The sequence below is a fragment of the Blennius ocellaris genome (assembly GCF_963422515.1).
Source record: "Blennius ocellaris genome assembly, chromosome: 13".
Classification (NCBI taxonomy): domain Eukaryota; kingdom Metazoa; phylum Chordata; class Actinopteri; order Blenniiformes; family Blenniidae; genus Blennius; species Blennius ocellaris.
In genome coordinates, this window is record NC_137662.1 from 16,064,147 (window position 1) to 16,640,862 (window position 576,716).

Here is a 576,716-nt window from a genome sequence, read left to right on the forward strand (position 1 = left end):
TGTAGAAATAAATGAGAAAATAAACCAAACAAATGATCCAGCCCACATGTATCTAAATCAAACTGTGTGATATTCTGTTTGAACTTGGTGTCAAGTCAGAAAAGATAAAGGGAGAATTACAAAAGCCAGAAAGTCAAGACTAAAACAGGCAAAGGCTTGCGATACAAAATAGATGCGAGCATTTGTAAAAACAGGATTGAGCTGAATCATTACGAAATGGCTGTCTCGCTGAGATCTCTTGATCTGATAGCATTCAAGACAGATGACCAAAGTCTGACCAACACTTTCATTCAGTACACATAAAATGTCAAGGGGACCGAAATACAAAGAAACAGACTGCTGCTGTACTTCAGTTTCAATCTGTGCTGCTGCTCCTCCTTGCCTTCTGATCCGCTGCTTCTTTATGTACAAAGCAATGAGCTCACTGAGATGAATCACAAAAAAAACATTTGACAAAAAATTTTATTTTGTATAACTCATATGAAGAAACTGCTACTTATTCTTTCTCCCTCCAGATCTAACTGTGGGAACCACACAGCACTGTTGATGTAATTACAATGAATATGCATTTTCCTTCTGAAGCCATGTGTGTTTATTTTGCATATAATGAGAAAGGGCAGCAGCATGGCCCGGTACAAGGACAAACTAAATGCGAGCAAAATTAGGAAAGACATAGAGGAGAAACCTTTCACTTTCACTTGAATTCACTGCGACAGTCACCAAAAGCTCTGACACTGTGCACACAGAACCGCACAGAAGACCAGTACTACAAGAATAGCTCTCCCCAAAATAAAATGCATCTGTCGACGATTCACTGTGCCAGTGTTGAACCGAAAGTCAATAGAGGTTTATTCAAAAAGTGCTTAACACAGTACTATTCAAACACAGCTTTCTAGAATATAATACATTATCCTTTATTTGTCCCATAATGGAGAACTGTGCATTGTTGTAGAAGCAATATAAGAGAGTAGCCAAAGAATACAAACAATAATAAATATTAAAAACAATAACAGTAGCAATAAGATAATAACTGTGACAATATTTTACGACAATGTTGGTCGTGATTGGATTGATTATATGGCACAAAATAAATAAATACATAATGTATATTGCACACAGAGAGCAGTGATGGGCTTTAAATTCTAAACTGATGGCGCAACAAAAACTTAAAGGATTAAAACAAAGTTTTCTTAGGTGACAAATTAAAATTAGAGCTGCACGATCTTAGGTGAACACTTACTGTATGTAGATGATGTGAACGTCTTTGTGGTTTCAGATTTCTTTTTTTTTTTGTTCCTTCTTTGGACCCTAATTTAGAAGTTTAACAGTTTTGTAACGTTTAAGTAATTTCTCTTTCATTAGTGTGCTTTTATGTATCTGATTTCTGTGGCCACCTGATCAGGTGCTTATTACCCATTAAAGGTAATAAAGTAACATTGACACGACCTCTGAAGATTTGGACATTCACCTGGAGTTCTGTTTAAGAATTATAGGTGCCAGAAAAGAACTCATTTAACCTCAGTTTGGCACGTTTGATAACTCCTGACATTGAAAACATGACTTGGCATGAAAACCGACCTGAATTGACAGGAAACATTGTTTCAGCATTTTCATTTAAGAAAAGCTCCACGGTCAAACTGCAATGTTGACAACAATCACAGTACTGCACATTTTACAAAAGTTGTGTTGCCTCTGTTTAGAGTTAGACAATGTTCCATTTTGATAACTTTGAAAACTCTCTCTCTTCCTCGCTCTTCCTCTCTCTCTCCCCCACTGGCTTTCTTCTCTCAGTAAAAATAAAATCACTGCTGTGTATTCCCTGGATCATCAAAGAATTATCAGAATAAAACAGAATAGATGATCAGATCAGATCAATTGCCACAAGCGCAAGTTTTGGGATCAGTGTTAAAACTGCTTTAGAAGCCAGTGTTGGTTTTCAAAATAGGAACCTATATATTATCACTTGGAAGCAGCGGTGTGGCATGGATTATTGTGCAAATTTCTAATGGTGGCTCGGATCTATAGCACATAACAGCAGTCACAGACTGATTGTGTTGTTTTTTTATTGTTTGAATTGTCTTGTTGTGGATTTGTAGTTGTTGCAGTTTTCTCTGCCAACTGCAAGACGATTGCCCTGAAAGCAAAATAAAGGTATTTTTATGGTTGTTTTTTTAATATATACATTTCAGGATTGATCATCTGTCACAAAACGGGTCCTGAAAGATGCATTCGCCACTTCCCACGCAAACATTGTGATTTTTAAAAATAAACTTTGCGGGACAATGTGGACTGTGATCTATATGGGAAAAGTGCGAGCAGGTTAGGCGCACATACACTTTTTAATATGGATCCCACACAATGTTTTAGAAATGAGACCCCTGATGTGCAAATGTTAGTATTTCAATGATTAAATATTTACCAAGTTCACAGGAAAGTTGGGAACAGGTTAGAAATTGCGTAAGACACTTTGTGGCTGGACAGTGGACAAAATAACACAAAACTAACAAGAAGTAATTCACAACCAGTGGAAGAATTAATGAGATGAAAACGGATGATTTAACAGGTGATCAAGAGCTTTGGTAAAGTAAAATTAAATCTCGTGGCTATACCGAGGATATAACGTCTAAAACGTTTGTGGGTATGCAGGTGCTTCGCGAAGAGACATAGTGATAGAGGGCGGAGTGAAATTAACTCAGTTAATTAACATTCAATGCAAAGCAGAGCCAAGCACCACAGATGCATCTTTGCAAGTTTCAGCCTGACACTTTCTTTTCCCTCCATCCCACACTGCTTAATTTGCAAATGTTCTAGCACATTGGTTGCACATTGCTCTCATGAGGCAAAGGAAAATAAGTGCCGTGTTGACCACCTCCAACCAACTACCTCAATAAATTGCACAATATTTTCTTGTTATTCAGTGATTTGATAGCCAACTGTTCTGTGAGTCACAGGTTGCACATTCTCTACTTGTTACACATCATGGTTTTTGCCAAATGTGTGTAGGGGGACTCGATTTGTTATCCTCAGCTGATTGTTGGAGAACTTCCTCACACGCAAAAATAATTGAATCAAAATCCATCCAAATACCCGGAAATGAATCTCGACATCCCCCGTCAAAACCTCACGGTGTGCACTCAGGTGTGGGGCTAAATTAGACAAGTTTTAAATCAGTCACACATATTGATTTTATTACACAGTGGATGACATGAGCTCTGGCTGTTTCTTTTTCACTAATGCTTGACAGATCCATCTTCCTTAAAATAATGCAACAACTAATATATACACCTGTTCTGAATAAAGTAGTTGCAATGTAGTTGGCACATTCAAGAAAACCACATTTTGCCATACTTTTCACCGCTGATAATATATAAAGGGCAAACCACCACTTGGCCACACACAAACAATCTTGCATCCAAGCTTGTGTATTTTACTTCTCCAGGGTGGACCTATTGTGTGCTCTTTTTCTTAATAAGATAAATTATAAAGGTGGTTCCTCCATCAAGCTCCTGCTGCAGATTTGTCAGAAGCACGTTCCTAATGTAAAAAATATTAGTCTTTCGATCAGGTGATTGCGGAGGATGTGTGTGTCTGGTGGACTCACTGAAACCAGGTGGAGACGATCCTGACTTTGGGACTTGCTGTGGTGTCCTTGTGGAGGTAGCCATGAGAGGGAAGGTACTCTGTGGGCAGAAAGGATCAAACATAGTAAACCACAATAGTCAAGCTTGACTGTGGCAATAACAACATTGTTTTTAAAACGCCAGACATGTGTCAGGAAAATATGGCGCATGAGAAGTACACATTGCTAAGAGGCATAAAACCGAGAGATGTTTTTCAGTTCGACAGGTTGTGACTCCAGAACTGGTTTTTGGAAAACTTTGATTGCAACAAGCAATTATTTGAGCTGGTCTTGCTGTGTCTCAATCACTCCAAACAGAAAAGTAGGTCATTCATAATCAGCCACAACATGTTGACACATTTGGTCTCTGAGATTAGTCCGAGCTCAAGGATTTTGTGTTTCAGTGTCAATTTTAGTATAAGTCTAAAGTATAGATAGAAAATATGAAAATAGGATGAGAATTTATATTTCATGTTAATTTTCTTCAGCGTCTTAACCAATGGCTCTGTATATTATCCACAGGTACCTGGATTAAGTTTGGCCTCAAAGCGGTGAATACAGCAGTAGGAATCCACTGCTGTGTGTTTGGCTAATCACACTAATGCCGTTCGGCTGCAGAGACTCAGATTTAAGGAGAGAAAGTTCCATGGGAATTAAGAACACAGCTGTATATCATGCCACCTTATATGAGAGCAGAGTTCCAGCAGGAGGGGAGCAGTGGAATGAGGAAGTGACTGAGGACAACGTTGTCATGAAAGGAAGTCCTCATTTCAGTCATGTTACACAAACACCTAATGATTGTGTAGACAAATGTGAGGCTGCAGGCACAGATGGCAGCTCTAATTTGTAAAGTGTAACTGGAAGCGGTGCGATTGTAAAGCTATGAAATATTACTGCTGAGGCAGTATATCTACAGCAACTCGTGAGAAGAAATTGAAGCATTGCACACTTAGAAACTAACGGTTTCTTTAGTGTATTTGTAGAGCTGAAGTAGTGATATTGTTTTGTTGTGCATCCATTCTGCACATAGTTTCTAAGCTCTCACTTTCTTTTTGTGTCACACAAATGCTTTCATTCCACATTCTCTTACTTCCGCAGAGTCACATTTCTTTATGTGTATGTTCCTGCAGGCAAAGGCATTAACTATAACCTCCTGACAGCCTAATCATGCATTCAGAAATGTGACACACTGAAATTAGGGGGACAAGTCAGGAACACTGACTTCATGGGACCTTTCAACTTGTCAGTTCCTTATGCTTCATTAACAGGGGCACTTCCGCACACACATTATGCAGACACTTTCAGCCCTCATGCATTATGTGTCTTGTCATTTCATGGATGTTTAATTGCAGTGCTTCCCTCAGTGGTTTGTGGCTTAAAATGTATAGTAACAGGTTAACAGCTGAAGTCGGTTAACATGTCTCAGCTATGTGAGAGTGCAGTGACAGTCTAAAGCCTCGGGAAAGTAAAAATGCATGTGCAAAATAGAGACATTTCAGTTTTTAATTGGAAAAAATGTCCCTAGATAATGACTCATTGTGAATGTTATTTCTAACCCAACAGTGCACACCATCACTTTCTCCTTTAACTTGATGCACGAAGGAGCATACATCATTTAACAACTTCTTTTGCAAAGTCATCATTTCAAGTGCTCAGTCAGCTCATTGTGCAAAAATCTAATTTAGAGACATAAACTTGGTACATTGTGCCTGCGTGGCAAATAGTATCGAACAACTGCATTTGGTGGCAGCCCTACTTCTCTTTTTAATTGAGTGTGCTTCCCTTTCCAGAACCAGTATTCACACTGAGACCAATTTTACTGTAATTCTGTTGTCCCATATTTGAGTATATTTTGAATTTTCACAGTTGGAACAGATACTTGATCAACATGCAACACAGGATTCATTAATGTTTTAACTATAGCCTTAATTGTTCATTAAACCATCAAAAGGTTGTGAGAAAAGCAAGTGCACAAGGACAACTCGGTGTATGTAATTCAAACTAGTTTAATTAATGTCAGAAAGGTGCATAACTGAACAATGGTAACTAAAGTGGCGCCTCACATCTTACGTATTACTGTGCTAGACTTAATCGTAACACACATTACTTGCACCAAATTAGGACACTGTTCCAGATGACTAATCAAACACAATACATATTTAAATAGCTGACATTACAATATGGAAACTCAAAATAATGAAGGCACATATAGGACAATCTGTAGACATGGTGTTTGGTCTAACATTCACTTACATGGGGAAAGTCTGCATCTGCAGACTCTGATAAAGTTTGCTCATTTGTGCAGCAAATGTTTCAGACAAGACAGGCAAGTGTTTTCCACAGCCCTTAATGTTGATACACACAAAGCAAAGGGAAGAGGTAATGCATGTGTGTTATCTTGTTTCTGTGCACAATTTAGTATTATATGAGGACCGTGATCATACTGGCTGTGAGACATAAGTGGCCACTACCTCTACCACTACTTTCCAGCTAAAAATAAAGGGAGGCTGTATTTCAAAGGACTGCGCCCACCCTGGACACCATCTGTTCACACCACTGTCCTCTGGAAAGAGATGAAGACTCAATTAAACATTCCTGTATAAAATACTGAAGATTCATGATGGCATCAGCCCCTGATCCCATAGTTTTGATTGGCACATCATCCTTATCCCTTACTGTCTGCTAGAGCTTCTAAACATTTTGAAGTTTTTATTTAAAGTTCAGCAATTTATTCAACAAGATTAATTCGGACTCAGATTTACTGGTCAGCAGGGTAGTTCTGCTTCATCTGTCGACTGCTCGCTTCAGGGGTCCCCACAAGGATCACTTTCCTCTATCTCACCTTTGCACATACATAAACCATCTCAATGTCCCTACATCTATGAATCCACATGGTTATTTGTTTGGGTGACAGATGCACAAACATACTATCTTAATAATGAATTATTCTTTGCTTTTTCTTCAAAGCTGAAATACACTTGGTCTACTAAAACTGACTTTTCACCGAATACATCCAGGCTTTAAAGTGATTATTTTACACAGGTTTTTTTGAGTACTGGACCAATCCCAACATGCTGCAGGGTGCGACAGACACCACAATGAACTGCTCACGATGTGCGCCACAGACTTTGCCTAATTTGCATGACATGGGGCGATGTTGTCACATTTACATAGAAAGCCTCCAGCGAAAGTGCAGATTTGAAACTAGAACCTCATCTGTGTCAAGCTACAGGGTTGTCCCAAATGTCACCATGGTACCAGTTCTATTTGTTCAAGCTTAAAGTTTCACAGTGACTGTCTTGAGGAAATGTTCTGATTGGTAATAAAGATTGTAAAAATTCTCATAGCATGACTCAGAAATGTGAATAAGCATCCTAATAAGTCCAGTAGTTTTTTTCAGAAATTAGTTTTACTTTTATGAAAAATATAAATGAATGACTTGAGAATAATGTTGCACACTTTATACAGTTTGCTATGAAGTGCGTGAAGTTAGGTTTTGAGAAAAAAGAGCAGCTGGCTGAGCTTCAAAACAAAATTACAAATGACAAAAAAATGTAAGACATCTGGCCAGACAATAACGCAGTTCAATACAGACAGGATCATTGAGAAGAAAGCAATAACCAGAATCGTCTAAGCATGACCAAAGTGTAGTGCATAGTGCTTAAGACTCTCTTCACTGTGAGAATATCCCAATCTGGTTCTTGTCTTGAGTTTACCTTTAATCCTCACGCGCTGTGTAGAAGGAATGACTATAAATTGCAAGTATTGCAGCTGCGATCTGCTTCAGCCCGCAGCAACTCAGTTGGGTGAAGTGTTGTGGAAAATATATGAATAGGGTCTCTAAACCGTATGCTGATTTGAATGAGTGTGTGTGTATCCAGTCTTTTGTCTATTGTCAGTTTAAATTGGCCTGTAGCTGATAGGCAAAGGTTGATTGAATGGAAAATGCATGTTAAGGTTCTGGCAGGTCTGATGATGAGAAACAGGGTAGAAAGAAAATATCACCGTACTCTGGTGATGGAGCCGAGTGGGAGATGGCTGATGGGAAGATTGACCACACTGAAGGATGTGTTTGTGCAGATGAGAAGGAAACCAAAAGCAGAACAATAGTTTTTACTATTGCATTTTAGGCAGGAAGTGAATCAGCTCTCAAAAATCAATGACAGAAAGACAACTGACTAAAAAGCAGTGACATTAAACATCCTGTCATTTTATCAGTGAAGTACTTTGAAAGTGACGATGAGAATATAGCTTGCCTTTAGATTCCGGTGGACAGGATGAGACGAACAGATTTTTTCTGCTCCTAATTAGTGCGACCATTTTTACTCCTTCCATTTTGGAATATGAGAATATGGAATATTTGGAATATTTAATGACAGTGATGTAGTGCAGATCATTTGGTTCACCAAAGATATTCATGCAACTGCCATCATGAGGCAGACTTCGGAAACCGCATGGCTGTTCTCTAACGCAGCATTGTGTCATCTGCCGGCTCTGCAGGCTCTGCAGGCACCCTCTCCTGCTCTTGCTGTGTCGTGTCCTTCCATGTGTGTGCAAAGACGTGTGTGCTACAGCTGCATCCAGCTAATGAGACATCTGACCTTGATCATAAGTGCTGCCAGTGATCAAAAAGAATAATCAAAAGATTGTCTTAAATTGAAAGTGACTGTGTGAGCTTGATGAGTGTCAGGGAAATGAATGAGGTTGTTACTGCGCTCCACAGAAATAGAAAAAAAACAACATTTCTTCTTCTTCTTCTTCAGCTGAGACCACAGGACAGTTCTGAATCCTGACAGTGGTTGACTGTGATGTCAAAGACTCAGCAGCCTCCTCATGATAGGAGACGAGCAGCACTTGTGCCCTGCACAGGAAAGATGGGGGGTAAATGTTGTGGGCGGGAGCCAATTCCTGATGCTTTGAGTCAAAGTCCAAAACACAGATTGGCTAAGCAAAGTCAAAGAGAGACTGTGAGTACTGGGGGCTGCAAAAGAGTTCATGGGGATGAGAAGGAGAGGAAGGGAAGGAAAAGGAGAAAAAAAAGACAGTTCGATGGAAAAACATTCAGGCAATGAGGGTGGAAGAGATGGGGATTCTTCAAGAGAGGACATAATGGAAGCAAGGCATCAGTCTGATGTAAAGGAGGAGAAAGAGATGAACAGGAAGGACCAGCATGTCGCTACACATGCTGGTCCATGTGAATTGTGTGTGTCTCTGCTCACTTGCCTGCTTCAGTGTGTGTGAGACTGTGTGCACCAGGCTGAGTAAGCCTCCCTTTATTTGCTGTAAGGATTAAGGGGACAGCTCCGACACATGCACATTCGCCAGCTTAACGCGGTGCCACACTCTAAAGGCATACTCACACACACACAAAAAAAAAGACCATGAACATAAAGCACATGGATGCAAAAGTGATGAGCACATTCAAGCACTCTGGGTGAAGGCTCCACCGCAGGATTGGACATGGGACAATGACAGAGCTTTATACTGTTTTGGATATTTTAAAGGCCAAGTCGTGCTGGTGACATTTCGAGGAGGCCATTTTGTTGTCCTGCAGAAATTCTCCGTACTGTAGAGTTTCTGCCGCCGTCTGTGGTTGCTTCTGTGTTTCCCTCAGGCAAAGATGAGCACTGCTGCTGCGTGAGGAGCTTAACCCAGTGTGGTTGCACAGGTCAAACACTATCATACCAATTCCCTGGGTTTGAGTAGCTGCTAATCTCAGCTGGCTCGGGACTGGATTATCCAATTAAAAAATTCAGACCCCTGAAAGGACCCACTCAGCACAAAGCACACAGGTGCAGATGACCACTGTCGCCACAGATAAAAGCACCCGGATCAGCTTTTTTGGGTAACAGATAGATGACAGGAATATGTCCAGTAATTGCTTCCTGCAGCATGTTGGAGATAAAGTGGGTGAAATTGTACCTTAATTTGTTTTAAAGTAAGGATTAATATAGGTTAATCTTGGGTCTTAAAAGCCATAAAATGGTTGGATTGTGGAGCCGACACTTCTTCCTCCTATTTTTGACAGCCTAATGCACAATTAAGCAAAAACTAAGTCGGCTGATGGAACATTAATCTGGAAGGCTGATCAGACACACACAATTAACTTAAAATTTCCCAGTTTTCTCAGTATTTCAGGGTGAGCATTTGCACTAATAACCTGTTGGTTTATACAGTTAAGGTGAATATCACAAAGCATTCTGCTGTGTGTATCAGTCAAACAAGAATGGATTCAAGACAGTTAATCAGAATGATCGGTGATAACAATCAAACTGTCATCTTACTAAAAAGTTAAAACCCAAATAGCCTGACAATATTACTGGCCGAAGTTGCTGAAAAATGAATTGTTATCATATTTTTAGATGATTGCAAATTGGATGAAATCTCAGGTAAAATTCTAATTTTAACTTACTGTAATTCGTTTCAGTTATAACGACAAACAAAACTTGCAAATTCAAAAGCCTCCTTTGTAAATGAGTTTAGAGATTTATGAAAGCTGGTCAGAGTGTCTTTCCTAAAACTTCAATCAAAACCAAATGTGAGTTCAAATAAAATCCATTTAAATGTAATTTAATGAATATGTAAAGTGTTCTGGTCTCTGAGACTTTCAAAAACTTGTGTCATTTACAAAGGTTTGCTCAACCAACTTATTTGTGTGCGCCACATTTAAGGTCCCTCTGTTCTTGGTCAGGATTTTCTTCTGCATAAGACGACATCGTCAGTTATCGGTGGAGCTTGCCGATTTGATCAGAAGAAATTGTTTTCATTTTAATAATCAAAAACCAATTTCAGTGGCTTCAAAAAGACTCCCAGCCAGGCTGCTGCACGCCTTTACTGTGCACTGATGTTTGTTTACTGTCTCCACCACAGAGCGCAAAAGATTCACCCTACAAAACTCTATATCTCACCCCCCCGACACACACACACACACACACACGCACACACACCCCTGACCTATTTATGAGGAATTTTGCAGCGCTGAAACTCTCTCACTCAAGAATCCACACAGACTGAGACTTTCTTGTGTCTGTTGAAGCAACAATGCTGCAGTTTGTAAAATAATTTCGGATTTCGACTGAAACACTCATTCAGAAATAAATAGGAGGAAAGCAGAGTTGCAGTTCTTTCCTTCAGTGTCATCTATATAGATTGCTTTTATTTTTTTTTCTAAACAGTACTAAGGATCCTGGCATAAACAGTTAGAAAAAAGTTTCCTCGAGAGGCCGCAATTATTACTCCACAAAAGTCAAATTACATTTATTTCTGCTGAATTTTAATATGAGAATTACTGTCAATCATATGTTTCTAAAGAGTCAAATTTGAGCCTTGACTGGGACTCTTTTTCTGCTATTTTCTGCACCAACATGTGGAGAACTGGCACCTCAAAGAGTTGATTTAAAGGCGGCTGCTTTTTATTATTTGTGTGATCAAAGTTTGATAGCATTTGGTACAAGCGATTTAGTTACATCAGCAAACAGCTCAGCTGTTATCACAAACTGGCTTTGGATCCAAAAGAAATCTCAGAGAGACTTGTTATAATTTGGAACCAAAGAATAATAATGGATGAAATTAATATCTTCTTGCGACTTCATCCTTTCAATCACAAGCTAAGGAGAAAAATATGGGTTTGAGGGGTGAGGGGCAGCATACCGCCATGCATGCAACTCTGAATTAGAGTAAATTTGAAGTCCTACCACTGTAACAACACTGGGACGGACAATATGAATTTATGTTTCTGTGTATTTTTTGCTCCATCACTACTCTTGAATAAGATTTCTCCACATGTCTCACACCACAGCCTAAAAACATGCATTTGAATTTTTTTTGGTGACTGTAAATTGGGTGTGATGAAAATATTGATGGATGTGAAATTGTGGTTCAGCATTTGCTCTGTGATTGGCTGGAGACCTGTATATAATGTAAGATACATAAAATGTTGTGAAAGACGTGTGACTGAAAAAAGCATAGGGCAGCGATGTTGATTCTTGGTCCTTCAGAACACCTGAACGCATTATCACGACGCTCTGCACAAAGCCTGATAACATAATATTCATTGTAACTAGTGTGTTGGATCAGGGGAACATCTAAAACATGCAGGACCAGGATTTGACACCACTGACAAAGGGCATATATCACTAACCTCTAAAAATTAAATGCATCTTTTCTTCAAAATGTGAATGCATCATGATAATAATGATTCGGAAAATTCTTGAAAAGAGATTGCCTTTGCAAACGGATCAGCTGCTGCTGTGTGTGTATATATAAGAAACTCAGCGAAGTAAAAAGTAGTCACAGACTGTGCCTGTTCACTGAACGACACGGAAGAAGTTAAACTTGTACATAAGATGTGCATGTGATGCAAGAAAGACGCAACCATAGCTGAGAAGTTCGATTCAAGTGGAAAAAGTATTTTGTTGGCTTTTTGTATCATACCTTCTTTCATCAAAGATGTGCCAAGGAGAACAGACACAAAAGCAGAAAGGGACCAGAGTCAAGCTTTGAAAAAAAAGGAAATAGAAAAGAAAAAGTGGATAGCTAAACCTGCTTTTGTCACTTCTGCCAAAACTGAACTATAGTTTCACTTTGCTCAAGGTTGACGCATCCATAGCATGCTAACACATTTCATCGTACAGATTTTTCTTGCACCACTTTGGAAGGAAAATCTCATTCAATATAAAAGGTGAGGGAACCTTTCTGTACAGCAAACAAACAGAATCTTTGATTGGAGCAGAGAGCAAATCCATAAACTTTATTTCTCACGGCAGTTCTCTGGCTTTGATTTCCCTCTCTATAAAGAGAGTTCATTGTCGTGAAACAAAACGCACCAATTGCTTTCAACCTCTGGCCATGAGTGGAAGTTTCCTTTCAGCAAATCTTCTGCCATTACTCGGACATTCATTGAAGGTCAGAGTAGGTTTCAGTCCACAAAGAAAGCATCCCAAATGCAGACACAAGTTATGGTTCCTCTATTTATAGGGTCAGTGCTTCTATGAGCACAGGTTTTTGGCCCAGAGAGGAGGAGAGGCAGACAAAAGACCAGGAGAACAAATGAATAGAGGAGCTGAATAATTTAATTTGGAGAACAGAAATGTCATCTCAATTAGACCGTGAGACAAACTCAACACCTCACATGCACAGACGGGCATGCAGTACGTTGTAGGAAAGGAGAGTGTCTTGAGTCAGAGAAAAAGATGAAAACACACACACACACACACACACACACACACACACTCCTCTAAAATGAGCCTTCTGTCCAAATCAACAAAGACAAATGCAGACACAAATGTGCGCACACACACACACACACACACACACACACACACACTCTCTCAAAGACCTATGAAAACGTCTCCCACCTTCTCGTAATAAGCATCTATTTGACAGCTCAGAAACCACATTTGCACCATCTCAGTCTCCCTCCACAGCATGCACAGCTCACCGCAGTATATTTAGTCAGAGGGATGAGAAAAGCAGCAGAGGATGAATCTTCTGATTAATGCAACTTCCATCCGTTCTCTAATCCCCGATTCAAGCACCTGTCAAAACAGGAGCTTTCACATGCACTTGTGAAAACTCGACTTAAATCACACGCTGGAGGTCCATGGAGGCCACGCCATGCTCACTCAACCAATATACAGGTTTGCACAGAAGAGACATGGACCGAAGATTAAAGGCTTTGTAGCGGAGAGCAGGAGATAACGTAGATTCACATCTTAAGTCTCCGGAGTTCAACAAAGGTGTCCAATCAAGTTTATTCCTTTATAGTCTATCTTTACTCTATAAACTCAAATCGACACCTTTTATTTCCAGGAGGCTGCGTCTCTTCCACTGACCCTCGGGGGTTGTGGCGAATCCAGTGTAAGCATGGGGCAAATCCCAGGCTGTGGGGCAGATTAGAGGCAGGTTACATTGGCACCTCGGCGGAAAGACACCCTCAGCCCAGCTGGCACATGTCTGTGCGTTCTATCAGCCCCGGCCTAGCACAAGATTTAGTCTGTCAGCTACAAATGAATCATAGCCTGGCACTGCAACAAGCAGCTGTGACTGGGAGGACCATGCAAAGCTGCTGCTCTCGCCCATTAAAACTTGCATGCAGCAAAGCTGCAGGCATGAGAGCTCAAAGAAAGGCAAACAAAACCAAAAAAAGTAAAGGAGACATATATTCCAACAACTTGGTTATTATGACAGATTGAAACTCCTGTTTCCCTTGATCATTTCCTCACAGCATTCTGACAGACAGCGAGGTGCTATAGAGCTCCAGTGCAGCCGCCTTTCAGAAACCAAGTAGAGTTTTCAGTCACGTGACTGGGAGAAAAGTGATCAAGTGGTAACGTTTGGAACCAAAGCCCCAATGTGCCACTAAATCAGAACAACAGCCGCTGAAAACCAGAAAAGCAGTAATGATTTCACAGTGGCTTTTTACAGAAAGCTTGTTGTTGTAGTTGGCAGAAGACCCATCACTCTAATGACCAAGAGGATGAAGGAGACGCTTGTTCTGGCCATGTTTGTCTGTCCACAGCTTTGAACAGATTACAATAACATTTAGCGAGAATCAGATATTTGTTACAAGACATATGAACACATATTAGCTGTGTGGACAACTCCAAGTCAAAAGAGTACGCTATAGTTGTGTTGTCACAGTAAACAAGTCAGTGATCTCTCCCATCCATCTTGCTTTTGGCCACGTCAGGGTGGAGGGGTACTGGAGCCAATCCCAACAGGACACATTCTGACCAGGTCACCAGTTTATCACAACACAAACAAAAATTATCTGAAAACCACCAACATACAGTCATACTGGCAATTTGGAGTCACAAATTAAGTTAGAATAAACTGGAGCCCCGCGGAGAAACATGATGCACATATAGGCAGAACGTAAATATACCCCCCCCCCCACTAAAGCCCTGAAATAAATCTGGCATAATCTGACATGATCCGATGTTAAAACACTAATTTCAGGGTGTTATAGTTACTTCGTGATAGAACATGAGTACCATCTTCAGGCAAAATTTCAAGCCAAGACTGTTTTCTGTCATTGAGTTTGACATATTTACAAGAATAAAGCGCCATCGCTGAGACTCGAACACCACAATTGCAGGAGCCTTGAATATTATGTTCAACTTGTGAGCACTTGTGAGTCAATTTTAAAGTACCAGTTGAAGGAGGTGAAAGCCATGACAGATGATACTTATGCCCTTTATCGATGCTATGTAGTTGAGAAATTGCTACAATATAATTTGTGATAAAAAGGCTTTGGCCCTGTTTTTGTGCTTTGACATTTTATTCATCCAAATAGCAGTAATCATTCTTTTGCACATAATTTACACGAGCTGTGATTGGACTGTATTTTTGTTTCCATTATTTTTTATTCATGGCTTTTTCCCCTTCTGTAGCTCAGCATTTTTTTTTATGTTTTCTTTGGTCATTTTTCCTTGACAATTGTGCTACTAATGGTCTAATAATATGTCATTTTGAATTTCCAGAGAATGTGTATATAAATGCATGTGAAGATAATTTACAGCACTTCCGTCTATTGTGCGAGATTATATATAGAGTCCATTGCGCATTTTGATATTGAGACAGCCATACATTTCCTATATATTGTGCTGTCCAGTTTGAAGCCATCCTATATGTGGATGGTAGGATTAAGGAGTGTGGTTAACATCATGGGGCTAAATGAAACACAAACCTAAAAAGTAAAGCAATTCAAACAATCTAAATACCCTAAAATTGAAATAAACACAAGATGAATTCAAAACAAACGCAACTTTCAACTAGAGCTAAAATAAATCTTTTACATGTTTTTCTACTATATATTTACCCGAACTTCATGTTCACTCCGTCTCTGTCCTCTTTGTTATGTCTGCATCATTTCAAGTTATCACCATTGTTTTGTTGGAGTTTTGCTTTTGCACGATGTGGCAGGATGATTCAACGTCTCTACATTATTAAATAAATCCAAAAACAAAGACTGAACCAAATGTCAACATTGTCTCCAGGCCCCCTAACCCCCCCGTCATCTCTTTCTTAAAGGGGAGATTTTTCACTTTGAACCCACATGCTCGAGAGAAAGACCAACTGCGATCCATCTCCAAAGAGCCATCCCGCCAACCTGGTCAACAAACAGGAAGATTTCTTATTTTCTACTTTATAAGCTTGCAGCGAGAAACAACAAGCCAACACACAATAGTAAATAGTTTTGGAGGTCTTGTTAGTCTGCTCAGCAGAGATTTCGGAAGAAACCTCATTTATTATTTGTGGGAACCCAGAAGTGATATTCATTTTGCATGCAGTGATGAACAGAATAAGCTCATTACACAAAATGGCTCAAATCAAGGCTTTGAGTTTGTTAAACTAGGGTATTAAATCAACTCTAAATAATTAAATAAAATTATCAACCAAGGTAGAATGAATGCCTTCTTTTGTTGTTTTTTTTCCTTTTTTTGTGTGCCTCTGTTGTGCCATGTTGTGAGGTATTTCTCAGGGAGGGGGATGCAGAGTCAAAAGTGGGGGTTGATTTCATGACTAAAAACAAGCCCCGGGGCTTCTCCAGATGCTTCTGAATAAATGAGTCTTTTTAATCAATAAGTCATCAACCCTCTGTGAAGACAACAGAGGAAGCATACTCATCCAAGATAAATATGCACACATCCACACACACATCGTACGATTGCTTATAAATACACCCATACTACTGGGAGACAAAGAAATACAGAATCACTTATTAAGTTAGAGAGAAAAAACTGTTAAAATCATTCAAAGAAATAAGCTACCACACAATGTTAGAACTGAGACATTTATTTTTCTAATCTAATCTAACTTAATCCAACTAAACTGAGAAATATATTTCTTTTATTACTTCAAATTAAAATTCTCCTGACACACAGCGAACAAAGATGTTTGCCAGCACAGTTATCCTTATATCAGCGATAAAAATCTACATTCTGATTTAAGTAGGCAAATGAGACATAATATATTATAAGGATAAACTGGATTTTCTCCTTTAAATCTTGAACATGTGGTATTTTTTAATTATCATTTTGAATTATTACAGGAGTTTTTAAAATGAGGTCAATATACTTCAAAAAGATAAACCAGACAACAGGAAAGCAAACGTTAAAAAAACGAGGGGACATAGAGATCTCAAGCAGCAGGAAGAATATCTGTATTGAATTATGAATGACATTAGCACGTCTGTCCCTAATCGTTAAGCATAGTCTTATACTTTAACGATTAAACGGTTGCAGCTTAGTTACATCTCGGTGCAGGAAATAAACGCAGTTCAAAAATGACTCACTAAAGGCCACCTCCACCCTGCACACCACCTGTTCAGTCTGAAAAGCAGAAGCAACAGGCTGAAGAACATCTTCTTTCTTCATAAGTCTGTGAAAACTCTCAGGGTTAGAGTATAACTGCAGAAACTGTAAAATCACCCACAACACACCCGCCTCCTCAACTTATTTATCACTTTGTGATTTTTCTACCTTTGTTATTTAACTTATTTTTGACTACTTTTCACACCTAATTTTCTTGATCTTGCAGGCGTTTTCGTACCATTTACTGCAGATGGACCCTCAGATGTCGTAGAAGAAATAGTATTGTAAAGATGCACTAAAGATTACTTTGTCTTAACTTCTGATATGAAAATGTTTTGGGTACTTGTAGTAACTATAGCAAAAAAAATAAATGTTTTCCGACATCATAGCACACTAAAACTCTTTCTTGCACCCTTCATTGCATTCACTTTACACGGTGGACGTGTGCAGAATCAAGATGTGTCCTAAATATGGGTCTTCATCTCAGGGTCAATTTGCATCGACTCTCCTGACCTTCTGTTTTGTTACCTGTTAGTATTCATTGTAGTAGCGCGCAGTGAAATAGAAGCGTGTCATCGTTTCTATGGCAAACAAGACAAAGTGATTTGTTCAGCCAATCTGCAATAAGGAAGGATATTGGTTTGTGGGTTGCTGGGGGGGGGGGGGGGGGGGGGGGGGTTTGTTTGTTTTTTATTGCCTTTAATGTGATTTTTCCCAGCTGAGATTTTGATTTGTCATAACAATGCGAGCAAAGGTGTTACTAATAATGTCGGCAAAGGCGAGGGATCTATCCAGGAGTCCTGCTATGGCATGACAGTGTGACAACATGAGCCGTAACTAAAGCAGCAAAGTGGAAGTCAGCGATCATTTATTATTTATGCATGCTCTTTTCCTTCGGTAAGGTGTCAAAATATTTTCTCTGAAAATGGTTGGTTTGAGTGACATTCGCCACAGGCACACAACCATGTTTACATGTCAGGAGATACGCAGAACACCACAGAGCCATTAGCCCATTCAGATTACAGTTTATAAATGGCATTAATGCAATGAGTGATGTGTTTAAAAAAAAAAAAAAAAATCATGTCCATACACTGATTAAATCTTTTGCATGGTGACTAATGTGTTTTACCAGTAATAAATGAACCATTATTGATGCTTCCACCTCATTAAAACATACCGTCCTCCTGTGGTTAATTAATCGGCCCGCATGTGAAATCTCCTATAGCGGTTATCCGTCTCTGAAACTGCACACGCCGCTTAGGAAGTACTTATATTCCTCCATGCAGCATCCGTGACTTCAAAGTTGTTTTGCATTTCACCTTCACTTTGCCAGCTGGGACGGCGCCAAGTCTTTGTTACCCGCTGCCATGGAGATATTGCCAACAGTGCCGAGGCAACAGCCGCTGGAGGAACAATCGGAAGAGGAGGAGATGGAATGGCAAAGAAAGACGGAGGGAAAAGATGAGCTATTTTTCACTGTCTGTTCTTCAGGTTCAAAGAGCCAAGAGGTTCAGGAAAAGTGCAGCTGTCCTGGAAGAGGGCGGACATGCCTCGGAAATTGGGACGACGGCTCGTGTCAAACCTCTCCCCTCTCCCGTCTCCCTCTCGTGAAAGATGGGACCTGTTTGTTCACTTCCCTGCATACTAACACTTTCATGATCCCATGAGGTCAATAGATGTGATGAGAAATGAAGATGAGAGATGAAATCAGAGCGACAATGTGTGTGGGGGGCTAATCAGCAAAATCTAATTCGAGCACCGTACCACCGATTGTGTGCAGTATTCATCTCACTTAATAGTAAAGGTAGCGAAGGTTTTCACCGCTCAGAGAAGTTTTAGAGGAAAACTCCCATCTGATAAATCTCCCAGGCTGTGAACAGTCGATTGAGGTCTTGCCCCGTCTGTGCTGTGTACAAGGACACTTCACTATCTGTTTTTAGTTGCCTTTTCCTCCCAACTATGTTTCACTTCATTTCTCAGAGAGTTTTGACTTTGGAAAGTAAGAACTTTTTTTTTTTTTTTATAAACCTCAAACTTTGGCAGAATGTGCATTGACTAAATGTCAAAATGATTAGTTTTAATATACTGTAGATCCCACAACCTAAAAAAGGCTTTAATAAAAAAAGGTCAAAGCATCACAAGCGTTACATTTAGAACTGAAAACCTTGAGCGGACTACCTCTCTAGGTCAGAGTCATTCTTTTACAACCGTTTTTTTTCCCTACATGTTAAGATACACAATGAGGGAAAAGGTCAAAGGTTTGATTAAAGATTTTAATTGTTAATGTTGCACATTTATCTCTTTGACTCAGTCAAACGTTGATATTTTCACTTGAGCTGCCACGACACTGTCTTTGATTTCCCAGAAGTCCTTGCGCACAGTTTTCAAAAGATGACATCAGTTCGCAAAACATAAACAGTTTGATGGCTACAAATACCAGTTTGTTTGTAAACATAGCGACTTTGGTGTGAACGATTTGGGGAACTGTGGGTTGGAAATTCGCGGTAGTGGTCTTGTTTTGGCATATTGGTTTATTCTCCATGCAGAAGTGAGACATTTTTTGGCAAATACATTTTAAAATGTAGGTTTTTTTCTGGTCAAGTAAATTTAAGAATTATTAGGTTCATATGAACATAGAAACTGAAACTTTTTTTTCATATTTCATCTGAAGGTCAGCTGTTCGGTCAACTGACTATTAGAATTTGCTCAATAAAAATTAAATAAAACTCGGCTGCCAAAAACAATCATTCTAATTATTGATCAACATGACATTTGTGGTTGCAGGAATTTAAAAAAAACACCATCTATTGATTGAAGAACAATTTTGACAAAAGATCACACAATTCTGAATCGGAGGGCAACGACATCATTAATGTGATCATTTAAACATTTACTAATCTGATTGGTTCACCCAAATCTCATTCCAGCAGTTTGATTTTTGTTTGCCAATTTTTTTTTTAAAAGATGTTTAGATTGATATTTGAGTAGACGGCAGGAAAGTTAACGATGGGTGTCATCCCAACGGCCACAAATACGTGAAGATTTGTTTTTTGATCCAGAATGATTTGTTTCCAATCTGAAGTGTTCAACAACACATAGCTCAGAGAATGCATGCGTGTTTGTATCGATCTATACCATGAATCAAGTAGAATAGTAAAAAGCACACAAAAACAGACTCAAAAGCAATGTTTTATTTCTTTTTCGTTGCATAATTCCATTATAAAAATGAACCCCTGAAGTGTGCTGATCTGTTGAAATCCAACCGCACGAGAGAATAAAGGGTTTGAAATTCTGGTGTTAAAGGAGCAGCCTTAATTTGCTTTCATCCTTCACTCGTTACTCCGGCAACGTGCTTTGGCTTTGATGTATTCTTTTCCCCCCCTTATATTTATCACTTGTGCAAGCAGGACAAAACTAAAAATACATCCAAGAGCTGTGAGTGGGGTATTATCCATAGGCAGAACAAAAGTTTCACTTTTCTAAATTTTAAAAAGTATTCTTGTTGCAGCCTGTGTGTGACGGGGTTGTTTTCCTCTCACCTCAATGTTTTCATCAACACACACTGATCTCTGAATCTGAACTGCTGATGTGATTTCTTCAACCTCACTAATTCATCCTCAAATCAGTTCGTGTTCACTATTGTTCTTCACCTTAAGCTTTGTTTCTCTTTTTACCCTCCTCTGTATTTTCTTATCTCTCGGATCTCCTCCTCTCTGTACACCTCACTTGCAAATCACCTATCTTATGTCAGAGGTATGAGTGAGATTCATAAAACATCCAAGGGCATCCAGTGTGTGCGTGCGGCTGCGTGTGTGTGTGTGTCCGTCCAAGGAGAGGACCAGAGTGGTACTGCTGAGGCCTAAATCTGTCTCCAACTCTTAATTAAACCATGGACTCCAGTGGCCCTAACTTATTAAAGACCCAGAGGATGTAACACAACCACACACGGACACAGACACACACATCTGTATGCTTGCCTTAAAGCCCCCCAACATCCCACCTATAAGCTACCAATGATTTAATGCATCTCAATATTTCACCTTCTGCAGCTGCTTACTGACCCACTTGCAGAGAAAATTAATTATTTCCTGGACTCTTTTAGCAGTTTCTCAAAAGTACTGAAGGAGATTGGTCAGGAAAGCTACTCAGAGATTAATGCTTTTAAAAATAGTTTTAATGGACTTTATTCCGGTGCTATGTGCATTGCCGTATACAAAGAGAGAAGCAGCAGAGTTCGGAGGAACAGAATAAATATGTGGTGCATTCAACAGTATTAACTGAAAGGAGAAAAAAAATACTAATGCAATTAAAGAGGAAATAGATTACATCTGAGTGTGTTTTTCTTCCAATATATAACCAACCTTACATTTCCTGCCAATAACAAAGCCATCTGGTCCAGCATAAGGGAGAGCTAAAAAAATTTTAAAAGTCGACAACAGCTTCTCGTTTCATTCTGTCAAACGGAGTAATCCAAGCGAACACGACATCCACAACGATGATGCTTATAAATCATGCAGAATATCTGTTTACAATCAATGCCCATAGGAGACAGATTAATAATATGTAAGTTAAGCGCACTGTCATATCCTTGCATGCCATCCGATCATTTTCTCGCTGAGTGGAACAGAGTCCCAACACGTCAGATCTCAGAGTCACAGTACGCCAACATTAGAGCGGTTTTCATTTATGATGATCAACAGTGACTCTCATATTTAATTAGTTTGAAAGGGGCTGATTGCAACCAGCTCTGCTGCAATGATTGTAACAAAAACTAAAATGTTGGAACGCAGGCGGCACAGTGGTGAAGGGATGAGCTCTCTGAAAGCGCCCTGGTCTCAAAGACAGAAACTGCAAACAGGGAGTTTGCTTAATCACCATGTGCCTGTATAGACGTATTTTTTGGCGAGTATTGTAAATTTGCTGTAAAAAGTGTGTGTGTGTGTGTGTGTGTGTGTGAGAAAGTGTGTGTCAACAACCAACAAGGTAATGATGGTCAATGAAGCAATATGCAATATTATGCAGTGTTGCACAGTAGAGTTCATAATTTACAGGAGCAAAGAAAGCAAGCTGACGTGATTCATTAAGATTTTGGCCAAAAGATAAACATCATGTATCCCTGACTCACAAATGTCACTTATTCAGACTTTAACAGTTGGTTTAATCTCCACCAATGTCATAACATTTATCCACAAAATGTATTCTAAGGTGAAAAGTTGCAGTTTAATCAAACATCATTTAATGTTTGAGGCATTTCAAATGCGCGTACATTAAATATTTTCTACAGTGTAAACTATTTCAGAGTGTGTCAAGGAACTCATGCATTTTCATGTTTTGGCATTATTTATCATAAATATAGGAATTGACGTAGCCGTCATTGTGATAATCCATCTCGACTCATCAGCGAATGAGTCACTGTTCATCTGGCTGTAATCTTCATTACAAAATAGTTTAATTCAATTCTAAGTGCATCTGCCTTATATTTCTGCCTCGCCTCGAGCACACTTGACACATGCGATCTATATTCAGGATAATAATGTTTTTACAACACAAACTTTATGAGACAAACATATTTTGTCAATGCTAAAAAACACACACACACACACACACACACACACACACACACACACAAATACAGTAATACACCCAAACAGAAACAGAATCTTGTCTCAATCAAATCATTAGCTCTGTTTCTGCATCTTTACTTGCAGCTACCACTATCAGAGTTTTGCATTATTCAGCTCCACAGGTTGGTTGTATTAATATCTCATCTCAACCCTTCTTCAAAGTATATGCTGTCACTCTCATTTTGCTTCCTATTTGTCACGTCATTTTCAACTATAACTATTTTGTCTTTATTGGTGCACTGCTGTTGGTTGACAGTCTGGGTGATGTTGATGCTATTGAGGGTCATTGCTAAGTAAGAAGGCTTCAAAAAGGGCCATTTAAAAAAGGAAATACCATGGCTAAGTATTTTTCTCCCCCAAAATAACTATACCAGTATGAAATGACTCAATATATACAGTCAGATTTCATTTCATTCATTCAATTGTCGTTAGTTCTTCGAATTAAGCAAATAATAAGGATACGTATATGATAACATCTACTTGGTGTTTAATAAACAAACACACATATACTTTATGCTGTGCATCAATAGAACTGTCAGTCAACATAAATATTGTGCTCTTAACAAGCTCTACACCTTATATCAATATATGGAATATAAACTAATACACCACATGGAGAAAGTGGTGGGATTTGACCTTGTTTTGAGTCTGGGTTATTTATTATCATCAAGTTTTTAATATTGTAAATGCAAGACCATCTATTCTGATTTGCCCTATTTAATTTTTTTAAATCATGATAACTCCAGAGCAGACAACTTGACCTATACAGCGTGTACAGTACAGTACAGTGTTTGGCTTTCATGGAAAGTGCAGGTCTAATCAGTGACAAATATATTGTGGTTGCATTCTGTTTACCTCTGTGTGGATCAACATAGGTTCACAGGCTGAACCTCTTGGGCTCCAAATACATTCAGATCTTTGCTGTTTCTCATATGAAACACTGAAAATGTCTTCTGTGAAAAGAGAATTCTAAAGAGGAGAAAAACAAATTAAATTCATCATCACACAATTTCAACAGTGAATAAGCTCATTATCATCTGCTGTACACAGCTGGAGATTTATGAGTTAATAAAACTATGAGGCATGAACTGCCCCTCCATCGGGTGCCCTTTCATTTAGAATGAATGAGGGGTACCAGAGGTGAATGAAACAGGAGCAAACCAATTACCGCCAACACGCTTTAAATATATTACGGGTTGAATATGGTGATTCGCTGACAACTTTCTCCAAATGCAATTTCAAGGAGTTTTCCAGAGCAACCTCACAAAGCGTCAGTCCAAACACGTTATAAAAATTAAAATGAAACAAAAATAGTGTCAGTATGTGACTTATATTCACAGTGAGAACCAACCAACTTCAAATCTGCTGCACACTTGGACACAGACGGAGAATCTGAGGTGTGCAAAAGTTTTAGAAAAACAGCTCATTTTTGTTCTTCCCGTTTTTCAGTCACAGAAACACAACATTTTCATTTATTGGACACTTTTGAATGGCCTCTGACTTCCAGAAGAATTTTGGATTTAAAAATGTGTTTGGGATTCCAAAGCAATCAAAAAGTCCTCCATCCATCCATCTCATTTGTTGAGGAAAATATAAATCACACAATAGCATGCACACCCAACAACCCTTCCTGATCAGTCCATCTTAAATTACATAGGCCCTTTCAGAAAATAAAATGCAACTCAAGAGTGCATGTGTGTATACACACAAAACACACACGCATACTAATATCACAACCTTTTCCAACCTTTACGAACCTGCAGTGATCTCTCCATCAGTCATCCCCACATGGCACAAACATTTTGATCTGAAGGAGGAAGTGTGCTCCAAGGACCCCAAAAGTCCCTCACTTGTGCCTTAGTTGCCCAGAGAGTGCCTGGGTATAATTATTTCTTGTGACTGTCACTGATGTGAGGTGTTAGTGTCAACAAGTACAATATGTTATGAGTATGACTTGGCAGTTACTTCATCTTGACAGTCTACTAATTACTGTGGGTTGTAAAGAAAACTTAACTGAAAGGTGAAACATAATTACGATTTGTCCCAATAAAACATACATTGAAGTATAATCAAGAATACATCAAGAAACACCAAAGTAAAAAGTACACTGTGAAAACGATATTGAAAAATAAAACAAAGAGTAGAGAACATGGCTATCACAGAGGGACAGAGGAGAGTTTGAGGTGGTTCAGGACGACATATAAGAGATGAGTCCGCAGGGAAATCTGACTGACACTCAGAGATGAATCATACTTGCACTGCAAACGAATGGGCCATTTAGCATTTGGTGTGTGTTGAGTGGGGATGTTGTTTGTGTGTTTGTGTGTCACGCCGCTGCTGGAGGAGACAGCAGCATTTGCCCTGTGACGAGGCCGTGCAGATTGGTGTGAAGTGAGAAGCCAGTTCAGATCTGGCGTAGCAACGCTGTGCATGTCATATTTGATCTGATGGCATTGAGTTAAAGGGAAAACAGCGGCCGTCACATTTACCACGGCCCTCTGTTCTGCTGATGACGACGGGGAGGACGAGTCCAGCTGCACGACACAAGGACAAGCCAGCGGTAACGGCCACAAGGAGCTGCAGGCCTAAAAGTCACCTCCACAGCAGGAACAGGGATAATCTCAGAACCGCATAAAACATCCAGTAGCACTTTTACTCAAAAAGCCTTTTTTTGAAGGCCTTTGTTTGACTTGAGGTTTGTTTTTTACTCTACTTAATATAACAAGCCTCTAAGAGATGATTGGTTTGGTCTGGTTACATCCTGAGTATATTACACCAATTTGTAAAATACTTTTCTGTTTATGATTTCAATAAACAAACAACGAAAATCAAAAAAACACTGAAACATTATATCTCCATTCAACCATCATATTATTTGGTGTGTTTTAAGTCAAGAAGTCACATTTGTTCGTTTGTATTAATTAAAATGTCTAGCATATGCAAGTACATGTATTGAAAATAATGAACTGCTGAGCAAAAATCTGTGAAAAACATGTAGTATCGCATTTTGTATATTTTTTCATCCTGAAAAGGTCAAAAACCAATTTAACTACCAAAATTATATAAAAAGAAGTCAAGCATGGCTGTTTTAATTTAGTGTTGAAATTTGTTTAAAAGAAAATTGAGACGTTAATACAAATCTTTTCCCTGGATGAAGACATGACTAAACAAAACATTTTTTTTGTAATCAGTGTGACTGATACAAATATTTGGGTGAAAATTAAACCAGAACATTTTCCCAGTCTGGATGTTTTCTTTGAAATCTAAAAGCTCTTTTTCCTTACTAAAAAGAGACTAAAATAGTTACCATATTCTTGGACGATAATGACTGAAATGATGTAATAAAACCAAAAAGGCTTATCTTAAAAAGGACTTATTCTGAGACTAATAAAAAAAAAAAAAAAACAGGTGACGGTCTCAACACTGCTTTAAATGACGGCATAGGAGTAAAACAAGCTGGCAGATGGACAAACGCCCACCTCCAACATTTATTACAAGCTTCGCAGTCAAACGTGTGAGTGTGGTAAATTATGACGCAATTACGTGAAAGTTGAAAACTGCCAATCATCCATCTGACAGAGAGACACGGAGATGCAGTCAGAAGGACGGAGAGATGGATGAAAGCGTGAGCCAGGATGAGGACGGAGGAAGTAAATAAGAGAGCACGAGTGGTTGTGCTGACTTTTCACATACAGCATGTTCAGGAAAAAGTAATAAGGGTATGAGGCAACTGTAATGCAATGGGTGGTGGTGGAAACCACCACCTCAGCTCTGCCAAGGTTTGAGACTTCAGGAACCTGATTATTCAAACTATTTGGAAAAGAAATACTGAATATCAGTATAATGAGCTCTAAATGCTTGTTTTCTTTGAATAAGCACTTTTTTTTTTGCTGCACACCTACTTTTTCTCCTCAACAAGCTGTAGCTAACTTTTTTTAATTGCAAATCTTCGTTTTTTTTCCTGTGAAATAAACCACATGCAGATTAGTGCCACCAAAGATGAAATAGTTGTGGTAGTACTGCTAACATATATATACATTTCTCCACAACAGTCTTTTACTCATTCAAGCAGAGCTCCACTAGCTTATGAGCATTAAACTTACATAATAGCTGCATGATTATAATTAGAGAACACTTATCAACATACAAACTAATATAAGTGTTTTAATAATTTCATTATGTGAAGGAGCATCTATCCTACCAGAGTTTGTTTGGAAACTGGAGTAGTCATGAAGAAGAAGGGCCATGGTGACAGAGTCGTTGCTGATGACCTTGGTTAAAGTGATTGCCTTTCTGCATAGAGTTCACATTTTCTCCAAATGCATTCTTTTCCCATCTGATTTCTTTTCTTCTCAATTATATATATGCGAGGAGTGTCTGACTGTGTGAGTGAGACTGGTGTTGCGATGGACTGGCTTGTCCAGCTGGGATCATCTCAGGCCCCCTGCAACCTGAAGCTGCATAGAAATAGTCGAGACTATGCATGAGACAGTAGAAGAATTACATCTTCTAACAATACAGCCAGAATCTTACAATGTTTTCAACCGTGTAAGAGGTTTATATTGTAGGATATACACAGTATGCAAGTGTATTTTTTTTTTTTAAGAAATCATCATACAATGCATTGTTCTCTAACAAACCAAGAACAGATATAATTATAATACATTTCTATGAATAATAGGGCATTTTGTGCACAGTTATAATAACAAAGACTTGTTTAGATTCCGAAGGTCACAGCAGTATAAATCATTCTTATTCTTCTTTTCAGTCTCTGTTGATGTGTTCCCACTCACCAACTGATGGGTATTTCGTCACATAAATGTACCTTCTCCTCATTGTGTTGATAATGGCATAATCAATAATGGGCTTTTTTTGGTGAGTGTTGTGAGTTTGAGTTCAACTACGGCTGAATAAAGCGCTCCTGCAAGAGAGCGAACAAGCAAAATATGTAAGTGTTGATGTTTGTTTGAAGACTTGTGGAGACGCTTTCCTGTCGTCCATCACACAGTGACATTAGAGCAACGACCCAGACAGGGGTACATTGAGATTTCTGGCTAAACTTCCCGAAACCCCAGAGATTTAATTCATCTTCAATGTCCTCCTGCTGGTTTGTGCAACATCCTCATCTCTCGCTTCGGCATCACCGCTCTCCTACCTGAAATTAAACCTCATGGTTAAATAAAACTTCCCGCTGGGTTGGGGGGGGGGGGGGGGGGGTGACACAATGTGCGACTTTGTGAGAAAAGGGGTGTGCATTTGGGAAAATGGGAGGAATCGTATCGCTGGTGTTGTCCACATGAGCCATGATTGTGAAAGATCCATTTAAAGCTAATTTTCTGGCATAATTAGAATCCTGGAAGTCAATTTAATACCTGTGTTTTGGCTTTGTCCCAAAATACAGCATTACTTGGAGGGGACTTGTGAAGCACTTTCTTGTGTACTTGGTGTAAATATAACATTGATTGCCCTTTTGCTGCTTTTCGGGGTCACCGGTGAGGACTCCCTGTCGGGGTTGGAAGATCATTACTTTTTCAACTCTGTTGATATGCCACAACTGTTTCACATTGGGTGTAAGATGTATTATACCATCTTAAACTGGAGAAAATTTGATTTTAAACATCCATTGACAAAAGTACAAGAGTGAATCTTTACCCAAGGTAAACTAAACTGGAGGAAGTTATTAGTCTCCGCTAACATAAATAGCACAAGTCATCAAAGTGCCATATTTAGTCACAGCATTATTATTCATTTAGCTCTCAGGTGCACCGAGCTTCTCACTGCATTGCCATTGAGAATGAGCACAGAGCGAGAGAATCAGAAGTCGGAGAGGAAAAAGAAAAAAAGTTTTTCTTCTGAAGCCAACCGACACCCCAATTACTGTCACGCTTCCTCGACCTTTCACCCGCACTTTTCTCATCAGCACCTGAAGGACTAAAATAGCCAAAACATGCACCCTGCCTCCTGGTTTCCATCCTCTCGGCCTGTTGTTGCCATCTCCAGCGTGAAGCCAGACTGAATAATTGAAGAGTGAACAGAAGACGCATGAAAAGAGTAGCTGCCAGAGCGCTTCGGGGGCCCAACGCTCAACCCAAACCTCCAGAAACTGTTGAGGGGAAGCAACAAACTCATCCATATTCACTGTCTCATCACATCAGTGTAGGCTGGAGGAGGAGGAGGAGAAGGAAGAGGAGGAGAGAGGCTGCACACTTGGTTTCCTGGATGAAATTCTGTGCAGGTGATTTCCAATTGAGAAAAAAAGAAGAAAAATAAAGCTTTGGCTGCTTTGTTGAAGAATCGCTTCTACTTCCAGCCTCCTTCAGCAAAAAATATCTCTTCTCAAACATGTTTTCGAAAAGCATATTTTATGTTCGGAATGACTACTAAATGCTGAAAGTTACAATACTTACTCCCTAAAGCACCAGAAGGCTTTCATCATGGCCTTGATTCATTCAAGTAGAATTGAGAGAAATTCAAATCATAAGATAAGGCTTAATGGAAAACCAGAAGAGTAACAGTTATAGACTATATGTAAACACTCAGATATTTAAAAGTAAAACCATCTAACTAACCATTTAAGAACTGCACACTTTGAATCACACTGCTTTCGTGTGTGTTGCCTGGGACTTCTTGCGTTTGGTGCACTTGAAACAGTTTTTAATGCTTGCTTTGGTAAAATGACCCTATTTCTGTCTGTATTTTTGTGCAGTTTTTCTCACCAGAGCAACGCACATTTTATCAATTTGTTAGGTGTCAAAAAGGAAATACATGAAGGGATGTATTGATGGACAGCGTACCTTATATTTGCATATTACTCACTGAAATCAAATTCCTATTTTGGGGCCACATGATGGTGTAATGATGAGCTCTATTGGCTCACAGTGAGGATTTGTGCTCGTGACCTCTCAGATCAGCCGCAGCCTCACGTGACCATAAGTTTAATGAAGTGATATAGAAGATGGATGGGAATGAAGTTATTAAAAGATGAATTCATTAACAGATTTTTCAGACAATAATTATGAGCCAGCAAGATCAGCTCGTGCTGATCAGTCAACTGAAATACATGGGGGTATCACCATGTCTCCATTTGCCATCAAAATCATTAAAAGCATTTTTTTGTGTTTTCTCAGAAGGTTTTTTTTTGTTTGTTTTTTACGAACAACTGCAGACGAGGGCAAATATCAATATTGCTGAAATTCCTTATAGTCAGCAGGATTGCTGTGCTTGATTTATTATTTATTAAAGTTTAAAAAGCACAGCACACTGTATTAATAAAGTCATAAAACACATCAGGGGCTACACAAAACAAGTCAATAATATACTGTACGTTAAAAGCAAAGAACATAAAGTCAGCATGAGGAATTCAGACAGAACACAAGATATACAAACAATTTTGTAAAGCTACATTTTGAGAGGAATAAATCTTTTTTAAATCTTATTTAAAAAGCAATTTCTCAATCAGGAGCCATTGTGAGTTTTCTGTGTAAACATTACACTCCTAAAAGATAAACTCATTAAATGAGGATTAATGAAAGGACACCCTGCCGTTCACAGTGGCTGCTCCTCCATCGTCCCTGTGGGACTCCACCTGGTCAATAAGCACCTGAGGAGCCTAATGATGTAGCCATTTGTAAACTAGTTTACAAAGTTTAAATGGAATTTAATGAGTTTCCTCTCCCAACATTTCAGTTACTCGCTTATGGTGAATTTTTGTGTTTGGCAGAAGATTATTGAATGCATAAACCTGATCGCAGTTGGGCTGGAAGCAGATGGCCCACTGAGCAGCAGCAGGAGGAGAGGGGGGGAGAGAAGTAAACAAACTTGCTTTGTACTTTACACTAATGATCAGGGCAGACAGTGTGTCACCAGCAGGATGCTAAAGAAGAGTATAGACCACACCATCTTAATCGTGACATTTGAAGAAAAACTAACGTTTTATTTAATATGTTGCAGCTGAACAGCAAGTCAACATTCTTTCTCGCCTTGTTCACTCTCCTCACTGTCTGTTTAAAAAGATAGAATGCAAAAAAAAATCAAAGGGACAGTGTCAGGCCCAGAAATTAGGTTTGTTGAGATAAATGCATTTTTAACTTTTTAAAAAAAGTGTTTAAAGTGCATGTATAGAATTCATGGAAAATACTGTGATCACATTTATTGCTCAATTATGAACTAAAGACAATGACATCTCATGCTTTAATTAAGCTGACAGTAAACCTACAAACAGATTAAAAAAAAAGAGACAGTAGTTTATGGAAGAATGTTGGAAATGTGCAGTTTCTACCACATTTCTAAATATTTTAAGTACAGAGGTAATCATCCACCATTTCAATCACTTCCACTTTCTCAAAACAATGACATTCTATGTATTCGTGTACAGGTCATATAATGTCTGTGTGAATAGGAAAACGTGTGAATGATCCAGCACATACCCTACCTTCACCCAGAGTTAGAGGCAATGCAAATGTGAAGCACCAACATGAAGTGGATAAAATGGTATTGAAGATGGATGGAAGGAAGTAAAACTTCCAGATAATCTGCAAAAGAAATAAAGCTGAAACACAAATCAAACAAAATGGACAATTAATTTCATGCACATATCATTTTGATCAAATATGGATTAAGAAAAAGAAACAATCCTTTATGACAAAGCACAGATAAAAACTCTACAGTCAATGTTATAAATATTCTTATAAGTACTTTGGCTCGTCTATTCAGATGTGGGGAAGCCCCACACTGAGTTAAAGAGTTCAGCATCAGTATTTATTCACACAGCACAGCAGTGCTGACAGAAACTTCCTCCAACATGAAGAGCGACTGTTTGTGGGTGAGCATGCCGAGCGGCTCTCCTTCCCACAGACATTTTTTTTCTTCTCTGGGATGGCGAAACTCCCTGCAGACTGCCATTGGACTTGAATTATGCAAGTCCTTGTGAACACAAAGGCAGCGACTCAATCAGCCATTGTGCTTTCGGTTTATAATTATGTGCTACAATTGTTTAGTCTGTTTAAGACCACAAAGACTTCATTCACTTGAATTGAGGTTCTTTTCTTGTTTGAGATGTTAGTTGTGAAAATCAGCAAGTCCAAAGTAAACTCGCCATAAGCTCACCACCACAACACGCTGTTTCAGTAATTGTGTTCCCGCTCATCAGCCGCCGACTCATTCTTCTGTGAAAGAGGCCATCAGTCGCACACTATTGTGTTTTCACGGAGCAATTCAAAAACATTCAATAGCCATCATAAAGGTTATCTTTGGAGAGTTGACAGACTAAATGAAATGTGGCTGCATTTCCAAAATTGGAAATTCTTATTACTTTTCAGAAGCAAAATGAAATTCTGTCCCTGTTTGGGATGGGGGTGGTGGTGGGGGTTGGGGGGTTGGGGGTGGAGCAGGGGTGGTTAGTTCATGCTTGAGTTGCTCTGAACAAAATATAGAGACTTTTTCACTTTTTCCACAGTAAACTCTAATAAATGCTGAAAACCTCTTCAGGGCTAAAGTGAACAGAGATGAGAGGATCTGATGGTGAAAATCCGCCAACCTTAAAAGCACTGTAAGCTGACAACACCCCCCCCCCCCCCCCCCCCCACACACACACACACACACACACACACACACACACACACACACTGAACAAATCCTCCTGCACAAGGTCTGAAATGTGATGCAGCTGACTGAGCGCTACAGAACGGTACTGTAAAGTAATCACCTTGATTAATGCACAAACCCATTAGGACCATCTCAAAGTACCACAACAGATGGAAACACAGCAGAGATCTGTCACATTAAACAGATCTCATCAAAGGTGAGACGGGATGAATCAAGATATGGCCGCATTTCATTCCCCTTGATTTTCTAAACCTTTCAACCTGATAGCTTTAAAACAGCGGCCAACAGCAGGCTGTGCACTTCAGTTAAAGCTCTCACCTGTCAGACACTTCGTATTCTGGCCATATTATACTGTGTGAACGTCAATCCTTTTCTGTTGTTTTAAGCCCTTACTTTACAATGGGTATCCACTTGTCTTCTACACTGAACCTCAATGAAGTTCTCTTTTCAGAAGTGACGGTGCCTGCGGGGAACCATGTTCAGACTTATTTGCGTTCCTGAGCGTTTGAATTAGCCCCTTTTGAAGAGAGTAATCTGAATGCAAAGCGATGAGGTAGGAAACGTCTGAGAAGGTGTGCAGGGTTTTTATCTGCCACACACACTCTTTGTGTCCTCACATCAAATCGACGAGGTTTAGTTGGCTGCAGGGGTCTTTTTCCATTAGAGGTCTCATTCGTTTTAGCCCTCTGTCGCGTCCTCCCTGGGAGCTACAGTCCAACTTCAAAGGTGTTGGTGGAAGCCTTGTAACAGCGGTCTATTCTTTTCATCCATACCTTCAAGTGCAAGCTGAGCACATTATGTAAAACCCACACGGAAAGCTTTAGCTCTCCTCATAATTTGTGAAATTAGTGGAAGGTTTGTCACACATTTCATGAATATGTAGCCACAAACTGTACAAGTGTGGAATTTAATTCGGGGACTCATATACCGGTACCTCAACTTTGCCAGGAGCTCTTTAAGAGGTAAACTTACACAGGGGTCATATTAAGCTCAGTGCTACTATGTTCCCTATATGCTCTTATTAATTGAATTCTATATTGTTTAGGAGGATAATCTGCAGTATTCTCAGGGATGGATCACAGTCTGCTTAGATGCTACACATTGAAACCAACATGGTCATATTTACAGGGTTTTTTTTAATGCAGGAGTCAAATTTACAATCAACAAAGCAAAACCTGGATGGATGTTAGAATGTATCGAATTTATGAGTGCTTTTTATCACTTTCATTATAGTTGTGCTTGTTCATTGACTTTAAATACATTCTGTTCTTTAATTATTTAGTTTTTCTCAGATTATTGTTTGAAAAAAGCATTTTGCAATTTTAGCCCAATGATTCGGTTTCTATGCTAACAGTACTTCACATTTGACATTAAGGTATGATTACAATGGGAATTGCTGCCATCTGCAGCTGTGTCTATGTCGTTTTATGTCTGATACTTGGGGGGAAAAAAACAACAACAGAAAACTATATCTTGTGATTTATCTTTTTTTGTACATTACAAACTAAACCAGCTGCCAGACTGATCTTCGCCCGCGGCCTGCATGTTTTACACCCCAGGGTTATTTACTGATGTTAAGCAGATTTGCAAAGTCTATGTTTTTTGTGGATCAACTTTACACTTAAGTTATTTTATTGTTTAATTAAACACGAATCTCAAAGAGCAGCTGAATCGGAAGCATGTAAAGCAAATAAAACAGTCACCGGTATCATATATTACCAATACTTTGTACAAAAGCATAATGTGTAATGGTAATCCTGTGCTTATGTGTAAAAGTAAACAGCAAATGTTTTATTAAGACAAACAGCATTCTCTGTTATTCTTTTTCTATGGTGGCAAATCCCTGACAAAACAAGTGAGGGGAAATGAGATCCACGCCCACAAATACAGGGGAGCGACGAGTGCAACTTCAGGGCAGCTGTGAATATACTATTATTCCTACTTTTCTGCAAAGTTCATACATTATTTAATGGCAATCCCAAAATGAGTTTTCTCCCAAGTAAATAACATGAAAATGTTTCCACAGCTATTGTTGGGAAAACATCAGGATAGGTATAAAAGTTTCACTAGCTAAAGAGAAGTCCTGTGTTCAGAGCTGCTTGCCTCCTTGCGAGACAAAATATCGAGAGTGCTGCAAAAACAAAAAATGTACACCAAGCTGATTAAGTTGCACTTGGCTCCCTTATATATCATGCATGGATATTATTTGAGCTTGCACAGTTTAGCAAGGATTTGTCGCCATATTTATCTCAGCATTTATATCAATTAGCCATTTCTGTCATTTCTGCAGCACCGTATACAGGTGATCCAACTGTTGTAGGCAAGTCAAAAATGTTAGACACCGCATGTACCGTTTGGCATTCATTTATTGACTACTGTGTACCAACCCAATTACTCCAGCTTTCAACGAGCACCACGCAGGCTCAACGGTGGAGAAAGTATAAACAACCTGCAGGGGATCTGCAGATCAGAGCCTACAGGTGGATGCTGGAGATGGAGGATGAGCTTATAAAATGTTTTCACGGCGGCAGCAGTAGTGCTCAGCTGAATTTGCAAATAAGCAGTGTATCAGCACCAACACAGCAGAGAATGGAGAAAGACCATAATAAATTCCCTGAAACCGCACTCAGGGCCCTGATATAAGCTCCTCCTGGTTCACCTGCCTTCTTGCATTTTCAGTTTTATATTTATATGCTTGCCCTCATATCACTCGCTCTTTGTCCCTGTCCTTAAGCGTCTTTCAGCGGCACATCTATGTGGCTATAGCTTAGGGGGTAATCTTTATAGGGATTATAGGATGACAGTAATGCCAACTGATCTTTGTTCTTTGTTCTTTTTCCCTTTTCTATATATATAACTTTAATGTTTGTCCTTGTATACGCATTACTTTGATGTGCCAACCAGGATGGGAATGTTTGAAGTGTGACCTACACAGATGTACCTGCTTTGCTGTGCCATGGGCTATCAAATGGTGCATTTGCCAGGAATGAGAATGCTTCAAAGGCCAAAATGGGTTCAATCAAAAAAAAATAATAATAATGTCTCAAGATTTTGTATACCTGGGAATTGTGGTGAAGAAGGAGCTGTGCTGTGAAGTCTGTTTACCAGCAAGTCCACATCCCCTCCTCACCAATGGTCAGGAACTTTGAGTCATGGCCGAAACAATGAGATTGTGGATGAACTCAGTTGAAAATAGTTCTCTCTGCAGGTGCTGGGCCTCGCTCATCATGACAGAGTCAGGAACTCACTAGTCCAGCACGCTGAGTGGACACAGCTCTATTGGTTTGGGAAGATGTTTTAGTTGGCGGGCACATCCCACGGGGAGGGGAACCTGAGGTCAGCCGTGGCCCTGCTGGACAAACCATGTTTCTCTCTACTTATTAGAAAGAAAGTGGGATTTCCTCCTGAAGAGCCCGAAGAAGTCACATGCTTCTTTGTACTGCTGTTTGGATGGATGGATGGATGGATGGATGGATGGATGGATGGATGGGTGGATGGATGGAACATAGGGGATTGTTGAGAATGATTATTTTTCATGCTTTGCTGATGAAATGTACACATTTTATGTCTCTGTAAGAAACTTATTTCAAACTGATGTTATTAGGTGAAAGGTATAAGTTTTATTCATTATCACCGTCACAATAAAAATCACTTTGGCACTCTGTGTACTAGCAGCATTAGACTACAGATTATATAAAGCAATCTTGAAAATATATATGACCAAAATAAACAACCATAGATATTACAATTAAGCATAAAATGTACACTTGACCACAAATGTTGCACTTGTATGTATGTGGCATTATTAATCAGGGTGGAGGAAGAAGAGATTTGACAACTTGGGGATAAAAGCTGTTTTTGAGTCTGGTGAGTTCCCTTGGCTTTCCTCTGAAGTCCGTGAGTGTAAATGTCTCTGAGGGGAGGTAGTGTGGGCCCAATCACCCGCTCTGCTGCTCTCAGCATCCATTGCAGGTCCTTCCTGTCCTCTGGAGTACAGTAGCTGAACCAGACTGTACAGCAGCAGTTTGGTAGCCTCTCAATGGTGGAGTGGTAAAGGTTGACAGTGGCTGGTAGTCCGTGTGGTGTGTCTGTGCTGACATGGGCTCGACTAAAAATAAGCTCTTGATCTAATAAGAGTGGAAGAAAGATAAAACTCGAGGTCTTCAATAGATTAAAGATGTGGGTTCTCTCGTTGCACCCTCGTATTAGAACCTGGCAAACGTCCTGATTATCTGAACCTGAAGTGTCTCTGAAAACAAGATGTTACATGAAGAAAAGAGGCGCACAGACTAGATCACTTGCATCTGCTTGTAAACATTTTCAATTTCTATTCAGCAGCACTTCTCGCTCTGATAAAACCTTGAGCTTGACACCGACAATATCACTGCAGAGCTGTTCTGCTTTAACTCGTGGGTACATTTAGTGGATTTGTGTGATTGAATTTTTTAAAAGTCTGCAATGAAGCTGATTTATTCGTATATACCCAGTCACGGAGGCTGTGTTGAAGCATGACAAACTCAGTAAAATTCCTTCAGGTCGCTGAACAAACTCCTCTCCTGTCCATTGCTGTTTTGTGTTTAACATATATCACCCTCCAGGACCGGCAAAAGCAGAAGCTTGAACAAAAGCTTGAGGAGGACCGAATTCTCTTGCATGGTATAGGGGCATTAGCCGCATGATTTTAAGACTGCGCACTCATGCATGTCGCTTCATGCGTGCAAGCAAAAGCAGAGTGTGCATACGTGGATGTGCGATATATGAGCGGGCCTGCATGCCACTTTCTTCATTAACTCAAGGTTATTCTGCAAATACTGTCAATGGCTCTGAGCATCTGTTTTGAACTGAATTATTCAGATGTGCTTTCCCTCTTACTTCCAACCCAGTGGTACATGTTAATATGAAATTAGTCCCACTTTACCCGGCTGATCCTTTTGTGCTCACACTGCTATTATACATCACAATAAAGTAGACCTTGAAACCATATATCTGAATAGGCTGATGCCAACGCGTGCCACACCAGTGGGACATAAGAGCTTTCTCCTGTTGTCCTCCCATGTTGCTTCACGCAGTTTGCACTGAATTTGCAAAGCTGCACTGATAATATTGCCGTTGTCGGTTTACTTTTTTAATGGCTCAAAATTGTCACAAAAACAAACAGACATTAAGAATCGCAGTATGCAAAGAGCTAAAATAACTCAGGGGACGTCTGCCACATGTCTTCCACATGCTCACTAAAAACTGAAGCTAAAAATGTTTGAATATTATCTAGTATAGAATAGAATAGAATAGAATAGAATAGAATAGAATAGAATAGAATAGAATAGAATAGAATAGAAATACTTTATTACTCCCAGAGAGAATTTCTTGAAACCGTGAAAGGCGCTCTATCCATCCACTAGGACCAGTTTGGGGTTCGCTGACTTGCTCAAGGACACTTCAGCATGTGGACAGAGGGATATGGAAAATCAAACCTGCAATTTTCCCAGTGAAAGATGACCGCTCTACTAACTGAGCCACAGTCACTGCTACAAGAAGGTGATAGGGCTCAAGCAATAAGTGAAAGAAGGTCCGTCTTCAATTTACAGACTTATAGGCTCAATACAATTATAAATTACACATATGAACACCACTCTATAAGTATTTACATCTGTTTCAACCCGTGACAATTGTCTGAAAGTTTGTGATTCGTATTAAGTATACCCTAATATATTTACTCACTATGGTTTCTAAAGATAGCACTTTTGAAAGATAATCCATGATAAGCATGAAAAACCTTTCCAATCTTTCTAGCAAGTCCTTCAGTGGATTTATTCATTGCTGTGCATATGTTGGGAATGTGACAGTGACGTGTATGAGATGCTTTGGGCATGGATGTAAGAGAGATGATTGTTATGTGCAGAAAAGGATCTTGGGGATGATGTTGCTGCCAGGCAGGAGGGGAAGAGGAAGGCCAATAAGGAGGTTTATAAAGACAGAGAGAGAGAGGGCGTGGAGACCACTGATGTGTGGAAGCAGAGAGAGGGTATTGGAAGGATATGATCCACTGTGGCAACCCCTAATGGGGAAATGCCCAGAGACAAAAAAGATTGTATATTATGGTTGAGTGTGAGAAAAATCAGCAGGCAATTGCATAAGTTATGGTAACATATTTGGGCCACACAATGCTCCAGTGGTTGGTACTGTAGACCTCAAAAATGCCCTGTATGTGCAGAGGTGTCTGCAGAAGACAGAGTGGAGAGTGATGAATACATATCACCATATGCAACCCTTCATTGTCCATATTTGTAAGTTAATATCATCTTTAGTTTCTCAGTAGTGAAGACATAATCTGCCAAATGAGTACAGGTTAAAATGTACTTAAATCAAAAGTCATTGGCTTCTAAAATAGCCAGCACCCCATTAAAAACTTGCTGGGTTTTGTATTAACATTATAATTGCAAGAAAAGACAATATTCCATCTTCATATCTGCACACACAGCCAGATTGAAACTTTGTACATTTTCACACACTTATCACACTCAAAATGAACTAATCAGGATTTACGGTCGGTTGGTTTTGGAAGTTGTTCAACATACAAATTGCTGTGGTCTGAAAATAACGCTGCAGCCCTGTAACCAAAAGAACAATAGTGTCTCTGAGGTGGGTTCAGTGAAAAGGCAAAGAATAAAGGAGCGACACAATCGTGTGCCATGTGAACCCACCTATTATATTGAGATGAAGCAGTGAGGCTGAATCATGGAGAATCATGTCGACACCTCCTGATCTAAATAGATCTTGAATTCAGGCTACTGGAGGGGATGATGTGGATTTGGGGTGAATTTTGGTTGTACATATTTCTTCCATCAAAGAATGACTCCAGATAAACCAACCTTCAATGTAAAAAAAAAAAAAAAAAAAAAGGCACTTTGACCTTCACCAACAAATTAAAGACAATAGGCAGGTGCAACTAAGTTTCCTTTGCTTGGTTTGATGAGAAGGATCTTTCTTCCACTTCCGTCAACCAGTTTTCCTTTCAAGAGTTGCTGAGGTCCTCTAGGTTGAGTAAACTGAAAAGGTGCCAGTCTTTCACTCAGCAGGAAACTGTTATTGAATCATTTTTAAGGCAGAAAGAGAGCAGGAAAGCAATGCCTTGTTCACATTTAGATACAATTGAGAGTGTGAGTTTTACAGTACTGGGAATAAGAGCAAAGGCACCCAGTGACTCAAAGGAAGGAATAAGAATGAGTGCAGTGCCGCAGTGTTGTGTGATTCTTCCATGAACAAAGACACTGCATGTGGCAAAGCCGCTATACATACAATATATGTGTGTGCATGTGTGTGATTTTGGGTGTATTATAAGAGCACAAGGAGCATGTATTGTATTTCATTTTACGAATTGCTATTCTGTCGTCTGATTGCAGTGCAGCAGGATACAGATTCCACTCTGATCCACTCTGAGCAAAGTGTGTATGTACAATTTCTTTTAACAATCACACACACACACACACACACACACACACACACACACACACACACACACACACACACACACACACACACACGCACACACACACGTGGAAAAAGTTTATTTTCATTCCCTTTGAAAATCAGACGGGCTCCCTATCCTCCTCAAAAAGCTGTCGCTCTTCTATTCTTCATCTTCAGCGGGCTACGTCTTGACTCATCAACACAAACATTTCTAGAATAAAAAACTACACAAGCATGTGTGAAATTTGTGCTGAATGAGCATGTAAAGGATTGTTGTCCATCACAATGACATCCATATGACTGGTTTAGAGGACGGGCAGCAGGATGAGCCCAGTTTATGAGTACTACAAAGGAGAAACCACACAGTTCAGAGCACCATCTATGTTTCTAAGCAGTTAAATAATAAATACCTCTGTAAACAAACACTAGTCCATTATTTCTGCCAACTGTGGTTCAAACTGGGCTGCAGGACGTGTGCCAGAAATACACATAATATACGAACGGCCTCAGAACATTACACTTTATTCTGTCATTTTTCATTAACTACTAAATTGGATTCAGAATTTTGGAAGCATGAAGATATTAATTTACATGCACATAACTCAGAAAAGTGCTAAGATATACTAAGATATGCGTGCTGCCTAAAAGGCAACAATGCACCACAAAGAAATTGAGTTTACCATTCAATGCAATTGTGTGTTCAGAATTATGATAATTAGCAAAGAAGTACCAAGGCCAGCATGATTAATGGTTTTCTCCTACTCTGGTAGAGTTTTCAATATTTAAATGCCAGCATATACCAAATGCAAATGTTTCTGCGCATTATAATAATAATAATAATAATAATAATAATAATAATAATAATAATAATAATAATAATAATAATAATAATAATAATACATTTTATCTGACAGCACCTTCCAGGGCATCCAAGGTCACTGTACAGAAACAAAATAATTCAAAACTGATAAATAAGGAAGATGAGGGACAATGTGAAGCAGTTACAGAGAGCATAGGCGAGTCAGTTTATTATGATTTATCTGTACAGCTGACCAATGAAGAAACTATAAATAAACAGTAGCATGCCTAAACATGCTGAATTTCCAAAGCAATGGTTCACTACTTTAAGTAAGTTCGTTATGAACTGTGGATTTTACCAATTCTGGCCCATAGAGATTGTTCATGCCAGATACAGAATACTACAATTATGTACAAAACATACTAAACAAGAGAGATATTTCAAAGTATTGCACAAGGACCAAGATACATTTCCAAGTCACTACTTCTCTTTTGTTGAAGTAATTCAACTACTTTTTAAAGTAAAATTTGGAAAAGTTGTTCACTCTGCTGAAAATACACTACATATGGTCATTTCAATGCAGCTGAAGCGTATACCCCTGAATGATTGAATCTGACAGCAGATCTTCACCTGCTCTATCGTCATTCTTACCCTGGTTTTAGTCACAATGTTTACCATGATTATAAAGAGCTCAGACCATCTATCACTACATAAAAAAATGTCCTGTGCAAGGTGAAGAGTTCATCAAACTGGGGATTACCCCCGAATCAGTTCACAGCTTTTTATGTAATTAAGGGAGTCTGTTAAAGTTTCACCATCTAATCTCTGTAATCATTTTTTTGTTGTTGCACCAGTTATTTTAGGTTTTTCTGCAAGAAATATGTCAGACGAGTGAGCGGCATGACTTATTCCCTGGCTCACAATGTTTCTTCCTCAAAACGGAACCTTTTGTGCCATCTAGTGACTGCGAGTCGACCAGCAGGGGAGATAGTCCGGTAGCCACTGGAGGGCAGTGCTGCAAAACTATACAAACTACAAAACACAGACTGCCATGCACCTTCAGTTTCAAATTCTGCTCTGGAAGTGACTTCAGGTTTTATTTTTGTCTAATCGCTTTTGTTAATTTAAATTTTGATTTTATAATTTTTTACCTATCATGTGTTGATACCTATATCTATCTATTTGTATATCTATCTATACAGTAACATATTTGTTTAGAATCCCAAGAAACATTGCTTACTTCGACTAATACGTGTTCTAAGGACAATTACAAAGCAAAGGCGCAAGAATCAAGTGTTTAGGCGGGAATACGTTGATGAATTGATGGATTGCAAAGTGAAAATGAAGCTCCTCTGTTTTACTGTAAAGGAAACGTTTATGTAATATGTATGTGAAGTCATCCATGTAGTCTGGCTCTCACTTATTGTGATCTTTTATGGGCTCACACTATCTCAGTCCATTTTGAAATTTGTTGTATATGAAATTATGTAATGCTGCATACAAATAAGTGGTGAAATTAGAATAAGTTATTCAGTACCGTTTTCATCAATTTCATTCATTTTAGGTCACTTTCATCACTGATATGGCCACACGTCAGTGCATTCTTGTCTCACAATGAGACTATATCCAATTTGGTCTTGGGGCCTTTCGGTGAGGAGTTTGAATACTCTCCCTATACATGCATGAGTCTTGTCTGGGCCCTCTGGTTCCCTCCAAGAGTCGTTTGAGTTTGATTTGAAACTCTGAAATTGCCCATACACATAAATTAAATTGTATGCGAGGCTTGCTTCTTTGTGTTTTCCCTGAAACAGCCTGACAAGCTGTGCAGGACACTGACTGATCACCCTCCGTCACCCCGTGACCCTGACATGGATGAAGTGAGATTGATAGATGATCGCCAGCTGTGATGTTAAGACAAAGACAAGAAACAAAACCAAAATAAAATACATTTTCCTTTATTCTAAAATGTACACTTTTAAACAGTCAAAACATTTGATCCAGTTTTTTGAGGAATGTAACATTTGTCTTTCAGAGAAGCAGTGGGCAGTTTATTGTCAACAGGCACAGTGAGGCCCTGAACTCACTTTGGTTTACAATGTGACTCACTTCCAATAAAAGAAGCTTTACAGACAATCCATTAAAGGCCTTTTCTCTCTGCACTTTTCGTTCCAATAGGAATCCGTACCATTGTCTCCTTTCACATTTTTAGATCTGCTCCGCCATGCCCTCTTTCGCTCTCTGTGGAAATTCCTTTTCTTTATTCTTGATGGTCAAGCATTGAGCTAATCAGTCTGCTGAGGCTTGCTTTTAAATACCACTGTGCTTCTGGCATTTAACTATTATGGCCTACAATTATATAAACCATCAGGTCCCCATCATCACTCTGTCCTGCAGGATGATGGAATACAAAATTCAACCTGGTTTCACTTCACAATCCAACCACTGTCACAGTCGTCCCATCTTCACTTGTCTCTGCTTATTGACTGGACATCACATTAATAATGCCTCTTCTCTAAAGTCATAACTTTTCATCCTTGGGAAATGTCTTATATTCTCACGATTGGTTGATAAGAGTCCTGATTCAACTACTGTATTGCAGCACACTTTGAAATGGCAGTGACACGTATGCTTTATACTCAAATATATACATTTAAACCAACTAAAATAATTTTCAAAAACCAGTTGTGCATCTTTTGAGCTTCTGTGGTCATTTCATTCACTTTGACTTCCTTAAACTGACATTAACAACTACCTCGAACTATATTGATGAATAAGTACTTCTCAAAAGTACATGCATGAAAACAATTCGTTTGAGGCAATCTGCTTTGTTGGTTTCAGTTTGTTTGACCAAAATGTCACACTTGTGACTTACATTAGTCACTCCCCTACCAGTTATAATATTGTGTAACAGCACAAACACAGCAGGGACAAGGTGGGTAAAGATCAAAATATCTCAATGTGACACTTTGAACCAGTGAGTGTAAATACAAAAGTAAGAAAAATATCTTAAGATTGATACACATCACATTTATCATCCAACACCACATACAGTACATGGGTTTTAGTTGTGCAAAATATCTATAGAAATGTTGATAAATTCAGTGTGCAGTCATACATGAGACGGCATGTTCAGGTCAGTGCGTAACTATTGATCTTTTCACTCAAAACATGCGACTGTGCTCCATACAGTGTTCGTCATTCACTCCCACTAAAATCCTACTGAAGCGTTACATTTTCAGACTGTGAGCTTAAATCTATGTGGAATCATTTTGTTGTTTTTCTCTAACTTAAATCCCTTACTTTGTGGCACAGACATGCAAAATATCATGAAAACCATCTCCAGTTTTACATATTAATTACTTGAACAGGGACAGCTAATTTTGACAACCTTCTGAGAAGTATCCAAACAATTGATTTTATTCAAATCACATTGTTTGTGCCTGAATGTTACTTGAAGGAATATGTCCTCAAAACCAAAGTACACATGTTGTGTTCACTGAGCATTTTGCCACTGATTATTGTGCATCTATTTTTTTCTACTATAGTATTGCCTTTCCCAGTACATGTACTGTACAACTCCTGTTAACATCTGTGTGTAAAATGTGCTCAGTACAATACACAAAATTCACATTATTAAAACAAATACAAGAACAAAACAAATGTTTCTATGGAAGAAACATTGCAGAGTTTGGTAATATTGGCAAATTTGCTGGTGGTATTATGACAAGAATAATGCTATTCGACTGAAGAAAATATATCCAGACCTCATGTTCTGGAGAAATGTCACAGTTGTGATACTTCATAAAACAGTTTCAGAAAAGTTAAGATCAATGCAAAAAAAATAAAAATACCAACATGACTGACAAAGACTAACACACATCCAGACGTTTTATGATGTGTGTTTAATGTTGTCAGTGTGTTGAGGAAAATACATAAGGCAATTTGTAAGAGGTAATAATCTTCATGAGAGACGTTGAACTTGTCGCTGCTTCATGCTGGAAGCAACAAACCTCAGTGCAGCATCCCTGTAGTGTATTTGCGAGTGCAGACATGTCAGTGTGAGAGAGAAAAGATGATTTTTTTTGGGGGGGGGGGGGGGGTGACAGCAACAGTTTTACTTCAAACTGCAGAAGCTGAGATCCAGCTTATCTGAGCCCACAACATCTCACACCGAGTTCTGACTGTGCAGTCAGTGGAGTATTCGGTGGAGGTATCTCTCTGGATTGCTTTCTCTTCGCCTCCTCAGTCCTAAGCTGCTTCTGACTGTTCGCTCAGAGGTCTCCGCAGGACCCGGGCTCTCGTTTAGTGCTGAAGTTGCTCTTCCCGTTGTCCCTACTGAGGTGTGTCTGTGAGGCTCTGGACTGCTCTGTGCTCCTGCATCAGAATCACTCTCCTCCCTGAGATCGGGCCCCTGGCTGCTCACCGAGCCCTCCCCGATCCTGAAAGACAAAGATTCAAAGATTATAAAGTCCTCGTGCTTAATTTTGTCAATTGATGTTAGTAACTTTTTTTCCCCCCCATTTATTTTACCTGAGGTGATTGAAGGCTCGCAGCCAATGTGAACCAAGTGCATCTTTTCCATTGGCCCTCAGCCCTCTCCGGTGACTCCGGGCCCGCAGACCGATTAAAGCCTGAGCCAGTTCTGCCTCGTCTCTGTGGCCCCAAACCAGCTGGGCCCTCTGCTCAGCATCCTCGTCCCCCGCTGCCTTGAACAGTCGCTGGAGCTGCCACAGATTCACGTTGCTAAAAATGTTTCCCGAGCCGGCCTTCCTACTCCTCCTGTCGGCCAGCCGCCACAGTGAGGGCGGGCCCGCCATCACGGAGGAGGAAGGGGAAGCAGGACTGTTATCCATCCAGGGAAACACGGGAAAAGGTGGCATACACCCTCTTTAATCTGTTGAGAATTAAAAAAAAAAAATTGTAATTAAGAGTATAAGCCAACAGCCGCTTCAGATTTGTCTTTTATATTTGACATAAACAACACAGCATGGAAACAGAAAGTTTAACACTGAGGTCAGGTGTGAGACGTCTGCTTTGGTTCTGTAATCCTACTTCACCAAGCGAGTGATGACGAACTTTGCTTTAAAGCCTATTAAACTGCAGATGGCATCTTTATCTTGCTTTACGCACATATGTTTTTCACTAAGACCTAAGCGGCACTAGAAGTGACCAAGGTCATGACTGCATATCAGTCAGTGGTTCATAAAATATCCTCAAACAAAAGAGAACTATTTGCCATTAGAATGATCTTCGACGACAGGCTGAACAGGTTTTAGCTGCAAAGGTGGAAATAATGAATTACAAACATTATTGTAAGTAAATACCAGTTTGGGTACATTTTCCATGTGTGCAATATAGTCATACCAAAGTACAATTTACTCCATGTAATTCATTGTTTAACAATTTTAAGGCTGCAAATGAGTAGACCCAGAATTTACACAATATTCAAACATTTGATCAGCTTTTTTGTATCCAAAAGTTTGATTGTTTGACAAAGAACCCTTCTGCTTTATATACACAATAGCTATAGTGTGATTTTTTTTTTAAATACTGTATTGTTTATCTAAGAAATCTGCTTTGAAAATACATTATTTTACACAAATAAATTCAGTAAAATGTTTGTAATAACTAATACTTAGTTTTAAGGAATGATACAGTCCATCCATCTTTTATAATTCAGGGTTATGGGGGGGCTGGACCGATCCCAGAGGGCAGGTTACATTCTTATCCTCGATCCGTAACAGGACAAACACAAAGAGATAATCACACACACATTCAAACTTTGGGGACATTTTCAGAGTCACTGATTAACCTCAACTGTATGGTTTTGAACTGTAGAAAGAAACCAGAGAATCTGTGGAGAACCACTCACACTCTGGGAGAAAATTCTAATTCGACACTGAAAGGCTCCCAAGCACAGACAATTTGGGATATTCTCTTGGTGAGGAGAGTGTTATTTATTGCACCACCGTGGGGCAACCAACAGTACTTCCATTTGAAATGAATACAATTTACAGCTCCAGTGCTTTGTTTCATATGTTGTTTACTACCACATTTGCTTGTGTTTCTACTTCAGGAAAGCTTCATTCCACTGGGTTTCCTTGCCCCTGTATCAGTTGACAAATAGCCTGCTCTGGTCTGCACTTTTAATATCCTTTGTTTTGCCATTTCCTGCAGGATGTGTGTATCATGTCAATGATTCCCTAGAAATGAATTCCCAAATAACCCAGACAGCTGCAGCTCATCCTGACCAACACCAAAAGAAAGTCAAGCACATTACACAAGCACTCAAAGCTGGGCTTTAAAGTTCTGTTACTTGTTTATTAAGCAATAAATGGTCTCAACCAAGGCCTTCATTTTACTCATGAAGCATCCAAATCCCACAGCCCATCTCGACCAAGTTTACACTGAGTTTCATGGAAATAAACAAGCTGAATCAGACTTCAGTTTTCAGCCTCGGATCAGTGGAAACTTCCATTGTAGCTGATATTTAATCCAAGACTTCCACTACAGTTTAGCATTGTTTTCACTTTCTATATGCAATTATTTCTGTTTGTGTTACTTTTACCTCTTGCTATTAATATTTGCTTTTTAAGTGACTTTTGCCACGGTTGTACCAAATGTCCTGCTTTTACCTTTGTTTTCAACGTCCTGGAAATGAAATGTTTCATTGTAATGTAAAATGCTTTGTGCACTTTATAAATGAATAAACGTGCTTTGCCTCGCTCCTGTGCATAGCTCTAACAATAAAGGGTAATTTGAGGACATCCTTTACGCTCATTTGTGTATGTTATTCCAAAACAGGAAAAAATATTTACGCATTTGCAGACCGCTTCTCATTTGTTTTAGAAGTAGGTTAACCAAACGTCACCTACTTCTCAATTTTTCCACCGTGTACCGGGTTTCCTGACGGTGTTGAGGTTGAACAACAATCGCTTGCAGTTGACTAGTGAATGTACCGTGAGTTTCTGAGAATGCATCTTCAGAACACTGGTAGTTGAACCGACCAGGGCAATACAATGACGCATTGTTGCACTGTGCCGTGCTGTTGTCAGTATGTGCTGAAGGCAGTAAACATAAATCGCATGATAGTCATGTGCAAATATAAAACTGGAAATAAGCTTACCAGCAGATCCCTGGTCCGTTCACTTCACTCTGCGCCGTGCGTAACGCTCTTGTTTCTCGCAGAAAGCTGCAGCTGTACAACGAGAGAGTGCGTCCAGCCTCATTTGCGAATAATTTGTGTCCTTGAGCTGTCTGTCAATCACTAAAGGTTGGCATCAAAGCGGCAAATAGGAGCCGTGCGGTTTGTTCCTGTGGCTCAGCGGCTTTGTTTCGTCCAATGACCGGACTGGAAGGGGAGGGAACTAGGTCTGGTCCGGCCTCCTGGCCACGTATAGGGCGTAGAGCAACGAGCAAATCCATTGACGTCAATGAGCCTGGCTGGCAAGGGAGGCATCTGTCAATTATGTGAGAAAGAAGTAACGTGTGAGAGTCTTGCGCAGAGACACGCAAACACCGTGACGCATGGACTTATCGTATAAACACAGCGCGCATTGATAATTTCTCAAAACATGAGGAAAATACCACGGTAAAGTAAAGAAAATACTTGTTCATTCAATTAGTCATATGTCTGCGTGACTAAAAGACAAGCGGGAAAATGTGATAACGCTTAAAATTAAACAACAAAACAGAGAAATTGGTAACCGGATGAGTGGACATGGATGAGTCCGTCAGTCCAGCAGAGGTGGAGAATGGGTTTGAATTACAGGCCACCCCCCAAACGCATCACCCAGCCCCCCTAAACAGACGCTACATTCAACAGAGGAAACGGAAAAGACGAAACATACAAGAAGGTTTGTCATTTCAAAACCCCGGGGCTGTGGAAAGAACAGAGAGTTCCCTTTTTATTCCCCAAAACTTGCCCACATTTGGCGGATTTATCGGAGCGCAAAACCCGGGCTTTCCAGAACTCTTTATTTCCACTTTTTGTCCATCTTTTCCACCAGCTGTTTGCAGCTGGCAAAAACGCACCCGCCCTGTTCGGGGGAAAAAGGGACCGATCGTGATCGGAGGAGGAGAGAGAGATAGCGAGAGATGCCACCCCAACCTCCGCAGCCGCAGGTGAGGAAGAACATCCTGAAGTTCCTGAAGAGTTTTTTGGGGGTCGTCCGGATACTGCAGATCGTCTTCGGAGCCGGCCTGTGGGTCACGATCGCCGCCAACAAATACGAAGGGTCAATCCACTTCGTGCTGTTCGTCGCCGTCCTCTTCTGGCTCCTCACCCTCGCCCTGTTCTTCCTCACCCTGCTGGAGAAGCAGGACCTGGTGCCGCTGCTCGGAGGGGACCGCTGGTTGGCCACCAACCTGGCGCACGACGTGGCCGCTGCTGCGCTCTACCTGCCGGCGATAGGAGTCATGATCTACAAGACGGACCGCAACTCGTACTGCAACCTGGACCTGTACAAGCACCTCTGCCTGTACAAGGTCTACCTGACGGCCACCGTGTTCTCCTGTCTGTGCTGCCTGGCCTATCTGCTCTCGCTTATTTATGGGGCCTGCAGAAAGTGTCGGGGGGAGCAGACGGTCATCTGATGGGGTAGCAACCGGGTGTGGTGATGACAATGGGGGCCAAAAGGGAGGAGGAAGAGGGTTTGGATCCATCCACAGCAAGATGAGGAATAGTTAACTTCACTGTAATTTTATTCAAAGTTACTCTATATGCAAAATTTACTCTACTGTCTCCCTCCTTCCAGCTGTCCACCTGGGTGTTGATTTAAAACCAGAGCAGCTCCTGCAAAATCGCAAACGGGAGTTATATTAATAAGGTACCACAGTGACATGTCTCCGAACTGAATTTATTGTTGATGTTAGGTTGTCTCATGATAATGCAGTTCATGCAGTTTGTACACGTAAGGGTCAAACCTCCTTCATTTAATCTTGTTCGTGAAATAATATTATTTTCTTTACAGTCACAGTGAAAACACCAACACAAACATACTTGGTTTTAGCAAAAAATATGTGCAGGGGTCATTATAGATGATAATGGCATGTATGTAAACAAAACATTGAAAATCTCTTATTTTGTTCTGAATGTGACTTTTTTTAAATCCAGAAGTAGATTAAGTATTGATATTGAGAACTTTCACACTCATCATTTATATTTAAAAGCTGACTTTCTTGCCAAAAGCCCCAAAAGGCACTTTTAGAGCTTCCAGCAACTCAGGTCACTACTGATACCTGTCTGCTGGTATTAAACGGGTTAACATCATTTTGTAGATGTTATGTTGGAAACTGTCCATCTCAGACCTCTCATAGCTCACAGTTGTCATCACAGGAGATTTTTTTCATTGCCTTTTTAAAGTTTATATTTTTTATGTGTTTATAGGTTTTTGTATGACAGCAAGCTATACTGAACAAACATGATGGATGCAAGTACTTGTTGATGTCGTTTTTTAAATACCAGCTCTGTTTTGGTTTTTTCAAGCTCAACCATTGCATTCAGTTATTTTATTTTTTATTTTTTTTAATCAGTGCCTTCTGTCAGAATGCTGTTCACTCAAAAACAGCAGTCAGACAAGATGGATGTGATTGGTGCTACCACGTGTATGCTGAATTTAAAAAGAAAATAGCTTATGTGTAATACAAAGAGCAAAAACACCAATAATAAAGATGAGAACGTGAACTATAGAGATGTTTCTTGTCATTATGTCTTCAGTGCATAATTCTTCAGATGAGCTGCATGAGGGTAATGTTTCAAAAATGTTGTGTCAATGTGGTTTTAGTAAAGCTTGGAGAAGGAACTGTGGGTCTGATACACAGACTGTGTTTCTGGTCCCTTTTCCTAAATGAAACACAGACATGGAGACGCGGAAGCCCTCGGGTACTTCCTGTTGGGAGATAAAAGCCTCGGCCAATCAGAGGGGATCATTTATAAGCTGTGCCACTTAACCACATGAAAGGCAAACTGTTGATCCTTAGACCTGTCTGAGCCTCCAGCAGACAGTGAGGGAGTCACCAACTCATGCATGCACATACACTATGTAACTAACAGAGCGTGTGTGTGCAAACTGAATCTTACTAACTCATTTTTTGAAACAGCGTGCATGAGGTTTGTGTTGTGTGAACAATAATCTGGGAAAAGGCTTGTTCTTACCGGAAAAGTCTGCTGGGGGGGGGGGGGGGGGGGGGTCTGGAGGTGGGCTTATACTCAGCCAATGAAAACAAAGCCAAACTGTGGAAGATGAGTCAATGTCTTGCTTATTCCAGTCAGCAAGCAGTTCCCAAAAACTTGTAGCAGCTTTAACAGCACCCAAAGCTGCAATGTTTAAAAAATATAACTTTAGATTTGATATCTTTATAAGATAAAACTTAATACTGCAAATGTGAAATGTTGTGCAATCACTGAAAGGGTTATTGAACTTAAACTTTTTTTTTTCCTTTCTGTGCTTTACTAAAGATTTTAGCTTTCTACTTAAAAACAAATCTAGTTTGCAGCCTATACCAATGAACACCTGTGAATAAAGATTATCCCTTCGTGCACCCATCAATGCAAATTATGCTCGACAGTTGTAAACTGCTGAAAATGATGTGAAGACATGTATAGAAGAAAAGGGAGACATAAAAATGGAAAAGGGGCACTTTTTGAATGGGACATCTTTAACAGAGAAAACAAGTGGCCATATGCCTGAGAGATCAGAAGATTTAATGCAGCAACACATTCCCTATTCAAACCTTTAAAAAATTGTTTAGATGATCAGTTACAAGGACACAAACACACGCCCACTGGATCTGTTGTGTGTTTACTTTTTACTTTGAGAAACGCTGTTTTTCCCCTCATTTGAGTAAATAAGTTCAATCATTGTTTGTTTTTTACTTAGTCAACATATGCACTTCTAATCAACTGAATTGAAAGCTACATTATTCTTGAATTAGAGATTACATATATGTTTGTTTCTGGCTTGAGACTGCACACAGTGAAAAAAAAAAAAGATTCACAAAGAAGATTTTCCTTTTATGGTGCGAGGCTTGTGCATGCTTGGCACTAAACTGACAAGTTCTGGGAAGGCGCATTAGATAAAAATGTAATTACCTAAGGTCCGGGGAGAATAAAGGTGAAACAAATGTAAATTCATCTGATAAACTGGGTGCATTCAGGATGACATCTATGGCCAGAGTTGCGGGAGTGGAAGAGTTAATGTTAACCAGATGCAGTAGCAGGATATAAATCTTGTACTTCCAAAGAAAGAAAGAAGTCCCCCACCACCACCTCACACTCAACTTCTCCCCCTCTGTGTTGTCCTGTCCACGTGTCAGCCCCAATGGAAACACATTGTTGTTTACACCCAAGGCAGTACACAGCAGCACTGTGTGTGATCATAAACAAAGTGTCACGTCCACATCCAGGCTTTAGTTTGATACTGAGCGAGAACCATAGTGAATCTTTTAAGTTCTGGCTGACTCACAGCTGTAGCGTATGCTGTCAATTAGGCCAGAAATGGATTCTGCACATCTACTTCAAAGACTTTATGAATTTGTTTCATTTACAGACTCCTTATTATATCACGATGACCACAATTCGATTTTGTGGAAACAACTCATTTGACATTATTTCTGAAACATCACATCCAGCATATACAGTGACGTCAATTAATCACAGGTATTGAGACTGGAATACTCTGTCTCAGGGTGTGGACAGCAAATGAGTGAGACATTGAAGAAAACCCAGACGACTTGTTATAAGGACATATTGGGCCAGGCCCTACTCTGCAGTGCCAACTGTGTGATATTTATACTGGCCAGTCACCCAAAAAGACATTTCCTGTATGTGCCCTCCCACCCGTCTGCAAGAGACCAGCATCCACAAGTGGTCATAACCCCTTTTGATTTTCTTTACCTCTCAGGAGGCACAGCATCTGTGGTTGTGGACTCATATTAATCAAATGAAAAACTCCTACAGAGTTCTGCCATCAGACATTTACAAATGATGTTCACAAAAAAAGGAAAAGACAGTAAATCCTTCAGTGTTGTGAGTGTGAAATGTTTTTTTTGGTTTTTTTTTAACTTCATGACTTCCGCTACTTGTGGCGAAGCACAGATATTAAGTCAACTTCCTGACTAAAGTCATTTTAACCAATAGCCTTAAACATTTCTCCTAAATAAGGGCTTGGAGAGGGAAGTGTTTTTGCATTGGAGAAGCAAGAACATCCATTTAGAAGAAACAAGGCCATGAATGGTGTTGTTTCTTGTAAATAACACCATAGATGGAGAGCATGTTAGTATTCTGGATGTAGTCCCTCTTTATCTGATTCTTATTTTCAATAAATGTCTCATTGCTTCATGGATACCCAAAGGGACCCTTGTTTGTATATGCTTGGCTTGTTGTAATGAGTTTTTACTATTTTACATTTTTATCCATTTTAAATCTACACAAGATGGCCCTCAGTGAATGTGCTTCAGAGACTTCCACTTGAAGTGCTGAAGCATCTTCTGAACTTCAGTAGTCTCTTAAGAGTGAGCAAAAGACCCTTCTAAAATAAGGTAATGTCAGTATTATTTTAAGGCAGACTTGGAAAAAATATGCACGATCAGCATTGTCAAGAGGGAAATTTCTACACCCAAAACACACATACGTTACAAATCTGTAACCCAGTCTTTTCACTGTGGCCTGTCGTGACTTTCATCACAGCAGCTTTGTTTATGTTAGACTTTCTTACAAACGAGAGTGTGGTATTACAGTTTACTGACCCAGGTGTGTCTGCTTGAATGGTACAAATCCACTCAGCAGCTGCCCCTGTGGCTGGAAGAGAAGTCATCTATCCACACACACCCAAAAGTCTGGGTGGGTAATTCCCAATGAAATTGCTTCAGCCTATCAGTGTGTGTGCTTCACCTCTCGCCCTCTGCAGTCAGACCTCATGTCCCATCTCGCTCGAGCAGCCGCATGTACTCACATGAAACATGAAAAGACACACACACACACACACGCACGCACGCACGCACGCACGCACACACACACACACACACACACACACACACACACACACACACACACACACACACACACACACACACACACACACACACACACACACACACACACACACACACACACACACACGCACGCAGCAGTGCCCTGTTATCCACATTTTCATCGGCTACTGCTGAGATGCACATTCCAGGGCAGCAGAGGAGAGGGGAAGAAGGGAAGAGGGGAAGAGGGGAAGAGGGACTGGGAGACCAGATGGAGGCCAAATGAACAAGTGAATGAGCAGGGGGGGGGGGGAAGCAAAGAGAGAGAGATGTACTGAATGTCTTTAAAGTTTGAGCAGGATTCTGAGACTGACATTTCCTGTCTGAGGGAGGCATGAATTGACACAGTGTTCCAGGCTGGGAGGCCTTATTTGCCTCTGATACCATTCGGGTTACTGTTTCCCAACATAGTGACTGAGAGATTACTGACTCTACATTTGTTACAGCAGCTTATGCCCAGATGGTACTCGTGAATGGACTCAGTGTTTGTGTGTTGAGCGAGGGCAATGGCAGCCAGTGGTGGGAAAAGATGATTCCTATTTATAGGGCATTGAAACTACCACAGCTTCTTCCACTCAGCCAAGACTTTGAGAGTGTCTTGCAGAGGGAACAAGTCTTGAGGGAAAGTTTTTCATCACTGGGTGGGTGAATTCTCTAATTTCCTGTTTGACATTTAATAAGTCATTGCTAGTAGTTTGCATTTGCAACTCTGCTTTCATTCATCACCTCTAGGTTTTGATTTGTAAGATACCTGTATATGGAAGTTCTCATGACTTGAATGTTTTTCAGACAAACATGTTTCGCAAAGTGTAGACAGGCATGTGCAGGAAAGTTCAACAGGCATTCCTTCCAAGTGGGGATCATGGAGATTCTGATAATAGGTCCCACAGCTCTGAAGTATTTCCCAGAAATTTGCTTTTTCACAGTTTTTGAACGCAACAGTCCAATTCCTCTTTGTCACATTAAATGGATGTTATTAGGGGAGAAAAAAAAAGGCAAATTTAAAAGCATAAAATCGACCAATGTAATCATTTGAGTTGGAGGGCTTGTTGGAAGGAAAAGAACATAATGCACAAATATTTATGTAGTGGCAATACCAGGAAAATTAGGTTAAAATACACTGCCTAAAAAGGAATGGTAAAAGAGACGGAAAAAGTGGTCAAAGTTAGTTTGAGTTGTTCATGTTTGATGAGACCTATCTGTATAATTATTGAGCAAATATGACTAATTATTCTATACCACACAATCATCCAGAGAAAATTATAGTTCTTGTAATCAAATAAACACTATTCATCACTTCGTAATGTGATAATTAGACTAGAGTGTTTGAAGAAAAGTCTTTAAAAAAGTTGTTCTTTTAAACTGTGGAAAAGTGGCAAGAGACTTTCCCACACGGGGGCGCACTCGGGTCGCACAGAATTTAAAAATAATTTTATCTCAAAATTTCGATTTAGTTGCACATTAAATCAGTCCTATGGTTATTTTGACTTTTAAAGAGAGTCCCTAGTTAGTCATAGTTTCATCAGGGGACACATGCTGAATACATACAAGGACTGTTTCTGATATTTAAATATGATGACATTTTACGGTATTTATTTATTTTATTAGTGAATGCAGTTGTTGGCTTCAAACATACTTGTAATGACATGGCACATGCAAATTAAAAAACAGTTACTATTAAATAATATGCAATGTTAGTCATCTCACGCTAAGATATATTCTCACATAAAATGATTTTATTTTAATTGCTGTATTGTACAATTTTGACATAAACATAGCAGCCACAGAGTGTAAAAGTTACCTTTTAAGAATAACAAACACTTTCCTCATCAGTTAAGTTCAGAGAATGTCAAGAGGTGACAGTCTCACTCCAGTATTTAGTTTGCTGTTCTCTGCATATCAGAATGGAAATAGTATTTTACACCTTTTCTGGGGCACAAAAAGTGCTACTTCAGTGACTCAGCTGTCATATGCACATTACAACAACTGTACACTTGTGCACAGTTGTAGTAATGTGCACTAACCCTAACCCCAACCCTAAATATATTCTGCAAATGTGCTATTGACTTTCAAAAACAATTCTTTTCTTCACCCTATTCCTTTCATACCTCACGAGAGATAAACAACTGTTGCACAGGCACCACAGCTATCATTGGATACATAGAGGTTCTTGGAGATTAGCGTAATCATCAGGATACAGTGAGAGTTACAGTGATTGTGCAACTGTTGACATATTAAACATAAGTAAAGTCACAGATAAAGACACAAAAAGTGCAAAATCTTGGTTTCAACAATACTTTATTCATAGATATATTTCATTATGTAGATAGATAGATAGATAGATAGATAGATAGATAGATAGATAGATAGATAGATAGATAGATAGATAGATAGATAGATAGATAGATAGATAGATAGATAGATTAACTCAATGTTCCACATGAAGGTCAGGAGTCCCTCTCCCCTCACGCCCACCTCTTCTATTGGTTGAAAACAAACGTACGTCATCGAGAGAAATCTCATTGGCTGTGGAAATCCGGAAGTAGTAGCGGGTAACCAATCCATAGAATAAAAGGGTCTGACGGCTCTGAGCGGACCTTCTGCCTCCACCGAGTTCGCAGTCCACCTTTCAACAACCCTCAGCACCCGTTAAAAAGAAAATATTACATCCTTAGTTGAGTCTTCTACTTTCGACACAATGGCTGCTTATAAGCTGGTGCTGATCCGCCATGGAGAGAGCAACTGGAACCAGGAAAACAGGTTCTGCGGCTGGTTCGACGCCGATCTGAGTGTAACCGGGGAGAAGGAGGCCAGGAGAGGCGGACAGGCCCTGAAAGGTGAGGAGAAAGTCATGCATTTCCACACCATTTCACTGTGATGTCTCTGACTTCCCGTCGGCTGCAGTCAATTGCATAACGTCTGGCCTGTACGTGCATCAGGTCGCGCAGAGAACCGCCCCCCTGAGTCAGTGCACAGTGTGCGGACGTGCAGGAGAGCTGTCTGCAGCGGGGCCGCACAGCAATGCGCAATAATGTGTCTGCTCGGGGCTAATTTAAATGCATATGTAATGCAAACATAAAGCAGAGAAGAAACACAATGTAAAAACTTTGTAGTTCCCTTACAGATTGTCATTTCACCGATATGGCATATCACAGATTGTCATCACGTTCAAATAGGCTTCTCAGAGGTTACTCAGCATGTTCTGTTAAGTGTCAAATAATCCTTAGTCCAAAAATAATGGCATGTAACATATAATGGTCTGAAAAACTCAGCTTTAACAAAATATCTGAGTGATTTTTTCCCCGATATAATATTAAACATGAAAAAACAGCCTCACAAAGTCACTACTTTACACATTTTGTAGGCAGATGAGAAGTCATGCTACTCCAGTTTCTGCTTCCTCTGTCAAGTAGTGTCAGTCTGTCCAATTAAATATAGCCCACAGCATGCTTAATAGTCCCGTGAAACAAATTAAATTCAAAGATGTTCATGAATTTCTATAATCCTCCTGGGCACCCCTGATAGAACGTGAAAAGGAGACATGTCTGGGGAAAAATAGGATGCTTTGTCAACCTACTATACTTGTCATTTGAGAATGATTTAAGACTTTGTAGTTAATGTGAAGTTGAAAACTTAATTTTGTTCTGAGGGGAAATGCCAGTTTTAAAGTTAGAGCTTTTAGAGCTTCCATGGAACACTTCAGATATCAGTATTCTTTGAACACAGCTTTTTCTCTTTTCTGTGTAGTATTGTGTTCATTACGTCATTGTATTTGTTGTGTATTATATTTATTTTTGTAGAAGCACTGGGGATGTACTGACGAAATGATGCAAGCAAAAACTGCAGTAAAAACAAAATGTGTGTCTCGCCTTCTATTAAACTCACAGATGCTGGCTTCGAGTTTGACATTTGCTACACCTCAGTGCTTAAGCGGGCCATCAGGACACTGTGGCTGGTCTTGGACGGCATTGACCAAATGTGGGTACCGGTGCATCGGACCTGGCGGCTCAACGAACGCCACTATGGTGGCTTGACTGGGCTAAACAAGGCCGAGACAGCTGCCAAGCATGGAGAGGCCCAGGTGAAGATCTGGAGGCGCTCCTTTGATATCCCTCCTCCTCCCATGGGCCCAGAGCATGACTACTACACTATCATCAGCAAGGTGAGATTTGTTATCTGCAGTGTATAGATGCACAGCCAAAGAGCTTTGTTGGCCTCTGAGACAAGAGATTGGTTATGTACATATTGGCCAACCTGATCAGCTGCCTCAATGCAGCTTTAACAAAGAAGAAGCATGACGGCAAATATAACCAGCAGAATAGGCAGAAACCACAAGACTGTTTGAGGAATAAATGGTGAATTCAAGGTCAATTGTTTGTCTTTGAGTGTACAGGACAAATAATCAGCAAGATATTTCACTCTCTTACACAATGTGAGTGAAACTTTACAGCTTAAGCAATGTGATGTTTTTACTATTTGAGACCAGAGGCCTTCATGCCATTACCTAATAGCATGTCCAAAGTTAGTTAATATATGACTGACGAGATGAGCTCCTCTGCAATGTGTCAAAGTTCAAAGTGGAGACAAACTGTTCTTCTCCACACCGTGGCAAGCCAAAGTTAAGATGTACTGTGTCTGTAGTCCCCAATGACAATGGAATTACAATAGAAATAAATAATTGTTTGTTTCTCAATTGTACAGCATACATGGGAGCTAGGAATTATTAGGATTTATATGTACTGTATATAGACAAAAATGTCAGGAAAGCAACATAAAAATCCACCAAAACATCAACAAACCACCAAACAAACACACAGTAAACTTTTCAAATCTTTTCAATTCACGGTCCGTATAAAGCCCTTTTGAACAAGCAGTTAGCCGGAACACTAAAATGATGGTGTAAAACTTGGAACAAGACTCTTGAAATGTGCATATTTAATGTTCTTTTTACTGAGAACCTATAGTTGTTTTCGCCCCCAAAAAAACAAAACAGCTCTGAAATCTCACATGCTACAGTTATTCTCTGCAGGCTGATGTGGGTAAAAGCCTATCACTTCTCAGGTTTGAGATTACTGCAGTCCTCTTCCAGCAAGAATCCCTTCATGCTTGCTGCTCTTTCTCACACCGGCTTTAGATAGAGAGAGGGAGAAATACAACTCCAAGAGGCCAAGCATTGCTTTATGGTTTCTACTGTCTTTGGTAAATGTATCTCTAACATGGCTCTATTTGCAGGATCGCCGCTATGGAGACCTCACGGAGGACCAGCTGCCTTCTTGTGAGAGCCTGAAGGACACCATCGCGAGAGCGCTGCCCTTCTGGAATGAGGAAATTGCTCCTCAGATCAAACAGGGAAAGAGGGTCCTCATCGCTGCCCATGGAAACAGTCTGAGGGGGATTGTCAAGCACTTGGAGGGTGGGTGGTGAATATTAACTAGTCATATGTACGCAACTTCTTCACTGTGTAAACACATTTGTTATGGTCTAAACTGTTTATGGTAGCTCCCCGTTATAGTGGTTATCACTCTGTCCTCAGAGCAGGAATGAGCAAGACTTGGGGTCCTTTCTTCGTAGGGATACCAACAACGATTGTTATTGAACTCGATAATGCAACAAGTTCATATTAGTTTGACAAAACTGTACTATTTTCTGTTTAGTTTTACTTTGCAGTAGAATATTAAGTATGTTACATCTTCAAACTTGTCTCAATGTTTTGTTTGTGTGTGCGTACACCCACAGGGATGTCAGATGAAGCCATCATGGAGCTGAACCTGCCCACAGGAATCCCCATCCTTTATGAACTCGACAAGAACTTGAAGCCCGTGAAGCCCATGCAGTTCCTGGGAGACGAGGAGACTGTACGCAAAGCCATGGAAGCTGTAGCTGCTCAGGGAAAGGCCAAGAAGTAAAGCAACAGAGAGGCCCTCTCTGTGTATCATGGTACAGGTCATCCAGACAAGCTGGTCTCCAATTAGTGTTTTTCCTGAATTCTAATTTATTTTGGGTTGCAACGATGAAAGTACAGAAAAGTGTCATCAAAGGCAACTTCAGAGCAGTAGGACGTGAACAACTGGGGTTTGTGTGAGTGATGGCGGCTAAAGCTCTCAAGAGATTGTAAATAAATGTTACTCCAATGATACAATAATATCAAAATGTCTGCTCTCTGCCAATATAACAAACACTGCCTCAAAAGGGATTGTCGTCATCATGTAATTACTTATAATGTCTGTAATTAGTGAGTCGTGACACTGAAAAGCTGAGAGTGTTTTGCTCAAAGCCGAGTGATTAACTGTGAGAGCAAACAAATACTTGTTGAAAGACTCAAACGTGTAGTGAGGCATATGAAACAGAGGAGGCTCTCAGGTGCTGGTGCTAACTCTACATTGTGTGTGTGTATATGAGTGTTTGCTTCTCAAATGCACAGGCAGTTGTAAAAAATCCACCCAGGGGCAGCGTTCACTTTCTTGGATGACTAATCAGAGGTTTAACTTAATTTTTTTTTAGTATGGATACTGTTGAGCTGAATAAAACAACATATAGTGGTTTATTTGAAGTGTACATGCAGTAGTTTGCTCCTGGACTGTCTAAGCAACGAAAAACCTTCAAGAATTAACCATGGCTCATATACATGTTGATCATATTATCTACAATTGTTGGGTCTTATTAACCCCAATTACTGATGGTGCAGATATAGAATAGGAATACTTCAGATGTCAGTTTGATTTCAGGCCTCTTGGCCTCCAACGGGAAATAGGAAGGAAATGTAAATTCAGAAAATTCCATCACACTCCCTTCTTCAGATTCAGTATGAAATGTTTGCTTACTTTCTTATGTATTCAACTAAAGTGATGACATTTTACAATCTCTTGAGAACAATATGGGACCATTAAGACAGATTGACTTTTATTCCTGCTGTACTTGTCTCTAAATGTGTCTTTGCATGTTGTTATGTCTGACGATCTTTTTTCTTTACTCAGTCTACATGATTGATTCAGTGTTCACTTTATGGTCCACCGAGTTTCAAATTATCACTGTTAAACAACATTGACAGTACAACTAAAAATCCTGAGTTTGGCTATCTGCAGTGCTGGACCATCTTTGGCTTGCTGTTTTCTCTTTGTGTCATATATATTTATGTGCCTCATGCGCCTAATCTTGCAGTGAACGCCTCCTGCTGGACTTACAGCCTAAAAAAGCAGCTTCAGTGTTGTTTAACTGCAAAATAATTTGCAAATGGATCATTCCTGTTGTGTCTTAAAGTATTGACAATGTTACCAAATGTAATTCCCTTTGTGTTGGGTAATTATGCCCTAAAATCTCAGCTCTAATAAAAGTTCCAATGTGGGCATATCTACTTAGTGTGTGTGTGTGTGTATGTATTTATTTATTTTTTTTCATCTAGGAAAAGGTTTTAATTCCAGAATTTTTTTTATTGGAGTTACATGTCATTAACCTTTGCTGGTAATCAAATAGTAAATTCCACGTAAGCGTATTTACTGGCAGGATTTCTAACCGATTCATAAAGCTATTTTTAGTTAGAATATCAATATAGATAAATGTGACTTTACTGGAATATTTGCATCAATAAAATAAAACCACTAACGAATAAAGGTAGTCAAGACCAAGGGTTATGATGAAGAAAATATTTATATGGACCATGGTTACAACATAAGTATAAGAAACAAAAATATGAACTTTAGAATTGTGACTTCATCCTCTAATTGATTCTCCAATTTATTTTTCCTTTGAGACTGAAATGTAAGCAATAGCTTTTTTTTGGGGGGGGGGGGTACTTGTCATCTGCAATTGAAAGCATACTTGGATAAAAACCTATATTTACATCTGCAATTGTTTACCATTCTGTACATTTTAAGTAAAGCAAGGCAAATCTATTAATAAATCACTGTTCAGACAAGGCAATTCACAATGCTTTCACAGAGAAATAAAGAAAACACAATTAAACAAAGTATTTACTGGCAGCATACATTTGGAGTATACAGTAAAAACCTTAAGATAAAAGTAATAAAATAAGAAATATGTTGTATAAAGAAAAGCCTGAGCAAATATCGTTTTAAGGTATTATTTAAAAGAAATGAGTGTGTCAGTAGACCTCAGATGCTCAGGAAGTCTGTTCCACAGGTGAAGAACGCAGGAACTAAAAGCTGTTTTAACTTGTTTCTTCTGACTCTGGTAACACTTGGTAAACTTCTTCTTTGGGGTCCTCATAGGTCTGGGTCAGTCTGAGATGCATTTAGACCTATTCAAAACTTTATAGACAAGAAAGGGAATTTTGAAATCGATCATTTGAAACGCAGGATGCCAATGCATGGATAGATGCACAGGTGCAATGTGCTTTTAGATTCTTTCATGTAAAAAATTGAATGCAGATATTTTATACAGGGAAGCTGAATTAAATGTTTCTGACATTGTACTGGGACTTGAGTGCTTCATGACAACAACACTTTTCTTGTCACTGGGTGCTAATAAAACGGTGTGACAGAAGTTGCACTTGGGTACAACGTTCACTCCTCTTTGAACCTGTGAAGTGAACGAGGGAACTGCATCTCCCATGATGCATTGCCAAAACGCGTCTGCCCAAGCAAGTACCGGCGGGAGCAAATGTGACAGATGAGCTCGATTTTAGCGTTGGAACTCTGCAACGAGGCACTGCTATCGCTATATGTAGCCGAAGACAAGCTCCACAACCCGCAAAATGAGGAGAGCAACAGAAAATTACACAAACGCTCGGTAAGATTGCTCGAGCGAGTTTGTTTTGAAGCCCATTGTTATGTTGCACGCTAGTTAGCCAGCTAGCTCGCTAAACACTTCCGGGAACGACTACTTTTGACAACGTTCACGGGCTGCAAGAGTGCAGTAGTGACATTCTTACAGCACTTATCTCAGGCCGGGATAGGGTTAAGGTTAAGGTTAACCCTAACCCTTTATTTTCATCAACATTCATGTCGTGTATGTATGTTTCATCGTCTGCACACAAATCTCTCTGTGGGTGAAACTGAAAGTGGTTGCTTGAAAATACGAAAGTCCCATGATTTGACGACATCTCTCGAGGGACACAATATAAGCCTGTCTAAATGTGTATCCATCCCACTCAAAGTACTAGTTTTTGTCTCACCTTTAGAGTAAGTTCCCTTCACATCATGCTGTCAAAGTATGGGTAACATGTCGTTGAATTCCCTCTCTATCAAAAGTTACAGGTGAATGCAAATATCAGGTTGCCAGAATGAATGAAGAACATTACACTTATAACGCAAATAACCATAATCTTATACCAATAATTCTGCTCCGAAATGCGAGAATGGAGTGGTTTTGTTCAAGACGCCTAAGTAATGTCTGGCTATCCGTGTCTTATAGATATCTGTGTTAACATTGCCGACACGGTATGATGGAGTCAAGACCACAGCTAACTCAAGAAAATCCTTCATATAATAATTTCAGACATTGACTGGTGGGATGTTTTTTCTGGTTGGCAACAAGATTTGTTCCCAAATTGATCACACGCATAAAGCCCAGCCTATTGTCATCATGGGTTTGGCCAAAACCCACAACAATCGATAAAGCGAAAGTGACTTTAACAACAATTTGTTGATCCCCTCCATATTATGGTGTCATTGGTAATCTGTGTAGGAGCAGAACGTTCTTCACAGGTGTCTACTTTGTTTTGAGCAGTTGGTGGACAGCTCTTGCTCGGGTTGTCGTCTATGTTACAGCGGTGTCCTTAAATGTGCCACCAAGGTGATAAAATCACCTTATTTGTGTCAAAATGTGACACTTTCTCTCTGTTTTCTAACAGAAAACTTGCAGAATACAACAAGAATACAATCTCCAAGAAGAATAAAGGTGAGCACAAGTGATGGCTAAGGATTGGTTTCTTGGGTGATGACATTTTATCAATCCTTTCATAACATGAACATACTTTTTTTTCTCTGTGTTTCAGTGAAGGACCTTGCAGGTCAGCAGTGCTCGCTATATTTCACATCTTTCCACCAGGAGACTCCAATGAAGCCCTCCCAGGTCTCCAACTGGCTTTCTCCTCCAATGTCCAGAAAAATATTACCACATTCCGGACCTGAGCTATGCTGCAAAGAAAGACCAGGTGCACAGCGGCACCCAACTCATTCTTCGGGGCCAGTTACATCGAAAGGATGTATTCCAAGCAGCCCTACTGGTTCCTCTGTAAATAGACCTCATTTGAAGCCCAAGGACAGACTGAGTTCTCCAAAACACTCTGTGAAACCCCCAGGGCTTACTTCAAGTGGACCAAATCATATTTTGAACTCATCAAATAATCCCTGTGCAATGTCAAGGGACAGAGCGGGACCATTGCAAACAGTACCGGGGGTTGTTCCAGTCAGTCCAATACATGGTGACGGTGCTTCCATGCCACAACCCTCACTTTCACATATACTCCTCCCCAATTCTCCTCAGTTTGTGAGGAAATCAAAGAATGACTCGCAGTCCTTTCACGTCAGTGGAGACCAGGTTCCCGAATCTAGAGCTACTTTGTCCAACTCCGGAACCAAGAAAGAATCATCACAAGGACAAGACTCCGATAAGGTAGTTTGCTCTTCTTTTCAAGATGGATGAAGGCTTTGATGCTGTTCAGATGTCACAACGGATTGTCTTCAGCAGTTCAGCATGGCTAAATGCTGCTTATCAGTGGGGCTCCAACAAAGGTCTCTTTTTTTTGTCAAGGTCATCGACTGTTTAAACAATTTATCGGATAGTGGGCGGTGGTGACCTGGAGGCTGGAGAAGTGGACTCGAGATAGGAAGTTCACAGGTTTAAATCCCACAGCAGACAAGTCAAATATATTAATAAACTATTGTCAGTTTAATTAATTTATTATGTACCACAAATTAAAAAATGGTTTTTAAACAGATATTAGCTGGTAAATTTCGCATTATATAATTCTGATGGATTGCTCAAGTGATTAAAAAAAAGTACTCTTTGATGTAATAATAATTTTAAGTATTGATACAAATGAGGGTTTCTTAAATACCATGATTGTCTTGAATTTTATTTCATTGCCTGGAGGTATACAAAGGAGCCTGGGTAATGTCCACGGTTTGGATAGTCTTTATTATTACCGAGAATGACAAATGTGAGGCGGACTGTAAACAAGGTTCTGCCAAAATATCAAGAGTAGTGGCGAAACATGGTTTGTACAACACCAGCAACCTGATTGCCAGTGAGATCTGGACCAATGTCGCTCACAAGTCTCACTGCTCAGCACGTAACTCCCGAGCCATGCTCCGTGCTGAAGTTTCAGGGCTCACACACTCGCAATGCTACATGCTAAACATAAAGTATGGACTGATGGCGAAATTAGGCTTTATGGCATTTTATAAGTATTCAGTATCGGCAAGTAGCTTAAGGTTATCACTGGTCTTTGGAAGAAGTGGTATTGGCACTCTTTTAAATATAACCTCTTATTGACAATGTGATTACCAATATCGTATCATAATCAAGTTGTTTTACATATTCAGTCCACTAGGTGGCGGAAGTTTTTTTTTTTTTTTTTTTTAATGAGCGTTAAAGGAAGTCGGGTCCTCAGTTGCCGTGAAACGAGTAAAACAGTAACCCCCCAATCTGACGGTTGCAGGTAAGTCACGGGAAGGAGGATGGCGCTAGCCTAGCGAGCGTGTAGTTTTATCAGGTTTTGCGCTCTGTTTGCTTATTCTGCAGAGACATTTCAGTTTTACTGTGGACATTATTGTTTGTATTGTTCCGTTTGTTGACGCAAAGCCAAAAGCATTTTACGTGACAACAGCGTTCACGTGCGGTTTGGCGAAAGCGTTACTAACGCGCTCGAACCATCCTGCTAACACATTAGGAAATAATTATAATAATAATAATGATTAAAAAAAACAGGTCGGATAGCAGTAGGTACAGTGAAATTAATAAGAACCAGTTTTAATTTGTGTTAATGGGACGTCAAACTGTCCATGTTTTGACTTCTACTCACCCAGTTCCAATTCAAACATGGCAGTAATCTATTCATCACTTAAATACGTTGTATTATTATTTTTTTGTATTTATTTATTCAGCAGAAACTCAGAACATGCTGCTGTGGTGTCCTCCCAAAAACAAGGGGCTTAACTTTATCTTTAAACTGAAAGCTCAAAATCCTCACAACTCGAAAATTCCCGAGGAAAGTTAGCAACCTCAGAGCAACCTATTCTCGAATGTTCCGCACCTTTTGATGGGCTTTTTGTGCCCATGCTCCCAACGGTGCGGGACGAGTTACTGCAGAAAAATAATAGTAAAGTCAAAGGACTGCCTAGGATAGTAATCTTTGCGAATTGGCACTCTGCTGGCAATAAATGCAATATTGTTGCAGAGGCCAGCTGTCTGGTTCATGCTCACAAGTGTTTGGCAGGTTTATACTTTTTGTGCGGTGTGGTGTGATTTGCTTATCTGGTACACATTTGCAGGGGGGGAAAGAGATAATGTTGCTCTAGTTTGTTTCATTTCCTGACTTGCTATGGACCAAGAAGTTTAAAAAAAAGCATTGTGGACATCTTTTGTTGTATATATTCTGCAACATGACATTAAACAGCAATGCTAAGTGGCGGTCTACGTGCAATACACTGATTTTCAGATAGCTGTTATGGTATTGTTATTATTATTTAAGTTTAGAAACTTGCCAACAGCTTGCAAATTGTGGAAAGACCTTAAAATAGCTGGATGAATTTCACATGATTTACAATCTGCTGAAAGGACAAATGGAGTCAATCTGCTTCTAGTGCAGCGCACCCAAATTCAGACATAATTTATACTGTTCTACTTACAGTTGTACAAGTTTTGTTTTACTCTGGTAAAATCTGACAAGCATTAACACATGCTTAGAAAGGTCAAAAAGCATTTACTGTATTTTGCAAAGTTAATCATGTTCAGTATTTTCCTCACATGAACTAATGCAGGAGTAACTTTTTTTTTCTTTTGTAGTGCCAACAATGTGAATGCAAAACTTCAAGCCAAAGTATGATTACAGGTATTGTTCAAGTCCATTCTGTATCTACTCGACTTATTCTCATTGCTCTGTTATATAGAGGTTTTATTGCATAACATGTTTGATTTAGTCTTTTTATCATTCCTATAATTTATGTCTTTTTCATAACTGGAAAAAAATGTACAGTCTGAGAAGGTAACAATGTTCAGTTTTAAACTGAAATAATTGTAATTTTATCTTACTGATTGTAATCTATTCACAGTATGTGGTATATATGTCAAATCCAAGCACACTCCAGACCTGCATCTATACACTTGTGTTGCAAACAGCAAAAGTAGGCAGAAGAAACTATGTCATCCGTGCCTTTTTCTGTCTTCAGATGTAGAATGTGATGATTCATCCAACAAGAACTGCTTGGACTCTGCGACCTGTCAAGAGAACGGCAAGAGACTGCATCTTCAAAGTCCAAATTCTGGAGAAACACAAACTGCTGAGGACCCACAACTGAATTCACTCGACCTTCACTCGTCATGTCTGGAACAGGCCGTCAAAGCCAGAGATAGTCCTCTACAGTCCAAAGCATGTGAACAGTCAACATGCTCAGATTCATCATTGACAACCAAACGCAGGCAGTCACATGACATGTCATCGCAGAAACATCACACACACATGCCTCCGGTGATGGATGCAAAACAGTCCTTATTAGATGCCACTCAAACAGGCACACTGACATCTTCACTTCCAAAATCAGGTGAAGACGGTGTGAAAAAGAGAAATTGGCTACACAACAAAACGGATCAATCTCACTCTTCAGTATTCCCTCAGCTTCCTCGGAAAGACAATAGTTGCTTCACTGACAACCACCACTCGGGTCAGACTGCAAATACTACCTCGGCTTTAGCAGTTAATCCTCTAAACAGAAGTAACCAAACTGTGGAGAGAATGAAACCAAACGGCAAACATCCAAAGCCAACCTCAAAACTAACTTCAGTGTCTTCGAATGGGCCTACGGTAGAGAAGTCTAAAGCTCCACGTGCACGTAGAAGTATAGTAATACCTGACAACACAGATCAGCTGTTCACCCCTGATCCCCTCACTTATGTCGGCGGCTTTTCGCAAAAGACGTCAAAGTCCAAGATTGAAGAAGTGCCACATAAAACGCCCACCTCAGAGAAAGATGGTTCATCTCGCGCTCCACCCAGCTCCGGTGCCCCTGCTACTGGATCTTCATGTCCCAAAACACAAAATCCTGCGCCAGCCGCAGTGTCTTTGCACATCTCCCCACCGTGTCCAACTTCAAAGCGACGAAGACTTGATAGCATTTCACCTACTTCCACAAAACCCGAATGCCACCTTGTTACTCCCTCAGATGTGGAGCTTAAAAGATTGAGTGTTCAAGTTGAAAAAGTTATATTGCCCCTCTCCAGCAGTGCATGCTCGCACATATCATTGGCCACGGCCGCTTCGAAAGGAACTGTTGCGTCGAGTTCTCAGCATCGTCAACTGGAAAGGCAGACAAGTGAAAGGAGCAGAGTGCCTTTGAGTGAAGAGGACCCCGCAGCCATGGACCTGGACTTGGACTTGAGCTTGGCTCTGGACTTTGACGTGGCGGAGAGCTGTCACAGCAGTGACGACGAGCAACTGATTTCCTTGCAGGAAGTAATTGAGCGTGCTACCAAGCCTCCCGATACACCAGAAAAGGGAGCCTTTTCAGAGCCTAGTACACCTGGAACTCACAGCTTACAAACAAAAAATGTAAGTTTCTCACCACTTACAAGTATATTACAATCAGAGTGATTTATAATTCTTAAACTCAACTGCATCCTGTCATTTTCTACAGAAGCCGTTGCCATCCAACACAAAATCAGGCATCTACAAGAACAATCTAGATGACATGTTAATGGAAATTAACACCAATAAGAGGTACATCGATTATAAAATGTCGCATAACATTTTGTTTTTGCTACACTCTCCACACAAAGCAGAGGCCACATTCTCTTTGCTCTTCTGCCTCAGGGCTAAAGAGATTGAAATGGAACATCTAACGGCTTGTAAGTCAGACCTGTTGACGATCGCTGAATATGAGGATGCAGCGAAGAACCATGTGGAGTGCATCTCCACTGAAGAGCAGTAAGGCTCACACAGGCATGTCGATGCAAGTCGTCATTGTAATATAGTTTTTAATTAAGTGTGTTGTACTTTTTTTTTTTTTAACCGATTGTTTTGTAGAGAATTTCTGCAGCGCTACTCGCTGATGTCCAACGCAATCAAGGAAATGCCCCCAGGAGAAGTGGTGTTCAACATGGAGAAGGTTGGCCAGATCTTTGACCAGAACACGCTGCAGCTTCGGCATGGCACGGTCAATCCAGAGGGGACAGCGCAGAAAACAATGCTTTGGTGAGCTGCTTTTCTCTGGACACACATGAGTCAGATAGACTTGCTATTCCACATGAGGGAACAAAGACGATGGTGAACCGAGGAAAAAATACAGTTGGTAATAGAAAGAGAGCACAGATCAACAACCAAATAAGTCCTCTTCAAAGGGCAAACGATTATAATAACTGCTAGTAGAATGCAACTGTACATCATCACATGCAATGTTGAGTTTCAGGTTTGTTGCATATCAAACACTTGTCTGGCGGCATTTCTTGGGTCAATCATGTGCCAACGCTGCATCAAACGCAACATAAATGAATGGATCGTCAGACATGACCTTCACACTCGCTGGAAGATTAAAGCGTTCCTTGGTTTGCTCTAGACTTCCTTGAGCGTTCTCTTCTGCACTCCAAATTTCTTAAGTTGCTTGAATGCAATCGGTCAGTTTTTATTTATAAAACGGAGTCTCACTCGTTACCCATATTGAAAGGAACCCATACCCCCATACAAACCCTGAGACACACTCAAAAGATCAAGTGGCTGCGCACAGATACACCGGGTGAGGAAACGCTGTCGATAGGACCGGCTACATCAGGAGCCATCACAGGTTTTAGGTGTCCTTGCACGACAAACTGGCTCCCATTTGCAACAATGCAATATTTGTACACTTTATTATTTTGTATTTATTTTAACTAAGAGGTCTATTTGTTGGTCTGGGAGGGTTGCTTATGAGACTCATGTTACAAGGTCTTTGATTGTTTCTGAGGGAAGAAAAGAAAGAAAAATGTTGACTGCGTGTCAATTGCGCTGCGCTGTATATTTTGGACTGGATTTAATAAAGTATGTTATTAAAATTTTTTAATGTACACACCTTATGAATGAATTCATCTTTATTTGAATATATGAACAGAAAAAAATAATATTTAAATGAATAAAACAAAAGAAGCGACACAATCCATTCAATCTACATTTGAATGAATGAAAAGCAATCGGAAGAAGTAAAGCACTTTTTTACTCTGACCCCTCAAACACTCTTGTATCCCTGTCAACAACTCAATGACAAAAGTTCCTTCAAATTTAATTCAACACCAATAGAAGCTTACAATAAACTATGGTACATTTTGATGCAATATTCTCTACTGAAGTAGCAAACCGTGACAAATAAAAGAAAATAAATGAAGTGAAGAATAACTTGCGTTCCTTCAGGTTTCAGCAGATCCCGTTTTCAGCCGTACCACAAACTCACTCGAGCTTTCTTCATTCACACCCCTGAATATTGATTTGTCATCAGTGTGTTGTTGGATCCTTTGGCTTTTTGCAGCGTGGGATGTATCCAGCGCTGCTGCCCCAGTTGGCCTGAGCAAACCTTCATACAGTTCTGTCTCTCTCCCCTTGTACTTCCTTGCGGTCCATCAGGTCCAGCCCTGCCCACCTGAGGTTGCATGTGGCCATCGAATTGTTCCAGAATGCATATGACTCTCACTCCCCTTGTCCACCTCTGGTGACTCGTTTCCTGTTCAAGGTAGGCGCCGCACGCAACCAGCACGCCGCTGGTTTGTTTCCGCGACGTTTTGTTGCCAACGATCACAAGTTTGACCCTGATGATGTGATTATCTTTCCAGATGATGTCCATCCATAGTGAGAGATTGGTGTCTGACGGTATGCTTCAGGCACTGTTTGACATCGCTTACACCGCTGCTGATGAAAGAGGTCAGCCTTGTTTGAGTTTTTCTTCTTTCCAACTTGAGATTTTTCATTGGTTTTATTGATCAATGCAAACATGTCGCGAGTATTTCTTTCTGTGTGTCGACTTCCCCAGTGAATAACGGTAGTCACCGATTCAGAGTGTGGGTGCCCAGTTTAGCTGATGTGACGCTCATTCTGCTCAACATGGGAGCGGCTTTTGTTGCCCTCTACCCTTCTGAGAATCTGCAGCCTTTGTTTACCGAAAGAGACCTGCTGTGAGTAGCATTGCTTCGCAGATCACTCGTTTCATTCGGTTGCATTTGATTCCAAGAAGTGAGGAGTTGAACCTCTGCTTGCAGGGAGGACGTCTATGTCAACAGAGAGAGCGCGTTCAGCAGGGAACAGAATGGTTTCGCTGAACACAACTACAACAATGTGTTAAAGGTAAAACACAGCAGGAAACCCCGAATTATTGTCCGAGCAGAACGTCAACATTACAATTCATCGTTTTGCTTGCTTGCAGTATTTGTCTTTCAGCTTGGGCTTGTGCCCTCGCGCGTACAGCGATGGCGAGTTGCTGTTGCTGCTGACCGTGGTGAGCCGGATCAGCCTGGACCCGTTCATCCTCCTGTCCAGTCTCAGTCTTTGCTCTGTTCACCGTCGAATTGTCAAAAACTTCATGGACTGGGACACGATGGTGAGTACATTAATAGTGTCTCAACATGTTGTCTTTATCTTTTTATTCATTCAAACAAGCTGCTGTATAACTATTTTTTCTTCTCTTGTGAATTCATCTAACGAGTTAATTACTTCTTTGCCCCCCCCCCCCCCCAATATTTGTAGCTGCCCAATATCTGTACAGCCCTCACTGATTTGACAGATGATCATCACAACATGTGCCATCTTGTTTGCCTTCTGCCCAGCAGCAAACGTGGAAGGTGAGTTGTCATGTTTTTTATGTTTGTCTCCTTGTCTAGGTTAGTTACAATTTTAACCTTTTAAGACTTTTTTTCTCTCTCTCTCTCTCTCTCTCTCTCTCTCTCTCTCTCTCTCTCTCTCTCTCTCTCTCCAAAAGGCAACTGCGTCAACATTTAAGCCTGTGTATGATCTCTAAGTTAATCGAAGGAAACTGCAGGTACAGACCGACACAAAGCAACTTTCAGGTAATCCCTTCATTGCAACAAGTACTCAGATTACGTTTGAGCCCAACTCTACAAGTATTGTCATTATATTTACAGTCGTGTTGATATTGATAACGCAATGAATCCTCCCATGTCATTTGTGTGGTGATTAGCTCTCCCAGCTGAGGCCATACCTTCTCCACATGCAGCCCTCCTCCCTTCTCCGAAACATGAACTCAGGCGGTGGACACAGAAATGAAGAGAACACTCTAGACCAACAAGTGAGTGTGGGATTGATTTGAAGTTTGAAAAGGTTCCACTGTAAAATCAATTTGACAGTTTTCTTTTCTTTTCTTTTTTGTCATGTAAAAGGTTGATGAAGTGGATTAAACCGCTTTACACCATTTCTCTTGTTTCAGGCATACTACCTGTGCTACAGTCTTCTTACATTAGTAAATGAAGCGTCAAATTTGCAGTTCTTCACAACTCAACAGAAGGTATTGTGGGACCAGAATTGATTTCTGGGATTTTGAATTGTTAGGCTGATGATATCATCGATGCTTTAGTCCCAATGAATGACCCATTATTTGTTTCTGAATATCAGGAGCAACTCTTGTGTTTATCATCGGAACTGGAGCTGCACGTCAAGTGTGACATCAGAGAGAGTGAAAAATGTCTTTACCGGAGCAAAGTGAGTACGAGTTCAGTGTTCAATGCAAGGAAAAAAACACTATATGTGATGTACGGAATCATTGTAAACATGCAGCTTTGCAAGGCTCCTGAGCTTGAAGAATTTTTTACTTTTTCAAGGAATCCAACTAAGAATGAGTGAATACATTGATTAAGCAAAGGGACACAGACCAGTAATGAAAATCCACACGTTTATGTCAGTTCAGACGAACCTGATCAGGATTCATGGATATGACTGTGATGTTGACAAATCTGCGTAGCTTTGAAAAGATCAGAATAATTATCCTATTAATCTATCAAAAGGACTAGCCGGGCCACTTTTAAAATTGTCAGTGGCAAAATTTACCATAATGGTAGAATTGTGTTTCTATATTGATATGATTTCTATATTTTCTTAAATAAATAGATGTCATAGGCATTGCGTTGCCAGCTGTGGTTAATATTAAGTACCTGTAACAAGACAAGCGCAACAGACAAATCGACATGAATGCACGTTTAACTTTGCAACATTGCTGAACTGCATTCCTGGTTACATCCAAAGATTAATCCTCATACACATCCTGACTCGCTGCTTTAGTTCCAGGTGTCGTTGCCACCATGCTCCAAATATAAGGCGTCTTCACGTTTAAAGTTCAATTTCCAGGGAAACAAAACCTGCCGTATCGTCATACCAACAGGGTGTTTTGACTTGGTTCTACCGAGTCTGTTTTACATGTATGTTTAATCATTGTCAATCATTTGAGGGATTTGAACTCACTTTAAATAATATATCAGCTTCCAGTAATCAACATTGACTGCTTTCGTCCTCATCCTCATCCTCATCTTCCACTTCAGGTGAAAGATCTTGTGGCCAGAATCTACACTAAGTGGCAGATCCTCCTTCAAAGGACCAGGCCTCTCCATGTACAGCAGTCACACACAAACACTATTCAAATACCTCTTATCCACTCTGCTTTTTCTTTCACTCTTAATTGCTGTTTATTTTTAATGCTCTTCCTTTAGAATAAGCTGTACGATTACTGGCAGCCTGTGGATACTTTGACAAACCGCCAAGAAGAGCAAGAAGATGAGGAGATTACTGTAATGGAAGTCGACGAGGCCAGTCTGACTGAAGAGACCGCCGAGGAGATGGAAAAGGAAACAATGGAGCCAGAAGAAGACATGAAAGCTGGTGAAGACCTTGTTGGAATGGAGGAAAATCCTACAACAAGGGAAAGGAGCAAAACGGAAGAAGCAACCAAATCAGAGTCTGACAACTTGAAGCAAGCAGCCCCTCACACGGAGAATCCAACGCACAGCACGTCTCAACCCGTGGAGGTGCAACGAGAAGCTGATCGTGTTTGCATGAAGGATGGCTGATCCGTGAATAAATAAATAAATGGCTGGAGAAAAGATCCTAGCTGGAAGAAGCAAGTCATTTAGTTTCAGAGATTTCAGAGTGGATTTATTTACTGTAATATCCAATGTTTAATTGTTAAGTGAAGCTTTGCACTATTTGAATGTTCAATCTGAAACCTCTGTGTTTTATTGCTTGTTGTGTATTTATGTGTGAAATTATTTGAAAAGAATCTTGAAGCCTCGTTTTCTTTTTGTCAATATTGCACATTGATCTAGACGGGCTGTCATTACGTTTAAATCTTGTCCTTTTTTACATTATTTGTTCAAATATGGTTTCACATGCATCTTTTTCACCTAATTTCTTTGGGTGGACTATTTGTTTTAAAATATAATCTTTAAGAAGTATGACACTGCTTCTGGTAAACAACTGTTGGTTTTCTTATCAGAGAAAATGTGTTAATTATAACAGTGACTTCATATTAGTTGTCTCTGTAATGTCTGATGGGAAGCTAATATAACATACACCATAGTTATAAGTTTCTTTTTACATTAGTACATTGTTATGCTTTTGTAAATTTTATAAAGGTGTCAACATTTAAAGATGCATATTCACTTATTGAATTATTATAAGCTGCTGCACTGTAAATTTGTCTAGTTTCTTATCAAAGATTTGATTTTTTTTTTTTACGGAATAAAAATATTTTGCTATCACAGTCTTCACTACACAAAATGAATGTTATTTGCAAATTCAGAAATAATTTAATGATTTTATAAACCATATGTAAGTGCCATTTCAGATTTTGTTGTTTCACATTGTTTTCACCATTCAAAAACTGCATTATTACATTAACTCTTTTTATATTCAAACCACACAATGAAGTAGTTTGATGTGTTGATAGTCAATCTAAAAGAAGAAGCGCTAGCCCAACCCATCATTGTGTGTATGGCTTTGTGCCATCAGCACATGACTCCACTGATACCTATGAAGACAATCTTTTTTTTTTTTTACCTGACAGATTGCAATGCAACATGGGTTCCAAGATAGAAAGTGCTCAAAATGTGAATCTTATCTCGGACTCAACTAGGTTATTTAAAAGGTAGCACAGGGGCTTTGTATGAGTTTGTCAAATGTATATTTACATAGAAAAAGTAAAAGTAATAGTGTGATATATTTCATATCCGGTATCTTTTAGGAGTTCAGGTTTAGTTTGAAAGGTTCAGGTCATATATTGGGTGTACGAGGGAGTCTTTTTCTAGGTATGTGCGTTTTGATGAGTTTAACTCTGGTCTAAGTAAATATTGGTTCCATTTCTCTTTTCTTGGCGAGGTGATGTTAAAGGGTTAAAACATTGGCGAGAATAAAACCAACCTCAAATCAAGTCAAATTAAAATAGTTTATAATACGTTTTATTTTTTTTAAATTTTTTTTGCTTTCTTCTTGTACCGTCGTGTCCACTTTAGGGACATTAGGGTAAACCTCGGGAGCGCAGTTTGATCAGACGACTGATCCAGGATCAGTTACTGTGCTTCAATCTTTGGTTGGTCTCTTCCACTCCGCCCCACTTTCACCGGGTTGCTAGGCAACGGTAGTCAGGTGACTGTCTGCAGACAGAACATGGCTGACCTGTCAGAAGACCAATGAGGGAAAGGCCAATTTTTGCATAATCGATCTTAATTTTTTGGTCTTTTTTGACAACAGTCGACCGTCGCGGACAGCATTTGACCCGTTTTTTTCGAGGTAAGGCGAGGAGTGTTAGTTTGGGGCGAGATAAATCTCCCCGTGTCGCCTGACACTGCTGTAGCTGCCCGTTGTTGTTGGCTAAGCTAAGTTCAGCTAGCCGTTAGCCAAACAGTCTCCTCTTTCTCAGTGAAACTCGTTCTCGACGCAGGAAACAACGTTTTGTAAACTTTATGCGGATACAGCATATTTCCTTCCGCAAATTTTGCTGCGTGGTTGTTGTTGCATAAGTCACTTAACGTGGTTGTCTTGCAAGTGTACCAGCAAAACTACACAAGTTGAGTTGAAGCTACAAGTTCAGAAGAGGTTTGATTTGTGACGTTTCACTTCCTATTGGTCAGTATCTACACATAAACAGGAGCAAAACGCTTTGGATTTCCTTCTTTTATTAGGTTGTGGTATGTCTGATCTTAGTTGTTTTGATTTTCGTATTGATCTGTAATTGTTTACATCAGAATGAGCCTCGATATACATTGCCATGTACATGACAGGACTATATTACCCATCCTTTAGTACACCTTGTGCTCTCTGTTTTTAAGTTGTTTTTTTGCCGTGGAGGCTTTTAGACCTTTGGTCATGTGTTTGTTATTACTTCCTGTGTGTGAAGCTGTGTAACAGTATTGGCCTGACCCCATTTTATGTTTTCTCTCTTCTACATGGAATATAAATGGCAAAATGGAAACACTAAAATCAGCAAATTATATATTTATGGATTTCTCAGATGATGTAAAAGGATTGTGATATTTTATCTTCAAATTGTATTATTGTCACCTGGTTAACAGCCAACAAGACCACTTTTCAGAGCAACGTTTTCAAATCTTTTAATGTGAATCTGTTGATAAACATCCAAGTGGATGTTCTGTTCTTCTGACTTATTATCTCATGATCCCAAAGTGTCAGTTCTACCAAACATAATGATTGTACATTAAACTCGGTTGCGAGTTTTAAAGAGATCAGACCACTCATCACTTCATCAGATTGGGGGAAAACAAATATCTGCAGTTGTCCAGCCATCAAAACATCTTCTGTACTGCTTCATCCAACTCGCAGTTGTAGGGTGGAACTGATTGCAGCCGTTTAGAATAGCAGACACGTTGACAACCAGAAAGACAAACAGAGTTATTGTTCAGTGGTAATGTTGCACGATAACAATGATTTTGTTTATATATAAACAAAGCTTGTAATGCATATTTATTTTCATTTCCATGAGTAGAAGTAGTATTCTGGTAACTTGTGCTTCTTCTTTGTTTCTGTTTGTCTTATCGTCTATTTGATGTAGATGTACAATGACAATTACTAATTTATTACATACTATTCTTGAACTTTTCTTTCCTTCTCTCCACCTTTCAAATTGGTTGTCACCTCTAGAATATCAGTATAGAAACTGACTTTGTACATGATTTCAAGTATTTTATATCGCATGCTAAACGGGTCTGTTTTACTCAGAAGCGGAGACTGTGTACTATGATCCAAGCGATGATGATGAAGTTTATTTGTTTATCACTTATCGAAACCAGATTCACAAAGTGCTCTACCATAAACGTATACAACACAACTACTATGAAAGTAGATTGATTACAAACTAAAATAAACAGGAAATGTGACTTTTTGTAGGTGTCCAGATAAAAGATAACCTACAGACAATTCAGAGTAACCAGTTAGTCTCAAATGCTAGTTTTTTTTTATTGTGGAAAGAAACCAAAGTACCCAAAGAAAATCATATTTTCCTTTATTGTCTATCTTTAGTTTAATTATTATTAATTTTGGCATCTGCCAGATATCCCTGAATCTTCATATTTGAATGACATCTCTGTTTATGTTTCCATCTTTCAGGTGGTTTGAATAAACGTTGCAGTTTATGACAACAGACGGAGAATCATTTGCTTTTTGGTTTAAATTCAACCGGCACTTAGAAGCATCTATTAAATATTTAATTCCACTAATAATCTCTTTGCAGATGAGTGGGGTGCCGGCGGGATTGGCAAATGGCCCAAGCAGAAGCGACCACTTTGAGAGCGATGCTCAGGTTTGGGAGAGGCCTTGGACTCTTGAAGAGATGCGGCAGAGCAGCGCCAACTGGTCGCTGGCAGCTGACTCGGGGGTACGTGCAAAATCTTCATCCCCAGATCTGAAATACGAATTGACCGTCATTTTTCGAAGTTTCAAAGGAAAGCAGTTAGAAATCAACGGGTGGTCAGATTGTGAGATAGCCTGCTTTCGGGTGATGACATTTCAGCTGATTCTGTCCTCACTTTTGTCCCTCAGCTCTTCCTCTTCCTCCAAGACTTCTCCCAGAGAATGCTGTCAAAGACGCATGACATCGAAAAGCAGCTGGACAGTCTCATCCGGGACACCAAGGCCACAGATAGCTGCTTGCACTCGGTCTTTAATGACTTCCTGATGCTCTCCAATACTCAGTTTATAGAAAATGTAACGTATAATCATTCAAACATTTTCATGCAGTTTACTTTTAATAGGTGTACAAAATGAATTGCCCTACTGGTTTATGCGCCATGAAAACCACAAGTGTTTTGAAAAGCTTTGTCGCTCTCTCTCTCTTTTTTTTCTTTTCACTTTGTGTGCTTTTGTAGAGAGTGTACGATGAAGAAATAGAAGAGACTATTCCCAAAGCCGATGCCTTAGAAAAGCAACCTGAGCAGGTGTGTTACCACAAAGAAACTTTAGTCTTAGGCGTATACCTGAATAGTATGTTAAGAATTGCCTTTGTTTTTGTTTTTTCCTGAAGGAGAAGACTCGAGAGCAGAAAGAAGCAGAGTTGATCCCCAAGATGCAGGAAGCTGTGAATTTTGGTCTGAAAGTGCTGGAATCCGCTTTTGAGCATCTGGACATCAAAGCAGGAAATTCTGACTCAGAGGACGAGGAGGTGACAGACAGAGTGGAGTCTATACTGGAGCCTAAGGTTTGCTTTTTTTCCCTTCTCCTTCTTCTTTTCATTGTTCAAAGCAGTAGAGTGGATTACGACAGATTCTGCATGTGGTGGAAGAATGTCACATTTGTGTAATCTGTCATGTTTTATTGTGTCCTCAATGGCTAGGATCTTTATGTGGACAGACCACTGCCTTACCTGATTGGTTCCCAGGCCTTCATGGAACAAGACGATGTTGGGCTGGGTGATCTATCAAGTGATGGTAATATAGCATCGATTTTTCAGATGCAGTATATTGCCCATCAACATTCACACAATTGATTGATTATTTCTCACGTTTCAAGTGTATTCTTTTTCTTCCCTCCAGAAATGTCAGTTGACAGCGACAGAGACAGTGTTATCGACAGTGAAGACGGCAAAGAAGCAGTCGTACGAACATTTTTCTTAAACTTTCACATAATTTGGGGTTAAATTGAAAACCTGCTGATTGTAATTATTTGTGTGTGCGTGTGCGTGTGTGTGTGTGTGTATATATATATATTATTATTATTTATTTATTTTACAGCAATCAGATGACGACTTCATTCAAGATGAGGATGATGAGTCGATCAATATAAAAAAGGTAACAATACACCTTTTAACCTTGCATTTCTATTAATAGATAAGTTAAAATCTTACATGATTTAAAAATGTTCCCTCTGTGCTCTCCTAGAAATCCTCCATGATGAGTTATGACGATGATGAAGAGGAAGAAGATGAGGATTCTGACATATTTGGAGAATCGGACAAGGACGACGACGACGATGACACAAAAGTAAGGCAGTGTGCATAATGATTCAATGAATTATCTGAGAAGTATAACAGTTTATGTTTGAGCTGAATATATGCGATTGCGATCGAAGACATTGAATTTTTTCGACTCCACGTTACAAAACCTCTAATGAATGTGCACATTTCTCTCATTCAGAACACAGGTCCTTCATCCTTTGCAGATGAGCTTGCTGCCCGGATCAAAGGGGAACCAGGAAACAAACCCGAGGGAGATCGTGCTTGTAAGTCCCCGTCGTCGCAAATCAGCCATGAGAGTTTCTCATATTATCGCACTTTGAATTTGCATTCCTCTCACTCATCATGTTTCATTTTAATATCAGTAAATTCATCCAAGTTTAAGTTTTGGATTAACGTTGAAAGCATGAGCTCCATCACTGCATGTGCATGTTCATGGAGCTTTTCTTTCCACCCTGTCATATCTCGAAAGCATTGACATCTAAGAAGAAGAACAAAGGCAGAAAAGAGCCAAAATCTTCAAAACCGGCGGGTAAGACACTCATAGCCATCGACGTATTTCAGCCTTTGTGTTGTGTTTTACACAAGTTATTTCCACGTTTTCTTCAAATGGAAAGCTAATTGCCGTTAATGTGCTTTGTAACTGCAGCTGACGAGGACAGTGACGACATGTTCAAACCACCAAAAATGGATGACGATGACTTCTCCCCATTTGGTGGCAAGAGTGGCCTCTTCAGTGGAGGAAGAGGTCTGTTTGACGACGATGAGGAGGTGAATTATTTTTATTGCTTCTTCAGATTCATCATATATTAATGTCTACCGGACAGAAACTTATTTGTTCTGTATGACACTGTGCCATTAAGGGGGATCTTTTCTCTGAGGCGCCAAAGCCGCCTCCTTTTGAAGAGAAAAAAGCAGGGAGTGAGAGCATGATAAGCACAGCACAAACTACAGGTAAGATAACGGCCTGATATCAATATGATATATACGGGCCTTTGAAAAAATTGCTTTAGTAGATTTTTTGTTTATACCTTTTCTTTTCTGTTCAAGAAGCCAGCAAACCTGGAAAGAAGATTCCAGCTGGTGCTGTGTCAATATTCCCAGGTAGTTACAGTTGCTATCTGACGGCTGATGTCGAGCTCCCGCCTACTTCATCAGCCTCAAACAAACTAAGTCTTGTTCTGCCAACAGATAACAACCTGTTCAGTTCGGGGAATAAATCTGACCCGGAGGAGAGCAAAGAGAATGGGATTCCACCTCCGAGGACAAACACCATCTCTAAGCAGGTTGGAGGTGGTGGGCTGTTTGATGATGAAGAGGAGGAAGATGACTTCTTTGGCAGTAAAAGCTTGAAAAAGTCTGATTCGGGTAAGTGTGTGAAAACACACAACTTGGCGTTACAGTCCAACAGTTGAAGCCGGGGTTTGAGGCCTTCCTTAAACTTCTCTGTGGGGACTTTCTTTTCTTACTTTCAGCTGGACAGGAGAAGCCCAAACCCAAGAAGGCTATTGACCTTTTTGACGAGGAGGAGGAAGAGGATGAGGATGGTGACATATTCAGTAACAAGTCCAGTTTATCTGCAACAAGTCAGAGCAAGACAGAGGCAGTAGGAGCACAAGTTAAAGCTCCCGAGAAAAAGGTACACAGACACTTTATTATATATTAGTATGAATGTTGTTTTTGTACGTTGACAAGTGTGTTTGCTTCTTCTCTGATGTTGACAATTGATTATTTCCAGATGCCAGCAGGGGCTGTGTCTCTGTTTGGCCCAGGGACTAAAAATTTGCTCAGCGAGGCCCTGAAAAAACGTCAACCATCTACCAGTGAAGAATCGGAGAAATCTGAAGAGGTCTGAACAGACTTTTTCTCTTTTGTTGTAACAAATATTATCCTGATAAAATGGAGTTGTTGTGAATGTGGTGTCACAACAACTTGGTTCCAACAAGAGATCTAACATCTATTGAAGCTGCTCTTTACATATGTTGACAAAGCTCAGGCCTTTCTCCTTGTTTAAAGCTTGGACCCTCTTCTTTAAGATGAAAAGTTTGACTTTAGATTGCTATTCTCTATTTCGCCTCTGTCCCATTGTGAATTACAGAATGGTCCACCTCCAGATGTTGGGCAAGCTGCTGTCAAGACGCACATACCTGAGACCAAAGGGCTCTTTTCTGATGATGAAGACACACAGGTAACGTTTTCCAAACATAAAACGGTACAAAAGCCGTAACAGGAATCAAATAGTTTCAGTTCACAATATACGCATTTGGCATCCATAGGTATTTCCAACAATCCCGAAGAGCCAGTCTAAGCCCGAACCTACAATCCAGAAAAAAAACAGCAAAGACACTCTCTCTTTGTTTGACGATGAGGAAGAAGAGGTAGGAATGAATTTCACATTACAGATAAGAATTACATTTAGATTTATTTTTTTTTTGGTCTTTGAGTGCCTCACTCTAATCTAGTTGCTTCCTTGCAGGATCTGTTTGCATCAGCAGCGAAATCTAAACCAAAACCCAATCAAACTAAAGCCTCCACACCACAACCCAGCAAGACTGTGTCCCTCTTCAGCGATGATGAGGTATTAAATCAAGGAGAAATGTTGTATGCTCTTGTCTCTTTGATGGTTTCTGTCATCCATGTGTAGTCCAATACATATGTTTTTTCTGATGACAGGACCAATGGCTAGGTTCTAAAACTAGTGAAACAAAGTCGGAGAAGAAGATTGGAGGGATGAAAGCCAGCGTCAGTGCTCCATCCAACCTCCCCGGCACCAAAACGGCTCAGGGGAGTAGCCTTTTTGACAATGACGGGGATGACGACCTGTTTGCTCCAACAAAAGAGTCAAGGTATGCCTTGCATTTCAGTATAATCCCTACATGATAATGCAAAACTTAATCTATAATAAAACCGCTTTGTTCCTGACAAAATATTCCCTTGAACAGTACACTTTCTGTATAACTATAACATTTTCTGCTTCTTAAATAGTCAGAAGAAGCCTCAGAGGGTTGCTCTCTTGTTCGAAGATGAGGACAATGGTGATAAAGGATCCCTCTTTGGCACTAAACCGGCTGTTAGCCCACACACTGGAGCGCCGGCTCAAGTGGGTGCACAATTGCGTTTTCATTACACATGGAAAATTATCTTCTTTTGAACATTCTACGATTGGTATTTCATCTTTGATTCATGCCAAGATTAAATAGCTTTCATATCTGTTTGCATTCAGACACCTGATGTGACTACGAAGTCAAATTCGCTGCCTCAGAAGTGTGACGAAATGACAGCGTCTGAGACGACACCAAGAGACAAGTCATCTGGGCAGGAGAAACCTGCATCGAATCCCCCCGAAATGTTCCCAAAGTCCCAACCACCGGAGAGCAGTGAGAGTAAAAAGAAGCCTGCTGGAGCGGTCAGTCTCTTTGGAGGCATTAATGTTCTTGCCAGCAAACAGACAAAGAGCCCATTGGGTGAAGTAGACCAAGATGACATTTTCAGCTCCAAGGTCAGCCCGCCATCAATCGTGGAAGAGAAGAAGGAAGAGAAGGCGAAAACTAATGCTGTTAGCTTGTTTGATGATGAGGAGGAAGACGAGTCTGACTGGAATGAGCCAATATTCACACCCAGTAAACCCACAGTGAGAAAGACACAAAAGGTTTGTGTGCCCGGTTTAACACGGGCCTGAAGAGTTTCTTTCTGCATAGTCTCGTTTCTTCTACAAGAGTTTTATCACCACATGTCTTTCTGTATTGTTTGAAGGTCATAGAGGAGCAGGCAAAGAGCACTGGTGTGTTCCAGGATGAAGAGCTGTTGTTCAGTCAGACGCAGCAGAAGGACAATGACCCAGATGTCGACCTCTTTGCCAGCTCAGGGAAACCGGCAGTCAGTATCTCACACGTTCTTAGTATTTAATATGCTTGTCTGCAAGTACATTGTCGAAAACACTTACCTATTGAGCCTATGTTTACCTGTGTTTCATGGGAAATTGACAAAACATGTCTGTCTTCTCCTCTGAGAGCTCCAAGCTCAGCACAGCAAAGCCAGCAGCACAAAGTTTGTTTGCGGACGAGGATGAGGATGACCTCTTCAGCTCGCTAAAGCCAAAACCACCTCCTCCGGTACAAATGCAAAACTGTTTTTCGTGGCTATCTTGGAACGCTGGCTTATTACATGAGATGGAACCATCAGCTACTTAAAGAATCTTCAACACTGACTCTGTTTTCATTTTCATTACCAGGAAATCCCCGAAAAACCCAATAAACTGAGTGAAAAAGCCCCATTAGCAAGTCCTGAACCTTCATCAGAAAGTCAGGTAAGTCCACTGTGTCTATACCATATGGTCTACTGTATGGCAAAAAACACATGTACTTTTGGGTATCTTTTTTTTTTTTTTATGTTTTTTTTTTAGAACAGACGGATTGTTTTGCTTTGTTACATTTCTGATCTTACTGTAATCTGACCACACAGAAGCCTGCAGCAAGCCCTGTAAAACCTAAAGATTCCTCATCAAGGATTGGGAAACTCAAAGTAATATATTTTTTAATCAAATCAAATGTCTTCATCCTTGACATTTCACTCTGATTCCTTCTATAGAGGAACTATTCTATTCTCACTTACATATTTTCTCTTTTAACACTTCTTTTTCCTGGGCTTTTTCATGTTCCAACTTCCAATCTTGTCTCTGATCAAGTGACATGGCTGTTAAAATGAATATTCTTTATTTTTATTCTCAGAATTTCTTGTCATTTCCAAAGCTGTTTCTCACCCATTTTAGTCTTGCTCCATTTCCATTCAAAGTCCTGGCTTCTCATTTTGTCTTTATCTGCTTCTTTGGAAGATTTATAAATTGGGTCGTCTGATGAAATCGTTTTAGCGCTCAAGTTTAATGTATCTTTTCATGGAAATACCTTCAATCTTATGATTATTTGTGTTTTTCTGCATTTAGGCTAGTTTAATGATCAACCCCGCTGCGTTGCTGCCTGGTGCTGCTCCCAGCAGCATGCCAGGGTCCAGTGGAATGGGCCCCAGTTCTTCGTCAGGAGTGTCCAGCTCCAGCCTGAGCCCCAGCCCTTTGACAAGCCCTGCAGGGCCACCGACAGACAACGAGGGAGGAGTGAGCTTTGACATTCCTATCCAGGCCTCAACCCTGCAGAGTGCAAACAAGGTGAGCTGCAGTATGGCACTCGCATTCTCTCATTGTTGGAATTTTTGATGTGACATTGTTCTGAATCTTGTGTCGTATAGAGTCGTGCCAAAGGCGCTGTACAGCGTAGACCCCAGTCCAGAGCAGCGAGACAGCAGGCAGCTCACAGATCTCTGCAGGACAAAGAGGAAACAGGAGGTGGCGAAGTTTCTGGGCCAAAATCGGGTCTGTCTGGATTAGTGGTACCTCCTCCAGACAAATCCACCCTGGCAGAAGTCAGTCCAACATTACCGGACAAGGTTGCATCTCCAGTCGTTCCTGCCTCCACCACATCTCAGCCTTCACCCTCCCAAATTGTCACCAGACCTTCAGAACTCACTCTGCCAGTATCAAAAAATGCCATAACGAAAGACTCTGCTAAAAATGGCAAGGATACCAAGGGAGCGCAGTCTTCTGATGAGGATGATCTTTTTGGCTCCGACGGTCTGTTTGGTGCAACTACCGTCACTCACTCAGCTTCCACCAGACCAACTAACAAGACAACAAATCATCAGGCCAGCAGTGGGGTGGGATTGAAGATAGACAAGGACAGAAGCACACTGACATCCATTTTTGATGACAACACTGATGATCTCTTTAAGAAGGTCAAGCCAAGGTCAACCACTAAAAAGGCTAAGGCCTCTGCCTTTTTGGAAGAAGACGACGATGATGAAGACTTATTTGGCCTGAGCAACAGTTCCACTCCCACACCTACAAGTGGTAAAGAAATCAAAAGCAGCAGTAGTTCGTCAAAGCAGGATATCTTTCAGGTACGTTCATTTAGTTTTACAGTGTTCTTTCCATTGGTCATCCATTGCTTTTAATTAATTTTCCTATTTTGATCTTTTATCGCCTCTCTATGTTTTCAGGATGAAGTAACCACTGTGCCTAAAGTTCACAAGAAGCACAAAGAAAATACCCTCGATGCCAGCTTGTTTGATGATAACATAGACATTTTTGCTGACCTGACAGACACTTTAAAATCAAAACAGAAGCCCAAGACAAAGGGAGAGACCAAGTCGATATTTGATGATGATATGGGTAAGCAAGCCTACAATCTTGAATTTATTCTGTGCTCTAAAACCTATTCAACTAAATATTTTCTGTGCGTCTTTGTTTTTTTTTGTTTTTTTAAGATGACATCTTCTCACCAAGCACAGTAAAACCAGTGGCGAAGGTTTCCCATAAATCAAAGAAAACAGCACCGGCCCAGGAGAACACCACAGCATCAGAGTCAAGCAGCATATTTGACGATCCTCTCAATGCTCTGGGTGGGAACTGAACTGTTGTAGCAGGATTTGTGAAAACATTTTTGTCATTTGGATCACTCAAAGATATCGGATACACTGTTGATAGAGTATTTATTCAGATAAATTCCTATAAATACTGTGGCTTATTTTTGGCAGAGACAGACACAAATGAAAAAATATTCCAGTCATCATCCAACAGCATTTTCAAAATCATTCTGGCGTCATATTATGTCCGCTTAGTCCTCATTGTATATGATAGCACTTTATAAGCATATGGTATGCTTTCCCTCAAAGCTGCAGAAATTAAACAGATTTTTTTTTGTTATTTTTCTTTTTGTATCTTTTGGCTTTGCCATGTGAGATTCCATGCCTTTGGTTTTGTGCCATATCATATTCAAGAGAAATCATTGTGTTTACTTATAGTCTTACTCATTTTGACATTGTTTTTATTAAGAAATTCATCCATTTCTTAACTTTGGCTGTGATAAAGAAGAAATTTCATTTTTAATAACTAAAAAGAAACATATTTTATCCTATGTGAAATGTGTGTGCTTATTTTTAATAGATTTAATATTTCTTGTCCGTTGAGACTCTAAACATTTATATTAATCAGCATCCTGTATGAGTAAGACATCCATACAAACACAATTAATTATTGTTGTCATTAACACAGTTTATAAAAAAAACTTTTTACTTGTATGTCACTTTTATTAAAGCAGGAGTATCAGGAATGAAGCTCTTCATTCAAATTTTAAAACTGAAATAATCCTACGAGATGAATCCACATAGGGAAATTATTTTTTCCACATTTACCCATCTGAGTTCTAGGATGCGGTGGGCAGCCACGTTAGGGTGCACCGGGGAGCTGATGAGGGCTCAAGGGTGACCTGGCAGGGATTCATCCACTGTGGGATTGGGATCTTTCAATCCCAAATCCTCCTCTCCAGCCTAACAGCCACCACTTCTACTAAATGAACTAACTACATTGTGTAAATACAGATATACATATTTTCCAAAGGAGTTCATTGTACACATCTGATGCTTTTTGTCTAATATATTGGATGGATGATTAAGTTGGCATCTGTATAACATTTTGTGATATCATTAATTAAATTACATTAATTTGTTAAGCATTTCAAAAGCCAATTCGTCATTCAAAAGATGTATAAGCCTGTGATGATTTTACAGACACAGAAGTGTCATACAGTAACGAGGATAATTACGGGAGAAAAGCTTTGCTGATCAGATAAATTAGTATTAATTTATTTATTAACTGGTGGGCGGAAGTGACGCACTTTTCAATTGAACGGAAAACCCGCCCAGATCGGCCTTCCGCGGTTGGCTCCTTCGTCTGTCAATCACCTGAAGTCCTAAAGGTGTTGTTCAGCTGTCGCGGGCAGGTACGGTGATGTCGCCCACCGGGCCACCGCGGCGACCCACCACCGTCGGCAGTGTGTGCTCTGTATAGTGTTTGCGGTTGAACGGGATGCCGCGGAGATTTGAAACATCGACTGCTGCACTGTTCGGACCGAGCCGGAGCCTGTGGATGTAGCCTAGCAACCTGCTAGCAGCCACGGAGAAAGGTAGCCATTGTTTGAGTTGTTGGCTAACATAGCAACGAAAAGCTAACGCTCGCCGCGGCGGCTATGCGAACTATTGTGTCGTGGCCAGATATACTGGTAAACGGTCTTCGACAGTAAATATATAAAGGACAACTACAACTTAGAGCTGCAACAGTAATTGTGAGTTGTAAAAAATGTCTGTTTGACCTTTCTCCGCTAACGTTAGCCACTGAACCGAACTCCATTCATCTCTGCTGTCAGGCTGCAGGCTAACCTTGGTCATATTAACATACCTGGCTGTGCTGTGGCTCCTACTGTGATGGGTCAGTCTTGTATCATGTTGAAATATCTATAGGAAATATCCAGATACAGACGTCTGTAAATGTACAGACGTCTGTTCGTGGAACGGCCTGATGTGGCAGCCTTTAAACGTCTGAATGTGTGAACTCCAGGCCCTGTTTAATAACACCACAGAGTCGATCTTCACCACAAGTTGGTTTCATATTTGTTAGTGGGCTTTGCTAACTATCTAAATTCCTGTCATCCCTGTTAAATTTGTCATTAACGATAAAGGTCAAACTTAACATGGAAATTAAATTTAGATTAGCCTTGTGTTAAACCTATGGAGAAATGCATCGTCAAAGAAAACTCAAACATATGGTATGTATGTTGTTGTTTCTGCTGTAATACGATGCAATTGTGGCCACATTTTAATAAAGTCGTAAAGACAATAACGAAGCATAATAGAAATTCAGTGTAATGGACAACAGAGAATCATTCAATTTAACAAAAAAAAATCTCAAAGAAATAGGGTCACAAAATGTCGAAAAGCCACACGTTGACAATAAACACAGGATTGAGAAATTAACTAGTTAAAGGACAGAATCACATTTTAACAGCACGACGGTAGATTTACAGCAGTGAACCAAATAAAGCATTGACCGTGCAGATGTTATGGTTTAGATCAGGGCTCATTCAACTTTTTCAAACTTCTTCAAACCTGATGAAAATATCATGTTGGGTGTGCTTTCAGACTTCACACAAGGTCTCTGCAGGTCACCGAGTATCTGTGGGCACCACACTGCCTTCCCCTAGTTCAGATTCACTACCTATTTTCTACCTTTAGTGCAGGTCACACTTTTTTGGGGGGGTGGAGGCGGGTGCCACAAGAGATGATCTATCAGAGTCTATGGTCAGCCAAAGGACACCTCATACTACTGATGGGCTTATGTAACACACCTGATCTTGAATTTTGGCCAGGGCCTTTATTGCTGCACTGAATGTTTTATGAGACGGTAGCATGCTATTAACAGAACAAATGAGACACTCTCTTTTGAAAATAGTTATTTTGTTTTGTTTCTAATTGAATGTCCTGTCGGTTGTCTGTAATGAACAGTTTGACTTCATGTTCCTCAATGTCAGAAACATCTGTTTGATGATATAAAAAGTGGAGTTTGTACACCACTATAGGTATCAATCAAAATTATAAGCAAACCTTTTATGCTGTGATTGTAACGTGTTGTATTTTGACTTTTTCGTTTCCACAGCTGTGGTTATCCTACAGGATGTGTGCCTGCCGTGAGGCTAGTGAGCTGTCCCTCTCTCCCTCACTTTGGTCCACTCCTCCAATTTCACCATCTTCCTGAAGTCTCTCTATCCCAACACTCAAAGATGACCGACCGGAAGGAGCCGCCCTTCTTCAATGACGACAGCGTGGGAGCTTTTCAGTACAAGCTCCCTTTCTATGACACTATGGAGCTCTTCATCGAGACCTTGACTGGGACCTGTTTCGAGCTGCGTGTGTTGCCTTTTGAGGCGGTCATTTCAGTCAAAGCAAAAATCCAGAGGCTGGAAGGTAAAAAGTCCACTAATCTAAGTGTGCATGTTTAAAATGTATGAGGTGATGGTGAAAGTAAAACCTGCTGCATTGGTGCTTACATGTGTTCTATTTCTCTCTGAATTTAACTGAATATACCATTCAGAGTGGTGAGTTTAGTACTTGGCGGTTTCTAACTACCATGTGTGTCATTTACAATGGATTCTATTCTCTTGTTGATTGTGGTGTTGTCTTTCCTTTGACCTGGTCAGGGTAACTGAGTCACTTTAGAACATTCAGTCTGTCGTCACACTTGTTATTTGGCTCTTCTAGTCTGTACAAAAGCAGAAATGGACTAAAAGCTCATGTTAAGTCTTAAAGCATCAGAACGAAAGATGCTCTTTTTATTTGAGCTTTGAAAACTTTACTAAAAGGACTACATGAGTAATAATTATAGTGAAATCCGTTGGCTTTTAATTGGTGTAAAGGAGTAAAAACTGGTACTAGTTATGTTGAACATACAAGTGAAGATCTTCATTGTAAAATATAGAATGTCTGATTCATGGTATAAGCTTGAGATGCTTTGAAAATGTATCAATTTGTTTGTCACATATGTTACCGAGTCATTGCATTATTTGTTCTATTGGTTTGTACATAATTTAAATGCTAACAAATATGCTTGCTGAATCACAACTGCAAATCGTTTCATGCAAGATGTGTAGCTGAATGTTTTACTTTACGTTTAAAAGGCTCAAAGGTCAGACAGCTTCTCTGAATTTCGAAAAAGAGGAAAAAACACACACACACACACGCATACATCTCAGTCACAGCTGTTTTTAGCTTCTTCTTTACCCAACCTTTGTGTTTGTGACCGAGCATACTATTCTACAATAAGAGGAGCGCTGCTCGCTCACTGACACTGGCTCACCTCCAGCACAGAGTCGACAAATTGACTTTTGTGGGCACTGTGAACTTCATGACTGCACATACACTCCTCTTCGTTCCAAGCAGTCGCTCTGGAGAGCCTTGTATTCATTTAGCCGTCACTCTCCTATGGGAGTCTTTGGTATTCTTTGTAAGAAAATTGGATGAAATGTATCCAACCAATCCCAGGTTTTGTTTTTGAGCTGTCGACTTCATTGTGTTGCACGGTTCTGCTTGGTGTAATTTGGATTTCTCTTTTTCAGTACTTGCATAGTTCTGCCTTAAGGGGGCAGACATTAATCATCTTGGGGAGTGGTATAGGTGGCACTTGAGTTCCACTGTCTTGTATCTGAACATTGTCTGTAAAAACTGGAACAGATACTTGTCAACTCTGTTTGTTAAGGTATCCCAGTTGCCCAGCAGCACCTCATCTGGAACAATGTGGAGCTGGATGATGAGCATTGTCTACATGACTATGGGTAAATCTCTTCCTCCCAGCCTTTTAGTGTTTCAGATCACTGCCAGGGAGGTAAAATCACACAGACAGCTGAGCTTGTCAAAGCTGTGTTTGAAAACACACGGTGGTACAAGAATTACTTGCAAGCGCACATTGAAACACCCCCCCTGCTGTGGCGGAGCCTCGGCAAGACATTTGGCTCAACGTGCTTCAGATGAGGCGGAGAAGTAGAGCAGGGTGAGACGAGTGACATACTGGTCATATTTAAAGAGCGTGCCCTTCCAATCCTGTCAGTTTATGAGATGCAGAACTCACCCGCCAATGCTCTGCTGGCTGCAGATGGCGATATTGTTATGAATGCTTGTCACTTAATTTTCCACTCAAATGGCCCGTGGTGAGATGTCGCTCGGCTCTCCAATCACACGGCAGCATGCTATTTGTTTATTTATTTATTTTAAGTTTCAGAAACAGAGGGAGCAAAGTAGGCAATGAAACATCTGCTCATAGGCAACAAATGTTCCAATGATATTCCCAGTTCTGTACTTGTCATTACCTGGGAATCATCGTGTCCCTTGAAGTGCCGTTTTCTTTCGATCAGAGCCACAGTCTCAGATGAGCAAAGTTTTACTCTAAATGGAAATGGGTTATTTCCTTCTCTTGTATCTATGTGCTTGTTCTCAATCACTGTTTATTTCAGACATCCTTCTCAAGTGACTAGTGTTTGGTTTGTCTTGCAGCATTGCAGAAGGCTGCACTTTGAAACTGGTCTTGGCTATGAGGGGAGGCCCAATCAACACCAGGAGAGGTAAAAACAAACAAGCTTGTTGTCCTGACTTTATTTCTTTGAAATCCTTTTTCGAGTCTCTTTTACAAAGCCCCCTTTATTCTCTTGATCAGTAACAATGGAGGAGCCAATCAAAGACGTTACCGAGCTGATGGAGGGTACCAAGGAGGAGAGCTGGGAGAAAAGCCCAACTAACAAGCAGGTCACATTTGTGGTGTATCGTGAGGGCGAGCAGCTGAATTTCTTCCGGGTGGTGGACCGGTGTGACGGTACCCTGACACCTCTGTCTGAATCTCTGAGGTTGGAACACGATTGTTCTGTAATGTGTGTTGTTTACAATTCAGTTATCATATAATCTGTCCATATCTGATAATAATAGGATGTTTGTGTCCTTAAAGACGGTGTGGAGTTGACTGATGTTTGTTTTAGAATATTTGAAGGCTTTAAGCAGCTGAGGTCATGTTCATTGTGGTTATGCATGTAGAAGTGAGCACACCCACCACCAAGGGAACAGAACTGTTGCTTTGTTGTCAGAATACCGTTAGATCACCAATAGAAAATATCTTTCTCATGTTTTCCAGTGGTGGCTCCATCTACAATGTGTATGCAGATGAGGAGGATCGCGAGAGCTCTGTAGCCGCACAGCAGAGCCTGGAGAATGCCATCACCATGAACAAAATGAAACTGCTCAAAGCAAAGATGGAGGACATGAACCTCAATAAGAAAGTAAATAAAAAAACCTCTCACACAAACCCGCTAAAGTTAGATCCCTCTGTCTGAATGCAAACATGAGTTAGAAAAGGCCTTTCATTCTGGTGGTATATTTAACTCGTTACAATGTTTTCTTTTAGATTGGCCACAATATTTATTTACTCCAAACCATGTGAACAATGTAGATCTAATACACATTCTTGGCTTAAACTCTAAAAAAATATCTTCCTAATGAAAACGGTTTATTAGGAACAGGCTTGAATAGAGGACAGCCGAGCTCAGTCCAGAGACTGCGAGATGGAATTATTTACTCATACAAATCCAATCTACTCAGACTTATTTGTGCAAAGCCTTTCTTTTCCCAGACAGAAGCTTTAAAGCTCAGAGTTTATCAAGTGTAATATTTAAACTTCCTAAAATCTTGTGGCATAATGCAGACACACTAATAGGAATATTCTTGTCAGAGATTGGACTTTATTACATTTGACTACTAATTCCATACAATCAAATGTCATCATAAGAAAACTACTATGGTTTCAAAGTTGCACTGGATATGATGACTTTGACTTTTGACTCTCTCTGACCCCTAGAAGTCGGCAAAGTTAAAACCACGGGCACCAGTCGGCCCGCATCCCAGCGGAGGCTCCCACGCACCTTCAAGCACAAGACACCATCATCGCCTATTTCGCTCGCTGTCACAGTTGAACCAGCCACGGCATTCGAACGCCCCACTACCTCCTATTGTCGACCACGATTCAGTAGACCCCTCTGCTGCTGCGGCCTCTGCCCACCTGTCCATCCATCGACGGCCTCCTCCCTCTTTTCCTTCACCCTCTTGTTTTATGCTTCAGGAGGAGGAGCCGTGGGAGCCGTGCCCAACTTTTGCAAAAATCCGCCCTCCTCCCAAAGTTTCCCGGTTGGAAATCGGCAGCACCAGGTTGATGAGGGATTGTGTGTATCCGCAGTTGCCTCCGCTGTGTACAAGAGGGGCCCCTGAAGCCACCTTTGACCCAGTCGATCCCAACGGAGAGGCACGAGGCCTGGCTTTGTTAGAGGAGTCTGTTGGTTTGGTGGGATCAACACCGGCGCCGTTTGGGGAACTGTCGGACCCTCTGGTTCTGGATGTTTCCACCCAGCCAGAGGAAGGACGCCAACCCCTCGACATCGGTGCTCAGCACCAGCTACCCCACTCACCTTCTCCACTCAGTCCCTGGACACTCGGAGCAAGTGATACTCTCACCAGCAGAGCCGATGGACCACAGCTCGGCACATCATTCCATATCGGCCCTCCCTCACCGTTACCAGCAGCCTCATCATCAACCAGACTGATGCCGCAGCCTTTTGACTCCACACTGTCCTTTTTACAGCCTAGTTTTCAAGCACAAAGCTCTGTGAAGCCAGACAACGCGTCGCCCCATCGCCCTGCCGCCTTGTCCACTCACTCGCCTCGTCTCCGATGCGTCAAAGTCGAGTCGCCTGGCAAACGGGCAGAGCTCATTTCAAAGAGAGAAGCAAGAGGCATCACCACGATCGCGAACCACGCCTGTAAGGAGCCACTGGGGTGTCTGAACAACTCTGAGCTCTTGGCTTCTTTCTCCACAAGGACTCCAGACAGCAGCAGGGATCATCTGGAAGAGAGTCTGGGGGTTGCATTGCCTCCTGCCACTGGCTCAGGCCAGAGCAGCTTCGGCTCCCGGCTGCCGTGTATCCCCTCCAACAGGGTCCTTCAGGATGAACTCATTAGACAAATGTCGCCGTTGCACCGAGCAGCTGCCTCCTACATGGTAAGAGTGTCTGTGTCATCAGTGTCGGTTTTAGCTGCTAGTTGGTGGGGTTATTTTACATTCAGGATGTGTAGTCTTTCGTCTCTCTTAAAAAAAAAAAAAAGTGTGAGACATAATTTACATCTTTACGTTTTCCTTTCAATTAAAGCTGAGAAAAGGTGATAGCTTGATGATTGGAATTTTTAACTAACACTTTTCACTTTAGATTTCACAATATATGGCTCATTACCAGGGAATATAGAGTAAATGATTCTCATCTATGTAGACTAGAACCTTAGACTTTGTATTTATTTTCTTTAACTAATTCATGATATTGTCATTTCCTCAGACCACCAATACTCTTGCATCAGTGGGCGGAGTCCTTTCTCCATTTGGAACAACGGGTGAGGGAGACGCACAGACACCTTCATGTATGCATTGCACATACAGATGTTGTTGAATTTTGGTGGTTTGGAAAAACACATTGAACTTTGCATGGCATCTTCTCAGCTGCTGTCGACACAAGTGCTTCGCTAATGAGTCCGAACAAAGCTGGTCTTTCAAAGTGCAGCCTCATGCAGAGAGGATGTTATTTTGCACGAGTGCAACAATAAAGCACCACAAGGGTGTTAATTATTCATCATTCCTGCATCGGCGTAATAAACATACGGCAAAGCATACACACTGATTGATACTGGCTGAAAACATGTTTGGTTTGTTCGTACAGAGAATAGATCAGTTCACCAAGTAGAGAATCGGTTCTCTCAATTTCTAAGATCGCTGGACATTGCATCAGTTTCTGATTCCTTTGTGCAGGCTGGTGATTTAATGGAGGCAAAGTCCTCTGGCGCACCTGGTATTCAAACCAGTTATTCATTCATCAGGTTCACTAATATATGCCGACTGTGGTAGTCATACCTGAATGAATTATTTAGAAGAAAGAAATGTCCCCAAACTCATTTTCTAGATTAAATCCATGACGTCTGTTTATGAAAGACTGAGACGTCTAACATTTTTCCTTTTTTAAAAGATTCAGACTTTATTTAGTGCTCAGCAATAATTGCGCCACATGCTCTTTTGGGATCACCCACATCAGTTTGACTCATTTGTCTGTGCGGGTACCTTGGGATTCTTGAAAAAGAGGCTATGTATTTTCAGTCTTTTCGAGTTTGTCCTCTTGGGGCGTCACTCCAAGTGTCAAATTCACCGTTTTGTTTTGCATACGTTGTCGAGGTGAAAAGTGCTTCATTCCTCCACATTGAGACTGTGTGCACAGTGAACTGTGTTTTTGCCTCAAAATGACTCATTTGCGCTTTTCTCAATGTGATATATTCCACCTCAACATATCGAAGGTCAAGGATTCCTAATCATGAAACACGGTTTGAAACTTGTGCCTCATTTTTAGAGATATCGTTGAAAAAGTTCCAATATCAATCCATTGCAATACACGTGTTCCTCAAATCCAATAGTTATTCAGTACAAAGTATCAAGAAATGTATTAAATGTGAATGATTTGACCACTGATGTAAAGTAATGTATCAAGGTGGTGGTTCTGATCAAATAACTAGTAAAACCTCAATGAGCAGCAGGTACTTCACCCTTCACGGTCGTCTTGGTTAAAACAATGAAATGTCCTCCCCTGTCACCGATGACTGAACAGCAACAAAAATGCCTCGGCACGGACGATGACAACAAGCTGGGAAGCCTCAATTCCCCTAATTCTAGTGTTATCGTGCTCCACAGAAAATGTTTGCAGATTAAATGACTCCTGGAGGATAAGCAAGACAGCACAAATGTTTGATCACAGCAAAGGCTTTAATTGAAAAAGGTGAAAAGAAGCGTGGCGCTATAATGAACCTGCTGCATATCTGTATGGGGGCAGACGTACAGTACTGCCCGTAGAAGGTGCAGAAAAGATCAGAATACATCCGAACACCAGCATGCTGCGCCTTCATCACACAGCAAGGTGTCGGGTTTATCTCCGATTCTGTTCTCACAGCTTTCCGAGGGAACAGAGTCCTGAGTTCCCACATTCAGGATTATCACCAATGCACACCTGCAAAAAGTTTCCTCAATTTGTAAATGGTGTGTTTTTTTTCTCCTGCAATAGTCATGATGTGGGGATGTTTTGCAGAATTAATTTATCACGTCAATGGTACACCCAAGTGTCAGCAAGCATGAGATTCTCTTTAGATCAACATTTATTCAAACAAAACTCAAGATTGTTTTTCAGAAATCAAAGAAATGATTTGATCAACACAAAGAATGAACAGGGAGCAATGAGGGAGCCTGCTGCAGCAGCGTCTCATACCAACATCCCCACAGTGCAAACATTGATGCTGGAGAATACTTTACTTTCCCCTGATGTGAAGAGTTGGCATCAGAAGAAGGTCATATTCTCGAGGGTCTGAGGGACGAAGCCTCTGCAGACTCCAACAGAAAGCCACAGTAAATCTGGTCCAGGACATTGTGGCAACAACTGACTTCACTGCAAAGGAGGAATCGAAAGCAAAGCAATCTAGCTGCTTTGCTTTTATTTGTTTTGGAGGTGGTACCCTTATTTTATAGTGCAACCCGTCTTTAGTGTGTTGAAAGATTTCAACAAACATTCCCACAAAAAAACACGGAAAGCAATTCAAAAGCGTGACTGATGTAGAGCAGGAACAGTCGATTGTAGTATTCAGCAGAACTTCATTTACAGCCCTCCTTGGTAATGTTTGACATGGCCGCCTCAGCATAATCAATTTCTCACCTTTGCAGCAGTCTCATGTTATGTGGAGCAGCTCTCTGATCTCAACAGCGTGTGAGCTTTGTCTTTGACCTTCCTGACGTCTGATCAACAAACCTGCATGTGACTCGACACGTAATGTTATCAGTGTCAGGCGACTTTAGGCTGAAGGAAATGTGATATGAAGGTGATTTGCTTTCGCTCGGTAAAGTTTCAACAAAATAGTCCAAACAAAAAGGGATGGAGACAAAGCTTTCAGAAAAATGTTTATATGCGCCACTCAAGATTGTGATGTCACGATGTTTGTTTTTTTTTTCTCTTTTGGAGATGTGAAAGCTGCAATTTTCATCTTCTGTCACTGTGGTTCAGTCGGAAACTCGATGTCTAAAAGCACTCACTCAAAAAGAAGACTCTTTTCCTCCTTTTCTAGCTCCGGTGTTGATATAACCTTTCAGAGCTTCTTGATTACTCTGACGAATCTGACTTGAGCAAATGTGAATTCTGAGAAATGTTAAACAAGTGCAAATAGCTCTCAGAAAGTAGGAGAAAGTCCCACATGCTCTTGATTCATCAGTTGCTTTTTTTTTTTTTTAACACAAGTTTTGCCTAAACTTCTACGTTGTTTAAAAAAAAAAAAAAGAAAGTAATCTGGCAATTACCTCAGGATTCGCGTTTGCTTTGCTTTTAGGCACTCCAATGTACCACTTGCCTCCAGTCAAGGCCCCCACCGGCACCAAGAAGAAGAGCTCCAAGCACTGCTTCCTCTGTGGCAAGAAGACCGGGCTGGCCAGCAGCTACGAGTGCAGGTAGGAGAGCCGCCAGTGTTTCCCACCTGCAGCTCATTCCCTCGACGCCTCACACCAAATCAAATCTCTCACGGGGGGGGTTTCTCCCCCCCCCCCCCCCCCCCCCCATCATTTTGTCCTCCTGCCATATCTCCAAAGAAAATGCACCACTGCTTGTTCTGCCACAAGTTATTAGCTTTATCAAAGTTTTTCCTCCACCAGCGACATCGGTATGGATCATTTCCGCCTCTCCGGCTTTGTACCGCGCGCACAAACAGCCTGACGCAACAGTGTGTAACTCTAATCTCTCTACATCCACCACTTGAAGCGTCCCCAGCTCCCCGCTGCGTTCAAAGGCTCGCCAGTTTAGTCTGCTTGTGAACCTTTTTTTTTTTTTTTTTTTGATTGAACAATAAGTGTCATTCAGTCAGAATAACAAAGAAATCTGACTGGAGCCATTGTCAGTCACGATGAGAATGAAATGATTAAAGCACAATAAAGACATGTTTAATTCGTCCGTGATGGAAAATTGTAATGGAGCTGTGACGCGGCACTCGGCTGGTGACGGAAACGGTTTTTCTTTGCCGCGGTTCAAAAGTAACCATCGGCGTGTTTGAACCTCTCAGGTGCGGCCACAACTTCTGCGCCACCCACCGCTACGCCGAGACGCACGACTGCACGTACGACTACAAGAGCACCGGGCGGCGGTTCCTGCAGGAGACGAACCCTCTCATCAGCGCTCCCAAACTGCCCAAGATATAAACCCCGATCACCGTCTCTGCAACGTGATGGAAACCAGCGGCGGAGGCTTTTAGGTTTTAGTAGATATGAAACACCACTTTGTGCTCTTTTTTTTTTTTTTATTAGCCAAGTTCACTTGATGTTAAGGTGACACTCTGTAAAGCCAGGTGTGGACTGAAGTGGTACAAACTAATTCTCTCCTCTTGACAATGTGAAAATATTTATCCTTTTTAATCTGTTACCTTTTCTTTTCCGTTGCCTAAAATCTAAACACACACACACAAAAAAAGTCCTCTGCATGTATATAGGTAGGTTTTGCTAAATATATCAGCTGTACGTTAAGACATGCGTTTCAGTCTTGATGGCCTTTATTTTATTTTTTTTTCTTTCTTTCTTCCTCCATTTTAAGTTGACAAGTCTTTGACAGATGCACTTTAGAATGATCATATTTATACGTCTTTGTCGTGGGCGATACGCTGCATTCATTTCTGTGTTCGTCTCAATAAGTGTTCATGTTATTCCGATTATTTTTTTTTTATACTGTGCACATTAAAGCATTTTTCTTACATAGGCACATACGTACGAACATCACTAATGAAATCTTTCTTAAGAGAACACTACACCCATGTATTGATGAAATATTTATTAATGAATACTTATTTAAGTTTAACGGTTGGTTTTTGAGATAGCAAGTATGCAATGTGTGTAGGTGTGAATGTCAGTATGTAACGTCTGTATGCCTATTGAGTAAATTGTATTAGGAAAGTTGGGGTGGGGGATTATGGTATTTATGTGTCTACTGTGAGGTGGTTGCCATAAAAAAAAAAAATCTTTTGTAAATCTTTTTTTATTGCTGAGTTGTTGCAAAAACTTTAAATGCTGTTGAAGTATCTACAGGGGTTTGATCTAATAAAGTTTCTTTCCATACTTATTGTACGTTGTCAGCGAGTGTGTGTGTGTGTGTCTAAAATTACATCGCAGACTGATTGTTCATGTTAAAGGAAATCCTGATTCCACCCACTTAGAGAAGCTCTTTCAATAATTTCTTGTAATTTCCTTGCTATGTCCTCGAGTCCAGACGTTTCCGTTTCTCATTATGTGATCATTGAATGTTTGACCTTTCCTGCTACGCCCCTGAATGCTTCTCGACAAATCGCCGTGAAGTAGATGGGGAAATGGGTTTTCACTCATTCCTGTCGCATTAAATACAGATTTTCTCCCTCGGCTGATTTCAAAGCAACGGAAATGTTTTTTTCTTGGACCTGTTGACCTCATCAGAGCTTCAACTTTCCTCATTCCAGCCATAGTTAGAAGAAAATATAACCAAGGACGGCTCCGACTGTAGCTGTATATCCACTCTCTGTCACCGTCTCAGAAAATCAGATCTAATGGAGCTGCTCACTGCTAATTTCTGTTAATCAGGAGGCTGTGCTCCAACATGTTAACAGCTTCTGATTAAGAAAAATATCTCTTCACTAACACACCAGGGACGCTGTGAAATGGTAATTTGTCCCGGGAGTGTGTGTGTGTGTGTGTTTGTGTATGTGAGTCCATGTAAATCCTGAGTGGGCTGTACGGAGGTGTGGTGATTACTGCTCTGGAATCTTTGCAAAAACGCTCCAGTCTGTGTGTGTGTCCTGTGATGGACCGACGACCTGTCCAGTGTCTGTTCTCACTTCAAAGTACTATCAAAGAAGGAGAATAGTTATTACAGTAAATGTATGAATAGACAAAGAAACATTATGAACACTTGAGTGCTTTCTATTAATGGAGCCAGGAGTTATCCTGAGGAGCCTCTCGACGCTCCAGTTTGTTTATATGCATGCATGCAAATTAATCCTGGAAAGTCGAGTGTAGATAATATTTTAATCGGACAGTACGAGAGCACTCTGTGTCGTCAAAAATGTGTTTCCCCGTCTTCAGTGTGGAAATATTCCACGGAAAACTTTGGCCGCAGCCTTTTATTCACTTTCCTTTCACAGTGGAAGCCGTTCCCGTGCAGCACGGAAGGCCTGACCTGAGTCACGTCTCAGTGTTTTTATCCTCACTTTCCTCCTTCATGTTGTCTGCCTTTGATCCAGTATAATTGGGCCGTGCAGCCTGAACTGCCAAAACACTGCTCAGCAGATAAATGCACCTCTACATGAGGAGGATTGAGTTGATAACATTTTCTGCTGAATTTTGGAGGAAAATAAAAATACATGCTGTTTTTTTTCTTCTCTCTCTCTTTTTTTTTTATTTCAAAAGCTATCACTGCAGCGGCGCCAACCAACACTTTACCAAAAGCAGTGGACGGACATATGGAAATATACTGATTGGAAAACTTTTAATCAGGTCATTTTGATAGTTGTGAGGCGTGTAAAAATGTCATCCTCGCTGCCAGAGGGGCGAATAATAACTGATCACATCTATCACAAGGATTTATGAGATGTATGGCAGCCAACATAATGAAGGACTAGTTCAGTTTCTTTGAAATGAACATAACATTAATGCATTGAAAATGTAATGCAATACTTTGGAGCAGTTTTAATTGGCCAACATTACCTGCAATTACCTCGTCTCCCACTGACTGGATGTTTGACAGGAACCGGTCTAAATGTTCAACCTTAGAAAATGAAGCTTACAGACCTGAACCTTTTAATACACTATGAACAAAGGCTGCGATACAAAGCAGGATGGTGATTTGGAAAAACAAGGGTATTTATAAATCATCTTAGCTCATGCTGCATCAGGTTTGATCCTTGTTTTTGCCTTGTGAGTCTCATGAAAGTGCAATGCAAAGTCAAAGCTGTGGGTTTTCAACAGTGTGCTCCTTTTTATTCCCTTCACCGGCGGTGTCTTTTGAGAAAAGTGCTGGTTTTGTGCGAGTTTTACATTTGCTTTTCTTCAGCTGCTGCTGTGCAGTGTATCACACCAGCGCACCAGCCAAATATCTATTTTCTACTTTCTGTTTCAGGATTGCTCGACAGTCTTTTGCAACTCAGCCAAGTTTGGCAAGTTTATATTTTGCACACACAGAAGAACAATGACTGTCTTTTTTTTTTTTTTAACCCCGTATGGGACCGAGTGGTCACATGCCTGGATGTGGTGTGGAGGGGGGGGGGGGGGGGGGGGGGGTAATTTACATTATTTGTCATATGATATTTCTAAACATTGGTCATAGAGTTCCCAAAACATTCACTTCCAGCCTCATAGCAAGCTGGCAGACTGTCAGTCAGCAGGTTGGACCAAAACTCAAAGGGTGTTTGAAATGCCTGATGCCACACCTCACTCCCGACACGAACTCACAATGTCTGCAGGCGTTTCAATGCCATATTTACCACGTAAAAGCAAAAAGCAGATTAATATAAAGTCCATTTATAGACAGTGTGTGTGTGTGTGTGTGTGTGTGTGTGTGTGTGTGTGTGTGTGTGTGTGTGTGTGTGTGTGTGTGTGTGTGTGTGTGTGTGTGTGTGTGTGTGTGTCTGGGTGTGAACGTGCGTCAGAAAGTCTCAGTTCACAGTGCGAAGGGGGTTTTGCCTATACTTCTCTATTTCAACACATGGATTTGAAGGTTGTATCATTTATTTCACACTAATATGTGTTCAATCCTGGTAAACACGACACAATTGTATAATAAAACAGTCAAACGGAAGAAATTTAAAACTATAAATTAGCTTGAGTTGACCAGTTGAAACCAACCAAGAGAATGACAACAGATAAAAGGCAATTCATAGTTTTACTTATTTCATGCATCCATCTTCTGTACTGTTTCCTTCAATTCAGGGTTTCAGGGGCCTGGAGCCAGTCCCAGACTGTGTGCTCTGGATGAAGGCACAGTTCAGCCTGGACATGCTGCCAGTCCTTCACAGAGAGTCACAGTTTCACAGTTTCCACAGTCAGATTCAGTTTCGTGTCACCAGACCACTTCAAACGCATATTTATGAACTGTTGCTGTCAATTGGAGTGCTGAAAAACCGTCACATGCAATGGGAGAACATGCAAACTGCACTGAAAAAGCCCCTCAGCTTGAACCGGGGATCTTCTAGCTGTGGTGCAAAAGCCCTCATCACTTCATGACCTCTGCTTCTGCTAATGTCTACTCAGCCCATTATGACTCTTTCTCAGAAAACCGTTTATTCCAACCGTGAATGAAATAAATGTCTCAGAAAATGTGACTCATATGCACACAGGGTGATCGAGTACAACAAGTTTGACAGGTTTTCAAGGAGCACTGGAACCATGTACAACACGAACATGCTCACGACTTAAAAGCATATTGGCTGTTTTTTGTTTTTTTGATAAGTCATCGCATATGTTGCAGTTTCAGTTCCACCTCCTGACAGTCCACTGACCCACTGGGAGGAACCCATCTCACTCTTCTCAGCATCAATTTCAGCTTCTCCTTTTTTATGAAGACGCTCTCTCTCTGACTCTACAGTCAAGTTTAAGCACACACTCCCACTTTTGTGAAATAAATTGTATGCTTGTTGACCTGATTGGTAGGTCAGCCATGTAAGGATCCCCACCCCAGTTAAAAGAAAGAAAAGAAAATCATTGTGTTTTAAATGTGGGGTGAAAGAAGGCTGTTTAAGAACCAGCTGTGCTTCGCTCTCCTGCCACTGTGCACATTCATCACAAAGGCCACGTCCTAATCCCTCCAAGACATGCAGCAAGACAGCCTGTATCTCTCAGGCGCAGAGACACATGCATGACAATTTGGCAGACTCACTTCTGAGGTGCCCACTCCGTCCAGACACAGCACAGAGGCGCCGTTGTCCCACCCCAAGGACGTGGCGGCGGTCTGCGCATTAGTAATAAGCCCAAACACAATGACAGGTTTCACAGAGATAGAGCCGAGGCACTGAGTCAACAGAGGATACATTCCCTTTTTTTAACAAGTGACGCTCTCCCAACATACTGCCCCGAGAGCGAGGGGCGCTTCTGGTGTGGAATTACAAAACATGTTGGGATTTACTTGAGTCACACTGCAGGCCGTTTGCAGTCTGAAATGATGATTACTGTACCACACTATATTAAAACTGTGCAATAACTGGGAGTTTTTTTCTTGGGTTTTTTTATTATTATTTTTCTTTTTTACAAATGTGGTTTTCGTGCAGGCAAATTACAGATCCCTACAATCTAAATAAAACATTAAGCTTTGATGAGACCATTTGAGCAAATTGATCAATCAAAATAGCAGTTTGTTGCTCAGCATGTTACTTTCACACCATACAACAGCTGATTTAAGTTTAGGCTGTGTGGTGGAAGATGGTAAAGTAGGGGGCATGCATGCTAGTCAGAGATAACACTGTTCATATGCGAGCACATCTACCATTCTGTCTTGAAACCCAAGAGCAAAAAAGAAAGGAGAAAAAAAAGACAATTCATGGTTATGTGATGGCTTATTTCCTGGACAGGACAATCCTGGAGCCTCCATTTGTTGCCAGGCAACTGCTCTAAGTCACTCATCCATACAACCCATATAAAATGTGTAACTGTCAATTTTACATTTCCATTTTCCATTTATAAAGTCAACAAAGATGATATCCATCTACCCTCAATACAATGTTGGGTCGCAGGGGCCAATCCCAGCGCACTCTGAGCAAAGGCAGTGGAATTGTGGATTTCTAAGCTCCACTTTGGCCTCATGTCAATAATTAAAGGGGAAATGAAGCTTGCAGTCTCACGAAAGCACTTTGATTTCTGGTCAGTCTGCTTTTTGAAGAAGCAACTGGTTCTGATGTGTTTGATGGAACACTTAATACCACTAAGTACTAAGCAAGAGCCAATTGCTTAAACTCTGAGAGGAAGACTGAGGGCAGACTGAACAGTGATTCGCAGCTCCCACATGCACAAGAGTAGCATTTTATTTTTAAGCCCCGCTCCTTGAATGCTGGAAGTGGGAAAAGTTTCACTGCGGCAAACTGGGAGGTTTGGACGAGCTCCCAGAAACAGGCCTGACGTCCCACAACATGGCGCAGGTTTTAGTGAAAACATTTCTATGCCCCCCCCCCCCTTCCCTCCCTCCTCCCCTCCCCCCAACCACCACCACCTCAATTGGTTATCATAGGACCTTGTTTTTCTCTTTTCTGTTCCGACATGAGCAATAAAGCAGAACTGCTGGAGGTGGTGACTTTGCTTATCTGTAATACTTTTGTGATTGCTGTAAACTGGGAAACTGGAACTTGCCAAATGGTAAGTGTTAGCTGGCTGATGAGTTAGTTCTCTATATCTCATTTGAATGAAACATATTGAGATGACTATTTTGTATTTGGAACTACATCCATAGAACAATACTGTTAGTGTGATATTGGCAATATGTATATACTATAAAAATTTTGGTAATTTGACACCGGCCTCTTGTTGGCTCCTACTGTATCAGGATAAGGAAGCATTTTTCAAACAAACCAGGCATTTGCAGTCATCCGAAGGTCAACACAATGTGTTCTTTCTTATAATTCCCCCCTCCAGCAACTTTTAAAACAAACAGCAACAATGTGATTGAAAGAGTAAACATTTCTCCTTGAAATCCTCATGTTGTTTTCAAGAGGCTTGTGGCTTAGAGCTGAAGACTGTGGATAGAAAGTTGGATTTCTTGGTTATGAGAAACACTTTCACATCACAGTTGAAGGCACACCTATAAAACATTGATTATTGCAGCATTAAATATTGCGTCCATCTGGACCAACATCAGCAGTATCACACTGATACAGACCAAATCCACAGCCGGCAGTGTCACCACCCCCTCCCTCATCTCCTTGATCTCCATCTCCTCATCAGCCCACAGACCCCGGTGCGCTCGCGTGCGCCGCCTGTCCTTTAAATTTATTATTTTCCTGGCGTTTTTTTTTTTTTTTTTCCCCTTCTCCAACTCCATCTTAACGCGGAAGTCGGTGACGCACCACTACACTCAGCTGCTCAGCTGGGGGCGATAAAATAAACAAAACGCGAGGTTTCGGTGCAGAGGACAGTTGGTGAGTGTCCGTGTTTTTTCTTCTTCTTTCTTTTCTCCCGTTGTGTGTATGTGGGTGTGTGTGTGTGTGCGCGCGCGCGTGTGTGTGTGCGTGTGGCATGAGGGAATTAGAGCAGCGTTTGGTCCGGCCGGCGCGTCTTTGTGTGCGTCCACACTGAAGCTCCTGTGTCCGCTGAGCCTCCGGAGGCGGTGAGGACTGAGGGCTGAGGAGGGGGTCGCTCGTCTCTGGACTATGCTGGGATGTGACACTATGAGGATTTGCTTTAAGAAAAAAAATAAATATCGTAATAGTCCCATACAATCGGCTCCCGGAGACGGTGACTCTACTCTGTTGTAATTAAGGTATGGACATTCCGTTTCGTACGCGCAAGTGCGCTCTGCAGCAAAAAAGCAGCCACGCGCTTGTCTGCTCTGCACAGGTGCCTTAATTAATTAATTAATTTATTTATTCTGAGTTAAATACATTTGTTTGTTGGGTTTTCGTCCTGTGGGCGAGGAGGCGACTGTGTGTGTGTTGTTGTTGACCGTGCAAAGCCTTTGTTAGTTTCCCGGAGCGCAGCCTTCGTGACGCGCCGCCACTTTGCGGCGGAATGGGACACCACACCGTGAACACATCATTTGTAGCAAGGAGACAAGATTAAGCATTACACGGGCGAATATTCCGGGATGTCCTGCCATGCCATGTTATTAATACATGCAGGGATCACAATGACACTAGGCTGAGTTCACTTGATCAATGGTGTTAGATGTGCATGTTGCGCTCCATATGTGTGCAGCCTGTGTTCCTCTCCAAGCCTTTTTTTTTTTTTTTTAATCTTTATATTTACAATGGCGATACATATACATAAGGAGGCGCACTTCGGGTGTTGCCCTATTATAAACCATAGAGGTCTTAACCGATTGATGCTTGTATTCTGGCATCAGTTTCTGTCACACATTTCCACAAACTGTAGCTTCAGATCTGCTCATTTGCCTAAAATAATCAAGTCAGCTGTTACATTATCTCTCTCTGCTTGTTGGCTGCAGTGATCAGAGCTCTCCTTCATCATCACTCCCCTCATGCTGCGTGTCTATTCTGCTTTTCAGTCCACCACTTGTGCTCCACAGTTGCAGTTTGTTTTAAGGCTTTCTAAAAGATGCAACGCCACACTCCAGTACACTTTCAAGCTTGCTGCTCCCACTTCCTCTCTGCGGCTGCCTGCTGTGGAATCCGCCTTGTCGCTGGGAGGGCAAATCCCTTATTCTTCATCAGTCGGTGGTAACAACTCAAAGCTCCATGTCAAAGATGTCTTCTTACAATGCCATCTGTATGATGATGGGGTGTTCACTGTAGCGTTCTGCCATTGTTGGAGAGGAAAGAAGAACCGTGTGTGTGTGTGTGTGTGTGTGTGTGTGTGTGTGTGTGTGTGTGTGTGTGTGTGTGTGTGTGTGTGTGTGTGTGTGTGTGTGTGTGTGTGTGTGTGTGTGTGTGTGTGTGTGTGTGTGTGTGTGTGTGTGTGTGTGTGTGTGTTATATCACTTGAGCCCTGAGTTATGTCTTCACCAGTGTTGTGAAATACTGAGGGCTTCTCTCTATAAGAGGGCTCATTGTCACGCTGGTATCTGGAGTGTGCATGCATAAACATGCCAACAACAACAAATTGCTTATTTTGCGTGCCGTCCTGCCTCTTCACGTGGGATTACTACAATATAGATCGGCGTCTGTTCCAAACGAGCGCAGTTCAAGTTTCCAGCACGACTGTGTGTTTGAACTGCGGTGATGGACGGCTGTGGCCGTTTTTGTAGGCAAGCAAGCAAGAGCTTTGATCTTGGTTTTATAAATGAGCTGATAAAATCCAAGTCTCGTCCACCAAAAGGTAATTGGGAGGGCTTTTAATCTCCAAAAAAATGCAACTCTGGTGTTTTATTCATGAGGAGCTTTTAAGTACTCAAAAGTTCAGTTAATTTGTTATTAGTCAAATCACAGCGGTGGTATCGATGGTGAAGGGTACTGTTTTGTTTGTAGTCCATTTTGGCTGAAAACCACATAAAGTGACTATTACAGTAGTATTGCTCACAGCTCAGCCTACTGTTTGTCAATTTGCTTGACATTGAATTTGTTCACTTGCACAGGTATATTTTCACACTTCCTCATAATGACATAAAGACTTCAGGTCCGGTCCTCCTTCGTGAGCGGCCGATTGTTTGCTGTCTGACAATGAGGGATCTTGCTGGTATCAACAAGCGTGGTGCTGCTATAAGAAATCTCATCTCTCCTATAGCCGGAGCCGCCCCGGCTGTCAGCTCGACTCTCAAATCGGTGGTTGTTCTGACAGACTGCACGCAGAAATGAAAACTAAAGCCATAGTTTGGATTTCAAAAAAGAGGAAGAGGCTGATTTGAGGCTTCGTCTGCTGAACTGTTAAAACTGTGCGGAGCCTGCAGCCTTAATGGACTTGCCATTGTGTGCTCCTGCAAATTAACTTGTACGTTCTGTCTTTTAGAGTTGGGCTCTGAGTAAAGTAATTGTAGGGTGGATAAAATGCAATCAAAGGTATCTGAAGGCTCTGATAGGAGCGTTCTGCCAATTAACCACCGCCATTGTTTGACACAATTCGCTGTGATGCGAAACGTGCCTTCCACAGTACTTTACAACTTGGAACCGAGGACTCGGTTGACAGCCGCTATTCTGTTGTTCTATAGGGGCTTCAATCAAATTACTGTTAACAGCAGGCGAAAAACAGTTTGACTGGGGGAAGGGCTTCAGAACAATGTTTTTCAGCCTGCTTCGTGTCGTACGGCTCACATCTTTGTTTGAGCAGCACAGCAGCTGATCAACACACACAGAGCCTGTTTCAAAGTCAGGTGGCTGAACAATCCACATTTTTACTTTTACTTTTGTTGACTCATTTTCAAGATGCAGCAGTTGACGTGTTCTTGTTTAAGATAGAATTGTAGCTTATATTGATGTTTCAGCAATCGGTTAATTATTTTCTGGTCAAGGCGAACAGGTGATGTTCAGGGTGGGCAAGGCCCACTAAAGTAATATTTGACTTTCTCTTGGAGTTAGTCGGTGTCTTTAGTGGGGTTCCTCGAATCTGCCCTGCTGTCCTTTCCACTTGTTGCAGGTCCGTGAGGTTGTTTCAGCTTCCTCAGCGAGTTCATTCCCACGCAGGGCCTTCTTCGCCCGGAGCAAGACGCTTGTAGTCCATCTGATGTTGGTTGGAAAGTTTAAGCTCCCCTGAGAAGTCAGCGAATTAAATATCATCAATTTCTTAGTTTGTAAAATCTTGAATATCATTAAATTGTATGGAAAATTCCCAAATCTACTTTTCTCTAAAGCGACAAACATACTGCTGGATAAAACAAGTATAGGATTAGTGACACGTTTTGAAGGTGTAGCTGAAGTTATCCAAACCATTTCCGTGTTTTACCAGTGGAACTTTGTCGTCGTTTCCTCATTGCAGCATGAACACCTGTTTACACTTACTGAGTTCTGCTTTCTTATCCTGACACCTCTCAGTGGTAATGCAGACTCTAGCCAATCAACAGCATTTTTCCGTTTTTTTGGGCCCTGCTATATTTAAATATCTATTTTTGCTCAAAGTCCTGCTTCAAAATGGCACTCACTGACTCGTGCTGCATTTTTGTGTTCACTGTGTGCCTCCATCTCTTCATTGCTTATCGAGTATGCGTTCCCTGTCCTTTCACTAAATGCATGTGTATTGTCCAAAATGTAGATTTTTATTTCCCTGGACTTCCAGTGGTTGTTAAAAAGTTGTGATGGCATCAGTGATTGCATCCCTTTCCAAGACTTCTGCATTAGCAGATTTTACTTTTCCTAATTGATCTGAGGCTGAACTAATTAAGGCTTTTTTTAAACAGTATTAGCAACATATGGCAGCTGCAATCATAACTCAAGGTTTCCAGGGACATGTAGACTTTGTGCAGCTGCAGCACACAGCTTCTGTTATCTGATCGCAGACTATAATTGTAGGAATATGTCCCCTGCTAGTATTGTCGTATCAGCGTCTGGCTGAGCTGTAATGTAATAACATAATAAAGGTATCATACTGCTTTGCTCTCTGCCGTGCACTAAGCCACTCATCCAGGCCTGCCCCGTTCCAGTTTCTCCCGTGGCCGCTCCTGTGGTGGAGTACTGCTCTATAACCTAATGACTTCCTCCTATGGATGATGTCATCCTCCTCTGTGGATTGAACCTCACAGGCATTAAGCTAATGGTGGTATTTGAAGATGTAAGAAATGCAATAAAAGGTCAGTGTTTCTGCTGGGTTTTTTTTAGGTGTTAAGTAGATGTCCTCACTCAGACTTACAGAATTTGTGTGCGCAGTTGTACGTGTGTGCTTGCTTCACCAGTGTGATGAAACTATAATGTGCGGGGGGGGGGGGGCTCGACAGCTGCTATACATCAACCCAGTAAAAGTGCTGGCTCAGCTGAACGTTCCGGGGGATGGCACTGCCGCAGGTTGCTGGATGTAGTTGATGATGTCATTAGGGCTTATATTTTCTCCCAAGGTCTGCTGATGGAAAGGAGCCAAAAAAAAAAAGAGCACCCGGGGGGGGGGGGGGGCTGTGGGGTTAGGTAGACACAATGGTGTCATGATGGTCAGACGCAACACATATTGGTGCAAATGCAGCCCTGGAGGGTCGTCACGCAAACCGACAACTCGGTCGGGATACTGCAGAACTTTGTGACTACGCGTTGACTTAAATCACGTGTCCAGCAGCAGGGAAACATAAAAAAACATGCAGAATATTTCCGAGAACCACGGATGGAGTTGCTGTCCACATTGAATGAATGAATATAAAATTTATTTAAAAGGGACAATGTACAGTTAAAACATAAATGTTGCCATTTGATGCACTATACCAGATTGTAGCTTTAAGCTAATTTGCATCTGTAGTCCCTTGGCAGGTCACAAAAATACAACACAGTAACAAGACAGATTAAACAATATACAGGGATAAAACACCACAACAACGTGGCTACACACGTCTGCGTGCAACTCCCCCCACCTCCCTCATCCCACCCACGCCCACACCCACACACACAAAAAGAAGTCTACGGACCAAATTAGTGGTTGCAGAGCTGAGCAGCTTTTAACAGATTTTTGAGGTTGGATTTGAAGACTCTGAGAGAGCTACTGCCCCTTACGGCGTCAGGTAAGGTATTCCACTGGTTTGTGGCTCTTACAGAAAAAGCAGATTGCCCCGCTACAGTGCGGCGAAATGGTATGGTACAATCTCGTATGGAGGATATTCTAGTGGATCTGATGGAATTTGACGAGCGAGCGTGGATAAAAACACATAATGGCTGTGGGGCCAAACCATTTAAAATTTTATAGACCATACACAAATTGGTGACTAACCTAAAATTCTCAAAGCTCAATAACTCATGTTACATTTACGTGGACTCTGCAGAATATTGAACCTGAATACTGAATGCATAACCTAAGCTGAATGACCCTCATTCAGTTTAAATACGGGGGGGGGGGGGGTTTAGTACATTAAGTCATTCCATTAGCTTGATTTTTGATCTTTTTGAGCAAATAATGCTTCTGTGATTTTAAAAAAAGAAAGACGAAGCCATAATTAAAATGTGAATACTATCAATTTGATGAGTTCACCCTAGGCCTTGGCCGAATTGGCTGGTCTTCAGAAATGCACCCAACAGAGGCAAAATAAATGCAAAATGTCTACAGAACAACTTCAATTTCATGCTTCTTTGAGGGAGATTACAATGTTACCCCTAGGTCAACATTCATGCGCAGGGCTGTCCGCTGTCTGATTTAGCTAATAGTTAAATGCAGCTGATACATCAGTGTGGATGGTGCCAGGAAAACACCCAATTATCTGAGCTACTCATCCGTATCAGAAAAACCTCCCACCTGTATTCTGCTGCTCTGCTCTCTCTTCAACTAATAGGTGGGAATAACACATTTATCTCCTCAGGCTTCCAAGAGTCAGCAGGCCCAGGTCGTCTTTCTCTTCTCCAACTTCCTTTGACGTTTTTGATTTGTTGTCTATCAGATTGTCTGTAATCTGTTGCATTGCAGAAACATGAAATCAGGTTTCAAAAACTGAGCTTAATACATTTTACGTAAGCATTTTGCAATAAAGACCAGGAAACTCTATAAGATATCCCACTCACCGCTGTGGTATTCCACAGCAGGCAACAATGCATGTAAATAAAGAATTGGAAGACTCCTCTTTATAAATGACTTTCATTAGATCAGGCAGGTGCAAAAAGTTCTAGAACCTGAGAACAGATGGTAACACCAAATATTTGAGTCATGATTCTTTCGCGTTTATTCACATTTGTAAGTATGTGTACATTCGTAAGTATGATGCATCTACATATTTAGATTATTTATAATGGTTATCTAAGTGCACCGGAGTATGCATTGGATGAGTGGTCTGTCCAAGGTTTAGCATCAGATCATGACATAAAGGATAGGTTGACAAGACAAAGGCAATTCATTAGAGCGATGACTATATTAGGCACAAACCTTTTCCTCAAAACACGGGGAAAAAAGGTGGTGTTGTGAAGAAAAACAAACTGCAAGGTTTCAACAAGCAACGCTTAATTTAAATTGCTATCTAAGCCAAAGAAGGAGAACAAAGAACAGGGGGGCAAATGTGAAGCTACTCTTCATTAACAGGATACAATTGTGCAAAAGGGGATGTCTGCTCACCTCTATGGCTGAAAACCTAAAATCTAGTGGCTACTTTTTTATAATTGTTTACAAAAAAAAAATATAATTATAAATTCACACACTGGTCATTGACCTCTGAACTGAAAACACAAGTGTTTCGCTACAAAACAAAACAAAGTGTTTATAAATGAGACACAAATCCCAATTTGCAGCTGTTGATACAAAGAAACACCAAAAAAGGAGCTCTTCATTTGACAGAGGACACCCTCTCTAAGCTTTTGACATCTTGTGTTTCTTTTGGGACTTCCAGTCTCAGGCTATTGGCTGGTTTGCCTCAGGCCAATAAGTACTGCTGCCACCTAACTTGTTTATAAGTGAACACAAAGATGTTAAATGAGGGAGTTCTTACTCTCCCAGTCTAAATCTAACACGCAGCAGATGCAATTACTGCCCCAGCTGTGACACTGATCTTCTCTTTAATGCTAATAATTTAGTGATTCGCTTTAGAGTTTTAGCAGGTCACACCATCATCAAACTGCATTTCATGCTTTTTGGTTTGTTTTTGTTTTTACAGATATAAACTATCAAACTATTCAATCTGCTCTTCGGTGCGAGTGAGTCTCTTGGACGAGTAAAATCACATTAGATGTGTCAGATGGTTTGTTTGCTACAGTTGCAAAAGCCAATAAAGATGAAAAGAAAAGCAGCAAATACTCCAAATAACCTGTGTAATAGTGGTACTTGACTTTTATTCCATCTGTTTAGTTGATTTATTCCTGCATTTACTGTAATTGACACCAAACATTTTATAATGAAACTAAAGCTATTCTCAAAGTGTGATAATATTTAGTAGCAACCCTTATGAAAAACAAAATATGCTGACCAGTGAAACTTGTTTATTCGTTAAAAACCTTTCATCTATATTTATAATGCATACTTTTTAAACTCTGTATCTTTGTACACTCTCATCAAGTGTGGTTGTGGGTATAGTACACCAAGACTATTATTATTGTATTACTCACTCACTTTCACATCTGCGTCCCATGACATCTGATAATGTTCATGTAGCATTTGGAAGCCTCGTGACTGTGGTGAAGCATAGCAATAAATGTATAGTTTTGGTTTTCGTTATATTAGGAAATAATTTTAAGACTGTGTGAATGCAAAGCTTATCCAAACTCGGCTGAGTGTTTAGTTTTTAGACGAACTGAAAACTTTATCTCATAATCATCATTTTGTAGGTATTCAGACTTCTGAAAGGCAGTTAGCTGCTTCAGCTGTGTTGCAGGCATACATTTTTTTTTTCTTGTATTGATATCTTCTTGTTCCAGATGTTTCTCTACACCATCACGCGGGCTCGGTATCAGCCTTCTGGAGACGCCTACAGACTGTCACATTTATTACATGTTACACTTTGTGACATGGCCTTCTCAAACGTGGGTACAACATTCGTGTGGCCTGTGCAATGTCCACCTCCACTGAATCGCTGACGGCCACAGCAACAGTATGCAAGAATTGCAACATCATCTGCGGCTGGTGTAATCTGAGAGAAATAAGTTCATCCAACCAAAGCTCAAGCTTTTGGTCAGGTGGCATTTATGTACATAGAAACATCTTGGTATAGAACACGGTCCACTGATTTATAATAGAATCTAAATACTTTTTTAATCTTAGGGGGAAATTCTTGAACCTTCGATCAATGGAATTGATTTATTTTCTTTGATAGTTGTATTTCATGTTTTATCAAGTATATGTAGGTGCTTGAAACTACCAGAAAATGTATCTTAGGCTCAGAGGATTTATTTACAATGTGCATCTGCAACCCCTTCCCACTGTATGACATAAGACCACAGTTGTTAAACCATGAAAAGTGAAACATGTAGCCGCCTTGAAACAGTCCAGTGAGGCCTTTTTCAGATAGAAATGTGACATATCTGACATACATATAGCCAGGGTCGTACATTTGTAAAATGCAGAGGTCCCCTAGGTCTCACTTTATACTAATTTCACCTGTCGAACACAATGAAGCTTCAGCTTCTTTTTAAAGACCAAACTGCTGCTCATCTATCGTCATATGTAGTGAATTATTCATGTTTTTCTCAAGATACAATATCAGCTGTGTGTGTGTGTTGATTAGGTAAAATATTGATTTGCTCTTTATTTCTTTATTTAAGGTACTCTCTGCTTTAGTTGACTTTAAATAAATGGACTGCTTTTATTTTGGGAGTTTGCAAAATTGCTTCAACGGTAAAAGTAAACGAGTGAATGTAGAGCAAGCCCACACTCGACAATGAAAATTAGTATTTGCACAAAGCAAGTATTCAGAACTGAGGACCCCCCCCCCCCCCCCCCCCAAAGGTACAGTAATGTACTTGGTTTTTCAGAGAAGGTTAGACATTTTAGTTTAATTGTATACTCTTCAACTGCATGGAAATTACTGGTTGAGTTGGAGTAAAAAAAACAAAAACAACAAATTACAGTGCACAGTTAAACTGTTTATCTGTGACCTTTTTCTGCTGACATTAAGCATGAGCTACACAACCCATCTGCATCGCATAAAATGTCTGTATCTGCTTCTGTTGTGGTTTTGTGGAGGAAAAAGTGTAATTGGGCCGAGCAGCAGCAGTCACTGTGGGAACGCAAACAAAGAGCATAGTCTAGGCATCATTGTGTACGAAATTGTGGGTGTAATGTAATCTCCGGGAACAGCCATGCAACTTTTTTAGATGTAGTTTTTCCTTTTGGAACGCTATCAATCTTGCTCTTCACGTGTAATTACCTCAGCTGTTTGTAAACAGCAGAGAGAGAAAAACCAACCTCAAATTCCCAACAGCAGAACGAGACCCAGCCGTCATTTCATTATGAATACCAAACAAGTTTTTATTACTAATGACTTCTCTGCTGTTTGCCGCTGCCACCGGTGTTTGCATCGCCACAGGAGGTTTTGCTGCTTGTAGTTTTTACTAAAGTGTATTCAAGACTTAAATCTCATCACAATGCATCCATGTGCGAGACGTTCTCCATTTACGGCTGCAAAGTAATTCCAGCCTGAATCTCTGCTCTGCTTAAAAAACACCCTGCATTTCTTTGATGTTAGTAATCCAACCCTGAGCCTTTTGCAGTTATTAATATTGCCTTAAATAATTAATTTGCCATGCTATTGCTCATTTAAATTGACTTTGTAGGCATTGTGCAATGCAGTCGGCTTAAATTAGTTTTTGAGAAAGAGTGGAGAATATTAAACCAGCTGATTGAACGCAACAGTCTGTATGTGTGAAACTACTGTGACCTCATGGACAGCTGTGGCAACACTCAGCCTGCAGCCATTGCATTAATGATGGCCAGCGCCGAACAGCTGCTTTTCTTTCCTTGGCAATTTTCAGCATTGTGTTCCTTCAACAGAGGGATTGAGATCCTCCTCCGTCAGGTCAAGACTGTGAAACTATGTGACTGTTTTAGTAGTTACTAACTTCAAAACTACCAGAGGGTTGTTTGACTGACAGCTGAGTTTGTGGCATCTCGGTTCCAGGAGAGAGAGAATTTCAGTCTTGTCAGGATGTGCACGCTCGAGGTCGGATTCATGGAGTCAGGTATTTCGGATGATGTTTTTTTTTTTGTTTTTTTTGCAGGTCAGGGTGAGGTGGAGAATGCTTCTCCTTTGTTTCAAACCAACCTGACACCTCTTATCTGCGGTCTTACCTTGGGTATTACTATGTGCGGAACAAAAGAGGCGACGTCTGAAACGCTAAGGCAGTGGTCACAGTTGGACGGTTCGGCTCAATTAAAATGGACTCTGGTCCAGTTGCTCTGCTAGTGCAGTTAATTTGTGAAAGTGTGAACATGGCCACAACCGTGAACCCTGCCGTGCATCGAACAAGTGGACTGTGACACCTTGAGGAGCTGCTTCCACACTAGTTCTGACATAGTTTTATTGGGGTACATCATATGAATGTAAAACACTTAAATCAAAGAGACAGCCATCAGAACGGTCATCTCATTTCAGAAGATGTTTTTTTTTTTTGTCTGTGAAGTTGAGTTTGTGCCATTTTAACTATTTCTATACATTTTATTTAGCAGCCAGACGTCCCTTACATTAAAACTTACCACTGCTGTAATCCATGTGCATTTGTTACAGCATTGTTGTGTAAGTTATGAGTGATAGTATAAGTTCAGTAAAGGTGGCGGATTTTGCTGTGGGCGAGGTGGGCAGTTGCCCAGGGCGCAAACTCAACAGGGGCGCACCGGCTCAGATACGGTCTTGTGACTCCACTCCCTATCTGAACAGACAGCTGTCAACTCCTGCACTTAAAACCAGACCAACATCGTGCCTCGGACACAAACTTTCAATATTGTTACTGAAACAATTCAGAGAAATGTATTTCTGAAAACAAATAAGCTTGGGGTTGCCCAGGGCAGAAAACCAGCCAAGTCCTGTCCATGATTTCTTCTGTCTCTGTTCATGGTCAGCTAGGATCTGAGTTGGATGAGTGGATGAGCAACATCATATACATCACCAGCGTCTGTTTACAGTTTTGCCCCATAAATGCAAAGCAAAGTGGATTAAAATGTTTGTTTTTTTCCTGCTTAGCACTGGCTCAAGTGAGTTCACAGAAGGAAGAATTAAAAGTACTGTTCTCTCGTGATGTTAGGTCATGGTTCCCTGATTTGTACCAAACGTGAAAGTTCCTACTTCACCTAGTTCACTCTGTAACTAGGCTTCTGAAACATGCTGTCAGAACATGTGCTATGTATCTTTTACAATGCTATGTGCCGAGCTAAATGCCAGACGTATTCACCAACAGCTTGGAAAATGTGAAGGTGTGTTAGTGAAGGTGACAACTTTGGGTAGCAGATATGGTCAATGCAAGTTTGTGTCCTGTGTTTGGCCTGTTGATAGTTCTTTGGTCTGTGTTACATTAATTACTTCAACCAGCACAAACTACACAACAGTGTATTGAAGACCTGGGATCATGGTGAACTTAATATGGTGCTCACCAAATTATAGATTGCAGAGCTTGGACCACCAAAGCCCAGCAATCGTAATCAGATTTGTCTTCACAGGATATATTGTATTTTTCACAAATCATGTCCCACAGATTGAGATGAGTCCACACATCATATTTTGAACAATCCCCCATGGCTGTTTCAAAATACTGTAGGCATGATTTTTGCTTTAATTGAATGGAAAATACAAAGGGACAGGAAGTGCTTTAGGGATATTTGTTTACAAAGAGCCTCTGCCAGAATTGCAGCAACATTTCTTTTGCATGGTAAGCTTTAAAATCCCAAGGCCGTGAGGATGCAGTGAAGCTACTTTGTAACAGGAGTAATCCTCAAACCACCACACATGAGTGACAAAGAGCAGTAGCCCTAATATAAAGACTGGAGATGATTGCCCTCTCCCAGCCACAATGTTATGTTTTCATAATTAAGACTCAGTGCTTGCAGTGGTGTGTTATAATGCAGAGTGTATTTGGTGGTTAACTGCTGTAAAACTGGCTACTGGTGGCCAGTTCTCCGACTGTCCGCCACGCTGCCATGCAGTCATTTAGCTGCTTTTTGCTGTTGCTGGCCTCCGAGTCCCCCACCAGACAGACCAGCAGCCTCTCAAGCTGTCTCCCAGTGTGTAGTTTCCTGAGTCCACATGCTCATTACACACAGATACACACACACACACACACACTACACCTCTGCTGTGTTCATGGAGCACTGTGGTGGGGCCATTGCTGCCTGCTGCTACACAACTCCTCCACACAGAGCTGGGTTACTCTGCACGGTAGAGGCAACACAAACACTCGCCGGGACGGAGCGGCCTGTATATGGAGAAGCACACTGCTACCAGGAACAGCCGTCACAGGGCCGCGTTTACTGGCAATGTCAGGGACAATGATCAGGAACAGAATGCATTCAATTTTGTTGGTGGTGTGCTAGTTTTTCATTTCCTTTTTTTTCTCAAGCTGAAGTGGCCTTCTTTCCCTGTAGGTCGCTTTCAGACTGCAAAGAAAAAAAAGCTGTGGATACACCAGCAGCTGTTGTTTCCTGGAGAAACGCAGCCTGCATCCTGTTTGCCACAGCTGGACAGATGCTGTTCATGTCCAATTTAGTCATATTGATTACAGGGAAACATGAATTCCTCATGACTCTTGAGCTGAGATGGAACATTTTTCAAAAAGAAGCTTCCTTGTATGATGGATGCCGTAAAAAGTAAATAATTTCCTTTTGCATTTCATTAGAGGGAAATATGGAAAGCCATTTCTGGTACAGTCCAAATGAAATGAGTGGCTTGATCTCAGAAAATGTCCACCTGTATTAGCAGTCGCCTACCGTTTTACAAAGTGAATCCTATGATTAGTCTTCTAATAACTTCCTGGGTGAAGCTGCAATGTTCAAGTGTTAACATTATTCCATAATGTGAAATTGTGACTGTGCTAAAATCACAGGTCGCTACAAGTACATGTCATAATAAAGCCTTTATTCAATACATGCACTTAAGCCAGCTGCATAGTTTTATGCTTAAATGTCCTGAACTGATGTTGTGAGCGCTGCATTTATGGGATCAGGTGCAATGAGGCTGTGTTTACAGTGCAGCCTTGTAGATAAATAACAGTGTGACTCCCTCTTGTCTAAGAGAGCAACATCTCACTTTGTCTTCAAATGTGCAGCGATGAGAGGAGGATGTGGGGTGTGATGTGCTGCAGATACATTTGGTATGAAGCAGATCTTTAGCCGGTATTGATGGGATCATTATAGTGGTAACAAGAATATCCCTGGTTCTGTGTTGGGATCGGCTGCAGCCCTGAATTGTATAAAGCAGTATATGAGATGAATGGAGGGATGTTTGCTCCTTGTCTATGCAAGGACTCTTAAAAGAAAGATAAACATACATGCTTACACTGTGAAGCACTTTATACTCAAGGCTGCAATGAAAAGCTCTCCCCAGAATCCATCTTCACCTGTTCATACACATGCTGTGTGCATTTGTGAAAGCAGGTTTCTCAGGTTTTGGTTTTCTTGTAAGAGACTCCAGTGCACATGCTCAATCTATTGTTTTGATGTTGGAAGTGACTGTTATTTCAACATGTGCTGACAAAAAGTGAAACTGAAAGTCAATATTCAAATCTGCCTGCACACACTAAAGATAGAAGCTCTGGCTTCCTCTATTCTGCTTCTTCATTTACCGTTACTGTGAGATTTCAAGAGCTCTCTGCATCTTGTAAAGTATATCTATAACGTGAGTGACTCTTCTGTCTTACAGTTTCATTTCCTGTCTGATTTTTCTGGATTTCTGACGTGCCTGCACTTTTATGTAAGCCTCTTTTTCCCCCTTTCCAGATATTTAATTCTGCTTTTCTAGCAGAATCAGTGCCCGTCCAGCTCGTACTGTATCCACTCTGTTTACTCTTTCTCTTATCCTGTCATCACACACAAAGTCTTGAAGAACATCTTGTCAAAGCTCTTATCAAGGCTTCTGTGAGTCAGTCATGCGTTGATATTTTCCCCTTCAGTTTTTATTTATTTATTTATTTTTAGTTTGATTAAATGCTGTTTATTTGCAGCTCCTGTGGTTGAATTATGCCCTTAATTCTGTGGAGTTTACTGTCAGAAACATGTTTAAATATAAGATGTATCTACAATTGAGGTGCGGCATCTCATGCATTCATTTGAAATAGAAAACCTTATAGATTATAATTAACCAAAACTGGCATCACTCTATTGAGTGGAAGAAATGGTGAAAACACTGCAATTCAGAGGGCAAGCCTAATGTTCTCAACAATACATATTAACCAAAATTTCAGCTTGGAAGGCCTTAGAGGAATTAACATCAATTACTCGCAGGCTAAAGCTGATAATCTGCTGTTGGCACAAGTTTCCCTGAGCTGGAAATCCACAAGCTTCATTTTCACAAAATGCCAGGCGTTTTACCTGAATGCTCTTTGCATAGCTCAATCTTAATGAAAAGAGTAAAGAGACAGAGTTAAAGATCATTTTGTACTTGAGGACATCTGCCAACTTCCAACCAAGTTAGAAATGCAGTCATTAGCACTCGTTGTCACTCTGCATTTTCTTTTTGTCTTGTGATAAAAGGTTTTTTCCCCGGCATTGTAAAATGCTTCCTCTAAACGGAATATATTATGATTGTTGTCACCAGTCAGTATTTCAGTGAGGTGTTTGTGTTAGTCGGGAATAAATTCTCCCTGTCAACAACTCTATAGCTCATTAGCACGTTTCGGTTCCTTCTTTTTGTAAAACCTGCGTGAAGATGAAAAGTAAAGATTCAAGTATATTTGGGGAAATCTTTATAAGGTTTCTTGAGCTGGATAAAGAGGAGGAAGTCTCTGCAAATTATTCCTGTAAACAAGAGTGACTCATCGGAAAGTCCTGAAAATGCCTAGGGAAAATGATCCCTCATTAGGTGTGAATTCTTAGAATTCTGTGTTTCCAGGATTATATGAAGCCCTGAAAGATTTAAAATGTGCTTTAAAAAAGTTACACCAAAAGATGCATCATTTTAATTTGTGGGTTTGTTTACTCGGCATGTTCCCAGAAAGGTTTTTTTCTTTTCTTTTTTCACAAACTTTATGGGTGAACGCTTTCTTAATAATTTAAACGTGTAAATGATGATCTCGTTTGGGCTGCAAACGGTAGTGTGATGGTGAGCACTGTCACTTTCACAATGAGAAGATCAAGATTTGATTTGACAGTTTGAACATTGTTTCACTGTAATATGGTCCCAAACCTAAAGTGATTTTAATTTGAATGTCCATGTTGGGACAGGTGTCAAATTTCTGCTCTGAAGGAAATATGTGACACAATAATTCATGTATTGCACAAAACATTTCATTGACACAAACGTCCTGTACAAAGGAGGCCACTGCTTCACAAATGACACAAAAAACCACACTCTTCTTTTTTTTTATGTTCTTTTCCCCTTTAAAATATGTAATAGTTTTGTCTGCACCGATTACACCACAGTTTCAAAATCTATACACATGTGTTGATGTCTACATTGACATCATTGAACACAGCGTTTTGGGGACAGGAAGAGAGAGAGAATGAACGGATTCCTTGAAAGAATTGTTTGAATTAAATATTTAGTTCAACTTTGAATGACCCACTTCGGTGTATCCAGAGCAGAGTTAATGTGTCTGGTCTTGCACTTGAAATGAAACATAAACTGTAAGATAAGGAATCCTCCATCCTTTGTTTTGCACTCTCAGATTTGCTGAGAAGAAAGTTTCAAGGACTGCCTTTAACGTGGACACAAAGGACGCAGTTTGTCTATTCCTGCTCTGGTCCTTCACACCTTCTCGGAAGAGTGCAGTAAAATAATAGTGATACCAAATAATTTAGTTAGCTGCAGCTCCTGTGGTTTTTCAGTCAAGATTGTTCATCTTGCACGTCTGTTCAGAGTTTACATTTGCCCAACTACGCAATGAACGTCATCCAGAGTGGGGCTTTTTGGCATTTAATGAAATGTTACAGCTAATAAGCATTATAGATGCTGTGAACCTAAGTAATATATATGCTTTTGATTAATCCAGCTTATAGAGCAAATAGTTGTGGAGACCTGGGAGCTGGAGAAGAAGCCACAGTGATATTCACACTATACCAGTACTGATAAATGATGTAGCTGCATTTGAAATAACAATGATCCTGAAAAATTCTGATAATTTATTCCCAGGACGTTATGAAAAATTGTTTAAGGTAATCACCAGTTGTCGATCCCAATGCCACACGTCACTTTGTATTTGTGCAAATTTATGAAATTATAACATCTAATTTTCAGTGAAGATATGAGAGTTAAATTGTCAGATTTGTTTAAGAGTTTATCTAAAACTGCAGTGCCGGATTTGATGTATTTGATGCATTTTGTGTGGGTGTGTGTGTGTGTGTGTGAGTGTGAGTGTGAACGGTAGGAGGCTTTATCCAAAGAGTCCATTAGAATTTACTGATGCTCTTTTAATCTATGTGTCGACTGGTGAGTGTCTGATTTCTGGCGCAGCATTAAGTCCAGTCACTGCTGCCAACACTGTTATAGCATCTGCACCATGATGAAATTAATGCCTGCCTTCTCTCGACTGACTCCTATTTTTCTGCAGAGGCATCAGTCCAACATTAAGCCAAATTTGTAGCATTTCTTTCCACCCCCCCCTTTTTTTTGTAAAGTCGCTCGTCTCATAAAGGGATTCGGGGACAAAGTGACGCATCCCCGGAGGGAACAGCAATCAAAGCAAAAAATTACATTTTCATGCGTTGTTCTGTACTTGCCAAGTGAACGCTGAATACATCTGTGCCACTAAAAATCCTGAGAACTGTCTTAATTAGGAACACCACACATTTGCCTGCATTACTGCTGTGGCCACTATACTGTCCCATCAGTGCTTCATCTTCCTCACACGGTGTTAAAATCGTGTTGCGTTATGATGTACTATCCACATAAAATCGCACTTTAAAATGCAGAACAAATTCTTCCATTTCTAACAGAGCTGTGAAATTCATGAATTCAACTTGCTTGAAATCAAGAATACAGTAGTTTTCTCTGATTGGTGCTGTAGCCCTATTGTTAGCCGCCGTTCCTCTGGGAGGGCACCTCTTTAAATCTAAACTATAGGCTGTACTACAGTGGTGTTGAGATTGATTGATACACAGCTGAGGTTTTCTGCCTGGTTGCGCATCAGAACGGGAGGACGGGCTCTCGGCCATATCTCAGGTCTGATCTGACAGCAGGGACACAGAAGGGCCTCTTGGCAAACTGAATAACAGCAGAGCTCAGCTGAGCAGAACGCAGAGGAGACAGGCCTGTGATTTACCTGGCACGGAAGCACGGAGGGGAAGAGCTGCAGGGGAAGGGGGCAATTGTCTTTCTTTACAATAAATTGACTTAATATGAGATAATATTTGGATGACCTCGTCTCTCAGTATGGATCTCCCTCGGTTAGGAGCGGCCTCTGGCAGGTGAGCGGTCATCAAGAAATGGGCGGTGAGATGGGCCTTGAAACCACTTTTAGAATAGTTTTTTTCTTGCTTCTTCAGTGTCCAGGAAAGAGAGATGGCTGCTCTTAACAGCTCGCAGGTTGTCTTTTGCTTGCAAGGTTGTGGCTTTGATCCCCCATCTTGTCCCGTCCATATGTTGAAGTGCCCTTGAGTGAGACATCGAACCCCAGATTGTTACAAATGGAGGTCAACCACCTTGCATGGTGAAGTGTGTGTGAATGTGATTGGGCGTGTGAAGCCCTTAGGTCAATATATGGTACGTCATATAATTTATATAATATGATTGTTTCACAATTGCAAAAAGTGTGTATCAAATATATATTAAGCATTTGTAGCATGCAAAACTGGTTAACAAACGATCAAATTGTCCTTGAGCTATAAAAAAACTGGGAAAGACTTGACATTTCAAATTCAAGAAAAAAGTCAGACTCATTAGTTGGTAGTTAATTAAGCTTTTTAATGTCTTACTGCTGCTCGGTTACCATTCTTTTTTTTGTGTTCTATTTTTGCACATGTTTCATTGCATGTTGTCAATCAATTGTTTACTGTGATTATTACAAGGGAAAGCCTTTCTCTTCTTCAAACCTTCTAATGCAGTTTTTGTTTTTCCCTGACTGGACATTGATAGCATTATTGCCACTTATCTATATCATTATCTTTTAATGAGAAAACTACTTTAGTAAATCACTAGTTACAAGGTGGACACAAAGTTCAAACTTACAAAAATAATTTATAAACAGCAGGTGTCTGCTGAAAACCACACTTGAGTTTTACTTCAGCAGTCTTATAACCAGCCAGTCTGTGCATCCATTTATCCTGAGCTATCGTCCCCTTAACAGCTTCATGTGACCCCTGGAGCTGCTGCCATGGCAACAGGTCAGCTTTAAATTGGAGCCACAGGAGGCCTGAGATTGGTTGGAGTGCTGCTGGATTTGTAGCATTTAATATTGTTGCGGTGAACTCTTTGACTGGCAGACGGCCTGGAGGAGACACACACACACACACACACACACACACACACACACACACACACACACACACACACACACACACACACACACACACACACACACACACACACACACACACACGCTGGGAATGGCCTTGCTACACATTCAAAGGAACCTTCTGATAGCTTGATTGACAGAATGGGTTTAGCTTTATTAATCCTAATAATATTCATGTTGGCGCACTGGACTGGACTGGATGTTGCTAGATACTGTATGTGTGGCCAGTGTCGTCCTGTCCGATTCATTTCGTCTCCCATTAGTACTTGCTCTCTGACCAGCAAAGACCTTAGGCTTGAAACACAATCCTAATTAGGAGTGGAGTTTGGGGAGGGAGGTTTACTGCAGTTGTTGCTCTTTGTATGTATAGTAATGAGCTCATTGGTGCAGCAGCAGTCTGTGTTGTGGCCGCGGCTACGGATTATTTGTTCTTGGTTTTTTGGTCCATTGGAAACATTTAAGTGAATTGCGCCTTTGCACATGTAACGTCTTCTATTTTCTAATTTCGGCTCAGGAAATGACACAAAATGATTTGTAGTTGATGCAGATATTTGCAACTGAAATCCAGCAGGAGCTTTAATGATATTTCCATGTGATGACTCCCTCGGGCTGTAACTTTGCTGCTGACCTACACTCATTTACTTTATGTCATTATTCCTGCACACACACACGCACACATCTACACACGATCTGACTCCAAGTGCTCTCGGCTCATCAGCGTGACCTGTGTTCTTCAGCTATAGTTCGTTGACTCACAGCATGGCTGTATAATGGCTGATAATAAACATATGAAATTACCAAAAGAGCTTAAATGACTGAACTATTCATGCGTATAAGGCATATTATCCACTTGATTTAAGAGATAATAAAGACTGATTGTTTTCAATTGGAGGAAGGAAGGACTGTGTGCGGAGAGTACGAGAGCTCATTCAGCCTCTAAATGAATAAAAACAGGCCATTCTAGATTTTCATTGATGATTTCCATTGTACAAATGGGAAGCGCTTCAAGCCGACGCACTACAATCGAAAAATAGACTTTTAGATGTGAAGTGGAGCTTCAAGTTTGGGTTAAGGATCAATTGAAAGAGGTGAGTCATCCATGCTGCAGCGTCTGAAACGCTCCACCATGACGACCTCCACATATGGTAAAGGGCATGCCGCCTCCTGCAAGAGCTCGGCAAATTGTGCACTGAATCGTCAAATATAAATGCTTTTTGTTCCCTCTGGGAGGCTGCACTGTGTACTTTGTTTTTATGTTTCACAGCACAGAAACAATTTTGTGGTGTGTGATTCAGCAGCTCAAAACTAAAAAATTTTGTCTCGAAAGCACTTGTTTTCACAGTTTCAATTTTTCCACATTGTGGTATTGAATTGACCTCGTTTCTGCATAACTTTAATTCAATGACCTTCTTCCATCAGGCTGTGTAATGAAACAGGAAAAACCTTGGTTTTCTTCAGCATGTATTGTGATGATGATGCTACAGACGGACAAATTGCTTCTTTTGCTAAAAAATCCTCCAATGTTTCATTGCAAATTTTGCCATTAAGGCACAAATATAACATCATAAAATGCAAATGTGCCTGCGCTAAATGTTTGTATGCCAGTATTAACAAACAGTGGGGCACTATGTTTGTGTTGATTTGTAATGAAATTTAGTTTTGCCTCTGCCACATTTGGTCACTTGTCATACCTGCATGGAGCTTTGTTATTCCCCAATGCCTCCGTTTTTATTTGGTATTGAAATTGATAATTTCCGCAATGTATCAGTATTAGACTGATATATTAATTATAACCTCTCTTTATTATTTCATGTTTTCACCTGAGTTTGCCTTTATAGATGTATAAACAGGCTAATGAAAGTTCAACAATTAAAAGTGGCCAGTAACATATCAAATAGAAATTTGCTCTAACAATACCTCATTTTGACCGTCACCATTCGATATTGTACAATATAGAATGAAATACATCCACAAGAATTGTGGTTGAATCTTCATGTTCATATGGTCAGAATATCATCTGATTGTCATCAATCCCATAATGCTTTGCACAGCAATCTTGGCTATCTATAGCATCTGCACATGATCCCAGATCCTCCCGAAGCCAGAATTGAAGATGGATTTGTTAGCTTGCTCAGTCTTATTGTCTTTCTTGCCCTTTTTCTTTCCAAATCAAACCAACATTGTCCTTGTTCAATGTCTGATCAGGAAGAAACCAGCACAACGTGATGTTTTGCATGATGTGGGAATGTTTTCTCTTTCATTGTCCAGCTCTGATTTCTCAAAATGCAGTGCAGTGACAAATGGACATACAGTCTATTGGCATGAAGCTAAAACTGCCAGCTGTTGCACAATAAGCTGATATAACCACTGGTGGTGCATGCGTGGGCTGATATGAGCGTAATCACCCCTCCATCTTAATGAATACTTCTCAGAGATAGTCTGGTACAGCGATGAGCTGAAGTGACAGCTCTGGCTGTGCTGGCCGGCTTCACAATCTGTGAACCTGCGTTGGATTCTGATTCCCAACAACACACCTGCAACACCAGCCAACCCAAACTCGACACCGGCTATGGTCTCCGATCACTGCCATTGTACGCCCCAGTTTGTCTGCTTACTTTATGGTTTCTTATTATCCTAATGCTGTGGAGGTTACGGGGTTGTGCTTGGCAGACATCCTGTGCACACACACACACACACATACACACACACAGAGCTAAAGCTTCGTAGTGCGAAGGCGCTAAAGCTTAATTGCTGTCAGTGGCAATACAGATGGCTGCATTAAGTGAAGTTAAAGTGACCCCATTTGTAGAACCTCTTGTGTAACTCTCCAGGACGGCGTCGTACTGCTGTTGCAACTGCAGCTGCTTCACGTCTCTGTCTGTCTGAATCTGTCAAAGACTGACGGGGAATCACAATCACACCTCTCACGCTCTCTGCTGTGAAACACACTGCTCTGAATCCAGGTTTCTGCACACCTCTGTGACTGTGTATTACACATGGCAGGGATAACCTCTCTGTTGTGGAAAATCACAGGATTCAACCTTTTTGAGTCTCCAGAGAGATTAAAGTTTTTGTACTGTAGAGGGGAAGGCCTGAGGTAGAAAAGCGCAAAATCCTGTAAAATTTACAAAGACCTTTGAATTTTCTTAGAGATGTTCCTGGTGACTAATTCTCTGTCAATTCAACACAAAATTGAATAAAGACTGTTTAAAAAGAAAAGAAATGCTCTGAAAACAGTCCAAAGTTTTCACAATTTAAAATGCTGTTGAAGCACATCACACTGTTTTTCATCCTGTCACATAGTCTTTATTTGACACATTCCATTAACTTCCTGTAGCCCTCACTTTCAACAATGTTGAGTGGCAGCATATTGATTTTGATGACAAGATGTGTTGTTTCGGAATGGATGAGAGTTCAGCAGTGTCTTCTACATTAATAAAACATGTAGAAACTAATATTTAGTGCTGAGTGACTTAACAAGGGGGCAGATGTTTATTTGTCTTGCCATAGCCGCAAGACAAATAAGCAACATGCATCCCTTGTGAACATACTTTTTGACATCTTGATTTCAGTTTGCACTTTATTATTCTTGGCTTCAACCTCAAAATGAGAAATGAAAAGTACAATGTTGTGTTTCCCTCTGTGGTTGACATCATGATGCAAATTAAGGAAAAAATATTTTATATGGATTAAAATAGACTAAATAAACATACATTTTTTGGCTGTGTCATAATGATCCATAAATGAAAAAAGTTGTGTAAGATATGCAGTAGCTTCAGCAGGCTTAACTTACTTGCCATTTTTCATTTGAAAACTATGTAACTAACAATTTTTTTAAGGGATCTGTTGTCTGAATGTTGACTGAATGTTGACTGTAGGCATCACAATTAAAAAATGCATCACATGAAACTATCAAAAAGTGAGGTTTACTACTCCCCTATCAGTGTGCATGTATGTATGTGTGTATATATCTATTTTATTTTTTTTATTTTTTTATTTTTTACAGATTGAAAAAGGCCGGGAAATTACTTTTTTTAGACCCATTTTGTGCTGCAAAATAGCAAAGCTTGACTTTGAGAAAGTCAATATGACTTCCTGAAAGTCATGTGTGAAATTATAACGTAGTTATTGGTTCCCTGTGGTCTTCCCTCGCCTTTTAAAGCATTGCGTAATTCAAATGGATGCACTGTGGAGATTTGACGAGCCAAAAATGTGTGTGTTGCCTGAGGGCACCATCGTACCACAGAGGGTTAGAATATGGATACCATTACAAATTACTGACAACATTTTCACATCCAAGAAGAGATCTTACAGTTTGGTCAACACACAAGCTTTCAGTATTTTTCTTCGCTTGTCTCGACAGAGGTTGATGAGCTGCTCTCTGAAATTGAATTTAATCGATTTGATGTCTGAACTGAAAAAGTGTGAAGCATCAGAAAGAGTCAATCTGGTGATGAGCAGACCAAATGAAAAAATACACTTCAGTATTGGACACACAGCTGTACCACTTCACGACTGTCACTTGCTTCTTAATCTTTTATTTTTTTTTTTAAGCTGAATTTCAGCTGTATGTCAATAACATCTTATGTGGTTTGTGTCCCCTGCAGGGTGGTGCAGGGCGAGGTGTTGCGGTTAGGACCATCATGCCCTTTGCTCTGGCAGCGGGACAGGAAGTTTTTGTCTGAGTGCCCCCGGTCGGCTCTGCTGGGATGAACATGCCACTGCACCAAATCTCTGTCATCCCCCGCGATGTCACCTCATCACGGGTGTCAGGCAGTGGGAAGGCCAAGGACAAGGACAAGGACAAGGACAAACAGGTAGGTGAAGAGTTAACGGATGAATTGGGTCACGCGGCGAAGGAATATAGAGTGGATTCATTCTTCAGTTTTCATTCTGCAGATGTGTCCCACAGAGATGCTTCAGATCCTTGTTTCAGACAGTCATTTTGCAGATTCAATATTACACATATGGCATATTTGTGACCCAGCATTTTCAGAGGTGATCCACACGTCGCTGTGAGTCGGAGGCCGTTTTATCAGCTGAGAGACGTTCTTTCAGCAGATAGCCAAATGTGACAGATGTGTATGTTAATTTGACTGAACCGTTTTTGGAAGCGCCAATCTTGTCCTCAAGGAGTAAATGAAGTCGTCACATGCTGTCCAATACCTTGTACCAAGCTGTGATGCCTTTGTCACCATGACAACATGAATCCTTTCAGGAAATGAACTATTATGTCTCTGCATCAATAACATACATTCATTCATCTGTAAATCATCAAGAAATTCTTCCCAGACAGGTTCTTAATTTATCAAAACAAACATTTTTATTCATATCTAAGTACTAATATAAGAAATATAAGACATACTCTCCTCTGTTTACTATGGCAAACAAGTCTCAGTTTCATGTTGAGACTCATTCATACAATGACAAGATAAAACTGCCACAGTATGCTATAACACATCGTTCCCATCTGTCACCCGTAAATAAATATAAAAAATAACTATAACAAAATGTTTTTAAATTGTTATCTAATGAGAAGAGTTTTCATTGAATCTATTAGACATGGGATAATTTGTACATTTATAAGAAGTAAGCATACTTATTTTTCCATTTGTGTTTGATGGCAATTTGACCAAAATAATAAATTGAATTTCTTGTATCTTAAAAATAACTCTATATAGAGTAGATAAATCTCACTTTCTGTGAAAAGATCTGTGAACATTTGAACATTTCTTCTTTTTTACATTAATATACTTATTATTTCTGGGGCAGAATATAATTGCTTAGTTGCAAGAAAGTAGACAGGATCTGACTTAGTGCATCAAGCACTGGGTTTAGGCTTAAAATGGGTATATATGTGTAGTAGTTTGGTGTTCATATCATAATATATGGTGTCAAAGAGAGAAGTATGAAGCAGGAGCTTTTAACTTTTAATGCAAGGTATGCCTATTTTTGTCCTGCATCATTTTAATTATTAACTTATCTTTAGATTTAAGGTTATAGGAAGAAATGGCTGAAATTTCCAAATACAGCCAGTTGCCTAATAAATAGTTGAAGAAAAGCGCTTCGTTAAATAGACTGAAAAGCTGAAAATCCATTGAATGGAAATGTCAATGAAACATAGACGCAACAAACATGTTATTAATTTTAAATGACAAAATGCTGGGTTGACTTCTGAGGAGCAGAAAATGAAGAATGTTGTCCCTGGTGTCCTGCCAGGGAACAATCAAAAGTTAATTTTTCATTGCCAGAGGTGCCAATCCCAGCGCAACAACATAAATTCTTCATTTGCAACCTTTTTTTTTTTCCTTGAAAACAAATTATTTCTGCGCTGCCTGTGGCTTGAGTTGAAGTTGTTCATCTAACGAGCTCAGTTCAAGTCCAAGCAGCTCTTTCATTTTTGCCCTGAACCACCTCTGGGCGATCTGGTTTTGCTGTTTCATGTTGGCACCGCACACAAAGTCCTTGGTGACTCGATTGACAAAATCAACCAGAACAACCAATACCTGTTGTTCTAATCTTTGGTGATTTCATTACTAATTCATTCCAGTCGATATAGTTAGTATTCAGAAAATATAGTCAAATAAAAAGCTTAACTCTCATGCTAATCCCACCACTGCTTATACAGAAGATGATTATTACCACGTCTGAAAACTCAACGTTATTGATCTTAATATTGAGGTATCATATTGAAGGTCAAGTTTTTAAATTTTTTTATTATAAACATATACTGCTGTCATCATGTATGATTTATCAGCAACTAATAGAAAATAACCCCATTGTATCGTAGCTCACTTCCACCTCTCGTGCACCTTGGGAATTCCTCTGTTCCTCTTTTCTTTCGCCATGCTCCAACGCCATCAGACACTGCAGTGGAGTGCTCTCAGAGTGCAGGGAGCTGTTTTTGAGCACGGGAACAAAGCGAGGTGCTAAGACAATATGTGCACGACCCGCTCTCTCACCTTGCCCTTCTCGGATCACAATAGAGGCTCACTGAGTGCAGCAACACAGGTGTTCTTAAGAGGCTTCTTCATGCTGCGTATGGCAACACGTTTCACATGGTTTTGCAGGAAAAGTGATACAAAATGTAAACTTGCACTGTGTATTTTTACTGGTGTGCACTCATGCGAGTGACCGCTCATTTGCTTTCCCCATCTGTTTTTTTTTTTTTTTTTTTTTTACGAGGAAGTTAAAAATGCTTTATCATTGCATGCACGTGAAAGCATATTGAAATTAATTGAAAAAAGAAAAATCAAAACAGCAAGAAAGGTCAAGGTTTTTATCAACATGAGTTATTTCCCATTAATGTGGCTTGTTTGGAACAAAAGATCGTTGTTTAATTGCCCCTGACAAGAAGCAATTAGGCCAAAAAGTTGCATTGTAGTGCTTTTTATTTGTGTCCACACTGCAGTCCAGAAACCAAAAGGTTTGAACACACTGCATGATGAAGCATTTGACTGAAGTTAACACAGGGCTAGATTTTCCTCTGCAGCACACACAAATATGTGCTTTGTGTTTGTGGTTCGTATAGAGAACTTTGGTCTGAGTCACGTTCATACTTGAGTTAAACCAATTTGTAAGGAGGTGGAATCCTGGAGAAGTAACTTTGAATCCACTTTTTTGGGACATACCAGATTCAAGCCAGGTTTACATGTACCCGGGTATTTAAAAAACAATGACATTTCTCTGCGTGTGGGCCTGGAATTTACACATAAATGCTGCTACGAATCACCACAAACGAGGATTCTGGAGAGCTGGAAAAACTCTGTCTCCAGTTGCATCTAAAGGGGGGTCGGCGGGGGTTGACATCACAGTTCGTGACGTGGTGTTTTTTTCCAGGATTCTGATTGGCTGTCACAGCTTCATGCTTCTCGTTACACTGCCCCCTACAGGTTTGGCATGCTCATAGTAGCTCTAATCCAGGTGTATATGTGGGTCAGTGTTAATTAAGATTTCTTTTTGTAAACGTAGAGGGGGAAATGTACATTTTTGTGAAACCCCAGCCATGTAAACGTGGCCTCAGAGGGCATTTCTCAATAGTCCAAAGGGACCAAGTGAATTAGTGAACCTGGGCCGCCTGTGACCATGTCGCCAGTTCACTGTTTTCTTTCTTTTGTCCACTTTGGAGAGATACTGACCACTACAGCTAAGAAGAGCAGCAGTCTTGGAGACACTCATCGAGAAGTCATCCAGTCATCATTTTTAATCCTTGTTGGGATTCTGCAATGCCAAGTGTGAACTGCAGCTGTTGGAACATCAAGTTTGATCTTGATTCCCTGCGGTTTTCCTAGAAAAGTGGAGTTCTACAGGAGTCTTTTGAACGGTTTCAATTCCATCTGGGCTAAAAGTAAACGCCGACATAAACTGTCTCTATCGACCGTTTTGCTAAATTTGTTAGAGATTTTTATCTCCTGATCAACTTGGCTCACCTGTTTATTCTTCCACACAGGGCATCGTGTTTACATGAGGTTGTAGCTACATTCTGATCATTTCAAATTATTCATGTAAACACTGCTTTGGAGAAGTACAGAAACACCTTCTTGTGATACCTGATAAATGATGTGCACACTCTGCCAAAGGAGAGTTGTTTTGTGCAAAATTTTAATTATGCATAATGCCGCTATGGCCATGATAATGTTGGGGAAAAAACCCCCCAAGGATTCTCCTTTGAGTTTACGGAGCTTTTGCACCTTCTCCACACTGCACCGTTAACAGGATTACGGGTTTTATACTCTTGAGAGCAGTTGTAGAAAGGTTACCTCAATCTGTTGACAAATAAAAGTGAAACTCTAAGCTCTGTGATGTCTGTGGGGCATTTGGTCTCCTCGCCGCCATGTTTGCCAACAGTGAAAAGGTCCAACCCTGCGTCTCTGCTCAGCATCATCCTCTCCTTCCGTCTGTCTCCTGCTGGCTGAGCCTCCTTTTTTCCCCTCTCGGGAATAAGTGGATAAACAGCAGCAATTCTCATCCTCCGTCAGTCGATCCATCGGCAGAGTGGAGAAAAGGGATGACGAGGGTAGAAAAAGAAGAGCACAAAAAAAAAAAAGGCGAGTGCTTACTTTGAATGCTGATCAGCTTGAGGTTGTTGAAGGTGTGTGTGTGTGCAAGTGTGCATGTGTGCATGCAGTTTAGTCACAGAGCGCAGGCCCATCTGGCCCTCTTAGACAACACCACTGGTCTTTTACTGCCTCGAGGAAAAAAAGCAGAATTTTCTGCTGTTTAGAATTCAGAGTTTGTCAGCTGCTTCTTTAGAGGGCAACACATCTTTAACTGTTGCTGGACCCTGTTTGGCCTCGCTGCTCCAGCTCCACTCAAGTTCATTTGTCATCTTAGAAATCCTCTTTGGGTTCGTGCTCGTGGGCACTTTGTGCACCGTGGTCCTTCACTTGAGCGCTCGTGTTTGGGTAGATATATTAAGGTTTGAAAATATTTTGAAAAGAGCATCAATTGACTCCTGAGTTGTTGTTGTTTTTTTTTTTACATATATCTTGTGGAGGAAATGAAAACTCCCTTGACAGTTCTTAGCCTTTGTAAATAATGCGGTCAGATTTATTTGTGTCTGCAGGTTTTGATAAGGCGTGCAGGGAATGGATTATGCATGAATTGACAATAAAGTGAGCTCCTGCTCTTGTTGGCAGGTATGGGAGGAAAAAACCCCCCAAAAAACAACAGATTGACTTTGAGATTTATGAGAGCTGCGTGAAATGTTTTCAGAGTTGTCGGTGTGTGCTGATTGTCAAATCTCTGTAGCTCCGTCTACGACGCCACTTGCTGGCTTATCTACTGTAAATATAGTCATTTACATAGCAGGTAATCACGTCCGCAGAGCCGAGGAACTCGGTTGCAGCTTTCATTTTCACAGCAACACATCGATTCACACAAACATACAAGACCTCACTAACACTGCTGCTCATATTTAGCATAGACTGCGGCTGTGCCAACGCTGAACAACTGACACTCAATACCTGCGCCTATTGAAGCTGCATTTATTTTTCATGAAAGCAGAGTCATGAAAGCAGAGTCCTGCAGTCTTTGTCCTTCAATAAGTGTGTGTCGGAGTCAAGGACAGCGAAGACTTTTTCTCCTCTGATGTTTGGTCGTTTGATAATCGCAGCGACCACAGAGCTCCTGGGCACCGACCGAGCGCTGCAACGCTTTTGTAGAGCGTGAGATCAAACACTGGCCGGCGCAGTGAAATTTTTTTTTTAACACAGCCCCCAGGCCAGACAGGGACTATTTAATGCGTCTGTCTTTGCTGACTTAATGAACCACTTCGATTATGGTGACATAACTTGTTTTTGCTCCTCCAGCTGGATACTGTATGTCCTCCGTGTTTGTAGGAGTGTTGCTCAGAGACAGAAAGCAGAAAGCGTTGCTTTATTTATGAACATTGTCCCAAACAAAGATTCTTCAATGAAAAACTACAAATGTGGGCGAAAAGTATCTTGAAATATGTTGCTCACCCCTGAGGCGGAAGTGCATTTCCCAAACATTTGGTTGATCAAACTGTCGGCATCATGCCCTTCCAGATTGCTCTGCCCACAGTCGGCTTGGAAATGGAAATCCCATGATAATAACTGTCCTGAGAGCCTTGGGGTGGAGGAAACGAGGGATAACATACTGAATTATAAGGGAAAAAGGAGTGTCTACTTGTGTGACTGGTGTGAATCAGCTGCATCTTTTCGTAAGAGGATTCAGTCTATCAATTATGCACAAGTTAACGCTACTGTTAAAAACATGTACTTTCTGTTAATAACTATGACGAAGTGATCTCTCTCTCTCTAGACGGTACAATGGTGTATAAATTGGCTCCTTTTGACGCAGTGTATGACTACACTACACTCATGTTGACCGAGGTTATATATATTCAGGTTACATAAATGCAGGCACTTATGTGGACAATTTCCCTCCTATTTTTCTCTTTTGTCTCGTACCTACACACATAAATGCATACATATATGACGCACACACAGCGTTGTGCTCGCTCCAGTGTGGATGTTCTGAGGCCAAAACAGGTGCTCAGCCTGTATGTGAAGCAGAATCTGCAGAGAGGAGATAACACGTAGGCTTAATGCGGTTCTCTGTATTGTGGCAGCACTTTTCATAAAGGTTTGAATGTTATGTGTCAGCAAACTACCCTACTTTGCATAGAACAGAAAATGATTTAATGAAATGTAGGAACAGTGCACACATCCTGCCTTAAGCTTTGATTATTAAAAATAGAGACTGAGAAAAGTTATGGCAGTAGTACTTTAGTTCATCGTTACATTGGAAATTAGTAGTTAATTGAACTTCATTTATCGGAATGCTTTGTCAGCAAACAATTTACTGATAATAACATTGTTAGTTGTTAGAAATGCTGTTTGATTTAGCCATAACCCATAATAATAACAATCTTGCAATACTTGCAATCAAAGCTCCCTATTGAATATTAAGGGAAGCATCAGATAAGATGTCATAAAATTTTTGGTTAATTAGAGTTGTCTGTTCGTTCTACTGAATATGTTAATGAAAAAGAAAGTTTATACTTTTTGTTAATTCATTTAAAGATGCCATAATAGTTAAATTATAAATGCACAATGTGTGGGATTATTCATTTGGAAAAAAGAAAATCTCCGGACAGTCAACTGAATTTGAGGACATTTATATCATGGCAGCATGCATTGTTAATCATATTCACGAGTTGGGCTGGAGAAACCCATTTTAACATTATCAAGCTAACAATTAGCCCCAGTCTTGCAATGCCAGCTTATACCACAAGATGGTGTAGTGAGCCACTATAGATATGCCCAAATTGTGAGCAGACTGGACGAACCCCAGCCACTACAACGAGGTGATGACAGATAGGTGAACAAGGGTGGTGCAAATAATGATTTGTAAAAATAACGGTAACAAAACCAAAAAAAAGTTGTTGGATACATTTTTCATCTAATATGCTGGTTATTATCAAGTTAACTTCTGCTCTTTGTGTGCTTGTTTTATGTGCTGGTTCCTAAATGGGTGCTACTGTTTTAAATGGTCAGATTCAATAATCCAAAAGTTGCCAAATATGATTAAATGAGCTTACTTCAAGACCGACTTGCAGATTTTCCTACCCTATATCTACTTCTCTGTGAAGCTGCTGGAGGTTTTTTTTTTTCCTTCCCTTGCCTCGTTTCTCGCCCCCTTGCTTTCCTTCATTCTGCCTCGCTCTCTCCCATAGGAGGATGTGCTCTGGACGCAGGTACACACATGAACGTGCCAGCAGCTGGTGTTGTTAGTTGGTCCGTCTGTGCAGAACTCTCGCGAGTCTCCCAGAGGCCCTGGCTGTGCTGGAGCCACTTGAGGATGGAGTGCTAAAAAACATAATTAAATGTGGAAGAGCTGACATGACAGGCGGGCCTTTGAGGGCCTTGTGCGAGGAAGGACTTTACCTCACCTTGTTCAAGATTTCATTTCATTAGCCCCAGTGATTACTCTATCGGTTATTTTACTCCGTTCTAGTAGTGCGGACAATTTGCTCTCTGTTAAGTTTTATATATGTGATTACTGGTGACCCGTAGCTGCAGAAAATAGACTTCGAGGCACGGGCGGGGAATAATTATAGTCCCCTTAGCTACTCTTTGTGCTCATACTTGTGTCATAATGTTGTCTACTGGTGCACAGTGGAAATAGTTTACTTTGTCCCCAGAGTGAGGAACTTCTCAGTGAGACTTTCAGCTTCAGTGTCAGAGGAGAGGCTTTCAGGAGAAAGAGACGCATTCGAGAAAGACTTTATTTTCTAATTATCCCCTGCCACGTTGCCTTCCGCCACCTCCATTCGCCTACATGCACATACATCCAGTACAAACACTGTATAAACTGTCAGAGCTCAAAATTAACACTTCACTGTGAAGAAAAATAAGACTCAGCAAGTAAATATGCCTATATGTTAAGCTGCTTTCAGATGTACTGTTTGGGAAAGCACACATTCAAAAGATAATCTTATGATTTACATATTATGTGGGCGGTTGCATAACTTAATCCGACAAATGCATACAGCCATTAACCTACTAACCCACAGAAATTTGTTCAGCCCATCAAACACAGCAGGAACAGTGCAAAGCTCAAAAAAAGCCCTCAGGTGTGAATTAGCTATTTCACCAAAATGATATGAAGGGAGCCAATTTAATTTCTGCACAGTTACCAGGGTGCAATCCTCAGATTGTGGATAAAGCAGTGAGTCTGCTTGTAGTGCGAAGTCACGGGTGAAGAACCAGCAGGTAACCACGGAGCATGACGCGTGAATAAAAATGCAAATAAAGTCAAGTCCAGGCGGAGGAAGACATGAAGTCGCCACACGAAACCTCCAAACTGCCGTTCCTGCTCCTCTCGCCTCCGTTTCTGCCCCATTTGGAACATTCTGTAGCGCCTCTGTTCACTGGAAGGTGTCTCTGCGGGATGTCTGAGGACGCCATTTAATTGCCTGTGACATGCTGACTCGACTCTTGTGAGTCGCTTGGCCCCAAACGGTGAGCCAGATCAACGAGCAAAGATTTCTCCTCTCTCGCTCTCTCTCTCTCTCTCTCCCAAACTCATCTTCTTTTTGGAGACGTTTTCCCCGCCGTTGCTCTCGGCAGACTCTGATACAAAATGATGTGCGCCGTGTAACCCCATGTGCATGACAAAAGTCTGACAGGACTCACAGCTCCGTCACTCTTGTGGTGACCAGCACACGCACACAATGAGTCTCTTGTGTATGAAGTGGAAGATGTAGTGGGCTGTCAGACGCTCATTTGTCCCAGTAAGATATGATAATGAGGTTCCCAGTTGTTGGACATTTGGAGAGATACTTTTTTTTTTTTCACAGGCAACAAACAGACTCTTTGGCTGCATTTCTGTTGTGGCCGATTCCTGACTCACTTCAATGTCTGGATCAGTCTTCAAGTTCTCTCTTCCTTTCCGCGTACTCCATCATCCTCTCGTGGCGTTATCTGGGGGAAGATTAGTGCCGCTAATCTCTGCCTATAGACTCAGTGCTGTGACCACGCTGTGAACTCCTTCTTGTTGCTGTCTTTCTGATGAAGCATATGCCCGGCAGCTGCAAACGTGGCTACAATTCCCCACTTGTGTGAAAAACATGCCAACCGTTCACACTTCTGAATAATATAACATTATAATATTAATGATTGGAGCGACACTAATGCTGCTGGCAACCTGTGCCTTGTGCCTCTTTGATTGAAAATGGTCTTTTAATTCTAAGTTTTACTAAACCTTTTGGGCCTTTGATTATTATGGTCTATACAGTGACTGTGTTTGTTTGTTTTCTGTTGTTGGGAATTGTTTTTTTTTTTTTCTTTCAGGCCTTGTTTGCCTGTTCAGTGTTATGACTTCATCGTTGTCTGCTTGTTGTTAGGTGGCAGTAAGTTTACGGACTGGCAATTATACAGCTTTAATGTAATAAAGACCGATACTGTTTTGTCTGTGTTAATTCAACATTTTCCTTGACTTAAGATGCAGTAGGTAAAGTGCAAGTGTTACTACTTGTGTTTTAGATGACAGAATTTTGACGTTTTGTTTTTTTTTAGTTAGTACTATTCAGGACTTCCATCCTTTGTTATATACCATGTTATTTGACTTGATATAGGATAGAATTACAGAGCTGGTTCCTTGGTTATCTTCAGTATTCACACCTACAGATGGACACTAACGTCAATAGAATTATATAAAGACCGTTTATTTTTGATAACTTGTTTTTTAACTATTAATACAAAGAAGACGGTGTGTTCTTAAAGCATTACGTTTCAAAGCTTACGAAAGAACATATTTATTTGCAGTTCCTCCACTTTTAGTTGTATTTTTCTTAAGAAACCATGTGTAGAATGTGTTGTTGGAGTGAATATGCACCATTGACGGTGTTATCTGGTTGTGCAGCCTAGAAGTAGTTAAGACACTTTTGAACAGACAAGATTTGATTATAGTGAAGAGACTCCTACATTCTGGTGTTATTATCCCTTCAGTTTTCATTTGAGTTAGTTTTATATAAATAAGTAGCACTCTCAATTCAAAGTGTAAAAGAAAAAAAAAACTAAGTCACACTTTACTATATCCACATGCACAGACCGACACAATTCCTAACTTTACCCAAACCTAATTTTAGGTAAGTTACAAGGGAAAAATACAGTATAAAATATTAAATCAAATCAAAAGAGGCTGATCTGGCGCGAAACCACAAAAGAGACCATTCAGGTTGAAATCTGTCTTGATGTTGAGAATAAAAATGGTTGGATAGTCAGAATGTCAGGTCAAAGCTTGCATGACGTGGTTGATGATGGATATTTAACGCTCATTTATTACCAAGATGAATTGAGCTTATTTGCTTCAACTGGCTCAGTCTTGTGGTATCGGTTTTTGGTGCCATTTCCCTGAAGAGAGCAGAGATACGTCGTTATTATTAATTAGTAACAAAAACCTTTTAAAATGGAACTCGAGTATTAAACTTGGGTTTCGTACATTAATCTTTAGTGGTAAAACTACTGTGTCTGAGGACTTCTCTCAAGATGGAACAAAACCAGACCAATTTACTGAGGCTGTTTATCCTGTAGACCAAAGAATGGAGACTATAAGTGGCACCTCCAGAGTCACTCTGAGAGACTGGAATAAGACCTGATCTGGATACAGAAGAAATCAGCTGAACTGTAGTTAACCCAGAATGATTCCAGTTCTTGTCTTAAGCTACCACATTGCTGCATGACTCTGAGACTGCCACGCCGGCATCACAGAGGTTCATGTTTTCAAAAGCTGCAGTGCAGATGAAATGTCTGATCTGCTTGAAAATGGAAAAGAAAGCACTCGAGACATCACTTGTAATATTTGCTCGGCCCTAAATACTGGTTATGAAAATAACACAAGTGGTTATGGGGCTGCTTTTGCCACAGTGTTAATGAGCTGCTTTAAGTGCCTTTTCATAATTGGCGGAAAGAAGCAAAGAATGCATCTAGTTTTTATGGACCAATGAGGCAAATCACAGATGTTTTGTTTTTCCTACCTGGCATAGCTAACAAACAGTTCAGCGACCAATAAAGATGTCTGCCACGTCCTGCTCTTTGCGTTTGTGGTTTTATATTGGTGATATTACGCAGTTTCAGAAAATAAAAAGATCAAAGCACTAAAAGCGCTTCAGTCAATTTTCCAAGCAAGAACTTCAATAAAGCTGAATTGCTTCTCTCCCTTTTAAGTGTGCACAGTGCCGCAGCCTGCGATGTCGGATATTCTACAGAATAACCAACATGCAATCGCCAGATTGTAGCAACAGATCAGGGACATTTGTCGCTGTTATTGCCTGTGTGTACTTTGCATGTAAAGCATACATAATTCAAAAAAGTTAATCAATTATGAAAAATGTCTCTTCCTTTCAAGTGATCATCCTCGGGGATAATTGCTGCCCACATGCGCAGCGTTGATCTTCATCTGTTGACGATGAAATTGTATAACCCTGTGAGAGTGCTTACGCAACATTGTCATCACGGATCTTCTAAGGAGCCAAATCAGCTTCAGAAATGCATCTGTCATTCACATTATGAGCAGATCACTAGAACTCCATCAGCTTTCTGTGTGATGCCTCACATTATGATTTGTTGCTACTCGATGGGCGGATTTGATCCTGCTATACAAAAATATAAAACTGACAATCGGCGAATATTTTCTACAAGGAGACAAGACTGTTTGGGAATTGTAAAAAGCTCAAAGCATAGAAAAGACATTTTGAAATGTTGAAGTCCATCATCAGCATTCATGAATACACAAAGTGTGGTTGTTTAAGTAGACAGTGCCTGCATGCCAGACAAAACGGTCTTCATGTAAATTAGGTTTAGCTTAAAACAAATGTTCCCCTTCGCCTGTGAAGAGGACACTCCGTTTTCCCGCTGCCATGCCCCACTAGACAAGTTGACAACGGCAGTATCTCGATAAAGATAATGGGCAGCGAGAGACACAAGGACATGTAACACGGGTCATCAGTTACTTTTGAACCCGTGAAATTGTGTGCACAGTGCTCATCTTCTCCCTGCTTAGCCCTGTGGATGCCGCAGCTGCATGAATACAACAGCTCCGGGTCTTCTGATGAGGCACTGCGGAGTGCAGAGGACTGCGGCCCGGCATTGACATTCACCTCCACCGACCAGGAGGAGGAATGAGGCACGGGGAGAGTGTGCGCGGAGAAGAGGAGTCAGGTGGGAGAATAAAGAGATAAGGTGGAAAGAGAGCACAATTAGAGTATGCTGTTAATGGCGTGAGGGAGAACCTGTGTGAATGAAAGAAGGAGAGCCTGTTGTTGCCGTAGAAACAGAGCAGAGACTGAGTGCTGTTGGCAAGACTGAGGCGGCAGAGACGGACTGTGGAGAAATAGTTTGCCGTTCATCATAGACGTGCCTCGGCTCTGCTTCTGTCAGAGCTGTCAGAAGCTCTGTGTGCCAGCAGGGCTGTGGTTTCCCACTTCGCTCCTTCAATGAGTATTCAGGTAGTGGGTCCTCGGAGACACGATGCAATCCACCCTCCAAACCAATGCTACATATTGCACATCTCTTTCACACACACGTACAGAAAAACAGAAAAACTACGTATATCTGAAGAAAATGGCCTCTCTGAAATTCCTGGTGAAGCTTGTAAGAGCAGGAGCTGTGGATACTTGCTGTCAGTCCATTGTCGTTTTGATGGATGTGTTTATTTGAACTCACGGCTCTCTCTGAGCAGGCCTCAGGAGGCTGGTGGCTGCTCAAATATCTTTCCCCCTCAGGTCACGCTGCCAGGGGTGACGGCAGTCAGGTCGGGCCTTGCGAGTGCTCGTATGCACGGACAAACTTTCCGTTGCCCTCCTCGTCCAATGTTTCTCAGTCCCGTGGCCTCCCTTGGGCTTGGTAATATATTATGCGGCTGCTATATAAGAAACATGAAAATCTCAGGCTACAGAGACAAGACAAACACGAGGCAGAGAAGAGAGAGTTTGTCATCACGATGGAAACCATCTCCCAAAGACTCTGCACTGCTGTGTGCTGGTCCAGAGGCCGGGCCAGAGCAGTGCTGTTTATAGTTACAACACTTCTCATCAGATGATGTTTTGATTTTACAGAGGTGCCATAGTGCAACTGTGACAGTAACCAGAAGTGAACCAACCTATAAAGGAAATTAAATTTTAGACATTGGTGCCGTGTCACTGTTTTATTACTTGAGAAACGAATGAAACAGCTTGCACTTCTCAAATTGGCCGAAATGAAGAAATAAGTGATTTTCCTCTCAGCTGTACAAATGGTTCAAAAATCGAGTTTACTTACAATTAGCCACTCGTTTCAATTTACGGTCAAGTGTGAATCATCACTCAGCACAGCGAGGTCATATTCAATAGGTAAATACAAACGTATGATTTCTTCTCTCAACAGTGAAGTGAGTAAATTAAGAGAACATCTATGTCACGAATAGGCAGCTTGCATTATTGTAGGGACTCCAAAATAATCAAACTGGCTTCCAGAGGCCTAAGTTGTGCCTGACCACATGCACTACAGCAATATGCAGAAATCATCGCTATTAGACATATGAAAAATATATTTTTTTAATTGAATATTGTACATGGATTATATCATATTCAAATGTGGTCAAAATGACTTTCCTTCTCTTGGAACATTTGAAAGCAATAATGTGTTTATTTTGCTAAATTTGCCTGCATGCTGATAAAATAATGGGGATTGGAACCACTCGTCACACGGCCTAAAAGCACATGCTTGTTCCAAGAGAAGAAGACTGGTTTGGTTCTATTGTTTACTTCATTTATTTGTTTTCGATTTTTGTTTTGGACTAAAATAGTTTACCCAAGCTCACAGTTTGCTGTGCAGTTCTGTCCAGGACCTCGGGTACTGTTTTGTTGGAGTAGCAGCAGATCTTTTAAACACAGGATGTTTGTGTATGCAGGCCACGCATCTTTTGCACATGCATGATAAAACAAAGCCTCTCACATGGTTGACAGCTGATACTGCTAAACTATAATGGACTAACATGTGATTACACCGGACCAGGCCAAGGCAATTGCGTCTCCAAAGCCTGTGGAAGAGCATCTCCGACATTGCTCCTATTGATGTTTTAAAGTACCGTTGTCTTGGAGCTGATCTCCTTGGCAGCAGTTTTTCATCTCTGAGCAACCATCTGGAAGCTTTAACACAGAAAATAGAGCCGTTTGCATGCAGGAGGAGAAAGCAAAAGATCTTGTTTCCATTAAAACGTTATCACTGCTCTTTACCTAGGGACATTTGATATCCTACTTAGCAGCTGATTGATGTCGCTTCTCCCTGCAGTGTCCCCTAAATCCTAAATAGAATTCTTCATCTTTGAATCTTTGTCCACAACAAACATGTTTGTCTAAGAGAAATGAGAATGTTATCGCCACATATGAATTTGGTTTAAAATGGTAACAAAGTGGTTTTCTCGGCTTGGTACAGAGTCGTCAAGTAAAAGGCATCGCTCTGAAAATCATTGCTGTACTTGCACCTTTAACACTGTTGGCACATTGCTGAGATTAAGGCGCAAACAGCTCACAAGCGTCTGAACTTTCCGGAAAGTTTTTTGAAGTTTTTGTGAGGCTGCCATGTGATGAAGGAAGGAAAGATGGGAGCAGTAAACATGAGGTCTCATTTAAAAGCCAAAAGATGTCATCAGGAAAGTATCACCATCTGCTTCCTTTCCGAGAGCTGATTTCAGTCTCATTTTGTGTGGAGAGACGCTGCTCTTTTACCGAATATATTTGCTTAAAGCGGAGCGCACACAGACGGAGACCTGACCAGACAAATATTGACAGGGCTGAGCGCGGCTGCAGCAGTGATTGGAAGGAGGCTGGAGTAAATGGAGTGTTGGTTGAAAATGTTGATGAAACGTCAAAAGAGACAATGTAGAGGAAGATGGGGAATTACAAAATGTGTTTCAGATGGCAGCAGTGGGAGATGGAAATGTGGTGGGGGTGGGGGGGAGCGGGTGGTGGTGGAGGATGGAGGATGGAGTGTATGCTGGCTGGGAGCGATGGGATTCTGCTGTCATGCTTATCACTTCAGAAATGTCTGCTCCTCTGCACACCTTCCTCCATCTTTCTGGCTGTCTCTCTGCTTCTCACCCCAGGTGAAGTGGATCATTTGGGCCTAATATAAACGCTTTGATTTGCTGTGAAGTTTTCTTTCACCAAGAAACCTCTGTCCCGGGGAGCTCTCTCATTCAGTGCCGCATTTAAGCCTCAACTCTGCTTTTCTGGGCTTATTGTGAGCCACAGTAGTCGTGGAGTACAACAATTTCATGAGTGTGTCAATGATGCTTTAACATTTGGGGCGGGGCGGATGGGGTTCCAGGGGGAGAGAAGGTAATCAAATTGATGCCATGTGAAGACAGGATTGCGCTTTAAAATATGACTCTGCTTTGTTTAACGCCGTGATGGGCTTTTCATCAATTTTATTATCGCTGCAGTATTTCATAGTTCCGACAGCATGCTAATCACGAGCCTGTCATGCTACGTCGAGCAATCCTGAGGGATACTTTGGGATCGTCACAGATGTGGGACCAAAATGGCAGGGAAACATGTTGATGAGCACAGGGCAGGTTCAAACAGGAAACAAGCACTTCTGTTACACGTTAGTAGAAAACCACCAACGTTGTGCCAAACAAAGGCTCTACTTTATTGCACTCTGTTATGTCACTTATGCGGTCAGTTTCAACTGATTCCAAAGAGTTATTTTACTCCCAAAAGGAGTAAAATTAAGTAAAAGGCCCAAAATGTTTACTTGATTGGTTGATGATTATCCATCTCTCCATCCATCTTCTATAAATATATGTTAAGACTGTACAAGTAACATATTGTAGTGAAATTGTATGACTTGGACTTGATATATATATAGTTGGAGTCCCATAATTAAACCAAAAATGAGAATAATTACTAGCTTTATGAAGTAAAATATAACAATTCTTCAGTATTGAACTGTGTGTTATGGTAATAATGTAGTTATTTATAATCATTGTAATATCAAAGAAATTCAATTCTAAAGACCTTACTGTTTTTCCTCTTTAGCCAGGACTAATTATACTGGCTAAGAAAAAAAAAAGTGCATATTGCCAGCTAGTTATAAAACAAGTGTAAAACTGGTTAGACCCAAGTCCTTCAAGTCAAGGAGAGTTCGTGACGTTTTGATGTTGGGTTGAGAAAACGTGCTTGACCAAGTCAGCAGGGGGCAGTAGAGGAGACTCTGTAGCTGAGCTCAGAGGAGTGCTTTGTCCCTTCTGGGCCTGCAGAACCTGTCAAATCAGAATAAAAATCTCACCTTTTGCATCAACCTTCCTTCTAATTATGAGTAAAAGTTTGACTGTATTGCAGTGTGATGGACTGCTGATGTCTCAAACCTCCAGTCATGAGAGATTAAATCTTAAATGTGTCTGTGTTCCTATCTCACTCTGACTTCTAATCCGAACAGTTTTTTTTAATCACAAGCAAATGCAGCAGTCAAATCCCAAATATTTTAGCTCCTTGCTTTCACCTTCAGCTGCTTTTTGGGTTTGAGTATTTTCATGCACCTTCCAGCAGATTGCAGGCACGAGGCCAGAAGACGAACAGCCTTTTAATGCAAATGACTGCTGCTGCTCTGGACCATATTTATCTGGAAACCCAATGGGACTGGACTTCAAAGTGGTGATTGGAGAAGGTGGGTGGAGGACAGATTCATTGCTCCATTCTTCATCCATCACCGGAGCACCGAGGTTGGAGAGGAAGAGGTTGTGTAAGTCCAAGGTGAATTGCCTCAGGTCGCTGTAGTGGGGAGGGGCTGAATACACACACTAGTTTACTGAACATCAAAGCACGCTGTGCTCCAAACAAGCAGAGTTGGAAAGAAATGAAGCTGTCTGAGGATTTTGTTTAATGTCGTCTTTTGTTCGTTGGCAAAGTGACTCCCCTCTGAAGATGATGTCCTCTTAATGTTGGACTTTGAAGAATTATTTATGCTTTGGCTAACAAGATCAGAGCTCGGAGCAGCACAATTGTGTGCCTTTTAATGTCAAAACCCCATTGTTACCTATTGTCTTGAAACACCATCTATATTTAAATGTATCTTAAGTCGCCTGAACTTTTTCTTTTTTTTTTAGCCTTTTATTTTTACTGATATGCTTCTAATTTTCCAAACTGTTTTGCAAGATGTTCATCTTTTTTTTTTTTTTTAATTAGTTGCAACTTGCAAAATATAGTTTTGTCAACCTTGTGACAACTTTTTGAAGATGCTGCGTGTGTGCGTGCGTGTGTGCGTGCGTGTATCACAACCACGGGTGCAAACAGGCATTTAAAGCTTAGAAGTTGGACAAGCAGCTTTGTAGCCCCGTGTGTGTTTGAATGCCAGGAGCCCCCTGCTGAGGACAGGGAATCAGCACACAATCCTAAAATCCTGATTAGGTACTGGAAGGCATGCAGGACATGGAAAATCACAGCTTTTACTGAAGAGGAAATTGTTTTTTTTTCTTTATTTCTTTTTTTTTTTTGAGCGTGCATTTATTTAAAATATTTGCATCGGTGTATTTGCAATGCAGACTTCTCCACCTGTTGGGGTCAGTAATGGGGCGCCATCTGTTTAACAGCAGGAGATGACTGATGATGTCAGGGCTGTTGGATGGAGTGCGGTGGGCAACAAGGAGAGTGTTGCATTAGTGGTTTTAACAGGCTGAGGTCATTCCTGCAGCAAGAATGGAAAAAGTTGAGCAGATGATAAATTTAATGATGGAGCGCTTCACAGTGTCTTTGAGAAATCCTCCTTACTCCTCACCTGCAAAGGCAGAGCTGACCTTCATAAATCTTTTCAAGCCACCGTCTTATTTGAGAAGGAGACGATAGCATACTTGATTCTTCATCAGGCTACTATCTTTATAGGAGAAGGTGTGAAAGCTAAACTTGGTCTGCCTACTGATTATATTTCAAAGGATGGATATAGCTACGGTAATAACCTCTCCGGTGTGATTCAGAAGAATCCGTCCAACACTGAGCAGTGGTGGTCGTTTTGTTTTAACTCGGGGAGTATCTGAGCTGGCGTTTCAGCCTTTCTTTTTTATTTCTTTTTTTTTCTTTGCTCATCTGACCTTCGATCACACTAATTGTCTAATGCCGGAGACATCGGGTCAGCTGGGTTGGGAGTTAAAAAGTGCGATGAGCTCTGCCACCGTGGCTCCGTGCCGCTGTCTGCATCTCAATAGCTGTTTGACGACTCGCTTCATCATGCACACACACACATGCATACCGTGGAGGCTTAATGAACTGAGGAAGGTTTTCATCATACTTCCCAGCACTGTGCCGCAACTCGAATAGCATTTAGGATTCATTGATCCACTCCTGCTGAAGGTGTTGATCCACATCTGCTGTTGTCCTACGCTCCTTACAGACCATGAATGAGCCGCTGAAAAACGTATCTCATTCCGGAGGTTATCACTCGCCTCGGGTGCTGAGGTGGATACAGATAAACGTGTTGCTTCAGTCTGCAAAGCAAAGACTGCCGGTGCTTTTTTCACAACCTGATAAACAGAGATGCTGGCAGACTTTTAAATGAGAACTATGTGGCTGCGGGCTAACACAGACCTTCAATGTGACATATAGAGGCAGGAAAAAAACAAAGTTATTGGAATTGTCAGCATTTTTTTTTTATAAAGTTTTTGTTTTGAAATGGGACCAGATCTTAAGTTCATTTTAAGAGACAGAACTCGTTGAGAAATCCTACAACGTAAACTTGATTGATTTGCAACATCCTGCATTTTGCCCCGTGTGAAATGGACTATTACAAGAAACCATCCAGCCAAGAGAATTTCTAAAGGCACAAGAACTGAAGAAATCATTCTAGCTCGCTGCATAAATATTTCCTTTATTCTGCTGGATATCTCTTCTCATTCTCTTCTTGCTTTATGAACAACAAAGAAACAAAACTTCTTGTCTGAAGTTTGTCAAAGAGCATATTAATCTCATGCAACACTGCAGGAAAATATGTTATTTGAATTAATAGACAAATCAAATATTTACTACTATATGTGCATGGTCAAAACCATATATATGAAACTAAGTATGATTATTCTCTCCTGCATGGTATTGACCATTCTGCATGATCAACTTAAAATAAAGTACATGACGGAGTGGTCATAGTTACAAACTTTCTGTCACTTTTGCAGTATAATACCAGGATGGTTGTCCAGCTCCTTAGTAGCAGCTGGATGATGTAATCACAATGACAGTGATGATCAAAGTAAATCCAGTGCCAAACGACTTCAGACAATAATGAAAATCGATCCCTTGGAGTGGCTCTGTCGGCACCTGGCTTTAAACTGGCAGAGATGTGGGAAGAAGAAAACACTCACTCAAAACTAGATTGAACCCGAGACACGAAGCTTGGGTTTTTTTTTTTTTTTTTCCTAACTACACCACATCTGTGCTTTCACCTGCACTATCATTTCAAGGAGGAGGATGGAGTTATCGGCTTGATAAAAACACCTCGCCTCCCCTTTTCGAGTATGTCATTGCACATTGCAGTATATCGCAATGACATTCACCCCCATTCTACTTTTAGAGACATCCATCCATCCATCCATCCATTCCTCTGTCTTCAACACCACTTCATCCAACACAGGTGTGTGTGTGTGTGTGCGTGATGGTGGTGGGGTTTGGCGGCAATCGTATTGTGATTGGAGAGCGTCAAGGTGCCCAGAGAACACACACTCGCGCTCATAGAGACCCTCCCCTAAAATGTTTTTTTTTTTTTTAAATTGGCACTTATTGGATATAAATTGTTAACATGTGTTTTCAGATGGTTCATATTACATTTAAGAATATTGTCATTTCTGTGTACTTAATAAATACTGCACAGCTCAGCCTAATACAATATCTGCTGATTGTCCTGCGGCGGCTGTGCTGACAACACGCTGTCCCTGTTTATCACCACATTCCTGCTTGGTACAGAACATGTTTGCAGCTGTCTGATGGTCTCCAGCCAGGATAATACCAGGAGACTGTGAAGAGACTCTGCATCGTGACTGACGTGTGCAGATCGCACTTTCAGAGAAGAACACCGTGTTCATAATTTCCTCTTAGGGAACAGATTGGTCGAGAAATCAAAAGTGTGACGTATATGTAGTGGCTCACTTGTTTAAGGCTGAGTAAGTAGAGGATTATGTGGCGCGGTTGAAATTTCAAGCATGTTGTTTACAGCTCCGTGCTTCTATTGTGTAAATTGTGTAAATTATGTGAGCTCGACGAACAGATAGGAAGTGAATTCTTCTTTGTGTACTTTATGTTTAAATGTGAAGCTTCAGGTAAAACGTTTGTATGAACAGACAAGTCCAAAGAGTAACTGACAGGGATGGCTAATAAACATCAAAACGCTTGTGAATGATTGTTACATTAACAACTGTCTGCTTGCTGTGAATCCCTTGTTTTATTTCCAGGATACTGGCCTTTTTTTTTTCTTTTCTTTTTTATTGGAATACTTTTTTTCACATTTAAGCAAGGTTCAATCAGGCCTTGACCTCATGTTCTGTCTTTCTTTTTTTTTTTTTAACCTCATGTGCTTCCACATAAGTAATAACATTCATTATATTACAAACATTGAATCAATTTTGGTTAAAGAAAACCTTTAAAATCGTATACGTAACACTATAGCAGTGAATTATGCATAAATAGATACAAACCTATATGGCATATGTTCATGTTTTTAATGTTATGGTTAGTAAGTTTAGTGAATTGATTTAAATATGCTAATTGAGCAATTTCATTATATCGAAGACAATCGAGCACCAAATTGTCAGTGTGTGTTGTGAAGCACAGTCTTAGCATGAAATCAAATGAAGCTGTGAAAACATGCAGATTTACATATTAGTAGAAGTTCATTTTAGTTCATGTTTCTCTCATGAGTCTGTTTAAAAAGGATTTACTGAAGTGAAGACTTTTGGTTTTTACTACAATCCCGTGAATTGAGCATAAAATAGAATATATCCCTTTAAATCCCCATTTGCTCACCATTAAAAGTTCTTAGTTAAGTTAAGCTTAGCTTAATTTTTAATTGCAGATTGTATTATTCCGTATGTTTATCTGAGGTTTAAACTGGACCATATTGTGATTGAATGAATTGAGTAGTTAAATATTTTTCTTGTTTTGTGGCTTGTCATTATGGGGTGATGGTGGGATCTGAAACCAGACAAGAAACGCTCAATATCAACCCGTCCATCTCATATGATATATTCAATTCACTAATTATTCAACTTGCATGTTATGACTTGATGTACCAAAAAAAAGAACTCCATTATTTTTCTGTTTAAAACCAAGAACCTCTTTGATATTATATAGATATATTAACGACATCCTTTACATCTGTGCAACATTTGACTTTTTCCACATTTAGCACCTTTGATCATGCCCAGTCGTTTTCTGGATGTAAATAAGAGAATCACATTGCACATTTGCAATTTGGTAACAATTCCCTTGTGTGCAATCATCAGTAAGTGATGCCTCTTTCGCGATTATTTACATGTGTCACCTGCTAAGCAGTGCTTGTTTTGTGTAGTTACTGGTGCATGTGACACACGCGGCTGTCCTGTGTGGCCTTGCAGCTCGGATGGAAATAGCCTGTAAAAGTGTGGCTTCCAGAAACGGGTCACTTTAAAGTTTGTGTCCCTCTCGGCCTGACCGTCCTGCTGCCAGTCACGTGCGTGTACAGCAGAAGCCCCTTTTAGCAAATCTCCATCAGCTTTTACGGGTCGTGATAGATGTGCTCTGTTGGGTGTGAGGATTTAGAAGATGTGGAGATAGAAAGCAGGGGGACAGTGGGGTGTGGGGGGGCGGGAAGCTGCAAATCAATAAAGCTGCTACAGTCAGCCACTTGTTATTTTGGGATGGTGAATTGATGGCTTTGTGCTGTGCCTATGTTGCCGCAGTGACGGCACATTTAATGTCTGTGCATGTGTATTTTTGGTCTGGAGATAATTTTCCGTCAATACACAAGGCTTCAAAACAATTCCCTGCCGTATCACACAGAGATCCGTGAATGAAAAGCTCCACATCAAAGTGGGCCATATGGTTAAAACGGATAAGAAGCAAAGAATCTCTTACAATTATACTTCATTTTACAGAGAATTAAAAAGGTTTAAAAAGAAAACTTGAAAACTTCATTTCCCTCGTTCCCCTTGTCTCCTCCTCTTAATTGTAGGTAGATTTGATTGATGCGGCGGCCATACAAGCTGTAGTGTTGTACTTCTCTGTATGCGTGACTGTATTTGAATATGAACTGAAAAGGCTATTACAGCTCAATTTCACGCCCAGTGGGATATCTGACATGTTTCTCCCTCTGTAGAAATCGGACTGTCAAGAGCTCTTTCCATTTTCCATCTCTCTCTCTCTGTCCCTTCAAATTTTGCCTTAAATTTTTTGTCTTTGCACTTCTCTCCAACTTTCACAATTTCATCTCCTCCTTGACTCTCTGACCTTGTACGGCCATGCTTCATCAGCTTACACTTCCAACAGCTCTGACCAGGCAAGTTGAACAATTTTTTTTAATTTTAAATTTGACATTGCATAATTAGATAAAACTTTGTAGGAACCTGCTTTTGTCATTTAGCATATATATGCAAAAGGAGTGAGACAGATCACCTGTGCAAATGTGATTTCATTCATTGATGATGCTTTTGGAGTTTTGATAATGTGAAGGAGTTCTCAGTCTTTACAAACTTCCTTCTTCTCATATTTGGCATTTGGCATCTCACCTTGAGTTATTAATCTGCTCTTCTTTCTCCTGTTTTCTTTCCTTTATGGTCGATGACTCAATCCTTCAGTGGGTTTCATTTGTCACAGCATTTTCATTTTTAGGAACTGTGCCACTGAGTGGATTTAGGAGCTAGTTGTACAAACCATCCACACTCTACAACTCTCTTGTTGCTTGCTGTTGCCTCATTATTTACCCTCACGACTGTCGGCATCCAATTTCACAGAGTTCGTTCTACAAACCAAAAACTGCGAGGCGATTATGCTGCTTCTTGTTTTGCTTATTATGAGTTTTTATTCATCATTAACATACACACAGGTATTATGTGTATGCACAAATATCAGAACTGTTTCAGGGGAGTATTTCACTTTGCGTACAAAAAAAATCCAAAGTGGATGTGTCAAGATTTAATAAACTGGATTTTGGCCATTGATGAGAAGAAAACTCATATGATCTGACATTTTATACATGGTTTGTCTGTGTTTCCCCACTCAGTGTTTCACTCAGTGATGTTGCTATCATAACAGGTTCGTTGGCACCGATATGAGCTAATGACTAACATGCGAGCGACACTAACTCGAGTCCGCAAAGAAATGTGGCATTGGCGAAAGCCTGTGCTCTACCGAGTGCACTTTCTAGTCTTGCAATGAGAACAAGCTCTAACCTTTGCACAACTATGTGTTCCCATTTCAAGAATGTTCCATCTTAATTCATGGACATTAATTTCAGCTTTTTATACTGCCATAAGGTTTTAATATGTATTTAAACTTAATACTGTGCACAGGTTGTTTTTTTTATACTCATCATAGTTTTAGTGTACTTTTGTAACGACACTAAAATGCACACCACATAAAGCATCACTGTTGTGTAGTAGTGATAATAAATAAGTAAAGTTCTAGTTCTAAAAAAGTATCTGTTCCAAGCAAGGTTGATAAATCAGCCGCAGCGGCCATTGTCGTTTACTGTTTAAGATTTCGGTGTCCAAAGTCCATGAGCCAGATCAGCTGCTGTTAAACTGTATTTAGACTCCAAAGCTGTTTTTAAATCAGTGTTACTCAATAAAGGTGAAGGCAGCTCATTATTCAGTTGTAAGGACTCGATCCATTCTCAATGTGTTGGTAAAGAACAAAAAACAAAAAGCAGAATTTGTTGGAAAATACTTTTCCTTTACCGCGACATTGGTAGAACTTAAACCAACCCATACATGCATACAGAGAACTTCCCACACACAGATTAATTCACAATTTGTACGAAAAACAAACCAATACAGGGCATTTTACCCAGGAACACATGTGAAAATTGACAAAATCACTCATAAGCATGTAAATATTACAAAAAGTGTGGCTTGGTAGCATGTTTCAAAACCATGTGACCAAAAACAAAATATAAAATTGTCTTTGGGTGACAATAAACAATCTATTGACAAAACCTCCTCATTAGGATGCTGAGCTTGAAGAAAATTCAAGTATGAATCCAAATGTGCTCTTTTTAGCAATGTTTTTCTACCAATATTGACCTCTCCGGAGAGTAAGAGAAGTCCAGACTGTGAAATTAAGTACAAGAAATGGTATACACATCATGAATTAATGAGTGTTTGTGCTCAGTAACACTGCTTCAAATGCTCTGAGCCTTCCTGGATCACTGTCGTGCTGAGCACTCTGTATAGGGAGACACGCCCGGGGATGTTTACATGCTTGCATTCCATCCATACACTGCTTTCTCCTATCCTTCCTGTTTGCTTCTTGCTCTTAATTGGTTTATGTTTTAAATCATGGCTGTACCAAAGTGCCTAATCGGTGTGTATATTTGTGAGCTTCGGCCTGTATCAGCCCATAGGAGTTCTGCATGTTTGAGTAACTGTGCTGTGCTGTAGCATTGTCCTTGAATACAACTATGAGGTAGAGATGCACAGATCCATGTTTTTTCACTTCCAATCCGATCCCAATTTAGATATCTGCCAATACCAATACTATTCCTATACAGAGGTGTTTGCTTTATTATTATTATTATTATTATCCCGAAATAAATAAAAGGCAATTTGAGGTTGGTATAAAGTCAAAAAAGGAAACAGCACAAACCTGCACCCTTTGGACAATGGGGGGGTCTGTGTGACGTCATCATCTCATAATAAACGTGTTATATCTTTAAAACCAGATAATCACTTTAATAGTCCCTGATGAAATTCTTTAAAAATGCAGCACAAACAGCAGTGTTTCCAGAACTAACGCAGCACAAACGAATGGGACTGTTTTCAGAGTTTAGCGTGGAGTAGGACACAGCTTTATGGAGGTGTGAATCACCTGCTACAGCATGGAGGAGCTGCTCTTCATTGTTTCGATGCCGAGGTCAGTGCCATTCTCCTCAGTGAGCTGGCATTTTAAAACGGTGACGTCTGGTGGCAGAGTGGCCGCCTCGCTCTACAACAGCTTTGCAAAAATTGTTGTTGTGTCGCTTTCTGGTGTTTTGAGTGTAAAATACGTCCTAACAGTGGCATGTTTTCATGAAAAGTTGGATAGCTCAATGCTGCTACGCTAGCCTGCTCGCTGGCTGCAAACTGTGGAATGGAATTCCTGACTCATGACTCCGCATCTCATTGAGATCCATTCCACAGTTTGTAACCGCAGAGCAGCCGGCAGGGAAACACTGGAGTCATTTCAGCAACAATAAAGCACAGACATGGCTTCATGGATCAGAAATCTCCACAGGTTTGGAAATTTCCGATCCGTGAATTACATTTGTATTGGAGCCCAATACCAATACTGGAACGTATTATAAATAACCCCCTGCCACGTCTTGCTCCACCTTGTGTCCCTTGCTTCTTGCTGGGGATTGGTGGAGGCTGCAGTAAGGGCCTCTCTTATTGGTGGACAATGATGTGGGTTTAACAGGTTTTGTTGCGGTTAAGTTTGCCTCAAAATAAAAAGAGGTGGAGAGGAGGGAGCATGTGCGTTTGGGCATAAATGTGCGTTGTAGTGCGGGACGGGCTTACGAAGGGTCAGAGGGGAGGTGCTGTGAGGTTAAGCTCAGTGTGCAGAGCAAAGGGAGTCTATTTAAAGGACACCGCCTCCCTCCACTGAATGATTCAACAACAGTGTTGCCCCTCCCCCACCTCTCTCATCCAGATCAGCTGGAGGAAGTGGAAGCTCGGCCAATGGGATTACAGTAGCGGATTGCCTCAGTGTGTATGTGTGTGTGTTTTGCAGCTGAGAGGGAGACAAGCCCGGACAAGCAGCATCCTCTTCTTCTGTGTTTGGATGTCTGTCTGCGTGTGCAGGGAATATGTAGGGCAGCCACTTGTCCTCCCTCCCTCTGCCGTCTCTCTCCCCATCTTCTCCTCTGTCTGTCTTTGTCTCTGAGCTCTGCTGCCGTAGCTGCAGTCGCCACAGCGACGGCTGACATTGTTGCCACGGCTCCACTTCCGTATTTGCGGAGGATTTCATCTCTTTCTCTCTCTCTCTCTCTCTCGCTCTCTCTCGCTCTCTTTCTCCCGCTCGCTCGCTCTCTCTCTCTCCCCCTCTTCCTCTCTCTCTCTTGTCGGCATCTCCTTCCGCCTTGACTAACCTCAAGGATTTATCGAGGGGGCATGTAACCTCCCTGAGCAGCCATTGTCTGCGTGTGTGATTGTATGTGTGTGGAGATGTGTGTGTGAGACAAGAGAGGTGAGGTGCCTTGAGGATCCAGACATGAATTCCTGTTGGAAGATGAAGATCCAGGTACAGATTCTTCTTCTCCATGATGCTGTGGATGTCTCTCTCTCTGGGTGTCGTATTTTGTGGATGTTGCTGCAGTCGATGCTGTCATTGTTTTGATTAGATTTTTTTATTATTATTATTATTTCTGCAGCTTCCCCTCAGCAATATGTAGCTAAGAAAACGCATTTCATGTCATATCTGCATCCATGCAGTGGTCGATGATATTTCTGGCATGTGTTGGAGAGAAAACGATGATGACAAAAGAGAATCAAGGGCTCATTGTAGTTTCTTTTCAGTGGTTGTTATTGTGAGGCCTTCTGTCTCTGCATTTCTGCTGCAGTAGCTCAGAGATGAGAGAATTACCAGGAATGTGTGGTTTTATCTCTTTATGTCTGCATATGACAGAAAGGAGTCGATAAATTGAGAGCGAAATGAGCTGTGTGTGTGTCTGTGTGTAAAATCTGTCAACCAGAAGCAGCAACGTTGGGGTTATTGGGCTGTGGATGCATTACAACATATTGTGTCTGTCTTTTGTGTCTGTTAGCAAATGCATTCAGCTCCACTCTCCTTCTGGGACTCTGTCTCTCTGCGTTTAGTTTCACATTGGCTGCATGTGTCGGGGTGTGCAGGCGCGTGTGTGTTTGTGCAATTTAGAAGAGCATCTGCCACCTCTTCAGTGTGAAAGGTTGACCCACTTTCTCCTGTGTCACTGCCCCTTTGTTCAGCATGAGTGGGGGTGCCCGGAAATACTGTATATCACTTCCTATTGTTTGTTTATCTGCCAGATATGCCAGTTGATGCCAGATTGTCAAAGTACATGATGCTGTAAAACCTTCATATCTAGCCTGATTCAATACACATGAACTCGTGCAACCCTCTGCTTTGCCATGGAGTGTTTATCTGTTTAGTCTGTGCTCTGAAAATTAATGGTACTTCTTGTATGAAACCAATTCAAAAGGGGGAAAAAAAACATCCTGAAGTGACCGTTTGCTATTATATATTCACAGAAGCTCTAGACAAAACACACAAGGCATCAGTTGCAGAGCAGTCCGATATATAAATATATATTTTCCCTCTCAGTCCACAGCTTAGCATATCACATCATCGTCTGATGCACCAAATCATGGAGCTTTGTGTCAAATCTGCAGCTGGGGGAGGGTGGGGGTTGGATTAGTGCAGTCACATGTCGTGGCTGAGCTTAAAAACCTGTTCTGCAGGAGAGATGGAGGGACAAGTCAAGAAAGAGATGAGGCCAGACAGGAGTTATAAGCCAGGCAGTGGGCATTTAGCACACATTAGTGTGGTTTTCCTGCACCGCTGTGACCATTTCACTTAGTAGCTGGGTGTTTTGCAACATGCCCACATTACATTTTCTTTAGTTTCTGCTTCTTGTTTCTCTCTGGAATATTTTTAAAAACCATATGTGTGATTTTAAACATTTAGATTATGTGAAAATTGAGCAAGCTTAAAAACAAAAGAAGCTATTCAGATGTTCCTATGTTTAAAAAAAAAAAAAAAAAAAAGTGTGTTCATACCCAGCAGACAATACTTTCCTGTGCTGCTCACTGTAATGAAGCTGCTCAGTGTTGGACGCCTGTGCACAAAGTCACCAGTCGAGTTTGCAAACTTTATGCCGCCATTTATTGAATACGTGTTTTATACCAGTTGTTTAATGTGCACCTCAATCTTTTTCCTGTGAAATATTTGATCTCATGTTGACACTAATGTGGCTAGTGTCCTCATGTGTGCCACTGAACTAATTATATGCAGCTTAACTTTTCAAACATGTCTTTTTCTCTTCTTTTTTTTTTAAAATCATTTATGTCACATGAAAGAGCACAACCCTGACACGTGTAGCTGTTGAAGAAATGTGGATTTCCTGCAATATGTCCCATCTTTGTAGCCGTTTCTTTCATTTTAATTCACCACCTGCCCTTTCAATCTGTCATATTTTGTAGCCTTCATCTGACATCCCCAAGAGATGACTTTTGATACTCGCAGCTTATTGAACTCCGGATCTATAGTTTTGCCATATGTTTGTGCTAGCATAGGTCACTTATTGTGGTCACTGTCTCTTCTCTTCCATATGGAAATCAAATTGTAATTATGCTTGAGATGAAAGAAGATGAGATGAAGAAAAAGGTGGAGGTGGAGGAAGAGGAGGAGGGGTTGTGGTGGTGGTTGTGAGGAAACCACAGGCTCCCGTCCTGCTGATGGGAGCAGACAGACGTGCTCAGTTGCACACACACACACACACACACACACACACACACACACACACACACACACACACACACACGACAAGAGCAGTTGGTCTGTGCACAAACCGAGTCTGGGGGTGTTTCCTGCCGTCTCACTTTACTGCAGTTTGATGCGGTTTTACAATATGATCCCCACACAAATACTCACAGATGCTGCACGCTCACATTTTGCTTACTTTAATGTCGAAATGAGGAACAGAAGCCTTTAAATAATAAAGTAGACACCTTATGCCAATGTTTAATTGCTTAGTTCTTTTTTATACGTCTCTCTAATATGCATGACCCGTCTGCTTTTCGCCGCCAGATGCACGTATCGTAGGTTTGTTTAGTTGTCTGTGGTCAGGCGAGCTCTCAAGTAATTGTTGTAGCTGCACATAGTTGAGATTTCTCATCGTCCTCTGCTCTCCTGCCCAGCTGCCCACTCAGTCGCCCTGCATTACCTCCTCAAGTGGCCTCTGGACACTGACAGTGAGAGGAAACCACTTAAAGACCAACTTCCTCTCTTGATGCCAGTCTTTGTTGTGGACCTTTGATATTATATTGCGATCATGTGTGAGTGTGACCCCAGGACAAAAGAGGAAATTACAAATGCAATGTTTACACAGCTTTTCTGCATCTCGTATATCTGTCTGTGTGCATGTTTTTGCATGCCAGCTGTAAGTTCCAGCCACCAGGGTATTTATAAGTTCCTTCCCCTGCATTTCTTACTCTTGATTTATGTGATTTCGCGAGGGTGGCGTCAGCAGTTGGAATTTCAGTTATCTATGTCGGCTAGTCGGTAATCTTGTGTCAGCTTGCCTGCAGTACATTTTAAAGTTGGGTGGTCTAAATTTTAGATTTGCATTTCGTCAAAAGATGAGCCCCCAAAAGATAGACAGTATGCTTATACACATATCAGGTGATTCAGTTTTCTTCCTTTAACCAAAAGTTAAAAGATTTTGTTCAGATTAAGGCTCTTTATCTTAAAAGTGAAGAATATTTTCTTTTTGTTGGTTTTTGTTTCAGTAGATTTCCCTTTATTTACTATATTAATCACAAGACTCGAATGAAACTGTTCTGTCGAACCAGATGCACATACCCATGTACAGAGGAAAAACTGTGTACACACTTGTGGTGCTCTGACATTAAACCACATAAAATGCCGCCAGATGTGAGAAAGTAAAATTTGCCATGCAATATAGAGCAGTTTCACGCTTAATGGAAGCTGAGATGATGATCAACTGTATATCTGCATCAGATTTGTTTTTCTGGAATTTGCACAAAGTGGTCAAAGTTCATTGATTGCCAGCAAACGACCTCTAATGTATACCTTTTTATGGTGATAATGAACATCAAGCATTAGATATTCTGCTGTGCACTAAACATAAAATGTATTTCATTGTATGAAATTTTCACCGCTTTTGAATGATTAGTGTGTTCAATGTGAGTGTAGTCTGGGTCTGCTGGATCACACCTTTGAATCCACATGGAAAAGCCAGTAACATATTCTGTTTGAGTTGTGCGGATTTAGCCTGCACATGGGACTTATACGTTTTATTATGTAGATTTAATTTTTATAAACCATTTCAAATCCAGCCTTATTCAATCTATTCATTTCATATTTAGATTTTATGATTCGTCCTTGCTGCAATTTGTAACCCTGTCCATGTACATTTTATTAAAACTCCTTTATACACCCAGCCTCTGTCTTGTGAGCCTCCATAAACCGAAAAGACAATTTTTAATTATTAGACCCTTGAGATAAAATTTTTCAAGGATTCATTACATGGTTGGTTTGCCAGACTGATTTGATTGTAAATTATCCGCGCTGCTTTTGGTCAGATTGTGACACTAGATTTCTAAATGTTGCCAATAATATTTTATGTTCTGCTGATTTTGAAAGTTTAACATTCAACAATGTGTGCGGGGAGAATGTAAGAGACTTTGAAATCCCAGTGGTTGTTAAACCTCTCAGAGAGGGAGCTGTAGGTAAGCTGCAATCAGCTGGCATTGAACTGTACTTGGTAGGAATACCGAAAGGTCCTACGTGCTGTAGGATTCGCGATGCTGGTTGAGTTTGTTTCAACACAACTTAATTGTTAGAGAAGGTGTAAACAAGTTGTCTATAGGATATAAAGCGACATTATGAATGGAAGCAAAGACATTCAAACTGATTTTAAAATTAACATAATACCCAGAATTGGATAGAAATAGGCATTTTCACTTTCCACCCCCCCAATCTTTTATACTTCTCTCGGTCTGAGAGCTTTTTCACAAACCGAAGCTGAAAGACCGGTTGTTCATGCAACAGTAGTGATTAAGAAATTATCCAGCTACTGCAGAATGGAAGAGTTCAGCGGCTTACAGAGGTCACTTAGAGATGTAATGAATTTATAGAGGAACAACAAGGGAGGAAGCAAGAGATGTCGGACTCAAACACATCTCATTAATTTCACTGATTTAATCCTTTCGACAGTCACCTCATTACTACCGACCGTCTTGTAGCTATCATTCATTTTATCTTTTCCTTTTCTTAGTTTGCCTCGTCTCTCGTCCCTTCCTGCTCGCCCGCCCACCTCTCATTGGGATGTCAGCGGTTTGTAGCAGGAGCTGATGATATGATGTACTTTGGCCCTTTTTCTGCTGAGGAGCTGCCACAGTACAATTTAGTGTTGGATCATTTATTGTTTGAAATCTCTAAAGTGGTTTTAGCTTCACGTTGTGACATTTAAATCTTTTTTTGATATTCAATTTTATTGGACTGCAGTCTGGATGTGTGGCTGAAAGTTTTTCAATTTAATATATGAAGAAATTTTGTCTTCAGCTGAATTTTTTGCCTTTTTTCTTATTATTGTCTTCTTGACCTCCTGCAGCAAGATGTCGTACTCCAAAAAGCTTTGTTCTCTGGTGTTGGGTGGTTCTATTAACCGGTAGAAACAGGTCATTTGTTACTACAGTTGACACTGGGGTGGCAGTCTGTGATTGTCTCTGAGGGAGAGAGGAAGCTGAAAGAGTTATTTGGGTCGCTGCAGCAACTTTAAAATGGTTGGTGCTTTTTCTTTTCCAAGGCTAAAACATTTTGAGTATCTGTGATGCATTTATATGAGAGGAGACTGCTCCAGGCAGCAGAAGTGTTGGTTTTTGAGCTCCAGCTGCTGGAAATGATGAGATCTTGCAGTTGATTTGTTGTTTTGTTTTTTTTATTCCCCTACTAATGGAGCCAAATAAAGTACTGAAGTTGGTGAACTTACAGTAACTAAGGAGCCGTAATGATGCTTATCCACTGGGGGGAAAACAAAGTATAGTGCTGTTATTTCTTTGAGTGCCACAATTACTGTCAGACTCTTGACTGAAAACAGATTCAACAAGTCCATGCTTGTCTTGTGTGACAGACTGGAATACACTGTTGGAATGAGACGTGGAAAAGAAATAGAAACGAGACAAATTGGAATTTGCATGTGTTGGTTGTTTAGCAAATGTCTCAATATGTAGAAGACGTAAACGGCCGCAAACTTGACGAGGAACCTTCGCTTGTAAACCCGAGTGGTCCGCGTTAAATTCGCCTCACGTCTCTTTGGAGTCGGACTGTTGTGCAGATTGTGTTTCAGTAGCTGGAGAGTTGTAGACGGCGACTCTGTTAACCTCACACAAGATGTCTGCTCTCTTGGCATTATGCTGCTATTAAATGATACTGGAACCGCAGGGAGGCATCAGCCCACAGGATTTACTTCTTAAAAATCCATCTATCCGTTCAGTTAGGGTCACAGAGAGCGGGACCTGGCCCCCGCCTGTAGAGAGAGGGGGGCTTTCAGTCTGGAGCTGTTACTACTCCGTCACAGGTTGTCGAACGTGTCAATTGTGAATTCAATAACATAGTTTCTGATTTGGCTGGTCTCTCAAGACTGTAAGTTTTTTTTTAAACTTCACCGTTTCCCAAATGATATACATCGTTTCTCTGTTTTCTATAATTCATGAAGCTCTGCAGTCATTGCGTGGTGCTCGACGCATAGTAAAAGCATCACTTTGAAGTTGTGCACTCGTTTGAGTTTCAAATATGATTTAAGTAAGTTGTGTGTCCACAAAAGGATTGGTTCGGATAATCGTAGAAAAACTAATTCTGCACATTTATGGTATAATTCATGTAGGTAGCAGCCAAGTACAATAGAACAGAAAATACCATACCATGGTAACACAGATGTTAATCAAATATTAAGTAGTATTATTATAAGTAGAAAAAGATAAATATGAAATAAGAAAATATTAGTATGTACAAGGCTTAACAGTGAATAAATACAATATAATGTATCTAGAAGTTTGATAGTAAAAAAAAAACACTATAAGGAAGAGTTGTAAAATCTGATGGCCTCGAGAAGGAAGGACCTGTGGTGCTCTGTGGTACTTTGGTAGAATAAAATCTATTGTGATCTCTTCACCCGTCAACATTGTCTGTTGGTGAGCTATAGTTAGATAATGTGTTTTACAACATGAAAGACAACAGGTAAACCATGTCCTTTGTCTCTTTTTGTTCAAAACATGAGGACAAAAATCTGCATATTGTACCATTAAAGAAACCAACACGTTTTTAATTTATCTTCACTGTCCAATTGAAAATGTTCATCAGCAGACGGAAAAATCTATTTATCAAATATTTCACGTTGAATGCAGTGGAACTTCTATGGTGTATAGAAACTTTTTCATTTCAGGGTTAAATCCACAAAGGGTTTTTTTTTCTTTCTTTCTTTCTTTCTTTCTTTCTTGAGATTCGTGCTGAAAAGCGAGCTGAACCTTTGTCCCTGTGGGCACAGAACAGAGCCCTCAAAAAACGCAGCCATCCCTCTGAATGTGGCCTCCTCTCCTCTGTTGTACTCTTTTAAGCTTCTTTCTTTTTTCTTTTTTTTTTTTTTTACAAGCTCAAGTCTTCAGAGTCCAGTCTGAAAGTTGTGTTATCAAAGACTGGAGCTGCTAACAGATCCACAGAGGAGGCCGGGGGAAGACGGACACAGCAGACTGTGAAACCTGAGCCCTTCTTTATCAGAATTATGCATGAGCCCAGAGAGTAAGGCGCTTTAAAGTCTACAGTCGCGGTGGCAGTGAAGGTGACTCCCAGACGCTGTAGCTATTGTAGGTAGCTCAGTTGTGGAGTGACGGCGTCAAAGGGAAATTGGGCTTGAGAGAGAGGACAAATGGAGACATATTTCCCTTGTCATTTTTCATCATCTGTGTTCACTTTCTCTGCTCTAATCACTTCTATCTGTAAAAGCCACGAGTTCATTTGTGGCCGTGTTATTTGCAGAAACTCAGTCTGGGCATATCAGCTTGTTACCTCATTTCTGGACCAAGACGGAAGGATTAAGGGCAAGGATCATCAATTTGTTCTTTTTTTTAAAAACATTTTTACTTTTTCCTACATCTTTTGTCCTCAGCTGTCATCTCAACAAAAAAAAAATTTTTTTATGCTCTTCACTATCTGACAACTCATTTGCTGAACAAATTTCATCCACTGGGCTTTTTTAAAAAACCACTTTGTGATATTGTATTGAATGAATTAATGACTTATGGTCCACTTTTGTCCCCAACCACAAGTGAATTCCTTTGTGACCACCTACCTCAGGCTTTTTTATAGACACTAAAATACAATGTTGTATTATGAAGGTCCATCCATTTGTTTTCTGTTTCTCATTAACATCTTCTTATGCTTTTAACATGTTGCTTGAGATTTTCACCATATTAAACGGAGGTTGATTTTGAAGATTGTGTGCATGAACTGTGGCCATTCGCTGGCTTGGAATGCACTTTGTTAGAGTATTCTTAACTCCAAACACTCTAAGGTGACTTTGAGATGCTGCCACTTTAAAAACATTTTCAAGAATCGGCGGCAGGCCTTGCACTTGTACCGTCATCTGTTATCAGGGAACGAATGGGCCGAGATAGACGTTGGTGGTTGGATGTGTCAGACTGAAGCTGTGATATATGCTTGTACACCCGATCTGACCCCGTTTTGCTCGTTCTTACAGTTTTGTACTTGGATTTATCATCTGTCAGCCAGCGTCGTGTGTTTTACAGGAGGAAGTCCGATTGAAACACAAGATTATTAGTGGGTAAAGATTGGAGACAATCTCCATGAGTTTGTAATCAACGTGACAGAAAGATGTTTGGAGACCTTTGTCCTGGTTCAGCGCTTTGCTTCATGAGGCGTTGAAATATCTTGTGCTTGTTTATAGAGCACAGTACACCAGCACTTTCTTCGCAGGGCAACCAAAGAAACGGAATCTGAAATGTAATCTTGGTTAGAAAGAGGTGTTGGTGTATGTATGCATGTAGTGACTGTGTGTGCGTCAAGCGTTAAGTGAAATGGGAACCAAGCAGTGATGGAGATAAAAAGGAAGTGGAGAGTGAGCACAGAGCCTTACTATATGCTGGAGCCATTTATCACCATGGAAACTAGTCACAGCTCACACACACGTGAAGCACTCGAGTAACTGTGGTCGGTCGTATGTTTCACAGTCTTGTGCGTGTTTAGACTCCTGATTTAGTTTTTTTGTCACTTCTTTAACAAAGTGAAGGAACGTCTCAAAGTTTGCAGAACTACTTCCTGTCAGTGCATTTGTCCGCAAAGGACACGTTGACTGAAATTGTCTGTCACCTGCTGAACTTTTCAACCAAAAAATTGGAATGCTGTCTATCATTTTGACAGGTTAGATTGCTGGGGGCAGGAATATTAGTGCAGTGGTGATTATATCTAGAAACCTTCAGATTGAAAAACACTGTTGCAACTCAAAACAAAAATGCGAACGTTGGAATGTGAAGCCCAGACCATCCTTCTGTTTTCTACATCGCTTTGTAAAACTCAGGGTTGTGGGGTGCCAGAGTTGATTATGAGTGAAGGCAGAGTACAGCCTGCATAGCTCACAGACACAGGACAAGCGGAGACGCAGACAGCCACACACACACTCCCATTCATTTTGAAAATTACACCACTGCACAGCTTCAAATGTGCACAAACCTGCACAGCTTAAATTACTTGTCACCTGTTGAAGTTTTACTACAGACCATATTATTTTACCTCATTTTATGTTGTATTTTGTTAGTTTTTCACTATAACTTGAAACTTTTCTCACTGTAGCTTCATTAAAGTATATTTAGTATGAGAATGCTTCATTTCATATTATGATAATATATCACTACATCAAAATATACATTTTTGTGAAGGTATTTGCCATGGCAGCATTGTGCTTCTCTAAATTGTCTTACCATTTGACAACAAAAAGGAACAAAAGAAATAACAGGTCATTCTGACAGAATTTTTACCTCTATGTCTGTCAAAATGACTAATCTTTCTATTCACATATTTTCTCTATTTTGTCCTAAATTCAGTTTTAGAATAAGCAGTTAATACTGGCACTGCAGAAAACGTAACACTGAAGCTCTTAGTTTAACCCTTGTGATTTTATATTGCGTCAATGGATACAGAATGCTGATATACTTACATAACAAAATGTTGGTTTCTCTGTTGGATTTTTTTTCCTTTAATCTGAGAACAGCATCAGACCAAACTGAAGTTTATTCCTTTACTACGGCACAAACTTCTTCAAACCTAATGACATCCCCATCCTGCACACTTCAACTTTGTTTGATGCTGATTGCAATGTATTAGTGTTCTCACAGATTCAGCTACAATGCTACTTTACCTTCTAGCTCAACATTAGCCTATTTATATTGTCACATTAGATTTATAATCACACTTCAACATTCTCTTTCTTGAGAAAATTTGAAACCATTAATTCAATTTAAGATACTCAAAAGAAGCAACATTCGCTTTAAAATAATGAAAAACTTGTTCTGCTTTTGGAAATGTTGTCTGTCTGAGTAAGTCAGACATAAAGGAATAATATTGAAGAACGGTACAAGAGCTATAGTCTGGATATTTCTGAATCTCTGGATGAATGTGTGGTCTGGAGAGCGCAGAGAGAAATGCAGCCGAATACTAACAATTTCCACCCCTCAATAGTTTATTCAGAGCCTCCTTTATAATCTATTAATAAAGTTGAAAAACTCTCTCTTGAAGACTGGAGCTCTCTCTGCAAGGATCCCAGTGTGTGTCCAAGGCGTTCACACCCTGTCAATCCTGGTGTGAACCCAGCATCGTGTAACTATGATTTATTACTCATTAGAGAACTATGCAGAGCTTTAATGCCAACAGTGAATTTGTCACCAACATCCCAGTGGCGGTTTTTTACTTGATTTTTGTTTTCTTCTGAGTCAAGGACATGGAGCGGGAAAAGAGGATCATTACAGCCTCAAAACAAGACTTGACTGCACTGAGCGCTGGAAGCATAGGCCTGCTTTTACTCCCTCAGTAATGATACAAATATTGTGACACCAATATGATTTGGAGTTTGGACAGATGTGTTATGCAACCAGTGTGTCCTCCTTTAGTTTTCTGCCAGAGGATTGGATGCACCAAGTTAAGATGGCAAATGGCTCCGACTCACCAAGCCCTTGAGCTGCTGAGAAATGTAGCTTTCCTGTCCTCATTACACTGAAAGGACTCGATTTAGCCTCGTTTAATCCTCCTTTATTCATATTTCCTCAGTCTTACTACCACGTTTACCACTGATGTACACAGCTACTGCTAAGACTATGCCGCACTTGTATCGCTCACCTTTCAAACCACCCGACTAAGTTATCTTAGTAGCTCTGATAGGAAAGTTTGCAGAAATGAGACAATTTGTGAACAGTTTTATGGATTCTTGTATATAATTATCACCCGGTACAGGGTTAATTATATCCTCTATGATGATGCTGTGACCTCAGAAAAAGTTGATTTTTGAAAGTGATCATCAGTCAGAAAATCAGGATGTTGAGGTTGTGGTGATTCAAAGAAATTTCTTACATTGTTTTCTTTGTTCTTAGAATTTTTACAGCATTAAAGGCATCAGTATGACTGACTGGAAGTTGTTGAACTTGCAACACTATTTGAAATGTCTTCACACTGCAGCTCTAATTCCACTATGAAAATATACTAACAACACTAACAAGACCGAAGACTTGAAATGTTTCCCCATATTTCTTTCCGCCACTTTCATCCCATCTTCCTGGTCAGTGATAAATAGACATCAATTTGAGCACTACGCTATTCAATAAAAACAAATTTTTAAAAATGTCAGTCAGATGTCACTTAATGCTTTAAAGTAATGAACTAAAACTCAGATGTTTTCTACCATTCATGTAATTTACTCACTGCATTTTTGGAGCTTCAATAAAAATTACTTTTTTTTTTACTTTACCTCTGGTAAACTCTTTTTTTTTTTTTTTTTTTACTCTGTAATTTTTCTTCCCCTCGCATATTCAGACGTTTTGAGACCACATCAATAATAAAAAAATGTCTGAGAGATCTTGGAGAGAGTTGAACCTGGCATATGAAATTTTTGGGCAATCTCTGAATGTTTCCACTCACGGCAGCAATGTTTCTCATCTTTTACAGAATGAAAAGCCTCTGGGTCACTCCGCAAGCAGGTCCAGCAACATATCAAAGGTGAGCAAAACACATACAAAGTTTGTCAAAAAAGATGTGAATAAATGACAGGCCGTCAGGCTTTCTGACAGAGGGAAAGGATACAAGCATTAAGACAAGAGGGGCTGCCTCAAGGTGAGCTCTGGGAAAAGACAGAGATTGACAGAAGTACGAGACGAGCAGTGGAGTGAGAGCAGCTGATGGATCATCTGCCGCCTCCTCACGCATCATCCCAATGAGCGCTGCCTCCCTGTTCAGCCTGTCTTTCTTTATTTTCCCCCCTGTCCTTTCTCCTCCATCACTGCTACAGGAAAAGCTACAGAGCCTATTGAATGTGGCTCTACTGTTTCAATCCACGTCCTCCTGAGCTTCTTAGAGGATAAACCCTTTACTTGTGCTAATAGATGTCAGAGTCATTTTGTCACTGTGGGACGGATCCAGTGATGCTGTTTGATCCATCGGACAGTTGCTCTTTAAACGTGAGCGAGACTGGAGGTATTTGCAGCCAAGTGGCGGCTATATACCGATCCTATCAGAGAAACTGTGGAGGCTTGATATGAAAACTCTGAAAGACCGCGTGTCAGCTCAGAACTGATGGGAGTTGACAAATACTGGCTGCTTTCCACTGACTGACTCATGCTGGTGGTTCAACATGTTGGTCTTATTGTGTTTGTCGTTAATTTATTGAAATTAATTCACAAATTTGGACTGTTCCAATTTGTGTACACATAACAAATGTTTTAATACATTGGTTCTTGTCTTCTCTCTCCAAATAGCTTCATGAAATAAAAGCGTTATTAAGTTATTTTACCTATCATAACCATTTTTTTCTTTTAAAGGGTTTAATATCTTTGTATGTACAGATATCTATAGATTGATGCACTGTTTATGTATTTCTGCAACTCAGTGCTTTTTATTGGTCTGAAACAATTGCATGATGTCAAACATAAATTTTGCATCAGGGGAGCATACGTTCCTATCAAATCATGAAGCAGTATTCACATGACTTCTTTAAGGGACATAGACTTAAGCAATTTTTTTTTTTTAAAGTGCCAATATTTCAACATTTCTTTTCGGATTTTGCAACACATTTTTCTGACCTGAACCTGTTTAAACGATCACAGACTTCAGTCTTCTAACCCCAGGAGAACAATGCACCTGAAACAAACTATGATTCATCATCTGAACATCACAAGAGGGTTTTTTCTGACTGAGACCATCCACATCTTTTTTTCTCAAGTTGAATAATTATTCCACTTCCACAATCTTGACAAACTGTACTAATGCCAATGCAGAGATTAACATTCTTTTTCCTGATTCTGCACAATTACAGCAGTGAATTGATTCATGATTTTAAAGTTCATAAAACCCAAACCTGAGATCATGAAATTTAAATTGTCATCAAACAACCTCTGATCAGAAGGACTTGTTTTTGCTTTGTGGAAAAGCTGCTTGTTTTTGGAGTGCGACAAGAAGATTGATGCACTGAATGTCTCTCAAAAGTGGAGTTGCAACCATCTGTCAATGTTACTTCACGATCCTTAAAAATACACCTGCATGCACCATTTTGTCGCCATTTCTGTTGTCAAGTAAAGCTCCTTGTTTAATGGACCAACAGTGTTTTGTGCTGCGTCGGTGGAACGAGTGATGTCGGTCTGAAGACTTCTCTCGCTTTCTCTTTCACTCAGTTGCACTTTATTTCTCCATACAAAAAACAAGATGCAAAAACTGGTTAAAGTAAAGATACTGTTTCATCAGTAGGAATATAACCTTCAAAATAAAAAAATGTTCTTGTTTTTTGAGCCAACAATTTCAAATATTTTTCTTTTTAAACAAGGTCACAGATGAGGAATGTGGTGCTGCTGTGAATCTGCTTTGTCATGATTCTTATCTGGCTCCATTTCAGCCAAGTTGCTCCTCGTTCTTCCTGTCACACACAAACTATTTAATGTTTACCTCGGCTCCATGGTCATGTGTCCTCTCTTGCCTTTCTCGAGTTACATGTGACTACTTTGCACTGTTGTGTATTTAGGGATTGTCTTGTCTTTGTTATATTGTCCCATATAGTTTGTATGAATAAAAAAAACAATCCAATTTCATAATCCACACAAACTGAAGTAATGATGTATTGAGATATAAGCAGCTAAAACTACCAATTCATATGTTTATATATAGAAACGTTTGCAGTAAACGGGACAACACATATTTAGACAATGACACCATTTTCACGTATTTTCTCTCTGTACAAATTGAACAAAGCCTTTACGTAGAGACATTCAAGTTTAATTTAAAGGTATTTTTTTCAAGTCAGATAAATGGTGTAGAACTAAAACACATTTTGAGATTCACTCATCACAATTAACTGTTTTTAACAAAAATAATTGGACGATTGGCTGCCAAGTTGTTCCATGGTCAAGTGTGGGTTATTTAATTTCTAATGATAATTTGATCAACAAGGATGATTAAATAAAAAAAAAAAAAAAGGTCTGGAATTCAAAGATTTGTCAAGTGTGTGTTTATGAGGTCAGCTCTCAATATGAAGTCCAATAAGCTGTCACTATCAATAAATCCTTCACAGCCGCAAATGTCAAGGCAAAGGGGTATGTGGCGGTGGGTCAGAGGCTTTGCGCTGCACATTTAACTGGTGCAGTGGAACCTCAATCATGGGTTTCTTCTTCCCGGCCTCATGTGGCTGAAGTGTGTGAGTTACTGGACGGCATTGACACTATTGACTAGCCTGCCCATTTCCCAGACATGAATCCAATTGAACCCCCGCCCATCCCACCCCACCCCACCCCCCACGAGACCCTTCGTCGTCTCCTCAGTAGCATGCCCAGGCGTTACAGGGAATGCATTCAGTCACATGGAGGCCAAGCTAGGGAGGGACTGTAGTTTATCCAGTTACCTTTGGTCTCTTAACTGTGTAGAGCAGTGATCTCAAACTTCGGTCCTCGAGGGCCGCAGCCCTGCATGTTTTCCACGTCTCCCTCCCCTGAATGTCCTGATGGTTTCATCACCACATTCAGCACAAAGCCAGATGACGAGCTGCTCATTGCAACCAGCTGTGTGGAAGCAGGGAGACATGCAAATCGTGCAGGGCTGCGGCCCTCGAGGACCGGAGTTGGAGACCCCTGATATAGAGGGTACGTTCAAGATTTTCTATAATGATCACATTGCAGTTCTGATGTGATTACTGTCCCATTATAGCACATGTTGATTGTTCCTTTTCAAATCTGCTGTGGAGTGTAAATATGTGCACATTTACCTAAACTCTCCCCTGAAGTTCACTTAGTTGACGAACCTCCATTAAAAAGGTCATGTGGAAGTCAAGTTGTGGATTTCATTGGTTAGCAGACGCGCTGTACCGTCATTGAATGTCCCACCTTTCCTGCCATTTGTCTGACCGTGTGTGACAGACACAAAGTGAAAAGAAAGTTCTCAGGTTTGACAGCTTTAATTAATAACCAGCAGTCCCTCTGCCAGCTGGTGAGTCCCACTCCTTTCTAAAGAGAGATACGACTGACTGGCAGGTTTTAAATTGGTATTAATTGTTCTCTGGATGGACAGGTCTGCTGAGAGTGTGAGTGAGAGCCTCCTTGTGAGTCTGGGAGTGCTGGTTTGAATTAGTAGTCCTGAACAAAGAAATGGCACAATAAACTTTTGACAGATGCAGTGAAGGAGTCGAACTGAAAGCTGAAAATTGAACCGTGGATTAATCTACGTGTGTAACATATTTTAAGTCACACACCATCTTCTTGCTACTGCTTACCCTGGAAGCTTGAATACAAATATGATCTGCAAGACTACAGAAGATTATTTTATGTATGTATGCGTTACATTTACAAGTCTGCACTCTCACTGCGGTAAAGATGAGATGAAAGATCTTCACATTTCCAGCCGTGAATCAAATTCTCTTGCTTGCTGAAAGAATACCAAATGTAGGTCAAGTTAATTTATGTTGCAAACCTGGATCGGGGTAAAATGCACCAGTGATGAGGCGTTCACATTATTTTCACATGCTTTGCGAGAGGAACGGATGAGAGTTTTCGTGGAAGTTTGACGGCTGCTCAATTGTCTTCGTTCACTTTGACCCGAGCTGCAGCCAGACTCGATAGGAGGACGAGTCACAAACACTGGATTGCATCTCGCGGCACAGACTCGAGCCGAATCGGATCAAAAATGGATGTGCTCCCATCCAATTGTTGACCTATTTAAGATGTGTCTCTGTATAAATAACCACAGCCTGAGAGGAATATTTCGTAACATCTCTAGCTTGGCATGACGGTACAGTTTGGCTCATAGTTTGGCGGTGCAAAACAAGAGCAGAAGCTTTGAGAGAGTGTTTCAAAGCCTCTGCTCTTGTTTTACACCGCTACTTTTTTTTGGGGTGTAAACCGTCAACAAACTGCTGGAATTGTCTTGAAGGGTGTTTGAGGGTGACATCTAATTTCCTGGCTTTTGGCTGCTTATGAGACTCCCTGGAATACCTGTCACAAGACTCGCATAGCAGTCGCAAAGCAAATTCTTAAGATTTTATATATATATATATATATATATATATATATAATGTTTCCAAAAAGTGATATTGCTTCGATCATTGTTTGCTACTGAAGCGGATTTAGATAAATGCACACTTAGAAACCTAAAGCTACTCATTATCTCCAATCTGTTTCATACGGGTTCCCTCACTGGAGCATGGATTCAATAAGTGCCTTTTTTTTTTTTTTTTTATCAAGTTCTTTGGGAAGAAATTGCTTTGGGAAACATGTGGCCATTGAGAGCAAATAATAAAAAAAAATTCTGTGTTGAAAATGTATAAGGGCAGTCCTGAAAGCTTTATCAGAGCTCAGTGTGGGCCGAGGATTGCCCGCTGATTTGGCGTGAGTTGATTTTCCACTCGGTGAGGTCAGGAGGCTTAGCTGTAGCCGTTTCTCCCTTTAGCACCGTGCCAGGGAGCTGTGCAATGCCTCCTACACAGTTTGGGAAGGAATTAAAGTATTACCGTCCCCACAAAGACACAAAACAGTGAGTCTCCCCTCAGTGAGCTGCTGCCAGTCGTCAGCCAAACATCTGGTGGTGGTCTAAAATTCAAGCTGCTGCAGTTTTGTCGCGTTTCAGGCTCCGTCGCTGCAGTACATGTCCCAGTTTGCCCTCCAAATGTACGCAGGACAGGGTCTGCTGGCCACGAGCAAGACCACTGCTGCTAAAGCCGGGCGCATAGCCAAGCCAATATTTTTGAAGAAAATGAAATCAATTGTTCTTGGAGCAACTCAACCTTTGTTGTGTTTGTCTATCTGGCCCAGTTGTCTGTTTTTTTTATAGATTTAGCTGAACCACATGTTGTAAAAAGTAAAAAAAAAAAAAGCAATGCTGGAAAATACCTCGATGATTGCAAAAGAAATGAGGCAAACTTTATCTCTGAAGCAGCCTGTTGACATTTTTAATCGCAGCTCCAAAAGTTAATCACGTAGTTTTACTGTTACAAAATTGTATTACAAATTGTTCTTTGTCTTGATTGAACTGTTGATCCCCCCCCCCCCCCCAAATCAGATAAACCCAGTGCAGCTTCTCAGACAACATAATGATAGTAACTTCAGCCAGATTGTTTTATGATTTGAGCAATGAAATTGTCACATTGGACGTAACTGGGAAATTTAAAACCAGCACAACAATCTGATCTCGACGTCATTCAGTGTTCATATAAACAGGAGATCTGATTCCTCAAGTGGGGTAAATCACTTTTAAAAATAGGTTTCCATGTAAATTCATTATTAAGAATAATTATTAAAATGCAAGTCATCTTTACAGATTCTTTCAAATACATTTACAGGTTAAAGGTCACATTTCGAGATGAATGTGGGATATTTAGAGTGCTGCAAGACCAAATAAAATATTATGAATGTTCAGATTTGAATATCTTAAAAAAAAAAAAAAGTAATTATTCTTTACCCCAATGACAATGTTAATCCTCGCCATACTTGGTAAACATTCAATTGAAAATGTTTTTAAATGCTCTAAAAATGTTTATGTATCCTGAAAAGTTGCAACCATTAGAATAGCTATCAATAGCATTGCTATCATGCAAACATGTTCTTCCACCCATGCATAATATCTAAATTTCATGAGAAACTGCTTTTTTGTTCATTATTTTCTTTGATAAGATGTGTGGCTATATTTTAGAAGCAGTCTCTTTTATACCGTCCAGTTGTCGTACAGGAAGGCAGATTTAGTTGCATTAAAATGACTGAGGTCTTTAATCTGCCTCCTTTAAAGAGCGGTGTAGCCACATTGAAACCTGTCCAACAGTTGAAGCAACTGCACTGATTGCCAGTTTGTAGAAGCTCGCATGAGGTCCTATTGAAGCAGATGGATAGGCATGATTTTAGATCGTCTCAAGTGCCAGAAAAATGATTGCCCAATCAAATCACTCAGCTTTTTTGTGCCTTCCTGCTGCCAACTCACCCTGATTAAAGCTTTAATGTGCACGTAGTTTTTCAATTAAAAAAAAATGTATTTTTCTATGACTTCTGCTCCACTGAGGAGTTTTTATGAATTAACACCTTGAAGACAGTGGATTTCATGCTTGGAAGCAGTGGAAGAGATTAAGTCTGTGATTGAATTTTGGAGTGATTTAGTGATTTGCTGCTGCTTAATATGTCAGTGATGTTACACTGTACCAGTATGCAATTATTGTAACTACCCTGTCCTCCTGAACTATTTACATGCCTCATTTCCCATTTGACCTCAAGAGAATTAGTTCTAAAATCTTCAAGTACTGGCAGCATGAACTATGCGTACCTCCTTTAGTCATATAACTACGATGGACACAAACTAATCGGGCTTTTCATTATGACCACTGATGGGTGAAGTGATAAATATGATCTCATAGTGGGTGGGATACATGAGGCATCAAATGAAGACCGTCTCTTCAAAACTGCTGTCAGAATCAGGAAAAATGGGCAAGCATAAGGATTTGATTGAGTTTTATAAGCACACCTTGCAATTTCCCAAACTGAAAGCATCTGCTGCTAACATCTTGTTGGCAGATGCCATTGGTTCTTTACATCGTCAAGTGGGCATTGTCTTGAAAACCAAATGGGCCATACACAGTAAGGCATCATATTGTTGTGGCAGGTCTAGTGTCTGTTTTGTCTGATCTCATGAGGCAGTCGGGTGGAAAAACTAAACAAAATGAATCGCAATATTAACTGCATTTGCATTCGAACAGTAAAAGAGTGCGCTGCATAAAAATCGAATTTATCTTATATTTGTAAGGGGCTCCTTGAGAAAGCATCTCGGCAGTGATATTAATTTACTTTGTGATTATCTTGTGCCGGGGTTATTATCAGATACGTCTGTGGCTTGATATATAGCATACAGACCTCAGAGTGGTATCGACCCTCTCATCGAACCCTCCACAAGATTGATATTAAACCTTTTTTTTTTTTTTTTTTAAATGTCAAGTCATTTCTGAAAAGTTAATTCATGACCTTGAAAACAGCCTTACAACTTAACTGTTCTAACTCGAGGCCGACCGGCAGACGTAGACCTTGAATTTGTCAAAGCTCAGGCTGGAGGCCAGATTGGGATCTGAAAGCAGTGTTGACAAGTAAACTTTAACACCTGCACATTGATTTGTTCGGTTTCTATTGCGGAGGGCTCACTCTTTCTGCTGCACTGCTTCTCTGTTGGTATCTTGTCAACATATGGTCAACTCGCATTGTACGTATGACTTGCAGGGAGCGTCTCAATGAGAGCCAGTGATTCATTGCTCCTGTTGGACTTTAAAGGTTACTCCTTGAAAGGCTCCAATGGCTGGAAAACGAGAGCTATAGTCCTCCCCAGGTAGTAGGCTGTAAATCGTAAGCTGGGGGCCAAGGCAGCAGCAGATGTGAGAAATTAAGTGTTTGAGGGAAAAACAGAAGGTATTCCAAGTATTAAAAAAAAAGGGGATAAATTATGCAGGGTTGAAGTGTGTGTGAGTGTAAAGAGGAGTGGGAGCGCTCAAGGAGAGAGGTTAAATAAGTAGTTATTACAATGAAATGGGAGATTGTTTCAGCACACACAATAAACAGGTGTTCATTAGAGGGGCTGTGATGTTGTGTTGGATTATATCTAATTAGCACATCAGAGGATGCTGAAGAACCACAACAAAACGGATAAATTCAAGTGTGAATATGTTTTCTTTTTCACGATTTAGCCTTAAAAATGAAGTGTGGAGAGCGTCAGAGCTGCCCGAGTACGTATTTCACCAGCTGTGGGAGTTTTATTAAATAAGTGTCTTTGTTACCCGTTAAACGCGGTCACTCATCGACTCATCAAAGGTCCTCATCGCAAAGCGGGGCTGCTCCGAGGGCGAGAGCAGATGTTTAATACAAGTCTGAAGAGTCATACATGCTGTTAGCAGGAAGTTAATCATTACTGTCCCGTCTGTGTTATCTCTGCCTTGTTATCTGCAGAGCTGGGGCTGGTTATCTGTTGTCCAGCTTGCATGAGATGACAACGTGAATGATTAACAGCACCAAGATGAAAAATAACAAATAATTACTGCCAAGTGCCGCCACAGTCAACATTGGGATTTCAATTGTGTGACGTTTTAGTGCCACATGAGTTCTCGCTGTGCAGATAAATGTGATGCGGCATGCTAAATAATGCCGCTTTTCTTTCCTTTGTTTTGGTCTTTTCTCAAAGCTGTCTCTTTATTTCACATTTATAGTGCAGACTCCGGCAGGACCCCCCCCCAAAAAAAAAAGTCAGCCTTGAATGTGAGAGCTCCTAAAATAAGACAAGCAAAATTAAATAATAAACAGAGAGGTAATAAAAGATTTAATAAAACTAAAACCTTGTATGAACTGTTAAGCAAGAACGAAACAAAAAAAAAAGGAGATCGTGTCTGTGTGTTTGCATACAAGTGGAGCTGGGATGTTCTTGTACAGACAGACGGACTGAATCTGAAGGGCAAAGCTGGACATTGAATTTTTTATTGATCAGGCCATGAGCTTTAAATTTCCCCTTAGTTAGAAATCAAATCAATAGGTAATTAGTGTCTAGATGAAAATAGTACCCGTCCACCCCACAATTCCCCCCACCGCCCGCCTATTGTCGGAATGTTTAGTCACCAAAACACTATCTGATCTGATCCTATTCCTTATTTTCACATTATTTGGCTGTCACTTTGCAAAAACCTGAGAATGGAGTGTTGAAGGAGCAATTTTGTCTTTAGGAATTCTTTTTTGTCACTTTATTGATTTTCAGTTTGAAGACAAAGTTTGATTTAAACTTGAAGCTTGAGTGAAAAATTGACAGAGGTGACAACAAACCAATGTGGAGTCCTCACACTAATGCTCGTAGCTGAATTTCAATAATACTATTATTTATAATGCGTAAAAAAAAAAAAAAATCTGCCAATTCAACACTTGGTTTGTATCCTATTTCCTTTGTTTTGGGTTACAATGCATTTCCTGTCCAACTTGAAGTAACGCTGCACTGAAGCTCACAGGAAGCCTCACCATGCACTCCCTCTTAGTTCAAACACACTCGCTCACCCACATTCACCCCGAGGGGCAATTTTACAGTAAAAAATTTACCTGAAACGTATGTTTTCACAAAGTGGGAAAAATGTCAGTACACAGAAATAAACGTAAAAGCTTTATACAGACAAACCCTTTAACCAGGACATGATCTTTTGGGTTACTGTCATTAAACCTTATACTAGAAGGGTGCGATTTGTAGGTGGGACATGGAGATTTAGCTTCCCTTCTGGTTTTCATACCTCCCTTCGGATGCACCTTTTATTTTTACGACAACTTTGCAAGTTATGTGCAGTTTGGATACATGCCCATTTAATAAGACTAGCAACAAAACATTGGATTTGCTTCAGCACTAGTGTTTCACTGCTGTTTGTCCTAGATTGATTCATTAAAAAAAGGGGATCAACTATGTTATTCATCACTTTTAAACTTTTTGATATGACTTGGCAGGAATGTTTCTCAAAACCCTGTCTCCGAGACTTTACTGCCAGAAAGCAGAGGGACAGATCTCTGCCTCCATTATTCCTGCACTATGATCGTAACACAGTTTCACACTGATATTGAATAACTCTCACATAGTGAAGCTTGTGGTCTTGTAAAAAGGGGCAGAAGCATCCAGTCACTGCATTTTTTTATTTATTTTTTTATTTTTTTTATTTTACAACCTTGAAATTAAAATAAATCCATGCATCCTTGACATAAGATGGCAGAACATTGTTGTTACTAATGTACTTCTTCTGTGTTGCCTCCAATGTTATTAGTATGGTAAATATGCTCTTAAAATAATACCTGAGGACTACTATATGAGGTTTTCTTGCTGAATTTGGTTCAATTTCTGGACTTGTTGTCTTAGTTATTTTCTTCTTGTTCTGCTAAATGTCCAGATTCCCAATCCCCCCCCCCCCCCCAAAAAAAATTGAAAACTTTTGTTTCTTGCCTTGTCATAGAGAGCAGACACTTTTGTAACAGATGCTACTGTTGTGTAGAATAAATATTAGTGAAAGCTACAATGATACCACTGATGGTATTTTTATGATGGCAGCCTCGTTCCTGCAGGTGCATCTGCTTAAAGATTCTCAGTGGAGGCTGAACAAGTCTCTGCAGTTTTGTGTCCTCCAGCTGCATCTTTCTCTGCGCCTCATTCTTCATAACTCTGCTTCTGTCTCATCTTCTCCTCTTGCGGCGGCCGCCTGGTGTTTCTCTTGTGCTGCGACGCACCCAAGGCAGATTTTGCCAGGCACAACTTTAATCGGATAGATTAAGGGCCAGTATTGTGCTTTTCCCTTTTTATCACCCTGTACTTTGAGTATGCAATGTGCTTTTCACTCTTTCTGGGAAGATAAGCTTCAGACAACCTGTCACTTCTTCTTGCACGGGGCTTTTGCAGCATTATAGGAAATAGGATTTTGGCTCAAGAGAGTATTTGTTTTGCCATAGGGTTTTCTCTCTTATAGTTTATGGATTGTACTCACTGTGATAAACTTATTTTTCTGTTTGTGTGTTTTGCTCCTCAGGCAGGGAGCCCAACCTCCGTCAATGCTCCTTGCAGTTTCTCCAGGACGTCAGTGTCCCCCTCCAGCCAGGATATATGCAGGTACGGAGTACTTCAGTCTCAGTGCAAGCCAGCAAATGTCTTTTTTTTTCCCACAGTGATATGAACTCCCAAAGAAAATGAATTTAATATATTTATCAGCCTGTTGTGGGTGTAGTAACTTATCAATGGGTTCTGTTTGTTTAGCCTTGAGCAGAACAGTGAGAGTCGGTCTAGTTGTGTGTAGACTGCTGTGAAAAGGGAATTTATATTAATACAATTCATCCTGTGCTTGGTATTGTGATGCAGAGGCAAACCTCCCCAAACAGTTTATCTCCTTTTTATCAAATTACTTTATTTTCAACTGCATGATGGCTTTTCCATTTCTCTCTCTTGTCTTTTTCCACGCCATATCCCGCTGTGCTTAACCGCTGTTGTCGTTCACCTGCTCCTTTTCCATACATGCACACACACAAACAATCTCACAACAGCAGTCAGGATTGGGACACTCAGAAGCAGACCGCAGTGGTTCTGTTGAATTCAAATGGCAAAACCTGTCAAAGTTCAGGAGGTTTCTCGGTGACCACCCTCTGTGTCGATGCCCTGCCGGCTGGCAAACATGGCAAACCACGAGACTGGCTCGCTCTGCTCCGCTCATCCTCCGTCAACATCCGGCCCACCAGCTCGCTCAGGTTTTCTATGTCTCTGAATGACGTAGGCCAGCGTGTGGACAGTCTGTGCCGCGGCCTGCACTTTATAGATCGCACATGCTCCGAGGGCGAGCTGGAGCTGAAGTCCGAGTCCGCTCAGCCTCACTGCCCAGATCGCAGGGCGCACACACTCAATGGAAAGCTGGGCGTACCCCCCCCACACCAGAGCACAAATTGGGCCCTCCCAGCCTGCACGCACCCTCACCTCGTCCCCTCCTTGACCAAAAACCACATGCAGGTTCCCGCTGATAATTTCGCATCTGACTCCACTATTGTCACCCCCCCTCCTCCTCCGTCCAGCACCTTCCTCCACCCTCACTACTCCCCGAACTCCAACTTCCTGCGTCTCCTCCTTCCCTTCTCTCGATCCTCAACATCGGCCAGTCTGCAGTGCTCTGAGCTGGGCAGCTATGCTTCACACCTCCACATTACCAAGTCCTCTAGTGGCCTGCTGGAAGGCAGCGAGTCAGGGTTTCCCGCTGAGGATCTGCTGGGAGATGACGACGTGTTTGAGGATGATCGATCCATTCCAGCTCTAAAGGCAGCGGGCCAGCTGGAAAAGCCCCAAGAAACATGCACCGCAGCAGGGTCAGGAGCTAGTCTGGCACCGCTGTGCTATATGGATGAGGACAGCGACTTGGACTGCTGTCCGTCGCCTTTTTCAGAGAAAACTGGGCCTCTGTCACCTTTTTCGCTATCAGGTGACTGCTGCAGGTGGGTGACTGTCTGGATGCTGTAATCCACACCCACCCTTCCTTGTTGGTAAAGCAAAGACCATCCTTGTGCTGTGGCAGTGAATCCCAGAGCCTCGTGGAGTAGTGGAGTGCCTCTCGTCTTGTAGTCCCACAGATAGCCATACTTGTCCTCTAAACTCCCTCAGCTGTTGATCAGAAGACGTTCACACATAGATGCTTTAGTATACACTCACGAACTCTCACACACACACACACTCACGAACTCTCACACACACACACACTCACGAACTCACACACACACACACACACACACACACACACACACACACACACACACACACACACACACACACACACACACACACACACACACACACACACACACACACACACACACACACACCAGCTCCTCTTCTTCCTCTTCCTCATCAGTGGTCCCGTTTCAACCTTTCATGTGCGTCGAGAACAAAAATCTGTTTTAATATTATTCCATACATCTCATTTCACCTACAACATGTGAATGCTCTCCCATGTTTTTCATTGCGCTGTCAAGTTATGTTTTTTAAACATTTTTTCATAGTTACAAGATCGACGAGGCAGTAAAGTGTCTTGCATAGAGTGCACAAAAGTGTGATTGATTTTGCTCATAAGCCTAAAGCTTTTGCAGAAGGGATAGGGGGCAATGGTGCTATTGAGGAATAAATACAGGGCCAGAGGTGATGGTAGAAAATGTAATAGTCCGAAGAAGTGGTGTGTGCGTGCGTGTGTGTGTGGTGGCACAGCAGCAGAAAGTGAGCCCTAAATGGTGCTGAACCAGTGTGTCTGATTAGGTCAACGTGGCCCCCATCAATCTCTATTACATGACAAACCGTGCGTATTCCTATTGGCAGAGTCGGTGCATGTTACACAGGGCAGGTCGAGAGTAATATTTGATTAAAGACCTGGTCACAGCCACATGGCACCAACAGATGAGGCCTGCTGGCAGCTGATCTCACAAGGTCACCAGGAAGGGAAATTCTGAGCTTCACATCGAGCCCTTCTGGGTTACAGTTTTTATCTGTCAATACTCTGTCTGGCAGCAGCTCGCTACATCGATTGCCTTTCAGTCTTAAACACAACGACATGTCATTTACGTACATCTGTCATTGTTGTCCCCTCAGCTGTGGTCTGTGCATGTGCCGCCATCCAGATTACTCCTTTTACGCGTCAGCTGTGAGCTGATCGAGAAACACGAGCTCGGAATTGGCAAAGGTGAAGGCTAGAGATCAAGAGGCAGATTATTGGCTTCAAATAGCCTGTGTCGCCTCTGACTCTGTACGCACACACACACACACACACACACACACACACACACACACACACACACACACACACACACACACACACACACACACACACACACACACACACACACACACACACACACACACACACACACACACACACACACACACACACACACACACACACACACACACACACACACACACACACACACACACACACACACATCGTGCCAGCTCTTCTGTCAGGTGGCCCGAAGCGTGAGCTCCGAGCCGACCTCACTTATGAAAATGCGTGGGTGGTTCTTTTTCCACTGACAACTTCCTCGTTAATAATTAACCATCTTTTTTATTGACATCATTTCGATTAGCAGTCTGATGAGGGGTGACCTGGTCTTCTTCCCTTTAATCAGAAATGTCAAGTTTTAGAGAAATCTGTTGACAAAGTACCACATCGGCTAAAGATCCATTAACAACCTGAAGTGACGACAACAAAGGCCTGAATTTGATACTTAATAGAAAGAATAGGTTTATTAGTCCCAAAGGGAAATTCTTGTATTTATTTATGTGTATTTATTTGTTACATTATTTGTTTATTTATTATTGGAATACTATTTCTCTCTTTTTTCAAAAGTCTGTCTAAATGTGGACTTTATTCTTTATTTCTAACATCTGACATATATTATTGTGATAATTTCTATTAAGATGATCTAAATGTTAAACCAAACATTTAAATGCATATAGGAACTGATATGTCTACAGATAATAGGGCAAACACATGTTATTTCTGTATAACGCTAACAGGAACAAGACTTGGCTGCTTGCACGGCTTCTTCAATTTTTGGGTTTGTTTTTTTTGCCTTTTGCTCAAAAAAAATCTCTATCTCCATATTGCCATTCTTCCACCATTTTCTTGCATGAAAAGCTGCCAAAATCATTTGGCAAGAGGGGAAACAATTGTTGCATGAATGCAAGTGTAATCAGAGATTTGATGTAACATGAAGAATAATTATTTGATTTATAGCTGATCACTTAATACACAAAATAAAGTTGTTGCATTATTGTGTTATGAGTGAGATCCAGCCATCTTGTGTACCGCTTTATCTAACTGATGGGCACAGGTGAAGGCAGAATACACCCTGGACATGAGACAGGCCATTAAATGTTACCAGCGACCCTCAAGAGTCAGTGTAATTCACTAACTTTTCTTTCTTCTCAGGAAATGTTATATTCTCTTTCAAAGCAAAGAATGACCATGCAATGAGAGACAAGTAGCATCTTAAAACATGCAGAGAGTGGGAGGGAGGACGCTGTCTCTAATTGAATTGTTTCTCTCACTGATCGGCATGTCTTTGGCTGTGGGGAGGATAAACCGTTCAGACTGAAAGCAGGCTGAGCGCAACATTCCTCAGATGTTGCACTGTGTGCCATATCATCCACATGAAAATATGTTTAGCAAGAAGGAAATAGAAAACAGATTAGTTAAAAAAAAATTGATTTAAAAAAATAAAAAATACATAAACATTTTTGGCTGACGGGAGGAGGAGTAGAAATAGCTGGCGGGGGGTGGGGGTGGGGGGGGTCTTGAAGAGAAACAAAGAGCGGGTACGAAATGCAAAGGATGTCTGAAAGACATCAGAGTGGGGAAGAAAACACAAGGAAATGAGAAAAGAGAGACGAGGAATAAAGTGAATGCATCAGCGGGGCTGTATGGTTGCTGAGCTTGTTTCCTTCTCAGCTTGTGGTGCTTGTGATTTCCTGACTCTGTTTTGCTTCTCACATTTTAATGTTGTCATACTCTGGCGGCGCCTCTGCCATCTCAAAATTACAGATGAACAGGGTGTGTTTTGGCTGCTCAAGTGATGCAAATTAAATTTTAACTTCCTATGTCTAACAGGGCTTGGAATGAGACGCTGCTCTGGCAGACACCATTAAATTAGCTGTACATTTGTGAGAGGGTTTGAGATTACAACGTCAATCTGTTAGATGTATGGCTGGTATGTATGCATGTTTTCGGACCTTTGGGCTTATTGGTAAAAGCTTCACAAAACATTTCTTCATTCTCATTCTTCTCCCTCACTTCACTCCTCCACATGGGGGTGTTGACACTTTACTGTGGTTATCCCCTCCTACATGACAGATACAAATCCACCACAATTGAATAATTTGTCAGATTTGTTTATTAATATTCTTTATATAAGACCATCCAGTTCCTCAGGCGTTTTTTGCTCTCCATTAATTAGAATAAGAATACAGTGTGCGTGGGAAGAGAAACTACAGTTTATCAGCTTGTCAACCATTCAAACGCACAAAGAAGCCTGTCCTTAACCAGCAACAAGAGAAGTCTTTCGGTTCACTCATTCCTAATCATTCCACTCCTTGTAACACCTCCTCCATCTCCTTTACTCAGTAACCTGTGGCATCGACTTATTTTGATCCTCCCTTTGTTTATTCTACCTTTTAATCTTGTCACGCTTTGGCCAGATCAGAGGCGTCTGCAAATAGACAGGATCTTACTCTCTCACATGTGCAAGCGCATGTGGGTGTGCATGTGTTTCATCATGTGTTCTTATCCTGAACCCAGATAAAGAAAATCCCATCTGAACAACCCGCTCCTGTATACTCCTAATTCTTGTTGGGTTGGAGGGACTCAAGAAAGATGCTGGCTTAATGTGCTTTTTGCAGACACAAATGAAAGTGGATTTGAAAAATGGATTAATAATGCTCTTACTTGTTCCTTGTGGATCTTGTATGCATTTCAGTGTGGAGGCATTTTTGTGCTCTAAATTTGAAAGCACCTAAAGACGTCAGATACACCTGCCACCGCCGCCTTCTGGGAGTAAATAAATGAATCTCACAGATAATGCAGTAGTAGTATCTATACTCATGAAGGAATCTACAAAATATTTTTTGGGGACCGATAGCCAACACTGCGTTCACCATCCAACGTTTTAATTCAGCTGAAAGTCCAGGCATTAGACATTAGTGTGACCTTTTAACAAGTTGATTTCACAAGTGAGGTGTGTGCGCGTGCAAAAGATAATGACTTCACTTGGAACAAATTCTGTGTGATAATGTTCACCAACCACTGTCTCTGACCTTTTATATCAGGGAATCTTTGTGCCTTGCTAGACTCTGGCTTACAGGTGAAAGTCTTCCTCGAGTTTCAGAGTTTCACACTATATATCTATCTTGTCTCACTCTTCTTCCCACCGAACAGACACACACACATCCTTAGTGAAAATGACTAATGGCTCATACCGATGTCCTCCTACCTGTCAGGCAGTGACCGTTATGTGTAATCTTTGAAAGAAGAACTGCTTCGGTATGAGATGGATATATATATTTTTTTTTTTTTTTGGTTAAAAAAGGATTGGTTCCTCTCACTTACAAAAGCCTGTCCAGCAGTCCTTGGAGCTAGTGGACGCCTAATCAAATGTTCCAGTTGTCAGTGTGTCTGTGCTCAGAATATCTCAGAAAAACTTTCCAAGCCTCCACAGAGGCCAAACGCAGTGGAACCAAAACACAGCTGAACCAAAAACAAATACAATCTGTAACACGGGAAATAATTTGGTACCCAATTTAAATCAACAGAGGTGTGTTTTAAGGGCACTGAAATTACATTATTTGTACATGGATTATGAAGCAATTCTGCCCATTAGAAGTTAGAATTATTCATAATCTCGCATTTGAACACCACACGTTGCAGTTAACGGTCTGAGGAAAATAATAACGGCTGAAGTCAGTGAAACAAGCACGAGACAAAAGCAGGATTACTTTTGTAGCATTACATCGTCAGTATGGTTTTGGGTGGATAATTCATTCATCTGCTTCACAATGATGGGAAGAGCCAACGTCAAAGGATCACGCTGCCATGCACACATTCATCCATCAAGTCTGTAGCAGAGCAACCACAGAGAAACTGACAGACACGCACACACGTACAGGCAATTTTCAAGTCAAATCAACCTCTAATGTGCTGTGGGGCTGTTGGAGAAAACTGAAATACTGGGAGAAAAATGTCAATAACATGTGGTGAAATGAGTAGGAACCAATACATCTGAATATGAATGGATATCTGAGATCAGATTAGCTGTGTTCAATTTTGTGTCGCGACACTATAAGAACGTTGACTATTTTCTGAAAACCCTGGTGTGTATTTGTAAATGAAGTGCTCTGGATCAAATTAAGTTGTCTTGATTGGTTTTTATTCATGTGGGGCTTGTATTGTCTTCTGCAGCCAAGGAAACTAATACGCTTTTATATTTGTGAAATCGTATTCCCACCCGTCATGTTCTCCTCAAGCTATGCTAAGTGTGCAGACAATGGCAGTTTCTAAGCACAGTCTTGATATAAATGCCACTAGAGATGACTACAAATTTGCTGACATTCACTCCGTCTTTCAGACCTCAGGTGTCTGTCAGCCTTCCTTGCCAACTTTTCTCTTTTTGATCTTTCCTCTCCTGTCTTCCTCCCGCTCCAGCTGTCTTGCCTCCAGCTCCGTGCTCATTGTATTTTTTTGGGGGCTCCCACAGGATTTGTCACTGTGAAGGGGATGACGAGAGTCCTCTGATCACACCATGCCACTGCACGGGGAGCCTGCGCTTCGTCCACCAGGCCTGTCTACAGCAGTGGATCAAGAGCTCCGACACTCGCTGCTGTGAGCTCTGTAAATATGAGTTCATCATGGAGACCAAGCTCAAGCCACTGCGCAAGGTAAGACTGTTTGTTCCTGTGCATATTTATCCAAGGTGGAGCATGAAGTCAAGCTTGGTTTGTAAATTTGGGGCCCCGTGTGTGCCCTGTTTAAAGTTCACACCTCTTTTGCTATAAATCTGACTGGCAGACAAGACGGATACGACACCAAGCCTTTTTTAATAAGCGGAGTTCATTGAGTGGGTTGTGATTTATTTCAGATGGTTGAAGCAGTGCACTTCACTTAAAGGCTCTTATCAATCGCAGAAGCCCAGAGATAGCAGGACACTCTAATTAAAATTCCTCTGCCCTTCATTAGCTGCACAAAAGGCCTTAAACAAATGTTCTGCTGTTAATGGCTTCTGAATCCCACTAGTGAATATTCAAGTTGCTCACGAGTGAGTGCACAGAGACATTGAAGATGAGAGGGAGATGGTGCTCCAGGTATAAAGTGTTTATCGAGGATTGCTTGGTTTCACGTCGTCTTTCAACGCCCACGTCTCACAAAAGTGACCCTGCAGCTGTAGCGTTTCATCACTGAATTCACGAGTGCTGCGTTTGTGAGAAGCTATACTGTTTATTTGCAGAGCTAATCTGCTCGAGCTGACATTGTGTTTTGTATGTTCTTTGTTTTGTTGGGCTCATTTCCAGCCTCGGTGAACAACAAGGTGCTGCGTGGTGTTAACCGAGCGCCCTGGCAGGGGCCCGGCCTCAGTGTGCTGGGTGCCACATTTCTTCTTCAATCTTATCCCTCCTGCCAGGAAGCAATGTGTGGCACTAGATCCTGAGCACAGCGGCTGAATGCTCGCCCATCAAATATTTAGTGCGCCCCCTGAGCGGCTCCAGAAAGCATTCAAGAAAGCCAAGAGTTTAATTGCTTCAAGTGTTTGAATGATTTTCTTCTTTTTTTTCCACCTATTGTGTGTGAATGTATTATTGTTGCACCATTTTTGACATCCTCATAAACTGCTTTTGTCCTTTGATTCCCACAGTGGGAGAAACTACAGATGACGGCGAGCGAGAGACGAAAGATCATGTGCTCGGTCACCTTCCACATCATCGCCATCACCTGCGTAGTGTGGTCACTCTACGTCCTCATCGACAGAACGGCAGAGGAAATCAGACAAGGTCAGCAAAAAAAAACCCAAAATATCAAACACACAAAATCACAACTAATCGTCGTCTGTATTGGATGTTGTGTCGGGCGTCGGGCGTTCATCCAGTCTTTCACCACCTACACGTCGTTTGTGTTGCAGTGTTTAGTAACAAGTATAGTGTTTGATCAGTTTGTGAGTGCGAGTGTGAAGTGTTTCCTGAGACTGGAATATGTGTGTGGGTGTAATTCACATGCAGGGACTCAGCTGGTATTAAAGTAAAAAAACAAAAAAAAACATGCAGAAGAGTTTTACAGCAATTACTGTCTTTGTTGTGTTTGTGTGTCTCTTACTTATGACTTGAATCAGTCTGTGACATTAGATTTGCTGATTTGGAAACGGAACATATCTATGTTGGGAGTCTCATGAAGATTTCTTTGTAATTCAGTTGTTTCAGGTTTGCTGTGTTGAAGGTCAGTTAGTCTTCCTTGTGAAGCAAACCGTGCAGTCAGCAAAAGATCCTGACAAGGATAGAGTGGGTGTGTGGTTGACGATCGTGTGCACCTGCGTGCCTCCAAAAACTGTTGGTGTCGTATGAACGGCGTGGTCTATCAGTCGCGTGACAGCGGTAGATGTGGAAAAACTCAACTCGATGGACAAAAAGCAAACAACCTCTGTGAAAATAGCATCATAATTTAGATTTCTTCTCGTATCACTGAGTGGAGCATAAAGTGGCCTGGCTTTGTTTATCAAATACAACAATAATGGCGTCACAAAGGTCGTTTGTTGGCGTTAAACCAGCACTCGTGTGAGTCTTCTGTCAAGACACGTTGTATATTTTTGAACAAGGGCGGCCAGGATAGAAACTTGTGCCAAATCAAACATGTGCAGGTCACATCATGCGTTACGGCGACCCCAGAGGAGCGATCGAAGCGGCTCTCACTGAGTAAATATTGTGAGGTTTGAATGTGCCACTGTCCAGAAGTTATTTCCGTGACCGTCAGCTGGGTCTCCTTGTTTTCAGTGTTTGTGTTTCAAGCAGCTGACGGACTGCGTAATTACGGAAGATAATTTTAGGACAAGCTGAATGTTTAATCATTCATATTCTTAAATTAAAAAAAAAGAAGATATTGTGGCAGCTGTTTTGCTTGTGCAAAAATCGATTCTGCTATTAAAAAAAGAAAACAAAAGACAAATGTGAAAATTTGTCACTTTAAAATAAATGTGTGTACACAGTATTTACAGAGTAAATACAATTATTTGATTGAAGTGTTGGGAGTTCATCAGCAGCGTTGTTCATTTGAGTAAACCCAAAGCGAGGGCCCGGGGGGGCTGCATGTGGCCCGCGAGCAGCCAGCCGACCCTCTCTGCTGTAGAGTGCAGCTCCTTCCATCCGTACTGATCACAGTGGACAGCAGCACTTAGTTATGGAAAGACTGACGCCACCACCGTCCTCGCGCCGCGCCCGCGCCATCGAGGGCTAAAAATGGAGGCGGCTGCCGTAACGAGGGGCTGTTGTCGTGTCCGCTGGCACCGCGCCTGCTGCTACTCATCCCTCCCCGGCATATTTGGCGCTGCTCAGACAGTGTGCAGATGGAGGAGCAGGCTGTCCCTGTTTAGCCCAACCTGATGATTCAGACTTGTTGGAGTCCCTGAGGGCCTGTCAGGTTCAGTCGCCATGGTGATGCCAAATTGTTTCTCGCCAGTCCAGCTTGTCCTCTGCCAAGTCATACAGACACCGCGGTTATGCTTTTCTTTAACCTCTGTTTGCTCTCTATTGGACATCGCAGACAAGATTAAATGTTTTTCAGTTTTGAATTGTGCAATAGCGTCAGTATTTGTTTGCATGATAAAAAATACATCGTCCTATATGTGTAACGTTTGACGTAAATATCTTCGCTTTGCCATTTTTTTTTTTTTTAACCAAGTTCTTTCTGTGTCTTTGGTAATACATGATACTTACACTCTCTTTACTCATGCAGCCGGAAGAATCCCAGGTAAACATTTCCACTTTAACCTTTTTGACTTTGTGTTTTCCCTCGTCAGCTTCTCTGTCAGCTGTATCCAGTTCTTTTCCAACGTCGCTTTTCTTTTCCTTCTTCCCCTTTTCTTCCCCCACCACCCAACTCCTGCCTTGATTTTAAGATAGAAACAATATCTCTTCCCCCTCAAAGGCTGGTTACATTCACACCTCTTCATGTTCCAGCCTAATGAACACAGGCAGACGCACAGAGGAACACGCTGTGACTTATTTTCTGCGCTATACTTTGCGACTGAGGGTTTTGATTAAAACCAACCTCACTGACATATTCCTACCCAACAAATGACACTTTAATCTCGTCTCATAAAGTTGGATGGAAACTGTCTGACATTTCTGTCCTGCATAGTTAATACTTGACTGATTATATTATATTTGCCTTGTTTGAACTGGCATTCCTCCCCTCGACACAGCCATGTTTGTCTTCCTGTCTGTGTATTTGTTCCATCGGGCTTCAGTCTCACACTTTGCAGGCTTCTCTCCTGATCACGCTGTAAAATAAGACGGATGGGTCGGTCAGGTCAGCTCAACTGTCCCCCCCCCTCCAAACCACTTTTCAGCCTCTTAGTTTTTCTGTTGGCTTTTTAATACAATTCAGTTTAAATATTTATGCATTCTAAAACTGCACATTTTCGCCTAACTCAAAGCAGTGGGGTTTAGGGGTTTTGCATTTTGCAGAAATCCTGGAAGAGCCTCGGGGGTTACAGGAAGGTTTTCACAGTTTACCAAATTCACTACAAATCACATCCTCCTCATTGCTGGTAACCATCTTGTGAAAGCTGCTGGAGCCGTCTGTGTGGTGTTCCTGTTTCTCAAAGAGTCGTTTTGTTGCTCTTCATCTAGTGTAATTATTTTGAGGGCATCTTGTGCATTTTATCATTAGAGCGAGCGAGCGCGAAATATTATGATGTAAGTATCAAGATCAGGTGTTAGACTTAAAACTCACTCAAGTATGGCAATTTTAGAGTGAACACTGTCATTATCACGTAATGGTTTTATTTTTATTGCTGCTTTTACATTGAGTGTAGATTTGAGAAACCAGCACATCATCAAAGATGAGAAATCCATAACACTTTAAATCTCGGTATTGATCTGAGACGGTGTTTTCTGAAATCAATAATTCTGATGACAGAACCATTTTGGAAAAAGACATGGCATAAAACACACTTTCAATATCAAACCATATTATATTTCATCATTATTATTTATATATATAATATTTTATCGTGCAGCCATGTTTGTTAACCACAACCACAATCTAAAGAGACACTGTGATGTTCTTTGAAATGTCAAGAAAACCTCATGAATGCATGTTGGTAATCAATGTAGAGATTTATTTGATCTACGTTTACCACTCAAATACAATATCCCACTTTGGTTATTATACATTTTATATTAAACTGTTCACTTTCTAATAACTTTAAGACTAAAATACTTGTCAAAAATGTGATCATGGGGGGAAAAAAATACAATTCAAGCTGAAACTTTACAGTTTGCTTGAAAAACTAGTAATAGTCATGTGAAATACTCATAATTTACAGGAAGAACCTTGTGTCCATGAAAGAAGAGAAGTACAGCACATTACATACTGTGTATTGACTGATGTTTCCCTTTGCGTCCCCTTGCTTCCCCCCATCACATACCTACCCAGTTAATGCATACTGTAGGTCAAGGTCGATGTATTGAATGATTCACTGAGATCCATTAAATTTGCAGAAGTTTATTGAGCTGTCCCTCTCAGTTTTTTCCCCCTCCTGTGTGTTTCGATCTCTTAGACTTGAGTAAATATACCAGAGTATATGTAGTATTATTATGTTTGTTTTTCTTTTGTTTTTTCTTTTTTACTGTCTGACCAGTGTCTGATTGGTGCATTTCTTTCTCTTTTGTCTTTGCTCCTCAGGAATCCTGGAGTGGCCTTTCTGGACGAAGCTGGTGGTGGTGGCCATCGGCTTCACGGGTGGACTGGTTTTCATGTACGTCCAGTGCAAAGTCTACATCCATCTATGGAGGAGACTGAAGGCTTACAACCGGGTCATCTACGTGCAGAACCGGCCGGACACGTGTAAAAAGCTGGTGTTGGAGAAGCCGCCGCTCATGGAGCCCAGCCTGGAGAACAAGGAGGCTCTGGCCCCGACCCAATCAGACACAAACTCCTCCCAGTACACAGAGACAGAGGACTACAGTATGGAGGTGCTCCACGTCTGATGCCTCCATTCAGGCCATTGATTGTCCTACTCACAATAAAAAAAAAAAAAACATTGAACAGGCACACGATTATAAGGAGCCATCATGGTGATGCTTGGTGATTGAGGAAGGACCAGAAATTCTTGTCCACTGATTCCAGACAGATCCTTCTCTGGTTGTCTTATATCCCCCAAACCCCACCCTCAAAGACAGAAAGACGAACCATGACTCTACCTGTCAGACCGTATTCCTCCCTCCACCAAGACCTCCGATCCTTTCCCAGGACCGGACTGTTTATATTGACTTCTGTAAATGTCGGGAGCAGCCTGGAGCACACCACTCTACACACACAGATACATGTACACACACATGTCTGTTAGAGCAGGACTGAGACAAATAGACTCACATCTGGCTCCAGAGGTCGACACGTCTCTTGATGCGTCTTTTTTTTTTCTGTTTGTTTTTTCGCTTGTGGGTATGTTACATTTGTTCGTTTTTACCTCCTGTGAGTGTTGGGCTAACCTGTCGTGGATCATTACGTAGCGCCATGCATCGGATCTCTGGAACTTTCCAGCTACTGCCATCTGTGTTGCTGTGGTCTGTCGGCTCCGCGCTGCTCTGAATCCAACTGGGCGTTGATCTGGACATGCATCAAAGCACTTTTTCTTTTTTTCTTTTAAAGTTCAAGCCACACATCCCCTGTCCTTGACTTCCTTCTTTTCTTCAAAATCTTATACTGTATGTTGTATGTGGAGGGAGAGCACACACAAACGTTTCCTCAAATGCACATATGCTTACAGTGAACCCTCCTGTGGATGACAAAAAAGGAATACTGTGGTTAAAAAGGGGAACCATGCAGAAGCAAAGAGAAAAAAAAAAGAAAAAAGTCTCATAGCGCTGATGTAGATAATGGGAAATCCAGCTATTGACTTCTCGACCCCAACACAAGCTTTCTGAAGGCTTTGAGAATGTAAACTTTTTACAAAAATAACTTAAAAATAAATAAATAAATAGGGGAGAAAAAAAAAATCTTTTTTACCAGTCGTAGGAAATTGCTGATAATTTCCAATTCTTCAGATCGTAATATGAGCCTCTGGGTGTAAACAGTGTCGCTCTTGTTTTTCTATCATGCGAATGACACAGTATTTGCAGTGTGATATTCCATGTGCAGTTTTTGATATGTTGAGATGTTTGCTTAGTCATGGGATATGTCTTGGGAAATCCACAGCTGCCTATTTTCGGAGTGTTGTCGTCGCTCCCATTCCGCGGGCGGACGATTAATTGAAGCCTCGCAGATAGTTTTGATTACACACCAGGCTGACTGTAGCTGTGGCTCTCACAAATTAGCCTCGTTAATGCTCTGCAGGTCCAGAACCACTCATTTACTGTTAATCCTCAGATTTTATTTTTTTTTTCTTTCATACACTTCTGCAGGGAGCTGAATGTGTGAGATCTGATGTTTGGATGTGGTGTGAAGGATCATTAATGAACATTTCAGACGAGCAGAAGTCTCACTTTTAATGTACCCGTTTTGTTTATTTTCACTCATCTTTCTCACGTGGATGAGAATCTATTTCATTATTCAATCACAAAACTGACTGCATACATTTCATTAAACTTTTGTCAAAAACAAAAGAAAAAAACAACACGTTTGCAGCTTAAATTTAGCCTTCACGATACATTTGTCAGGTTTTGCAGTTCATCACATTCATAATTTGGTGCTTGTAACAGACTGCTTTGTGGCTGACTACATCGCCCCCTGCTGGTGTGGAGCTGAAGGTGCAGTTCGAGTTAGGTGGCTGTGGATTTCTTGAGGTGAAGTGTTTTTAGAGCTCATTGTAAAGTGCTTTTTGTTTGTGTGGGAGCACAGCAATGCCAGGCTCATGTTGAGCCTCACAGCCATTCCAGCAGCACACACTTAAAAAAAAATAAGAAAAAAAAACAACTGTCTTTGATAAGTCTGTGTATGACATCGGTCCAACAATACAACTGAGGAGTCCTGCTCGGCAGCAGCAATAATTTAAATCGGTTCTCTGTGGTTTTTCGCAACAATGCTTATTGTATTTATGTACATGCCCCATGTGGAGTTGAGATCTGGAGTCTAATATAGTTTTAAAGTGATAATGTGAGCCGAGGGAGTTGTTATGTGTCGAGTTGGACTTAGACCCAGTCGGGAGAGGCTTCAGTACCCGGAGGCTCAGTGCAATTAGACAGATAAAAAGTGCAATTACCCCTTTTTATTGTTATTCTATTCTACAGTCTACTGGTGTTTAACGTCCAGAGCCTCCCTGGAGGTGAAATTATTTTCTTTATTTGTGTTGTATTTATTTTTAACCGAGAGCAGTACCGTTTGTTCATTTAACCCCACCTCCGCTCCATCCTTCCCTCCATTAGTAACTTTATGCAACTTACACATTTATCCCAGACGTACCGAGACAAAAGTCTAGTTCATCCTTTGCTTTGCACTTTTAAATGATTTAGGTAATAAAGTTGTGAAAAGCTTGTTTACTTGAATTTAATGTGAATTTCTGCTCTCTCTGTCAAATTCCAGGTTAATCCAGTTTTTAAAAATACACATTGCAGATTATCCTCATTCCACCCCATTGTAGAATTGTGTAAAAAAAAAAAAAAAAAAAAAGAATACAAGCGACAGGATGTGCAGATTCCCTGAGACGGGAGATGAAAAGTAGACTTTAGATTGTTTGTTTTTGGTTTTTTTTACTTTCTACTCACAGGAGCTGGCTCCTTTCATGAAGTCTGACGGACATTTTGGTGTAGTGATGATGGAGATTGAGGCCACTTTAGGATGCTTCCTTTTTGAGCACCGCTTTTCTTTGTTTAGCTTTCTTCGTGTCTGTCACCATGAAGAGATTTCTTCATCTCATAATCCTATTGAGCGAGACATGAGCTGAGGAAAAAGTTCTTTTTCTCAGTCTCACTATTTTAGACTTGGATATCTCTTGTCTTTACACTGTCTTCTAAATTGCTATCATGTCTGGGAAGAGTGTAACTTGCATAAAAGATACATTTGTTTACTACTGACTGGACTTGAACATAAATGACTGTTCCCCTGTCTTATGATATCATTCCACAAGTTTGTCTGTGAAATTACTTTGAAATAGTAACTGTAAAGAATTTGGTATATAAAAAAAAAAAAAAGTACTTCTGTTTTTAAAAAGAAATATGGATGTGTTTTCAGTTGATTTCCCATGTTTGAACAAAATATGTAGAAATAAGAAAAAGAACAACCAAATAAAAATTAAGTTGCTTTTAATACTTGTGTGAGTTTTTTTTTACACTGCAGGTCTGAGGTAACACCACCAGAGTTTGATGTAAATTTAAAACACACCTTTTTTTTTTTATTATTTCCAAAGAGAATACACCATAAAACGCAACACAGTGTAATGTATGAAAGACAAGTCAACACCTCATATATCACTTCAGAACAGTCAGCACAAGACAAGAATGATAAGTTGATATAAAGCCGGGGAGTGTTTCAGGGACATCAGGACAGGCTGGAGCTCCGATGACAAAGTGAGTCGTCCCCCTGTGCTAAAGGTTAATGGCTCGATCCCTCGTCCTGACTTATCCGTGTGTCTGTATCTTCAGTATCACTGAAGCTGAGTTTCTACCAATGGTGTGTGTGAGCACCTCACATGGATGCTGTTGTCATTGTGATGGTGAATAAAGCATAAGGGAAAGCTGAAATGGTGAAATACAGTATATATACTGTCAGTAAAAACCATTAACCGAGGTGTTGTGCATCTAATTTGGTGAAACACCAGTGAGTCAATACATACTTGCACCTTCTTTATATGAATTTGAATTACATAATGCCACACTGAATCCCCATATTAGGTGTGTGTTTTCAATGCCAGTATATTATTCAATATTTACCAAATACCTTTAATGTGCACTGTGTGGTGCCACTGAGTCACTGTAGAGTTCTATTCATCCTTGATGTCTTTGCAAGCTTGTATTTGGCATTTGATCAAAATCTTAAGACAGTTTACAGCTCTGGCTAAAATCTTTGGCCGCTTTTTGATCTTATATAAGAAGGTCAGTGAAATATAAAGTGATATTACAATATTGGATGCACTAAAACTATCCATCTCATCATCTGGGATCGAAGGAGTTGATCCTATAGTTCTCTAAGGGAAACCCCAGAGACAGACAGTCACACACACATTTGCAATGTACAGTCCCTAATTATTCTTTTGACAGGAAGGGGAAAAAATGCATGTACAGTACAGGGGGAACATGCAAGTTAAGTGTGAAACAGGAAGTGGAGGCCTTTCTTGACGTCCCCTGCAGAGGTTTCATCCCTCAGGTAGCGACACTGTTTGGGATTTTGTCGGGGGACATATTGTAATAAGGCAGCTTCTTTCCCTGGTTCCTCTTCTTAATGGAGCTGGTTATCTCGGCCAGCTCCTTCCTAAACTTCTCCATGGCCGCCTTCACTGGCTTCTCAATGAAGTGTTCGTCAGGATACATGCCCAGGTACAGCTGCAGGGAGGACAGGTGACAGTGGAAATGTGTAGCTGGTTTCAAACTTGTGATTGTTTTGGACGATTTAAAAGAAGGAGCCAGGAGATGAAAGTGTTTGAGTGATTGCCTGCGCGTTGCCCCTTTACCTCATTGTCCTGGAACTGGCTGAGGGCCCAGACGGCTCCTAGGTGCCAGCTGGAGCGTCCGCGATCAGGTAGAGTCTCCATGATGAGGTTCATGTCTGCCTGGCCCTTCTGCGTGGGAGGGGGCTTTCGCATGGTAGATGGGGCGTTAGGAATCCAGGAACACCAGTCGAACTGCACAAAGTTCACAAAGACTGTGAATTAGATTTATTCAAGGAATGTGCTTATCTAAAACTTTGTGGGTTTCTTATGTGAACTCCAATACAAAAGATTTGCGAGGCGCACATTCAAGGTGGGATTTGTTTGGAGGGGGGGTTTCTCAGCCTCTACTGAATTACTTCACCTTGGGGAAACAAAATCTATCCCCCTGCTGTAGTGACCAGTGCTACTTCACTACAAGTAAGGTTAAGCAACTACTGTATACCATGCATGGAGAGCGAAACCCCCCAAGTGAGGACAAATAAACATGTCTGCTTTCATTCTCATTCCAAGTTGGTTAAGATGCCAGACTGAAAAAAAGTGTTTCACTTTGAAAGATTTTGTTGATGGCTGTTTGAGATGGATGGACAATGAATAGCATTTAATGATGTGTGCTGACTGGAGAGTTTCACTCTGAAAGACAAAGCAAATATTTAAATATGGTACGCAATGCTTGGACATGTTGCACTGATGGTTTTGCTCAATAAAGTTTATTTTATCATTAAAATTTTGCCCAATGGGTTCACAGAGGGCTGTAGATGATGATCCCTAGACCCCGGTGCGTGTTTTCTCCGTAACCTTCGGCATGTGACAAAACAAACAAACAAACATGTATTTTAGGTAAATTATTGTCTCTAAAATTGGCAGCAGGTGTGAATGTGAGTGTGAGGGCCAACTGGGGTCGTGCCCGGCGTCTTTCACCTCTGAACCAGATAAAGTGGCATTGAGAATGAATGCATGGATGTTAGTAACATTAATTCCTCTTGTTATATTTTTCTGTATGTGGCTTGAGCTGTCAGTTAAGACCCCTGGTCAAGCAAATGTCCAAATCTCAATTGGATATTTGCACAGATGTTTTGTGGCACCATGCAAACTTCAGGCAAACTTCACCCATATTTAGCTTTTTACAACATTCTTGCAACATCTGTGCGACGTAAACAAACTATGAATATAGTGTGACTCCGACACAAACTCATTATGTTAGCATTGTGTGCCTATGTGCCATTTTTCTTTTCTTTTTTTGTGTGTGAAGATTTCATACTAAAAACACATTTGAAACACATGAAGATTTTATTTGTCTTGGGGAAAGTTTAGCAGTAACACCAAAGCATGATTAATAAGTTTTTTTTTTTTACAAGGATTCCCATTGTTTGATAGGGAGGTGGTGGATTAGTCTTTTTTCATTCTACAGTATATCTATTGAGCTGTCAAATACATTTTCCTTGTGCTAATGACCAGATCAAATCAGAGCAGATCAATACTTGTTTTTGATTGATAACATGCATTTTTGTCATTCTTTATCACTTTTTTTTTTTTTTTTTTAACTCACCTGTCCAAAATTGACGGCTGCGTGCTGCGCTGAGGCGTTGAACACAATAACAGTCAGGTACTCAATCAGCTCGTCACGTGATGTTAAAGATTTGGGAAACCCTGTGCACAGATTGTAGAAACGCACAAGTGTCAACATGAACCAAAATCTTTACAAAACCTCCCCTTTTTTGGCTCTTTTTTTTTTTTAGTTTTGCAAACTACTGTTGTGTGAAAGGTTCTTGCACAATGTGCTCCGGAAGGTAATGATGGGGAAATGCAGAGGGGTGCTGGGATGTTACAATGCTGGTTGCTCTGAAAGTGACACCGTCAGACATCTGTGGCTTCCTTTCTTCACCATGCAACCATTCATCCATAACAGAGCAGATTTAAATTTATAATGCTGTCTGTTCCCTGTCGTACCCGTCTTCTCCAGCAAATCCTAGGCTAATGAAATATTGAGAGGCAGACTGCTTTTTCTCGCCTTCAAAATAAAAAAAAAAAGGAGAGAGAAGGTGAGTGGATTGCCTCAAAAAGTTGTGTCTTGTTTGTGGCTGCAGAGCTGGAACAAACAAACAAAAAAAACATAAGTTCGAAGATCGGTAATGTTCACCCACCACAGTGATCGAAGTCCTGCAAGCCGAAGCTGCACACGTCTTTAACGAAGGCCTGGATCTCTTCGTCTTCCTGCACCGTTGCATCGCTGGCGTAGTAAAGACACACCACATCGGACACAAAGCTGCAGGAGAGAAATCAGGACAGCTGTCAGGCATGGAGGCAATAAAAACAATGTCGCAACATCTCTTCTTTTGAAATTCTGTCGCTTTCTGGCCTACTCAGAAATGTTCACTCAGCTCGCGCTGCTCCTTCTTTGTCAGGTTACATTTCTGTTTTATTCAGTTCTGTAGAGAAGGAACGTCTTCTCACCTCTTGGTCGCGTCCCACACCTTGTAGCCATCGTCCCTGTAGAAGTAAGTGGGCAGCTCCTCCTTGCTGTCCATGCCACGCATCTTCATCACATCAGGGAAGCACAGGGACCTGTAGGTCAGAGACTTCATGGCCTTCTGAATTAGCTGGACGTGTCCACCACCGCCTGTCGCATTGGCCTTCAGGAGAATTAGAGAATGGTCACATTTTGTTTTGGGGTTTTTTTGTTGAACTTTTCAGGTCTCAATAGTTCATTCGAGTGTCTGCTTTTCTGGTATTGATCTTTTGTGGGAAGATCAGACATAACGGTGGCAGGATGCGAGAAGTGAACATGTCCAGCCAAAAGAGGATTTAGTCTCACTCTTCTTGCCAACATGATGATTGATTTCACCCTCAATAGAAGAGATAGTAAAACATTGTTGAAACTCTTTGCGTGTCAATTGATGTACTTCACACACGTAGACAGAAAGAAAATGCTGTAACTTTGTAGAGAGAAGAAAGTGGAACATGGAGCCAAAGAAAAGCTATGATTGACAGGAGGGACTTATAGATGTGAACCAGATACAACTGACAGTGGGGCTGCGGCACTTTCCCAGAGAGACGTTTGAAGACGTCACCTTGAGCAGCAGATATTGTACCAGACCTACTCAACTGAAAAATATGGTACATTTTCCACTCCATCAGTCACCTCTATTTTTTTTTCTTGTGATTCATTTGACACATTTGCTTTTCCACAAACAATCAAAGCCTCAATGTTCTGCTGTCATTCATGCTTGCTTTTTATATGCAATTTATTGAATATTTCTATACCATTTATTGTCTTGCTTTTATCTTTTGTTTTAAATCATATCATAAAATCATAACAACTTCCCGGGGCATGTGGGAAACTCCCGGAAGCAAATCTGACTAAATGAAATAAAGCAGCTTTTGGGACTTTACAATTCAATCAAATCTAAAGACTGATAGTCAGTACGACTGGCTATCTTTTTAAAAGAAAATCAGTAATGCTGGCGTGTGAATTTGCCAGTTGTGGGGATCCGTCGACAATTTTTTTTCTTATGACATACGTCTACATAGTTCCTCTCTCTTTATAACTCCATTTTTATTGATCCCACATCCTGCCAATGCTTTTCTTGTTTTTCTTTTTCTTGAACAACCACAAACTCACCTTGTCAAAGATGCCACACTCACATATGAGCTCTTCTCTGGCTTTGGTGTTGATAGCGATGGTAAAATTAACGTGTGGGAGGATAAGCTGTGAGAAGGCACAACAGATCAGTCAACAAATTAAACGTAAAATCCCACCAGTCTTTTAACCAGTCCAAATACCTTACCTTAAACACAGGGTGAACAGCAGGAAGTTGCCTGTACAAGGCAACAGCGAACACCTCTGTGATCAAATGTGTTCTGAACAGGTGTGTGACAGTCTGGTGGTGTTGGAAGTCGGCAGAACGGGCCCAGATCTTAGCCAGTAGCCAGTCGTACTGGCTATCAGTGGGCAGGAAGATTGGGTTGTCCTCGCCAGGAGTCTGGCTGATCTAAAAAAAAAATGTTTTTTAATGAAGAAGACCCATGACAGTGGGGACAGCAAGTTGTGATGCCATGCCAGATGAAAACAGAAATAATGAGGTGGCACACTCACACCTTTGTACCTGTATAGCGATGGGCACAATCTTGTTGTGGGCATTCTTGTACAGCAGACAGATAGGAGCAGTCAGGTACTGCAGAGTGCAAGGGTCTGTGCAGTTGGGAGTGATGCCATCCAACACTTCGTAGTCTGTTATGTAGATGTTCCCTGCCTGGATCCAGAATGAAGGTTTCTTACTGCAAATTACTGGAAGGTTTTTCCAGAAGCAGACATAACAAGATCTACCTCCATCTCCTGGTCCAGGGTCATGTCCCTCTCCAGACACACGGAAACCATCTCATGAGTGACTGGAAACTTGTCAGGAAGTTTGGTGCACTTTTGGATCATAATGGGGTTGCAGCCGTTCAGCAACTGGTATCCAAACAAGAAGTCCTCTTTCCAGTGTTGCATGACATATTCTGTAGCATATAATATAATATGATGAATAGAATAGAATAGAATAGAATAGAATAGAATAGAATAGAATAGAATAGAATAGAATACAGTGCTGACCTGAGATTGTGTTTTGGATATTGATTCTCATATATATTGACTCAAAGTCAGCAAAGTCCTTCCAGGAAGACTGGAACATGTGCATGAACTGGTTCAAAAACAGGTTTTCAATTCTGGGGGGGAAAAAAAATCATCATCGGCATCATCATAATTATAATCATCATCATTAAATGTAAAGGCTATTAAAGTGACAAATATGTTCCATGTTGTGTTTCCAACTTGTCAAACTTCATAAAGTGCTGTTTTGGTTACATGTTAAGTATGCGCCCTTTGTGAAAGCACAATGCAAATGTTCCTGCTGACAGATAGACAATGACGTCTGTTTCTTTTTTCTTTTTGTACAGAACAAAATGTTATCAGGCGTCATCCTAGCATCTGATAGTGGCCTTATGGAAGTTAAAAAAGAGAGCCTTAAAGAAAGAAACCATTGAGGTCAAAGCTCCACTGACTCCCTCTCCTCCACAGTAAAGAGTATTATATCCAACATCATCCAGTTTGCCTCAGCACATACGCCTTTGAGTAGTTGAGGAGAAAGTCCACGCCCTTCTCATAGTCAAACTGAATGTCCCGGGGGAGATCCTTGTGTCTGTTAGCATCTATGTTCAAAGGGAAGCCTGGCTGCCACTCTTTCCACCTATAAAGGACAAGAGACCTGTTAGTGAGTGGCTTCAGTCTCCTTCAACAAACTGCAGGTGCAAAGGAAACTTGCCTGTATGTTTTTCTTCTTCTATCCAACTCTTTCTGTCTGTGTTGCTTGAGCAGGCTGGATTTATCATCCTGAGGCAGATATGCTACAGCAGACATAAGAATTTAATTTATTTTTGTTTTGTTTTGTTTTTCAACTTCTGTTTTTGCTCCAGAAACTCTGACTGATAAAATACTGGCCATTCATTGAGTAAAGTTAAAAGTTAATGACTACCTCGTCCATCTCGCAGCACCACTTCCTTGTCATCCACCAGCCAGCGGAAGCAGGGGAACTCCACATAGTCTCCAGCTGGGGTTTTGACCGTGATGTACTTACAGTACCAGTCATCCTGCACCCAGTATTTGTTCTTCTCAATCTTCACCAAGACAATCTCACCAAGGTCCTCTCCAGCTATCACGTTGTAGGAGTCCACCTGCAGTGTAATCACGATCAAAAAACTGCAGGCTGGCCATTTGTTGTCAGAATCAACTATGGATTAATTAAACGCCACCAGATGTGTGAAATCAACAGTGTCTATATTGTAGAAATAGAAGTGGAATTACATGTTAACCAATAATGAGAATTTACAGAGCAAGATAGTATGTGAGGTCTCACGACACAAAGAGTATCCAGTTACTCTGGAAAGTTATTTATTGTGTCTGTTAATAAGACATGTGCGTATAGAAATGCTATTTTGGCTTTGTATTCAGTTGATGGTATAGGAGACAGAAGCTGTGAAGCTCTACAACTGTTTTTTGTTATGTTTGAGAAAAGCCACAAATATCTGGCTGAAGAAAAGTTCATTGATTTGAAATTGAACAAGTTTTATGTAATTGTCAAAATTCGGTGTCACAAACTATATATTTCATGTAAATGCACAAAGGAAGCTGCTTCAGATATGCAAACACACTGCAAGCAATGACCACAACTAACTTGGTGAATTAACCTTATATGAAACCATAATTAAAGGATGATGCCTGCTAATATTTACTATTGGGTTCAATTTGTTTATTTTAGATATGAAAATGATCTGCATTTACTTCCAACCAGAACTTAAGAGTGCAACAGTTGTAAACTTCAAGTTCCAGTTTTGTGCTACCTTCTTCCTCTTCGATACTCTCATAGTTAATCTGCACAGTTTGGCTTCAGTGCTCATCTTTCATCAGCAGATAAAATCAAATCATTTGTCTTCACTTACCGCCCCTCTCTCAAAGTCATTGTACAGAGGTTTGTCCAGCAGGGTCCTCTCGCTGCACTGCTCCATGCCCACCAGAGTGATGTAGATGTAGTCATCTGTCCCTGCGAACCACTGGCTCCCTGTGGCTATTGTCACTGTGTAGGAATACATGGTGCTCCCTGCAGCATCAGCACAACTCCAAAAATGCTCTCGAGGATGAAGAAATCTGCAGAAAAGTATTTCAGAGCACTACCAGTCAAAGACTTGCCTCAATAATCTGAAAAAAGACCAGTTTCCTCGAGTTGCTCAAAGCCTGTATTTCACTGCCATGCACTTCTCTCTTCTCTACACGCCTGCGTGTGTGTTGTGTGTGTGCGGGTGTGTGTATGTGTGTGTATGCGTACGTGTGTGTGGTAGCTGTTTAAAGTTCTAACATGTTTCATGTTTGGTGTGTGCAACCAAAGTTCTCTAATCAGGCCAAAGAGGGAGGTGCCAGTACACGCCTTCATTCTACACTGACATTAGAGGGGGAAAAACAGCTCAGTGGTTTTGGGGAATGTGGGCTGTCTCCCCTGAGGCAGCTTCAAGTTGGAAGCAGGGGAAATCTGGGGATCAAGGGAAGATCTTCTCCAAGCAGAATATCTCCATCTCATTGAGATGTCAAACTAACTGTGTGCCATGTCAGGAGGAAATATAACGAAACGATGACCGTGAGAGGAGAAAAATCAGTTCAAACTGCTCTTCAAGATCATTTGTCACAAACACAACAGAGACTGTAACAATAATGAAGGCTGTTGAGGTTTTGATGCATTCGTTTTTAATAATTACAGTCTGCATGAGGAGAAACAAAACTTTGACCTAGAGCAGAATTTCTGTCATGTTCTAACAAAGTACTGGCATGAATGTTTTCCTCATCTGTTCAGTGTGAATATACAGCTATGCCAGGACTTTGTTCGAACGTGAAACAAAACTTTGAGCCAGAGCAGAATTTCTTTCACATTCTAACGAAGTACCGGCATGAACGTTTTCCTCATCTGTTCAGTGTGAATATACAGCCATGCCAGGGAATGTCTGTTGATTATTAGGTTCAGAACAGGTTTATGACTTATGTTTCTGAATTTAAAAGACTGTCAGATAAATGACTAATTCAACATTAAAGCAATAATTCAGACCTGTTTTAACTCAGAAAACTGTGTGACTTTAAGCTGAATGATTATGAACTGAAGGATCAGGGTGTAGTTGTGGCTCTAGTAAAAGATTAAAACATGACAATCCGCATTGACCGCGTAATGTAATAGAGTGTGAAAAGAATTTTTTTTTTATTGAGAGTATGTTTATCAATCAAATCAATATATTATTTTCATATAGATTTGAAAAGGATGTATGGAAACCATTAACTGTGAACAGTTTGGTGAGAGCAGGACACCATTAGATAAATGAAGTTATTTCAGCAGTGGGGAAGAGTTTTGTACACTTTTATAAAATTAAATGAACTGCATAAGGTACAGTTATGGACCCTAATTGTTTTTAACAGTTTAATGAAAAGTTAACGTAGAAAAAGTCTGGAAAAAACAGTTTCTGGGTGGGATATTGGTTCACAAGTTCTTCTGTAAAGCTGTTATATGAGTGTGAAACCAGTGCAGAGGATTGGAGCACATGTTCATTTTGATGAGTAATTTGTATTCCTTTATGCATTTCAATGTTTTCTGTTTCTATAAATTGTTTTTTTCCTGACATAGTCTTGATGTTTTCTTTCCTGTGTTTTTTAATAGAGATCATAAAGTCCAACTATGAGCATTGTGCTAAATGAGGTCACAATATAATGCAGTTTCCTCCTTCCCCTCTTTACTGGCAGTGATTTGTAGAGAAAATAAAAGTTGATATCAGTTTTCCAAAAGTTGATATCAAATAACTTTTTTGTCTTCAAACAATAAGAGCAAGTTCTCATGAATCCTCGACAGAATAAAGTGATTTTGCAGAGGGAACCTGAAACCAACAGGGTCAGAGTATGTTGAGATGTTAATGACACTATATGTGGCTTATCTTTCATGGTATTTACCAGTCAAATTAGTCAGAGACTCGGGACAACATGCCGCCTGTTCCACTTTTGAAACAAATGCAAATGCGTCACAGAGGTCCCTCTGTGGTTTAACAGGTGAAACTGTAACATCTACATTTCCAAGGATCTGTGTATGTTCAACTCAAAGTGACAAATGAAACTAACTCATTACTGCTTAGCAAAGTGGAATTTAAAAACAAGTACTATTTTAAGTCATTAAAACAAGCAGAACAATTCTTTCTATATGATGGCATTGGCAGCACAAACTGAAGACAAAACACGGATGCTTTAAGAAGATGGTTTTTAATGTAATTTAGTTACTGCTTATAAAACTAGAGTACAAAGAGAACAACAACTTAGATGACACGCAATCAAAAAAGGCATTTTCATTCTTCGCTCTGAAATAATTTAATCTCTTTTCAGTCACGTCAATCAGGTATATTCACTGAGAAATATGTGAATAATACTATATCAGTGGCGGTGAGCTGATTGGGAAGAATGACGACAAACAGATTTAACAGAAATGACAAACATTAGATGGCGTTGGAAACAAACAGAAATTACGCAGCAGCTCTGTGAGTGAATGATTAACTGGCAGCACAAAAAGCTTGTTGTGTCCTACCTACAAGCTGCCACTTGTCATCAGACATTGTGTGATTATACTGCTGAGCCCAGAAAAGGAAGGCATAACTGGGAACTGCATTTAATGTTGGTCTGGGAATACAAAAAAAAAAAGAAATCTAAATAATAAAATCTGGTTTTCTTTTCCAGACCTGTTTTCTTTCTTTTCAAGTTCAATTCAAGGTGGTTTAGTAGTCTGAGTGAATTTAGTAGCGGTTCTCAAGCCTGGAGTCTGGCAAACAGGCCACACATTCAATGTGAATGGCCTCGGTTTTTAAAAAAAATATACATGACATTAAATAAATGGTCAAAAGATGCAAAGTTAGTCTTGAATTATCTTTTGTACAAATGTGTGCTTATGAAATTGGCTACATTTTGCTTTATTGTGACACAGAATAGAGTTTCCATCGTTGAACTTTCCAGCATTTAATGAAAAGTGACTATATGAGAAGGCGAAAAGGGGAAATTATTCCTCTTCTACAGCTTCATACGAGTCACAAGCCCAAAAGGTTGAAAATTACTGAGGCCTCAGCTGAAGCTTGTGCACAAATCCCAACAGTACAAATAAATTGCTGAGATGAAGTAAGACGTGGAAGTCAGAAGAAGGCAAGAGGCTGAAAACTAGAAGAAGAGGTTCACATGAGCCCTGGTGCAGGCATGACGGCCTGCAGCGGAACAAATGTATTCGGTTGTTAATTCAGTCGTTAACGGTCGGCCTCACTCGGACGTTAGGAGTAATCAGTCAAACAGGAACTGTAGTGAGTAGTCAAATAATATTGATGCGTGACATCAGAACCACTGTGTAAACAATCGTCAGCATTTTACGATTACTTTATGAAGACAAATGAGGGGAGAAATTGAGATATAAGATCTATCTCTGACTTGTACTCGATAGCAGATGCATCTCAAAAAGGTAGAATACAGTGAAGAACAACATAATTTTTCATATAACTTATGTCAAACTCTGAGACTTCTATACATTTTATTTTTCCCCAAGTGCATTTCAAGTCGTTGTGTTCTGCATAATTTTAACAAACATGAGAAACTCAAAAATCATTACATCTGATCTTTTGCCCATTTAGGCCTTTGAAATCTAAATTAATTCATCCAAACATTTTTATGTTATAGGTGTAAAAATTAAAAAAAATATTTGATACTGATAATTTTGTAATTTTTTCTGAGACGCACCTACAGTTTGTTCTGCTAAGATCTGAACATAGGCTATACAATGTTATGTCAATGCTGCCACCCAGTGGCAACAGGTTACTAGACCCAAATAAATAAATAAATGATGAAAAAGCTATCTATAGTCATGAAGTGCAAATTGCTCCTGAGTCTACTCAAATTTGAACACCCAAGCTACACGCAACATACATTATCACCCATCAAAGCCACAGACAAGACGGTGCACATTCACCAATATTTCCCATGAAAAGCACGTTTTTCTTCATTTTAACCTGCATACTGCAACACAGTAGTGTAATAGTTTACCTTTAAAAAAAAAAAAGAGATTTTTTTTTTTTTGGTGCACTGGTTTCTGAGTAGAAGAAAAAACAAGGCAAATAAGCACAAACTGCAAAATTTCCTAAAAGTTAATGCACTGCACACAAAAAAACCCCCAATGTTTGAATTGTTTCAATTCCTAAACATATTTCAGTTTTTGCTCAACAGCTCCTGTGTCAGTAAATTAAGAAGACATGACAAGAAATTACAAAAAGAAATATGTGTAGGATTAAAGCTGAGAGCAATTATATACATTTATGAATACTGAAAAATCTGAATGACGTCATTTGATTCTTTGTAGGAAAAAAAAAGAAAAAAAAACTATTTTGATAAATAATTTGATAATGTTAAAAGTATTCCATCAAGTCATGAAATGTCTGGATTTGTTGAAGGACGAAGTTGTTTCTACACTGTCGGGAGGTGTTGGCATGTCGCCGCTGCAGAAGACACTGATGATGGAGTCGCTCACATTCAGGTCTCATGAGTTCTGACCGAATGGAAACCGTCCTCAGAGGTAAGGGGGGGGGGACAAATCAAAGAGGGGTGAAGCGGGACAGGCAAGGCATGAATGTCTGCCCTTGACCTCACGGAAAAGACAGCTTCCACACCGATGAGATTAAAGGGTCCCTGAAATAATTCTATTAAAATACACCAGTATTTAGCATTATTTTTCCCCCTTTCGAATGATATATGACACACCAATGACAATCACACCACTATCTTGCTCTTGAGCGCCGAACGTCTAAAAATGCCTTTAAATCTCCCGCCCTGTGAATCTGACCTAGTTTTCCCAACTTGCCGTAGTTTTGCGCTGTGACGTATGAGGAGTTATTTACTTCCGCCCACAACAGCTGATCGTAGTGTCTTGTTTACATGTGCTCTGCATTATCGCGTTATTTAGCAGTTTTTTAGAGTCATGCCTAAGCGTTGTGTTGCGGCTGGGTGTTCCCAAATGCCCAGTCCGTCTGTAAGTGTCCATAAATTCCCAAAAGATGAAACTTTGAGGAGATTATGGACAAAACAAGTGCAGCGCACTCGCTCCAACTGGACACCAACAGAGGCCTCCTATCTCTGCAGTCAACATTTCACGGATGACTGTTACGAAACAGCACCCGCAATCCGAGAGTCACTTGGTTTTGATGTGAAGAGGAAACGTATCCTGAAACCTGGTTCTGTCCCCACCATTTTTAAACGGCTTTTTAACGGATTTTTAAACCCAACTTTCAGTAAGTCTTTTTAAAACCTGCTAAAACTTAAGACAAATAGACCAATAAACTTTGCAAAACACCCACTCTGACACAAGGGTAAATACCCGGTCACACACAATATGTGCACACGGGTAAATACCCGGTCACGCACAATATGTGCACACGGGTAAATACCCGGTCACGCACAATATGTGCACACGGGTAAATACCCGGTCACGCACAATATGTGCACACGGGTAAATACCCGGTCACGCACAATATGTGCACACGGGTAAATACCCGGTCACACACAATATGTACTCACGGCTCAAACATGTATGGTTGAACGCCTTGATTTTCTTCTAATTCTTCCTCCGATGATTCCTCTCCTTCATCTTCGTCCAAAACCAACGATACGTCACTTAAATCTTGGCTAACATCGCTCCTAGGTGCTTCTGTATCGCCAAACCCCTCCATTCTTCAATCAGCTGATGTTGTTTTGGCTGGGACATATAACCCCTCGTACGTCATATCCGGTCTAGCTCAGGCGGCTCACATTTATGGCCCGCAAATATACCGTCGTCTGCTGCATCATGTAAAGTCAATTAAAAGGGTCGGAATTCGGACTTTTATCTGGGAATGTTATATACCTTTCGAAAGCATATTTATTCTTCTTTCTAAAGATGAAATCTGAAAAACATTTCAGTTACCCTTTAAGACGTGAGTGGTGATGGAAGTCGAGCAGACTTCTGACTCAGAGCATACACGGAGCCTCAGTGGAGGCTTGGAAGGTTGAAAAATAGGAAAACAATAAAGAGAAAGAAAACACCTAGTTGAGGTGGAGGACCTGCTTCATGAACTCATAAGTGGTGAAGGCCACAGCCTGCGAGGGGACACAGCGGATGTAGTTGAGAGAAAGACCTCGGTACAATCCCTTCTTAATCCCATACGACTTGTGCACATACTTCAGGGTCTTGATCAGTGATCTGTTCAAACGGAGAAAGAAAAATCACAACCATTAAGAATTAAGAGATTATTTTAAAAATCTGGTGAGAGATTTTGATTCCACTACTTCATTCCTTCATGTGAGTCTAGAAAGAATAAAAAAAAAAAAAAAAAAGGCCTTGGTAAGGACATTTTCACCAGCTGTTTCTATTCAACATGAAAGTGTCACACATTTCTTTGAAATAAAAGTCTGGGCAGGAAATGTCTGGATCTGGTTTGACATCAAAGTTATACGATTCACTTCAGTGATGTGGCCGATAGTTCTTCCTGTCACAGACGACACGACGAACAAAGTCTTTTCTCTAATCCCAAGTCTTCTTCTCCAGTCTGGGAGCAACAACATGCATTCAATGCATTAAAATCTGCTGTACGTGTGAAACACAAGAAAATAATGTATTTTATGCATCATCATCCTCGTTAGAGGGAAAAACTGTTTTGTATTTGTATTGTGATAAAATGCAATGATGCCAAAACACACTATTTACTTGATTCGTTTCAACAAACACCGTCCAGTTGGAGGTTTAGAGTCCTGAGAGCGAAGACCACATGCTCTCGAACAGCTTCGTTGCTGCTGCTTTCTAAAGTCCTGATCTGTGAGCACCTGACCAGGCCCTTCTTTTAAAACTAGGATTGCCCTTTGGCTTGTTGTGTTCAATAAATGTTTGATTGCAATGTAGATGTCCTCTGGCTGCTACCAATAAAGTCACACTCTATCTATAGTTACTGAAGTTCTCATCAGTAACTTGTTTATAAAATAGAATAGTGCCTTTCACTTTCCCCAGTGAAATCTGTTGTCAGTCCAGGGATTCAAGCCAGCAACTTTCTGGTTTCAAGTGCATTTCTATTGGCCTTCTGTTAAAATGTGAGGACAAAAAAAATAAACATAGATGTTAAAGAGTAATGCATGAAAGGAGAAAACACATTTAGGAACACAAAGGAGAAACAAATGTACTTGATCTCCCCCCCAACAGTGTCACTGGAAAGAAAACCTTTCCTGAGTGATGATTTTATGACACACACGACACTTTACGACTGATAAAGTGTACCAGATTACATCACAGTGCAAAAGACCATGAAGACTATGAGCGATGTTAGTACTTACACGCATTTGTCTGAGTCTGGAAGCACTGTCCCCAACTGCATTCTTCTCCGGGCCACATCCAGAGGATACCTAGAGAGGAGATCCACGATGTGATGACTGATAACTAAATCTCGCCAGGAAGCGGAGGTAAAGCCGCTGCACCACGAGTTGAGCTTTAAACCCCTTACGATATCGTCTGAGCGATGGCACCAGCGACGCCTCCGCAGAGCAGGTTCACGTGGGTCTTGAGGATGAGGACGTCCGGGTTGTCTGAGGAGGGGCGTCCCAGCAGCTCCGGGAAATGTTTCAGTCCGAGGCTCTTCAGAGTGCCAAAGGTGAAGAATGAGATACCTGAGAGGGCATAAGGCAAGAGTTCAGAGTCACTTCATGTTCATTGGCATGACGGTCACACCGGCCTTCAATCAGTCCAAGCAAAAATAATCCCGGTGATCACCTGCATATGGAGCCATTCCTATAAGTGTTGGCGTAAGTCCTCGGTAGAAGCCCGGTATGCCGCCCTCCTGCATAAAAAAACAAACCCCCAACAACAAACAATGCATGAACACTCAAATCCAATATAAACACAAGTGGAAACTGATTACAAGAAAAATCACCTTATGGTAGATTGTTTGGAAAGCATTGATGATTCCAGTGTATCGATGATCTCCTTTCACCTGGAAAGCCAGCCGAGCTCGGACCACATCCAGAGGGTAGGTGCATATCACTGCAGTCATCCCTAAATGAAAAACACATCCATGCGTATTCTACACCACTTTATCCTGGGATAACTTTTCAGCTTTAGAAGCTTTAAAGGCCGATAATCTGCTGACCATTGGAGAAAGGCAATTTTATCACCCCCAATAAGTCTCACATGCAGAGTGAGAATATGAGTAGGAATATAAACACACTTAATTGAACTCCTCTCGGTTTTCTCTATATTACAAGGCAGCTTGCATGTTCCAGAATCTTAATGATGAGTTTTTAAGAACATAAAAGCTTACAAATGGTAATTTGTTGGGAAAATCTGTCCTTATGTAGCAGATAAAAATGTAGTATACGATTATGAATTAAACCAAAATGAATCACTTTCAGTAAGCAATTCAATTACAGCGAGAAATAAAGTTAAAAGCATGATATCAGTACCTGCCATAGATCCTGCCATGAGGCGGTGGATGTGTCCAGAGATCCCGAGCTGTTTACTTAGCAGCTGTAAAAAGAGATTATTACTTTTGTTAATAATGGTATGTAATAATAGTAACATTATTATCAACAGCGGTTGATTTGATTAAAACAAACAATACAAACGCAAAACCAAAGTCCTGAATAGTAAAAGGTTCACAAAACAATCTGCTCCCTTCATGTTCAATTGTTTTGATAGCAAATAAAACATTCTGAAAAATTATAAAATACCTTTTTATATCGATCAAAGGCCATGAACTGGATTGCTCCATAAGGAAATATCCTGACCATCATTGCCCCATTCCCCTTGTACAAGCCAAGCATGCCTTCTTTTTTTGGCACGGCTTTCAGGGTGGAAAACACTCCTGAAAGAAAACAACCAAAAAAAAAACAAGTCCACAAGTTTCACTCCTGTGAAACAGATGTGTGAAAACAAACACTTGCTGGTTTCCCATGTTTTGCTTTGTAGAAAGTCTCACCCAGATGTTTGTAATGGGGGCTCTGGGCTTGGAGGAGAATCTTGACTCTGTCCAGAGGAGCGATGGTAGTTTTGGCACAGCATCCTGCAACACCTAAATGAAGACACAGAAGCAATGCATCAGCTATTATAAATAAGCAATTATTTATGTCAATATTTAAATGGGACCAGTCAATATCAGTTAGCTATTGACAGGCTGTCCATTGTAGTTATTTAACACATGTGACGACAGCTGGAGCAGAGAGCAGAAGCAGCCCAGAGACAATGGTGACAATGAAAGAGTCAGTCCATTAAGATGGTGGCTGCACGGTAGAAACAGCTTCCCACATGCGTGTCTGTAAATATGTTGTTTCTATTAACTTTTTATGTTTGAATATCAACATTGTGCTTTTGTACTAAAGGTATGCAGATTGTTTTCTTTACATGACACATTGACAAGCAATAACCTGCTGTGAGGTGACGGTGCTAACCACTGCTCCACTGTACCACACTCCTGCTGGTTCCCTTTGCAATTTGAATGAAATGACAGAATTGAAATATTTACACATATTTTGGGGGGTTTAAAAACAATACTACACAAATGTTTTGGATTGATGTAGAAAAGGACTGCCAGAGTTAAGTAGATGCCAGACAAAGTGTTTTGGAGGGATCCATTCATTGATCTTCTGTCCTTGCTTCGTCTTGAGTTTGGCTGTGGGAGCTGGAGGCTACATTGACTAACTGACATTAGGGACAAATTCAGGGTACAACTCAGACAGACTGCCAGTCCATCGGTACGCAAGAAAATATGTCTCTCTTATATCTTACCTCCAGCAACAAAGGATCGAAGCCAGTAGTAGTCCCTGTTGGCAGGGGTGCTGCTCATGGTGGGAGAGGAGACCGCAGCCTCCGATGTCATTGTTTCGGCTCAGGAATCTGCCACATCAGTGGCTGCTCGCTCACGTGAAGATCCTGCAAGCATAAACATGACCGTGAGACATGCAGATATTGGTTTTTAAATGGAAGAAAACACACTGTGAAAAGTAAAAGATAAATGAAAATAAAGCTTATTGAAGGGGGAGGGGGGGGGGGGGGTACAACACAAGAAACAAGTATAGAGTTACAAATTTCTTTTTAAATGTGCAAAATCATCACTAGATTTAAAAAAAAAAAAAACAACACACAATAAAAAAAAACCTATGCAGGGGGACACAACTACGACCACTACTACTACAAGCAAACAACACCATTAAACAAGAATGAATGAAACAAGAACGACAAACAAACATCATCTACAGATGTATTTTAAGACATATAGCTGCAAAACAAGAAGACACAAAAATAACCACAATAACCCCCCTTAGACAAAGAAAACTCGAACAACTCAAATTTTGTTTATACTAGAGGGAAACTAAACAGAGGTGTAAACCAACCTCAAAGACACAGAGAACTATCAGGACCCACAAAACGACCTCAATAACTTCAGACATATTTTTTTTAACATTTGCTTCTAGGACGTCACAATGAGTTCAATATGAGAAGAATTGTATATGTAAACAAAAACATAGATGACCGGCTTTATGTTACTTACAGTTTCACAACAGACATTGGCAGCACAATAATTTAGCAGACAGGTAACTCTCAAACAGTGACACCCAACAGAAAAACGTGAGCTTTGAGAAGAGTGAGGAGAATAAAGTGGATTGTTTTAACACGCCTGTTTCTCCTCCGCGGAGCTGACACTGTCTCGTCATTCCTGGAAATTGTCCCGTTGAAATATGGCGTTATGAAGGCTGTTATCGCAGCTCACCTGATCATGAGGAAGTAAAGTTGGTCGATCTAAGGTGCTGATCTGAGGTGGTTACATGTGCCTCTCATCGTGTCCTTCGTCCTCAGACTGACGGATGCTGTTGCTTGCCCAACACTGGCGCATAGTGATGACGTAGGGGACGCTCCCCGAATACGTAATATAGTAATAAACATGGTCAGATTACATATGGCAATATATCTATGGCAATATCCATAGATATAAACGTTTTATATCTATGGTAATATCCCTGTATCTCCTGGAGAGTATGTTGCAGTGTATCCCAAAGGACAGGACTCCTGCTGTTTGTTAATGCAGTAGACATTTTGGATCATAAATGCAATGAAAAACGTGTAAGAAACTGTTTTAATAACAAAAGGAAGACCGGTCCCAGACGAAAAGCTTTTTAGAATAGTGTCTTAACAGACACTGATTGGCAAAGATCTTGGTTATCATTACCATACACACTTTGTATTATCAATAAAATTAAACAGGTACATATGAATGATTTGCACATATTGTAAATATTACATCGACTATGAATATGTCCCCCATATATTCCCCCCTGTAGTTCCATGGGTATATAGGCAAATATAGTTATCTAATTATCTATTTAGATATACATAGACTATTCTCTTGTGTGCAACGATCCTGTTTGTGTGGTATTTGTGCAGTGTGGTGCTACACTTATGATTTCCCATGTAGCATTAATACAGTCCGATTTTATCTTCTGTTAGTGTTGTTGTTTTTGTTGTTGTTGTTGTTGTTGTCATAACGCTTGAAAAATATGTTGAACCTGCAACATTTCCGCGATAAATCCTTAGTTGCACTCCTCGACACTGTCCATTCCTGTTACCATCAGCTTTGGCGCACTCTTGCGTGCACTTGCCGCAAGGCGCAGCGGGGAGCGGCGACCGCTGCGCTCCACTCCGGGTTTTCTCGTGCGCTCTTCCCTCAGAAGCCCGACGACGAGTTCTTGGCCAGCGGAGCCTGTAGGTTGCGTCTGGTGGAGGGAGAGTGAGCGGGGCTGCCCTGAATGGATTGACACAAGAGGGATTTACATTTTTTAACGGGTGTTGTGTCCCGCAGGAGACTACAACGGAGCACCGTGAAAGACCAGCAATCCCGCTCGATGTGCGTCCACGCTGTCGGTGCGTGCGTCCTGCTCATGTGTCATCGCTGTGTGAGGATTGAACTTGCCAGCAGTCTATATTTGCCGAGGAGGGAAACCAATACAAGGTCTCGCTGTCTCGCTGGAGCGGGGTATTATTAGCAGTTCAGACCGTACAACTGTCTCTCTGTGGTATGTAAAGCATTTCAGAATAATAGTATTATTTTTTTTTTTTAAACACGGGGCAACAAAACAACCTGCGTAAAAGTGAGGACGCGTCGGGGGAGGGGGCAGCATTACACGGTCATTTAAATGACAGCGGTCAAGTGCAAAATAATAATAAACAGCGACGTCTGAGGGCGTTTTTTTCCACGGTAATATCCCCCTCTTCCGCCAGTCAGAAAGACGAAAACAGGATCCGACCTCCGGCCAGAGCGCTTTCCTCTGTGCGCCTGCCCTTTAAACTGTTAAAGCCGTTTATCCACTCCGGATCCTGCTGTGTTTGTTTATATATATAGCCGATCAGGTTTTATGATACCTTTACTCAACATATTTTACTATCTAGAGGAGCTCGGACTTTATGTTTCTTTTGTTTTTTTCCGCACTTCTTGCCTGTCCGAGTCGATATTCCAGGCGGGGCAGAAAAGTGTCATAACGAGCGCACAAAGTAGAAAAAAATGTTGGCTCAATCGTAATGTTATAATCCAGTCATATTGTTGCCTAGAGTTTAGTGAGGTATTTCCAGCGTGTTCGCAATAATAATTTAACAATTTAAGTGTTCAAAATTTCATATTTAAATTTTTTTTTCTTTTTTTCTTTGTCCTCCATAGGTCATGTACTGCTATTACAAAGTAACAACGGTAAACTGAAAAACTGAAAAAATTATTACATTTATAAAAAGAAGAAGAAAAAATAAAAACATTGTGTGCTGAGCAAAGGATAAACATTCACCTTGCCCCCATGCTGGCTGACAGCAGTTCTCACATCCACACCCTCAGTCATGCCTGCGTCCACCAAACCCACCAGGAGACGGACACCTGCTCAGCGGAAAAATGGACCGAAAGCTATCGGCACCAAGAGGCAAACCTGCAACTCAAATAAACCCAGAGGAAGAGCCACAGAGAGATCCCAGAAAGCACCTGCAGAACCAAAGCAATCGGCCACCCGAGCCGAGGTCAGCCGGAGCCCTCGTGGAAGAGGCAGGCCCGCTGGCAAGGGTCCTGGGAGGTCCCCTGGCAGAGTAAACCATGCCCCAAATGTAACAGGATCTGCAAGGCTTAGACGCTCGAGCAATCGGAGTGACCATTGTGTTCAGTTGCAAGACCCCCTGGTGCGTAGGAAGTCTCAGCGGGGCACACAAGTGTCTGTTGCTCCCTGCCAGCCCCCTAAACCTTACAGACGAGGTAAAACCAGCAAAGGGAGGACTGGGAGAAGAGCGGCATCTCCTCCCCAAAACACAAGCAACCAGCCACTGAGTACTAGCATCAACAGTTCAACTCCTGCCAAGGAAAATGAGAAATTGGACAACTGTGATGATAGAAATCTGCCAGTTCATCCAAAAACCGATGTTGAAGTTCCTGCAAGTATTAAAGATGCAGGATTTGGGGTCAACAGCGGTAAAGAGGTCAGCCCACTTAAAGCTGACTCACCGCCATGTGAAGACGCACTGGAAGACTGTGTGCAGCACAGCTGTGACAGTCGTGGAGCCCAGCAAGACAAAAAGGCTGTCAGCCATGACAGTGAAGGTGACCTGAACTGCGACGTCGAGGCTTCAGTGTGTGATGATCTTGACGGACAGCGAAAACTCTGCAGCAACAGAAGTAAAGATTGTATCTCTGAGCCTTCAGAACCAATGAGCGCTGGCTCATCTTGTGTGCCGCGCAGCTATGAGGACAATGACAGTTCATCTGTCCTTGGAAATAAGCTTGATCATCATGCCAAGGATGTTCAGCACGATAATTTGTCTGCTGTTCAGCGAGATGAGGGTACCATTCTAGTCTTGAATGACCGTGGGACCGAGGAAAGAAAGACACTGATGAAAGAGGAAATCGATCATGATAGAAGACAGAGCCTTGAGGTAGAAAAGGCCACTGAGACTATGAAAGAGATAGCGCAGACTATTGACAGGCTGGGGAATGGTGAGAGTGGAGAGGAACACATCAGTGTAAGAGAAAATTTCAGTTCTGAATCCCAAACCAGCACTCCAGCCTGTCCTGCCCCAGATCCACCTCATTCTACTGAGGGACTGACAGCACCGTCACCATCACCTGCACGTGAGCTACTAGTCTCCAACACAGCTACCTCAAACTCCACCAAAGCCCTCTCCAACGCAGAGGCACGTGAGCCAGATGGTCTGATCCAGGGTAAACTAGACGGTCAACCTACCACTGATGGTGCTAAAATTCAGTTCTCAACGTCTCCAGTCATCCCTGAGACAGCCCTGATGGTGCAGACTGTTGTGAAAAGGCACATGCCAGTTATTATCTGTAGAGACTCTCTCAACCCGAAAAGCTTGATGGATTCTAGCCTGGTTGAGCCACACCAACCACAGAGCCAAGAGACCCCTTCTCCTCTGGGAGTAGGAGGAGCTTGCATGCCACCAGCGACGCAGACCAAAGATGCTAAATCCAATCCAGAATCACTGGAGCACAACAGACAGAAACAGACATCTTCAACGTCATTGGTAGTTAGTCATTGGAGGACAGATGCCCCTGCTGCTGAGCGTGAACCAAACTTAAATGAGGACAGAATCCATGTAGCAGTGCCAGAACAGGACTCGGTGCCAAAGATCTCGACTCTTTCTCTCGACAGTAGCTCCACCTTCTCCTGCAGCTCGGAGAGCACTCGCTCCTCTTTTTCTTTTGACACTGAATCAGAAACAGGTTATGGAGAGTCCAGTCCCTCTGTTCTACCCGGATCCTGGGGGCCAGAGGGGGGTGGATCGTTCCCCTGGACAGCATCAAACTCACATAGGAAGGAGAAGAAGAAGCGGAGCAGGTGTGGGGCGTGTGAGCCATGTCTTAGGAAGATAAGCTGTGGCCAGTGCAGCTGCTGCCTCAACCGCAGGACCGGTCATCAGATCTGCAAGCTGAGGAAGTGTGTGGAACTAAGAAGGAGAAGACCTCCATCTCTGCTCGTACACTCCACTGCACAGGTGAGGCTTGTTTTACACCACATTTTAATGACGTTAATTAGCAGCTCATGCGGAAGTTTTATTGCAGTTGCATTGTTCATCTATTCCACGGATCACATGCATGTAGCCACTGATGTGGATACTGGAGCAGCTTTTAGAAGGTTTATAAAGTGAAAAATGAGCTGTCGTTACTGTTTGACAGCAGTTTTTTTTATCTTGGACATTCAGTTGAGTGAACCAGAACATGTGAAAGTGAAAGTTTCACGTGTTGGCTTTTTGGCTTCAACTGAAATTTGTCGTATCTTCTTCCTCAATAGAGAATAGAGAAGTGTGTGTGTGTGTGTGTGTGTGTGTGTGTGTGTGTGCGTGCGTGCGTGCGTGCGTGCGTGCGTGTGTGATGGAGGGGAAGATACATCACATGACTAGCAGCAGTTCAGCACATGCTTGACGTGTGTGTGTGTGTGTGTGTGTGTGTGTGTGTGTGTGTGTGTGTGTGTGTGTGTGTGTGTGTGTGTGTGTGTGTGTGCAGTCTAAAGTGCATTCAAGGGAATAACTATTTCATGAAGAGCACATGGTGACTGTGTGCGTGGAGGAGTAAGTCAGGACAGATTTTTTTAAGCTGTGTTTTTCCACAGTTGCACAGGCTGACTGTGACAATGGAGTAACCTCTCCAGGTGACTGTTTTCACAACAGTCATAAACTGCAGTGAACCGTACAAAGGTTTTAGGCACCAAACTGCATTGGTTATACTTCTTTAAAAAGACTAGATTGAATGAGTGTGCATACATGTGGTTTTTCTTTGGGTTCAGACTGATCTTAGAGTTTCTTCTGTCTCTTCATGTAATCCCATACGGACTCAGTGATGTTGAGATCGGGGCTCTGTGGGGGCCATACCATCTGTTGCTGGACTTTATGTTCCTCTTTGTTGTAAATATATTCCTGAAGGACTCCGCATATGTGTTTAGAGTTATGTTGCAAAGGTTTAAACGAGTTCTTCCCTATCTCGTGAGAAATCTGAACATGTTAAGTGCCGTTTCCTGAGGAGACCAAAATCAGACTTAGGACAGCAAATGTAGAATTGATCAACATGAATGGTAATATTCTCCCCAACTGTTGAAGGTCAGATTGAACTGCTGAACTTAATGAATGACATGTTAGAGTTGTGTTCGTTTATATCATCCTTCTGTGTCTAGAAGATTGGTTCCTGTTTCATAGCTATGTAATTTCTAGTTTAGTTACTTGTAACATTAAACTGCTTGACGAATGCTTCTTTATTGAATGCAAATGAAATCAAACTGCATATTTAGAAAACCAATGTGTGCTGTATTTGTTATGTTTTTCCTCTCTTATCAGTGTTTGAATTCAGCAACTCTGAGATAAATTAAATACATATAAACTGACACCAAGATGCAAACAGATCAAACTTGGTGGAGGAAAGTCTAGATTTTGGTCATCTAAAGACTCTCATATTTTCTCAAAACTTGGTAAAATTGACCAAAAGGACTGATAAACGTTGAACGCTAAATATTGGTCAGTGTGCCTGCAGCATGCTTCAGCAACCAGTTGAAGTCTGTATCGAGCTGTTATTTTAGCAATACAAAAACTGGCTATTACACTGTCTAATGACCAAAGGTTTGTGGCTGTTAATGCAGGTTTAAATTGTTAAAAAGTACAAGCTTCTGTATTCAATAAATTTCACATATTATTTGTCACAATGGTGCTTTTACCCTATCTGGGCAGACAGAGGGTTCAAAGATCTGTTGGTAATATTTTTTGAGTTGTGAAAAGTTCCTTGCAGCAGCTGACTGTTCGAGCTACTACATAACCATGTGCATAATTCAGTGGTGTCCATGTGGCTGGGGGGAGGTGTGTGTGTGTCCATGTCTACTCTGCTGTGTGCAAGCGTGCGTGCATGCACTGGCAGTCTTCAGTCGTAGCAGTGGCAGCAGAAGATTAGGCATGATTATATAACACCTACAGTATTAGTCCCAGAGACCTTTGTGCACTATTTCTGAGCGTATGAGTGGACAGAGGGGGGGGGGGGGGGGGGGGGGGAAAGATCAGGCCAGGACGAGATTTGCAGCCATGCCATTTGGATTGGCCTCAATTGTGGGTCAGCATATGTGCATTTTACTGACTCAGTGACACACTTGTATTAAATCTACATCGGGCTTTCAGTGTCACATAATGTTTGCATGTGTGTCTGCATGTATTCTGTTGGTAAAAGACTGGTAGAGAATTGCTGATCTAGTAACTCTCACTGACAGACCCACTTGTTTTGCCATTACTCTTAAGTGACATCACGCTGGCCAGCGTTAACAGCGTGGTCTGTGTTTGTGGATTGAAAACAGGTTCTTGTTTGAGTCTTTGAGCCTGCAAGGGCGGAGCTTCAGCAAAGTCAAGCAAGACTGACAGTACTGCTGCTATTGTTGTTTGGGTGGATGAAGTTTATCTTCCCTTCGTAGGAAGATACAAACTATAAATTTAGTTGAATTAGGGCTAAAGTGAAAGTACTATGATCATGTTAGATATTATTTACGACTGCTTGGATTTGTAGAAATATAAAGGTCTCTCTGTAGCTTAAAAATTCATCAACCATAAGTCTTTTTCCCAACTTATGGTTGATGAACGCAAGACTCATCAATGGACAGCAGTCCATCACAGAGCAAATACATAGAGGCTGGCAGTCACACACACAATCATTCACATCTACAACCAATTTAGCAATGAGCCCCTAAGGCATGTTTTTGGAATACGAGTGAGAACATACAAACTCCACATAGAAACCATTTCACTATGAGATGGAAGTGCTAACCACCACACATCTGTGTGACCCAGAGCTTAGCTTTTTGATTTGTAAAAAAAAAAGAAAAAAAGTCAATGTTAATCAGTTCCAAATATTGTTTAAGTGAAAAATAATAATTATGAACTTTGTTCTTATGATTTCTTGTGAAATAGTAAAAGAACATGCAGTGTAAGCGTCCGTCTGTCATGCTGTCATTTGAAAACAGCCTCTGCCCCCCCCACACACACACACACACACACAAAATTTTACCCTGATGACGAGTATAGTAATGAAAAAAAAATCCAAACTCTACTACTGAATCCTACACACAAAACAAGTAGAGCAAGTTTATCTTTCTCTTTGATTCATAATCAACCACGAGTATTTGTGGGTGTGTGTGTGTGTGTGTGCGTGCGCTGTTCGTGTGAGTCGTATGGTAGCATGGTGGCCAGTCTTGCTGATCAAGCTCACACACCCTTCCAACAAATGTTTGTAACTCCACAAGACTGGAAAAAAAAAAAAACAACCTCAGAGGCCAGAGAGGAGTTCATGTAGGGGCATGTGGCTCCTGCTGCTGGTTTTACCAGTGTGAGCTGCAGTGGTTGGTGTGAGGCTGTGGCATTCTTTCTTCTTTTAAGCCTCTTTTAAAACATTGCAACATCCAAAGCACACTTACACATGCAGATGCAATGCAGATTTGTACAGATTAAAGATAAGTACATGTTACAGATAGAAGAAAAAAAAAAACTGGTACGACGGTTTGTGTGTTTGGAAGAAAAAGAATGAAGTTGGTGGATAGCTAGAATGGAGCTTTCCTTTTAAAAATGTCTGTTTTCACTCAGTGTTGATGGCCCCCTTGTGGCCTTGCCTTGTATCAGGCAGCGTGGCCAAGGCAGAGACCTGGCACTAAACAGAAACACACACACTCACCGGGAACAAAATACTAAGGTTCAAAGAGTGCAAACTCCAGTGTGTTGGTAGAGTGCATTTGACTGAAAGAGTTCTGACATGTTTAGAGCTGTAGGCTGTTTAAGCTCACTCAAATTTTATGGTCTGACAAAGGAGATATAAGTAATGTTTTTTAATAGAGACCTGTTGTTTCTCTGATATTTTCTTGTAATGTTCAAAAGGTTTCATTTTCATGCATTGGTATTAAATGTGGATGAATTTGAGGTAAACATATGTAACTGTAATTCCATTAAGAAGACCTGCACGGTTCAAAGTTTGCAACAAGCAGCTGTCGTCTCATGTCAGGATGGATTCGTGATCTTCCAGTGTACAAAGAAACTGCCACCTACACACATATACACTGGGTTTCTGAGCGGACAACAGGCTCAGACTGGAACGGATATTTACAAATAAACAGAGCGGAAGCGTCAGCTCCAACAGGATGTGTGGAAAAGATGTTTCCAGTTTTAATAGGTCCCCCGTAGCATTACAATCCCCACATAATAGTGCAGATGTGAGCGTTATAAACATACAGCCATCATCATTACTTGAGCAAAGAGACAATAACCCATTGTCTCTGCAAAAGAACATATGTCAATGATAATATTTATTCTTATCTATGCAGTTGTGACTATTTGCACCACTACTATACACATTTATCCCAAAACTGTCTCTAGTTTCTGGATTGGTCTGTGTGCTAGCAGAAATATAAATGTTGTACATTTTACATTTTGTGACATTATTTAGACAAATGTGAAAGACCCAGCACTCACAGGCGCTCGTGCTACCTATTATTTGTGAGTGTTAGTGTCTTCTTCTGCTCTGTATTTTTCACAGTCAGGCACCTGGCAAAGCACTCTCCTGTTAATGCTGACATGGACCATAATTACATCATACAATACACCATTAATTCAGTTCAGCACAATGCTGCTGCAGCTGGGTGCCATGCTTTGCACACACAGAGAAACCGGCGTGCTTCTTGTCTACTTGTTAGCCCAACCCAGCTCCTCCTGCAAACTCATTTATCTCCTGGCTACACTTCTCCAGTTTTTTTTCTTCCACAATGCATTTGCCAGAGGGGTAACCCAGCTGAGAGCGCACGTGTGTTGGGAAAACATTCGTCGATCCCTCACACGGGGCTTCGGTGGGAAGACAGACTCCCTGCAGCAAAAAACACTGGCTCTTTCATTAGATGTGGTGAAGATGTTCACCTTAAAGAGAGATATTCATGCATATGTCTGAAAGTGACCTTGCAGTGAGGCTACATACAGCTTGTAACACCGTCTTTGTTCTCAAAGAAACCAGCCCAATGTAAATTCTGAGTGATTTGTCCAAGTAAACGCTCCTGTCAGGGTAAAAGCACTCTACCCCCCTCTCATAGACAATACAGCAGGTTCTCAGCTCTGACGGTTGCTATGGTGACCCCTCTTTGTCTGCTGACCTTTGACCTTCCATGGTTGTCTGATTGAGTATTCTTCAGGGTCATAATGAGGATTTGTGGAGATAACCAGTAGACATCCACCACTGTGGATTTAGGTCTTTGAACTCAGTAACCTACATTCAGGTAATTAGGTTAAACTAAGCAGGTTGTCCCACTGGCAGTGGGTCAGCATTAATCTGGAGCCATCCTCACGGGATGATCACCCTAAAGGCAACACAGATACCTGCATGTTATAATGACATCCAGGAAGGCAACTTGCAAAAAGCAATAGCCATACGTTGGTTTTACAGAACCTTTGAAGTAGAGAAATAAGATAATTTAAATACTTTTTTAATGCACTTTAGTCTAAAGATAATGTTCAGTTCAGACTTTTCAAATATTGGTTTATTGTTTATGTGAAACGTTCTTGATTTTGGTAATACTTAATCTCAAAAAAGAGGCCAAATTTAGCATCTCTTACAGAACTGGCATTCAAATGCAAATTAAGGAAACTTAAATTCATCTTTAACATATTGATTATGTTTGTAAATAGTTGTTCATTCTGGTGATATTCACACTCAACAAACAATACTGACCAAAGCATAACTGAAGCCAATGTTATTACTCACACCATCTGTCATCTTTGGTACATCACACAATTGGACCAGTTTTCCCTTTTACTCATTTCAGGTTTCATTATAAGTAGAGCTGAACATAAAAAGTATTCAGCCAATGTGACGCCACGATCAAACACAGGTTAGAGTGAACTTTCACATCGGTCGCAAGGTGAGCAGGCAAAATCTTTATGGTCTTTTTTTTTTTTAGTTGTGGTAGTCGTCCCTCTCTAATCTGTCTCTGAAATCCAAATCTTCTCTTTTCATTGAAAATGAGCACAGGCTTCTCCACATATGCACGTGGGCACATTGGCAGTGAGCTGCAGGACAGATGCTCCTCACACACTGACTCTTTCTCCCCTTCGTCACATGAATGTGTGGGACAGAAGGGGGCCGCTGTAGCGAGGAGGAGTCGTGAAATGTCAAAGACACTGCCAACATTTCACCAGAGCCAGCTCATTATGACCGATGAGGGTGGGTTGTGCTTTAGCATCCTCTCTCTCTCTCTCTCTCTATTCAGACGACTCCTCTTACTCGGCATGGACATTTTATTTCATGAGCTTTCCTGTGATTAGGGCTCCAGTGAATATTCTGTTAACCTGCGCCAAGCCACTTAAATTTAAAACAACCTCACGAGGTAGTTATCTGTAATAGCTGCTGGGCTTGAGTAGCTGTTCAGAAAAAAGGCTCTGTAGACAAGAGGAAATGTCTGTTTTATTTAATGTGCAACCTTGTTATTTGGACACAGTCCACTACACAGGCTGTGCCAGGTCGAAAGCTAACATACAATCAAAGACTATGACTTAATACGTAAGTAACTGCAGATTTAGAGAGTTTAATAAAAAATAAATGGTTTGTGTGTGTTTTACTACAATATTCACACATTAACTATTATTATCACAGTTAAACTCGACTGCTAGTGAAATGCTGTTGACTCCTCTCAGGATGTTGGATCTGTGGTTTGTGTTGTGTCCAGACTGTTGTGAAGCTTTAAGTCTCTGGAAGAGCTTTGAAGCCGTGCCACTTGGTTTGTCTGGGTGAAAAGAAGTCTCGACTTTGCCTGCCCCCCCGAAAGAAATGCCACTCAAATCCTGCCGAGGGCACACAATGGCATCCTCCTGGAAAAGTTAGGGCTTACTTGTGCATCGACTATTACTTTTACACCTGAAGTACCTTGACCTTACAGTGGCGTCCACCAAGTTGGCATGAATGCAATGAATTAATTGTCATGTTTAATGTGTGGTGTGTATGTATGTGTACGTGCGTGTGTGGCTACGTGAGATTGCGCAGTCTGGAATATGTGCACACACACACACTGTCATATGGACAACATGCCTACTCAGCATGTTGCAGTAGAACAAACTTGAGTGAAGCTTTTCCTGTCTCTTTGTGAGAGGATCTGAGGCCCCTGCCTGCATAGTTTGTGTGTGCGTGCGTGTGTGTGTGTGTGTGTGTGTGTGTGTGTGTGTGTGTGTGTGTGTGTGTGTGTGTGTGTGTGTGTGTGTGTGTGTGTGTGTGTGTGTGTGTGTGTGTGTGTGTGTGTGTGTGTGTGTGTGTGTGTGTCTGTCACAAAACACAATTGACTGGCTTGCTCACCTTTCTCACTTCTATATTTACCCAAAGCAACTCCAAAACGTAGCACTGCGAGACTGGACATTGAGAGTTTGTCACAGAGGCCTGGTGCTTCTGCAGATATTTGTTGTATTTTCACTGACATAAATGGAAAAAAAATACCTACATTCTTCACTAATGTAGAAGTACAGCTATTTGTGTGTTAAGAAATGGTTGGCTTGAAAAAAAAAATCCATTCCACTGCTTTACTCAAGAATCTGTCAAAAGCAGTCCTCTTGGTGCTTCCATTTATTTCACAACTTTACATTTTGAGTCGAGTTATTTGTCCATTTGCTCACCATGTGACAGACATCACATCAAGAGGATTTTCTATGTGGTCAGGTCTCACTGTCTCTTTTTCAAAAAATATTATTATTTTTACATTGTTTTCAGCACTTTATGTCTGTCATGAAAAGGCAATTCTGGACAATTCTACACTTCAGGGTCTTTTTTTATGTGTTACATTTCAATCCACTGAGGCTTAACTCTGTTTTGATATTGGGAGAGCACATAAAGTAACAGTCCTGACTCTTGGAAGGAGTGAAACATGCCATTATCACTATAAATATCAAGGGAGTTAAAGTATAAAGATGATATTCCTCTTATGTTACAAAGTATTTGTACTTTGTTATATTTCACCTTTATGCTCATGGTTGTCATTTGTCTACTGGCCAACATCAGCATGTTTATACACACACTGATACAGAAATGTAAGAAAAAGCAGGTGCAAGATTAAATAGACTACATTTAAAGTTTATCCCTCCATTCCTGGATGGGGGTGTGGGGGTAAGAGATGAAGTGATATCCTGTTCCCTCGTGCTGACTATCCACTTTTGGCCCTTAAATTAGGTCCATGTGGGTTTGAGGTGTGGTTCTGAATGGCGCACATTTTCTTCCAAGAGTAGGATTGTTGCATGTTGCAAAACATGATATGTGTGTTAAATGGGGACTTCAAATAAAAGTCCTTTGTGTTCTTTAAATAGCCTCCCTCGTGCGTTTTAAACTGTCCACGCAGGAAGTGCAAAAACTACAAATATGTATTTTGTGTGTGGTGAGGAAGCAGAAAGCATGTAGAGAAGTGTGCAGAAAGTCACCATGCAGGCGTTTAGTCACAGTCTTGAGTCTGCAGATGTTCTTTTGGAAATGAGAGGAGTCTGATATGTGAGCAGCCTCTGGGGTCTTCTGCAAATGAGCCAGACCGCTGCCTCTTCTCAGGTATCACACACTTCATAGTTTCAAGGTTTTTTCAAGGATTATTTCATATGACCTTGATCGAGCTTTACAGCGTTGAAAATCCTAATGCAGCTCTCATTCTTACCCGGTCCTTTGAGTTTTGGCCCGTGCAAGGACGTGTGCAAGTGTGTATTTGCATTTGTTTTTACATCTTCTCGTGATCGTTAGCTCTCCCTTTCAGCACCTCGAACACGCCCGAATCACTCAGGCCAACCGCTCATTTAGCACAGCTTGACTCTTGAGTCAGAAATTCCCTCAAATGTCTGCCCTCCATCAAAAAAAGAAAACAAAGCAGCTTTTTCATACAATTGACAGACAAGTTTACATGAGAATCTGCAGTAATGGCGGTAATGACAACCACTGGCAGCAATCATGTCTGGCGCAGCTCCATCGCCGGGCCATTCTCCAGCGGGTCAGCCTCCACATGTGTCAGAGACGGTTTACGACAGCATTGCAGAGCAACGTTCTTTACCTTGCTCGCAGCGCTTGAGTACTTCAGCTCCGGGTGATTAATGTTCAGACTACTGGTTCCTAATGAGAGCCGGGCCGCTCGTTAAACAGGGAAAACCATATGGGACACTTAAAGAGCTGAAAATTAAGGGTGCGGTGGAATATTGTTAGAAGCTGGAGAGTATGTTTGGCTGAAGGAATGGAGTGGTTGCAGGAGGTGAAACGACCTGGAGGCTGAGATGCTCCATTGTGCAAACGCACGCACGCTGTATGGTTACATTTTTGCTGCACTCTGCGTTTTGTGGTAGCTCAGAAAATTAATTCAGATTTTGAAACAGAGTACACACAATGTGGAGACTCAAACAATATATTCTGACTGTTTACTGTAGGGTGATGCATTGCATTATTTTGATAAATTGTATAGTTAATATCTCAAAGTGTGATAGGATTTTCGACAGTTGTAACTGCATGTGAGCTTTTTGAACACATGTCAGTCTCTGCTTGAAGAGCAACGGTTGGTAGGTGTGCACACAGACTGTTGGTGAAACCTGTTTGACTGTGAAGGGGATGTCTTAACGTCAAACCTGTTGACTTGGCTGCTGCATAACTGGATAGGGAAAGAGGTCGGCTGTAACATAATGCCAAGAATGTGTGTTTGTTGATGCTTTATTTTTAATATGATTTTGATACACTTTCAGTAAATCTGGACTCAACCTACATGAACTCTCATGCCTCTTAACACACTTGATTTATAGTTTAGTTTTGTTTTTAACAAAGTATTTTACAAAGGGCTGCAGCAGATCTCTTTATTTATTCGAAATAGAAAATAATTTGGTTTATCAATGTATAAATTACCATTAAAAATGTTCTCAGAAGAGATGCTGCTGTTATTGTGGTGAGAGACATCATAGTTGTGGACTTTATTATATCATATTTTCTTTGCTGTGCTTCAAACCAGGACTTTGTCATTTCCCATTCTGCATTTTTCTTTTCACAAAATACAGATTTACTTCCTGTCCTGCTCCGATACGCTTGATAATTTCCTCCACTAACATATCTGACTCCATAATATCATATGAAATGTTTTGCTGGTGGGGGCTATGCGCTCCCTGTAATGGCTCCGTGACAACAGCGAGCAAACATGCATACAATGCTGTTTCCAGAAGATCATTCTTGTGTAAACAGTACCTAATACAGGAAAAACTCGCATTTGAATAATTTTATCTATTTAACTTTCACTCATGGATTTATACAAAGTTGATCACCTGAAACACACACACAAACTGAAGGTGCCATATATCTGTGAGATTTTATGCAGGATCTTTGTCAGTCAAATCCATAATTTTAAGGATCAAATAAGGATCAATATTTGTTACCAATATAGTTTATAAATTCTCTATATATCCAGTACATCCATATATCCATGTTAGTACTATTCCTCGAGCAGCAGGCATTAATAATTTAAAATAAATATGCTTTAGTGATCTGGAATAGAATTGTAGAAATTATATTTTCAAGACATAAAGTTGACACTATTGTCATGGCTTCTGAATATATGAAGTGTTTAGACTAACTTGTTTTACAGTCTGCTGGAGAGCTGGTGACTATTACTGTTGGCGGATTTTTGTTGGTTTTATGCTAATTGTATTACACAAGAGTACTGAATATGTTAGCAGAACATAAGGTTTCTGATTGGTCTGTTATTTTTGGTGGTACAACATTGAGCAAAATAAAAAGCTTAAAGACATTCACAGCCTGGAATTGTTTCATGTTCTGGGTACTGCCAAATGTTTGGCATCAAACCACACCATGCAGGGGTTGGCCTTTGATAAGTTGCAGGCAAGCAACTGACTGACTGACTGTTGAGCTTGGTGGATGTGATAAAAATGGAAAAAGAAAAAAAAAAAATTCTGATCCTCAGTGCACTTTTCTTTAAGAAGAGTCCTGGGTGAAAACAACATTGTCGTTAAGTGTCAGCATGGTGTGAAAATGTGTGTATTTGCAAATGGATGCGCCCCATGCTTGTCACACATGCGTGCATATATTCCCTTCTATAGAGCACATTATGGGCCATATGGGCTGCCAAATTGGGTGTGACATGCTCATGAATAACATTTGAGATTTTGACTTGGCTTTACTGGTAAATCCATCAATATGACTGAAGTGTCCACGGCAACATGCTTTCGCTGTTGTGTCATGCTCTTGCGTAGCATGCTTAATACAGGGTGTTGGTTACGCCGATGTAGTTTTTTTATATTTGTTTCTGGAACGAGCTGTGTGGTTTCTGCACTTTTAACACACGGCTGCTTGAGTGTAAGCGGCAATGCTGGCTCTGCCTGCATTCATGTCTCCTTGTCCTAGCGTGACCTCAGCTTTCTTGGTCACATGGTTGCCTTTAAAAAGGTAAGAACTTTACTTTATGTTTTCTGTCTTTTTTTCACTCATGACAGCTTTTCCTGAGGGAATCGTTTTAAAAGTCAAAAGGGATCTGGCGACAGATGATGAGGATGTATCATATTTCCTGTGTTCATCATCGTCATTCACATTTCTACATCATGTGGGAATGAGGCATGCTGCAGAAAATTACTCCGCCAGGCGTGTATCATTGAGTGTAATCATTTAAAAGGCGCAGCGTGATATGACTTGTCACTCTGTGTGATGGTGGATCAGTCTGCATCACTTCCTTATAATGAAATAGATCACATGGCATAAAACCGATGGGGAGACACACTCAAAACACATCATAAACAGTGTGCGTATCATGTGATTTTAGCTTCTGATGAAATAATATGGATTATTTGGTTCTTTAGGTTTTGAATATCATGTGGTTTTTCAAACAGTTTCATACAGTATTTTAAGTTTGTTAGCATGTAATTGAGTCAAACGGATCCAACTTCAGTGATGGATGGAGGTTAATTGGAGTTATGAGGAGAGCTGATGATGAAATCAACTTAATTACCCATACATTTCTGAAGAACAAACGAAATAACAGATACATGCTGAAATAGTGAAAGGCTTTAAAAGGACCCAGTTTAAATGCAAATAGTGACCCTTTAAAAGACATTTCTCTTAATGACATGAGATGTGTTGTTTGAAGGATTGTCTCGTTGTCTGTGTTATCTGGTTCATGTTCAGCCATGTGGCTTCTAGTATTTCCTGTCACAGACTCGCATGCCAGTGAAGCCTCCATTTCTTCCTTATTTTGTCTTTTGTGACATTTCACACTTTTTGTGTCTCCACTAATGGACTAATGTCGAGATTATTATTTCTCTTTGGCCATTTGACCATGTTACCAGATTGAAATAAGTTTGCCATTTAGAAAAATACATGATCACACAAAAAAGTAGTAACAATGGCCATATGTGTCAAAATGTAGGGAGTAAAGACAAGTTAAGCTCGTTGATAATCCTGGTTAAAAAGTACAAAATTAACAGTCAAAAATCAAAAGAAATATAAATGCCTGGTGCTTTTAGGTGATGGGCGCAATCTACTGATTGTGTTGTACAAATAATAGATCTATAATTGGTGCATCTATTGGCCGATCCCCTAATTGTTGGGGTTAGGGTTAGGGTTGACCAACCCATCACCCAAAAGGGCTTTACATAAACAAAGTCTATGATACTCTATGTTTGCCTATTTTTTTTTTCATTCTGGTACTAATTATGAATTTGTAATTGTTCCTTTCCCAACTTTGATTTCATCTATTAGGATAGATTAATTATTTCAACAGTGAGTCAAACAAATTCAGTGAGCATGAGAGTACTGAGGATGTGTTGGGGATGTGCTTCAGGGGTTAATATTTCAGTGGCGATGGAGTCATTTTCTTGTGATCCAGATCCAGCATGTGCACAGTGTCCATTCCACAGCTTTCCTCCACTCCCTGTGCGTAGGGCTGGAGTAAAAAGCCCACATAGGGGATCCTTTGTTTAGGAGAGTCTAGGCATGGAAGATAATTTACAAGCCGCTAAGGTCCTCACGCCATTGGCTGATGCAGCTCTGTCTGCGTCTGCGAAGGGCATCCCATATGTGTGTGTGTCTCTATATGTCTGTGTGCGTGTGTGTATGTGTGTGTGGCGAGCGTGCACCCATCTGCTGTAGCAGGGCTTTGCTACGGCGGCTCACAGTCGCCCTAGTCATGACACCCGGGAGCTTGCCCTGCACACGGCTACTGTAGCCAGCGTCTTCTTGAGGCTGAAAGAAGGCAAAGCAAGATGGCCACCAATACCTTTTAGGGATATGCTGCCTAAACCGGAGGGGCTTCCTCCGAGGACAGACAAGGTAAAAGCAACCAGAGTGTTCGCCCAGGGGTCTATTGTCTCTGCAGATGGGTCAGTTACAGTGGAGTTCAGAGAGTGGTTATCCTCTGAGCGTTGTCTGCCTCGCTCTCTCTCGGCTGTCCCGGATTTAGCTGACTGGAGTGATTTATTTAGAAGCTGCTGTTGTTATTGTTCCCTCTAAAAGACTAAGGACCTTACGCTTCTGTGTATTGAGTGTTTGGCTTGTCTTTTCCAGGTAGATTTAAAGGATATGACAACAAACTTAGCAACAAAGAGGACAGTTTCCCCGGTAACAGAGACGCCTCTTTGCTCCTCACTGCTTGTCTGTTTGAGCTGTATGAAGAGCCCCTTTTCTTTCTTGCAGTGTTTTTTTGGACAGCCATATTTCTGCACCTGCTGTTTTCCGACTGCTTAGCAGAAAAGTGGAGTGCTTGTAAGCCGTGGGTCGTAACTGGCTGTTATTTGGCAGGCTTTACTTGTTTGGCTACAGCAGCAGTGGTGTTATTATTGTGCGGTTTGTTGAAAAGGTCTCTCTGTTACTGATACCATTTTAATCTGTGTAATTTCAGAGTTGATCAGGCTTTGATTTATTCCGGTGCGGAGCCAGCCAACTCTTTTGCGTCGACTTGGGTTATTGCCACCTGTGTTTTTGTGTGTAAATACGTGACATTGCACTCAGCACAGGCAGGAAACACTCACTCAATGAATGAGGGAAATTCTCACGTGTTCAGTGAAACACGTAAAACCACGACTTACGCTCACAGCCAGGAAGGAAGCGTGCTTTTTATTGTTAGTTTAGTGAAGTGGAGATCTTAACCGTTTCACTTATGAACAACAGAAGCACAGCTGAATGTGAGTTGTTTTTTTTCTCTTTTTAAGTTGTAGTAGCTCATCAAACATGTACATTTGTGTGTATTTACAAAATCTGCAAACAGATACAGCAGATGATTTTTATGCAATGAAACATCCACCTGAGAGCTCATGCCAGCGTAGTAAAGACAGTCTGGACAATTTGGTGACTACGTCACTGTTCAAGCATGTGACTTGCAGACCCCTCTGACCACTTGACCTCATGTTTGTCTCTGTTGTTTAGTTGTGAAGGGATCCACGTACTCTTGCAATCCTCCTCGGAGAGCCATCTCTCTCATGAGACAGACAGCACGGGTTGTTAGGATTCAAGAGGTGGTTACACGTCTGTTGCTAGGTTAGGCTTCCATGTTTGTCCATGAAGTGCTCACTCTACTATAGCAGATGTTACGGTTTAGTTTTTTTTTTTTTTTATTTATTATTATTTTCAAAGCCTCGACAAGCACAGCAGATGGAGTGTGTTTGTGCTGCACAATAGAAAAGGACTGCTGTTCCATTCAGAACTGTACATTACCATGTGCCTGAGTGCCAGTGTGACTGACTTTAGACGCCTCGAGGCAGAGACACAACGAACGCAGCACAAAGGCAGAGCCCTCAAGACATCACAAACCCAACTGCCTCCGGAGACCCACTGGCTAAATGAGAACACATGATGCTGCGTTTACGTCCTGCTTACGCCTCTTAGCTATCATAAGGCTTAATGTAACATAATTAAAAACTGCGCCTGGTCTTTGATGTTGGCTTTGGATCATAAACACTTGGATGCACATGCATACACGAAGACGCGTGTGCCTGGCGCAGTGCTGGAAGACAGCCAGTTCTGCTTTGTCATTGAAAGCAGTTTATTGTGACCCATTACCCACCCAGCCACCCCCAACTCTCTTGTGCCTGCGCCTCTTTTTCCACACTCTTCGTCTCACGCTCTCATTTTAACATGACTGTGGCCAGTTTTTGCACAATACTTGGAGCCAGTATGTGACTCTCTTATGTTAGCAGCTTTGGTTTTGCCTCGGCCCAAGCTGCTGCTATGTGTCGTATCAGCATGTTTCTGGTAGTAACAGTAACAGTAGTCACAGTGACAGGAGTGAAGAGCTCAGTTTACTGAGGAGGACGCGCAATATGCCAGAAACAGATCACAGTGTCTAGCATATCCCAGTGCAAACGTGAGTTTCCTTTTGACTGTAAACACATGCGCTTGGATAGAAAGTGTTACTGCATTGTTGGGTTCTTGCACACTTTTTTAGTGGTCTGTTTTTGGAGTGAAGATTTGTGCCGATATTTATCATTTGAAGATTTTGTTGGTCAGTAGAGGCCATTGGATTGAACCACACACTCCAATAACAAATAGAGCAGAAAAGCCTAATTGTTACAGTTTTAAGTAAAGACATAGTGCACGTTCATTATATATGCCAATTGTAATGATTTCCATCTAATCTGGAAGCTGTTATTTGAGTTGTATGTATTTTGAGGCATAATAACATTTTACTTACCTTTCTGATTTGAGTACTACTGGTGTTCTACCAAATTCCCAAATCAGTAATAATTTCTTTCAGATGATTTAAATTGTTGTTGTTTTTTGTTTTGCATGAATTTTTACAAATTGTTTAAACAAGCTTAATTTTCAAAATCTGAAATTCAACATATTGGATTTTACAGAAAATTGGAAGCATTTTTTAAAACACAGTTTTGATCGCGTAGTTTAGACTAAAGGAAAAACCATGACTCTGACTTCACACTATACACTAACAGATCTTTTCTCTTGACAACCGCACACAAGATTTCTCAGGATTAATCCTCTTAAGCCTCAGTGCATCCTTCTACACCTTTTTATCTCCCCACTTTAGTTCAGTGTGTTTAGCTCCAGGCGACTGCCCCGTCTCTCTTATTTTTCAACACTTTTTGTTTTGCAGCCTTCACATACAGGATGTCCAAAGACTGTTCTTTTTTCACCGGCCACGGTTCAAAGTCAAACAGGACATCTCATACAGTTTTAAGTGAACCAAGCCCAGCTTCAGCTTTAAGTTGACATTTTTTGCTGCAATAGGACTTTGAAGATTGCTTGGGTTTTTGTTAGGCAATGGTTAATAGTGGTTATATACAAATAAATAATCTTGCAATAGTATATTAGAGTAAAACTGGTATGTCTGATGGAAATAGAAAGAACAAATATGACTGGAGCACATGTGAGTAGTAAACACAAGTGTTTTCTGTTTGGTCTGTGGGTTCACATGAGTCATACTGAAGCGCTGTGACTGCTCACTTTTAATTTGTCTGCTTCGAGTGCATATCTCTATCTGTAAAACGCTTTTAAACAGTGCTGTGGTGGAGCATAATAGGGGTTTATACCAGGTAAACAGTGATAAAGAAGGCATCCAATACTCCCCTGCAATCATGCCGTATGTCTCATTAGACTAAACACTGGATGCCAACTCTCGTACATACAAGCACATACATACATGAACACACAAGGAAAACACACAGCCACCCAATAATGCACAGGTATCCTTGAACTCCTGCAAATAATTTAAGGATGCTTTTGCCAGTTGTGTTGTGGCACATGACTGTGATGTGGTTTTCTTTCTGAAAATCAGAGGAAACTCATGTTGATCATGCTTACAAAATGATGAAAAATGAAGAATACTTCATTGTTAAACCAGAAAAATGCTGTTGACGTGTTTTTTTTTAGAAGCGATAGTTTCTCTCTCTGGCTTCTCAAACAAGTGTTAACATTGAAAAAACCTATCCAACAAGCACAGGTAAAGACTTTTTTTCTCAGATTCTGTAATACAGTATGTGGAAGAACTTTGTCCTTGAAACTGTCTATTATGGTCTGTGTTCAATCAAGCTTTCAATCTGGAATCAATTTATGAGTACTCTGGACTTTCAGATGATTACAGCTCTGCCCCCAGTGAGAGACAGTCTTTGCCGAAGGCTCAAGCGGTGTTGTGTTGAGCCCTGAGAGAGTTAATCACTCACTCTACAAAGAACGGGGCTACATGGCTTTGCTGCTGTGTTAATAAGTGCATGTGTTTGCAGACACATGCATGCATCCCCCAGGGGCACGCTTCCAAACACCAGCACAAACACAACATGTGCATGCATGTTGCAGACATGCCCTCAGTGACCTGCCGGCAGTGACGCAGTCATCAACTGTGCGTGACTCTTAATTGTTTACTTGCTGGCTCTGGGCTACCTGTGGGTCTGTTGCTCTCACTGTGGACAGCTCAAAAGGGAATGTGATCCTGATCGAAGCCTTAACTGTGAACTAACTCAGTCGAACATTTTATTAGTTCTGTTTAGAGATTGGATTCGACAAGATTTATAGAAAGCAGATTTTTTTGTTGTTGTTTTACCATGCCATAATATTTTCCACAGCCTTGATAGTGGCTGCAGCAGATGCTCAGCCATGCAGGGAGACAATCTGTTGTGCTGTGACTGTTCAGACCAAGCTGACTCATTGTACACTGCCAGAGCTTGTTTGGTCACGTCTTCATGTTGCTCTCTCTCTCTCTCTCTCTCTCTCTCTCTCTCTCTCTCTCCTTTCTCTCTCTGTCTGTCTGTCTGTATGTGTCTCAGGTGGTTCCAGAAAGTGGATCGGTAAATGGCCAAGCCAAGGCACAGATGGATGACACCCACATGGCAGCAGAGGAAGATGAGGGGGAAGAAGGCCACATACCTCATTCACAAGCCCCCCCCATCAAGCAGTTGCTTACTCACAACCTGGCCTCAGACCAAACAGGATGGCCAGCTCTTATCAAAAAGGAAACTGGGCTGGAGCTGACCGGCATAGCGCTTAACCATCACATATGCTCTTCTGGAACCTTTCTGAATGGTTCTGCTGACAACCTGACCAAATCAAATGGTGCTAACATGACCACAGGGTCACACTCTGATTTGAAGTCTGCATGTAAAAGGACTACAATTGCATCAGAGCCTCAAAGGACTATAATAGCTACAATCACTAAAGACTGCTCAGTGAAGGGACCGACGACTCCTCCAGTTGACATGTCAGTTCCACTGAAGAAGATCAAACTGGAAGAGCCGTGGGTGTGGATGGCTGATAAGACCACCACACCACTGAGTGATGAAGATGAAGTATGTGAAGACCCGCTGTCTACCCTGGCAGCCGTTGTGTGTCTTTCTGTCACAGAGCGGAAAGGACTCGAGGAGAAACTTTTCAGCTCACGTTCTTCCATTCTTCGCTCCATCAAAACAGAACCGCCAGATTTGCTCTTTGTCAAAAAAGAGAAAGATGACTTAAAGAATGACTTTTGCCAGAAAAGCATTCCTACCAACCAACAAAGGTTCTGCCAACCCATCAAAACTGAACCTCCTCCAAGTGATTTGCTACCAAGTGTGCAGTCTTTGGCAGAAAAAAGAAATCTTAGTTTTGACCAGGCTGTTGCTATCGAGGCCTTGACTCAGCTGGCAGCTATACCTCAAAGCACCCCAGGGTCCATTAAATCTGAAAGTGAGTGTGAACGTCCCATCTCTTCTGCCGCCTTCCATTCAAAGATAACCCAGCAAGAAGCCAAAGCTGCTGCAGCTATCTGCTCCAACAAAGTCTCGGTCATTAGTTCATCGCTCCACCAGACGTCAGTCATACGCCCCCCTGTGGCCAGACAAGGAAATGTTATCCAGTGTTCCCGCGTGGTGAGCTCCAGTTCAAAGCTCTCCCTGCAGGATATTTTGGAGGCCAGTTCAGATGGGGATAAAACACCCTGCAGGCAGACAGAGCAGAGCTTTGGTTCTTTTGTGATCAAATCAGAACGCAGTGACGTGAAGTTCAATCATCAGCGGCCACGTGTTGAGGACAGAGGTGGGGATGCTGGTAAAGCCGGGAGGAACAGAGATGAGGAGGAGGTGGCTGCTCAACTTGCAGACCTGGCCTTCATCATCCAGTCCCGACACAACCAGCAGTCGGAAAAAAACCCTCCAAGAGGAACGCCAGTGTCGGCTATCAAATACAATTACAATGTGCAGCAACTGCCCAGTCAGAAAAAGACTGTTGTAAAAAAAACAAAAGCTACACCTTCTAAGCCAAGAAAGAAGAAAAGTGATGGATTGCAAGAGGGAATCAATCGCAGAACCCCCCTTTCAAAACGCATGGCAAATGGGGAGACACCTCACAGAAGCAGAGGCCAGAAGATTCTCCCACAAGGAAAATCCGGCATCCACCACAGCAAGAACCTGTTTCTGCCACAGGCTCAAATTGATCTGAAGAGATACTTGGCTGAGGCTCAGGAGGAAAGGAGGAAACTCATCCATAACAGCAGCACACATAATGCAGCTCTCTTTGGGCAGCAGAATTGCAGCACTTTCACAAGGATAACCCACACATCTGGTCATGAAAACCTGTGGTCTCTTTCCAATGGTCCACTTCACCAAGGCAATCCATGCAATGGTTATGCTGCAGGACCAGAGGAATGTGAAAGGCCTCTGTTATCTCAGGTAACGCAGCCCTGTGGTGGGCTGCAGCATGGTTCTGATGCAAACACCAGCACAGACAAACCTGCTTTTCTCTCCCACACCTCTGGGTACCACGGTCTGGCAAATGGCTTCTCCGGGGATCGTCAGTCCCCTCCTCCGAGCCAGCAGGGCTACTACAAACTCGAACAGTCAGGACCCGTCACCATCCTGTCTACCGCCACTGATGGCATTTACTCCGCCGAGTCAACTCCATCCAAGAACAGTGTCAACAGCTTTTTGGAGTCTCCTATGAGTTTTATGGATACCCCCACCAAGAACTTACTCAACACACCTTCCAAAAAACTGTCAGATCTTCCTTCCTGTCAATGTGTGGGTGAGTGACTTCGAAGACTTTACAGTGTGTTTATATCTCTGCCACATTTTGAAATGTTCACTTTGTTACTAAATCTTTCCCCACAGTTTGCTTTCAAGTAAGACAGCAGCTATTTGACCTCAAACTGACTTGTTTTTCATTTCTCTCTCCCCCACTGATCCATGTATTTACGCTCACATTTACACACACACACACACACACACACACACACACACACACACACACTCACACACACACACACACACACACACACACACACACACACACACACACACACACACACACAAGTGGCCAATTCAAACAAAAGAAGCCTGTGCTGCTTTGCCATATTGGTACAATTATGATGTATTTGGAGTTGAAATGTGAACCGACAAGATGATTTTGAAAATATTTGAAGCTAGTCTGATGGGTGCTAAATGAAGAGCAATGCAACACAGTGTGACTGTAACAAAAATCAACAGAATATCATGTTTGTTTTCCACAGAGCAAATAATTGAAAAGGAGGAAGGCCCTTACTACACTCACCTAGGAGCAGGACCCAGTGTTGCTGCAGTGAGGGAATTGATGGAAAACAGGTAGAGTGACTTTTACTACTCTGCGAAGGGCATGTGCAGGTGTGTTTACTACAAAACACTCCAAGAGCCGACAAGTCAACCACAGGGCTGGTGGAACCGGACAGGGTCATTGCTTCACTCTGTCATTAAAAGGAAGCATTGCTGAGATAGCTCAACACATGCAGCCTGTGTCTCCCTGCACGTATGTGCACCAAACTCACACTCGCAGGCAGCATGCTGAAACAGGAAACCCCTGGAGCTGAGACGAGGGGCCCGTAAACCAAGATGACAGCATGTTTAAAACAACCTGTGGTTCATCACGTCCACTTGACAGCAAGTCTCAACTGAAAATAATGATGGTGCAGTTTTCAGCCGCAAAAATGATTAGTTTAATGCAAACAACTTTTTGCTCTAAATGAGAGTCTTTACAAGAATGAGAAGATATCTTGCCACAGCCCGTGTTTAATTGTATTGTTTTCTTTTGTTAGTTGTCCTCAGATACTTTTTGTCTTGTCTACACTTTGATGTGAAATGCATTATTACTGAGTTGTGTGTTTTGTGCATTACAGGTATGGTGCCAAAGGAAATGCAGTGCGAGTGGAGGTGGTTGTTTACACTGGAAAAGAAGGCAAGAGCTCCCAGGGGTGTCCGATTGCCAAATGGGTATGTAATTGATTGTGATAAATATGTAGGCAGGTCACTATCAGGATGTTTTGGGAGAATAGAATGAAATATTGTTGTTGATGTTACTGCAGGAGACTCAGGGTGTGATTTTCTGCATGGGGATGAGGGGGATCGACCCGACTCTGGTCAATCCATCCCTGCTGTTAGATTCTTTTCATTACGGAGAGGGATCAACTATATCTTTTCTCACATTGATAAGGATACTTGACCAGCACACAGGGCCATTTCAAGTAAAGTAAAACTGCCCTCTCTTACACATAAAGAGTGAAACTGGCAAAAATAACTCCTGTTGTGTGGTTTGTCAAACATATAGCGAATTTTAGTTGCTGTCGAATCGCCACAAGAATTTCCCATAAAAAATTATTGTTATTGGCTCTTACAATTTATAACCATCGATAAGCATTAGTAGAGGCTTTGAATTGCAAAGTGGAAGTCAGGTGGATCCATATATTTTCTTTCAATTTAAAATTTACATTACATTCAGTTCTAAAAATATGACTTCAATGAAATAAGTATTTGTTTATAAATATGATCGCTTGCGACAGAATAGACTCCCAGTAGTAAGTATCTGCTTTCTGTCATTAGTCAAAAAAGTTTCACATTGTTTCTTCTTTTTACATTAGTGGGAAAAAAACCATAGATTCTTTTCTACATGTAGATCATTTAAAAAAAAATCATATTGCTATTGAATTAACACAAACAATAAAACCAAAGTGACAGCCCTGTTTGTTCAAATACGGGCGTAACCTCTAAAACTGCATCCTCCTTCTGTGTTTTCTTTTCATATATATTCTATTTTAACTTTTCTTTGTGTCCAAACACAAAATATTCTGTCCAGGTGGTCCGGCGCGGCAGTGACGAAGAGAAGTTGCTGTGTTTAGTTCGCCAGCGGCCAGGGCACCACTGTGACGCGGCCGTGTTGGTGATCCTCATCCTGGCATGGGAGGGAATCCCTCGTCCGGTGGCAGACCACCTCTACCAGGAGCTGACACAGACCCTCTTCAAATATGGCTCCCCCACCAGCCGCCGATGTGCGCTCAATGAGGAGTGAGTACCCCTTCCTTTGTCTTTCACTGGCAGTATATTTTCCAAGCTTTTGACTTTTTTTTTTTTCTTTTTATATCCCTCCATTCACTTGGTTCCATTTCCACAGTCGCACATGTGCATGCCAGGGTTTGGATCCCGACACCTGCGGAGCCTCGTTTTCTTTTGGCTGCTCCTGGAGTATGTACTTCAACGGCTGTAAATTTGCCCGTAGTAAAGTGCCCCGCAAGTTTCGTCTGCTTGGAGACTACCCAGAAGCGGTGAGTGAGTGTGTGTGTGTGTGTGTTGATTTGTAGCAAGAGGGAGACCACAGTAATAAATCTTAGTGGCATATTCCTTTTTTTAAAACAAGATATTGCAATTAAGACTGTTAGTAGCTGTGGGTATCATTTCATGTTTTATGTATAACAAGTGTTTTACTCTTTACTTCATATAATATTTGGTTAGAGTTTTTACACTGTAAGTTGAATCAAATATGAATTAAGAGATCTTCTGAAATGACAGAATATATTTTTACATGCAAAATTTTACATTTGAAAAATATACCAAAAGAGAAATTATAATTTACTCGCGTCAATCCCCTATTGTAAATCATAAGTTATTGTAGAAAGTCAGTCTGAACAGGATTAGCTGGTCCAAGCATCTTCTCAGAACCAAAAAAGCATGTCTTATTAAATCTTATTAAATAGAAGCACAGGTACATCTAAATGTATCTCATCATTCCAGATAAAAGGTAAATACACTAATTAATAGAAATGTAATACCTGTCAATTCCCAAAGAGACATTCGCTCTCATACAAATATTTCCTACCAGTGGTTCATTTCAAACATAGCCGTCACTCTTGTACAGGGCACTTTAAACAAAATACATCTTTCAATAAAATGATGTTCTCTCCCAACTGCCAAAATCACTTTTAGGAGGAAAAGATTGAAAACAACCTGCAGAGTCTTGCCACTGATCTTGCACCTCTCTACAAAAGACTGGCTCCTGAGGCTTACCACAACCAGGTACAAAATGTACTTTGTTCATGTTAATTTAGTTGTTGAATTCACTCACAGATACGTGATAGATTGCAGAGCATTTATATCATCATAGCAATGTATTGTATTTACAAATCAAACTCCTTTCTTGCCTTGTCTTTGCACCTCTTATAGGTGGAAAATGAGACAGCAGGTGGTGACTGCCGGCTGGGCAGGAAGCCTGGATGTCCTTTCTCCGGGGTCACAGCATGTGTGGATTTCTGTGCTCACGCTCACAAGGACACCAGCAACATGAATAATGGCAGCACTGTTGTAAGCAAGCTGAGGGTTTCATATTATGTGATTTATTCCTATCTTGTGCTGCCCTTCTCATTTTTGAATGTCAAGTATTGTAGTTCGATATTGTCGTTTTCAAATATTGGAAAGATAATGTCTGGTGCTTTTTCAGGTTTGCACGTTAACTAAAGAAGATAATCGTGCAGTGCGTAATATCCCAGAAGATGAGCAGCTCCATGTGCTGCCACTTTACAAGATCTCTGACTGGGATGAGTTTGGCAGGGTTGAGGGCCAGTGGGCCAAAATCCAAACTGGTGCTCTACAAGTTCTGTCTGCTTTTCCCCGAGAGGTGAGTGAAGTAGGTTTCTGCTTTCATTCTTATAAGCAGAGGTGGGTACGCGCAAGAGTACCATTACTTTAACATAATGTAAATAAAAAATACTCCTCTGGTAATGCTGAAACTTGTAATATTGTAGGTGTAAAACATTTTGATCATACTGCTTAAAATCCTAAGCAAGAAAAACTGAGTAAAGCAAACGAAAACCTGTGCTATTGTGTGAATTCCAACTATTTCAACACGCATCTTGTTTTAATGCACTGATTTTGTACAATATCAGGTTCGTCTGCTTGCTGAGCCAGTGAAATCGGCCCGGAAGATGAGGCAGGAAGCTCGTCAGAAAGCTCAGGCAGACAAACTGGAGAAGAAGATGGGCCAGACTCCTCTCACACCAGGAAAAGTTAAAATTGAAACACCCAATAAAGGTACTAATCTTTGTTTCTGTCCCTCATCTAGACTGTAGCAATATATGGAAACAATTGTTAATTATCACAAAACAAATGTGTGTGTGTATTGTTTTTTTTAAGATCCACAGAGCTACTACAATGCTTACAAACTACCACAAAGGCCTGCCAGCGCTGGAAGGTACCCTCCAGAGAGGAATCAACCCGGCACTTACAACCAGCCCAACAGCAGCTACCCCACCATAAGTGCAGGGTTCACTCCTCAGGGGGACGTCCTCTCCCCCAACCACCACAGCCTGTCCAGCCACCAGACGGGACAGAATAGCTCGCCTCTCCATTATAGGACAATAAATGATGCTGTGAATGGTTTTCCTCCAGCATCCAATGATCAGAGTCCTCTGTCAGGACGTATGCCTCCACATAACACCCTGAATAACTACCCCAATCCTTTTCAAACTGAGCCCAGCGAGGCACACTGCTCACCCCTGAGCAGACTGTCCCACAGTGGCAATGTTCCTCCTCCCCCGCCTGCCTCCCATTCTCCCAGACCTCCCTCTGAAGGCCTCTTCAGCAGACTCAACGCACTCCCCAGGCCTGCAGGAGAGGCCACGACAGGGGTCAGAGTTCACGACCTCTCCTCAGTTTCATCTCTGCCTCCCCACCTACAAACTCCCCCAATGGAAACAGAGGATGTCAAACAGGAGGAGGTGTGGTCAGACAGCGAGCACAACTTCCTGGACCATGAAATTGGTGGAGTCGCTGTGGCACCGGCACACGGCTCCATCCTAATTGAGTGTGCCAGGCGGGAACTCCACGCCACCACCCCTATCCTGAGGCCAAACCGCAGCCACCCAACCCGCATCTCTTTGGTCTTTTACCAGCACAAGTCCCTGAATGAGCCCGGCCACGGGATGGCAATGTGGGATGCCAAAATGGCCAAACGAGAACGGGATCGGGAGGAGGAGGCCGAGAGGTTAAGGTTGGAGGGCAGCCCGAGCAACGGTGTAGGGAAGAACAGTAAAGGAGGGGTGGAAGGGGAGGACGACATGGGTGAGGACAAGGGGGAGACGAGGACGATTAAGAATGTCCCCACACGTCAGGCATGGACTCTACCGAGGGACGGCGTCATCACCGTGTCTCCTTATGCCCTCACTCAAGTGACGGGTCCTTACAATCGCTGGACTTAGCCGATACGTTTTGCACCTAAATACACTTACACACACATACACCCAGAAAACTCCTACACTGTGTGCTTCTGCCTTACCTCAATCAATTTCATTCTGCTACTCTTATTTTTATGTCGTTTTCATAGTGCTTTTACAATATCTGTTCACTTTTGTCTTTCTTCGTCTCGTCTTTGTAGTGATGAGAAAGACCTAAAGTTTATTTGGCTTTTTAACTGTGAGTTTCGGTGTTGGTTTTTATTGTCATGAGACGGTGCTTTGAAACATTTTAAAGACGTTTTTAAAACTGGTTTTATATACCTGATTAAGAACAAAAAGATGTGATTATTTATTATGATCATAACGATTTCTATTTAATTTCTGGTGTAAGCCTGTTTACTGCAAGATTTCTATGAGACCCTGCTTCATGTGTTGACCCTCAGATTTTATGCTGTACAGCTGGACTTTTTTTAAGCCAACGGTTCTCCTCTCATGAGACGAATCTTATTGGCTCATTGGTGCCATTGTCACTGTAATCTCTGTTAAGCAAAGTCATTACACCACATATTGTAGAAAACCAGACTAATATTTTGCGTATATTAACTACAGATTGTCACATGTAGCATTGTGTATTTCCTTTTCCTTCAACTGACTTTAGTTGGCAGTTGGGGAAAGAAATGTACTTCTTTAGTTTGTTTTGTTTTATTTTTCACTTCATCTGGATGATTTGTCTTTTATTCACAGATGTGTATAACATATTAAGAAGCACTTTTTTTTATTTTCCTAAACTTAACTTGAAAATGGTCCCGGTCAATCGGCCTGAATATGTATGTACAGACAGAGTTATATATGACAGTTCTGCATGAACCCTGTTTTGTTTTGTTTATTTACAGTATTTCTGCATTTGTTTGCTTTTCATTCACTTGAATGGAACTGGCATACATATCTAATGAAATTCCAACCCGAGCACGACGAGGAATCATGAAAGACTGCATCAGTGCAATGTTCATCATTATCGGCACTTAACTTGTATGTTCAGCATCTGAAAACAGGAATTCAGCAATCTTTCATAGGGAACAAGTGTGGTTATAGGAAATCAGAAGCTCACTTTGCATTTTAATGGTGCTAACAAGACTTGTTTTTATACAGAAACCACAAAGTGTCTGATGCATCCACTAAACATTGCCAGCTGTCATGTCCACTCTGTATTCTGATGCAAAACTGTGTTCGCCACTGCTGAATAACGCTGTTTCCTCCTCTCTGTTTTTGTTGTAAAACCACTCGAAACATCAGATTCCACTCAGACAATTGCCGAAGACAACTTTGGGTGCTCGGCCCTTGTGAAGACTGTGTTTACAGTTAGTGTTTATACAGGGTTAGACTAAAGGTGTTGTCAACTTCCACCGAATCAGGACTTTTATGAACTTAAATTGAGCACAATCAGTAAAATAATTTTGCTTTTATTCACAGTAACACTGATTGCATGGCATTTCCTGTAGAAAATGTTTTAACTCAAAACACTTGTTTTGGTGCTAATAGGACAGCCTGTCAAGGGACTTCACATGGGTCTTTACTTACATAGTTGTGACGGCAAGGTGCTTTTTTAAAACTCAACTGTCACTGGTCTGATGTATTCACCATAAAGGTCACCAGTTCTCTCTCAAAAAAAGCAAATTACTGCAGATGTCTGTCTAGAGTTCAAATGTCTTCCTCAGATAACTAAAAACTCAACAATTCACCAGAACCACAACAAACATGCAAAAGAAATGAATGTAAACTGGTTTTAAAAAGTTGACATTTTTAAACATCATGTGATCTTACAATTGTAAATGTTTCTTTAGATATACTGTGGGGGACTACCTTGTTCCACATTGAGCGTTTTTGTATCAACAATAAACTAACAATGAGCACCAGCATTCAAAAACCTGAATAAAAAAAACTTTTCTTAGTAAAAAAAAGTGTAAATATGTATGTGAACCACATTGTTTTTACTGTATTGCTAATGGTGTTTTGACAATGGGTGATCTTGCTTATTTTGAAACTGAATTACTGTACTTGCTGAAAGTATATCCAGTTTAGACTTGAGAAGAGACTACATTTAGCATTCCTTTTATGGAAGGCTGATCTCTTTCAGGATTGTGAAATAAAATCATATTTATATTTTGGACCTGACATGATTTCCTTTCTTTTTTCTTAGAATATTCCTACTCTGACACTCAGTCTATAAGTTTTCTTCTAAGGTGATGATGGTGATGTGACTGTTTTAATTTACTTCAAATCACGTGGATTTAAGAGAGGGACTTCCTCCTGGTTTTTTGAGATATACCAAGATACTTTTGTGAAATGCAATCATCCCTGAGGTATTTCATCATTTCAAAAATATATATTCATTGTGTCAACATAAGAATTTAATGAGAAATTCATTTAGTAAATATTGATTAAATATGTGAGTAAATTAACAAAATGCTAGAATACAGTTTTATTGCTGCCACACTTGAAATCTACACAATTCTAAGTAAACTTTTAAATTTAAAGAATCTCAAATGCTTTTTTTGTAAATTGTGATTGTTTTCACATTCAATATCATGGACGTAGGTAATGCAGCTGCATGTCGAGTAGCAAGTGTGCTCAAATTGTAATTCCACTGCATAATTTTTCCCCATAGCATTTTAATTTGCAACACAGTTGATGCAGCGGCTTTTGATGGTATATCAATGGCACGGATTTCCTTAAAGTGACACACCATTCTAAATGCATGTTATCTATTTAGCCAAAAATATCCATTCATCTATCTTCTCTCACGCTTAGTCCATGTGAGATCACTGTGGCAGTATGTAAAGTAAAGATACCCTGTTCCCCTGAACTTTCTCCAGCTGTTCAGGGGGGAAACCCAGGAAGGACCAAACCAGAGATATGATCTTAGCAGCCGTCCTGGGCCGAACTTTGCTGCATTACTGATGCACCTCACCTGACTCTTCTCAATGCAAATGAGTATAAGCTCAAACTTGAGTGTCCTTGGTTGAACTCTCCACTTGATAACAGAGTGACGCCCACCACTCTGCTGAAAAAAATCATTTCAGCCACTTGTTTCTGCTGTACTTCAATAGTATAGATCTCCACTAGGCCACTGGATGAGGATGCCCTAGAAGTCTCCAGCCCTGCCACAATAACCTCATTCAAGGTCAAAGGAGTTCCTCGCTTTCGGAACACAGGTTGAAAACTTTCTCCAGCCCCTCCTGAACTGCCCAATGGTGACCCAGACCATGTGTCCTTGAGTAACCACTATAACAGGAACCAACCAGCTGCAGCTCCACTATGGACTCCTTGAATAGGTCCTATTGACTCCAAATTCTTTGTGCCTAGCCTCTTCTGGTATTTAGGAGAAATTCTCACCGAGGTGGGAGTCAAAACTCTTCCAGATAGAGTCCTACGATAACCTTTCCCAGCATACCCTTGCTATGCACTTAAGTATGTCGGGTCTGGCCTGCAGTCTTCCCTGCTATCAGATATAACTCACAACCGGATGGGGATCAGTTGGCAGCTCTGCACCTCTCTTCAGCTGAATGTCCAGAACATACAATCTCAGGTCAGGTGAAAAGACAACTAAGTCAGTCATTGACCTGGGACCTAAGGGCCTCTGGTAAAGTTATGAGCATTGTGTTTAAATAATGTGTTTGTTATGAACAATCCAGGACTAACACATAAGTCCCATATTAACTCATGTTCAGATCAGGTTTCTCACAATCATTCTTGTCCAGGTGAGCTTGCGGTTGACAACGCGAATGTTGAAGTCACACAAGTAAGACAATAGAGTCCTATGGCCGTGCCCTTTCAGAACCTCCCCCACTAGCTCCAAAAAGGCAGAATACAAAATGCTGCTATTCACTGCATAAGCACAGACAACAGTCAACAACTTTAGGCTGCAAGGAGGCGACCCTCTTTGTTTTCCTAGAACAAAGTCCAACTGTGTGGCTGCCGGCCACTGCAGCCAGGGGCTTGTGAATATTCCCATACCTGCCCAGTATATCAAATACTGTTTGCAAAACAGGTGAGGCGAGAGCAGCTGCTGTGTTTAGCAGAATACTAAAACAGTTCTGCTGCCATTTACTGAACTGCATTTTCTAAACGCAAATCATTAAAGGATGTTTTGCAACTAGTGCAATGCAATTGTTCAATAATACATGCTGAAATGCTGTTACAGATGATGTGGGGCAATTGGTAAAGCTGTGGTAAAGTTGATTTAGTAAATGATTTTGATGCATATGTGAAGCTGGGTCATTGTCTGTTTTGTTTAACTCACAATACTTTAATATTGTGCATAGCTGCAGCTCAAACATTCTGGAATGACACCTTCAACAATATGTTAACATGTAATTTATTGAACAATGAACAATCCACTAAATAATTCAATCAACACTCTGATGAGCAGTGAAAACCTCCCTACCGGATCAGGGTGAGGCCGGGTTTGTTCTCATTCAGTCCGCTCCGCCTCTCAGGGTCCCTGCACGGCTTCCGTAGCAGTGTGAGTGGCTGTAGTGACGCAGGGCGCCGCACGAGCAGATCGTTTCTTATCGTCAAGATGGCGACATCGGAGCCGGTAAGCGAGACAAGAGACAGCCGGGAAAATGGGAGTGATATTCACGGAAAAGACGAGCCGTGTTGTCGTTTTCATGGACCGACGTTGTTGCATTAGCACGCCTCTTTTCGCCGTCTCGTGTGGTTTTTTTTTGTGTTTTTTTGCGGAACGAGCGCGTTCGAGTCCACAGATGTTGGCGTGGATTAGCGTTAGCATGCACGGCAATGTGATGGATGAGGCAGCGGCTGGGAGGGACTCACTGGACGTCGTTCATTCAAACTACAATCACCGACAGTTTTAATCCACTTTGGTGTCAGAGTCGACATCCGCGGGTGTTTTTGGTCAACCGGCCGCACGTTTAAATGCTCGCACTGATACAACGTTGATTATTTAGCTGACAATTTGGGCACGTGTGTGTCTAGCTTTTAGCTAGCCTAGCCTAGTCTCACTAATGCCACGGTAAAGTTGCCTCCGGTTGAATTTCTATGTTCTTTCTAATATCCCACAGCTAGCTGATCACTTCCAAGCGTCACTTGTGATACATTGTAGACATTGTAAAGCGAGACGGTGAAATCACACAAAACTAATGATGTAATTTAATTTACGTGGTATATAAAATGCAACCACTTGGCATTTCCCGGACTGTGACAAAAGCCAAAGATGAATGGGGAAATGAAAGTATCATTCCATCATTTATGTAATGGTTAATTATTAGGCTTGGAGGACGTTAATAATATACTTGAGTAAATATCCCGATGCCGTTTTGTAACGAAAATGGGGACAATGCCCAGACTTAATTGTACCTCCCTGCAGGTTTTGTAAGCTCTTGGTATGAGATCGTGTATGTAATAGTAGCTGCAGTGTTGGTTTGCAAATTCCTGGCATTTTAGACTAAATGCAGTGACGTAACTATCAAAAGGTCACGTGATCTTCACTGGCAATATTCATCCAGTATTAGAATGTAATGATCAGATAATAGCTTTTCACTAATATGGGCAATTATTAGCTTTATACCTTATTGTACATTGATATTATTACACACTTTCCAAATAGCTTGTCAGATTTTGGTAGGACATTATCAGAAAATAGACATTTGTCATACTTGTAATCTTGATTACATTAAATAGAATTGAAATTGCATGTAAAGCAGATCGAGGGGAAGTTCCTGTAATCTTTGTTTTCTGACGTAATCATTGATTTTGCATTGATGAGATTCTGCCTTAGATAAATGTCTTTAATATTCTGTCTTTTCATGTGACGTCTTGTGTGTCCTGTGTCCTCAGAAAGCACCTGAAACCGAAGATCAACAGGCCGAAACTCAAGTTGTTGCAAATCCTGAGCAGTATATTAAACACCCTTTGCAAAACAGGTGAGACCAAAGCAGCTTGCTGTGTTTGACCAAAAATGGAAAACGTTTACTACTGTTTATAAAACTGCTTTTTCTTAATGCAAATTATTGAAGCATGTTTTGCAGCTTTTGTTGCAAAACGTAGTGCAATGCAGCGGCTCAATAATGCATGCTTATATGCTGTAACAAAGGTTTAAAAATATGTTTATGCAAAATTTGTCTTGTCGCAAAAGCACAAATTTAACACAGCTGCAACATGGCAAAAATAATTGATTTAAAAGAGGCAATCGGTTTATACAGAATGTAGAAATCATACTGAGGTGACGGTACGGAAGGGTCTGAAACCATTTGTTTCTCGTTCCTTAATGTTAGTGAGCCAGTTGAATCCCTGGTGTCTTTGTCTTTTTCATGTCTGAGAGACCGTCTCGCCGTCTCCTGGCCTTTGTCCTCAACCACAAAGGTCATGGACTTATTTCACAATGTTTGTCCCTGATTAAAAATTTGTGATGAGTCTTTTTTTGTTTTTTAAAAAAAGAATCAGAGTTGTGCTTTCATGACTCACAAGATACATGCTTAGTCATCTGGTTGATCTGACCTCTCACTTAATCTGTTTCGAAGCAGTTAGATTTCTAGTGTGAGCCACATCAGAAGTCACTGTATTGAACAATATGTTGGTATGTATTGATGCAGGTGATGTTCATGGTGGGAAATCAAGTGCTGCACTAACTTGTTGTTCCCCGTTGTCCTTTCAGAAGTGTTATCATGCTTCTTTGGTAGTGATGACCTATTCAAGAGCATTGTGTCGTCGGTTAGGGACAAGCTGAATGGGTCATTGAATAAGTCACTTCTAGGTCATTCTGCTGGTTCAGCCGAGCCTCAGAGGTGAAGGTTGTCCTTATCTGCTGCTTCAGCCTGACCTGCCTCTCGTTCTGGTTTCGTTGTGAACACACTGGAGACAGGCTTTGTGTCCCACTGTCACCCCCCCCTCTGACCAGCCATATCTCCCATTTGTTACCCTTGTTTGTCTTTCCTCCCCAACTCTCTTTACATTTGCTTTGGGCTGTAAGGCAGTGGGCCGTGATTAAAATGCTTGATAGCATTGACATCAATTTTTCGATGTTTTAAACAACCTGCAGAAATTTCTCCAGAGAGGCAAGATGGCACATTTGATATCAGATTTTATTTGACTGAGAGAGTGGTTGTCCCTGGTCTGCGGTGTTTAACTATAAAGATGGATTTGAATAGGCTGAGCAGCTCCGTTACTCCACTGTAACACAATCGGACGCTTCAAAGTTTCAAGTCGAGTGACAGGATTTTCATATGGCATTGGTGGTAACAGAAACCAACAGCTGCTTGAAAAGAGGAAAGTAATTATTTTCTGAAAATTGATTCAAGTCTGAACTCGGTTGAAGGGAATTAGTTAAAACTGTAGTTGTATTTATACTTCTACACGTTTTCTTCATGGTATGAATGCTCCTTTCTTTTTCTGCATTCTATGAAATATAGATGAAGAAGAGAGGACTCTGGGCAATACTTATAAGTACTGGTTTAGGAGATTTTATCATGAGGTGGGATACTTTACTATGATGCTACAAAAAAAGTGTGGGCTGTCATTTGGGTTCTATAAACTGCGCAGCAGCAAAGTGATACCAGGATTTTTTTTCCTTTCTATTTCTTCATTGGAGTTGGTGTGTATATTGCGTAATAAGTTCTAGTGTGGGAATATTTGGCAAAGGCCATTCACTCAGGCTTGTCATAACATTGATAATTTGGTATTTGGGGGGGAAATCGTGTTTTTGTTCAAGATCGACTTGAGTGCAAAAGAATCTAGCGTACATTCACACTATATTAGTGGATACTTTTATGTATAAAAAAACATCTTCTTATTGCATTTGATTGCCTCTGTTCTCTTATTAGGGATATTTGACATGAATGGTTTTAAAATCCCATTGAAGACCAGCAATACTCCTTCTGGTGCCATCTGTTGCTTTCTTTCTTTTGATGTTAAGTCACACTCCATCATGTTACACAGCCTGTATCGGCGCTATGGAGCAGCTTCCCTCTTGCTTCTTGTGTAGTCTCGGTTGGTGTCTGTATTTCAAAACAGGCGCCCACAGCTCACCACGATTGCGACACTGTGTAGCACCACCTACGTTTGAGAAAGGGGTTAACCGGAATGGGGATTTAAAGGCCTCTTGATTTGATTTTTGGCTTGTCAGTCTGGTGGTTGGAGCACAGCTCTCAATAAACCCATCATTGCCTCCGGTCTGCTACACTTATTTATTTATTTATCCCCCCAACTTATTTTCTTCATCATGTGGCATAGAGTCACAGCACGGGTTGTATGGCTTCATTAGCTCAATCACGCCTCTGTGAATTCTCATTCCTGCCACGGTTGGGTAACACGGTTTTATTTTCTGTCATGCTCCTGTACGTATATGGCAAGTGGGTGTAGTTGATGCTACAGTTGTATGGGATTGGGCGGGGAGGGGGGGGGGGGGGGGGGGTCATCGGGTTCAGCTAATGTCCTCTTGCTGCTCATCCCGCCCCTCCAGGGAATAGATGAAAGAATAACAGCCATCGTAAACAAAGGCTGTATTTGTAGTGGTAGTGATGGCCGGCTCTTTCTTTTGCATCAACACAAATGCTATTGCCACCATTCTGTTGGGAAACTGAATGTATATCTGTTCCTGGGACTGTTACAATTGTCATATTAAAATAACAAAAGGCCTTATGAGACTTGGATCATAAACCTTATTGATTTCTTTTTTTCAGCTCAAAGGAGAAAAAAAATCTGCTCTTGTCTTTGTAAATGAATGAAATTCTAGGAAATGAAATGCTTGAGTCGTTGAGTAGATAAACATTGTATAAATAGTTGTCTTTCCCTCCCTCAGATGGGCCCTGTGGTATTTCAAGAACGACAAGAGCAAAAGCTGGACAGAGAATCTGCGTCTCATTTCCAAGTTTGACACGGTGGAAGACTTCTGGGCGTAAGTTTCCTTTGCTCGGGTGGAGAGGTTGGGGGCGTCGCCAAAATCAGGATTTTTAAAATAAATTGGTACAGGACCAGAAACATTGAACTAATAGTTGATTTGAAATTACTCAGTCATGTGGATTCAGCAACCATTACTATCGCTCTCTCCCTCTGTCCGTCCTGTGACATCCTGGTCACTGCAACGTCCTGCAGCTTCTCTATTGAGACTAAAGCCGCACCCTAATCAGATAAACAAACTACCTCAACTGATATTTTTTTTTCCCCTGTGTGGAGGAGTAGTAACTTTGAGCATCCAGGAGCCATTCTACTGTTCACTGGGGGCATAACTGCAGGACTCGTCATATAAGAGGAACTATAATCTATTATAGCACAAAGAGCAGGAGCAAAGTGTTGTCATGAACATCCGGTTTCATGTTTTGCTGATATTAAGACACCAGACTGTTGCATTTGTGATTATGTAAGGGTAATGTTTTAATGTACTCTGAATAAGTCATATGATGAGGTTTTTAATCTCCCACGTGACCGTTAGCATTTCCAACTGTTTAAGATGTTGTATAACCACCACATCTGCACTAACTCTTCCGGAATCTCATTGTAGCTTTAAAATGCAAATACAGCTCCTCAGTATTTTCTTTCTGTTGTCTTTCAGATTATACAACCACATACAGCAACCAAGCAAACTTGGCTTTGGCTGCGATTACTGCTTATTTAAGGTAAGTTATTGATTCATTTCTGAAAATCAGAATGTCTGAATAGGAGCGTGATGTTGATTCTTTGATCAGTCATTGGGGCTTGAATGGTAGCAGTAAAGTATCTCGCTGCACTGTAATAGTATTTCTGTTTCATTTTTGTGTTCCAGGATGGGATCAAGCCGATGTGGGAAGATGACCGAAACAAGCTGGGGGGTCGATGGCTGATGACTCTCAATAAACAACAAAGACACAACGACCTTGACCGCTACTGGATGGAAACGGTAGAACAGCAGCGTTTGCTTTGCACTCATTTAAAAAAAATGACTCCATGTGATCAGCTGCTTTCCCTGCTGACTTTTGACTTTCGGTCTCGCCATAATTCACGAGAGCTGTCACATTTCCCGCGTTCTGCAGCTCTTGTGTTTAGTCGGCGAATCGTTTGATGAGGCGAGCGAGGACGTGTGTGGAGCTGTGGTCAACGTCAGACCAAAAGGTGACAAAATAGCCATCTGGACCAGCAACTGCCAAAACAGGGACGCCATCATGACGATAGGGTAAGCTGGAGTCTCGCCTGGACCTCCGTTCGTAAAGCAAATTGTACAATGAGAGTTGTACCTGACCACTAGGTGGTGCCACTCAGTCAGCATAAGTCCTCACACCACTCCTATCCATCTTCCCACAGGCAACTTTACAAAGACCGACTGAACATCCCCATCAAAGCCATGCTGGGCTACCAGTCACATGACGACACGTCCAGTAAGAGCGGCTCCACCACCAAGAACATGTACTCCGTTTGAAAAACTTCCCGGGCCCTCATTTCAACAATTACCAATCTACATCATCACAATAATTTTTGATTTATCAACTACTGTAGTGTCCTTTCCTTTTTATTGCAAAGAGAATTGTCCATAGTGTGCACAGCTGGAGCTTCCCCAACACACAAAGCCAATACAGTTAGTTATTAAGGAGGAGAAGAAGAGCATGTGGCTGGGTATGTCATATGTGAACAAGAAGACATGATTTCTTTTTAAAGCTGAAGAGTTCTGTGATTAATCCCAATGCCCTCCTTTAACTTGGCTAAGAACAACCTTTTTGAATAAAACATGGCTTTGAGTTGCTATAAGAGAATTTAACTATAAATCCTTGAGGGTTTTTTTTTTTCCCCTATGCTGGGCTCTTCACTCCTTATAAAAAAGTATTTGTCACTTCAGAGAAAATAAGATTGTAAGTAATGTCCTCTCACAGAACAAATTTTAAGAGCAGTTTTAACTTGATTTAACAAGCAGTGTTGAGCATGAGTCAAACTTTCAGATGCACAAGCTTGAAGAATCTGCAGTATCTTAAAGGTTTGTTGAAGCTGTTATCACACTCCGACGTGTTAGGATTTGGATTTAAGGCCACTTGTTGTTTCAGCCATGCTGGAATTGTGGGATATTGCTTGTAGTAGTTTTGGAACTTTTTTTTTTTTCCTTCTTCCCCTTACATTTATTTATAATGTATGCATTGCAGTTACTTAGTTAAAGGCATCCATGAAACTCGTGTTTTGTTTTTTCTCCATTTTTTTTTTCATTTTTTTGTTGATAAGGTTAATATTGTGGACTACTGCATATAGATGACATTTTTTACAGTGTACCATACAGTAAAAATGACAGATTTAGGTGTGTTTTTCTGTTTACTTCCTAACAAACTGTAGATAATGTTGCACTCCTCTCTTGGTTGATGCAAAAGAAAGATGATATTCATTGTGAAATGATTTTGCTCATAATGTATCTTTATTATCTGTAATTCCAGGATGTATATTACCTTCTTTCGAGTAAAGGTTAAGTGCTTTGCATTAAAACCAAAACCATGTCGTCTTGTTTTGTGGGGAGGGGAAGAATGGCATCACAGGCAAATTTGCGTGGAAGTGCATTTTTAATATGAGAATACATTTGACTGTTACAGAGCAAACAATGACTTGCTCATACAATGAGCAGCGGTTGAGCAATTTCTGTTTTCGTGTTTCAACCACCTGGGAAATCCAGGTCTTATCAGTCTTCCAAGATTTCATGGAATAAGTTTTGTCACCTTGTAGTGATCTGCTGCTTTTCATACACCATCATTGGCTCGTCGTGGCGTTTCAGATCAGTCTCCTTAAATGAGCTAAATTCATATAAAGACAACGGTGGATTGCAGTGATCGTCATTTGTAGATTCATCGCCAAGTTTCACATTAAAGATAGTAAATAATAAAAAAAAATTCCAGACAAAAAGCTGCTGTAAACTTCCTGACTACTTGCTCTGAGGTTCATTTCACTTGATGTGTGATCGAAGCAATTATCAAATACAATTCTTACAAAAGTTAGTGAAGTTATTTGAATGTCTTTAGACTGATTGTTGCTATGTGACATCACCTTTCACAACCCTCTGCCCATGTTAAACATGTGAGAAAAACAAAGGCGAGACTGTCACAACCAGTCTACAAGGAGAAGAATTCACTCCTCTGATGTGACTCATAATGTCACTGTTTGACTGAACGCGCCAGGAAATGACAGCAATTTAGACTGTCCATAAGTCTTGTTGGCTTCATGATGCCCATCAAAACATACTTTGCCTGCTGATCTTTAACGGACAAAATACTGCCAACACCCACTTTTCTGGTTCAAAGCCAGAACATGGCGGTTCCGTGATCTCGAGCGTGACTTGGTGTAGTGACTCATTTCTGCCGTGAATTAGCTGTATAAACTATCTGTAAGTCACTTGGTGCTGATCATCCAGTCAAACAAGATCTCATTGAGCCGCAACTGCCTGGCAAGGTGTGCTGCAAACTCCACCCATCCAACAGTGCTTTCAAGCTACACACTGGCCCTAATGTGTGATGTCATACTTTTATAATGTGCCAAATCGTTATGCGTGTTCTGTTAAAGCACCTCATTTGAAAAAAATGTTTCCCTTTTTTTTTCTATTTAAAATTTTTTTGCGTGTGTGTGAGATGAGAAAATCCCTAGTTAATAATCTCACATCCAATCAAAAATCCATACACAAAAACATTTTGAAATAAATAATGTGCATCCTGTTGAATTCTTGGGTATGTTGGCAGTTTCCACGAGATCTGTAGAAAAATATGTCCTCCCAAGAAGTTTTGTTCAATTGTTGTAGCCTATAAGGGTGTTTGTCTTAATAAATATGGCAATTTTTTTTTTTTAAGTTTTTGACAATAATAAAAAAAGATACTTTTCAGGAAAAGGTAAGGGGCATGGTTAAGAAAATGAGTCACCATCCATAATCCATATGAATGTATTGCTGGAAAGAAAATAAGATACATAATGTGAAAAATACTACTGGTCTTCCTGCCAGGGTCCAGTCACTGTGTTCACTGATGTCCGTCTCAGTCCTTCCACACTGCATGTGTGCCGCTGATGGACCCTGGCAGGGTCATATCAGGACAGGCTCATGATCAACGGCTTCTCCTCCTCGCGCCTGCTCAGAAGGTTTGAAATCATGAACGACGAGAAGAAGGCAAATTCCACAGCAAAGCTGAGCTCGAACAGCTCAAGGTTGACACTCAGCAACCACTCAAATACAGCCGACAGGTGCGCGAAGATGTACTTGTCCTGGGCAAATGAAATAGCATCTGACGGGTTTCAGGTTAAGGGTTCAAGTATCAATGCTGTTCATTTATCACTTACCTATTTCAATGTGGCTTGTATTATGCGAAAAAAATGTTTCCGCATCAGAGTTTCTGTTCCAGGTAATGGGAGTGGGAGCTTTGAAGTGAACCACCAACACTGCGATCAACAGACAACCTGCTTTACCACCAGAACAAGTCAGACTGATTTATCTCAAAATTTCCTCATACTTCAGCTTCACGGACAAAGCAACTGCAGTCAGTATCCCACTCAAAAGCGAAAGGGAAACTAAATCAGTAACCCATGTCCTTATTTCTGTACCAAAATGTGATTAGTTTTCTTTTTTTCTACATACGTGTAGACTCATGTGTGCAAACAGTATGTTGATACTTATCTCAGTGTGGATTTGAGTTACCTGCGCTCCTAACCAGCAAGGAAATAAATAATGAAGTCATAAACTTTGAGGTGTGCATCGATGGATAAAAATACTGAGAGAAAAAGGCTTACTCTGTAACCTGGTAAAATACGTATGTGGACTTTACTTTTCCAGGAAAAGCAAACTTTGCTTTTCCTGGAAAAGCAAAGTTGAAGATTGATGTGGTTAAAAATCCCTATTAATCTGTATCTGCTCCAGTCAAGTCAGCTGTAGTTGGCCTATCTCACTTTGTAAACACATCAGTAGACCAGATCAAATAGGACACAGTAGGACTGCGCTTCTGTGAAACAGCTGGAGAGCATAACCTGGACGCCATTGCCAAACTCTCCTGCTTGAACACACAAACTTAACCCAGACTGTTTACCATAATCAAGCCAGCCTGTCAGGGCAACAATCCCAAACACCAACGCCATGGTGATATTTCCCTAAAGGCTGAGAACACATTCAAAACAAGGAATAAAGAAAATATATGGCAAAGAAATACAGTTGAATACTGAAAGGATACAGCAGATGGTGGCAATAATTTGCAGCACAGTGGAGGCGATGCGCAGCGGGTAGAGGATCCTTTCGTATCCAGTCAGCACACATCTTCCTGTCAGTGAAGTCAGCAAAACCGTGTAGAAGCAGATGCACAAGAAACTGACTGCAGCTCCCAAATAGTGAAGGAGTGGCAGGTACCCTGGCTGGAGTGTGGAAGACATAAAAAAATAAAAAAAATGGATGGAATTCATTGGGGGGACGTGTGGATCGATTATTTATCGATTTGTAAGTTCGTACTGCTTTCTGACAAATTCAGTTGGAAGTACAGTACTCACGTTACAGTTTCCTGCCGCGAACGCTGCCATGGCAGCCACCACACCAAAGACCAGCGCCACCCTGCTCATCAATGACTGACAGGAGTGCCTCTCCATAATGTGGGCATGATGGAACATGCAGAACAGCAGAACTATGAAGGAAATGACTGGTTAGTGCATGCCATACCATGTATGATCATGTGTTCAATCATGTGTTCATCCGGTAAACTCACACAAGAAAGATCCGGAGTTGATTGTAGCTGTAAACAATGAACTTTCTGGTGCAGTTTTCCCACTCGAACTGAAATCACATAATATATTCTGTGTATGACATCTCTCAGTTTGTTTCCGAATAGGAGGACATATCATTAACATTGTATACATTGTACCTTATAGTGGGAGGAGAGCAACATCCGGTGGACACATTTCCTGTGCAGTGGGAGTAGTTGAAAGCAGTCCTGAGAAGAGATCAATGTTTGTTTTTTGTTGTGTGTGTTTTTTTATAATCCAACTTCATTTAAATTTTTGTGCTTAAAATAATTAGATAAAAACTTACCAGTCCGTGAGGGGGCACACATGGCCGCGTGAGCATGCCAGGCCATATCTGGAAAAAATAAAACGCATCCAAGACTGTTGTTTAATATTGTTGATATTTCTGGTTTGATAAGATATACCACTTTTAACACACACTCTGGTTGGTTTGTCTCTTTTTATCACAATGATAAAAATGTGTTTATTTCGTTTTTGTCTCTTATCAAATCTCTATAGTGACAATTGCCCCATTAACTTTAAAAGAGAGGACAGCTGGTAAACCTTTGATCAACCGTTTGCAATGAATGCACCTGACCTTTTTGGACAGTGCCTAATTTGTTATAATTACAATTCACTGTGACTCATCAATCGTCAGCAACAAATATGCATGATGTCAAAAAGCAAATATTCAATTACATCAAATTACTATCAGAGGAACACTGAATTAAATAAAAGGCCTATTCAAGAACGGCTATTAGAGCCTGACCACTTTAATAACAAGTATTTCCACACAATGCTTGTCTTTTGGCTTTTCGTAATGGTCCAGTGTGGAAACCTGAATGACAGCAGACAAAACTAGACAGATCACATATTTCAGGTATGTGTGTCATGCAGCCAACTTTGAACATTGACTTAAAATGCTGCTCTGATGGTATTTATCCAACACAACAGTGAAACCTAAGTTTCACAATAATAGACTCCAGGATGATACAATCTCTTAACTTTCTGGCCAATGTCAAGTATTACCTGTATTACGAGTGGAAGGCGTCCTGTAAGTGTTGACTGGTGTGTATGTGTGTGGGTGGAGTGTGTGTGTGTGTGTGTGTGTGTGTGTGTGTGAGTGACATCAAACACATGATCATGGTTTAGACCAAAACCCTTCAGGTATGAATAACTTTGACGAAAACCTGCACCTAAACACTGATTAATAACGTTCACAAAATCAACAACAGCTGCAAACGTGGCGTTTTATGAGAGGACAAACATATATAGAGAGAGGCAGGATTTAAGAAGCTAATTCAAAAGCTCATCAGACTTCCACCGGGATGTAAAGAGACAAGAAAGCATGAGAATTTGTGATAAACTTACACAGTCCACGTTCCAATGAAGGACACCAGGGAGAGGGAGATAGGGAAAATTATCCAAAGCACCATGTCTGTGTTCTGATGAAGACGAGTAACACGTTAAAAGCTGTTTTAAAAACAGTCAGCTTCATATTTACACAACAAGATCAGAAATAGAAGAAAATAGTAGTGGTCCATACCTTAAACGATATGAAAGTACAAGTCCTTCAAGCAAAGCGTTGCGCCGTTATAGTACTTTGTCTTGTCTCACACCATCTGGAGTACAGCCTTGCTTTTATGAGAGCTTCCTTCAGTCTGCCGTTGCCCCTCCTTTGAGCACCACCTTACTCTGTCAGAACACATGTTAGGAAATATGGGGTTGGCCTTCTTGATGGCGAAACATTGTTTGCCTTACTCCGTGCACACGCACCTCCACGCTTCTTCTGAAAGCCCAGGGCAGCAGATTTTGTTGATTTTGAAATGAAATATGAACTCTGCAAAGTAAATGTTTGCGTGTGTACACAGACAGGGTTTTGAAAATACTTCAGAAGAATCGGAGGTTGGAAAACTGTTGCGATTGTTATGTAAGGCATGCTTTGAATACTTTCAGAGATGCGCATTCTATTTCTTTTTCCTGTTTTTCAGTGGTGGGACATAACTAAGCAACTACAGCAAAGTTTTATGGGATTGTCATTTTTACTCCACCCATTTACTGAAATAAAACATGAACCTGTATAATATTTAACAAGCCCATTATTTGTAATACAAAATGAGATGTAAAACAAAGAAAACAAAAACTACTAACTAAAATAATGAAAATTAACAAAGATTTTTTTTTTTTTTTAGAAATTGATTGATTTGATCCAAACCTTTGACTTCAATTCCTGAGATCAGAGGTCAGAGGTCTGACAGGAATTTGTGGTGTTATTGCTGACTTCAGACTATAACCAATAGGCGCATTACATTATTTGTCCAATATCAAAGTCGTTTTTGATCCTGCACTCTTAAAATGAGAGTAACTATCATCACTACGAATAGAACACTAAGGTATAATTTCTTTTAAACATTTTTAACTAATTTGTTTATCATTAACCCAACGGATCACCCTGCTGACTGAAAGTCTGAGACGCAACCTGAAGTTTCCCGTTTTGTCTTAAACATCAGTTAATAAAAAAATATGTTCACATTGTTGTTATTGTTATAACTGATGGTAATATTATCGGGGTCCTGATCGGGAGCGCGCTCCGATCAGATCAGAGCGGGGTCCCGGTCGAGAGCGCGCGTCTTCTGCCACCAGAGGTCGTCATTTTCAAAACAAACAAAATGGCGGCGCGCATGAGATGGGGTCTCCACCAGTTGTTACGGGCGAGAAATACGGCTCAGTTTAGGTTTGTAAAATCTCAGAAGTGTCAGACTGTGTTGTGGACGTCGTTTGCTCCTCAAATGTCCGCCTGTAGCCTTCGTGTGGAATATAAACTTGGTGAATTGATCGGACTTTAAGGCGATCAAATCACCAAGCTATCAGGCTAACGAGCTAACTCTGCGACAGAGTGAAAGACTCACTTATTTGGTCTATTCCGTCAACATATTTGCGAAAATAAAGAAAGTTACTTTGGCATTTTTTTTCTTAGGATTGTCTTATGTGCCTGTTTCCTACACAAAGTAACACGGAGCGAAATAATCCTGTTAAATTTATCCACTCTGCCCTCATATGTTACCCTATCCTCCAAAAGGCAGTGGTTTTTGTGTCATTTATTTGTGGCGTGAGATGGTTTAAACCTCTGTGTGTTGTCAGATTTCCAGAGAAGAGCAGAAGTTCATACCGCCTGCAGTCCACGACCCCGAGCTTCAGAGGAGTTCACCCCCGGACAATCACACACTTCCCCAGTGAGACAACGCCACAACACACCCACACACTCTCATCTGGTTTTAACACTTCTCACGGAGCCACGAAAGTAGTCAGATTACAGACTTTTAAGTATATCAGTGTAAAATTATTTCATAAAGAACCGTGCAGGATGGATAGAAGTGTGTTGGAGTTTCGGTGTTCAATAAGTCAAACCCGCATCTAATAAAAAGTGAAGTGGAAAGTAAAGTATGAAACAACCAATTAAGTCCTTAAAGGAAAATCCCACTTCAGTTTTAATGCCACAGGGGACAAGTATCAAATGTAAATACTGTAGTAATGTACAATACTATGTACAGTAATATGCATTTGCACTATTTTATATTACTATAATGTTTGCTGTACTTTACTTTGTGCAGTATTTAGAAGTCCTTTATTGATGTTGTACAGCATCAAACTGTTTAAACTTTTTTCTTTATTGTGCACATACAAGGCTACAGCAACGAGTACTAACCACTGTGGGCCAAATTACACTTTTGGGGAAATAGTTGTAAATTAACCAGAGCAAGTGATTGCCACTTGCATCTTAATTGCTACAAGTGGAACCTTGATTCTCCACATTCAAAGTCAAAATTGAACCCATTCTGCTGACAGGGGGAATTAATTGTGAAAAATAAAATCTAAAATGAAATATTTCTGCAGAAAATTCATAAATAAAATATGTTATTCTAATATAAGTGAATGGAGCAGGTTGGAAGAAGAGCAAGACTAACATAAACATAATAAAATAAACTTCCAACTTACTAAGCAGTTGTTTTGTCTCACTTCTTTCAGTAAGACATCTCTCCATCCAGACTCAAGACACTCCAAATCCGCGAAGCTTGAAGTTTCTCCCCGGTAAACCCGTCCTGGGAAGTGGGACACTTGACTTTCCTTCTCCAACGTCAGCTGGGTGTTCGTCTTTAGCCAGGTTGTTTGTTAAATGTGTTCTCACACAATGCCAATGTGTCTGTTTCTAGATTTTATTCTAAGAGTCTTTTTTTTTTTTAAGCGTGCTGTTTCCTGTCATTAGGAGGCAAACTTCATCATCACTTGTGGAGTACCATTCAAATGTGTGTTTCATTATTTTTCTTTTAAACTTTACTTAGCCAGGACTTCAGTACTGGGATTAAAACTCTATTTTAGAAAAGTGTCCTGGTCAAACAAGACTTTCATTGTTTAAAAAAAAAGTGTCAAACAAGAGTATCCTGGTCAAATGAGAATTTCTTTGTTAAACAAGATTGTCCTGATAACAAGTTTCTTGTTTAGAAAACTTGGTGTAAAAGAAACAAGAAGCAAAATGCACGTTTTAAGCTGATAATGTGTTTTCTCCACTTATTCATCACAAACACATGAGACACTCCAATGTCATGATATGACGAGGGCTGCAGCGTTTGGTGTTTATTAATGTTGATATTTAGTTTCTGACCTTGATGCAGGGTGCATGCAGATAATGTGACCGGGTGCTCTTTTTCAGATTTACGTTCAGGCACTTTGTGGTTTATGTATATAAAGCAACTGGATGCATGAGATTGTGTAGATGTGATGATTTATTTGCCGATATTTCATCTTATGTTGAATTCATGTTGTAGTGACTGAACATAACTTCATGACGACAGGTTGTTTTTCCAATTCTCTTGAACAACAGCATAATGAATGGTTTCTTTCAGGGACCTGTTTGAAATCGAAGGAGTGAAAAGTGTGTTCTTCGGCCCCGACTTCATCACAGTCACTAAAGTAAGTATTGAATTTGCACTCACAGATCATCACTTCGATTATTGCTATTTGGAGAGTTAACACACGCTGCTTGTTTCTGTGACAGGCAGATGAGGATGTGGAGTGGACGGACATTAAGCGGCATGCTTTGGACGCCATTGCTAAGTTCTTTGAGAGCGGTGACCCAATAACTGTAGGCGCAGTGCACCATGAAAGCAGTAAGTGTGTGACAATACAATAAAATTAGATTAAGTCTTTAATAGACCAGCTGAATTCAACTTCACATTTCCTTGCTGAAGGTCTTTCTGAAGATGATGATGAGATAGTGTCTATGATCAAGGAGCTTCTGGACACCAGAATCAGGTACAGAACTACTCACTTTCAGAGAGATTTAGATAAGAACTGCACCATGAAGCATTTGGTAGTGCTCAGCTTCTGAATCATTGCAGTTACTCTCCTTTCTGTTTCTTTACTCAGATGTTGATAATGTAGTCAGTGATAGTTGTACAAAGATAGCGGTCTTAATCTGTCTGTTCTGCTTGCTGCTTTGTTCTGTACAAACTGACGTGGTCCCTTCCACTCACCAGACCTACGGTACAGGAAGATGGAGGAGACGTCATATTTAAGGGTTTTGAGAACGGCACGGTCAAGTTGAAGCTGGTGGGTTCCTGCACAGGATGTCCCAGCTCCACGGTCACTCTGAAAAACGGCATTCAGAACATGATGCAGTTTTATATCCCTGAAGTGGATAATGTGGAACAGGTAATTCTCACTTTTCTGAGGGGATTTGTTTTCTTAGATGAGTAAAGGTTTGTCAAGATATCAAGATTCAGTGTTATTACTTCCGCATTGGAAAGTATGCAGTTTCAAAATAAAAACATTTCGGATCCTCTTTGTTAGTCAATAACAATAGGATGTTTTTAGTTGTGTGGTTTTTTTTTTAAAGTCTTTAATTTAAATGAATTTAACAAAAACAAGGTAACAAAATCATGTTATTTAACTCTTTATCTGGCATGTGAAAATAATTAGTAACTTGTGCATCACATTATAATTGTAACTTGAAAGAAATACTAGAATATAGGTTAAAAGATCTCTAATTATTCAGAGTATTATATTTTGTATAACATTTCCTATAGTGGTAAAAACACAATAGTGTTTGGACTGTTTGCGTTGACTTTTACTAGCAAGTGCACCTGATTGATGCATTAGTCTTTAAAAAAAAGGGAAACATGTGCTTGTACATATGCACTGTATGCAGAAAAAAAGCAAGTGACAGAATGCATTTCTAAAATGTCGTAATTAATAGTTAATGTCGTACTCAATAATGTATCGTCATATATGGTGGCGAAAGCCCATATGATTTTTTTATTACGTGACATTGCAGGAGATTTTACTGTGAAATTAAAGCTGCAAGCAGGAAAGTAAAATAATTCCTTGCATTCCAATAGTAATGCAATTGTGTTGATTTGAAGTCTTTGAAGTTTACGAATAGTTCAGTAAATGCCCTATAAAGGTATAATATCCACTTTAAGGCCGGGTTTTTGTCACGACAAGAAGCATTGTAAGAGAAGCTCTACTGAGTTTATATCAGGGCTAACATTTGTCTTTTTCTCCAGGTGGAGGATGAAGTCGATGAAATCAATGCAAAGGTTTTTTCAGAACTTGAACGAAAATTACAAGACTGAACATGGACCAATACACTCATGAGCGTCCACAGAAGAAATATACTGTACACAGAGCCATGCTTTATTCCAAGGAATTACCATTCTACATGATAGGAATGGAGATTGTATTTTTTTTTTCTCCTGTTAGTATGTTGTCTGCATAATTTGTGCTCCTGAGTTTCTAATATCTGTGCAAAGTGTCTGCCTCTGTTACTAAGGAAAGCTGACATACTCTACCACAAATAATTCAGTCACTTTTTCAGTGTAAACAATAATATCCTGCTGTAGTTGTCATGTTGTATTTATTACTTAAAATACTGTATATTTTTAAAGGATATTTTGTTAACATGGAGATATTGTGGAAGTTTATATCAACGTGTGTGGCCACGCACACGTTGAGATAAATTCTTTGTCGTTGCTACGAAACAGCTTTTCTTGTCACGACATCATCCATATAAGAAATATGTTACAGAGGCTGTAATCACTCAAGCAGAAGAAGGTTCATGTATGTATGTACTTTGCTCTCCACTGCAAAAAAATGACTATCACATTAAAGATTTAAAGTTCATGGACATGATTTACTCATTTTTTTCAGTCAATCAGAGAAAAAGTGACAACACACAGGCATCTGCAGGAGTGTGACCAAATGGATTGAGTATGTGAAACTAAATCAATCTGACTTCATTCGACAATACTTGTATGAGATGGTTTGAGGATCTGAGGAAGTGTGCTCCCCTGTTCTCTTGTTTGTTTTGTTACTGTTTAAAACCAGGCTGGAAGGGCAAAATAGACAAAGTCAGCTGGACCTTTTACAACCATGCTTCCCAATGTCCTTGAATGACACTGGCTGTATATACTGTATGTGAACAGAATTTCAAAACACCATTGAATTATAACTATATAGTCAAATCGGTAAGGTCGTATAACTCCACCCTCAATTAGATATATTTTACTATTTCCTGTTTAAACAAAAATAAAGCTCTTCTATTAAGTACTACTGTCCTCAATATTATTTCTTATTCACAAACGTACACTAAATATGATTTAATAGACTTTAGAAATAGACACTAAATGTAGTTTCTATGTGTAGTTTCCTTTTCTTCATATATTTCATATTTTTAAGACAGATGCATCAATCAGGTGCCTTCCCTGATCACAAGAAATGCTTTACTAAATTAATTGAGCGACTCAATATTAAGTGTATGCTCCATTCATTCAACATTTTAAATAATAAACATGAAACATTTAAATCAGTGTGGAGCGTGGTTTGAGTTTGTTACTGCGCATGCGCAGCAGTGTATTTGTCGTTCTTATCGGCCGGTGCAGAGATCAGCGGTAAGCAGTCCTTATAATGTTTTAATCAGTACTTAATGCCTTCTCATTTGAGAATATTTTCAGTGAACTTGAGTTAGGGTTCTTAGCTGCGTGCATAGTGGATGCTGCCATGATCGATTTCCAATGCTTTAAAATTTGTTCCGCTCACTGCAGCGGAGGTTTATTCAGGCCTCGCTATCACATCCAGCACGAGGCTAATCTGCAACAAAGCTAACGCGCTAAAGTGTTAGCACTCCGTGGATAGCTGCTGCATTTTGTCCTTAAGCTATCATCTTAAAGCTGCGCCGGGATGGGTTTCCCTGAGTCACCGAGACACGTCTTACCAATGCTGGACAATGTGATTATGGCTGAACTGTTTGCGTCCTCTACTGTGAACCACAACAGTAATTTATCAGACGTGAACTCGGCTAGCTGCTAGCCTAGCCTGCTGTCAGTAAACGGCTAACGGTAGCTGGACGGAGTCCGTCGAGCTGCTTTGTCAGCAGTTGTTTATCTCCGGACTCCTGCAGAAACCCACAACGATACCCAGTTAGTCTCCACGAACGGCTGCTTTCGGTCTGTTACTATTCCAAGTAGTCCTATTACCATATTTTCTAAACGTTGATCAGCTGTGAAACGTTGATTCGGCTTGAGTATAAGCAACGTAGCAGTAAGGGCAATATTAGAACCTATATCATCTTTATTACCAATTGTTCTACCTCTCTATTTTTTAATGCTGATTGCCTCTCTTGGATTACACTTTTAAATTCCAAGTCTTGATTAATATTTTTTTTCCATATTGCATTCATATCCTTATTCTATGTTATACTATCCATCGTGAGTTATTCCAATCCTCGGGGATCGTCTCAGTTTACCTTTATTCCATGTTTTCCAAATGCATCACTGCAAACCTTAACTGTGTTCCATTAATTTTAGCTCTGGGTTGTGTTTCTTGTTTAAGTGCCCTATGACATTTCACGCCCAAGTGGATTCATACATAATTTGTCCTCTTATATTCTGTGTGGCGATAATCTAATTGTTTTTTTTAATATGTCCACATTGTGTGTATGGCACTATTTTAGTGACAGCATTGGCCTGGTGAGCAGAGACTGCCGTTAACCCGATCGAGTCATGGCCCAGTTTGGGGGACAGAAGAATCCACCCTGGGCGACTCAGTTTGCTGCCACTGCAGTGTCCCAACCGGGCCACTCGGGACAGTCTCTTGACCTCAACAGCCTGCACTGTGAGTAAAACCAAGCTCGTTGCCATTCTTTACAGTTCAATTTATTATACTCTTAAAACTATTTCACAAGCTTGGGTTAGAAGTGCTTTATTGCTCGTCAACTTTGCTGCTTAGTCCCATTCTACGGTCTCCATTATGTTTTTCTTTCTGCAGCTTTGGGAGTACAGCAGCCATCTCTTCTGGGAGCATCTCCCTCTGTTTATTCCCAACAGTCGGCTTTGGCCGCTGCCTCTCTGAGCAACCAGTCTGCTGCAAACTATCAGCTGTCTCAGCAAACTGCTGCTCTGCAGCAGCAGGCAGCAGCAGCCGCTGCAGCTGCACTACAGCAGGTCAGTCACAAAGAGGTAGCCCTGAGCACAGTCAGCAGTCCCTACATTTTGCCTGCAAGGCATGCAACACTTTCTGATCATCTCCTCTCTCACGTTTAGTCCCAGATCAATACAGCGCTGCAGCAGTATCAACAGCAGCAGCAGCAGCAACAACAACAACAGCAGCAGCAGCAACAACAGCAGCAGCAACAACAGCAACAACCCCAGCCACCCCCACAACAACAACTGTACAATGTACCTCATCAGGTGAACCATGACTGCTGGTTTCTTTGTGTCAAATTGTATCATATGTATGCCTGGCTTATATCATTGAGGAAATTCAATATTTTCAAACAGCAAAGTAAATTCATGGAAGCTGATATGACTACACAAGCAACAGCATGTCTATAAATAGCACAGCATGAGACTTGTTTCCTTCCACAGAATCGTGTTACTGAACACAATCTTGTGTAGATAGTTGTTGTCACAATGTGCTGCGTTACATTGAGCACAATAGATTATATTTGTGAGACGACATAATAATTTGGGGCTTGTTTGTTTTTCTTTTTACTTTGCAGCTTCCGCAGCCTCAACAGGCACTTCTCTCGCAGGTAAAGCTCAAAATCATCCACTCACTGGCTCAAGATAACATCTGTAGCAGTATTGTCTATTAATGTCTATTTATTAAGCACTTATGGCAAATATTTAAAATTGTTTTTGCCATATTGTTTTTGTTGTGTTTTTGAATAGCTTTAGAAATGAAACTAAGTTTGTTCATAGTTTTTTTTTTAATCCCCTCTCTCTTTTACCTAGCCCCCTGTCGCCTTGCCTACCAGTCTGAGCCTGTCCAACCCTCAGCAAACAGCCCAGATAACAGTTTCCTATCCAACACCACGTTCGAGCCACCAACAGCAGACGCAGCCTCAGAAGCAGAGAGTCTTCACAGGTGTCGTCAACAAGCTCCATGACACCTTTGGCTTTGTAGATGAAGATGTCTTTTTTCAACTGAGGTGAAAAAGACTTTTATCTTTTCGTGCCTTGTTGTTGTTAACCTGAACTTGTCAACTGCCGTGCTCTTTCTATACACCCATAAGTTTCTGAGTAATCCTATTTTCATGTATTTTAAAATGATGGAAATTGTTATTTGCTTAATTTTTTTAGTGCTGTGAAGGGAAAGACTCCCCAGGTGGGAGACAGGGTCCTGGTGGAGGCCGTGTACAACCCCAACATGCCCTTCAAGTGGAACGCCCAGCGCATCCAGACATTACCTCAGCTAGCAAATCAGTCGGTACGAACACTCAACGGGTTCCACGCAGAGCTTAGGAAAAGCATTTATACGCGCAGTAAAATATGTTATTGTGTTTCAGCACGACAACCATGAACCCCCTGCGCCTTTTTATTTTTAAATGGTAAAATGGTAAATGGTCTGGATTTATATAGCGCCTTCTAACCACACTGAGTGCAGTCCCAAAGCGCTTTACATATCAGCTCACTCACCCATTCACGCTCACATTCACACACCAATGGGACAGAGCTGCCATGCAAGGCGCTAATGAACCACACTGGGAGCAATTTAGGGTTCAGTGTCTTGCCCAAGGACACTTCGACACATAGACCGGTGTAGACTGGGATCGAACCTCCGACCTCTCACTCCGAAAGACGACCACTCTACCACCTGAGCCACGGTCGCCCGTTTTAGTCTTCATTCACAGTATTTATTTGGTGTTTACAAATTATTTACTTTGACATTGCAGTCACATTTTACCTCTCACCTAATACTGAGAGTTGGTCTTTGGTTAAGAATTAAAGCACTACACTACTTGAAGTGACCCTTGTCTGCTTTAGTAATACAAGCTATATGGTTTGAAAGAACAGCATGTAACTCTTATTTCCTGCCTCTCTGTCCTGTTGGGTCTTAACATTGCTCCTCTGTCTTTTCTTGATCGCCGTGTTCTCTGCCTCTCCCAGCATCAGCAGCAGCCTCAGCCTTTACCTCAAGCTTCCCCACAACTCGGAAACCTGTACAATGATCCGGGGATGCAGCTGCGCTACTCGGACATGCACTCCGCTGCAGACAACAGACAGAATGTAAACCTCTTTCACTGAATTACACACCTTCTGGTCTTTCTGCTGGTTCAATTCGATTCTCTTGCATTTTTTGTTTTGTTTTCCTTCGTTAGCCTCTTTGTTTATAGGCGAATCATCTCGTGAAAGACAAAGTATGAAACAAAAATATTGAATGGATGAGAATGGAAAACAGTAAAGTTCACAGATATCAATTTAAACTCCCCTCATTACCATTCTTTCCATCAAAACCTAAGGCTCAGGATCAAGATTTGGTTCAGTTTCTCCTGTTATTTGTTGGGAAGTTCTTTCCACAAAAATGCTGTCTCTGGTCTGCGGTCAAACACCTTCTCGTCTCTGTTTTGTGTTTCTCGGTTGCCGTTTTCTGCAGAACCAGCCTCAACCTCCAAACATGATGAAGGCCGCTCCCACTATGCTGCAGTCGCTACCTCCCCCAACTACTTTCAATGTTCCACCCCAGGCTCCCCCACCGTCCCTCCTGCAGGCCCAACTTTCTGCTGCATCTTTAGCCCCGCTGCTCCAAAACCCTCCGCAGCCTTTGCTTCCGCAACCTCCACCCAAAGGTACCGTTCCTGGAATCCCATTCACAGGCATCAACCATCAACACAGGCAGTCATCACGGTTTTGACAAAATACATGTTCACTATATGTGTTCTCAAGTGCTTAAAGAAGCAACGCTGTATGTTTCCAGATGTGTTTTCTGGAGGTTTACTCCAGCCCCCAGTGAGAATGATGCCACAGCCTCAACCTGTCAGACGAATCGAGCCTCCACCTCGTTTCCCAACACGCAATGATCGAGGCCCCGAGCTCATCCTGAGGACTAAAGAAGAACGCAGGTAATTTGATTCCGATCACGCCAAGCATTGATTAGATTGGGTTCCTTTCTCATCTTTGCCATCTCGCTCGTATTGTGGAGTGGTGAGTCATTTTATTGTCCTTGCTTTGCAGAGACCGAGACCGCGAGCGCCGACGATCAAGAGAGCGATCGCCCACGCGCAAACGCTCCAGAGATCGTTCACCGAGACGTGATCGCTCCCCTCGACGGCCTCGCCGTGTGGTTCCACGCTACACCGTCCAGTTTTCCAAGTTCAGCTTAGATGGGTAATAAAGCACTTCAATGATGTTTTCTGTTTGCTCACTGTCAACACATCAGGGAACTGCAGTGTTCTGAGAACTGGAGCATAAAACTCGACACCATTTTAAGAATCACGCTCTCTGTACTCTTCAGCTCCTGCTGCGACATGATGGAGCTTAGAAGACGCTATCAAAGCCTCTACATTCCCAGTGACTTCTTTGACGCCGTCTTCACGTGGGTGGATGCCTTTCCTCTCACACGACCCTTCCAGTTTAATAATGCCTGTAACTTCCACATCTTGCACAAAGAGGTGGACCCTCTATCAAAGAACACCGCCGTACTGGATCCTCCTGATGCCAACCACACCTACAGTGCTAAGGTATAACTGTTTCTATCAGAGAGAAATGAATCGTATGAGTAGTTGCTGTTAAACCTGGGGTTTCTTCTGTGTGAGGCGACAGTGCAAACCACTACATGAAGATGAAATGCATATAACATAATAATGAGACGAAGGAGAAGCCTGTCAGACAGACAGCCTGTTAATGCTGGCTGTTCAAAGCTCTTGTGTTTAAGATTTAAGTAACTGGTCAAAATGGTTACATATAAGTGGCAGGATAACAGATTCTCATTTTAAAATAACTTCAATAGTCATCCGTTCTTTTTATTCATGGCTGTCAGATTGTTTCATCTCTTTGCAGTGTTGATCTCCAAATCTCCCTTTCAAGCTGCAGTAGGAATCAGTGATAGTAGACAATTTGACGAAAGAGTTAAAACAATAAAAGTAAGAACATGACGACGTACATATCGTGTGAAGTTCTTTTTCTAAGGGAGTTGCGCTTGTAAAAATGTATCTGACGGTCTATTGGAGAAAACAATGTGAATAATATTTGAAGGATTATAGCTTCAATGTGTGTTATTTTATCCTCAGGTGATGCTGCTAGCCAACCCCAGTATAGAGGAGCTCTATCACAAGTCCTGTGCTCTGTCAGAGGACTCTCAGGAAGTCAGAGACTCCTTTCAACATCCTGCTAGACTTATTAAGGTATGTCAAACCTTTCCCGGGCTGATCTGATGCCTAAGAGCCGACAATGACGTAATGGTCCTATTGGTCCTGAAAATAGTGTGAAAATGTCCTGCCGGATATTGGCCTTTCACTGTAAAAATCTCAGATGTTTCTTTTGATTGTAGAACCTCAGACATTTGATCATGTAGACATGCTGCTAACCTTTTCTCTTTTCCCTCTTTTGTCCCCACCTTTTGCTCTTTTCACCCTCCACCCGTTAATCCATATTGTCACTTCACGTTCCCTCTAACCCTTTACTCTACGGCTCTCCGTTGTATCTGTCTGTCGTTCTCCTTCAGTTTCTGGTGGGCATGAGAGGAAAAGATGAGGCCATGGCCATTGGCGGTCACTGGTCTCCCTCTCTGGATGGAGCCGACCCGGAGAAGGATCCCTCGGTCCTTATTAAGACAGCGATACGCTGTTGCAAGGCGCTCACGGGCATAGACCTTAGTCTGTGTACTCAGTGGTAAGCATGACAGCTCTCCATACATATTTGTTTCCCTTCATGTTTTTTGTTTGTGCAACTAAAATCCCAAAGTGGGTTTGTGTACTACTTCGATACTAAATCTCTACTGGGAAATATTTTTCGTTTTCCTTTTTACATTAATGATTATTATGCTGTTAATTTGCAATTTTATTATTTATTTATCCTTATTGTTTCTGTTGTGCAATGTTATTTTTTTGGCCTCCCGTCTCTTGTTGTCTTGGCTCTCTCTCTCTGTCACACTCTTGACATACACATGCATTTCATTGTGTTTAAAATCCAAACGCATGGACTTGGTGGCTGGAAGCAGTAGCCTGGACCAGAAGACACTGCCATGTTTTTTTGTGTTTATTTTTCTGTTCTCTCTGTTAAATATCTTACATATTTAACTGGCTTTTACTGTCCTGTTGACTCTGTCTCTCTAATGTAGTGCGTTAAGTGTATCCAAGGTTAAATGCAGAGCACTAATCCATAATTGGCTGACGCTATAATGGGGATGAATTTGGGGGGGTTATTCATTGATTTTTCTTTTTTTTATTTATTTCTTTTTTTTGTGATTTGTGTGTCAACCTTCTGAAAGTGGCTGCCATAACCTGTGACAACAGTTGGAGAGCTGCAGACTGGGTCCATTTGTCCAATGCTTTGTGTTGTGTGGGACAAAGAGGGTCACTGCAATGAGTACGATCATTCAGTGACCTCATGGGAGGGAGTAGCTGTAGAAGGCCGGCCTTAGCAAGGCCTGCCTTTTATACTGTGCCCTGACCAGAATGTTTCTTTCCAATGCGCCTTCTTCCTTTGCGACAGGTATCGTTTTGCAGAGATTCGCTATCACCGGCCGGAGGAGACACACAAGGGGCGGACAGTCCCTGCTCATGTGGAGACAGTGGTTTTGTTTCTTCCGGATGTTTGGCATTGTCTTCCTACCCGCTCAGAGTGGGAGGTGCTGTCACGGCGACTCCGGGAGCAGCTGGCTGAGAAGCTGTCGGCCGAGCGAAAGGAGGCGGATGGAGAACAGGCACTGAACCGCTAATCCCTCTCTTCTCATTTCCGCTTCTCACAGGAAGGCACAGGAATTACAAAAACAAACCCCCAGACACACTTCAGACACAGAGCCTCGCATCTCACCTGCCTCACACAGACACGAAACACAAGACAAATTATTGCTCCACCTAGACTTCTCCTGTTTACTCCTCCACCTCTCCCCGTGTCCTCTGCTCCAACTCCTCCATTCCTCCATCAGCACTCCCACTTTCCCTCACATCCAGCAGACACACACAGTGGAAGCAGAGAGACTAGGTTGTGTCGTGTAGGCCCCAGTTGCAGCTGGTAAAACAGCTTCCAGCTCCTTCAACACCCCATAATTGGGTGCTAATCTGGCCTTAATATTAATGTTGATCACTGCGAATTAATGAACAACGGCCGCTGAATTTGTGTGCTTGGCTAATTGATTTAGCAACGTCCTTAAATTGAAACCAGTGGTCAAGCTGAACACTGGAAGCTTACAATCTATTAAACAGGCTGGAATCTGTGGAGTCAGTTGCTTGTAAATAACGTGTTTGTTGTAGAAATGTTTTTTTTTTTTTTTTTCCCCTATGATTTTCACATCTATTTGATAATGTCTGACTTTGAAAAGAGAACTTCTCCAAAGTCCTGCTTCTTGTCTGTTCTTGTATTCTACATTTTCATTTGGACTATATGTAGACTTTGGTTTTTCCAGGGCAGTGGGTTGGCCAGAAGGACAGATGGCTCCTATCTGATGTAGGTGTATAAAACCCTTAAATGGCAAAACCCCAGTCATAGAGCATGGTAGGGCCACCCTATCCTCACTCCGTTTGGAGACCAGCGTCAGTTCACCTGATGTATCCACACACCTTTTGGACACACCTCTCATTGATTTTTACCTTTTTTGTGTTCCACAGATTGATTGATTGGCAGCTGGGGGGGCATTTTCTGTTGGTTTTGATAAGAGCTAGAGAGCTTCCCTGTGTATGCTTCAGTAGCAGTGGACTTTTAACACAGTCGAGAGCTCACTAGGACAAGGAAATGAAAGACAGATGAGACGTTGCTTCTTGCACGGATCAACTTGAAAGCTCACCAAAGGCCATGCACGGTCCGCTAACTGTTTGCTCTCCCACTTCTTTCTCTCCCTCTTTCTGTCTCTATTTTCATGGTTTCTTATCAAGGAGGAGGAGGACAAGGATGATGACGAATCGAAGGACGTAAGCACTCCCACCCACTGGGCTAAACTTGACCCCAAATCAATGAAGGTAAGAATTTTTTTCTTTAAAGGAAAAGCCAATGAAGTGCTGCCACAGGTGATTTTTTTTTTTTTAGACGAGCACTTTCTGTATTTTCTTGTCACAGGTGAATGACCTGCGAAAAGAGCTTGATTGTCGCACTCTCAGCTCAAAGGGATTGAAGTCCCAGCTGATCGCTCGCCTCACCAAACAGCTGAAGGTGGAGGAGCAGGTCGAAGAGTCCAAAGAGCCCGAAAAGCCAGAGATTAAAATCCCGGAAGAAGAGGAGCCACCCCGCATCGAGGATGACCGAGAGGTACACAGACATGTTATCAACTCGGAGAGCAACATCATTTTTACATGGCATTACCTGCCTACCCGTCAATCAGACAGCGTTTGCCAGACAAGAACTACCTTTTAGTGGAACTTTGTCTTTTGAATTCTTAAAATCTGGTTTCTTCCGTTAGGAGGAGGAACGGAAGAGGCAGGAGGAGCTGGAGCGGCAGAGGAGAGAAAGACGTTACATCCTCCCTGACGAGCCCACCATAATCGTACACCCAAACTGGGCAGCCAAGAACGGCAAGTTTGACTGCAGCGTCATGTCCCTGAGCGTGCTGCTGGACTACAGACTGGAAGACAACAAGGAGCACTCCTTTGAGGTGAGCAATACAGTATTTGTTTCATACCGTACTAAAAGGACATGTGGATCATGGTGGAATATCACATTCTTGTCTTCGGAGGTTCAAACATAATGTTCTTTCTGTGCAGGTTTCCTTGTTTGCGGAGCTGTTTAATGAGATGCTTCAGAGAGACTTTGGCTTTCGTATATACAAGGCTCTCGCTGCTCTCCCCACTAAAGACGAGAAGAAAGAGAAGAAGGCCAAGAAGGAGGCCGAGAAGAAAGAGGGTGAAAAGCGTGAAGTAAAGAAAGAGAAAGAAGAGGAGAATGAAGAACCCGTAACAAAGAAGACTAAAGAAGATGACGAGGAGAAGAAGAAGGTGAGCCTCAAGGACCTTTCCTGTCTTCAGTCAGTCGACTGACGATGTGTGGTGGTGTTGTCGTAATTGTGTGACTTTATTTATTTATTTATTTTTGAACCAGTGTGATGAAAAGACAATAAAAAAAGAAGAATCTCGAGATGAGGAGGAAAACGAGGACGATGGAAGCACAGCCAACGCTGAAGAATACGACCCCATGGAGGCTGAAGATGCAGACGATGACGAGGACGATGGTATTCAACACGCCATTTACTACAAATGAAACGCCACTGATTTGCTTTTGAGCTTTTCTTAAAACCATTTGGTCAATGATGAGAAACCATGCACCACGCTGAACTTGTGATGGATCCATTTCAGTTTCTGAGACCTCAAGTGAAGAAAATTCTGCTCTTTTAAAGGATATTCTTTTCCTAGTTCTGTGTGTGTTTCCACAGATTGAAGAGAAACAAATCTAACTTGATATTTGTGTTGATTTTCAGATAAAGATGACGATGACTCCAATGACAGAGATAGGAAAGACCGCAAGGATGACCGGAAGTCATCAAAGGAGCGGTCCTCCAAGGACAAGGTTGGCACTTTAGCTTTTGTTGGCATGTTGATGAAGTGATTAAGATGTCAAAGTAACATATTTGTTGTGACAGCAGGAGAAGAAGCAGATGGTGACGTACAACAAAGAGCTCCTGATGGCGTTTGTCTACTTTGACCAGAGTCACTGCGGTTACTTGCTGGAGAGAGACCTGGAGGAGATCTTGTACACACTGGGGCTGCATCTTTCTCGTGCTCAGGTGAAGACGCACAGAGCTGCGCTTTCTTTGTCTGTCTCGTTCACTTTTCATACTTTCCGTCTCCCCGCTTGACATTGAACTCGTCACCGTCTTTTTCAGATAAAGAAGCTTTTAAACAAACCGGTGGTCCGAGAGTCTTGTTACTACAGAAAACTGACTGACCGGGGAAATGATGACCCTATCCCTTCCTTTAATGAAGCCCAGATAGAAAACCTCATAGGTCAGTGAAAATGAACATTATGACTGAACATTTTCCACCGTGTGTTTTAAATACAGTCTCCAATCTAACCTGCATTCATTCAGTCCAGGAATCCTCATTTGCTTTTCTCTCTCAGGAAACCGAGCGCTACTTCCTAGTCCAAAGACTCGTCCCCAGTCTGAGCCCAGCGAGTCTGGTAATCTGATTGTGTATAATGGAGCCATGGTTGACATCGGCAGCATGATGCATAAACTGGACAAGAGCGAGAAAGCAAGAGAGGAGATCGAACAGAAGATGATGGTCCAGGATGCCAAAATGGGTACAGTTTGAATCGTGTGCTTCTCTCCCTCGGTGGCTGCAGGCTACACTCTGTGTCAGTAGTCTTCCAGGACAATGATCTGACTCAATTTGAGCTTTGCTACAGAGATGCTCAGTCTCACTTTGTTCTGCAGTTTTCTTACCATGACTTCTGCTTGAATGTGGACTGACACATCGCTTCCAATATGTACACAACGGACACTCGTTTCACATGCGAGGAAAACGCGTCTTTTTTTTTTTCACGATACAAACCGCCGTCCTCTGAGCTGTAGCAAAGTGTCATTTCATCTGTTTTCACTATGATCGTGTCTCTGACCTCCTGTTGCATCTCGTTCCAGACGAAGACGCCAAGGTGAAAGCTCAGGTGGAGCAAGCCAACAAGTCTCTGTCCAAGGAGCTGGAGGAGGTGAAGAACACCTTGAGTCAGACTGAGCAGACCCTGAAGGTTGTGGAGGAGGAGAAGACCCTCTATCACAACCAGCTGAGGAAGCTGGTCGGCTCAATGATGTCCACTGTCAAAGACCTGCTGGTGGTACTGAAGAAGGTAAAGCTTATTTAACTACAAATCTGTAATGAGGTAATGTAGGCTACATATTGACTCCCATGTTTTTTTCCCCCTCAGGAGGGAGACGAAGATGAATTGGGTGGTGAAGTCACCAGCAACATGATCCTCGCTTCTCAAACAAATGGTGCAGATGAATGAATTTTCATTTAAATTAAGCTGATCTGTAAAACTTAACTGTAAATAGACACACGTAATTCGATTAACTTTGGTTTTGACTGTTTGATTTGAAGCTGATGACACCCATTTCCCTGTATAATTTAATTCTTGGATTAGTACCCTTGTGTTAATTTGACCAGCTTTTTGCTTTTTGCTGACCTGCAGTAACTTTAACTACAACAAAGCTTTGAAGCGGTTATTCTCGAGGCACCTTTGGTTACTAATGCTTGTGTTTGCCATCACATTAGCTTTGTTACGGCCAATGAAGTGCCACATTGTAGATTTAAGCGCCAGTATGTGAGATGTACTTGTTTTGATTTTGTTTTTCTAATGAGCAATATTGATGCTATTTATGTGTGAGTGAATTGTTTAAAACAACAACTATATTTAAAAAAAAAAAAAAAAAAAAAAAAAGTAATTTTGGAAGGAAAAGGTTTAGAGGGCTTCATGTGGTTCAGACAGAGTTTCTTGGTTCGTCCGTCACACCTCAAGTAAAAACTGTAGTTGTGGCTGGCTGGTCTGACTCATTTATGTTGGGTTTTGTTTATCCGAAAACATGGCTATGCATGGTTCCTGCCTCTGTTGAACCTTCTCTCTGTCTGCACCCCCTGACTGGATCCACAAACGGCTGCGCTGCAAGTTAGTGTTTTTCAGTGTCCGACTGTGACAAGCATTTGTCTCTTTTTTTCTGAAATAGGAAAGGAAAAAAACAACTTCACATGAACCAAAAGTTAAGCTCAATGAATGTGTGTTCTGCTGAAGGAATGGACATGAGCATGGATATCCATCTCTGAACTGTGTGTGCTGGCTTGAGTTCTTTAGAAATGAAATAATAGGGGCACCATTACATTTGAATGTCCTCGAAAAGCAGCCAATTTTATTTTTCTATTGAAAAAAAATGTATTCTATGGATGTCTCGTGCAAGAGTAAAGTGGTCCATTTTAACACTACAGTGTGTCCATGGCTTTTCTCGAAACCAATCCGAGATATTTTAAAACCCATAAACGTCCACAGAAAATTACCTGAAGAAAGGATTCAAACCCGTATCCTCTCGCTCTGGTGGTGCGTTCCACTGCATCAACATGCTGACCAGCAGGTGGCAGCAGAAAACCCTTACCCTAACCCTACCTCCCATCATTGGACTTCGTTACAATTAATTATAACAATTCAAACCAACACAAATCTTTCATTTTATTCTCCTGCCTATTCATCATAATTGCATTGAATGTGTAGAAGAGATCCTCATTCTTAAACATCTTTTCTTCAGCCTTACATTGACTGACATTAAAAACCTTGATGTGAAAAAGTGGGATCTGATGTAAAAAAAAAAAAAAAGTGGGATCCTGTAAAACACAAATGACTAATCCAAAGTCTAATAATCCCAATTTGCGTGGCTCCACTTGTCCACCTGGAAGTCAAGAACTTGCCAATCATCCTAACAACTTGAGCACTATGACATTGTGGCAGGAATATTCCTGGACCTTTCTCTGTTTGCATGTTCTTGCTGTGCATGGATTTCTCTCTGCATTTGAGGTCATTGGAAAACTCAATCACCTGTAAATATGAGTGTGTGAGATTGTCAGGCCTGTGGTGGACTGGTGACCTGTTCTGGACCTGTCCTGCATTAAAGCCAAACTCACCGTGGCGAAAGTGCCACTGGTCCACTACATTCAGCTGGATGAAGCGATAAATAAGACGAAGGAGGTGGTCCACACAAACTGCAACATGTAACGATTCTCACACCGTTTATCCCTGCAGTTATGGACACGTGTGAAGTGTGTTGACCACACAATGAGATGAGGAACAATAATTATTGAGCAGCCTATTATTATCACCGAGTGTGTCCGAGGATGTAGGAGGATCCTGTCACTTCACCTTTGAAGCTTTTGTCTCGTCAGACGTGTCCCCTATGTCTTGGAACAGCTGGAGTTCCTCTGACCTCCCGTCAGTGTAATGTTGGCTTTGTTTCCTCTCCCACCACTCCTGTCCCAAGAAAACACACTTTCAGCCACACTCTTTCCTGTCTTTGTCACACTGTTTAGAGGTTGCTGCCAGTATCCAGGCATAGAACAATTGTACAATTTGACTTGCTTACTACATAGTTTTATAACAACTTCTTACTTTTCTTCGTTACATGTAAACTTCTTTAAAATTAAGGACGAACTTCAGCCAAATGACTAAATCAAGTAGGCACAAAATGCTATGGGATTTGATTGATAGCACGTTCATATTTGTAAGAAACATCCATCCGGTGGGATGAGCAGAACGGACTGAGGAGATGTGGGATTTTTTTCTGGAAGCTCGCGACTAAATTCAAAAGGGTCAGTGACGAAAAGCTGTTTGTCATTGGCAAAGAGGATTTGGCACAGCTCACACTCAATTCTGCTGCTGCATCTCACAAAAACATGTTTCTTAAAAATGTGGCAGCGAAGGGAAAATAGCAGACTTTCTAGTGGCATCTGATCTATTGCCAAGAAGAAATGATTTACTCAACACATGTTTCTCTAGTCTTTTGTGAATAGGTTTTACACTTAATGACCACCACAACAAAGCACACAGAAACACATTACCCATTAATGCCTGATTTGACCTTTCATTAAGCATTAATGAACATATTTACTTATTCATTATGTATTTTAAGTACATTTGTGACTTTTTAAATTTAGTCATTCATTAAGCAACTATAGCATCAAAAGCCTAACAAATACAATTCAAATAGTCAAACTGCGGTAAAACCTGTCGGTACTCTATCCTCTGATGCTGGTGGTGAAACACACATGCACCGCCCAGATTTCCAATCTGTTCTACGTTTAAAGACAATGTGGAATTTTAGAACCTTGGGGCCTTATGAGTTCCCTATGTCATGAATCAAGACTTTCACTCCACATTTGGATTTAATACTATGACTGTGCAGCAGCCGTAAAAGTGACGGCTACATTTTATCCCCACTGAGCATGAAACCCAGTTGACATATGTACAAAACCCCCCCCGAAAAACTCCACTTTGTTGGAAACATCTCTGTTAAGTTTCTGTGTCATTTCTGAGAGAACAGTAACTGTGTGTCATCGGGCACTCTGGTTATGTGGCTGCTTTTGTTGAGAAGTCAAACTCTTGAATGATCAACAAACAAACCTCCTTTGTCTCCCAAGGGACAGTGTGTGCGCGTGTGCGTGCGTGCAGTAGGGAGGTTTGCGCTTGTGCACTTGTGCATGCTTATGCGTCTACATGTACATGTGATGTGTGAAACTGGAGCCGGCCACAGAGAGAGTGGGGCAGGTAACCCACTCCCAGGCTGCAACAGAAGGCTTTTGTGGCCACTTCCAAGCCCCAGTTCTTTAACCCCCCCCACCCAATCAAAGAGCTGCTGAACTCTCAGGCCGCTCTGCTAACAATCTGCCCATTTCAATGCAGGGTCGCAGTTTTCCAGGGGTGGGGGGCTGACTTGTTAAAAAGGGAGTTTGCTTTAGTAACTGATCATGTTGCCATTTTCACCGCCTCCACTGCAGCGATCCTCGCCTTTCATGTAAATCAGACCTGTGAAGTCCGTGGGTGCGGCTGTGAAGCATGTGCAGATGCAGTGTGGCTTTACACTGATCTCATTGTTTGTTGAGTCAACTTTCACTTGTCTGTAGACTTGCTGATTTATTCAAATCCTCCCGCCGCGCCCCCCTTCAAGTCTTCACTCTCTTCCATTAACACCCTCCATCCTATGTGCATGTCAATAGTTCAGACTCGTAGTTATCATGACAAAAGCAGCTTCTCCGGCCTCATGCACAGCCTGCAAAGGCCCAATAGATCAGGAGTCATTTGTTAGCTCTTTGCATTGTTCCTCAACAATCCCATCAAAGATGGCCACCGATTAGAGGGGAAGAAAGCATATTTCAGATTAAATGTAACAGAACTTAACGGCGCAGTAAATATTTGTTTGGGCATTGTGAAATAATTCACTTCAACCTCAAAGTGCAAATGAATACAAAATAACAGAACCAGTGGTGGAATGTATATCGAGACAGATTCAATCTTGAACAAAACCCCTTTGAATTAAAATGGTAAAAGCACAAACCTCCATTTAGCTGTCTGAAAGCAGTGATGCATGCATGCAATGTTTGTAACTGATGCACTAAAATGTAGGTCAACCAAATGTATGTATTTTATCTTTTTGCTTTTGACATTTTTAAAACGGTCCTAATAATTATCTTCTGTACGACTTCGCCCAACTCTGATGAGTGTAGGCAGAGCACCACCCGTATATTTCTCCAGGGTGTCATCCCAGATAGACGCTTCCCATTAATGTCTATTGCATATTATGAGAAATACCGAATAACTTTTATTTACTACTATTATTCCACCTCAAAACTTGTCGAACAGGAATTATTTGCTCCTTATTGTCTCTCACCATTATGAAGCAAAGCATATAATCATTTCCTTTGCAGTGAAAGGTGATACACTTCAATCTGTCAACTTCCCTCACACATCCTCTGGGATAAATAAACGTCTTCTCGCTCTTTTCTCGTCTCTGAGTTTTGCCAGAAGTCTCTCTGACCACCACAGTTAAACAAACAAGTCGACCGCCCTCTTACGTGCTGTTTGATATTTCAGGTAATTGATACATGAGAGGGTCCATTGAGCAGCTCTGCCTGCCCCCCATGCAGCCGGCGTGGGCCCTGCAGGAGTGGAGCCAGGCAGTGGGGGGGGGGGGGGGGGGGGGGGGGGGGGGCTCTGTTCAGCTGGAGCTCCAGCAGGAACCTGACTTCCCCAGCAGCGACGCTGCAAAGTGCTGCAGTTGTTGAGGAAACGACCCCCCCCCCCCCTCTCAAAGGCCTTTCTCAGGGAATACTGGGTTACAGTGTGAGAAAGTTGCACGGGTTGTTTTGGAGTGTGTTGTCTGTGGGGCGTTTCCCGGCGCGAACACTGGAACGCCTCTGCTCCTCACTGAGTGGAAAAGCATCACAACACCATTAGGAGCAGCAGACCCCGGGCAGCCCACTGCTATGGGGAGGGGTGGGGGGGGGCACTTACAGAATGACAGGACTGCAAAATCAGGTGGAGCCTTTAATGCAACTGTACACCACCACACATCCCTTTGGAGCAAGTTTCACATTTCCCCATTTAACAATAGTGACACAAAGCACCACATTCATGCTGGCTTAGCATTTACACTTTGGGGGAAAAACAGATATTCTCTAATTGCCACTGAACGCAGCCCTGAAGGGAAGCGTGTCACTCAATAAGATAATCATACAGTGGGAACCCAGGATTGCTCGCACCAGCATGCAATCTGGGGAAAAAAAACAAAAACACACACATTTCCATTGTAAAATTGCAGAGTAGGCTTGAGTGCATGCAAACACGAGTTAAAACACCCTGGAAGTAACAATATGTGTGTGTGCGCGCGCGTGTCCGTGTGTTTGTGTGTGCGATAAATACAGGAAACATTTCCTCTCAGGCCAGCTGGTACATTAACTACCACTCAGTGGAGAGCTGCAGGTGTGCCGGGTCAGCAGGCCAAGAGCTCAAACCAATTTAAATGAAGGCAGCAAATGTCTAACATGTGCTGCACCAGGTCTGATTGGAGGGTTTCTTCCTCGCTCTCATTAGATTGTAACTTTATCTCCTGACGACATGTTGTCGTGCAAGTCTCCAGCCTCACTCGGGAACATCTCAGTCAGGTGGGATGATTATTACCAAGAGAACCACAAATCTGTTCTGCTTGGTGTGGAAGCAGAAATATGTTGGAACCAGAGGTAGAAAAAGTAATATGTCGTGATTTAGTATTCTTGTGTTGAATTACTCCAATGCTTTTTTCCCCCTTCTGCACCACAGAGCTCCATTATTGTCTAAAAATGATTAAAAACACGTCAGTTGGCCACACCTTTCTACAAGTCCAAATTTCTACTTGTCATAATTCATTCAGGGTCAATCTAACAAAAACCATGCTGCTGTAAGGAAGCCAACAATTACTATTAAATATAACCGTTTCAGCCGCCTCGGCATGTTTTTCGAAACCTGTTCACCTCAAAGCCAATGAAAGGAAGACGTGTAACTCTCCAAACAAGATGAAACTTAATTGACGCCTTAAATAGAGAACGGAGAAATGATTAGCACTTTTCTCATTTGAACACTTAAGTACATGCTTGTTGCCTTGAGTTGACATTTTCTATTTAAAAAACCCTCCAAAGTAAACATCTAGTACATCAGTCCATCTCATTTCTGCCTCCATCACTACTAATTCTGTCATAGAGACTGAAATATGTATGTTAAAAACTGAAATTCTGAAGTTTTAGTGGCCATATCACTAAATATTAAGCTTTTTCAAATTTTTTATCTTGTTTTTTTTTTTTTATTACTTTGGATGTTTAATTTTGAAGGATTTTGGCAGATAATAAGGAAATATTTAGTGAACTCCATATGGGCTTCCACTTAAAGTCAGGTGACATTGTTATTGCATTACTATATAACAAGGGTATTGCACAAAGATCAACATATAGAAAGTTCTGACAGGTGCGATCATTTATTGTTACATCTTATCTAACATTTCATCCGTGCTCAGAATCTAGGCCGTGCTCTGGAGACGTCAGGACAAACACACAGAGAGCGACAAAGAAGCACATTGTTCCCTGCGGTCAATCTAAAGCACTGATTCTGTGATACTGTGAGAGGAACCCAGAGCACCCAGCTTCATCACAGTGTTGCTGCTGGTCAATTTAACAATGTTTATTTGTTGTGTAGTGTCACTGATCACTTTATAATTTCTCCATCTTTTTGTGATTTTTGCATTTGTTTTTTTTTTATTGCCTGGGACAGAACGACGATACCACTCAATAGCGAAATCCAGTCTACATAAAATAGATTAATGCCCACAATGGACCTGCATTTCTCCTCCAATATTGATATTAATTGTCCTCTAATGTATCCCAAAAGTAAAAGTACTTCTTGTGTCCACAGTCGAGCGTGTCTTGGACATTACAGCGGCATTGAGAGTGACCTCCCTTCAGTTCCTCCAGCTCTCTTTCCTTTCTCACAGCTCTAAAACTGGCCAGGAAGCCACCAAGAGGCATTTCCTGCATATTTGCCCTCACCTTGAAGCAAGGGTCGCTGGGAACACTGGGCGCTCCTACAACAACAACGGAGTCCTCTGTGTGCTGAGTTGTAACAGGAGCATGTGTTTCTTCATGTATCATCCTCCAGCTCGATAAGAGAACCGATTGTCTCCCTCTAATGAAGCTTATATGTCGAACACGTCTTTGATGTCACTTTAACGTCGAGGCTTCCAGGCTCTGCTTCTTCACTTCAAAGTTTTGCTCAATTACATCCTGGTTTAATGCAGTTTGTGGCTGTATGGATTGTAACTTGGTGACAGGTGACACATCACAGACCAAGCCTTGATATACACCATTTAAAGAAACAATCCGAAGCCAAGAAGTGGACACACACAAGCTGGGGGGGAAAAAAAGACATTAAAATTAAACGGAAATTGAGCCCTGGGGGTCTTCACATATGATTTCATGATTCCTTGATTTTTTGTTTTTGTAAAATAGTAACAAAGGTAATGTCAACAGCTTGGGATGATGCTTCTCTGTGAGCAGAACAGAGGAGACTCTGTTCATAGGTATGGAAAAACTGATTTGTGAAGAGGGCATTTACTGCATGTGGACTAGAAAAGTGACATTCTCATAATGCAATCATGAACTAATAGTTCGCCGGGGGTATTTCTTCCAAAATGATTGAATTTTCATCAGCATGTTTTGATGAACTGATAAACTTCAGCTCCAAACTCTGCTGTTGTCATGACATTATGCCCATGGAAATAGACTTAATGAAAGTGCACTGCCAAATGATTATTTTTTTCCAGTTTAGCTGGGATAAAGAGAATATCTAAAAGTTTATATCAATGTTTCACAGACGAATATGGTGTTGATAGATTGTCGGCAGAAAACCTGCAGTGACTATATTTACAACAATGTGAAGCAAAGCAAAGTTACTTATATGTGCATTTGAAATACAAATTCATGATCATCATGCAGTGAACGTGATGAAAGTGAAACAGCGTACACTGATCGTTGCAAACAAGCAGAGCAACAAATGTTTTGAATATACATGATTAAGTTGTGATGTGGTCAAATGTACTGAATAGAAATAAAAGATACCTACAAAAAGTGTAGAACAAATATAAAACATGCACAACTATATAGCAGTGAAAGAATTGTTCAACTGTACAGTATATAAATGGACAATATACACAAAAGGACAAAACAGACATACTACAAGTATTCCTAGTGATTGCAGTATTTGTTTGCAGGTTTCATCTGGATCTTTCATGGATAACGAACTCCTTCACTCCTTGTTTCAATGCTATTCTCAACATAAACGTAAAACTCAGAGGTCAAATGTTTCATCCATAAAACTGAGCCAACTGCACGGTTTTTCTCACTCTAAACTGTGACATATCTGTCACACAGGAATGAATAGAGGCTCTTGGTAACAAAAACACACTGTTATGGTTTTACAGAGGTCAGTGTTTGATGAGAGCCTGTTGCACCTGGGAGCTCAGCGGCGTGTACGTGGATAGTATCACTTTGCTTCACAAACCTCAGAAGAAAGACGACACTAAAGCAGCCGGTCCTCCTTCACTGTCACACAAGCTCAAAGTGCAGCTATAGACATCTCTCACCTGGCTGTGATCTTCAGCATGTCCGCAGGGGCTTTGTGTGGGTGTCAACCATCACTCAGCACCATCCAACACACCACACAACGCTCAAAGTGACTTTAAATCTGTCTTTTCTCCATTTTTTTTCTCCCTCTGTCAGAGCATCTCCTAAAAGCACCCCTCGTCTGCAGACTAAGTGCTTTGCTGGATTCCCTCTCCGTCCTGGACCTATTAAAACAACATGACTCAATTATAGTCCCCGACTTAAGTAATTGTGTTTTATGGCAAACCCGCGATCATTATGCATGTCTGGCTGCTTACTGACTCTGTGAAGTGAGTCAGTCCTGCAGGTTTCACTTAAGATGTGCATTGATTTGTGCAGCGAGGCACTCAGACGCGCATACATTACTGCCTCAAACATCAACACGGAGAGTCGAGCCCGAACCCAAGCCGGCCCAATGTCGCTTTGATCTCCCCTGCGATGGCAGAGTGCTGAAATAATGAAATTGTAATAACAGAGCACCGCGGCTGATGCCGGGAACATGTTGACTCAGGCAAAAAGATTAAAAGACGTGCTTTTAAAAGAAAAGATCTTAACAGGCAGGACTGATGAAGGAATGATAATTTCTGATCCAGATAAATACTTTTGCAGATTTCCTTAGGGTTTCACCTGGAGGTTCTTTGAAGAATCCTTTGACATTTTGGGCACATTTTTACAGGATGCTTTGATAATTCACATCTGAGCTCAATGAGAAGCAAGTGAGTGTGATTTTATCTGATAAATGCAGCGAGAGCCTTCATGTGACCTCAGTATGACTGTTTTTTTTTTTATCTTGAAAGAAGCAAAGTGTGGGTCAGCTGGATGAGTTGTATGGTCATCTTTACGTGACATATTTGTAATGTCTGAAAAAGAAAAAATGGTGCCCACCATGAGTTTTCTCTTTTCTTTTTTGAAAATGTCAATTATTCATGATAGTGCTTCACTATTATTGTATAATAAAATACCTATAAGTGAGAAAATGTTAGATTATTTGCATAAAATTAAATTTATTACACCGCAGGCCGCAAAAGCTATGATTGGACCATTCATTACATCATTTGTGTATGCTACACAATGATGCATGCACGCATGTTGCATTAATTTATCCTATTTGTGCCAAATAGTAATAATACAACATTTTAGTACTGAGAGTGCTGGCTCAATGAAATCTGGACCATTATTGGAGCTGTGCAATAACAGACTGATTCTATTGATTATACATAGTTGAACATGATGGAGCTGTCACTAACCTTGTCTTCATTTATTTATGCACAAATCACGATTAATTCATCCAATCTCGAGACCGATGATCCAATTTGAGGCCAAGAGGAATTGATCTCAGCTGACTATGAGGAAAGGCAGTTTACAGCCTGGACAGATCAAACACAGAGAGACTATCACAATCTGACATCCGGCAGTTTTGGGTCCAAAATCTCCTCAAACACACGTTTTTGGACCAGAGACATTTTGGAGGCGAGAGCTGCTAACCACAACAGCACTGTGTGCCCTTCATGATAAAGTCATTCAATACTATTTACATTTCATGCCTTTGTAATAAATCACTTCCTCGTGCTCAGTAACAATGCAGAGTTACAGGTGTGAGAACCAGCTTATTAGTTTGTGATGCTTTGACTTCACACTAATATGAAAGCCTCTTACAGGGAAGACAAGCAACAAAAGATGTTTATTTTCCTGAGAAAAAAAACATTCATTTACACATTATTGTGGACAGACACTCAAGTAAACTGCAACTTTGCTGACTTGCAAAAATAGATCGGTGCGAGTTTGTAATTCTGCTTAAAAAAAGTCTTGGGAAAACGGAAAAAAAAAACCCAAAACACTGCTTTATTTGCTTTTCAAATCTAAGGCTATAATTTCCAAAAAATAAGAGGTAAACCTCCAGGCTGACACATCCTGAAAGGTGGATTTGGTTACCTAATAATAACTACAAACTGCTGTTTCCAGTCTTCAGGGAAACTAACCAAGCCAAGCAGGTTAGTATATATTTACTAATGTGAAGGCGACAGGGTGGGGTAGTGTTTTTATTTCTGGGTCTTGGTGTTTTTTTGTGGTGTTTGTAGGTTGTCCGTTTATCTGCGTCTGATTTCAAAAGGTATTTCAATTCAAAGATATATTTACTCTAATTTGTTCAAAGGAGTAATTGTGTGTAAAAGTGACCGTGTGTGTGTGCTTGAACTGTGATGGACTGATGAGCTGCTGAGCCTCCAACCACACTCGACTAACAATTAAATATATTTATTACAGAAGGTGGATGATTGATATTAATCTATTAACCTCACTGAACTTGCAGCAGCAAAACACAATCCGTGCATTTACACACAAAGTACTTTCTTGTGAAATACAGTTTACAGTCGATGCCTGACCCCCTGATGACCTTTGACCTCCACCATGTGACAGAGAGCTATCACCTTCTGTTTCCTCCCTGTTACAACAAAATGTCTCACTGCCATCTGAACCCTGGCAGGGAGGTGACACACTCTCCAAAACCCATGGAGAAATATTAAAGTGAAGGTTTCTTTCTTTCTTTTTTTTAATTGATGCTAAAGCTACACAAGGTACAAACAGTCACATGTGCGCGACCTGCGCTGAGATTTAAGGATGATTTGGGTTGTATTTATTCTTGGCACGGAGGTTAACGGGAAGCCCTCAGGGGTTGTTTGGTCAGAAAATGTCCTGAGAGTGGAACTCTTTTAGCATTACCAGATGTTTCAGTTTGAATGTGGAGACACAAACTTCTGGTTCAGGAGTGGTTCGCTGAAATTATCATATTTTAAATATACGCGGCGATCACGTCAAGGTCGCTGGCCTTTCAGCAACACCTGATACCACTTTGAAATTGCTCCATTGCACAGAAAGAGGGAGACATGCTAATTGAAAATCAGCGGTTGGAGTGCAGAATTTCACGTCTTTATGGTAACCCGGTGAACTTTGCTTCTTGATTATCAGCCCCACCAGCAGACTAAACATTTGGAAGAAAGAAACCTAAGATTTGAACTGTTGGTCCTTCTGGCTGGTCAGGTCCTATTGTCTCTGCTCACATTCAACAAAGTGTGCGCCAACATTTTTTCTTTTTATCAAGAGGAAGTCGACAGTAGCAAACAATGATAACATTTCTGCAGACTTCCATGCAATGCAAACAGTATTTGTGTGAAACATGAGTTTTTTGTGTGATGAACTATTTTCAGTTCAACGCTCTATTTTCAGTGATGAAAATGTACAAAAGCAATAAAAACATATAAGAATTGATTATCCTATTTAATCCTGTTAACAATTATTTACTCTTAATATCTGAAAAAGGTGCAGGAAGACCAGATAAGAAAGACCTGCATCCAGAATGAACTGAATCTACTCCCAAGTTCACAGTCTACTTTTTATAGTTTGCTTTTATATCTTTTTTGAGTGTTTTTAATGTTTATTTTGTTTGCTTTGCAGCACTTCTCGTTCAATTTATGGAGTTTCCATATTTACCTACTATACGTATATACGTACGAATATAACTTTCATCATGGCTCCATCTTTTCATTTTTACTTTTTAAAACGTCTTTCCTCCTAAAATTAATTTCCTGAATGATGAATGATGAAAAAATGACATATTTTGAAGAGAAACCTACTTGTGTAGTGACCAGCCTGCTGTGTGTTGTTAGTCCTGGTCATCAAATCTGAAAGTTTACTTCCACAATTACTCAGTCTGACAAATACCTTGATTTTTTAGAAATAAAGATAAAAACCTAAATATACCAAACATTTGAAACCCTTTCAGTTTTCCTCTGACCTTCTTTTGTTTGTAAATTGCTCTGCCTCTTGATGGATTGTTGTCTGTGGAGGAGTGTGAAACCGCTGGAAGGGCTGATAAATCAAAGCTTGTAAAAGTCAAACATTCTGCTGCTTATCACTGTGAGGAATATCTCTGATTGAGATGGAAATAGTTGCAACTTCTTCCATTAAATTCTTCCCCAAAAATGAACCTGATGTTTTTGTGTATCTTTGTAAACTCCCTGTTAAATTCCTCCGGAATGTCAATACATTTTTGTGGGTTTGCAGAAAGTTTAACCTGTAATAAAAGCAGGTCTGTGAGCTCCTGGTGTTTATTATCAAAAGGTGTCTGTCCTAATAAACAAGTGAAATTTGTAATCCCTCTGCAAGTTTACTCTTCTCCCCACAAAACCTTCCTCTGGTAGCTTGAGACGCCCCACACATAAGTCTTCCTGTGTAGGCTGTCGGTGATGTATTCTTTTCATGTATAGAGGAAGCGTAATATCCTGTTCCTGTTTGAGCTCTTATACCACACTGAGGCAGACTGGCCCCCGGCCTATCAGGGACCCGAGCGCTCCTGAAACCAAAGCCACAAACCCTCGGAGACTGTGATATATGAGGTGTGGGTCTGTCTGTGCTTCAGACTTGGCCCGTTACAGCAGTCAGTAAAAAGTGGGTCTAATGGGTTCCTTCTTTTGAGAGCACAGGAGGGTATGGTTCTCATTTCAGTGGCGAATGTGGTGCCTGTGGCTGAGGCTCACTCTTTTTTTCAAGCGGCATTTTCATTGTCGTGAAATGCAATAAGTCAACTTTCTGTTGTGAGAGCACTAACTATGGAAACTCCTTTATGTTATGAGAGAAACGTTCACCACAGACTAGTGGCTTCTGGCAGCAGCGGTTAATGATGAATGTGTGGCAGTAAGTTATCATGAGGATGGAAATGAACAAATTGTACATGAAAGAGCTTCAAAACATGGCGGAGCCACAACATTTTAACCACGGGTGGTGGACCTCAGATATAATGTCAAGTGAGGATAAAATTCAAGTTTAGAAGATGTTTTTGGAGATTCTTCTTCTTCGTCTTCTTCTTCTTTTATAAAATGAGACAGGATTGTGTGAGCACTCTGTTGTTAGCAGGATGGAAGTAATAAATGACCTTCGATGAAAGGTTTTCATGGCATATCCGAAAATATAAAATATTACTTTGTTTGTGTTTGAAGCACTCGCCATCTTTAATACATTGGCGTCAGTAGGGCAAGTGTCATAAATGGTAAAATACATGCTAAATCCCCCCTTAGTCACAAGTTACAATACATTTTTCAAAAAACGTATACAAGGTCAAAATCTTATAGGGAAATGAGCGCAAGTAACATAAAGCCATTTTATTGATGCTCGTTGGTGCAACTTAATTGAAGGCCTTCAACATAAATGTTGTCCTCACACAATCTAGTTTGGGTGCAAAACTCACTGCGTTGGCAGTAAGGTGGCTTTCCTGCTGCATTTGTGGTCTGCATTGTATAATGTCTGTTACTCTAAAACAATGTAATACCATGTGAATAAAAGAGAAACAATACGTAATTCAACTTGGCAGATTAAATAGGACTACTCCTTTGTAATTTATATTCTTTAATATGTCATTCTGTGGCCCTAGACCCTCTGGTTGGCTGGTTTTGGCCCCTGGACCTTGCGTTTTCACACTACTGCAGTTGACAGAACAAGGCAGCTTTATTTGTAGGCTTACAGCATATTTATGCAACAATTCAGAATGCTTTACATATAACATTGCTGAGAGGGGAAAAGGGAAACATACAAACAAAAGACATTAAGCGAACAACAGAAAAAGACAAGACATAAAAGCAATGTTTAAAAAAGCAGTACGATAAAACATATATAAAAAAGTACAAGAGTTACAGATACAGTGCAACATAAAAGAACTACTGTCTTTATTCTAAGATATTAGAGTCCCCCCCCCAAACCCCTCCCCACACCCCCATTAATTCTGCTCAGGAACACAGTTTAACTTTAATCCCCTTGTAGGATTTCATGTGCAGACAATGAAGTGAGTTTTTTCGCACGTCGCGTCGGGTTATTGTGATTTAATGCGTGAATAGGAATCTCACATGACACGCACCTGTGAGCAGTCAGTCAGTGGGAGGTCCACCTGTGTGTCCAAGCAGCAGCAGCAGCAGCAGAGGCAGGCCGAGGAGTTCTCCTCCTCTCCGCCACCGTCACTCGTTTCCCTGCAAGTGGAGAGAAAAGAAAGAAAGCAAGCAGCCGGACGTCCTGCGCGCTCCGGATCGCTCCACCGCTCGACCCCCAGACGCGCACCCGGAGGAGCGCGTCTTCAGCCGTTTTAGATGGGAGTCCCCGTTTTTTTAACAAGTGCATTCTCACATCGTGCATGATCCGTCCCCTCTAAAAGAGCCGCTCAAGGAGGTCAGAGAAATGTCTCACCAGCAGCGGCACGTCCAGCTCTCCGCCGCTTCGCTCGCTGTGGTCTTCGGCCCGGACGACGAGAGTTTACGCGCCTGCGGAGGGAAATTCAACGCGAACGCCACGAGCGGCCAGGAGGTTTTTGCGGACTTCAAAGCGCAGAATCTGCGCAGTTTCTGGAATAGGAGGCTCGTCAAAGCCGTGGCTGAGGTGTACTTCCAGGGATGGATGGAAAACTTGGTGCTTTTCATTCATGGCAACGCAAACAACTTGGAGGTGCTGAGAGAAGCGTGGATGCGCAGAGCGCTGAGGTCACCGAAAGGGTTTATCATCAAGGCTGTCGGTATGTAAACATAATCAGACATATTTCAAGGTATTATTATTATTATCATCATCTTGTGGTGTTGATGAAACACACACGACAGAGAGTCTGCATTTGACGGGGTTCTGATTTCAGACATCAAATCAGTGGAAAGCAACTATGCAGTCATTTAGGAGAACAATTTGTTTTCATTAAGTGAACACTAAAGTCACATGATGAGCCACATTTAGTTTGAGTGGAATTCTCTTTACAGAATGTGGTAATGTCAAAAGGTGCAGATATTTATATGAGTATGATGTTCCCTTGCAGTTATCAGCTTTGAAAACATTTCTTTTCTTGAATTTTGCAAACCATCCGTATATCAAACTCGTTCATCCAGTAAAGGCTGAACAGGCTCTCTCTCTCTCTCTCTCTCTCTCTCTCTCTCTCTCTCTCTCTCTCTCTCTCTCTCTCTCTCTCTCTATATATATATATATATATATATATATATATATATATATATATATATATAATATGCTTTCACATCTTCATACCTGGAAGGATATTTGGAAGAGAAACTGCTATAATTGTTGTCAAGTAAACTAGAAAATGACTGTCTTCACGAGTTCCAACCCATTGTCATCACTGTAAAACCCACATTTACTTTGATTGCCTTTGTTGTATAGGACTTCGTCTCTTTGTAATCGACTATGATTACCAGTCTATGCTAACAAAGCTCCATGTAATCACATCTAATTGCTCTCCTTCTCTGACTGTGATGTAAAGCAGGCCTGAAACAATGGAAATTGATACCTTTTGTTTAGCTTACTCCAGCATGATCTCATGGACTGTAAATGTCTGAGTGCACTCGACACTAAATCAAATTTTGTATGGACTTCAGACTGAGTGAAAACTGATTTTTGGGGCCACAATAAAAAAAAAAAAAAGGTAAAATGTATAAGATACCAAGGTCTAAATGGTATGTTTTGCAAGTCTTGGAGCACCGGGTTCTTTTTTGGTTGTTCAAACAGTCTCAGAGCAACACACTCGTCCACTCAAGGTTTCTGTTTGGTGCCTCGCCTCTGTTTGACAGTCTGTCTTTCCAGCGCTGTGTTTTGTCTGGATGTGCGCCTCGCCGCTGTCTACCTGCTACGACTTGGTGTTGGTCCATCAGATTTCCCAGACTGTGCGGTGCACAGACAAGTAAATGGAGGAATGTGGCGCGGAGGACGAGACCACACAGAGGGAGACCCCGGGAGGGCGTGGATTGACAGAGGGTACTGGGGGGGAGCGAGGAGGAGGAGGAGGAGGAGGAGGAGGAGGCTGACACGCCATCCTGCTGTGAGACAGTTCCTGACCCTAAGCTTCCTTGCAGCATACCAACAAATACCATATGGGCCAAAGGTGATGTTGAGGTTATTATTATGCACAGTGCTGGCCTGAAGGTGAACACAGACATGCATGAGCTCACGGTGGGTTGGGAAGCAGGCGTCAGTGTCTCTACAGTCCCTCTTTCCATGTTTGAGCTTCACACCAGCATCTTGTAAGCAAACACGTCCTGTGTGCGGACACGATGCTTATGTCCCCTCCTTTACAAATCCTTCACCTCACTCCGCAGCAATTTGTATGGAAATCAGTGCTGGCATGCTGTCAAGGGCTGGTTTACTGCCTTCTCGCTGAGAATCGGTCAGCACTGAATCACCGGGCGACTGCCTGCAGACTTCAGGCATTTCTCTGTTACCCAGGATTAATGTCCCCCCCCATTTCATGGTCAGTGAGGGACTGTGGAAGTCAGACTTCTAGATTGATATCAGACTTGGACTCAAGGCCTTGACATTGTCCTGGTATGAAATATGTCAGCTTGAGAACAGAAATTTTATGAGTTGTGGGCTCCGGTGAATTTCAAACAGCTTTATTTCCTTTCTCAGGTCAGAACAAGGTTGAGACGTGGCTTTATTGCCGTGAGGAGGTTTAAAAGAAAGTGGAGGAGCTAATGTAGATGTACTCAACTTTAAAATGGAGAGAGACGTGCAATAAGCGGACTAACAAAGTTAAAAAAACAACAGTCAAAGGCTTTTTAATAATTTGATCCAGTTCCTCATTGCTCTTGTCTGCTTGTCAGCTGTGCCACAGTGTAGACACACTGATATGTGAGGCCATCAGTCTTGTCTCTGAAGGGAGATATGTTGCAAAGGAGGTGGGGAGAGTTGACTGAGGAAGGGGGTTGTGATGAAGTTTTTTTTTCTGGGAGAAACAGACACAGTGAGGAGTTCGTATGAACAGACTCAGCTGTTGTCATTGTGGGATTGGGCCCCACCGGTCCTGAGCCTGACCGCTACAGAAATACATGTCCACGAGTTGTTTCTTGTGCTTCTTCTTTCACCATCTCTTCATCTAAGTGTTTTTCATTAGTTGTTCCCACCAGCCACCAGCAGGAGTTGAGTTGACGTCCATCATTGTGCTGTAAATAATCACACGTTTAAAGTAACATTGGTATGTGCTACACTTCTCATGATAATCAGTGTATGTTGTCATTCAAGACTCCTCAAATATCAATAAGGTTGTTGTTTTTGTTTGGTTTTACTTTTATTTCTATTATGAAGATTAACTTTGGACCACTTCTGGCGGTCATTTCTGGTTCTTTTTGCCAAACACACAGAATATAATTGCGATAAAAACAACAACACAGAATCCCAGTGTCTGCATGGCACATATTCACACACATAATCTACTTGTATCATTTAGCTATGCTTGGTCCAAGTTTACTAAATTAATCCAATGGAAATGATCAACCTCTTGTATTATATTGCATTTGTGGAGATTTTGGTCACGCTAACATTGCCTTGTTACCCATGACTATGATTGATTCAGAACAATTCAAAATCTTATGTCAGGAGAATTTCCTTGTAAAAAATTTCAAGGAGAGAGAATACACAGGGATCACACTGAGAGCGATTTGAAATTTTTTTTAAGACAATTTTATTACATTATTCTTGCAAGAAGAGACACACAACTTTTGCATGATTATCCAGGACTTTGTCTAAATATGAAGTCAGACAGACAATAGTTTTGAGTCTGCATTGAAGGCCACCAAAAGTAGCACAGAGGTTCCAAAAGGGCTGACACAGGTCATCCTTGAACACAGACTGCAAATAACACATCATTCTTTACGAGACTAAACAAGATTTCCGATAACATCCTATCACGACGATAAAACAGAACTATTTATGGGGGTGAACTTTTTCTTTATCAGAAACTCAATGTCATACCGAAGTAATTTTCCCCAAAATACAATAGAACAAACTTTATCATAACAATTCTTTGATCAGATTTTTTACTCGCCATTACGGAACATGTTTGTCCGTCTTATCATCAGCCTTCACAATAAGCTGCCATTTTTAGCTTCTTACCAGCGAGCTTCTCCAGTTCTTTGAAACTGGACTCTTCATAATGACTGTTCGCCGGCTCTGCATTATTTAGAGCGGCAATGTAGTCACTGCGGCGGTGTGAGTGTGGCTCCTTGAGCTGAAACATTTATATGGAGACAGCTTGTGGTGTAATGAGGTGTCCCGTGGCCATGATACAATCAACCTCTGTAAAGTGTCCTCGTCCTCGCTTTCATAGAAAACGGCCCTCTGGTCACTGCCTGCTTCACTGTGTGCGATTCTGGGGCACGGCGGTGCTGACTTCTTCAAGCCAAGTTTCTGTTATAAATGGTACGTTTCATTTACCTTGCCATACCATGAGGTGGCGAGGCATTCCTGAAATGCTTCATTTACTCTTGAGATCATTTCCTGCACAGCCCAGCGAGCTTCATTTCTGCCTTTTACTTTTTTACTTGAAAGAGTTGCGTTTTCACACAAAGGGGGTGTCTCCTTTCATGAGGGTGTTTTGTCAAACTCTCAAAGCGCTCCACTAATGGTCGTAACTCTTCCAGATGTTGCCTTATTAACCACGACACCATTGCAGGGTCTTGCCCAGTTGAAAAGGCCCACCCTGTCCTAACTAAGCAGCCCAGGTCAGAGGTTATAACCTTCCTACTAACAAGCCACCTTCACATCAATTAGCTCCAGAGCAGCACTTTTAATGGGCAAACAGTGAAAGATACTTCAATACAGTATCCAGGTGTTCCTCCCTCACTGGGTGGTTCTACTTATGTTTACAGCAGCAGCAGGTTTTGGTCTTAAGGTGGCTTTGGTTATGTTTGCATGCGTTTATTCAATACTGTTTTAGCTGTTTACCATCGGTGAATTGTTTAATTAGAAGGTTTAGAATCGAAAGCTCCACAGTACAAAGGTATTTCTGAAGCATGATCAAAACAGAGGAGGGGTTTTAAACATGGCTGAATACGCAGGGCCCGTTGTCGTGTTTTTAATATGTCTCACAAGTGTCATTACATTATTAAACAGAAGAACTTCCATAAGCCTATTTCCATAAACAATAAACAATAATTATATTCAATGTTTTCATATTCCAGCATTTTGCATTCAGCAGCTCAGCTTCATTTCCATGTTTTTCATGGACATCATTTTTTAAAAATTTCTAATACAAGACAGTATCGCTCTCAGGGGAATGTTTGTGTGAGATTAGTTACAATTATTGTCTAAGGTCCCCACATGAATTATAGGTTAATTGTAGTGCGGTTTCCTTGAGACTAATAGTATTGCATTTAAGCTGTCAGGCAAAATATGCGGCGCTGTTTTTCAAGCTCTGCATCATGGCGTGATGGTGTGTTTTAACAACACAAGAAAACTTATTGAAGTGTAACTGTACACTGTTTAGTCGGTACTTAGCAGTGTGGATGCTGCTGTGTCTGGCGTTTGCGTTGGTTTGAGGGTTCAAAGTAGACCTAACTTAATTTCTATCTATAAATAAACGTTTGGGGCGGGATGTAACGTAATGGAAAGAAAAAAGAGCCTCAGTGATTTATGTGGTGCTCAAGGTTTCAAATTGCTCCTCAAATTGCGTTGTCGTTATAAGATAATTGGTCTGCAGCATCACTCCGATTATCTTTTGCTATTGCTCGTGCCAAGGTCGTGGCTCTGTGTTTATCTATGGTTCTCGCAATTTCCTCGGCAGAAAAAGTACAATCCATATATTATGAAACCGTGGCCTTTTCATTCTCTGCTGTGACCCTTCACACACGCGAAAGATGGCGCATGTGCGTGCAAGCTTCTCGGCAAGCTGTTTGTCAACCGTGTCTTCTCCTATTGAGCAGGAAACGCTCTCCCGGCATGAATCAGGCGTATCGACCCAAACACTGATTTCACCCTGTGTGTCGGTGTGGACCAGAGCCAACAATAACAGTTGAGGAGGTTCTGCCTGATCCCTCAGCTTACACACCCTGTCAGCGGCCGTTTGGGCTTCCCACATGGGACTTATCTTCAGAGGACTCAGACAAATGGGCTGACACAAAAATCAGGCGATATTGCATTAAATATGGTATTACTATGACTCTCTTGTTTCCTGACGGGATGTTTTCTTTACTTCATTGATCGTTGATGAATGAAATGGTATGCTAACTGATTCTTCAATAACAAAGTATATTATTGTTATTCAAAAGTGAAAAATAATTCTGAAAACCACAGTGGAGCTGCACACGGAGTGGTCGTAGGGTATTAAAAACCATAGATCATATGGTGGATACTTGGGAGTTCAGCTCTAAATATAGGGATAATAAACACAGGACTCTGCTGCACCTTGAGCTTAGTTAAACCAGAGGAAATGGGTTTCATCTGCTACCAATGACTGCTATCACTCTTGATGAATGGTTTTGGATCCGCTGGAAACGCTCGGAGACGGTCATAAGCTTTGGCGGCAGCGTGTCAGGATGTCTGCATCTTTGACTGCTCGGTGCCCTTATCTTAGCTACGTTTTGAGAGTAATAGGGGGACATTCACACATCATTCAGTGTCATCACTGAAATGATGAAAAAGCATAATTTAAGTACTGATAACGCAATTCCAATTATGAATAAGGCTGAGCCTGCAAATGAGCCCTGTGGAGCACCTTTTTCTCACACAAGAAAAACACTTTTTTTCAATAATTTTTCACTCTGAGGTTGTGAAAGAAACCCCAGATTCCAAGCCACGAATGAATCAGCTGCTCGTTAAAAAAAAAAAAAAAAAGAGCCTAATTGAGTATTTTTAGACACTTCATCATAAATCAGTGGCTCGGTTGGCACTTTGATGCACAGCCAGATGAAGGAGATATAAAGTGAGAGCACATGGAGTTAGAAATGTTGAGCTGACACTCAGGAGCTCTTATGACTGCAGAACTAAAAGCATTGAATAGCTCCCTTGGGGTAATTCACACCATTCACACATCAAGCCATTGTGAAAACTCTGTATATACTGTATATATTGTCCTGGTTATACACTATACATAAAGTGGTTATGTGTTAATAACACTAAGCTAGATTGCAGAGATCAGAATAACTGACAGAACTTTGTTAAGTATATTTCCACCACTTACAAATAGACAACATAAGCAACTACTGTGCTCTCCTGTGACTTAACATGTATATTATAGGCATTGAACTGGGATGCTGATTTGTTGGACTTACGATTTGCAGTCCTGCTTTTGCATTCCTGGGTGATGAAGCACATTTGCGTTGAGAAGGAAGCCAATCAGTCCGTTCAGAAGACATCTGGTTAAAGATTTGTCTGTTTTTCTTGTCAGGAATAAAACAGATGTGGACTCACTGGATCTTTAATCTTAATAAGATTTTATCTTTTTATCAGACCCTGGAGCATAGAAGCAGTTACAGCAAGACCCAATAGTAATTTGTACATTATTTTGTCTGTCCAGCCTTTCGCATTTCCCAGAAAAGCTTTTTTTTTTTACAGTGTACATATATTTCTAAAAGCTTTCTAAAGTTGACCCATAGGATTGTAAGTCATAATTTGTAAGCAACTAATAATGCTTACTATAACTCCACTGGTTGCTTCGGAGGCTCGGTACGAACCTGTGACTGAAATATTGAACACATCAGATCGGGGCCGGAGTGACCCACATGGAAAGAACCTATATGAGGATATATGCACATATATGAAACCTATATGCAGCATATATGCACATATATGACAATATATATGCTGTATATATGCACATATATGCACATATATGACAATATATATGCTGCATATATGCACATAAATGCTGCATATATGCACATATATGACCATATATATGCTGCATATATGCACATATATGCACATATATGCTGCATATATGCACATAAATGCTGCATATATGCACATATATGACCATATATATGCTGCATATATGCACATATATGCTGCATATATGCACATAAATGCTGCATATATGCACATATATGACAATATATGGGCTGCATATATGCACATATATGACCATATATATGCTCCATATATGCACATATATGACAATATATGCTGCATATATGACCATATATGTGCTGCATATATGCACATATATGCACATATATGACAATATATATGCTGCATATGTGCACATATATGCACATATATGCTGCATATATGCACATATATGACAATATATATGACAATATATATGCTGCATATATGGAAAGTCCCACATGGACAGAACCTATATAAACATATATGTTTTAATATAGGTTTTGATATAGGTTTTGAATATATGTGACATATATAAAATTGGCCATTTTCCTATATTTTATGCACATATATGGACCTATATGCACAGATAGGTACATATTTTTATATATATATATATATATAGCTCAGGTGGCAAGGCAATGGACTGGTGCACGGGAGACCCTGGTTCGATTCCTGCTAGGGTCACTGAGCAAATAACAGCATCCAGTGTGGGCCCACATGGAAAGAACCTATATAAAGGTTAGGATATATGTGGCATATATAAAATTGGCCATTTTCCTATATTTTATGTGCATACATGGGCACATATAGGTGTGCATATATGGGCACATATATGGGAACATATAGGTGTGCATATATGGGCGCATATATGGGCGCATATATGGGCACATATAGGTTTGCATATATTGGAACATATAGGTGTGCGTATATGCGCATATAGGTTTGGAATATATGTGACATATATAAAATTGGCTGTTTTCCTATATGTTATATACATATATGTGTGCATACATGCGCACATATATGTACATATATGTATATAACATATAGGAAAACGGCCAATTTTATATATGTCACATATATGCCAAACCTATATCAAAACCTATATTAAAACATATATGTTTATATAGGTTCTTTCCATGTGGGGAAGCTGAGCTGATCTTGTTACTCAGAAGATGTATATTACAGGGATCTTACCACAAATGCCAAAACATGAAGATGGCGATGAAAGAACAAAGCGAAGGTACTGTGGCACAGAACTGGCTCTGGCTCTGGCTGCAGGGTAATGTCCATGCTCATGAAAGCAGATGAGAAGCAGAACTCTTTGGGTGTTGTCCATTAACTCGGAGGAGGGTTGATGGATGCCTAAACCCCAAAGGTGGTAGAATAATACATAGACTTTGGGCTGCTTTTTTGTTTTTGTTTTTTTTACTATAAAACACAGTTGTGTCTTTCCTCATGTTATTGTTGCTCCTCTGTTGCACATCTGGTCAGGTGTATTTTGTACTTCAGTAGAGATTGATTGCACACTAGTTGAGTTCCAGGTGATTTTTATGAGCTGGATTACTTTTCAAACTGTTCCTGTTGTGAATCAGATGGTAAAAGTATTATTTTAATGGCATTACAGCACCAGGGACTTGTAACCAAGATCTATGTGAGCGGTGAGGGTTTAAACCCGCTCAACGTCAGATGGTGAAGCCGAGTCTCAGCCTATTATTGCTTTCTTGCAAACATACATTAAATGTCAGGGGGCTGTTTGGTAAAACCGAGTCTCGAGGCTGTGGCTGGAATATAGATACCCACAGTGCAGTTGTGCTGCTGTTTCTACTTTATCTTTGGCTTTGTATTGAATGTGGCAGGTCGCTGCCACAGCAGAGGGTCTCCATGGTGACGTGGGTCAACAAAAACCCGACATGGCTCAGGGGTTTAGCTCATAAAACCTTTTTCCTCCTGGAGTTTTTTGACTTTTTGTCCTATCTGTCCAAACTTTTAGACATTTAAAAGAATGTTCAGCGGTCAACGTTGCTGTGTTAATCTACCAACAACCTCTAAAGCATTGACTGCAAAGACAACACAATACTAATTTAACTTTTTGTTTTCCCCACTCCCACCTCGACACCTCGCTTAATATTTAAACGTCTGAGATGTTGAACTGCCATTAGGGTCAGATTGAACATTGACCGAATGCTTAAAGTTTGGAACGAATCCCGACTTTCATTGTAGGGAAGGCTGAGAAAGAAAGACAGTCTTTTAGCCTTTACCTTTCAGCAAAATATATTAAAATACGACAGTAGCAAAGTTTACCTGAATAATTTGCATGTTCAGCAATTATGAAGTAGTCTGAGTACAGCAATTAGCGTTTATTGGAAACATTTTGAGGTTTTTGTGTATGCTTTGAGTGGAGTGTGTGCTGCCAGACGTGGAGAGATTTTGTTGCTGGGATATTTTAACCGTGATTGCTTTCTGAAGGCATCTTTTCACTCGGTTTATTGAGCCTGTTCGCAGCAACGCCCACATTTGTGTGTTCTGCAGGGAGTGAAAGACAAACTCGTAAAGCACTTCTAAAATGTGTGATACACACACACACACACACACACACACACACACATAGGAAAAGGAAGAGGAAGGTGGAGTCACAGAGGCCTGCTGGTTCAAAATACCCAAAACAAAGGGAAGTGGTCTGAGGGCCAAGGGGGGAGTTAAAACATAAATTACTGCTGGCATCTCATCCCATTATATTAAATCTGACTGTATAAATGTTTGACATTGTCTCACCAGCGACTTAACGCAGCTCATGCAAGTCTCGTCTGCAGATTCACTCAAGCGTGCTCTTTGCAAGGTCCTGGTTTCGGGAGACAGGGAGGGACTTTGCAGTTTAGGCTGGCCTCAAATTCATGCGGAATGCTCTGCAGTGTGTTCCTAATTAGGGGGAGAGAAGATTAGCCTGTTTGCTTACTGGGGCTTGGCAGATAAGACGATAGCAGGATGAGATAAGATAAAGGGCCTCCAGCCTGGCCATGGAGGAAGAGATTTTTGCAACAACCAAAAAAAAAGCTTAACTTACTTGCATGATGGTAAAAGGTCAAGAATGAATTCACATTGTTTTAATTGTTTTGGTATTTTGTGTGCACACATGTATAGATGTGTACTAGTTTGCGTTAATTAAGATTAAAGTATACACAAAGCAGATGAAGAGCTTTAACAAGGCCCAATGCTCTGAAATCCATTGAGCCAAATGCTTTCTCCAACATGCTGAAGTTTTAGGAGGTTCATTGTTCCATGTTTGCGTCTCCTCTTTAGTGAGCGTGTGCGGCAACAGCATAAAGTACAAAGCACAGTGAAGCTCAAAGCAATGGGTATTTGAGAGTGTGGAATTGCAGTTATTTGGTCATAAAGCTACTGAACAAACTGCTAACTTTCTTTTTCTTTTCTTTTTTTATAAGTCAAACCATATAATATGGTTGAATATACTGTGGAACAATTTGAATGCTTTTTTTCTGTACTTAAGTAATGTTTAAAGGTGACTTTGTTTTAACTTGTTTTCCTTCATGTTTCAAGACGTATCTAGTTTAGATGGTCGTTTCCAAAGTTATACACCAATGGTGAGAGACTCCACACAGGCTGCTTTCTGCCACTTGAGCAGGGACCCCTTAATGCATGAACAGGGTGAGCTGGGGTCACCAAGCTGCTATCTTTGGGATGGGAAAATATCTCGCTTGACCAGCGGAGCCCCTTTAAATTTTGTGAGTCATCGCTCAACTCAAACTCCACACTGATTTCTAACTAAATGAATGAGACAATAACACATCATTAAATAATCTCTCTGTGTATCCAAAGTGTATAAAATAATTTAGTATTCATAAATGACAATGATGGAGAGAAGATGCCTCCTGAAAGTGACATCTGTGATAGAGAGAAGTCGGAGCAACATGGCTGAAAATAAACCAGAACAACACCGATGACAAAGCAGATGCAGGGCAGCAGAAGACATTCGTCATACATAGATTACCATGGAGAGAAATGTTTGAAGTTGTTGTACAACAGGAGCTGCTAGAAATGTCCTCCTCATGTGTCACTTTTACTTTCAAAGCTTGTATTCTTTAGTTGAGTATAAATGTAAGTCTACTTTCTGCGTCGTTGTTATGCTTCTGCTACTTCGGCTGGTCACCAAAAATATCCCTCTAATGGCGGCACTAGAGGAAAGGTCAGAGGGTTCACGTATCGTCTGCAGATTGTTAAGATATTTCTCTCTGGACCCAACCAGGGTTGTGGTTTAAAGTTGGTGTTATAATCAGCACTTAAAAGTTCAATGATTAGAGTGTTTATGTTTCCAGGAGTCCCACTTCACTGTGTCACAGTTTAGATTAGTATGAGTTCTTCCATGTTTAGTTTTTTTTTCTCATTAGGAGCTGGTTCCAGTCATACAAACTAAATGAGGATCAATACGGGGTTGTGCTTGTTACAAACATATTGTTGTATTTGAAACACATGGTACATAAAATGAAATATGTTTAAGACTTCTCTAAGTTGCCTTTATCGAAGGTCAACAAGTGCCTAAAAAAGAATAAAAAAAAAGAATAAAATAAATCTTAATGAAGCACTTAAACCAAAGAACAAGCTGTAAAAACAGTACTCTTCTTCTTACAATATTTGCATCTTCCCATCATTCACTTGAGTTGAATTACTTGAGACCGATTCTGCATTAATGCAGCTTATAGAGGCTTCTGCAGTATGCATGGCTGCTCTCGTCTCGGAGACTAAAGCTAATGCAATCATATTTGAAATGGAACTCAGGCGGTTCTGTGGCCTGCAAAACAACCATGTGAATACATGTGGCATTGATCAGTGCAGCCAAAAGGATCTCATCGGGGACAGAGCGGAGAGGTTTTCCGTCAATCATCGCTGTGATGTGAACAGTCAGCTGCAGGCTCTTTATCCCCCAGGCAGCATTCGATTCTCACATGGATACTTTATGACATGGGAAGAAAGGCAGAAAACACATTGTGAGCTTGGTCACTTATGTTATTTTAGTATAAACTACTAAAATAACAGGTCTGACTTGTTATATAAAAAAAGACAATGGCCTTTGTAGTTGAAAGCTTTCCCATTCAAATCAGTGGATTGGTCATGTGTGTAAAGTTTTCTGTGTCATAGATCCACATCTGGCATCTGAAGCAAACAGTTACTACCATAACCACACTGGGAGAAAACAACAGCTCTGCCTCGCTGTTAACTCCCAGCTTGTTCTCCAGTTCTGGCTGTCTCACGGCACTCACCTCTCGTCAAACTACAACTCCCTCAAACACATCGCCCGTTTGTCTGTCCAGAAGATGAATGAAGATCGGTGGAGACGAGACAGAATATGTGTGTGAATGAAAGGGAGGCAGCAGGAAAGGAGCGGCTGTAAGGAGAGGGAATAAAGATGGATGAGTTCAAGTACCTGGTGTCAACCATTCAGGTTATAAAAGAGTGAGAGGAGGGAGTGCAGGCAGGATGGAGATGCGTGTCAGCGAGAGGAAAAGCGAGGGTTCATAGTACGGCGGTAAGGCCTGCTATGGCGTTTTGTTTGGAGGCGGTGGTGAAGTTTGAAAGACAGGAGGCTGAGCTGGAGGCGGCAGAGATGAAAATGCAAAAGATCGGAAGGGCAGCTGAGGTTGAGCAGTTTAGGGAGCCAGCTTGAGATGTTTTGGACATGTCCTGAAGAGAGATAGTGGACGTATTAGAGATACGATGTCGAAGATGCAGCTGCCTGGCAGGAGTAGAAGAAGAAGACGATCTTGAAGAGATTTATAGTTGTAGTGAAGGAGGACATTGAGAAATAACAGTAGAGGAAGCAGGACAGAGGGTGAGTTGTCAGAAGTGAAACATGATACAAGTGGATCTGTAACTTATACAATGACCAAAACACTTCAACTCCTTACTGAAGGTGAAGATTCATGGCATAAATATAAATGTCATATTGTCAGGTTTTGGTTATTGAAACATTGTAAATAGAAAGTTTCCAAAACTGTCCAACAGTGTTAGACTGGAGAGAAATAGAGCCTATCCTATAGCTAACATTTATCTAAAGGCAGGTAATAACCTGGATTGATCACCTATCCAGCACAGGTCTTGCACTCATGAACACATAAACACTCAACCTTCCTTCATATTTGGCTGCCTGACCAATAAGGGTTGGAGTTAGAGCCCTAATCCCATGCATGTCAGACGTTTTTTCCTTTTGCTTTATATAATAAAAAAAAACAAAAAACATTCATCAACAGTATTCACACACATTATTTATTGGCATAGCGCTTTAATGAGTTGTACTGAACTCCTGCTCTTTTTAAGTTGCAGTGACATAAGTCGAGCCCTGAGCTGCTGTTTTCCTCCTAATGTCTTTGTGGCACAGAGTTCGGTTGCCATGGCACCAAGCTGGTATTCATGCTGTGTATGACAAAGGGTGTAATGTCGATGGCTCGGTCTTAGATTACATGAACACAGAGATCCAATCTCCCTGGAGAGGAGATGGTTACAACAGTGAACCTCCCTGACGGTCACGCCTGCTAATGTTAAGCTCAATAAACACTGATCCTTATTTGGCCTTATTCTTCTATGTCATCTACTTTTTCTCACACATAAACGGCTGCAGGTGCTTTGTGTCTCATCCCACACCTATATTGTTGGTGTTTGTTCATCATGTCTGACAGGATATCCTACCATCAAATGGGACAGGGCCGACACACGTGTGCCGAAGACATTAATGATCTGCTTTCTGCTCCTCTGACCCCATCACATCCACACTGACTTTTGGCTGCTGTGTTTCTGAGTAGTTGCCATGTGGACAGACGACCAAACATTCCTACGGGATGCAAACAACAATGCAAAGCTAAGTCAGCAGCACTAATTCACGGCCCAGGGAGGCCATTATGGAGATATCTGCTGAGAGGTTTAGTCAGCTTAATGTCTTAACAAGAAAGAAAGCTTCTTCTCTCTCTGAAACTATCTTTTAGGACCAATTTTACAAATGACCTCTGTCCAGGAATGTTTTCAATGTTATGGAGCTCAGTGAGCAGACTGTTGGGTATTCTGACTTTGACACACTGATGATATTTTCAATTTAACAAGATATTTCAACAAGCATTATTTGCAAGTAGTGGCACAATGTAAGTGTTATATTTTTGTACTACCTTTGTAGTTGTTGTTTCCACTTGGAACATTTTCAAGTTATTATACCAGTATAGGTTACTGAAATGAAGCTCAACCTTTTTTTTCTCTAGTCTGACTTCTGACTGAACTGTTTACTGTTTTAAGTATTGTAATAGCACATTACTGCTACTCAACCTTTTAATTAATTATTGCCATAAAGGACAGTTGTCTTTCAGTCCTGCTCATGAAGTATTGAAGTTATCTCAAACTAATGACTCAGTAGCTTATTTTTACTGAAAACTCACATCTGGAGGAGGAGCACCTCTGCAACATGAATGATGTAAGAGATATCAACATCAGCCGACGTTCACAGCAGCAACCTGTGATTAACTTTAGGACCGTTGAATAAATGTGTGATTATCCCCATTAGACCGATTTGATGCTTTTGTTCTATTGTTCTATGTTGTCTTTAGTTCATAAATCTTTAGATACCTGACAGCATCCAGATTATAGAGCATGATGTAAGAAGTGAATTAATTGACCCACACTGAACTTACAGCTCAGTGCTAATTTGTCCTACCAGTGTTTATTTTCAGTTTGTAGTAGCAAGTAAAATAAGTCAATCACTTTCAATAACTGTTATAATAACTGTCAACACTGCTGCTTATAGACACATAGTGTTGATGTAAAACTTAACAATCAAAACAAGATATTTAATCTACCAATGTGAAACATTTGTGTATCAAGGAGTGTTGTCTGTTTTTTTTTTTTATTCATATTTATTCTTGCAGCAACAAAACCATGGTTTGGACTAATTACTTTTTTCTTATCAAGCACAATTTCTCTGTGGACTTGCTCGTATCTCTTGGCTTGTGCTCTGAGCACATGTGTGTTCTGTCATGCTTGACCATGGCAGCTATGTGATTAGTTGTTTATTTTACCCGTTCTGGAAATAAGTGGTTCAAGTGTGAGGGTTGTAAATGTTTAGTTTACATCAAGTCTGTGTTTGGCAGTGTTTTCACTGAATGTCCTGGGGATGATGGGAGAATCGCTCAGGCGATCACACATGTTGAACATAAGACTCAACTCACACATTCATGTACAAAGCGATGCCGTCAATTTGGTTAGAGTTTTCAAATCTTCCAAAAAAAAAAAGGAAAAAAGAATTCTGTCAATAAAAACAAGCTGTAGTGGTGTAGCTGTGTTTAATTAAGTGTGTGTGGGTGGCAATTTTACTCTAAAGTAAGATCCAAGTTGCATTTTGGGATAGATCATGTTTTATAGCCAAACTTGTAATTAGGAGTCTGATGTTATGTTGCTCATTAGCTAAAACCAATTTGCTAGTCTCGTGGTTAAGGTTACCACTGTGACCTTGTCTCTGTCATTCACCAGGCGAGACTTAGATCAGAGTTTCCTTTAGCTAATAAGATATAAACTGCATGGTACTACGAGTGAAAGCCTGCATGGCGATGCAGTGATTACTACTCTCGCCTCATAGAGAGAATGTGCTTGTTTGGGTTTTTCTCAAGTTTCTCCTCCCAAAGTTCAAAGACATGCATTTTAGGCTAAATGCTGAATCTAAACTCCAAGTGAGTGTGTGATTGTCTGTCTCGATGACTTGCAGAAGACACATTAAAAATAAATATTGAATCTTCAGACCAACGCAGTCAAATTATTCCACTGTACATACTCTTATTTGTCCTAGTTACACATAAAACAAACCATCAAGTATTTTCTGAAACTTCAAAAACTTAACTTCATACAGAAACTACACTGCATGAAAGTAACTAAACATATTGGATTTTGCCCTTCTAAGAAAGAATCCAGAAAGGGTTTGGCGCCATAATTCCAAGGGGATACAAATTTGATATTTCTATGTGGCGGAAGTGATTTTCAGAAAATATGCTACCTTTATTTTACAAATATAGATTGAACTATAGAAGCCAGCTATTGCTTTGCTGTAGCTTCACCATATAGGTACACATGGCTCTGTTTGATTAATCTACCTGCAGTTGTACAAAAATAATGCATTGATATGATCTAAGACATTTGTGTCCCCAAGTGCTCTTCGTATTTATACTCTCAAGAAGCCCACATTCAGTACGTTTGGAAGTGAAGTCTTTATGATGCCTTGATCTTTACTCTCTTCTTGCTTTACCCTTTTCTCGGCACAAAAATATCTCCACTTGCCTGAAGGAACATAACCAAAGCATGTTGCTTCAATTAGGTTTCCTTCTTGAGTGAAACTCATGCTGATTATTTCTGAAAGTGAAAAGAAATGTTTTCTGAAATGCCTGCGGGCTTTAAAGGCAGCGCAGTTTTATGATGTGAAGGCTCTGTGGCTCCTGTTTAATAGGCTCTCTCAGTTTGTTTGCATGTGGAGGACGGTCAGTTCACAGAGTCACGCTGATCAGTAGAATGATGTGGAGCACACATATACATTTCATAAGATTCTACAGAGATACATGTCTCCACCAGTGTTTCTGCCTTTTTTTCTCAGCCTCTCCCACTTTCAGAAATGTGTTTATCTAAGCAAAGCCCCGAGACATGCAGGGCTGTGTGATATTGGGCGGATGGGGGGGTGGGTGGGTATATATGATCTGCCCAGCAGGCAGACCTGTGGTCATTTCTGTGGGGGTAATGGAATTCTGTGGTCTGTCCCAGGACTGATGCAGTTTCAAAAGCAGTCGGGCATGGTTCATATAACTCACATAAATAGACCACCATGGTCATGATTTAAAGGGTGGTTAGCACAGGAATGTCAACTGCAGTACTTTGAGATGTTTGCACTGCCAACATCAGTCAGGAGAGAGACCTCTCTGTCCCAGGTGTGTTTATACCTCCTCCCATTGGCCAACCTGTTTCACCCAATCTTTTTCTCCATGTGTTTTTCAGGTGACCTCTCTCCGGTGCAGATGTCTCCTGTCCCTCAGTCCCAGTTCATCCCCTTGGCAGAGGTGTTGTGTTCAGTCATCTCAGATATGAATTCTTCTCAAATCACTGTCAACCAGGAAGCACTTATCAATTACATGAGCAAGGCCCATCCAGGTAAACCATAAGGCATTGCTTTGGCTTGCTTGTTACAGAGAAATAACATGAAACATTTGGCAAATATGCTCGCTTTTTGACTGAAAGTTTGACGTGAAGATGCTCAGCTCTCATCTGTCTTTGTATTATGCTTTAGCAAAAATACGTGGAAACAGAGAAAAACAACTGACTTGACTAAAATACTGTGAAATGTTGCCTTTATTTCACTTATTAACACTATCTCATTTGTTCCCACAGTGACAAATAATCATTTTCAGTTTTATGAGAGCTATTATGGCAGACTACAACAGCTTCAATAGAATTGTGTGTTACATCTTTCAACTCTATTTACTTTTTCTATCTTTCAGGGATAACAATCCCAACTCAGGACATCCTCTACAATGCCCTCGGCACACTGATCAAAGAGCGTAAGATTTACCACACAGGCGAAGGGTACTTCATCGTTACGCCTCAGACCTATTTCATCACCAATAATATGGTCCGAGAAAAGAGCTGGTGGACTGGTTCGGTAGATGACCCGCCTTTGCCTCCTCCCATTACCTACCTACTGAGCAATGATGTCTGCGTTGAGACGAATCAGACAATCCCAGTTGCCCACTGCATGTCCTGCAGCTGCTTTGGCCCTCTCCAAATGTCCACCAACATGGCCTCCGCGACTGTAACCACCACCGTCCCTCCTTCCACTGTCCCAGATCAGCACTCTCTCACTGTGTCTGTCAGTGAATGCACAGGAAAGAGCCTGAAGTGGCCCCGACCATTAGACCACAAACCCACATTTCAGCATCAATCCACCTCCACTGCCGCAGACTGTCAGGCAAGTGAGATCAGCAAGACTACAGGCACCACTAACGCAATAGGGCGGAAGGAAAAAGACAAACCCGGAAGGAAATTTGGTCTGAATTTGTTCAGGAGGAATGGAGTCAAAAAAGAAAAGCCAAAGAAAGAATATGCAACATTTTCGGGCCAGTTCCCCCCAGAGGAGTGGCCAGTTAGAGACGAAGACGACTTGAACAACTTACCCCGTGATCTTGAGCATGCTATCATCAAACGCATCAACCCTGAACTGACCGTAGACAACCTGACACGACACACGGTCCTAATGAAGAAGTTAGAGGAGAGAAAAGAGAGGGCAACGGACAAAGTGTTGGACGTTGCTCTGAATAAAGATGATAAGGGAGTTGACAAGGGAATGTCTACTGAGTTACTAGCATTTTCAAAACCAAGGCATCATCATTCATCTAAAGCAGGGGGAGGAAAAAGATCCACACAGAAGGCTTCTCGCAGCAAAAGGAAGGCGCACTCATCCAGAGAGAAGCAGAGGGACAGGGAGAAGGACGGGGTTAAGAGTAAGGCTCCAATCTGTGCAGACACTTATCTCGACGGGGAGGATTTGATCCCCACTCGGCTCAAAGTGGATATCCCTGTTGATGGACCAGATCAAGTAAAAGATGTCGGACCTGTTGAGGAAAAATGTCTTTATAAGAAACGCATAGAAAACCCTTTCCAGGTCCATCCAATCAAAGAAGCTGAGACCACAACTCTCACCGCCAGAGAACACAGGAGACGAGAGGTGAAAGAGGATAAGCCTCTTGGGCCAAGCAAGAAGGAACGCTCGACTCACCGCTCCAAGTCATGGGACCCACATCGGACCAAAACGATTGCAACAGATGGAGAGACTGCAGTGAAGTTTCCACCATGTGGAAGTGGCTATGACTGTGTTCATGAGAGGGACTTTGCCATTGATGACCTTCCACCAGATGTAAAGCCCAATAGAGAGCTGCCTCTGGATTACAGCTCAGCCTACCCTCAGAGCAGCACTCTCCGGATAGACGACAAAGTCCGACATCAGAGAAGGGGAAATGGCAAGGAGAGCTGGGAGCGAGACGGGCCTTTTCAGGATGCGCAAAAGTACGGCAAAGTGCCACACCATGGTAGTCAGAATAAAATGGATGATGGTAGTAACATGCAGCAATACTCCAATGCTAATGCAGCTCTCCCTTCCCAACTCTATGAGTCTGCCATGAACCAGCCACATGAAGCCAATCTGCCCCAGCTCAAGCTGTCGTCACAACAGAAACATTCTCTCAGGCTCTCCAACACACAAAGGGATGACAATCAGAGACCTGATGAGCTCTATGGAACAGCAGCCATGCAGGGGCAGCTGGAGGTAAAATCCATTGCTCTCAATAATAGAGGGCAGAGTGACATGAGCCAGGGAGAAATGATGGAACTGATATCCGATAGCACTACTTTGAAAAGAGACGCTGACGGCTTTACAGAGGATGACTACAGACTTTATCAGACAGCAGCCGAGCAAGAGGATGATGATGCCTGCAGCTCCTTGTGTCTCAATGATGAGATTATTGATGCTCCGGAATATGTCGGCCAACAGTTGGACTATCAGATCCATCAATCAGATCTGCAATTTCAGGGACCTCTTAGTCATTATTACAAATCAAGTTTTAACCAGCCACAAGTCACCTTAATCGAAGATGTCGCAACCGGCACTGCGAATAATCTAGTTCCCCCTCCAACCCAGAGGAAAATGTCCATCAGCACCATGAAATCAGAAGACACAAGCTGGAGAGTCCATCGGCACCATCAGAGGACTAAATCACCAGGCAGCCAATGTGAATCAAGCCCAAGACCAGGTGCGCTGATGGAGGAGGACAGACTTCCGGAGGGAAACTTCGATTTGGGCTCCTCAGATGTGTGTGAAGCTGCAGACAGCAGCATCTTCGATTACTGCCAGACCAGTGAGGTGGAGTCGGACACTGAAACTGTCCGCAAGTCGGCTGACGAGGGTGACGGCGAGTCCGCTCACTGGGCGGCCGAGGTGGAAGTAGTGCAAGAGAAGGAGATTGATGAAAAGAAGGCTCCTCAGACCCGTAGGGTTGTTTTGAACATGCCCAGTGTCAGCAGAGGGGCAGAGGCGGGGGAGTCGGCAGAAATGGGAGAGAACCAAAGCATCACGGGGGATAGTGGGATAGATTCTCCACGGTGAGTTCTACATTATTGTTTTCCTTTTCAAATGTTCTCACTTTGCAGCCAAAAGTGTCCTTATCATTACCTCTGTGAACCCATACCTGAATGTTTTCCCCTTACGTGTCTGGAGGGGCTTTGGGCAAAATAAACACAGTACCGACATTAGTTAACCTACAGGTTACGTGTCTGTGGTTGGCCTTAGTCCCATGTTGGCTTTTTTTTTTTTTTTAATCTTTTAAGGTAAATTGCAATAAAGCTGAACAAACACTTTGTTACCAATGATAGCGCCCAGTGTTTGGACAGAAGGCAGTCATTTCTGATAATTATGTATAATTGCTGTGCAGCACTTAAATGCTTATAATCAAAGAGGAAGAAAAGACTTGGTCTCTGACACTGAACTCACTGTGCAGTCCTGGTCTGTAGGTAGAAAAATGTCAACTCACGTGATGCATTTTGCCCCGACAGGACCCGAGTGAGTCTGGCCTCCAGCAACACCGTCATTCTTGAAGGTCTGAAGAGAAGAGGATTTCTACAAAACTTGGAGAAACTGCATTCTAAGAGCAGCGCCATTCGCCCGCAGAGTTCACTGCTGCAGCTGACGCCCGTCATGAATGTATAAATATTCTCACGTCTCGTCACACAGATCAGCATGGAAAGGCTGAAATCAGGTGCTTAAATCTCCAACTGTCACAGTCGCCATTATCTTCAAGAATTAAAGTTAACGCTGTGTTTCATCCTCGTTCTAATACTGACTGATGCATCGATGTACAGCTGTACAAATTGTATATTTTTCTCTTGTAAATCATTTCAAAATGAATATACCACATTTTATCCATTCATAGACTATTATTGTGTGTTGAATGTTTGACATTTTTATATGATAAAATTGTACAGGAGTCTGTTTTTACATACCTCACATGGATGAAATTTTCATAACAGTAATAACATCTCAATTTCTTTTTTTTCTTTCTTTTCTGTAGCAGATATCGCAAATAAAACTTTGTGTACTAATCAAAGTCTTTATTTTCTTTCAGCAACAGCAGAACTAGTAGATAGGGAAAATACATCCACTGGAGGATAGAATTTCTAGATGTAGTAGGGGGTCACAATGTGATGTGTTGTTTACTACTCTCATCTCCTGGTTGGCTTGGAGGCATTTCAGTGTGAACTTTGCACATTCTCTCTGTGTATGCGTGGGTTTTCTTCAGGTATTATGGTTTCTTCCCACCGGTATAAAGACATGCTTTTGAGGTTAATTGGAGACTCAATGTTTATTTTTCATGTGATGAACTGGGTGTCCTGTCCAGTTCTGCTTCACCTAATCATTTAGGCTCAGCTCCAGTGAACTGCGACCTGGTTATGAATAAAAATGGAATAAACACTGAAATGAACAATATTTATGAAGCTCAGTGAAAAGAAGTTATGAAAGGTTAATTACTGTGCTGAAGACAAAAGCAAAATCCAACGTTTTACTCCAACAGCTTAAAATAGATGCTGCTCTGAATTTGCACTGTCTCAAATGTTTAGTTTGCTCAGTCAAGGACCAGACCTAAATCCCTGACCAGGCAACATGCATCGATCGGAGAAACGCACAAATTAATATTTTGTGCTCTCCTGTTCATAACAGTTGAAATTCATCTTAGTGGTTGGGATTTACAGTGATCCCTACATCCTATATACCTCTAATCCAACCAAGGGTCGATCTCAGCCAACTGTGGTGACACCAGGAATAGGTCACAAATCCATCACAGCGTAAACAGAGACAAGCATATACTTAAAAAAAACAAAAAACTATTTGTTATGCACCTCTTATGACAATATGATGAAGAGTATGTGTTGGACTTCTAGTTTTTCCTTCCTCAGTGATACAAACCAGAGCGCCCCTCTCCAGCCAGAGGCCCGATAACCTCTCGTCTCTGAACGCTACAACCGTGGATCCTAACCTTGAACATCTGCCTCGATAGGCTGAAGTTGACCTCAAACTGTGATAGAATGTAAACCAGAGTGGCCCGTGCGAGCGTGGGAGATAGCGCGTTTGTTTTCAACACAGGTCACAGGCACAGCTCCCAGGAGCTTCACCCACATATTCAATTACACTTTAAAACCGGGGCCGCTCTTCTTCCTGCAGGGGCCGATTCAGTCTGAGACTAAAGCGTATCAGCTGCAGGTCCTGTTGAAAAAGATGACTTGAACAACAACATTCAATAGTAAAAGAGTGACACCGTGTGGACAAACCTCGGTAGTACAATTAGTTTAAAAGTTTGGGAACATTCAAATGTTCAGCTTCAGGTTATCATCACGCACCTTAAATATTTAGAATAGTCTTATGATTCATTGACTGTACACCACATGAGAGTCAACAACCTTTATTTGTCCATATATGTGCCACTCAGAAACTGGGAAGAGGTGTTACAGGATTTGCCCTTAAGAGAAGTCTATATGGATCTTTTACATTTTTTTTTCTCAACATTTGACAAAAAATGAAGGGAAAAACAAATAGACAATATGGTCGTAACAGTGTAAACACATGGTAATATACATGAAAGCAAAAAATTAAAATAAAGGGTATCAGTGACATCAAATTAAAATGTAGGGTAAATTAGTATGAATAAGAACAAAAAAAACTCCTGAAAACCCCTAACTTTTTTTCTCAAATAACAGCTCGGCATACATTTCTACATAGCATGCAATAAGGCACCTATCTAACACAAGGAAGTAACCTATGCTACAGATTGAAGCACAATTGTTATCCAAATAAAAAGAAAATATTGCTCACCAAAATGTTCTCTCATAAAAGCTGTCTCTCTCTCTCATTCCCTTTCATAGAACCCAAGCCATGTCTAAAAAAATACATCAGTTTGTAAAAGATATTTTACACAGAACAGTAAATTGAGCAACATCTGTCAGATACCTGAAGGATCTGGTAAAAGTGAGGTTTTCCTCATGTCATCTTTTTTTAGGAATAAACAACTTATGTCTTTTGTTGGAACAAATTGTGACCATATCAACATGTACAATAAATCCTTACACCCTCCGCACCCGGTTGATTTAGATGAATGATTGAAGTCGTCTTTTATGAATATTTGGGCGGGAAAACCACACTGTAAATAATTGGGACACAATTCATAATGTCAGATGCTACCCAGCAGATTTTTATTCTCTAGTTTGCAGTTTTTATGGCTAAATCGCATGTCATTGAAGACTCGGGGTGTCCGCCAGTATTGCTCTCTGTACAAGTCTATGCAGCAGTGCTAAACCCAATGTAGACATACAAAAAACAGCCTCATAAATATACAAGATGGCTCATGTCTAACGGAGCCTGGTTCCAATAACAAGCGGCATGAGAACGCCTGCAACATGTTTCATCTCCAAAACTTGAAACAAATCAAATTCAGAAAAGAAAAAACAAGGTGGAGACAAACTGGATCTTACTATCAAAAATGTCATCTTTTGGAACAGCACACTAGTCACCTATACATATATATATATAAAAGAAAATCGCTATTTACATTGGATTTTTGATATTTTATTCACATGTGGTTAATGTGGGTGAAAAAGAATTAACTATTCAAACTGAGAAACAGTTGTAGTTCAATTGTGTTGGTAACTTTGAATAAAGTTGCAGCTGAAAAGCATGTGAGCCCACCTGAAATACCCCCCCACATGACAATGGCATGATGCATCACTCCAATCGCATCGTTTTCTTTGAAAGTGTTCCAAAGACGTCTTGAAGCACATGAAGAGACTCCTCACTACGTTATTACACGCGCCCTAAACCGAGGCACAAAGACCTGGGTTCAGCTCTCAATTACAGGCTGCACAGTCCTTCAGGCCGAGCGGTTTCCTTTCAAAGACAAGTGTTGTTACTGTCCGTTTTTGCTTCTCCACATCAAAACAGGCATGTGCTGACCTGACCTCTTGTCTATAGAAGTTGACCTGATGTTTCCCGTGTTGTGGCGGCGTTGAAGTGGGGACTACTGGTGGGAGAAAGACGGGTGCTTGGGGAGCAGGGATGTGTGCGCTTGCATGGGATCGCCTGTGTGTGTGTGTGTGGGGAGAGGGCGCTGGTTAACGTGGTGGGTTAACATGAATCTTATGATGTCTGGAGAGGGACGATGAATGGTTAAAGCCTTTTCCACACAGGCTGCACCTGTATGGTTTCTCAACTGACAGGATGCGCTGTTTCGGGAAGGCGTTGTTTGGGAATACCTTCGGCGAGGGGATGGTGGTGTATTCCTGCGGCTGTGGGGGCTGAGGCTCTGGCATCTGCGGCATCTGCGGCGCCTGCGGCTTGTTCTCCAGATGAATCCTCTGATGCCTGGTGAGCGAGGCGGCGACAGTGAAATGCTTGCCACAATGACCGCAGATGTAGCTCTTGCCATCCGAGTGGACTCTTTGGTGCCGTGACAGGGAGGAAGAATGATTGAAACCTTTGTCGCAGTGGTTGCACATGTACGGCTTGTCTCCCTGCTGGTGCACTCGCTGCTTTGGGGGAGTGGCGAAAGTCAAAGGTTTGCCAGGCTGAGGCTGAGAAAAAACGGGATTCTGCAAGTGGGTCTTGTGGTGGCGAGAGAGGGAAGAGGAGTGGTTGAAGCCTTTGTTACAATGTCTGCAGGTGTAGGGTTTTCCTCCGGCGTGGACTTGCTGGTGTTTCTTTAGATGGCGCTTACGGACAAAGCTCTTCCTGCACATGTTGCATTTGTACGGTTTCTCGCCAGAGTGGATCCTCTGGTGCTCTCTCAAGGTGGTGGCGGCTGCAAAACACTTCCCGCACTGCGCACACTGGTGGGGTTTGTCTCCGAGGACAACTGCTGCGTGGGTCTTCTGGTGCTGCTTCAGATTCGAGGTCGTGGCGAAGCCTTTGCCACACTGGCCACAGGTGTATGGCTTCTCTCGAGCGTGGACCTCTTGGTGCTTTTTCAAATGCCTCCTGCGCACAAAGCTCTTCCTGCACTGAGTGCACTTGTAGGGTTTGTCCTCTGAATGCATCTTCATGTGTTCTCTCAGAGTGATGGCGGCCGCAAAGCTCTTGCCGCACTCCGAGCATCTGTGGGGCTTGTCTGGCAAATGAATCATCTGATGAGACTTAAGGCTGAAAGCATCAATGACATCTTTGCCCATGATCTCAACTCCCGGGGGGACATAGGGCTTTTCTTTCATGTGAATCTTCATGTGCTGCTTGAGGCTCGCCTCCACGGCGAAGCTCTCGCCGCAGTGCACGCAGATGTACGGGTTGAGGTCCTTGTGGATCTCAAAGTGTTGGTGAAGATCGGCTATGCTGCCAAAGATCTCCCCGCACTCGTTGCACTGCAGGCCGTGGGCCTCATGGATGATCACGCCGTTCTCAGACTCGACCGTCAACTCCCCACCGTGGTCGGACTCCACCTTCACCACGTGTTCACTTTCTGTCTTGAGCAGCACCTCTCCCAGCAGAGTCTCACTTCCCGTGGTCTTGATCTCTGCTGCTGTGAAACAGTGCATGTCACCGTGTTCCACCTTGATGTAATCGTGGTCCGTCTCTGCTACAATGGCATCCACGCAGGCCACGGCCCCGAGGTCCGTCCCCAGCCCCTGGATCTTTAAATCTGAGCCATGGATCTCCAGCTCTAATCCACGCTTCTCCTCTGTCATGATCTCAGTTTCTGCTCCATAGTGTAGGTCGACATGGCTGTGGGCTATGACACACTCCGACCCAAGTGTGTCAAGGCCGGGTGTGTCACATTCAGTCTCTGACTCGGCCATCAGAACACACTCCAACCCCACGACCTCCGTTTTAATGCCGGACGGTGACTATTAAGGTGAATCGGGTTATTTGGAGCGTTGTTTTGTGGGCTGGCTCGCTGGCGTTCGTCAGCAAGCAAACCTGAAACAGAAAAAACAATTAATAAATTACCAATAACTACAATTTCATTAAAGGTCTTCAATTCTGTTTTTAACCTAATCTGGACAAATCTCACTTCTATGAAAAAACTAAACAAAAGGATGGTCAAAGCGTAAATTCAGCACTTCCTTCAACAATACATCTTCAATGCACGAGTTCCATTCAGGTGCTTTATAAGAATTTGCTAATAGAGATAAAATGACAAGACCAGGAGAAAAGGCTGGACTGTTTCACAAACCGCACAGAGATAAAAATTTGAACGAATGGGTAAAAACGTCTATGTTAACACAACACTGTTGAATGCATCGTGCACATAACTCAGGTAGAGTAGTGTAGAATGACTAATTGTTGAGGCGGAGAAAAGTTAGAAGTAAATAAGCTTAGGCTTCAACCCCACTCCTTTTTGGATATGTTGGGGCAGTATTTATTTATTTACTCATTTTCTGGCTTTGCTTAGTGCTTCTATGTTAATTTGTTTTGTGTTTTTATATACTTTTTGTAGTCGCTTTGAATCATTTCATTTGTGCCCACATGTCCAAGATAAACCTTTCTTTTGAAAAAACTAAAAAGAGCAGCACATTACCAGTGTTTACAGAAATACATCACTTCAGTGTGACTGTATATAGATAAATAACTAAACAGACGTTTTAGTGCACTGGTTTAGAAGAAGAGAGACAATCTTAAAAATACAAAAAACTCTACATGTTTTGGGAAGTTTTCATGACTATCTCTTTACACACCTACATGTGGACGTGTCCTTGAGCAAGATACCAAGAAACTCCAAGGAGCCTCCTGAAGGAGGACAAGCTCTGGCAGGGCTGCTCTGCTGCTGCTGTGTGTGAATAGTTACTAGTGGTAAACTGAATAAAGCACTCTAGAGAAGTCTGTTCATGATATAGAGATTGATGAAGAAGGCTATCCAACACTAAAAAAAGGTCGTTTCTGAATAAACATGGTATATGTTTCATACATACAATCTCCTGGTGGATTTTTAACTTGAAGATTAACTTATAAGTATAACTTTTCTGGGCGTATAGCTTCCGGATGAGAAAGCTGAATAAAGCACCGAGCTCGTGGCCTACTAAGTCAATAACAAGCGATGATATGAACAAATGCATGCCTTATTATTAGAATGAAAACATGTCATTTACTCTACTGTACACCCACAGGCCAAATGTTTCTGCTAAATTGTGCCTGAAAGAAAGATTGAGCTCAACAGTCACGTACATGGTGACGATTCATGAATCGCACTGGGAGGGAAAAAAATAATTTCCTACATAATTGGGTGTCATCGTTTGGTCTGAGAAGTATTTGTAGCATTACTTAGCAGGCTAAGTGTTGTAGGTGCTAGCCCCGACGAGCTTCAGCACACAGGCTAACAGAATTGTTGAAATCAAAGTGGAGCTGTTCATGATCGAGCCCTCCATTCTTCTCTTAATCCCCCCCAGCCTCAGCCTCGAGGCCCCGCACATGCCTCCCATCTGCGCACAACACCCTGTTTTATTAACAGCGACATCACAACAAAGAAAGGTGGACATTTAATAAGGCATGTTTTTGTTTTTAAAACACACCACCGCCGGCTGCTAGCTGTGGATAACGGCTACGAATAGCCTCCGTAGCCGCTAGTTAGCTGGCTACGGTCGACGGGGAACTGGTTAACGAGAAAACAGCATTGTGTTAGCCGCTAATGTGTTCACGATTTAGCCCGCTAACTAGCTTCACGCAAAACACCAACGAGCTGGGGGTCTTCGCGAAGACTTTAAAACTCACCGAATATTTGCGCGAAGACCAGTGTTGGAATCGAGTAAATTCTCGTATCTTATGTACTCGACCGACGCGGAAATTGTCCCCCTGTGCGAGCGTTAACAGGCCATCTTGTTGTGCCACACCAGCACTTCCAGCTAGCCAACACTACAGGTCGCCTAAGATGGCTGCCGTAAGCTAACGTCAGCTACAACAGCTTCCGCCATTCCAAAAAACACACTTAAAAGGTGAGCCAGTATATGCCCGGTCAGGTGTGTGCATGAAAGGGAGGGGACGACTGCAAATAGTAGTTAGAATGTGAAGTGACGCCAACGTATCGGGCAACATTGCGGGCTAACGTCAAGACAGCGAGCTAAGAACCACACCGTAACTGAAGTCTGCCTCCGATCGGGAGGGCGGCTGAGGGGAAAGTTGAGTGAAAACTTCCCTGCCAATAAGTTCTACAAACACCTCAAGCCAGTAAAGCCACCAATGTGTTGTAGTTTTCCAAATTCCCACGTGAATAAAGTTGCTTCGATGCAGGAGTTTCCATTTAATAGCCCTGATCTGAATATGACAAGGGTAACTCTGGATGGGATCGAGGTAAACAAATGTGTCCAATACCAATATGACAGTTGTCTACATTTCCATCTGGAGATCACGCGTCTCAAATTGTAATAATCTTAAGTACGCCGTCTTTCGGTGTTGATTTTACGTGAAGAGTTATCGTGTTACATCTCAATTACATATATAAATACAAGTAATGCTACTGTGAAATAAATGGTCAGAAATCGACATGATGAACGCGTAGCATTGGGTGCAACACATTGTTAGGGTTTGGCCGTTCAACCTTTGACAGGAAACCAGAATTTTTCCACTTATACTGTGCGAAGTTTTCCATCAGCAGCTGCCTGTGAGTAACCATTCCGAGTCTCACTTCAGCACTCGGGAGTTGGCTAGCCGAAACAAAGATGGCTAACCGTGAAAGCCCGGGAAATGACGGCTTTAATTACATAAGAACAACCCTAGGAGACTTATAAAGCGACACATGCTGTGTGAAATGTATAAACCGGGCAAATTGTCAGCTAAACGGGTTTTTTTTGTGCAGCCTGGGAGTGGCGGACGGCTCTTGGCGACAGCCCCGAAGCCCTCCTCTACTGCGGCAGCAAACAAACCGCACAGACCGCCTCCGTGGCGGCCTTGCTGCTGCCGTTAGCAGCTACACCCAGCCGTGCAGGCTACATAGCCACGATGGACAAGCTAACAAGCGAGCTAATGCAGTCAGCTAGCCCAGGTAAACGCCTCCCCGTCCACAGTCTGGCTGTTCCAACAGCGGAACGGAAGCTTTTGCTGAAAACAGCCCATCCGACCATGTTGAACCAGCCTCTGCAGGCAGGGACAAAGATTCACCAAAAACACGCCAAATCAACAACACGTCTCCCAAAACAGTGTGTTCTCAGTCCCCAACAGCGCCGATGTGATCATCTGCTACTCCAGCAGGACATAATGTTACAAGCAGAGCGAGTCAGGGCTGTATTTTTCCATCACAAAGTTCAAGAGACGCCACATACACCATCCGCACGCAGACCACATATTACAATATGTGCCATTATCCCGGGCTGAGCCTCAGTGTGGACAAGAGCCACGGAGGAGTGTGGATTTAGAGATGGAACATCACTAGTAAATGCACACACCCACCTTATTGTCCTTTTACTGTGTGAAAGCTGAAGAGATGAGAAAAATGAGGGAGAACTCCGGGAGGATGAGGGCTTTTGCAAAGCTGTAGTGAGCCTCGGCAAACTGCTCCAGAGCGAGTGGTGTGTGTGACTGAGTGTGTGTGTTTCTCTCGCTGGCTCTGTGTGCGCGTGCGTGTGCGTGCGTGTGCAGCTCGCGCCACAGCTCATCTGGCGCCAACGTCCGACCACCGACGCAAACGCTGACGTTCCAACGCAACTCTGAAAGCACAGACGCCCCCTGCAGGCTGGGAGGGTAAAGCGCCCACAGTCAAACTTGTTCTGCACGGAATACAGATATGAATGATTCGAGCTCCACCCAAAACAAGAAATGCTCGAGAAGCGGGAAGAGAGAAGCTTTTTTTCCCCCATCCATCCATCCATCCATCCATCCATCCATCCAGCCATCCATCCATCCACCCATCCATCCAGCTGATAACCATATCCTAGTACACACCTTCAACCCTAGCAAAGGTGATAACTGTTGATATATGTGTGTTGATAGTACACACTCTCATGTATATAGGTACATGCTGAACAGTTTTTTTGTTTTTGGATCCAGCTTTCTCATCACACATTACGACCATCATTTGAGAGCAGCGAATCGGGATCTTTGGACCAAATTTACCATTTTTTTTAAAATTTAAATGACCAATGTAGAATTTGGCTCGGAGCAGGTTCTGCTGATTGAAAAACTCATAACACAAATGCATTCTTCCTTCATCATCAACTTCAATATTTCACAATACTTATTGTACATTTTTCACTTTATATATTCGTAAAAGTAATGAATTTACATGGATTTATTTATTTGTATAATTTGAAGGCATTCAGAACCGCAGTTACCTATAGACCGTTTTTCATGTTTTGTATTGATTCTATAGAGATATATTTAACCAGATAGTCCTTCTTTAAAGGTCCCTGCATGCCCTTTAAAGATCTCAAAGGATGGTTTGTCCCAGTCTAATTCAAAAGATGTATTCTTTTCTTGTAGTTGGCGATATTCGGCAGAAGATTTGTTTTCATGTTTAGATACATTTTCCACTGCATCATAAAGTCTCACCAAAGTTCCAGGAAATTCATCCTTTTATGGTTAAATTTTTGAGAAATCTTTTTTTGTGCAAAACAACCTCAGAACTTTATTTTAACCATGTTTGAGTATTTTGGTAAGTCAGACTTCGCACACGTCCTGAGTGTATTGACCTCATTGTTCTCAGGGTTTGTTTACTTTTACCAGTAGTGCTCTGAATGCTCAATGGCTGTGTTCAGTAAGGACACTGAAATGTTCTAATTGCGCAGTATCTGGCTGGAGCAAACTGTTTTTGTCTGTAGTGCCGCTTTAGACCCTGATCTGCAAACCAGTGGATGGATTATAATATAACATTCCCTTGAGCCAGGAGGAAACATGAAAAGCCCCACTCACATGTTTTCAGCACCCAGACTGAAATAGACTCAAAATAGTCACAAACCATGCAGATTGGTTTTGTGGTTATTTTGAGTCTCAGCTGCTTTTGTTTCGATTCACTTTATGTAAAATTCATAGTTCTACAAGCTTATAGAATTAGTTTAAAACTAGGAAAAAAAAAAAATCTGTTATGACCAGATTGTCCAGTTGTTCACTTTTAAGGAAAAGCACCATTCATTCTTCTAAGTTATTCCTGATCGCTGCCCACCAGGTGAGGCAACCACACACAGGAAAACATGCAAACACTGCCCAGAATTGAATCATGGTCTTGTTGATGTAAAAAAAACTCGTCCTTTGAAAAACTGAACGTTTTTCTGGTAAACCCATCACACTTGAAACACTCAGGAAAAGCAATCATTGACGTTCACAATCGTCAAACTCTGTCCTCTATTCAATTTCACCCACCAAGGTTCAAAGCTCCTTTTACATATTTACCAAAGTATTCTAGATTTTCTTAAGATTACTTAAATTTTATGTTTAATAATGATTAATAACAATATAATATATTGTTAGGATTTTGTGTGCAGCTTTTTGTTATCACATGTATTCACAAAATAACCACAAATTACCTTGGAAAGCCACCACAAGCCTCAAAAAATAATTCTCTCAGTCTGACTGTATTTAACATATTTCTTCAGAGTCAGTCACATATTTAGATGAGCTGAGCTGATCAGTACTTTAACTCTCATACTATTGGTTGTTAATAATGGTAATTTATTAAACGTATTAACATTGGTCTTATGATGTTATATGGTAAAATAGATGATCTCTTCTTGTGATGATATACATATTTTGTGGAAATTGGCTGTAGAAAATGCAGAAAGATTTTTGGCAGGTTGATGGCACGCTACCACTCTTGTGAATATAACATTTGAGGCATTCTGTGCAGTAATAAACTCGTCCCACAAGATGATGCTGTTTTCACATTGCGAGGTGCTGAAGAAAAGATCGCTCATGAAACCACTATAGTGCACAGTCAGATCTCAGAGGTACTTATGACAGAAGCAGTTATGGGTAAATTGTTTTTAAATATGAGCTTTAACAATAAAGCCTCCTTCCCTTTTCTGGTATCATTTTCTCCTCGCCTTCTTTCTCCACCCACCTTGTTTCAGACATTAACACCCATTTCCAGACTAACAAAGGTCCAACCAGGAATACTGGTTTTACTGCGAGAGTAAAGTACATAGCAAACATTCTGTCACACACACACACACACACACACACACACACACAGTGACGCAGTTTCACTGAAGCTGTTCACTACTGGGGATCATTCTGCCTCTTCATACCTCATCCTGCACTCATATTGTAAAGGTCTTTCTTCAATCGCTGATCTCAACACATTTTTTGAGCAACTGAATCACCTGTGGATTTTAATTTTGTTTCAATATCTGCTGGATTTGTTTTTTTTTTGTGTTTTTTTTAATCTATTAGTGAGAAAATGTCTCACCACGGCACTCTGGATCTAGACAGAAGCACCAGCGTGGAGAAATACCGTCGGTCCACTGGTAGAAACCAGCCCAGGGTCGAGGCCAAGGATGGAGAGGTCATGTGTGACTTCTGCACAACGAGGAAGCTGAAGGCTGAGAAATCCTGTCTGGTGTGCCTGGCAAACTACTGCGAGGATCACCTGCATTCGCATTACGAATACCCCGCGCTGATGAAGCACAAACTGGTCAAGGCCACAGGTCAGATGAGAGAGAAGATGTGTGCACAACACGACAAGTTGTTGGAGGCTTTTTGCCGCACCGATGAGACGTCCGTGTGTGTTTTGTGCATGATGGACGAACACAAACACCACGACATCGTCCCCGCCGGGGCCGAGAGGACTGAAAAACAAGTGAGTGCTGTCGTTCCACAGTTGAGGTGACGTGAGCACTATAAATAACAGACCTGCTGTTAGTCAATCTCAATCCTAATGTACTTCTCTTGCGTAGAAACAACTTGGGGTCACGCTGCACAGATCTCAAAACAGGATTGACCAGAGAGTTAAAAAGTGGCAGGATCTCAGGCAAGCTGTGGAAGCAGTTAAAGTGAGTCACACTCATCTGAAAATGTGAATGAAAGAAAACGGAGTTATAGTTTCAAATGTGGCGGCTCCCCCACTCACGCTTCAACCAGCTCTTTCTTTCTTTCTCGTGTAGCACTCTGCCCAAACGGCGCTGGAGGAGAACGAGCGAATCTTCACTGAGCTCCTGCTCTCCATAGAGAGGAAGTACAACGAGGTCAAGGAGATGATTCGCGCCCATGAAAGGACCACTGTGACCCGGGCCGAGCTACTTCTCAGCCGCTTGGAGGAGGAAATTACCCTGATGAGGAAGAGACACACCGACCTGGAAAAACTCTCACACACTGACGATCACATACACTTTCTGCAGGTGAAGATGATTTGTAACGTCAGACCTCAATCAGAATAAAAACCTTTGACATATATGTGATATTTCATCTACAAGCTCATCTCTATTACAATACCACTTTCTTCTTCTTCTTTTTTTTTTTACAGAGTTGGCAGTCTCTGTCAGGCCCTTCGGGTTATGAAGATCTGAACAACGTCAGTGTTGTTCCTAATTACTCTTATGAGTCAACCAAGAGAGCCATTGCAGCACTGAAGTTACAAGTCGAGGAAGTCAGCAAGACAGAAATGGGCAAAATCTCTGGAGCAGGTACATATATTTGTAATTTTTTTTTTTTTTTATCAAAGTCTCCCTGCAGAACGATTCCCCTCACAAGGGAAATTCTTCTTAATCTGTGGATTCTCATGGTTTTAAATTCCGTCTTCTTAGTGAAGGAAGTTCACGTCACAAAAGAAAGCGAGGCGAAAACCATGGCCATGTCAGAATCTGTTCTGATCCAAGACTCGAGACACAGTTTGGAGACCACAATAAGAGAAGAACCAAGGACAAGAGAAGACTTCATGAAATGCAAGGAATTTTATTCACAATCCTGCATTTAATCTGTTGTGAAACTCTTGATCTGTGTTGAAGGAGAAGGGAGCAACCAGGGCCTGAAAACTGATAATCATGGTTCCACGTAGCATATTTAACAATGCGATGATTGCACCATGTGGTTAACTGAGTGAAACTCACACAGGAGGCATGACGCTCGCAGAACTGGTTTGGTCAAACATAAGAAAGCAAACTTTTTTTGAGCCAGTGATACTGAAGCAAACACAGGTGATCTAACTACACATTTCAACAAGCTGATTCATGGACTTTACAAGGATGCGACTGACTCTACTGAATTTCACTCTATTTTTTAGTTGAAACAATGTTTTACTGTGATGTTACCATGCTATGAATGTAAAACAAAAAAACAAAACAAAACAAAACAAAAACTACACATACAAATGATTTATGGAAATTCATCACAAACTAAGGGGTCACCTAATTTTTAATGGTCACATAATGTAGATATTAGTAAAAAAAATTAAAAAAATAAAAGTCCCTAAAATGACTGAGGAGTTTTGTTTTTATTCTACTTGCAGATGCCTGCCAATTGATCCTGGATGTCAACACCGTCCACCCCAGCCTCCACCTCTCAGAGGGCAACAGAACTGCCACAATGAGGAGTGAGCCAAAGAACTACCCCAGACACCCGGACAGGTTTGACTTCTGGCAGCAGGTGAGATTCTTATTTTTCATTGAGCAACATTCATAAGACAGAAAGAGGATCTGACCTGCTGCCAACCAGATAATATGTATCAGGCTATACGTATATATTTAAAAAACATTTTATACACAATATAATGAGTTTTTGTTTTGCTTTGGAGAAGTGTGTTGTCCCGTGTTTAGATATGTTACCGCTTTTGTTGTAATTGCTATCTCACCGTTTGTTGCACAATCAGTATGTTTTCGAGAACCAGGGTTTTCAAAGTGTGGGAGGACTCACAAGACAAAAAAAAAAAAAAAAATCTAAAAAGAGTATACATTTTCCCTGGGCCATCGCGAGACACAACTATGGATAATTATGTGTCATCTGCATATGAAAGTTGATGCTGTGTCCCTAGATGATAATTTCTGATGGTTACATACTGAGTTTAAAGTTGTTAAAAAGGTATTCCCAAGACCCTCGCCGCCCTCTATAAACCAGAGACCAAAGGTTCTTACATTTCATTAGTAGAAGCTATGTCATCTATCATCTCACCAGCTTTGCCTTTAATGCTGCCATCTTGTCCACCAGGTCTTGTGCAGGGACGGTGTGAATAGGACCCGTTGTTACTGGGAGGTCGACCTGAAGGGCTCAGAAGTGGATGTGGCTGTTACCTACAAGGGGATCCGTCGCAAAGGAAACGATAATGAATGCAGCCTTGGTTGGAACAACAGATCCTGGAGTTTCTACTGGTCTGATTCAAAATACTCCTTCACACACAACAATAAAAGGACAGACTTCGCAGGACCAGTGCCGTCTCGCGTTGGCGTCTACCTGGACCACGCAGCAGGAATACTTGCGTTTTACGGCGTCTCTTCCGACATGCGTCTTCTCCACAAAGTGCAGACGACCTTCACTGAGCCCCTGTACCCTGCGTTTGGTCTTTGGGGCTTTGGTACTACTGTTAGAGTGTAAGAGAGAGGCTACAGCATGAGTGATTTACTCCATACCTGCCCAAAATCAGGAATATTTCTGTGAAATTGGGATTTCTTGCTTGTTTCAGCATTTGCTACAAGTTGTTGTATGAGTCACTGCTGTAGTGGAAAAAAAGTAGAAAGAAAAAATCACAGAAAGGCGAGTTATATATGTTACATGTACATTTTTTTTTTGGTATGGTATGAATGAAGCCTGTAAAATTATGTTGCAATTTCCAAAACATGCTGGGTTGTTTATTTGGTTTCGTTTTTGGACATGTTGATCCTAAAGTTACATAAAACATCTCTCTGTGATCATGTAAATAACACATCTCGTTCAAAACTGACAATTGATGACCAAGAATAGTCGATGTCACCAGATCATGTAAATATGAATGGAGATTATTTCAATGTATGGCTAACTGTGCTCATATTTCTACAACGGCATTGCATGTTTCATTTTTATTGTGAATAATTATGTTTTTAACCCAAACTCTTTGAAATGTGTCTGCTGAAGAGGAGGGATGCTTTTCTGACGATTAAATTACTCACAAGAGGCAAATAATGCATTTGGGAAAATAGTAGAAGTATTTTAAGGCTCACTGTGAAACATTTAATCTTTCCATATTTCCACATGTAGAAATTTAACTCTCTCCTATAAGCATTGCAACGTTTATTGTGTGATTGACAAATTATAGTCAAGCAGAACATTTTTTTTATTTTTTTTAATTACGTTGAATCATCATGACATAGTACAACTTTTCTGATACGAGCTACATAATTGTGGTATTTTCTGGTTCTTCAATAAACAAGACAGATTTTTTTCAGGCGTGTGTCTGAAATGTTTCTAGGAAGTGAATAGTCAGCGGGTAATTTCTCGTGAGTGATGGAATGCAGTCCTATTTCCGTTTACAAATTACATTGACTTGTTAAACTCTACTGCTTTTTTTTTAATACTTTTTTTTACATAAACTAAGTAATCATGTCTTCCATATATAAAACATGCATTTTGTTTTAACTAATAGCCCCTTTTCAAGCAGTTGTATATGTGAAATTGTGGAAAATAAATAAATGAACTGAAAAATGAAATGAAATGTCTCATCAAAAGCTTGTGATCTTTAGTCAGAACAAAAGAAAAATATATCAATCTGTACCTCAGATGATCAAAATGCAGCACAAGAACAATGAACAAGATCATCCATCCGTCTTCTACACCCTCTTTATCTAATTTATGTCTGCAGGGGCTGAAGCCTATCCCAGTTAACATTAAGTCAAGGGTACAACCAGGACAGGTTGTCAATCCATCACTGGGAATTCAGAGAGACAATTACTCACTCCGACTTTAGAGTCACCAAATTACGTGACATTCATTCCTTTGGTTTGGAGGAGGATGAGTATATCCAGAAAAAAGACCCACCACAACACAGAGTAAGACTTAACAGCAACATGATCATTTGACCTGCAGGAAAGACTTAAACAGAAATCCAACATTGTGACAAAGTTGCACCAATTTCAATCATGTGGGTATTTACATAGACTAATATAAAAGAAAAAGGTCCTGACAGAGGGAAATAGATTAGATGTGCCAAACATACAGCCAGAAAGGGCCGACCGCCACACAGAGGGTACATCACAGCCTGTAGGTTTCTCATTTATTTAGTGGGTGTGGTAATGTTTTAGTTAGACGAGCCAGACACAAACACCCACTCATTTATCACAAGCAATGTAGTATACGCATGTGGTGCAGTGAATTCATAAAAACGTGCATGCTGAAGTCTTCAGAAATGGGGTCTTGAGAGTGGTGTGTTGCTCAAATGAATTTACAGTTGCAGAAAAACTGAAAAAGAAACTCTGCATCCTGCGTCAAAGACATTGTTTTTGACATTGCAGTGCGTAATGCATCAGAACGTATTGATTAAATTATATTTTTCTTTTTGAACTTCACATTTTTCATTTGATTTTAAGATCTAAAATGCACATTTTATTGTGTTTCCTCACTTACACAATATGAAAACATTTGGAGTTGTGGTTGTTTAAAGATTGGCTGTCAATTTACTGGTCTGGCCCACTCAAGCTCAAATGATGCTGTGTGCGGCTCCTGAAGTTAAATTAATTTGACACCCTGACAGTGAAGGATGGATGCAGTAAGACAAGCATAGGTTTAAAGCTCCAGGGGGCAGCAGAAACAGCTTAAACTTGCACGGCATTAGTTAATCCAGCAGACAATCTCTGACACAATATCATATTGTCTGTTCTGCTATCTATAACCTAATGTTGTGCTCTGATTCAACCTGAATCATCTAGAAGTTTCCTTTATATAAAAATGAATTAAATTGCATGTGATGAAGTGGTAAGCCTAAAATGACAGAGACATATTTTACTTTTGCAATATACACATTCACCCCGTGTACACCAACAAATTATTGATACTGGTCACTTTCAGAAAAGTGATATGTGTAAACATTTTATTGAAATACTTTTGTGCATGGTGGAACCTCACCTCACAGTGGGAAGGTCATGGGGTCACACACTGGCTGGGCCATGGAGTTTGAATCTTCTCCCCATGTGGGTTTCCTCCCATAGTCCAAAAACATGCACGTGAGGTTAATTGATGACCCCTGAATTACCTCTCTGTGTGGATGTGTGTGTGTGAAGTTGTTTGATTGCCCTGGTGACCAGTCCACTGTGCATCCTGCCCTCGACTACAGTTGCATGGGATTAGGCCCAATTTATAGAAGATTGACTTTTTTGGTTTCGGGTGCTTTTTACGTCAACATTAGGTGATAATACATGAAGTGTTGAGACTTTATAATGGAATCTAATGATCGTTGTCAAAAGCCATATTAGCGTATGGTAATTATCACATGTTCCAGAAAGACTAAATTATTTACTAGTATGAACACACGTCGTGTTGTGTCCTGTTTTTACTTGATGATTTAGTGGTGTGTGGCTGTACGGATGGTTGTACGGTCAGCGTGCCCGCAGACACGCCCACCCGGCGGGGCGCGCGCGCTGTGGGGCGGGAATGTGGGCGGAGCCACGCAGCTGGACGTTTTGGAGGAGTCTCGTCTCGTGGCGGCGATGCATAGACGCACCACCGCGAGTCAGCAGCCTCATCCTCCCCCCCCTTCCCATTCACCACCGACACGGACTGCCAGCACCGACACTGCGTTAAAAAACACGCACAGACGTGTGTGAACGCGGAGCCGGAGCTCGCGGCTGTTTCGGGTTCACCGGATTCGTGGAGGACGCGTCCGCGTGCTCAAAAGTTTCCCGGAAAAAAATCCCGAAAAAAAAACAAAAAAAAAAAACAGAAAACCCAAACTTCCTCGCGAGTCAAAAGACGAAAGGTGAGTAGACACAGATTTTCTTCTGATACTTGATGCTCGTTGGAGGAACCTTTCTTTACTAAGAAAGGTTCAACCACTATTCTATTTTAATGAAATGAACTCATCTGCCACGAGATTGTCGTCCAACTCTAGATAAACATCGGAGCGTCATTAAAAGCTGCAACATTATCTTTTGCCCGAAATCAATGGTTTAACCTAAAACAAATCATCAGTTGTGATCGATTGTTTTATATCTTTTCTGAATCATATTTAACTGAATCCATCTTGAATCACAGGGATGCAGGGAGTTTGTCATCATGCCTGATATTCTGTTATAATTATCCTAAACCTGATGCTGACACACGTCTGCACATTTTTAGTCCTAAAACCACAAAACGGATAAAACCGTCATTCTGCTATGCTGCCATCATAAATATGCATTTTCACTGACAGAGGACAATCTGACTGCTTTCAAGTACACATTTATTCTTCCAAACATTTTTCTTTTTGGTTGAAATTTTAACCGATGACCAGGTTCTTATATTTCTACCATCTTAAATACCTAAATGAATGTAAACAAACAGTTGTAGATTATTTTAATATATAAAAAGCCAGTTGCTGCAGCCTTAGATAAATGCAGAGATGCAACCTATATAACTATACGTACATAAGATATATTCACCTTATTAATCGGAAGGCTATTAAATTGACAGGTTGGAAATTGAATATTTCCACGAAGAATGATTCAAAACACAGTGGTTTCATATTTAAGGTTTCAATTCTAATTCAACAAATTTTTGATGCTTTAATGATGATGATGATACAGATTGTGGTGTTGAATAATCTATCCTAACCAAACCCATATCTGTTCTTTTCTTTCACCAGCTGAGAGGGAACATCACTCTTGCCATCATCCCAACTGTCAGCTCCCATCTCCAGGAAAATGAATCAGTCGGCGGTAATGCAGATGTCAGTGACGCTCAGTTAAATGTTTGTACTACTTGATCAGATATCGCTCGGCTGGAGGAAAAAGAGGAAAGGGGCTGTTCAACGTGCTGGAAGATGTCTCTTTGGATGATACTGCCTGTTAGCCTCCCAGTCCTGACCATCACTGGGATCTGGGTTGTGTAAGTGTTTCCTCCACTTTTATTGCAAAAAGCTGAATAATCTATGGATCGAGGCTGTATAGCTAAATCTTTTCATGTCTAATAATTGCACTGTGTTGTAAGTACTGATGTATGAGTGAGAGAAGAAATGTAAGCTATGCTGTTGGAGTATAATGGTATTTTGTGACGTAAAAGCAGCTTTTTCTGTTATTACAACAGCTGACCTTGTGAAAAGTGCAAGAAGTCATTATTTCTATTCAATAGAGTCGAATGTATGTTCACAATGCATTCTCGCAGTGAAGCACCCCGCAGCTCTCCTACTACATGGAAGCTTTTATTCCTAAATAGGAAAAATGTATAGTAGATCTGGGCACATACAGTATAAACAGCACAATGATGCCATATTGCTCAATGTATGTGTTTTCTTTTCATATCCGATCCATAAAACAAGTTATATATGCATTGGTTTTAACTACAAAGCCTAATCACCAGGAACATGTGTTTTTGCTTATCTATTTCATGCAAAACACGCAGAGATAGTTCGTCTGTATGCCTCCAATCCACCAATCTGCTGTTTATATTGGAACGAGACCTGGTTTGATGCCTCAGCCTGTCGTACCTTCAGGAGAGCAGCGCTGCATATTTATTCAGAATTCCTGGGAACCATGGCAATTGCATGTTGGATTAACTCTCTCCAGGAAAGATCTGAGATTTTCACCCCTCTCCTACAAGTGAGACGCGCAGGATTTTCAGTTCATTTAAGATATTTGAAATGGAGTTGGATGAACCGTAGAGAAAAGGATGAATACTTCCTGGTTACACTCGGGCTGACTGCTCTCTTCTCTGATCTGTTATTACTCCGGAGGAGGAATGCAAAACCCGAAGGGAGGCAGAGACCGATGGCTCAATTCCAAGTCGCCATGGCTTTGTATCCAGGCTGTAAGCTACATCACCTATGAGTTGCATGTCATGTGGACAAAAATGTCTTATCAGGTGCCGAAACAGAGACCCTCTACAGGAATTGTTTTACAGCCCAAGGCGTTTGCCTTTTTCTATAGATATATCGCTCAAATATTGTTGTCGGTTGAAATTAAAGGCTGTATTTCAGTTTCCTCCTCAGTGATTTAAATAATGCCAAGAAAGCTGCTATGACGTTTTATAGTAAAGAGGAATGAAGGGTCTTTTTGTTGTTGTTGTACTACCTTGGATTGTCAAAGGATGTGAAACTATGACATATTGCAATAACTCGAGGACAAGTGCGGGTGACCTGGAGGGAGAAAGGTAAATACTGGAAAGGGAGTAATCGAATAATTAGGCTGGATTTTCACTCTGCATCTGGTGGCCATGCCCTCTGCATGAGGTGGTGTGTAGAGGCAGGCCTGTGCCCACCCAAGAGTCTTGGCTGAGATTCTGCTGCTGACCTTTTACAAGTTAAGTAATCTGTCTTAAACTGCAGTGTGACTCAACAACCAGTAACAACTCATAACCACAATTTCTTGGCTGTTTGGATGCTTTACTTCACCTTACAGATGTTGTTTTTGTTTTTTTTTGTTAAACACATTTTTATTCCAGATTATCAAAGACTGCCCTGTGTGCTTTACTTAAACTGAGAGAATCAATGGGAGCTTACTCTTTACTGCCCCGTTTCATCCATATTTGATGCATCACACCCTTTCCTGGGGTTATTTTTGCACCGCGTTTGGGAATTTTCTCTGTGCAAAGCCGATTTTTCCATGGAAGCTGATCCTAAATGTTCCTTGTTTAAGTAAAGAGACCTGGTCTGTTACTCCGTATATATTGCTCATAGGCTTGCAATTACACTTTACAACCACTGCTGAGTTTTGATAGAGGGCTAATTATATAAACAAACCTATTATTACTGCGCCTCCCCCGAGAACATAAAGCACTGGTTTAGTTTCACATACAGCTAAAAAAGTCTACTTTATTTAGAATTGTTCCAGTGCAGCACGGGTGCTATTTTAGCTTTAGATGCTGACCAAATATACAGAAAGCGAATCAGATGTTATGGAAAATTGAACAACTTTTGCTGGCCGTAGTTCAGTTTTCTGTATTTTGTGAATGATTCTCTCTGGTTTCCCCTCTCGATTCTTTGCAGGATTGTGTTGTTGTTGTTGTTGTTGTTGATGATGATGTTGTACTGCGGTTAGTGGGCTCAGCGCTGCCAGTCCTCTACCTCAGAGCCATGTTCCACTCACATCAGTGGGTTACCTCACAGCATTATGCTGGAGCGGCGCTCTGTACAGCAACATGGGCCCCATCTGGCATATATGACTTTAACTTGATGATTCAGGTAACTTGATTCCCGCCAATGAGGCAACCAGTTGTTTACAAATGTCAGTTTGTTCCAGCTGTGTTGTAGTATGTTGTGAAGGTAAATGAGATGAGCCACAGTTTTCTGGTTATTATTTTTAGATTGGATTTGGTAGTTGAGCTGTCTTGTGCTGGACATTACAATGAAATCATTTCAAAGTGTTGCATACACAACAATATCAGGGGGAAAAAAAGAGAAAAGACTCTTCCATGCAATATTGGTGTGCGCCTTCAATTTGAGCATCAGGTATGTGTGTGATTGAAAGATTGGATTGTGACTTGGATATTATCGACCTTGGAAATATTCCCAATTGGTGTTTAACCTTCTCCTGAACTATGGCTGCTTTTACAAATCAGTACAGATTGCCTGTCTGTGTGACTCCGTCTGCCGCCTCACCGCCCTCTGACAGCCCAAACAGTTTTCATCAGCAAATAAAGAGGACTTAAAGTGGAAAGACCATTTCCTTCCTTGATGTCCACTTTTACTACTTGACATGCTCACCAAGAAACGTCACTGGACTTAGTTGCAATACAAAAACTTTGCTTTGATTCATCAGTACAAACAACTTCAAGCCACCAGTGTTTTCTTTCTCTCCGTCAGTCATGAAACATGCAGATTATCTGTACAGTTTGTCTCGCGTGTCTGTGCTGTTCTTTCGGACATGGACGGACACGGGAGAAAAGATTTGATCCACTCATGCCGCTGGTGGGGAAATAATGATGAAGCCAAAGCCATTGTTAAATTCAGCTCTTCATCAGGCTGAAACAAGGAACCCTCTTTATTCTCACGTGTGAAATAAAATGTTTTTTTTTGTGGTCAGGAAATATTTATGGTAACAACTTGAGGCATAATAACACAAGTGATCACTATAGTTCAATTGAAGACTGTCCCATGATGATTGTTAGTTTCAGTGTGTGGAAAATTGATTTTTGAAGCCAATGCAGCTCTCAATAACAAACAAAAGAGACGGCAACATTCTTTAAATACTATTTTATACAAACATGTCAACCTTGGTGCATATTGTTATAGTATATTTGTTTATCATCTCAAAAGGAAATGTAATATAGTAAATCGTGGCATTTAACAGTTTGAGCATCAACTTTGATGTTGAATATAATAACATCCGTACACCTAAGTTGAACTGCTTGACTGCCAGGCTTCACGCAGAGTTTTCAACATTTTGGGTTGAATTTTTCAGTTAAAAGTATTAGTAGTGTTTACTCTAAATCAAATACAGCTATCAACTTTTGATCCACGGGTTATTGACCTCTGTGTCGATGCGGCTGGTCACTGACCCAGGCAAGTGATGGATTGTACTGTCAATCAGACCAGCTAAACTGACACAAACTGGAATTTCCTGTGTGGCCCTGCGAGTTGACGATGGACTGATAAGAAATGGTCAAATGTCAGGTCATGTCATTCCTCACAAGTTGGAATATGTGCAACTCTGGCAGGTCACAGTGGCAGGAATCAGGTACTCTGGAAATCGAGGATTGAGATAAGATGGAGATCATTTTTGTATTAGCATAGAGCGTGACAATGGCAATAAACGCAGAGGCCCAGATATAAGAATCCAAATAAAAAAGCAATAGTGCAAATATATCACTTTTATGGTCTCCTGTAGTTTTGTAAACCTGTAGTTTAAGTTCATCTCTCATTCAGATCTGGGAAAAATGAACATCTTTCAAAATTGTCCGAGTCTGTATCCGTTTGATAATGAACACATTTTTGACGCAATAATTTCGTCTTTCATGTTTTGGTTTTGGTTCAAACAGTTTGGTTATAGATCGCCGGGCAGTTGTTTTTGGTCGGCAATTCCCCAACGGTGTCAAATGTGTATGTAAAACACGAAAATATTCTCACTCAGCGGCCGCTCGCGTCGACACGGCGCTCATTTAGAAAATGACTTCTCTGCATTTAACTCACCTTCTCCATAATTAACCTTAACTGCACGCACGGGGAGCGGTGGTCAACCTTGCTCAGGGAGCCAAGGTGGGATTTGAACCTGTGATCACCCGATCCGGACTCCACTTCTCTTGTATCTGCATTTATAATTTGCATTCCTTGTGAATACGTTAATTTCTATTTGTAAAGAAACAGTTTGAGCCAGCATGAACTGCTGTTCATCGATATTCGGTTGAAAATGAAACTTTTCTTCCTTATTTTTTACTCGGCATGTTCAAACACGGTGATAGTTTACTTCCTCTAACATCGTGAAGGTCACCGTGATATCACAATTTTTCTATTGGTTTGGTTGGAAACGGTGCATTTCTCGCTACTTGTGTGGACTATAATTTTTCAGTTATTCACTGAGTTTGTCTGACAGTCTCCTTTCTAATTTAACAAATTATTTCCTTTCGTCTCTTCCAGCTATGCCATGGCCTTGTACAACCAGCATGTCTGCCCCGTGGATAACTGGTATGTTGCTCAATCTGCTTCTTGTTTTACTTCATCATACCTCCCTTCACACTCAGCGGTCAGTCTTAAACTAAATTAAGGAAGTCAAAACTACCCTGATCATTATCTTCATCAGTTGTCCTTTTTTTTTTTTTTCTTTTTCTTACTGAGCTGGACTCGAGTACACAAAATAAAATAGTGTAACACTGTTTCTTTGCCAGGTTTTGTTTGATTTTTGTTGGGGGTTTTTTGTATTCAGTTCAGTAGAAACACTTTTATTTTTCCCAAAGGGGCAATTTAGAAGTCACATAGAATGGTTATACACACAAAAACATTTACAAAATGTTGAAAGGATATCAAAACATCAACAAAACTGTTTTCTATTCCAGGTTGTACAACCAGTCCTGTGAAGAAGAACTGTATTTGCAGAGCGGGCCGTCTCTGTGCTGCACACTAGACAATGTACCTCTCATCAGGTTAGTGAGACTCCCACCCTTCTCCTCTCCTCTCCTCTCCTCTCTTTTCTTTTCGTGGATTGTTTTTTTTCCCAGAGATTATAAACAGGAACACATTCCAGTTGTTTTACTTGAGCTCTGTTGACACATTATTGTCGGAAAAATAGCTAGTAACTTTTAAAGAGAGGGAGGGAGTGTGTGTGCGCGTGCGTGCGTGTGTGAGCGTGTATCTCAAAATAGCTTGCGGCTGACATATCCCGCCTGCCATCGTGGCAGTTCAGAGGCAAAACACCCAGGTCTACACTTAACCATGTAAACATGGGGGGGAGTCAGCTTACATTTGGGAGGAAATCAAGACACTCCGGTTCCTTTGTTTAGTTTTTTTTTTTTTTTTTTTGCCGTGCCGAGATTTCAACATCAAAGGCCGTTTGTGGCACACAAATACTGCAGTTTGCATATAAAGTAAAGCATTTTAATTCACGTTAAAAGTAGTGCGGTGACCTTTAGAAACTCAGTACCTCAAAGAAGTGCCTGGGAATCGTTGGGAGTTTCTGTAGTGAATGGTAGATTTTCATCTGCGGTATGATTTGAAGAATGTGTGTGTGTGTGACTGCAGTCAGCTGAGAGGACTTTGGCTTTGCAGGCAGCAGGAACTCAGGCACAGACGGCCAGTGTTGACTGTCTCCTGGTTTCCCCTCCTACAAACATTTCCCATTCCTAGAAGAGAGTTGGTATGTAGTAGGTGAAAAGTCAAAGACTTGGCGACGGGATGTGAGGCAGCACAGTTCATGCTAACAGCGTGCTATAATTCAGAGGTTAGGGGGCGGGAGGGGGAGTGTGCGTTAGTGTTGCCGTGTAATATCCACAGGTTGATCACATCGGTCTGATTTATCTATGTGTACTCTTTCCTGCAGTAAATGTGGGACTCTTCCTCCAGAGAGCTGCTTCTTCAGCCTTATCTGCAGCACTGGCTCGTTCATGGGTAAGGCGTCGGACAACGCACACACATCCGTCAATGCACTGGACATCGCACTAACTCACTCACTGACCCTTAATCCATCAATCAGTTGATCGATTAGATCCCCTGTCATGGCGGTGAGAGCAGTTCAATGTGCTTCACCTTGAAGTCTTGAAAACATATAAAATAAACTCAATTTGTCGCTTTTAAAGACCAATATTTTTTTGACATCATGGGATCATGATACTTCTTCTCTCTCAAAGTGAAACTAATGCTCACAGCATGATCATACAAGCTCATTTATTTCTGCTTGTGTGTAAATCTCACAAACGGGCAGTTGAAACTCTGCATGTGCTTGCGAATGAGCGTGAAAACGAGAGCAAATTTATCTTCAGAGTAGCAGAAATTGACGCACACACACACACACACACACACACACACACATGCCCTGGGAGCGTGTGTTGTAGCCGACACAGGAAAAGCATGCGCTATATCAAAGAGGAGAGGGAGCTCCCATGTGCTGCACTGTAGGTCTTTTGTTGGTCCACACGTGTTGCTGCCCTCGTTCACTGGATGTTCTCACTGCCCTGATCTAGTTAATGTTTCCCAGCTGTGGTGTAGACGTGTGTGTGTGTGTGTGTGTGTGTGTGTGTGTGTGTGTGTGTGTGTGTGTGTGTGTGTGTGTGTGTGTGTGTGTGTGTGTGTGTGTGTGTGTGTGTGTGTGTGTGTGTGTGTGTGTGTGTGTGCGTGTGCGTGTGTGCGTGTGCGTTTCAGGCCCGTCTGTCTTATCTAATTGCTGGACTCTTGATCGTTCCCTGGACATTTCAAAACAAGTAGCGCCATTGTTTTCTGTTTCTCGCGTTGTTTGTTATCCACATTTCCAGCATTGGTCTGTGATGACAGTCAGAGAAACAACTGTTTCGAAGTATTTTATTTTATTTTTAATTCATGTGTACGCAGCGAGACTACACAAATCCTACTGTGTTGACTGGACTGTTCCACCTCAGTGTGAAGTCTGGCTAGAGACAACCCGAGAAAAACTAAGCACAAGGGAGCACAACCAACTATTTTCATAGATACCTACACAGGTGTAGAAGACAAAGAAGTGGGGTGTGCATTGCGTGAATTGTGTGGCAACCACACAACAGACACGCTAAGCTCTCTCCACTGTTAACCCGATTACTTAATCGCGGTGACGGTTTATGTTGACTCATATTTCAGAATACATTTTGTTTGTGCTCTTCTTCGCATCTGTGTCTATCTTTAAAAGCCGTGGGGCTTAATACAGGTTTTCGCAGGTATTTTTGCTTCCGACCAAAGCTGTGACTGGTAAACAGCTGTCGATATTGCAAGTCTGTAATCACAACTAGTTCCTGCAACGTTGTAAAGCAAATCGAACTGTGATTAAAAGGACACAGGCTCATACAGATACCTGTTTTGTTTGGTGCCTCAAGCTATAGTGTTGTCATAACATTTTGGGAAAATACAATTTTTTTTTCATTTCAGTGGACATATATCATTTTTCTTTTGCCTGATGATAAAAAGAATTATAATATACCTTTGCGCAGTTTTGGGTGAATTCTGTTTGTCTGACAGTATTTTGTGAGTTCTGTCAGTCAGACGCTGTGTCATTGTTTGTCGCTCTTTGAGACACAAATCGCAACGGTGACACAATTTCAGAGTGAATTCTGAACCAAGGCTGTAATTCAACCTGAGTCGAGTGGATCTTCATTCTTCACTTCTTCTCAGTCGCACTCTCAGCTGCCTTCCATTGAATTCTTCCAGTCTGTAGATATTTTAATACCAGTTGTAAGGCCAGTTATTAAGGCTTAACAAAAGTAGGTTAAGTTGATGTGGTATGTAGTTCTATAACAGACTATTGTAAATAATCAGCGCTTAGCTTTTTAGCCTGTTGATTTCTTGGACGTCTGTACCAGCTACAGTTGGCTCAGGGCTTCACTATTAAGCGGGATAAGACGCCCTCGCTGAACTGTATATTGCCCCATAATTGTCACTCTCCTTTTATTCCAGTTTCCACCTTTCTGGCAGTTTGCACAGGTTATGGGTTTGAAGACAATGCTTGCATTCTTTCTCTGGGTGCCTCCTGTGCAGAGAACGCGGTCCGGTGTTTGGGTAGGAATGGATCCCTTTACGGGGGGCGGCAGGGTTTGTTTTACTGTAAGGTGTGGTGTGACATGAGTGGAAATATTTACCGGTGTGCGTGTGTGCATGCTTCCAGTATCGATGCAGGTCTGTGCTTGTAGCAGCGTGGTCATACGAACATCATAGTAAGGCCACGTTGTTGCAACGTGACTTTGCAGGCGCGAGTAACTGCAGTGTGTGTGTGTGCGTGCACGCAACATTGTGTGAGGCGCTCCACTTCCTCCCTGTGCTTCCTCCGTTCATGGAAGGAGGAGGAATACGAGAGCTGGAGAGGGCAGCCGTTTGTGTGAGCAGCTGAGGCATCTGTATGTAAAATAATTCATAATGTTGTGCAGTCAGACAGCAGTTAGTTTGACCCTCTCGTGCCAGGCGGAGGTCAGCTCGCTGCTTACTCATCAATCCCCGATGCAGGAGAAAGCCATGACCTCAGCGAGAAATGCATCCTCAAAGGAGCCAAACCCAAGCTCACGGTGCGCTTAAAATAGGCTAAATGTGGAAGAAGCACATGCAAATAAAAAATAGTATTCTTCTTGAACCTTCAGTGCTTGCTGTTATCATTTTATAGTAACATGTTAAATGTCAAGTATAAATATTTCCATTTGTCAGGATGAAGTGGTCGTTTTTGTAGAAACGGGAAACAAGGAAACGCACAGCCAGCCAGTCTGCAGCATGGAGACTGTCATGCTATAATCTAATGAAAGAAATTGCACTTCGCTTTGCTTGTCCTTTCAGTGATACAGTGTGTTCTTCATTTCAAATAGCAACTGGGGAAAAAAAAAAAAAAAAGGACGACAGTGAGATTGTTTCCAAGCCCGAAGACTCTGCTGTTTGTTTTTCCATGAGTGTAACTGAAGTCACTTTGCCAAGAGGATTGTAATTCTAAGGAAATGAACAAAGCTGCCACAATTACAAATCCACACTCACCCAAACGGATGAGGTTACCACAATAGAAATAAAGTTACTACACATTTGAATCCCACTGCACAGTTACATCTGATGAATTGGCATCCGAATATGCTGCATTTCCAAGTATTAACTTTAAGGTCTCTGTTAAGTGTTTTTGTGAAATTGAATTACAACATTTCACTTTGTTTACTTAAGATAAATGGATTGAAATCACAAATGATCACAAGATTTCCAAACGTTACATTAACATTCTGAGATGATTAATCATTTCCTGTTATTCCCCCTGGGAGTGCCTCAATGTTGCTAAAACCTTTTGACTTTCATTGTTTTTGTCAAACTTTTAAGTGTTCTGTGGTGCAGTGGTGAGTGCTCTCTCTCCTCACAGAGAGAAAGCCCCAAGTTTGAGTCCTGTGTGAACATTCTCTGTGCATGTTGCATGTTATCCCCCACATGTGCAGGGGATTTCCATTCACATAATATTTGCATGCATTTGAGACTAAATGGTACGTCTGAATTGACCATTCAGGTTGTAGACTGCTGCTGACTGAAATTGATGTTTTTCTTTTTTTCCAAAGCTAGTTTTGTTTGTGCCGTCTTGGTGGAATTTCCTTCCAAGTGTCTATTTGCAATTTTAATCTACACTCAACTTGAGTATCCTCACGAAAGCTGTCATGAGACACACTGTATACATGATTACTGCCAAAACTGCTCTGCATCTGAAACTTGAATCCCGCGTTTACTCAACTACATCAACTTGTGTTTTTGCCCAGATAGAGTAGCCCTCGAATGTGTTGTGCTGAGGTTGTGGCCCGGTCAATAAATGCGTCTTCCGTCAATGAGACACTGACTCTCAGCCAGACAGGCGACAACATGTCCAAACCACTGGTGCCGACAAAGCTTTACATGGTTTCATTCTTCTTCCTCTCCATGACCACAGTTTGTTTGCTGCTTCTTCTTCTTCTTTTTCTTCTTCTTCTTCTTCTTCTTCTTCTTCTCTTGGCAGACCCTCCTAAATTCTGCCTTTTACACAGGCAGAGTTAACGCAACAGTTTAGTCTCTGAGACAATATATGAGCTCAGGGTCGAGCCTCGAGGGACTCCTTGTCCCCCGCCAATTCTGCCCCCCCCGTCCCGTACACCGAGCTCGGTCAGCCTTCATGGAACAGAAGCTGTGAGGAGCCGACAAAGACGGACCAAGCAGGGGTCAACTCCTCCGTGCTGCAACAATGCCCCCAGTCAGAGCCTGTTAGCACATCAGTACTCATCTGTCCTGCACACTGTACTCTGTTTCCCTTCACCTTTTCAAAGCCTGGACCAACCCCCACCCGATTTATCACTGCTCACTCACTTTCCCGCTCTTTCCTGCCGCCGATATTTTTACATGAAATTGGGCTTCCTGTAATTCTCACCCCGCTTCCCAGTAATTCGTGTGTTTCTTGGCCTAGTGAGGTATGAGAGTGTTTGCATGAAGCAGAAGCCAGGCTCTCTGTGGGACTCTTCCAAAATAAGCTCAATAATTTGTCATCACCTCTTTCATAGTGATTGTTTAACCGACTAATGAATCTGACTCTTGTCTCTTTGTCGCTCTCTGTTTGTGCAGTTATGGTGATCGTGCTGCTCCGCTATGCCCACGTCATCGAGAAGCATCAGAACTGTGTTCTGAACACGGCGAGTCTCTCCACAGGCTGGATCTGTGCTGCTGGACTCATCATGGTGGGAAACTTCCAGGTATGACCTTTTGGTTAATTCCTCCTGCAAATGGCAAAAACAACGGATTCATGTTTTGCAATACACCATGAAATTATAAAACGGACAAAAGTGTAAAACAATAGTGATACTTTATCTACTTTTTCATGCTCATGCCCAAGAAAAATGAGCTTCCATTTTTCTTTCTCGGTTTTTCTCATGAATGGGGAACCGCTTTTGACGTCTCGTTGACACTTCTTTCTGCTTTGTGACGCAAATCAATTTGTTATCTACAGATTCAAAGAATCTATCTTGTAGTTGGAATAATGGGGAACCTAAAATAAAGGAACCTACCCTTACTGAAGTTATTTGTATGTAGTGAGGAACTTCTTGACATTTAAATATTTGGATGCCAGTTCCTAAAGAAAATAACCACATCTTTGGGTGAGAACTTGGTTAATGTGAGTGGTAGTAACAAATGTTTCCTGTTGCGAGGTGCGATGAGCCGTTATGTGCTGCTTTATTGAGACACCCTCGGTATTGCCAACAACTGTGGAATTTGGGACAAGGACTCCAGAGATAATGTCTGGATGAGCAAATGTATCTTGTATCGCTGCGGCCCTTCAACTCTTCTAATTTAGATAAGTGGACTTGTTACAGGGAAGGACAAATTCAGGAGGACTTGTACCCACCACAATGGTGAAATTGTCAGTTTTGAATGAATCATCATAGCGATGCACCATATTGCAACTCTGTCTGCGTCTATATGTCATTCTTTGCATATTTACATCTGAAATCCGTCTGGAGTTCGTCTGGAGAATCTAGGAGTTATGCAGCTCTCTGTGATTGCTTGAATTGGATTCTTTGATATGTTGAAATCTTGGCATGCACTGTGAAGTCTGCCATGATTTTGTTTGTTTATAACATTTTAGTTTTTGATTGTGTTGACATTGATGGGAAGCAGATACATACTTTCGTGATGCATAATTCACTATTCATCTGCCGTGGAAATGAGTTTGTAGAAACTTCGGGCACGGCTTCTCCCGCCGTGGAGCGACGCAGAGGAACAGGGACTAAATATGTCCCGTGGTCGGCAGGACACCTTTCGTCACACTACGTTTGCAGGTCAAAAGCATTTTAACAGAGTCTGTGGAGCAGATATTCACAAGTGGCACTTTATGCTAAGAAAGCCGTCTTCAGCCTCTTTTCCCGCTTTTCCTTCGAGGCCTCAGATTTGCAGAACTGTGGGGAATTTTACCGAAAGAGCCAGGAGGAAGTGAGTCATCAAATCTGTCCATGCGTGGAGAGGAGTCTGGCAGACAGGGTGTGTGTGGCGGACGCCCCATCTATACGCAATTAGGAGTCTGATCCTCATCACTCGTAGAAAATCCTCTCTGGCAGCTTGGGACATTTGAGCGCAATAGCAATAACGTTGATCTACAAATATACTGTAAAGACCACGTGAAACAATGGAAATTTGGCTTCAAAATTGTGCAAATATTCAAGTTCGTAACCGCAGAAGACTTTAGCGTGAGATTCTCAGGCAGGCAAACACCATAAACCGTCTGACAGCTAAAAATGTGAATCCAACAGATCAAAGAGAATAAAAACACCAGGAACATGGCTCATAGTAACAAACTGCACTGTTACATAAGGCTTTGGCAGCACAGCTGCAGCGTGGCTGCTGGGGCTTTTCCTGACAGGCAGCCTGATGGTTTGGGCAGAGAAGTACAGGAATAGATGATATAGAAGCATATTGCTGCCACACGCAGATCCATGAATGTGAAATTCTGTGAAAAGATCTTTAGATGTTTGTGCTTAGATACAGCTTTATTTCTGTGGCGGTTTTCAAAAACCACTGTTTGAAATGACAACAAAACAAAGTAGCTTAGAAGAATACAAAGAATATACAAAAAGAATTCTAACCGGAGACAAAAATATCTGAAAACGATAAAATCCATATAATAAAAGTGAGTTCGAGGACGAGAATAAGGCTCATAAGGAGGCAAAAGTTATCATAGATACAAAGCAGTCTGGCTCTGTAAGGGTTTGTAAACAAATAATAAGAACTCTTAAATTCAGATCAAGGACACATGTGATGTGGTCAGTTCTTCACCTGTGTGTTGAAAATTCCTCTCGTGCTGTCATCTTTGTAGGTTATATCAATAGAATCTTGAGTAAAGGGAATTGCGGCATTGTAATCTGGAAGATGATAAAGCGTGAATTACATTTTTCATTTCAGATGGGCTAAGCAATTATCTGGTACTGCACAACCTTGTTGACCAAGAAAGATCACAGTCATCCATCTGTAAAACAACAACAAAAGAAAACGAATAAAACACAAAACATCCAGTTTTTGCTATCGTTTCACACTTGCAGTGTGGCTTATAGCCATAATTTGAGTGTGATACATAGCTGTGTGTCACCTTCAAGCTTCATCGGTGAAATCATATTTGTTGACGTCTTCATTCAAAGTTAACTGAAAATATTTGTTGGGATGATTCCTTCCGTTTGAGATGTTGGAAGGCCTTTGTTACAATGGGTGTGGCAATAACGGCTCAAAGTCGATGTGTTTCACTTTGTGGTTTCCAGTAAATGAAAACTGAAGCTGGCAGGAAGCTGATCGGTGTTGCTCGTTCTCACACGTCTGTCCTCACTCCTCATGTCGCCGTGTCCACTTTTAGCACGTATCTCCACAATATTCACTCGTTCAGAAACCATGTATCGGTGAAGGATGCACACTCATTGCACGCTCACGTGTATCTCTCTGACCTGAGTCTCTAATGACTGTGAGTTCTGTGTGACTACTATTACTATTCATTTATGCAGGCAAGCTGTTCAGTGTCGGCCTGCGGCGACTGATTTATCAAGCTGATCTTGTTTAGTCATCAAGCTGTACTTTATGCAATGACAAGTATTGCAGCCTGAGACCTTTGGGAATGCAGTGAGAATGGATGAACCTGCAGTTTGAACAGTGATTGATGGATTTTTCTGCAGTCCATTCTCTACTGCATTTTAATATTCCTCCTGGGTTTTTTTGTTTGTTTTTTACAACTCGTCTTTATTTCATTTGAATCAGCCTCACTCCCACGACACAGTCCTGAGACACCACTCAGACCAGGCGTGAAAATGTCCCAGAAATTCAGCAGCAGAAGTGAACTAGATGGCTTGAAGCATCACTCGAGCCAGCAGGTAATGACCAGGCAGCAAGCAAACACTAAACCTTAGGACGAGCGCAGGTCGCCGTACTTTCTTTCCAGCTGTGGACGTGCTTTACATTCCTCACAGTTTTGTAAATCCAAGTGGGCGTCCTCCGTGTTGAACTGGGATAAGGATTTTTTTTCGTTCTGAAGATGAAATCACTAGAGCAGCTCTGGTATAGAATTCAGTATGAAGGAGAACAAAAAGGTGGTTGTGTGTGTTTTATTTTTTGAGTGTCTTAAGTAACAAGTTGGCAGCACTCAGACCCCACACTGTGCTTGTGTGATAAAGTTGGACTGGATGAAGATGCACTACACGGATAATGAATTATGTAAAATTACTGCTAAACTATTATGTTTGAAATCTATTTGTTATTTTCCCAGCTATTGAAAGATTCCATGAAAATGTGTGAACTTTTTGAGGTGTAAGTTTTTACCTTGATACGTCTGGAAATGTTACTTTGTCACTTTGACGATTAGCCCACTGCTTAAGAATGTTAAGTATGTAGTAACCAGGTTAGTGGACAAATGGCTTAGATGACAAAACTGAAAAATTTCTATGGTTTTGCTCTAAAGAATTCCTGAGAATTATATTGTGCAGGGAGACGTTTCACTAAACCGGCCTGTTTAGCGTCGGCCAGGAGAAGGATTTTTTTTCTTCATCTGCCTAGTTTAGTCTTTAAATGTGGCTTTGGGTAATGTGCCATTGAATCTGTTATCTGTGTGTGTGTGTGTGTGTGTGTGTGTGTGTGTGTGTGTGTGTGTGTGTGTGTGTGTGTGTGTGTGTGTGTGTGTGTGTGTGTGTGTGTGTGTGTGTGTGTGTGTGTGTGTGTGTGTGTGTGTGTGTGTGTGTGTGTGTGTGTGTGTGTGTGTGTGTGTGTGTGTGTGTGTGTACTGTTCAGTGAGAGCTGTGGTCACATGCTCCTGACCAGTTCTTTTGTGTATTGTTTCTTATCATTCTTGTGACCAGCAGGGGAATGGAGGCACTCTGTTGTATTACAGCTTGCAGCTTCTCTGTCACTTCTTCTTTTCCCTCTAACTTACAGACTCTAATCAGCTTCCAGCTGATTGTTACACAACACAGGATGATCTGAGTCTGCCTGATGTGGTCACTGTGATTATTCCCCATATGGTGTTGTCCTTTTCAGGGAATGTTTCTGTCTCTTTATGACCGTCTTACTCATTTCAACTTATTCATCTTCTTCTCCCCTTACATGACAGGTGGATAATGCCAAAGTCCTCCACTATGTCGGAGCCGGCATCGCCTTCCCCACCAGTATGCTGTTTGTGTGCCTGCAGTCAGCGCTGACCTACCGACTGGCCAAGACCCAGGGGGAGTACAATTTGGCCCACCTCCGGCTCTGCATGACCTTGCTGGCCTTCGTAGCCTTGGTGCTCAGTATCCTTCTCAGCTGTTAACAGATGGCTGCCTCCGAGGCTGCGAAGTGCATGAAATTAGCACATTGTTCGGTCAAATACACACAGGAAAGTAGTGGGTATAGTCCTGTCTCCTGTCTTCATGGCACTCGGTGTACAGCCACGCAGGAGGGAAGACATGTTTTACATGTCGCTCAGTTCAGGGAAGTTTCTCGAAGTTCAACTAAGTCGTTTGACTTTCTCAGGACAATTTGTATTTCCTTTGTTGTTGAAACTAAAATAACTTTTTGAGGAAGACTTATTGACTGAAAATGTGTGAAAAGCTTGACAGAGAATGGCTTGTGAAAACGAACACATTGTTTTCCTTCCTTCCGTATCATGCAGCCACATCCACAGCTATACACTAAAAAAGATGACCAAGATTACCTAAAGGCAAAATATCCTGATTGCCGTCTGGTGGTTGGTTGGTTGTATTATAGGTCAAAATGTAGCAAATGAAATATGAGCTAGAATAAATCAGCAAAGTACAGAGTCATACTGAAGAGTTGCTATTTATAATCGGTTCATCTTCGTGATCTGCAGCTCTGCCGCGTGAAGCAATAGTTTGCTACTGGGACAGATGGGAGTGTGTGTTTGGAGCTCCATGTTGTGGTTGTCTATATTTGTATAGAGTTTGCATGTACACACACACCTGAGATGTTGACAAATACGACCCTAAAAATTTTTCGCACACAATGTGGTTTGTTTAAGACAAGTCAAACAAACGTCTCCATCGTTCCAAAATGTGACCCAAAAAAACCCAACAACCTGCTATCAGACAAATTGTACTTGATTCAAACAGTTTATCCTCTGCAGCTTCAGCCCCTCTCTCTTCACTTTCCTTAACCGATACTTCAGGCGGAGTGTTTTTCTGTCAGGAGAGTTTTGTCCTGCAACACGCGTCGGCCATCTTTGAATGGGTGTTCTGCGTCATCGTCATGCTGTTCTATGGGACCTTCGCCTTTGAGTTTGCCGGCATGTCGGGCGACACCATGCTGGTGCTGGCCCGGGGAGGCTCCCTGGGACCTGCTGGGAGAGAACACAAGGTGGACACACTGGCGGCGCTGGGAGGGGGCGCTCTGCACGGCCAACTGCATCCCCACCAACCTGAAAACGTGTCCGTCATGTAGCCTGCCGGCACATCTCCGCACCACACAGTTGCCTTCTTTATTCCTTACAAACTCTGGTTGTCGAATGAGTTTAATTATTCATTCTCGGCCACATTCGCTTGAAGCTTTGAGATAAAAAAAAAAAAAACAACAAACAAAAACCAGGCCAGTGCAGCAGCAGCGGTCTCGTGGATCGGCTGCAGCCATGGAGAGCTCAGTTTGACTCGTGCTCACATCAGACTTTGCGTCTGCAAAGAACTTAATTGCATTTTGCACATTGCACAAGGGTGAAACCAAATGTTCTCCTCTACTCTCAGTCCTGTTGTCTGCGACCAGCAGAAGGTGGACTGGTGAACCGGGAGAAGATAATGTACTCTTGACGTCCTACGAACCATCTCAGTCTGGCCATGGCCTTGTCTTAGGAGGCGACTACCACACTGATTTTGTTTCATGTAAAATAGCGAAGGCTGCTGGACAGCCCAGCCGTCAGTGTTGCAGCAGAGAGCAGATGGTGTGTGAGTGTTAGAGTGGTAGCGGGTGGAGAATGGATGGAAGCAATAAATGCAAAGAAAATGTGTCGGACAGAGAAGTACAGAAGTATCTGTGTCAATCCTGGAGACGGAAAAGGCAGCAGTATGCTTTTTACAAACAAGAAAAAACATTCTTATTACAAATGGCGCCCTGTTAATTAAGAGCTCAATCGTTTGTTATTGGTTTTTAAAGTTTTATCAAGTTGGTATACTCAACTTCCTGCCAAAGATGTACAAATGGGTAAGCGAGAGATACAGATTTACTCTATTGGAGTAGCTTGGCTGAGACTAAATGGAAGGTAAACACGGTTTTCGAGGTGGACATCAGGACGTTAATGTGCTCTGTCGCTCTGACGTCTGTATGTATGCACAGATGTTGGCTGTAACAGCCGCTCTCCGTTTGTTCTGTGGTCGAGAAATTGCTTAAAACCATTTCTGTTTGATCAAGCAACTCCACATAAGCTAACCTAACATTATTTTTAACCCAACCATGGGAGCCATGTCCAGAACACTTTGGGCTCTGTGTGTCTGGATGTTTTGCCAGATGTGTCATGTCTTTCGTTTTAATGACATTCAGAACAAGCAGTGGACCAGGTGCTTTTTAAAGACAATTCCTATATCCGAGTGTTGCCTAAAGATTAGGATCAATACAGTGGATTGACACCAAACCGGAAACGATTAAGACGACTTCTCGGTGGATGAGGGGTGATGCAGCGTCCAGAGGCCGAGAGCGGAGCAGATAATTCAAGACAGAGCTCCGGGTTTATTGAGTTTAGTGGCGACGCATCACACGTGTTTTCAGGTCCTGCAGATGGAGGCCTGCCTCCTATTATGCCCCATCAAGGACGTGGAGGAGGATGAGGAAAATGTTGCTCCACCTTCTTGCTTTTTCTTTGAAGCTCTACATAGTTGGGTTTTTTTTTTTTTTTTTGTCAGTCTGTCTCGCTGGTGCAGCGGGACAAAGGGAAAATAAAGGACAACTGTGACACACCGTGTGCTGCCTCTGTGCTGCCGTACAGTATGTGCCAAATATCGGTCCGTCTGTGGCATTGGTGCTAAAACACAAAACAGCCTTATCCTGTGTGCAGTGATGGAGACTCTGTCAGATGAATAAAAAGCAATAATATGAGAAAGAGCTTCAGTCACTGCCTGCTAGTAGTGGGAGCAGGGACAGAAGGTCCCAGTGAGTGCCAGGAATACTAATGTGTGCAAAAATGCTCCTCCATCACAATCACTGTTGGTTACTGTTCATATCTTTTTAAGAAATAGTCGACATCCCCCGTGTATTATTAACACTCTTTGAGGCAAGCAACCTACACACTCAGAAGCTTTAAATGGGCAGTGCTCAGGTTAGTCGGCCGCTGTTGCTTCCCCTTCAAACCACAGCTGGCCACATGTTGGTCCCGTGCCAGCGTTCTGACTGCCGGTGGTTTTTAATTGCAAATTATTCACAGTTTCACAGTCCGTTACATAAAAGCTTAAAAGTGAATCCACTGTCGGGCTGAATGTATCCCCCTCCCAACATGAAGCTGGAGCACAGTGAGACCTCTGCGATGTTTGAAGCACCGGCCGCTCACTGCCTCCCTCTGCTCGTCAGGAAGTGTACTGTAGTGCCATTTGTGTGGAAATCTGATCTGTGCTGTTTTTCTTGGGTCAGCTCACGGGAGGTCTTGTTTTCTACTTTAATAATTACACATGCTCGTAGCCCCAGCCAAGAATGTTAAGTTCGCTGCAGTTTGGGGCCAAATCTGCTTTTGTTTCACTTAAAAATGAGCTTCGCTCTCTTGCCGTGGCTTCAGTTTGTCTTACCGTTCGGCCTCTACATTACTTTGACCATTAAGATTTGATGAAGCCTAAAATTCTCAGTCAAACGATGCTGCTGCTCGGGCACAAAACATCTTTCCTACAAAAAAAAAAAGTCTGCATTGCTCGCTTGACATCTTGTGCTTTACTTCAGTTTTTTTTTTTTTTTTTTTTTTTTTCTTGTTTATGGATCTGTCTGATCTTTGCACTCAGGAAAATGTTACATCACCAGCTGCACCCTTTGATTCAAAGCAGAGGAAACTGCTCGCGCCTGCCTTCTCTGGTCTTTTGTTTCTCCTCGTGTAAATTAGTTGGGTTTTTCTTTTTGTGTGTCTGTGTAGCGTAGGTTGCAACTGCTCCTATCACAGTTTTTTGTGACTGATGTTAGCCATGATGCAATAGAATATTTTTGATTAATCAACACTTTGTACAAGCTGAAAATAAAAGTAAGCCTTTCTGTCGTCAGTTGCTTGTGAGAATGCTTATGCTGCTCACACACACATGGTTAAATATCAGCTAAAATAAAAAAAAAAAACATCGAGCTTACTTTTGCAATCAGTAGACCATTGATGAGAGCATTCTCACAAACTAACACGTAAACCTCACAAAAATCTCATCTCACCCTCAGCTGAACGGCAAGAAGGTCCTTGTGCCTTATGTATTCTTTTGATAATGAAAACCAAAGAGGTTTAGACTCCTAATTCTTTTTTTTTTTAAAGTCCTATGATTGTATACATATATATATATGCCTTAATGTTCAATAAATACAAATTTAAAAGAGCTGCCGTGTGTGTGTGACTGTGTCTGTCCGTCTGTGTGTGTGTGTGTGTACTGTTGTTGAAGGGGTCAGAGATTGGTTCATAACTTTGATTGTCTTTTTTTTTTATTGTTTAATTATTTACAATGTCCAGTTTCTCTGATGATGAAGTCAACAGGAGGCGAGACTGATGGATTAAAAGGAGAAGCTCCTGTACAAAAACATCGGTGACAGTAGATGAAAACCTGAGCTTCACACACATCAGCTTCCTTTCAATCAACCACATGAGAAGCATCTAAACCCACTTTTGATTTTTTTCTTCTTTTCTTTTGTTTCCTTAGTTTAGATCTGGATTTAGAGTAGCTTAACAATACAAGATATTTTCAAACAGCAAGGGTTTCATTTCATTCATTTTCACACATTAAGGAAGAAATCAGTAAAACAAAGTATGATACAGACGGAGAAGACTGTAGAAAATAAGATGAAATAAGCATGTGCATTAAGGCAGAGCAGCATTGGCTCCGAACACTAAAAATGCTGCTGTGTTAAGACATCAGTGGTCCACTAAAGGCTTCAACAGTTTGATGAAAAGAAATCTTGATTCACAATCGGGTCAAGATTAAGACTTTAGAATATTTGTGTCACATTTACAGGCCTGCTGGTAAAATTTAAAAACAAAAGAAATATAGAGGAGACAAGGATGGAAAGCAACTTTCCTCTGAGCATAAAAGTGGAGCAGATGGAAAATATGAAAAACGTAAAACTAAATGACTGTAACATAGTTTGACATCTCGCTGCAGTTTTGATGACCTGTCCTCTTGAACAACGGTGATTGCAAGAGTGCAAACAGCTTCCTGAGGCACACGTTACAAAATAGGACTTTTTTTTTACAGTCCGAAAGAAAAAGTTCTGTTCTAAAGACAAGCCTTTGACTGAGCAGTAATTACACTGCTGGCTTGTTAATAGCATCTTCAAAAGAAAATGAAGCACTGGTGTTGTTTTTGGATATCACTGATTCCCAAATCCGATCTTTGATTTAATGGCTGTACACATTTAAAAAGCACTGATGGTTGTTGTGGTCTGGGGGGAAAAAAAAAAAAAAAAAAGATGAGATACTGAGATGTCTTCTTCGATGTCTCTCTTCTCACCAGGAGGATGTGTCCATTAGTGGCTACAGCCACTCCAGAACATAATTACCTCCTTATCTCTTTAAAGCTGATTTATTCTAACTTTGGCTTTAGTTCTATCATATTAAAAAGAATGTCATCAGTTGGTAAAGCTGGCAGTTGCAGCCCTTGAATAGGCCTCTGGTTCAGCCTCCAGGTAGGATCAGGACAGGCAGGTGGAGTACTTAGAAGACAAGTTTTTTGGGAACCTCCCAACTAAATTCTGGTCGACCGAAGTGGCCGTAAGAAGCTGTTTTCTGGTAGATGGGCCTCTTCAGATTCAGTTCCCTGTGGTGGAAAAGCAACACGGGGTGAGGAAAAGACAGGAGTCATAAGTTAAAAAAAACAAAACAAACTATACAGATTAAGTTGTTTTTGTTGTGTTCATGTGCAGAACAGAGATTTATATCATAATATCAATAACAATAAAATGACTGAAGCAAATCTTGAAAACACTGAGTGTTTCCTCCATTCAAAAATAGATGGACAAAATATATCTCAAAACCACCAATCTAACCAACTAGTGCCACCTGGTGTCCAAATGTAGAATAGACCTGTCGAACTGCACAGGAACTGTACCAGCATGATACTTCATGCAAGACTATAATAAAACAATAAAGTTAAATATATCTACTTGCAGTGCCTTTATTTCTTGCCTACGAATGTTCATTCATAGTGCCTACCTGACGATGACTCCCGGCCGCAGATCGAAGTTCTTGTTGACAATGTGGAGCAGATCCGACTCTGATTTCTGAGAGGAACCGTAGGTGAACACAGAGATGGACAGCGGCTGAGCCACTCCGATAGCATAAGACACCTGCAACACAATAGAGAGTTTCATCCTTGGCGTGCCTCAGCCTGGTGCGTGTGTTGGATGGGTTGACGGTTGAAGCTGTGCGCTCACCTGAACCAGAACTCTCCTGCACAGTTTTGCTTTGACCAAAGACTTGGCCACCCAGCGAGCGGCGTAGGCAGCGGACCGGTCGACCTTTGAGAAGTCTTTGCCGGAGAACGCGCCGCCTCCATGAGCTCCCCACCCTCCATATGTGTCCACAATGATCTTCCTGCCTGTTACTCCAGCGTCACCCTGTTGGTTGACAAAGAGAAGATGTTTTTTTTTTTTTCCTTGTTCTTTCTCTTGGTTTAACCACTCATTTTCTGTAATTGCATGTTAAGGTCACCTGTGGTCCGCCAATGACAAAGCGACCGCTTGGCTGGAGGTGATAGATGGTTTTATCGTCCAAATATTTGGCAGGAACCACAGCTTTAATCACCTGAGTGGAAGATTCAGTGTTACGACTTGATTTTCTAAACAGCGGCTCTGTCAGAACTCAGTGCGTTCACGAGGCTGCACCTTCTCCTTTAGGACGTTCTGCTGCTCCTCCAGAGAGATGCAGTCGTCGTGCTGGACGGAGATCACAATGGTGTGGACCCTTTTGGGAATCACAGCTCCATCCTTTTGTTCGTAATGTACTGTAACCTGGCGGACGAACAAAAATCACAAATTGGTAAGAACACAAAAGAAAAGAAAATGTTTTGGAAACTTTTTCTAGACTAAAAGTTCAATTCACTTGTTCTTGTTCTTGATGTTCTAGTGACCCACATTTCCTCACAGGATGATTAATATTCTTACAAAGGCATCAGGACTTGATCTACTTGTGTTGTACAAATCGTTTGTGAGGTTAGGATCACTGAGTTACCTTGTACAAACAGAACAGCTCCTACTTTTTGTCCTCAGTAACTTTGGTTACTGTGGAGTAATGTACACAGTAACCAAATGTAATGCAAACCCTGACACAGAGTTTCATAGCCGCTGCTGCTCTGACTTTGACACCAAAACAATCTTTTTGGTTTTTTTCCCATTTTGGGAGCGGAAATAACAGAAAACTTGTGCCTGTATTACAGCAAACAGTCTCACCTGTGTTTTAGAGTCCGGGCGCAGCCAGGGGATGACGCCAGTACGTCTGAGTTCGGCCATCTTTGAGTTGAGCTTGTGAGCTAAGACGATGGTGAGGGGCATGCACTCATCTGTCTCGTCTGTGGCGTAGCCGAACATCAGACCCTGCGGAGGAGAGAGAGGGGGTCAGGGGTCAGGGGTCAGGCAGGGTGCAAACTCCACAAATCATCAGGTAAAAACACAGCCCAAAAGAGCATTTATGATTTATGATTTAAAATAGAATATATGTAAGTAGATATGGAAAATTCAAAGTATAAGAAAAAATACAAAGTAGTAGTGATCCACTCTGGACAGGTGCCCAGTGTACTAGTTAGATCACATGTTACATCTCAGAAGCCATTAGATAACTTTTTAACTTGCATTTTATATAATCCGTGTGTGGTCGTGAGGAAACTGTTAAATTTTCTGGATATTATTAATGATGTGACAGGATTAACCTTTGTATATAAGCTGCAATCATTTATGTGTGAAAGCTTTTTCCACGCACCAAATACATCAGTGTCTCAACAGCCTAGTGAGTTGATACACGCTGTGTTCAAATACTGAGCCACACGGTGTTTGTTTTGTTGTTAACATATTAACACTATTACAACATAGGTACCTGGTCTCCTGCTCCAATGTCCTCCTCTTGTCTGTCAACATGGACCCCCTGAGCAATGTCTGGACTCTGCTGCTCCAGAGCCACCAGCACATTACATGTCTTGTAATCAAAACCTGCGCAAAGTGAACGGCAGTCAGACATCAGGCAACGGGAGGCAGGCGTAAGATTTTATTCTCTCGCGTGCTGAAAACATTGTTTCACCTTTGTCGGAGTTGTCGTAGCCGATGTGTTTGATGGCGTCCCTCACCACCTTCTGATAGTCCACGTTGGCCCGGGATGTGATCTCTCCACAGAGCAACACCATGCCAGTCTTGCACACCGTCTCTGTCAACACCATCAACACAACATTACACATACAGTCATGTTATATATCTTGTTTAAGATCCAATCTGACGCAACAACTCCATTTGCTAACACTGTTCATCTTGTGGAAGCTCAAATGTTACACCTGAAAAAGGGAATAATCTCAAAATTGATGATTTATTCCAGTGAGGCTGATCATGCAGGGTATGTTTATTTTAGATAAAGTACTTCACAAGTTAAAATGTCCAAAATTTGCTTTCTCGAGCCATTCATGAAATGATTGACCTCTCTCTCTCTCTCTCTCTCTCTCTCTCTCTCTCTCTCTCTCTCTCTCTCTCTCTCTCTCTTCCTCTCTCACTCTCTCTCTCTCTCTGTCTCTCTCTCACTCTCTCTCTCTCTCTCTGTCTCTCTCTCTCTCGCTCTCTCTCTCTGTCTGATCAAACAAAGAGCCAGCATGAATTCTGGCTCACTTACCACAGGCGACCTTGGCATCGGGGTCCTGCTTCAGATGTGCGTCCAGGACGGCATCACTGATCTGGTCACAGATTTTGTCTTTAAAGAAACAAAACACAAAACAGAGACTGTGCTGTTAGAAAGTCATAGTTAGACTGAGATGAGGTTTGTTTGTAAGCTGGACAACAGCTTTAGAAACCTTGGTGTTAATATGACATTTGGTGTAATGCTGCATACTGCACACACTATTTAAATATGATGAGGTTACCATGAGGATCAATGCAAACAGAGGACATATCACTGAAAAGTTGGCCATTATTGTCTCAGACAGACGCTGTGCGAGATTGAGTCTGATCCACGTGGTTTGTGTGCAGCAGCCGAACAAAGGCCCAGTGCCATTCATCTCCTGCTGAGGCAATGTGATGCACAGGTTACATCAGAAACAACATCTGGGTTTTTTAATGCTGCGGCAACTGTTTTAAACTATTTATCTTAATTCCTGCAAAGTAAAAAGCGGCCGCTATCTGTGGGAACAGCACAGGCCACCAAGGTGTGTTATCAAGGATGAAAGGGGATTTTTTTTTCTCGCAAGGTTTGCACTTCTCTGTGACTGGTATAAAACATTTTTTTAAAGTTTAATACAAATACATGGCTTCACGTATAGACTCCCTTTCATGTATTAAGTGGATGAGAAATGCTTTTGGATCCACACATAAAAGAGTTTACAAGTTTTTCATTTTTTCTGTGACTGTGTTTCAACTGCTTGAATAAGTTCAATATGTATTTATTGTGTCTTCACAAAATGCCAACTTTTACATTCAAAAAAACTGGTAATGATTGAAGAGACGAACGACCCAGCAGAGCGGCTTTACATAATGCATGAATCATTATCTATGTAAATCTGCCCACCTGCATTTACTACTATCGATTTAGCGCGGAGGACTTTGTGAAGTTACATATTTGTGAAGTGATAACAACACATTGACATGGGTAGGGAGGTGGGTTGGTGTGAGGGTGGGTCTAAAGACCGCAGTGGTCAGGACAGTGTGCACTTTAATGTTTGACATTGGGTTTGAAGTCAGATGGTCTTGTGTGTGACAGACTTATGAACGAGTCAAACTACTTCTCATTTACATTTAAACAAGTCTCAAATGTGAGAAAATGTCTTATGAAGCAGCTAAAGTCACACAGAAGTTTCACTACAGGTTCTTTTATTTGTTTTGTTGATTTAAGAAATGACAAGCTTGTGTCTGCCCGTTGTTGTTTTCCCTTCTTTGACACCTATTTTTCTCTTCAGCATGCAATCTAACCCTAACCCTAACCTCTTTTAACACACACACACACACACACACACACACACACACACACACACACACACACACACACACACACACACACACACACACACACACACACACACACACACACACACACACACACACACACACACACACATACACACAGCTGCCCATCAGTGAGAATGGGGGGGTAGTAAACACATGTTGCTGTGAATGGAATACCAGCCATACTCGGAGAGTAGTACCACAGCACGACAAGTTATTCTGGACATGTCGGCCAACTTGTATCGAGGTTAAACACGTGACTGTCTTCTTCACTACAAAATAACAATGCAGTCAGGATGTACAATTACAATCTGAGTATATTCAATCCCCAAAAAAATTTGGAATGTTTTTATGGTTAGACATGTTGAATTTCAGCTGCTGTGGAGTATTCAAATATCCAGAAACATGTGACCAATAGGTGGGTTCACAGGCAGTTGAAGTTGTCAGAAGACTCACCTGGATGTCCCTCTCCTACTGACTCTGAGGTGAACATGAAAGAGCCATCTTCCAATGGATCACTCATCTTGCCTACAGGTGCTCTGCAAGGTTTTTCTCAGTTCCCCAACCAGTGAGCAGTCCACACAGGTCTGAACGTGGATTTATAATCCTGCTGCTTCTTCACCAGAGAAATGAAGACCAGGAGGCCAACCAATACACATGGCGCAATATATATGGCTGGGGAAACACACACACACACACACACACACACACACACACACACACACACACACACACACACACACACACACACACACACACACACACACACACACACACACACACACACGCACGCACACATGCACACACACACACACCCTATGTGAATCCATGGGACAGTCCATTCCAGGGGGGAGTGAATGATGGGAGGGAATTTCAGCTCATGGAAACTGCTTGTTGTTAACCCCTTGTGTACAGCAGGAGGCCTGGGTGTGTGTTTGTAGTCGTCCCTTAGTTTGACAGCTATACTTCAGGGTGTGATGCTCAGTAGAGGCACGATCGTGTAAAAAAGAGGGTTTCCCGCTACAGGCTGTTCACCCTGGAGGCAGCTGTGTCTGCGGGGTCCCAGCCATGTCAGGGCCAACTATACACAGAGAGAAAGAAAGGTGGCTGTTGTCACCAGCACAAATGATGCAATTGCCCTGTGTACTTCATCTGAGCAAAATCAGCTGTAGCAGGAGGTGATTCTGACATATGAGTGCAAAACATGCAAAACTGCATTTATGTCAATTGACTGATCAGAGGGGAATTAATCAGCAGATGTTTTATTGACATTGTAAAACACCTTTCAAGGAAAAGTACCAATTAACTGAAATATTAAATAGCTTCAGATTTTGGAATAGAAGGATTTAAGGATTTTTCTGGTTTTGCATTGTGAAGGGGGCGGGGGGCTCTGAATTGAGGGTTATGTGATTATGGAATTATAAAAAGTGGTATGCATACCAAAGGTTAATTGTCCTGAGAAATCAATGTTTCATAGGAGATTTTGCAGCCACAATTTTTTATAGCAAAGAATCGGTCTGTCATAAAGTATCTCAAAACTGTACTTAGTTATTTTTGAAGAAAATTACTGTGTGTCACTTGAAATGTTAACCTAAAAAATAATTGTATATGGATTTTATTGAAGCATAAAAGAAAGAAAGAAAATCTGTATTTCAATACAACTCAATGCAATTAGTTGCTCTCAGTCACTATCAGTAATTAGGTTCGGGGCAGACAGTCACCTGTTGTCTAAATGTGCTTTTCCATCTAAATCCCAGCCTGAGGCACTTGTCTTTGTACACAACCGCAGAAAGGAGCATGCCATTTCCTGCTCAAAGATCAAATAATGAAGATGAGCTCTTCAGATAACTCAGAGCCTCTCAGGTGTGTTTGTGTTTTTCCATAGAATCTGAGACAGTAAAGGACTGTTTTTGAGACTCATGCTTACAAGCGCGCACACATTATACTGTATATGTGAAAGAGTAAATATACGTCTGTGCAATCACACAGACTTTGTACCTCAACATACCGTGAAACTCAGCCCTGAAGTCACAGATAAACGTGAATCTCTTTGCTGTTGCCTAAACAGAGAAATATCTGATTTCATTTGGTGTTGTGTTGGCCTCATGAGAAGACAATTTTAACAAGATAAAATGATGGCTTTCTTACTCATTTACAAGAGATATTACCTGAATAATAAATAAATAAATACAATTAAAAGGCATGCTAACCAGAGCATCAATGAATGCGGCAATTATGTTACATCTCTTTTTCTGACCAATTTCAACAGTAACTCTGGGAGTACCCTTCAGAGCATTTGTAAACATAGCCTACTGTAAGTCCTCAAGCCTGCAGAACGTTGTACTTTTTAATTATAAAATCTGTTTTAGTTTATACAACCTTGATTTGTAGATGAACTTCAGGGTGCACATTAAAAAGCAAGGACTGCATTTGCAGAACAAAATAAAACCAAATAGCATGTTTATCTTTGATAATAAAGTAGAAATGAATCTAACAAAGTTCTGCTTGCTAAGTGTGACGTAAAAGTGATCTGCTATTGTGGCCTGAGGAGATGTATTGAGGTTATTTATTTATGCTCAGGCTTAATCTGGATATATATAATAAACATTCGTAAAAGATATCATTTTCATAACTGAAATACTTGACAGTAACAATTTCTGTGGCTTTGTAATCAAAATAGGAAACCGTCATTTTAAGAAATATACTTGCAGAAGTCACAAATTAAGGGGGCATTTCCATGTCAGTGTTGAAGAGGACAATCATCTGTACCTCCAAGTTATAGTAGATGGCCCAGAGGACAGAGAATAAATATGTTTTCTATTCTATTCTATTCTATTCTATTCTATTCTATTCTATTCTATTCTATTCTATTCTATTCTGTTATGTTCTGTTTTATTCAATGCAGAGAACACATTGTTTCTGTATAATTTTTTTGCACATGTCAATGATGCATTCTTCTTTTTCTTGTGATTTCCTCTTCTGATAAATGTTTATAAACAAATATAATATTTTGAAAATTGATTTATTCATTAAAGTAACAACTTAGCGAGCAAAATTAGTTAATACAACAGGTTGAACACTTGAAACATGTTAATCATTTGAAGTTTTTAGCCTGCACATTAGGCCACATTTCGTCGGGTCACTTGTCCAGTTATCACACAAATGCGGGAGAGACAGAGAGAGACAGCTGTACGTGGGGACACAGAGGTCAGAGGTCAGAGATCCTTCACCAACATGAACTCGATCAAACTGGAGAAGACCTGAATGTCCTGCCTGATGCTTACGGGGACAGGGAGACAGTCCAGTGGCAAAGTGAGCGACCTCCCAATGATACACCTCTGTTTGTTTTGGCCCGACAGCAGTCTGCTGGCCAGGATGAAAACACTCAAGACATTGCACTGGTAACATGTGGACACGTGAACTTCGAGAACTGTGTGGTTTTGCCTTGAAGAGCTGGTTAATGAGTGATCAGGATTTTGTTTTCGCCCCCCTTTAACAAGATAACTATTATCAGAGCTTTAACAACATGTCAGACTGAAGTATGAAGCAGGAACAACGTAAACACATGAGAATGACTGAGCTTAGCTCTTAAACTGATTGAACATCAAGTCTAAACTCTAATTTGAATTTGCATGTAAATCAATTACTTATTCAAAGAACATTTAAAAGAAAAAGTAAAGGTGAATGTATTAGTAAATTCAGGTTTAGGTCCATTAATGTGTCCCTTCTAACGACGGGTGAAGGCCGGATACACCCTGAATAGGTCGCCAGCCCATCACAGGTTGACCATGGATAGACACAATTCCAATCACATTCACATCACACAGAGAAAACTGATGCACCGGGAGAAAACCCGAGGGAGAATACGCAAACTCCACACAGAAAGTGCTCCAAGCTCAACCTTGGACTTGAACAAAGGACATTCTCAGTATGAGATGAAAGGACTTTCAACAGGGTGATATTATTTTATGACATGTATACGTAGTTCCCTAGAAGCCGCACTTCATACATTGAACTTTGCGACTGAAGTATTTATTGTTGATGATTTATTGCACTCACAAACTAATTTCCTTACAACAGCTCCATAACAACAATAATATATAGACACAATAACAGTGACAAAGGTTTTATAATGATGACTTTGTAATAATATCTGGGTTAAGATGATTTGTCTCTGTAGTCGATAGACATAATGGTAAGCATACGTTGCATTTTCACCACGTCAGCAGTCTGAATGTGCTCTACTCTGTTTCTGGTCCATTCATAAAAACATTCACAGTGGAGTGACGTGCATTAACAGATATGAAGTGGTGACAGCTGCCACTCTTCTCTGAGTTCAACAGGTAAAGTGACGAGTTGAGGAAACCTGCTCAGGAAACACTATATATAAAATTCAAATCCCCTGAACCTTTGTCCACACAGTCATTGGGGCCCTCAGATTATGAAAATAATAAAACACAAATAAGCTTGACTTGCTTCACTGGGTTTAAAACTTCATCTTCTAGAGAAACCTCAGTGGGCGCCTACCTAGTGTGGGCATTACAGTCCGTTTATGTCATGTTCAATTTATCCAATCCCAAATCATTTTCATAGAAAAGCTGCGTTTCCTCCTTCCACCTGATTGGCTGTGTGTAAAGTGTGTCACACCGAACCTCGGTGTCATACATTTTAAAAGCCGGGGTCAGGGTTTCAGGGTTACAGTGCCGTTTAAGGGCGGGCCAGACTCAAACTTGACCAAACAGGTTGAGATAATGAACTGTGGCAGCGATGGGGGCCGTGAACACCTGTTTGTACTTTCTCAGGTTCAAGGACACACAGTGAAGCGCCGCCGTTTGCCTCTGTGCTAGCTAGGTCTCCAGCCAGTTCCATCTGGATGGCAGGTCAGCGCAGGCAGGAAAAGTTGGATCTTGAAAGACAAACGATTGATTTGGCAACAACTGGGCTGTACTGGTTGTTACATAAGGTGCATGTCAATAAACAGTAGATACAGCCAAGTGCTCTGTCACCTGGATTATCTTACAGTGTTAAGGGGTAATTTCTTCTTGTCAGTGTTTATCTGATTTTTACAGTCTTTCAATTCAAATTCTGAAGTCCTGCCTGTACCTTTATTCAGGGGGATGTTGTTGCACTATTATCACACAGCAAGAATACGTTGGGGGGGCTCTCGGCGTGGAGCTTGCATGTTCTCGATGTGTGGGTCACAAGGTCACTCTACATTACCAGTAAGAGTGAGTATGGCTGTAATTATGTGTCTTTCTGTGTGTATCCTCGCTTCCCTCCATTGTCACCTTGAATGAGATAAAGTAACATAAAGGATGGGTGTTTTCGCCTAAAAACTGTGCACAACATCTTTAGGTACATTTTCACAAGGTAAAAACAAATTAAACTACCAAATTTCTTCTTCATATAGATATTATCTAAACATGATACTCTATCTCTGTTGTGCATTACAAAAAACAAGTCTAAAAGTGGATCTATTTTTTTCTCTCTCAAATTAATAGTGACAGTACTCTCTGTCCTGGTTTTATGACTGCCCATGTTGCTCTTTGATTGGCTTTGCCTGCACAATAAGAATTCCACATGTTGACCAATGCCTGTGTGCAAAAACAGCACTCAAGAGGTGGGGAGCAAATCCTGAGCTGTGATTGGCTGCCAACCCCTCCCACGCCCCAAAGGAGCCAAGTAGGTCCATGATGAGTGTGTTTCTGTTGCCTGTGTGTTTGTATGTATGTAACTGGAATAGCAGCAAGAAAAAAAACCCCAATGACCTCACTTGAACTGCAGAAACAAGACTTTTGAACAAGGCAAGGTGTGAAACATTTACGAGACAGTGACTGAATGAAGCCCATTCACCACTGATGACTGTAGAAAGTCTAATCACATGTTTCCCTTTCCTAACACAACGTCCAATGCATGTCACAATGTCCCACGTGGATGAATTGAATTAATTCTCAATATGACAGAATCTCAGCAAAGGGCCAAAGCAGAGGAAGCAGATGGAGTGCAGCAGCTGGGCTCGTGGCGTGACATCCTACCCCACTCCGAGTCTCTATTCCAGCCCATTTTGGACCCTCAGCACATTCCTTTACGAAGCGGCCATCAATGACTGAGACATATACGATTATACCACTCCAGCGTATCGCTGCTTCTCAAGGAGATCATTTGGGTGCATGACAATGGGCTCACAAGGACTTGCTTGGCAAGGACACATCATAGAAAAATGCCATGATAAACACAAAAACAGAAGCAAAAAGAATATTTCTCACATTTCAGATAAACAGAATATTTAATGGCAGAATGTTTGTTTTCTAAGTAGATGTAGATTTCTTTCATTTTAAAAGCATGAGCTTATTGTCAACAAAGCCACAGATCAAACGGTTTGACTATTAATTGAAAATGTGAATGTCTCCACTGCATAACTTGGTATATATTGTACATGTATGAGTAAAGTCACCCACTTATGTGATATATATAACTACAAAAGGCCATTCTGATACTACTTAATTGCAGTATCAGGAGAATTTGTAATTCATTCACTAACTAACACACCTTCACATCATGCACACATGAACCTCTACACACTTTTTAAAAATCAGTCATCTGGAGCAGCCTCCACTACAAGTAGTTATAAACATGGCCATAAACACTCAGTGTGTTTTTGTAACCATACCATGCAATAAACGTTCCTCAAGGGATTGCTTCACTTTTGAAGATGACCTGTGACATGCATTTCTTTCACCCTATGCGTTAACATTGCATTGGATTGCAACATCAAATGCAAGAAGACATAACACTGGCATATAGACAACAGAGCTGACATATTTTATAACAGTCTCAAACAGAGTAAATGTATAGGATTTCTATTAAAGATGAGACAGGTAAAGTCTCAGATGCTGTATCTTGGCTCATTTTGGATCAGTTTTAATTTAAATGTTGGTAAAAGTGTGAAGAAATCTGGCTCCTTAAAAACTACAGGACTCGATTAATCTCAAAGCAATTAGACCAGGTCAAATCGGCTCAGCTGGCCGGTCGAGTAAACTGATGAAGCCACTTGGATAAGAGATTAAATATCATCCAGGACACGTGACCAAGAACAGTTGACCTGATTTAATTGTTTTGAGATGCGTCCTACCTGGAGGACTGAGAACAAGAATCTACAGTGATTGATTAACAAACTGCAAGTGGCAAAACTAACAAGTAAACAAACTCAAAAGTCATTGGTGTGTTATTCTCACCAACCTCCTGCAGGAGTCAGCCTCGCACTGAAAGCTGGAGTATGAGCTCAGGGCCTCTTCAGAGTTTTGTTCAGCTGGCAAACAATTAAAACTCAAAGATATACAAAGGCCAATTTATTCTGAACTTTAAAACACACCAAAGACAGCATAAGCAAACATTATTGCAAAAATGTAAAGGTTTGCTTATGTATGATATGATACGTATAAATGGATAACTGGGAAACTGAGTGACAATATTTATAGATGTGAATCAGACCTAATAAGCGATGACATAAATCATCCAGAGCTTCTGTGCTGCTGACGGTTGAATGGCCCACTGTGCACCACGTTGAACCTGGTACTGAGCATTCAGTTGCATATGAGCCTTGTTTCACTGGAGTCTTTGAGGAATTCCTATCATGTTTGGGTCACATAAGCAAAGCTTTCACTGTGATTGGCTTGATCTGAGTTCATAGGGCTTAAGGGGGCTGCTAGAAAACATCAGATCCCGTCACACACATTAGCAGCAAAGAACAATCTGGTGAGTACCAACTTTTCACACTAATTGCTAAGTTTAACATTTTTCCATTAAAAACTTGATTTTATTTTTTATTTTTGTTTTGTTTTGTTTTGTGGCATATGAGGTTGCACTTTTGCTCTCTGAAAACTAAATTATTTATCATGTTTATCATTCCTCACATCACATATGCCGATTACTACTGTATATATATATCAATGCATAAAATATTACATGCATTTCATCATATATTGAGCTAATTATAGATTTTGTTAGATTTGTATTTAAATGTCGATGGTATATGAAGGTTTGCATCTGCTTTTTCTTCAAGATGACTTTGCAGCCAGTTTAGGACCATGGTGACTCTGACCACAGTCCTGAAGGCGGTGGGCCTGTTTGTCGCAGAGCTCATCAGCTCCTTCACAGACTGGTTTCAGACTAAACCAGAATGGGCCAACATAAAAATACTGGAGGACACAGAGCTGAAGACCACTGGGGGTGGTGAGTCCAGAAACTAAAAAAAAAAAAATTCCAGACCTTTGTAGCATCAAATTACAGGTTGTTTTGTTCAAATTTCTCTTCACAAATGCAGCAGATCGCTTTTCTCTGAAGCGGCATTGTAGGATATCTCTGATTAGACAGAAGAATGAAAACAGAGAGCGATACAGTTATACTCTGATCTCTCTGATTTCTGATTCTGATTAAAACAGCTGTTGTCATGCAAAGATGAACCCAAACCGGGTCAGATGAAGTGTTATATGTGTGCAATTGTCAGATCATCTTATTGTAATGCAGCAGCAACTAAAAGTAACACACCACTTAAAATGAGAAACGGGAGTCAACCTTTTCAGTAACATTTAGATATACATCTTTGCTTTTGTTGTGACTTTCAGTCCACGAGAAACACAAGGCCAAAGCTCTGTGGGAGAAGACTGGTGCAGTGGTGATGGTTGTGCGACGACCCGGATGATTGTTGTGCAGAGAGGTATGAGATGACAGAGATGACATGTTTGCGTGGCATGAAAGCCGTTTAACGTTCAGTGAGGTCTCAGATTCTTTCCTTCTCGCTCCCTCCAGGAGGCTGCTGAGCTGTCCTCTCTGAAGTCCCAGCTGCAGGACTTGGAAGTGCCTCTGTTTGCTGTGGTGAAGGAAAACCTTGGCAAGGAGTTGGACTGCTTCAAGAAGCACTTCACTGGGAAAGTCTATGTGGATCAGCAGGTCCGCTTTGTGCAAAATCCTCTCGTACACAGAGCTTGGAATTTCTTTATTTTTTTTTTCAATGAGAAATTTCAGGGTTACAAAATATAAGCCAATAAGCTGCTTTTGTATTACTCCCTTAGAGAAATTTCTACGGTCCTCTGGAAAGGTGGATGTTTTTCTCAGTGTTTCTGCGTGTTGGATTGTGGAGGAACCTCTGGAGGGCCTATCGCAGGGGCTTCAGGGGAAACCTGAGAGGAGAAGGACTTGTCCTGGGAGGAGTCTTTGTCATTGGGCCTGGAGATCAGGTTGACGGCAGCAGACAATATGAACATTTATTTGCAAAAGTATGTGGATGTTTTTGTGGGTAATGAAAGGTGATGTTATTTTCCATGCAGGGTATTCTCCTGGAGCACCGTGAGAAGGAGTTTGGAGACAAAGCGAACATGCTGGCAGTCCTCCGGACAGCGCGCCAGATGAAAGATGTCGTGACAGGATAGATTTCAATTGATAAACGACTATTTGTGTGGCGTCATGCATGTTTCAGTCTGCATGTCTATGCTGTAACACATCCATTTCCCTTTCATCATTACCAAGCACATATTGCTACTCCAGACAAATAATCAGATATAATTTGAGATACATCAAGAATCTGCAGACACATGTTGCATTCTCATTGCTGTTTACTTATTATGTGAAAGACATTTGTGTGTTTTAATGATGGTTTGTTTCTAAACTCTGCTGAGAGAACAGATCTGATGCTTCACAGCACACAAGCCTATCACATGATAAGTCAATGCCATAATGTGGAATATATTTTTAAAGTAATGATATTGAGCATCTGCCATTTAACCTTGAATAAACCAATACCTCCTGTATTGGATTGTTATGCTCACAATTATTTGCCATATATTTGCTTGTCTGAGTCTTAGTCCCAATGGCCCAATCATGTCTGTTTTTTCAAATGAAGTGTCATAAAAAAAAATTTTTTTTCCATCTCCCGACCACTTGTGGCTAATGTTTACAGTCACACCAAAAAGCCTTAATATATGCAATCACAGGATGTTGGCACAACTCGGGCAGTGTATAGATTCTGTGTAGCAACTATGGAATACAAATATATTATAAGTAATCAGGTAACCATCCTGGTTTTTATCCAACACGATTTGTTTGTGGTGATTTGTGTCTGAAAAAGCTCAAAAGCACAAAAAACTTGCTGGAAATGATACAGAAGCTTAAAATTTTGGTCCTGAAGGGTGCATGCAAACATTTGGTTTAGCCTAAAGGGTGAGAGGGGAAATTTGACTTCAGTTTCATATACAGATCAGACCATATATTATCTTATCTAGTCTTATCTGAGTAGAAGAAACTTCTGTACTTTTTTATCCTTCGTCCAGACTTTGGGATTATGATTTCCACAAGAAATGGAGTGTAATGGAATTGACATTGAAATGTAAATGGGGACTGTAGACCACTGAGCTGAGCTCTACATATGTTTCCTTATGTTCCTTCAGTCTAACCAATTGTGAACAAGCTCTGTTACAACATAATGAGATATATAGTCAATAAAATTTAAATATCCTACACATTTGCTACATTTCGTGCAGATGTAATGGAGGCATATGTAATATAGCATTTCACCTTGTGAAAGCCCCAATAACATTGATTATAGACTAAATTTCTTCATGATATAATTCATGTTGAATCTGGCTCGACTACTTTTCCTGCGCTTACATCGGTTAGTCGTCCTGCGCTGGGCTCTGTTGACGGGACGTTAAGCGGTGAAGAAGCGACACCGCGGCGCTTCATTGATTGTGGTGAGCAAATGTTTAATGCAAAACGACTTGTTTTTAATATGGGAGTGACCTTTTTCCAAAAGCTTGTTTGCACCGGAGGGTCTTCTTTTTGTCCAACTCGAGAACCCGAACGTTTACTGTCATGCACTGCTAATAAATGTTACGCACTGGTGTTTCGGATTACCTGGTTTCCCCAATAACTGGTGACCGACTTCCTTTAGTATCGGCTGTGGTTGCTTGCAGTAACAGCAGGTGTTAAAAACCCCAACAGAAACTCGTAGCTGACTTGGTGAACGCAGTTTTATCGCATTTACAATAGAGTTTCTAAATGTCGTACCATTTCTGAGTCTTATTTTTGACATGTGCAATGAGTCGCAGCAGTCGGACGAAGGAAGTCGGTCACCATTTAACAGGGAAACGAATTAATCCGAAGCACCTGTGCGACGACGGAGTCGCATCAAAACAGATACACAACTTCTCTCATATGATCACATTTTATCAAACGAACTCTCAAGCAACTAAACTCTACACTGAAGTACTTCATATTCCATCATAAATTGCAGTATTTGGAGTCTTTTGTTGTCAGCTATTAGATAACTGTTTGAAGGTCATCTTGTTATTGTTTTGCTCTCTGGGCGTTCACTGTTTGCTTTTTGCCATCTCATCGTTCCATAAGTAGGTTAAATGTCATCAGTGCAGGAAGACTCATAATCTGGCATTTAAAACTAAATTATTATTTTAGTCACATATTGGTGTTTGTATATTACGCAAAATTAAAACTGCAAACAAACCAGCGTAGAAGAAAAAAAACTATCACACAACTACACAAAGGGTTGAGTTGGAATACGTGCTTAAAAATACTGTTTATAATGTAATCAAACACGCACACATGAGAAGAATCAACAACAGTATTATCACCAAATCCCCCTTTGGGCATGAATAAAGTTATTATCTATCTAGCTATCTATCTATCTATGTGTTCAGGCCAATGTGGTATCGCTGTCAGGCAAATTAATATAATGTGTTGGCTTTTATGTGTTTTGTATGATTACTGCAAGGAAAATGTAACATCAAAATGAAATACAGGTATAGATTGCCCCAGACGCTCTCGGGAATGGTGGATTATTAAAGTAGCTGACTATGAAATGATTTAGAAAAAATATGGAACTACTAAAAATAATACAGTTTGTGAAATAAATTACCCATCAAACTGAATTCCTTCTGAATGCTCCGTGATCCACCATGTTGAACGGTACCACCTCTTTTTTGCGCTTTGCTGATGTGTTCAAGATAGACAGGGATGTCGTTTTCTATTGGCTGATGCACTTATGTCCTTCTTCTTTTTTTGCCCTCTGAGTCAGAGAAGTATCCGATCTCGTGTTCGGCTGATTCACTATTGGAAAGTGGATGAGCTGGGTCAAAGGAGATAGAGTTTATATTTTACTCCATGGACACGGAGACAAGTTTGTACACGACTTTTTTGCTCTTAAAATATTCATGTAGGGAAGAATCTGTGTGTGCGGCTTATCTCTTTGTATTTTCAGAGTTATGATGTACGCATCAGAGTGCAGGCTTTAAAGAAAACAAGGAAATTCAACGTTGGCAGGGTAAAATCCTAAAGATAAGAACAGGAGTTTATGCACATCTTTTATTGCACTTTCATTTTGATATGATACAAACTGCTGTCAGTGGTGTCGGAATTAAATCGTGTGCATGAATAATACAACCTGGCTAACCTGTTAAACACCGGAAAGTTGAATGCGGTGGAATGTTTTTCCTTTGAAATTGGCTGAAAGACTTGCTCCTTGAAAAGAAAGCACGCATGGCACGGTGGCGTGCGTCAGTTGATCCTGACTTGTGCTTTGTGTCTTCCAGTGTAAATCTTGTGGGTGTGTGTAGTTGAGAGTTTCTGCGATGCTGGCTCTGTCCAGATGCTCCACAGCTCTGAGGCAGAGGCCTCCCCTGGGGAGCTCTGCCCTGAGCAGCCGCCCCCCCCACGCCACAGCCAGGGTCCCGTTTCTAACATCCCAGACTGTTCTGTTTCACCAAAGTGAAGCCAAAGCCAGTCCTGACCCAAACAAGACAACCCCAGGCAAGGACTCTCTGTCACGACCACAAACCTCAAAGTGTTTTCTAGAAGCTGCTGTAGTTGTGAATCGTATGTAGTGCTTCTCTGTTCCGTTTGCTTGAATGACTCCTGGTCTGCAAAATAGCATCATTTGATAAGTCTGATTTTATCTTCAAAAGGATGTTTTCTTGTCAAGTTGTTGCAATATCTGAAATCCCACAAATCGGTGCACTTATTGTGTTAAAAAGGTCAAATAGAATCTTGGTTTTAGTGTTTAATTACACACACCAACACCTTTTATGAGTTTAAAACAGCCAATCCATTGACTCACTGTGCTGGTGCCAGGCTGACTATGTCTACTTCTTGTTCTTGTTATTATATATATACTTTTTTAATAGGTTTTCCTATTTTTGGCACTCAGGAATGTGCCAAGATTGATTTAAGCACGTTGTCATTACATCATATAAAAATTATTTACATATTATTATTAACTGCCAGACCAAATTGCTTTATATTAATTTCACTGGGTTGTTCCACACTAAATTAAATATCTGACACATTTTGCTATGTGCAGACGTTGTTGCTTAGATATTTCATACCGCAAATAATTCAGCGAGGAAACTATTTTTGAATGACTGTAAATGTTTTGGTCTGCTGGAGAAAACTTCCTGTCTTTTCCAAGGCCACACAGCAGCCACAGATGATTGTGTCTGAGGTATTTAATCTCCTGAGTGAGGCTCAGATTAGACTCAGATGCTGGTACGAACCAGCGCACAGTGTTTCAATGCACGGACTGGACATGCTGAGTCTCGTTTGACCTGTAAGATTTAAGACCCCCGAAACTCCAGACATCAGCAAGTGGAACTGTGACTGAAAATGCATTTGCTGTGTGTTGCATGTTTATCATTTCTCTCCTTGTGTGTGTGTGTTTTTTTTTTTTTTTCTTTCCCCTTGTTACTCTACAGTGTTGTCGTCTGGGTCCGGGCTGGAGGGGGAGCTGTTCGGGATGGGAATGTGGTCACTGGGTCTGGGTGCCATCGGAGCCGCCCTCGCCGGGGTCTTCTTGGCCAACACCGATCTCTGTCTTCCTAAAGCTGCCAGCGCTTCGCTGGAATACCTGGAAGATGCCGACCTGCGCTCCACCACGGACGGTAGGGGGGGGGGGGGGGAATCAGCGGCGACTGATTCGGAGCCGCGAGCTGGACGTGTGACATACGTGTGACATACGTGTGACGTTATGTCAGCACTGGCCTCTGTGCATGCATTGTGCATGCAGTAAAGGAGATATTGTGTTGCATTTATGGAAAAGCAGCTTTTAAAAATCTTCTGGTACAGATTAGTCCACTTTAAGGTGCTGAGGTAATCGGTAAATTCAACATAAAGTTATTCCACGTGACCATGACTCGGTTGTTTTTATTCATGATTAATTACTAACACATCAAGTTGTTATTAAAAGTCCTGTTTTGCTTTGTCTGCAGAGGAGAAGGTCATCAAGGCAAGGGACTTGTGGGAGAAGAGCGGGGCCGTGGTCATGGCCGTACGGCGACCCGGATGATTTTTGTGCAGAGAGGTGATTTTATAAAAAAAAAAAGAAAAACAAAACAAAAATAACACCCTGTAAATGTAGCAGTTGCCCGTTTGAGCTCCTTGAGTTTTTCTCTTTCTTTGTTTTTGCAATGTGCAGGAGGCCGCTGAGCTGTCCTCTCTGAAGCCCCAGCTCGAGGAGCTCGGGATCCCTCTGGTCGCCGTGGTGAAAGAGAATGTCGGCACAGAGATCCAGGATTTCAGACCGCACTTTGCTGGGGACATTTTCATAGATGAAAAGGTGGCACTTTTTTTCTTTCTTTTGTTTTTTTAGATGTGCACCTCAGCATCACACACTGATAATGACCGAATTTGACAGACTGATAACAGATAGAGATTATTTTTATTACTAAGGAGATTAAAGCCGTAGCCATTAACATCAAATATATGTCAGTCGTAAAACTAAGATGATTGACTCAAAAATCTTGCTACACACCGTCTGCCTCACACCAAATTGTACGTTTAGTTTATTGCATTGATTTTTTTTTTACGACCGATGCTGTGAACCCATCAAGAGCCTGACTAAGACTTTACGCTGCGGTTGCAGAAACATTTCTACGGCCCGCTGCAGAGGAAGATGGGGGGTCTGGGCTTCATTCGTCTGGGTGTGTGGCAGAACTTCATGCGGGCCTGGAGGTCCGGTTACCAGGGCAACATGAACGGAGAGGGCTTCATCTTGGGGGGAGTGTTCGTCATCGGAGCCGGAGACCAGGTAGTGACGGACAGATGTGGCCCGGAGGTGCTTTGGAAAAGCACGTCTGGATGTTAACCGTGTCGTCCATTTTTTTTTTTCCCCAGGGGATTCTGCTGGAGCACCGAGAGAAGGAGTTTGGCAACAAGGTGGAGACGGCCGATGTTCTGGCGGCGGTGCAGAAAATCGTACCAGTGAAATAAGTTTTGCAGCGTTAGACAAAAAGCGGGTGCACTAGATCTAAACGAGAATCATTTATTTACAATTTAACAATTTAAATTGCAGTGAAAAGTCTGTGCACCACTGAAAAGCTTACATAACACTGACATTTGAGTCTGTCAGGGTTTGACTTTACAATAATACCTCCAACTTTTGCACATCAATCTCCGTTCGGCTGGAACAATGAAGCCACAGCTGATCTCATTGCTGCACTTGTCAATTTTTACCTCTGCTGAAATGTACCAGATACATTTATTTACAAGGGTTTGGGAAACCGAGGGACTTAATTAAGTCAGCATTTTTCAGTCGGGGACTTTTAATTATTACATTCAAGGTCATTTGACATGTTTTCATTTTTCTTGATCTGTTATTTAGTGTCACATTGTCCATAGCGTCCGTGTATGAATGCTTGCTTTACTCGTCAGGCCGCTGGATGCGCTTCCTTACATGACGGACAGCTTGGTGTGGTTTGTGTGTGTGTGTGTGATAATGACAACTTGACTCTAAACTCAGTGCTGAGAGGAGCAGGTTTGATGCCCAAACACACTCACACACTCACAGAGCCGTGGCTGCTGTTGTGTCGAGGGAATCTCGTGGTGCCTGAAGCAGGTGTTACTTGTTTGTGTGTGTGAGATAAAAATGTGCACAACTAGTTGCAGATAATTAAATAAAAAAAGATATCGTCTATACTTTTCAACTGTACTGTCTTTATTCTTACGGGGAAAAACTACACCTCTTACATGTTTTATATAATTTAACCCTTTGGTGACATTTTCTGTTGAAATAAATGCTTGTAGTTTTGAAAAAATACCCTGGAGGCACAGCATTAGCCATCTAAAACATTGTAGGTGATGCTCATCCAACTTCCTTTAGTAGAATAGAGATTTGGCACCTATACAATTTTACACTGTTCAATAATACACATTTGAAAGCACTTATATGAACAAAACAATGTGTATTTGTAACATCACTATTCATATCCTCTCTCTCTCTCTCATCATATTAGTGTGTCAGAGTGAAGATATTGCATCTCCAGTATGTAGCGACTTTCCAAAGGTTTACTTCAAACGAGATGCATGAGGTTACATAGGCACAGTTTGACAATAAAATGTTTCTGGAAAGTAAAAAATTGTCCAAATTCAATCATTTTCTCCACAATTTTTTACATAAATATGTTTCTACGTGATATATTTCTGACTGCATTTCGATTTTGACAGATTTTCGAGAAGTTCCCCAGGATGGATATTGACTTATTAACTGAGGTCCGGAAGAAATGTGGAATGTACCAAATATGATCACTCACCTCTTTTAACCACTCGGGTACAAAACCCAACGTGTCAATTAAGTGCATGCAGTCGTAATAAGGATGGAGTTTATATACTTTAGTGGGAATACTGAAGGTGCAGTATAGAAGAAAAAAGAAAAAGATATAAAAGTGGGTTCGTACTAAAAACTGCTCTCCTTACAAATGTTGAGTTTGACCTCGCTTGATAAAATGTAATTTGCATCTTGTACACAAGGACAGCACACGTTTAATACAAATGTATGACACAAACACGTTGTGTATTTTTGTTACACATTTTATTCTATTGCTCTGAGTAAAATACAGTTCACATCCAAGAAATATTTCTTTCAAAACGATACAAAACAGAGGAGAAAACACGTTGCCTCACTACTGGCAGGCCTACGCACGGTGAAGGTGTATTGCATATGAAACAACCAACACATTCCTGGAGTGTAACAGTAACGAAGATTGTCTTTACATTTGTGCCTTCAGTTTGCAAACCTGTGTGTTTTGTTCATGACGTGCACAGCCCCGGTGGTGAATCCGAAGATTCCGCTCCTCAGCAGCTGTGCCAGACTTCATCTTTACTATGACGGCAGAAATATGATGTTAAGCCTGAATGTGTGTTGGGATTCACCCAACGCATCAGGCTCTATACTTTGCATTCGTCATGATGCTTTCGGACATTCCTGCAAATATGATGAGTTAAAGATGACCATGTCTATAAAATAACAATACTACCATTGCACAAAAGACAAATCTGGCATAAGAGAGGTCCAAATGATAAAGCTAAAAACAAACAAACAAACCCCCCCCCCCCCCCCCCGCTACACACGTATTCCTTCTATTAAAACCTTTGGCTAGATCTATGGGTGCGGCGCGTGAAGTCGTGAGCTGCATCAAAGTTTACAAATGTGTTTCAACTTCAAATCCTTCAGTTTTGTTCTTGACATTTTATTCTGTGTTGTGAAATCAGAAAGAGAGAAAAAAAAAAGCACACACACACACACACACAAAAAAGCTTATTATAAAGCTGTATGGTTATGAGCAACAAAAGGTGCTGGACTGCCAACGATTAACATAATGTGCAGTAGCGTTCAACATCGTCCAGCACGATAAACAATCACAATCTTCATTATATACGTTTAAAATTCCCCATTTAGGCGGCGACACGAATCCAGCTAACGTCGACAGCAGCGTAGCAGAAGGTTAAATAGTGCAGTTTCACCCTCAGCAGGAAAACACCCCGAACACGACACACAACATCGACCATCAGCACAGGCGCAGGAAACAGGTCTCCTACATGATCACTGCAAGGTTTCCAAAATAAACTGCCGACACTGAAACACTGTCCGGCAGTGCATGTGACTAGGAGTCGACGTGCGGGTCAAACACTCGGAGACAAAGAGACTTCAAGAGGACTTTCTCTTGGCTTTTACGTAGATAAAACAAGAGGGGAGTACTAGTAAGGAAAGGTGAGTAAACAAACAGCTTCCATCTAAAACAAGACGTGGCACAACATTACACAAACACAAGGATGCTTCGAAGAGTTTCAGGTGGTGACAATCTTCCTAAAGTGCCGTTTTATTAAATCGGTTAAAACTTTAGGATCATAAATGACCACGATCACTGTGTTCATCTGTGCAGGAGTCCATTCTTGTGCAAGTAGTTACAGTCCCTTAGAAGAATATATATATATATATATATATGAAGTGAACAAACTGGAAATGCAGTGGGTAAAATGCAGCTATTGAAAAGATATTTAAAGCTCATCCAACATTAATGCATGTTAAAACAAGTGTGTTGCCAAGACATTTTCCAGATGTTCATTCTACTGGAGCCATACTGAACCATTTACAGAGTTTCTCCTCCAATAAAGTGGTATCGGAGGTGGATAGGTGCTCAAATGTTTCTTTTTCTGCTTTCAATGATTTATCATGTGTATGATACATGTAGAAATGTACTGCGTGATGGGTGTGATCATATTGTACACAATCTTACTGTGGAGTATAAACCAACACACACAAAACATCGCTTCACACAAACACCAAATGATTCTTTTAAACTCTGACTTCTCTGATCGGAGAATTAATTAGCCCGAAAGCAAGAGGAGCCTTTACTCATTTAAAATTAAATTCCCTCCCGTAACACGAGCAGCTGGAAGTATTGTCCAGAGCATGGACACGGGTTAAAAACTCTTAAATTCCCTCATGCATATGTACTCAATAATATATATATATATATACTGTTTTTTTTTTTTTTTTTTTAATTCTAATAAATATATCCAAGAAAAATATACTTATTTTTACACGCTGGGATAAATTCAACTAATCCACCATCACAATCTAACTACACTGGACCGACGTGTGTTTGAGAGCCAACAAGGTGAGAGAAGTCGATCCCTCGCCGTCAGTCCAACTGACCACTTCAAACAGAGCAACGACAAACACTGTGGACACAATGTCCCACGGTTTCCACTTTGACACGCAACACTGACTGCATTCGCTCGGTACAAGAGGACGTGAGCAGCTTAAAGCACGGCTTTGTGGGTGAAACCCTGTTCTTTCCCTACTTCAATCACCTGAGAACAACTTCCAGACCCCGCGGCTCATGAAAGGTCCAACAATGACGTTTAAGTCGGAGCTACAAAGGTTTGGACGTGACAACAGGACAAGCTCTTCCCTCCAGATAAGCAGAGTCTCCTGAAACGACCAAACCAGTTGATAACAAGCTGCCACAGTACGTACATTCACCTTGGTAAAACCACACTTGTCGAAGTTCACTGATGTACTCATGGCTTTGCAGCATTATGTCAATATATAGTTTATAACCATAAAACGCGAGCACCTAAATACCTGGTCCAACAATACAATGGGGCTTAAGTACACTTACAGGAGAGTCGAGGAATAATAGAAACTGCACCAGGTAACGAAAGCCAGGGTACAACAAAACCCAAACGGACTGTTTGGAGCTATTTAATATACTTCTCTTTTTCTAGTGATGAAAGTTTAACTTACGGTAGTCGACGTGTCAGTTAAACAAAAAGAAACGACTGCAACAGCAAAGCAACAACAGGAAAAAGCAGATCCACAAGGCAAAAAAGAAAGAAAGGGGAAAAAAAAACATTTGTTACATTCAGAAGCGATCACATACACGACTTACAAGCCTCAACATTTGTCCAAACATTGAACGCTGAATGTAACTTTAAACCAGTAACTTCCTGACTGCTGTCAAATACACAGCTCTGACCGGAGGAAGACAAGAAACACGGCACGAAACGATTAAAAAAACCAAAACGAAAATCTTTTTCTCTAAAGGAGTGCAGAGAGGTTTATCAGTGTTGTTTCATTAGAGGGAATTTTCTTTCTCAAATTATCACCGTCTCCCACTGTGAGCATTGCTGCAACTTCATGTAGTTAATTAAAACAAACAAACAAACAAAAAAAAAACACCTATGCATTAGTCTCCCAGAAACAAGAGAATCTGCATAAATGCATTTTGTTGTGCCCTCCCATGTGTGCACAAAAAAAAAAAAAAAAAGAAGTCTGAGTATATTCACCCATTAGGCACACTGGTTCAATCTTCTGTGATTCAGTAGAATAACTCGACTATGTTTAAAAATACTGTCACTTGTTATCTGTTGACTGAATATCTTAAACCACTTTTTAGTTTTACTTTTTAAGGTAAATGCATCCATTGTGTTTACTAACTGGGAAGAGGAGCTGCTAAATAGATGTAAAGTAGTGTTTATATCAGCAATAAAATATCACCTATAACGTTCTTTCCTTTACTACTGTGAAAACATCAAGAGGTGTACATGTTACCTAATAGTCACTTTTCCAATAAAGAGTTAAACAACTCAATCAGAACTACACACTTAAAAATAAAGTAACTGAATGTTGTCAGAGCTGCTGTACTGCATCACTTCAGATTGTACCAGTGAACCTAACAAAGGGGTCAGTATGTCTTGTGCATATGTGGGACGTGCAGGCGGCTCCTACAGGCCCTTGTTGAAGTACACCACCGTTGTGTTGGGGCTGCTCTGTCGTATCCTCTCCTGCAGGTCGGCCTCCAGCCCGCTCACACTCATAGAGCTGCAAAGAAGTGGCAGGTTGTGACCGAACTGCTCACTCATCCCACAAGAGAAAACACTTCCTGGATTATTATGTGTGATTCAAAATGCTGCTGCTGGTACCTTTTCTGAGGGAAGAGGGCGCAACACAGAGGCGTCGCGAACACCAGGCTGCAATAAGAAAGAGACAGATGCTCGCTGGTACCTTTTGAGTGCAGACTGATTGATAAATACGCAACGGGAACATACGCGTGTGTGTCACTTACCACAGACCGACGAGCCCCACCTGGACTGGAGCGTTGAGTATCGGGAATCGCTGCAGACCAACAAGCAGACGTCAGAGAAAACACCCAAACGGGGAAGTTGACATGTTTGTCCACACGGACGTCAGCACTCAGTGAATGCATGTGGCAGAACTCGATGAATGAAGGCTGCAGTGTTCTCACCTTCATGAAAGCTCTCTTCTCCAGGGCATTCATTATAACAGGTGGGATGGCTAGAAAGAAAAACACACACACAGACACACACATATATATATATATAGGGTGGATAAGATCTTCTGCTTTATAGCCAAGATAAAAGATGAAACATCCGACTGAATCAGTAAATACGACTCAAAACTTTTTGTTGCAAACCTGTGGTCATCGGACTGATCCAAGTGTGGATTGCAGACTGAGCTGTAGAGTTATGTCTGATTTACATTTGTTGAGATGCGCCTGCATGTTATATTTTGCTGTAGCAGTAAAATGCACAGGGGAACGCCGACCAAAAGGCCACACAACGTTACTGAAACGCTACAAGAACGCTTTGGGAAACTCAAAATGACTTTCTCATGGTTCATAAGTGACTTTTCTCACACTGTTCTCGTTCCATAAATAAATATCATCGATCCATTATGAATGAAGATAAACTTTACCCATTGCAGGCACGGCCATGCCGATCCTGGACACCACCACCTGCATGATGGCCTGCTGAGCAGCATTGGCAGACTCTCCTAACCGGTTGTCGTTCTCATCAGAAATTGGAATACCGTACTTCAGCTCCCTGGAAGACGGAACAACAGGCTTGCAAAAATCTCTGGACTTACTTACCTAAGCTGTAATAAACTGTAGCAGCTGTCGCAATTCATATAAAAAGCGCCTGAGGGAACAGAGCGGAGGTCGCCGATCAATATCTTGGTGGCCTCACCTCTGTCTCATGAAGGGAATGTTGATACAGTTAGCAGCAGCAACAGCAGCGAAAGGAACAAACCGGCTGATGATCGGAGGGAGACGCTGCAGAGACGGGACATGTTCAGTTGACCGGCGTCGCCACTCAAATCAGCGTATCTGCTGATGGTTACTTCAGGTGTGTGATCCACAGGTATTACCTGAGCGAGAGACTTGAGTCCCAGGGCCGTGACCACAGCTCCTGTCGTGGCACTGACGTAGGCGGCACCCAGCTGGCTGCAGGGGAGGCAGATGAGACGGGCACATGAAGTACCCACTTCCTCTTTCGGCGTTTTCACACGTTAGAAAGTTAACTCTATACTTCGGGCTGGTTCACACCAGGCATTGACATGCATTTCAACTGGACTGCTTTATTCATTTTATTTTACTTCACAAAAAAAGTGAGAAGGATCACTTCGAATGTATTTCAAGATGAAAGTGTTGTATTTGTTAAGTAGTTACAAATAAGGAAAATTTAAATGTGTATTTCAGGCAGATAGTTTGTTCTTATCATGTGTTTCAGGCCAACCACTTGAGTTCTGACTGTACTGTATTGTATCCATTGTTGCACCGAGACTTGAACGGCAATAAGAAAAACTTCAATCTCCAAAGTCTGACTGCAGAGACCAACAGGAGCAGACTCGTATAGATAAATGAGTGTTTGTGTGTTACGATGTCCATAGTTGCCAACGCTAAAACAAAAGTGAGTCAAGCTTTTGTTTTCATCAGGCTCAATATCAATATCAATATTCAAGTCACGTGTTTCACATCTCATTTGTATGTATAGGAAGTTGATTTGTGCAAATGTGGAATGTCAATGGTTTTCCTCAGAAAATTAATTTCTAACAATTTGCCGAAGGTGCATCGTTATGGCATCCACTGTGAGTACGTAGTCACAAGTACATAGTCACAAGTACATAGTGACGGTTTTCAATGTGATGGTCACATGAGGCCCAATATGCTGAACGGTGGAGTGAAATACCACCGTGAGGAAGAGAACAGCACGTTCCATTTACAGTTGCCGACTTAAAACAAGGGCAAGAAGGATCTGCAGGAGAATGGGAGTGAGAAATTCTTCCTACTTCACAGTCATGGGAGCGTCTCCACTGCGATTGGTATAGTTGACCACAGCGTTGAACGACTGGTTCACCCACTGCCAGAACACCACGGCTGGAGTCGTCCTGGAAACAACAACAACCACGTATTTGAGGAAGTGAGACGTGACACAGTGTTTCCAACGCCAGAGCGTGAAAAGGGGCCGACCAACATGCGGTTTCAGTCACAACTGTCTGCAGACTAAATATTGATGCATGCATACTCCTCTCACCTTTATTCACATTGTAGAGCGCAGAGTGTTAAATATCCCAAAGAAATGCTACAGAATGTAGATTTTATCAGTAAAGCGTTAGCGCCCTCTAGAGGTAGCCAACCAGAATAACATTGTGGCTGATAATCTGCTAAAGTAATAGAAATAATTGACAGGGGCTCAATGCATTGGGCAATGTATGAATTAAAATGTGCAAAGATAATGAACTACAATCAAAGTGTTTTTGAACCTATTTTTGTGGCGAGAACAAATTAAAATGTTGGTTTATTTTTTATTTCAAATTGTATATTATATATTACAACTTTTTGAGTATATGAGCCCGGTGACACTACCGAGTTTTTGTATTTTACACTTGACGATGAAACACTTTTTGCGCCCAGTATTTAGTAGAAAAAAATAACAAAATATAGAAGTATTATTACACATAATATTGTCAAGGCGTTTGTACACATCTATCAAAATAATTAAAATATTGATTAAAGCAGTTTTTGCAGTTTCAGGTCAGAGCAGAGTGAGTTTCCAGTATTAAGCAGTGAGAGTGACATTTTTCTATTCTTTAAGAGGATTTTCACGCAGTGCAGGGATTAAAATAAAAAATTGTATGCATTGCTGTATTACGGTCACCTTCACAATCATGTCATAACTAACAATTTCAGCCATCCCATTGTGTATTACATGTTCACACATATTTCTGGAGAAATGAGTAGACGGTGGTGGGCGGCGGCCCGGAGCCAGAGCTGTACCTGTAGAAGGTGAGCATGCAGCCCGTGATGGTCATGTTCATGGGCACCTGAGCAGACATCCGACCGATCACGAACATCTTCTCCCCCGTGTCGGGGTGGAAGGCAGAGTCGTAGATGTATTTGGCTCTCCAGAGTTGGTCCTCTGTCAGGCCAGGCCTCACAATCCCAGCTCTGAAATAAATAAAAAAAAACAGACCCCACATATTGTATAATGTACATAAACGTTGACACGTAGATTAGAAAAAAAAAAAAAAAAAGATGTTGCTACTTTATCTTGCACTGCAATTAGTAGTTGACCAAACACATCTATGCAGATTGATTCTCCCAGAGCATTTCGTCCAGGTCTCCTGATGGTGTACCTGTAATTCTCTACAATCACTTTGGACTCTTCCAGAGTCTCAGAGGACAGCAGGACGTTCCTCGGATCTGTGACTGTGAAGAAGTGCTGGGCGCGCCCCATGAATGTGCCTTGGTCCCATCTCGCTTCCTTGATGTTTATATCCCGGGACAGCTCTCCAGACATCCTGCCTTTAAGAGACCAGAAATGGTATATATAGTTATATTCTAACTTTGTAAGCATTTTATGTTTTTACACTCGACGCTGTTTTGCTTTTGGTGCCCTGCAAAGTAGTAACAGCAAATACATACACTACACACCAAAGTATGTTAGAACAGCCACAATGGAAACTTTTTCTTCAGTCGTATGGTGAAAGTCACTGCATGGCCATCCAGACACAGGAGATAGCTTTTTTTTTTTTTTTTAAACCTTCGAGAGAATCACAATCCTTTCAGACAGTTTCAGATTGCTAACTTGTTTGTACCGCCACGTGTACTCTACAGATTACAAACGTATAGTATTGCTCAACAAACTTTCTTCTCAGTAATCCTTCAGACTCAAAGAGGTGGCTGGTTGATCATATCACTGAGCGGTGTGAGTAACACTTGCACTCTGCAATTTGCTGTTGTTCTTTTTTTAATGCCTTAAACACCAAGGATTTATTAGCTTGGCATGGGTCCAGCATAGTTGCCTCAGGCCAGAATAAAATGAACTGTGATGTTTTACATTCTGTAAAGGTTCCCTTTGTTACCGACAAGCCCACATGATTGTATTCATGAATGATTGAACTAAAGCTTCAAGCCAAACAAGGTCATTGGTGATTGCATTGAATAATATAACCACGGTATATAAGGCATTGATCATACTATAGCAGCAGCAAAGAAAATGACTACCGTCATAATAATGAGACGATATCAGCCAGCACACACTTTTATGATCACTTCTTAATACATAACTATACATAATAACCTATTTATCATAGCATGTCTTCATCTTTATACAGACACACGGGTGCAGCCTATTTATTTGTTTATTTATTGATCTGGGGATATTTAGCGTCACGGTTCAGGGAATGTTTAGGCCAGAATTGAATAATACACTGGCGGTGTACAAACCTTTGTTTTGTTCTTATCTTAACAAGCTGTACACACCGACGACATAAATCTGCAACATGCTGATACATTAACCGACAGATAGCGAGCAGCCAAGGACAAACAAGCCACAAAGTCAATAACCTCACACTCTGTAGGTGTACCAGCTAGCAGCACGGGCTCAGGGACGATTGGTGTCTCGGTGTAATTATCTGATCAAACAAACAGTGGGGCACACGGACACACGCAACCAGCACAGGGTGACAGATGGAGCGGATAGTCACGACAGCCTGCGCCGGCTCCTGACAACAAGACACCGGCTAACACGAGTAGCATGCTAGCAAGGAGTTGCATCGTTTCCCACATTCCGGAACACTGATTAAAGACACACAAGAGTGTTCAGCCGCATGTAACCCAGTGAGACTCAAATGCGCTCAACAAACAAAATACCAAACAGCTGTTTAAAAGAGACCGATAACTTCACAAAGTAACGCGGGCTGGCCAGGTAGTGCCTAGCTGCTATGCTAACACTTCAGTTCACGCTGCAAAGGCTCGAAACGAGAACGAGCTGAAGTTAGCTTCGTTGGATTTGGCCTTAACGCGGTTAAATGAGTAAAGTCGAACTGTTCAAACACGTACCTGCTATGTTTTCTTTATTTATTGGTAAATGTATGACCTCTGAATATCACAGCACCACTGGGTGGACCTATGCTACATTCACGGGCTCAAAGAATTGTCGTAAAATACACTACCAGTGAGAGGGGGGGGGGCACATGGAAAAATCACTCCCTCTGTACTTACTTCTGCGTTTCTGTGCACGCCACCTTAGTTATATTTAAGATAAATGGCTTGAGAGTTGACCAGACGACGCATATTAGCAATTCCTACAAGGAGAGTATGCTTCAGAAAAAGATAGAAAAATATGACTTTCAGTTTCACTACAATTTGACTTAAGGCTTGCCAGAAAAAATGTGCAAAACCATTTAGGATCGCCACAGCCTCAGGAATATTCTCAAAAAGTGTATACTGTTAAAGTGATAAAAATGTAAATGTTCGTTTCGTGCACTTTAAAAAACAATAACACAAGCAATAGTTATGTGATTTTCAGACGTCAGAGTTTTTGTAGAGTCAGTGAAGGCAGCACTGCGGGGCGGTGTGAGTCACGGAAGATGTGAGTTGTTGGAGAGCTCGAGGCGTGGGAGGAGAGCAGCACGTGATTGGTCCAAACATCAACTGACTGCCAAACCTGCGGCCGGTGAGCCAAACCGGGCCTCAAGGGGCCCAAATCCGACCCGAGATCAGCTTGAAAAGCGTAAAGGAGATAGAACCTATTAAAACAAAGGTTGACCTGGTCCTTTTTTCTTCAAAGTGTCTATGTATTACTATGATTATTATGATTAATCAACTTTATTCATATAGCACTTTTTTATACAATCAATGTAATAAAAGGTGCTTAAGATGATTTGAAAACAGTGCAAAGATACAATGATAGAGCATTAAGAAACAAATGAACACACACACATGCAGACATGTGAATATATATGAAGACATACCACTAGGCATTGTTATTATTATTAAAAATAATGAAAAAGAATAAGAATAATACATATTTCCATACAGGCAAACTATACGACATAAGTAACAAGAGGTACACTTACATTCACAAGCGAAAATATATTGGCTATTAGAACTTAAGTCACCAGATTAGTTTCTCTCGGCAGTGACAGGTTTGCCCACCAGAGGGCGGTGTTTACTCACCCCACTATTAACCTGAGTCCCTCGAGGGGCCACAGCTCAGTGTTTCTTCACCTCTCTGCAGTTTTCACCTAAAATATGGATGGACTTCATCATCGTAGTATTAAACAGGTTTTCACCAAAAAGACACGCTGTGTCAGAGTCAACCAGGTCTTGCTTTAATATTAGTGTACTTGATGATGAGTGTACAGCTGCAGGGGATTATGTAAAAGGCTTATACCTGGAGAAGCACTGAGGTCGCACTAATGCTCCGGAGTTGTCCGCTAATGCGCCAGGGGGCCGCGCAACGTGGACGCAGCAGGTAAAACACGCCGTGCTTTGTTCACTTTGTATCTGCAGGTTCGTGACGTTGTTTCGTGGTTCAGTGCGCTCATCAGGCACAAACTCACTGCGGCAGGTATTTCAGGTACAAAGGGGTCAACAGGTGATCCAGAAGTTTCGTGAGATAATAGTCGATGATGTTAATGCTAGGATACTCGTTTGAATAACATAAATCTATGAGAGGTCATTGTGAGTTCGTCTTGTTTTAAAAATATAGTGTTTAATTCCATTAGATGTCCCAGGTTGTGTTTGAATAGCTCTATATTATGTAGGTTTTATTAGCTCATATGCATCCCACATGACTCATGGCAGCATATTCTTCTCACAACAGATATCCATTTAATTAAACATGACCCGAGGGGAATCACCATGCACCACTGACTCCTCTGCAGACAGGCCTGGCCTCTCAGCGGAGGCAGAGGGAAACAGGCACCATGGACTACACCACCAAGTCACAGCCTGCGAGGGACACTAGTGGATTATGTTGGCCTTTTTTTGATCAAACAGATTCATCCCATCATGAGAAAAGAGTCCACTGTTCACTCATAGAGCTCAACATTTTACAGTCTTTCTATATTTTTAAACTTTTTTTAGAGCCTTAGAAATTATTTTCGTGGAGATACACCAAATGACTTTGTGAGTTACCTGCACCCATCGGGACCATGTCGTTTATTTTATCCTCCAGGGTGGACCAGCAGATGCAAAAAAGTCAATTTCAGCTTTTCACACATCCTGGATTGCAACACGTCCGTCCTGTCAGCCGGCCACAGATGTTCTCCTGCCTGGATGACTGAGGGGATTGTTTCCAGAGACACGCCATGGCTCACTCCTCTCACTCCTGGAGGGAGATGACGAATGGAGGGGGGCACCCCCTCATCACTAATGGAGGCCAGAACGGGGGTTCCCACAGCACCGTGCGCTATATGGTGAAGAAGCAGCAGCGCCACAGATGCAGGTCCTCCTCGCCAATGGGCCGGGTCATTCTCATCAACGCACCTGTTGATGGTGAGGACTGGACACGGCAGTGGTTCTCTGTTACCATGGCAACACACACAGTGCCACTGGCAGCAGATTCCCCATCAGGACAGCCGGCGAGTCAGCCACAGATCCAAGTTGAGTTAAAGTTCACAGGAGCCAGTATACATACAGCATGTCCCCATATACTGCTCATATAGAAGCTGAAATTACATGTTCAGTAACTAATTAAGTCAGTTGACAGAATATAAGACAGCTGAAATGTCAAAATATCTGTGGTTCAAGATCCTAAAATGTGAATATTAATATTGTTTGAGTTTTCCTTACTTTTTGTAGAGTAAGTACTTCCTTTGATGAATCGGGACTAAAAAGTCTCATTGGATGATGGATGCCATACCTCTGTGCAAACCTTTGATTACCCCAAAGTGGCGTGATAGATGCTTTCAAAATAGATTCAGCAATAAACGACTATGACTTTTATCAAGAGATTCGGTCTATGCAGGATTTTGTGACAGGCCCACCCAAGTGTATTTCCTGTGCTTGCAGGAGGCGACGATAGTGAAGACATTCACACGGTGACAGTCGACAAGAGTCCTGACGGGCGTCTGGGTTTCAGCGTCCGTGGAGGTTCTGAACACGGACTCGGCATATTCGTCAGCAAGGTGGAGGATGACAGCTCTGCAGGTTAGAAACCAGTCTGAGAGTTTTCATGAGCCTGCTTATAAAATGTGTTGATCTTTGCACATCGCATTTTTCAGTTTTACTTATATCTGGTGTGTGGTCATCTGTTTACATGTGACATTTGCTTCAGTTCTGTCATGCTGAGTTCTACCTGTGTGTGCAGCGCAGGCCGGGTTGACTGTGGGCGATAAGCTGGTGGAGGTGAACGGGGTCAGCCTGGAGAGCATCACCATGAGTAGTGCTGTGAAGGTCCTGACGGGCAACAACAGGCTGAGGATGGTGGTGAGACGAGTGGGCAAGATTCCTGGCATCCGCTACTCTAAGGAGAAGACCACATGGTGAGGCAAAAAAAAAAAAATGCATGTTGGTTTTATTTGTATGGCACATCCATACATGTTTGCAAAGGAAAACTTAGTCTTATTGAATTCCTGGTAAATGTTGAAGGAGATGGACAAATGGATATGGGGTAATGGGCAACGGTGGCATTTCTGTTGCATTAAAGCAAGACAAACTGCGCCTGTGTGAGTTTTTAATGGAGGCTCTGGCTCCCTTCCTAAATGAGACGACAGGATTGTTAAGTAATTGGTCACTGTAATTCGGCTGCAGTCGTGAGTGCATGTGACCTGTCCAGAGTGCATCCTGTGCGAACCGCTCCCTGTCAGATGTGAAAGGTTCCAGCTCCCAGGGACTCCCACTCAGCTGAAGCTGGATGGGAGAACCTCATATTAGTATCGTATGAGTATGTGCTGGACATATTACGATGTAAAGTAGAGCCTACAACATTGTTACCTTCACCACTGACCTTTACGCGACTCCTGTTTTCTGTGGTCTTGTCACTTGGCTGCAGCTCACACTGGTTATCTTTCTTTTTGGATATACTGTATCTTGGTTTCATGTGGCAGCAGTGGATGGATTACTGCGGTGACCTTTATGGCTATGTGATGAACAGATACTGATGGGCCTGAGCTCAGTGGATAAAGGGAAAGCAGTATATTTGAATGTTTTCATCTGTGCGTATGTGTGTGTGCAGGGTGGACCTGATTCACAGGCGGATGGTGGTGGAGGAGAGCGGCCGTACACCATCAGAGGCCAGTTCGGACGGGGCTCTCCGCCGAATCGTGCACCTGTTCACCACGTCTGACGATTACTGTCTCGGCTTCAACATCAGAGGAGGCAAAGAGTTTGGACTGGGGATTTATGTCTCTAAGTATGACCCCTCCAAAAAAAAAAATCAAGATTCAAACATTCAGACCTTCAGGAAACTCTTGTTTTGTTTTGGGTTTTTTTTTTTTTTTTTTTACTTAAATTGGCAATTGGATTTAAAGAAAACAACAAAAAACAGTTCAATAAGAGTTGGCTCGCAGGTTTGTGCTCGTTGTGAAGTTGAGGTTCAGCAGTCATGCTGCAGTGTCCTTGGGCTACAAAGAAGTACAGCTCCCACATTAATTAAATATAACATCAAAATATCATTTGAAGTAGATCTTTTTTTCTGGTTTTGTGGTTGATCAAAGCAACCAGTTCTAAAATCAAATAGCTTTGTAGTGTCCTTGTGATGGTAATGAAAAATAATGTAACCTTGAAAACATTTAAAACAACTAATAACACAACAAAGGTATAAAAAAAAACCAAAAACTTTGGAATAATTATGAAATCTATCCTGATAGCTCATACCAAAATGAGAATGCATTCAGTTTGCTATTTCATGTTCTTTTCATCTATACATCTCCTGCCTGTTTGCATGTCTTTGCGCATCTTCTCTCCAGGTTGGACCCAGGTGGGCTTGCAGAGCAGCACGGTATCAAAATGGGCGATCAAATCCTCGCAGCCAACGGGGTCAACTTTGATGACGTTACCCACAGCAATGCAGTGGAGGTCCTAAAGAGCCACACACATGTCATGTTGACCATCAGGGTGAGAGGCAGTTTTACTCATAAACTCAAGATCAAATTGAAGTTGCACCGATCAATAGTCATTATTATTATTTTGTACATATGTTAAAAAAGTACAGTGGTATGACATTTCTTCATGTTATAATTCATCAAACTCACTGAGAGAAATGTTAGTGGCATGTAATGGTGAAACATGGTGATTGAGAAAGGAAAGAAGCCCAGCGTAGGTCTCCCAGCAGTTTACTCCAACCTCATACCTAATTACTACTTGTCTAACCCTACACTCGATGTCTCTCCCAAAAACACGTGTGAGCCTAATTGTCTACTGTTTTTTTTTTTCTGTAAATTTTAACCCCATGATCACATGAGTGACCCAGAGTGCAGTCAGGTGTGTGTCCCACCTGCATACAAAAATGGACACATACTGAAATGGGTTAGAAGTGTTTGGCAAAGGAGCCAAATATTTTCCCTCTTTTGTAATGAAAAGAGCTAAAGAAGAGTAAAGATTCAATTTATATTCACTCAGGTTCAAGTCTTAACAATTGAAGCTTAGAGTGCTGACACAATAATAAATGTGAGCTTGTTAAACAACACCAGCTCTCCTCAATGAGCCAGCACAGCAGAGCGGACAGCTGGCTTCCAGCCCTCGAATTCCTCGTGTGTGTCTGCCTGTGCTTGAATGTGTGCAGGGGCATGCCACTTAACCTGTGTCATTTTTAGATAAGGGGGGGGTTGTGTGTGTGTCTGTGTTGTGTTGCGTGTTTGAGCGTGCGCCTGTGAGCTGTCTTTGCTCACTAATGTTGCTGCGTGCTCATTTTACTCCTCTGATCTCAGGTTCCTCGTGTGAAAAACAGCCAGGGACAATGTTCATTATTCAAAGGCAGACTGGTATCAGGTTATAATCAACAGAAAACTTAATTTTATGGCTTTCTTCTGTCTATTTATGGGTCGGAACCAAACACAGCGGATTAAAGATGAATTATCATTATTATGTTTCCATACCTGAGGTTGTGAGGTTTTTATGGAGTGAAGTATGCTCCATTTGAGGGTTGGCTATTTATGGGTGAAACAATTCCATTAAATACAAGTGAGAGGTTTTTGTGCTTTCAGATGCTTATTGTTAAATTCCTGTTAAACCCAGAATAGAATTTACAATCCTTATTTTAACCTATGAAGCTCTTAACGACCAGGTTCCATCATGTCTTAAAGAACAGTTAGTGCCATACTACCCCAGCAGAACACTTAGTTCTCAGAGTGCTGCTTACTGGAGGCTCCTCGGTTTTCTGAAAGTAGAATGGGAGGCAGAGCTTTCAGCTAACACAGTATCTACTTTTAAGGTTGGGCGTAGGAGTCTTTGATTTAATGGTTTATTATTCCGGCCACCCTGGTCCATTTTCTAGTGAAGCTGCTATAGATTAAGACTGCTGCAGGACCTTCGCATTTCTCTCCTGCAGTCTGTGCTCAGTCTCTTTTATAGTCTTTGCTCTCTCGCCCTCCTCTCTACCTTCCTGCAGGATCTCTCTGGAAGTTAGTGGTCTGACACTCCTGCCCCCATCCGTCTCCTTAAAGGCATCCTTGAGTAGCCAATAGAGATCGCACATATTTAGGAGAACCATGTTAAAACCCTCCATATCTGCTCATTGGATTTTTTTGGAGGCTCCTGCTTTTGTATATTCTCGAGCGCATGTGCCCACCAGCTTTGGAAACTGACCGCTTCAGGCTTTTGTTGATTTATTTTTTTCCATTTTTTCATTCTCGCAGGAAGCTGGTCGATACCCTGCATACAAAGAGATGGTGGCAGAGTATGGCTGGCTCGACAAACGTAGGTTTACCCCTTGAGACAAAAGAAAACACTGGGATGATTTAAAATCAAGTTCAGGACTTCAAAAGTAGTAAGATGTTTGCGCTCACTAAACAGATGAATTTAAACCAGCATAATGAAGACATTTTTACATTCTGCATTTAACAAAGTGAAATATTGGCTACTTGTCAACACTGTTATTTGGTTTCCTAACTTGATTTTCTTTTGTCACGTTTTCTTTTGATAACACTTGGGATTATTTCAGAGTGCTTGGATGCAGCTCAGTAGTCTGGAACGGGGCATGACCTGACATCTGGGTCAAGATGCAGAGTCATTTTAGAGTTTCAATAAGGAAAAAAAAAACCAAACAAAACAGAGGAAGTCTGGGTTCATGTTCTGTCTTTCAGAAGCTTAGAGGATTATCAGGTTATTAGGACACGCAGGTTATCATCGAAACAAAGCAGAGCTGGTAAAATAAGGAGATGAAGCTTTCGGGGCAAATCTTATTCACAGAGTAACCTAGTTTATATGTGCTGGGCCTACATATAAAAGTGGAAAGGTTTATTTAAATCATAATACTTTAAACACATGCTAATCACTATAGTAAAATGGGTTCTCCTCCCCAGTTGCCAATGGAGGCCCTGCACCATCATCACAGGGTTCAGACTCCAACTCATCTGCCTCGTCGTTGTCCTCCAGCACCCCTCTCAGCTCCCTCAGTGGTCTTTCCCAGGTCTTGTTTCCTCCTATCTTTGGCTCAGAGATGGTAGACGTTGCCATCTCTACAGAAGACCGCTCTCGACGTCCAAGCAGTGCTGAGCGCACCGCTAACACCGCCATACAGACCGACCCTCACACTCCAACTTACCGGGATCATCCCTCACATAACGGGTCGCACCCGGACAGGCCGGCGACCACAGAAACCAGCCGGACGGTGGGCGAGACGCTGCTGCTGAAGGACACGGTCATACGTGGGAAAGGGGAAGGGCCAAAAGAGATGGGAGGAGCTCGGGAGGGAGGACGAGGACGCACAAGGACACTGTCATCTGGAGACACGGAAGTAGAGAAGCACTCGCCTAAGACTGCAGCGCTGATGGCGCTGAGCAGGCCTCGGAAACCAATCAGACGATCCCAAAGCCATATCACTGTGTCAGGTGAGACCTGCAGGTTCAAACAGACAATGTCATATTTTCTTTGTAAATAATTGTATAAATAACAACGTGCACTGAGCATCATTCAAGCACTGAAACAACATTCCTCCCAAAGGGACAGGCTGTATCCTCACGCAAGGCTGCAATGACCCTCATGATTCAGTAATAAACAAACACACTTCAAAAAGCTTTTACACTTTTAACCCTACTTGATTTCATAAAGGTTTGTTTTGTAGCCTCTTGGATTAGCTCCATATTTTATTCAAACGAAGTCAAATTATTAGACTACTAGTGTACAAAATTATAACCTCGTATTTTTTTCAGTGACTGAGGATTCTAGGAGAAAAGGTCACAATCAGCATAACACGTTCAAAAGTTTGACATAGCAATCGATCTAAAAGATATTATCATATAATACAATGGAAAAGTTTATTTTTCCCATCATTTAATTTGAACAGTGGAACATTCATATATTAAATTTTTCTAACAAAAACTGAAATATTTCAAGCCTTGCCTAGCTTCTGAATCTTGCAAATCAATTAGATATTATAATTTAGTTTATATGTTACACTAAAATTACACATTTTGAATTGTGACGTGTTTGAGGTTTGCCAGTATGTTTTATGTGTGATTCAGTATGTTTCTGTATTAGCACTGGGTTTGTTTGATAAACAGTTGAAGACATGAAATCTGAGAGAATTCTCACCTTCATATATGTGTTTAAATTCCTCATATGTTACAAAGAGTGCAGTTTAGGAGGATACAGTACCAACAACTGTAAAAACTGTATCTTCCAGGAAATTGTAAGAGATTGATTTTTTTTTTCTTTTTTTCCTCCAAAATACTGTATGATTGCAGTTTTGTTGTTGTGGGAAGCGCACCAGTGATTCTCAGGGCCTAACTTCATATCCTATCATGTATGTTGGACTGAAGCTCTTGAAGGGGGCCACCAGGATTCTTTTTGCACTTTCACTCTGTTGTGTGATTTTTCATTAGAGTCATTGTCAGGAGCCTCACTTGAGGAATTTGACATTGCACAAACGCACCGTTGTCACTGCAGCTGCAGACAGAAGCTTCATTAATGTTGCAATAAGATCCACTTTCAAAGCCTTCTGAGATTTCTGTAGAACGTGCATTACTTTGTTAACCCCTTATCTCTTCATACCCCAGGAAGTACACATCTCTTGACACTGCGTGGATGATTTAAGCTCCTGACAGAATTTATCCAGGAGCATCAAGTTGACACAGGCTCATGATTAATTACCACATTTTGCTCTCACTTGTTGTACCTCTGTGAGAAATGAATAATAACAAGCACACGGGGAAATATCCATCCATGCCTTGGTGGTGCCGTTGAGTTATTAGCCTTTCTTTTTCAATTTATCCGGCTCTCTCACACCGCCAGGTCCTGGCGGGGGCTTGGGGCAGAACCGAGGGCTGATTGGACATTTGTTATGTAAGCAGGAGCACTTTACTGTAGTGCTCTCAATGGCAGGGGTTGTGTTCAGGTTAGCGTTGCTGCAATTCATCAGTACGACTGTGTTACTTTCCACAGTGGCAGATTTACTGCAGTGAACATAAGAGACGACTGGAAGAGAAATGAACAGCCTGTGCCCATAGCGGAGACCGTGTATCACCCAGTGTTATTGGTTAATGAATTATATTTTCAACACCACACGCAGATATGCCGAATGCTCTCATCTCACTGTGGGGCGGTACAAGATCTTCCTATGAACAAGATGTATAAATGCAACAAAGGTGATATGTCACCACCAGGGTTGTGCAGTTGTTGAAGAATTGTTATCATTACAAATCAAACACTGGTGAAATAAATCTTCATTTGTATATTGTCATATGCTATTCTTGTAATTTCAATACAATTCCAATTAAGCTGTGCCTTACTAAAGGTGTGTGAAGAAATTTGATCGGAGCGCTCAAACACAGTCATACATATAAAAGTTTGCGATATTTCACAGTGCTAAGATAGAAGAATCCGCCCACATTGATGACATTTATTTAGATAGAACCTTGTTTCTTGTTTCCTCAATAGAGGACAGAAAGAAAAAGACGAAGCATCAGAAGCAGAAGAGCCCAGCGGAGGGTAAAACCAGCCTGCAGCGCTCCAAAACCTTTGTCAACCTGTTGTTTAGGAAAGATCGTAAAGAGAAGAGCCGCTCCAAGTCATCATCCCACCATGCCGACAAAGGTGAGAGTGCAGTTCCTGTTCACACAATGAATGAATTTCTCAAGCGTTTTAAGTTTTAGGACACGTTTGAGGTAAAGGAAGCCTTCATCTGCCGATTCTATTTGGAGATATATACATAAAAGACAAAGTAATTAATTTCTCCTGTTACAAATATTCAACAAGTGTTATATTAAGGGATTCACTGGCAACTTCCCCCTCAAAAATTATTATTGTTCAGACTAAATTAGTCACCTGCATTGGAAGTGGGTGAAAGTCAAGTCATGCCATCTTCAGACCTTCTCATTTGCATAAGAAGTTTTTAATGTTAAAACCTTAGATAAGGAGCGGGGTCACTCAGTCCAGCTTCTGGCCTCTCCGAGGGAATCGCGGGCTGGCAGCCCGCTTCCCCGACCCGAGACTCTGCAACACGTTGAGGACATGGCCACAAAGCTGCTCAGCCAGGACGAAGTGGCGGCCGTGATGAGACACTGTCAGCGGGTGAGTTTTCTTCACTTGATGCCTTGACCACACATCAGTGTGTTTTTGAAACACCAGCTGGACCCCTTCAACGATTCAGCGTGCAGTATTGCAGCGGTTGCCGCCGAGTGCCTCCAAGTGATGGATGCATCTGGCAGCAGCTGTGACAAAAGACGGATTTGGCCCGTCATTTACGATTAGGATCAAACGTCAGTCTCCGTCTGATCCTTTTTGTCTTTCTCAGCCCACGTTGTTGCACTTGAACACGCTCAACGCCTTGACCAGCTCTTTGCATCACTTCAGTAGATGTCGGGTCCACTTAGGGCTCAGAGAGACTCACTTGTTAAAACAGTAATTAAACACCAAAGAGTGGAAACAAGCAGAGTGTGGCTGTTTTCCTGGGCATGTGGGACTGTAATGCAAATGCAGCATATCGGGAGAAAACTCACTCCTAGCTGTGAAAATGCACCTTGGCTCTTACTTTTCAGTGTCGGTGAAGTTTGACAATATGAACAAACAATCCATCTATCTTCTTCACCACTTAATAAGATTTAGGATTGTGTGGTGCTGGAGACAATCCAATGGGCAAAGGTAGGGCACACAGAAACGCCCTCAAGCCTGGAATCAAAAAGGCAATATGCTGCTGTGAGATGAGAGTGCTAACCACTATTCCTCAGTACCAAAGGACTTTCCAACTGTAAATAAGTAGTGCTACCAGCACATCTGAATGTAAATCTTCAGTGCAGATGTGTCTGTTTTCGGAGATTCAATAGCTGCTTCTTTGCTTCCTTTCTTATTTGAACCAACTTGAACCAACTCTTAAAATGTTTCTTTCAGTTTTTGTCTGACACCGTGATCGAGGATTTAGTTCGTCCCCTGCTGGCAATTTTGGACAGGCCAGAGAAACTGCTGCTTCTGAGAGAAATCAGGTAAGATACACAGTGTCTAGCACTCTTATATACTATGAGTATTTTTTTTCCCCCATTTGAATAAATCTGCCTGACACTGTGTTTTCCTGCAGAATGCTGATACCTACAGCTGAATTGGGCCGCTTTGACAGCATGGTGATGCCTTTTGAACTGGAGGCGTACGATATTCTCAAGAGCCGCTCACGTAAGCTGAGTGATTGTGCCTAAAATTAGTTAAAAGTTTTTATTCGTGAATAAAGTGCCTCATTTATATGATAGAAACAGCGAAGAACAAAGGGAAAATAACACGAGCAAAGAAATGTGTGCTGTCTTTTTTGCTTTTTTCCAGTACGTTCTCCAGCGCTGCGTTCGCCTCGGAGTGGAACCCCCCGCCGTCACCTCATCACCCCAATCCCAGGTAAACTGGCTTTATCTCTCTACCTCTTTTTAGACCTAATCTCTTTCTTCTGATTCTCCATCTGACTGCTGGATGGCTTTTCATTCGTTCCACAAAAATGTGAGATACAGAAGCAGCTTTATCCTGTCACCTTTGTCTCTCCTTTTCCTCCCTCACCTCACTCCTTCCCTGCCTCATCCCATATTCATAGGGTCGAGCTGAAACAGCTGCACACACACACAGTCTGTATCCTGTCCCCGGCATGCCGCTCACACAGGCCAACTCACCTCTTAACCTCATATAACACAGAAACACACACACCTCCACACACACACACACACACACACACACACACACACACACACACACACACACACACACACACACACACACACACACACACACACACACACACACACACACACACACACCACGAGGCACAGAATAGCTCGGGTTTCCCGTGCCTGTGCTGAAGCAGAGGCTTGTGTTACATCTCTGCGGCCCACAGAAAGGACTGAGACGTGCTGCGTTGGTATGTGTCACACTTAAACAATATGAAGATGCTTGGAGCATTTACTTCATTCAGGAGTCAATGAGATTCAATCAATACGTTCTCACTTTAGGCTAAATGCAGTCATATCACTTTCTCAGGCCAGGGTTCAGAAGGTCAGACTTTCACGGTTATGACAGGAAGCTGACTGGTCACAGCTGAGGCATCGGGGTGTTGTTGATAAAAAAGATTGTGGGCAATTTCAATGGTGCTATTGAAGAAATCCTAGGATAAAAGTATTTGCTGAGTTCAAGTGCAATTGCATACATTCAGAAATACTCAAAAATTGACTTGACAAAAATTGACTTCATTACTGAGATTATTTTTAAAAGTGTTACATAGACCCTTGGGTATTTGTGGCAAACTTCCAGGACTTTATGTTATCAGTGTGGAAAAAAGTGTTGTTGAGTAAAGATACTTGAAAACTCATTTACAGAATTGAAATGCAGTAACAAATTATTTATATTTTGCTTTATTGCTTATTGTAGGTAATTTAGTTTAAAAAGAATAAGCAAGTGTGATATTGAACTGCAGTAATCTCAGTATTTATATACAGAGTTCATCACATGAGTTTAAATGCCTTCTTTCACTGTCTACCTGATTAATTCACTCTTGGTATGTTTGTGCAGACTTCAGAGGCGGATTCTACCTTCAGCCTGCTCAGGACATGATGCAAAACCGACAGGTGATGGAGGAACTGGAAAAACTGCGTTTGTCTGGACGGCAGTCGGGACATCTGCCACCGTCCCGTGTGTTCACCCCTCTGCTGGACGTACCTGTGGACAGCTACATGACTTCCCCTGTGCGCTCCCGCTCCCTGAGCCCCTCTCCCAACCACAGCTTCCTGCTCACAGAATCACCACACAGCAGCCAACGTGGACACCAGCCTCGCCGCTCCCCGACCACGCGAGAGAACGGGTCCCAGCGGATCAGTGACGCCTCGCTGTTGGCCGTGTACGACCGCGGCGACGCGGCTCCTGAACGAGGGAGGTCAGCTATGAGGAATGGACACGGGAGAGCAAGGAGGGAGGGGAGTCCTGACAGTGTGGAGGCCAGACTGAGCCGACAGGAGGGCTACACGGAGGTCAGGGTGCATGTTCCCTCACAGCGTAGAGGGAGACCACCTCTGGCTGAGGTTTTTGATCCCCAGAGAGCGAGGAGCCCGTCCACTAGCAGAGAGATCAGTCACCAGATACAAAATGGTCACGGAGTACAAAGAACAACTTTGTTACCTGAAGAGTATGAAATCAGCACTTTGACCATCTCCAAGGCCAAGCAGTCACTAGGTAAATACAATATGAGTATTGCCTGTGTTCTGCACGGTAGTTTTGGAGGGTGTGTGTTTCATTTGTAATTAGGGGACCCCCTAATACATTTGCACAAAATTGTCTAATACAAAGTTAAAAGTTTTAATGTTAGCTGATGTAAACCATACAAAGTGTATGAATTAAAAAAGCTATGCAAATCTTGGCACATGATGCTGCTATACAATCATTCATAAGATTATGTTCTTATTTACAGGAATTAGCATCTCGGGAGGAATGGAGTCGAGGATTCAACCCATGATAAAGATTGAGAAAATCTTCCCAGGAGGTGCTGCGTCTACAAATGAGGCTCTAAGGGTGAGCATCAACAAATACAATAGTATAATAAATAAAGGTTTAGAAAATTTGGTTTAGTCACTAATACAGGGAAAGGTAATGATCCTTCACCTTGAACTCTGACATTAAACATGTTAAGCATGAACACACTTCTGTCATAAATATTGAAAATGATTTTAAAGCACATTGGGTGTCCGTCCTGGTTGAGAGGGATTGTAAGTACCTGTCAGGCTCTGTCCTGTGCTTATGAGTTGTTGGCACTATGAGTAAGTGTATCTGTGGCTGAGAAGTTGAAGGTGTGCAATGACGAGTGGAGAGGAGATTAGAAGCGGGCCATCTCGAGTAGCTCATCGCCTCCATTATTGATGAGGAACACGGATGCTGCTCTGCTAATGTATTGGTAATATATTGCCTGCATAGTAACAGCCATTGGCTGTTTTGTCCCGGTGCACTTAAACACAGATGGTGACTTACACTCATTCAATACAGGCCAATTCTTTAGGCTTAAAATAAGAGAAACGCCTCGTAAATCGAAGATTATTGAAAACAGCACCGCAAATGAGGCGTTAAAAGTGTTTGAAACTAAATGTACACCTGCAGTTGCAGGTTGTCAATTTATCAAAGTGGGTTTGTAGGCCGGTTTGGTTGCAAGCTATCGACTGACAGCTACTCAAGTCTAACTTCTGAATAGGGAGTGAAAAATCAAAGGGATCTAGTGTCTGTTCAACCTTTCAAATTTGAAGAAGTGCATGCGTGGATGCCAGCACTCACATTTACACAGGCACAGATACTTACTAATGCACCTGATCTTGCACGGGTGTCAGAAAAATACAACCAATGTACATTATATCACTTTCTAAGACAAAAGATTAGAACTGAAAGTTAGTTTAATCAGGTGCAACATATTGTCATCATATTGTAGAGATATTTCCGTGCACATGCTGCATAGCAAGGCTGAATAAAGACACAGATATGTGGCCACCTCCCCATGTCCTCTTCCTATCTGCTGCCTCCGCCTCACACCTCACTGTGAGGCTTATCAGCTTCTTGACTATCAGTGCTATTCCTCCCCTCTGTGCAAAGGGAACTGCAGCCAGCAGCTCGTCGTTAACATGAAACTCCTTGAACCCAGCTGGGACCAGTGTCTCCCGTTGATATACATGTAGAAGAAAAAGAGGTCATGTAAACACATACTTCTCATCAGTCTTCACTATCTGAATTTAAAGCTGAAATCTGAACAGAATAAGAGAAACGACAGTAAACATGTGAGGGGTTGTTGCTCTTAGGATGTTCAAATTTGATTTAAACATCTTAGAATACCGGAATAAGACACTTTCTATGATCTCGAGTGGAAAGAAAACGTGGCGGGGAAGGTTGCTGGTTTTTATGTTTGTGGGAGTGAGGGTGTTCATCAGTGTTTGGTTTTACTATAACAGATCAGAGTTCAGAAAGGGGATCTGTAGCCTTTCTTTGACACATCTTGCTCTAAACTGCTTGAACCATAGTCAGCAATTATATTGAATTTTTTCAGAGCTGAAAAATACTAATAAATATTACCCAAATAAGAGTAACAATCACTTTTTAGTTGTTGATGATCCATCAATAATATTAGTATAATGAGACAACAGTTGATATTTCATTTCAACAAAAAAAAAACCATCAGTGTTCCTTTCCTCAGCTGAAACATGTGGCTGGATTTACTGTATTTGGCTACACATCAAGTCATACAAGGGAATAGTAAATTTTAGAGGCCATGTTATTTTTGGACCATGATGCAGATTGGCGAGGAAAGCGGAAACCTCACAAATACTCTCCATATATGGGCGTAAAGAGGATGGGGCAGATTAGGTTGTGATCTATTTAATTCAGATAAATTACTTTTCAAAAATGAAAAAGCACTTTTTAATCTCCTTTTTGGTTAAATGGATCAAAATCTTTTGAATCTGTTGGCATGGGGGGCTTTGGGGTTATTCGGTGAACACGAGGCTATGAGTTGTAAGAAAACCTGTCGGGACAAACCTCCTCTTATACAAGCCATTTGCGTTTGAGCCACAATAGATGAAAACAGGCCGGAGCAAGGCAGAGGGGAAAATAATCTATTTGTGTCTAATGACTGGAAAGGAAAAGGAATAGGTACAACAATGGCCACCGGCCTTGCGAGTTTCTGTGTTGTGTTTCTAACCTTCACTGAGGTTGAGCACATTAGGCAGGTGTATCCTCTGCAAACGCTGATGACATCAGTGGAAGTTCCTCTCCTCGGGGCTCAGAAGATTTACCACTCGGTGCTCGCATCCTGCAGGAAGCAGCCTGCAAGTGGGTCGAACACTGTGTGTTTGCTTGTGTATGTATGTGCGTGTGTGCGTGCTCTTTCTGCAACAACCTTGTGCTGAAGGGGAAAGTTTATATGTGCAGTAGTGACAGCTTTCAGTGTGAATATATTAAAGTGAAGGGAGAGCCCCAATTCCCTGTGTCATAAATTGTGTTCTCACTGGGGAAAACCATCACTGCAGGTTTTTCAAAACTCAATATAAATGTCACGACTGTTACGAGAAACACATGCGCCTAAGACAAAAACCTTGTTAGCAATATCACTTTTAATTGTCCATCTTCTCTGTATCATTCTCCTTTTTCTATGTGTCTGCAGGCGGGATATGAGTTGCTGTCTGTGGACGGTGAGAGTCTGCAGGGGGCGACTCATCAGCACGCCGTGGATGTAATTCGTCACTCGTTCAGCAACAAAGCCAAAGACCCGATGGTTTTTGTGGTCAAGGTCCCTAAGGTCCTCACAACCCCTGCAGGCCCCAAGAGACCAGCTGACTAAACTTTGTGTGCCTCACAGCCGCACTGCTGCTCGGGCGTGAAGGGCGACCGAAACCTGCATCTCCCCCGGGACCAAATGATCTACAGGGGAGGAATTATGGGACAGGTAGAGCTTGACCCACAGTGCAGAGGAGGACCAAAGCCGCGACAAGGAGATATGAAAACAATAAGTGGAGCTGCTGCGTAGGACTATTCCAGTAGCAGATTTAGTGAGACAAGTATTGTTTTCAACAACTTTTTGCTACAAATGTTGCAATTATTTTTTTTTAGCAAATACGTTTCTTAAATGCAAATATTGCACATTGACTGGATTGAAAGTAATTGTCTGGATCTCTAAAAAGGTGTCTGAAGATGTACTGATGTGATTCACAAAAATCATTCTCAGTTGAAATTGTGCCACTGTTCAATATGTGGCAACCTTGCCGTGACCCTTTCGCATAGTTTGACTGTGGAATGAGTGGTCTGCCTTTTTAACTTGGACCGTCTCCGACCAGTAGCCCTGCAGACCTGCCAGAAGGAGATTACCCCAGTCTCCGTTATGAGATTTATAGATTTATACCCAGATTAAACTCCTGTATTATGTCAAAACTGATAGTTTGGGTTTAGTGGATGTCTGGGGAGGATTATTACAAATTGCTGCTCAGTATTTTTGTGCTGCATTTTTTCTGGTAGAAGCGCTTGTGCTCTGGACAATCTGCCACTTTAGAGGCTTAATTACACCATGCTGTGGACGGAGCTTACGCAGACATGTAGAGGAGTTGGAAAAACATGTCAGTGAGCAATGCAGGACATTGGGATCTTGGCAGAGTTTGAATCAAAGTGGAATATAGGGGGGGAAAAATGCACAAAGATAACTGGAATGTAGCGTGCATAGTGCCTTACTTCTGCAGACTGGGGGAAGTAAGTGGGGGAAACACTCACAAAACACTTTTTAAAGTGGATACTCGAGAAACTTCAGGAATGTTTATGTCTTGGCATGCTATTGCAATTTGACAATTAAACAGTACGTTTATGCCTTCAGTTATTTCAAAGTACGCCATGTATTTTACTTTAATGCTTATAACTGTTCACACGGCATACATTACTCAGCTTTCATGTGATTATGGGAGGAAAAAATAAATCAGGAGGCTGGTTAAGGTGTGGCAACTTGTTCTTTAATTAAAAACAGTCATTTGTACAAGAAATGTACACATAAAAATATACATGGACAACTACTCACTTTCTGAATTAATGAAGACACAACATAGGCAAACATAAAGAATGCACACTAAATGATGGAAATAAATGCCACGGATAAAGAAATGTGTTACGTTGCTTTGGTCTAGTCACAGTGGCTACATTTGAAATAGATATTTTTGTCTAAATAAAAGACAATGTCACTCTGTTATACTATTTAGTGTTTTACATATTTACACAGAATGGTTATGTAATGGATGAAGAGAACTGATATACGAGAGGAGGAAAAAATAAACTTTGACCCCAAATCCAAACAGTTCTTTTCGGTGAGTGAGTCAGTTTTGCAACACTCGTGATTTTTGTTAATATGAATCTGTGGTGAGGATGTAACAGTCGAGGTCTAGTTAACAGAAATGAATGCAGTTGCCTCAATCTCCTCCCATGGCTTTACAATGTATGCACAGTGTAGACTTTTTAATATTCTCGGGTACTTTCTAAACCACGGTGATGTCATGCAGAATGTAGCCTGATCAATTATACAGACCATTTCGATGAATTGGCAATTACAGGAAACGGAATACTCTCTGGTTGCTTTAAGCCTGACCTCAACTTGGCGAAGGCATCTTTGAAATGACACATCTCATGCATTTATAAAGGAAATGATGGAACAGAGCTCAACGAGAATCAGTGCGACACTTTATGATACTGAAAATCAAGTGAGAGATCAATTAAAATGGAGAGACAACAGGTCAAACTATGAAAAAGCTCCCCTATCACCTGGGTCGTTTTGATGTGTGTGTGAGGTTTCCCCACACAGATTATATCATGTAAACATTAAATCGTCATGCATTACAGTATTGGGTGCACTTTCTAGATGCTGCTGCCTCCATTTGGAATTGATCCATCATTTGAGATATTGGTATGCAATATACATCAACCCACACTTATACCAGTACTACAACAAAATATCTTCCAAGTGCTATATATAAAAAAATATACAACATCTCCTCCATTATATAGATATCCTTTTAACCATTATTCCTTGATATAGACTCTTTGCAAAATAAAAGTTCTCAGCAGCCCACTACTGCCATAGTCAGTGTTAAACACAGCCCTGCGTTACTGTGACAGAAGAGCTGCACAGCCTTAAACTTGACGACTTCTCCTTGCCCGTTTATGGTTGAGGGGGCGTCTGGACATTCAGAGCTGGAGCCACTGCCTCTGCATCTCATCCCTCCGTTATCTGACCAAGGTTTTCTCTTCAGAAATCTCATATAACAAAGACATGCAGGCATGCCAGCCTCACTACCTGTATAGCAGTCAGTGAAGTTTATAATGTAGGCAGGAGGGGGGGTGGGTGCGGGGTGGACTAGGAAGACTTTAAAAGTGTTATTTGGCTTCGGGATGCCAAGAGCTACATAAAGAGCACTAATGGGGAGTGAGAGCGGAAATAAACGGAAACTCTGAACAAGCATGCCTGCAGTTCAAACACTGGCTTAAATCTCTTGTGACGTCACAACCAAACCGTAATACTGTAAATATGCTCTATATTTAGCTTCCTGATACTAGATGCTGAGGTGCTTTTTTTTTCTCTTTTCTTCTGGTATAAAAATAGTTCAGTAAGAAGCAGACAAAAGAGAGCAGACGTAAAGAGAAAGCCAGAAAAAAAAGACAGTGGGTGAGAGGAATCAGCAGCATCCCAGTGATATCTGCCATGCTACAGCCCACATCCTCGTGCTGAATAATCGTAAAATATAAATATTTATGTCAGAGCTGGCTGCAGCGAAGGAGCAAGTTTACACACCGATCGAGTGCAACTGTTGGTGGTCGAGAAAACGTGAGCGGACTTCAAATAAAAACACTTTGTCTCAGCGTTTGGTTTCTGTGTCCTTGATAGTTTGAGGCAGAGAGAGAATACGATGTCCACGTGTAAGCAAAGTGAGAGACGCATGTCAGAATTGGTTTTGTTGACGTTTGACGATTTTCACAAAAACAGTCGTTATACCAAAATAAACAGCAGAAAGTTGTGCAAAAATAACAGCTGTTTCGCCAATGACAACCCCCCCCCACTTTTGTTTGTTTTTTTTACTGCATTTCACTATAGTGACAATACATTCCTTTTAAAAGTCATTGAGAGAAACCCTGCTAAACAACCAGATATGTTATTTTACACTTTTAAAAAGACCAGTCGGTGCTGTAAAATCAAGATGACATACAGTAATATTAACAGTGGAGCAGTGGTTTGATGTTTGAGTGAAGAGGTCATCATTCATACATAACAGCGGTGTTGATGCATTGAATACATGCATGCTGGTGGCCGCGTCGTTAACATCATGTGCTACCAAGATAAGTTGTGACTGCGCTTTGACTGGATTGCTTGATGTGTAATAACTTTTTTTTTTTTTTTTGCTGTAAGTTCCCATTGATTTTTTAATACCCTGATTTGAACGTGGTCTGAGAAAGAAACACTTTTTCATCTACTCTTTGCTCCCACAAATGGAGGAAGTCTTTGTGCTGGCTTTGGAGTGGAATAAAAACCCATAAAAAGTTTTTGGGGAGACATGTTAAAAGGTTTTTTTTTTTAGTTTTTTTTAAGTACTTCTCTGATAGTTGGAAGTAAGAATGCACCTTTGGGAGATCTCCGTTTTGACAGTGACGAGAGGTGAAAGCTCGCTTGGTGGTCCACGTAAAGCCATGTTGAAGATAGTGCAGTAATTGGCCCGGAGTTCAATAACTGGTTGACACCTACTGAGTCCTTCGTGAGATGTGTTTCCATGTTGCTTTGCACGTTTTCTTGTAAAGGGGTGTGAGTGTGTTTAGATCTCCGTGGCAGTGATTTCCTCAAAGTGGATGTCATTACTGCCACTGTGGACTTCGTAGTCCTCCATGTCCCTGTTCTCCAGCTCCAAACTCAACTCCCGCATCACTCTCTCCAGGTCGCGGTTGCGGCGGTACATTTGGATGTAGTTCTGCTGCAGCTGCTTCTGGTAGCGAATTACCTGGTTTTAAAGAAACAAAGCATGCAGTTGAATCAGAAACAATCAAAAGAACATTGTAAGAGCGTGACTGAACACATTTTCAGTCACCACCGCATATTTCTATATATTCACCTTTTCCTTCTCCTCCTGCCACACTCTTCTCTCTTCCTCGAACCGTGACAGTTGCTCCTCACCCGTCCTCCTCTCATAAATGAGCTCAGCCTTCAGCCGATCCACCTGAGGAAAAAAAAGAGAAACAGTACTGTTACATTGCTCCTTTATTTGAAAGACATTATCCAGCACAAAAACAGTACATCTTCTGGTTCAAAAAAGTTGTTGAAGTCGCATACATACAAGTGCATCTCCCCCCAAAAAATCCAATTCCATTTTGGTTGTTTCTACACTGAAATCATATAAACTAAAAAGGGTCAAAAATACCTTTTAAAAGGTTTAATTATGACCCCCGGTTAAAAGACATAATACATTTGTGAAATACTGTATTTTTGGGTTGATTTTGAGATATTTCAGTTTATGCGTAATACATTTTTAGTACATAAAGTTTTAATTAAAGTAAGGAAACAAATTACTTTAGTTTCCTAACTTTTTAAAATACACCTTTACTTAATGTGAGTGGTGGGCTTGAATGAGATGTAATTCATTGATATGCTGAAGCAGTGATTTTTTATTTTTTTTTAGACTCCAAACAATCAGGTCTTGTTGATGTGTAGTGTTTTCTAGCCGTTTCAAATATGAATAGTATCATGCACTATGATGGTGGTGCTCAAAACACACCTCCACTGTCATTTACACAGAAAAAGAAAAGGTCATCTTTGTTTATTCTTTCAAACTATTTTTAGGTTTTCATCTGAGATGCAAGCTCCTCGAAACAACGGTGGACGCGTTTGACCATTTCAGCTTTTGTCATTTTGTATTTTGCAGTTATACAGTGCTTCTTAATGTTGTGTTAGAAAGTGCAGCGCTTTAAATTGCCTCAGGTCTCAATAGTCCTCAAGAAACAACCTTGCCTTATGATGTTATGGGCAATGCACTGCTATCTATGATTCATTAATAAACTGTATAATTTCTTGGCATTCATACAGTTGAAAAATATTAAAATAGTCTCAGATAAATGTACACATAAATCATCCACTTATTTATAGATCTGCACCTATCTACGTTATCCATCTGGTGAATACAGTTTCAGTAAGTTACTTTTCATTATCGCACAATTTTTTTTTTTTGTCACTTCCAGCTAGAAAAGGTGCTAAAAGTATACTTACATGTTGCCTTAGTCCCAACAATGTTTCTGCATTCTGCCTCTGTGCCTTGGCTTCGTCACTCTCGCCTCCCCAAACCAGATGAGTTTCCTCTCCGTCACGGTACACACAGGGGCTGGGACCACCCCTTCCTATAACGCCCCTGACCTGTTGGTGGGAGAGAGCCATGCATTGACCCTTCATGCTTCCGTTTCCAGGTAGCGACATTCCACAATGACTGGACAGGGTCTCGTGGAGTCGGGACGACTCCTCTTCCAAGCGGCCCACTTTCTCCCGAAGCAGCTCGGCTTCACTCTTGCGCCTCTGGAGTTCATTCTCGCAGACTTCCAGCTCCAGAGAGCGCGTTCGTAGGGCCGCCTGCGCCTCCTGGGATCGAACCTGACTCGCTTGCAGTTCAGAGCGAGCTTCTCTGAGCTGGGCCTTCAAAACCACAATGTCTCCTGCTTTCTGGCTGAGCTCAGACTGGATTTCTTTCAGCTGCTGCTTCAGGAGGGAGATTTCTCCCGTCTTCTGACACACCTGAGCATAAAAAACCCCAAAAACAAACAGGTGAGAGAGTGCAGGGCAGTATGCCGCTGTCTGACTGAGACAACGGAGATGTTCACAGACATTTATCAATGACCTCACAGCTTCCCCATGTCAGACTCACTTCCCACTTTGTCTCCTCCAGGCGTGGCCCCAGCTGGGTCTGCTCCCTCTGGATAGTGGCACATCTCCTTTCCAGCGTCTCTCGGTCCTGCAGCAGAGAGGAAAAGTCCTCCTGGAGCTTTTTCTTCTCTTGCTGTAGCTGGAAAACCTGAAAACAAACAAGGTTCTTAACAGACTACAACAAAAAAAGCCAACATGGCTGAACAATTAAGCAGGGCATAAATTCATTAACGGTAAAGAAATACACATAGTAAATTTCTGCGTACAAACACGAGAGCATCACAACACAATGTTTATGGTTAGTTGGCGTACCTGTAACTGTAGCACCTGCTGTGCTCTCTGGGCCTTCTGAGAGGCCTGCTTCATCTTGGTGGCACAACTCTGTCTCAGCTCCTCCATCTCTCGCTCACAGCGACGCTGTTTTTCTTCGTACACCTTCAACAGAGGTCAAAAGTTAGTTCATTTCAGATTTGGGGGAGGAAGTGTCAGGAGGCCCACCATGTCTCACCTGGCAGATCGCAGCTTCATTCTCATCCAGATTTTCTCGTAGTTGCTGAAGCTCCAGGTCTCGCTCCCTCAGCTTCTCCTCCAGCTCCCTCACGATGACTTCGTAGCCCTCCACAGGTGGTGGCGAGTGTCCACAGGACCCGCTGTCCGACAAGGGCTGCCCGCGCCCGCTCAGCGACCCCGAGCCTGTGCTCTTGCTGGACGAGGAACGTCCACTGTCTGAGTTACTGTGACCATGGCTCCCTGTCCCACCTGAAGTGTTCCGACTGAGTCCGGCCGCAGGTTCCAGCTGTCCCCCGGAGCCCGACCCGGAGCTGGAGCCTTCACTGGGGGCCAGACTGTAGCCTGTGCTGCTGTGAGTGGGGAGGCTGGAGAGCGAGTTCCTCCCCGAATCTGACATGGAGCAAGACTGGCTGCTCCGAGCATTGCGGCCGCCGCTGTAGGAGTTACGCTTCCCTTCAGAGCTGGAACTGCTGCTTCCTCCATTAGCGTTTGTCCCAGAGGTGCCATTAGACCCTGCGAGGGGCAGCAGGAGGTTGAGGCTGGCCTGGCTTTCGGACATACTGCTCCCCCCTGGCCGTGGCGACAGGTATTGCACCGAGTGGCGATTCTTGGGGATGACAGGTTTGAACGCTGTCGGACGGATCAGCACTTTCTCCATGTTCTACAAGTTCAAAGTTATAAGAACAAAACACACCAGCATTATTTTCTGACAAACGCTCATCTGTGCTAATTAGCAACGGCTGAGTAAAACTCATTAGAGAAGGGTGATTGATATGCTGGCAGGTTCCTCCACCAGGATCTGATTTGTTTGATTTGGTTTAATTGAGATTCATGGGCTTCATTAAGCAATTTTCTTAATGATATTCCTATCCTCTAAGATAGACAGCAAAGAGAGGGGGGACATGAAAAAGGAGAGGACAGAGAAAATCAGATTAAAGAGCACAGAAACAGAAGGCAGAGAGGAGAGTGGAGGAGGAGATGAGACAAAGATGGAGGGGGTGAAAGCCTTTTGTTCAGTAAGCATTTTCTTAATGATCTTCCTCACGGTTGAATGAAGATGTTACTAAACCCAAGTGAGCTTCGACACCGATCATGATGTGTCTGCAAGGTGAGTAGCTGTCAAATGATCCATCCAAACCTGTCAGGCCTCTGATTAAGCTTCCCTCTGGATCGATGGAAATAAATAGCCAATTAGACAGCATAGTAATCCACTATAAAACAGGCAGCAGAAGTCTACCCAGCTATGGTATTTAATGTGTGTGTGTAATCTTTAGCTGTAATTGAACATAACAATGTCCTTTAAATATATGGTCATCAGAGATCACAGTCAGGATTCATTGTCCTGCTGAACGTCATTTAAAGAGTTCCACTGGGGAAAAAGGTCTCGCAAGTTTTCTTTGAGATATGATGCAAATCACAGTGATAAATAAGGGTTGTTCACACTTGCTACCTTCGGTGCAGTTAAAATGGAACCTAGTGAGATTGCTCCTGTTGTTGATAGTGTTGGTGTTGTCCATTTATGGAAGTATAATGGTGCCATGTGCACCAAACAAGTCTATTTGAAACAGTGTGCTACCAAACATTCACTGATGCAGTCCAGTTAAAGCCAAATAGAAGTCTGAATGCAGAATTGGCCAACGAGCTGTAAGTGGACCATAAAAAGAGCATGTTTTGGACTTTAGAAGAACTGCATATCTTGGCATTTAAGTTGAATTAAAATAATACTGGTATCGATGTAGATAAGACCCTGTAATGTCGATATTTGAGGTTTGACAATCAGATGAATACCTCACCTTCTCCAACTGTCCGGACACTGGGATGAGTTTTGGAGGAGGGCCACCGATGGTGCCATTGAGAGTTCTGTTGTCCCTTTGGTCCTCCGAGTCACTGCAGGGGCTTGCAGCGGTCAGCACCAGGTTGTCGTTCCAATCTCCAACTGCTGCCTCATCACCCACAAACCCAAAGTTCCCATTTGTGCAGCCACCTACTGCACCGGGGACTGCAGCAGGGGCCACCGCACCGCCATTCACACCGGCAGAGTTTCCAGGCCGGGGATGCTTCTTGGTGGGCAGCGGCGGAGGCAGAACCTGGGCCTGAGGCTGAGATTGGTTGTTGATAACAAGCAGCTGCTCCAGGGAGCTCCCGCTGCGGAGGGTGTTATCCTGGAGCCTGAAGCAGCTGGTAGCTGGTGTGGAGCGGCGGGGTTTGGTGCTGAATTCACTGGCAGCCCGACAGTGTCTCTCCTGATACGTCCGCCCCGAAATGAGACTGCTGACAGAGCCCATGGCTGTTTCGGACCCACAGGGCCTGCAGGGACTGGAGGAGGAGTGGGACGACAGCTGCCCACACTGCTGGACGTCAAGACCTGGGTTGGGGTGGTCACTCACAGTCACAGGTAGCGCCTGAACCAGAGCCATGGTAGCCTGACAGCGTCAGACACACCACACACACTGGTGAGAGAGGATAAAAATGTTAAATTTACACTCTGAATGCAACAGATGGGACTATTACATGTGATCTCTTGAACGCTTGCATTCATGCATAAGACTTTTCATTCAAAATTCAATAGACGTAATAATCTCCAAACTGCTGGTGATGTGGTAGTGACAGATTCTCATTGTGGGATTCTTTAGTCTGCCTCGCCGTGCACTGGCATTAAATCACATTGTGCACAAAATAGGCTGACACAACACTCCGGCACAGATCGCTGCACATAGTTGCACTGTGGAGAAAACCCGTCAAATACCACTGCAGCAGCCTGGATTGTGTCAACACAGCAATGCATGAAGATAAAGCGATGACACCAACTGGGAAACAATCAAAACTTCTAAATATTTCACTACAGTACAATGACACAAGTGACCAGATTAAACTGCAGGGTTTGAGTTGGTTAATTTTTGGTTTCAGGACCTGGATACAACAAATGAGAAGAAAACGATATTGGAACAATCAACTACACTTATAATACCTAATGTCTTCAAATTATTATTATAATGATCCACATTAATCTGACATAGAGGGACTGGGTGTTTATATCACAAATCTGATTTATTTTGTATTTGGTCATCTCGATCTATATCAGATCAGGACTGATGCCACAGTTGTTTCAGGTGCTACAAAATCAAAACTATAATGCCAACTTAGAGGGTAGATTCATAATCAACAATATAATACTAACAAAACTAATATCATCCTGATGAGCTTGTGTTAAGCACATACTGAAACGCATAAATACACACACTAGTGCAATCACATGCACAATATTGTCTCATATAATCAGAGTGCAGGAGGAAGCCCTGAGGTTAGACCACTAATCTAATTAAAGAGAGCCAAGACGACATCATTTCTTGTATTGCAAGTAGCAAGTATTAGCATGATAATGCATGATCATGCATTTTAAGTATAGACTTTTTTTAAACGAAGAAAACCATGATTTTATAATTATCCTGACTTGTTGAACGGGTTCTATTCACAATATTAAAATCAAATTTACATACAATGCCACCTTTCTAATTGCAACATCATTACGGAGACAGGAGGAGAAAGAAAGGATGGATTTAGCAGACAGAGAGAAAGAGGGTGAGTCACTCTCATCACCATCTGCAGCTGCTCTGTGATTCTCCTTAATGTCCTCATCTGAACCTACGAGCAGTCATCTGTGCACTACTGAAAATATAGTCGCTTCACCTCGATCACAAACAATCCCCCCAAAAAAGGAGGTGGAATCTTTGAAGAGGTTATTAATAACCACTTCACTCAGTTGTTGCGCTATTTTAAGAGGAGAAACATGACTAGATAATATTAACACAATAAGTGGCAGCAGATTAAGTCTTCCGTTTGCAGATAGTATTATCAGTGTTAGTAGCCCAGGGGGACATGGAGGGGAAACATATCCTCGGCTGGCTGTGCCAAGCTAAAACCTGTCTGGCCAAGTGGAATAATCCTTTGGTGCCGTGGCTGCATACACAGTCTGCCAGAGCTCCAGCAGTCATACTGATACTCGTAGACATGCAGGGCATAAACACCCATTCACTCAAAGCCAATGCATCAAGGTGCACATCAGTCTTCTTACAAATGAAATCTAAAGCTTCAGATAAAAAGTCAACACCAAAACCGACAGGAGTGAAACAAGAGACGATGATGAACAAGATCACTGCCAGATTCCTTTAAAGCTTATTTTCCTATAAACCACAGAGTAGTTGTTTTTTTGAACATACACTGTAGGTAATTGAAATGGTTTTTGTTTTGTTTTGTTTTGTTCTATTTCTATATGTTTCACTTCTTGGGTTTAAGACGTGGTATATTTTTCACTTCACATTCAGCTTAGTCATTGTAGGTGCCAAACATGGTTTTCGATTGGATGATTGGTGTCACCATTATTCTCCTATTGGAGACGTGGGTGTCTGCTACATTGAAGCTTGGAGAGCTATAGTGTAGTGACATTGAAATACACATTCATTGAACATTACTTGGATATTCAACACGTTTCATATGATTGCACATTAAATGCATTTATCATAACTTCATCACACATATGCACTGTTTGGTATGTTTTACAAATTGCACAATTCTGAATTCCCATACGAGATGCTGCAAGTTCCACATGTCAGACAATGTTTGGATACACTTTTTAGTAAATGTCAATAAAGAGGCGACATTATTTAACAATGTGATCAATTTTCTCTCTGGCTCAGCCTAGTTTGTTTTATAGTCATGACTAATTGTTTTTTTCTAAGGGATGAAAATTCCCCAGTTGGGACTGATTCTGGCTTAATTACAATATTTTTCATTGAGTACCTTGAGTTATTGAGTAGACAAAGAAAACCCAACATGTGAAACCATGGACACTCTATAGAGAAAGGCCTAGACTTTAACTGAGGACTTTTCTTACTGTGAAGTGAAAGGGCCACCCACCACACCACTTTAGTTTATAAAAAGTAGGGACCAAAACAATCCCAACAAGTAGATTTCTGGGGAATTAAAAAGTGCTTATACCCTCTTCATAAAGTTGAATCCATTTCCTCGATCGTTAAAAAGAAATCTACAAACAAATCGTGCTTTATACTCTCAACTCCACATTCCCAGAGGGACTTTTTGTATGTGGGTGGGACTATGGGTAAGTGGGCTTCTCATACTGATGAACAATATGACAAACACTTTGCAGAGTGTTTTGGTATCATTGTAAATCAGTTGACTCAACAACCATGACTATAGCAGGTAGTAACTCTTCATACGTGGATTGAGACTACCCAGGAACTGAACTTCAGAGTGTTTTAAAATACCTTTATTAATTATTACCCTTGGTATGGCTGAGTAGAATCAGATTTATTTCAATTGATGGCTGAGCAATTTATATAAAAACACTTATTCAAAGTATTTAAAAGCAAGAAAACCAGTGAGAAGCAGAGATCAAATGTATTATGAGGAAGACAAAAAGAGAGGCATCCATAAGTGGTCAGGTTTTTTTTTTTTTTTATCAATCTCGACTAATAATTCACTATGAAAATTATACATGATCTTTTCATATAAAACTAGAGAAATTTGTCAACACATGATTTGATTTTTCCTGATTAGTCAAGGGGGGGCGTTTCAGTTCTTGACAGACTAAACTCTGAACATGTCTGCTAGTATGTGACAAAGAGCAAAGAAAGGAGTCAAAGAGACGCGACTGACTTTAGTACACATGAGTCAAGGAGCTGAAGATATTTATGGTATGTGATCAAGTCCCATGGCAAAAATAATCACCCCCTTTCACCTTTTATCCAGCCTACCCCTCCTACTCTTCACTCCCACTCTTTGACAAGGACCTCTCAGGCAGGGATAATAGAATTAACAACCCTTTGCGACCGTCAACCATGACCCCCCCCCCCCTTTCCTAGTTTAGCCCTTACCCTGTGACCCCCTGATGGGTGAAGGGGAGCGGGTCTGATTCCACACTCCCACCCCTGTGACCTCCTAGGGGTGGGCCTTTGTTCTGGGTACTCGGGCAACAAATCTCAAAAGCTAATTTCCACCTCTGATGTTGCTCACTGGCCCTCCTCTTCTGAGGTGCATTCCACTGAGAAAGTCTACATTTTGTCCGCAATCTCTCCATTCGCCCTCACTACTTCTTCCACCTTCCTCATTACATGTGTACGCCTCTGCTGTCAGCAGCACAAGACAGGCAGGGGAAAAACAGCCATTGCCACTAAAAATAGAAAAACATCTCAAGTGCCTGAAATCATTCTGATAGTCTTTCAAGAGGCATTTTTCTCAGTGAGGCATTTGATTCGATGCTCAAAAATAAACTCCAATAGTGTTGCAGCCAGCTCTTTCAGGGTCAACCCAGGGGCACTTTCTACCACATCCTGAAACTCAAAAACTATTAAATGATGCCGAATCACTTTAAGGCAGCCTCACTGCTTTTAACATGGACTGGAAGTATTATGTGAGTTTGCTCTTCATAAGGTACCGACCGGCCCACCATGACTGAGAGCAGGACTGACAGAAGAAAGAGGTTCCCAGGTAGCTCCCTAACAAGATCCAGAAGTGCATTCTGTGACGGGGACATAATCCCGTTATGATAAGTCTGTTACAGCGCCACTGCTGCCCAGGAAAGGAAGCCCATTATTCCGCAACAGCAGCCGCTTGCAATCACACGAAAACTCTGAGCTGCTCAGACTCGACTGGGTTTGGAACGGAGTCAGAAAAGTCAGGATAAGGAGAAAAAAAAATTAAAGGGGGTCAGAGGCGAGAACACAATGGCAGAATGGTTGGGGGTCTCAGATGGGGTTTTAAGGGATTTTGCAATAACAGGCAGTCCAAAATAAGCTCTGAGCTCTTTGCAATACCAGACACTGAGAATCTTGTTAGATCGTTCTTAAGCAAGCAAAGAGACACAGTGGTTTGAGCTTTGGGTCGTTTGGACCATCTCTTCCACTGCTGACTAACCAACATGTTACTTATGCCAGACTTAAGGATTTTTCCTTCCTCCATTTTCTCAAATTATGGATATCTATTCTAAAGTCCATTTAAACTTGAACAATGAACTAACTAGAAAAGTGTGTGTCCATTAGTTGTGTGTCCATGAAGATAAAAACAATGAACGGAATCAGAGTGTTTGTTTTGCTTTCAATAACTTTCTTAAATATTATTAACGAACAAAACAAACTAATTTGTGCAGCATTTTTTTTAGTTTAGTGGCCTATGCCTTCATCCGGGTTTCCCAATCTCAGTGAGAAACTAAAGGGGAATGAGACATCTGATCTGAGGTCATAAACATCAACAGGTCTATCAACTCAAGACAGCGTTTAGACCAGTTAAAGTGAAAGTAGTTGAATCTCCAGTTTGTCACTGGAAACTGGAAATTGTTGAATTTAATCCATTCCAGTGTAAGCAATTATTGATCACTGCAGCTTTAACTACTGATCAAACTGACATCTCCCTGACAAATTGAGCCTTTTTAAATTCTCGCCTGTCGTTCCACTTTCATCCTCTTTCAATTTCCTGCTGATTTTCATCCATATAGTCCCTTCCTTGTTTCCTTTGCTGGATTATTTATCCCCCGCCTCTCCTGTCATCGTTTCTTCTCCACCACTCCCTTAACTTCCATGCTGCTCCTTGCACACTGGTCTATACGGTCAGATCTTCATCCTCCCATTCCCTAACAGCAACACCACAGCGTGACGAACCGAACCCAAAGCAAGTATGAAGATGAGAGCAACAGGTGGAAAGAATAAAATTGTCAGATCAAAGTCAGCACCGTGCAGACGAGGGCAAAAGTATCAGTATGTCGGCAGAAATAAGAACCATTCATAAAAAATGCCCCAGTATAACGTTTCCTCGGCTTTGATGGGTGGCCGCTGCACAGGACAGTTTCAAGGAAACAGCAGGCACTGATAATACTCAAATGGTTTGAGCCTTCAAAGTAAAGTCAATCATTGAGCTACTGTGATAAAGAGTTGAGAGCAGAAATGTTACTTTGGTATACAAAACATGGGTGGCCTCGATAAATCCTGAGATCAGTGATCCTGCTGGATGAGGAAAGATATTAAGAAGCTACAGGTGAATCATAATAATCCTTGATGGCAGCTGATGAAGGAAAATCCGCAAGTACGGGCAAGGCCGCAGCACACGCACGCACACACAATACCTCAGCAAGGCAATCAATCCACACCTAATCTCCTCCACCATTTATTTGTCATGCATCTATTCACTGAAACTCGACAATAAAACCAAGAAAATGGTATTGTGATGAAGTCAGCCGACTCCACTGTAAAATGAGAGGAGTCGTTTAATGTTTAGCCAGAAGACCTGAGGTTCTATCGTGCCTCCATTCCAACACAATGACTGTGTGTCTGACTGGTGGCTCACTGTCACCTTCCCCCACATGGCTCGGTGTGTGTGTGTGTGGGTTTCAGACTACTGAATGCAAACTTTCTCAGCCACCCGCCTCGGTGCCAAATCTCCTTTCACTCGTCTCTCTTTGGCCGTGTAACATGGTTGACATTGTAACTTTGAACAAAAGTTCTCGTTGCTACGCTGTGACTGCATTAAAGTGTGTTTTCTTTGGTGAAACAAATTAGACAAATTCTAGGAAAAACTAAAAAAAGTCAGTTTGTGGAGGAGTAATTGGCAATAGGTCCTTTTTTAGTCCTTCTTTGTTTCCCCTTCTACTTCTTTTACAATCAACTTGTTGCTGCTGCAGACTTCACCCTCTGCCTCTGTTTAGAAACGTTTCCATGGCAGCAGAGGCCCACTTTTTAACGTGCGGGGGGGAAATGATAAGAACACAGGAAGGAGTGGGAGAGGGAAGTGAGAGAAAGAGGGAGTGAATGGGTGAATGAGTGGGTTTGTGAGGGTGTTGCTTGTGTGTGCGGCGGTCCGACAGCGGACAGGTTGGCTCTTTAGCTTCTCGAAGCATCTGGCCTTAATTCGGAGGGTGAAGACTGGACAAACCAAAGTCCAGACTGTCTCACTAATTTTCCACATGCATACACACAGTTACACACACACTTTTTAAAATTTGTTCTTGGGACCTTTTAATGATTCATTTAAGTTCTAATAAGTTCACTTATATTTTCTTTCTTGCCCAGGTCCCCGGATCTGCTCTACAGTTGATTTTCACAGTCATTTTCCCCGAATAATGATACAAATGTAATTTATTTAAGCAGAAAAACCACAACAAGCTACACCTGCCTCTACATCGATTACTGTGACAGATTCTTTTGTGATTCGATTCACAAATAATCCACTGGTAGAGCTGAAAGGATCTCAATCTTGCACAGCCTATATGCTCATAATGCAGCCTTTCCTTGCATGCCCTCCATCTACTCTAGGTTCATGTGTGCATTTGTTTGTCACATAATTTCTACAACCCAAAAACGCCATAAAAATGCTTTTGTCGAGAGAGCCAATGTGATCCAACATATTGGATGTTAGTGCAAAAAATAAATACAAATTAAGACAGCCTTGTTTTATTTATATGAAATCGATTGAAAAAAATACAGCCTGAAAAAAAATTATGTCAGCTTTGTGTCACGTCTAAAAATAAGGGGAAACATGTAGCCTGGCGGTATAGAATGATAATCAGCTCCACAGAGAGGACAAACCTCCCCATGATGTCTAAACATAAGCAGCTCGACAAGATGTTTCTCTGATGAAAACTGCCTGAAATAGGTCGGCTATGATAATGAGACATGCATCTGACCCGGGACTCGTCAGCAGCTCTCTGCGTTTCAGTTTCCCACACTACCTTGCTATAGCAACACATTTCAACTGATCAAAACTGACTGACGAGCCCGTGCGCAGCCTTTAACAGTCAGCTGGAAACACTGGAATAAATGGAGCTAACAGCTTGTGGGGGGAAAAAGAAAAAAGAAAAAAAAAAGGAGGATGGCTGACATTTCTGTCCCGCTACCAATGTTGGATTTTCCAGGAGGTTTTCCAGCCAGTGAAAGTTATTCAGCGGTGGTCAGTGGTCAAACCCGCAGACACTGGAAATACCAAGAATGCCGATGGAAGAGACACAGGGATTAGTTTGGCCAGTGGGCTACCGTTCGTTAGGATCGATGACCAGCAGACTTTCACACACTTGGGGCCAGCTGTACTTTCTTATCATAGCATGTTTGGAGATTTAGCATGGCGTTTACTGGAGTTTAATCTGGCTATAATGACTTTTCATTGTCCCACCAGCAGCAAGAAGAGTTAAGTTTTCCCTCCTAAACCTCCCTTCCTTCCCCCCTGCTGCTCTGGCTGTATGAACAGTGGAGAACCATTGTTTCAGTTCAACAGAGGGCAGAAAGCAGAGAGAAAGGGTCTGTTATCTCACCCTGAAAGCAACCACATTGTGACTGACAACATGACCCCATAAAGAGAGGCAGCTCCAAGGAGAGGCAGTGACTGGACAACTTCCGTTTTTTGTACTCGTCAGGAAAAGTCCATCGTGTCAAAAAGCTTCAAATCACTGATCACAGCTTAGGGAAACTATAAAAAGACACACTGATACATAAACACACACATACAGTGAGTGCTACTAAATACAGCGAGCAAAATGACTTCCACAGCAGCTATTACATAAGCAGCAATGCTTGAATTTCAACTGTGCCAGCCTCGATGTATTATTCACTTCCACTCATCTGAGAAAATATCTGACACGGCAAAGAAGCACATGTGCAGACGTATTCAAGACATACTGTCCGTGCCGCTGTTAACTTGAGAAAGATTGGAGAGGGGAGGAGAGACCGGCGTGGAAAATACTCATTCAGCAAACTGAAGAGAAGCCAGGCGGACTTATAATCTCTTGCTGTTTCTCTGTCTCCTTCTGTCTCCTTCTGTTTCTCTCTCTCTCTCTCTCTCTCTCTCTCTCTCTCTCTCTCTCTCTCTCTCTCTCTCTCTCTCTCTCTCTCTCTCTCTCTCTCTCTCTCTCTCTCTCTCTCTCTCTCTCTCTCTCTCTCTCTCTCTCTCTCTCTCTCTCTCTCTCTCTCTCTCTCTCTCTCTCTCTCTCTCTCTCTCTCTCTCTCTCTCTCTCTCTCTCACTCTCACTCTCACTCTCTTGCAGACTGTGTCCCTCCTTGTTCATCAACTCGAGGCTTTACATAAACACCTGGATTGAGATTCAGCTTGCTGGAGAAAAATTAAGCGGAGGATACAGAATGGCCAGAGTGGAGTTTGGATGGCATTTAATTGAGTCGGAGTCTGTTCAAATCCTTTATTCAATGTTTTTGGCTAATTCAGTTTTCATTCCAGTCAACACTCTGTTCCGACACCCCAGAGACTGTGCTGTGGTGGATGGGCTTTGGGATTCAGCTATTTATTTAGTCTGGATTGAGCCCTGCTCAGCCGATGTAAAAATAAATTGAAAATGGTGCCTACTCTTGTGTCATTCACTGAATCACAGTAAAAAGATGCTGTATCTCCAGGCACAATTCCTGAATCTACAACAGGATGCACAATGTGTCTCTTGCATGTCCCAAGTCTCACTTGATCATCTAATATGTTAGATGTTCAAAACATCAATACTAATGTTTTGAACCCTAAACTCTCCTTCACCATTTGCTCAAAGTTGCTCCCAATGAAAGTTGAGCACCTTGCCTGGCCACCAGTCAGCAAGTATGTGTGTGACTGTATGAACGAATGGGGGAATGCGACTATCATGAAGTAGAGATTGACCACGGGTGCTACAGGCGCCAGGTCCCGCCCAAACACCTGCCTGACCCAATCAAGGGTGACGCCCTCATTTGGAACAGTTGTCAATCACGATACAGCATATTCAAGTCAACCTTGACGTCAATCTGTTTAAAAGCTTTTAAGGAGTCAAAAATAATCATTCAAAGCCCCCCAAAAACACAATGGCATTAACAAATCTAAATATTTGAGGTGTATATTGAAATTTCTTAGTCCCATCGGCTAACGTGGAGGAGCCTCATAATGCCATTTTTTTTTTTTTGAACCCATGATATATTAGTCATGTTTTACATCTACTTGAATCAGCAGTTTTTCTTTCCTCTGCAGGTGCCTCTCGTATTGAAAAACCAGACAACACAATTATTCATGATCAATTAATTTAAATGGGGGCAAGATGAAAAATGGAAGCGAATTCCTGAACCACATAAAAAAAGTCCGCAGGAGTGACTTGCCTCCCATTAAGTACACAGAAGACATGAATCAACACAACTGGATAGGGGTTACGTATCCAACCAGCAACATGTTTACTCCATTTGTTTTTGTTTCAGACCGATGAGTTAACCCATTTTCTCTCGTTTCTGCTTCCACTCCCCTTTGCTAAACCCCCACAACTATTGCACATATGTGAACATATACGTCTCGCTTTCTAGACTTTGCCAGCATCCATACTAGGCAATCACAGTTTCAACTCAAAGCTCAACATAACACAGTCAAAACCGACAGCAACTACAAAGACTTGAGTGAATGAGTAGCCTCTCAACATGCTGTCTATAAACATATCTGCTGACACACCACTCTTGGGCCAAAACAAACTTGATGAGAAACGACAATATGTGGCCTGAGGCTCACCAGGAGTCTTATAATTATGCGCGTAGGGAAGACATAAGAGGAACAGCAGTAAGCTCTGTGTCCCAAAAGTGCTTTGTCATCAAAAGATACACAAAGATTCCCTTCAAAGTCTTTGGGATAAAAAAAAAAAAAACATGTTTTGTGAGGGTCACACTTCTGAGATGCAGCCTAATTGTGTGGCTCGGTAGAAGTCTATGTGCTGCCTCATGCACTTTCTTATCTTCACAGTGAGTGTGTGTTCAGACAGATTGAATAACACCCTCCTCCTCCTCCCTCCTGCAGGCCAACTGTCCAGAGGGTGGAACAGCTTTTCTAAAGGCTGAAATTTCAAATCAATACCCCCGACAGTCTGTAATGAGCAGATTACTCTGGGTCAGGATTAGAAAACCTGGGCTCAGACACCAACAGAAACTCATCATCCCACTTCAACCAATCCAAGCCACCGGGTGTTTGTCCAATCCTCCAGAGTCATATAGAGGAGCTACACTCGTAACAACTTTAAGGAAACTAAGTTTTAAGCCGGAGCGAGCCAGCTGACTCTGAATCATCTAATTGCTTTGCATCTTCCACAGAATTGTGAATCATGATTTTAGTAGTCGAAAGCAACTCTTTCCTCAACTACTTCCCAGACCTGCTGAAATCAGCGTTTCTGTGTCAATAAGCAACTTTAGTCTCTTTACATTACATCTTCTGTTAGGATTATTCATTTCTCCAACAGACAAGCTCCTAAGTAGCTTCAGATTGACTCAAGGTGCTTGAGAATGCAAAGTTATTCCTCAAGCAAATCTGTATTCATGCGAAACTGGAGCAGAAAGCAGGCTACAAGAAAAGCTTGAGTTGGGAGAATATCAGCCTCACTTATGCAAACACATGCAACAACACACACTCTTCTCCCTCCCTCCACACTCACCCCATTGAGAGCCCTGCATCGTTGTCTCCATTTGTCCCTACGAAAAATTAAATTAAAAAACCGAAAGAAAAAAAAGAAGTCCCTCCGGTCTCTCTTGGATCAGATTCTCCTCGACTCTCCCGCTCTCTCCTGCCTCTCTACCTCCTCCCTGCACTTCTCCAGCTTCCTGCCGTTGCCTGCGCACCTCTCCGGAACTTCATATCCTGGCACGAGGACCTTCAAATGGAAGCCCCCTTTATTTTTCCGTCCTGTCCTGTCCTCTCCTCCTCCTCCTCTCACTTCACTCCACTGTTCCTCTTCTCAGCTTTCCTTCCCTGCTGCCTGCCTTAGCACCGCCTCCCCCTTTCCCCCTCATTCCTACCGCCTCTCTCCCACTTTTTGTCTGCCAGCCCCTCTGCCTCTAGTTTCCCTCTTTTAACACACACACACACACACACACACACACACACACACACACACACACACACACACACACACACACACACACACACACACACACACACACACACACACACACACACACACACACACACACACACACACACACACACACACGCACTCTCTCTCCTCCCCTTTCTCTTTTTAACGTGACATTTTCACACACACTCCACGCATCAACAGACTCCTGCGACACAATGAACATTTTGCATTTTCAATTTCATCCGAGGACTTCGGTTTGGTGGGTGGGTGCAGAAGCACAATGGACCACAGGCGTAACAGAAACACCTCTCTCACCCCCTCCTTTGGTTTTCAACATCTACCCTTTGGCTAAACAACAATGCAGTTACACCCAAGTGTGTAAATACCAAAACAGCAGCAAGTACAGCGAGAGCTGCAGCCGCAACACACAGAGAGCAAGGGAGGGAGGGAGTCAATTGACTAAGAAGAGTTCAATTACATAACAAGTTTCTTTACATCTTTCCACACTGCTCGTGCTGTCACACGCACGCTGAAGATGGATAGGCAACGAGATGAAGGGAGGAAATCAGTGGAAATTCATATCTCACAGGAGCAGAGCTTGTATTCTGAGTAATGTGTTTGAAGTGACATTGAGATGAAGGCTTGTGGGGTGAAACAGGAATATTAAAACTACACAAAGACTGCCATTAGAGATTTCATTGCTACTAATGAATCTATTTCTTATTCTAATGATGCAGCTGGTGATCTATTCTGTGTTGCTTTTATCAAGGTTTCGGCTTGTTCAGACGAGGTCACGTCTGCTTGTGACCTCTCTAAACTTGGATTGATAACATGCTGCATTGTGGCTGTAAGAAATTATTTGAACAGGACAACATTTGAGTCATTATTTATTCACAAATTGTTTCAGCACTCATTCATTTACAGATCACACAGTGCTCTGTTGTGCAGTGCACAGCACTAATCACTCTTGGTTTATTGTTGTGTGCTGCCATGGAAAGCCAGTAGGAGGACTGAGTAATGCTGTGTGTGCGTCCTCGCACTCTCTTTACTGGAACTTCCCTCTGAGTCCCACGATGGTACAACAAGAGAGAGGAGAGAGTTCACTTCTGCTCTCTGACTTGGCACTTTACTGCCATTAACACACTCAGCTAACCTCTCCAGGCTGAGAACACAACACCAGAAAGCTTTTGAGTTTGTTTGTTTTTTTTAAATGTCTGACGCCGTGTGTGTATATATTATAAACCTTCATGACTCAGCACGGGTCAGGAGAAAAAGGAAATTTGCAGAAGGTAAATTTGTTATCTAAAATCAGTTTAGTAATGAACAAAATAATGAATAACATCAAAATGCTTTTTTTTTGCCATTGAAACATCAAACACAATGTGATGTTTTCAGTCACTCAAAATTGAAATCCATCCTTCTTCTGTGTTGCTTTATTCAACAGGGTTATGTGGCGCGAGAGCCAATCCCAGCTGACTACAGGTGAAGCCAGAGCACACGCTCTCAACAAGCCATCAGTCCATCACAGGTCAAACACAGAGAGACAGAAAGTCACACACACTCACACCGACAGGCAATTTTAGTGTCACTACTTAACCTCAAATAAATGTTTGACTGTGGGAGGAAAATCAATTTCCCTGGAGAAAACCCAGAAAGCACCCCCCCACACCAGGGCTTGAATCAGGGATTATCTCTCTGCGAGGAAAAAATACTTAACCACTATATCAGGCCCAAATGTTTTCAAATGATGGGGAGCAAGTGTATGCAGCCAGCAAGTGTCCGTTCCCTTTATTTATCGTTTTGTGGCACCACTTCTCAGGAAAAGTGCAATCAGTCCGGTGACCATGACAGAACCTGAAATAGTTTTTTTTAATTAAAAGTAGCAGATCAGTTTTATCTCTCATTGCTTTGTACATGGATGAATGGATGGATGGATGGATAGATAGATTAAAAAACCATGTTGGTCACTGTTTTGTCAACCGTGTACATTGTAGGTTGCTATTTCAATGGCTGAGGGAGGGAAGTGTCCATGACCACAATGCTTTTCTAGCAGCTGATCTTAGCAGTAATTTCCCAATATTTTTTTGGTTAAACATGATTGGTTGTCAAATACCTGTACTTAAATAGTTAAATGGGAATCACAGTGCTGACTTCAAATCCAAGCAACAATCTGCAAGATGCCATAACAGTGCAGAGATCACAGAAGTGACATATTATGCTGATGTTTTACTTAAAATGTAATGATAACACTTTACCTTAAATAGCTGTGTTGCTGAAACGTGCAATAAGAATAATATCAACCCTGCCTTGAAATGTCTGAGTGCTTTCATCAGAATAACTAAGTCCTTTTGCATCACATCCTAATATTTCACTCATTGGAAATCTGGAACCACATTCATGCAGCTTTCAGTTAGAATCTTGTTAGTTGAATCTTGCATCAACCACGAACCCATTTCTTTCTTCTTTGTGTTTTGGAAGTGACCTTCCTACAGCCCGTGAATGAAGGGGACAGCTGGTTTGGGACGGGCTAAAGCATACTGGAGGAAATGCGGAGCTGAGAGTGGACAGCAGATCTGTAATGGATACGGTGGAAAGAGGAGCGGAAGACAGCTGCTGCTGTGTTGACCACACACTGTTATCACTCCACATCTTACAAACACTGCCCCTTTACTGCCAGACCTTGAGTTGACATAAATGATAAGGAGTCTGTGTCAAGATTTAGTGTTGTGCGACCGCTCTTGGTTAATAACACATACAAAATAAATTGTGTTGCGGCAAACTTACATGACTGATATTACCTTGTCGAGGAAATTGTGCACACCGAGCAAGATGATTTGATTTGAAATAATCCTCAATTCTTTTCACAGCCTTATGTGGAACACCCAGCTGCCGTATGGACCAACATGGGCTCAGTCACAAATTTCTGACCCCCTGACCTCTCCTCTCCTCCCCCTGCATCCCCCTCTCCCACTGCTACCCATCACCAAACCTAATCTCCAAACAGACACTTCAAAGAGGCCAAGACCCTTATATCCATAAATGTGTGTGCATGTCTGTGTGGCTAATTGACCCTAGCAGGTTGATCTAAATTGTGCCTCCACCAAGTCCTTCCACTGATCAGTGACGCTGGCATCCAAAAAAGACACGAGGGAAAAAGAATGAAATCTGAAGGAGGCCAGAATGAGAGAAGGAACAAGAGGAGTGCCGGACGCTTGAGTCAGCAAAAACTGAAGGTCAACGTCATCAGAGAAGGGTTTTGTCTGCAGAGGGCTTTTTGTTTCTTGTTGTTGTTGTTGTGGCCATTCACCTTAATGTGTCGCCCAGCGCACTCGTCCGGGAGGTCTGGGGGAGACTGGATAGTGAAAAAGAGGTCTCATCCCAGGAAGTCACTTCTCTCAGGACCTCTTCCTCTGCGCTTCAGCCTGAGGAGGAACAAACACAGAGCACTAATGTTAACCTGTGCTGACCACTACTTGCATCATTTACAGTCTATAAAACCAACTGCAAAAGCTTGGTTGCGTACATCTGTCATTCACCAATCACTGCTGGGATGCTGATGTACACACGGTAAAGCCAGCAAAGCACAAACATCCCAGCCGGACGCAGAATAAAATATCCTTGTACAAGTAGAGTCAAAGTGAAAGCAAATTAAATAGTGTGGTGACCCCAAAACAACTTTAACATTGAGTTTTGACAGGAAACATCCATTCATCCCATCTTCTATAGCTTTATCCAACTTTGGCTCATTAGGCAATGGTGCCGGTCTCACCTGACTATTAGCAAAGGACGGGTACACCCTGGATGCTCGCCAATCCCTCAAACACAGACAGACAGATGAACATACACACTCTCGTTCATATCTAGTGACAAGAGTAACAGACTAACCCCAACTCTTGGACTGTGGGAGTAAACTGCAGCACCTGCAGAAAGTACACACACACAGTGACAACATACAATACTATGATAAGAGTGCTAAAAAAATACCTCATGGTGCAGCTTGACATAAAACATCAAATAAAATAAAAAAGAAGAAAAGAAAGAAGAAAATGCCCTTCAAAACAAAATGTGAAGCTTGTGATTAATTGATTTTACTGGTTAATCCAATATCCTGAATCAGACTAAGTAGTCCCTTCCTGAGTTAGTGGGCATTACAAGTTGATCAAAAAAGCAATATTGATGAATGTCTTTATGTCTTTGGTGATGCTATCCACATCACTGCTGAATTTCTTACTTCAAATACTTATGTAGGTGAATATCTTACGTTGAAAACACAGTACAGACCGCAAGGCACTGATATGGGACCAAATCAACTTGAAAGTTTGGCTTCATCAGTTCTGCCACCCCCTGGTGTCCTGCAGCAGAAAACAAAAGCTTGTCTCTTCAACTCAGTTCACTTTAGTCTGTATTGTGGATGATTTTTATCTTTCTTAGCTAGAAGTGTTAAATCATCCCGCTGCTTTTCCATTTGTACTTTGTTAATGTTTTGGTCTCATTCTTTCTTTGTCTCATTCTCCACACAGTTCGCCAGTGAGGTAATTAGTTGACTTTTTACCATCTGATAAGCGATACGATACTATTGATTTTCTCTGTGTCCTGGTGCAGGGGTCAGTGCTGCCAGGCCCAGCTATAGAGCTACTTCCAAGAGCCGCAAACAGATGCTGACTGGACTCTATCGTAGCTATTGTCACAAACAGACAGACAGAAAAAAAAAAAAACAATGTGGAAAGTCACATATTTTCAAGACAAACAGGGTCATCTGACGGCTGAAGTTGTGGTTGAGCGGCACAAGAAACCAGCTATGTTTGTCAAGCATTACATTTCAAGCATAATACCAGGAATTATTGTCTAAATGTTTATGAAATTATGTGAGAATTTTAAGATAGAGATACATCATACATCAGTGGCCATCAGAATCTGGGATTTCTACCATTACATGATTATAAAGTTTTTGCTATTGGACGTCTGATTTGATGAGCCTGTGCCATAGTTGTTTGTGCAAAGAGAAATAAGAAACAAGTATAGAAAGGGTACACGTTGTGAGAGATCAGTGAGGTATTGGTTCTAAAAGGAGAGGACGAGGGAGTAAAGGGCTTTCCAAAGGGCTTCAGGGGTTCAGGGGTCAGGTTGGAGGTCAAATTGATGAGATGACTTTTCGGAGCAGGTGTCTTTATTTTGGTTTTATTTTCCTTCTGCATTTATCAACCTCACACATAAAAGTCGTCGTCAATAAACATTGCCAGTGTGCTGAAAGAACGTACGTAGATGCTGTAACTTACAAATAAAGACACATGTGAGGCACATGCACACTGTGCTGCTGGCCACAGCCCGTGTGCCCTTTAATTTTCATAAAACCCATTGCAAAGTCATAAGTCCTGACCTGTGATGCTGTAATGATCTCTGGATCACTCGGAGCCCCTGAACGCAGTCACATATGCATCAAACCTCGCGTCTGGGCACTCTCTCTAATCAGGAGATGAGATCTCCTCTCACATGATGGGTTGATGTGAAGCAATGGGAGCAGATTAGATAGAGATTATTAATCCTCTAGATCACTGCCAGCTAGATTACAACGCAATAGCAGCATATGTCCATAGTGCGAGGACGATGGCGCTGTGATTCAGGGGTTCACTCTCACAGGGTGCCGCAGCATTAACTTTAGCTGAGGGCGTTATTAAGGTTATGCAGCATGCTGGCGTGACTGCCTAAGGCTCACTTTGTTAATCACAATTCCTCTAACGTTGAAGTTATTGGGTTACTCTCGGTGCCCACCGCACTCTCCTTATTTCTGCCATGACAGTACACTTCATACCGATGAGGGGGTTGTACATAAGGGTGAAGGAGAAAGCAATAGCCGTCACACAAACAAGGCAAGCCTCCACCAAGGTGACTGCCAGAGCAAAACCAGAGAGAAGTGAGTGAATAAAAACGCTTTTCAAACACAATGATTCTGACCATGGGAGACACAGTTCAGGTGCATATAGGTGCCAATGACTGTAACACCTTGCAGATAAATTTAAACAATTTTTTTTTAAAAGAGTTCAACTCTGTGTATGTGGAAACTTTATATATCTCTCTATAATGTGAAAAATCTGTCAACATTGTCTGACCTTACATCATAAGCATATCATGGAATTTTTTTTAATCCTCAGACGCACCTGATAAATAATGGAGCAGACAAGTCAAAGCACCATTTGTACACCAGAATAGAATCAACGGGAACTGTAAAACACCTCCCAGGAAAAGAGCAGTCAGGTAATGCAATTTCTATGTATCTCTCTTTCCGTTTCCACTGTCATTAGCCTGACACTGGTATTGTACTCAGTGTGCCGGGCACTTTGGTGGCGGCTGCTGCTGTCGTTTTTCCAAGAAAGTGGAAAGCTGCTTTGTTGCAATAATATGCCCTGTGTGATGCTTGGCCCATTTTCCAGCCTGCTTTCATTGTGTAAGCACACATACATAAAACATGATTTGCTGCTTCAATTTCTGACTTTTATTCAGCTGGGATTTGGTGGCAGACAACATCAGAGCTATGAAAAGCAGAGCGTAGCAGCAACGAAACGCAGCTCTCCCTCTAAACCTTATGAGCGAGGGAGGAAAAGAAAGAGAAAAGAGGAGTTGGCAGTGTTACAGGGGACATGGTTTAATCACTGACCTCTAGACTTACAACTGAAGACAAATGCCCATGATTAATGAGGGCCATTCATCTTATAGGTTAAGAAAAAAAACAAACAGAAAGAAAACAATGGGAACTCTGTCGGCCTGAGCCGCTCTGATAGATCTGTCTGCCGTATATATTAAACTCAAGTCGTGTTAGTTTGCTCTTCCTTTCTGATCCAAAAGCTGAGGTCAGACAGGGTGTATGTCTCACGGTCTTCACTAGAGGGCAGTCTGTCGAAGTATGCAAACTGCCTCATTCCCATAAAAATGTCATTCCACTGAAAAACCCATGAAAAGGCTGTTTTTCTGTTAAAGACAATCAAAGAAATATGAGCGCTGCACATTTTTCAATACGTTCTGCACAAGACTGAACTTTGGTAATGGCATTCAATCTTAAATAGGCAAAACCTCATTAGATAACAATCAAAGCCAGATTTAAAAATGTTCCAATATAATTCAAAGGTTTGCTTTTGAAATATGGAATGAGATTACTATTAAATGTTGCTCTTGTTTAAAAAATGTATTGTAGAAATGAAGTAATTTCATGTCCAACTCAAAAGGGAGAAACAGTCATAGAGGGGCACATTTAAAAATACCACAGGGCTTAATAGATGTAAAAGCCAGCAACGTTTTAGAAGCTGTATGAAAAATACTTTTCAAAACTATATATAAACATGAGAAATCAAAAAATGTCCTCTTCCAAAGAACCCACCATGTTAAACTGACATGTTCAGACAGTCAGGATCTTAAATGGGGAGAGTTTCTTAACCACACACATTCCAACACACTCACCACTCGATGCCACTTAATTCTAAACACGACACCTTGAAGTCGAGGCAAAAAGAATCATCACATCTACCAAGTGATTCCTTATCGAAGCTCATAATATCCAATACAGAACAACACATGCAGTATGATTCCACTGCCGCAGCTATTCTGAATGAAGGGATTTAACTACATATAGGTTAGTAATTTAGGTTTGTTGTCTATCCAGGGTCCATATTTCTCTAGCAATTAACAAGGAAGGTGTGTAATATGGAGCAAAAATGGAATTTTTAAACATCTGACATTTGCTTTGATTTGATTTGATTGTCAGTTTGTCCACTGAGCCATGCATTGTGCAGCCACCCTTCAATGTAAAACCCCACTTTTTTTTTCATTGAGTCTCTCCAGTCTTACCACCTCTCAATTGTCTTTACAGTTTACCTTTTTTGATTGGTATTTATGTAAACACAAACACTCCGGTATTTGGTGCAGCATTTGGACAAGGTTAGCAAAAGCAGATGTGAACTTTGAGCTGTACAAAGCAAAGGTATAGAATTTATAGTTTGGTCAGCATTAACCGGTGTGAAATCACCTTCCAGAGACCTCAAATGTGACCACAAACCACAACTATGGGTTGACTTTTTGTAAAGGTCACAAGCCAGAAAGTTTCAAAACATGAGGCTCGATCAATACTTCAGAATGTCATCGCTTGTATTTTCATGTGAAATCTCAATGAGCAGTGGAGTGAGTGGAAGTATAAATACTGAAGCAATTTGCAAATTCACAGCACAAAAAGACTCGTTTAAGATAAATGAAACTATTTATTAATTTGCACAGTTGAAAGAGAATGACCTTATCAGGTAAAGAACTCGCCTCTCTGTGACGTGAAGCAGCTAACTGATTGATTCCTGCCCAAAGACTCTTTTCTCTTCCACCCTGTAGCGCTTCTTTAAGATCACAAGTTTTCATCCTCGGCAGGCAGATTACATGCTATGACAACAGATTGGGGGATGGCAGCAGCAGTGGATAAAGTCTATCTCTGTAACCAATCTGACGAGCAGCAGCTGATGCTCAGCCTCAGCTGCACACGATCAACCTCCACTATGACAATGTTACCAGAGAGAAAATGATGAGCAAGCAGGTGCACAGACAGCTAATGACTAATGAGGATTTTCTGTGGAGAAACGGTGAGACGTGGGCAGGAGCATCCAAAGGTGATCACACAAAGGAACAAGCAAAATTAACAAATGAGAAACAGCGACGGGAGGAAAATGTTCCTTCTCCGTCTCACCGCTGCTGCCCGAGCCAAAAGCTGTTTTCTGTTTCCAGCAACATCAACCCGCTACTGTTGTAGTGATAATTTGCCTGTGGAGGATATAGATCATCTCTTTTCATTCACACACTTTTGTCTCCTCTTTCATTATTCTCATCCTCGGCTGGCCCAACATGATTTCAAACACATTTCTAAGCACAGATCCCTGCTTTCTTATAGCCTAAAGCAGCGGGAACCCGGCGAGCATGGAGAATTCCTGCAGGGAAGGTGAGCTGCCTGAGAGAAGATGGGCACATATTTCTCAGAAACACACTGAAGCACCTTTCGGCATCTGATTGCACTTTAACCATGCACTGATCCGAAACCCAGGGAACACCGAGATTGGGAGCAGGAACTGTCAGGTGTCACGCTGGCCAAATAAAACCAAAGGATCTCTGCAACTGTTCAACCGTCCAGTACTGACATCAGAACAAAAAAAATAACAGTTCCTTAAAATCATAATACGTCGAGAAAGACATCTTCGTCCTTTTACGAGACAAATAAAAACCTCAAAATTGTACAATGTTTATTTGTCAAGTTTCGAGAAAAAATATTTAATCTCACCCAAGCAGGGAGCAATTTATCTTCACCTTCAATTGTGACAGTGTTTCCTCTATAGTTGGATCATTTTTAGGACTGAAGGGGATAAAATTGATCACAGTGATTAATGCTACTTAACCGGCAGACCAAACTAAACATTCAATAATAGAAGTAGGATTTATAAATACTTATCAAACAGGACTGCCAAAGTGTCATGTATCATCAGTGAAACTCATGCCATTAATTCTAAGATTACGAACCACAAATATGAAGAAAAAAATATATTTTCAGCTGCTGGGATCCAGAATCAATAAAAGCCATTATTGATATGAAGGCCTATAATCATCAGACCTTGTCATCAGAGTTACATGTGTGGTTTTCCCATCCATCCATCCATACATACATACATCCATCCATCCATCCATCTGCTTAAGCCTGTGCAGGGTCACAGGGAGCTGGAGTCAATCCCAGCTTGTGGACGAGGGCAGGATACAGCATGCACAGGTCACCAGCCAATCACAGGGCAAAGGCACAGATCCTGATAAGTCCTGTTTTTATATTCTAGTTAATTTTGTAATTGCATGAAAATATTATTTCTTTTTAAATCGAAACCTTCTGTTTCTTGTAAAACAAATTACATGCGACAAAGCCATTAGAAAACAAGCCAGGGGTGAAAATAAATGAATAAATAAATGCATAGTGTACGTGTCTGTGCACATGTGCATGTCATGAATGCTTGTGTTTATTGATGTGTGTGAATGTGTGACTTCTGCCTCAGCCACAGTACTTGTGTTATTGGAGCAGGGTTGGCTATGGAGGAGAAACGGCAAAAAACAAATGAGGTCCTGTGCACGCAGAGATGCTTTCATGAATCATCCAGGAACTTGTACAGTCACTGGCCATTCCTGACATCCCTTTGCTCACAGCTAATAATGCTCCAATGCAATGTTGTACACAATGGGTTTATTAAAAAATAAAATCCCTTTCTTTTTTGGAATATTTACTGCAAAATTGCAAAGACCCAAATCAACCGAGTGAACATAAAAAAACCACCATATCTGAATTCTTAGTCTTTAGCTCTGTAGCAGGTACAACAAACACAGAGACTGAAAACACTGCAGTCAGCCTGGAGTGAAACTCCAGTTATTTTGGGTGAAACGCACGTTTCTTCCTTTTGAAGCCCACACGGAAAGAGGAAAGTGAACAGATATGCAAATGTTAACCGAGAACAAAAAAGAAACAAACTTGAAGGACACCGGAGATGATGCGATTAATTCACTCCCAAGATTAAGAAGTAAAGTCAGCGAGAAAACGTCGCTAAAACGAGTTCTGTCTGCGTTTAAAGATGAAGGTGTTGCTCTCACAAGTGCACCTTTTGACTTAAACGTCAGTCTTTTCACCCACTGAACCGTACGGTGTGCCATTTTACTCATGTCTGTGTCAGATCCTGTATCTGTACACTGCAGCACCTCACTGGCACGAGCACAGACACACTGTGTCAGATCTATTAGTGTGTGATTTTCTTTTACTCCCACTTCGGTGGCAAAGGTCAGTACACCCACATTTTCATATCTACACCCTCAGGATGTAGAAGTGTGTGTGCGTGCGTGTAAGTGTATAGGGCCTAATGGAGGCTGACATGTGGACTGACATGGATGCTGAGCTGCGCTGCACTGGGCCAGGCGGTCTAACCCAACAGCAGGGATGAACTATAAATAGATTATCTCATCCACCCCCAACACTCCCCCATCCCCTGGTTTCCCCTCATGTTTCCTATATTCCTTTATCTGCAGAGTTTCATTACAACTGCAGATAACAAAGATACGCTCTTCTGTTTCAACCTGGTCCTTGATGTTTGCATTGCTCTCCCATCGCCTCTCCTCATCCTTGTCTCGACATTCCCAGCTCTTTCCATCTTCACAAATGTTTTTCAAAATACAAATACAAACCACTGGAAGAACAAATAGGCCAGTACCAATCTTGTGATCTCAAAAGGGGGTGCGCAGAAGGGGAGATTGGCTAGTTAGGGGAGGGGGAGATGGGTGAGATGAAGTTATGCAAGTGAGACTAATCCCCTCCCAACCCTGCATCGAAAATGCGACAGGATGACACTGGCCTCATTTCATCCATTCATCCCCGCATCTGCCACCGCTACCCGTCCAAACCTCTCCGTCTCCACTGTAATCTAACTGTTTGATCTTTGACAGCAGACTACAGCGACATGTTGAACTTATCACAAATCCCAGTGCGCCGACACTGAGTGGAAGTTTGGAGATGCAGGAGTTGAGGTATTAAATAATTGAAGATATAATTGTAAAAATGCATCCCTTTATCCTCCTTTACCTCACCCTCATATCAGCGACACCATCTGATTTTCAAAGGCTTTCTTATGTAACACTGGCTGACCAGGACAGTTACAGGAAACAGTGGGAAGGAGACAAATTCCCCTCGACAAAAAACTATAAATACTCCTGGTCTTTTATCAGTATCAGATGACAGAGTGGTGTTTTTCAATCCAGACACAAATCAAATGTCTTGAAACTCTTATTACTTTTTCCAGCTCCTCTTGTCATGTGACCCACAGTCAGTCTGACTTTCCTGAACTCAGTCACCCAGACTGAGCCTAATCTGCAAAGGTATGGCCAACTGTGACAGGAGTGACCTTATTATGAACATTAAAGCACACAAACTCCCCCACCCCACAGAGAAACTGAAATAGCCAGCTACTTTATTAAAAAAAACTGAGCCTGACATCAGTTTATTTCACCCTGATGTGTAGTTCAAACCACCTGAGCACTCATGCACAGTCTCAAAAAAGGTATGCAGCAGAAGCATATTGATTTGAGTGATTGTAATACATTACATGACTAAACGGCATCATCCTGAGAGACGGACTGGCTGTTGGGGTGATGTAATCAGTGAAGTTGACCAGCAATAAGCAGGGATGAGTTGGCAGACCTCTCAAACACAAAACATATCGTGAGAAACAACTTCAGCGGAGCAGCTGTGCTCTGTCTGTGTGTCTAATCCCGAGGTCATCAGGAACAGTCAAACATGTTGCATTACCTCTCAGATGTACATCACTTTGGATAAAAGCATCCCACTAACAGAATTTGTCAAGTGGGTCACAAGCATCATGAGCCTGCACTAAGTCCAGAAAACAAAACAAAACACAAACTGTTTTGATGCAACTGTTGCTAGGAACTGTCAATCTACTCTTCTCTGTTCAGTCGCTCCTCTCCAAAAGTGGATGGATGGAATAAAACAAAAAAGAGAATCTTAACACTAACACAGCTAAACACTGCAAAGTAAGACAAAGATTTCGATTTTCTAAAGTGCCCTTTAACCCTCCTCCACCTTTCCAGTCTTTTCCTGCTCAGACGGGACGCTCCACTAAACTTTGACCTACTTCTGTCTGTCTGAGCCCAGTGAGGGGATGGAGGGGTGGAGCTGAGGTTTGGGGGGGGGGGGGGGGAGACACGGAGACCCCAAACCCCGTGAGCGTCACCCTAATCCAGGCTGTTAATAATAAAAATATGAATATCAAAGGCTTTTTTGGACAATGCATCCTTTCAATTTCAGATCGTAGGGAAGCCGAGGGCGGCTTGAGGACGCGTGTCTGTGTGTGTGAAAGAGACTGGACTCATCTAATACAGTATATTTAACATTCAGCTGGACGTACAAACACACATACACAAAGTTTGTTTTTACTTTTCAGCCGATCAGCCACGATACAAACCTTGTCCATGTTCTTCTTATCTGTACTTTGTCTCCATTTCAAGACAATCTCTTTCGCCAGAAGGACAAAATCCTCCATAACCAATTCTCTGCGGGATAATACAAAGCAAACAAAGAGAAAGACTCCATGACACAAAAAGCAGACAACATCTCCAGGTTTCGGGCCCTGCCAGCTGAGCCTAAGCCTGAGCTGTAACCAAGCTCAAATGAACCAACAGCATGACTCTGTAAACTGCAAGCAAGTTTAAAATTTGCCAAATATTTCATAAGCACGCATGACGGCTCCCAGGCCAGCTGAGTCCTGGCAGCGCGCTCGTGGTCGGAGAGCTTTGTAGAATGAGGGACGAGGGCTGGCTCGGGTGAGTGGGTGATGGGAGCAAAGTTACTTGGGACAGCATCCCAGGACTTCCAGGAAGAATTCTGGGAACATCAGGGCCAAACACGTGTTTGTGTGAGAAAGAAAAAAAAAGGAAGAGAGAGATGGAGGCACGGATGATGTGAAAGGAGACATCTGTAACCAATTGAAAAAGAAGGGAGGGATCCCAAGGTTACACCAGAGAGATGCAGTATGCAGAGACGCACCGAGGTAATAATGATCTAAACATCCTTCTCATGGTTAATACTCCCCCAACCCCCACACCGTGGCCTCCACTCTGCTTTCGCAAGACACAGTTTACCCCAGCTCGTCAGCTGACGCAGGAAGGAGGCGGGGGGATCGAGTGCAGTCTGCAGAAGGGTCATCTGGCAGATGCATCCTCCCAACTGGCTTCACTCATGTATGCCTTCCTTCCAAAGACAATGTATTGACAAACAAGTATTTTCGGTATATTTATAATAAGTTTAACCTTCACCAAAGTGCCTAACCCCCGACTGTAGCCTTAGTCACATCTTAAAAACATGTGTTTACCTCAAAACACTTGATTTTGGCCTCCGATTGTATGATGATGCATGAATAGATTTTGGTAGCCACAACGGCAAGAAACATCACACTCTGTACACATTCATGTACACACTCCCCAACCATGACTTCAGTCTAACCTTCAAACACGTGTTCTTTCACGCAAATTCTTTTTAATCAATTTTCCTTATGAAGATTTACTTTGAGTCTCCACAAAGACGACAAGTCTCACACACGAAAGCCCACCCATCGAAGCAAGACGCTGGCCAAGAGGGTGAAGGAAATCTAATCTATAAATCAAACACATGTCCAAACATCGGATCTTTGCTTATGTTATTAGCTCAGAGGTGTCCCACAGTAACAAACTTACAAACTCACTGATTCAATTTGACCGAGCTTGTTGTCTGGCAAAGTTGAGTTGACAACAAACATAAAAAGTTGCAGTGTTTGTAAAGACAAAATTATACTGAGATTAGCACTGAGCGCGAGTAGCAGCAGCCTGGATGAGCTTTTATACCCAATCAATAATTCATGTTTTGTTTCACTTGCTGGCACAAATCAGATTTCCAATAGAGGCAAATCAACCAACAGCTTAATCAATTTAGACCTCGCAACGTGTAAGGAAGAGGGGCTTTGTTAGTCACGTTAAGAACTCCACCTTGGCAGTGGATTTCTTCTCTGGTTTCCAAGTAGGAAGGAAAAAAAATAAATAAAATCTCTTCACATAACAATTTAAAAGCATTGATTTTCTCAAACAGACGAGATTGCCAACATTGAAAACATCTAATTGTTGCAGTAGCAGGTCATCGCCTCCCATCCTCCTAAAATTGCTCATCTGCCACCGCCAGGCAACGTGGCTCAGTTTGGGACCCAATACTTGTGCTATTCATCAATCTTGTGTGTGTGTGTGTGTGTGTGTGTGTGTGTGTGTGTGTGTGTGTGTGTGTGTGTGTGTGTGTGTGTGTGTGTGTGTGTGTGTGTGTGTGTGTGTGTGTGTGTGTGTGTGTGTGTGTGTATGTGTGTGTGTGTGTGTGTGTGTGTGTGTGTGTGTGTGTGGTCTGCTGTTTCAGCACTGGCCATTTCTGTCCTCATACATCAACCTCCTGACTGCAGTGAACCGACGTCTTGTGACATATGAGGCCACTTTACCTTCTTTTCACGAGGAGAAAGAGGGAAAAAAAAAGAAGAAAGGCAGAGCTGTGCTCCCACGGATGAGCACCGATGGCTCCCACACATTCCACACTGGACATTAATGCAGAGGTTCGATACATGTACATGCAGAGAAACAGTGTTGTTGTACGGTCACACAATGAGGAATCAAAAATGCAGTTTCAGCAAGGACAAGAAGCTCCAGTACAGTATCGTTAGGACACCATGAACAACTACATGAGTGTTGGGTAAACAGTTTGATTGGCCTACTAATGGATGCTTGGAGCACTTGGCAAAGTTCAGCACTCCTGGTTCTTATGCGATTCATGCCAGAGCTCAGCCGGCTAATGTCCATTATACCCAGACTTACTCCACTCAGCATTGATTCTGTCTCTTCTTAGGGTCTATGGGGGCTTTCAGAGCCCATCTCCGCCTGACATCTTGGCTTTCAGATTGCAACAGCCGTTCAATTGCAGTGGAATGTACTTACGCAAAAGAAAACACATCGGTGAGGCCTCTTTGATGCCAAAGAAACATTCTTCAAGAGCATGATAATAGCCAGGCAGCATGTACATTCATGGGACATTTAATGGCTGCTTTTGGCTGTTTGTCTGTAAAAATCAAAGGGGGGTAATGACAGGCCAAGGACGGGGGGGGGGGGGGTGCTTCATGATGACATATCCCCACATCAGAAGTGGTCTGTTCCAGTCTGTGAAGCCAGTGATAAATAGACACGACAGGCGCCTTGGTGAGCACTTCTAACTCCTTAGTGTTTCTGAGGAGGGTTGGTTTACTCATCCACTTTGTAGGACTTCTGTCTCTCAGTAGACTCTTTAAAGGTTTGTCAAAAAAGCACATAAAGCATGGATACTCTCACTAGAGGTATATTCTGAATTTCCTGTAAAACTAAAGCAGTTGCAAATGTTTTTTGGATCTGATTATAGGTTGATAAACGCACACTTACAGCCCAGGTCAATTGTGAAGAGCCAAAATGTTCATTGGAGCATATGGGCTGTTGTTTTGAGCATGAAGTTGATTTGCTGATGCTAAATCCATATCACAGCCACAGCCAATGCTTTCCAAACTCGTCTTGGAAATTGATTGACCATAAAAGGGCATAGCATGAACAACAAGGGCAATATTATCTCATAAAAGACTAAAGCTTCATTTATTGAGCCAATTTAAATTGCTGCCTTCCTCAATTGGAGCGCCAGTAGTGTAATTTCTGTCCACAGCAGTTCCTTAATGAGTGCATATAGATTATAGATGGATCGGCTGTTTCCAATTGAGTCAAAAGTGTCTTTACACTTAAATACACATAAACACATCTGTGTTTGTTTGCTGGTTTTTAATCACAGTCTGGGCCCAATTTTACCACAATGTCTTAAACCCCCTTGCCGTCTTTCATTTGGACCGACATTGCACAATAAAAGATCTGCCCTCAATTATCCAATATGTCAAAATGATGAACTCAAATTCCCCCAATTTTTTTTTTTTTTTTTTTTAATTGTCAATGACATTTACTTTGCCCTTCATTTAGGAAAAAAAACCAAACTGCAGCATTTTAGAGTACAGCACCTGTTCACGTCGCCCGGCAGACGTGACCTCCTGCAGTTTGATGGATAAGCTGCCTGCTCACATTCACGACATGACAAATGTTGCTTATTTAGTTTGTTGAAAAAGAAGAAAAGTGTCCTGACATCAGTTTTTATACAATAAGCCTTGTACATTTCTGAAATTATAATATTTGAGTCTGATTGCAATGAATAGATAATTATAATTTGCAACCAAATTATGCTTTCTGCTGCAATCATTCATCGAATAAAACGTTGTGCTATGATTATACAGTTTGCATAGTTTCAAGAGTCTGAATGACCTGGAATACAAGCAGCTGAGTGTATATGTGATTTGAGGATTTGATTCTGCCAATAGAGCGATCAGTAAACCTACAATTAAGAATCTGAAATTCAAAGACGCTTTCAATGAATTTGCTTTATCAGGCTCAGTTCAAATGAGTGCTGTCAAAGAAAATGTGGACAGAGAGGGGTGTACAACGGAGCAACATGGGGTTGAGGTTTCCGCCTACAGACTTTCAGGACACAGTCATCGCATGGTTTTCTCAAACGGAGCAACTTGCTGATGTTGATTACAAATGGTTGATTTCACAGTGCAGTCCTGCTGGAAGAGTCCATTCATCTTGACAAAAATCTAATTAAAATAGTTCCCTTTGGAAAAACCCTCCAAAGCTCTTTGATCTTTAACAGTCACATGAGATCATGTGTGCGTTAATTTGCCTTTTTAAAAACTTCTATCTATCTGGTTGGAACTAAGGGGCTGCAACATTGGTGCAGAGGTTAGCGTTCTCTAACCTCATAGCAAGAAAGATGCTTCAGTAGGCAGGAAAAGTATAAATGCAGCTCATTATGTGAACCATCAAAGAAAATCAGAAAGTGGAACATGGAGATGTGCTGCAATTCTAATGCTTGAATACCAAATAGGACTAAATGAGCTTTAAAAAAAAAAAAAAACAATTTCTCCTTTGACATTTTTTAAATCAAACATTTTTTTTTTTTTATAAAACTTGGGTACGTAGTTAGGAAACAGTGCCAATCGTAACATATTTACAGTAACAATTGTTTCTTCAGTGTGGATATCATTTTTTACAAGACATGAACTTGCAGGACAGAGATGATTGATGACTGGAAATAATCAATAGCAGACACAAGAAGAACAACCTCCTCTCCTCTTTCACCCCTTGGTGTTTTTTTTTTTAATTTTTTTTACTAGAAGTGCAGTTCATGTTGCGGTGTTTATTTCTAGTTGCAGTAAAATGTCTGGAATGCAAGTCGATGCAGTGCATTTATAAATTAACCACATGTGAATGCTTCATTTGAGGTGACGCTCCAGAACTTGCGTCACTGTTGACTTTAAGCCGAGTTTGCCTGGTTGCATGTGTGATGACAGCGGCATTACAAGCAGACGACTTCAAAAAAAAGACAAGAAAAAAGAAAAAAAAGAAAGCTGGATCTCAGAGCAGGAATGTGAATAATTAACCTGATGTGTATTATCTTGGGATTTGACTTTGAAAATAAAGCCTGAATGAACATACTGTAAAAGCAAAGCCATTAGTGACGGTGATACATTTACAGTCCTCAACAGACCTTTGAAAGCAGAAAGGGAAAGGTCACTACGAACCCAGGCTGGTACTAATTACTTTCACATACAAGGGCAGTCTTTGTGTGCGTGTGTGTGTGTGTGTGTGTGTGTGTGTGTGTGTGTGTGTGTGTGTGTGTGTGTGTGTGTGTGTGTGTGTGTGTGTGTGTGTGTGTGTGTGTGTGTGACTGACAGCTTGTCTCTCCCCTGCTGTGCTCTTGCTCTTGTCCTGTTTTAATGGGCTGGCGGTAAGAAACTCAAACGGAAATCTCAATGGTGCAACCCGCTGTTAGACAATCTGAATCTTACAGAAAACACAACTCACAAAAAATAAAAAAAAATAAAAAAAAAAACATCAGAAAAAGAAGAAGAAACCTGCATGTCGGATCCTGAACTACATCATCAGATCGAACAAAGCCGCCTGTTTCACCACTGTGTAATGCAAGACATGAAATAGGGTTCAGGGTTCAGGGGGGGTGCAGGAGACAAAGTCAAGAAAATGTATTTGTTGAGCCTCTATACGTGCTTGATTCTCTCAAAGGAATTCACACACAGAACTTAACTCCAATGTGGAAACGCTGATTATACGAGTCTTTGTGGTGTGCGTGCTACATTATGATGGATGATAGCCGATCAAATACGCTGCCATGTTGCACGCATGTTTATAATCACATCTTACTCTCACCTTCCGCAACACTGCAGCAAATGAAATGGCAATGTGTTGTTGTGTCATCATTTCATTCCCAGATGGCCCAAAGAAGCATTTTGCTAATGGAGCATCACAGGTGTGTATCAGATGCCCCCCCCCCCCCCCCCCCTTTTTTTTTTTTTTACTCGGTACATCATATTTGCTTCTCCACAAGGGATTTTCCTTGACTTGTTATACAAGAGTCCTCTTGAGTACACAGATTTGTCCCAGTGTGCACATGTATGTGTTTCTTCCAACCCTGTCTCATGAGTAAATTAGGCTTAAAAAGCTAAATTATGCACAGGAGGAGATGTAAAAAAAAAAAAAAAAAAAGATGTTGTAGGGCTACATCTGTCAAAAGCACAATGACCACAGCTTTAGTCATGTTCTCATGTCCCCCACTGGGCTTTTTGTCTCGTGAAGTAACCATGTGATAAAATTATCCTTGAGTATCAAGTCCCTCTCCCCGCCCCACCTGGCCTCCTTCCACCTTTCTTCAGCTGCTCCAATCCTGACAGATTGGCTATCACCTCCCACCATCCCCCCCCCCCCTTCCCCCCTGCCTGTGGTGGGCTGTGGCGTCAGGGCAGGATGATGTAGGGTCTCTCCTGGCAGTCAGGCGGCATGTTGCTAAAGAGTTAAGTTTGCATCGTGGTGCTGTAGAACAGCTAGTGTGCTCAAGAGGGAATACATCATGTGCAGCATTTTTTTTTTTTTTTTTCGTTTACAAAATCACATTTGCAAGCTGCACGCTCTCATGTGCAGGCATCTTAACGTTTCACATTCAGCAAAAGTCTTATAGCTTGTGACAACACCACATCCAGCCCATCAATCATGTGCAGGGAAGGAGTTCACAAGAGATGAGAAAGAGATGGAGTGAATCCCGGGCATGCAGTGTTTATATCTGCTCCTGAGGGGATTATTTATGGTCCAATCAGACCCTGGGTGTTTCCAATTCAACTCAAAACCAATCTATAAATTAAAGGAGGCCTTGTGAGTGTAAAAACAAATGACCCTGAGGTCTCTCAGGCTTTCTTGGTGTGTGACCTTTCCTTTCCATCAACTTCTCCTCATGGTGTCCCCTTTTGTCTTTAACAAACAAACAAACAACCCCGGGTGTAAATATCTACGAATCACAGAAGCTCAAGACAAGGAAAGTGCTGGAGCTGTTGTGTGAGTGTGCCAGTTGCAGGAGGCGCACTGGAACAGCTGGATGGAGATAACAGAGCGCCGCTTATTCTCCAGTTTCCCCTCATCCACGCACACGCGCGCACACGTGCAACACAGAGCAGAGCTTGAGGAAAAGCAACTGAATAGAGAGCATGAAAAACTAAACAAACTGTGTGGGGGAAAAAAAAGAATAAGTCCTTTAAACGAATCGACCACAGATTAACCTGAGGTACTTCATTTACTGAGACCAATCAAACTGTCGATAATCAGTTAATGTAGTCTGACTGACCTGTGCCCTTTAACACTGCTGCCAATAATACGACTACGCACGAAAAGAACCTTTAAATTTTTTTTTCATATCCACAAATCACACACGTTTTAGGCTAATAATGAGTATTTTCCAAGGATAGTATGATTTTCTTTGGACAAAACATCACGAGATACATTCAAAAATATCCGATTGCGTAATTTAACTTTAATATTTTGGTATCAAAGCCATAAAAAGTTGCGCGCTGCGTGATTGACTCACCTCATAAAAAGATGTTTTAACAAACTGTCCGTTCAGCGGTTATTTCCACCAACAATAAACGTCTCCTGCGATGCCTTTTCTGCGCACACACAACTTTTCTGAAAACACCAACACGCCAGGAATGAACTCTTCGTCCTTTGCTGGCTGTTCTTCTCCAGAGCCGCTCTCGGGACGCGCTGCAGCTTCGCGTCCGCTGCTGACGCTCCTCAGACCGGGTGTGCTTGCTGCCGTCACCGGGAGAGCCCGGTCTCCTGCTCCGGCTGGGGCTCGACTACTGATCCACAACAGGAAGGTTGAGGACCGAGGAGAGGAAGGATAGGGCATGGGGGCTCCACCAGGGGGGGCTGCGACCGCCGATGATGTCATTTGAGCACGTTGTATGAGCAACAGCCAGGGGAAGCAGTGAAGTTTTGTAACAACTCCAAAGGTTTAATAGGTGCTGTATGTTCATTATTTATTAATATGGCATAAAATATTCTCACAATATTTCTTTTTTTTTTTTTTTTAACATGCAATTTTGCAAGTTTCTGTCTGGGGTCAGGGGCCCTATGTTTCTTTTCCCAGCATACTATTCCTGTGATTTTAATTCCGTAATTATTCTAATGCAAATATAACAAAACGCAAAAAGCAAAAAATGTAAATATAAATTAAAATTAAAAAGTTTGCTTTTAAATAAATAAATAAATAAATCTTAACTGGTGTGCTTTAAATCCACTGTGTACTGTCCATGAATTCATCCATTCAGTCACTTAAACTAAACAGCAAACTTGAGTATTGAATCATCGCAAAATGAAATCTAAAATGTATAACTTGACTTCAAGTTTATAGAATCTCCTCCTAAGAAAGTTTTTGAAGGTGGGCTTTGATCTTCGATCTTTGAAGTATAGTTCAAGTCCTGTCCATTACGTTTTGTCTCCTCGCACAGAGTGGAAACACAATACAGGCCTTTCACCTGGCATCACAATAGACCGCCACCTGCCTGATTCATGCATGAAAGACGAGCCTCAGAAACACCTGAATGACAGAATTTGTGAGTGGAGAGTAGGGATTGATTTAGACAAAGCCTTCAGGTGCAAGAAAAAAACAAAACTGCCAGTGGCAGCTTTAATAGCAGCATAAAAAAGTAAATTTTCATGTGAGCGTTGTGATACATGATGGAATCAGTTGTGTTCATACTTTCTGCTCATATTCACATCAAACCACTGCTTTGCATACACTTATTTATTTTTTATAGTCAGTTCACTTTAGGTGGGATGTGTGGATTATAATACAAAGTGGGAAATGAAATCCAAAATTCTGCAACAGTGAAACATAATAATATCTCTGAACAATGTATCTTAACATTAGATTTCCAATATATTCTGATTTATTGTGATCTCTCGTTCTATCTGCTGTTGATTCACTATAATACCTACAGTTCCAGAAAAAGAGGAAATATTTTATAATCCAGTGTGACATTAAAGAGCTTATTAAGGCAGAATATTGTGCATTACAGCCTGCTTTTACGAGTTTGCATGTCACCTGGACTTTTACAGGCAAAATAAACCGCTCTAAAAATGAACGAGTGAATAGAAATATAGGTTTCACTGTGGAAGCCTTCATTTGGATCATGTTTTATTACACCGCAGCCGCCACAGCTTCACGCTGCCTCTCTGATGTTCAGTCGGTGCTCCTGCCTGAGGAGAGATATATTTGTGAGCCTTTTCACTGCTGAACTCCAACTGACCTCCGCTTGGCGTACAACATGCCAATTTATTTCCAGCCCCAATGACAAATAAGTAACCCCGACCTATCTTTCCTCCTCTTCCTCATCTGTGCTGATTCTTCCTCTGCTCATCTCTACCTTAACCACCCATGCTCCTTTTCCCTGGAATCCCACTGTGTCTCAACACCTTAACTCATCATCTCTTCTTGATCTCCCATTGTGTGTGAGCTCCATCTCTTCCTTCTGTGCCATTTCCAACCTCCACCCACCCCGTTCACCTCTGCAGTCCTTCTTTTCCCTCAATCACTTTCTCCTTTAAATCGTCTCCATGGTTCATTTCAACTTCAGGCTTCAGTAGCCCGCAATGCTAATATGGTTTCCAGCTGAAATGAAACGTGCAAATGTACTGCAGCCTCTCCTTATCCCATGTGGGTTCCTGTTTGAGTCCATTTCATGAGATTGTGGTGGGTGGAGGCTTTAAATCATTGCATTTTTTATTGATTTGCACTGCAGAGGATTAGACCCGAACACTTTCTGAGCTTCATGTTTGTGGGTTGGGTTTATGTTGCATATTGTTACACTGTGTGTGTGTGTGTGTGCGTGAGTGAGTGCGTGTGTTTTCAAAACAAGCCTTTGACACTTTGACAGGTGAGGTTTGTAGAAGACAAGACTGCTTATTTCACAATCTCTGTCTACCAAAGGAAAAATATCCATGTTGGAGGCATGGTTCTCATACTTAAGGTTATATGTGTGGCTATGTGAATAAAAGTCAATGAATGAATAGACTGTAGACTGTGTTTTGTATATTTTTTAGATTTACTACCAAAAGGCATAAGTGATCCTCACAACAATTCAGAATAAAAATGAGAAATAACATGAGAAAATGTCACTGAGGTGATGTGAATGGCAGGATCACACAATGACTTGTCTCGATGATAGAAGTTATGAAGCCACAGCAAAAATCAAGACAGTCTCAAATACTATCGAACCTTATCAAAGTACTGGTTCTCCATAGTTCAAAATATTTCCTTTGACATCTTTCGGCAGAATGAACCATGCAGTATATCCGTAAGCACTAGATTTTCAGGAATACATCGACGTTTGCTGCTCATCTGCCTCGGTCACACCATTTATCATGCCTCCTTGTGCCGGCTGTGGAATCAAGCATATCGGACCTCCTTGGATCTGGTCATTGATCTGGTGTTGAGGCCTGAATGGATGCAGCGTCGACCGGGTTGGCCGTGCTGACACGAATGGGCGATCTTTAAATTTCCACAGAAATTGTGGACCACACCCTTCATCTTTGTGAACACAATGATATATTCAAAAGGTTCCCTGCCACCCTGGGAATGAACTGTGTTTTGATCCATTCACCTTTCCAAGTTCCAGCATCAGGACAAAATGTTTGCCTGGACATTTTTATATTGTGATCTGACGACAGGGGTCTCAGAAAAACACCAATGTTGCCGATAAGGCTTGGAGTAGGAGCTTCATGGAACAAGACGAAACAGCTTAATGGAGAATTCCTCATGGTCATGCTTCAGCAGAAATAATACACTGCAAGCCTTTGTTTCCAATCCGCTTTGGTCTGTCTGTGCCTGTCTGTATTATGGCCGAATGCCCATATCATATGACTCACATATGCTCTGTCCCCTCAGGGTCTTCATCCAGCACCAGACACCTGACCAAAGCTCGACCCTCAATCTCAACATGAGTCAGAGATATAAAACTGCTCCCAGCGTGAAGAGGCTCTGAAATGTCCACATGAAGTTGACCGTGTCCCTCCAGTGCTGTTCTGTTTTCCTCAGTTCCAACATTAAGCACAGTTTTCCTTGTCCAACCTCTGTGTGTAATGACTCGTGAATTGTCTGTGCCTCATTTACCATGAGGATGAATTTTAGCTGTTCAATAAACAATGATACCTAAAGTGCATCCTGGAGAAATCTGCCACCCGCTTCCCCCCAAAAAATGTGAATAATGGCAGTGTCCTTGTTTAAACCTTTCAAAAATTCATCAAGCACTGTGACATCTCTGTCATGCCCCCAATTAGAATTCCCCAGCTCCCCAGGGAGGTTTATTTACATATTTCTATAATGGTCAAATAAGGGGTGTTCAGTGGAGCATGAAGCACTTCTTTCTCTCATAGTCAGGCTCCGGTCGGAGGGTCGGAATCTGTGAGCTCATCCAATATTAAATTCTTTTGAGAATCAGTGCGGCTGGGAAGCCAGAGAACTGGGGCAGAAAACAGCTTCATTTCTGTTTTGATACCACTGTCTGTTCAAACTGTCTCATCCCTTTGCTGTCAAAGTTGTGCTTGTTAACCAACATGACAGCTCAGTCTCTGTTTAATTCCGTGAAACACTTTGCCGCAGCTGCTGCACTCTGGACTCAGGCTGTGCGAACTCACTCAAGCCACATGCTGGATATGAGTATTTAAGATCACTTTTCCACACATGCTCATTAGGGGTATGTCTGTACAACAAACAAAAAAAACCTCCACATAGATAATTTATTCATTTACCAGCCACCACTTTGATCTTCCTTTTATTCCCATCCTCATGCCATTTCATGCATTATAATTACTGTCCCATATGCTCTGTTTCCTGCTATACTGATACTGTGGCTGAACTCTAGCCGTAACAAGAACTGCAGCACACAGGAAATATATCATTGTTCTCATGAAATATCCATAAATCCTTCTTCTATACTGTTCTATCCAAGTTAGGGTTGAAGGGACATGCCATGGACGGGACACCAGTCAGTCACAGGGAGTCACAAATTCATCTCTTGAGTTTTGGGCTGTCGAACCAGTAACAAGGAGAAACTCCAGGGAGAACCTGCAAACGCCCCACAGAAAGGCCTTCAAGCCTGAACTCAAACCAGAGATTTTCTCTCCATGAGGTGAGGGTGCAAATGACTACCCACCATGGAATTATCTACATTGATTATCAAACTGTGGAACTAGTACCACCAATAGTACGTCAGAGCTCTCTGGTGGTATGTAGAGGAAAGTGAAAAACGTCTTTAAACAATATTATTTTGAAAAAAATCACGTATTTTCCCTTTCATTTTCACAGTTTATGGACACAACGGTGCGTACTTAGAGATATGAAGAGCTGCTGCACCTCATTAGGATGAGTGTTGTTCTAATGCTGCTGCTGTGGCTGGTAAAAAGGACCCCAAAAATATTTTAGTAATAGGAGGAGCAAACACAGATTGGTGACAGTGTGAAAGCTCAACATTTTCTCAGAAGTTACACAATGTACAGTGTTTGAGAAACACTGGTCAAGTCTGTAATTTGATTTAAGAACAACTTAAACCAGCTTCAGCATCAATATTTTGAATATCTGATGTTCTGTGAAAAAAAATGAAAAACTCTTATGTATTATATAACCAGTATGCATGTGGTGGTGTTTCACTCTCTCTACATTGAAGGTGCAGTGGACGTCAATAATAATAATAATAATAATAATAATAATAATAATAATAATAATAATAATAATAATAATAATAATAATAAAAAATATATAAAAAATAGTCTTTCAGTTTCAGTGTCAAGAATTTGACATAATCCTATAACTGTATTATGAAAATGTGTTTTTTTTAAAAGACAACGCCAGTGTGCCTTTGTATTTTCACATTTGTTTTGGTATGGTTTGTGGTGTTTCATTTATCTTGATGTCTGACCATGAGTGATGTGACCTGCTGAGTTTCAAGTGGAGCCACAGGACACTTCAGTCTGAGAGGAGAGAGAAACAAAGAGATCAAGGTTACAGGCATTTCTTCCAATATTTTTCTGAATATCTACAGAACAACACGTACTGCAACTTTGAAATGTTTAGATTTAAGCAGGTGGGTTTTCTGTCATTACCCTGCTTCACTCTCCACCTTGCTCGATATTTGTCTGAGTCAGAGGTTTTGTCCAAATTCATTCACTAATTCACACTCAGTGTCTCTGTCTTTGTAGGATTTGTGCCCTAAATTGTGGCAATGTAATTAACTTTTTTGTCTCTCTGTGTATATTCATTTTGATGTTTCAATTAGTGTTTGATGCTTTATTCTAGTCTTTGGCACGTTTATGTTGTGTTTGTTCTTTGTAAGTCTACAACTATAAATTATGAACAACTCACAGAGTGTCTCAGAGTAAGAAACTCGTCAGAGTTGATTGAAAATTGACAACACAGACTGCAAGGAAGTATGCACACCATAATGTTCGGCACAGCCCAGGGTACACCAAGTACAGAGACATGAACCAACTTCTTCTTTTTATGTAATACTCCATCAAAAATCCCCCCTATTTCGCATCTCCCACTGATGTGAACACTGTAAGCACTAATCACACCAGAGCAGATTCCCAGGCAGAAAGATTAAAGCTAACTACCTCGAGTAGCTAACACTTCTTCTTCTTCTCACCCTCATCCTCCAGATTTGGGATTTCTTTTTTTTTTTTTTTTTCCTCCAGCGGCTCAGTTTTCTCGCTGAGCTGAAAATGGGATGCCAGTAGCAATCCTCCCTGGATTATTTAAACAGACACTTCAAAGAGGAGCAATTATAATCCTGCATTATTGATATGGGGGGTAAAAAAATTTTTTTTAAATCACTGAGTAAATTTCATAGTAACCATAACCAAAATTGTCACAGACATATTTTGACATTTGTAGTGTGAGTGCAGAATATGGGCTTTTAGCTGGGACATCATTTTTATTTTTTGCATGTGACTGAAGTAGGAAGATTGCAGTTGAGTGGACTCAATTTTACAAACTGCCTCAATAAAAAAAAATGCACACAAAATGTCTTGCACGTGCATGAACATTCCGACACCCTCACTTGATACGGTACACTGATGAACACGCATGTGAAGAGTTGCTGCGGTGTGTCACCCAACAGCATCCTAATCTCAGATGCTCACGCAAGGCTTATTCCCATCCCACATTTTTATTATCCATTGTGTCTACAAAGTGCACAGTGCAGCACTGTATCCAGCACTCTATAGTATCATGTGCTGTTGCACAAGCTGTAGCCTCCTGGATGTGTGTGCCCACTGATTACATGGTGGCCAACTAGAAAATATATCGTCTAACCTTTATTTATGGAGTATTCATAAATGTCACCAGTGTCACAATTACTCATACACTAGCCCACATACATGCTCCCATAAAGTCACGCAAACATGTAGCTGAAGAAGTCACATATACACGTAAACACAACTGCTGCAATGGGTTCAAACATTTTTGTAGGGAACAACACTGTTTTCTCATATTAAATGTAGTGACCTAGATTAGAACACGCGTGTGTCTGAGTTCATAGTTTGTAGTAAGTGCCAGCGAATTATGCTGCACGTGTCCCAAAGAACTCAGTGCAGATGGTTATTTTAGTCAGGCAAAGGCTGCAGGCAGCACACTGCTGTCATGTTGTGTAAATCTGGCCGCAGGAAATTGGTGAATGATGATGATTGCTGCACATTTTAGGAGCCATGAAACAGAACACTGGAAAGAAAAACTCAGATTATGTAACAGTCAGCCCACAGTCAGTTGTGATTTTTCTGGAAGCCTTGTAATGACTTTCTGTTTGTTGCCATCAGCACTTCATGATTAATAACATTTTGTGGCTCAGTGACCTTGGTGGATTTCAAGTTCACTGACCTTTACAATTTCTGAATAAGAACTACATGCATTTGTCTTTAGTTATTTAACTCTTTTGTTCACTGAAATCCAGCATATTCCGCTTATCTTTTAATTTACAAATGCCCTTGTTATAAGAGTTGTAACCAAGTAGACCATTAACAAAAGCACATCTGTTGAGAGTTGAACAGTGACACATTAATGGGGGTTGAATTATTGCTTCCTGTTGCTGTGGTGAGCTCAAGCTACCACCGATGTTTCTAATATCAAAACAGGTCAAGGACTTTTGTGCAGGACAGTACAGCCCCTTAAATTATCTCTGCACTTTTTCACAATGACACGTGTGTGAAGATCAGACAAACACAAATACAGTTGGTTCTTTGGTGCTCAGTCACATCACATACAGCCTAAAGAAAGCTTACAAGTAATTCTCAAACAGATGTGTGGCTGTGTGGAAAACAGAGAGTGCAAGGTCTTAGTTCAAAACAGCAGCTGTGGAAATGTTTGAGTTGGATGAGTTGATGCAAACAGCGAGGCTGTCTCCAGACACGCTGCAGCTGTGCACGGTCACACATAGTAGACATCCACCTTTAAGCACTGCCCAGCTAATGCCACAATATGTTCATAAGTGTCTTTGGTGCAGGATCCTTCAACTCTGAGCTTAACGTAACATGAAACATATGGATCATTTATGTGCACAAGGACTTTCTATGTTAAGATGGCAAAAATAAAGAAAATCTGGGGGGAGGGCACAAAAAGAAAATGTGGTTGTGTATTATTATTTACAGCTGCCTCCACAACTTGTATTTACCCTGAACAAGAAATAATTTCCATATTTAATTTCCCTATCTCGGTCAGTCAACAATAACAAGAATTAAACATGAACATTAAGTCTTTTTGAGAATTCACATAAGATGTGGCTGAAAACAAAATGTCATATTCAAAAGGTGCATATCGCTACAAATGCTGACACTGAGACAATGATTCCACCCTCATGGACATTATATTTTATGAACTCTCAGCTGTCAATATAAATGCTGCCCCTAAGGGAATACACTGAAAAATACCTTCAATTCCATTTTGGCGCAAAATACAACGGTCTATTCCACTTGAGCAAGCATAGATGAGGGTGCAAAAAGAAAAACCTTGGCAGAACCATACTAAGAAGTGGAAACTTTCTGTTTTTCATTTGGGGTTAGGGGATAGAAAGACAAAAATAGATAGGACAGGATAGAAAGCAACAAGGAAACAAACAGACGGCGAAGCTACTACATACATACTGTATGTACATACATACATAAATACATACATAATCACAATACATAATCACATATGTCAACATATTTTAAGAAAAAGAAGAGGATTAGTGTAGTTACTATTGTGACTGATGGATCACCAGAAGTATCAATTATCACCTGGTAATAAATCATGGATGTATCATGTACCATGGAAGTGCATCTAAACTGTTTTTGTCACAGCTGTTTTTTTTATTATTATTCTGAAAAATAATTGTGTTAGCTGCCAAGTAGGATTTAGAGTGCCACATTTATTAAGAAATGTTTCATTCAAAGTCCATCCAGCAGTTTGACCAAACATCTCTTCCATGAGGTGGATGACCGTCATGTGACATTTGCCATTGTAACCCTATTACTTTCGGCAGGAGCTGATTACTATCATTAGACCAATAACTCAGTGAGCTTGTGACTCATTACTTTTGTCACGTATGAAAACAACTGCAGAGCTGTTGTCTTCCTGTTTCTTCTGAAACAAAGAGCTGCTTCGTGCTCAAGACTCCTTAACTCAAACAAACCGAAATAATGTTTCCACCACTCTTTGTCCACCAGCTACGATCAGTTGAAGTCGATGAGTGATCAGACTGACCCAGACAGTGCTAACAGCTCGGTCACATGCACATTTTAGGACATCCTAAACTCCACTAATTGTTTAAAGAAATAACGGTTAACTGTATTCATCACAAGCTGGATGTGCATGGGTTTAAAACAAGCTTGCATCAAGTGATGTTGATATCTATTGTCTGGGTCAATCATAAAACAGCAACATGTAACTGTATATTGGTAGTGGCTGATTGATCCAAATGTTGTTCATTATAGCAATACTAAACGTTGGTATTGCTACCACTCCAATGGCATTGATTGATTAGTTTCAGTGTCTCTGCTTCATGCATCTCTGCAGTTTAATTAAAGAAGTGACATTGCTGTATGTGTCTGTAAATACTCCTCCTGTCGCCGTGACTCACGAGCATCAATAACTATAAAAACTCCAAACCCTCAGAACAGATCTCATGCTCTGGAAAAGCTCACAGACAATGACCACGAAACAACAAGCAGCACATTTGACCTGTGAGCGATAGAGAAAACTGAATGACTGCAGTGAACTGTATTACAATGACTGTCAGATGATTTGAGCAACAACAACAGCCTTACAGAGGTGAGGAAGGAGTGAGTTACTTCAGAAGGTAAGATAAAGTGCATGTTTAGGAAAAAGCGGAGAAAATGTCAGAGAAACAAAGGATGGAGGAGTAGGAAAACGAGAGGAGGGCACATGGCACTAATGTATGGAGACAGGGCCAGCATCTGTTTTTAGACTATAAACTCTACTTTCCTTCCACCCCCCTTATATCCTGCCTCTCTGCTCTCACTACATCTTTCTCAGAGTTTTTGTCTTTTCTTTTTTTTTGGGTGGTGGGGGGGGGGTAGAATGAGCTTTAAACAGCCTGGACTTTACCATCAGAAAGTAAATACCAGGCGCTTCCCCCAGAGGAGCTGGACAACAGCAAGGCTGCAGTTATTCTTTGACAGCTCACAGGGTCAGTCAGGGCTACTCTGTTTAATAGCAGGGGTTTATAAAAAAAATAAAAAATAAAAAATGTAACTGTTATTACATTGAGGGCATGAGAAATAATTCAAAACATGTGTGCGTATGTGAACCATTGTTACATAAGAGATTAGCATTTGCAAAGGAAGCAGCGGGGTGGATCTGGATGGAGAAGCAGGGATTGGAAAGAAATGAGGGGATGTTTTAGGCTTCTGTCCTCATTTATTTCTCATTTGTAACCAAAAACAAGGAAATCTGGAGATAATTTGTGGGAAGCCAGCATGAATCAAACAGCAATGGCCAATAACTTTCTGGATAGATGCTTGAATTCATTGGCTTGAACTGTGCTCTCTGTGGAAAATACATCCTTTGTTGACTCTTACTAAATATGAAAATTGGCTGAAAACTTCATTGTCATTACCCCCGCCCCCCCCCCCCCCCCCCCTTCCCCCCCTCCATGTCCATTACTTTACTGACTAAATCACATCATCTTTGCTCTTTGCTGTGGCTCACATTTCACACAAGACCGTGTCAAAAACCTTTGTCTTTACTGTAGCTCCCACGTTGATCCTGAGCTTTATAACAAGCACTAAGCTGCCTGCAACACAATTTAAAGTTACATAAGGCATCATCAGGAAGGAAAGGGAAGGAGAGAACCCGGGAAGCAAAGCTACAGTCCAGACGAAAATCAACCCTGGAGAGTGTCTGACCTTCACTTTCTGGACAACTCCATCAAAACAAAAAACAAAACCAAAGTGAAGTGTGTGTGTGTCTGTGTCTGTGTCTGTGTCTGTGTCTGTGTGTGTACACACACACACACACACACACACACACACACACACACACACACACACACACACACACACACACACACACACACACACACACACTAGTTCAATTGTTACTCTAGTAACAAGTGAACTCTGGTCATATGAGCTGTGTAGTAATGAGAACTCCTCGCAGATCCCCAAAGTGATTAAAGCTGATGGCTTTTTTGTGTGTGTGTGTGTGTGTGTTTTTTTTCTTCCTCATAAAATTAGATGGATCTCTTGCAAAGTGCAAAGCTTGTTCCCATTAGCCACATCACTAACTGCAATAATCGGTTATTCGAAACAGGTATTGGAAATGAAAATTATGACGACGAAGGGGGTGAGGGTGAGATGAACACAGCTGCAGCAATGCAGATCTCACAGGAACCTTGCGTCTCACACACACAGGCCAAGTCATTAATAGCTCCCTGCTGCCCAGACACCTGGAACTGTTGGTTTTTTTCTGTTTATTAATCACTCACTGCAGCAGTAATGGCCACCCAGCTTTCTTCATCACTTTGAACAGTGGATTTTGTGCGGCTCCCGTGCCAGTGTGCTGCTGGATTGCACGTGTGTGGTGGGAGTGAGTGTGTATCTATCTGGGTCAAACCCCTCTGTTGCCTCTCGCGCCGTCTACTGGGACATTAATCCAGGATTTCAGGCAGAATCTTCTAACTCAATTAAACATCTCTGTCTGTCTTACAGGACGTTAAACAGATGAAACAGTTCCACCTGTGCTTACGTTCTGGATCGCATTTACATTATGGGGTTTTCTTGTCGGGGGCAAAAATCAACCTCTGATGATTCATTTATAATTAACTATCATATTTGAAAGTCAGACTGCGATTATGGTTAAGTCAGTGTGTGTGTGTGTGTGTGTGTGTGTGTGTGTGTGTGTGTGTGTGTGTGTGTGTGTGTGTGTGTGTGTGTGTGTGTGTGTGTGTGTGTGTGTGTGTGTGTGAGAGCAATTGCCTGTCTCTCTGTGTTAGTCCTGTGATGAAATGGTGACCTGTTCAGAGTGCGTTGCCCTTTATCCAATGTCAGCGAGGAGTGGCTCCAGTTCCCTCGAACAAAACCTTGGATAAAGATAGTATAAAAGATGATTGGGTTTCCATGTCTTCTATTCCCAGAAGGCAGACATTTTCCACATGTATACCTACCAACCAAGCAACTGTACTTCTGTCACAATGTCAAAACCACAATTACCGTATATGATCATTGGAAATTCCTTAGGATACATTACCATCCATCTTAACAACACTACAACATCAAAAGGTAATACATAGCTGGATTATAACTCCTCTACCAATCTCAAACGGATGCAGAATTAATTATTTACTCCACTATTAAGTGTATTCAAATGAGTATTTCCATGTCACCTATGCAATACTGCTTTCAGTTTCACTTTTAAGAGACAAGCTGAAAGAGGGAGAGTTGTCAGACTTTCACTGTGCTCAAAGTCACCTACCTGCTACACCAAACACACATTTCTAATTTCCTTAATTAACCCCACCACCCCCACACACCCACACACCCACCCACCCACTCCAAACCTCCTTCCACCAACCTCTGCAAGCTCAGCTTTCCCAGTGATTTTTGCATTGACTCAGCTCACAAATCGTTTCAGCCGATTTTGGAACCGATTTCCATTTTTCTCTGTCGACGAATACCCGCTTGTCATTTGTCACTCAGATAATCCGTCCTGTGATCTCTTAGTAGAAACTGAGACATGCAGACTTGGCAGGTTTCACACTTTTGACATGTTTTTTTCTGCTTTTCAGGAGAAGCTGTAAAAACAACGACTGGTCAATGGCAGGTTACATTTTTAGGTTTTGGATATGTCTCATTTTAAAAGTTACACAATGCAGCCAGGGATGCAGTGTATTTTAATACCTTATATTTCCAATAAAACCTTTCATATTTGTATTTTTCATAGTTTTTTGCTGCTCATGTTTGTTGATGTAAAGCACTTTGAATTACCTTATTGCTGAAATATGCTAAACGGAAAATGTCGATGTTACACGCTGGTCCCATATCAACCTGTCCATCGATGTATATTTCTACTTGTGACGTGATGTCATCCATGGCAACGGTCGTCGACCACACCTCCCATTGTCTTTGTCCAGTTAGTCGCTGAAAGTTGCTCTCAGTAACTTTCCAAAGGCCTCTCCACAGGAAACTCACCTGACCTTTGAATGTGGAGGTTTCTTGAGGAGAATTTGAAATGGTGTTTGTGTGGGATTTCTCTGAAAGTCTGGGGGGCATTTATGAGTGTCGGTCTGAAAGGAGTGTTAAGTTTGAGGCAGTTTGGTTTATAATTTGAAAAACAAACAATCAAGCAGCTACGAATAGAGCAGCGTTTCATATTTCTGGCTCTCTGATATCCCTGAGATTCTTCACCTATTTGGTGTTTTTATTTACACATAGTTAAGAAAATAACACACATTTTGGAACTTAATGACTATTGTTGTTACTTTGAAGGCTCCTTCTTGTTGAGAGTGGGTGTGTTGTCTTGATTGTAACATTCAAAGATAAAGGTAGGGGTCACAGGCTTTCGTAGAAGAAATGTGAAAGGCTCAGAGGAAAAGGTCTTGAATGTCTGGCTTGTATCACTCTCTTGAATGTTTTCAAGGTTGACTACAACACTCCTGATTGTAAAGGGTGGTTCAATATCAAGCCCTCTGCAGTGCTCCATGATGACACATTCATTGAATCGGGTGTGTTGAAGCAAGAGATTCCCGGCTCCCGCAAACCTGATTGAAAAGAATGGGTAATCCTTAAGCTATTGGAGAGCTCAATGGGGACATATATATTTGAATTAGGTAAGTTAAAGTCGGAAAACCTTTCAAACTTAGGGTTCTGGATTCAGAAACTTTTCAAATGCAATCAAACAATCCTGTGTGTAAATGAAAATTGTTATTAATATTAACAACCACTACCATTTTAATTTCTTATATTTTCTGTTAAACATTAAAGCTGCATGAGTGGGTTAAGTAAAAATAAACATGTGCTTTTACGAGGTGTATTGGTTTCTTATTAAACCACTTAAAATGTAATGAATTCTGGCGGCTGAACCTTTCATTAGGGGATGGGGGGGGGGGGGGGTTCACACTGGTGACTGTTTTTATATTTATTGTGACAGTTTAGTAATAAGCAGCATTTCACAAAATAAATTAGTTTCCATTGAAGTAAACACAAATAAACATTTTAGCGGCTGAATCAAATGAAATTAACTGAACAAAAGAGGAAGGTTCTCTGGCTCTCAGGTCAGGAGGACCTCTACCCGCACTCAGTGGTTTGCATAAGCAGCAGTGACTGTCAGCAGCCAAGATTACTCTCCTGAAATAATTTGACAGTGTATTGACGCATAGACTGTGCTGGCAACATGTGTTTCCAATAAATTGCCCCGTAAAATGATGGAAAGAGGGAGGAAGTGGTGTAAGTCAGCAAAAATGAGACAAGCAGGTACACACATGCACACACACATACACACACGCACAAAGTCACGCACGCACACACACGTCTTGACTTCTCCATCCTCCCTAAACAAGAATGACACTGAAATACAGACAAGTGTTCTCGTCGCTGAAGCCTGAAATTGCCTTTCCTTCCTGCTGTTGATTGTGTTTCACAATCAGTGGGGACTCCCGTGTGTGTGTGTGTGTGTGTGCGTGCGTGCGTGCGTGCGTGCGTGCGTGCGTGCGTGCGTATGTGCGTGTGTGTGTGTGTGTGTGTGTGTGTGTGTGTGTGTGTGTGTGTGTGTGTGTGTGTGTGTGTGTGTGTGTGTGTGTGTGTGTGTGTGTGTGTGTGTGTTTAATATTCTTATGGGGACCAACATCCATTTACACCCTCACATATTCATTCTTATGGCGTGAGGTCATTATTGGGGTATTTATGGTTCGTGTAAGAGCAGGTTGACTGTAAGTCAATGTCCCCAGAAAGCCTGGAAATATATTATATGTGCATGATCGTGTATTCATTTGATATTGTGGTTGTGTGGTTGTATTTATGGAGTGCATCCACTATTCAACAAGAGAGTAGTTCCATCCACTTAACCTGCTGTGAGCAGTCTCGCTGCTCCTCCACTTAACACAGTGGGACCGTCTGTGCATCACTGCAGTCCAAGTGAAATTTAATTGCAAATTAGATTATCTACAACACTGTTTCCTTGTTTTATTACTCACAGTTTCAGCCTTTGTATCACTGAGGATGTTTGATTTTTGTTTTCCTTTGCAGCCCTTCTCGTTGTTTCTTTTTGGCCCTTATTGTGTTGTAACCCTCTCATGTTGTCACACTGGATGCTGATCAGCAACAATAATATACTGTATCTCAATTTGTAAACTCGCATTCCTAGAAGCTCATTATATCTGCATTTTACATGCTGGCAGCACAAACACTCTCTGACTTTGAAGAAATGTGTCAGTCTGTCTGTGAATCTTTTATAAGCTGAAATATTAAACACTGTGTACATCAGAAAGATCATGATGGAATAGTATGCTTTTTTAAATGTAGTAATAGAATAGAAGTTTAATAATTGTTTGCAGAAAATCTCCACAGAGACTAACGCTGACGTTTTATACATTTATAGCAATGAATCAAGTATGCAAAAACAATATCATCTTTAACTTGGACTTTAATCTTGCATTCAAATAGCCTAAAACTTAAATGGTAGCATGAAACTGAGGATCCTCTTTGATATAACTGTATCAGCAAAATAGATAATCCAATACTTCTCATAAGATGTTTCAGGAGGATGCTGTTGTTAGCTATAAATCAACTAATCGGTCCGAAAATGTAATTCAATTTCTATGTGCCTAGTATCTGGAAGTTGAGGGAAAGGAGAACGGTCTGACCAGTTTGTCTGCATGATGCTCACCCTTTCAATATATCATTATATTTTCAGGTTTTTACAGATACTGTATGGGTACAAGGGTGAATACGCAATAGAATGATGTTTATCTGTAAGCAGAGTGTCAATGACCTCCAGTGGTGATCAGCACACGGTGCATTTGACAGCAGTGACATGGGAAAACCGCAGGGGGGCGCCACACGAGTGAAAATTACATGTTATGAGGTTGATAGTCATAGTCCAAAGGGCGCACGCACACAGGCACACACACACACACACACACGCACACATTTCACATTACTGCAAGGTACTTGCACGTAATGAACACACTCCTCAACACAAACCGGTGCTTTCTTTAGCTGAGCCCATTTCAAACACCAAAAACAAACATGTGTTGAGCTAGTTTACACATTGTCAATATTTCAAAAGTCCACAGGTCAGAGATTAGACATTCAGTCTCTGGGTTTATTGTCTAATCAGCCATTCGTCTGTGTGAATCCTCTTCACATCTACATGAGTACACAACACCAGAGGAGCCGTCTGTGTTTGTTTAAATCTGTTAAAGTTCTCCGCGTAAGTGTCATGTGAAGTGTTACAAGCTGGAACCAAGAGAAACAACATCATCACGTGCGAGAGAGACTTTTGAGTGGTAAAGTTTCGGATGAAACTGAGGCAACACGCTATCTAAACTTTAGAGACAGACTAATCTCAATGGAAATGTCGGTGGGGGTGAGAATGCAGTGTGACTGATCCAGGTGACGTGTCATTCACTCATACACACCGTCACCTAGGTGTGTCTGAGTCCTGTCCTGCGGTTACAAATCACTCTCCTGTTACTTCCACCTGTCCTGCTGCACAGAGAAACACTGGACATTGTTTTTTTTAGCTGCTGTTCGGAAATACTCTGTTTCACTTTCACAAAAGTCAAATGATCCTTCCTCACAACCCATCGAGTCTGAATGTTGAGCTTAAGATCTCATGTTGACACATCTGCTTGATTGTGCTTCTTTAAAAAAAAAAAAAATACAAATAAGTTAGTCACAAACATATCAAAATGACTAGATACTTGAGAAAGTCTTGCATTCCTTCACACTGCCTACTTTATTTTGGCTGTCCTGATGGTGAGGATGACAGCCAGGTTGTCAGTTCAACCTCTGACACTGAACACAAGATTGCTCCTAAATGGCAGCTGTTGCCACTGGTATGTTAGTGAACGTGGCGAACAGTGCAAACTGCCCCGCGACTGTCCCGAAAATGCACAGGGCTCATTTACATCTTTGGGGTGAAATTCAAACTGTCTGGACAGGTTTGTCTGGTGTATCTGCAGCCTGTCTGAGTGTGACAGGCATGTGTCTCTCCCCGCCTGAAGAAGCTCTGACAGGCCGACAGTGAGCCAGCTGAGCCGAAGGAAGCAGATAAAGAGCTGATTGATATGACGGCGTGTGTCCCGGCAGAGACGCGTGGCTTTCCTGGCGTCAAACCGGTTCTGGGTGGAGGAATAAAGAGTAGGAGGAGGAGGCATGAACCAACAACACTATCTGTTTGTTGTGGGGGAAGAACAGTGCAGTGTGACACACTTCCCTTTGTCACTTCAATACACAAACTCTCTATGAGGGTGACAAACACATTTTAGAGTGAACACTGCAATTTACATGACTATGAGCCTGTTCGTCTGGATTTTTATTAGCAGAACAGAGGCCGCACAAACAGCGTACTGTTACACAAACTGAAGGGACAGAACATTTCTCTTGTTCGGGATGTTTTCAGACGTGGGGCCACAGTGAAGGAATTAAAGACGCTTGTCCCAGCGGCATTAGCTGCTCTGAGCTTTAAAAAGCTCCACATCCTCTGAAGTCGTCCCAACGTCAAAAAAAAAAGAAGTCTCAACATCATATGGGCAGCAAAGATTTCAGGCTGGAAAACATTTGAATAAGAGGGTCTGAGGATTTAAATGGGAGATTTATGAGTCATGACTTGAATTTAAGGCACAGTGGTGTAGTGGTTTGTCGTGTCACCTCACAGCAGAAAAAGTAATTGTTCGAGTCTGGTTCTACATATTAGGAGTTTGCATGTTGTCCCTGTGTTTAAGTGCAGGTATTGATTCTTTCTTCCCACAATCCGACAAACAGAGGTTATATGACGACTTGAAGTATTTTTGTTTCTTTTTGAATAACGTCCTCAATAAAGAACAGCAAGTGTTCAAAATACTATACAGATGCCTCTCAAACTGTTTAACAGTGAAACATTAAGAATATATTTCTGATTTCATTAGTCCTGAATGGAAATATCCATACCTTGTTGTTTTATTTTTAATAATTGTAGCATACAAGTCATCAAAATGATCAGAGAAATGTATCTCAGAATATTGAAAGATCATTTGTTATTCCTATTTATTCAACCAAATGCCATAATTGGTTCTATTCACATTTTTAAATTGTAAAAAAAGCTTAGGTTTCATGTCGTGTAGAGACAACTGACAAAGCAATTCAATTTCCCTCCGTGTTTTGTTGAGGTGTATAACTCAAACATGTCTCTGGGTGTGGCTCCTCATTCTTGTCTGTCAGATCCTCTCTGACTAAAACCAAAGCGCTGCAATGCAAGTGCAGATGCAAATTTAGAGCATCGAGTAAACAACACAAAGAGGAGCAGAGATAATTGAGGCAGAAGCAACAAAAGAGGGTGGATCATCAGGCACGCTCGTGATTCCTTCACCTCCACGCACTTTCTGTTCTGTGGGTTACCTTGAAGAAGGATTGATGTCTGCAAGCTAAAATCTATTTTTCATCTTCATCTGTCCCAGAAGCCCTTTCATCTGTCTCACTTTGGATGATATTTATCAAATACGTAGACCTTAGATTCATGAGATAAAGAAAAAAAAAAAAAAAAGATCAGTCGGAATCATTTTCTCTCAGATGTACATCTAAACCCGGAATAGGATCAATGTTTTATACTCATGTTAATGTTACCTGACAGACTTTTGTTGTACAATGAGGAGGAAAGCTGATCTTGTTACAGTCTTTGTTTGTATATTCATGGGGGAAACTAATAAGGAATGATATAATTCCTGGTGGCTCAATTTGCAATAAGCTGCTGTGGTAGGCTAACAGATCATTGTGACCAATACAAGTGCAACTTAAAGCACATTTTTGCTCAAAAATGTGCTATTTAAGTAAACTGGTGACTCAAATTGTAAATAGTCCTGTGATGACAGGAGCGACCTATCTTATGCCAGATTCTAGCAGCCAAAGAATACAATCTTCGCATCCATAATGTGAGTATTTTAGTGAATGTTGATGGAGGATAAATAGATGTTTAGGTGGCACTGATTGCAGTAAAAGTAAAATGTTATTACCTTTTCCCAATGAAAGTCTAAATGGCTTGAATCCACTCTACAATTCCTCTTTTAGAGAGCATGCATGTTTGAACAATAGCTTCTATTCATTCTGGTAACTATGAACGAAGCAAAAAAATTAATAAAAAATTGGTAAAACAAAGAGTTTATGGGCATAGCTTTGTGTGGCAGAAAAACATCTCTTTTGCTTCCATCATGTCTCGCCGTCTCCTGATCCCTCAGATTCATTTCACCACCCTGTTCAGGCAGGTGATGACCCGAACCGACAATGTCACAATGTGTCATGTGAAAGATCACAATTTGTTCAGTCACACTTCAAATCTCACAAGAGCATCAGTGTTATTCTTCTTCTTCTTCTTCTTCTTCCCTTTTCTGTATGCACATTTTAGGTTTATGTTTCCTCATTTTGTAACCCATCTATTAGAATCGACGGCGAGGAGGCACGGAGATGCCTATAGGCGGTAGCAGTACAGGTGTAGGATTGAGAAACGCTGCTTCAAGTGAAAAAAAACCCCCAAAACAACAAAAGCACTTTGATCCTCCACCCCAGCGCACAGCACGCTCCTCCTGTTGACTCTGATTAAAGTGACACAGCTTTACGTAAATAACATGCCAGCCATGGCAGCTTGTTAATCACACGTCAAGCTGCACACACTGCAGGTACTTGGCACAGCATGCAGGACACGGCCGTCCCGTTGGTGGCTTTTGTTATTGTGCTGCTGTTAATATGTTACAACTTATTGTCGGGAAGGAAGCAGAGTGAAGCCTTCTCACCAGGAAACACGAGTGAAGGTCACATGGTTGGTGGAAAAAACCTGTGGGTGGTTATTTTATCGACCGTGACATTTGTGAAAGATACGTTTAAACTAAACTAATCATACTTCATTAGAAATTCCTTTACTTCCACATTGATTCATTGGTGGGCGGCCACTTTACGGCACCAAGGGGAGCCGGTGGGGGTCAAGGGCCTTGCTCAGGGACGCACAGCGTTGACCTATCAGCTGTGGGGATCGAACATGCCAACTTCCGATCTTGAATCCGCCTCTGGAACCTCTAAAGAGCTCTGATTGAGTGTCGGAACTGCTACTCTTTCATGAACACTGAATAAATAGAGGTCACAGTTGCATGTGCACTTTGTGAAAAGCATTGTCCTGCTGACCTAGAAACAGCCTTGAGACATCACTCTCATAACAGTGTTCATTTTCACCGTCTGTGCTTTCATGCTGCTGTAAATTGATCCTATTTAATATGATAATAGCTACATCTGCCACTTCTTACCTGCTATGTATAAGGGTTTTAGACTGACATTCAAGGTTCTCTCTGTTTGCCCTGTGATGGACTGGCATCCTGTCCAGATTGTACTGCCTTCACCAGTAGTCGGATAGAATCAGCTCCAGAACCCTCAGATCCTAAATTGGATAAAGTGGCATAGAAGATAGACAGATGATGTTGAACAATCACAAGAAAGATGCAGAGTACAAAGTTTTATTTGAATGCAATATGACTGAAATGTGAAACAACCCACTGCCTTGTATTCTGTTAGTTTTGTTTTTTTTTTAAGTTTAATTTGCTTTGTGCTCAAGCATGGCTTAACATGCAAACTAAACTATTACATTACAGAGGCCAAAAAAAAAAGAAAAGAAAAAAGCAAAGCGATTCAAGGGGAAGAAAACAATGTGGGTTGTATGCAATTTGGTGTGTTTCCCCATTAGAAGGTTCATAAATATTCACTTCTGTGCTGCAGCCTCTGCATGCTTTTGGCTACATTGCTTCCATTTATCACATTTTGTGCAATTCAGTAAATCGTGGTCCTCACAAGTGGCACTTTAACAGCAATACTGACAACAATTCCAAAAATATACAAAAATTACAAAATAAATACACTTTTTGATTTTTTGTTTGTTTTCTCTCCCTCTGGTTTTGCAACAAAATAGGCTCACAGAGCTTTTTTTCTTTCTTTTTTTTCTTAAAGATCCACCTTGGCACTTCATTAGTATTTAGTTATCCTTGTCCTTTCCTTGACTTCAAGAGAAACAGCGTTGAAACACTTCATGCAAGTAAAAGAAAAAAACAACAACAGTGTGCTGAGTTTGGTCTTTGCGACAGAGGAGGATGCTTTCTGCACACCAACCGCTTGCTGATAGAAGGAATAAGCTCGGCTTCTGAAAGACGCTGCAGACGCTGATTTCTATCCCAGTCGTGTAAAGCAGGGCTGGTGGCGCAGAGACTTTCATGCTTGTAGCCCTTATCTAGCCTCTCGTCAGGCTCCGCTGTCCTCTAACGATGGCGAGTCTCGACTCTGCCGCTCATTAAGAGAACGCCACCGCCGTCAGTCTCGCCATCTGCCGTTGGTTTGCGAGATGGTCGTCCGTAAATATAAACCGAGAGCGACTGACCTCTGCTCACCAGACCTGCAAACGAGAAGGGAAATTATTCAAGCACACGTCTGCATTGCAGCCATGAGTTTAGGCGGCCAGAGTACAGTAGGAGTTACATCTCACTGACTGTATTTGCCACTTGGAAGTATTTTTACAGTAAAGTTAATTTAACCATGTCGTGTAAAATGAGGTCAAAGTGTTTTTATCGAAAGCCTTTAATGTGCACAGTCTGAAGCTGCACTTTCTTTCATTCCTTTGATCAGCGCCTCTGACAAGAAAACCCGGCTCATCATTGAGCCCATACGATATCACACGCCCTCACATCACAGGCTGGAGCAGTTCAATCAAAAGCCTTTACACAGGCCTTTACACACGCCGTATGCGTGTGTTTACGGGGCTGCGCTGTGCATGTCGGTCTTTTCTGCGCCTCCATCCTTGTCGTACAGCAATAGAATACAAAACCACACCCTGAGCCCAAGGGTAGGAGAAAATAATTGGAGGCTCAGAGTGCGACATTGCGTAAATGTCTGGGGAGATTTCTCCAGTGAGGTCAAACCTTGTCATAAGACAAGTGTTTAATTAATACGGCGCTCAAAAAGAAGAACAACAGTCAGACGCAGCAGAAGCTCACTGATAAGAAGAATTGAACACAAAACTGCGTTGGATCACCAAGTTACTCACAAAATATTGTTGTAGGACTGCAGAATTTCTTCAATTTTCTACCATACATAAAATGTCTGGTGCTTTTGAAGATTGATGTACCATCAATAAGTCGACAAGAAGACAAAAAAAAGAGGAGTTTTGCTTAATATTGTCCATGTTTCACTCTCTACGACTAAACTCTGTACACGAAGACATTTCCACTAATTTCAGATCAACAACCTGTGATCATACAGACAGCTATAGATTAAGATGAATCAAAAACATTGATCGGTCCGCATTTAGCGATGCAGTAAAGTCCATGATTTATATTTATAAATGCTTGTCTGGCAAAGTGCCGGCGTGTAGGATGTGTTGCACAGATGTAAAAATATTAACCTTGGGTGCAGTTGGTGAACACCGTGCCCTGCAGTCCGTCATCCTCATCTCTGGATTCGTGCAACGTGTCGCTCAGTGGTGGATTCAGGATCACTTCGGACATAGTCGTCGTTAGTTTTGATTTTTTTTTCTTCCCCTTTCTTATGATCCCGTGTGGCAAGACAAGGTCCAGCTGCGGCCTCCACAGTCGCAGCTCTTCACACATGAAAAAAAAAAGGGCCAATATTGTCCTTCGGCTGACAGCGCCGGGTGTCAGACTCCATAAAAGTGTCCATTAACTTTTTCAAAGCACGTTAAAATTGGTATTTAAAGTGCATTAAGCTCAATAATACTGTCAAAAAAAAAAGCCACAGTTTCAATACTTGGTGAAATAATCACTATCTAATATTTTTTCAAGCATCTTAAGAGCATCATGCATGTCCATCAACATTTTATTTATCATAAATTAACATTTGACATCAATTTGTTTTCCATTTTAAGAAATTAGTTAGAGCTAAACTGAAACACTGTAATCAAAGCCAACATGGGGCTTCTTTAACATTAGGCAACATTTAATCATTAATGATGGAAACGGCCATCGTCTGTACCCGCGTCGACCAGTTCAGGGCCGCAGGCTGCTGCAGCCAATCCCTGCCAACACTGAGACAGAGGCAAGAGATATTCATCTGCGAGCTTAAAACCAGTGCTTTACCCTGCACAGTATGCAATGACTAACTACTCTTTATAAACAAGGGTTTGATTATTAATGTGATCAATTCTCTATAAACGATTAAGGTGCATTATGCAGTTAATGATTAATAGAAAAGACTATAATAAATTACAAAATTTATAATTTCGTTGATTAAGATTCATAGTGATATCAAATAATGATTAGTTCACCCTTTTATTACTTTCGGCTGGTGTGAAACGTGTTATTTTCTGTTGGTTATTGCAATCCGTTAAGTCAGTATGAAAACATTGCAATCCGCATTCCCACGCTCGCACGTCCAGCCTTCCTTAATATTTATAATGAGTGAATGTCAGGTTTTAAAAATGCATAGGCCATCTGTGCACTTGACAGTCAAAGCGAACTTTGGCTAGCTGCCCCCCGGTCTGGACCGACTTCTCGCATGTACTTATATTCCCCATGTGGCTCTGCTCCTTGTTGGGAGTCCATATTTTCCTCTCGGCTCCTCCTGGAGCGGAGATCCTTCCTGCAGGTGAGATCCCAGCGCTGACACTTGGATCAGACTGCGATCTGACCGCAGGGATCCTTCTGGGCAGTACTGAGGTGAGGTAGATTTCATTTATTTTCTATTTCATGCTTGGTCCTTCACTGGGATTTCTCATTTAGGAATACAGGCTATTTCAAAAAGCCCCTGGATGAATGTGTCAAAAAAAAAAAAAAAAAAAAATCCCAAGTCAATAAGTGTGTAAGTCTCTTTCTTTGCTTCAGTCCACAACGACAATGAGCCATGTGACAGGCACCAAGACCACAGGCCTCCACCCACAACAGGGGACCCACTTCCCTCTATACGGAGCTCTCGTCCGGCCGGGGCAGCAGCTGAGTGTGTTTCCTCTTCTCCAAGATCTTGTTGAGCTCTTCAGCAAAGGAGTGACCGTGCGGTGACGTATTTTCGGAGTCACTCTGTCTCAGCAGCACGTAGCTGTTCCCATTCATCCTCCTGAGGACGCTGGGCAGCGTGGCCGACAGTCCACTGGGGAAGTCGCACTCCGGCGAGGGAGTCTGAGGCGTGGGAGGGAGAGGCGGGGCCGGGGGAGGAGGCTCTTTGTTGGGAGAAGTGTAACCCTCACCGGGCACGATCTGCAGGAAGCCCCCGTCCTCCATGCTACCGTTATGCATCTTTGAAACTCCGTTACACAAGCCATTGCCGTTGCAGTGACTTGAGATGGTCTTGAGCTCCATGTGGGAGGAGCTTCGATGCTGCTTCCTGTTCTTGCTGGGCCTCTTGCTGACCGGGTAGGCCGCAGCCGCCGCACGCAATGAGTACTTTCCCCTCTGGCCCACTCGCAGACAGAAGCCCACGTAGACCAGGACCGCGGTGAGGACCACACACAGGCCACCCAGGATGGTGATTAGAGACAGGTACATGGCCTCCATGCTCCTGGGGGAGAGCAGCTTCGATTGGGGCATGAGGGGAGCTGGCGGTGGCGGCAATGGCCTCTCAGAGGCGGGACGCTCGGTGGGCACTGGCAGCGTTGCAAACAGACTATGAGAGTCACGAGCTGACTCAACAGGCGGCGAAGGCGGCAGGTCCAAGCGGACGGTTACATTGTAGGTGACGATGGCGACCTGGATGTTGTTCTCAAGCGAGTGACACGTGTACATGCCGCTCTGGTCCTGCCGGGCTTCGATGATCAGCAGGCCGTCCGTGCCCGTTCGGAAGCCCGAGGTGAGGTCGTAGCCCTGCACCTCGCTGCCTTCCCGAGTCCAGAGCGGCGTCGCCAGGTTGGAGCTGAGCTCACACTGCAGGAGCACGTCGTCGCCAACGCGCACAGAGCGGCTCCGCTGGGCGACACCTGAAACACCAGCAGCAAACCCACATTAAACAGGACAACACGATGCACTTTATATGTTAACGGCTTCACGGCAGCTACATTTATAAGAGGCTATCCAAAGTTATCAAGGCCTAAGAACTCCCAATTTCAAATATTTTAATTCCTGCCATTGTACCACCTCACGTGAAAAGAGAATGAGAAGGCAGAAATTGAGAAGTGAGAGATGGCGTTTCCCTGCCTGGAATATCAAACGGATTTTTCTCCGGAGATGGCAAAAATGTGATTAAAGAAGAAGGGGGAAGAGGATTTTGCCAACACAGTGCGCATAATCAACTTTCAAAGAGGCCTTCGTGCCATCTGATGACAACTATGCATCTCTGGAGTTGTCTATTTTTAATCTCTTTTATGCGTTAAAAGCCAACTTCATTTAAGCGGCGCCACTGAATGGCAGTTGATGTCTCTGCGTACCATCTTGTGTGTGCTTGCATCCCATGCTGCCGTGCTGAATGTCTTGGATTAAAGTGGATCTGTGAAGAAGTAGAAAACAATAAGAACAATGACAAAAGGATAAACCTTTTTTTTTTTTTTAGCATGAAAGTAGTTTTAGTGCATATAGTAACATGTGCAATTACTCTACAGTAACGTCACAGTGATGCTGTAAAACAGTTCAATGTAGTTCATACTGCTCTAGTCACATGTCATATATTTCACTGCTGCCATATTTTCAACTGAGTAAAGTTTGTTTGCTCTGGTGAAAAGATTGACACAGTTTACTATCAAAGGCCAACGTCAGGTTTCTGCCGGCATTGTGATTACACAACCACTCCGAGAGGTGACATGGTGACACGGCACAACGATACTCAAGATTACTCAAGTTGAAAGAATAAGGACACCTGCTTTACGCCTGCTGTAGGACAGATTTCTGACAATTTATCAAACCTGCTTTAAGTTGATGCCTTCAAACTGTGACACAAACGTCTCACATGTGTGGCGCTATTATCGTAGCAACACAAGGGCAAATGGTGAAACACAAAGAGCAAAGTGTTGCAAATGAGCCCAGAGTCTGTGCTGGTTGTAACAGACCCCAAGGTCAAAAACAATATACAGCGGGACTGAGTAAGTCTGTGTGTGAAAGCCAGTATGGTTTTTAACAGAAATAAACTGTACAAATAAGTATTGTTGCTTGTTTCGCCCAGGCCACAAGGTGTGTGATTTGCCACGAGCCATCTCACCTCAAGGGGCAACAGTTAAACCATTTGCACAAGCAACTACCAAGAAATATATCCTCAGAGACAAACAATAACTGGATTCAATTCAGATGCAATTTTGTTGTGAGCTATTCCTGTAACCGTCCCTGGTCATGTCAACCTTTGACCACTTGTCTGACTCACGCGCACCAACCTGTTGGTGTGCGTCACGATGTCCACACACGCTGCTCCGTCCCAGCCACAGTGAGGGTCTCTGGAAAAGATGCAGTCGTAGCAGGACGCGTATCTGCGACAGTTGGAAAGCGGCAGCTGCACAACGGCTGATGGAGAGGCCACGTACACGCTCGTCTGTGGCAGGAGGAAGATAATAGATTTTAGGACAGAGGCGGCCACATATGAAGTGTCTTAAGGGGACGGTGGCGGGACACGCTACCTGTTTGTCAGATATTAATAGATTATTGATCGGCTGTGGATCTTCAAACAGCTGAAGCTCCTCAATAATGTGCAGCTGACCACCGGCTTCGACCGCTTTGTGCAGCCAACCGTCATCTGAGCAAAAGATACAAAGGACAACATTGAAATGAAGGACCACAAAAGCAAGAAATATCATTCAGACGGTGATCAATAATCATGTCAAGGTGCAATGTTGCAAACATTCAATTAAGAACTAAACAGGTGTTTTTTGCTTTATGTACTGTTATTAGTGAATTAAAGAAAACATAACAAATGCCCGATAATATTCTGTCATGGTTCAGTAAGTTTCAGTGAAAAGTCTAAATGTCTAAAAGGAAATGAACTATTAATGTGATGCAGTCGACCTGGGCTCAGTGACAAAAAGTGCTCCATGATGTAAACATACCTGTGCCCATGTACAGTATGTGGTACATCTGTCCATCCAGTCCTTGAAAAACATGGACGGCCATATGCGTGTAGTCTGTGGTCCTCCTGAACAAAAGGGGGCGTCTGTCTGAGGGTTGGACCTGCTGGGACATCAGAGGATGCCTCCTGACAAAATCCAGCACATCATCAGGCAGCGAGGTTGAGACGTTGATGCCTCTGGCCCTCAGAGCGTCAGTTATACACTGCGGGGGAAAAAGACAGCGACAAAAGGAGCAATGAGGAGCAAATAACTGGAAATGGTGAGGGCAGCGGAGACAAAAGAGAGACATTTATATCCGATGTGTAAGAAGTTCTCTGGAAATACAGGCCAAGACTACAAAGCAGAGAAGATGGCATGTGGCTAGGCGAAACGGTGGACTGGGAAAATTAAGATCAAGAAAAAAAAAAGAGGCAAGCTGGGTTTAGACTGTGTGTTGAAAATGCAACTTCTGCTTAGATGACAATGAGCCTGTGTGGTTTCCGTAGCCGCCTTGTGCTGACATGCCGGCGACTCAGCTCTCAGCACCTGACTAAGTTTTCTTCTCTTTTTTTGTCCTTTTCAAATGACTTCAGCAAACTCTTAATAGGCTTTCACGCTCTCAAGTTAAAACCCTTGACCAGCTTGCTTTTCCCGCTTAATAGCAAAGTTAAAATTACATCCAACAAAATGTTGAAGTGACACTGCTGTGGATAATGTCTGCCCCTGCTAACGAAGCCGCGAACCCTGGCTGCAGTGCTAAGCCATTGTCACCAAAGCTCCGAGTTAATCGCCGAGGAAATGGGCTTCTGTGACATAAGCTGGTTCTGTTTTGAGCATCATCCACGGGGACTTGAACTCATCCTCTGTATCATGTTCAATTCATCTTGTTCAGTGTCTTCTCCTTTTATGGCTTCGTCACTTTGGGTCAGTTGTATCTCCTTGACACTATGTGTAGGAACGTCTTCACACTTATTGTGTTTGTTTATTGTGTTAATTACATCCATTTGTTGAAGTTGTTTGTTGAACGCTGCTGTCTGCACTCTGGTGCACACCAAACAAGTGGACCAAGGGGACCGAGACCCCGCGCTTAAACAAACTTTGGTCCTAATTGATCAAAGTCTGACTGAAGTATAAACGAAAGGGGCCAAAGAGCTGTAAATGGACCAAACACATGACGTGTTGTGCTCTAGAGGTGCCTTGCGAATTTGTGCAGTTTATCATAATTGATGTGCACTAAATTGCAATTGTTGTTGGTATTTTGATGCAATGTGACATTTTATAAGTGGTTCATAATAAGTAACCCCCCCCCCCCCCCCTGCAAGTGCAGAGTTGTATTAAACCCTTCACATAGCATTGCTGTGAAAGTTACATAGTCATATTAACTGTCGCTACAGCAATCTCGTTTACATCCTGTTGTTCCGTGTTAATAAAAGTACAAAGAGCACAAAGCGAATCAGAGCCACCATTCAACTTTTCTGTCGTTGTCCAACTCTTGTCTGTATCAGGGAACTGCACCACAAAATGTGAAAGCTCCACCTGAGAGAGCAGAACTAAGTGTATTCACCGTTCCAGGTCGAGGCGTGGGGATCTTTCCAGTGTATTCCTTCCACTTCGAGCCCGAGTCCTGGTTCTCCATGTAGGGTCCTTGAAAGGCCTCTTGGACTTCAGACAGTGAGAACCGACACACTGCAGATGCCTTCACGTTTTTCCTAAGACACAACTCACAGTGAGGAAGAGCAGACAGCGAGCCGCGGACAATAACAGCAGTAAACCCGAGGTTTCCATAGTGACAGCAGGGGACGTACAGCCGATCAGTGGCTCACCTCAACCGAACGACGGGAAGACACAAATAGGAGGGAAGAAGAGAAGGTGGAGGAGGGGAAAAACCCACTGACAGAGATCGTATGAAGCTGATGAGAAGTCTCCGACAAGAGTACGAGGTAAAGAGGAGACAATGAAATGGTTTTCAAGAGGTGCAGTGAGAGTGGAGGGAAGAAAATGAAGAGGAGAGAGCTGCATCCCAAAAAACTGAATCATGTTTGTCTATGTTTACTCCATCACAAAACATCTGCTGATAGAGCCTGTGGGGAATGAAATTCACTGTAAAGTAGATCACTTTTCCCCCATAGAGAACACTTACGGCTATGCAGATTGAAAATAAACCTCAGTTTGTTACTATCACGACTGCACTCATTCAGACATCTAACTGGTTTCCATCTAGAAACCATGATTTTATTTAGTTTGTCTGGATAAAAAAAATCTAAAGGATATGGTGAATTCTTGTAATCCAGTGTAATTTTATCTCATTGGTTTCTTTCAGTGAGACCTAAACAGCTTCTACACAACAACCATTTCCCGCCAGCTGCTGCTTTACATGAAAACTACTGAAGCAAGTACCTGAAGATACAGTACATGTTGAAAAGCAGCTGCAGGAAACAAAAATCTTTAGTTTGTTCAGTTAAATACACTTATGCACCAGAATATTAAATGATGAGGTGCTTTTTGGGATTTTTCACTAACTTAATGTGATAGGTTAACTCGCAGAGCTGCAACAAAGTCGGGACTTGATCAGTTAGAAGTGAACTGCTGTAACGCCTCCTGGAGATAAGCAACTTTTCTTTGCTCATATTTATTATCCATCTAATAAAACTATTTATTTGATACCATTTGAACAGTTGCTCCTTTTGTATTTCTAGGAATCCCCAGCTTAATGCTAGAATATTAATTAAGGACAGTAAGAACAAACTCATCTATATCGAACAGAAGTGACATCTTATTGACTAAAATGATTTGTGACTTTTGGGACCCTATACATCTGTATTTCGTCATTTAATCCAAATTAATTTCACCCAAATATCTCTGCAAAATTCTTCCAGAAAACTTTTTTCTGTTCACATTGTTGATATAAAGACATTCTTCCGACTTTCTTTCTTTCTTCCCTCCTGTCCTCTCAATGTCTCAACGTATCGATTGCTGTCTTTCATCTTCGTCTGGCTCAATTGTATTTGCATTCTCAAAGCCCTCGTCTGCCGGAGACTTTGATTCCCCCCCTCACCATTCAAGGCCGAAGATGCCGTAGAAGAGCGTGTCCTGCGGTGTGTGGCCGGGCATAACGAACACACTGCGCAGCATGTTGAAGTGGAAGTCGTACTCGGGCAGCGAACAGGTCAACCTGGTCTTAAGGAAGGACGTCCAGCGTTTCTGGAGAGTTAACTGGCCTCCGCGGTCGCCCTGAGGGAGGAGCAAGAAAAGGACAAACAGAAGGGAGAGGAGGGAGACGGCAGGGTCAAATGAGGGAAGCGCAAGTGGAGAAAAAAACCCAACAAAAAACACTTTAAAATAGATTGAACACTGAGCTCAAGGTGGCACGCGAGAGGATGTGAACCCCCTGAAGGGCAGGCCAGATGGCACGGGAGAGCAATAACGATATATTCAATAAGGTTACGACTTCCCACGGCAGAGAGCTCCGACTATAATATACAAGTTTGTATATGACTCTGTTTGTCCTCAACAGGTTCAAAGTACTCAAAGTGGAGTGAGTTTCTGATGCAAACACACGTATCTCAACAACAACGCTTGAAAAAAAGTAAAGTAAAAGTTCAGACAGGTTGGAACAGTGGAAAGGCAACAACTTCTTTAGAAACCCTGATTAAATAAAGTTATTGGTATGGACTTTTCAATGTATTTAGCCTACGACAAACACTATATATGCGTCACCACAAGGCACTTCTTATTAAGATGAAAATATGCTGCTGATCCTTCAAGGAGAAAGTCTGTGAATTTTTTTTATTGGGGGGGCGAGGAGGAGCCAGAAGAGCAAACAACAAGATGAGGACACTGTACAGCTTGCTCTTGCTATTATTAACCCTTTTCTTGGCAGCCGGAGATATAAAGCCTTCACATTTCAGCTTGCAGAAGAAGCTAAGCAGATTGTCTCACCTGCAATCATCCATCATTCCTCTGACGCTGCTTCCAATTCATCAGCCACACAGTCTGCTCCGCTAATTACACTGGGGCCTTATTTCAAATGCGTTCCCCATTCAGGCTGTCATCTATTACAGTACCCACCCCAATTATCACCTGAGGCGTCACTCAAGTTATCGTGATGCAAAGTTTCTCTTCCAGTTGCATAAACGTCTCCCGCATCTTTTTCTTGCTCTGATCTCACCTTGCAAACCCGAGCTACTCGTGCCACCCTGCTGTGGCTGTAGGTTGTTGTCTGTTCCTGGCTTTTCTCAGTGAAGAAGAAGTAGATCTTATCATCATCGCCAGTGTTGTTGCCAAAGCTCTCCCTCACAAGAGCCGAACCCACAAAGTCGGCCTCTGCAAGAGCAAGAAAGACACACTAAAATTAACCTCACGTCAGGCAGAATAATACTCTGACTGGTATGCGGTTTACAAATTAGACAAAAACAGGATACAATGATTTATTGCCATGAAGATTGGAGAAAAATCTGCAGCATTTTACAATAACATTTTTTTTTTTTTTAAAGACAAGATTTTTTTTGTATTTTAGTTTTGAATAAGAATTTCACTTTCACCAACAGTGTTCAGGTGCCAGAAAAAAGAACACGGCAATCATTAACTCAGTAACTAGGATACTATTTATCATGCATCTAGTGCTATTAAAACCCAGGCTTCTCTGTGTTGCAAGTGAGCTGTGATTGGCTGGGAGGGCATGGGCGGGATAAACTCTGTCCCACTGGTCTACGTACCCTTTCCTGCTGGTTAATCATTTTTATCAAGGGAGGAATAAACTTTTATCTCTCTTGCACAGTAATTAAAGCTACTTCACCAGCAGAAGACAATAAAACAAATCTAATAATTGCATTTTGAAATCCGAGTACAGCAGAGCCGTCATATTTCCCTTCATTAAGGAATGCAACAACTCACTTGCTTCGCACTGTAGGCAATATATAACATTTGTCGATGGCTGTACATTCAAAGCATTCCTTTTGAAATGAAAAACTATAATAAGCTGCACTGAAAACATCTATTATATTTCATTTTGTCTGCATTTTTTATTTTTTATTTTTTTAAGATAACATTAAGTTACTCAATCTTTGCTCTGTGACGTCCTTTGAGTTTGACCCCCTCCCTTCTGCTTTCATCGCAAATCGCACCCTGGTTACATAGAACCACCACAATAAAACACACATTCAAAACAAGGACAACCACAATCAATGTGACAATATGCGCTGATATGGAGATGCCAACATCTGTAGTTCTTTGCAATCTGTTACATCCCTCCTCCACCTGCTTCGTCCATTTGCCCCGTTCAGCTGCCTAAAAAACAAACAAAAAAAAAACTAAATCTCTTTCATACTCACCGTTGAGCCAGCGCGTGGGAGCTTCTTCTGTCTTTAGTGTGGGAGAGGGAGAGTTGCGGCGGATATCTGGAAAGCTTCTGAACTCGTACTGGGAAGCCGTGTACATCTGCCGGTCTGGGGAAAAAAATATATAACAAACTCCTCAGGTCATCGGGTTATTTGCTTAAACTCCAAGTGAGTGACAGCTCTATAAAAAGTCTCACCTATAATGAGTGCAGTGTAACCTGTTGTGGGACCGTAGGGACATTTGTCTTTCCCCTCTTCAGGCTGAGAGGACATCACAAACTTCTCTTCATCCTGTGCAGCAGAAGCAATGTGACAATTACTAAAACTTTCGCTTTCATCAGCGGTGACTGATGCAGCTATGAAACCTTAAAAGATCTATATTCGGTTGAAGTTATGCCGAAGCGAGGCTATAGAAGAAAACGTGACACTTGAACGCACTATGTATGCACAGAGGGGACTGAAGGCATTCGTCCCACACATGTAGAGATGAGTCGAGTTGAACCTCTGGAGGAAGCGAATGTGATTAAAGCACTCGGTCTGAAGGAGAGAAGCGGAAATGTATATTACTGTGAGGGAACAAATGATCAAGACGTATGAGAAACGCAAACACCAAAAAAGATGATAAAGAAGAACTAAATGCCCACCTTATTGTCTTTTCCCTTGAGCAGGCACTGACGTTTTTGCTCGTGGGAGGCCTCCCACTCAATCTATAACACAGAGCGAGATAGAAGGAGAACAGTGAGAGTGTGATGGTTTCATATCACTGGCTTGCTCAAGTCTCTAGTAAAATATCCCAGCAAAATAAAAACACATTATTATCCCATCTCTGCTCTAATAATTCTTCCATTAGTGATAGTTTGGTTGAATAATCGCCTCAAACTCGGCTTCCATGTAGAAGACGGGAGATAATATGAATATTTTTACAACTTCCATGTGAAAACAGCCTGTTTGTACAGACATGAAAATTCGATTTTACTTCAACTGCATTCAAACCCACTGAAAATAATTGCTTTTAACAAAAAAATAAAATAATTAAAAAAACCCTACTATCGAGGTGGAACAGAAATGAGACCTTGAGTCCACGTTGGGAGTTTTTCTGTTGCCTTTGCTTTCTTCTCATGCATTTTAAACTAATTGGAGTCTGTAAATAGTTCATCCTTCTTAAATTAACACCTGTACTTTTCAAAAAGATCGCTTACTTCTGTAAGAATAAAATAACACACTTTTTTATATATAGTTACTTTTAATCAAACTAAAAAGTGTAGAGCGTTCTGTAATGCACTGATATTTACTGGCATTTTTTTCCACGTCTTTACCACTTTTAAACTGGTCTTTAAATGTGTTTATTTAGTGTTTCATTTATTTCACCATGAAGTTATGTCACTGTTTCACAGCTGCATGTTTTTTTTTTTTTAAACGTTTATGTCAACAAGAAAGTCTTCTAAAACATCCTACACTCGGATGAGGAGAAGCCGTTTGGTGGGCTATACATGCACGCACCAGCTATTGTGACACACGCTACTGCCGTATTTACATAGTTAGCTTAATGTCAGGTTGTCACCATAAAACAAACAAAGCCGCATGTTGTCTGAAACAAAGTCAACCAGGTTACGCAACCACATGGTGAGAACACGTGCTGAATGCCGTTTTGGGCCTTTTTCTTCTTTTTCTTTTTCAACCCAAGATATACTGACACACACCGTTACTGGAAGTGATGCTAAAACTATCTAATCGAGTTATTTCTGAAGAGACACGTTTATCAATAACTGGGAGCGTCTCTCTGTCAGAAATACGATAGACCAGGATTAAAATTTGATTCAATAAATTCGAGCAGTTCGGCTTCTACTGAAGGTAAAAATGCCTTTCTGGCTGATATATGGACATTAGCAGGCGTCTGAAGGCTTGATGCTTGTTTAATGTGAAATAAAATCCAGACTTGAAACAAATATGACGCAGCAGGGGAGGGAGAAACGAGTGAGGCCACATTTGAATTTCTAACTTCAACGTATACAGTATTAAAGACTGAATTCATTTATCCATCCATCCATCTGTGTTCTCTAACGATCCATGTAACTGATTAACCTCAAAGACAGGTTTTTGGACTGAGACAAAGCCGGAGTGCCCAGAGGAAACATATGCAAGCTCAGGAAGAAGAAGAAATAGAAATAGGAGAGGTCATCTCATAATCATTCTCCATTACTATATACATGCTCACTACCAGAGGGTCAAATTATTACTATATGATCATATTAATAAACTTTTATGCATATAAATGACCTTGAGATTAACTCAGTGATATAGTAATTTCAAATTTAGATTCAGCTTCAGCTTCAAGATGAACCAAAACTGATAATTTATCAATTATTTGAAAATTGGCTCAAGGGCCAACAGACCACCAGCTGCTCCAAAATGAAGAAATTCCAAGTCAGAGCCTACAAAGGAAAGGAAATTCTAATAATTATTATGCTAATAAACTGAATTAATTAGAAAGGTTCTTGTGAATAGGAATGCAGTACAAAGACGATATTTATATAAATCCTGTATTGATTCAAAGTTACAGTGAACTGATACAGTAGTTAGTTCTTCCATTTTCCCCCATTAGAACAGCAATTTATTGAGGAGGATGCTCCCTTGTTGGAGCTGTGGAGTATTGTGGGTTTAAAATAACATGACTACATGCAGACACAAACACACAGAGGCTGACATGGGAATAAATACTTTTGCCTCCCCAAAAAAAAGAAAGAAAGAAAGGAAAGATGTTGCCTCAAAAGGTCCCTGCAGTGTGGAATGCAAATGAAGCCATGGCAGAATGTGAGATATGGCAGTGGAGACACACACACACACACACACACACACACACACACACACACACACACACACACACACACACACACACACACACACACACACACACACACACACACACACACACACACACACACACACACACACACACACACACACACACACACACACACGTGCATGTACACACAACACCCGGCAACACAGAAGCACAAACAAACTCACAGTAAGAGCAGAGCTGGCTGAGATGTCAGAGGCGTCGAGAGCGAATGCAGCCCCCCGGGCCCCAACGTAGAGACGCTCACTGTCAGCCTCCAGCAACATGGTGCTGTAGTTGACTGCAGAGGAGTGGAAACGCCTGCAGCCCAGGAGACCTGAGGAGAGGAGAGGAGAGGAGAGGAGAGGAGAGGAGAGGAGAGCTTGTTAATGAAAGTGACCTTTTGTAAACACCCCCCCCCCCCCAACATGCTGCTTCTGCTACATCTATGCAGAACAGCTGCTTGCAAATATCGATATGCCACCCGAGTTCTTTAGTGTCCGTGTAATTTGCTTGCAGTTCAGTGAACGAATAGGCGATTGCTGAAATTTCCCAGATGACACGCTCACAATCAGTGGAAGAGAAAAATAACAGTGACCAAGCAGTTTGGCAAATGTTTGTTGTGGTATGTCGCTTCCTCGGATAACTCCAGTATCGCGGCGTGTCCCCGGTGTGGCAGTGGACAATGAAAGCGGTGGAAACTGCCTGATTCTCTTAGTATGCCCACATACACGACCACCTGGGTAGATCTCAGCACCAACACTGTCCGCTGCTGCTATTGATTATGGTCTATCTCTATGGGAGCAACTGCAGGTTCTCAAAAAACGTTTTAAAGATCAAAAGAAAAGCATCCCCCTGTTCATATTCATATTCAGTCAAATACAGAAGCAGGTTTTTAATTTGCTGTAGTTGTTTTTGAAATGGTTACTTACAAATGCATATTGCAAGTTCTATCATCATCTGAATGTGATAAATTAAACTGTTTGAAAACTCATGCTGGTGGATGTTTGTACATAAATGCGTCGTATTAAATGCCTTGAGAAAGACGCAGCCAAAACGAGGGCGAGGGACATATTAAAAGCTGGAGAGGGAGAGCTTTTTCAATCTAACCTGACAACACGAGGATAAAGGGTGAAACAGAATTTCATCTCCGATGATGGATTCCTCGCCGTATGATTTTGGAGTGCTGCTGTAAAGTGGTGAGACGGCCTTGTCCTTTGATTCTGGGGGACTTCTTTTCAAAAAATGTGAGATTAATTTTTGTTATTTGACCACACAAGGAATTTTCTTCCATTAAAACTCTCGGTATTGCACAGAAAACCTCTTTCGGTGCCTGCACGGGTCCTCACATTCGATCAGAAGCAGGAAAAACAAGACATTTTGTTCAGAACTGGATAAACAAACGAATCCACAGGATGGTTGGGTTTTATTTTCAGGTGATTATCTATTATCTAAAATAGCATCAATAGAAATTCAAACAGAGAATTGCCTCAAATATAAAGGTTCCTGCTCCATGACTATTGCTTAATAAACTATCATTACTTTTATCCATAAATGTCCATGGCGCTAGCATTAGCTATGGACGACATTTTGTTTATGGTGATCAGTCGCCTGCCACCGTGGTAACCTTTTCTTTTTTGCATAAAACATAAATCCAGCAGATAAAAAGTCTGGTTTTTCATTCTAACTTGCAGCAACTAGATAGTTTATATTGCAAGTGTGAAATCACTGACGTACGAACGTATCCTAATGAGAAACGCGACATGTTATCCATGCGTATCCAAACCACATCCATATAGAGATGGCACGGTCACGCCTTAATGTTCTATACTTTTCTATTACCGGTACCTCTTTTGGTCACCGGGAGCAACATTAATCCTTTGATTAGCCTTGTTTTTTTTTGCAGGAAAAGCTCACCCAGAGCCATCAGGCCTTATTGGAAGAAAAAAATAAATAAATACTGCTCAGTACAAACGTGATCTGAATTAGTGACAATTATTTATGCAGTTTGTAATCAAGTAGCCCTTTGCAGTACTTTGTAGCCTGGAATCAACTCTTGTTTGAAAAAAAGGCTGATGACTGCGGGGCCATCTTGTTCAAGTCGGGCCAAATATTAAAACAATACAGACAAAAGCAGGTTTATAATATGTGGGCCATGTTCATGATTATTTTCACAACAGTGCTGCCAATTAAAAACTGAATGTCAGGTTGCAGTTGACACATGGGCTGTAGCCTATGTAGTTGGGCTGTGGCCCATGGTTCAGTTCTCTTTTCTAAGAAATACTCAAGAAGAGCAAACACAGCCTCACGAAACAAAAGCATATAAACAAGAGCAATATGCAAACAGCACGAGAGCTCAAGAGATCAGTGAATGCAAATGTATTACCACCAGTGTGACTAGGATTTATTTTTAACTTCACGGTTGTATAATTATTAAAAAATGTGCAATATTTAGGTGTTTTTTTTTTTTTTTAGGGGAGTTGTTTCCAAAAACCATTTAATATCTGGCAGTTTGTCAATACTTATATTTTAATAGTAACGACAAACTCATGTTGGATGGTTCTACTAAAGTCCCAGAGGTCACCGTAATGAAGATCATTGGCTGAAGGCTAAAATTATTATTGGAACTGAGAAGTGAACATGCTAAATCTCATCAGCAGCAACAGTATAAGAAAAAAAGTGCCTATTTATTTTATTTTCATTTTTTTTAAGTTAAAAGTTGCATGAGTCAAAGACAGTCCAGCCTGGACAAAAGTGGCATCATAAATCAAAAACATGCCACCGAGTTGCATCACTGGAGGAGCTAAAAATGTGATGATTCCAGGATCAAAGCTGAGCAAACTTTCAGCTTCTAAAGAGTAACAGTTATCAAACATGAAATGTTATCTCCACCAAGAACAATAACAAGATTACAAAACAATAGGGTCCTTGCCTCCAGGTCCCTAATTATGCTTATCTTGCACAGCTCAACTCAGGACAGTTATTAAACCCACATTATCAGACTTCATGACCACCACTTTTTTGTTTTGGGGGGGGGGGGGGGGGGGGGGGGGGAATTTGTGTGGTTTGAGGATTTTGTTGTATTTATGCCCCACCTCCGCCTCTCCCGGCTATATTGGGTTATTTGCTCTGACAAGCCAAGACTCTAATGGGGTTCAGTCACACAGCGCCTGCAGAGAAACACACTCACACAGCGTGTTGTAGCGGTCATGAGATCCTGTGGTGTTACATAACTTCTAAACATACAATCTATCAGGAGCCCACTTACCTTGAGTAAACATGACACCACTATTGACACAGCGGAGGAGTGCAGCAACCACAGCGCTATCTAAAGGCTACAGTGAACCACGGCCATGTTGTAATTTAATGTATAATCACACTGAGCTGACTAATGCCGAGTAGGTTTTACTGTCAGCCGCGGTATCATTTTGACGGGGAGCCATACAAACGCAAACGCGAGACATTTTTCATGCCTATCGCTGAAATTTCAGACTTCCTACACTCTCAGCCAATCCACTTCCCCCTGCAGACTGCATGGTTATCAAGTACGCTGTCATTAAGATTCCTATCAGCTGCGGCGAAACACAACCCAGCCTGCTCACTTCAGCAGTAACAGCATCAGTCAGTTCTCATCCTGAGCCGCTCCTGGACGATCAGCTGTTGTGTTTCCAAACCCCATTCTCCGCAGGGGGAGAAGCGGTGTTACCTGCATGGGGGTTTTGACATCGACAACTTTTAAGACGAGATGCAAGTGTCTCACTGTGGGTGAGGACAATGAACTACAGCAGGGACACCGCCTACTTTTCTTCAGTGTAATTCAAGCATTACGATACACAATACGGCCTGTGTGTGTGTGTGTGTGTGTGTGTGGGCCTGACGGCTGGAGCCAGGTAACACAAAGCAATGAATGTGAGACCACCGCGCAGGGAGATTCTATCTGGGCTGTATAACAGTGAAATAACATCCCCCAGGGACATTTTAGCCCCGGCTTACAAGATCATGCGAGAAAAGGTGCGTTAGAATTGGTCTACGGGGGACGGCGTGAGGAGCCCAGATGATATTATTTACTGAGCAAACATTTAGAGGGACCTCAGCTGATCTGCACAGTACACCGTGTTCAGGGACACACACACACACACACACACACACACACACACACACACACACACACACACACACACACACACACACACACACACACACACACACACACACACACACACACACACACACACACACACACACACACACACACACACACACACACACACACAAACTAAACCTCGAGGCTGTGACGTGAGAGCCTCACATACAAACCTGCACACGAGCGGCAGGCCTGTTTATGGTTTAAAGTGTTTTGACACTGGGAGCTGTCGACACAGAATTCAGCTGACTGTCAAAATGAGACAACTTTCAAAACACCGTCTCGGGCCGAAATCCAGGTCATTCAAAAAAAATTGCTACAAGAACTAGCCGTTTATCTTCTTTATATAAAGTTGATTCATAATAGTTATAGTGATTTTTCAATTTGTTCCAAGATGCGCAATGTGGGAACTCTGCACGTTTGAAGGCCGTGCATTTAGAGCGCTGAGAAACTCGGGGATTACATGGATTAGAGGTAACTTTGCATATCTAAGTTTTTGCATCAGGAGAAGGATACAAAGAAGCTTCAGACAAGATAAAGCAATGAGAAAAGGGTAATTCAAATATTAAAAGTACAAATGAATGGAGAAATATTGAATCAAAGAAAGAAGGGGAAAAGCCGAAGTGCTGATGTAAATGGATGCAACTGACTGAGTGACTGGGGCATGTCAAAATATTTGAATATTATTGTTATTCAGTTCAAACTGTGAAGCGTGCATATGTTTTATATTCATGAAAGGTAAATTAAAATATATTACAGGGATTTTTTTGTTAAATTTGTCAGCCTCAAAGTATTTCAACATATTTCATAAGATCAGATGTTTTTGTATCTATATTAAAAGAGGGCAGAAATTATTGAATAAAATGAACCTTTCGGTTCAAATGTTACAAGCAAAAACAAGTATCAGTGGTATTATTTTTAGATGCTCTGGAGAAAAATGTAATTCACATACAAAAATGCCACTTTGCTGTAATGATTATTTACAATTATCTAACAAAGAGGGAACAAATGTGCACATTTGTTAAGCTTTCATTAGTTAGATGTTCAATAAATAGTTACTCTCTAATACAATTGATTTAACAGAAAATCTAAAATCATCAGGTGGAAGAGCACCATTTCAAAATGTGGAGACACTCTCAATAAAACCTATTTAATAAAACAAGAGGCGAGACATGTAGGAGGACCTGAGTGCTCAACCGACAAGTCACAGGAAGAGAGATAAAGGGAGGAGGTTCATATCAAGAGCCGAAAAGAAAAGGTTGGCATTGGGTGGAAGCTGACGGTGTACTCAAAGAAATATAATTCATTAAATATGGAGTGATCAAATGGAGGAAGTAAATTTGATGATGAGTGAAAAAAGTGCAGGATCAGATAACGGCGCCGCATGAAAGGAAATTACAGTTTAAGATCATCTTGCGCCATACTACAACAGTTGTCATGGTTACGGTGCTTCTCCACTACCTACAGTGGCGTCAGGCTCCGTGTGCGCTCCGCAGAGATCCGTGTGGAAGCACGTCACCCGTCTCTGCAGCACCTCAGGCTACATGCCATCACTCACATAATAAGTGAACAATAATCGTAGCTTTTCAAATCAGGAAAAAAAACCAGAAAAAAAAAACCATCATTGTGATGGTTAACAGAAGCCAAACCACACAGAGGGACAGCTGCCGGAGATAATGAAAGGGATGTGAAAGAGATGTAGAAAACAAAAGGACAACCAGCTTCTGCTGCACAATCATTGCACTTTAGTTCTAAAGTCAATCAATATTCAGTTAATAGTAATCTTTAGGTTTTTAACTACAAAGCACTGACAGCAATATGACACGTCACACTGCCAAAACTCCAGATTTCACAGAAATTGTTTGCCGAGTTTCTATCCACACAATGGCGTAGTGGTTAGTAATCTGGTTGTAAAGCGAGTTTATCCCCTGCTGGAGTCTGAGTCTGTCTGGAGTTTGCATGTTCTCTCAGTCAGTGATGGGTTTTCTTTGGGAACACCAGCTTTCTCCCACAGTCTGAAGGCATGTTTGGTGGTTGGTGTCCACGGTAGATGCCTTACTCCATCACATTCTTCAGCTCCCTCATGACCCAACGTGGATAAATTGTGATTTGATGTCGAGATGCAGACCTCCTTGTTTCTCAGTGTAATCTTTCTTGAAATGTGGTTAGATAGTTTAGGAAATTAAAATTTCTGCCATGTAAGATGATACATGTGCACAGTGCTGTGCTTACCACTGCTCAACACGGTGACACGTGGAGTCACATCCAGGTCCTGGGGCGTTTTGAACGGGTACCCCGCTGCCGCCGCCATGCACAACCAGTTCAACAGCAGGAGCTGCACCACGGAGGATCGGGCTCCATGCATCTCCGCGGAGCGTCTGGCAGGACGAACACTCTCCATCCAAGGTGTATATGTGTGTGCAGAGGAATTCAGGCAAACATATTCACCCTGTGACTCACATACACCTCTGCACAAAGACAGACACCCACACGCTGACACACTGGCAGGGGGAGCAGGAAGCTCTTTCACTGTGCTGAAGAAACCTGGGAGAGAGAGAAAAAAACAAAAACCAAACACATAAAGCAGCAGAGTTAGTAGTCCGTGATCGAACTGTGGCACATCAGAGAAAGTTAAAAGAAGGAGAGCTGGTGTACAATAAATGAGCTGATGTGAAGGATTCTACAAGGGTGATGACAGAGATGTGAAACAGACACACACACACACACAAAAAAAAATAAAAAAGTGCATGCGCTCAATAAAATATTGGGAGTTTTTGTAGATCGACGGAGCTCCGCGAGACCAGGCTGGCTTCACATGTTGCAAAGTCTTGCAGTCTGTGGTCTGTGACGTGTGAGCAGCAGATGCCGAGTCCAAACACAAGGCTGCAAATATCGTTAAGCAAGCGGCGACAGTCAAACAGAGCTACGTGCCGATATCGCGAGCAAATTCTGGAGGACTAAACTGCGATGTGGGGCGATCCCGATCGGTAAGGTGCGAGACCAGTTGAAATTCGCGGACGTACCTGAGAGGAGCCAAAAAGCACAAATCCACCAGCGCGCAAAGATTGTGAAATATGATAATCTCCAAGATGTCAGTGTGTTGTGATATGAATGCCAATGTTGCTCCAGCAGAATGAGAGCCTCTTATCAAGTAGTGAAAGGAGTGATGGGGAGAAGAAGAAAAGCAGAGCGGGAGGAGGTGTGTGTGTGTGTGTGTGTGTGTGTGTGTGTGTGTGTGTGTGTGTGGGTGTGTGTGTGTAGTGGTCACACACACACACACGCACAAACTGTTAGAATACACTGACAGACACTCTGGAGCATTGCCGGCCTTATCCTCTTTCATTCGTGGGAACGGTGACATCTCTTTTATAAAAGTGTGTGCACGCACACGCACACGCACACGCACACGCACACGCACACACACACACACACACACACACACACACACACACACACACACACACACACACACACACACACACACACACACACACACACACACACACAAATATAAACACGTACATTCCCACGTACAAATGTAAACGGTCACACTCTTTAGCACTTTCCATTAAACAGAAAGTGCCTGCAGCCCCTCAAAGAGCCAAATGTCCAATGACCGTGCACATTCCTGCTACTATGATCAAAAGGGTGCATCACGCTTAAAAAAAAAAAGCAAAGGTCAAAAGCAATAAAGACAATACCAGCAAGAGGATATGTGGCTGTGTTCTCATAGACAGCCACAGTCCCGGCCCCTCAGGGCGGACACCAGGATGATGCTTAAACATTGCATAACGTTACAAAAAAAAAGAAAAAGAAGAATGAACGCAGGTGTGCAGGACAAAAGAAAAGCCACTACGGTATGTTGAATCTGAGAAGGACTTCACAAATTGTACAATGACGTGAGGCCAAATATAGAAAGTCTGAAAGATGATAGTGTCGCGTTATGTGCCGTCATTGCTATAACAATATGATATGCGATAAATACAAGCGCTAAAATAGATTAAGTTATTCTATATATGCCTTGAAATGCGTCTTTATCGGGCAAATTCCCACGAGAGACATTTCAGAAGTGGAGCAGTTAGTTCACTTTTTCATTTGATCTTGCTTCTTTTTGATCTTGCTCTTCTTTGCAGAGCATAAATGTATAGAGCATGGAATTCTAAGGCAGTTCAGTCTTTCACGATATGTATATCGCACATGCTGATATTAAGATAATGACGCATTTGTGATTTTTGGTGGAGCCCCACACAGACGTTATAAACTAAACGGGTTATTATGGCTAAAAGTTGAAAATAATATGAAATATATATTATATATAGTACTTTTTTTTTTCTTGACTTATAAGCTCAAACTATATAGGATTGTTTTATATGCACAGCACGTTAATTTAACAGGCTGGCGCAGCCCTGGCGTTGGTTTCCAACAGCCAAGTCAACAGTATCGTAGCAAAGCGTTGACATATTATGGACACAAATAAGTCACCCACTGTGTCATTAACTGTTTTTTTTAGCAATGATGTCGGGAATGACAGGCGCGTGATTTAAATGCAGTCATTCAGCTCGTTAACATGTCAGAGTGACTTCGTGTTGCAGCCGAACAGCTTCCAAAACAAGCCAAATGAATTTTTTTTGATTAACGATCCATCTTCCTGCAGGCGTCAGCCGGCTTCATTGTTAGATTAACTCCGCCGCAGGATGGGAAATCGACAGGGCATTTAGGTTAAGTAAAGGTGAGACAGCTGATTTTATGACGGAGGGCTTTTATTATTTATGTTTCCTTTATAAAAAATAAAAAAAAACCCCAGCAGAACCTGTTTTAAAATCAATCCACTTTGAATGGGCCCGCTGCCAAAACTAGTAGCTGTTAAAAGTCACCAGGAAGAAAGTGGAAAAACCACCCAAATGATGAGTCAACCTGCATGATTGTACAGTTTCACTGCTGATGCTGGAGAAGTGACGGCACTACTTTTGTTTTAAAATACATCTATTTGATGTGATTTGTTGTTGTTGCGCAGGTGAAGAAGGATCCGTTTCGTCTCTCCAAGCATTAAATAATTCAGCAGAATTGCACCCGGCTCATTGGTGAGGCGTATTGTACATGTCATTCAGTTATCCACAATTATCTGGGTGATTTACAGACAGTACATCATGGCAAATGTTCCTTTTTTTTTGCCAATCTTTCCCAGAATGCATCAGATTATAGAATCGTGAAGTTTCAGACGTAGGTGAAGTCGACTAAATCGTCTGTGTTTAATTTCAGATATTTACCAAAAGATGATTCTGCTGAGCTGGACTGAAGAAATAAGTAATTATTTGGGACTGTAAAGTACAGAAATCATATGTAAGACAAAAAAAAGAAAAAAGAACACCTTCTGGTCTTCCAGGGAGCAGGAGATTTCTAAACCTCGGCATAACCTTAAATCCACACTCAAAAATGGCAGCTTTTATGAGTAACAAAAGTATAATAATTTGAGAAGTACCACATTTTCACCGGGTTTAAAAGCTCTTGCTCGCTCCTGGACAGGCAAACTTACTTTGGGGACACCAATTATTTCGGGTGCACATTTTCTCCTCTCCTCCGAGGATGTGCTGCCTCTCACGGTGCCTGTCAAACACTGTACAGGTGTGTCAGCTGCCCTCCCAGTCTTGTCTAAGCTCCTCTTAAAAAGGTGGCGGAGGAGGTGCTCTGGGGGGGCTCTTTATAAGTCATTTGTCTGACTCATGCGCACCAAATCACTCAAATGGGCTGTCATGGTCTTAATCCTTTCAGTCTGCCAGCCAGCCAGCCAGCCACAGTGGTCCTCATGTGATCTTTTAATCTTTGGAAGAAAATGGCCGTACTCACACAGAGTAATAGGACAGAGAAGGAAAACAGAAACGTGGGCAGAGCGGCGTTGGGGCAAAACGGTGTCAGAAGGTCCGGCGGTGCGGAGAAAGAGGCAGTGATTGTAACAGTCTGAATTCTCTGTCATCTAAAGTCAATTATTCCCCATCTTCCTCTGAGTGGCCCGCACCCACCCACCCCCCCAACGAAAGCGTTCAATTGTTAATTAGCCACTGAGCACACCAGTCAAAACTTTGAGAAAATCTAAAAAGAGAGATGTTGAAGATAAAACGAGGCGGGCCCTGAGGAAATCACAGCGACTCTTCCACTCACAAGCTAACCTCTCTAATCTTCCTTCCTCCTGATCTCTCTGCCGCCTCTCTATCCCATGATATTCATTCAGGGAAATAGATTTTTATCAGGCAATTATAAAGTGTCTATAAACCTGCCTGAATAGAGGACACTGGAGCACGGCGGTGACAGCTCCATGAACAGACAACACTTATCCCAAAGGACTCAAAACTCTGTTTTAAACTTGAATACGTGTCTTATGTGTGGAACAAATGGTAGAAAAGATTCCAGCCAAAGCTATTGAGCCTGGCTTCAGCTTGACGAGCAAACTGATAGACAAACAAAAGGAAGCCGAATCAACTGTACCGTTTGTCAACAGGACCATGGCTTCATACTTTGTACAGTCATTTTGTGAATGAAACACCCGGGCTCTTTGTGGGGAGAAAAAAAAACAACAACCCACAACAAAATCACACTTTAGTTTCACAGACAATACCAGGAATCACACGAAGCTGTGATGATTAGTGTGTTTAAAGAAATGCCATTTTGCAGCTTTCACAAATTGCTGCAATCCGTGGTCATAGGTCAGGCGCCGTTTAAAATACTACATCAGATTAGAGTCTAAAGTCTATCATTTGTTGTTGTTTTTTAACTTTTCCAGAGCCTCTCCATATCGGTCACAAATCTCCTTGAGGAAGTCACGAGGCTTACTGTCAATGTAAGACGAGTCCTGAAAAGATTTGGTGGGCAAACTCCCCAAGTCGAGTCAATTTCGTTCACTGCGTCTATAAGTCAAAGTCCTGTATTTGCCTCAGAAGACCTCAGGACACGCAAACCTGAGACGAGTTTAAAGCTCAAGTCAGTTCTTGAAGAGCGCCAACGTGGATATTTCATCTGCAAGCCAACTGCAGCGCCCAGACCGAAAAACAGCCATGTGGAACGTTTGTCCAATGACCCTAATAATTCTTCAGCTTTATTGTTATTTTTCCACCCAATTCTGTCATTTTAGAGAATCATCTAAATCTGAGCTGTTCCCAAACATTTCCCCTTTTAAAAGTAAAATCTGAGCACATCTGACAAGTCAGGTTGGAATATTTTTAGTTGCTTTTGCTTCATTATGATGCATTTGAGGCCAGTTGGTGACGCAGAATTTCCCATGGGCGTGAATGTGAGTGGGTGACAGGCAACCCCGTCCCTGAAGGGATCAGCTGAAGTGGATGAACATGGATAACCTGTTGTGATTGTTGGTCTGCAACATGAATTGTTGAACTGTTTTAAAGGGACTTGTAACTGTAGAGCTCAGCAAGAATGACAACTACTGTTGCAAAAGCTGGAAATAATCAATGATGGACAGATAGACAAGCAGAACAGCTGTAAAATTAAAATAAAAAGAAGCAAGACAACGATCTTTGGTGGATAAATAATGTAGAACAATCCTATTCCTGCAAGGTCTGCAGAGTGCATGTAGTGAGAAGACTAACAGATGTGACAAGATTTTATTCTAACATTTTCAGGAAGGTTTATCACGGTTTTTTTTTTAATCTTTTGGGGGGCGAGAAAAAAAACCCTGATGAAGTCATTATGAAAGCAATGATCATGAACGACCAAAACCAATATCTGAATAATGAGAGATTAAAAAAAAAAAAGACACCCTTTGAAAGTCTGAATGACACAAGTAGCGATAATGACAATAATCCACTGTGATGGCCACAGAATTGCATGTTTCAAAAGTGTTCCCTTCCACTTAAACGTCTCCACAGATAAGCAGACAAGCGGGTTCACTGGGTTTAAAAGAGTTTCTCTATGGGCCTCATGATGAAATCAAGTCCCCATCAATGGACACGTTTGGATAACCATCTTCAAAAACGATCGAGCGTTTACATCAGAGGTTCCCTCCAACTGTATGTTAATGAAGCCTGGACGGACTGAAAGTCCACCAATGCAGCCGGATAACGCAGTAATGCAGTAAACACACAGGCAAAGAAAAAGGAGAAATGAAATTATCCAGAAATGACCCAGCTGTGATTTTACACCTGCCTGGACTGAGCAGGTAAACAAGTCACAGGTAAATATTTCTCAATGAAACGTGGTGATCATGTGTTTATTCTAAAATGTATTATTATAAGAAAATAGACAAATGTCATTTATAAAGGAATCGGACGAATACTGACACAGTACCTCTATAGGGCCACTAGAGAAATAGAGGGGGGAAATATCCCAGTAACTGAGGATATTGTTTTCCATGTATCTCCGCTGCGGTCAGTAATATTCAGTGTCTTACCTGAATTGGTGTTTAAAAAAAAAAAAATCCTCGAAGGGTGAGAAGAAGAAGAAGAAAACCCCGGACAAACACGTCTCCTTCAGCTCCAGGTAATCCGGCTGGACTTTAACCGCCTGTGGTCTCTGTGAAATATGAAAACAGCCACTAAAAGACGGAGCAGAAACAGCGAGTCGGAGCTCCACTTGTCTATTCGCCGTCACAGGTGGCGGCGGCCCGCCCTCCCACGACGCACACTTTTCTTTCCTCCTCCGGTTGGCGTCTCCAACGTCCAGCTGAGGAGGTAATCACTGTCCTACTTTTTCTGTGATTTTTTTATTATTTTATTTTATTTCTTTTTTTATTAATGAGGGTATTATATGGCGAAGACCGGCAGCAAGCGCAGGGGAGTTGCGGTAAAGACGCAAAGTGGAAAAGGTGGAACCACATAAAGCAACCTGTCTTTTTTACAACGCGGCAGGGCGGTGATGCACTGACATCTAGCGGTTACACGAGGTATTACATCTGGCGCAACCTTCGTGAAATAGGAAACTTGATTTAATTAGATTTAATTTAAACATTTTTTTTAACAATCTCGTACGAAAAATAGAATTGCATTTGTGTGAAACCCCGTAAACAGGAGAAATGTTACCATCGATACCACTTAATTCAATTTAAGACTGCATACATTCTGGACAAGTCAGCACAAATACACAGAGCTGGACAATTATACAAACCCCACTCACAGGGAAAACATGCACGCTCCACACAGAAAGGCCTCCAAATGAAGAATTGAACCAGCAATATTATTTCTGTGAGGTAGGTGCATATCCTACCCAGATCGCTCACGGATTCATTAATTGTCTCAATTAAATTTACTGTTTGCTTACGTACAGTGAAGCTCAGAGTCAATGCAAGTAGTATAGAAATAGATATTATTGCAAATGTACAAGTTGTCATTTTCCCCCAAAATCCCTGGACAAACCTAGCGCAACAAAATGAAAAAAATGTTTTTCAGGTTATAGTGGTGACTATACATTAGCCAGTGAGTGACTTGAGTGTGTGTGGGTGTGTGTGACTGTTCGGGTGCTTCCTGCTTTTTTTTTTTTTTCCCCCAAAATTGTAAGCTGTGACTACCTGCCTCCCACAACCTTAAGTAGGATGAGGTGATAGAAAATGGTTGGGCGGACAATATGCCTGAAACATTTGCTTCTGATGCTGAAAAGCCACAGCCCTCCATGTTTTACATTTGCCTTTGATCCCACATACATGATGGTAATTTCCGGCTCATTAGCAGGTTCTCTGTCGAGCTTGGGGCCAGAGTGATGGATGAGTGTGGACAGCGCTTGTGGCATTGACATGGAAAAAGGCAGCCTCATAAGAGCCGGTGCATGTTGAGGTTCTGAGCTTCTGTGTGCTATTGGAGCCACGGCTGCTCCAGGTTGCAGAGATTATAATCTGCTTCAACTGCCAAGGAAACCGAGGTCGTCATCAGGTTCAAACAGTCCAGCAGACATCAGGTGACCTGCCATACAGAGGAAGAGTAACCATGATGTGATCAAATAGATGAAGAAGTCTCCTATCTCATTACTGGAATATTGATGAAAAGTGTCACACAGAACTTTGATGTTTTTTTCAGAGGGGGTTTCTTTATTTAATTTGAGGTCAGGTTTAGAGATTTAAACCCAGAGCACATCATTGACCTTCAACTTGTTCACTGTACTTTCTTCCCACAGGATCTCATGCCAAACAAAGTGTCTTTCTCACTGGAAGAAACAATTCCCTCTCTGTAATATAAAACTAAACACCCTTCATGTGTCACATTCATTTGTAAAATGCCGACTTCGTGAAGATAACCGCTGTAGCTTTCTTTTATCTTTCTTTCTGCACTGTCAATGAAAAAGTAACATTTCTAGGTCTTTTTGTGAAGTTTAACACTTTACTTTCTGATATATATTTTTTTTACTTCTCCACAATAGCAAACAAAGTATGAACTATTCTAAAAACAGACTACCTCAACGGTAAACCGTTATCTTACTCACTGTATTTTTCTTCATAGGAGCCATTTTCATTGCGCGTGAAAGACTTGCATTACTCCCATTCAGGCATGCAGACATAATTGCACCTGTGGCTCATCATTTTGCCTCCCTGCATTGCATATTTGGACCAGTAGAGAATTTTTTTTTTTTTTCCACTTCCAGATAAAGTCACAGAGAAGAAATTCTCCCGGGCCAGTAAGTGTAAAAGTTATGTACACAGGAGCCCAACTTCTAATGAAGGTTGTCTGAGAGAGAAAAATAGCACCGTCACTCTCCCTCTACACCCCGAGATGCACAAACTCAATGAAATAAGGTGCCTTGAGGGACTTTACTTATTATACTGCAGCAGGCGGTAAACAGAGCCGACCTCTATCTGTGTGCAGAGACCCTGCAGGTCTTCACAGCGCTCATAGAAACACAATGGGCTCATGCAGGAACACTGCACTGATCAATGAGAGCTGCAGATATGAAAAGAAACAAGAGCAGCTATCTGTCATATCATATATCACATTCACTCATTTATACAGAACTTTTAATCCATTATAAATGTATGCATCAATTATAGATGCACTGAGTCATGTTCATTGGGACGTGTTGAAGTTTTTTTTTTTTTTTTTTTTTTAAATCACGACTTCTCATTTTTATTCAGTTTGGGGGAATTGTGAAGCGGTGGGATTACGTCTCAAACATCTAGCCACATTAACCCCATAGAGTTCAAACCGGAGAATAACTTTCCAGGGGGGAGGAGGGGGCGGGGGGGGTGTCCACTATGGGTGGTTGCCATGGCAACATTGGTGGTGCCTGAAGATGTGGTGCAGTAGTGATATATGTGGTCACAACCAGTATGATATACAGGTAAATCTCAAGAAGTAAGACTATCATGGTCTACTTATTTCCACATGTATGGAATATGAACTGAAAACTGAAAGGTTTCAAGCTTTTTTTTTTACATTTTAATTGTGAATATGAGATATATATATAAAATGGTATAAGGTTTGACTCTAAAGTGCTGTTGAAGGACACGTCTGTTTCAAAACAGAAATACACCATCACATTAAAATGCCAATTATGCAGTAGACAAACTGACTATATCACAGATTTCCCAGTTTCCTGTCAAAAAAAACCTACGCGGGTTTCAGACCCCTCTTCAAGATTACCTTTACATTATTGAATACTACCAACAATGAACATACTGTACTCAATTTGGATTCTAAAGATTGCTACCGATTCATTCCTCCTTCTTCTACAGAGCTCATGGGGGTCACTCTTGGCTGTAAATTGGTGGGGGCAGCACATGAGCTGGACAGGGCATCAACCCAGCTCAGGAAAATGATCTACAGGTAAATACATTGTGGGATTTTAAGCATTTTGTGTCTCCTGGCATCAAGGAAAAATCCTAACGCACAATTAACAAAACCCTCTCAGATAAAACTAAAGAAAAAGGTGAACTTTGTTTGGATATAGTCTTAGTTTAGCTGTATATCAGGTAAACATAACCTATAACCTTCTTGCACTATACCAGAAAATATTAAAACCTGTGGAGGTAATTTACTTTCTCTCCAGCAGATGGCAGCAAATCCGATCAGACAGGTCGTTTGGTTCAATCAATCCATATATTCCTCAACCCCACAGGGGGCTGGAAAAGGCAGGGTCCATCCTGGACAGGTCACCTGAGAAAGACACACCAACAGGTCATTTTACAGTCAAATACAGATTTTGTGACTGAGACTTAAATACCTGGAAAACATCCACTGGACCTGCCATCTGTAAAAATGTCACAGAACATTACAAGGCGTCATATTAAACTGCATTGTGGTCAGTGACTTCAAGATCAGTTGAATTTAGTACAAAGTATTTTATTGTAAATATTTGAAATACTACAGTACACTTGCGGTTACATCTTTGACAAAAGAGCTAAAGAAAAAAGTAACAAAAATAAATACATCTGCATTGACAGATATGTGATACATTGTGTTTCGGGAGGTTTTCGGCTCCATTTTTCTTAATTAAATTTCAGCATCATTTTGACCATCATATCATTACGATTGCTACAAAAAGGTCTATGCAATAGCATTTGCCTTTCAGCGATTAAATGGCTGTATTAAAATAGTAAATTCATACTGCATTACACCTTTTTTTGACATCACTTTGAAAGTCAGTTTTATCACAAAAAAAATAATAATGAATTGCTACGGTGTCATTTCGCTAGTTTTTGTGACAGAATTACAAATAAACAGCATCTATGGTGCCTCAACCACGTGCACAGTGCAGAAACTTACACTGGCCTTTACTGGGCGTCATTGACCACAGAATAAACAGCACGAAATGAACGAAAAGCTTCAAATCGCCGTCCTCCGACTTGTTGAAGCGGAACAGTGGCGGTCACGGCGGAAACCTTTACACCTACGGTGCAGTTATACAGAGGCACAGTCAGGCAGGCCGATGATGACAGACAAGCCCCCGGAGATTGTCATGGTAACAGAGCATTTGAAAAGCGTCATCGTCATCACCATCCACTCATTCACCGCATGCAACGTACGACCCCCCGATGTGTTGGAAAGTAACCTGAATCCCAGACAAAGAGCTTGAAATCACTGTTCAAAAGTGTGTAAAAAAAACTAAACAAAAACAACAAAACAAAACTCTTGCTGTAAATAAAAAAAATACTGCCTGTTCCATTTACATCCCAATATCGGAGTCTGTGGTATTTCTGTGATCATGAAAACAGTAAAATCAAGGGGGAAAAAAAAAAAGGGGAAAAAAGCTGTTTGTGTTGTAAGGACACGTTCTGCATTCTGGAGCACGGTGGGAGGAGAATCCCTTGGTTGTCAAAATGCAGCGTGCCAGAAATATTTCATCCTTCATATTGTTTGGTCTGTACTCGTCTCTTCATTTGCAGCGGTGTCCTTTTCGTCCCCGGTCTGTTAACGTAAGCATGTGCGTGTGCTTTGCCAGACTGGAAACGTGCAAGGGCTCCTTTGTTTCTAAGCCAGTGTTCTCTGTCTTGGTTTTATTCGTGGGTACAGCTGTGGAGATAATGAGCAAGAGCGTCAACAATGTAGATTTGTACACATTTTATATATATATATATATATATATATATATATATATAGCGTACTAATGAGTTACAGTTTCAGTGACTCACCCCTAAGAGATTGCGGGGAATGTAACCTTCAGTGTCACCCATGCGAGCCCACCACCATTCGACCTCGTCTTCGTCTTCCCTGCGAATGATGGTCATGCAGTCGCCTTCGCGGAAAGAGAGCTCGTCTGGGTTTTCGCCCGCGTAGTCCCACAGGCCGTAGACCACACCTCTGTTCATGATGCCCATCTTCTCTTGCACACCTGAGACAGGCCGACGGAAAAGTCGCGTTTGCGTTGCAATACTTCCATGGGTGACAATTTCAACAGGCCAACCTTCTGTCGAACAATAGCTGCAACATTCATGGTGCAAAAAAAAACTAAAACAAAGAAAAGTAATATAATCTCTTTTGCTCACCATATAGGAACTGTGAGCATTGGGTATATCCATCCTCCATCTCTTCACACTTATCAGCTGCCGTCTGCATGTCGCTGTAAGTCATAGCAAACACCGCTGCACCGGACTCCACAAGGAACTTGCACACTTGCACGTTGTTGCAGGATGCCGCACAGTGAAGAGGCGTCCTGGAATTACAGGGAAAGAAAAAGGGACGATGAGAAAAACAAAAAGAAACTTTAGAAATATAACAACTCCACCGAGTACACTATAAGCACATTTGTTGTTTAAGAAGGCCGTCAAAGACTGAGCATGTGAACGATTACGAATTGATCCGATTGCTACAACACCAAAGCAAGTGAGCTGAGAACTTGAACTCACCAGCCGTCACTGTCGGCAGCGTTTACGTTGACTCCGAACTGAACCAGGAACTTGACAATCTCTGTATGACCGGCACAGACGGCGTTGTGTAGGGCGGTGATGCCTTCATCGTTTGGCTGACTGGGATCTTCAACCTGAAATGAATGAAGGCGACAAAACTTTATCCGAGATTAAATCCGAGTCACCGAAGCGGCAGAAAAACCGGTTGGATAAAACAATTTGTCAAGTTGCAATATTGTGAGATAGTCTTACCTCGTAGATGATTCTCTGGACGAGGTCGAACTCTCCTTCCAGAGATGAGTCCAGCAGCAGAGCGAGCGGGTTGAACTTCACTCTCATGCTGTGGTCGATGCGTTCAGAGCCGAGCTTGCGCAGGTTGGTCCTCTTTCCCTAAACACACAACCATGACTACGCGTTACACAAATGGTTGCGAAACCGCCATTAAAACACAGAAATGCGAAGGGAGATCTCAGATGTGCGACTGGGTCGATTGTTTCTCTGCAGTGCGTTCTCCTGAGGGGCTCTGCTCTAAGTGGCGCCTGCTTTGGACTCGGAAGAGGAGTGACTTGTTTGTCCCTGCTCTTAGTGGACCACTAATCCAGTACAAGTTGCAACAAACTAATTATTTTCGCTAAAGCCAGAATTATGTAACCTCATTAAGAGCGACTACTGTTCAAGAGAGGGAGAAAAAGTTTTTTGAGCTCCTAAATGAAGTGAACCGGCAAAGAAAATGGGTCAAAACATCGATCTCTCATTGGTTGGGTACGTTCGAGTAAATCCTGCTATGTCATTCAACCTGCTTAAGGAGGTTCAGCGAGAGAGATTAGGGAGGAGAGAATGTAAACTGGTGTTTATTTTTGATTTCTATTAAGTCCATGGGAGGGGGAGAAAATAGGGTCGGTATCCGCTTAGTGTGAACAAAATAAGACCCATTTTCTCCAGAAACAATAGCTGCACTTGACAGGGATTTTTTTTTCTCAGTTATATAACTTGAGAACAGGTCATTAAACAGCAGAATGTGCACTCGCTGAAACTCATGACCTATGCCTGGGAAACTAACAAATGCCACAGGAATTTAAAATAAGATGGGAAAGATCTGGACTGCACTGTAGAGCCAGGGCCCTTCACATCATTAAACACACTGAAAACTAAACGGGGTCAGACCAATTCGTCTTCATTTTTGCATTTCACCGAGGGAGGATTCATACCGGTGGCAGAGTGACCTGTCCAGTGATCTCTGGTGCCTTCATGTTGAAAGTGTCTTCTCCAAAGCTGTCCTGCTCTGCTCCACTGGGATAGGGGGGCGGTGGGTAAGGAGGGAACTCCTCGAGGAAGCCCTCTGGAGGCGGAGGAGGAAGCAGACTGGGCACCGAGTCCTCCGAACCAGCAGGTGGCGGCGGCGGCGGCGGCGGGAAAATGGCATCATCGGGTCTGGGGGCAGGATGAGCCGGTGGCGGAGGAGGGATGATGTCCTCACTCTCTGGCATGGCTGGAAGGGTTTTGGTCGGCTCGACAGAGGGCTGGAGGGGCACGTTAGGACCTGGGATTTGAGGCTGGGGCTGTCCTTCTACAATCTGCCCCATTTCTGATGGGTGACCGTCGAGGTTCGGACCGTGGGGGGCCACCGACCCGTCTGCCGCCTTTTCTGCTTCTCCAGCATAGGTGGGAGTGGTGGGTGTGTTCACTGTGGTCTCCATAGCTGCCAGCGTGGTCTTCTGATACAGGAGTTTCTGAATGTTGGGCCCCGCGGGGCCCTCGGGTTCAGTGATGGAGCTGCGTTTCTTCAGGGGCCTCGGGGCGTTGTAGAGCTTCTTTCGCAGGGCCTCCAGGTCGCCGTCGTTCTGATGCCTGTAGGGGTTGGAAATGAAGGGGAGCAGCTTGGTAGGGCTGAGGGGCCGGGGGATTCGCTCCGTCTCCGGTTGAGGGCCTTCAGAAGGACTGGGACCAGCGTAATTGGCCCCGCCGTGGTCGACGTCGGTTTCCGGACCAGGCGAGCGGCGCTCGAGGTACGGGTTCTCTGGATGTTGAGAGCCACCGCTGGGGATCACTGGTTTACCATACACTACAATTAAAAGGAAGAAGAAAAAGAAACCTTTAAAGCTGTTGTTGCATGCATAATATTTGACTCCGTTTTCACTGCTCTTTTTCCTGCCAACTGATTTATTACATGCAAAGCGGCGTGGATATGACTGACAAAGTCTCATAGTGTGATAATTGCAAAATGGAGTCACAGCGGCTCAGCCAACAATTAAACATGCAAATCAACATGACGATCAAGCAACAGATCTTGTACTGAACATTATGTTTTACTTCGCCTCAGTTTCATCATGTATTACTGTTAACAAAACACTAATCATTTTGACAGTAAATTACATGTTTGTATCCACTGTGATTTATTGCGTCAAAGTAACGCAGGACTGAAGCATTGACAGGATTGTCAGCTGAGGACATTGTGAAATACTCACAATCAATCTTAAAACGTACATAACGCAATGCCGAGTGCTGCATTCATTCCAAAGCTATTTAAGTTTTTGTTTGTAAAATTATGATGTCATGTGTAAAATTCTACTGTGAACATAAACTGTGTTTGTTGTGTGAAATCTTTATTTGGTTTGTCTTATTAGAGTTAGAAGCAGCAGGTGAATGAATGGAAGCTCTAACAGATGGCTTAATCTGTGCTGCCGTTCGTCTGATCGCCGACTTGTGAATATTTTATCGTTGGGTACAATAACTGCAGGGGTGTTTTTTTTTATCATAACCATGCAAAGTACAAACCGCTAATGTGTTTGCCAACAGCTTTCAGTTATGAGACAATGAAACTCCATTGACAATGACAAACCACCTCCATGTCATCACCACAACCCAGTTCAGTTGGTTCAAAGTGATAACGTGCATTTCCTTACCACTAGTAAATCCATTGGTGCGGGTCTGAGCTCTGTTGAGGGCGCCTTGGATGCCAGGCGGGAAGGGTTTCCCCGAGCCGGCCTGCTGTGTGTACATGGAGTAAATGGAGCTGGCAGCCAGGGTCTGCGGCTTGCTCAGGTTGGCGTCTTTGGAGGGCAGCTCGGGAGTGAAGGGCCGCACTGTGGCTGCCGGTGGAGTGTCCTGCTTGGAGGGCAGAGGGAGCGTCTGGCTCTGTGAGGGTGGAAGGGGGCTGCGGCCCTGGCCGGCTGGCGGCTGCTGGCCGTGGGCCTTTGCTTTGGGAAAAGTGCCGGTGTTGAGGCCCGGTTTGCCATAGGGCACGACACTCGGGCCTTTGGGCTTGGTGGGCACAGGAGGAGGCACCTTGCCCGAAGCTTTGGGAGCAGACTGAGTGGAAACAAAAGAAAGACCTCATGTTAAAATTAATTTCATGCATTTCGGCTTGTAATAAGCAAGACAAAGTGACATACAATTTTACTTGTGTGGCTACATAAATAGCATCTGTCTTACCTGTGCATCCCTGACCAGGTCATCACTGCTCTGGTTTTTGCGGAGGGAGGTCGCTGGAACCTCCGTTGGTTCAAACATGGAAAATGGACGCACCTTTTTGTCTCTCTTCAGTTCTGACTCATCTAATCACAAAAGCACATGTAGAGGCAGAAATTAGTCCTGTTGGGGCAAAGTCTGATTCCATTAAAAAGCGAGAACGAAGCCCTTTCGAAAGATTTTCTAGGATTGGATCTGCATTGTAGGTCAGTTTCTGTGTTAAAAATGTGTGTTTGTGCATCTCTTGCCTTGTTCTGCGTTCGAGTTGGAATGGGAGGTCATTCGCGGCAGTGTCGACGACGAACCATGACCATTGGTGTTGGATTCTGAAGAGTTCCAGTCTGTGAGCTTCCCAGGCTGAAGGCCTGTTGGACCAGAGGAAGGAGGACAAACAAAGGCAGCAGTTGGTTAAAGGTTGGTATATTAATGTTGCCATACCATAGACTGAAATAATAAAAAAATAATAAAAAACACAAACCACACACCAACACACAATGCTGAAATAGTTTCAGTAATTATTTATGTGTATAAACGGCGTTCAGAGTATGTTGTGTTGCAGAGTCACACAGCAGAAGACATTGTCGTCTTGACGGAAGAAAATACATGCTGTAGATGTTTATTTCTTTTAATTATTATTGTTCTCATCATTTGCTTTTCAGTTGACTTGGTTGGTTGAAAAGTCGAGAGACCCAGAAAAGCATGTTTTGGCAGCGAGGAAGAAAAGCGTCGCGGCAGAGATGGCAAAAACACGAGGATTTTTCACACAGTGCCAACACAGTGTGCAAAAATGCTCTCTAAAAAGGAGACTTGTTCTTAAACAATAACAAACACACATTTTGTGGATAAGACCAGACTGGGTCGGTCACAATCCGCACAATACGTCAGTTCAAGTGAAGGTTATGCGTTTGTTCCATCTGACCCATTTCGAGCTGCAGAAAAAGAACTGAAGAGAAAGCTCAACAAGCACGCTTTAACAAACAACAGCAAACAGGACCGAAGAGTTTCATCTTCGTCGGTAAAGAGAAAAAAATGAACATATCTAAACAAAGCTCTTCAAGCGTGCACACGCACAGACACAAGTGTGTACCTTTTCTTTTAGCCCGCAGCTCTTTCAGAGGCTTAAGCAAGAACATGGCTTCTGAGGAAGACGCATTCAAAAGACAAGAAAAACAAAGTTGCCTTAACGCTCCAGATTCCCCTTTGGTCTTGGCAGGCTGTTGGTTGGTTGGGCCCGAGCAGGGCCCACCGTGAGGGGCCATGCAGAGAGCATAACAAACAACAGGAGCCTGGATGATACTCTGCACAGGGTCCCTGCCAGAAAAGGCTGTCGAGGAGGAGCAGATTCCTCCGAGTCCCCGCCCATTCCTAACTCTCCTCTTTCTGTACTGCAACTCGGCATTCAGAAATAATCGCATGCAACAACATCGCAGACTGGGGGAAATGGTTACTTTCAGTTCGTCTATGCGGATTTGCTTGAGACAGGGCGACAGTGGATGATGATGTTAAAAGAAAGAATGAGGGAGGGAGAGAGAGCGGGGGGGGGGGGGGGGATTCTACCCAGCTGTTTTGTGATGAATATTCTTCATGTAGGATCATTCATTTTTGATAATGTAAAGCACCGTGTTGGTTGACTAACTAGTGTGGAAATGATTCATGGATAAGAGAGCAACTTAAGAGATGAAGAAACTGGAGTGCGCAAGATCCAACTGTAATTGTTTTCTACCATGGGGAGCAGGCATATGAGGCTGCAGTGTGCAGATAGGGGGGTAACTAGTGCAAGGACAGGTTCTCTTTATTTCTCACTGTCTGCTCAAAAACGAGAATACTGGTGAAAACAAGCTTGAAGGTGTTCCTATTGACATTTGTTCTAAAGACAATTGTAGCCAAGTCACTATGTTAAAACTGTGATACAGATCAGGTACTTTGACAATAAGACCTTTAAGAATATCACCCAAGAGCTCACTGCACACATCTAAGATCTGAAATGAAGAAAAGCGTACACAGACACACACTGTGCTTCCCTAAGAAAAAGTATTGTTCAGACTCAGTAAGCCAAGGTCACGTCACACTATCCAGGAAGTAACCAACTACCTTCTGAGCTCAATGTGACATCACATTCAGCTGCGGATCCAGAGTCTGCTGCTCCTGCTGGGGGGGGGGGGGGCAGGACAGTGTTGAAACGCACAGCCGGCTTGCGTCACACACACACAACAACACAGCGACAGCTCGTCAATAAGAACCACATACTGAACATTTCTCGCTTCTTCACACACTTCGCACGAAACCTTTGAAGCTTCACTTTTCTTTGTGTTTCCAGGTGAGCTGTGGCGAAGTTCATTGAGGTCAAACGTGGCACGTCGTCTCTGCTTGCTTACCCGTACTAGTCTTGATCTGTGGGTCCTGGGCCGGCAGGGTGGCTGTACCGTCTGGGTAGGCTGGTTTCACAAGAAGTTCGTGTCTCACTGGGCCCCGGGGCATCGTGGACGACTGAATGTATGGGCCCACCGCTGCCACGCGAGACGGTCCGGACTGCTGACCCGCTTGGCCATCAGAGGGCAGCTGCATGGTGAAAGAGGAGCACAAGAAATAGATCGTTATCACCGGTAGTGTAAGAAAAAAACAAACCAAAAAAACCCCTGAGGATTATTGAAAACATCTTATTGAAGTCTGAGAGAGAACAAACATTTCCACTTATAATCATGTTGATGACAAAAGGATAACCAAACTATAACCTGCTCAAAATTCAAAAAGTGTGAAACAGAAAGGATGATGAAATAAAATATATACACAGAATGAATAATTGGAATGGTAATGCAACTCCGTGCACAAGTAATGATGACTTAAGCCTGTAGGTGGCGCCAGGGCAAACTGAAGTTTTATCCAAATGAAGTGAACTCTAATGAATAAAAATGTACAGCTCTTGCTGAAGCTTAATAGGACAAGGATTTTCTGTATACTGCAGTGATCACAAATATACAAATAGAAAATCCACAAATGGGTAATGTTTAATACTTTTCGGTTTGTTTTTCGTGAATGTAACTTTAAAGTCATGAGACTCAAACCCACAGTATCTCTAATTCTATAACATGTTTTCCTATTTTCTAAGTGAAGACAGTTATCACAACAGAAATGTTTTAAACCTTTTTCTCAAGTAAGTTGCAAGTGAAAAAAAAAAAGAAAGTTACTTTTTTTTAACATGTGAGGATAAATCCTACACAGACCAAAGTAATAATAGAGCAGCATTGCCTCGCTCTCAAACAAGTTTTAAACTATTAACACCGGTATTTTCTTTCTTAACAATTGTTTTCTACCACAGCATCAAGCAGAGTAAAACTTTATGTAGTTCTTTATGTAGTAAGCCCCCCCCCTTTTTTTTTTTTAAACATCCTGCAATGTAAAAACAGCATTAACATGCAAGAGGCTGGTATACATGTAGGCAACAGTGGGACGTTTATTTTACTCAGCCAGTACAACCTTTTAAATGCTTTTGCTTAATTTGACGCACTCCGTGAAAATACAAAACATTTGATGTAGATGAAATTTCTCAAAGGGCATGCATAATTAATATTGACGATCATGTAAAAAAAAAAAATGCCGTACTTAACCGATATAATTGGAATGCGAACAGATGCACGTGTAGAGCTCAAATGCTAGTTTAGTTACCTGAAGATGGGTGTCTTTTGAGGCCCTCTCTTTACCAGGATAGCCATTCTTGAGAAAACAAAAACACAAACATGCAACAGCAGTTCAAAATACCAAGTCGTCCCCCTGTTTTCCAATCTAATATTCGCCTTTTCTCTGTGTTTGCTGAACTGTGCGGGGAAGAGAACGCAGCCTGGGTGTCCTCTGGCAGCTCTGGGTCTCGCTCTCATCTGTCAGTATGGCTGCATGTGTTCGCTGGGTGATGTCAGCCAGGCAGAGAGTGTTTGGTTTGGAGGGGAGAGCAGCTTGGATGGAGTGTGTCTTTGTGCTGATGTGAAAAAGGCCCAGTCATTATGATTCCGGGCAGGGTGCGGGTAAATCACCTCCTCACTGTGGGCTATTCATCTTTCGCTTGCGCGCGCACAGACGCATACATTGTGTAATCAGTGAACTGTTCCTATTGCTTGTGATGAAAGTAATAATTGAGAAGTCGTCGTAAAGCACCGCTTCAAACATTTATACACAGTCTCTATTAGAACATTTATTATTTATGCTCAAACTTAAAGGCCATTTTATTGTTTCGGCACTGCAGTTGCCTAGTAAATATTGCATGCTTAATCGTCAAGAGATTCTATTTTTTTCCCCCAATCAGCACCAGTGTGGAAAATCATTTCAAAGTTTTGAGTCAGAATTAATGAAAATGTCAAAAATTGTTTTAGTTATTTGAAGGATGGAAGAAAACTCAGTATAAGTCTGTTAAAACCATTTGAGAGGAAAGAGTTGATTAGGAAAACATAATTAAAGAACTGCATAGATTAGAGTAAAGTGCCTCATCATTTCAGGAGGCGAAAAAACACAAAATCGTCCGTCATTACATTCAGGATGATTCCGTTTTATTTTTGGCCACCCTCTAATACCTGAGCTCCCTGCATGAGCATATAGCCTCAAGCAGTGAGTATGTAAATTTTCTGTGCTCGTCCTGTCATGTACACAAATCAGTCGACTCATTTTTTTTACAGTCCCAAGGCAACCTTTGTACTAAACAACTCCTGGAAACAGGGAGTGAGAAACAGGGGAGATGAGACTCATCAGGCAGCAAGCTCTGAAATAAAACCTACAAGAGCCATGCCAAAGAGTACATCGTTTAAAACACAGCAATGTGTTTAAAAAAAAAAAATTATTAGTAAGAGGTGCTCTAAAGAAAAAAAATTTAACTTGCTAGCCAACTTTCCTTCCTTCTGCCAAGACGGCAAACAGAAAAGATATCATCTTCACTGACATTCCTGCCAGGCTGCGTTATCAGTCGACACTTATTACTCCACTCTCATCTTCAGGACTTGTTTCTGCCAAATGGGACTGAAAACACAGCTGAGTGAAGAAATGGGAGTGTAAACTCAGATGCGGCTCGGTTACGTGATTGGAGCAATGAGCCAACGAGCTATCACAGAGAGAAGTTTACATTTTAAAAAAAATAAATAAATAAATTGAAGGAGAAAGGAAAAGGATTGATTCTTGAAAGAAAAGCGGACCTGTGGTTTCCCCAAAACAGAGGAGAGCAAGTTAGAGGAGCCTTACATTGGTATGGCTGAGCTCTGAATGCCTGTGGGTCTGAGATGTTGGGAGATAAAGAGAAATAAAAAAAAAAAGAAAAGAAAAAAAAAGTCGTCATTAGAAGGCCACTAGAGGGAGTTCTGATCAAGAGCATTTCCACTTGTTTGTTTTGGCATATATATGATTATCCATATGAAGGCTCTCCCACCGGGGCCGGGATGTACTACAGTAATACTCACAGGCAAGTTCTCCTTCTGCTGCAGCGCCGCTTTCTTCTTCCACAGTCGATCCCGGAGCTCGCTGATGCGTTTATCCATCGCAGCGACCTCCTGGTTCCGCTTGTTCAGGCTCTCTCTCTGGTGCTGCAACTTGGAGTTTTGATCCTGGTTGAGCTTGTTCCTCAGCTGGTCACCCAGACACCCAGGAGAATCACAAAGGGTCAGATTTGTTTCTCATTTCAAAACAACTCTTATCTCTACTCTGGCTTTACTTAGGCATACCTGGAGCTCCTTGTAGAGGCGGTCCAGTTCAGCCACTGAGCTCTGGTTATCCTGGAAATTCTCCATTTTGCCATTTTTGAGCAGCTCCAGCTGTCGGCTTAACTCCTCCACCCTGGACGCTGCCATCACGAGCTCTCGCTGCTTCTGCTGGAACAGGTTATTCATCTGCTCTATCTCCTCCACTGTGGGGGGGGGGGGGGGGGGGGGGGAGAGGAGAGAAGTGTCATGATGGTGGAAAAGACAGGAGAACAGATGAAGAGAAAAAAAAACAGTCCCGTGAGGAGGCATCAAACTATATACAGTTCAGCTCACCCAGTTTGCCATTGCTGAGCCGTTTCTGCTCCACCTGGCCCTTGAGGGCCCGGACCTTTTTGAGGCGAGTCTCCTGGTTCTCGATGTTCTCCCTGAGGTGCTGCAGCTTCTCCTGCTCAGAGGCCTGCTGCTGCTGCCGTTGCTCCTGCTGCTTCAAGTAGCGCAATCGCTGCTCCTGTCGGGGAAAAACCCAACGGAGCGAGAATTAAGAGAAATAACGATCCGCACACATCCCTGTCGAGTTCGACTGAGTGAATCCAGGGCCGATTATTTCCTTTCCGAGTTTCAGTACCGCTGTGAACGGTTTGGAGGAATCGGTACAATGTCATTTGTTTTCCCAAACAAAACTCATTACGCTCGTTTCTTTATGCTGACATAAATATCATGTATGCATGTATTGATTGAAAAAAAGAGGGAAGAGAACTGTAGAAGTCATCAACACAGGACTTTGTGTCCAACATATACTTGATAAATGCCTAAAGCGCTCCTAAATAAGTTTCCAGACTATCTGGAACTGTCATCGAGACAAGTCCTGAAGGTGACGCTCGTCTGTTGACTTTACTCGCATGCAAGTGTATTTGACAGCTTGCTTGTCACTTTCCTCAGCCTTTGAAATTGTCCTCAGGCATGCACAATTCCTGGAAGAGAATGCTAAAAAGCTCCATAAAAGAAGGAACAGCCTCGGGGGCATCATTTAGCAGGTGAACAAAGAAAGACTAGAACAAAGTTGCATTTTTTTTTAAGGTTACCTTCATAGAGTGTAATTGCATCGACACAACAGAAACATAAAAAAAAAAAAAAAAGGGCCTCGGAAACATCGCGGAGGTGTGGAAGGGAAAAGAACGCTCACTCAAGCATTCAATTACAACTGGCATGTGTTCTGTCAATGGGGCTTTCTCGCTGTCAAGGCAAAAAAAATCTAAAGCGAAGACAAAAACAAGTCCTGAGCAGGAAGCATTTCTTTACAACTTTCAAATACCAGATGAGCTCTATACAGTGAGAACTCCAAGCAGGGAGCTGTCCCAGGCTTCTCAAATTATAAACTTGAAGCGATTCAGCCACACTCCCAATAACAAATGCAGAAGACTTTGTTTTGTTTTAATGTGTTGAATTTGCCCGATTCCTGCTATCTTGTACTTTAATCTTACTGCTTTCTCCTCCCTCGCGCTGCTTTACTTTCATTTTCATCGATTAAAAACCACCATCTCACTTGTATGCACAGAGTCGGTCTGATTTTGAACTTGTTCACACACCTTGGAAGCAAGAAGTTGTTGCTGCGTTTCTATCTGCTGCTGCTGTCTCGCAGCCATCTCTTGTAACTCGGCCAACGTCATGTCCATCCGAGGGGTTCCCACCTGGACCGGAATGAGCACAGAGGTGAAAACATTCCATTTACTGCCTGCTCACAAGTCCATGATTGAAATAATCAAAAATGATCCTCTCCCCACATGTATAAGCGTTACGTGGGGGATGAAAATCTCATGTGTTCAGATCATATTTGAACCGCCAACACAGACTAATACAAGCTTTTGCGCCATTTCAAAATTCATGTTAGTCAGTGAGATTTTGAGCTTAAATATTACGAAACAATATTACAGCTTCATTTTGCCATTATGCGTTATCAGGAGTATAAATGTTATTAAATTGATCAGCACCGCATGACACAACAGCTTATTAAATACCAGTAAAAAATGATTTGAATTCATATTAAACTGCAAGATCCACATATTTTAATATGCTATGAAGACATTTCTATGAAACATGTTTTGTAGCTGCTAAAACTTGTAAATTAAAATGAAATAAATTGCTGCTAGTCTGTCACTGTCACTTACCCCATTCTCCATCCGTCTGTCTGGGGGACCCTTCACTCCATTTCTTTTTGGGTCTGAGCCTCTTGACCCTCCTGAGTAAACAGAGTAAGAAAAGCCTTCAGACATCACGTTCCAATATGGAGTTTCATCGAATGTCACTCTTAAGTCCATTTTAGTCCAGGACTCGAAGGTCCTCTTGCCTCTTGGACTCTCAGTGTCTGATATTCTCAAGCTACACGGAAATGTGTCCGTCAGTACAAAGGCTTGGGGGGGGGGAGAGAAAAAAAACCCAGACTGGCTGGAGCTGATTGATCTTCGTTCCTCTGGGAAACAACTGGGCACAGTGCTCTTTGTAACTTACAATAATCTCAGGATTTAACCTAATACATAATCGTCTGTGGGTGGGTCAACAGCTGCGTGTTGCTGTGTACATGAACTAATAATCAACCATGCCGCGGGCTTTTTACAGGGGCATCTGACAAGCCACATTCTATCCTTTAAAGCACTTGCTCTTTACGAAAGCTTTTTAGCTTGCATAATGGTTTTAGATGCCCCTTGACCTTCAGGGTCCATGTTAAATACATACCGGTTAACATTAAGCCGTGCTGAGCTGAAAAGGTGGCGTCAGGCGTGAAGTTATGCAGTGTATTGCAGTTTGGTGGATGTTCCATGTGGCTATTCAGGACCTTTGCTCACAAACTCGTGGTGTCAGAAGGACCGTGTACAACATAGCCAATTGAAAGATATTGTAAGAGCGAGAAGTAACATCGAACAAGCCAGACAGAGTGAAGCTCAAAGTGTGGGAAAACAAGAGCAGGCTAAGATAACAGGAAGGGAAAACAGCCGTCTAATCGCTGGGCCAGACTCAAGCTGTGAGGGGTAAAAAGGCTTAGTTACGCAACTGGGGGCTGAGTAGGATAGTGCACGACCAAAATACTAGAGTTTTCTACGTTCCCAAGAAAAGCGAAAAGTAACAAGCTTATGACGACGTGACTGGGGCACCCTGCTTTCAGCTTGGCCTCCAACAGTGCAGCTAAGTAAGGCTTCGCATGATTTTAAGGCCTACTAGTATTAAACCCTCTCGGAGATAAAGGCAATGTTAGGAGTACAATCCCCCGAGCCTGTGTCGTGGCGATAGGGAAGGTGGTCCGGTGCAATCTCAGCTTTGGTTTTTTCCCGTTTCTAAGAAGGAGTCGGGTCTGTCTTGGGGATCGCTAAAATTTGTGCCAAATTGATTTTGATGAACACAGCTCTCGTGTAATGATAGTTCTCATGTGTGAGAAAAGTCCCGTCGGGAAAAATCGCCCCTGCATTTTGTCGTCCGCGTGGTCACGCTGTGTGCTCAGAGGCAACACTTACCAGATTCCCTGCTGGGGGCGCGGTTGTGACGCAGAAAGAAGCGCACCTCTGCCCTGTGCTGTCCCCATCGCTGGAGCACATCCAGCATCCGCTCACCCTCGCCGACGGCTCTCTCTAAAGATGAGAGTATATGCAAAACAGAATTTTGTGAGTTTTATGTACACACACACACACACACACACCCACAAACTCAATACCGAAACATTCTAATTATATTAAGCACGACAAGGTTAAAACGCGTGACTGCACATATGTAGGTCAAGTGTGCGTACAGCGTTTTATTTGAATCCTGTCCAACATACACCGAAAGCCATTTCATTTTAACGCCGTAACTCACGTGAGGCTTTCTGAGCAATGAGGTCAGGGGAAACAATTATAGTGTCTTGTCAATAATTCTGTTCGGCATTAAGCCAAAAGGGCTCATTTACTATTCCTCAGCCTTCGTTTTATAAAGGGCCTCAGAACATTTCATTACACGGATGGACCGATACATTGCACGCCACATAAAAGTTAAAGAAAGAAGGGGGTGCTGATTCATTTCATTATTACAAAAAAAAAAAAAAAAAAAAAGTATGAAATACTTTGTTAATTGGAATGAAAATGTAGCTGATGAGAATTCAAGGAGAGTCAAAATTGGTCTGTCGTGAGAGGCAGCAAAATGAGACATTCAGTATTTAGCCGTCCTTTTTATAGGCTACTTGTGGAAACACTCAAACACAATAATTGGCACTTCCCTCAGTCTTACGGCAACATCACCATGGAAACAGCTACGAAGCCTGGCTCCTTGAGTTGTGATTTCAATACTTCTCGACTCTTGGAAATGGCAAAAAAGAGGCAGGCATAGACATCTCGACCCGTTACCCCCCCGCCCCCCCCCCCTACCTCGATGTCTAGGTGCTTGTGTTTGTTACAGGGATTATGGGCTGTTGTTCATTTGCATTGTGAGCTCGAATGAGGTAAGCCCTTCAAAAAGAAATCATCAAGCAAATGACCGCACAGCTAATCTCCCCATATGGGCTACTTAAACAAAAAGCAATTTCCCACAAAGGAAGAAGGGGGAAAAAAAAAAAAAGGGTGGTCTCCACACAGACTCCTGTCTCTTCAGGTGTTCCACGAACAAAACGCCAAGCGTCTGAAAACCCCATATCCTGCTCGGTGTGTAGATGGACAAGCGCAACACTTGCGCACTCACCCGATCCACGCCACATCTCAGACAGGTGGCAGTCGGTTTCCCCCGGTTCCTTGCACAGGTCCACCACATCCCTGCAGAGCGTCTCTGGGGTGACGGGAACCTCGGTAAAATGCTGGTCATTGTTACTGAGGTATACAGTCAGGAACATCTGGGGGCAGCAAGAGGGAGGGACGCGGAGAGCGAAAGCCCGCATGTTAGAATAGACAGTGACAAGAGACGGTGCAAGCAGAGAGAAGGTTCTCTAACTGGGAACTGATTTCCCCTCGGTTCAGTGTTGGTGTATGTAATGTGTGCCTCACTCATGGCAGCACTGTTTCCCAGGCTTCATTCCTCTATGTCAACAACACCCCCCCCCCCCCCCCAAAAAAAAACAAAAAATCACAGGGCAGCTTCTAGAATTCCAGTTCATCCTACACCATCTTACTGCTAACTAGTGCTGTCACCACTGTGAGAGATCCCTCCATCCCAACACACACACACTAAATACCCCTGCCAAGTGCTCTGGAGGAGCAGACCGCTGAGGATTTAGAAGAAAAAAAGAAGAAGCTGGATTTGTGTGTCCTTGTGTGACAGACAGATGACGGACCGCTTTATAGCAAGCTAAGAAAATGAATGAATAAATATAGAAGAGCAACTCTGGTGAAATTATTATCGATAAGAAACTAGGGTATGAAGTTAACCAGTTACTGAGAAAAACACACACACACACAAAGAAAATTCAGCTGTCGGTCAACAAGAATCGGGAATACAAGCAATAACATCACATGTCACTACACGGCTTACAATCACTGAAGATCAAACTCAATATTTACAGAGGGAATTATTAACGTCTTGACTGTTCCGTACCAGAAGTTCAAACTAATTAAACAGAACAGGGCTGGGTCAAACCAAAGCCAATTTGAAAAATACATCCTTAGAATTATCACGTCGCACCATCAAACACAACCCAACTCTGATCGCAAAATATCCATGAACAATCACATTCTCCGTGTAATAATTGTAAAAAGATATTTGCTTCGTAAGCTGTTGCGTTCAAATAGGCCATTATCTATAATCTGATCACACAACAAGTATGAGACCATCATAAAAGCAAAGTAATAACCTTTCAGGGAACGGCACAACTTCAGCATACTAAACAGTTTTGATTCAACTCCATGCACCGGCACTACCTTTACAGTGACTTTAATAATGGTGAAACAGATAAGCAGCAGTCCAAGACCTTGAAGAATCTTGAGAGTACAACTATCAGAGTAGTATTGGAAGTGTACTGAAACGCTTGTTAGATTTTCATTTTTATTTACTTTTTTTTTTTTAATTCTTAGCAGCTATGAATGGCTGTGCCTGCAGGGGCCACGGTGGGAACATCAGGTCGGCAGGGTCACAAGCACAAAGGGGGCTTAAAGGGGCGAGCATCCAGAACAGCAGCATCATGGTGCAGAAACAAAAGTAGTTGTGTCGCTTTTGTGGGGGTACACTTGGCAACAGCGCAAAGGTCTTAAGATGACGAGCTACATGCTCCTTTTTTTTTTTTTTTTTATTCCTCTGATAAAACATTACTGAGGCAATTTCCTTGACAACATATACAACCGAGGAAGATTGTGTTTTTTTTGTGCTGTTAAAATGAAGGGGTGGTGGTCTGACTCAGAGGAACTGACTCAACTGGTTTGTTCAATAGGGATGTTAATGAAAGGTCCCTATCAACAGAACAAATCAGTAGTGAGTCACCCTTTTCTGTAATCTACAAAAACCAAAAGCTGGAAGACCACCCAGGACAACAAAGCAGAAAAAAACAGTTTCTGGTTGGAAGTTTTTGTTCCGATCATGTGAAAACCCTTTGCGACACCGAAAACAAATATGGGGGGGGCGGGGGGGGGGGGGGGGGGGGGGGGAGCACCTTACCATAACAAAAAAGACATTTAGAAATGGTAATTCTGTGATTCAAAAGAAAACCTTAGCTTGCATCAGTTTCATTCAGTCCGTCCTTAAAAAACTGAATATGTTTGCAGATCAATACAAAGTAGCTGACATCGTCACACTTTTCCAGAAAGGTACAACTAAATACTGCCTTCATACCCGAGCGGTGAAAGAAAGGACCAGAGTGTGTGACAAAATATAGAACCAACAATGATGCGAGGTGAAGGTGGGGTGATTGAAACCGTCTTCAGCACTACAGTTAATGATCTCGACCATTAGTAGCCATGAGTTAGCACTTTGCAGCCGACCTTCGCACCGACTATGTGTGGTCACTCCTGACTGGCCACAATATTGCACACATGTGCTACATTCACATAATTACTAATGTTAACCAGGGAGATTTTCACACTCCTGTCAGGTTCGGAGTGACGCATTATTTTCAGTAAGTTTGGGGAATACATTACAATAATTATTTCTTACTAACTATAATTACACTATTTGGAAGTCTGTTGAGCACATAATGGAAAGTTAGGCTGTGCTAGAGTAGTCATTTTTTTTTTAAAGAGAGAATACAACCAATTATTTATACGTCAAATTGTCCAATGATATCATTACTACTTTATAAAACACAGCCCAGCACAAGTGTACCAATATAAACACGAAAAGACTTGCTGCTAGGACCTGCGAGACAAATTGATAGTTCATAAATTATTCATGGTTACAACAGAAAATAAAGTTAAACGGCAGAATAAGGATCGGATGGGGCCGGTTCAGAACAGCGGCCCCCACACCACTAACAAGAACTCGCTGCTTCAGGTAGTCTTAACACAAGCAGACGACCAGAACCAATTTAGACTGCACGTGACGATGTTTGACAGAGATGTGCTTCACTTGCCTTCTGTCTGTCAGGTGGGGAGCGGATGACAGTAGCAATTGATGAATTGCACTTCCGTCCTATCCGAGACAAGGGGAAAGAGATCGCCCTGGGGAAGGAGATGGGACGAGCTGCCTGTGCTGCTGGAGGTTGACTATTCTCGGGATACTTTTCGAAGTCCATCATAGCATCAGCTCAGTCAAAGCCATCTCTCGGGGTGCGACACTGGTGTGACAGCTCAGAATTGCATATTGACAATTATAGCCACTGCAGAGAGATTCTGCTATTAATGCTGCGGCCCGCACTGTAGATACTGTCAAAGTGGAGCGCACGGAAACGCTGGTTCATTGCGGCTATATCTCAAGGATTAAGTTAATCCGCTATATAAAAATATAGCCTTTTAACAGTCCGCAGCCTCCGTGTTATAACAGGAGACTTAAACTGAATACTTTACAGCCAGGGCGCAGTCACTGCTGGCTAATATCAGTCGTTATTTTCAATGTCAGCTCATTATAATCAGCACCTGGTGAAACCGCATTAAAAGGAGCAAATATTTGCCTCAACTTGGGCAAATAAAAGCAAAAATTCCAAATCTTCTGGAGCATCAATTGTACATGGTCCAGATGCACTGTTTGAGATACAATACAAAGAGGACAGCGTGGGTCTCTCAAAAGATGAAAGGCTGCAACATCAAACCACAAGAGGAAATAACAGTGAAGTAAAAGGCATGTAGGAGGACATCAGCGACTGCAGCTGGCGGAGCCTGACCCGGCAGGTGGAAAGAGCGAGCGAGAGTCTGTAGAAAAGTAAGCAATCCAAAGCCTACCAACCCTTATACTAACCCTGACTCATGCGTAGCAACCAGCTTTGTTGACGCTATAATGTAGAAAGTTATTAAGCTGCAGCATATGTATTGTGGGGCAGAGCCTTTCTGTGAAACGCTGCACACTGAAGATATCGTCTATGAAGCCCACAGATACCAATTTTGCTCTCCGATGTGTAAATTGGGTCCTTTTCTCTTCCATTAAAAAGGCAGAAGGGGCCAAAAGCGGATGCCATTGATTGCAAACCTGAACAGGCTTTTCAAGCCACTCCAGTTGTTTAGACAGACTGCACTGGGACGACTTCAGTTTGAACATCAACATTGTGGCTGCAGCCAATTACAGAAAAGAATGCTGTGCTGATGTGTGTCTGTGTGGCACTCCCACGGATCCTTTAGATAACACATGTAATAGTGCAGCAGCAGACCAGGTCACATAAACAGAACAGCTAGCAGACATTCCGTGCCTTTAATATGAGTGGGAGCAAAAAACCAAAAAAAAGGAAAATTGAGTCAGGAGAATGTTCATCAGCAAATTTTATTTCAAGAAATCTTATTCCTACCAGCCAATTATCCCCAGTGACCTACCTTGTGACTCCACTCTCCTTCCTTCAGCTCTCTACACTATTGTCGAAATGCAATTTGTCAAAAAAATTGAGTTACATGTGATCAAAACTGTCTGCCACTGCAGTTCCCTATTACCAGGAAAAACCTAATCAAAAAGAACTCGAGATTAATGAAATTACTCTGCAACATGAGAGTATGAGGCAAATGAAGTCCTGACCCGTCACAAGAAAAATCACGTCAGTACAACATAAAACACCAACAGCTACAACAGAGGTCATCGTCCTCGTATGGTGCAATTAAATGTCCCTACTGATGAAACCAACTTCTGTTCAGTGGAAGTCTTCCCGCCTTTTGTTGCCGACTCTACACTGTATATCACCGCTCAATAAAGTTGGGACAGAATCATGCTTACTATTTGTGTACTATTTGTTTTTCATCCATCACTAGGCTGTAATCGCAAAGCAAACCAGGAAAGAAACCAGAGATTGCAGACAGTTCCAGAATTCTCCCACGATACAAAAGCAGAATATCTCTTCCTCAGAGGAGCACGAATGCTGTCACAACAAAAAAGGCAACATGCCAGACAACTTGATCTAATAGCTTGAGATTGGTTACCACTTATATGCAAGATCAAATTGCTCCCGGTGAAAACCATGGCAGAAAAAAGAAAAAAAAAAAAAAAAAATGGTTGGCGCATGCATCAGGAGACAACTGGGACTATATCTTCACCCACGCTGAAGGATCTGCTGTCTTACGGCTGCAGGGTCGTCCGTGCACACAGTCTCTCAATTACAAATATTGCTGTGGTAAGCGAGTCAACTAGGTCTTGTTGACTGAGTCACCTCTGAATTTAATTACCACAGGTTTGGAAGACACTGCAGCATCTTCCAGTGTGCGCCGAGGTCGTACCATACCACAGCTTAAAGAGTTGGCACGGTTGCAGCATAACAGTCCTTCAAACACAAGGCAGCAGCTCTGCTGCATTTAGGGGATGGAGGGGTGAAGAAGAAAAAGTGAGGGGTAAGAAATGGCACAATCAGAACACACAGTAGCTTCATTGAGCTGTAACATTAAAAAAGAAAAAAAAAAGCTGGGCACCTTTTACAACAATGAAGCTGCAGATAACTGTGTCTCTTCACTCGGGACAACCTCTTCTCTCCATCTGCACTGCAGTGCTGAACCGAACACATCATAAGCTACTCTGTTGAAATACTCGCCCATTCCAGGGCGACGTGATAAGACAGTTCCTACTTATGCTTATCTGAGAGATACGGGAAATGGGAGCAGAATTAGGGGAAAAGGAGAGTATGTATCTTTTTCTTTTTCCAAAGGCGTCTCGTCTGTACCGTTGAGGACTAACGGGAAACACCCAAGGCCTTTGGAACCTGAAAGCTATTACAAAAAAATATATACACATGCTTAAATCACTGACATTGCTGGAAAAAAAATAAAGGCCTGATGAAAAACTGGAACATTTAGAAAAATATTAAAAAAAACAACAGCATGTGTGCTTTATTGGAATTTACAGTATGTAAAATGATCTTTCATCAACCATGAATGTATGCAGGAAGTCAACAGGAAAGAGGTTGCGATTCACTATGGGTTAGAAACTAATTGGTTGTGCACTGAATGATGTCTTTGTGGCGTTTAATCTGTCATATGCAAAAGAGACCTCAGTGAAGCAGGAAAGTAAATGAATGCAGCAGACGGAGGACAAAAGCTTTTTTTTTCCATGACAGGAACATTTCCAGGAGTTGGATAGAAAATGCGTTACTGGGGAACACTTTTATTGCCCCCCCCCCTCCAAAAACAATTCCAAGAACTAGTGTCAATGGTAAAAATAATTCAAAATTTGGAAAGTTTAATACGGTGGGCATTGATTCAAAGCTATTTGCCAACATAACACTGAGGTCGAGAATGTTCACGATAAAATCTGAATTTATCAAATGAGCAGAGATAAATAAAAAAACTCTGCATATCTGAAGACTGTTTTATCTTAGAAAAACTTTTTTTTACCTTCATGTTAGTCTTTCAAAGTAGTCATGGAAAAAAATAAAATAAAATACTGTCCCATCTCAGGTGTGGTGTCCTTCTCAAATATTCAGCATTTCCTCTTCAATTGTGTAGAAATGATTATCAATTTAGGTATGGATACACCCCACTACTGAGAGAGATAAACGTGGGCGTCTGCATTTGCATGCATAATATCTTAAAGCCATTGCAGCCTGTTGTCAATATTACCTTCTGCTCGTGGCTCTGGGGACGCGGTAGAATGGCAACCCAGGTGGCACAAAAGAAACCATTGATTCCTGACTTAACCTTAAACCCCCACATGGCCTTCGTGGTCCCCATGACAAGATTAGAGGCACAACCTTAGACAAAGCTGTCACAGTGTATTCATTGTGTCAGTGCGGGTCCTTTCTGCAGTTGCATCGCTTTAATGTACACTCATTTTCACGTGGACTGCTCAAACATGCTGATGACTTAATATCCTGAGGTGGTAAACTGACACCTGCTAAGGTGACTATTGTAAAGTTCCAGTCTGAAACTAGGATCAATGTTATGTTGCCATTGTGGGACTGATTACATGCATTACAGTCGGATTATCTTCACGGAAATGATCCAGTTTCTTTATGGTGTTCTTGTGAACAGCAAGCTCAGCTTTGGACTGTTGACGAGGTATTACTTTTTAGTCCAGCAGATACTTCCAGGGATTAGTAACCTGTGTACAGAATGTACAGTCCTACGACAGCATGGCAATGACGTTTAATGCCAAAACACATAGATTCACGGAACCACAGGGTCATAATAAAGACTTTCATTTTCACGTCACCTTCCGACTGCTTAAGCCACCTTGATAAACCCACTCCTCAAGACAAAAGTCCCAACTTTGCAATCAAATGTTCTTATCACTCACATGACTGTGGACTTATGCAACCACCCCAACTCTCCCACAGAGTACACACAAGGCCTGTGGTGGCCACAGAGAAAGCCTGCTCAGGTTTCTGTTGACACATGCAGCAAAATCAGGCTTCCCAGAACATCACCTCAACTTTCCCACCGTCAGGACGTCACTAGATTGTCTAGCAACGGGGACATTTTGTTGTAGCGTGACCAAGATGTGACACAAACGCATGTGGCAACAAAATGCAGAGTCAAATAATGGAATGAAAGATTATCTTGTTACAAAATCTAAAGAGCAAGCAACTTGTGCCATGGGAGAGGAATGAGAAAGTGATATGAGCTCCGTGAATGCAATTTGTTAAAAAACCCAAAATCAGCCCCCTCTTTTCAGGTTAACTTTGCGCTTTTACCATTTTGTCAAATGAACACAATTAATCTTGACAAAGAGCACAATAAGATGAAATACGAGCTAATAAACAGAGAAAGGATTCAAGCTTTAATGCGGCATAAAGGGTGTCTGCAGAACAAAGGCTCGTCTGAGCAAAGATAAGAGGAAATTGGGGTAAATGAGTTATACGACATTGTGGTTCAAGAAAGGGTGAGCCTCCCTTATCGGGACGCTGCCACAGCACAGGCACACATACAACAATGTACTCCCCACAACACACTGTTAAAGGGTCCCTGGAGCTCATTGTGTTCAGGAGACAGTGACCCCCTATTTACCATCCTCAGCCAGCAATTATGACACTACATTCCCCCCCCCCCCCCCCAAAAGCCCCTGGCCTGCACATGCAGGGTCATGTGCTATTGCTGTATTTTATAAAGACAATACCTCACATCAGACATGGTTACATAGAGGCCACTTTGTGTTTATCAGGCCAACACCAGAAGCTGGGGTCTCAGTCAGGCACAGCAAATGACGTATATACAGATAAAGATACACGGTGACATCACCAAATTGGCGCAGAGAAGGCAATTACTAAAGAAGAAGCAGCTCCCGTCCACAACGGCTAAAGTTTATATCTGTGACGAGAAGAAGAAATGAGGGTGAAGTCAAACTGAGGTCACGAACAAGAGAGGATTCAGCCAAACACAAGCCTTGGCGCTAATGCCAAGATGATTAATTCGCTGATCAAGCTGTTTCACTGGACGCAAAGGTCTGAGAGGAGAGTGGTATTATTGTAAGGATCTGAGGACACCAACAAACTCCTGGGCTGTTTTTGTTTTTACCTCAGAGTAAAAATCTGCAACTGTATGTCATACATTCTTCGCTAAAACCACAATGGACCAGATTCAAACTGAAAAACTAACATATTACAATAACAGTGTTAAATACTGGCGACACATAAATTGAATAGTGTATAATTTCTGAAAATATTAGTTTATTGAGCAGGCCACAGTAAATTAACACAGTTTGAATAGTTTGATCTTTTAAATTAGATTACCAACACAATGACAAATTGCACTCTGGTTCTTATTTCTAAAATATGAAGATCTGCTGCTTTTCTCTCTTGCTTGTACTTGTAAAGTATCTTGAGGAGCAGTATAAGTCACATTAAACTGATGATGAAGACACATTTTGACTGTCTCCACAAGTAATTGAAGTGATAATTGATCACAGTAACATGTGACAGATTTTTCTTTTTGTCATCTTGCTCCTCCACTACAAAGCAGCCAGAGCATGTCACTGAAACACTTGTCATGAACTGACTCTGTGAGCAAGGTTATTTTTCTGGAGTGAGCACACGCAGGCGGGCGGCCGTCCTCTTCCCTCTCTTTGCACACATTTCAGAGGAATGCTGAGAGATGGAGCCTCACACTGCAGCAAAAGCAATAGACCTCCTGATGATGATGATGAAGATGATAGTGATGACATGGCAGGAGTCCAGAGCTGAGGTTCGCCCAGTGCCAGCAAGACTTGGCAGGTGCCCTCTGCTAGTTGTGTGTGTCCTGAGCAGGGTGGATGTTTGTATATAGCAACAACAAAAAACGGGCAGAATCATTGCATCTGCAGCAAGTTGATTGCCATTTTTCTGAGGTGGAAATAAAAAAATACATAGATGGTGTATTCTGACGAGGTAATCGTGTGTGTGCACGAATAATGCCAGAAAACTAACACACTATCTAATGTACGGCGTGACGAAAAGCATGAATCTGAAGAACTTCAGCCTGTGTTGACACAGAAACGACACCAAGTACCATCCGCATTAACTTGCCACGTCTATTTAAATGTCCAGGTAAATCATGATCGGAGCACTGCGATGATATCATATCGAGAGAATAAAATAAATAAATAAATAACAGGGGAAGGGGGAAAAAAAACAAAAAAACAACAACACTCACCGGCATCATTTTAGCTTCGTACCGCATTTAGCTCAGCAGCCCAGCATGAATCCCCGCCGGCGGTTTCGACGAAAGGTGGCGATCACTTTAATCCCGGAGCAGAAACCCGCGACAGGCAAGGCGACTTTCTCCTTTAGGAGGCTCCAGTCCTGCGAGGAAAACACAGCACCTTGTTATCCCCGCAAATCCCTGCTAATAAAGCTAAAACACACACACACACACACTGGGGCGTCCGACGAGCCGTTGTGGACCTGTTGCTACAGATAACAAGGCCTCCGCCACAAAAGTTTCCGTTGTAGTTCAGGGAGAGCATCGCTTTTGAACTTTACGACGGCGAGCTGCGGACGTCAATCACCACCAAAACCCTCGCAGTTTGTACACGAAACAACAAATTAAGCGAAATAGAATCCACGGGGAACTAATTTGTTGTGGTTTCTAGGTTAGTCTTACCACAGGACGCGGAGGTTAACCAGCCCGAAACCCCGTTGACTGACTGTTGTCCGACAGCCCGTCTCGAGCCTATCCCGGAGTGACGTAGTGAGAGAGGAAGCAGCTCGCTCCGCTTGGAATTCAAGGTCCGCCCCCTCCTGGGAATGAAACACCCCCACCAACAGGACGCACCCGGTGTGCATAACAAACCCACCTGCAGCACGCCACAAACTCTTTTTACCATGCATAAAATCCCATCAAACTCTACATTATCAAGATAAATACCAGATTACCGAATTGGATATGAATCCCCACTTTGAAAGTGCATTATTTTGACCAGTTGGAGGGCAACGTGTAAGTAGGTGGAGCTTAATCAAGCTCTACCTACTTACTTACAACAGACTGGGGGGCCCTCCTGTTACTGCACACTGCAATTGATTGATTAATTAATGACAGAGAGTGGCAGATGGGTCGGATTAAGTTCAAACAGTATTGGTCAAGTGCCCTGAGGCACCAGCAAATAAGAACTTCCAATAATTAGTGTATTTACTTCAAAGGATCTCGCATAAATCACTTATTCACATGTGGTTCAACAGAAGAAACGGAATATGCCGTAAATACCACCCTCTTGCCCAGCACTGAATACTATAAATATTGTAAATAGTACTGCTACTATGTGTATTTTTCCCTCCATTTGGCTATTCTGTACATCCGTGTGCACATACATATTTATCTAACTATCTACTTATGGAGTCTATTCTCCTGTGTGTTAATGTCCTTTCTTTACATTTCCGCTCTTAATGGTTCAGTTTGGTGACGCTCGTTCAGAGAGCTGCGCTTTGACTCCAACTCCCAGAATCCCCTGTCTACGGCGAGCCGGACGTCCAAATCTACTGCGACAGCACGTTTCGTGCACGTTGGTTCGTCCCTGTGCGTCCGCGCTGCTCACTGCAGGTGCTTTGCATAAGGGAGTTACTCCTTTCGTGTGAACAGTGTGTCAGACGCTACCTGAAGTCATGGCGGACCAGGTGGCTGCTGTGTGTGATGAGCTCAGGAAAGCTGTGAATGTGATGATGGACGCAGAAACAAGCCAAATATATCGACTGGAGGCCCTAAAGGTAGCATCCATAACAGCTGCTAGCTAGCCGCTACTTAGCTTAGCGTGTCGTTTTCTTAGTGCTTTTTGGGAAAGTAGAGCTATGTGCACGCACAGCTGAATTAGAAAAAATAAACGGTGTCTTGGTAACAGCGTCGTTGAAAAAGTAACCCAGTGTCGCTTCATGTTAGTTAGATTTTAAGTTGTAATAGTAAGGCACGAGCTAACCGGTGTCAACCATGATCATCACGTCCTCTGTCGACTCACGTTCATCCATTCATACACAAACTAACATCTGATTTGAAAAGGGATGACTCTGAACACTCGGATGGAGTTTGGTCAAGACAACGAGTCCAAACTCCACTATTCACTGAGATTCTCACTCTGATAATTCTGTTAAATAGTAACTACTGCCATCTGGCATGTTGGCACGTGTATGCCAATATAAGCTCATTCCATTCATTACTGAAAACACAAGACCTGCATGCTTGTCAGCATATTAACATGTTCTATTTTCCCTTGAACAGTTTTGTGAAGAGTTTAAAGAGACCAACTCTTTGTGTGTCCCATGTGGATTACAATTGGCCAAAAAAGACCAGCCTGCTGTTGTGAGACACTTTGGGTTGCAAATCCTTGAGCACGTCATTAAGTAAGAAGCCCCAAATTGACACAAATCCAGTCTTAACAATGAATACTTGGACTCGTCCCCACAACTTTATTTTTAATATAAATTGTGTTTTTGTCACAGGTTCAGATGGAACAACATGCAACAGCAAGAAAAAGTCCACTTGAAGGAGTGTGCCATGCAGCTGCTTTTGGATGTAAGTGTGATAGTAGCGGGCTGTCGGTAGTTTTTACTTTCCAAATAAATACAAACACTTTACAGGCTTAAAGTGAACATGTACGGCTTGTCAACACTTTCACATGGGTCTCGTTGGTCCAAAAATGTTGCATTCAAAGTTTATTGCGCCAAATCCAGCTTTTCCATGATTTTCAGTCATTTGAGTATTTTCTCATATGAGCTGCATTCAGTATCTGCTGTGTCTGTGTGAGCTGGACGGTCTCCGCCCACACATGCTCGTCTTTGGAAGAGGAGGAAGTACATCCTCTCGTGGTGCCATGTGCCGGAGCAGAGCTGTGGGAAGGGTCAAAGGGAGGGCCTACTTTGATTGGAATTGGCTAAACCCCTGAGACTATAGCGTTTGATTTCTGATTCACTCATTGGAGCAACACACTTTAAAAATTGAAACAAGTCAGGGAGAGAGATGGCAGATTTTCTTCACTTCTGGGGCGTCATTCCCAGGTATGGAACACATATTGCTGTTGGAAACTCATTAAAAATTGCCAGCTTTGTAGTAGATGGTATGATAGATGTGTTGCATAAACGTGTTCAGTGCGCTATCTCCATTGGTCTGTTGAATAAGATAAACTTAGATAAGTCCTCATGTGTCCTACAATGGACAACCTTATGTTATACAATTTTTAATGACAGCTCACATGTGAATACCAGAAATATACAATAAGCATATTATTTAAGTGTAGTTGATGTTAAGGAGCATGGCGTTTTTTTCTTTTATTTAATACAAAATTGATAAAGAATTTTGTATAAATGTTGTCTCCATATAGACTTACCAAATAAAAGTATGTATGTACCCAATGCAACTGTATTGTCCAGTATGCAAGAATACACAAGTCAGAAATTATATCTAATGTACAGGAAGTAATGATAGGAATGTTAACAGAGCACTTGACGATCGTCAAATATCAGTTTCTGTGTTTGTTTTCAGGGCACTCATTCCATCCTGGAGGAGGAGAGCCACATTAAAGATGCCTTGTCACGAATCACGGTGGAAATGATAAAGAGAGAATGGCCACAGCATTGGCCGCACATGCTGAAAGAGATGGAGGAGCTCACCAGCCAAGGAGTGAGTGACCTCTATGATGACGGGAAAACTGTCTGCCTTCAGATTTGCGTATTCTACCGGCATGCATTCAATTTGAATATGTAGGAATTTGTATGAAAATTAATCCCAGCTCAAGATGAGTCATCCTTATTTCCCTGTGACATCATCTTCTAAATCTGGATACCTAACGATGACTTAATCTTTTTAATACACCGGTTTCCAACCTGTTTTATATCACGGGTTTTTTTTTCCAGCGTAAACCCACTTCTTAAATTTTGCCTCACCTTTTCAAGACTTCTCTGGATACTAAAAAAAAAAAAAAAAAACATGGAAATGTAATTTACTTGTGCGTTTTCCAGGAGGCGCAGACCGAGTTGGTCATGTTGATCCTTTTGAGGCTGGCAGAGGACGTGATCACTTTCCAGACGTTGCCCACTCAGCGTCGCAGAGACATCCAGCAGACGCTCACCCTGAACATGGACAGCATCTTCAGTTTCCTGATAGCCATTCTCCAACTGAATGTCGAAGACTATCGGAAAGTGGTTAGTTTGGTGTTTTTAAAAGTCGATTCCTGTTGATGAAAGCAGAAGTATCACTGTGATATGATAGTTTTCTAATTTGAATTTTTTTTTGTGTGTGTGTGTTTTTGATCCAGAAAGATATACCTGGACGGGAATTGAACGTAAGAAAACATTGTTCTCCTCTCAAATGCATCCTCTCATAATCTTGAGTCATTGAAGCAATCTAATGTTGGTTCTTTACTTTTCACACACAGGCCAGAGCTCACTGTCGAGTTGCCGTGGCGACGCTGAACACACTTGCCGGTTACATCGACTGGGTGTCTCTGGTGCACATTACCACCGGTAACTGTCATCTGCTGCAGATCCTGTGTCTGCTATTGGCTGAACCGGAGCTGCAGCTGGAGGCCGTGGAGTGTTTGCTCATCGCCATGAGTCGGAAGGTGAACTTGTGGGGAAAAAGTGCAGTATTTGTCACTCTTAACACCGTGTAATGTTAAAGTGATGGACTGGCAAGTTGTCCAGGATGTTTCCCTCCAGCAGCCACCTATTGATGTATGCATAGCGGAGCTTGAAATGTGAAAAACTGTGATAGTGTTTCAGAAACGATTGAAATGATATGTAGATAAATACTGGATATAAAATGACTATAGATGACATTTTAAAGTGACAAATGCAAAGTACAACTGACATTTTAAAAAAAAAACTATCTGCTTTGATGGTGTGAATCAGATTAACGTGTACATATACCTGCAGAGACTAATGTAAAATAACGTAATTAAGTCGTGAAGTTGCTGATATTCATGATTTTGTATAGTTTTACAAATATACATGAGTATAGGTTAGGACAGGAAGTACCAAAATTCCATACTTCATATCTGTTGTCAGTCAGTCAGCATGACAATTTGCTGTGCTCCTTTGTTTCAGATCCATTTGTATCTGTTTCTAAGCTAAAATAAGGAAAGTGATTTTAGACAGCTGTGCGGTCTTAAAATAGGTTTAAGTTCCAGATAATTTAGGAAATTTAGTTCCAGACAATTAATGCTAAAACCTTAGGGGAGTTTTGTTAAGTAGTTATTTATATTAAATGGAGAGAAATGAATCAGAAGTGATCGATCGTCTCGATGTGTTTCAGGGAAAACTGGAGGAGAGGAAGCCGTTCATGCTGCTGTTTGATGACATGGCCATCCGCTACATCCTGGCCGCAGCACAGTAGGTTCACCTGCTTCCGTCGGTCATACATGTGAAAAGACTGCTTCTCCTTCACTGACGGACTGTGTGTGGTTACAGGTCGGCAGATGGACATGACAAGTCCCCTGATTCACAGTGCGTATGATGGTGCATCTCCCCGTCGGGAACACATTGACGATACGGCACATTTGGCCCCGACTTATAATTTCTCGTCTTCTTTTAGAACGGTGGAAGTGGTGGAGCGAGGTTACATTTTCTTAAAGAGGCTCTGCCAAGTTCTTTGCGCTCTGGGTGGACAGCTGTGCCAGTTAGTTGTGAGTTTTGCAGAACTGGCTGGGTTCACATGGTTTTCTGATTCTTTTTTGTTTTGTTTTTTAATGGATATAAATGTTGTTCTCCCCTCAGGGTTCGGATGTAGAAGTCGAGGTCCCGGCAAATCTTGGCAAGTACATGGAGGCCTTGTTAGCATTCACCACACATTCCAGTCAGGTGAGACAGATGATCTCTTGTTATCCCAACTTTTTCCACTCAAACCCTCGAGAGATGCGGTTTGACTGATCAGAGTACTTTTTTTTTTTTTTTTAAAGCTGAATGTTTTGCTTTCTCCTATGATTCAGTTTTTGAAGTCGTCCACCTTGCCAACGTGGGGCGCGTTGTTCAGACACGAGACTCTTTCGAAAGCTCCAGTTGTTATGCAGATGGCCATCCAATACGCCCGAGCGTCTATGATCAACCTTGTCAAGGTAAACCAAGATACAATACTCACAATAAGAAGATAAGTCAAATAAGGTGTGACCACTTGTTTGGTCTTCCCCTCCACAGACTGGGTTTCCTTCCAGAAGCAATAGCCCGAGTTGCGAGTACTCCCGTGTGGACTTTGACAGCGACGAGGACTTCAACTCCTTCTTTCACTGTATGTGCCGTGGCTTCAGATGCACCTTGGTTGCGATCACTTCTTCTATTCCACACCCTCATGCCTCGTATGTCGTCGTCGTCGTCCTTCACAGCTTTCCGGGCTCAGCAGGGGGAGGTTTTGAGGATTGCGTGTCGTGTCGTTCCTCTCGAGGCTTTCCAGATAGCAGCTGAATGGCTACAGTTCCAGATCGCCAGCCCAATCGACACCGGGGATACAGCATGTGAGTGTCATTTCTTTCATTCAGCGTTTGATGGCTGTGCACATTTGTGTGATTTGCATACGTTCATAAAATGTACAGTGTGATCGCAATCACTTAGTTTTGGAACAAGTAGCAGCTGGTTAGAGCAGCGAGTGCTACATCCCATTTGGGTAAATTGGATTTGATAATATCAGCATAAGGTCTAAGTTACCTAAGTAGTGCATTTTCAATTATTTTGATATTATTATTGAAGGCTTCTGTCACAGTAAATTTACTCCAAACAGATCAAATACAAATATTTACCTTGATTTCTCATCACCAGCTAAAACCATAGGGGGCCTCTGTTCCCTCCTGTCTCCATCGGTGGTCCAGTGGGACGCGATGACGGTGTTCATGGAGTGCGTAGTTTCACAGGTCTTGAAAACTCTGGACGAAGCGGTAAGGAAAACATTTTTGGTTTGAGAAATTTAGAAAACGCATTCATGTGCAGGTCATCCTGACATAAGGTGTCGTGTTCCCTCTGTCGCTTCATATTTTGCAGAAACTGCCAGTCGATCTGAGCATGGAGCTGCTGCAGGCGGTGCTAAACTACGACACCAAAGACCCACTCATCTTGTCCTGCGTGCTCACCAACGTCTCTGCCCTCTTCCCTTTCGTCACACACAGACCACAGCTCCTGCCACAGGTCCTCTCCAAGGTCGGCATCATTCACTTTGATTTGACTTATTTGCTTGCACTTTGATTAAATAGATATATGTGCATTTAAAGGTGTTTGTCTCAATAACTGTTTATTTAATGTCTTTGAAGTTTGTTGGATGTGGGATTGTGGCAGTATCTCACAGCTTGTTGGATTAAATGCATTTAATCCAACATCGGCTGTTTTGGTCTCACTTTCAGTTTTAAAATGCTCCATTATGATTTCTTTCAGTTAATGATAATTAACATTAGTAACCGTTTTCACTATTCTTTTTGCTCTCCAGCTTTTTAAAGCCATTACGTTTGAGCTCGATCTGGAAAGTAAGGTAAGCTGATGCACAGCATCAGTATAAGACCCAAGTGTTTATGCCCCACTATGTTCAGGTTTTTGAAAAAGCCGCCATCTGATGTCCCCAGGCACCTCGGACCCGAGCTGTGAAGAACGTGAGGAGGCACGCCTCCTCTGCTATCATAAAAATATGCCGGGATTACCCACAATTCATCCTGGTATGAGCGGTTCAGTGCCATTTGAAGTGAAATATCAATAACATCACCCAAAATACACACTGAGGATGAAGAAATGTCAGCAAAATGTGCCTGTTTTTTTTTTTTTTTTATGTCTTCTATTACTGCAGCCTTCTTTTGACATGTTCTACACCCATGTGAAGAAGCTGTTTTCGAACGAAGCTACGCTGACTCACATGGAGAAATGTTCTCTGATGGAAGCTCTGGTTCTCATCAGTAACCAGGTCAAAGACTTTGATAAACAGAAGGCTTTTCTGGACGAACTGATGGGCTCGGTGGTGGCAGAGTGGACCTCGGAGGAGATGAGACGGTGCGTTGAAGTTGGACGTCACTCGCCTCTCACACTTTGTGTTCATAATGTTACAAGGAATTGCGTTTTCGTGTTTCAGCGTGCTGTGCGATCCTGTCGCATTCCTGTCATTCGTCGGTGCCGATCAGGTGGTCAGTGAGGAAATAAAAGACACAAATGCCACAGGCCTTAACAGAGGGCGAGTGAGTAGACGCTGAAACAATCTCAGTATATAACTAAGCTGTAAAGATATGCCTTCACTCATTGTCCCCTACAGTCTGACTAAAGGTTAATAAAAAATGGAACATGTCTATTGCAATAGTGCTCATTTTAAGTTTGAAGCTTTTTTGGGGTTGTATTTATATTATGTTCAACCATTAGTGAAACATATATTCATATTTTGTTGTCTTGTTGCCACTTTCTATAATAAATACTGAACATGCATCCATGTAAGGAAAAGTGTTTATAAATAGGAGGAAAGCACATTCTTTAAGTCATGAACGATAATGCAAACCGTTGAAACGGCTCCTTCACTTGTCCTATAGAAACCAAAGTTTTGATAAATGCCCTCCTTTTTGCTCTCTCTTTTTCCAGCTGAGTTTCTGTTTGTATGCCATGATGGGGGTGGTGAAACGGGCCCGCTGGCCCGCAGACCTGGAAGAAGCCAAAGCTGGTGGCTTTGTGGTGGGCTACACCCCAGCCGGAGCCCCCATCTACCGGAACCCCTGCACAGCCCAGTTTGTGGTCTTACTGCCCAACCTGCTGGCATTAATCAGGTATACTGCTTTTGTATTTATACTTCAAAAGCTTGCACCCAGCAAGTTGTGACCGTTTCAACACAACGCGTGACTGTTCCGGTTCCCTGCAGGACTCACAACAGCCTGTACCTGCCAGAAAACATGACTCGCCTCAGTGAGACTTTCTGCAGAGCCCACGAGGTGATGGACGCTGGGAAAAATGTGGTTCTCGGTAAGAGGAGAAACGAGCCCAAGAATATGGTGGAGTGACCGATCCATGAACGGGTTTTAGTTTAAACTCCTGTAATGTTTGCGTTCTCCAGGTCTCTCTCAGCACCTTCTTGATATTTATGACTCTCCTGTGGATAAAACCAACCTGGAGCGCATGCAGGGATTTTTCACGACGTTATATGAAAACTGGTAAGACTCTTTTTCTTTTCTTTTTTTTTTTTTTGGTTTAAACTTTATTTCTTCATAACACGAATGCTTTTGAAGTAATCATTTTTCTTCACACTTCCTTTCCTTTGTAGCTTCCATGTGCTGGGAAATGCCGGCCTCTCTTTGCAGCAGGAGTTTTATACTATTGAGAGGTTGTCTGAAGAAATCGCCGCCTCTGCTTTCGTCTCCCTCGACCACGTGCCCGACCACAGACTTCGCCCAATGATTCATATCCTTATTTACTTTCCTCACCGATTCCTCTCAGCGGCTTAGTTTGTTTGTTGTGAAAACGCTAAGCCCCTGCCTAATCTTTCTACGCTTAAATTTCCTTGACCAGACCACGCGTGTTTCTGCGGCAGCTGGTGATCTCGTGTCCACAGGACCACTACGAGACTGTCCTCTGCCCTCTGCTGGGCCCTCTCTTCGCCTACATGATGCAGGTGAGGATCTGCACATTTCTCCAGAATTACCTATGCGTCTGTTGCGAATCATCTTGGCCTTGATTTTTTTTTTTTTAATTATTCTTACAGAGACTCAACGTTAAGTGGCAGGTCATCAACCAGCGCACGTCGATGAAGTAAGCTGTGTGTTTGTGAGAGAACAAGAGATGTCTGTTGAATGTTGCATTGGACCTTTTATGGAGAACTCAAAGCCATCTTTAAGAGACTCACTGGGTCATCTGTTTTCAGTGAGGATGAGGAGGAGGTGATCTGTCAGGAGAGCCAGGTCACGCAGGAGATGTTGGAGGAGCAGCTCGCACGCCTCCTCACCAGGGAGGTGATGGATCTTCTCAGTAAGTCTGAAGTTTGCTGCTCCCATTCACACTCAAGTATTTACAGCAGGATCAAAAAGGGAATTTTAGTGTTATTTCTTATACTGTAGAAGCCAAAATATTTCCAAGCGTTCAATTTTTTTTTTCTTTTAATAATTCTGGCCTCGGGATTTAAAAATAACAGCAAATGAGACTATTTTTATTGTATCTTCTGATATCTTTTAGGTACTGTTTTTCATTGTCATGTCCTATAAGCAAAATTGTGTTTATTCTAAACACGTTATATCGTCTATTCCTAATATGTCTTTCAAGTTTTTAAGATGCAACCGTTCTGTAAAGGAGTTCTGTTAGGGCCTTAAACAGGTGTGGTTAAATAGTCCATAAATGCATCTTTGATTAAAAGTGAATGTGTTTTCTGAAGATTATTTACTCAAACAAATGTGAAATTGAATCCAACCTCAGCAATGAGAAGAGTTCTGGTTTGCTTCGTGTTGAATACTGCAGGGTCGATACACTGTTATGAATAAAATGTACTGTAGCTCATTGCTTATTAATCTTCTTAATGCAGTTAAGTCACATCTAAGGCTGTGTTTACGCCGACAAATGGTTCCAGAAACATTAGGAAGGTACAAATATCAGCCATAATTTCTCGAAAGAGCTGAGACTCTACCTGGGTGTACATCAGTAGAGCGCAGAGAAAGTTATGGAAATGGAATAAGCACCATTAAATTGATCTTATGTTGCGCTTCATTGTGGAGTTTCTCTGGAATGAACATGAAACAAAAGGTGAGCTCGGTTTCATACACAAACATAATTCAAATCAGTTTTATTGTTATTGCTCCGCTTTTACAACATGGCCTTCTTAAAGCATTTTCACAGTGAGCAAGCAGCATCGCGAGCAAGCAGAGGTCATAGTTTATAAGTAAAAGTGGAGGAGTCTTGTGCAGAACCAGGCTCAGAGAGGAAAGAATAAGACCAGATGACTGTGTAAATATACACTCAATTGTTGTTTAATTCAAGAGTGAACAGCTCAGGCTGCATTCGTGGTTATGAACCAACCCTTCTCGCAATTCGACGACTTTGGTGCTCAAGTCTCCCAGCAGTTTCCAGACTAAAACTTGTCCCTGGATTTTAGTTACATTTAGGAAAATTATTTAAAACAATAATACATATATACATTTCTCTGGTAAAGAAGACATTTACGTTTCAGTGCACAGATGGAACTTTGCCATCGTAAGCCTCTGAATTTGTTCTTCAACTGTGCTTTTTCCCCACAATGAACTGAGAAATATATATTATCTTGTATTTTCTTTGGGGTGCCTTGTTGTCAATCAAGTATGTCACAGTGCCATCTAGTGGTGTTTTGATGTACAAGTTGCATGACCAGCCAAACGAAATAAAGTTGGACTTGTATAGATTTTAATGAATAGGTTTTAAACCTAATTATTTTGCACGTGTCGAGCATCTAATATGTAGTCGTACAACACTTATAGTTTAATTTTGCGTTCTAAATATATTTTTTTCTGGTTGTCCAGGTTAAACAGTCGAATTTTGAGTGTGAAATCTTGAAACAGAAATGGCCAAAACACTGTTGGTGTTGTTGGGTTGATGGTCTGCATAGAGAAATCATCAGAAAATACGAGGTGTGAGATTTTCAGGAGGCAGTGCACAACTGCCTGATCAGCTTTTACTCCCAAGTCTTGGGTTATATAGTGTGAAGTTGAGTTATGATCGGCTCCTGAGATTCATCATCTCCCTTCTCTCGCAGCTGTGAGCTGCATTTGCAGAAAAGGTCCCGAACCTGCAACAAATAAGGAGGAAATGGACGGTGAGAGCGAAATCTAAAGACGCGAGAGTTGACCGGTGATTTTTGTTGAATTCCAATATAATCTTCTTTTATTTGAAATGTGTTCTCACAGAGGAAGAAATGATGGATTCGACGCAGACTCCGTCCACCGCCCAGCCCAGCGAGGAGCTGACCGAGTTGGGAAAATGCCTGTTGAAACACGAGGTCGGGCTTGAGACGTCTCGCGAGATACCTGAGAGCACAGCACAGAAGTTATGCTGCATCCGAACTTTGTGTTTCTCCTTATGTTTTGTCCAGAACATCTACACGTCACTGTTGACTCTGTCCTTCACCTCGCTGTCCTGGAAGGACACGACCAACTGCCATCGCACCGCCTCCATCGTCTGCTGGACTCTCCTGCGACAGGTAACGCAGCACATCGTTTCAAAACGCAAGTTAACGATCATTTGTTTCTACAAAATCCCTCAAAAGGACCAAAACAAGCAACTCTTGGACTCTTCTGCTTTGTCTGTAGCTTTGACAATGTTAGTAAAACAAGAAGAAAAAGGGGGATTTGTTTTGAAGCGACTTATTTCATGACTGAGCTTTTGTGCTTTATACTGTATGTGCTTGTGCAGCAGGCAGCAACAGACTGAACCACAGTTGTTGTGATGAAGGAGCCTTTGTTGAGCTACAGTGTGGCTCACTGAATTGTTTTATATCGTCCTCTAACACCACAAACCTCCACTGTTCCAATGGGCTTTATTGAGATGGCCAAAGTGAACTCTCACCAGGATACGACAATACAGTTTGTGGTTGTTTGCCTCTATTATTTTAGAACTTAATGCAAATGTCGGTACTCTTTCACTTGTTGAATTTCTCTTCCCTCCACTGTGCCTCTCTTCAGGTCGTGGGCGGGAACCTCCTTCCGGAAGCCGTCACATGGTTTTATACCAGCGTTCTCCGGGGCCTTCAGGTTCATGGGCAGCATGAAGTCTGCAACTCCACACTTTCTCAGCTGGCCATGCTGATCTATGAAAACTTGGTGAGGTTCCAGCCCCAAGTCTCAGGCTACGACCAGTCATTATAGTGTTTGATGTGCTGCGTATTTGGAAATGGTTAAAACTCGCTGATCAGATCACTTTTTCTTTCAGTCAAAACACAAGAAACCTTTTCCTTTGCTAATTAAATTTCACATTATTACACTTTGCATGAAAGTTATCAAATAACTAGTCTATTTTCATTACATTTTAATACCCTAAAGCAATCATATACTTTATTAAGGTGAAGAAAATGTACTTTCTGCGTCAATATTTCCAGTAATACTGCTTTTATTAGAGTCTTTTCGATTTCCAACATAATACCTTGGGACTGCACCTTGTGAATGGAACTTTGTCTGCTTCAGCGGCCGCGATACAAAGAGCTGCGATCAGTGATGGTGCAGATCCCAAACATCAACGTGGACGCTCTGGAACAGTACGATCAAAGGCTCCTGGATCCCAACGCCCAGAAGGTTGGCGATAAGAAGAGGAAAGACCAGTTCAAAAAGCTCATCGCAGGAACTGTTGGGGTAATGCCACATTTAGCCACTAGAGGGCAGCGCCTCTCTTAGTAAATCACACGGTGGAGCTGCACATCAGAAGTGACCACAGACACTGGTCTAATAGTGCAAGTCATTACTCAGCAGTGTGAATCTGGCTGTGTTGTAAATCTTCTCTGTGCAGCAGGGGGAGAAAAAAGAAAAAGAAAAAAAAACCCCTGCAGCAGCTCAACAGGGATGTACAATCTGATGAAATTCCATCTTGTCGGTCGTCGTTTTTCTGAGTTTAACCTTTCCTCACCCTCTTGCCTCCCAACAGAAAGCTCTGTGCCAGCAGTTCAGGAAGGAGGTTCATATCCGCAATCTTCCATCACTCTTCAAGAAGCCAAAGCCGGACAAGGATGTACTGAACAGCGAGGACCTGGGCCTGGCAGCTCTCTTCTCCCCCAAGACAGATGCCCTGTGAGAACCCGCTGCAGCTCCGGTAGACTTCACACTTGAACGGCGACCGGATGGGGGGGGGGTGTTTCCTCCGCCCGGCAGGAGCAGCATCTAACATATCTGTCAGCACTCCTCTCTTTCAATCAGTCGTCTTTACTTTTAATCCTCAGCGTGCCACAGCACAGTCGGTTGTTTCCCCCGCGTTCGTGCGGGCAAATATCACACTCTAATAGAGACCTTTAAGATACCTTTTCAAGCTTCTATATTCCTCTGTCCGAAGTCGATAGGGAAGTTTTATAAGCTATGAATTTTTTTTGTCGCTTGAAAACAATTTTCTGTCAGATTATATTAATGATCGGTCTCGGAAGATATATCTCCCCTATAGAAAAACCTGTGTGAATGCATAATTTTATTTAGAATAGGACCGTGCTGCAGTTTGCCGTTTTAGTTTTGTGCCTATTTTGTTTGTTTTTAAATTGATGTAATTGTACGCTGGCTCCACAACTTCCCCACTAAGGACGCCAAAGATTTATGGGACGAGAAAACTCCCGGCTACATTTATACATTCAGTGTTGTTAAATGGCATCTTGTGATACAGTTGTGCTCTTTTAAGTTTACATACCCTGGCGGAATTTGTCATTATTTTGATCGTGACGACAAACTACCCAAACGATCCCAGTCAAAAGTTGCCGCTCTCTGGAGATTCTGGCCCAATGCACACAAGTTGACACAAGTGGGCTTGAATGGCTACGACTACTACTACCATGCTTACCTGCGATCTGTTCGCCTGTGATCAGTGTTTGTCAACGGTCGGCGAGTTTCTAGACTCCAGCTTGTATCTTTCATCCAGTGCTGCACTGATGTGTCTGGATTCAGAGGGAAACCACGGTCAGAGAGACCAACGGAAACTTCGGCCACAACTGCCAGGAAAAGTAGTTTGTGATGCAAAGAAAAACCCACAAATTACTACAGCTGAAATACAGGACTCTGGAGAAAGGAGGGGGGAAAAAGTGTGGCTGTTTTACAATCAGGAGGCACTTGAAGAGAAATGGGCTGCACAGTCGAGTTGCCAGAAGAAAGCCATTACTAAGCAAATGCCACACGGCATCCCACTTACAGTATGCTGGACAACAGAGAGACGAGGCTCAAAGCGGCTGGAACAAAGTCATTTGGAGTGATTAGACCACGATTGAACTTTTTGGCCACAATCATCAACGTGACATTTGGAGTCAACGGGGCCTTTGATTGAAAGCGTGAAGCGCGGCGGTGGATCGCCGACGTCGGTGCGGCGCGTACTTGGGACGTCCCAAGTCGACCCGTGATGAACGGCAGCAGAATAAAAGTGAAGGTTCTGGAGTGGCCATGCCATGTCTCCTGACCCCCCTCCCCCCCCCAGATGCCTTTGAGCCGCTTTCGGTGGGATCTCAAACGTATTGTTGTTCATATTCTCTTGAGAAATGTTCAAGAAAATTCCATAAATTGTGCCAGGATGGGTAAACTTATGAAGCACAACTGTATTCAAACAAGCAGAGCGAGGAGAACGGATCTCCTCAGAGGCGGACGGTTAAGTGGAAACGGGATGAATTGAAGGTGTTTTTTATTTTGTTGCTTGCGGAGGTGTAGAGAGTTGATTTCAGAGCTCAGCAGGTGTCTTTTGTGACCAGCCTGCTGCTGTCAGTGCTGCATTGACCCATATCGGAAAACTGTTGGCGGAGGGGGGGGGGGTTGCTTTATTTACAGTTTTTCTTAATGAACACGCTTCATTCTGAACAATATGCTAACGGCCCCCGAGGTGTCAAGTTTCGAGATGATTAGGCGAAGTTGACATCATCCCCGAATGTTATTGTTTTTTTTGGTTGGTTTTTTTCCAATATATAATTACACTGCAGGTTTTAGGCAATGATTGCCTTGTCTTTGCCATTTAGATTTTTTTTTATATCAGCACAACTCGATCATTTATTTATTGCAGAGCACACATCCTGTTACACATAATTGACCCGCAGTTTGTGCCAAAACACTCATCACACCTTCACGAGGACACGGTTGCATTTGAGACGTCAAATGATCAACTTTAAGAGGTTAATCAAGGATTTATCTAATACTTGTAGCTTAATCTAAGTCTAAGTCTAATAGTTTTGTTTTAACGTGTCCCTGTCTTTATGCTTGTATTGTTGAATGAACCAGCACTACATTCCTTTGTTGTCCAAGAAAGATTATTTAATCATCATTTATTGTACTTTTCTGTCATGGATTCTGTCCCCCACATTTAGAGTGTTAGAATCAGACCAAAATAGATAAAAGTGACATAAAAGTTGTTTGCATTTCAGATGCAATTTTACTGAAAACATGTTGATGTCATATTTGAAGTAGAAACATTTGTGACCCTGTCATTTTGCTTTCAATGAATTAGTTGATTAATTTCGTGATGATTGTTTTTCACGTGGCCAATTGTTAAAGATGCTTGTTCAACACTAAGAAATGTCTGTAAAAAGGAGAAAATAGACTTTTTAAATGTGTAGTGTGGTTTCTATTTTGTTTTTCAAATAAAAGAATTTCTGTATATTTGATCTTTTTTTTTTATTATTATTGTTGTTGCCAGAGAGAATGGAGTTTCAAACTAAATATTGTACAAATATAATTCACACACATGGACCAATAACTGAAAATATTCAATATTTAGTCTGGTCCCTTCAAATAAACTGAAGCTCTTTCTAAAGTACATTCAGTGTAGAACAATCTTCAAACACAGAATAATAAATAGTTTTCCTATATTTTTTTTTACCTCCAACTTTTTGTTAGAAATGTTTCATGCACCAAGTTTTAGTAATACACTCAGTTGTATTTTGTCACATGACCATGTTATTTCTTTTTTAATGTTAGCTAACGACAGCCTGTCCATTTTTAGTGCAAATATGAGATAGATTCAGAAAAACAATATTGCATCATGAGTGATGTCAAGAATTTCAATATATGTGATGTAGCTCAATATTGTGTATGTAAAAAGCGGCTCTAAAAGACAAATGTAAATACAATAAGTACATTTATTTACAGTAGACATCTAAAAGAGACAAGAAAAACATTTGTTAATCGTGAATGTGGGCGGCAGAGCCACACACAAGTGATTTATTGGTAGTTTTATGTCACATGGAATAAATAAACTCTGGTACTGGGCTTATTAATGCTTTTCACACTTTGTCATTTCTGCTGATTTGGTAAATGCTATTGGTGACAATTTATATATGTCTAATGACATAACTTGTAGGGAAATATTGCATAAAGAACAGATGCCTTTATTATATTTGCAGAAACACAGCAAGTGGTTCCCATTTGAGACCAGTAAAGGGTGAAAGTCCAATTTCCTGTTAGTCAGAAGCCAAAATACTGTAAATGAGAAAATGTGTTGCACAGTACCTGCTGTCCGTGACGTCTTTATTTGTATTATTAGAGGAAATGGCTGAAGAAGGATAGATGAATGCTGTTCACATTTCTCGATACTGGTTGACATATAACGTGGAACATAATCAATTCTTTATAGTGGAGGTGTCACTGTCGTTGCAGTTCAGGTTTTACGTTGACCCCGCTTAAAAAAACTCTGGATGTTTCCTGTACACTTTTAATTAAAACCTAATCCACTAGAAATATTGAAAGAAAAATACAAGCCATTTCAGAAATTTTGCAAGTCACTTTTTTTTTTTTTTTGCGGCCCAAAACTATTCATTCTTCTGACAGATTGTGCTGAAAGGTCACGCAACATCACCCATTCAGTGGGAATCTGGTGCTAATTCTGTATAGCTATAAACAAGGTAGCTTACTTTTCCTTTTGGGATTTCATCTGTTACTACAATAATGCAATTTTTTGCAAATAAATGATCACGCGGCCGGAATGGATCCTCGAGGGGACCATTTTTTGGGGGGGCCCCAAGGTCATTTAATACCAAAACAACAATTTGGCTTGAAAACTTGCCTCATTGTCTGTACCTGACATGTGTACAGGTGTATACATGTAATTTGAAATTGATTATGAAAATCACACTCTTTCCCTCTTCCCTATCAATGCCGACATTATGAGACACTTGCATGTTCGAAGGTTAAGTCGGTGAATCATTCAGCTCCATGCAATCCAACCAAAATCACGTTTTAAAGTGGTTTAGTTTCCATGTGAATGCAATTATCATTAATAACTTTTTTTAATTAGGTTTATGATGATACATGAGTATATTAAGTATTTCTATTTGTATTGTTGATATTATTTTGAGCCTTTAGGTTACAATGGATATTTCTGTTTGAATACGTTTTAATTCCTAAATTAACATTTTATAAAACTCACCCACTGTTTGATACAGAGCAAATACAAAGAAAACTGTTTGATTTCATTGAGGGGCAGCTTTCATTTCTATAGATATGAAGTGTTTCCAGTCATGGGTATAGTCTATAGTTTTCAGCTACAGCTAAAGCAAATGATATGATGATTTGTCAGTCAATCAAGAGGAAAATAATTTTTTTCCCTTTAGTGTAACCAGATGATCAACATGATTAGATTTGTTTAGGGTTTTTCTTTTACAGATGGATATGTGGTTTTCATACTAAAAGAACAGCTGAAAATGTCTCTGATGTAGAAAGTGTGGACTAAACAAGACATTTAAACAAGTTAAAGAAATCTATATACATTGGAAGATAAATCATTAACCGTTTGATGAATAATCAGCGTATTTACTTATAATTAGAAAAGAGCTCTGGTCCCGTTTGTCTTCCCCGATGTGCATTCAGGTTTTGAGAAGATCCTTTTCCACAGAGTTGGAATCAAGCCGTCTCCGTCCCACACGTCACACTGTCTCAAGATTTTGGACCGTCAATACTTTTAAGCAATTTATTTTGTTGTTTCGTGTCTTCAAGTGTGCTTATGCACTAACATTGATTTTTCCTCCTTGTTTTCTGAGGCCTATTGGCCTTTCAACAGCAGCCTCCTTCGAATTCTCTCATTAGTGTGACTGTGCAAAAATGAGCTGAAGACATTCCTCAGTGTTTGTCTGCAAATGTCGCACAGCGCGTAGTTTCCCATGTGAAAACATTTACTGTGTGCAAACTAAATGTGATGAAAACAGATGGTTTTCCCCTCCTTTCTAAACGTGCATTGATTGATTAATCATAATGAAAATAACTACGCTTATTGTCCTGCAAGATAACTCATTCATGTGGTGAAGACATCTTCTAACTAGTACAAGACGGCACACAACGTGGTAGTTGGGGGAAAAAAAGCCTCCAAAAAAACTGGAAGATGTATGTAGATAGAAAAAAACAAAAACTTTAAGGCATATTAGGTGGCCTTGCACTTTGAGACATTTTCCAGTTGGTGCCAGAATTTTTGTCTTAAATCTCGAGAAACGGCTGAAAATAAAGTGATCATGTCAAAGGAATAACTGATTTCCTATTAGGTAGAAGCTTCCTTGGCAGCAGTTGGAGGGATGAGTGCATTTGGATCTGATGTTTCCTCGGCACCTCTTCAAAAAAAAAAAAGAACTGCCATATGGCTTCACGTTTGGAGTTCACGTGTTTGAAAAGAAACACTTTATCAAATGGCTAATATGTAATCTGTCCCTCCATTTTCCTGCTCTTAAGTGGTCAACTTCCCCTGCAGTCATGATGCCACAGCAGGCCTTCACTTTAATTTGCAGTGTTTGGCATACGCCACATATTTTGTATATTTCAGCATTTAAAGTTCCAACATGCCTTGTGTTGGCCTGCCATACTGTTGCCCATTTCACACGGTCTGAAATTTTGTGAGGTCAGATTAATAGTCATGCTATTTGACATCTCAGTTAGAATTTAGAATAGAATAGAATGTTTAAAAAAAATATATATTTATATACATTAAATGGTAACAGTTGCCACTCACAACAGAATATGTATATTCAAAGTATTTAATTATTGAATGTACATTGGCCTGTTTGGTTCGATAGATAGATAGATCGATAGATAGATAGATAGATAGATAGGTAGGTAGGTAGGTTCATGTTTTTTTTAAACACCACAAACAAATCAGTGTTCTCAAAAAAAGAAATATATGAACAACTTTAAGAAACTTCATTGTTATGTTGATCTGAACACATACAATTATACTATGATGATGATGATGATGATGATGATGATGATGATGATGATGATGATGATGATAGATATCATTCCAACTGCATCTCCAAATAAATAAGTTGCTTCTGTTCAGTTACAACATCATGTTATGTTTGGTCAATGAGAGGAAACATTAATTGAAATCCACTTCATCGTCATGTTAAATCGTATAGGCTGAGAAAACTATTGATAATAAAAAATTTAAAGCACGTCTGTCAATAAAACACATAATGATGCATTTGTAAAGATATAAAGCTAAATGGATAAAGCTATAAAATGCCATGTCTATGGAAGCACTACCATTCATGTTTTGATGGTCACAACTTCCACCAAAAAAAACCCTCGTGTTATTAATGTAAAAACCAGACATTATTAAATGAATTTCTGTTAGAATCTTTGTACTCGCAGCAGTTTTGTTGTGTGTGTGTGTGTGTGTGTTTTTTTTGTTTTTTTTTAGGGCGATGAGGTTCTTCCTGATTTCAATTATTCCAATCAGCTGACAGGACTCAGGTGTGCGCAAGATGCGCGTGCAGTCCGGATCTTCTCACCAGCCAGCAGCCCACCGAGAACCCCGCTCAGCCTCTTCCTCCACAACTCGCAGGGTTCAGGATGTTTGTCTGGTTCTGTGTCGTTCTCTGTGCCGGCGCCACCGGCGGCTCCGCTCAAATTCAGACCCCCCGGGGAGTGCTGGTCGGCGAGCCGCGCAAAGTGCCGGTGGACGGGGCTCAGGTGGTGTCCGCCGCCCGCTTCGCTGTGGCCGAATTCAACAAAAACAACGCGGGAGAGCGGTTTGCCTACAAACTCATGAACGTAACATCCGCCAAAATGCAGGTACAACTTGACACGGGTGGGTGAAATCTCGACGCAGTTTAAGAAGACTGCTAAGAAGTACTGGTGTTTTGTGTAGTTAGTGGCGGGAGTGAAGTACATCCTGGACGCGCAGCTGGGGCGCACAGTGTGCGGCAGGAGGAGCGCCACTGACGCCGAGATGTGTGCTCTCCATCCTGAACCCAAGGCAAGTCCACGGCACTCCCCATCTCCACTACTGTCTCTGATGTCTTTACTGGACGTGCAACAAGCCATCACATCTGATTTTTTTTTTAGTATTATTAGCATGCAATGCTGTTTGAAAACTGTACACATGCGTGTGTTAAAGTACTTTGTAATCAGGTAAAACTATCAGGGTGTCGTCTGCTAGGCTTCACATTCATCTTGTAACAGCTAACACTTGTATCATTAATAATATTTAGTATAAAGTCCCTGGAAGTGATAGTGTTGGACCACAAACGGGGTGGAATCTGCCGAGAGAAAGGGATTTCATCAAGACAGTCTCTTCCTGCAGACTTGCTCTTAAAAAAAAAAAATGTTTGCAAGTCAGTAAAACTAATAGCCTCTCATTTGGAAAGCCTTATTACCTTGCAGCATTTTTTTTTTTTATCACAACTGCCTGAAGTTCTTGCACCTGACTGTACGTGTTTGTATTGAGTTTGCACCGCAAGTATAGAGCTGTAAAAACTTTCTTGTTCCTGTTTAGTGGAAATATGTTCTGTCTATTTTGTCAAGGTGTAACGGGACGCACTAATTTGCCGTTTATTTCAGGAGTGCCAGTGCCACTTCATCGTCAGAGACATCCCCTGGGAGCATTGTCGTGTACTTGCTCAAAATAAGTGTCACCCAAATAAACAGTAATATGATGTGTTTCTGTTGCTGGCGTTGTCAAGTAAACAGTTCCCCACGAGCAGTGTTTTTTAGTGTATTCATCTCAGATTCCAAAAAGAGGGCTTATTAGCATACTGTGCACACCCTGAATTTATAATAGCATGATCACAAACCAGTGATTTCATTGGCTCCCATCAATGCCACTTGTTCCAACACTCTGGGCTGAATAAGTTCAGTGACCTGCACTCGCACTGCATTGTATTGGGCAAATTTTGGCATAATTATTCCAGTGAGTGACCAGGGCAGCTTTTCTGTGCCTCATCTCCCAGTGTGTGTCCTGGCAGCTGTAAGGCTCTGGTTGCGTGTCAAGCTCGGTCAGACACATGGCTGCTAAACTGAGACGAGGCTACACCTCTCCACACTACAACCGCGGTCTCCAGAAGGGCTCTGTATGGAGGATTACAGGCATTTTCAGATTACTGCTCAAGACTGAACTGTCTGCCTCCCTGACCTCCACCCCACCCCCCACCCCCCCTTTTTTTATTATTTATTTTTATTACAAAACTGGGAAATAAACGGAGCTGTATAATAGCGTCTCTGTAAATAAACAGCCCAGGAGAATTTGTTAAATTAGATGGTGTTGTGCAGGAGTGATGTTTATAGATGTCCATTTCTGTACAGTTACAGTTTCAAAGTCAATTAAAGCAACAATGAAAACAACTCCTGATACAACACACACACAGCCATTTTGGGATATTCAAATTCGCTACGTGGCGTAAGTGCAAAATGAGCCGTGCCTGTTTGGCTTTGATTACAGTAAACAGCGGCTCACACACCCTCTCACCCGACGCATAATGCTTCTAATCGTGGATGTCTTAATCAAACTGAGAAAAACATAAAGAATTGGCTGGCACTGGACGTTCGGTAGCAGGGGTTAGGAATGTGGGGGAAGCGGGGGTGGGGGTGGGCAGTCCTTAATGTGGGATGACTAATATCGAAGCTTCGGTGCCAGGAGTATGCCCTGTCCATCTGCTATTCCAGTCACCCACCCACTGACACACTAACAGGTGCATGCACGCAGATACACGTGTGTTTCTCCGTGCACGCGCTCCCCATACTCCACCCCGCGACTGGCCCTACCCCTGTCCTCACTTAGCCTGGGCAGCAGATGGTGAGGGGTAAGGCTTGTGGTCCCCCCCCACCCCCACCCCCTCCCTACTCCAAGCCACCAGCCCCATCAACCCCTATTTTTCTCCCCCCCATGAACTCCACCCCACCCCTCTTTGTGTTGTTGAAGAGCCTGAGTGTTGAAAGGCGAGTCCCAGCTTGCCCCCCCACCACCCCACCCCACTGCCCCAACAAATCCTTGGCTGGCTGCCATTGGCGGGACTCAGTCAGGTGTCCTAATGCTTCAGTTAGGGGAGGAAACGCTGGTTAATCTGCCCATCGCGTGCCACCGGCCATGGCCTGGCCTCTTTGTGTCTGGCACCCCTCTGATCAGTCCCTCCACCCCCTCATCTGTCTTTCCCTCTTTTCTTCCAACCCAGTTTCTCAACCCCAAGACGGTGTCATCCTTTCTTAAGGATCAACCCCTCTGCCTTTTTTTTTTTTTTTTTTTATTTAAAACTCCACATCTTTATGGTCGAAATCCACTAGTGTTTGCTCAACTTTTTACATCGTTGTTGATGCATGCGACCATTTTGTATTTGGTTAAACCTTGAACCGTTAAACCTTTCTTTGTGCTGACTCATCACAAGCATCAAGTGCACTTTTAATTGCACCAACAGGTAAACGTGCTGGTGAATCATATATCAGTATAACTGCACACCTGCCGCTCATATTTAGTCTGTGTTGAGATTAGATAAACAATATAAACTGAGCCATTACAAATCATCTATTTGCCATACCAGATTGTACAACATATCCCATAATAATTATGTCTCAGTGGACTTTGAATGTTTAAATCTTAAGCGTTCATTATTAATTTAGAAATAATCAAAGATGGCTATCAACAATTTAAAACATCCAATGCGTGGATGGTAACGGTCCATTCATATATCAGTGTTTATACATTTTGATTTAACAGTGTGTGTGTCTCTCACCTATCTCATGACACAGGGGAAACCTGGCCCCACGCTCTCAGAAGGTGCAATCCTCTGATTAGGATGAATAATGTGGAGATGCTATTTGGAGGAGGCAGATAGGGTGCGGTTGCGTAACCAGAGAGGAGTCATTACCATGTGACCCCTGCTGACCTTGTTTTTGATTGACCCTTGGTGTGGTCACCGCTTCAGAGCACAGGCAGTATAAGGTTAGAGTTCAAAGTATCCTCAGCTGTGCTGCCATGGAAACGGCAGCGTTTGCTCTTCTGATGGTCAGCTTTTAATTTAGGGACAGTGGTTCATTTAAAACAAAGGGTGTTGATTGCCCTTTATGGCCACATCTTTTAGATGGATGTTCACTGTAGCTACATAAAACTCCATATGTTCTGCGTTAGACTGATGTCAGATTTGAAGATATGCTTACTGCAAATGTTCACGGTAAATGTGTGGAGCTGCTTTGAGGGTTTTGAGGATGATGTGGCAAATAATTCTGAAGTGTTTGTTACATTTTAGTTCTGACTTTTAATTGTATTATTTTTGGGTGCTTACGTGCTCTATTTAGGGTTCTGTCACATGGGCGCGGTACAGAAATACAAATCTTCAGCGTCTTGACCAAAGCTTGTGGTCCGCCATTGTGCTCAATCGAAACACAGCCGTGGTTTGTTTTTCCGCTTCCTGTTTGTGACCAGTGTGCAGGGTTTCCTTGCAATCAGTGCTGCTGCGGGGGAGAAAAATCAATACTTTCAATGTAATGTGTGGCCAATGGAATAAGAGAATGATTTATGTATGGGGACGGCTACTCCCTGAGTCAGATGGGATCCATGTTTGGTATCCGGATGAATGAAGGAAAGGAGGGGTGATAACACAGCGACTCGGGGCAAGCGGACCTATAAAAGGTTTTAGAAAGAAGTGTGTGCTTTACTGCTGTTAATCGTGAAATCAGACCTCTCCTCCTACTGTCCCTCGCCTCCTGTGTTCATCCCTTCAACGTGCCATGCTCCCCGACTGTCCCGTCTAATCTTACTGCTGTAGTATCATGAGTGTAAAGACCGAGAGAGCACAGAGCCACAAACACACCTCGCACACTCCAGGAGTTTAGCAGGTTGTGGACCACCGGCCAGAAACGGCATATGTGACTCTCCCCTCCAGATTAATGAGAGCATGTCAATACAATACGGTGAGAAAGAGAGAGGAGGGATGTGGGCAAGGAGTGAAAAGGGGTGGCAGATGAAAGGTAGAGGGAGAGTGTAAGAGAGCTTGGCAGACAGACGGACTGAGATTCAGAGGGGAAGCACGAGGAGCAGGCGCAAGTCTGCAAGGGAAAGGAGGGAGAGGGAGCAAGTCTTGGAAAGAGACAGAAAGATGGAAGTGTGGAGGCGGGAAAGAGCAAAAGAAGCGAGGACATAACAACCATAGAAAAATGTGTGTGTGTGTGTGGGTGAGTGTGTGTGTGTGTGTGTGTGTGGGTGACTGAGTGTGTGTTTGCTTTATTGCAGTGGCCCCACCTACCCCTCCATCCTGTTAAGGAGGCACAGTCCTAAGGAGGAGGGGTGGGATGGTAGGATCCCCTCCCTCAGCCACCAACACACACATGCTCTCTCTCTGTGGCTCATATACACACTCTGCTCTGTGAGGGAGCAGTCGCCTTGGAGCTCTGGATAGACCATGCGAGGTTCTGCAGGTGTCCCACCCTTCTCTCAGGACATGGATGCTTTTGGAGGTACTATCTGATTGTTTCTTTTTTTTTTTTTTCTCCTTTCATACCTTTTCCAAACCCCTCAGTTTCTTTACAGTTTTCTTTGCTTTTTTCCTCTTTCCCCTTCTTCACTTGAAGATTTCCTCTCTGTAAGAGTAAGCCGCGGTCCTCTGCTGGTAATGTGTTTGTATGGGATTGCATGTGCGTTTGTGTGAGACTCAAACGGTTGTTTACAAGCCCTACTGTAGCTGCAGGTCTGGCAACTTCAGCAGAGTGGATGGAATTAGCCACATGTGCTTCAGTCTCTATTTTATTATCCTATAAGCTGATTTCAAAAACAAATTTCATAAAGGCCACGGTGCTTACGGTGCTTGTTGCATTGTTGAGTCTTGTATTTTACTATATTTATATGCAGTATATTCTTCAGGGGGGGGTGGGAGACAAAGCGCAGTATGTGTGTACACCCTGGATGACGTTTGGGTCGAGGCTTTCAGTCTAATCAAATCTACCACTGTTACATGGGAGCATCTTTACAGCAAGAGTGCCGTCTTTCGGATGCGCTAGGAGAGAGTTGAGATGTACTGAGCAGATTTCAAGCATTTATTTATTTTTCAGCTTCATGAAAACTCGAATCAAGTTGTGCAGTGCTGTTTATTGTTGACCCATTATCTCAAAAAGTTGATTTGGGCATTTATATACTGTAAAGGAGAGAGAGAGGGAGAGAGAGAGAAAGAGAGCACATGTCTTGCATGAAACGTGGTGTGTTGGCAAACGCCCAATACACCCCTCTCCTGTTCATGCTACAGTGAAATGCAACACTCATCTTGTACATCAATTAACTTTTTCCTTTTTTTTTGAGATATGTAGTGGTTTGGTATTCAGTTAAATTACTAAATCCTATATTATGGATCTGTACTGTACTAGTTCCCTTTTCATAAAAAAAATGCTCAGAATAGTTGTACTAGTTTGAATTCAGCATAATTTGCTTTTTTTTTGCAGAGGTGTAGTTCCATCATTCGAGAGTTTTACAAAGCACACTTCCTTCACCATTTTTTGCATTTGTTTGACTCGCTACAACAATTATACTCTAAGTACCTGTATCCCTTTCATCATTTTGATGTTTTCAGGAAGGGCTCACTTGTATTTTGTTTAAAAAGCCGTCCAGGTTAGGTCATTGCATCCTTGTTTGCAAATCAAATTGATGGTCTTTTGGTCAAACAGACTTGACAAATAACCTCCAGGTCCACCCAGAAAATCTGTCCTCTACACAATACCGCACCCTCATCCCTTTCCTCCGCTCATATTTTAGGGTCACCCCCTTTTATTCGGCTTGTATTGACCTGTTAATAGTATTATCCACAGAGCGTGTGGCAGGGCCAGGGTCACATCCCTGTAGGGTTTGGATGGTCAGCCCTCTGGTCACAGCTTGGCCAGAGAGTGGCCAATGGGATCTCGGCTGTGGTCATTCTTCGATCTGGCTATTTTCAAAGGAGAGGTCACATGAGTCAAAGGGTAATAAGTTTAACCCCTCGAGGGGTGAGAAGTCAGAGGTCACGAAACAGGTTTTAGGGAGAAGGTTTGCATCATCAATCAGAGGCACTCCTGGTTATATATCTGTGCATATTGATGACATGCCCGCTCCTGCCAATCTCATTTGCATGGTTTGCTAAGTACAAAAGGCAGCAGTTGTAATCATAAAACTGTGAATGGAATTGTGAAGAGATGTGATATGAATTTGTATCCTTCAGACATACACACTCACCCCGTGAGTGAGCTTTACTTCATTTTAACTGTCTTCATTATAATGAATGTCATAGTTATACTTCTGGCTTTATGAAATGGTAATGCTGCTCTGAGTGTTCAGATGAAAATATATTATCATTGCACTGATAAGGTGTTATTACAATCAAATAAGTTGATTTGTGCTACAAATCTCAACGATGCACATTTTTTCAATATTTACCAAATTTGTGATAGTGATGTACCAGGATATTTAAATTTTTACACGCTTTTCCCTGTTCAACCTTTTCGTATGTGTTTGTCATGATACTTGTTTATTTAAATCACAAAAGGCCACAGCCTCTTCTGAAAATAGTTATCATTTAAAGGTGACGTTAGTGAAATAATATCAACTTCAGCATAGCCGTGAATTAAATTCTGCGGCAGATGAGCAAGTGTGTCCCTCATTTCGTATTTGAAATGGTGCTGTACCGATGTTTCAGCATCTCCCAGAGGTCTCCTCTCCCTGGCTGATGTTAGCGATGTGTCAGCATTAAGCTAGGCCTGCCTGCTCGCTGCTGGGGCCGCGGTGGCGACCAGCCCAGCCTGGCTGAAGGCCAGACCAGACATGTCTTGGCACTCCACAACAGAGATGTGACAAAGATCAAGGATTGGCTGAAATATGCTCCTTCAATGCGCACTTCTGTGGCTCAACAAAGTATGACCACATATGCCACACACACCTCTTTCTTTGCATTCATCGTGTTTATCATCTTTCTTTTTTTTTTTCCTTCTTTCTTCTCAACAGTATACCAAGACAAGAGAAAGCAGGTGACGAATGAGGCCATGCAACAAACGTCCCAGGTCAGACTTCAAGACGTCGTTTCGCGGTGTCTCTCTTTGCAGAACGAGGGACTATGACAGGTCGAGATGCTCTTGTATGTTAGAGCTATGGCTCGTTGTAAAAAATATGTTCGGCTTCGCACACGGGAGGATGTGTGCATGCCATTAGGTGTGTGAATAAGAGAGATGTACATGTTGCTCAGTCAGCTATTGCCCAGACAGAGACCATCAATCACAAATGCACGGTGAGCTGCATTGCTCTTTTGCTGGTCCCTCAAGTCCTCTCTCTGGGCTGGAATTACACAGCACTTTACCTGCAACACTGCATTTTCTGGGACTATGTCTTAACCCTGCGCCACACGTAATGGAACACGTTCATGCGATGCCATGTCTATTTAAACCAAGACAAGAGGGGCAGTTGTATGGCTCATCGTTTGGGTCAGGTCCACGTAAGCAATCAGCACAGTGTCAAATTGACTGTGACAGAGAAACATGCAGGTTAGAGAGCGTGTATGCGTGTTTTAATATCTGAGGGCGGCATTTTTGCTTTACGATCAAGTACGGTAACTAACGTAGTTCTTTCTACCCTTCAAAACGATGCCTGTGGTTGCCTGCTTGACATCTTGTTTCACTGCATGCATCTGATGTGAGCCGTTAAAGAACTCTGCATGCGTCTGACGTCTATATTAACAATCTGGTACGTTAGTTCTTAAGTCTGGCTAATTTGATCAATATGGATATTATCCTTGTAGCTTTTGGGGACTACTATAATTAAAATGACTCTTTTTTTTTTTGTCCACAATGTCTGCTTTTTATTTTTTATTGATTAAAAAAAAATATATATATATTTTAAAGAATAAATTGTAGTATTTAAAAAAAAAAAGTGCCTAAAGGTGTTATCAACTTAACTATCGCCCCGTGTTATGGGTACAGGGCAGCTGTATTTGACAGATGAGTGTAGAGACCTTGGGTTTTGGATAAGAAAGTGAGGTGATGCAGGCTGAGGACTGTACGAGTTTTGCAATATTGGTTGCGGTGCTGGCGAGTGCATGTGAAACGGCAGGTGCACTAGTTATTGTTGCGATAAGAGCAAATGATCAATCAAACGGTCAAGGTCTTGTCTTCCAGACACAGTTTGACCAGCTGAAATGTTCACTTTACATTTATCTCCTGAAGTACAACAGTCTGTCAAAGTGACCTATACAGGCACTTTAATACAAAGAAAAGAAACAGTCATGTTTAATTGTATTATGTAGAATTGGTGTACTATTTTATTTTTTTTTAATTGACATGAAAGACAGATGTATTGTTCGTGTTTCTGCAGGTCCAAATCTTCAGATTAATTGAGACATTAACAAGTTAATCAAAGGACTTCCTTTTCTGATTACAGTATGCTCATGTGACTATTTAAACACGTTTTTCGTCAAAGTTATTGTGGAAAGAAACCTGCCCCCTGGGAGAGGTGCCCTATGAAGTAATGCAGCGTCGAAGTTGTCAAGAAACGCTATTTACAAAGGTCACATATTACGGCCTGTTGTGTTGTGATGTGGCCAATAAAGCAGCCAATAACTGACTCCGTGAAATGTGAACTTAATTACAGTGTTTTGTCAAGGGTTTTATTTTTCTAGGACTGGAAAAAAAAAGGGCACAAATTGAAATACAGAATAAGCCTTCGATCTCATTCATGAAACTGTGGATCTATCATTTTTAACTAAAGACTCCAGCAGAAAATGTAGTTGACTGGATCCATTTTTAGAGAAGGTTACGATTTTATATGAATTGTTTTGAAGGTCTGCAGGTCCAATAGACATGCACGTTCTTCATCAGAGGACCCATTCTACGATTTTATGGTCGCTTCTCGAACATGACTCAGCTTTTTAATTTGCATACACACAGTGAGTGAGGCACTCGCATTCACACCTGCTGATTGTAAACATAACCCATATTTAATATTACATAATGACTGCATTTTATGAGTTAAAAATAATGACGACACAGGAACTGATTGCACATACGCTTAATTCAGTGGGTACTCCTGGGGTCTGTGCATGTGGACAGAGGAGTGACGTGCATTACAATCTGTGGTCTGATTGTTTTCTTCATCCTTTGTATTCATACTGTATTTAGGTAAGAGGAGTGGGGGTTGATAAGATGAGGTGTCATTCAGTGCCAGTACCATCTGTTAAATCTCGGTGATGAACAGAGACTTTACCAGAGGTCCATAATACAACCCTTCAGTATAAAAGGCCAGTCCTCCAATGGACCCACATCGACTCCTTGCTCATTTACATGACACATAAATTCACATTTAAATGGCATAAAATTGCCCGGGTGGCTGATACACTGGAGCATATGAAATTATAATTGTAGTCAGTTGCGTGTGTATGTGTGTGTATGTGTCTGTGTGCATCTGTGTGTACGAGGGGTGATATAAGATTGTAGAGATGTGTAGAGGAATTATGCATCCAATAACTGAGATGGGATGTAAATATGGTCAGGAGAGTGAGTAGCCTGATGTGGTATCAGCTCATTACATGGCAGGCTGCAGTGCAGGGCCTCAATTACACCGAGTCTCATATTGAACAATAGATAAATAAAAACTGGGCTTTGCACTGTTATGAGGAAGTATTTTATGGCCACTACTACATTTTCCACAGTCTTTAAAGCAAATATCAGGTCAAAGCGATTACAGAACACATCACTTTTCCTGTGTTGCTGTCTGATGGCGAGTAGTTTATGGGATGAGACACGGGATTATGGGAACATCCCATATGTATTTTGTGAACTTAGAATTTTTTTCAGTTTCACAATTTAAAATGTTACTAAACGAATAAAATGGTCCTAAAAAGCCTTCGACACTGGATGGTGAAAATTCTTGTGCCCGAGAATTTTTCAATATTGTCCTTTGATTCAGCAAAGAAAAGCAGAAAATAGTGCGACTCCACCTTTGTTGCCTAAAACAGGCAATTTTGATGGAAGTTTTTTTTCTGTAGATTGATCCTTTCACAAATTTTTGGCTCTAAAATTGACTCTGTACATCCATGTGCACAAATCAGAACATGGAATCATGTGACACGGGTAATTTATTATATGGCGAATTTGTATTTAATTGCCTTTCAAGTGGTCAATTGTTTTTCTTTACACAAACAGTGTTTACTGTTTTTATATAGATGTTCATTGTGCCTGTATTTGACATGTATTCCATGTCTGGGAACCCACCCTCAGATTATTTTCAGTATGCACCATTTGCAGCACGATGGCTTTTACTCACTCCGAGCTCATTCTGCCCCCTCCTCATCATTGTCTCCCCTTTTTCCCTCCCTTTCTTGGTGTATTTTTTTCCCCCTTTCACCTCCACAGAAGGGCTCCTAACGGAAAGGCTGGGACAAATACACATGTCACATCGGTTCACGAAGATCCCAATTGTTTTTAGCTAATGTGCAGCTCTCGGAGGTCTCCGGGCCGCCTGCGTTTCTCAGCATGGTTCCACATATTGCAACCTCACACAACTCCTGCACACCACGCTGTACTGACACTCACATTTACTGACTCATTTTGTACATGTATAATGGCATTTCTCCATTTTTTTTTTTTTTTTTTTTTTTTTATCCGAATGTCACCACATGTCATTCAGCCCAAACTGGACCATCAACAAACAATACAATATGACTCACCAGGAGGCCCCCTTACAGACCTGCGCCATAATTTGGGCTGCTCTGTCTATTGTATCGGCTCCTTTGATAAATTTACCTCCGACTGATACAATGCGTCGGTCTTTTTGTTAGAGGAGGACAATTGGTTGTACAGTGAAGGTCCTGGACTTTGATGAAGTGCTAAAGCACACATTGGCTACAGGGCACAGGGGTTGTTTCTTGCTCTTAACGTCGGATGACAGCTAACGGAGCAGAAGATGCAATGAAAGGATAGTGCCTGAAGTTCATATGGTGATATCATTACCTTTTGTTCAGTGCTGGCCAGTAAAGCATGGATGCATTTGTTGAAAAATGAATTTGACAGTATCGATGAGTCATCGTTGGGACACTAACTGAAGCTAACAATGAGTATTAGTAACCAGCGTGAGACCAGTGATGTGGAGCAGGGTCACAACCCAGCAGGAAGCTCCAGTGCACTGTCTTCACTGTGAAAAGATGGTCTTGAATGTAAAATACTCACTTGTTAATTATCAAGGGGGAAAAAAACCAACCTTTTTTAACGCTTTCAAAAACGTCACTTATTTGTGACAACTTATTTGTTGAAGAAATTAATCAGGAGTGCATTTGAAAGACGCAGCGGAGTATGAGATCTACTACAATGTAACTTTCACAAAAGTCAGCTGAAATATTGAAAGAAAAGTCGCACAAGAACTTTGTTGAAGTTTGCAAAGACAGCAGGTTTTTGTGTGTGTGTTTTTTTGATAATCCAGAGTGCAGTTACGTTGAGCGCTTCTTTTTTCAAAAGCCAAATAAAGTGGATTACAAGCACTATTGTTTGCAAAGGTTTTAACTGGGTCAGCAGTTTAAACTGAAAAGCTGCTTCAACGGGCAATGATGCAGAACTTCAAAATTATTAATTTGATGTCGGGTGATTAAAAATATGGTGTCTAAAAAGCACCATTGCTTGATTTTTATGCTAAACTGTTGGGGGACAGGTTGGGGGGCCTCATGATGTTGGGACAGATGGCATTTAGCTCTAGCTGTGCCGGGCTCAGTGGGACCCGAAGCTTAAGAGGTTAGGCCTGTCAAAACCACTCTGTTCATTTACTGCCTAACAAAGTGTGGACTGTCAGCCTGTTCCGTTTAATAAACTTAAGATTTTTCTTTTGTCAACGCTTGAGCAACACTTTGCAACTCGATGACCTGAATATCCTAACATAGACCCAGGCTCAATGGAAAAGATGGCACCTCTGGCTAAACCCTTACCTAAACGTGTGGACATAATGCCTGCTTTGGTCAGTAAAACTACAGTAGCTCATATTCTTTTTCTAATTAAAGCCGATGATCTGGGGGAGTCAAGAGGATTGTGTTTGTGTAATGTATGCATGAGTGGGATGAATATAAAGATATATCAAATGCTAAATAATGCATCTTCTGAGAATCCAGCCTTAAGTGACAGTTGAAAACATCAAAAAAATATGGAAAAGTATTACGCATATGTAAGATTTTTACACACTAGATAATATTTTACTTTTATAGGTGCACTACCTGTTATTATATAGTGTTGTGCAGTGTTGCTATTGATAAGGAAATAAACAGAGGGAGGTAACAATTGAACCTGGACGGATGTAGTTTTATGGTTTCAACCCCTCTGACACATTTCTGTTTGACCCTTTGAACCAAGTTGAGAAGAAATGTAATATATTCAGGACCTCATGCCACCACAAGAGGGAGACATACTGTAACATGCAGAGTAATTCTTCTCCACACTGGACATCCTCTCACAGAGCTGAACTGCTCATCTGCACTCAAATCAACCAAAACACGGGAAATACTTAAGTTTTCCAGAATAGCCTAAACCGAGGTGATCGGGTAGGACTGATTAGTGAACATGTTCAGTTCTATCATCTCACCTTGCCTTCTTCCCCCATCTCTCAATTTGTTTCAGTGGTTGTTGGGGGTCAAAGGCTGAAGGCTGGCGAGTGGTGCCCTCAGTGAGAGGCCTTGGTGACATCTGACCTCTCGCTGAGAGTGCGGCTGACCCTGGAGGATACGGCTCAACAATGGGAGGCACGTGCCTCGGCCTTGTCACCATGGTAACACGAGACCTTTTGGGAAACGGTGAGGAGTGGAGGGGGTGGTCGAAGCACGGGCTTTATCCTGATCAGTGTTAGCCATCTGCTGCCAATTGACTCTTATTGATATAAAGCACACCCACCACAGAATGGCGGGATGTAACTTAGGAATCAGAAACGAGAAATCTGAGGGCAGACTGCGTAATCTCTGCAGGCAACTGTGATAGTGCTTTATATTCTCACAATCACCTGGAGAGATTCTGTAGTTTATCTATAAAACTCTACTAATTATTAATACTAATAGATCTGTGGGCACGGACCTTGCTTCCTCTTTATTCTCTCTATCACTTTCCATACAGACATGTTTACATTGGTTGAGCAACATATTTCTCACACACTGCATGTCGGTGCAGCGTGTGAGACATCGTTTACCAAAAGTTGGCTCAAACACTGTTTGCCCACCTGAACCTGTGATCAAAGAGGGTTTCACATCTCGGCTCGAGGTGATGAACATTGCACAATAGAAGATATGTTTCTAAAGGACGGTTTTGCTTAATCTTTTTATGCCTGTCTATTACAAGTCAAAACAGTGATTTGATTGGTTAAAAAGTGTGGGACCATTGAATTTCAGGTTTGAATAGGGGCCAACAGGTGCAGTCCACCTGGTGAAATTCACACATCATACAAACTCTCTGGTGCTGTGCAATCTGCACATTGAGCACAGACCTCCGCAACCCCGGCACAGCCATATGCACAAATTATCACTGCCCAGGTCCTAATAATTAGCTCATATGCATTTTTTTTCCTTCAATACTACCACCAATTCTCTCTCTTCAGAGTCTTTTCCCACTCTTACCCCTCCTCCACCACCTCAGATTCCCCTGTCTCATCCCCTTCTCCTTGTGTTCTGCTGTATTTTGGTGAAATCTCAGCTGGCAACTGTGAGTCGTTCACTAGCTGCTCTCACAATGGCCTCTGGGATTATGCTAAACACAGCGCCTCGGCTGCTCTCCACATCGACCGGCGTCAACGACGCCCTTTGGAGCTCGTAGGAAAGAGATGGAAGACTCTCAATGAAGATGTCACTGCAATTACACAAGTGCGTTTCACAGACACCCTCTCTGTCTGCCCTTCCTTCTCCCACATACCCCTTCCCCACTTTAAAAAAAAAAATTAAAAAAAATCTTTTCGACAGTCTTTTGAAGTGCAGCCTCATCTCTTGCAGCTCTTTCATAATGCATGCCCATTTTGAATTTGCATGAATTCACTTTCCAGATGCTTCTGCTGCCATCTTGACTTACGATGATATGTACTGTACAGTACTGCCTATTGTATTATCGTCTGATGAAAAGAATAATTACGGCTTGTTCTTATAAGTTTGGGTTGTTTTTTTGCATCACTCTTTCTGACAAATTGCAGGAAGATCTGAACCCTGTGTAAATATTTCAGTTGCAGTCGTTTGTCGGCTGATGCTGGGATGAAGGAAGAGCTTTCTGATGTGGATGATACTGCATCAGGAACTGATTGGCTGGTGCTCATTTGCCAACAGTACTTGATGCATTGCCTTCAGCATCGAAGAAACATCACAGAGTCCGTGATCCTTTCTATCACATAACAAATGTACTCCAAGAGCCTCTTTTTAAGTGTATCAGTGATTTTGTGTGTGTGCGCCTTGACGGTGGTGATGAATTCATTCAAAATAATATTTTATACACACTTGCCTCATCTTTACCACAGTGTGTTGTGTCGATATATATGTGCACTGTACATTAGTCACCGATGGGGGATTAGGTAATAATGATCACAGAGATGTTGTGAAACCCAGAGCAGTACTTATGCTGCGGTAAGATCCAATCTATCACTCTTGACATTTAGATATACGTCTGTGCTATCTGATGTATCGTGTTCCCCTCTTGTTCGCTGGAGTCCACATGGGACCACCTGTGCCATTCGAGCTCGCACGTCTCTCTCTGCAGGGTAATTGAATGCGTTCGTGCACTACATCAGCTCGACCAATGCTTTTGTGACATTAGCGAGAGGTGGTCATCTGCTTTGACTTAAGTAACACTGGCGTGGAGACTTTCTCACACCGAGTGATACTTCGACAGGGACACACCCACTGTAGCCTTGACGCTGTGAATCGCAAGCCCGAATGTCAAATTTGTTTCCAGCGAAGAAGAGGACCAATGCGAAGGTTTGTTCACCCTTGTTTTCATCAGTCCTGGATAAAAACCTCTATTAATCTTTATGAAATGCCGTTCGTTAATCAGTGCTTTGTCAGTATTTCTGCCTTCATGTGTTGAATAGCAGACTAAGTGAAATAAATGTTTGAGTGAAAAGTTGAGTTTTGTGCATTTTTTTCCCCCCTCCTTTGGGCAGTTTGAAGTCGTGTTTATTTACTGTCCAGTTTGTAATTTAGTTAATTCAGTCACAGTGTGACAAGACTGAAATATCACCAATGTGAAGGATCTGGTAAGATGCAATTGTTAGGACTTAAACACTTACAATAACAATAGGATTAGTGGATTAGTGCCTTGGAACAAAAGAATCACTTATTTCTACAAAATATTTAAGGATGCTTCCCGGCACCAGAGAATGTATCTGCTACCCTTTTGTCTACACCACTCTGAGAGGTCAGAAGGTTGGCTTTAGAAGAGATTGTGCCAAGTCCATTTCAGTCCAGGTCGGCAAGCTGCTTGGACACATACATGCACAAACACACAATAACTTGCTGTTTCTACACCCATGGGAAATCAGGGAAGCCGTGCCAATTCCAACAGATGTTCCTGATGTGCAGGCATCTTGTAAACACCAAGAAATGTATTAGAGGCTAATGTAGCGCCTGTTGACACTGATCTTCAACACAAGATTTGACTTTACCACCTGCTCCTCACACAAACTGTCCATACATACAGATCAGGGACTCTCACAGGATGACGGGGTATAACGTAACAACGTTGACTTATGAAAACACATTTTCTTAAATAAAAATCATGAATTAATGTGTTGCTGCACAAATGCAGCTGCTTATAGTACCAGATTCATACTAAGAATACGAGTTAAACTCAAAATTGAGGTTCAGATGGGACACTTTTCCCCCACTCTCAGGATTCACTAATAAACTTAAATGTGCATTCATTCGGTGACCACAATTGCAAAATTGTGGTTAAAATAGTATATTGAATAACTATAGACAAGTGCAACTATTTTTGAATTGAACTTGGTTACAAGGGAAAGTTTTCCTGCTAAAAATAATAAACCTCTTTCAAAACTCTCCTCAAAGTATCAATTACTTTTTAATAGCAGGTATTTGCGTTTATAGCAGACACTTGAATTTGCCTGCACAGCTTACATTTCCCAGAAAAACCATCAGTAAGTTTGACTGTCGGGACTCTTTTGTAAGCAAATGTAGAATATGTTGGAAAAAACAAACTTGTTCTGCTCAGTATGCAGAATGAAACACTGGTTGCATGATATAAATAAACATTATTAAAATAGCACACATAGGAAAAAGACAACACATGTCAAAGACTTTCACTGCTTGCACCATATTAGATTCTGATTTTGTTTTGTTTTTTCTTTTTAAAAGATACACGCTATCTACTTTAGATAGCACCGCGCATTCTCCATCAGCCATCAGTCTATAGAGGGAGCCAGTGTAACCCTGCTGTTGTGCTGCAGCTCGATGAGAGAAACTCACGGAGCCCAATCTAACACCCCCCCAGCCCCCCCCGCCCCCCACCGTATGTCATTCTCTACGAACCGCATGTTCATCACAAGAGCTGCTTGCGCTCCTCTCAAACATTTAACATCCCCTGCACCGTAAGGACCGACGTGTTTCCACACTGTTCAGGAACTACGCAGAGAGCGGAGGAGGTTTTCGACCGCAAGCCTGGAGAGTTGGATAATCCGCAGGTAGTTGCAGGTACGTCGGCGTCCAGGCGCCACTGGGATGACAAAGCAATCACTTTTGTGTGTGTGTGTGTGTGTGTTGGTATTATTAATGAAAGTAGCAATTAAACGAATCAAACAAAAACTTGCGAATGCCTGGGCAATAGATAAGATTGAAAAAAATAATAATAAAAAAAAAATCTCAAGTGTGGCATGTTTTTGTTGTAATTAATTTATTTCGAGGAATTGTCCAGTAACAAGTGTCAACGTGATTGAACAAAGCAAGTTCAGGGAAAACGCACTCGTGCAGTCATATGTGTGTGCAGATACATAGTTTTAATCAACATGAGGTCCGCACGGCTGATTACCTTCTCCGTTTTCCTGACACTTGATTGGCACACCGGGACGTGTTTACGCACGAACTTTACGCGCATTACGCACTAATCCATTAGGAGAAAAACAGAAAAACACTTCACTCGGTTGAAGTCGCAGATTTACCTGGAGCCTTGCCAACATCAACATCAAGCCAGCGGCGGGAGATGTTGGGACTCGTTAAGCAATGCCATCAATGATGTAATAACGGGTATTAAAACTTGTAGGCTTGTCAAGCCAAGGAAAAAAAAAAATAAAAAATGATCTTGCACGCTCTATCTGCTCGGTGCCTCTGCATCTCGTTACAGTGCCTCTCCGACGTTTGGTCGACATGCTGGGAATCTGCGTGTGTCTTTGTGCGGTTTTCACTCATGTCCTGTCTCAGGAGGCTGAAGAACCCATCTCCTACACAGTGAGTACATTCATCATTTTTTCATAAAAGGCTCTGGGTTTGTCTTGTCTTTATTTTATGCACTTGCTTATAGGGGCACTAAAGAGTGTGTTGTTGTGTCCCCCCCCCCCCCCCCCCCCCCTCAGTGTACGGAAGGGTATGAGTATGACAGCGTCAGAGAGCAATGCAGAGGTGAGAAATTACTGTTCCAATGTGTATTTTTTTAATGGAGATTGATGCTCTCTCTCTGACTTGTCTGTTTAATGTCAATCTTTTTCTATCTGATCCTTTCATCCAAATACTCTCCTCACATGTGAAATATACGTTTCTTTTTTCTCTCTCTCTCTTTTGATGTCAGACATTGACGAGTGTGCCTTTTTACCCGATGCCTGCAAAGGAGGGATGCAGTGTATTAATCACTTTGGTGGATACCTCTGCCTCCCCAAGAGTGCGGTCATCTATTTCAGTAAAGAGGGTGAGCAGGTGGTGCCTCGTGACCCCGTACCTCCTGCTCCTGCCGTTCCGGCAAACCCACCTCCGTTCACACCGGGGACTGCAGGTGGGAACAGTGGCAGTTCCTCGACGGGGAGCCGGATCATCCGCTGCACGCCCGGATTCACTGCGGACGAGCAGAACCTCTGCAGAGGTAAGGTCCACGATCATCAGGGAGGTGACGTGTCCCCTCTTGTCAGAAATTAAGACGATGGGAATTTCCTTAAGAACTACCAATTTCTCTTTTGCTGCTTGACACCAACACATGCTGTGAACACATGTTATCTCAGAAAGCTCCGTTGAAAAGTGTCTCAGGAGAGAGCTCGGCCTCTGTCAGCAAGCCTAGAGGTGTAACTAAAAGCAAGGCCTCGAAGTGCAAAAGGGAGGGCTGCCATATTCTCTAGATGAAAAGCATTTTTTGAAATCTTCCAGAATATTGAAGGTCTTTGGCCTTCATGAGAGATTACACCCTAAAAATGTGGTTGCAATTTGAGCCCCACTCCGATGACTGCAGTGTGGCTGCAGTATGCTGGCAGAATTGCTGGCAGAAATATTTTTATCTCCTCAATATCAGGAGTATGCTTTTGTTGAACTTGGCCAGGAGCTGCTCCGCTGCCTCGAAGAATGTGTCTCTTGCAGAACTATGTAGGTATTTGATAATTACTTGCTAACGACTTTAGAGCCTCAATAAGCAGCGCTCCGAAGGTGAACTGTTCATCCATCTGTTTGACAGTCATCAACAGCTAAACTATGCGTAGCTGCCAGATGTGTTGCAAGCCCCCTCGGTTTTCCTCACCGTGATGTCATGTTTTCTAAACTCTTTAGTTGCTCGCAGCGTGATGTTTTTGGCCAGAGTTCAGCTTCTTCTGAAAATTCTTGATATGCTGGGTATTGGATTTTTCTGCTTCGGGGGGGAAAAAAAAAAAAAAATGTGTGTGTTCACTTTTAGCCTTTACACCCACAGGAGCGAGTCCCTGAACCTCGACTAGGTACGAGGCTGCGACTTCAGTAGCCGCGCATGAGCGTGGGTGTGATGTTTTGTGTTTGAGCAAGCCACTTTGATCCCCTCCAATGGGGAGTGGTTTTTAAGATTCATTCTTTGTCTCTCTCACACACACACACACACACACACACACACACACACACACACACACACACACACACACACACACACACACACACACACACACACACACACACACACACACACAGCACACAACAAAGGCAGTTATCTCCATCTGGATCGGAGGCTCTCGTATCACTTTGCAGGCTCGTATCGTCAGCTTGTCCTCTGTCTTGTTCTATAGCAGCTTGAGGGTGTCGCTATTCAAACTCACACAAAATCCAAAAGCAAAGTGCATTAAAGTACAGCCCATGTGTGAAGGGTTTACAAACTCTCCGTGCCAGTAGGCAGGGCGATGTGTGGAGTGGCTGTGGGGTTGAGGTCTGCGGTCACGTCGTGAAAGTAACAAATTTGATTTTACACCTGGGGCGAAGATATGTGTGAGGCGTTTTATGTGTTTCTCTGAATTGGAACCCAATTAGGTTTTATTAGAGTGTAAAACATGGCAGCATATCAGTAGAAGTAACCACATAAGCAGGCTGGCATGGGCAGGATACGTATTCACTGGTGTGCTGTTTCAGTGCATGGGCTAAACAAAGATAGGCTGTTACTGTCAGTATTATTGCTTTGAAATGACTGCCGTTTCAACTGGAAGGCGTCTCATGCCGTTATGTGGGCGTATATTTCTGCTGGTAGAGTGATATAATCTGTGTTTACATCAGTCTCTGGTTTCTCTGTCATTACCTTTAACTTGCTACAATGAGCCAATTGTTCTTGGACACAGGATTGTCTTTGCTGCTTTTTTTTTTCCTACCGCCGCAGTGGTTGTTCCTTGCGACAACCTTGCTAGCGTAGGAATTCCCATTAACTTTGAATGTGTGTGTGGGGGGGGGGACATCAATGTATCAAATAGCGCTTACAACAGACTCCTTCCCTGCTAACTCACCACTGTGGAGGAAACCTGGAGTGCAGCGTCAGGTAGGGCAGAGGGGAAGATGAAAGGCTGACACTGACTAAATAACCACAGATGTGTCGGAGCACTGACCAATCCAGGTTGTAGCAGCGTCACGAGTCGTGCAGCTGCTGAGTTGTTTTGGTGAGTTACTGCTGAGTGTGTGTTGAATAAAGGAGAGATTAGCTGAATGCGCTGCAGAAAACCGAGCCAATTTTCCACATCACAACTTTAACGGTTTGAAAGAGAAGCTTCTCAAAGGAAATGAGTTCTCTCTTCCACTATTTAAGTGCTGATTAAAAGCAAAGCAGCCCGCAAGAAAATGTAGCGCACATGAATCTGATGTTTTCTTTCTCATTGCAGCTTTCATGTGAGGGGAACTGTTTGCAAAGAGGCATTAAGGCCCTTCGGCCCTCGAGTGTGAACGGGAGCCTGAGTGTGTGTTATTGCCCTGACACATTGGGGAAGTCGGCGCCTACTTTCAGCCACACTGTGAAACTATGAAGCTTTACTGTACGTGTGACAGCTTAATGATGCCTCACATTTCCATGACCTACACCCGCCCTCCAAGCACACGCACGCACGCACGCACACACACACACCTACAATGTTTAGCGCCGGGTGATGCCTACAAGCGGTTTGTTGTCGTCCTGTGTATTTATATTAACGTTTATTTTCAGCAGAGGTGAGATCACTTCCCTGAAAGAAATGAAGGTTGTCCATCAAACGGAGCGGAATCAGTCATCGGATCTCGTGAAAAGTGAAAAGCACTTACTGTATTTTACGACGCTCGTGTGCAGTTTAGCACCTCCACATTCGAGAAATACTAGCTTCACTGTATTTTCTGTGGCTTTAGGTATACAGCGTTCACCACAGATAATTACACCCATCGTGTTTTACATTTTGCGTGTCATGGTGTTCCTCACACCGGTTTTGAGTTTACATAGTTTAGAAGGAGCCTTCTTTTTTTTTTTTTTTCATTTCTAAATTAGATACCAATGCACTGCAGCGTGAGACATGAGAAGACACGCCACTCCTGTTTACCTGTCTGGTTTCTTCAGGTCATGTAGGCCACATTACCACCTACACGCTTGACTAATTTCAGCTATGTCTGGCCGCTCTTCACCTGTAGCGACTGGAAATCTTTCCTAAATATGTTCTAATAAGGCCGTTAAGCCTTCTGTGACAGAGAACTTGTGTACTTTTCCGAATGAGGCAGAGCGCATGCAATAACATTTTTCCGCACAGATGCAATGCACTCGGGAGGAATATCTCAGGAATGTCAGCGGTGGTTGTTTTTTCCGTCTGCTCCCATCTTTTGTGATGGTAGGAATTACTCACCACCTTGAAAGATAAGCATCGGATCGATCTGCGCAGAGCAGGAATGCGGAGAGCAGAGGAAGCAGGGCGATCCCAGAGGCTGCGAGGCACGGCACAACACCGCCGGCAGGCTTCATGATTTGACCTTTACAGTTAACACTTTGGATCTCAACCTGTTGTTGTCACGCCTTAACATTCGCATTCGAAGAAACAGGCCCCAGCTGTGCGGCTTCGCCGACCCACTGCCAATGGGGAGAGACGAGACGACACGCGAAACGTCCCCGCAGTTTATCAGGAAATTCCTCTACATCTTATCCTGTTTCTCCAAAATCCTCCATCAAAGATAAGCAGCACAGATCCAGAAAATATTGTTGCAGTGAGAAGGAAGTCCTCTGATTCAGGATACGATGACTGGTAAGCAAAACCGATGCTCGCCAGGAAGCAGTAGGATCAAATTCCAAAGTGAAAACTGACCCATTTTGTCGGGTTGCTCAAATAGAAAGACACCTGAGGGAAACCTCTGTCCCCGCTGAACCCTGGCATTACCAGTTAAGCTCCTGTCTTCCACCCAATGATTTACACTGCCCCCCATCTATATGTCTTCACATGCAGCCCTCCCAGCGCCCTATGATTTTACTCTCCTGCCTATTGCACCTGTTACAGTACAGCTTCAGTTGTAACTACTAGTGTTGAATCTATGAGCCTTTGTATTGTGAATGCTGGCAACACCGGCGGGCTGTACAGTGCTGAAGTGGTTCACACTCTCACCTCATAATAAGAATGTACATAAAACGAGCACACGTTGGCGTTGGAGGCTTTTTCGTTTCTTCCCACAGTCAAAATACATGCATTTTGCTGGAATCGGTGATTAAAACTTGCCTGGATGTGTGAATCTGGATTGTTGTGTTTACGCTGCTTCCCTCCACCGTAAGTTTTATGAAGCAATATAGAAGATAGATGGTGACACTGGTGTAACCGTTGGTTTGTCCCGGGAACAGCTTCCTGTTGCTATTTGGCCGTTAAATAAGTTGCCTTAAAATTTGTCAGACAAACATGTTTTCTGATACAACTTTAAATAGACTATAATTATTTGTACCTTGTGGCAAAATGTAACTGCCAAAATGAGACAAAAGCAATTTTCTTTGGTTCTATTGAACATCTTGGAGGCTCGCTCAGCCAACTCAAATCACCATTTCCACATGTCTCGAGTTATTATTTACAAAGAACATCATTGAGGACATGTCAGCACCCTTTGGAAATCATTTTGTGCTTTGACCACCAGAGAGCACTGACAAGTATATTTTTTAAATGCAAAATATCCACTCAATATTTTTTCTAGGAATTCAACATTGTTGACTAACTTAATTTTCAAAGCACTAAAAAAAAAAAAAAATTCTTTGAGTTTAAAAAACAACAAAAAAACGACATAATAAAACATTACGATTCATAGTTTTCCAAATGAGATTTGAGTATGAGCATTCCTTTCAAACACCAAGCATTTTTCTTTTAATAGTTCAGAGATCATAATAATAAATCAATTGTACAAACCTGATGATTTTGCAACTTCCCAACGGCTGATAAACAACTTTCAGCTTCTTTCGATTGCCAAATGTGTTTTAACCTCTGTGTCTCTGCAAAAATTGATTTCATATCGACATTTCAAAATGTATGAGTGGTAGGCCCTCTCAGCTCACAGCTAGAACATCACTGGCTCAAGTCCATTGGGGGCCTTATACTATGTGGAGTTTGCATATTCTGCCTGTGCACGTGTGTTTTTTTTCTCTTTCTGAGTGTATGTGTGTTTGTTTCTCAGTCTTTGCCCTGTGATTTATTGGTGACCTGCCCATGATGTACCTGGCCTTCGGTCATAGCTGGGATTGTCAGTCTCTGTAAATTCAACCAAACCAACTTGACAGATCCCCCTCTGGCCTGTACAAGGTGACTGTACGGTCGGCTGTTATTGCTTGCGGGTTGCTCTAGCGGCCCCCTCGCCGCCGCCACCACATCAACAATAGCAGGGAGGGGTGAGGAGAGGAGAGGGAAGCAGCTTTGCCGTGCCTCCTTGGTGTAAGTGCCTGATGTTGTTATTATTCTCCCTGAGGTCGGTGCCTGTCCAACGGCCAGCTGCTTCCTCCTCTGATGTTCTTACATGTGTTGATCTTTCCGTTTACCTCATGATGGAAAGGGGCACGGTGCTGCTATAAATCACCATTCAGCACTCAGCCGGCTGACACTCGCGTGCAATCGCAGAGCTGCTGTTTTCCTCACATGTTCTCCCGTTCTTGTTATCGGGCTCTCTCTCGGAGCATGTTTACCCCGGTCCCCGTCGGCTTGCTTTCATTCTTTCCAGGGCTGCACATAAATGGCTGCAGCCGTGTCAGGTGGCCGGAGTGGCTGATTATGCTCAAGTTGCTCAGCACTTCGTCTTTCAAAGCATTTTTAGAGGAACAGGAAGGACGATTATTAGTCGGGAATGCGGCTGGCACAGTGGACGGATTCTCAAGAACGTCAGGACTCTGCGGGACCTTTAGAATAGTGTGGAACAAACTCGCAAATCAGTTAGTGAGTGTCAGCAGGACTGAAACTCCTGTTCCTACTGAACAATGAGAGTGATGAGAAGGGGAATCTAGGGAGCGGTGCAGTTAGCCGTGGAAATATTTAATGCCCTAACGTGGATGGAAACACGAGGAATATAATATCTGAGTGTCTTGAATTCTTTGATTTCTTATCTGTTTTGTGTTTGGTTTTGCTTTGAAAGGGAAACACAGCCACTCCCAGTCGTCCCAGGGTCGTGCTCAAGCCAGCGATAGCTGCATTTTCACACTGCAATGCAGAGAGAATTATACCCCGATGAAACGACATGCAGTGCAGCGTGGGGTGAAGTTAAGGTGTGTGAGGTTAAGCAAAACCGAGCGCTTTGGGAATTGTGTAGTATGACATGCTGATAAATTTGACGTTGTGAAATTTTATGGGCCATTAAGATCACACGTCTTGCACCCTGCTTTCCCCAAAGATTGAATTATCCAATAATCAGAGGGAAACAGAGACGTTGTCCAACAGCAGGACGGCTCCAACTGTTCCTTGGAACAGCTCAGGCTTTCCGTTGCAGTGGTGGTGGTTGGGGGGGGGGGTTCAGTGAAAATAAAGCAAAATACTCTCAAGTGATAATTACAGCAAGTCCTATCATGTCCGTATAAATGTGGAGCAAATAGCACATTGTTCTGAATTCAAGCCAAACGATTTTTACTCTCCAGTTTGGATGGATATACCATGAAAACATGTGTGTGCCTGCACACACAAAGTGTATCTGTAAAACACAGCTTGGCAAAAAAGACCTTGCGAACACCTTCAAACAGGACCTCAGATGCACATGCAGTCACTAAAAACGGAGACATACGCAAATTCTTCGAGCTGCAGCTATTGCCGTTACTCCCCCGGCTCCCACAAGGCATTTAGAATTAATCTCCCTGAAAAGCAAGGAGTTCTAAACTCTGACATCGCGTAAGCACACGCGACGGTAAATCTAACTTTAAATCAGAAAAAGCCCTCTTTTTTTTGTTGTTGTTTGAAAAGCGCTTCCACCCTCTCTCCTCATTCTTTCCTTTCACATCTTCCCCACTTCTGCTCTGGACAGCCTTATCGTACCCTGTGATGTTGCAGCAAGCTCCCACTTGGAAGAAACTTGTAAGCCATGCTGAACAAATTGAGAAAGAAAAAAAAAAAAAGAAAGAAAAAAACCTGACCTCAGAGAACAGGCTCACTTCTCCCCACTCACAGCACATCATCACATTTGATAGCTTTTCGCTGTAAAATCTGTTTTCCTTTGTAAACTATATGGATTGCATGTGGCAAGCTGTGGAGACTTTATGGGACCGAGGAGCCATCGAGTGTGGGATACTCTCCTACCCCACCCACCCGCACACACGCACACAACTCCTGCGAAACTTTATTTTGGCAGCCTCTAAAAGGTTTAGTGACAAAGTAGCAGTTACCACGAGATATTCCTGTGAATGAACCTTTGGATTGCATTCAGCACATGTGCTTTTATTTAGAGCTCTGCAAACTTCTTTCTTTTTTTTTTTTTTTTAACTTTTTTTTTTTGTGAGGAGAGGGAAGATGACTCTGACTTTTCCGCGCAAGAAATACGCTGCTCATATTTAAACAATTTACAGTTAGACATGTGCAGTCACTTCTTTCTGTAACTTTTCATGGTCTCTGCACTTACTTGTGCGAGCGTTGGAGCGCGATTCAAAAGCAGCTGGATTATGTTCCCTGCAGCAACAACACCTTGTTTAATGACTCTCGTCGTCTTTCAGAGAGCCAAAAACCACTTTGCCCAACGGTGGCATAAACATTGTAGGACATCTGCCAGAAAAGATAAATGCAATGTTGTGTTATCTAGTTAAAAAACAAAACAAAACAGTCTTTGCAAATTTCAACAACTATACTTTGTAATTGAAAAAGTAATTGACGAAAGAAAGAAACAACAGAGATAAACTGCAGACAGAAGAAAGACAGCATTTAACTAATCTTCAATGAACAGTGTTCAGGGGGAGTTTAGTCAACTGGGGCCATGTGCTTGTGACCTTCCATTACAAGCTTGTTTCACTATCTTCTAAACTCAGCAGCTCCAACAGGACTCATAACATTTAGCTGCTCTATTCTTACTGGCAGTACATCTTACATGTTGTCAGTTGGTTTAATGTCACCGAGCAGTAGAACGGCTCTTCAACTCACACTTTTGTTAATGCTAATGCTTTCATAGGTGGGTGACAGTGTGTCTGTTAAATCTGTATGACTGTTTTCACGTTCAATAAAAGCCAACTTACAAGACAGGAGTTATGCACTAAATCGTTACGGCCAAAACTTGTCACAGTGAAGAGATCAGGAGTAACCGTAACGTCATGCAGGGATATCTGTGCTAACTTTGGATTGTGTCCTGATTTTAGTCTGAGCTTCAGGATTATTCATGTGTGATGTTAGAAATCCTGTACAACAACACAACTGGCTCCAGCGAAATTATCACCATCACATTTATTCAAATTTGGGAATTTGATGGAGATGATTTCTTTTGATTCATGCCCAACATTTTAAAAAAATGCCATTGAAATTGATTCAAGTGCAGGTGGAGTCAGTACATTCTTTTAGCGCACAATGGTCTGTGTGAACACAGACCCTCCCAAACATCTGCATTGTCACGCATTGTAGCATTTAACTAATCCACTTGTTGGCTTTTATATCTTGTTCGATTACGTATGTAGTGACATGAAAATCATAACATTTCATTTGCATCATCGCTTTTGTTGTCCATTTGTTGACACCGTGATCCCATCGACCCCCGGGACTTCCACTCATTAGGAATTAGGAGTCTGACGTTTGCGTGGTGTGAATCTGCTCTGGTGCCAGAGGGCAGGGCATTTCCAGTCTCGATGAATCACCAAATACCTCCAGTAAGTGGGCGTGGTCATGAATCACAGGGGCTTGATTCTGGCTCCTGCTGTTGTCTTGAGTAATTGCTGATGTTCATTCAATTTGTTGGTGCTGTACTCAGGGTCTTATTGTCTTTATTTATTTGATAAGAGCATTACTAATTCTTTGAGAGCTCTTCGAGTTTGCACAGCTGTCTTTGTGCACGTGGTCCCTCATTGTGCCTTTCCAGGTATTATTCACCTGCTGTGTTATTAACACTGTTCTCAGACAATGGTATTGTCATATAAAGTATGTTTCACCAAAAGTAGAAATTCTCGATATCATTTCTCCATATCAAACAGGATCTCATCTGGAAGTTTCACCAGCGGTGACAGGCACCTTGTGATGTTGCATGTGGGACGCTGTCCCAAAGTGTAATACATCTGGAATCCAAGTGTTTGGTTTCTTTCGGACACTTCATGCTATTCACACATACACTTTCACGGAAGACTTTCAAGACTTTTGTTTTTCCTAAACAGCTTTTCTCTGTGCATTCCATGTCCTTCACCTGTTGTTTCTGAGGTGCACCTTCACTTAAATCCCACTTTTCGTTCAGCAGATTTACATCTGCTTAACTTTTCCGTCATAGCAGAGTGGATTCACTTACCTGCAGTCGGCCTTTTATTTGTAGCCCAACAGCAGCTCAACTCAATGGTGGATCTGGATATCGTGGGTCTGGAATATTGTTTCCAGCTGAAACCACATCACATCAAACATTTCAAAAGAAATATCAGTTCAAGATCTTCATGCAGCAACAAGCACATTCCTGTGCTCTTTGTGATTGGAGATATTTATTAGTTTTACAGATTTCATCACTGTGTACCCTCCATGAATGTATAATATTTTTTTTAAGACTGGCTGCATCTGAACCTGGTTGGAGAGTAAAATAATCATATCAGGAATACACAGTGCAGCTTACACTAAAGGTCTTTTAGCTATTGTCAAGCTCCACACGTGCCAAATAACAACACAATAATAGTACCCTCTTCTTTCCCTGTGTGTGTGGTATTGAGGATAACTGTCTGTCATGCCATTAAACTGATGCCCAGTGGCTGTCTGCATATGACGGGTTGTGTCAGACCACCCAAGAGGATTGCTGGTGGGCCTCGAGGATGAGAGTATACACTATTGGCATATTTGTAGTGTGTGTGTGTATGTGTGTGTGTGTGGGTGGGTGGGTGGGTGTGTGTGTGTGTGTGTGTGTGTGTGTGGGTGCGTGCGTGCGTGCGTGAGTGTGTGGGAGGTTTACAGTGAGAACTTTTTTTTTTTTCCCCAAGAAGCTGTGACTCGGAGCAAATCAAAACTGAGATGTGTGTTTGTAGGATCAACATTAAACGTAGAATTTCTTTCACCATATTGTAGGTTTAACCAGTAGTTAGGCACATACTCATCACCCCATCGTCTCATTACTTCTTAGTGCACGGTGAGTTGTTCCGAGACTTTCTCGACGTCAGTAACTTTTGGGTTTGCACCTCTGAACACCACGTTTTTAAGCTCCTCAAACTCCCGTGAAACTTCTGTTTTCAAAGTTACAAAACTTGTTAAACAGGCGTGTTTTCAGCCCATATTAATTATGGTGCGAGAGACTGAAAGTGTTTGGATCTGTTTGCGTTTGGCTTGATGGATGTCTGTTGAGAGAGCAAGGTGTTGAGGCAGTGAGCACAGGACTTATCAGTGGAGCTATTTCCCCTTCTCTTTCATGTGCTCACACACACACACACACACACACACGCAAACCCCCCCCCCCCCCCCCCTTCAAAAGCTGTCCTGTTAGTAGAAGATATGATCTGTGTTCCTTCCCTCACCCACAGCCTCTGAATAAAAGCCTTCTTTATTTAATCGCCCGCCATCCATGTGAACATGTGTGTTTATGCCCATGCGTTGTCATGCGGTGGTGTCAGTGATCACAGGTTTTACTGTCTGTGGAAAACAGTTCACACGTCACAAAGCACCTACACCGCAGACATGTTGCTTTCGTCTGCCATATGTTCTTGCGTTACGACGGACAATAGCCTTGCGCAGCTCCTCTCAGTGCCTGTGTGTGTGTGTGTGTTTATTGCAGACATAGATGAATGCACGACGGGCAGAAACACTTGTGGGTCTGAACAGACGTGCTTCAACTCCATCGGCTCCTATGCCTGCCAGTGTCCTCCAGGCTACCAGAAGAACGGAGATCGCTGTATTGGTGAGACAAAACACCGACCGCGTGCAGTATTAGTGATTGTAACGCAAGCATACGAACCGATTTGAGCGGCAATTTCAGCCAGTCCCGAATGACTCTCCTGTGTACCTGCAGATAGAGACGAGTGCGTCTTAAGCCACTACTGCCTGCACAGATGTGTGAACACCCAGGGCTCCTACTACTGCGAGTGCAACGCAGGTCACAAGTTGGCCAGCAACAACCACAGCTGTGTTGGTAAGTCACTGAAAAGCCGTGTGTGCTCATGTGTGAGGGGGCGTCTGTGTATTCACCACTGAATTATAAAAACATTTCGCTTCAGTGCTTTGTTAGGGAGAAGCAGCCTTACCAGACATTTTGTACTGAAGTGAATATCCACCTAATCTACTCATGTCAGCAGGGTGAGTCTCGATAGATTTTGACTTGTTAGTAATTGAATTATTGAAATTATATAATAGCAATAGAACAAAATCCTGCAAAACAAGTACAGTAAATAAACATTAGAATTTAGATTTAAACTAGAATACTACTGCCTGAGCATGCAGATAGTTCAAGAAATCTTTTAATCAGAGCATCTTGTGGCTTTGATTGCCTTGAAGCTCAGATCTATCATGGAACCTGAACCCACACAAAGCAAAAGTCAAACAGTTACAGAGCTGTTGATCTGTAAAGGATATTTGGAGATTTGTATGTGCACACTGTACTGCGTTTGTATTTGTACCTTATTTTGACTTCAGAGTCAAGATTGTGAAATTGTAATGTACATTTCTGGGATAGAAATAAAGAACAGTTAACAATGTCCTCATGATATTTGTGCAATCATAAGAAGCGGTTGCAGAAAAATATGTTTGTAATAATTTTAGTTCTATATTGTGGTGGAAGTCAGGATTTGGGGTGCTGATTCCTCATGACAGACTGTTTATGATATCTAAAGTATTCCAACAACAGCTAGCGGTGCACTCATTCGTGAGTCATTATGGTGGCTCCCTGGACTTTTGCAATATGCGTTGCGTTAGGCTTGGGGGAGGTGGACTAAAGATGCCTGACACTTTTTAACTGTCAAAAAGAAAAAGAAAAAAGGTGAAACCAAACGTTAAGGAGTCCCCAAGTTCAAGGGAGTGTTATTACACACAGACGTTGAGAAACAGGAGCCCTGAAGCACTGAAGCTCAGCAGAATAGCCACACAGAAACAGAGACACAGAAACACAGACAGACTGACAACCAGAACGAACAAGAAAAGGCCATTATGTACCAAAGCCACTAGGTGACAACGATCACACTCTCAGGTACGGTTGAAGGACATCAGGGCGAGAACATCAATCAAACACGAGGAGGGGACGAGAGAGAGTTAGATACACAAAAAACATGACAGAACACAAAAAAAAACTACTAAGACTTATTCATTGGAATAAAACAAGGATTCCTGTCCAATGCCTTTAATATACTTTATTAAACTATTTGCCAAGTGATGCTCTAACGGAGGAAAGAGGCCGAGCAGCGCACCAGTGGTCCGCTCTGTTATAGCACAGAAAAAAGACCAGACTTCAATTCTGGGTTTGAGACTGCATGTTTTTCTTATGCCCGCACATTATGCTTGATTCAAATTGATTCAAAGTGGGACTATTCTTAATTCATATTTCACATGCATATGCAGTATTTAAAACAAGTTTTTTTGTGTGTATTGTTTTTTTTTTCAGATGTGAATGAGTGTGAGGTGCAGAGTCCCTGTCAGCATCACTGCTACAACCTGATCGGCTCCTTCCTCTGTCAGTGTGAGCAGGGCTACGAGCTGGCGCCAGACATGGTCTCCTGTCAAGGTAGATACGTGAATCAGCACACACATTCCTATACGTGACTTATGGTAGCAGTAAATGCATTTTAGCAAAAATTTGCGTCGCTTTCTTTGTAGACATCGATGAATGCAGCTTGTCCAGCTACATGTGTCAGTACCAGTGTGTAAACAACCCAGGAAGTTACTTCTGCGAGTGTCCTCAAGGATATCAGCTCCAGGGAAACAGGCTGTGTCAAGGTACTGTTGTCATATCCCTTTTCTTCATTTGTTATTTCTTCTTTTCTGGCTATCATCGACATGCGCATACGTGTCTTATTCATCTGCTTTGTTTTCACACACGACAAAGCTCCCAAACAATATCACTTCTCTCCTTCACTTCATCCTCCTCCACGTTGTAAAGTCTTTGAAGATAAGTGTTTGAAGGACTTGGTGATTTTTGCTATCGCTCACTCTTCTACCTCTCGAGCAGGCCTGAAAGCCACCCAGTACTGTCACGGAAAGAATGCAGAGGTTAAGCAATGCAAACACAGCAACTTTGTGTTGCCCTGCTGAGCCACCTCTGTGAATTTATATGCATGATGTTGGTTTCTTGAAGTGGATTTATTTGAAGCTCCGGCGCGTTCTCAAAGGGAGAGCTGTTATTTTTTCCTTTCCCCCTCGGTCAGGTGCAGGCTTTATAGGGCGAGCCATGAATCCAGCCTGTTGTGTCAGGGGGACGTTTTGGTGATGAATCCAGGTTGCTGTGCCAGAAATAGCTCTGTGGTTTGGGGCACATTTGATGGGTCTATTTTCATGGCGCAGCAAAGTAGGAGCTGGAATCGGGCCTACATGGGTTTGCATCAGGGGCTTCCCTCAAATACAGATCTGCAGGCTTCCCTCTTGTGTTTGCTCGCATCTCTTCAGATGCGGGAAACGTAGCTGCAACCCGAAAAGCCCCATCATGACCACATGCTGAACTTTGACTGTGCTTTCACTGCTCTGATTCATGAAGCGCGCCTGTACTTTGGAAGCATTGTCATCCAGCTATTTTTGATTAGCAGTTAACAGATTCTCTCTCGCTTTCTCTCTCTCTCTCTCTCTCTCTGTCACTGTGCCACAGATATAAATGAGTGTGAGACAGGGACTCATAACTGCCAAGATGATGAAATGTGCTGGAACTATTACGGAGGCTTCCGCTGCTATCCCAGAAACCCCTGCGAGGCGCCTTACGTCCAAACCTCTGAAAAGTCAGCAACCTCGATGACTGCCATTTGTTTCTTCATCATGTCTGTAAAGTGGTGTCAGCAGGATTGTCTAAATCCTTGTGTTTCAGCAGCCGCTGCATCTGTCGCTCTCAGAATGACTGCCAAGGCCTCTCGCCCTCGATTGTCTACAAGTATATGAGCATCCAGGCGGACCGCACCGTGCCAGCAGACATCTTCCAGATTCAGGCCACCAACATATACGCCAACACACACAACACCTTCAGGATTAAATCTGGGAATGAGGCAGGAGAGTTTTTCCTTCGAGTAAGTCAAAAGCTCGGTTTGCAAGAAATGAAGAGCTCACAACGAAACTCTTAGTGTTCTGACACGCCAATATTGCATTCTGCAGAACGTAGTGGAAAAACTTACAAATTGATTTTTGTACAAGTATTGTTTTCTTATCTAAATGTTAATATAGTTTTGGGAGTTTTTTTGTATAATTGTATGACTTGAGTTTATCATTCTGTGCTTCTTGTATATTTATTTTGTTTTATCAATAGATATAAAATCCACTAAATTCACAGTAGACTGATTTCCAAACATTGACACTGCACAGCAAAAAGACTATGGTGAAATCATAGGGGGAGTTTGCATGTTCCTCCATATGCAAATTGTTTTAAGTGTGTATATTATAATGTCTGTTTTCACACATTTACACACTGATTTTATTTTTTGGTTTTCTTGCAGCGTTCCAGTAATGTGAGCGCCATGCTGGTGCTCACCAAGCCTTTGTCAGGCCCCCGGGAGTATATTGTGGACCTGGAGATGGTCACTCACCATCTGACCATGAACTACCGCTCCAGCTCAGTGCTGCGGCTCACCGTCATAGTGGGACCCTACGCCTTCTGAGCAACACCGCTTCCAGCAGCTCGCATTGAGTCTGGTTCAGCCAACATAGCAGTGTAACACAGCAGATGCCTGTATCAGCCTAACATACAGTACTTTACATTTTCATACAATGCGTGCATTCAACCTATAGCATAGGATGCCCACACTCAAACAGCAGCACAGCAGGTCCAATATGTTTGCCCATGTTAGACCATTTGAATGCTATCTGCAGGTGCTGGTTAACGGTTTTGGCATCTACTTTTATTTTATGTTTCAAGTTGAATCGTTTCTTACAGAATTTTTGAAGTGCCTGAACAGAAGAAGAAAAAAAAAAGTTTGAATGGAGCATTTTCATCCGCAATAGTAATTTACAAAGCAATTGTTAACAGTGTAGTGGGGTTCTTAGGAATGGAGGCCGACTACACACACATTTTAAAGGCAACTGAAGCAACCAGAACTTCTTATCACATCGTGTGTGTGCACCAGTTGCAAGAAAGAGAGAAAATCTATGCAAACACAATGAACAGACCTTGTAAATCACAACTTCTGTTGATAAATGTTTGAGGTTTGTACTGCTGTGCTGAGCTGTTTGTGCAAGTCTTTGTGTAGTTTGCCCTCATGAGTAATAATTTCCAGAGAAGCCCCTGAACGGTTCAAAAGTGTAAAGGGAGGGGATTCGCCTGTGAGTTGAGAGTATTAAACTTTGTATTACAGCAGGCTCGATGCTCGTTCGACTTCACTCACAGGAGTTTAGTCACGTACATACCTGGCAACACATGTGTGTGGGTATGTGTGTGTGAATGTATGTTTTGAGTCTGTGGGGCTGCCTTTGTTTATGCATGCAAGCAAATGTAAGTGTGAAGCACAGAGGAAGCGAGAAGGGAAAGAGTGAGAAAGAGCTGGTTCCCTGGGTTTAGTAGATGTGGTTGGGCCATCCCAACAGCTTTTTCTCACAGAGGCAATAAGAAGAGATTTTTGAACCGCAGAACATGTTCAGGAAATGACAACTTTTTGTAACACACCACGGCGAACTGACCGCCTTCTGGTGCCACAGTGGTTCTCCGGAGACACGGTCGGTCTTTTCTGATGTCGGTCCCAGGCAAGAAATCACCCTGGCACCAGGCTGGCTTGCGTGATAAAGATAATTACAGCATTTTGGGCCTTGTTCATGCGTGGCACAGGGGATTATTAAAGTGTGAATACAATGCCACCAGACCTTTGGCAGAATAAGAGCTCTTTCACTACCCGCTTTTTTTTTTTTTGCCTTTCAGGACTCCATGTGTCTGCTTTGGCTTATTGCTGAAACACTGTAAATTGTTGACGCACAGTACTGTAAAACCACATTGAACCACCACGCTGTCACAATTCTTTAATGTAGAAAGTCATTCAAACTTTGCCCTAAAATTTGAATGTGGTTTCAGCAGTGATTATGTCGCAGTGCCTTAGAGATAAACACACACAAAAATGTAACACTAATCTAATCATTCATGCTGTCAAGATTGATAACTTCCTTCGGTGAAATGCCTTAATGTTTTTCTCTTCTATTTAAAATGTATTTTGTCATATGTATCTTATATTAATTGTACTCGGAAGAGCAAAAGTTATATTGTTGAATAAAATATGATGTACAAAAGGGGATGAGTTGTTTTTTTCAGCTTTAAAATGTTTGGATCATTAAATTCCCCCCCAAAAAACATGCACTGGGGGTCCCTGAGCAAGACCCTCAGCCCCCCCCCCACCTCCCTCGTGAGTGCTGCTCTGTGCGGCTGCTACCAACGGGTCATTTATAGCACAGGGGATTAATCTGATGCTATAAAATGAAAAGAAAAAACAAAAAATATTCTTGTACAAAAGTGAGCAAAATATGACTTCATAATCTGCAAATGAAATAGCTGCAGCTGTGTGGAACAGACCTACAAAGGGATGTAGTTGTTAACACTTTCGCCTCATAGTGAGAAGATCCCACAGTTCAAATGTGTGTTGGACTTTTGATGTGGAGTTTGAATGTTTTCCCTGTGCATGTTTGGATTTTACACTCACACAGTCCAAAAACATGCATTTGAGGCTAAATGACTATCCGAAATAGCCTGTCGCTGTGTGTGTGTGTGTGTGTGTGTGTGTGTGTGTGTGTGTGTGTGTGTGTGTGTGTGTGTGTGTGTGTGTGTGTGTGTGTGTGTGTGTGTGTGTGTGTGTGTGTGTGTGTGTGTGTTTGCCCTCCGACAAACTGGTGCACTGTCCAGCATTTACTTCGACTTCGCTCATAGTCATCTGGGATTGGCGTCCTGCCACCCTAAGTTGGATAAAGCGGCATGGATGGATGTGTGAAATGCTCTGCTGCTCTTCCCATGCCTTCGGGGAAAATGTGAAGATGATTTCATCTGAATATAACAGTGATAAATGCAGTCAACATGATGCCATAACCATCATATCTATCTTGTTTACAGGGATCCAGAGGGGCTGCAGTAAATATAGTGTGTTGAGTCAATGTGTGCTGAGGGATACACTGACCCAACACGCTATATTACTTCAGTCACACACACACACACACACACACGCACACACACACACACACACACACACACACACGCACACACACACACGCACGCACACGCACGCACGCACGCACGCACACACGCATGCATGCGCGCACACACAGCATATTTAAATGTGAAAACGGTTGGGAGTGGTTTTATGGTAAGTTGTTACTCAATCATGTAGCTGTCGAGAGCTGTAGTCAGAGCAGCACTGGGACGAGTAAGATGATACATGATGTGTCATTGTTCCCCTAACCCCATCTTCAGTTCCCCGCTCGCTGGGCTGTGCTCTTGCTGTCCATGCATGATTCAAACCCTGTGAGAAAACATTGCTCACCCACTTTCTACTGCGACTCAGCCATGTGTTGAACCCCTCAAGAGGGGCAACATTTGAATGTTCTTGATTAATATTCCACTCAGGGTAACGGGGAGGATAATTAACTTAATCTCCGTGCATATAAGCTCAACGTTTCATTAATCATTTTTAGATTTATTGGGGAGATCAAAGCCCAACTCACTGGCTGAAGATCACAGGGAAGGAAAAGAGTCATGAAAGTTCAGTAACTTCAATGTTTGCTATAATCTGTCTTGTTCTCCACACTATGTCCCAGTGATGCAATAATGGTTCTCCCCTTGTTTTTCGAGCTTATTTTAGGTTTTATAAAGCTGTCAATATTAAACAGTGAGCAGTCTTGTGAAAGCAACACAAATGTACTTGATTAACGTTGCTACTCATTTATTTAAAGAAAGTAAGAAAGTAACCATATTACCTTAAATTGTCCCCTAATGTGTTTGTCTTAGTAATTTGCAAATGGTTGGAATGCACATACTTTTATTATGTTATTGAAAAATTGCTAAGCAAAGTGGTATTTCAAATCCATTAATTTAAAGCTGCTTATGCATCAAGCTGACGTTACTTAGTTTTGTGCATTAGCTTAGCATTAAAGAGGCACACATTCTCTAGCAAACATAAATTGATTGACAAACAAATATTATTTCAATGACTTTGACCAATGCCAAAGTAAAATGCTGTCTCTACCAGCTTTTTTAACTAACTTTATTTATCAATATACCAGTTTATTAGTCCAAAGTGGAGCTGCAGTAAAATGCAGTGATACATCATGATTTCTGCTGAAACAGCAGAATATGGGCTCAGAATTTGGTGACAGCAGCATGAATCCACAGAGCCAACGTGCAGATGGTGAGGCATGAGGCTATGGGGAATGTTTTTATGGTTTCATGCGAACCCGTCAGCACTAATGAATCATTGCTTGAATGCCACAGCTTTTCTGAGAAACGCCACTGACTGCACACAACAGGTTGAAACGAAACGGAAAAAACAGACAAGAAGTCAAACTAATCCGAAACTAATTTGATGAATGGGACGATAAGATTAATTCACGACAGAAAAGCTAGTGAATCAGTAAAGTATGTTTAAGATGTAACACTTCACCATGCCAAAATGCAGCAGCCTCAAAGAAATGTTTCCAGTAATTTCAGAATGTTTGCTACAAATATGCAGTGGCATAATTATATGTACCAGCTCGTAATTAACGCATTCATCACATTCAATCCACCCCACTATTCATCCATCTATCCTTTCCTGTGTTTATTTATGGCACGGTACACCATGGTCCGGTAACCAGCCCATCACAGCTGTAACACATTAAAGCAGTCACTCACAAACACTTTCATGCTGAGTGGACATAAAAATATCAGTGGGAGTTGATTCAATATGGTTATGTATTTGGATATGTCAGTAATGTTTTATTTCCTTTTGGGGACCATGAATAATATTGTAATATTATTACAATATTATAATATAATATTATAGATTCTATATTATTGTATTATATATTAATAATATAATATTGCAATATTATTAATATTGCTGTTAACATTTCCCCCGAGGCATAACACTTGTCCACTTGTGGACAAAAGCTAATCCACGTACTTACAAATAACAAGGAAAAACAACATATATTGTGAAGCAAAGACACATGAAATTACACATTATCAAGCACTCTCACTTATCCAGGTCGAGGACACACATCACACAAATATCATTGATCTCATTGATTAAAGACTTCTCATTGGTAAATCTCTCACGATTACCTCAAAGTGTGCAGGTGATTGATTTCCTCCCAATGCTGTGATGATTTGACAAAAGAAGTAAGATCTGTTACCTAATGAGAAGTGAGCATGAACTGATGAGACATGATAAGTTTATTTAGATGGTTTAGTAGATTGGAAACACGTAAGACGATGAAATTACAGCAAAAAAAAAGTGTCACATTGAATTGAGATAATGCGCACATAATGCACATGATGGTCTAACAAGAGTCCACACACATCAAACAAAGTAACCTGTGACTGTTTGAGTTCAAATGGTGAAATTTACCAGTATGGTACGCTGCCACCGCATGTGGCGATTGAACACGTGCCAGATCATAAACACTCCCTGCCCGGTACCTAACCACAGATGTCGTTTCAATCAGCCTTCAGTCAGGCTGAAAAATAAATCCTGGAGGTCCATACCTGTGTGATTACATTCCCTAATTATAGTTTGGAGCGGTAACTTCGAGTTGACTGAACGAGACGGGCCCTCGGGGTGTTGTGAATGTAATTATATCCTGACAATTAATAGGCCTGGTCCTCAGAGAAGAGTTTGTTATATGATGACGTACCTGACCGTTTTTAGCGCGCCAGGGAAGCCTTTGAATTATGACATAATTACATGGAAAAACATGATATACAAGGATGATTATTATCCACAACTACAGTGACAGTAAATGGCATTACCTTTCATGATACAAGTTCATAACAAGAAAAGAAGAGTTTCTATATTTCCTCGCCACAGTGAAGTGGTGATCATTAGAGGCTTTTGCCAGAGGGCGATCTCTTTGACCTTGAATGAAATGTTTCTTCATTCGGATTACTAATGATATGTTGCTATTGCACACAGCGATGAGACGGCGTCGTTATACAGTTAATCAAACCATCC

At 41.6% G+C, this 576,716-nt stretch overlaps 28 protein-coding genes and 1 pseudogene across 49 annotated transcripts; 19 read left to right on the forward strand and 10 right to left on the reverse strand.

Annotated features, from left to right (window-relative positions):
* Positions 1–42,387: 42,387 nt before the first annotated feature.
* Positions 42,388–47,827, reverse strand: avpi1 (arginine vasopressin induced 1). The gene is made up of 3 exons (XM_080507766.1): positions 47,555–47,827; positions 44,959–45,322; positions 42,388–44,867 (listed from the first exon to the last, which is right to left on the reverse strand). Exons 2-3 carry the CDS (start codon positions 45,306–45,308, stop codon positions 44,618–44,620), a joined length of 600 nt encoding a protein of 199 aa, XP_080363892.1. The 5' UTR covers positions 45,309–45,322; positions 47,555–47,827; the 3' UTR covers positions 42,388–44,617.
* A 436-nt stretch (positions 47,828–48,263) lies between these two features.
* On the forward strand, positions 48,264–50,118 carry marveld1 (MARVEL domain containing 1). Its single transcript, XM_080508063.1, has one exon. It carries the CDS (start codon positions 48,526–48,528, stop codon positions 49,021–49,023), a length of 498 nt encoding a protein of 165 aa, XP_080364189.1. The 5' UTR covers positions 48,264–48,525; the 3' UTR covers positions 49,024–50,118.
* Positions 50,119–54,094: 3,976 nt separating this feature from the next.
* LOC308138520 (phosphoglycerate mutase 1-like) lies at positions 54,095–60,801 on the forward strand. The gene is made up of 5 exons (XM_080507664.1): positions 54,095–54,101; positions 56,136–56,297; positions 57,348–57,622; positions 58,693–58,873; positions 59,197–60,801. The coding sequence occupies exons 2-5, from the start codon at positions 56,159–56,161 to the stop codon at positions 59,364–59,366; spliced, it is 765 nt and encodes a 254-aa protein (XP_080363790.1). The 5' UTR covers positions 54,095–54,101; positions 56,136–56,158; the 3' UTR covers positions 59,367–60,801.
* Positions 60,802–63,902: 3,101 nt separating this feature from the next.
* Positions 63,903–74,277, forward strand: slf2 (SMC5-SMC6 complex localization factor 2). The gene is made up of 18 exons (XM_080507426.1): positions 63,903–64,032; positions 66,427–66,472; positions 66,810–68,185; positions 68,271–68,353; positions 68,447–68,560; positions 68,660–68,827; positions 70,223–70,328; positions 70,429–70,516; positions 70,626–70,767; positions 70,852–70,936; positions 71,016–71,189; positions 71,336–71,430; positions 71,568–71,655; positions 71,787–71,894; positions 72,033–72,110; positions 72,218–72,304; positions 73,138–73,206; positions 73,306–74,277. Exons 2-18 carry the CDS (start codon positions 66,463–66,465, stop codon positions 73,660–73,662), a joined length of 3,228 nt encoding a protein of 1,075 aa, XP_080363552.1. The 5' UTR covers positions 63,903–64,032; positions 66,427–66,462; the 3' UTR covers positions 73,663–74,277.
* A 1,003-nt stretch (positions 74,278–75,280) lies between these two features.
* Positions 75,281–85,981, forward strand: washc2c (WASH complex subunit 2C). Of its 3 annotated transcripts, none has more exons than XM_080507336.1 (31): positions 75,281–75,379; positions 77,337–77,480; positions 77,645–77,809; positions 77,971–78,039; positions 78,126–78,299; positions 78,435–78,528; positions 78,634–78,695; positions 78,832–78,888; positions 78,979–79,080; positions 79,234–79,318; positions 79,525–79,584; positions 79,702–79,823; positions 79,916–80,006; positions 80,103–80,156; positions 80,244–80,420; positions 80,528–80,691; positions 80,791–80,901; positions 81,151–81,240; positions 81,329–81,430; positions 81,529–81,630; positions 81,726–81,898; positions 82,038–82,152; positions 82,276–82,701; positions 82,806–82,928; positions 83,063–83,164; positions 83,284–83,358; positions 83,514–83,573; positions 83,992–84,210; positions 84,291–84,998; positions 85,098–85,269; positions 85,365–85,981. In XM_080507336.1, the coding sequence occupies exons 2-31, from the start codon at positions 77,337–77,339 to the stop codon at positions 85,508–85,510; spliced, it is 4,344 nt and encodes a 1,447-aa protein (XP_080363462.1). In that variant the 5' UTR covers positions 75,281–75,379; the 3' UTR covers positions 85,511–85,981. The 3 variants fall into 3 exon arrangements, with proteins under 3 accessions (XP_080363462.1, XP_080363463.1, XP_080363464.1); XM_080507337.1 differs by having other exon boundaries at positions 80,106–80,156; XM_080507338.1 differs by lacking the exon at positions 83,514–83,573.
* Positions 85,982–86,877: 896 nt separating this feature from the next.
* zfand4 (zinc finger, AN1-type domain 4) lies at positions 86,878–98,680 on the forward strand. Its single transcript, XM_080507192.1, has 10 exons — positions 86,878–87,061; positions 88,588–88,895; positions 90,184–90,259; positions 90,975–91,042; positions 91,135–91,321; positions 91,603–91,747; positions 92,323–93,516; positions 93,845–93,899; positions 96,912–97,029; positions 97,635–98,680. The coding sequence occupies exons 2-10, from the start codon at positions 88,712–88,714 to the stop codon at positions 97,768–97,770; spliced, it is 2,163 nt and encodes a 720-aa protein (XP_080363318.1). The 5' UTR covers positions 86,878–87,061; positions 88,588–88,711; the 3' UTR covers positions 97,771–98,680.
* Positions 98,681–104,642: 5,962 nt separating this feature from the next.
* Positions 104,643–193,504, forward strand: marchf8 (membrane-associated ring finger (C3HC4) 8). 3 transcript variants are annotated; one of them, XM_080507036.1, is made up of 7 exons: positions 104,643–104,705; positions 127,969–128,178; positions 166,524–166,574; positions 177,598–177,677; positions 184,838–185,018; positions 185,990–186,125; positions 190,030–193,504. In XM_080507036.1, the coding sequence occupies exons 2-7, from the start codon at positions 128,071–128,073 to the stop codon at positions 190,332–190,334; spliced, it is 861 nt and encodes a 286-aa protein (XP_080363162.1). In that variant the 5' UTR covers positions 104,643–104,705; positions 127,969–128,070; the 3' UTR covers positions 190,335–193,504. The 3 variants fall into 3 exon arrangements, with proteins under 3 accessions (XP_080363162.1, XP_080363161.1, XP_080363163.1); XM_080507035.1 differs by lacking the exon at positions 104,643–104,705 and adding an exon at positions 104,908–105,046; XM_080507037.1 differs by lacking the exons at positions 104,643–104,705; positions 127,969–128,178 and adding an exon at positions 154,713–154,820.
* Positions 193,505–193,746: 242 nt separating this feature from the next.
* Positions 193,747–201,550, reverse strand: alox5a (arachidonate 5-lipoxygenase a; the record flags this gene model as incomplete). The annotated part of the gene is made up of 14 exons (XM_080508091.1): positions 193,747–194,819; positions 194,948–195,118; positions 196,473–196,573; positions 197,068–197,189; positions 197,378–197,556; positions 198,546–198,632; positions 198,712–198,915; positions 199,030–199,176; positions 199,251–199,423; positions 199,518–199,630; positions 200,029–200,151; positions 200,227–200,308; positions 200,437–200,635; positions 201,401–201,550. The coding sequence occupies 14 exons, from the start codon at positions 201,548–201,550 to the stop codon at positions 194,640–194,642; spliced, it is 2,031 nt and encodes a 676-aa protein (XP_080364217.1). The 3' UTR covers positions 193,747–194,639.
* A 5,440-nt stretch (positions 201,551–206,990) lies between these two features.
* Positions 206,991–212,391, reverse strand: slc25a16 (solute carrier family 25 member 16). Its single transcript, XM_080507000.1, has 10 exons — positions 212,282–212,391; positions 211,300–211,443; positions 210,494–210,586; positions 210,246–210,379; positions 209,979–210,042; positions 209,450–209,571; positions 209,290–209,356; positions 209,024–209,186; positions 208,857–208,925; positions 206,991–207,735 (listed from the first exon to the last, which is right to left on the reverse strand). Exons 2-10 carry the CDS (start codon positions 211,388–211,390, stop codon positions 207,579–207,581), a joined length of 960 nt encoding a protein of 319 aa, XP_080363126.1. The 5' UTR covers positions 211,391–211,443; positions 212,282–212,391; the 3' UTR covers positions 206,991–207,578.
* An 871-nt stretch (positions 212,392–213,262) lies between these two features.
* tet1 (tet methylcytosine dioxygenase 1) lies at positions 213,263–244,053 on the forward strand. 2 transcript variants are annotated; one of them, XM_080507632.1, is made up of 12 exons: positions 213,263–213,581; positions 214,220–216,543; positions 234,304–236,530; positions 237,015–237,105; positions 237,654–237,747; positions 238,607–238,815; positions 238,922–239,072; positions 239,731–239,820; positions 239,968–240,105; positions 240,242–240,418; positions 240,687–240,831; positions 240,934–244,053. In XM_080507632.1, exons 2-12 carry the CDS (start codon positions 214,390–214,392, stop codon positions 241,995–241,997), a joined length of 6,540 nt encoding a protein of 2,179 aa, XP_080363758.1. In that variant the 5' UTR covers positions 213,263–213,581; positions 214,220–214,389; the 3' UTR covers positions 241,998–244,053. The 2 variants fall into 2 exon arrangements, with proteins under 2 accessions (XP_080363758.1, XP_080363759.1); XM_080507633.1 differs by having other exon boundaries at positions 213,263–213,429.
* Positions 244,054–246,523: 2,470 nt separating this feature from the next.
* eif4e1c (eukaryotic translation initiation factor 4E family member 1c) lies at positions 246,524–252,407 on the forward strand. The gene is made up of 7 exons (XM_080507657.1): positions 246,524–246,570; positions 247,833–247,918; positions 250,792–250,887; positions 251,542–251,605; positions 251,752–251,865; positions 251,999–252,138; positions 252,267–252,407. The coding sequence occupies exons 1-7, from the start codon at positions 246,553–246,555 to the stop codon at positions 252,379–252,381; spliced, it is 633 nt and encodes a 210-aa protein (XP_080363783.1). The 5' UTR covers positions 246,524–246,552; the 3' UTR covers positions 252,382–252,407.
* A 2,581-nt stretch (positions 252,408–254,988) lies between these two features.
* LOC308138514 (transmembrane protein 150A) lies at positions 254,989–258,337 on the reverse strand. Its single transcript, XM_080507656.1, has 8 exons — positions 258,217–258,337; positions 258,042–258,115; positions 256,978–257,025; positions 256,811–256,879; positions 256,655–256,722; positions 256,443–256,573; positions 256,133–256,310; positions 254,989–255,196 (listed from the first exon to the last, which is right to left on the reverse strand). The coding sequence occupies exons 2-8, from the start codon at positions 258,104–258,106 to the stop codon at positions 255,003–255,005; spliced, it is 753 nt and encodes a 250-aa protein (XP_080363782.1). The 5' UTR covers positions 258,107–258,115; positions 258,217–258,337; the 3' UTR covers positions 254,989–255,002.
* A 939-nt stretch (positions 258,338–259,276) lies between these two features.
* On the forward strand, positions 259,277–263,970 carry LOC308138805 (NFU1 iron-sulfur cluster scaffold homolog, mitochondrial). The gene is made up of 8 exons (XM_080508062.1): positions 259,277–259,404; positions 259,812–259,903; positions 260,697–260,832; positions 261,572–261,638; positions 261,724–261,835; positions 261,917–261,980; positions 262,205–262,379; positions 263,234–263,970. The coding sequence occupies exons 1-8, from the start codon at positions 259,340–259,342 to the stop codon at positions 263,300–263,302; spliced, it is 780 nt and encodes a 259-aa protein (XP_080364188.1). The 5' UTR covers positions 259,277–259,339; the 3' UTR covers positions 263,303–263,970.
* A 605-nt stretch (positions 263,971–264,575) lies between these two features.
* ccar1 (cell division cycle and apoptosis regulator 1) lies at positions 264,576–277,137 on the forward strand. Of its 3 annotated transcripts, none has more exons than XM_080508146.1 (26): positions 264,576–264,616; positions 265,678–265,838; positions 265,992–266,167; positions 266,267–266,413; positions 266,725–266,757; positions 266,960–267,156; positions 267,308–267,434; positions 268,115–268,234; positions 268,602–268,794; positions 268,923–269,067; positions 269,180–269,332; positions 269,460–269,685; positions 270,235–270,348; positions 270,669–270,835; positions 271,658–271,868; positions 273,037–273,120; positions 273,218–273,406; positions 273,558–273,749; positions 273,859–274,089; positions 274,193–274,322; positions 274,569–274,657; positions 274,731–274,874; positions 274,974–275,094; positions 275,210–275,392; positions 275,730–275,935; positions 276,014–277,137. In XM_080508146.1, exons 2-26 carry the CDS (start codon positions 265,727–265,729, stop codon positions 276,092–276,094), a joined length of 3,771 nt encoding a protein of 1,256 aa, XP_080364272.1. In that variant the 5' UTR covers positions 264,576–264,616; positions 265,678–265,726; the 3' UTR covers positions 276,095–277,137. The 3 variants fall into 3 exon arrangements, with proteins under 3 accessions (XP_080364272.1, XP_080364274.1, XP_080364273.1); XM_080508148.1 differs by having other exon boundaries at positions 274,734–274,874; XM_080508147.1 differs by lacking the exon at positions 264,576–264,616 and adding an exon at positions 265,125–265,144.
* Positions 277,138–291,018: 13,881 nt separating this feature from the next.
* stox1 (storkhead box 1) lies at positions 291,019–312,357 on the forward strand (the record flags this gene model as incomplete). The annotated part of the gene is made up of 4 exons (XM_080507427.1): positions 291,019–291,349; positions 308,455–308,607; positions 308,955–311,607; positions 312,058–312,357. 4 exons carry the CDS (start codon positions 291,019–291,021, stop codon positions 312,209–312,211), a joined length of 3,291 nt encoding a protein of 1,096 aa, XP_080363553.1. The 3' UTR covers positions 312,212–312,357.
* A 1,624-nt stretch (positions 312,358–313,981) lies between these two features.
* On the reverse strand, positions 313,982–321,054 carry LOC308138632 (uncharacterized protein). Of its 3 annotated transcripts, none has more exons than XM_080507841.1 (2): positions 320,915–321,054; positions 313,982–317,455 (listed from the first exon to the last, which is right to left on the reverse strand). In XM_080507841.1, the coding sequence occupies exon 2, from the start codon at positions 317,332–317,334 to the stop codon at positions 315,661–315,663; it is 1,674 nt and encodes a 557-aa protein (XP_080363967.1). In that variant the 5' UTR covers positions 317,335–317,455; positions 320,915–321,054; the 3' UTR covers positions 313,982–315,660. The 3 variants fall into 3 exon arrangements, with proteins under 3 accessions (XP_080363967.1, XP_080363968.1, XP_080363969.1); XM_080507842.1 differs by lacking the exon at positions 320,915–321,054 and adding an exon at positions 319,244–319,365; XM_080507843.1 differs by lacking the exon at positions 320,915–321,054 and adding an exon at positions 318,218–318,267.
* A 2,662-nt stretch (positions 321,055–323,716) lies between these two features.
* Positions 323,717–328,006, forward strand: ftr14l (finTRIM family, member 14-like). Its single transcript, XM_080507953.1, has 7 exons — positions 323,717–324,254; positions 324,352–324,447; positions 324,559–324,792; positions 324,918–325,077; positions 325,198–325,335; positions 325,899–326,035; positions 326,594–328,006. Exons 1-7 carry the CDS (start codon positions 323,856–323,858, stop codon positions 326,975–326,977), a joined length of 1,548 nt encoding a protein of 515 aa, XP_080364079.1. The 5' UTR covers positions 323,717–323,855; the 3' UTR covers positions 326,978–328,006.
* A 2,057-nt stretch (positions 328,007–330,063) lies between these two features.
* Positions 330,064–351,092, forward strand: LOC308138176 (transmembrane protein 150A). Its single transcript, XM_080507186.1, has 8 exons — positions 330,064–330,326; positions 331,191–331,432; positions 336,114–336,161; positions 336,530–336,616; positions 337,510–337,577; positions 342,222–342,349; positions 346,729–346,906; positions 347,782–351,092. The coding sequence occupies exons 2-8, from the start codon at positions 331,368–331,370 to the stop codon at positions 348,051–348,053; spliced, it is 846 nt and encodes a 281-aa protein (XP_080363312.1). The 5' UTR covers positions 330,064–330,326; positions 331,191–331,367; the 3' UTR covers positions 348,054–351,092.
* Positions 351,093–352,967: 1,875 nt separating this feature from the next.
* On the reverse strand, positions 352,968–357,468 carry mat1a (methionine adenosyltransferase 1A; the record flags this gene model as incomplete). Its single annotated transcript, XM_080507428.1, has 9 exons — positions 352,968–353,105; positions 353,193–353,375; positions 353,470–353,562; positions 353,643–353,768; positions 354,207–354,350; positions 354,847–354,959; positions 355,048–355,170; positions 355,624–355,701; positions 357,402–357,468. The coding sequence occupies 9 exons, from the start codon at positions 357,466–357,468 to the stop codon at positions 352,968–352,970; spliced, it is 1,065 nt and encodes a 354-aa protein (XP_080363554.1).
* A 7,564-nt stretch (positions 357,469–365,032) lies between these two features.
* On the forward strand, positions 365,033–366,373 carry LOC308138346 (peroxiredoxin-like 2A; annotated as a pseudogene). Its single transcript has 5 exons — positions 365,033–365,177; positions 365,570–365,661; positions 365,754–365,894; positions 366,017–366,181; positions 366,272–366,373. The product of its transcript is annotated as a peroxiredoxin-like 2A (transcript).
* A 1,250-nt stretch (positions 366,374–367,623) lies between these two features.
* LOC308138093 (peroxiredoxin-like 2A) lies at positions 367,624–372,920 on the forward strand. Of its 6 annotated transcripts, none has more exons than XM_080507048.1 (8): positions 369,038–369,132; positions 369,214–369,276; positions 369,545–369,761; positions 370,703–370,888; positions 371,216–371,307; positions 371,422–371,562; positions 371,869–372,033; positions 372,120–372,920. In XM_080507048.1, exons 3-8 carry the CDS (start codon positions 369,584–369,586, stop codon positions 372,213–372,215), a joined length of 858 nt encoding a protein of 285 aa, XP_080363174.1. In that variant the 5' UTR covers positions 369,038–369,132; positions 369,214–369,276; positions 369,545–369,583; the 3' UTR covers positions 372,216–372,920. The 6 variants fall into 6 exon arrangements, with proteins under 6 accessions (XP_080363173.1, XP_080363178.1, XP_080363176.1 ...); XM_080507051.1 differs by having other exon boundaries at positions 369,039–369,132; positions 369,721–369,761; XM_080507047.1 differs by lacking the exons at positions 369,038–369,132; positions 369,214–369,276 and adding an exon at positions 367,624–367,690.
* Positions 372,921–375,758: 2,838 nt separating this feature from the next.
* On the reverse strand, positions 375,759–383,017 carry sfxn3 (sideroflexin 3). 2 transcript variants are annotated; one of them, XM_080507634.1, is made up of 11 exons: positions 382,934–383,017; positions 381,226–381,394; positions 380,867–381,037; positions 379,879–379,977; positions 378,958–379,033; positions 378,777–378,862; positions 378,505–378,632; positions 378,035–378,084; positions 377,855–377,904; positions 377,712–377,759; positions 375,759–377,610 (listed from the first exon to the last, which is right to left on the reverse strand). In XM_080507634.1, exons 2-11 carry the CDS (start codon positions 381,387–381,389, stop codon positions 377,514–377,516), a joined length of 969 nt encoding a protein of 322 aa, XP_080363760.1. In that variant the 5' UTR covers positions 381,390–381,394; positions 382,934–383,017; the 3' UTR covers positions 375,759–377,513. The 2 variants fall into 2 exon arrangements, with proteins under 2 accessions (XP_080363760.1, XP_080363761.1); XM_080507635.1 differs by having other exon boundaries at positions 381,226–381,390; positions 382,934–383,007.
* A 2,171-nt stretch (positions 383,018–385,188) lies between these two features.
* Positions 385,189–399,806, forward strand: pdzd7a (PDZ domain containing 7a; the record flags this gene model as incomplete). The annotated part of the gene is made up of 15 exons (XM_080507429.1): positions 385,189–385,375; positions 385,892–386,029; positions 386,190–386,364; positions 387,057–387,233; positions 387,790–387,937; positions 389,677–389,737; positions 390,343–390,870; positions 392,918–393,073; positions 393,390–393,550; positions 394,367–394,458; positions 394,551–394,642; positions 394,787–394,855; positions 396,014–396,670; positions 396,906–397,006; positions 399,630–399,806. The coding sequence occupies 15 exons, from the start codon at positions 385,189–385,191 to the stop codon at positions 399,804–399,806; spliced, it is 2,919 nt and encodes a 972-aa protein (XP_080363555.1).
* Positions 399,807–400,937: 1,131 nt separating this feature from the next.
* Positions 400,938–441,080, reverse strand: lzts2a (leucine zipper, putative tumor suppressor 2a). Of its 2 annotated transcripts, XM_080507707.1 has the most exons (9): positions 440,837–441,080; positions 423,545–423,659; positions 408,188–408,844; positions 406,393–407,055; positions 406,197–406,319; positions 405,886–406,032; positions 405,240–405,755; positions 404,092–404,196; positions 400,938–403,980 (listed from the first exon to the last, which is right to left on the reverse strand). In XM_080507707.1, exons 3-9 carry the CDS (start codon positions 408,809–408,811, stop codon positions 403,798–403,800), a joined length of 2,361 nt encoding a protein of 786 aa, XP_080363833.1. In that variant the 5' UTR covers positions 408,812–408,844; positions 423,545–423,659; positions 440,837–441,080; the 3' UTR covers positions 400,938–403,797. The 2 variants fall into 2 exon arrangements, with proteins under 2 accessions (XP_080363833.1, XP_080363834.1); XM_080507708.1 differs by lacking the exons at positions 423,545–423,659; positions 440,837–441,080 and adding an exon at positions 419,818–420,078.
* A 23,853-nt stretch (positions 441,081–464,933) lies between these two features.
* Positions 464,934–482,709, reverse strand: LOC308138348 (semaphorin-4G-like; the record flags this gene model as incomplete). The annotated part of the gene is made up of 14 exons (XM_080507430.1): positions 464,934–465,943; positions 466,391–466,449; positions 467,324–467,478; positions 467,564–467,679; positions 467,990–468,212; positions 469,554–469,698; positions 471,045–471,220; positions 472,158–472,312; positions 473,320–473,433; positions 473,523–473,616; positions 473,764–473,862; positions 473,970–474,032; positions 476,353–476,501; positions 482,541–482,709. 14 exons carry the CDS (start codon positions 482,707–482,709, stop codon positions 464,934–464,936), a joined length of 2,727 nt encoding a protein of 908 aa, XP_080363556.1.
* A 9,902-nt stretch (positions 482,710–492,611) lies between these two features.
* Positions 492,612–518,362, reverse strand: tp53bp2a (tumor protein p53 binding protein, 2a). 3 transcript variants are annotated; one of them, XM_080507491.1, is made up of 21 exons: positions 518,285–518,362; positions 517,835–517,983; positions 508,413–508,560; positions 507,221–507,334; positions 505,883–505,953; positions 505,304–505,405; positions 504,051–504,225; positions 503,739–503,920; positions 503,478–503,642; positions 503,263–503,295; positions 501,709–501,756; positions 500,421–500,604; positions 498,294–498,410; positions 498,010–498,131; positions 497,481–497,886; positions 495,786–496,639; positions 494,830–494,967; positions 494,578–494,711; positions 494,218–494,384; positions 493,864–494,063; positions 492,612–493,744 (listed from the first exon to the last, which is right to left on the reverse strand). In XM_080507491.1, the coding sequence occupies exons 2-21, from the start codon at positions 517,859–517,861 to the stop codon at positions 493,703–493,705; spliced, it is 3,429 nt and encodes a 1,142-aa protein (XP_080363617.1). In that variant the 5' UTR covers positions 517,862–517,983; positions 518,285–518,362; the 3' UTR covers positions 492,612–493,702. The 3 variants fall into 3 exon arrangements, with proteins under 3 accessions (XP_080363617.1, XP_080363618.1, XP_080363619.1); XM_080507492.1 differs by lacking the exon at positions 503,263–503,295; XM_080507493.1 differs by lacking the exons at positions 501,709–501,756; positions 503,263–503,295.
* Positions 518,363–519,253: 891 nt separating this feature from the next.
* Positions 519,254–533,829, forward strand: xpo5 (exportin 5). The gene is made up of 33 exons (XM_080507503.1): positions 519,254–519,381; positions 519,887–520,008; positions 520,108–520,180; positions 521,147–521,284; positions 521,623–521,805; positions 521,919–521,945; positions 522,039–522,224; positions 522,917–522,993; positions 523,072–523,107; positions 523,196–523,286; positions 523,378–523,461; positions 523,590–523,715; positions 523,795–523,885; positions 523,980–524,108; positions 524,410–524,525; positions 524,629–524,784; positions 525,068–525,109; positions 525,201–525,290; positions 525,419–525,618; positions 525,698–525,800; positions 526,192–526,373; positions 526,466–526,566; positions 526,658–526,754; positions 526,865–526,996; positions 527,110–527,212; positions 527,303–527,349; positions 527,462–527,565; positions 529,313–529,372; positions 529,464–529,555; positions 529,649–529,756; positions 530,238–530,375; positions 530,736–530,900; positions 531,190–533,829. The coding sequence occupies exons 1-33, from the start codon at positions 519,280–519,282 to the stop codon at positions 531,334–531,336; spliced, it is 3,648 nt and encodes a 1,215-aa protein (XP_080363629.1). The 5' UTR covers positions 519,254–519,279; the 3' UTR covers positions 531,337–533,829.
* Positions 532,801–539,446, forward strand: LOC308138349 (cystatin-like; the record flags this gene model as incomplete). The annotated part of the gene is made up of 6 exons (XM_080507431.1): positions 532,801–532,804; positions 536,079–536,133; positions 537,971–538,268; positions 538,345–538,452; positions 539,037–539,087; positions 539,441–539,446. The coding sequence occupies 6 exons, from the start codon at positions 532,801–532,803 to the stop codon at positions 539,444–539,446; spliced, it is 522 nt and encodes a 173-aa protein (XP_080363557.1).
* A 15,560-nt stretch (positions 539,447–555,006) lies between these two features.
* On the forward strand, positions 555,007–572,814 carry efemp1 (EGF containing fibulin extracellular matrix protein 1). Of its 3 annotated transcripts, none has more exons than XM_080507501.1 (11): positions 555,007–555,099; positions 555,756–555,859; positions 555,985–556,030; positions 556,197–556,484; positions 567,197–567,319; positions 567,431–567,550; positions 569,012–569,131; positions 569,224–569,343; positions 570,206–570,332; positions 570,419–570,614; positions 571,038–572,814. In XM_080507501.1, exons 2-11 carry the CDS (start codon positions 555,779–555,781, stop codon positions 571,197–571,199), a joined length of 1,383 nt encoding a protein of 460 aa, XP_080363627.1. In that variant the 5' UTR covers positions 555,007–555,099; positions 555,756–555,778; the 3' UTR covers positions 571,200–572,814. The 3 variants fall into 3 exon arrangements, with proteins under 3 accessions (XP_080363627.1, XP_080363626.1, XP_080363628.1); XM_080507500.1 differs by having other exon boundaries at positions 555,018–555,109; XM_080507502.1 differs by having other exon boundaries at positions 555,018–555,109; positions 570,422–570,614.
* The last annotated feature ends 3,902 nt before the right edge of the window (positions 572,815–576,716 follow it).

Excerpts from the sequence above, each read along its gene's own strand:
- LOC308138176 (XM_080507186.1), top strand. The coding sequence starts at position 331,368 with ATGTCTCTTTGGATGATACTGCCTGTTAGCCTCCCAGTCCTGACCATC. Across the intron at positions 337,578-342,221 it reads CAGCACTGGCTCGTTCATGG|TTATGGTGATCGTGCTGCTC; the intron begins GTAAGGCGTCGG and ends CTGTTTGTGCAG. Across the intron at positions 346,907-347,781 it reads CTTCGTAGCCTTGGTGCTCA|GCGGAGTGTTTTTCTGTCAG; the intron begins GTATCCTTCTCA and ends CCGATACTTCAG.
- marveld1 (XM_080508063.1), top strand. The coding sequence starts at position 48,526 with ATGCCACCCCAACCTCCGCAGCCGCAGGTGAGGAAGAACATCCTGAAG.
- LOC308138805 (XM_080508062.1), top strand. The coding sequence starts at position 259,340 with ATGGCGGCGCGCATGAGATGGGGTCTCCACCAGTTGTTACGGGCGAGA. Across the intron at positions 259,405-259,811 it reads AGAAATACGGCTCAGTTTAG|ATTTCCAGAGAAGAGCAGAA; the intron begins GTTTGTAAAATC and ends GTGTGTTGTCAG. Across the intron at positions 261,981-262,204 it reads CTTCTGGACACCAGAATCAG|ACCTACGGTACAGGAAGATG; the intron begins GTACAGAACTAC and ends TCCACTCACCAG.
- slf2 (XM_080507426.1), top strand. Across the intron at positions 71,656-71,786 it reads CGACACAAAGCAACTTTCAG|CTCTCCCAGCTGAGGCCATA; the intron begins GTAATCCCTTCA and ends TGTGGTGATTAG. Across the intron at positions 73,207-73,305 it reads AAAGGACCAGGCCTCTCCAT|AATAAGCTGTACGATTACTG; the intron begins GTACAGCAGTCA and ends CTCTTCCTTTAG.
- tet1 (XM_080507632.1), top strand. The coding sequence starts at position 214,390 with ATGCCTGCGTCCACCAAACCCACCAGGAGACGGACACCTGCTCAGCGG. Across the intron at positions 237,106-237,653 it reads AGGGAATTGATGGAAAACAG|GTATGGTGCCAAAGGAAATG; the intron begins GTAGAGTGACTT and ends TGTGCATTACAG. Across the intron at positions 240,832-240,933 it reads AATTGAAACACCCAATAAAG|ATCCACAGAGCTACTACAAT; the intron begins GTACTAATCTTT and ends GTTTTTTTTAAG.
- marchf8 (XM_080507036.1), top strand. The coding sequence starts at position 128,071 with ATGAACATGCCACTGCACCAAATCTCTGTCATCCCCCGCGATGTCACC. Across the intron at positions 128,179-166,523 it reads ACAAGGACAAGGACAAACAG|AATGAAAAGCCTCTGGGTCA; the intron begins GTAGGTGAAGAG and ends CATCTTTTACAG. Across the intron at positions 186,126-190,029 it reads GGCAGAGGAAATCAGACAAG|GAATCCTGGAGTGGCCTTTC; the intron begins GTCAGCAAAAAA and ends TTTGCTCCTCAG.
- LOC308138514 (XM_080507656.1), bottom strand. The coding sequence starts at position 258,106 with ATGGTGCTTTGGATAATTTTCCCTATCTCCCTCTCCCTGGTGTCCTTC. Across the intron at positions 257,026-258,041 it reads TTCATTGGAACGTGGACTGT|ATATGGCCTGGCATGCTCAC; the intron begins GTAAGTTTATCA and ends TATTTTTTCCAG. Across the intron at positions 255,197-256,132 it reads AATTATTGCCACCATCTGCT|ATGCTATTTCATTTGCCCAG; the intron begins GTATCCTTTCAG and ends GAAACCCGTCAG.
- tp53bp2a (XM_080507491.1), bottom strand. The coding sequence starts at position 517,861 with ATGCGGTACGAAGCTAAAATGATGCCG. Across the intron at positions 504,226-505,303 it reads AACAACTTCTTGCTTCCAAG|GAGCAGCGATTGCGCTACTT; the intron begins GTGTGTGAACAA and ends TTTCCCCGACAG. Across the intron at positions 500,605-501,708 it reads CAAAAGACACCCATCTTCAG|CTGCCCTCTGATGGCCAAGC; the intron begins GTAACTAAACTA and ends TTCACCATGCAG.
- ccar1 (XM_080508146.1), top strand. The coding sequence starts at position 265,727 with ATGGCCCAGTTTGGGGGACAGAAGAATCCACCCTGGGCGACTCAGTTT. Across the intron at positions 266,414-266,724 it reads TGTACAATGTACCTCATCAG|CTTCCGCAGCCTCAACAGGC; the intron begins GTGAACCATGAC and ends TTTACTTTGCAG. Across the intron at positions 274,875-274,973 it reads TGCATCTTTCTCGTGCTCAG|ATAAAGAAGCTTTTAAACAA; the intron begins GTGAAGACGCAC and ends CGTCTTTTTCAG.
- LOC308138632 (XM_080507841.1), bottom strand. The coding sequence starts at position 317,334 with ATGGCCGAGTCAGAGACTGAATGTGACACACCCGGCCTTGACACACTT.
- eif4e1c (XM_080507657.1), top strand. Across the intron at positions 250,888-251,541 it reads ACGGTGGAAGACTTCTGGGC|ATTATACAACCACATACAGC; the intron begins GTAAGTTTCCTT and ends GTTGTCTTTCAG. Across the intron at positions 252,139-252,266 it reads GACGCCATCATGACGATAGG|GCAACTTTACAAAGACCGAC; the intron begins GTAAGCTGGAGT and ends ATCTTCCCACAG.
- zfand4 (XM_080507192.1), top strand. The coding sequence starts at position 88,712 with ATGACCGACCGGAAGGAGCCGCCCTTCTTCAATGACGACAGCGTGGGA. Across the intron at positions 90,260-90,974 it reads CATTGTCTACATGACTATGG|CATTGCAGAAGGCTGCACTT; the intron begins GTAAATCTCTTC and ends TTTGTCTTGCAG. Across the intron at positions 93,900-96,911 it reads TTCTCCATTTGGAACAACGG|GCACTCCAATGTACCACTTG; the intron begins GTGAGGGAGACG and ends CTTTGCTTTTAG.
- lzts2a (XM_080507707.1), bottom strand. The coding sequence starts at position 408,811 with ATGGCTCTGGTTCAGGCGCTACCTGTGACTGTGAGTGACCACCCCAAC. Across the intron at positions 405,756-405,885 it reads TGGAGGAGACAAAGTGGGAA|GTGTGTCAGAAGACGGGAGA; the intron begins GTGAGTCTGACA and ends TTTTATGCTCAG. Across the intron at positions 403,981-404,091 it reads GGCAGGAGGAGAAGGAAAAG|GTAATTCGCTACCAGAAGCA; the intron begins GTGAATATATAG and ends CTTTAAAACCAG.
- LOC308138520 (XM_080507664.1), top strand. The coding sequence starts at position 56,159 with ATGGCTGCTTATAAGCTGGTGCTGATCCGCCATGGAGAGAGCAACTGG. Across the intron at positions 56,298-57,347 it reads AGGCGGACAGGCCCTGAAAG|ATGCTGGCTTCGAGTTTGAC; the intron begins GTGAGGAGAAAG and ends TTAAACTCACAG. Across the intron at positions 57,623-58,692 it reads ACTACACTATCATCAGCAAG|GATCGCCGCTATGGAGACCT; the intron begins GTGAGATTTGTT and ends CTCTATTTGCAG.
- slc25a16 (XM_080507000.1), bottom strand. The coding sequence starts at position 211,390 with ATGACATCGGAGGCTGCGGTCTCCTCTCCCACCATGAGCAGCACCCCT. Across the intron at positions 209,572-209,978 it reads CATGGCAGGATCTATGGCAG|GGATGACTGCAGTGATATGC; the intron begins GTACTGATATCA and ends TTTTTCATTTAG. Across the intron at positions 208,926-209,023 it reads GCCATCGCTCAGACGATATC|GTATCCTCTGGATGTGGCCC; the intron begins GTAAGGGGTTTA and ends TCTCCTCTCTAG.
- sfxn3 (XM_080507634.1), bottom strand. The coding sequence starts at position 381,389 with ATGTCTGGAGAGCTGTCCCGGGATATAAACATCAAGGAAGCGAGATGG. Across the intron at positions 378,633-378,776 it reads ATTCCCTTCATGAGACAGAG|GGAGCTGAAGTACGGTATTC; the intron begins GTGAGGCCACCA and ends TCCGTCTTCCAG. Across the intron at positions 378,085-378,504 it reads CATGGCCGTGCCTGCAATGG|CCATCCCACCTGTTATAATG; the intron begins GTAAAGTTTATC and ends TTTTCTTTCTAG.
- washc2c (XM_080507336.1), top strand. The coding sequence starts at position 77,337 with ATGAGTGGGGTGCCGGCGGGATTGGCAAATGGCCCAAGCAGAAGCGAC. Across the intron at positions 77,810-77,970 it reads ATACTCAGTTTATAGAAAAT|AGAGTGTACGATGAAGAAAT; the intron begins GTAACGTATAAT and ends GTGCTTTTGTAG. Across the intron at positions 83,165-83,283 it reads AGCCAAAACCACCTCCTCCG|GAAATCCCCGAAAAACCCAA; the intron begins GTACAAATGCAA and ends TTTCATTACCAG.
- ftr14l (XM_080507953.1), top strand. The coding sequence starts at position 323,856 with ATGTCTCACCACGGCACTCTGGATCTAGACAGAAGCACCAGCGTGGAG. Across the intron at positions 324,255-324,351 it reads CCGAGAGGACTGAAAAACAA|AAACAACTTGGGGTCACGCT; the intron begins GTGAGTGCTGTC and ends TCTCTTGCGTAG. Across the intron at positions 326,036-326,593 it reads GGTTTGACTTCTGGCAGCAG|GTCTTGTGCAGGGACGGTGT; the intron begins GTGAGATTCTTA and ends CTTGTCCACCAG.
- efemp1 (XM_080507501.1), top strand. The coding sequence starts at position 555,779 with ATGCTGGGAATCTGCGTGTGTCTTTGTGCGGTTTTCACTCATGTCCTG. Across the intron at positions 567,320-567,430 it reads GAACGGAGATCGCTGTATTG|ATAGAGACGAGTGCGTCTTA; the intron begins GTGAGACAAAAC and ends GTGTACCTGCAG. Across the intron at positions 570,333-570,418 it reads TACGTCCAAACCTCTGAAAA|CAGCCGCTGCATCTGTCGCT; the intron begins GTCAGCAACCTC and ends CTTGTGTTTCAG.
- xpo5 (XM_080507503.1), top strand. The coding sequence starts at position 519,280 with ATGGCGGACCAGGTGGCTGCTGTGTGTGATGAGCTCAGGAAAGCTGTG. Across the intron at positions 525,619-525,697 it reads ACCTCGGAGGAGATGAGACG|CGTGCTGTGCGATCCTGTCG; the intron begins GTGCGTTGAAGT and ends TTCGTGTTTCAG. Across the intron at positions 527,213-527,302 it reads TCTTCGCCTACATGATGCAG|AGACTCAACGTTAAGTGGCA; the intron begins GTGAGGATCTGC and ends TTATTCTTACAG.
- avpi1 (XM_080507766.1), bottom strand. The coding sequence starts at position 45,308 with ATGCCACCTTTTCCCGTGTTTCCCTGGATGGATAACAGTCCTGCTTCC. Across the intron at positions 44,868-44,958 it reads CGAGCCTTCAATCACCTCAG|GATCGGGGAGGGCTCGGTGA; the intron begins GTAAAATAAATG and ends TTTGTCTTTCAG.